This window comes from Centruroides vittatus, unplaced genomic scaffold (genome assembly GCF_030686945.1).
Source record: "Centruroides vittatus isolate TY-2023 unplaced genomic scaffold, ASM3068694v2 contig_221, whole genome shotgun sequence".
Lineage (NCBI taxonomy): Eukaryota > Metazoa > Arthropoda > Arachnida > Scorpiones > Buthidae > Centruroides > Centruroides vittatus.
Window position 1 is genome coordinate 2486832 of NW_027121377.1, and position 475891 is coordinate 2962722.

The window sequence follows — 475891 nt, forward strand, 5'->3', positions numbered from 1 at the left end:
TGCGTTCCTCGGACTCGTATGCCTGAAATATGAATACCGAATAGGTTCTGGCAGAGCGACCTGGCGGGCGGGTGCGCAGAGATGTGGACTGGCGCCTGCCGGGACGGAGGTTCGAGTACCCGCTCAGGTAAGAGGTGTAATAATAATAGATACTTGTATTTACAGGCAACAGATGGCGACTCCGGACGACTGCAGGCGGGAGACTTCGCGTGCGAGGGGGAGACGGCGGCGGCGGCGCGGACAGGAGGGGAGGCGCGCGTGGGGGCTAGGAAAGGGGGCACGCTTTTTTTAAACAGTGAGAGGTGGAAAAAGCGAAAAAAAATATTGGATCACGTGACCCGGCTTTTGCCCGCGAAGCGGCATGACGTAGGCGCATTTTCGAGGGCTATATCTCGCAAAGGGTCACATATAGAGGTATGGTTCTTTTGACTTTTTTGCTCGCACAGGGGGTTCGACAATTTGGGCAGGACCCCGCCCCCCTCATTCGGACCTAGAATCTTGCCTTTTTTATTTTTCTAAAAGACTTAGTAACTTCTTTGAAGAAGTAAAGTAAATGATATTGTTTCGAAATTTTTAAATTGTCAATTTGTAATCACATAGCAATGTAATCTCAAATTCGCTTTCATCCTCTTGATTATCAGAATTAATGAAGACAGAATATAGTTACTGTTCTTTCAAACATTGCATTGTTTTAAAGATTATTCAGAACATGTGAAACCGATTTCAGTGTGGTGACACATTCTGCCTTCATCTGATCTATTTTTTTTTTTTTTAAGTTTTTCCGCCCTGTGGGCACTAAGAGGGCCTCTTTTAGTAGGCCCATTATGGGTTCGGCCAGGCCCACAATGGGGCGACCGAGTGGTGAGGGACGGGGCCCGACATATCCGAACGGACCACCCCCCGAAAAATTCCTGGGGATTATTCGACCCGCTCGGATTCGATCCCGGGTCCCCCAGAGCGGTAGGCTGCCACCTTTACCGCTCGGCCATCCGGCCGTTTCATCTGATCTATTAAAAGCATTGCTCTCTGCAGCTTTGAGTGTTAACGCAAGGAGAAGTTTATATGTAGTGATTGCCTTTTCATTCTTACTTCGATTACAGCTTTCCAGTGCATCAAGGTTTTCGGTTTTGACCATTCACAACCCGGAAGTTGAAGTGTAATCGATGGTTTAGGAAATGTAAGGTTGAAAGTGAGCGAAATGAACGATCTGTTCTTAGAAACGAAACAAATCATGCCTTCGCTGTTGATTTCCTGTTCTTCGAAGATAACCGTTGGACAATTACGTAAGGATTATCGCGACTTAAACGGTAGAAGGCTGAGAGATGTTATAAGACCACTGAGGGTTTCGTTAAAAGCTTGAACGATGTGGTTCGTGTGGAATGGATGCCTTACCTCAACGAATATGGATTAGGAGCAGTTGCCGATGCTTCCACAAAACATATCGAGAAAATGAGTAAAAGACAGAATAGTGTTTTCGTATGTTTTTTTCTGTCTTTTGACCATTATACTTTTCTTTTGTCTTTTAACCATTTTCACCAAGAAGAAGAATGCCCAGCGAACACGAAGCTTGTGTGTATATATATGGTGCACGTTACCGAAAGATAGTTGTACGTGAAACCTGGATTATATGCGATTGTTCAGACACCATCTTCGTCGTCGCCGACCTCCGGGACATAGCCGAGGAAAAGGAGGCGGCGGCAGCGACCGGCGACCTCATCCCGTCCTCGCCTACACAAGATCGGAAATACGCTAGACGTCGTCAGGTAGCGAGAGGAGGGGACTCTGTCGAAGGTGAGTGCAGGATGTTTTCTTGGCCTTTTCGGTAGTTAGAGCCAGCGCCGGATTAAGCCTCTAGCGGGCCCTAGACAAAATTTAAATTGGGGCCCCATTTAACTAAGTTGCTTCTAAACAAATCTTATATAATGTGACATTAGCGTAGCTAGCATGGGTGACACCCGGTGCGGATATCGTGGTGTCACCCCAACTCACACCGTAGTGTCACCCTTTTTAACTCTTTTATAAAACACTATTGAATTGTAATATCTTCGCACTCGAGCAACTTGAACGCTATATCGAATATGCGATGTCGCGACGTAGAAGTTTAGATTTAGAAAATAAATCATAACCATACGTCAGTACTACCACGAGAGGCGGCCCTATGAATATTTCTAGATGGTGCGAGAGATCTCGTAGCGTACGGTTAGCTGTTGACCTTTTTTTTTAGATAATGGCTAGTCGAGCGGAGCTTAGTAGGAATTGTTAAATACAGCCTTTTCTGTCCTATCTAATTTCTTAAATAATTTTTAACTCGTTTTGAAACAGAGAAATCTTCTGCACTGAAGCCGGGCCCCTCCGAATTACAGGCTCTAGACATTTGTCTACTTTGCCTATTCGATAATCCGGCCCTGGTTAGAGCGTGTTAGAGATAGCGCCGAAATAGAAGCGTGCTGTGTTTACATAGGAGCGGCGTCGGAGAAAGCGTTGCCTAATTAGTCGTGTTAATCGGGCTTTTCTTTGGTCATTGCCGACGAGTATCGTTAGAATAGGGCTTGCTGCCTGTTAAACGCGCGACAGGCTTAGCGGAGAGAGTGGTGCGAGTCCCGACTGCGCTCCTCGGAAGTGGCGGTCGAGAGGTGGCACCCTCGTGTTTAGGGGGTTTTAGGAGTCTCTAGTAAGTTGTAACAGAAAGCGTTCGAAACGCAATTTTCAGTTGTACTTGCGAAAATTTTCACTTTTAAATTTTACCCCATTTTTGAGGGTCTCGAAAAGTTCACATATAGTCATTTTGGGGGGGCCTGTATCTCGCGAAGGCTCGCTCGTACAGCCATAGTTTATTAGACTTTTTTGTTCTTATCAATATGCTCTACAGCCCTGTTACGGTCCCAGCCCCCTCATGTACATGTACCTCTAGAATTGTATCCTTATACCAACGTCGCACTTAATTTGTTTCGTCACGCCTCCATTTCGGAATTTTTCACTCCAAATATTCATAAAGCTTTCGGAACGTAACGTGTCGTGCCCGTGCAGAATACGAACAAAACGAAACGTACGCAAATTCCAAATATCCAACTGTTCTTCAGACGAATCCTCAAATCAAAATATAATTTGCATATTAGCGCGTTGTTGAAACATCGACACGAGCGATATCGAAAACCATTTTCCAGGTAGGCAATATTCTCTATAAGAGACTTCTTACGTCACTACATTAATTATCTCCAGTAATTCTAGACTTATTCCGATTATAACCATTCTTCAATTTTGTACACCTTTTTTCCAAATGGATCACATCCAACGTGGTAGAACATTTTTCCACTGGTTTCTAGAAAAGACCGAGTGGAGTCGCTATTAATCCCCTTCCTTTTATCCACCGACATTATCAATTTCATTTTTTCCAAATTTAGAACAATTGTATTACGTTTATAGTAGCGTAATAAAAATGACAATACTTACTGTGTTTAATTTTAAATTCTCTCTTATTATATGTCATTCTCGAGAATTGTCAGTGTATCTTCAAAAAACTCTTTGCGGTATGCAGAGAATTGCATACCGCAAAGAAGTTACAACAGGATTAAACATGCATGACTGTTACCCATTCTCTTCTTAAACTTTCATCACGTAAAAATGAATAGAAAACTGCAAACCTACGCTGATAACTAGCAGTACTTTAATGGCTGCCGAGACATATGCCTCCGGTCTGGCAGAATTCAAAAACACGTTCTGGAAATTTGTGGATACACCCTTCGTCGATCCTCTTTACTCTACATCAACATTACAAAATTAAGTTGTTAAAAAACATACACGATTACAAGAACGAAATATTACCTGGATGGCAGAAGTTAGATGTGTTATGGCTAGAGTGGGAACCACTGGATTTTAATGTACAGTAAAATACCTAAGTAAACTGAAAGAGCTACGACGTGTTACAGATCTCTGGTATTTAAAATCTTTTTAATTAGAAGGGAAAGATCTACCAAAATTATCTTTATTATCGAAAATTATAACTTCGTCAATGCAGAACCATGACGTAGAGGAAGATAATACGTAAATTATAAAATCCATAATTAATTTTAAAAAATACAGGATTAGAAAATTAAATGGTAAATATACTGGCAAAAGTTGACTTTGACAATCCTTATATTCTTAAGAAACACAATAACATTAAAATTTTATTACCTTATCATAGATGAAAATAAAAAGCTATATACTTTTAGCTATAAATTAAATTTTGTAATGTTTTTATAACCAGAGGACCGATGAGGAACAGTCCGAAATATACATCCTCCAGAATTAATAAAGCGTGTACACTCAAACCTGTTTTTGTGCGATTTTTTATTTATATGATTTGTTTTTTGCGGTATATGAATTTCAATCAAATTGGTATACCGCACAAAAAAATTGCACAAAAAAGACCGCACAAAAACAGCTTTGAGTGTGTATCTGTCTTCGTTGTGTGTTCCTGTGTGATTCGTTATCTCCGGTATTCTTACGCTTACTCCTTACAATAATCATTGGGCTGCAATTTGAAAACAGACCTATAAATTCCCATTGTAGTCTGTCTGTCTTTCCTTAATCTCTAAAACGAGGTTAAATAGACGAACGACGAGACCAGATATGGAAACCTTAGGGGCAGGAGGCTCTGATTAACTGTATAAGAACTTCTGTAAGTTCGCCGAAATGGGGGGAGTTTTTATTCCCAACCGTCGGGATGGCTAAGGGCTTTTTTTTTTTTTTTTTTTTTTTTTTTTTTTTTTTTTTTTTTTTTTTTTTTTTAACTCTTTCCGCCCTGTGGGCACCAAGAGGGCCTCTTTTAGTAGGCCCATTATGGGTTCGGCCAGGCCCACAATGGGGCGACCGGGTGGTGAGGGACGGGGCCCGACATATCCGAACGGACCACCCCCGAAAAATTCCTGGGGATTATTCGACCCGTTCGGATTCGATCCCGGGTCCCCCAGAGCGGTAGGCTGCCACCTTTACCGCTCGGCCATCCGGCCGTCATGGCTAAGGGCTATTCGCATGTGGGTGGCGGTTTTGAGGAGGCAGAAAAACAAGCGTTTCACATAGAAACCGTTTATTTTAGTCGAAAATGCTTACATAAATTTAGCAATGGTCCTTGAGTTCAGAGCTTTAGGTTGTTTTCGGTTTCGGTCTGGTCCTACGCTGGAGGGGCCCCGTAGCAACGTCGAGTTAAAAAGTTCGAAATTCTGAAGAGACAGTGCACAAAAGATGAACGGAAACACCACTATTGGAGGTAAATGAACACAACAGGTAGTCTAGAGGAAGCTCTTCTGTCCTTGACATCGGAGGCTTTATAATTTTCTCGGGATCGAATCATCGCTAATTGGCTAATTCTTCTCCTCCTCGCTTCCCAATTGGTATCCCACCTGTCTCCAGGTGTAAATGGAGCTTCGTTAGGTCGCAGGAAAGGTCGACAAGAGAAGGTTTATCCGACACCGTCTTTTAGACTATGATCGCGTTTAATTGTTGACTATGACACCTACGCTCATTTTGATATTTTTTTCTTTCTAGTTTCGTTTTGCTTTCTAAACTGCGTCTTAAATTTTTAATATTTTTCTTTCTAAATTTTCTTTACCTAAAATTTTGTTTTTCCCGTTACTCTTTATGAGCGTCGACATCAAAGTCTGGTGTCGCCGACTCGACACTTATAAAAGTTATCATCTCGCGGTTTGACTTAACAAACTTGTACATATCCCTTTTGGGGCTATTTCCGGGCCTCACACTTCCAATGCAAACCGGAACTCACGTTATTTCAATTTAAAAATTTTCTCTAGCATTATGGCGGTAATTATACCCCACGCTCTCTAATGTCCTGTTCTGTTTTTAATTGTTTTATTGTTTTTCCACTGGCAGACGGAAAATGTTGAGACATCGGACGTTTTGCCGGATGTGACAATGAAATGGAACTAAAGCTAAAGGCAGGTAGTTTCCGCGATAATTTAATAAAAATTCATCAAATATTGCCTTTCAGATTTTGAATTGCTATTGATAGTAATCAAAGCAAAAACATGTAACATCCTACAGTTCTTTCGTGAAGAAAGGACTTTGTAGGAAAGTGTTCATTATGTTATTTCAAGAAACTTGATGTCTCATCAACTTTCTCGAAACAACATAACACTTACCGATTGCTTAACGAACTTCTCTATTTTATTAATGTTACGTGGAATAATCGAAAATCAAAGGTAAAAGCCTATAAATCCTGATATATGTTTAATATTGGAACTAGGGGATAAATAACTTCAATGACACGTAACATTACTTTTCAACGTAGATTTCCCGGTTGTCTCGTTCGCCTTATTGCTGCAAGAGATTGTCACGCTGCTTAACACCACCTTTGTTGTACGTTTGGGTTTGTAGACCAATTGCTTTCTGTCATCTTCAAGAGTTTCTGGCCAAGAATAGGACATATATAATTAACAAAGTTCCAAGGATTAATTATGTTGATTAAATAAATATTATGACCATACAAATAATTTTGGGTCTTTGCAGAATTATCCTTTTTTAATTGTCCAATCAGAGATCAACTGTTTTTTACCTAAGTGATATTGTGAAGAATTGTGATACTGTGTTCTTTGCGTCGGATCCTCAAAGAAAAGGTCGGCGTCAATTGTATTGTATGTATTTTTTAATGTCATTTGTCGGTTTTAAGTTGTTACCATCTGTCTCTGATTGGACAATTAAAAAGGATAATTCTGCAAAGACCCAAAATTATTTGTATGGTCATAATATTTATTTAATCAAGGACATATATAACTTCACTTGGCACCACCACAATCAAGAGGTTTGATTTTAATAAAATACTGCAATATACTGTACTTGGGCAATTGCCCAAATGTTGTATTGCCCCTTATCCTACCAGCCCAGGAAAATGAATGCCTCCTGGAAAATTTTTTATGGGAAACTGGCCCCTATTTAGATATTACACAAGTGAAGCAAACCCAAAAAACTACATAACCAGCCCCTTGTTGAGACACCAATCTATAACCATGCCTAGTGGTTTTATCCATTTGGCCATTGGTGGGCTCTGATCACGTGACCCACTATTCGATTATCGAGGTGCAACAAATTCTATGATGATACAACGGATGGGCTGAGAAGTGCACCGTATTAGCATCCTCGTGCCAACGTACCGAATTAAGTTTCATATAGGTCCTGTTGGAACTACGTCGTGACATTGTGGACCTAGGAACAAACTCCAGCACAAGTAAATTAATATGTTAATAGTATTTGTAATTATGAAAGATATGACAATGCTGCATAATGTAGTCCAAGGAGAGAATGGGCAGAGGCAATCTGGACAGGAGACAATAGTGACAGAAGGAAAAGGAGACTGCAATCTCAGCACACTAGAAGAATTTTTTCAACCATCCAACTGCCACAAGTCATTTCCTGGCATCTAACCACACACTCAAAAAACTGATGTCCTATTTTGGATATATCTGGCCTTAACCAGAAATGAAGTAACAAAACTTCGCAGACAAATATCTCACTAAGAGTCACAATTAGATACGGTTCTTTTGATTTTTTGGTCATCCGGCATCAAGTCTTCCAACTTTTTGTCTTGGCGGTGGGTGGGTGGGTGGGTCTGGGAGTCCTACCCACCTCATTCAGAGCTGCAATTTTGCTCAGATGTTTTCTACCCAAGATTTTCCATTAAAATTTGATCACTTATTTTTTTTCAACCATTCCACCAACAGTACCAGTACCAGATTTGAGTTTGCACTATTCCTTCTCAACAACCTCCAAAAACTGAATCTGTAGATCTCCATTCTTTTCTAGTTCAAAAAACTCAACTCATAAAATGCCAAAAGTAGTTGTAATGTGACAAATTTTAACATGACTGATATATATGAGACACTTTCTTGATGACTGCAACAAAGTAATGCATTTCAGGATAAGCTTCCCTTCTCTTCTCAGCAACCCCTTGCAGAGCATGAACTAGACCTATCAAATACATCACTTGGGGATAACCTTAACTCATCTATATTAGTCAGTAACATTCACAAAGGATTTAAGGACTAATTAAGGACATGTGCTTATGAGCTGTGACATCTTATGTCGGGGCTGTGTGAATAAATGAGGCAAGACAGGCAACTGTCTCAAATGCCAAATTGGAAGGAATACAGTAGAGAGTCGTTAATCCGAACCCTGGTAATCCAAATTGCCGGTTATTCGAACGATTTCCAGTCGGACTGTGTCGTGCTGAATCAAAAGTTTTTGATACTAGATTTACTTCTAAAGTATAATTTTCATGTTTTTATATTCTTCAATATATTTTGTTTGTTTGTACAAAATAAAGAAATAATTTTTAACAATACAATAGCCTCGATTATTATTAAAAATTTTCGTTAGGCTTAAAATCGACGAAAATTCAACACGAAGCGACACGCAACGGAGAAAAAGTTGAACATCGGACAGGTTAATATATTTTTTCGTGCATAATCGGTTATCCGAACAAATCACTAATCCGAACCACTCCAGTCCCCAATTAATTCAGATTAATGACTCTCTACTGTACTGAAAACAGCTTCGTAATGTTTATAGAAATACAAAGTGAGCCAAAATTCCCAGAAAAGAACCATTTTTTGAAAAAACTTTTTATGTAAATAAAAGTTATAGCTGTATCATAGCTGTTTTCTGATTCCTTGGGCTTTGAAAACACTATCTCAGATGATTTTGGACGTGTCCATCATGTTCCTGCAAGCGCAAATATACAAGCACCTGTTTGTATCGTGATTTGAGAAATGTTATTGTAGATAGCAGCAATGTTCCTTTTCAATGACTTGGCTCGCCCTGATTAAGTGCATTAGCACTGCTCTTAGGATTGCCTCGGGAACCGTAATTGTTCTGAGACGGACAAAGGGACGAAGGTGTTCAACCCAAAATTTTTCGATTTTGTCCCTCCATTTTATCAAAAGATCTGTTGGAAACCCATAAAAATTATTTCCCATGAACTTGCTTCCTCGTTGAGGATGATCCATCGAGTTAGACGTATGTCACCCGGAACTTTTAGAAGTAATTCACGTATTGGACACCCGACCCTTAACAACGAGATTCTGACCTCATGGAAAAAACCCAAGTGGAAGAATAATACGAAGGAACGATGACAAAGCCGGCAGTCGTCGTTTGGTTAGCCATTGCGAGTTCAACCCTGAAAACCTTCCCGCAATCTCCCGATCTACTTCCGAAGTGACCCCACCTAGAAGTCCGGGACTTTATACCATGGACATAGTACCATGCGGATTGATTTATATTGTGGACTGTTTATTCCGTGGATTGCGAACCTCTGAGGAACGTACCGTCTCGGATCGTGGATACCCGACGGCTCAAGGACTCTCACATCTCCTTAACCAAGGTATTTATCAACTCACGAATCATTTGTAAACTCTCTCTCTCCATGTATCTAGGAATACGCCATTATTAGCTATGCGTCGTGCTGTAATGTTTTTATACATTTTTATTAAAGTTATTCTTGTTACTTAGCCAGTGTCCCGAGTGACTCACTTCCTCGGATCTCCTACCTCCACCTCCACCGCGAACATACCCGCTCACCCGCGTCCGCTCGCGTGACGTAAAAACTCTGCGTTGTGATTTTCGAGTCTTGATAGATTTGGTGGTGTCACATCCTGACGAGGGGTCAAAGAGACTCCGACCCTCCGGTCACAGTTCGTAACAGCCCCATCCCATGAACTTCTACAGAAAATCCGTTGGTTTCCACATTTGGAATGTCTGCAACTATTAATGTGGCTATTAAATCCAAATTATACGGATTATTTACCTTATGCTTCATAGACCATTCTCGACTAGTAAACTATATTTGTCTGACATAATTCTTCTTTTCCACATTTTCTTTGACAAACTATATTTAGAAGCAAGCCAACACAATCATTTATCAGAGGTGGCAGTTTTTCTTGCAAAGTGCAACAAAATAATATTGTATCATCATCTGGAATAAATATATCCTGTAGGAATGGAGACAAAGTTGATTTCTTTTGTCGTTCTGTTAGTGCTTAATATCAATGTACTGTACTTCGTACCTGAAATTCCTGTCACGATCCTCGGGCCACAAACTGTTAACTTTGTTCATCACAATTTTGTTTCTGTTGCTTACATTGCAAAAGAACTGTCTTTTTAGACAGTTCTTTTGCACGAGCCTAAAACTAGATAGGCAAAATTACAAATAGTAGAAAAAGGCAAAAACAACAGGCTGCAGACATTTTCATAAAGTTTTGGACCACAATGTTCATCTTTATATTCTTATTCTTTTCTAAAATGTTCTCATAATAAATCTGAAGTATATATGAAATTATAAATCAATAAACATTGAAAAATACCACATAATATAAATTTATAAGTTTTTATTTAATTAAATAACTTTTATTGCAAACATTCAAACTTATCATGAAATACAGATTTATTCACCAAATATACTGGAAAAAGAACATGATTGACAATATATTTACAAACTAAAACTTTGAATATATATAAACATATTACAATTATAATAACAATTCACAAAAAAATCTAAAGAAAGCAATATGCAATTTAAATAATTTTGCAGCCTCGCTTTTGTTTGGGCCTAATATTTAAATCTGTGAAAGTGAATTTGACTAAAGTGATTATCGCTAATCATTCCCGAAACTCTTAAGAGCGACCTATTTACAAATCTTGCGGCTACATTTGTACAAAGCGATATATTCGTCCTCCAAAATGGCAGTGTATATTGTTTGGTTTCTTTTCCCTTCAAAAATAATTACTGGAATTTAAAGATGATATAAAAAACTTTATAGATATTTTTTAAATTTTATTTACATTAATTTAAAACTGATTTTTCTTTTAATGACGTTATAAACTGCCGATATCGATGGCAATGAATATTTCATTGAATGACCAAAAAAAAATCAATAAATTGACTTAGAAACACAAAAATCACATTTTTCTTTTTGAAGATTAAATATGTATCTTCTGATTTTTAAATTAGTAATATACTGTACATTTTATCTAAGTAGCATATTTAGAAAACATTTTGTACCTTTTAAATTCCTAAATAATTTTTAAAACAATATAAATTCATTAAAAGTAATTTGCTGCCTTATTAAATACTTCTCAACTATTTTTTTTCTCTGATCAGGTTTCTGTAGTGATGACAACATGTATAATATACAGTATAGTAGTGTGTAATATACAGTAGTAACATTAATTCATGCACTGCAAAAATGCAATTCTCCCAATCAATAAAATGGTCATGTGTCGGTCTGTACTTCTTTCTCTGTGGTATCCGGTGCATTTGATGGTCGTCCTAGTGATCCCGAAGTGCGACTTATTTCGAGCAATTCTCTCAGCCCTTTGTTTTCCGTTAAAAGTTGTGTCAAACGTTCCTGTTCGTAAGCATAATTACCCTCGTCTATTTCTATGGCTTGTTTGATAATTGCTGCCATATCACAAATTCTATCTGCCTGTTCTTGTAATTCCTAATTTTAAATAAAATGTTTATTTAGTATATGTTATATCTGCTTACGCGACACCTTTGCAACCTACCTTATAATTATCTAGTTCGCCCCAAGCGCGATCAACCGACGTAGACTGAACGAGTTTAGTAACTTGCTGACGATATTTGCTCATGATTAGTTCCAAAACAGATTGATATTCTTCCAGCATATTTCTTAATTCACGATTTTCCTGCTGGAGTTCTCTAATGTGTCTGTTCTCTTGCTGAATATTTAGGATCAGAGAAGAACGGGGACGCTGCTGAATAGACGTGTTTAATTCGGCCAGATCTTCGTTATACTACAGTAAATTCAATATGTAATTTATTAATATAATTGATGATTTATTGGATAAAAATAATATCAAATAAAAATTGATTACGAACTTCATTCATGCTTTCCACCGTTTTATTGAGTGACTGCGCTTGAGCAATTATAGTATCTGCAGTATTATCGTGGTCTCGCAGTCGGGTCACCAGACGCTTGGCGTCGTTCAGAATTTGATGCACAGTCAGAGACATGTTTTTTCTGGAAAGAAATAAAAGTATAAATATTATAATTAATGAACTTTACTTACTTAAATAGTCTACATAACACATGAAACATTGCCAGATAGTTAACATTAACTTAAATAAACTGAATACGTAACAATACAAAATTATTATTAACACACAGTATTTAGTTAATAGTGACAATTGTAATTTTAAAAACAAAACATTGTGCCGATTTTTAAAAATGTGACTACCTGGCAATGTCAATCATGTGAAATCTTCTTATTCTCAAAAGGAGACTCGACCAACACATGAAGTTATCACAAGTTGATTGCTCTCCTTGTCTTGCCAGCTGAACAGAATCTTAAATATGAAATTTTTCATATTTTAAATAAATAAATAATATACTTAAATTATTTTCAAAATTAACCTTTATAATTCTTTGAAATTTTTTGTCATATTATCATAACTTTACATTGTTTACTCCAACATTATTATATTCTAGTATGATTAAAACTGATTAACTCTTTGGTTATGTATATAATCTCCTGCAGGTAAAATTGAAAAAATGAAATAATATTCACTCACTCATTTTTTTTCATTATTTTTAAATCCATATAAAATTAACAAATTCCAAACCGTATGTGAAGCGTGTAATGCCATAAGGTTGTAAATGCCATTTTTCTCAAAATATGTTTTATTGAAGAAATGAATTTTAAATGCAATGTTTTTTTCTACAAAAAAAATATTGTGACGATAGTGGCACTCTAAGTGGCTATATTTTGAAGCTGAATTTATGTGCAAGCCATAACGTTTTAAGCGCCAAAGTGCAAGCCACATGACTTTTGGTGCATAAAATGTTACGGTTTACATTTACATCATTTTGTTATTCCAATTTGTAACGCAGTGAGTTTTTTACGCAGAACCGGATAACTGAATGCCAGTTTATTAATAGTTAACGTGTATCACCTTATTATTTGATATTTCAAAATGATATTCAAACTTCCATTAATCTTTCAAATTTGAAGTTAAATACATTTTAACTTTTATTACACTAAATTAATACCTTGTTGTTTATATTTTCATATGTTCATAATTATATTACAATTGATAAAGATCACAGCCCAGTTAAAGTACCAAAACTGTGGGCCCAACATTGTTGAAGCCAGGAAGCAGTCACTAATAGATTATTGCCAGTTTTTAATGTTAAAATTGATATTGAATTTGTAAATTGTGTTTAATAATTTAAATGTAAGTTTTTGGTATTCAAAACTGTTTTTCAGCTGTAGAAACATTAATTTTATGATTGCAATTGTTTTGGCATTTACAACCTTATGGCTCTAATCCTGTTTTTAAACTTTTTTGTTTCCTTACCATCATACTTAGGTGTTTGAAATTAAACCCAATGTTTTATTCCAAAGTGTAAATTGTTAAAATAATTTTTATAGCATTTGATTAAAGTTTGTTCATTAGAAAAAGTATTTTTTCTCTCTCCTGAAAAGTTTGTTTTTTGGCATTTACAACATTATGGCATTGCATGCTTCATGTTAAGAATTAAATAGGATTCTCAAAATTGAAACTATTTAGATCTATCTGCTTAGTTTGAGAATTTTTGGAAAAGCGTTTTCTCAGTTTTTAACACTGTCTGCAGAAGATTGCATGCATAACCAAACAGATTTGGTCAGATGGCTGAGCAGTTAAGATGTCAGCCTACTGCTCTAGGAACAATGATTAAATCCAGATGGGTCAAAAACCCCCCAAGAATTTTTTGGAGGGTGGTCCATCAGATATGTCAGGCCTAGGGAATTCAATCCCAGCCCTTATTTCTAATGCCGGGATTATTTCAGTATTGAGGGTTAATAAAAAATAAGAAAATCTTACAGAAATCAGCTTTTTAATCAACAAATTAAAATTTAGACAAAAATCAACATATTTTACTAGCTAATCTAATCACTAACTAATCAGACTTAGAGTCAGACTAACAGAGTTAAAATCACTCAGTCTTCATGTTAAAGTTGTTCTTTTTCAAGCATCAGTGAGATATTTTTAAACTTACATAAATTGAACAAACCTTTATGTAACAAACTATGCAAATAAACATTGAAAATTAACAAAAATCTCTCTTAACATCAACTAAATAGACAACTTCCATGTAACAACCTAGTAAGTAGGTAGTAAAGTAAGTTTCTTAGCAAAAAATATTTAAAAATATTAATCAGTCACATTTTTCTTAAATATAAAGAAAACTAATCTAATAGGAACATTCTAATTTGAATTGCAAAAATGATCTGATGAATTTGAATTGCGAATATGATCTGAGAAATAACAACGCATCCAGTGTCTCATCACCAAGTCTGCTTCTCATTTGTTGCACATATATGCAGCTACTGAGAAAGCACATTCAAGTTCGATGGAAGTTGGAGAAATCATTAGTAAATATTTATAAGCCCACTCTAGGTTATAGCTCCAATTAGAATTTGAAGACTCATACAGGTTCATTTCTTTCTTAACAATTTTGGAAAAATCATTTTCATTTAATGCTTCAGGAAACATCATTTTCATGCTGTTTTCTATTTCCAGCTGAAGCTTTTCTTTGAGAGTCAAATCACTTTTTTCTGTATTTGTAGGCTCAACTTGCATATTTTGTTTTTCCTCTTCTTCATTTTTTCTACCATTTAATCTCTCAATTAATGAAACAATCTGGTTTTTTTTATCAGACCTCGCTTGGGCTTGAAAATGTACGCTTTATTTCATCATCGTCAGCCAAATAGTCACTACGAGGATTTTGTAGGTAGCATAAAATGCCACTCAATTCATTTCTTTGACGATCTTTCATGCGCTTTTGTAAATATATCTTGAATTTAGAAGCCAAATCGGAACTATTGTCATTTAATTGCTTAAAAAGAAACTTAAGGGCAGCGTCAGCTGTGCATAAATTCGCATCAGTGCGACAGAGTGCTTCTACAGTTAATTTTACTGGAGCCAAGACTTTAATGATTTCATTGATGAGTTCGAAATCAGATTCTTCAAATTGCACTGAATTATTCATATCTATATATAGCGCCTTTCTGACGCTAACTTTCAAATTTTGTGTTACAATTTTGTTTAATCAACTACAGTGTATTCAATCCTTATACCCCGTTCGCACCGAGCATTTCAATCTAGATTGTGACTAAGGTCAGCGACTATGCCTTGGTGCAAACACCCTCGACCGTTTCAATCTCGACTGAAACGACGTTCAATCGCGATTGACTGGAGAGAGTTCTTGAAACTAGATCCAGTCATAAGAGAGATCCCACAATCCCACACGCGTGAGAAAATACAAGATGGCTACAGAACACGTGTCGGGCTATCGGCAAAGAAATAAAAAAGATGTTTGGAGAGACGATGACATCTGTCTATTATTAGATATATGGCAAGAAAAAGTATTTATTTCTAATCAAAACTTCCATTTTGTGTGTTGGTGTTTGTGACTTACCGAGTAGTTATGCCAGTTTTATCATCGCTTACAATAGCCGGGTTATTCTCAAGCGAGTTACCTGTGCGAACAGCACGATGTTTGAATAGCGACAGTCACAATCCAGATTGTAGGTAAATCGAGATCGAAGTTAGTCGAGGATTGTGTGCGAACGTAGTATTAGAAGCTCTAAATTTTAATATAGATGAGTTCTCGAGCATATTATTTATGTTCATTATTCAATTTAAATTAGATGCAATGACGAGCGGCTGGTGGGAGTGCTCACTTAAGGGTGATGATATTGCCCCATTGAATGACTTATTAGAATTTTTGAAGGTCATGTTAGAACTCTACAGCCAACCAAAAGTGCTCTAGACTGTGCCAGAAAATCAATTGGCACCCGTGAAAATTCAAAAATACAAAAATGAAGTATATTACCAGGAAACCCAGTGAGAATTGCTTGCCTATCATTTTAAGATACAAGAGATTTCAAAATATAAGAAGTTTTATATTGAAACGATAGGAAAACGTTTGTAAAAAAATGTTTATTACAAAATTCGACTTTACTTATTTTTTTTTGTTTGTACAAATGTTTGAGGCTCCTTGATAGTCGAAGCCTAAGCAACAATTTACATAGCTTTTTACTTGTAAATCTAACCCTGATAGGACAATGTCAAAGCTGATGTTTTTAACACAGAGGGCACAAATATGCATAGAACGATCTCGCTCACTTGCTTCGATACCACATAATGACGTATCCCGCTAGCAATAATTGTTCTGCTACTATAAAATTTCTCGATAAACAGCTACAAGCAGCATATATCATTATATCGGGCAGTAATATATGATTAATTTTACATTACTAGTTACAAGCGACCCAGATAAAGTAGCCATTTTGTAAAAATTCAGCACCCTCTATAGTTCATGAAAAACGCAAATACACAAACAGAGATTGAACATTGGAATGAAATTAATATCATGAATTTATGATTCAACCGAAAAACAACAAAATAGATTATTCAAGGTTTGTCAATGATGAATATAAGAAATTATAACGTCATAATCAAAACATAGTTAATGTTATATAGTTGTTAAAGCAGATATGCAAGCTTATGAATGTAAGTTACATACGTGTTACGTATGCATGAAACCTCATACAGTTTACGGAATCCATGATAAAAAAGGTATGCCTGTAAGATGATTAATTTGGTTCTTAAACACTATAGGGTGTGGACACAGACACTTGGCAATGTTCATCTTAGTTTATTTTAGTTGAGACTTACACTTGTGTTTTTGTGCAAGTTTTGGGCTTTATTAGGCCCCCTCCTCAGCCACCTTGGGATCACAGATCTTAAAGGTTTTTGCTAAAAAAATTTTTAAGATTGTGCATTTTCAACATAACAGATGGTCTGTTCTGGATTCTGACAGAAGACTTGATAGAACTAAAAACTTCGCAAACACTATAGCCAGGCACCTCTTTTTTAAAGTATAGTATGTAAAAGTTTTTTAAATGTATTGTATGTAAAAATCTTTGTTTTTAACAATTTTAGTTGACTGAAGAGAGGCATATTAGGCCCAAAACACAAAATGTATATGCGTATCAACTAAAATAAAGATGAAAGGAAGCCAAGTGATCACTAAATTACACTGCATTGTGTGTGAGAAACAATAGGAACACGGTACGGTTTCAAGTTATCAAAAAAAAGAAATATTTTCAATTATTACAGCATTTCAATCAAAAATGAGAAATTATCATCAGAACAATAATAATACAAATATAAATGTAAGTTGCAAGTATACAAGGAAATAACAGAGCAATACAAGGCAATCTGCTTTTCTAAATTTATATTTAATATATCAATTAAATCAATAACTGTTCCCAAAATGGAAAATGTCTAGATTATAATCAATGTAATATGCAAATAAAATCAGTAATATATAAAATAAAGTTATTTTTATAATATGTCTAAAATGTTGTCTAGTGAATAGTTAAATCTAAGATTAATCAAATAATAATAACTAAGCTATAAGCTGTCATTCTTTACCAATATAGAGAAACAGTACATACAATTTCTGTAAAATGAATGTATAATATAGTGGATTTCTCTTCACAATTAGTCCTACGTATCATAAAATGACATTATAATGGTATCTATGTAATAAAAGGTTGACAGTAAATATTGATTTATGATCGATGCCAATCAGATTACACGAGTGAACATGGGTAATACTGTACATTATCCAATCATCAATGCACGCACAAATGTTTTCAATAGAAGCTAATTAGCATTGCAAATGCATAGAAAAACACTTCTATCAGCATTATTTTCCATTATCTTGAAAGGAATGAATTGTCAAAAAGTCTATTAGTGATGTCATGTTACAATATTTCCATAATACAATGGATCCTGTAGAGAAGATTAATTAATATTTAAAGCAGAAGACTACTGTATACTAAATAAATATGAACAAAAAGATAGGTAAAGTTCTATAATTTATTCACAACTGTAACAAAATTAAGTATAAAATTTAGACTTGTTCTAACACCAAGAAACACATACTGCTTCAAAGCACTACAAACATTCATCATTCTGAGAAAAGTTCTAAAAATTCAAAAAGCAACCAAAAATTTAGATTGCCAGAAATTAAATAATTGATTTTAGAGAAGATTTATTTCAAATAAAAATTAAGACAAAATCACATACAACAGAAAAATATGTTCTCTCCTAAATAAAATCAAAATCTGTTAGTGCTATCAATTACTCTTTTTTCATAATCATTTAGTTTCGATGAAAACCATAAAATATTATAGCAGTATTGTCAGAATAAAAGTTCTGACACTATAGTTTTGAAATTAGCTATTTCATAAGATATTCTGTATACTTGACATTATAACGCTGAAAGACAGTTTCAATAACAATACATTCTCAAATATACCACAAATGTTAAAAAACTGTGTTCAAATTAAACACAATAAACTGACTTCTTCTGATAACACTGTAGTGCGTAACACAGAGACACAGACTAAAACCTTTTACAGTGTTGTATATGATAGAGAACAAACTAATGTTTTTGGCCTTCACTGAGGCCTTCTTCAGGTTGAGAACTAAAAGTCATCCCCACCAGACCGCCAGAACGGTGTTGCCCCTAAAATAAACAACATATGTGTCGCATTTTACTCCTGTACTCGGCACTGTTCGAATTCTTCGAACAGGTACCTCCACGGATGCATGACAAAGTCCCCGTCCTTAAAGTTGATGCAGGTGCCTTCGACACTGGCTTTATATATCTCCCATGCCTCCAGGTGCTATATGTGATTGTAGCGGAAGGCACGCCATATTAACTTCATGTGTGGGAAGTGTGCCCGAATTTCCGTGTCGGAAACGAACGTCATAAGGGCTGTGGTGTGCCTATTGTTTTTGAGGTCCGACTGATGCTCCTATAACAGTTTCTGCATAGAACAAATGGTTGCACCAATGTAAGCTAAATCCCTACAGAACCTATCGTCTCTGATGGGGATGGAATAAACCCCAGGGGCCCTGTCATGATCTATCGCATCCTTAGCATTACACAGCAGGTCGTAAATCGTGCCGGATCTCCTATAAGTTATACTAATATGACACTGTCTAGCTATCTCCCTGGTCAAGCTGCTGGCAGTAATGAACAACCATGCACCTGCCCCCTGTAACAGGATGCTGAGTGCCGCCCGTCGCAGACTGGGTGCCCAGAACGCGCTGTGGGGTAGAACGGTTGGCATAAGTGCGGGCTAGGCTGCGGACCAATCCTTTACTGTAGCCATGCACCACAGCAATTTCCTCTAAGCGCTTAAGCTCTGCCATGATGTCACACCAGTTAGTGTGGTGCGTGTAAGCCCTCCTGGTTAAGGCCTTGAAGGCCGTGATTTTGTAAGCAAAGGGGTCGGATGAGCTTGCAGGGATATATAGCGGCATGTAGACTGGCTTGTGATACATACTCGTTACAATATTGCCAGCACAGAGGCGTATGTTAACATCCAAGCACATACGGCACATGGAGACATGGGAGATATATAAAGTCAGCGTCAAAGGCACTTGCATCAACTTTAAGGATGGGGACTCAGTCGCGCATGCGTGGAGGTAACTGTTCGAAGAATTCGAACGGTGCTGAGTTAACGGCTTCAATACAGATATAACTTTGGAAATGTATTGAACCAAAAACTGCCGACCAATAGCAGGTAATCCAATATACTGGTATAACACATGATTAACAGTGTATCTTCACCACATTCCAGACTTTTATATATATATATATATATATATCTAGACATTCAATAGCTAGACATACAAACTTCAATTACTTTGGTTTGCACTAGATATTAGTACACTATGATCTTATTTGGACTCATATTTCCGTCCTAATCTAGCAGAAATATCATGTATCTATTCTTCAATACTTTTAATATCATTGTGAAAATATATTGAAAACTTATTACATTAATTCTACTTTTAACATTAAATTTTTTCTGAAATATCAGAAATGTTTTGACATAAAATTTATTATATTATGAAAACCACTTGTTATTTTACATCAAGTACAAAATTACTAAAATGATTCCCCCCATAATCCAAAAATTAGTTACAAAGATTCACTCAGGAAACACAAGGTTGGACAATGTTTGAGAATTTTGAGACAAAGATTGCATTATATTTATCAACAGTTTAATAGACGATCTATAAAATACAGATATACTATAGATTACTCCCTATGGAATTTCGGGATTTTAAGTATATATCCGAACTTGGGGGACTGAGACGAATTCAACAATACCCTACTTTTGGACCGGAGACGAAAAAGAAAAAAGTTGTCATACTTTTTTTGGTGATCGCGCGATGATCGGGAGTCACATTGCTCTCTCTGCTAAGCCTATCGTGTGTTTAACAGGCAGTCTGGCAAGTCAGCCATATACTTTCAACAGAGGCAGATGTTGATCCACGAGTACACTGATCATCTGCAGTTTGAGTTAAGTCCTTTTCGCACACCATCGCAGTCCTTGACCTCGGGGCCTGCAGCCCCTCAGCTGCTGACACACTCACTATTGCTCGCAGTCGGCTAGTACTATGCGTCGCTATCACGGCTTGTCCAACAAACCTAACCTATCCCTCCAGGAGATGACCGTCACCACCAGGCAGCAGAAAAATCTGAAATAGCATGGAATGCACTGTGAAAGGCAAGAAATTGTAAATATGATAACTTTCATATTTTTCGTCTCCGATCCAAAAGTAGGATATCGGTGAACTTGTCTCAGTCCAGAGTTCAGATATACAGTAGAGCATCGATTATCCGACCCCCGATTAACCGACTTATTGGTTAACCGACCGCGTTCTAGTCGGCAAATTCAAATGTCTGCTAGTGATGTGGTGCTACAATATTTAGTTATGTCTTGGCTACTTTAATATTATTTTTGTTAAATTTTTGCATGTTTTAGCTGGCAGCACTGGCTCGACCATGAAAGGGAGGCTAGTATTTAAACTAGGCCTAATACACTATACTAATAATGTATTTTTTCATACTTTTCAGATAATCGATGCTCTACTGTATACTCAAAATCCCAAAATTCCACAGGGAGTAATCTATAGTACAGCCTACTTGTGTATGGTATTAAAATTGTATCACATCTGCCTTTTTAAAAAATACTGGATGGGTATATAAAATCACACTATTCATTGACCTATTGAAATATTGTCCACATAGCTTGTGCAGCCTATCTAAGCACCCAAAGGTTTTGAGTGAAAAGGTTGTATAATGCTATATTTCAAAATGAAGAAAATATGTTATTGATTTCATGTCATTGACCCCTTATATCCATATACCAAATAAACAAGCTGACCTGACAACAGCCAAGATGTAGCATCGTGTTGCCATCAGAATTTGTTTTGTTACCATATCACTGACTATTATAACTCAACGGTTGATTCTGCTTGTCTCTGGAAATTTGCCTAGTTGGACATCCCTCTTACATTAATTGTATATGAAAACTACTTCATTGTTCATTTGCACATTTCTACTATTAGTAATAGCAACACTTAAAATTCTTCTAACAACATTTCAATTGCTTATTTTCTCCCAGTTATTTCATTTCCATTTTATTTTCAAGACTTACATTTTAGGTCACAGATAAAAAATAAAAAGATGACTTATTTTCAGCAATTATAGGGTAGATGTACCAGTTTTGGCCAGTGTACCAGTTCTGGCCAGAAAACTAATTTAACTTAAAAATATTATCACCACATATTCAAATCTGTTCAATGAAACAAACTTTTATTGTTAACTGTTCACACAGTTAACAATAAAAGTTTGTTTTATTTGTGATTATATTTTTAAGTTAAATTTGTTTTCTGGCCAGAACTGATACTACACTGGCCAAAACTGGTACATCTACCCTAGTACATTAGAATGTAAGTGAAAATGTCCAGTCAATTGGAGAGACATGTTTTCACTTAGTCATCAAGTCAATAAAAAAACTTCCTTGTAACAAATTACCTAAACTATTAATGTCAAAGATTTTATTTTATATAAAAATAGAGACGTGTGGCGATAGCTTTGGTCGTAATTCCAAAGGCCACCACCAGGTGGAACACTGAACCCAACAAACTGGCAGCCCAATCTTCGACTTCTCTCGGCTTGTGACTTTACTTTGGGTGTGGACCTCGCCGTGTATACGCGTGTTTTCCATTCTATGTCCGACTTGTACTGTACAATCGCGCCATAAATCGCATATGTAATAAATTTAAGTTTTTTGTATGTAGTCTTGCTTTGTATTTCGTAAGTAATTAAGTACATGCAGTGCTACAAACTGGTGACCCAAACGTGATATATGATTTATGGTGCCCACTATCCGAAGAAGGACTCTACCGTACGACATGAAAGCTCAATCCATTTGCATCGGACACAAACGTCAGACATTCATTTTTTTTGAAACTGTGTAATCGTTCATCTAGACCTTCAAAGAGTGTAACCACGGATATTTTTCGTCGACGGCCGACGGTTCAACGAAAAGGTATTACCATCCTTCTTTGTTCTTGCGCCACGTGCCTTTACGCGCCATCTTTCTTTGTCCTCTCGCCACGTGCTGAACTGCGCACACAGCATTTACGGATAACCACCTTCACACTGCTACAACTACGCTAAAATCATGGCTGAGGCAGAAAATAACGACGATCACCGTCATATAGCACGCGTCGCGATCAGACCTCTACCTTTTTGGAAGAGCAACCCCAGCTTATGGTTCGCACAGTTAGAAGCGCAATTTTCCATTTCCAACATAACCGCCGACGACACGAAATTTAAACACGTCGTTGCGGCGGTAGAGCCGGAAATCTTAAATTCAGTGCATGATCTAATCCTCAACCCGCCTGAGCAGAATAAATTCGCCACTCTAAAAGCTCGCCTTATCGACATCTACGCTGAGAGTGAGTCCTCAAAAATCAGAACGCTTCTTCAAGGGTTAGAACTGGGAGATCAACGTCCATCCTTCCTCTTAACACGGATGCGCGACTTGGCCGGTAACCATTTCAGTGAAGATCTCTTGAAATCTCTCTGGCTGTCGAGGTTACCTCACAATATTCAGGCCATTTTAGCTGCATCAAACGAGAAACTCCAACAATTAGCCGCCATGGCCGACAAAATAATGGAATTAGTCTCCCCCGCACACATCCAAACTGTAGAACATGACTCTGTCGCCATTTCCACCCTGGAGAACCAAGTTGCGGAATTAGCCAAACAGGTCAAGAACCTCTCCATGTCCATCAACAACCCGCGCCACTCCTTTAGACGCTCCAAATACCCTTCTAACAACACGAGGCACCGCAGCAAATCACGTCATAGTCAACGGCAAAGCACCTCTGAAAACGGCATGTGTTACTATCACGCTACCTTTGGGGCGCAGGCAAAAAAATGCAAAGCCCCTTGCTCCTTTCTACCGGCGGAAAACTGACTGGGCGGGCACTTACGGCCAGAAGTCGCAACCGCCACATCGACCGAATCACCATGGCCGACCCTACTACGAAATATAAATTCCTAATAGATACAGGCGCCGACATCTCAGTGATTCCAAAAAGTCCCAACACATATTTAAGCAAACCCGAGAAGCTAGTCCTCTTTGCTGCAAACGGGACACCTATTCCAACTTATGGCACAAAGCTATTAACACTAAATTTTAATTTAAAGCGGAGTTTCTCATGGCCATTTGTAATCGCTGACGTGACCCAACCCATCATAGGAATTGATTTTTTAACTAAATTCAACCTACTGGTGGACGTCAAAAACAATCGACTAATCGATGGAGTCACGCAACTTGAGTCTCCTGGCTGCCGACAGAACCGTCCCACAACTGTCACTAACATCACCGCCGTGACTAATGACTCTCCCTACCACCGCATTTTGGCCGAGTTCACTACTATTACAAATCCGTCGATAACTCCCAAAACCAAAAAAACGCCAACCACTTTCCATCACATCGAGACCAAAGGACCACCTGTCTTCTCGAAACCCAGATGGTTACCACCAGATACACTCCGAGCAGCACGTAAAGAATTCTAATTCTTAATGTCTCAAGGCATCATCAGGCCATCCAAAAGCCCCTGGGCCAGCCCATTACACATGGTTAAAAAGGCAAATGGCCAGTGGCGACCATGCGGTGACTACCGCCGTCTCAATGCTATAACCGTTCCCGATCGCTACCCTGTTCCTCATATACAGGACTGTACTCAACTCCTTGAAGGCAAAATCATTTTTTCAACACTGGATCTAACCCGTGCCTATCATCAAATACCAGTCTTCCCCGAGGACATTCCAAAAACCACCATAACAACCCCGTTCGGCTTGTTCGAATACGTCTATATGCCTTTTGGCCTACGAAACGCTGGCCAAACCTTCCAGCGATACATCCACCAGGTCCTACTTGGCCTCGACTTCTGCATCCCCTATTTCGACAATATATTGGTCGCGTCCAAGGACGCAGATGAACACAAGGACCATCTCCGCCAAACGTTCCTCCGCTTGCAAGAACACAGCCTAAAATTAAACCCATCCAAGTGCATCCTCGGAAAATCTGCAGTTCCATTTCTCGGCTGCATGATCACATCGTCAGGAGTAAAGCCTTTGCCATCAAAAACCAAGGCCATCAACGATTTTCCTCAACCTAAAACTGTCGCTGAGCTTCGTCGCTTCCTAGCCATGCTCAACTTTTATAGACGTTTTTTGCCAAATGCAGCTCAAACTCAAGCCCCACTACTCGAATTTCTCAAGGATTCCAAGAAAAATGATAAACGCATCATCTGCTGGAACGAATCTGCTCTAAACTCCTTCAGTCAAAGTAAAGCAGATCTCACAAATGCAACGACTCTTGCATACTATTCGTCACACGACAATCTCTCTTTAATGGTAGATGCGTCTAATGTCGCCATCGGCGCTGTACTACAAACACACACTGCTGAAGGAACTCGTCCACTAGCCTTTTTTTCGCGGAAGTTAACGCCTACCGAAAAAAAATACAGCACCTACGACAGGGAGCTGCTAGCTATATACTCCGCGATCAAACACTTCCGCCATACCATCGAAGGTCGAAACTTCGTCATCTTTACGGACCATCGTCCTCTCACCTTTGCGTTCTGCCAAAAACCAGAAACTTGCTCCCCACGTCAGCTGCGACATCTCGATTACATTGCGCAGTTCAGCACCAACATCAGGCACGTCACTGGCGCGAACAACATTGTGGCAGACACCCTTTCTCGGATCAACGAGATTCGACTTCCTGTGACAGACTTTACCGCCATAGCGGAAGCTCAAGCAAACGACAATGAACTAACTGCACTCCTCACGGACGGTAAAACATCCCTCACACTACAGCCACTTCGAATCAGCCCATCACTACAACTATATTGTGACGTAAAGGACAGCAAGGTTTGCCCATATATACCTCTCCAATTTCGCCGTCAAATCTTCTCTTCCATGCACAATTTGGCCTATCCAGGTATTCGTGCCACGAGACGTCTAGTCCAAGATCGTTTCGTGTGGCCTTCGATGCAGAAGGACATCGCCAGCTGGACCCGTTCCTGCGTAAACTGCCAACGGTCCAAAGTGAATCGGCACACCAACAGCCCTCTTCAGAGATTCGACCTTCCATCCAATCGGTTTTCACATGTGCATCTTGACCTCGTCGGACCACTTCCACCTTCAGATGGATATACCTACCTACTCACCTGCGTAGATAGATTCACGAGGTGGCCGGAAGCTATTCCCCTCCACGACATCTCTGCTGAAACAGTCGCTCGCACCTTCGTCTCTCACTGGATCTCCAGATTCGGCATTCCCTCCATCATCACCACCGATCAAGGCCGACAATTTCAATCTCATCTGTTTGCTTCACTGACAACTATGTTGGGTATCCAACACATACGCACAACTCCATACCACCCATCAGCAAATGGTTTAGTTGAACGATTCCATCGTTCCCTAAAACAGGCTCTCAGATGCCACCAACAACACTGGACAGAATCTCTTCCAATCGTCCTCCTCGGCCTCCAATCAGCGTTAAAAGACGACATCAATGGTACTTGTGCTGAGATGGTGTACGGCACAACCCTTCGTCTCCCGGCAGAGTTCTTTCATCCTTCGCGGGAACCGTCAGCAGGTCCACCATCCTTCCTCCATCGCCTACGGTCCACAATGCAGTCGCTTATGCCGACTCCAACATCTGCACACGTGAAACCTTCACACTTTGTTCATCCAGCACTCGACACCTGCTCCCACGTTTTTGTGCGGAGAAAAGGTCAGAACTTCCCTGACCTCCCCTTATGACGGCCCCTTCCCAGTTACCACGCGGACACCTAAGCATTTCACGATTCTAGTCAACGGAAAAACGACAACAATTAACATCGACCGACTGAAGCCAGCATTTTTAGACAGCGAGAACGTCAGTACATCGCCAAACTCGTGCAGGACAACACGTCCAGACTCCCCAGAGCGACCAACAATAAACGCTCCGAGTGACTCTGCACCTACCAACACAACGACGACAACATAATCTGGAAGACAAGTCAGATTCAACCCCCGATGCCTTTAACTTCGTACCTACGGTACTGGGGGGGGAGTACTGTAGCGATAGCTTTGGTCGTAATTCCAAAGGCCGCCACCAGGTGGAACACTGAACCCAACAAACTGGCAGCCCGATCTTCGACTTCTCTCGGCTTGTTTGTGACTTTACTTTGGGTGTGGACCTCGCCGTGTATACGCGTGTTTTCCATTCTATGTCCGACTTGTACTGTACAATCGCGCCATAAATCGTATATGTAATAAATTTAAGTTTTTTGTATGTAGTCTTGCTTTGTATTTCGTAAGTAATTAAGTACATGCAGTGCTACAAGAAGTTTGTAAAATAGTTGTAATAGAAACTGAAGACAGCCCAATTAAAACCAAAAACAGTTTTTGGTAAAATAAAGGTTTTTCCTAAGAAACAGTTATTTACAAATCTAAACGATTAAAATAAAATATTTTAAAATTTATACATAATTTATTCCATATAACATAACACTCATTATATTACAAGATTAAGCTACACTCCAACCAAATGCTGAATTCTATTGGGCTAGAAATGGCTAAATACTAAATAAATTATGCAACCATTGAATTATATTTTAGAATTTTTCCCTAAAACTGAAAAAATAATCCCTAAAGCAATTGAATTAAATTTCATTTTGTACTTTCAAATTCTGTGCATCTATAATTAATATATGGATATGTTAGACCAAGATTGAAAAAAATTATAAATCTCCTCCTTTATAACTATTTCAATATTAATATTTTCTTCTATGATTTATATGAACAAAATGTTTGAATTTTAGTTCATTTTCTTCAAATGGTTGGCACTTAAATAAATGGATGTAATTTTATCAGAAGTGAGAAAAGTTCTGTGTAACCCACAAGTATTTTTGCCCCCTATTCGAGATACCTTACAGTTTGCACAGGATAAGTCAGTAATAATAATGCAGCTCTATTCAAATAACGTCCTTCCATAAGAATACAATCAAACAGTATACACTACAAATTACATTTTATCCATGACAGACGAATCTAGCTCACAAAAAATTAGGTGGCGAGGGAATGATTAGGAAGGTTAGGAATGATGCCAGACATACCCACCGAAGATTTCTAAAGCTTCAATCCAGATTCAATCTGTCAGAATGAAAGACAGACATCTCCATCAATTCATTTATTTTGCCAACTTCTACCCAAACTACCCACAAAGAAACAATATACTACAAAATCCTATTAAATTCCAAATTTTTCACAGCATTAAGAGAAACTCTTATCATAAATTAATTATAAAATAATAATAATTCTCACATAATAGGAAAGTTAGAAAGATACAAAAGCAGCTCTGAATCAGGTAGTTGAACCTTATCAAAGCTCAATAGAAGAGTCCTGTGTGCATAGTTTATAGCTGTAATAAGGCCCCAACCAACTCATTCCTATGAATACGGTTTATGGCTCCAATAAAACCACAACCGACCACAATAAGATGCAAACTCCAAATGCAGGGTTTTCCAACTTTGAAATTGAAGATGTCTACAAGCAAAAAGTCAAGAAGCCATACCCATAAATGAGATCCTCGGCAAGATATTCATCTTCAAAGTTCAGTTTTTATTGCAAACTGGTATATTGCCTATTCTTCATGCTCTCCTTCGGCCAAGTCCGACTATCGTTCTCCTGGACTGACGACGCTCCACACGCAGTCGTGCACTTTGGCACTCGTACCTCGGTACCCGCACCAAGAAGACCACCACACCCCAAAAACTACATGACGTCGAGCGAACTGCCAGACGCCGGCATAGTGACACGGACTAAATAGTCTAATGCAACCCCAAAGAAAGCGAATTTCAGGGCTGTTTCTGGCCAAAGGCAACAGGAAGAGGTACGAATCATTTGACTCCGGCGCTCCCACCAGTACAGTCTATGGCTCTGGTAACGTCACAATCGTCTCATCTGGAGGCGTAATCACATCCCGACCACCCGGTTCAGAGCCACATCCGTACTGTTAAAAGATACATTTTAACATGTGTACACACAGATTATTTAAAATCAACTTCTACCAAGCACAATTTTGGAAGAACATATAGAATTTCGAGTGCTTTATTACGTCATTTAACTGTAAATCATTATTGTATCCAAAATCTCTAACCGATGACATATGGCATCACATATTCTGGTATAAATATAAAAAAGAAATAGTCTAGTGATTTAACAGAATAAACCTAAGCCGACGATTTCCATTTCAAAGTGTGAAGATTTACATTTAATTTAGTTTATTATGCAGCTAATTACAATTAAGAATCGTCATTAAAACGTTTAATTAACGTGTTAAGTAGATTTTTTTCCATAGAAAGAAAGGAAAATGGAGTCGTACCTGTTTACTCTCTTCCTGTAAAGGAAAAAAAAATGATATTTACACAAAAACCAAACGATTTATTTCAATAAATTACGTTAAATTCATTTGTTTAACGTTAAGGCGATTTTCGTTCGATCAATTCCCAAACATTCGCAGCCGACATTTACCACTTTTTTTTCTATTCATTTCTAAAGGTCAAACGAAGAGTTTCGTATTTATTCAAAACACTAAATAATTAATTTAATTAATCTATATCCATAAATTAATTAATAACTTTAACTGCAACTAATTAATATAACAACTATTCCGTTTATAACGCTTTTCTTTTCGTTACATTTAAACGAAAAATATTATAAAGTAAATTTTTGTCTTTAACCTCGAAGCGTTTTTAATCGTATTATTTTATATTTTGATTTAGTTTTAAATATTATTAGTAAACTTTTATTATTAATTTTGAGTAAATTTTAAATTAGTTTCGGCGGTTAGAGGGCGCCTGGAGTTATTTTGGTTGTTATGGAAGATGGGGAATTGGTAGACTTTTACGCAATTTTGGGTTTGACGAAGAATGCCACCAAGGAAGAACTCAAAAAACAATACCGTTCTCTTATATTAAAAGTAAATATTATGAATTTAAGGTATAAGTTTATAAAATATACACCTTTTTTTCCTCTTAATTATATTGACAATAGAGACATACATGCTAGACGTGTCCAAAACACATCGAATATACAATGGCAAACTCATTTAAAAGACGCTATAAACAAAAAAATCATAGGACTACTCACCGACTCTGCACTACCATCGTTAATATTATAAAGAGGCGAAATTGTTCTATGTAATTTTTGGTTAATTAATGCTACTTGAGGTTCCAAAATGGCGGCTCGTCTCCGATTCCAGCAAAAAGAAGAAAGGAAACAGTGGGGACGCACGTTCTAACCTAACCTATTCTAATAATTTTGTTGGTAATAATTATGTTAATTTATTACATAAGGTTACAATACATTATACCAGGGATGGGCAACCTTTTTCTATGTAAGGGCCGCATTTTAAGACTTTTGAACTGATGCGGGCCGCATACAAAAGAAAGAGAAATAAAATGTTGGTAAATCAGAATTATTTATTCATATATAATTATAAACTAGCATAAGTATACTTTAGCTTCTGGAACTGATGTAAACGTAATATATTGGACATATTTGGTTAAATATTCGTCACTGCTAGTTTTAAATTAGTTTCGATGTGTCTGTTAGCTGGTTTCTTGTTTTAATTTTTACTAAATTCTTTGTGGGAAAAACTATTCCCATATATAAGTTGTAGAAAATAACGTTTAAATTTTTGTTGCATACTTCCTTAAGCTGGGAAATTGATATATTTATTCACATTTTATGCGTCGCGGGCCGCAAAATATATGAATGCGGGCCGCAGGTTGCCCATCCCTGCATTATACAATAGGTAACATTAACCTAATTTTTAGTATTTTTAGGATAAAGTCTTATTAAACTGATATGACAGGCAATGAACAATTGTCAGATTTTACTCAAGATTTTCTCTGTAATAGTATTAAAAAAAAATAACAATAATTACCATAGATAATTGGATTATACATTAAGAACAAATATAACCATATATGCCATCCAATTAAGCGATGCGATTGACTAAATATTATGGAAGGCCATTAGAGTGTTATTTCTGAGTAGCAAAGCAAAATATAATTCCTTATAAATTATAAAGAAATAATTAACTGTAACTTCAATACTTATGCATTTTTAAATGTTTTTTCTGTATTATGTATGTTAATTATTAAAATCTACTACAGCATCATCCTGACAAGACAAAAGTAGAAGATTCTGTTTCACATTTCTGTAAAATTGATGAAGCCTGGAAGACTCTAAGTAATGATCAACTGAAAAATGAGTATGATGCAAAACTAAAAGGTGAGTGATGGTTTTTAATTATTATATCTATTGAAATTTTATTAGTAATTAGTACAATACAAAACATTAATTTGTTCTTTAACATAAAATTTGTTCTTAGTGCAATGCAAAACAAATTCTAAAATTTATTACATACCGTTCCAGAATAATCAAAAAATCCCAATACAACAATAATGCAAAAATTATAGGTAAAAGTTTACTTAGGTAGTCCCTATGCACTTCCAGTCGTCATCTTGTTTGTGAATGTGACATCCACAAATAAAATGGTGACTGGCGCAGCTACTTACTATACCGACATTTATAGAAAAAATCTTTCACTCACCTTTGACAAATTTCTAATTTGTTTTCTCCGATTTATTCAGTAAAGAACACGGTTCAGATGATTCTTTCGTAACTTCGTCTTTTTCTATTGTAGAAATTTTTTTCTTCATTCTTAACATACATGTCTACATTCTTCCTCTTATGATTTTTGGATTTATTGTACTTACTTTTGGGGCTGAAGGTACAATCTCTGGCTCTTTCCAAACTAAAACATGTCTCGCTCTTGGATGAAACTTACTAGTATGCTGAACAAACAGGTTGAACCGTTCTCCTAGTTTTTTCCTTTTGCTCACAACAGTTTCATCAATTTTGACCAACTTTCCAGGTCCATTCAATTTTCGTTCTGGTAAAATTAGACTATGAAACAATCATGTGTCATATGAAATTCACCCAGTCAACAGCTGTTCGACTATTCATATCCACAGCTGAACAGGTGACGCTCAGCTTACTGTACATTCAATGCAAATTAGATGACAAATAAACAAAAAAGTAGTTCCCCAAGAAATTTTCTGAAATATATGTTGAAAAATTACTTCAAATGACAAACTGTTCATCTTGCATTTATGACATCTAAAAAAAAAACAGAATTATGATACTTTTGATAATTTAATTTATGACGACCATCACATTTGAACAATCTGCACCTGCAGGTTGCATACCAAACTTTATGATAAATGTACCAACAGATAAAATTCTCTTGTCAAAACTAAATTTGGGAAATTATGATACTAAAAAATGAAAAAAATCCCTTAAAGTACACTTTTGCCAAGAAAATTGTTGATGTTTTCCAAACTCTGCCATTAAAACAATAAACAACAAAATATTAAATATAAACTTTGAAAAAAATGATTCACACAACAATATATAATCTTTTGAACCTTAATAATTAAATAACTTTAAAAACATTATAAAATGTTAGGAAATTATTCTAGTATTGAAATGACGTTAGAAATCTTGTAAACAAAAGACGCTTAGATTAACTTTTAAAACATGCATGTTGTGAAGATTCTGGAAGTGCCACCATTGGTACTACCTAAGTAAACTTCTACCAAATCTACATATATAATTGAGACGAGTTGTGATAATGATAATAATAATAATAATAATCAGCACAGAGCCTAAACGGTTAGGAGTTGAAAGTTGAAATTTGGTGCACAGTTAGGGTACATCACGAGAACACACACTAAGAAGGGATTTTTCGAAATTCCTTCCCACAGGGGAAAGGGACAGGATTAAGGCTTAACACTTCCATCAACAATGGAATTGTCAACAATAAAAGTGTTACGTAACAATGGAATTGTTAAAAGAAAGCGACGTGCAAGACGCAGATGCAGTTTTTTTCATTTTTGCAAGAAATCGAACATATTTTTAGATCCATCTAAAAATTCTCTGATTAGTGTGGAAACGGGAACCCAATTTTTGCATTTTGTGAAAATGGGTAAGGTTGACTATAACGTAATAGTCTTAATCTTCACTATCGTTAATTTTGCCCGAGCAACGCCGGGCCCACCCACTAGTTATATATATAAGGAAGAGAAATAATATACAGGGAACCAAATAACTGAATAAATTATTTATAAAACTTGCAAAATACATTTTTCAGCTACTTTATGTTTCAGAATATAAAATTATTTCAAATACAAAAGCCACCAGTAAAACAAGTAAATATTTAACTGATAACAAAAATGTAAGAATTAATAAATAAATAAAATAATAAACTCTTGTTATTTTATGTATTGAGTCATTTTTATTTAATGATTTTAACAATTATAAATCTTACTGTAGAGATTATTATATGAGTTTTAAAATTTTATGTGATGCTTTTACTTTTCTTTTTTACCCAGTTGTTTTGTTTGCATTCTAATGGGTTTTTATCTTGGTTAATTTGGGAGATGGTAATCATGTGCTTAATGGCAATACTTTTGTATAGATAAATAAAATAAAATAAATTTTTGTCTAACATTAATAGTTAAATATTTATCTTTTTCTTCTACAATGTTCCAAAGCTTCTGTATTTTAAATAATTCATGTTAGAACAGGGATAGGAACCTTTTTCTATGTAAGGACCACATTTAAAAACTTTTGAACTGACATGAGCTGCAAATGACAAAAAAGAAGAAAAAATTCAAGTAAATCACAATTATTTATTTATAAATTAACATAAGTATACTTAATTTGACTTCTGTGACTGATATGAATGTAATATAAAGCACACTCACTTCATTTAACCTTAATATTCGGTATTTCTTGATCGTCCAAACAAACGTTTTCGTCCTCTCCGAGGACTGCCTCAGGTTATTCGAACAAAAGAATAAATTAGAGCAGGATTCCAATTTTTTTGAATTAATTTCTCGAGGAACTTTCAAAATATTCGAATATAATTTGACTATACGTGTGCGCTATGACGCGTTGCCTTTTTCGTATTTGTCACACACGTAACGCCACGCGTGCGACAGAGTGTTGCCGTCTTTGGTGTTTATGCATTTTCCAGTGCGTCCGGCCCTGTATATTTCTAGGGCCTCTAGGGCCCTGATGTCATCCGTTTGCAATGCTGAGTTTATCAATCTGGCGTTATTCAGGTCAGCGTGTATTTCTGGATCTGTGGCATAGGTTGACGCACTGGAAAATGCATAAACACCAAAGACGGCAACACTCTGTCGCACGCGTGGCGTTACGTGTGTGACAAATACGAAAAAGGCAACGCGTCATAGCGCACGCGTATAGTCAAATTATATTCGAATATTTTGAAAGTTCCTCGAGAAATTAATTCAAAAAAATTGGAATTCTGCTCTAATTTATTCTTTTGTTCGAATAACCTGAGGCAGTCCTCGGAGAGGACGAAAACGTTTGTTTGGACGATCAAGAAATACCGGATATTAAGGTTAAACGAAGTGAGTGTGTATTAAGTTAACCGGTATTTAAGTCAAGTAGATGTGGTAGTAATATAAAGCAGGGATGGGCAACCTTTTTCTATGTAAAGACCACATTTCAACACTTTTGAACTGATGTGGGCTGCACACGAGAAAAGAGGGAGAAAATGTGGGTAAATCACAATTCTTTATTCATATATAATTATAAATTATATATGAATAATATAGCTTCTGGCACTGATCTAAACATAATATATCGGAAATATTTGGTTAAACATTAGTCACTAATAGTTTTAAATTAGTTTCGATGTGTCCGTTAGCTGGTTTCTTGTTTTAATTTTTACTAAATTCATTGCGAAAAAACTATTCACAAACATAAGTCGTAGAAAATAACATTTAAATTCTTGTTGAATACTTCCTTAAGCTGGGAAACTGATATATTTATTTATATTTATGCCACGTGGGCTGCAGGTTGCCCATCCCTGATATAAAGAATATTTTTAAAGTAAGGTCCATTTTGCAAGAAAAAATGAACTACTAAACATTACAAGTAATTAATTTTTTCTCAGATTCTACTTTCAGCTACTTTTCCACATATTTTCTGTTATTGTTGAAACATTTGTTGTAGCATGAGACCAGTTTTTGTAGACCCATGTCATAGAAGTGTGCTACCTGAGAAGATAAATATTAACTTGGATTGAGAGCACAGTTTCCTATAGTTCAAGTTTTCCAACACAACTTTGTAAAGAACTGACCATGAAACTTATGGGAAATTAACTGATAGGGTGGAAATTGTAAATTGTCTGTTTCATGAATCATGGTGTCTACTGCATGGACAAGATCATTGACAAATGGAGACAACTGACCTGAGCATGGTTCATCTTGCACATTCTCTCAACCTTCCTTAAACAGTCTTACCCACTTGCAAACTTTGCTATCGTTCATGGCATTCAGACTATAAACTTCACAGATCTGGCAACGAATGTCTGCCAGTTTCACATTTCTTGTGGCCAGGAAGTGAAGAACTGACCTTATTTCACATGCAGTGGGCTGCTCAATCTTTTTAAACATTTCCATCACATAACATGAAAAGCACACAGTGCTGATTCAAAATTGGCATCTGTTTGTGTGCAAGGGATGCCAGGAGACACTGCACATATTAAAAATTAGGAACATGCATGTTTTAAACAGATATTGCCAAACAGACCTTACTTAAAAAATATTCCTCACATATCTGGAATATTTGGTTGAATATTAATCACTGTTAGTTTTAAATTAGTTTTGATGTGAGTGTGTTAGCCAATTTCTTGTTTTACTGTTAACTAAATTCATTGTGGAAAAAGCTATACATAAATTGTAGTAAATAAGGAGAGAATTTATGCAATATACAGTGAAAACTGCTTAGGCAACTACCTGCATTTGACGGGCACCTGTCAAAATAGGCAAAAATTTCTGGCACAGAATAGTTTGTACATAGAGTCTTTGTTTAAGTTACCTGTATTAAATGACCACCTGTGTAACGTGACCACAGGCATTGATTTTTGGTCCGAAACAACATACAACAAACTGTAATAAAAGACCACTTCCACTAATATATCTATTCTAAACTATTTTTTGTACCCATCTCAACATTTCTCCCTCCTAGTATAATGAATTAGTCTAAACTCTTGTTTGAATCCATCTCGGGCACTTCTCCCACTCTTGAAATTAGTTGCAGGTGTTAATGGATTAGTCCAGCTACAAAGAAAACTCATTTCTGTTTGTTCGAAAATGTCAGAAAAACGAAAGAGATGCGAAGTGCTGTCATTTGAATGTGGTATTAAAGTTATTAAGTTAAAGATTAAGTGAAAATGGCTTATCACAACGGAGATTAGTGGAGAAATTTATCTGTGGGAAAATGCAAATTTTCAAAATTTTGCAACAGAAGTCGATATTGGAGAAATGGGAAAGCAATGGAAACAAGAATAGCAAACAAAAAAAAAACAGGTGAATGAAGCGATAAATAAATTGATATGGGAGTGGTTTCAAAAGGCAAATGCTAAACAAATTCCTTTGAGTGGACCAATCATTCAGGCGAAAGGATGTGAATTTGTAGAAAAATTAGGGATTTTGTCGTTTTGTGCCAGCAATGAATGGCTGTAAAGTTTCTGGAAGCGTCATAACATTGTTTATCATACCTTGTGTGGTGAAAGTGGTAATGTCAATCAAGTTAATGTAGAAGATTCGAAACAGCATGTTCTTTAGATGATAGATGGATATGATTTTCACCATGTCTATAACACAGACAAAACAGGACATTTTTTTGTGCCATTCTGGATAAAACTTTAATCAAAAAGGGAGAGAAGTGTTCAGGAGACAAAATGGCAAAAGAACATTGGACTGTAATGTTTTGCTATAATGCATTAGGAGATAGAGAATAATGTGTTGGTCATTTCTAAGTCACTTCGACCTAGATGCTTTAAAGGTATTGACTTCGCAACTTTGGGCATGACCTGGAAAGCCAACTCCAGAGCTTGGATAACAGCAGACATTTTTCAAGAATGGATAGAAAAATTAAATGAAAAAATGAGTAACCAAAACTGGAAAATTTTACTTTTTCTGGACAATGCCCACTGCCATCTCCAAGATTTCGCTTTCATATGTTGAATTGAAATTTCTTCCACTCAACACTACGAGCCACCTTCAACCATTAGATCAGGGCACAATCTGGGAGTTTAAGATACTATACAGAAAAGAACTTGTAAAATTTTTGCTTGTTCGGATGGAATGTGCTGAAAGAGCAACAGAACTTGCTAAACAACTGACTGTTTTGAATGCAGTTAAGTGGATTAAAAATGCCTGGAAGGAAGTAAATTCTGAAACGATCAGCAAATGTTTTAGAAGGTGGGCTTTCTTCTTGATGCTGCAGATGCTCCGGATGCTGAAAATATTTTAGAAGCAGAACTTCAAGAGCTTTGTACTGCTGCACAAATTAACGACATTGTAGCTATTGAAGATGTTCAATGCTTTGAAGATTTGGATGATGACTGGGAGGATCAACTTATGGTTGTGGAAAAGACCAATCAACGACTGTCACAAATAACAGAAGACAACGATGATAACAATAATAATGAAGAACAAAGTGATGTTTGTATTGAACCTTTTCCACTATCAGAGATGCTTTTCACAATTTCAAGATTGAAAGCAACGTTCGTCAATCTTGAAAGACCACATCTTTTGGAAAGCATAGATTTAATTGAAAACAAGCTTGAGGATGTTATCCTAAAGCAAAAGTTAAAACAGGTTAGACAGACTAAGGTAATGGAATTGTTTAATATGCACATGTAAATATGTATTGTCTAGCCCAGGGGTGGCCAACATACGGCCCACATAATGGGTTTATGTGGCCTGCGATTAATTTTTCAATATTAGCTACTTAACTTCCAATAATTGGTCAAATGGATAATTTGCGATATTTCTTCATATTTTAAAAAATTTCATTGTAGAGACTTAAACTTTTGTATTCGTCTGTTATAAATTTACACTATTTGAAGAACGAAAGACCCCACACTCACTGAAACTCATCTGCCAATCCACCATATCACTCTGTTCATGCTGACATGTTACGCACAGTGCTGCCTGCCTGTCGACTTTTTGTTTTCTTTTTTGTTTGTATGTTTCTTTGCATTGTAAAATGACATTGTGCATGCGTTAGGAACTTCTGTTCGAACAAACCTCACCTGCCGCACGAGTCAGCATATTTGTATTTAACATGATATAATTTTAATATTTCATTTGGCCCGTGAAAAAAATTTTTCTTTCCAATTTGGCCTGAGGGCAAAAGCTGTTGGCCACCCCTGGTCTAACCTGTACATGTAAATTTAATTTATTAAATTTTCTGTTCTAAATTGCTTTAAAACGATGTTGTATTTTACACAAATTTAAATACAGGTACAGTACATGCTCCTATATACAAGAGTACACTATAGGTCTACAGTATGATAAATTGACAGTAAGAATACAGTATTTATCATACTGTAGACCTACAGTATTTTTCTTGATGTATAAAATATTGTACACGATACAATTAATTGGCTGATCTCATCGTTTGATAAAATTTATTTTATTTATTTATTTTTGAAGCTCATATACAGTATATGTATGATAAATAGTTTCTGTATCAACCTACCTTATTTCCATGATATTTTTAGAAAAATAATATCCAAGTACTTTTCACACACAAAATATTCAAAATAACAATAAACGCATTAATACAAAAATCAGTTTTACAGGCAACCTTCCTTTTTTGATTTCGTGATTGTCCAATGACAATTGCAGAATGTAATGAAATCGTATTATGACATAAAATAATAAAATAGTTTTATTATTCATTAATAATTTTTCTTATTGTACTTAAGAAAATATTAAATATTAAAAAAAAAAAAAACAGTATTTTTGAAGTTAAAATACGGCTAAACTAACCAAAACCAAAAATCAAAGTGATGGAGAGATACCATGCTTTTATATCAACGATGTAATACACGTAACTGAGGAGCAAATGAAGAGAAACAACTTTAATTAATTATCTTGAAAAAAAGAAAATGTGCATTATAATTAAGAAAATGCAAGTACTGTATTAATCTTTAAAATATTGGTATTAAATCTGTCATAAAATCATGATGACTCCTGTAAGTTGAGTTATCCGATAAGAAAAAATACAATACTGATATAGGTCTATCATTAAAAAAATCACTTATAAATGCCTACCTCAAGTTTTGTTTAGTAGAAATGGCTAAAAAGTACGGAAATACAGTTTTACAGCACTACCCGTATTGGATGACCACCTGTCTAAAAGACCACTTTTTGAAGGAACCGTGGGTGGTTGCTATAGACAGGTTTTACTGTACTTGATATATATAAAATATTATGTGTGATGCAGGCTGCACAAAATAATAATGCTGCAGGTTGCACACTCCTGTTCTAGAACTTGGAGATGGCTGAAAATGTTTATCTGTTATCAAAAAGAACATATATATATATATATATATATATATTATTATTATTATTATAATGATAATATATATATATTCATAATGACCGGTCAATTTGATAAATTATTGAAATTTATTACAATGCCCAATTTTGTTGGTCTGGTCATTATTCACTTTGTCCATAAGCATATTGTATATCATATATATATATATATATATGCTATGGACAAAGTGATTAATATGGACATTATGAATAATGACCAGACCAACAAAATTGGGCATTGTAATAAATTTCAATAATTTATCAAATTGACCAGTCATTATGAATACTGCTATCATCTAGTCAGGCAAAGTGATAATAATATGTTGAGAAGTGATCATCCAACATATGCTAGCCAATCAGCACTCGCATCTGAGTTGTGCGTGCATATTGCGTTTAGTACCGAATTTGGCGGCAGTCACGACTGTTTGTGCTCTTGACAGATTCCTCCCAAAGTGGAGCTGCCAATTGTGTAACGTCACTAGTTATTTATTCACGGTAGTTCTTGAACACACATATCAATATCTAGTACAGACATGGGCAAATGCGGCTCTTGCTGAAAATGTTAATTTCTGTTTTTTATTATTATTTTTACAATTTTATTTTTATAATTTTGTGAAAATATGTTTATTAAAAAAATTCAATATTTGTTTTATATTATATTTATATTATATAATAAAATTGTGTGCCTTACCATACTATCTGCCACGACAGTACAGAACTGCGGCTCCCATGCATTTTACAAAACCTACATTTCAGCTCCCACTGAACTCTTGCTTACCCACCCCTGATCTAGTATGTATCAATAGCAAGGTTGAGGCCGAAGTTTTAAACTTGAAAAGTGTACGTTGGAGGTTCAGTGCCGCTTTCCTGTAATTCTAGAAGTTTGACAATGGTGTTTGGAAAGTCAGTGGAATCATGCTCGACATTCCAAATGCCATTGTCAAACTTCTAGGCTTACAGGAAAGTGGTGCTGAACGTCCAACATACACGTTTTCGCATTTAAAACTTTGGCTTCAACCTCACTAATATCGAGTTATGTTAAACAATCGGCATCCGGCCTGTAGCTCCCCTCCGGAGGAATTAGTCAGGAGCACAAACAGTTGCAACCACCGCCATGGTGGTGCACATAGGTAAAATTTTACTATTTAATTAGTATAGTTAATAGTACTTAGTTTTAAAAGATTACATGTTCTTTTTAAAATACTTTGAAATAATTCACAAAAAATAAATATTTCTAAATGAAATAAGTAGAGTTTTTTAATCAAATTAAAATGTTGCGGAATTTAAAATTTGATACTAAACGCGATGCGCACGCGCAACTCAGAGTGCCGATTGGCTAGCGTATGTTGAATGATCACTCCTCAACGTATTATCACCACTTTGCCCGACTAGATGATAGCAGTACACTCAAACCTGTTTTTGTGCAGTCTTTTTTTGTCCAATTTTTTATACGTGCAATGTGTTTTGTGCAATTATTTTTGTGCAGTATACCAATTTGATTGAAATTCATATACCACACACAAAAAATCACACAAAACAAATCGCACAAAAACAGGTTTGAGTGTATTCACAATGATCAGTCAATTTGATAAATTATTGAAATTTATTACAATGCCCGACTTTGTTGGTCATTATTCATAATGTCCAATTAATCACTATGTCCATAACATATATACATACATTCAGTGGAACCTTGCTTAATGAGCATAATTCGTTCCAGAGTCGTATTCGTAATGCGAAACACTCGTTAAGCGAAACAATTTTTCACATAGAAATTAATGTAAAATACGATACGATATGATAAATACGAAAAAAATTAATGTTTTATGTATAATGTTTATTGAAAGAAATTTATACAATAAACATTGTTAAGGAGCATGAATCATCATCATCTTTTCTTCTAGTGCGAAATGAACCAACCTGGAATGAGAATTCAATTTGCAGAAAACAAAAAAAAATCACAGATAATATGTTTGATAAACACTCCAAACGATATGCCAAATTCTTGGGCTACATAAAGGCTACAATTAAATAATAGAAATTAATTAATTTGACTAGAAGTAGGCAGTTATGCTTCCATCTTGTATTAAATTTAATAATTATAAATACTGTAGTTAATTTTTAATTCAGACATTTGTAAAATTTAGTTTGGAATTGGTCATTAAATTTAATACGAAATGGCGGCATAACTGCCTACCTTTAGTCAAATTAATTAATTTCTAATATTTAATTATAGTCTTTTCATAGCCCAAGAATTTGGCATATTGTTTGGGGTGTTTATTATATAACAGGCATTGGTTGTTGATGTTTATAAGTAATGTGTGTGATCACAAGCGACATGAAGATGCTAGCAGAACAAGTGCTAAACACAGACTGGTGGAGCATGTGCACAATTCGGGACTTCCCCTCTCCTCCTCACTCGTTATGCAAAACATCGCTCGTTAAGTGAGGCAAATTTTTACTATTCGTTTTGCTCGTTATGCGAAGTACTCGTTGTGCGAGGTACTCATTAAGCAAGGTTCCACTGTACACTATTTCTGGATTATAAAGACTTCTTGTTTTGAGTTATAATAGTAATAAATAGATTTTAAAAACAATGCATTTTGTATATATCTTCAATTAAATAAATCTATAATGAAAATATTTTTGATTGAAATTATTGATTCCATCTCCCAGTAATGAAACAAGTATGGTATCAGAGAAAAATAAGTTTTAGTAATATATGTATATCTTACATAGAAATATTGTAGAATTTTAATACAGTACTTACTTTATATAAGCCTAAAGGACCAATAGAATGCACTCAAAATATTTAATTCTTTCCAATAAAACTCTAAATTTCATGGCATCTTCATAGAATAATAGAGCAGATGATAATATTATTAGTTAAAATTAATTCTTGTAAATTTTCAATATTTTTAAATGAAACAAAATGCAATCATAAACATTGAAAACAAGTAAATAATGTAAAATTACAATAGCAAAAGTCTTGTGTCGTTTGTGTCCTCCCATCATTAACAGTAAAACCCCAATTAAAATACATAAAATACAATGAATAAAGTATACAAATACAAAACAAAATAAAGTAAATTTTAAAAAATATTAAAAAAAAGAATTGTGCAATAATTGTTTACAGGCCTTTTTGAAATGATAATTATTAACATGAAGTAAATATTCAGTACTAGCAATATTAGTATTTTATTAATATTTTTTGTACGTTAGTATAATCAACAGTAATAGAAAAATAAATTCAGTCATCATTGATTAATTGTGTTCAAAAATTACAAAGTATTTTTTATATATTTTATCTGTTCATGTCAACACATTAGAAGTTTTTAATTCCTTCTCTAACTCTTAAGCTTAATAATTACAAATTTCATATAATTATTTTTAAGTCGATTATATCATTTTTTTTTTTTTGCTAGTTCTTGAATTTAAATCATTATTCCATTGGTTTATATGCAAATAGTTTTAAAGATTTTATTTTGTTGAGAATTTAAGGTTTTCTACAATACTATAAATTACTGACCAGAATGACAGTTTATATAGACTATACATATACATAATTCTTCTCAGAGACAGCTTAAACATTTTCTAGTTTACAATACAATAAACATTAATATCAATTTTTGATTGATTTACATTTTTAATTCTAATCTATCTTTAAAATTTATTTCATTCTTTAGCTTGGGAATTGAAAAATACACAAGCAGTACATGAAGAAGTGAAAATTAGTAGTATGAATAAAATTTCAGGTAATATATTTTTGTTAAAAAACTTATAGTGTATTGTATAAAGCAGTATACACAGTGTATTGGTTTTATAAATATCTTTTGTATTCATAACATCTTATAGCTTGTTTTCCAAGAATATGCTTTATTATAAATTATACGAGGTATTTGTAAAATACAAATTTGTTACTATTGCTTGGGAACATACATTTGGGTCATCGAAGACCAAGGCTCTCACACATTATTACCGTATAAGGAAGTTAAAGTAAATTTTAATTTCATTAAAAAACACTTGTACTACTTAAATAAATTATTATTATTATGACAGATTTAACATGCAAACAAGCGATGAACAATTTTCTTTTATTTCTGTTCATTCTGAAACACAATCCTTAACCTAACAGATGATAAATCTGAGAATTTTTGTAGTTTAAGGGTCGATTTATACACAACAGTGACGTGCCGGCACAGTGCAGTAAGCATCACACATAGCCAATCAGAATTTCATGTACGACACTTGTATGATTGACAGAATACAGATCATGTGTCATTGATGAAACTCTGATTGGCTATGTGTGATATTTATCGATGTTTATGCACCAAACGGTCACTGTGACCAAACATCACTGTTGTGTGTAAATCGATTTTTATTCTAAATTCTGACCTAATATTAGTAAAAATAAAATTAAACTTTGATTTTGAAAAAAATGGCATGCAACAATCTTCTAATCTTCCTAGGCTATGACTCAAAATGTTTTGAGAAAGTAGAACAGGTTACAAACTTTTGAGTAATGCCCAAATTGTTATATGGGATGACTTGTATTATGCAACATGTCATATGATTCTATTTATTTTTCATATAATAAATATTTACAACTGTGAAATTCCATTACTAACTCTATAGTATTGAGATATTACTAATAGAATATATAGAATTTACTGGATTTACTAAACAATTTTTAATTTTACATGTAAATTACGTACTCCGAGACCGTGCCTTGTTTTTATTCTTTATCTTCATGACTAGATGTGAAAATGCCTTCTGTCTATTAATGCACGTAGTCATGAAGATAAAGAAAAAATTTATATGTAAAGTTAGTTTGCTGAAAGAATAAAGGTAATCAAAGTAAATTATTTTACAGAACTTTCATTTAAAACTTTTTAAATTACAATGGATACATTTATCATTGCTTTACTAAAATCATTGCTTAGATTCTAAAAATATAATTTCTTAATACTTACGGAAATTGTACTGTTTTGATTACAGACGAAAGTTACGAGAGAAGTTGCCGTTGTGGTGGATCTTACGTACTAGATCGAGAAGATTTAAAGTATGGCGGCAGTCTTGTTGTAGAATGCGACAGTTGTTCATTAAATATTTTGGTTCAGACAGGACTTTAAAATGTTTTTGTTTTAAGCAAGAATTTAAATGTTACGAACACAAAAGTGAGTTGGTTTTAATAATTTTTGAGAAATGAATTATTTTGTACAGTTACAAAGCAGATTTATAAAAATATAAATTTATTTATTTATAGATGTTTTTCTTTTCTGTGAAAGCAAATATTTTATAGAGAAATCAATATCTTTTTATTGCTGCTATTAAAATTTACCATTACATATTTGTAGGAAGTACATCTACATTTAAAGTTTTTTAATCAAAAAAATGATAGCAAACTTGATGTTACATATACTCTTAAAAGATGAATAAAAATAAACATTGTAAATATTTTAAAAAAATTAAAATTGTGTCATAAGAATGGATGAAACGACAAAATTATCATACATTGCTTTCAATAGTACTAATTTACAATAATTGAATAAGTTAAAATCAATTCATAACATCAACGTGCAGTATATAAAATTGTATAAAATAATTACGCTCTTGACAATACTTATTAACTAAAAACTTTAAAATATATCAAAGTTTATAAATTTATAACTGTGTGGCACTTTCAGACAGGAATGCTTCATTTCTTGTGCCAAACGGTTGCTGCGGAATCGTGGGATATCTGTCGTTCGCTCGATTCTTTACATTTAAAGGAATGTCGTAATCCACTGAAAAGAAAAAGAAAGTTAAATCAACATCCTACAACAAAGTTTGCATAAACTTATATTTGAAGAGAAAAACAAACAACTTTGTCCTAAAGAATAATGAATTTCAATGAAATATGTGAACATACATTGTATAACTTTTCATTGTTTCATCAAAAGGAAACAAATACTTGCATTTTGCACATTCATAAGACAAGGCAAATCAACTTTAAGCTTTCCAATTTCTTTCCTGCAAAACCTTGCTAATTTTTTAAAATTGTTTCTGCAACATCTTTTTAACAATATACTGTCACACTTCATTTGTAGCTTTGGCATATCAAAATTACAGATGAAGAAAAAAGCTGATTATATATTATTTATATTAAAATATATAAAAAACAACATGGCAGATCTCAATTCTGTGTATTTGGAACTGCCCAAGCTCCTTAAGAAAAGAATTACAAATTGCCATTTGTGTTTCTCCTATGGTAATTTTGACCAAAATTATTCTGACATCAATTGCAGCATTCCACATTGCCAAATATTTCTGCTGTCACATTATATAAATGGAAAGCCAAATCAAGAATGTAATTCTTCCTGTTATTCTCTTGTCACCGAATACAAAATCATAAATATGGTAAATAGACATCTTTGTCAAGAAAAAATTGCTAACCACGTTTCCATGTTTCCTGTTACAAACACACATCCTATCTAAGATAGCATGAAAATTAACGAAATGGCCTCCTAAATCCAAGTGTCACACATGACAGTCTTCAGTAGATTATTGTGTAATATCCAAAGTACTTGACAATTATTTCCAAATTATCAATTCTGTATTCTACTAATGAATTTTTAGTATGCAAGAACCTCCAGTAATGCCTTGTTTTCAACAATAGAGAATAAGTAATACTTATTAAACAATTAATTAATTACCTTAATTATCCCTCAGAAAAGAAATTCTCTATTCGTCAACTTACTTATGCTGTTCCCATTTTCATTACTTTGTGGATAAACGTGAAAGTACGAATTGTCGGCGCTGGAAGGAGCAGGCGAGGATGTCTGTCCTTGTCTCAAAATGTCCGAACCTGTAAAGTTCATTGATATTGAAATACCGATTCGACCTTGGTAGTTTCTACTTACTCTTTTATACCTTTCAAGTCGTAATCTATCGAATAAAACTTCAAACACTTCAATGTGAAGAACACTATGACGGATAACGCACCACTCCACGCTAAGATTATGCTCCCTGCTGCCAAATTCCAAGCTATCACCTGCAGAAGATATCTTCACTTGTGGGTGTTTAATTGCGGAAGCGTCTGGAAAGATTACTCACCATTCGAGAGTTATTGATCTTCCCCATAATCATTCCATCCGGGTATTCGAAAACGGGTGCTGCCATCAACCCCCAGATTCCCGCCCCCAGATGCACTGAAAGTGTGTACATATTTGAAAATTTTGGTTAGTTTTTGGGTCTTTAAGATTGAATCATACTCACCACCGACGAAGTGAATCTCATCTTCTCCTTTGAAGAAAGCCACCACAAGGTGAAGAAAGAAGGCAAAAAGGCTTCCTATTACCCCCACTGTTACGGATGCCCACATGGGGAAGCTGTCACAACCGGCACTCACCGACACCTGACGATAAATTTATCAAGTGAGAATCAAATCCGGACTCTCCTGGCGGAAGCACCCGATATTTTGCTTCCAAAATTCCAGGTTCAATTTTCAATTTTGAGGCCGAAAATACAAGATCCTATTTACCATTCCTGCCACAGATCCTGCCAGAAAGTAGGAAAGCGAAACTAGAGCATCAGGTTGAACCTCTCGGCGGCCATTTCTGCAGCATTTCTGTAAACGATGGCAACAAAGGTAGGCGGCACCCCCGAAATTTGCCGCCAAAACGGTAGAAGTGATAGAATCGACTATGGACGAAGTGGTCAAGTTTTGCACCTTTCTTCCCGCCTGGGTTCCACAGGCGATGGCCACATAACCAACAATCAACAGGAAACTTCCCACGATGGATATCTGCATAAAGGATTAGAATTAACACGTCATCGAAGACGTTACGAGTACAAAGGTCACTTACCGGTATGGTATGTCCGGGTTTTCTCTGCACAGTGTCCGATCTGACCGATCTGGGTCCGGCCATTGCCACAGCAACCGTGGCACATGCACCGGCGCTAACGTGGATCACACCTGCACCCGCATAATCCTACAACACAGGTTAAGGATCATTAAAAACTTCCCAGTAACCAGAAAATCATAGCACTAATACCCAAAAGAAGCGCCTGTGTAACATTCCTAAAATGCCAAAGATTATACATTCGACTAATTTCAACAGACCCGATTACGTAACACTGCAAAGTATTAACGTCATTGAAGGACAATGGAAATATTTTCCCGAATAATTCAACACTTAATTTACTGTCAAATGAAAGGCCCAAGTGTTCTGTACCATAAAAATGGTAAATTTTTTCTTCGTACGATTTTTACAATGCAAAAACAAACTTACTCGATAGTACATTGCACCATTCTGGTACAGCCATCCGAATGGACTCCAGCACCAATGAACCACGAAAGGATGGATCAGACCTTTAAATGGGAGGATTAAAACACCAGAAGATTGTCTTTTGTAAATAGAGGCTCAGTTACTTACCGGAAACGAGGATTGTGACGATGACGTAAGAGATGAACGTTCCTCTGTCAGCCATGGAAGACACCACGATGGAACAGACGGTGGCATCCAGTGTCAAATGGAAGAACCAATGAGACGCGTCATCAGAACTCAAATTCAGTCCGGCGAAGAAGTTTCCTCCTACAAATCCGAGACCGTCGCCAAACGCTATACCGTATCCGATTAACCAGAAGATTATACCCGCTATTACTTGAAACAACATAGAAATCTGAGTTTAAGAGGACAGAGCATCCGATTAACCGGGGTGTAATTAATCAACGTCACGTCCTTACGAGTTTGGGGGATTAACGAGTAGATACACAAATTAATTGTATTGTTATTTAATAAATAAAGCAATAAATTGTCACACGGGGAAAACCCCGTTGTTACGTTTTGCAACTTCCCAAAACAACTATTTACAATAAATAGTATTTCCTGTATTAAATATGCGCATCCGCTACACGTGGAGAAGTGACAAAATGACGTAAAAAATCTCCCTCTACAAAATTAGAAAAAAAAACTGTACTTACTGGTGTGGTAGATAAAAACTACTAAGACGTGAGAAGCGGAATTCTTGCGAGAACCGTACTGTACCAGAGGAAATCCACTTTGCATAACTGCATTATTAAACGTAACACATATTTCTGCATTAAAAAAACCGATTACGTCGAAAGTAGTGTCGAGTACTTACGCAAGACTAAAAGGCCCGATAGAACAAACAAGACGTGTCGATTGTCTCCATTTAGTTGCAGTAGGGCCTGGGAAAAACGAAGAATTTCGTCGGTTAACTGTTGTTGTCCGCATCTCGTGTGATTGCAGAAAGGAACGATTTGCTCGGTGGCGTTACGCTGGTGAAGAGCGGCGTACGACATGTTTGTCGAGTCGTCCATCTTCGTTACGACGACGCAAACGAGCGCGTGCAGGTGGCCCGACACGTCATCGACCACCCTCCGATACGTACCATTTGCCGCACGTGCGGTCCGACACTTTACACCTTTCGTATCGAATTACGTCGTAAACGAAACTCCGTTTTTCCATCTGGTGGTAAAAGTTGGTAACGTCTGAAAATTCATTTAGAACACCCGCGTAAGATGCGAACGCAGATCCTAACGCGCGTGACCGAGCTCTAGAGAGAGATTTATCTAAAATGGCGTTAAATGTTAATGTTTTAAGTATAATGTATTTTTAACGTTAAAATCTATATATATAAAAACGAATGTATGTCTGTCTGTGTGTCTGTCTGTCCTTCATGCATTACCACACCATTTATCCGATTGCCATGAAACTTCGGGAAGTTGTTTAATACACTCCCGCGAAGGTTTGTGGCATATGTGAAGACCACCATTTCCCCCCTTTCAAAAATATATTTATATATGGATTAAGCCTTTCATGTCCAACAGATGGCGCTAACTTCCGACGACTTAAGTTTGCTTTTCTGTGAGAATGGACTAAAGCAGATCATTTTCTATCTATCTATATAAATAAAATATAACGTTTGTTTGTTCCTACCGATTCCTTTGAAATTTTGACACCACGTTGCATTCGAATAGCACGTGTTTTTATATAATATACATGTCGAAATTCCCCCCACTGGGGGGAGAGGGACAGGATTAAGGCTTACTGTAAAGAACTCGGCTTCTATTTATACTATTTTGCATGCGGTTTTTTGCGTTTTTAATTGCGTTTTAATAGGTGACGTCAACAGAAAATACCCTAAAAAGGGATTTTTCGATAATCCCTTGCGGGGGAGAGGGACAGGATTAAGGCTTACCGTGAAAAACTTGGCTTCTATTATACTATTTTAGATGCGGTTTTTTGCGTTTTTAATTGCGTTTTAATAGGTTACGTCAACAGAATATACACTAAAAAGGGATTTTTCGATATTCCTCAGCGGGGAAAGGGACAAGATTAAGGCTTACTGTGAAGAACTCGGCTTCTGTTTATACTATTTTAGATGCGTGTTTGATTGCGTTTTAATAGGGTACGTCAAGAGAATGTACACTAAGAAGGGATTTTTTGAAATTCCCCCCACGGGGGAGGCGTTATACATTTATAATAGATACATTTTGAGCCACAGCAACGCGTGGCCGGGTCTGCTAGTAATATATAAAAACGAACGTATGTCTGGTGTTTGTCTATCTGTCCTTCATGCATTACTACACCATTTATCCGATTGCCATGAAACTTTGGGAAGTTGTTTAATACACTCCCGCGAAGGTTTGTGGCATATGTGAAGACCACCATTTCCCCACTTCCAAAAATATCTTTATATATGGATTAAGGCTTTTATGTCCAACAGATGGCGATAACTCTGACGACCTAAGTTTGCTTTTCTGTGAGAATGGACTAAAGCAGATCATTTTCTATCTATCTATATAAATAAAATATAACGTTCGTTTGTTCCTACCGATTCCTTTGAAATTTTGACACAACGTTGCATTTGAATACGCACGTGTTTTTATATAATATACATGTCGAAATTCCCCCACTGGGGGGAGATGGACAGGATTAAGGCTTACAGTGAAGAACTTGGCTTCTATTATACTATTTTAGATGCGGTTTTTTGCGTTTTTTAATAGGTTACGTCAACAGAATATACACTAAAAAGGGATTTTTCAATATTTCCTTGCGGGGGAGAGGGACAGGATTAAGGCTTACTGTGAAGAACTCTGCTTTTATTATACTATTTTAGATGCGTTTTAATAGGGTACGACAAGAGAATGTACACTAAGAAAGGATTTTTTGAAATTTCCCCTACGGGAAAAGTGTTATACATAATAGATACATTTTGAGCCGCCACAACGCGTGGCTGGGTCAGCTAGTTGTATATAAATTAGTTTTTGAGATGATAATGGCTCGTTTATTGGAACATTCTTACACACCTCTTACTTGGTCTGATCGCATTAAACGGAAAAAAAGACGACACGAAATTGGTTTTTCTGGGTATTACTTATGACGTACTGTACTTCCGTTTTGCCGAAAAGTAAAATTTCTGCTTTTTTCCTTTATATCCCACAAGGCTTTGTGTTTTAAATCAAGAACACCAATAAGACACGAGTTAGTCGGACATTATTTTCAGTAATTTAATGGTCTGGTGTGTGTATTAAAGAACAAACTGCGACTGCCATCTTCGCCTTCGGCAGAAAAGTGCCGCCATATTCACTCCTTTTTTATTTCATTTAATTCGGTGCTTCTAATTTTCTTCCTCTGTTCTTTTCTTTTCAAAAACATTTGATTATTTACTACTCTATGTCATTACCTATGTTTATATATTTTCGCGAAGTAACGCCATCTTTTATTACTTTTTTTGGACAGTGTGTGAACGAATTGTTACAACAGAAAACCGAAGTCTGTTAATTGATTGAGGTACATTTACGTCAATCTGACTTGTTTTTTTTTACAAGTCTTAAAGTATGACGTTAAATTTACACTACTACGATCCAGTGGTGATATTCGAAATAGTTTTTTTTTTTAACTCTTTCCGCCCTATGGGCACTAAGAGGGCCTCTTTTAGAAGGCCCATTATGGGTTCGGCCAGGCCCACAATGGGGCGACCGGGTGGTGAGGGACGGGGCCCGACATATCCGAACGGACCACCCCCCGAAAAATTCCTGGGGATTATTCGACCCGATCGGATTCGATCCCGGGTCCCCCAGAGCGGTAGGCTGCCACCTTGACCGCTCGGCCATCCGGCCGTCGATATTCGAAATAGTTAACAAAGGGTTCGCTAGCAGAAAAGTTTTCCCTGACAATCACCGACAAACGAAATGAAAGTTTTGGCTAGAAATAAATACAATACCTTTTCTTGCGATATATCTAATAATCAGTGGCGTATTTGGAACGTAACAAGCCCTGGGCGAAGACCAGGTAACAATAGTATATTACTGCTGTCGATTTTTTTTTTAGGCAGAGAAATTTTTCACCCCGAGTGGCACTGCTGATAATAGACATGTCATCATCTTTCTAAATACAATATCCTTTTTATTTCGCTGTCCATATCCCGACACGTGTTCCACCCCATCTTGTATTATCTCGCGCGCGTGAGATTGTGGGATCTCTCTTATGACTGGATCTAGTTTCAAGAACTCTCTTGAATCGATCGCGATTAAACCTCGTTTCGGTCGAGAGAGATCGCACCAAGACATAGTCCCGACCTTGCTCACAATCTAGATTGAAATGCTCGGTGCGAACGGGGTATAAGGCTCTAGTTTAGTAGTAGTACAGAGTATAATACGTATATTTTAATATATTTAAAAAAAAAAAAAACAAAACCACTGAGAAATGTTCCGTGTTTAACAAGGTTCGGAAAAACTGGAAATTTTAACAACGGGTTCGGGCGAACCTGTGCGAACCCGCTAAATATCACCACTTCTTCGATCAATGTAACAGACAAAACCCTTTAACAGAAGTCGTTTCGATTAAATATCGCCGCCACGTTTAGTCCTTCCATATGTCCGAATTAAAATACTATTTATTCCAGGGATGAGCAACACGCGGCTCGTTAAACATGTTTATGCGGCCCGCCAAGCATTTTTTTTTAACTCTTTCCGCCCTGTGGGCACTAAGAGGGCCTCTTTTAGTAGGCCCATTATGGGTTCGGCCAGGCCCACAATGGGGCAACCGGGTGGTGAGGGACGGGGCCCGACATATCCGAACGGACCACCCCCCGAAAAATTCCTGGGGATTATTCGACCCGTTGGATTCGATCCCGGGTCCCCCAGAGCGGTAGGCTGCCACCTTTACCGCTCGGCCATCCGGCCGATCTATCCGGAGTTGTCCTGTTAAGTTTAATCAAATGGAGAAAAACTTGGGAAACCAACAGGCTATTTTTAAAAGTCAAGCTATTTTATCAAATACGACAGTAAAGGCTAGTTTTGTTGTCAGTCAAATACTGGCAAAAAAAAAAAAAAAAAAAAAAATGAAACCCTTTGCAGATGGAGAGATGATAAAAGAATGTCTGGCCTGCTGTTGCAGAAATAGCATTTCTTGATAAAATAAATATTATTTCAAACATTAGTTTATCAGGATTCACCATTGCAAGGAGAATTGAAGACTTGTCCGAGAACATAGCAACAACGCTTCGTGAACGCATTGCAAAATTCGAATACTGTTCTTTGGCACTTGATGAGAGTTGCGATATTAGCGATACAGCACAACTGGCTATATTTTTACTTGGTATTGACACTAAATTTAATATTACCGAAGAAGTGTGTTCACTGATTCCAATGCAAGGAACTACAACCGGCAAAGACCTGTACGATGAACTAAAGTCTGTGTTGGAAAATTTTTCAATTTTATTAGAAAAGACTATCGGTGTATCGACAGATGAAGCACGAGCAATGTCAAGCATGGAGGTAGGAGTATCAGGAAGGCTATTTCAAGACATTAAGGTCACAGGGAGGGAAATATTCGTTAACCACTGCATAATTCACCAGGAAAATTTGTGCGCGAAAAGATTGAGTTTGCCAAATGTCACAGTACCAATAATTAAACTAATCAATTTTATAAAGTCGCGCGCGTTAAATCACCGTGAATTTAAAGAATTCCTAAAAGATTTAGAAACTGAATATGGCGACGAGGTTTTTAATACCGAAGTATGTTGGCTTAATAGAGGTGCAATGCTGAAAAGAGCATACGACTTAAAAAGCGAAATACAATTGCTCTTGGATATGAAGGGATATGCCTTTCCTCACTTTGGTAATAAAGAATGGATGTGCGATTTTGGGTTTCTTATCGACATGACTCAGCATCTCAATGATTTTAATGTGGAACTTCAAGGCAAAGGACAGTTTATTCACAATTTGTATGATAAAATTCAGGGCTTTGAGCGCAAATTAAAATTGTGGAAACAGCATCTTTTGCAGAATAATGTGTCTCACTTTCCACATTTAGAAAAAGAAAACGTTACTACTTCTCAAAAATACGCACAATATATAGACATTTTAATCAACGAATTTCAATTACGATTCCAAATGTTCAAAGCTGAGAAGACAGCGGTTTCCATGAAAATGTTTTCCTCGCCATTTAATATCGATGTGGATACAGTTCCCGAAGACTTTCAAATGGAAGTGATTGACATGCAGAATAATACCGATTTAAAAAATGTATTTTTCTCAGTAAACATCGAAAATTTTTATAAATCTTATGCGAGCCCTGAGAAATTTCCGCTTTTGACGAAAAATGCAAAGCAAATGATGTCTCTGTTCGGAAGTACGTATGTTTGCGAACAATTATTTTCAACCATGAAATTAATCAAAAATGACCACCGATCAAGACTGAGTGATGCACGATTAGAAAGCTGCGTACGTGTATCTACCTCATCAATTCCGGCTGATATTGATCAGCTTGTATCGAAAAAACAGTGCCAAATTTCTCATTAAAAATTTCAAGTAAATTCGTTTTTCTGTTCTTTTCTTGTTTGTTTTTATTTTGCATTAAAATTTGTATATGAAATCTTTACTTTTTTTAAATTTTATATTTTTTTTTATTCTAAAGTTTATTATAAATAAAGTTTTGTAAATTATTAATAAGTGTTACTTTATGTGCGGCCCGCCAAAAAATTTTAAAATTTAAATTGGCCCGTTGATTAAAAAGGTTGCTCACCACTGATTTATTCACTTCTTTAATGTTTGTTTTCGTTTTTTTTTTTAATTTTGAGTCGATTTAATTCTTCAAAGTAAAACACACATTGATTTACATTAAAAATATTTATTTACACAATATTTAATAACAAGTACCTGTCGAATGCCGAAACACAGTAAACAACTGAAATTACAAATTATGCATCGCATACATTCTTAATCGAATTTTTTCTAGCAATTTCCATTTTCCTGCGAATAAAATCATCTTTAATAATTAAAAGCGAAATAATGCAAGATTTATGCCGAAGCAAACACAAAACTGTTGTCGTAAACTAATACAAACGTGCCAATTTATCCCCTTGGGTATAAATTAGACACAGTACTCTCATTGTTACCCTCCATCTTGTGACGTCAACTTAGACGCGTCACAATTTCTGACTGAGCGTGTTGAATGCTAAAAAATCTGATTGGCTAGAAGGGAGGAGCTAATGTGTTCCAAGTATTCGTGAACGATGCCTAGTTAAGAAGTTAAATTGATCGTACGTATTATGATTAAAAATTATCATAATTACAATACTTTTTACAATGGACATAAAATTATGTTTAGTCCAATACGAGATCTTGGCAAATTTTACCAGACAAAACAATGACGTCACTAGAAGTTATGCTGCGATGCTAAACTCGTTTCTATTTGTTAGTAAAAATTCTGCGATACCGAACACGGCTCAGATCTAAATGCCCAATAAGCACACAGGCAATACTGGAACAAAATACGACACATTTGTCTCTAGAACTACCACCGCCTTTACCATTTTCGAGCCCATTTCGTTGCAGAATATAAATTTTATTATTTATTAGAATAATGCAATTCGAATCAGTGATTAGATTTACTTACCGTATTAGTTTTGAATTTTCGGCACTGATTTATTCGTGTGGAAAAAATATAACACATTTAAGCTTTAACCTATCAAAAATCGGTTCTAATCGTCCACGCGAGCAGTTTGACCTGACTACCAGAGGGCCTACGTGCAATTTAACTGAGGCCCTCTGGTGGTCGGAATAGTTAAGTTATATTTTTAATCTGCAGTAAAATTCGCATTTCAACTTTACACTTTATGTTCAGAGCCGATACGTTTTATAATACCAAAAAATAATTAGTGAAATTTTGTGATGGCAACACAGCTAAGTATAATGGAATTCACTATGCATCACCGACGCTTAGATTTGTCAATAGATGGCGTCGACAGCCAAGTACATTATTTTTACGATAGATGGCGCGTTTGTGTTATTTTACTGTATGCTGGGAAACGTCACCGAAATGTAATCTATCAATGTTTACTACAACTTTAAATCCAATTTCGGCCACTTTCGAAGCCATTTGGAATTATGAAAGCCAAAATAATGAACACTACAGTAATAAAGTTATTTTTACTACATTGGCATATGTCATCAGGATTGTGATTATTGTGGAAATTTATTTGAAACAGTGTAAAGTAGCTTCCAATTGGTGTCACAATGTAGAGTTAAGTATCTGACATTTGGTGTTGCTTAGTATTATAAGCATGGAGTTGTTCATCCGCTGTGTATCGCAACTTGTATTTTCAGTTTCGGTACGACTTGTTTCCCCAATGTGGAAGGGTGGACGTGATAAAGAACAAAACCAGACTACAATGCAAAAGCCACTTTTATTTTTGCCTTTTGTGTCACAGACAATGTTAACAAAGTGGCGATAAACAAAGCTGACCATATATATATATCTGCAAAGATATTCAGAAATACCCAAGCTCATTTTGAAAATTTTTTGTACCTCTCAGAGTTTGAGAGCTCTCCCATTCAAATGTAAAGCGACACACATACACGCACAGTATTATAATTAATCTACAATGTTTAATTATTCTTACCAACATTGACACGTCCCATTCTACCGTTAGAGTGAGAAAGATCAAAGAAATCGACACAGCACATGACGTACGCCATGTGTACACAGCTAGAACATCATTTTTTTAGTATAGAAAGAATTTAAATGCACCGGGCTGGTGCCAACTTTGACCGTTTGGACCCTGCGCATGTGATAAAACCACCCGTTTGGGTTGTAGGACGAAGACACTAAATGGGGAGAGGGGGCCAGAGAGAGATACTAAACGGAAGAGGTGGCACCATCCCGGAATCACAATACATATCTATCTACAGTGGTTTTTTTTAAATTTGATTTTCTTATCTACAGAATTGTACAGAAAACACGTTTTATCTACAAAAATGTGCAATTGTGTATAGGTAAGAATTATTCCCATAACTTCACCCATTCGGAGTAAATTTTGGTTGCACAAACAGGCACGACAGCATTCCGTTACGGGGTGAAAGGTGCGAATCCAACTAGGAGGGGGGAAAAGATGCACGTATGCCATACTTCGAAGGCACTCCCCTCCCGCTGAGAAAGGAATGTGTGCGGAGCGATCCGGCATGGGGTTCGAGCCTGCCGGTGCAATACCGCGTAATTTTTTGGATTTTACAACTGGTCTGCTAGTAAAAACACTGACATACACACTCGTACGGGCACACTCTCAACACACAGACGGAAGTCATCTCCCGTTTGGACAACTTGATAATGAGCAAAGAGACAATTTATACCGTAGACGGCTAATCGGAAACAGTCCTACTGGAGGTGGGGTTTTTCGGCACAGCAAAGGCATTAAGAAAGCACGACCCACCGGGTTTCTCTTGCAGGAAAGAGATACGACACCGAGGTGCAGTTTACGTTAGTGCAGTATAAATCCTACGCAGACATGTGTTTTAAACTAGTCGCCTACGGTAACAATCCGGTTGTACCGCCACAAACTAAGTTTTTGAAAAAAATGCATTGTTCCACATTAATGCACATATTTAACAACAGATATAAGATATAACACACAGGAACTCTACCCACATTTACATATATTTTTCTAGCGTCGTCGTCTCCCGTTCGATATGTTGAAATATCCGCCGGTCCGGTGGAGCCAGGGACACTAACGATATTTGATTAGCAATTTCGACCGCACGCACGTCGTGTCTCCACCACGAGAGAAAAAGTGACACGGTGGAACGTTAGGCAGCCCCTCCACCCGTAGATGCTGCAGGCCACAGAGGCCTCTTACTGTTCTCCTCCCTTCTTACAATCGAATTTCTGGATGGTGGCAATTGGCCGGCTCAATTGTTGGCCGAAGTCTATTAATCTGTAGTGATGGGTGATAAAACGTGGGGTGTGTGCACGAATACACTAACTCCCGTGTGTCGCGTCCAAGAGGACACAAAACTACTGCGTACATACGGCACACATACGTACAAAGGCACAAAGGGATATTCGCAGTCCTCGTGGGATGTCGGGGGGTGGCCGAGTCCCAAATGCTAGAGGCACGTCTTGCGGGACGAGGAAGCCACGCTCGCTTTCTAAGGGAGACGAATGTCGACAAAATGTTAAATAACATCAATAAACATCAAAACTTTGCATGCTATTCACACAAATATATTAAATCTAAAGAAATTGATAATCATAATTCTATAATTCGTACCTAAAACCAGATTATCCACAACAGTTTACATATTAACACTAGATAATGTGAGTCTATACATTTATATTGTCTGTGTGTTGCGAACTGAGAGTAAATATAATAATCTCGAGAGGCGATACAAGACACAAAATTCCATAAAAAACGTCCCTATTATTCTGGAGAACCCACTGACGTGCACAGAATTGGTAGAAAACACTTATCTAGAATTAAAATGGAGAATGGCCGATAACACTAATTGAGTTCCTCCAATTAATTGTGATTAATATAATAAATTGAATTAAACTTTGTCTCTTCTATCATTGTCCGAGGTTATAATGTTTACAATGGTTCTTCATCCTGTATATAAGATCTATATACATTTTGTGTGTATATATATATATATATTTAAATTTCATGTTAATGTTTAACAGGCACTTAAATTTCAGCCTGACATCTAAATATTAAGGCAACTAATTTTAAAATAAAGATAATAATAATATAATATAATAATAACTTATGTAAAAATCCCAGGCTGATAAAACAATTATGCAAAATTTCCAGCTGAACGACATAAGTATACACATACGAGCAATTCATCGTTTTATTTTTCAAATTTCCTTAAGGGAAAATATGGGATTTTAATCATATATGGGATGACTATGAATAAATTTTATATATATTTATATGTATATATAATATGGGTCGAATTAAAAACCCTATAAGCACTTAATATGTATTATGACAAAGCTCTGAATTAAAAAGGGGCAAACACCTGAGATGCTAAGTATTATGACTAAAATATAATTAGAATTTGTCTTCACTTTCTAAATTTGATGATAAACATGAAGGGACGATACACAAACACAAAATTTTTCCCAGTGTATGCAGGAAAGTTTGGGATTCATTTAGGTACCAAAATATCACTGCACGTTGACTCACTCACTACAAACAAACTAGATGACGTAGAGGTATATCGGTAATGAATTAACCAGGGTGCGAGCTAAAGTTGTCCTGTTTTGGACTAGGGGACACATGGCTCGCCGGAAAGACCCTGTTACCACGTTGAAACGAGGTGGAACCATCTAATAATAAATCCGTTTTTTGCTTTTAAAGTTCATATACCATCTACACATTATATCTCCCACCAATAATATATCTCACATTTACAAATATAATATAATATATATAATATATATATGTATATATATATGTATAGATATATACAATCAATGGAACTTTTCCCTAAATTACAAAAAAAAATGAACAAACATCCCGTTTAGTATTTTATGCATGAAGAAATGCTGGGTCGGTGCTTCCTTGGAAACAAAACCGATAAACTGAAATGTCTGATTAAAAAAACAAGAGTCATGACTTCGACCGGTCTGCGCTGAAGCTTCTCTTACCATTTTTTTTTTAACTCGGGCCTAGTAAAAGTCTTCTGGGAAGGAAAACTTCACGGCGATCTTTCTGGACGTAACCCAAGTCTGTCAACTTCTCCTTCTGGGCGAGGGTCCACGGTGGTGGAGCGGCCAAGTCTTCCGCCGGGCCGGAAATCCGAGACCAATTACTCTCTTGGACAGGATTAAATGGGGATGGGCGCAGAGCGCTCTCTCCTCACTGTCCGAAAGGGAGACAAAACACAAAAGGAGTAAAACCATCCATCGGAGGCACAAAAGAAAAGGTCTGAGAAAGAGCTTGGGTGTCGGAAGTCCGGACGAAATGGTGCATGCGGAAGAATGATGGCAATCTTGGGTCAACACCTACTCGCCGAACATTTGGTAGAGATGCTGGTATTGCGACTTGGGAGGACTCAGCGGATTAAGGCTGTATCCATAGGGCGGAGGTGCCTGAGCGGCAGCAGCAGCTGGAAAAGAAGCCAGAGGAACAGTGGAGTTGGGAAGGATGGCGGTGGCGGAGGCAGCACTTGCCGGCTGCAGGTGAGCAGGCAGCGGATGGGTAGCGGTGTGGGTGGCAGCGTAAGGCACGGTGGCACCCACGGTCGGTCGGTTGGTGGTGTGATGGTGGTGGGCGGGTGGAGGTGCTGGAAGCTGATTGGCTGCAAATGGAGCAGCATTTCCAGCCGATATCTGTCCCGGAGCCAGAACGTACTTTTGAGACTGGTTGGTCGGCAAATAGGTAGGTTGGGCCAAACTGGAGGCCACATACACTGCCGGACGACAATATTCCCTGCAATGTAAAAACACAAGATTAGTCAATTTAATTTTCTTGTAAACTGATTGTCCATGTTACTGCTATCATTAAAATTATCATATATTTTATACATAAAATTTGAAATGTTAAATCTATAATATAAAGCATCATACTTGTCTGAGACAGATTGTTTAAATAATACAGCACTAAAAAACTGCAAAATAATAATATTGACACAATTCAAACAATAACCTCTAAAATGCTTGTGTATTCACTAATGCAGACTGATTGATTTAAAATTTGATTTGCCTAACAACTTGCACACTCAACTAATGCTTTTTAATGTCTTATAATACTGGAAAGTATAAATAATAAATAATATCTTTAATCTTATCTTCTAAGTAATAGTCTGGTGCATACATGTTGGGCAATTGTGGCAATTCCAAACCCTCTTTAAAGAAGTTTGTGGCCTCAAATTTGTTGTAACACTAGAACAAAATATTCCATATACCTTGGAGCAGTGGTGATATTCGAAATATTTAACAAGGGGTTCGCTAGCAGAAAATTTTTCCCTGACAATCACCGACAAACGAAATGGAAGTTTTAGCTAGAAATAAATACAATACTTTTTCTTGCGATATATCTAATAATCAGTGGCATATTTGGAACGTAAAAAGCCCTGGGCGAAGACCAGGTAACAATAGTATATTACTGCTGTCGATCTTTTTTTTTAGGCAGAGAAATTTTTCACCCAGAGTGGCACTGCTGATAATAGACAGATGTCATCATCTCTCGAGATACATTACCCTTTTTCTTTCGCTGTCCATATCCCGACACGTGTTCCACCCCATCTTGTATTATCTCGCGCGCGTGAGATTGTGGGATCTCTCTTATGACTGGATCTAGTTTCAAGAACTCTCTTGAATCGATTGCGATTAAACCTCGTTTCGGTCGAGATTGAAATGGCCGAGAGAGATCGCACTAAGACGTAGTCCCAACCTTGCTCACAATCTAGATTGAAATGCTCGGTGCAAACGGGGTATAAAACCCTAGTTTAGTAGTATTACAGAGTATAATACATATATTTTAATATATTTAAAAAAAACAAACCCACTGAGAAATGTTCCATGTGTTTAACAAGGTTCAGAAAACTGAAAATTTTAACAATGGATTCGGGCAAACCTGTGTGAACCCGCTGAATATCACCACTGCCTTGGAGCATTACTACTTATGGGACAACATTAAAAATATTGTCTTTCAGAAGTAACCAACACTATGAGAAGACAAAAGCACAACATGCAAGTCACTTGGTAAAACAAAGATTATTTCTGACAAAAGATTCAAAGATGTTCAGAAAAAAGTGAGAATGTGCTTGACATCTCAAACTCTGTTCACATTTGCAATAATTTTTGTTCTATTGACTTAATTTCATAAAGAATAAACAAAATTTGATTTATTACAAAAAGCTCTATCCAATGATATCCAACTCAATCCATTTCTATGTGCAAATTCACAATTAGTCACAGCCGGCCATATTTACACTATGCCCCACTTGATAATGTCAACAATCAATTCTTTATACCAGGGGTGGGCAAGCAAGAGTTCAGTGGGAGCCAAAATGTAGGTTTTGTAAAATGCATGGGAGCCGCAGTTCTGTACTGTCGTGGCAGATAGTATGGTAAGGCACACAATTTTATTATATAATATAAATATAATATAAAACAAATATTGAATTTTTTAATAAACATATTTTCACAAAATTATAAAAATAATAATAAAATACAGAAATCGACACTTTCAGCGAGAGCCGCATGTAACTCAAAAAGAACCACATTTGCCCATGTCTGCTTTATACCGACTCTAGTCCAATATGCATTGTATGTATGTTGATTGTTAAATACAGTAATGTACAAGTGATTCTAAAATCAACATTTGACATAAATATATTACAGATATAATAAACATAGTATCTGTTCATGTAAACAACAATCTACCTTAACTGATTGGAATTATTTTTTCTACATTCCAAATTCAAAAAGTTTAGTGGCTCACTTTTACATCTGAATTTTATCACTGTAAGTTGACAATAGAACAGATTAAATTGGAATTAAAAAAATATTGGAGAAAATTATTTTAAGAGTTATTAATTAGAGATCAACAATGCAACTTATCTTGTTGTTTCATGTTCTCCCATAAATATTAATGTTTATATAAATGTAACAGCAAAATTTGCCAATGAACTATAATACAGGGTGATTCAAGTCACAGAAATTTTTTAAAATTAATAACTCACAAACTATTTACAGTAAAATGATGCAGTTTTCACAGAAATGCTTAGAAATAATTGGGATTTTTGTTATGTGTAATAAAAATTTTAGTACCAAAATAGTTACATTTCTTGCCATAGATGGCACTATAGGAAACTGAAAGCATTTGTAATTTGTTAAAATAAGAATAAAAAATTGAAATGTTCTTAGTGTAAGCTCTAGATACAACTGCAGAAATTATGTAATCTTATCATCAAGTGCCACCTATGGCAAAAAATGTAACTATTTTGGTACTAAAATTTCTGTTACACATAAAATATATTAACCTATCCCATGTTGAAATTTTTCTCTGTTGCATATCACTTTGCGTTGAATTTTCATCGATTTTAAACCTAACGAAAATTTTTATAATAATAATCGTGACTATCGTATCATTAAAAATTATTTCTTTATTTTATACAAACAAAATAAATATATTGAAAAATATAAAAATGAAAAAAATAATACTTTAAAAGTTAATCTAGTATCAAAAATTTTCGATTCAGCACAACACAGTCCGTCTGGAAAGCTTTTGGTTGATCGGCTTCTGGATAAATGACGCTCTACTGTAATTTTTAAAATTTCTGTGACTTTTGAATCATCCTGTATTTATTTCATATAAATTACGACTACAAAATATTAAAGGATGGCCAAAATATATATATATATATATATATATAAGAATTGGTCCACAATTCTGGGGACTGGGTTCAAGTTCATGCTGGCAATCTTGGCAATTCTACAAACAGTCTGCTAATCTGTAAACAGTCCATCTCAGACATGTTGGTGTCACCCCTCACCCATCTGGCCAAATTTGCAACAAATGTAAGAAAAAAGGTCTTATCCATGGAATAGGAAAAAAAATCATATTTTTTAAGCTTTAGATTAAATAAATATTCATTTGAATCACAATTTGTAAAACTCCAAACAATTTACTAAGTAAACACCATAAACAAGAGGAGTCCATCAACCTACTGACTTAAAATTACTGTACTAGAAGCAGATATTTAACAATAATCTAAACCTAAATGCAAAGAATTTGTTTCATTTAAGTTTTATTTATACAAGAAGTAAAATACCACATTATATATTGTAATAAACTATTTTTCTTTACCTGTACATATCTGGTTGACTCGTGGTAAGGTAAAGTGGTTGACCCACGTGCTGAATAGGTGATAACCGCACAGATTGATTACCTCTTCCCACTCCACTGACTGTAGTTGTTGTCAACTGACTTCCACCAGTTATGGCTAAAGTTTTCTGTTGAATAATTACAATACATATATAACAAATTCTGTTTTTCAATAGAGTGATTAAAGAAAAAATTTACTTGGAAGAAGTAAATTTAGCAATGCCGTGAGCCACTGCACTCGCTACTGTCCGTTTTACACCGGGAAGAACAATTAAATCTCACATTTACTAACTATATATGGACCCAACAGAGCATTTGAAACTATCCAAGGGTCCAAAGTAAATAAACGTTCAAGATTTTAACTGTTTCTTGTAACACTAGTAGGACAATAATGAGTGTGGCCAGCCCGTAGTATTATTAAATTACTTCCCCAAAAGTAAACTTTCTATTCAATCACCCAGTATATGACATATAACAAATATACTCAATTTTGTTCCTTATATAATATCTAAAGAGAATGGTAGCTTTACAAATGATCAGTTTCCATAAAAATAAAACCAAAAAATTTATCACATTTTATTGTTTAAAGGTAACTCCACACGTTTGGTATTTGCTGAATATTGAGCAAACATTTGGCCAATATGTAGTAGTATAGACAACTGACTTGCAACTTCATTCAACACACATTCCTTAATTGCATCTCCCACCCCTCATCAATATTTTGTTCTGAATCTAGGACAAACATTTGTAATTCCACAATAAATCAACGTTCGGCAAATAATCACACAAGTGTATGTATGTGCTCACAGAGTGATAAATGCTTCAGCAGATAATTTGTCAAAAGGCAATTATTTGGCAATCGACAAATACCGAATGCACAGAGTTGCTTTAATACAAAAACCAAAAATATGATTCAAGTGAGATTTTGAAAACAGGCTAGTAAGTATTGTTATTAAACATCAACTACATACTGGATGATGTGTTGCCAAAACTTGATTCTGTTCTTCTTGCTCTTCTGAATCAATAACTTCTTGTTTGGTAGGTACACTTGTATAATGTGACTGTGCCTGAGCTTTAACTAAAATTCTTTTCTTTTGGGAGGTATTAGCAGGTATACTGTAAAAAGAAATTATGTATATCTGAAAATCTGTACCAGAAAAATTTAGTTACTGAATATAAACTTTTTTATTACAAAAACTACTATAGCTTGCATTACTTACCTGTTGGTGACCACATCTTTCTGAGGCTCAGGTTTAATTACTTTTCCCATGACGCTAGCTGTAAAATTGGGAAGTGCTCTCACGGGACTGTAGTGACCTTCGGAATCAGAATCGGGTACCGTTACACAGCTGACCACGTGCTTCCTTGAAAAACCATTTATTCTATGACTTCCATTACCAGTAGTCGTGGACGTTGCTGTAGTAATAGTTACAGTTCCGTTTCCTGAAAGTCATTAAATTCGTTTAGCATTTGTTATAAACATTCACAAAATTTCAAAATTTAGCTATGAGTAATATCAGAATAAAATCTCATCAATAATATCAGGATTACGTCCCTTTAGAAGTTCATCATTTTTAAGACTAGTTTAATATTAATACCTGAAAGCTGCATTTAATATAGTATAGAAAATGATCCAATAGGTCAATTAACCAACATAGTTCATGAATTTTTTTTCATTTTTGACTCTGAAATTATTTAAATTCAAAACTACATTCAAATAATTAATTAATATATATCCAAAAAATGCACCTCTGTTGTGCTAAGCTGATCCAGTTTTAGCATTAAGCCATGGTTATTAGAATTCATCTCATTCAAAAAATGTATTTTTCCATCATTTTTCCATAAAATAAACTGGAACTTAATTTAAAAATAAAATATAAGAAAAAATTTAGTTGGATATGTGCCAAGCAAGTAAAGAAGGTTAAAAAGGAAAAGCCAGTCCCATATATATTACAGCACCAGATCTTTATTCCACTGGATATTAAAAGGATCCTAGAAAAAGGCCCCAATTATGCCCTAGACTGGCAAAACACCATAGTGGAAATTGAAAGAGGACTCAGAGGCATGGAGGAAGTAAACAAAGACTATTTTTGTTGGAAAACAGCCCTTAAGAGCATGAACCACAAAACAAGGCAAGCAGAGGTTAAACAAATTAAGTGCACAAAATGGTGGTTGGCCGACAACAAGTTAATATTAACACGAGCTGATAAAAGCAAGCATTTAGAAATAATGGATAAGCAACGTTACACCAAGACTCTAGAAGAATATATAGAAAAAATGGAATGTGAAAGGGTGGATCACGCTATACTTGATAGATTGGACAGGAAGGTCAAAAAATTAGAGAAATCACCCATCACAGCAATCTTTCCATTTCTCAAAAGAACCAGTGTAACAGGCCCAAGTATACCTAGACTCTTCAGATTCGCAAAAACACATAAGGCTAATAAACAAATCAGACCAGTGGTTGAAAAGTGTAAAGGACCAACGTATAAACTGAAAAAGAACCTACATAGATATCTGTCGGAGCGTATAGAAAATAACTAATATGTCACAAAGAACCCACTAAACGTGGTTAACAAGCTCCAGAATGTATCTTTAGTAGATGAAGAGATTGCTTCGGTCATGGACTTTGAAAATCTATATCCGTCAATAAAGCTAGATGCATGTTTTCAAGCCTTGATAGACACCTTCTGCATGTTAGACCCTACCAAGGGTAACAACCTATCCTGAAGATATGAAACTACTGGCTGACTTGATATGTTACCATTCAGTTTTCATTTTTGATGGCAAGATTTATAAACAATGGAAAGGTGTGCCCATGGGCAGCCTGATGTCCAGGTTACTCTGGTTATACGTAGGTTGGAGCAGACAATTATTAGAACCTTTAAGGATGAAATTATTTTGTACAAACGATACATAGATGACGTATTTATTTTATGGAAAAATGATGGAAAAATACAACATTTTTTGAATGAGATGAATTCTAATAACCAAGGTTTAATTTAATATATATGTTGAACAAAATCGTACTCAGCAAAACATTAAAAAAATATTAACTAACACCCTATTTGTAGGGAGTTTAATAAAAACAAAACGAACGTTTTTGGTCTATTCAATAGACCATCATCAGGCTAGAACATACAAAAATGGAATACATTATAAATGGAACATCACGTATAAAATTCAAAAATACCAAAAAACTAATTAGAATAAAAATTAAAATGTAAATAGTACATAAGTGTAAAAATAAAATAACATACTACATTGACTAAACATTAATACAATCTACCAAAACCAAATAGTAGTTACTATTATATTATATATATATATTATATATATATTTTTTTTTTTTAATTATTATTCATAATTTTTATTATATATATATATATATTTAATTTTTTTTAATATATATATTTTTTTTATATAATATTTTTTTTAATTTAAGTTGCTTGATTCTGTACAGTTATTAGCTTTTATGTACTTTTGGTATAGAATATAGAGTTTTATAAAAAAAAATTCTGTTTATGGGTGAATTCTCAATAGTGAGAAACTTAGCCAAAATGAGAAATTTCTTAATTTCTTAAAATTGTTGTGTTCTTTTCGTAATTATCTAATTTCTTTAATTTGTCATTTTAAAAGAATCCCATTCATTTGTCTTGATTGCATTGGTCATTATTATTGTCCACTTTTGTCTGTCCTTTCGGCTCGTTTTCTCAATGTTGTAATCCACAGCGCTTCTTCTGATGCAAATTTTGTTCAATAATCGTTGGTAATGATAACATGCATCACTTATAATCACTTAATGTCACTCGTTTCTTGGAAACTTCAAACCTGATAACTCTGTTATATGTATGAGTAATTAAAAGCATTTGCAAAACATTAAAATAGATGAAAGCAATCACTAATAAAAGTATAAAACTTATTTTTCTTATTATATGTAGATATTGCCAAGAATTCCATCCATTAATATTCCTTACAGGTATCATTAGGAACTGTACCCATGTCTTGGTCTGGATTCACAAATGATACAAGACAAAAAATTGAACTCTGGAAACTAATTACATTATAAACAGACACTGCTGGTAATAGTTGTTAGTTTTATTGAAAAGTAATTAATGACACCTACCAAGTAACAATGACTAAAATATTGTATGTATGAATATTAAACAAGGTTCACACTGTCATACAGAAAAATGAAATAAATAATAATCAAAGCTTAATGTTGTTTGCTTCACACACAAACTGAGTTAGAATGTGATTTATTGGAAAGATTTTGACCACCACTTGTGAAAAGTCTAATTGAACAACAAACTTTGACAAGAGTCAAGATATTTTCCAAACTTCTAATGAACTGGTCATATGGTCACCAAAAGGGAATGAACTAGCAGTTTGAACATGAACCTAGCTTTAGATCAGAAATCTTCTCAGATGATCTGTGCATAATTTTGATATCAAAAGATGATGATAATAAATTTGAATTATGATGATCATATTAAAATTAATTATATCAACGCTTCAGTTTTTCAGAGTTTGTGTTATCTGAATTCAGATCTAGTCACATCTGTTAATAACATAAGAATGTGACAATTGCAAAAGCACAATAGTAGAAAATGTTGGACTTTTTGATATTTTCAAGATCATTCCATCTTAATCTTTACACTATTGAAATTAGTATTTTTTTTGTACATATTTCTGAATTAATAATAAATATCTTTCTAACATTTTATAGAATATTTAGAATAAGATCACCTTGTCAATGAAATTAAACACATGCTCAAAATCAAAAATTATCAGCACACAAATTCTTACCTTTCTGAGATGTCGAATGTACCACATATGTTCCTCCGTCACCATCTGGAGTGAGAGGAAGAACGCTTGCGCATGTTGTTGCTGTAGTTCCATTTTTTGTATGACTGGATGTTTTGTCATTTTTCTTGTTTATACACGAAGTGCATCCTTTACCTTTACAGCTGAAAATGATATACTTTTAATTAAAATATTACAAAATTAATTTTAAAAATTTCCTATTGTAATTTTAATACCATAGTGTTTCACTTTCTTCTTCAGAGTCCGAACTGATGGTTATGACGCTGATAGCAGGACTAGGTGTATCACAGATGACAATTGTTCGTCGCTGCTGTTCATGATCTGGAGTTAACACAACCGTCTTTGTTCTATGAAAACAAAATTTAATTTAATCAAGCATTTAGCACATACTCAAGATATATTTCAAACTATTTATTAATTATTTTAATAAAAAACATTAATATGTTCTCTTATCCATATAAATTACCTAGAGTGTTTAGTTATCTGAGGATGCCATCGCATATTAGATCCTGATAATGGGCTGCCTGCACACATTAACAGGCTACTTGGATTTACTACAGAATTTTGGCTTTGAGTTGTCGAAGTGACAATGTTCTGAGAGGGAATATCCCATTTTGGTGGCGTGTTTTCCTTCACTCGTTTCTTAACCGGTGACAAATGAATACTGTTACTTTCCTTCTCCTTTTGTGATCTGAACATTAAATACAATCGATTAAGTTTGTACAAATCAATGTTTTCGGTAGCAATTGCTTTTCTCACTAACCTCATCCTAGTCTGTCTTTTAGACGACAAACCCATCTGCTGCTGACGATGTTGTTGACCACTTGGCGGAACGGCACAGTGAGCAGGATTGGCGGCTACAACACTCCAAGGTTGTTGCAAACCCGGAGCAAGTGATGTCGACTGTTGAGAAAGCAGTGGATTTAGTTGGTTACTACGATCATAAACTGCAGCAGTATCATGTAATTCCTAGGTTAAAAATTTTCATATTGATAACTTTATTTGCTAATTAACATTTAAAGGCATTAATATCCGTCAAAAATTATTTCGAATATTTTACCAATAAATTATCCACATAAACAATTCACAGCACTAGCAATTAAATACAATTTTTGTGAAAGCTCTGTTTTGTAAGTACAAAATAACAGATTAATAACACTCACCACTGGAATAACTGCAGGCTGATCCGGAAGCAGAGCTCTCTCCAAAACCAAAGGTCTACTCCACGGTTCTGAATCAGGCAAGATTGGCTGTTGAATGGCTCTTTGGGTAGGTATCTGTTGCCAAGATGGAAGAAACATTTGTCTGTTTGGTGGCCAACTAGACTGAACAGCATTCTGTTATAATATAAATAACAAACCATCACATATTTACCTTTAATTTTTAATAAATTAATTTTAAGTTATGTTACTTACAGTTAATAGCATTTGCCTTCCATTCTGTTCAACAACAGACACTGGAACATACTGTTGTGTCCCAACCTACAATAGAGTATAAATTCAAATTTTAACACCATTGCATTGTGTCTTTTAAAATCATAATGCAAAATAACAACATCATAATTGCCGTAGATTATCACCTGAGTTAATAAAGATGATTGAATTTGGAGTGCCTGAGGTTGTGCAGCTTGTGCCACAACAGGTACGACATGTTTTGCAGGAGAATTCAGTCCTAAAACCAAAACTCCCAATTAATAATCTGATCAGACAGATTTTGTAATTTGTTTCAACTTAAAAAATTAAATCAAACCTTGATATGGTGGGCAAAGAATCGAAGATACACACATAGATTGAGCTACGTGTTGGAATGGATCCGTAGCTCTCGCTACGGCTGCCGTATACTGATTTCCAGCAACGGCATGAACCCCATTAACCCTGGCCTGAGATTGCTGCTGAGGCAAATTTACTCTCTGTGGAGCAGCAACTTGATGAGCAGTCTGATAAAAACTAGTTGGCTGTAACTGATACTGTAAACAGAAAAAAAAAATTGCAATTTCACTTAAAAACTTTTGCCATGATTTACCTATATATTAACCAAGTGTTAAACATACCTGATTTGGCAGATTTCCTAGCTGATTGTTGAAGGTGAGAGCAACATTTCCAGACGAAGAAGTAAAATTACTGACAAGAGACATTTGGTTACCATTATGATCATAATTATGTCTACTACGTCTACACACTTCCATCATCTGTACAGATGCTTTAACACTAAAAAAAATTTAAAAAGTTATTATAAACCTAAAATCCATTTTATTATTAGAAATATTTCAAATCAGCTTACTTGTTACAATGAGCATACTCCACTAGATGACTAAGTGTGACAAAGTTATGATTTAAAGCTTCTCCCGGAGTTATTCTTCGTTCTTGGTCCAAAGTTAACATACGTTTCAATAAATCTATAAATTCTCTTCTGTCGGCCTTTTCGGCCAAAAGTTCCCCTCCTTCAAGGTCCGTAGGGACATTAACCTATATAGAATTTTAAAATATTAATAATAACCATCACTCTAAATGGGCAGATCCAGGAATTTCATTTAGGGGGGTGTGCTTTGTGTGAATATCAATTATTTTTAGTATCAGGACAAGAAAATAGCAAATATTACACAAAGAATTTTAAGCTTATTTATTTTGATAAATTTTTAAACTATAATTCAAATGTACAATACAGAATAAAAATTAAAATTTGTGCTATTTTTAGTGTCAGATCTGACAACACTAACTATTTTGTTTTCACATCACAGTTGCTTTGTTCAATTTTGACAAAGTTTGTTAGCAAACACACACCATTTTATCAGAAAAACCATGCCACAAAAAAGCAAAATGTCTTTTTCAATTACATATAAAGCAGCAACTTCTTTATGTCTTTTGTTGATACTTTCATTCAAACATCAAAGCAATAACTTGTCACCATTTTAAATCAGCAGTTAGATTATGTGCAAGCTATGCATTGGTAAACTAATGGTCGATTGCAGTCTACATTATCAGTGATGAAGTTAGCCAGGCTAATACCCCGTTCGCACCGAGCATTTCAATCTAGATTGTGACCAAGGTCAGCGACTATGCCTTGGTGCGAACACCCTCGACCGTTTCAATCTCGACTGAAACGACGTTCAATCGCGATTGACTGGAGAGAGTTCTTGAAACTAGATCCAGTCATAAGAGAGATCCCACAATCCCACGCGCGTGAGAAAATACAACATGGCTACAGAACACGTGTCGGGCTATCGGCAAAGAAATAAAAAAGATGTTTGGAGAGACGATGACATCTGTCTATTATTAGATATATGGCAAGAAAAAGTATTTATTTCTAATCAAAACTTCCATTTTGTGTGTTGGTGTTTGTGACTTACCGAGTAGTTATGCCAGTTTTATCATCGCTTACAATAGCCGGGTTATTCTCAAGCGAATTACCTGTGCGAACGGCACGACGTTTGAATAGCGACAGTCACAATCCAGATTGTAGGTAAATCGAGATCGAAGTTAGTCGAGGATTGTGTGCGAACGTAGTATAACAGTCAGCCCACGTTTGCACACCTTTAGGCAATAAGACAAGAGTCATTAAGAATAAGTCACAATTATTCAGAGAATTTGCAAGTTTAGGGTGATACCTGCTGAAAAACTTATAAGCCAGTTTGCAATGCACTATGAGATTAAAACTGGTGTTTGCAAATTTAGATTTGTAGTTGTACTATGGAAAACTCTTTTCTACTTATAATTTTGATTTTAGAGAGTGATAAGCACCGACCGCACCCCCTGAATCTGCCCCTGCTCTATAATGACAAAAATTTTAAACACAAATTTAATCACTTTAAATTACAACTGATTTTTACCTGTGCCATATCATCTAAGCAATTAAAAATATACTTTCTGGCTTCCTTTGATTTAATATTTGTTTCTCCCTCATGTTCTTCTGGTGTCTGAAAATAAAATTTTATTTATATTTCATTAAAATGAATTTGTTTCCAACTACCAAAATTCCAAATTGGAAATGTAATTTTCAATTTTACCTTTAATCTCCAAAATGGATAATTGCTATCGGTTTCTCGATAGAAAAATCTGGTTGTCTTAGTGGCCGCATTCAGCATGTGTTCCGCCGGCAAACCCTGTGTCTGACTTATGTAACGAATCTATAAAACAGAAGCAACATTAGTGATAGTAACATTTAGGTTGCAATTGTCTGTTTAAAAACTCCGAATGTTCTTACTTGATCGTATTCAGACGAACCGGGATAGAGAGGCCATCCGAGAAACAGTTCTGCAATCACACACCCGAGGGACCACATGTCTATCGCTTCGCAAAAAGGAAGTCCCAAAATTATTTCAGGTGCCCTGAGAAACAGATTATGCATTAAACCCAAATATTCATATAAACGATAAGACTGATCTCCAAAATGAAACTTTTCTATTACCTGTAGTATCTAGACTGCAAGTAAGTAGAACAGACGGCCTTTGAAACATGGCTTGCCGAACCGAAATCAATTACTTTGACTCGAAAAGGTTGTCTCCCTGGATCAACCAACATTATATTTTCTGGTTTTAAATCTGCATGAATCAGTCCAAGTTGCTGTTTAAAAGAAAGTAAGTTAATACGACAGTTTCAAATGGAATTTATTAAATCGGCAAATATAAAAATACCTTTAACTTCAAGAGAGCTGTTAAAACTTGTTGCAAGATTGGACGGATGAATTTCAGAGGCAGAGGACTAAATTTGTTTTGTTTCAAGAAGTCGTAAAGATTTTGTTCCAGCATTTCAAATACCAAACAGGTATGATTCTTATGAGTGAAGCACTCATAAGCACGTACGAAGTTGAGCTAGAAAACAAATATTCAATGATCAAAAATGATAATACCAAAACTTTTTGTAACAATTTGAAAAGAAAGTCTTCTCACCTCATCTGCATTTTCTTGACTAAGCCGATGTAAAATACTGACTTCGATCTGACCTTGTCGTGCGTACGACGGGTGGTTTTTTAAGATTTTAATTGCCACTATCTCATTGGTCCCTTTCTTCCAGCATTTAACCACCTAAAATTAAACATATTAAGTTTTAAAAATGACATTGCTCCTTCAAAAGTATCGACGAAGTTAACAACAAACAATACAAACCTGACCAAAAGTCCCTCTCCCGAGAAATTCCAGTACTTCGTACTGATTCGTTGCAGAATACAGCACTTCATGCTGTACCAGTTGATAATCTCCCTCACTGCTCGAAGAGCTTGTTTTTGTCGTTGTGGGAGCCGTGGTGATAGTTGTTGTGGCAGTTGTAAATGTTTTACTGATAGAAATTGTACTTGTGGCTGTACTGTTAGTAACAGTAGTAGTCGTATGATGCCGATGATGCGAATGATGTCTCTGATTCGTGTGATGATGGTGATGAGTAGCTGTAGTATTGTCCGACCTTTTGATTGGTTGCTGTTGTGAGTCCACCAATGGTAGGGCAACAGCAGGAGCATTGTCTAGCTCGTCACACTTTCGTTTCAGACCACAGCGCTGCTGCAAATATAAAAAAATCCAAAAAATTAAGTGCTGATAGTTTTGTGAATTGTATGCATATGTAAAATATAAACACAAGTAAACAGTAATCACATTTTAGAAAATAAAAAAAAAATGAACTAGAAAATTTCACTTTATGTAGTGTAGATGGTAAAAACCAAATTTAGAAAATAAATATTTTTCTAAAACCAATTGATAATATTTTTTGCAGTTAAATATCAACCAACAACCACTAGATTAAAAAATGCTGTGACAATCGGCATTTTAAGTTTTCTACAAAATCTTACAGCTTTAATACAAATTTCCATGCAATAATTACAGAAAAACTCTTAGATTTCTAGTAAATTTCCATTTTACAAGCCTCACATTTATAACCAAAAATTTCTATTATGACTACAGAGAGCCATAATCTTTTCTTATTCACCTCTGCATAGTTTTATATAGCAAAACCTATATTTCCAAGATCCTAATCTCAATCTATGACAATGAGCTTATGACGGTTCACTTAACCATTTCCAAAGAAACAATTATATCATAAAAGCATGTTAATATTTAAAATCAATTTTAAACCCATATTATTATTACTAGTCCCCAAAATTTCATATTAGACAAATTAAATTAATCATTTTTTTCACTTGATAATGAAACAAGGTAAAAACTAATTGAAACTTAATAAAATGTTAAATACATTTGATGTGAAACAATAGCAAATGTTTCTTTCTAGAAACTGTTTTATTCATAATTAAATTCCATGTTTCCCAACAAACAGATTGTAACTCTCAAAAACCAGACGTATTCCCAATTTGTGTCGTAGCTATTTAATATGTGAAAGAGGGGTCAACGAAAGTTGGCAACATACAGTTCAACACTACAAATCCAAAGTTTTTTTAATCAAATTTTCTTAAGTTAATTCTTACAATTGTTAACTCTTTTGTTTTGTGTATTAAGCACAAATGACAAAAATAATAATTTTTATACAAAAATCAAACTTTTAGAAAGTGGCAAGGGAAACGAATTATTTTAGTTGAACGACCATTCCAAGCATTAATGTCACTTAAGATTTTCAAAATAAATTTAATGAACTGAATAAGTTGCGCATCAAATTTCACTATTCTAAATGTAAGTGCTAAAATATGGAAATTTAACCAGCACAAACAACTTTCCCTCCCAGGAAAACTAAAATTTGAATATATTGCATTTCACAAATGAATTTTGTACAGTTTATAATAATCTTGTTTATATGGTCATACAAAACCATTAGCCTGGATACACCCATGCACCACAAGGGAAAAGTCAAGCTATGAAAAAAATTTTGTACACACAGAAAAACAGAAAAATTTAATACTCTTGCAATTAGAAAGAGTTAATAAATTAATAATTACATTTACTCATAATCAAATTACAGCTGTATTTGTCATAAATTACCAAAAAATTTGGCACTAAACTAGAACTTATCTGCCTATTGAAGGGTCGAGATTTGGAGTTCTGCTCCAAACTAAGATTCTGTTCCAAATATTTCTAAATTGATCAATTAATTACTTAATAAAAATTTGAATAATTACATATAGTAGTGGGCGTGAAAATTTCATCACCTGTAGTACATACCAAAAAGTGTTCAAGAGATTCCAAATTAGCATAATTAAACTGTAATCACAATATGTAGTAACAATATGTGTAATACAGAGAGAAATCAAGGAGTATAAACCAAAAAATTAAATTTTTTAAACATAACACTACATTGAGCTTAAGTTTATTTCACAACACAGCATCACCAGTACTATTAAACTATATTGAGTGTATCAGTTTGTGTGACAACAATGCTAACAAACCATTGAAAAAGGACACATTATATTTTACTCATCATCCTAATTTCATTAAACAGTACAGCATTGTCCCAGAAAGTGCAGAGTTTCATACAACATGAAAGTAAACAACTGAATTCAGCCAATAATCCTCTTTGATCTGGCAGATACTTTTATTAATTTTTAATCCGTTGTCTTTGGGTTTTACCATTAAAACCTGAAGACAATGGATAAACAGCAGCCAAAAATGTTTGTTCCATTAAAAATTATCTGCAAACTCAGAAAGAGTTTTTGGATAGGTATTACAGGATTTTGTACCATAAAATTGTTCCTCAATTGTTGAATCAACTTGACAGATTTTTGTACATTCTACGTTCACAGACTCATTTATAAAGTGTAGTCCATCACTATTTTACTGGATGTGCATCCACATGTCATCCAACTAGTCAGAAACTTTGTCACAAAGCGATCCTGGTTATAAAAATCTTTTCTACACCTAATTAACACAAGATTTTCCCATCAATCTGCACAAATTAAATTTGGATTCATCCAAAAACAACAGAATCCTATATATCAATATTCCATCTGTACATTTTACTCATCAGTAATGACTTCTTATGTGACAGTAAGTTTTAAAATTCATATTGCACAGACAATATCACAAAGTTCATTCACTCGCAAAATTAAATAGAAAAGATAGTAATATGTTTTCACAAATTGAGATACTTCAATATCTTTTCCTGGTACAGGTAAATGTAATGACAATTCCTGACCATTCAGTTACAGAGTAAGGGTTGTGAGAAGTGATCAAACTCACACTATAACAAACCAAAAATGTTAAGACTTCAAGGGGCCACAACATAACACCATTACTTTTGTCTTAGATGGCATTACAATTGGTGAAAACAAGGTCAACTTTATTTTCTTAAATGAAAACATCCAGAGATGATTGCACATGGTATGTTGGCTGTGTAAAAGTTGAAGAGCTCTTAATTTCTGACAAGTGCATCTTTCGGAAAACAATTGTTTCATGCTTGAATCTGCTCAGTCTGAACCTTTCCATAAACAGAAAACACATTTTGAAGATTTTCCAGAAATAAAGCCTTCACTGAACATGAGTAAATGTTCAGATTTACTAACAAAGATTATTATTCTTCTAAACTTCCAATTCCCTTCCACTGCACTAGCAGTTAAATCCTTATTTAATCACAAATCAAAATTCTCTGTAAGACTACATTCCAAAATTAAATAAATCACACCATCTTCCATTCCGAACATATCCCACATTTAAAAATCAAAAATTATTTGATTCCACTTCTCAGATTACATAGAATAGTACTTGTCAGAAAGCACTATTGGCAAAGGCGACTCTATTCTGCTTAAGATTGTTTACGTGAATAACCAAACAAATACAAAATCCATATTGCATGACACTCGACATGATACAAGGTCTCAGATACTAGATAGTATTAGATTGTGAATACCAGATTAAGAATATAGACGAACCTATATTTGTGCATGTGTCTGGTCCCATGAAATAGCTTACATCTATATAACAGCTACTAATCAGAATTAAACTAGAACAGACTACTTCTACAAAACTAACTAAAATAAAGGCTGTTGTTGACTTTTTTTAAATTTAATTTTGTAAATAATTTACATATAATGTATTCTTTGACACTGCAAAATACCTTTATCAAATATCAATTTTAATGCATATCTATATTCATTGTTAATGCATTTAAAACTAGATGAGATTATTTTCTATGCATTCTTTCCATTAATTTTATTCCAAACGTGGTTAAAAAGTTGTGCAGACCATTATGGATCAAAATAATAAATTTGTCCTTTTGAAATTTTTGTAAAAAAATAGATTTCTAAAGAATTTTAAAATCCTCACTCCTCAATACCGCTTTTTCTGATGGCACTTGTTTATCACCGAACCGAAAAAGAACTGTGTCGTGACTTTAATGATAAGATAAAATAAGAAATAAAAAAGAAAGAAAAAGAAAAACCCAACCACCTCATTTATTTTACTGTTAACTTTGACAAATGTTGATTGAATTATTCAACCAACCTCTATCACATCTCATTAAATGGATGAGTTATGTTAAAGGTCAGCAGAGAGAACAAATGATTGATGGTCATAAATACAATTTATCATTTTAACATTTCTCTGAAAAATCGAGTAATTCTCTTATGATCCAAAGACATTTTGATTTACTTTTCAAATAAAAGTAACCACTCCTCTTTCAACTTATTGCTATGAAGAGCGGTGCTAAAAATATGAAGCACCCTAACCAAAAAATGCTGACTGCAGATGCTTTGTTAGACTTAAAGTAGAACAAGATAGATTATGACAAAAATTTTATTTTGGCACATTTTAAAATTAACTGGTAAAATAAACCGCAATATCCTATCACGGTTTTCTGAATTGGTGGGCCACAAATTGCATTTCTAAGTACTGCTTCTATTGTCTGTAACACTAAAAGGATTCACAAGTTTAAAAGATTTCAAGAGAAATGCGCTTTTAACAATAATTATGTGTTACTTGAAAGTTTTATAATACAATATTCTCACTGTATGCATCATTCGTACTAATAGTGTTTTTGCAAATCAGATAAAAGCCAAAAACTGTCGACACCCAAATACCATACGAAACTCTTAACTGTGCAATTCGGACAAATAACATGGTTTAAACTGCAGTCAGAATTTAAAATCATGTTTGTTTATATATATAAAATAACAAATCACTTCAATTGGAAGAAAAGACGACTTGTCTTGCAAAGTAATTCTACTCGCAAACCACTTTATTTTTAAATTAAATTTTGAAACACTATATTACTCGTTTTATAAATTAGAGATTTACTTTATCAGATTTCTGTCAATCATTTGCTTGCAAAATTCCTTACAGTAATTCTCTAAATGGAGTCCAGCTTTCGATTATTGAGACTATTGACTATTATTAGTGTAACCTTCTATCGTTCTTAGTTTTGTCAAAATAAGAAATTAAAGATCTTAACAAAATAATTGATCGTACCGCTGTTTCGAGAACAAATAACTATTAATCTAACAGAGATACTGAATCAACACCAAGTATAATCTATCTTAACTATTTATTTATTAACATGCATACATACAACAAAGTATTAAATTTTTGGCAGAACTATTCAAATTTAATACTGGAGCATCCAAGTATGTTTAATAGATTTAATATGCCTATACTAAAATAAAAATGCTAATTATAATGTGAGGTAAGATAAGTTCATAGTCATTAGTCATAATGAGAGTGTTAATTATTGAAAAATTTTAAACAAAACAAGACACAAGTAATAAGAAACGTATCATTTCAAAATTTTCAACATAACAAGAAAACAAGAAGTGTATGTCAGAAAAACATTATAAAAAAGACATTGTCAATAAATGGATTAAATTTAAATAAATATCTGTTTAATGCAATTAGTGGACTAAAAAACAGATTCATTATATCCAACCATTCTAATATTAAACAGTTGACGATGGCACTGAACTGCTTTCTCAAATGTATTAACTCAATATTCAGCAAATCATCAATACGTCATCTTCCAATATTCAGTAATAATGCAATAGATCATCCATTAAAAACATTCAGGTAATGGTATGAGGATCATGCATCACCATCGTTTATCTAAAAGCTGGAGATTCACAAGTTACTCCATAATAAAATTTTGCATCAATTAAAAGTATGATAAAGTTAAGATTCAAGTAAGTTACATTTTATGTCATTTTTATACTAAAACAGCAATTAATGATTAAAATAATAGAATCAGAAAGACCTCAGAATTAGACAGGCTCGACCTCTATTAATGGAATGTAAGAATTTTAGATTAAATATTAATAAAGTCTAGAATTGGCAAGATTTAAACTAGTAACTCCCAGATACTTTAGCACCAAATTAACTTAATTTAATCATTATTGTTTAGCATAAAAGTAGTCCAGAAAAGTCAGCAATTTGCTACTCAATTGTTAGATTACTAATTAAGCAGACTGGACATCTGCAAAAAGATTAAACAAATGACTTAACAATCAGTCATATTCTGATACAAAGCAAAAAAATTAATATTTTGAATTATTATTAATACCAAAATTGCAAAACAAATTTAACAATTGTTTAATATATTTATCTAAGACAGATAACAGAATGACTATTAATTATTATCAGCTCATTAACTCATTAATATGCCGGCAATGACCTATTTATTGTGTAGTTATGCAAATATTATTGGCAACACATTTACAATTTTGCACCTCTAAAAGTTCTCACGTAATATCTGTCATTATGATTAACACAATTTTTTAAAAGTAATGTGTAAAGAGTGTGTCTCATACACAACCCCTTCACTTTCTAGAACTATTTCTGAAGTTCTATAAATGAAAACAGATCAAGTGGAATATCAACTGTAATTAGCATTATCACTTTTGAATTAATTGTTGGTTGCTAATGTTAATGAAGTTATTTCTAATGAAACCTTAAATTCCAAGAATTAGACAACTGTATCAAAAAAATTAGTTTTATATCTCTTTATTAGGTAAAGATTTATTTTTCAATATGACCTACATTTCACCATTCGAACAGCAATAAAATTTCAAACAATACTTTTAAATAATAACAGTATTGAGTAACAGATGAACAAAGTATCTTTTTGCTCGCTAAACTATATTACTCTAAGAAATATTGTATAAAGGTTCTCCTCATTCACACCTTGGAAAGTTACTTCAACAAAAGTTAAAAACAGTAACTTTTCAAAATTCTTTTTCTTTGGTTGAATGTTTGACAATGTCAAAAACTGCCTTAGAGAATAGTGATTCTACAATGTGTCTAAAAAGTTATCGTACACGAAGAAATTTGTAACAAAATTAAAGTTATATGTGCAGCATCGTATACGAGACCCATAAGACGCGTGTCCTGTGTTTCCACTTTGTGGTGGAAGGTGCACTCGCTTGTGAATATTCTGGTTTTTGTTTGAGCCTCTGGGAAACATTTCTGGCAATTGCCAAGAGAAAAACTGCAACATCATACATCACTTTTATTAAAACTTTGTTGAACCTTTTCCACTGCACCTTTCTGGACATCCTGTGAAGTAAATGTAGAAATCTCTTCTTTCTGCTAATGCTGGTTTACACTACACTTTTGTCCTCTTTCTTTAAAAAAAATCATTGTCTCCTTGGACACAAAAGTTGCACCCAAATTGGATTTGACATAGTCTAAGTCCCAAAATATTTTGTGTATGAAATGGATGGGTACAAACTCTCTTTCCACAAACTTAAATATTTACATTGGACATAGAGAAATTAGCTTTCCAACTAAAAACAGCCCTTAGCACCTTCAGCTTGAAATATATAATTACAGAGCTTCCACAGACAATCTTACCTATGAAAAGAAACTTGGGTTATTCCAATCCTGACAATATGTAAAAACCATTTTGTTCATTAGCGAGGTTGAAGCCGAAGTTTTAAACGTGAAAATGTGTATGTCGGACGTTCGCCGCCGCTTTCCTGTAAGCCTAGAAGTTTGACAATGGCGTTTGGAATGTCAAGCATGATTCCACTGACTATCCAAACACCATTGTCAAACTTCTAGGCTTACAGGAAAGCGGCGGCGAACGTCCGACATACACATTTTCGCATTTAAAACTTTGGCCTCAACCTCGCTATTATCAAGTCAGTCTCATTGTCATTCTATAATTTGTAATTAGTGTTAACTTATTCCAGATTAACTCCAGAAACCAAACTTTTAGTGTTTGGTTTTTCATAATCTCTTAATTTCTGCTTTTGGAACTAAACGGCAACTCTAGACAAAAAATTTAATTTAAAACTGTATATTTGCATTATTATATTCTGTTACAATTAATATCAATGATGCTTGAATTCTCTCTTACAGAATTACTGTGAAATACATAATATCTTTCTCCACTAATGAAAACTGAGTATGTATAAACTGTCATATAATTTATAGTAAATATATAATATCTTAATGAATTTTATTAAACTTTCTCTGTATTATGATTAATTATGGTAGATAAAAATTTCCCAGATTACTTGTAATTTGTATTTGTAGCATATCATTAAAAGGATAAATAATTATTTTAATGAATATAAAATGAGAGTTACAGTGTTACCATCTAAAAGAAAGGCAAGAAACAGTTCAATAAATTACACAAATAAGAAGTTGTCCCCAAGTTATGAATGAGTTTTGTTCCAAAGTCTGTCTTTTAGTCAAATTTGTAGATGAGTTAGAACATGTATAGGTAGTTGTATTTGTCATCAGTTAATCAAATGTTTCTCTTAATCTATGGTATATACTGTAATGTTCTGTGCATATAAAACACTTACAAAAACATTAAAACACCTTAAACATGATGAGGTATTAACAGCATGGTGATCCTTGACGAACTGAAGCAGAGTCAATGAACCACAGATGATATGGAATGTGTATAAGTATTACAAAGTAGTCCACATATTTGTAGTAAACTATTCAAATTTTTTAAATTATACATTTTATGGCAGCCCTTTTTTAAGTACAACTCATCCATAAGTCAGGAATTTGTAACTCCAGAACCATCTACGCATACATAACGTGTTACAATAGTCAAAATAACTTCCTCCGATACAAATACACCATTGATTTGGCAACTTTAGCAATAATTTTAATTTCAGAATAATATACGTAAAATAAAATAAAATGCTCTTAAAAATTAATACAAAGTTTCAAAAATCATTCTGACATATCTTAAAATATCAGTCGATTAAACTTAAATTGTAAAATCAGAAGTTTCCACTCTCAATAAAACTGCAAGGCTTATTGGGCTAACTTTCTGACATTCATATCCTAATGCAATTTATCTACTGCCATATTGAATTAATTACAATTACAAACTGCTTACATTAATCTGTTAAAAAATAATAATACATTTAACATTTTACTTAAGAATACACACATTTTATGAAAATTAATTGCTAATTTCTCTTCATAAATACAAATATATACAGACCATAATAAATCGAAAGTGCTAATTACACTACTTTAATAAGATAAATATAATGTAATTAAACTTATTTATGTTGTCTTTAAGATTTACTCTAATACAATTAAATTTATATTAAACGAGCATTTTCACTCCTTTTGTAATTTAATTAAAGTAAATAAAATGAAAGCAGAAATGATCTGCTACTAATATTTAGTCTTAACACTACAACCAAGCTAATTCATCAACTAAAAATACACAGATTTAGAAACCATAGTGTCAAATATTCATTTAAAATTCCAGAATTTATGAAAATTTGTGAGTTTGTAAAATTGTATGACCAAAGCAGAAGACATGAATAGACAAATTATAAATTAGACATTTATTTGAAAATGCAACATTTTATTTAAGTGCTCTTTAGAATAAGTAGAACACAAGTCAAATTTTAATGACAACTATTTTCTCTCCAATGAAAGTATTTAACATGCAGTGGAGAAGGTTTAAGTTGTAATAAAAGTGAAGTTTTACATACGATATTGCAGTTTCCTCTAAGGCTAATGGTAAAAATGTCCCCTGAAGGCCCCAAAATTTGAAGACTTAGTGAGCTGAATTCCACAACTGGCAAATACATCTTCTGAAAACCATAACATCTGCAAGCAAGTGTAATGTCATCTACCGCAAAGTGGAAATGCAGGATGTATGACGACGGATCTCGTATACAATGCCATATATAACCTTAATGTCATTACAAATTTCTGGGAAACTGTGGGTTCGAGTTCCCCTCCAGAATATTTAAATTAATGAATCAAATTCTAATTATTAAATCTAATACAAAATGTCTGTATATTTAATTAGATAAGTTATAATCTACTTTCAAATCCAGCTTTATCATTTGATTACAATTGTTACTATTGATGAATGTTGTAATAACTTGCTTAAGGGCAACCGACTGCACTATACAATTTGAAACATGATCATACTACTTGTAAATCCTATTTTCACCAAGTCATTAGTAATGCCATATGTCAGACTCGATAATGCAATGAACTGTCCACATACACTGTTCTGCTATGCGTCACAAAAAATACTCAAATCTCATACATTTATACTCAAGAGAAAACATCCAAAATTCTAACTAAGCAAATAAATAAAAAGTTCATAAACAAGTCTTACTTTATAAAGCCAAAATTTTATTATTTTTGTAACTGTAATCCAGTTTCAAAGATTAATGCCAGCACCTTGATTCTCAGTAATTTTTCTTTCTTTTTCATAAGAAAGTTCTTTAGCATAAGGCATTTCCAGTTATCACGATATTTATTTTATATAACAATAACAAGCTGAACTACAGTTGGAGTCGGCAATACATGACGTCAACTCATCATGTATTGCCGACAATATTAACTTCACAGCAAACTCCTCATGCTACTTCTTGTAAGTCCTATCATTACACAACTAACTTAGTTTTATTAGTACAGAATTTTAGGATAGACTAACTTTTTTAACAAAGATTAAAATCCATTAAATTTTAAAAAATTTTCATAAATTTATAAGTAGACAATGATAAGTGTAAAATGTAATGGCAGTTGAACTGCACTATACAAGAACAATAAGCAAATCACTAGACAGGCAGCTGTCAAAAAACAAACCAAAAAAATAATCAAGTTTACAATACCAACATCTATCATTTTCTCTCTTATCTCTGTTAAAATTAGCATTCAGACCAAAAAACCCAAAGGGTACAAAATGAGTGATTAATGACAGCCAACACAATGTAACTAAGCAGCCAAAGTTTGCACAAAATTTTACTAATTATGCAAATTTTGAATAAAAAAAAATGAAATTTTATTTGAAAACAGATTAATCTATTGAACTGCAATTCTCAACCCTTGAATTCAAGGTTAATTAACTAACTTGAAACACATAATGAGTTGGTTTAAATCAATAACTTTCACAATTATTAATATAAACATCCAAACTTGATGTTCATATTGGTAATTGTGAAAGTTATTGATAGTTATATATTAAAGCCAAATGATTGCCAGATAATATCCGGTTATATTACTACTACTAATTAAATGCTTTAATTAATAATAGTAGTAGTAATATAATCCAATATAAGTCAGCAATCATTTGGCTTTCATATTTCACAATTACCTTTAAGAATGAATTTATAAAGCTTAGAGTACCAATATATTTCAAATTAGAGGGAAACCACTAAAAATGCAGATTTCTACAGACGAGGAATCATATGCAGTTATTGTGTGTCTTTTATCACTGCTACTTTAAAAGAACTTGTTTTAATCTTTTCTCATTACTTAAAACAGTTTCTACCAATTTGACTGCTTTAAATTGGTGCAATGTTGGATGAAGTGTCATATGGTAAGGATCCATTCAGATCTCAAACTTATCATGAACAGTCTGAATTGAAATATTATTCTCTATTTCTTTCCTATGTTGGCTGTTTCATTGTGAATTTGGCTTTCTCAGAAAGGACTATACAATCCATAATATGCTGACAAGAGATCGGAATTGGCCTTCTTGGATTTCAAAGAGTTTGATATATATTGTTATACTACCCTACTGTAATTAAATAATAAAGCCAATCAATGCAACTCTCAAGCCTTCTTGAAAAAAACCCAACATTCGAACCTGCATATACATCATTCTGAGATTAGTAGTTAGCATCTTTGTACTTTAGGTTATGGCTGCTAGGTGAAAAAACACTTCTAAGACTGTAATAACAAATAAGGATAACTTTAAACTCATTTATCTTGGAAATGCTTGACAGTTGCAACAAGTGGCTTTATTATTGATTTATAAAATTCATTATTATTATAAAACTCATTGAAATCCAATGGGGCCAATTCCATGATTGCTAGGCATCAAAAGCAACAATCAAAGCAATTTATTTACAATGATTCCATAAAACATTCTAATAGTCATGTTAATGAGGATAATATCTGTGATTAGTAACTTGTTCTTTAGAATACCCAAGGCAGAATATCCTGGAAAAAAAAAAATGTCTACATATTTTGTCTTAGTATGTAAGAGTCAATAATATTCAATTCCAGAATGCATTCAGATTTTGTCGAGCAACATTTACAACAATTTTTACTACGATTTGCCATGGAGACAGCCATTACTTTTGTCCGATGCCAGGTACTATCATACTGTCACTATAAAGACAAATTATCTATGAAATCATTTTCAATTCATAAACGTTTTTTGTTTGGTAAATCAACTGTAGATCCTAGAAACAACTGACAAATGAAATGGAGAACATTAACTAGTAGTAGTTAAAATATCCAAAGGATCACCTTTTCTTCTTTCTGGCAAAATTTTTTTTTATAATTCAACAATGTTTTCAACCTAATTTATAGGCAAACATCAGATCTGAAGCCAACCACAACATATACTTGTTCTATTTTGGAATGCCAAAATAATTCTATGACATACACCAGATTCAAAAATTTTACAATGTAAATAAAAATTCAAAATCTGTAAATTTACAGATATTAATAATTATTCAGCTTATTAACAAACAATTGGCTCATTATATGCAAGGTCAATCATAAAGTCACATTTAGCTACCACTTTCTAACCTCAGCCAGAGTTTGTTGTAAAATGACTGCCACGCAGCCAACAAGGATTTGCAATCTTTGCCATCAATGCAGTTTCCTTTCATTGTCTCTGAAAATTTCCAAATTTCTAATGTTCTTATATGGTCTGTTCACCAACATATACGACTGATGAAGTGATAGGTTTATCTTTTCAATGTTGGGTTGGGTTTATCCTCTCTTATTCTATTGGTTATTGATCTATTTGTAGAGCCAATATATTATGTACAGACGTCAAATTAGTAAAAATTTTTGCCGAAAAGAAGAAAAGCTCATTCTTTGGACAACTGACAAATTCAAGAAATTTAAGATTTCCAGCACACAACATGTCATTGCCATTTACAATCACATTTCTTGCATAATTATCCAAAGTACGTGTCTTCTAAGCAATTTCTACATTTTCTGTTGACAATCAATTCTCAAGAAAAGTAAATATAAAAACAAACATTTTAGAAATTATATGAATGCAAATTGTTTCAAATGAGAAACATATTTTACTAGAATGCTACTACATTAATCATATAATTAGTAGAAAGTTAAATTAGTTATAATTAATTAAATTATATATAAATCGTTAATTAGTTAATTTATTCTTAAATTTATTCAAAAGGATGGGATTCAAACTGAATTTCAAAAAATAAACAAACAAAAGTTGGCTCTTCTATCTAATTTCTACCCTGTTCCCAAACCAAACGTAACCCATTAGTCAGTCTACACCCTCCGTAACTATATCTCTTTCACATTACTCAAAATGGACGCAAACAAAAAACATAAGAAAAGAAATTATACCATTACAAAATAAGGCATGCTTAAAAGACAAAAATAAGGAAACAAAAGAAACCATTTTCCGTCCCCGAGTAACACGATTTCTGACATAAAAGGGAGGATAGGAAGAAATCTTACCGGTTGCGATTTCCGTGACATTATCGGATATTATGATAAGAGTACTTTGAAAATTTTGTCATGTCAGTTTGTCTTGGTGTAATTCTGAAATAAACGATAAAACGAAAACTTTCTGTTCAATCATCCTTTACAGTTACCGCAACAAGTTTTACCAAATAATTTAATTTAAAAAAAACATCAATAATAAATTGATATCTTGAACAAAAGAAAATAGTATGCCGCGACTAGAAAAGTCTAAAAATGCCGCTTGTATAATTCTTGGAAAATAAAATCGAGATCGAACCAACCATAAAATCCGTACTTATCAAAAATGTAAAACATAAATCTGAAAAAGTTTATATAAATATATGGTAGAATTTACTTACAAAAACATTTTAATAAAAAGATGTAGTTAAGGAACAGTGATTCAAAGGGTGACAATGACAAAAGAAAATCAAGCTTTGCGACGGTATCCCCATCACAAGTGAAAAATTCAAATTTATTTACAAAACAACAAAAGTAGCAAATTGTTTCATATTCAATACTTGAGAATTATCGTAACATTATAAATGCAATTAAATCTGTATGAAGGCATACCAGAAAAACAACTTTAATACAAGAAAACATTATTTAAACTTTTAAGTTTGTATCAAATTATCCTAGGTATAAATTCATTTGCTGAGACAGTTTCGTAACTTATAAATCTACTTATAAGTATGTACTTATCTAAAAGTTGCATTTTGAAATATTGTAGCAGAAAACCTGGTGCAAACCCAAAAATCAATTGAATAAGATATGTTTTAAGAATGGAGAACAGCTGCATATTACTGCAATCTAGAAAATCAAGTTAAACACTTATTAAATTTTCATTCCAAGAACCATTTCGTAATGATGTATCCTGGAAAACAAAACATTACTAGTCAATTATTATTTGGAAAAGTGTAACTTTTCCAGCTGCGACTACAATAAAATAAATTTCTTGCAAATCAGTAATTTGGTTACTACCATCCCAGACTAATTTTAATCTTTCTTTAAAGCAAAAAAGTCTCTCTCGGTTAACTGACTTTTAGGTCACCTTATGTATTTTACATTTTTTACCATTAAATTTGATAAAATTGTGATTATGTGCTGTTAATATTCGAGATTTCATTCAAACAACATGGCAAACAAAAGTCAAAAATGCCTTTCTTACCGTAAAACTCTTGAGGGCCGTCTGTTAATTTGCGTGTACATTGTAAAAGGGGATGGGGGTCGAGGCATTGTCTAAGTGGATTTTTAGCAACATACATATTTGTTCTTATAAACCTACTTACTGGTGATGTGAATAAACTATCAGAACATATTTACAGAAATTCCGTAAATTGTTTCTTTAATATCAATGTTCACAAACTACTATATGTGTAATTAAACAGGAGAAAATTTGCCAAAGGTACATTGCTCACAAGACAGGACATTAAAAATTCTACACATAATTAAACGATGATCCCTATGTCTAATTTTTGACATTAGAATTTCTGTTATAAGAACTAACCATGAAGAATTAATGTTCCCGTAATACATCAACCATCAAAATTTCCTTTTGAAAACCATTTTATCAGTTAAAAATTGAGAAGTAAATATTGTACATAAATTTAATAAAAACAGAATTAGCATTAACAAAAAAATTATGTAAGTTGTAATGAAAAGAATAATCAAAACTGGATCACAACTTATAAGAAAACATTTACATTATTTAATGAATAATTATGGTCAATAAAATACATAAAAACTATTAAGTTTGTTAATTTGGACCAAGATGAAATGTAATTAAAATTATTAACTTATTAAGTTAAGAATTTTAATCAATTTCCTCAATTTCTTATTTCTATACATTACATAAATAATGCAACACCACAATCATTTATACTTATATAAAAAAACAGGGCTTTGGAGCAGAGCTGGAGCAGGTGCATGGAGTGAGTGGAGTAACGGATTTTTATTCGGAGCAGGAGCGGAGCTGGAGCATGGAAATTTGTAGTGCTCTGCTGCTCCAATATATACATTTATTTATTTAATATTTGAGCCGGTGAGAATGGAAGTGGCATAAATCATAAAGTTTAAAAATTGAGTTAAGTCAACCTCTAACGAATCGTCATCCCCTTCGATAAAACCGTTACGTGTATCCCCGTCATAAAACCGTTAGTAGTATCACCTCCTTCACTTCAAAAAAAATTTTGTCAATCAGCTAATCAGGACCCTCCGAATATTATAATTCCTGCCACGTGACAGAAAAGTGGTTAAAAGTGGAAGGATTATAGGAATGCTATTTATTTAATTATTGTATGATATAATGAATAAAATATCTAATTATTCTTAATATAATGTGTTACTATATTGCCCCCAGAAAATTGTTTTTCGTCCCAAAATATAAGTTGTTGCTAATCGCCCCCCAACATGGAAAAATTGAGTTAAGTCCACCATTGAAGTCCACCCCCATTGAGAAACACTGAGTTAAGTCCACCATTGAAATCTTCTGACATAGTTCTGTTTTGTTTAGAATGAAAGTGGCTTTAGTCATTTGTACAAAAATTCGCCACTCCGAGCAGCACTAATATTCATTTCTTACATTTGATTTTTCAATAACAATTTTAACAAACCATTAAATATTAAAGTAAATTCCTCCAATTAGCCATAAAGTGACTTAAGCCACTGTCATTATCACTGGCTCATTTCATAATTTGCATTGTTATGTTTACAACATTGGTATTATTTAACATGTGACAAACTTGTCAAATGACACATAACCTCCAATTTTTGTGTGCACTTGGTCATGAGTGTGACAGTCGTTTGTTTCTGTTCACAATCAGTTTGTTATAATCATAATTTGTTTGAAGGTAAAATTATTATTTGGTTATTTTGTATGCAGGAATGTTTATATATGTTATTTTTCAATTAATAACACTTAAATATTTGATTATTTAAGCCATGGCGTCAAACCAAAATTTAAAACCGTCACCCGTGATAGATAGTCAATTTACAGAAGAAGAGCTTAAAGAAATATTCGTATTTGAATACGATAACAGGAAGAAGTGAGTTACGTGCAAGATGGAACACATTGTAAATGGCGAATCAATACTATGCAACTTCGAGTCAAGTGGAAATAGTGTGTCAAAAAACTTCAATCTTTGGTGGCATATAAAGCGTAATCATCCCGAAATTTACAAAGGGTTAGTTAAAAGGAAGGATCAAGAAGACGAAGCTGCTGCAAGAAGAAAGCGTAATCATGAAAATTTTACCATTGCTCTTTCATGTCATAAGAAACAGAACTGATCAACCAAAAATTGATACCTATTTTACATCGAAGATTACAATTACTATGGATAGTAATACTTTCCGCAAGGGACTTGTTGAGACGATTAGTATGAGTACGATACCACTCACTATATTCGCATTAAATAACGAAGGATTCCAAAAGATTGTTGGCAAAATGGCTCAGAAGCTCAGTGTATTGACAGGACACGATGCTGTTCGTCTATTAGTAATAAGCACAGCAGAGTCAGCTCGCATCAAGCTAAGACAAACTTTAAAAGAACATTATGCTTTTTAAGCTAGATGCTGCAACCCGTGGAAATAAAATTTTCTTGCCATCAATGTACAATTTTGGAATGAAAAAACGAGAAAACTAAAATAAAAATATTGGATATTGTCGATACTGAAGGAAGGCATAACTCTTTTTACGTGAAAAATCAAATTAAACAAACTTTAAAGAAATTTGAAATTGACGAAAAACAAGTACTAAATATTTGTGTAGATAGTGCAGCGAACATGACATGTGCTGTAAATAAACTTTGCGATCATGAAAATATTTCCCAGGATAAAAAAAATGAAAAAACTGAAGACATTGAAGAAATAAATGTAGACATTTTGCAACAGTGGGTTAAAGATCCTTCCCTAATATTGCCAGCATGGACTAATGATAATACGAAAATTCAAGTAATGAGGTGTGGAATTCACACTCTTCGACTGGCCATTTGGGATGAATTAAAGAATCAACGAATAATAAAAAAATTTGGGAAAAATCGACCGATTGTGGTAAAATTATGAATACCAACAATACATAGTGTTTTGCCAAAAATATATGGTAAAACTCGATCCCTAGATACAGTAACGAGATGGGGTTCTACGTATGCCACGCTCGATCGTCTCCTTTTTTTGAAAGACTACTGCGACCAAGTAGCTGCTGCCGGAACAAAAGACCTAGAACTTAGCAAAGCAGAATGGGACGAAGTAAAAGATATCAGAGCTGTTTTAGAAAAACCAAATATTTTGACAATTGCCTTTCAAGCTGCCAATCTTACTTCGGGGATGTTTACGAAAGAATAGTGAAAACTAGAAAAACGTATGGAAGAATTTGGAGGATATGTTGCATTAGGAATTCTGTCCTCCACAAAAAGTGGAAAGAAAAGCTTTTTCAAAACACACATTTTCTTGCTGGTGTGTGTGTTGATTCTAGATACAAAATCTTATTAAGTCAAACATATTGAAAAAGACCACAATACAATACAGGATGTGGAGAAATTAAAAGCAAATGTATTCAAAGCCATTGACCATTATCAGAAAAGCATGCAGAGTCGCTTCAAGCATGCCAATTTCTCAAGCAAGTGTTGAGGGTCTATTTTCTGGATTAAGATTAATTTTAAGCGATAATAGGCAGTCAATGAAGAATGATTTGCTGTCTGCCATTTTATTTATTAAAATCAACAAATAAATTTTAGGTTGTATGTTAATTTTTTTTAATAAATAAATAAATTAGTTGTAAATAAACAAGTTTTTTTATATGTACTTATATATCAAAGAAAAAAATTAATGTAATTCCTATAAGAATATTTTAACCGGAGCATGGAGCAGTGCTGAAGCAAATACTTTGATGCTGGAGTGAAGATGGAGCGGAGCAACTCAAAAAAATGGTTGCTCCAAAGCCCTGTAAAAAAGAACATTACCATCATATTGGAATCTTTATCTGTTAACACTTAAATGGATTGCTTAAAGAACTGACACACTTGATTTGTGATACAAATAATCCTTGTTACACAGACAGAACTATCATAAAAGCATACAGAAAATATATATACGTACAATAATCAATGGCGCACTAGAATCATCATAGTGATTCACATAGAAGGATCAATTCAACAAATCTTAAAATAAGGAAATTTTGTTAGTGGTACTCTGCCATAGTAAATTTATCTTAAAAAAATTAGACAATAATGTCTATTTTTCTTCTTTATTTCCATTTTAAAGTGCTGTTTAAAAATTGTTACAAATGTTTTGACTATAAGTGCAAATACTCACTTTTTGTAGAGATATTTCTTTAAGAAATTAACTATTTTCACAATTCAAATGGTACTTCAAATAAACTTATTCTTTTTAATAAAAATCAATTTCAAAAGAAAAAGCTCCGTGTGCTTTTGGATAATAAGATAAATCCAATCCCATTCATGATTACTTTAAAACCAATTTGTTAGGGATAAAATTTTTATTTGCCAAAAGTTGTCTTGAAATACGCTATAAATTTTTAAAGCAAATACAGATTTGAGTTCATTCTGCAGTGTCTTTTTTACGGAGACGAAAATGATTTTGAGAAAAATGAGGACACGGTTCATTGTTCTATTTTAGAATGGAGTAAATTATGGTTATGTTATTTGATGCAAAAGAAAATTAAATTACTTGTCAAAATTACTCGATATTAGAAGATAATTCCATAATGATTTCTTGTAGGGGACCCGATACTTATACTAATCTCTCATTTTTAAATGTCATTTGAATTATCCTTTCATAACCATTTGTACTGATACTTTTATATTAACTCTGTCCCTTTCACAACTGAAACAAGAACGATTTTCCACTTCTCTTAGAGTTGCACCATATTATCAGTAAAAGATTATAGGAATTAATATATAATCTGAGCTATGTATTTTTTACAACAATTGATATACTGAACAATGAAATATATTATGGATTTAAAAGACCTTTAACATTTTCAGCAGCAAATAATGGAGATACCTGAAATCAATATACAGTATTATATATTATATATATATATATTTTTTTAACTTTTGTGCCAAGAATAAGTTCCTTAATGATATGAAAATGAGGCAGTTATCCCACTTTAAAATTTGATTGTAAATCTCTAGTAACTGTTAATAAATTCTTGCACCTTGTCAAAATTTTCCAAAGAACTCTTTCAATGAAATGAAAACATTAATAATTCATTGCTACATATCAAAAGAAACATGCACATATATTTGCTTAGTACAAAAATGTTCGTCTTTGTTCGGTGACTGGGTACATTCTATATCAGAAATAAGAAAAACAAATTGAAAATATACATAAATATATCACAGATTTGAAACTAATAAAATTATTACTTTCGTATATTTAATTCATAATTATGTAAACAGAATTTGTGTAAACCTTTGGGATATAAAAGGTCTTCTAAGTGGCAAATTATTACAACAGACAATATTCCTTTCTTTTGTAAATATCGATAGTTTAATATGAAAAATAGTTATAAATTTAAGTAAATCTACAGAACTTGTTTGTAGTTAGTGGCATTTTTGTTTATTATATACAGCAAGGATTAACAGTTTTGCAACACAAATTTTATTGGATCGTAACGTTTGAATTTCTGAAACAACAAACTGGACAATAAATTATTTTTGTTCTGTAACCATAAAGAACAGGGTGAGAAGACAACATTGTAACATCCAGAAATTTTAAGTTAAAAACATCTGAATTATATATCTGTTTCTTATTACAAAGAAACATGAATCTGGTGTTCATAACCAAGAACTTTCTAAAGATAATTTGAGAAGTATTCCAGCTACTGAAAATGCCACTTTCTGTATATTCTATATATGGGGTGTTCCACTTGAGAGTCCCTAGTTTTGTGAATTAATTTTGGGAAAAGAAATGCTAATTACTTACTATATAAAATCAGTGAATTCCACATATGCTTCCAACACATATTGGGTCTTTACTTGATTTTAGTCCACATCCAAGACAGCACATTAGGGTAACATCCTGTATTGTTATTATTGTTGTTTTGTTTTTTGAAAAAGTAATTCCATAAATTCTATTAAAATATAAAGTTGTTTCTAAGTAAGTTTTAAAATTTCTGAACAACATTCCATCCTAAATTTGAATTTTAAGTATACCCAACTGTAACAAGGATCAAAATTATTATATACATGCTTTAACAATCTGTAATTTACAACTTATGTGAAATGTGTCTCATTTCTGTTCTTTGATCGACTTAAATCTAAAGCAACAATTGAATTCTGATGTCAGAAAGATTCCAAATAATGCTGAAATTCATAGTAGGTAGGCATGAATAAAGACAACACATACAAAACAATGCAAACATTTCAAACGTGTTGCAAGTGTTTATTCATCTAAATATGTAATTTAAATGTTTAATAACACAAACATTTGGTTAATATTACCCTAGGTATACAAAATGGTGGCTCATCTCTGACTCCAGCATACAGAAGCGAGGCAACAGTGGGGACGCACATTTTCTAAACCTAACCTATTCTAATAAATTATCATAATTATTAGCAACTAAATTATTAGAATAGGTTAGGTTTAGAAAACGTGCACCCCCACTGTTCCCTCACTTCTGTATGCCGGAGTCAGAGATGAGCTGCCATTTTGTATACCTAGGGTAACATTAACCCAAACATTTAAATTTATTAGCTGATTCACAAATTATGGATTATTAAAGTTAGTGTGTACAATTCTGACTCAATCCATATATTGCATGATACATTGAATTTATTGGCTTTTAATAGCTCTGAAAATGAGTGCATCTTGCTAATTACAACATCTCTTTGTGAAAATAACAGAAAATCAAACAATATGACTAAAGTAATCACATCCATTGATGATAATTTGATTAAAATTTACATAAAAGCATACTTTAGCACAGTTTTTTATAAAGTAGACACTTTTTTATAAAGTAGACACCCTTGAGGACAGTAGAAGACTTAAGATGGTATTGGAAAGCAAGGGGTCAAAAAGTTAGTTTTAAAAACAAGGAAGGGAGAAAAAAGAAATATGCCACACCAGAAGGGGACAATACTCCAAAAAGTCTGAGAAACAATGCTTTAACAGAATCCAAGCTAATTTTTTTTTTCCTTACAACACTAAAAGAATCACCATCAAGAACAGGTAAAAGGATTTTCAAACATTAAAATATTTTATTGTAATAATTTTGTAATCTCATTACATAATTTGGATTGCAAAACAAAGCATAAGTGATGAGGAACAAACGTTTCATATTACCGATGCGATACTAAACTCTAGTTTTTTTTATTGATACAAATACAAAAGTTTACAACTAGATATAAATCTGTTAATGTCAATTTTACAATCAGCGATATCATTAATTAAGCAAATACACTGTATACATATTATAAACAGTTTACAAATTACATCATTTCAGTGTGTAGAAACAGAAAAATATTGACAAAAAAATTATTCAATATTACTCTTAGAGTATATCAGTTATTGCTTAATATTTGTATAATAATTTAACTACAATTTAATTTTATGTTAAAAAAAAGGATTATCTTTAACACAGACTACTGTAATTAACATTTGGGTTTATTTAACAATTTCACTAAAAAATAACAGCAGTTTCACTTATAGAATTTGGTATAATTTCTGTCAAATCCTGCTATCAAACTAAATCATATGGACAAACATGAGTAAATTTTAGACTCTGCAGGAAAGTGAAATCCGTAACAAGAGAATGAAAACTATCCCAAACAATAAAACAATTTGCTGATACAGAGAAAGTAAGCAGCATTAAACTATACTGTTCTTATTGCAACTATCTAGTATACCTGTATTTTAAAAAGCTTTAGTTAAATACAAAGCTTTGCCAATCTTTGTATTTAACTAAATTACCTCTACAATTATAAAAACAAATTTACATTAACACTTTTGCTACCAACTGATGCAATTTTCTGTCATCCAGATACAGGAAGTTTTTCGTAAATTGCACACTTGTCATTTTTCAAATGTCATTGCTTAGTTTCTTACTTTTGCCGGACATATTTAATTATAATGGTTTTGTCATTGTTTGTGTCTCGAGCAGGTGCTGATGACTCGATTTAGTGTCATCACAAAAAGACTCCAGCTATTTCAAGTATCCTCTTTTGTAAGCTAGCCCACACCATTATCTTGTCATAACTGTTATTTTGGATACTCAATCCTGTGCATCTATGATTTCTATCAATATATTTTTTTCCACCTGTTCTTTAGACAATACATAATTTTGGCAAAGCACAACTTTCCATGATAAAGCTTATTGTTTTCTTGGCACAACTGTTTACGAAAACAAAGTAAATGATATCCAATTTAGTGAAAAATGCTTTAAAAAAAGGTAGATTAATGTTAACATTGTGTAGTTATGAGTTAATTTAGTATTGGCAAAACAGTTTAACCTGTATTGAGCAGTCATCCTCAAGTTCCAAACAGGAAGCTCTTAGTAATAACCAAAAACATTGCATACTTAATTACAAATAGTGTGCAAAATTTAAATTTAACCAATAAAGTTATATGAGAGACACATGATACTAATATATAATAAAGCACAAAGAAAAATGAAATGCTGGTCAAATATTAAAGATTTTGTTACAAAATTAAAATTACTTTATCCAGTTTCTTTCTGTTATCATTAATATTGCACAACTGTTCTTTCAATAATGAAAAATATTAATTAAATACAAAACTAAAGCATAAGAAGGCAATTTTCACTGAAAATAATGGTATATTTCAAACAAACATTTTTCTGCTTTGTTAGTTATTAAAACTGCTTAACAGATCTGTAAATTATTTCATAACTGGTTATTTGGCTATTATTTCATTCCATAAGATTGGCTAATTATAAAGTTAAATTCCAAATGAACCCAACAGAAAATTGAGCCAAAGTCACAATTAAACCAGCAATCTTAGGTACAAGCCTCATAATTATTGGCAATTAAAAATCTTAAATCTAAAGAGTTATAATCTAAAATCAAAAATCTAAAATAAAATTTAACATCAACTCAAACCGCTGTTAAGAGAACTATGACTATGATCCAACTTTGTGTAATTACACTACTCCATCAAAATAATTTTGCAGTTTAGTTATGAAGTACTCATTTAAAGTAGTAGCAATTTCTCAACATGTATTTAAGATATACATTAAAGCTATGTAGTAAACTACAATTAAATTTAATTTTCAATTAGAAAAAAAGTTTATGTCACTTCTAAGTACACTAATTTTAAAAAACTGACCGAACCATAAGGCTATTTTTGTACATATCAAGTTACAAACTATCCAATTCTACTAAATCCACTCTGGAATTTCGAGATCCTTTACTAGAATGACAAATGATAAGTTTAACAACCCGAGTAACTTCCATTTCTGTTTAAGAAACTCTCTCTGTAATTTCCCAACAACAGCATTAAGTAGCAAGCACAAAACCAAAGCTTGCATTTTGGCCAATGGGGATCAAACTCATCATTTGTGATTAGCATTTTGCATATGACTGCATTGAATTAATGAAATTAACGTACAGAATAAAGTTTTTACAACATATTTTCTTCTTACTAATATGAAAAGAAAATCTTTTTGTAAATAAAATTATATTAAACATCAATCTTATAAGCTATATATATATATATATATATACACACACATATATTCTACACTACTTTTAATAAAAATTCTATGCCACACAACAAAAAAAAATTAAAGAGGTGAAAGTGACAATTAACACCTCCGACATCAAAGTTCATAAATGTTTCGACATCCAGACCTCTTTTTTATTATTATTATAAAGAAAATAGGACACCAAGTTAATTTTAGAAACAGAGTTTTATGGCCATGCTCTCAACTAGTTATTACGCTAATAAGAAAAATTGCTCTGCAATATTAAACAATTCCCTACCTGATAGGTATCGAGCAGCTTGATCGTCGAAGCACGAATGAAGTTCTGTGAGGGAATAACCTGAGTGGATGAAGGAGCGGTACTCTTAGCAACATTTCGTTGACCATACGAAATACTGTTAGATGACGATACGGCATATGGAACAATACTATTACACTGATTGTGGTCTACAACATAGTTCACTGCACTGTTTCCATTATCACCCAAGACACCACTGGTTGATGAGATATCACTGACCTGATTTGGATTTCCATATTCCATACTAAAAAAAGCAAATGAAAGATAGACATTAATGCATTTGATATCAATCAATATTTAATAAATTAAAACAAAAAATCAATAAACTAATATCAATTTTTTGACCAAAGCAATGAGACTTTTAAATGACTATGCAACTTTAAAAAAATTGAATCAAACTATTTTATAATTACCGATGCACAATTCAGTTATATAAGCCAAGCCTCAATGAAAATCCTGAAATTTAGCCTTGATAATCACTTTATCACGAGGCATAATTCTCATATAAAAACTTTGCACTCTTACAAAATGCCAGACATTCTTATAGGGTTATAAATAATGATACAATCCTAATTTCAATGCCAAATCATATCTTATTGATTATGCAGAAGTTACATTATGCAGAACATTTCAAAATATAAGTTGAGAGTGTAACAGATGCAACCTTTCCATGATACAAGCTACAGTATACACACAAAACCTAAAACAACCATTTTAAATAATGCAATTATTTAATTAATAAAAGGAAAAAAGAAAAAGTGACTTTTTAAAATTTATGTTCTACAAAATAAAAAACATAACACAGATGCTTTAATAATCCCAAAAACTAAATAAAAGTAAAATGATATCTAAAACAGAGTTTATATATTTAATTCCATCTTTATTCAAAGAAAAATGTTGAACACAAAAATTATGAAATGAGTTAAATATTTTAAAATATTTAACCAGATAATTTGATTCAATAAATACACTAGTCATTTATCTAAGGTAACCTGTCCAAACATAACACTGATGCAGGATTGTTGTTGTGTAACAACAATCCTGTATTGAACTAGTTTGAATTTTTTCGTATTTATTGAATACAAAAAAACTAATTGCAACCAATTGTTTGCTTAATGACATGTATGAATTAATTATTATAAATAAAATATATGTTTTGTACCATCTTTCCTACCAGCACAGGTTTGTTAATAAAACTTGCATAATTAGAAGCATGCACCTGCTGTACCTTCACACAATACTGAATGGTAAAACAAACATTTCAACCATGTTTTAAGTATTTCTTTTATTGTAAAGAATTTAGGTTAGACTGTTATATCCATAATATCATACTTGTAGCAATCAGACAGGAAATACGATATTGATTCCAGCAGCTGTCAAAACAAAGTTTACATCATTAAACAATTATTGATGATGGATCAACTATTAAATTACCATACAGTTGATTTTTAAATTCTTTCTCCAAAACTTGTGATAATTTAAACTGCACTCAAAATAATATATAAGCGACGCAAGTATATTCACTTAAAACTTGACTGTTACCAAAATATTACTTAAGTAAGCTTTGATTAACTAACGTATGAGTCATATAATTTTTTGTATGCAGATATGACACGATTGTTTTTTACACTTAAAAACCTACTTAATAGATATTTTGGAATGCCTATAAAGTGTACTAATTACATACCAATTTAGGTCATCCAGCTTTCTCTTTCTGCACCCTTCGAAGGATGTACTACTGACGCCTCTATGTGATTGTAGATAATGCACTTTATCAAGCATCCCAATATCTCCCTAAAATAACAGTAATATTTTTAATAAAAATAATCACATTAAAACACTTTATAAATATAACAAAAATACAAATATTGTTTTCTTTGGTGTCTCTTTCCTATCATAAAGTATAGCTCAACAAAGGCAACAAACAATTCCATTAATACGTAAATGTTTAAGATTGCAGATATGGTACAAAATAACTCAGGCCTCCGCTGTTAAGAAAGATCGACCGAAACAAACATAAAAAGACAGAGAACAAGAACTCGTCGCGATAACGGTGCCGAGGTAATTAGCTTCGATTACCAAGAATTTCTAATGACTCCATTATGTTTTATGCTATTTAATTGGCATCCGGACACCGGCAAGCATCACAAATAAGCATCATCAATACTACAGGTAATTAAGAAAACTTTTAAAGAAAAGCTCAAGACTGTTAGTTTTCAATAAGTATACTAAAAAATTTCATGCATATTCATCGATAAATTAAGTTGTATGTTCCGCATAACTTAGTCCATATAGAAATGTTGTGTGTTGTTTGTAAATGGACTGTTATGCAGAGCCTTGCCCAAGAAATTTAAGCAAACATTAATTAATGCTGTTCTAGTAATATAATCGTATTTTCTGTAAAAGTTTACTATTACAAAAAATAAAAAAACATTTGAAAATCCATTTTGTAAGATAAAAAATTCTTAAATATTCAGTTTTTTGATGTGCACAAATGTCAAAGTTACAATTCCTGCAAGTATACAAAGCAGTTTCGACATTGGCATATTATTTTGTAACATAAAAAAAAATCAAACGGCAACGTCGTGGGACGTGGAAGCAGCAACGTTGCAAAATCAATGTTTCATAACTGCCACATGTCACCGGCACAAAGCAACTCTAAAACAACTTGCCCCCATAAAAGCGAAACGGAAAGGTATAATCCCACTATTGTGACGCTATATTTTATCTTTCTCATACATAAAATAAACTCCTAATATACCTAATGTCGAGAAAATTATTTAATCTTAGGAGTAGGCTACATCGACCAGTTTCTTGTAATAAAGGTAAACGTCGAGTTACATTATTTTGCAAAAAAGAAGCATGTTACATACACTATTGGAGAATCTGCAATATTTAAAAGTGCACTATTTTCTAGTTACAAAGCAATTTACAGTTACATCCAACCAAATCAAAGTTTTTACTATTGATACCACCATTCAAAAGATCCCACTCTATCCCCACCCTTCATTAATATCTAATTTCTGCCATTTGAAAGTAAGAAACTGCACAGAGAACTCTCAATTTTACTCGAACAGATCACAAACTATAATTTAAACATTAATATTTCTGCAATTGAGCTTGTTATAATGGAATAAAGTCAATTTTCTGATAATTTTACAAATTTACCACCCACAGAGGTGATGGCAAACTTCAAGAGAAAAAACAATTCACATTTTCCTTTGTAGCTGTTAACAATTCACAGGATATATAACACAAACGATATACTTTAAGTAGACTCTTTCAACCAGCGTGAAACTGTACCAACGAAAAAAATAATACCATTTCTGTGATTCCATTTTGATTCCAAAAACGAAAAATAAATTTCGAAAATTTCGTCTTTCGAAACCGAATTCCATAAAGTTAACAGATGGCACCACGCACCAAACAAACCGGCGGAAACATTCCTCACGAACTGCACACTCGAACACGCAGAAAGCGGCGCACAAAACAACGTGGAGAGACAATTAAATCCCCCCGCTTACGACCGTAGTTAAAAAGAGTATTGTAAAATTGCCCGGGGCAAACGGCGTGAGAAACAATACCAGAAGTATTACGTCACGACTCGACGGTCCGAGGAAAAAAAAACAGCACAGAAAACACCAAACAACGCGGGAATCCGGTAAAAATGTGGGTTAAGCTCTTTCTATAGTTTAAACACGCAGAAGGTTAAGAAAATAATGTTTCGCACGAAGACGGATTTCGAAATTAAATAAACAAAAAGGGTCGTAAGTACTAATCGCCCGCGGAATATTTACAGAACGTGACGCCACGGTCGACGCGACGCGACGCGCCAGCCAACTTGGCCGGAAATTAATTCGACCCTCTGCCAAATTTAACTTGTTTTTTCCCGTAAAATATTCTCTTTCCAACTCATCGATACGTTCGTATTCCAATCTCGTGCCAAATCGTCGCCCCTCCTTCCCCGTTTCCCGCCCCAAAACTAATTTAGGATTCCTCTTATTCCTCGGTCTGGTTTCAATCCCGGTAACCCCGATGCGCGCAAATGCAAAAATATCCGATTACACGCCCAGAACGTAGAATATTTTTAAAATTTAAAAATTATTTAAGTCGGAGAGAACATCGCGCCGACGAATTTAACACTGCTCGCATCCTCTCCCCCTCGTCGCATTTAAAAAAAAGCCCAACAAACTAGAGCATCTTGCGGCGCGACTTGCCCTCGCGAGCCGAGAAGCGACCAATGGCCTTTCGAAATATTTAAATCGCTGCGATAAGCGATTGGTCGTTCGGCAGAACGACGCTAGCGACTCGTCCCGATCGCGTGGCAGAAGCGATCCGCGCGCGCGAAAGACCAATAGGCGAAGTGAAACGGACGAATAACGAATTTTTAAGTTTTTAAATGGCCAGGACGAACGTGTCTCGCCGGGCGTTGTCGCGTCGCAACACCTACCGCATTTCGAATCGGGCGGAGACGTCATCCAGTCGATAGAAAACGTGGAAGGGGAGGAGAAGCGAAATCCTCAGACAACTCTAAATAAGCTGGCGTTCGCAAGTCGAGGAGGATTCCATTCCGAAATGGAATACCTGGCTCCGGGCGGTGTTCAGTGTTTGTGCGAGAGGCGACGGTGTTCTATCCCCTCGTTCTCCCTTCGGATTATCGAACGATCCCAAAGGGGAAAGATTGGCAGCCGGTTATATATTTTACCTCCTCGTACGAAACACCTGCGCGAGCTTATCTGCCCACATCTGTCCAAGACTTCTATGGCGCTATTCCCCGACGAGGAGCGACGACGATAGTCGAGTCGACGCGATAACCGGGCGAGGTTGTTTATCGCCCCGCTCCCACGTCACACAGAAAATCTGCCGGTAAACACTCCCGGCCTCTACTCTCCGAGGGGGAACGAGCCTTCTCGCGTCCCCGTCCCGACCACTCGACGGTCGTTAACCCTCCCGGCTCTTCTCCGTCTGCCACATTTCGGATGTAGGCCATGTGCGTCGGGTGCTGGCAGACGGAGACCAACCGACAGCCGCCTCTCTCGCTCCCTCCCCTCTCCGCCGACAACTACGTCCGCGTGACGTCACCGTCCTTGAAAAATCCTAGAAGCGCGCCGACGTCACCGGCGGCGCGAGAACTGTTGCCAGATTCGGGAGGAGCCGGGCGCCTACTACGCGCCTTATCCAATGCGCTCGGTTTCGTCGCAACGCAACGCCGGCTCCTCGTTTTCCAAAAATTTCTAATCTCTTTCGAGGAAGGGCGAGCGGGGAATGAGGGGGAAGGAAATGGACGGATTCTGCGAGAATCTCGCGAGTTAGCGGAACGTGACGCGCCGTCGGCGTACTTGGCAAATTTCCAGAAATCCGCGCCCCCAATGACGTCAAAAGGCGGTGACGCGAGTCTGTTCCCCCCGCGAGTTCGTGCGAAACATCTGCGTTTGACCTTCGTCGACATGTTCTACCTGTACCGTTTTTCGATAACGACACAACGCGCTCCCCAATGAGCGATAATTCAAGGTCGGGCGCTAATCGCACGCGGCGACCGTCGCCGTAAACACCAGACACCGCGTCAGTCGAAACGCAGCCGAATTTCAAAAACAACTAAAAAAACTGGCAACTTCGACGATAACGTGCTACTCGAAAAACGCATTAATTCCTGGAGCGCCGCGATGCATTCGGCAACGCCATCTATGTGCACCTAATCGAACGACTAAACAATACCCTCCTCTCTCAATTCGTTCGGTACGCCACTCCGAAACACGAGACGTTTCGTGACACCCGAGCACGAGACGCGTTCTACCGAAACGGCGTCGCACGCGATCCGTTTCGCGTGCTTCTTTCGTAACTTCCTGTTCGAGGCGACCCGCGGCGGCGAAAAATGTCACGACAGCAGCTGCGGCGCCATCTACTGGCTTCTTCCTCGGGTCGAATGGGCGGAGGCCGGCCGACAGGGAGGGCGGGAAGCGGATGTTTCTGCAGAACGTAACGAACAAAAGTAGGTAGTTACCGGGCCTCCCGGCCCGACCGACAGGTGAGGCCTTCGATCCACCACCTGCTCTGGAAGCAGCTAGGCCGAGAAAGGATATTTACCTGTAGAAAAACTAGGGGATGAATAGACACTGGAACTATTTTGGTCGGCAGCTGTCGTGCGGTCACAGATTGCCGGTAGCCAACAGAAACATAATTGAAAGCAACGTACTCCCCGTCTCCTTTTGTCCCACTCCCCCGCTCGACCGTTCCACAATGCACCATTCAGAGTTCCCCTCTTCTAGAAAAAAAGCAGGAACGGAGACCGAGGAGCTTGTCCCAAACCGTCCCGAGCACGTTTACGAACGCCAACCTAACAACACGTCCCCTTTAGGAAATTATCGATAAAGTCAACCCCCTTCGGGGCGTAAATGGCAAAATGGACGGGCGTGAAGCGCATTAGGAAAGGATGGGTGGCTCTTCCGTTTCCTGTAAATACCAGCCAGGTGCAATGGAGATAAAATAAAACGAAGGGAAAAAAAGAGAGCGAGGTCATCACCGGTTACCAGGCGCCATAACAAAATCGCAAACGCAGGACGAGAGACGTCGCGACAAGTTCACGCGACATTTCCTCCACAACCGAAGACGCGAGTGGGCGATGGCGACAAACGAGATTTCGCGCAACTGGAACAATAAAGATAAACACATTTCTTGGCAGATACGTAGGTTACTTTAATGACATCATCCGCAGTTTGACGTTGATGGGAAATGACGAACATCCTGTTGGGTGCAATTTCGAACGCCGCGACCTTTACAGGCGGAAAAAAGCGCTGAAATAACGACCTGGTTCGCCCGTCCGTCCGTCCGTCCGTCAAAAAGCCACAAAAACACCCCCGTAAAAAAGTGCCATAAACCGAGTGAAGTGGAACGACGGTAATTTCTGGGTATTCTATTGTTCTTGCAAAGAAACACATCCGGGAAGGCGACGTTTTTTTCCCGTCTTCGACTGAAAAACGCGCTGGATGGATGGGTTCTCGGGGGACTCCCATCTTTTTGGATGAAGTCGAAGAGATTCGATCACGACGCCCGGTGGCGCGAGAAGGGGGCGAAAGAGTACATAAAGTTTTGCGCGATCGATGGCGACAAGCGCGTCTTGATCAAACTTTCTGCGATAAGGGCACGTACCTGGATAGGAATCTCCATGGCGCACGATCTGTAATCCACGGCAGATCAGAAGGCAGACGCGCATACACATAGGTGGACCGGCAGACAAAGACACTTAACAAGAGGAATGGCCGAATCCATACATCTGTCTTGGCCACATGCACGCACGGCACACACACACGTGTAAGTGAAGTGAGGAGGAGAGGTGGCACCGACTGCTCCGCAGAGGGAGAGCGGGACAGATTAAAAGGCCACTTATGTGCTCCCCCAGCAGCTACGTCAATCGATGGACACGTCCCCCCTTTCTCTCTCTCAGGGAAAGACTGAAGTGTTCATTAGAAAGCGTGAACAGATGGCGTGACGTCCGCGCACGCTTCGCACCCGTTTGGAAACAACTGTGGCACCCGCGCTCCGACTTAACGACGTCGTAAGGATTCTTCCCGGCTCCCATTAATCTGTGCAGCTGGAAAACAACTCTTTAAAAACGACAGCGCTGCTGGAAACACGCACCGGCACACACAAACACATACTGCAGGGGAGGAACGCAGATACGTCAACCGTGTGCAGCTGCACGTCCCCTCCTAAAGGATGAAAGGGGGTTTCTCTTCTAATTTCCGCCTGTCAGGGGTGGACGGCGCTTGACCGATAACGCTCCGTGCCTCGGGAGCCGATCACGTGATGTCGGCGTCGCCGCGTCACGCAAAAATGGCGACGGGATGGGCTCCTTCCCGACTCCGAAGGCGCGCACGTCGTATGCAAATGGGCGAAGTGCAGATTCCACACCTAATTAAACTCGGAATTCCGACCGAATAGTTGTAAACACAGGCGGGCGGGAAGGAGTTGTGCTCGCGCGCGCGCGCCGACTGCAAATTATTGTAATTTCGCCGCAAACACCAGCCCGGACACGAATTGTAACAATTAAAAATGTACGCGTTGCAGAATTTCATTCGGTAAACATTCATTAGTCGCTCACGTCTGCGTGCATTCGGGGGAGGAGGGTGGTTTTTCTCGGGGAGATTCCGGCACGAAAACGTGTCTGTGTTGCAGCCTTTCCACCTTAATTTCCACCAAAAGGAATTTCTTAAGGAATAAAGGATAAAACCGAGGCGTACTGCACAAGAGCAAAGCGATGCCATCAACTTGCGTAACGTAGACGGAACCGATCAAAGTTCGCCAACAGGTGAAACCGCTACGAACTCCCCTCACTGCTAAGTAAACGGGCTAAAGTTCCCGCGTCACGTGACAGCGCAGAAAGGGTAAAAAGTCTCATTCGATACGGTTCTACCTCTACTCGAATGCGTACACTCGGGAAATGTGACAATGTCGTTCCCAAGAAACATGGAAGAGGTTAACGAGGACAGTAGGACACAGCAACCCTTAACGACCCAGGTTATTTTTTCGTGTCACACGATAGATACACGCATTGAGCCGATTATTAGGAACGAATTAAAAAACGCGTTATTAGTATCATTTAGAGCACGGGATCATAAAAATGAAGAGCAGAATAAGATTCCATCCAACGGCACGTGTTTTTCCTCGTCCAAGCGTCAAGTCGGAAGACGAAAGTCCAACAAACTTGCCAGTTCTCGATTCAAACTCGAGGGTAAGCGAGAACAAATACCGGTCACGTGACGGCGGGGGAGCTTAGAAACCAATCTCTGCTCTGGCAGCTGTTTATTCCTACTGTCTATTCAACCCTGCGAATATTTTAAGCACAATTCGTTTCGACATCACTCTCTTCGAGAATCACCGTGCCAAAGATATTTTAAATCGTCCTAGAAACAGCACGCTTCGTCATTACGCCGGTACACCATTAATTCCAGTTTCTTCTCTCCGGCAAGGGGAAGGAAGGAGTATTAAATCTTGTGATACTGGGAACGAGATCGGTCTCGCGAGCGCGCGAAATACGATGGGTGGCCAGCACCAACACAAGCAAAGCTTACGAAGAGAAAAAAAGTGGAGAGAGAGGGAAAGGAAGCGGGCACAAAATTTAAAATTGAGAGTGACTGAGTATTAACAGTCTGCAGTATGGTGGCTCTCCTCTCTCTCCCTTCTCGGAGGGTTAATAAAAGCGACAGTCCCACAATGCCCTACGGGATACCCTCCCGAACGAGAGTCGACAGCGGGAGTTCGGAGCAACGGGGTACACGATGACTACACAAAAGAATCGATGACGGCGGCATCGTCAGCTGCATACAGACAACTCCAGCCGAGCCTGTAAGAAATTATGGGATGCCGAGAGGGAGTCGCTTCCGATACAGAAAAAAATCCTCCCCCCGATATTAAAGCAGGAAACAATGGGGTTCCCGACCATTCTGTTTTTCCTCTTTAATAAATAACGCCATTACCAATTGGTCTAGAATTAATCGTCATTGCCGATTGTCCAATGAGAGACGAGATGGTTGCACTTCACCCGTGGATCCCCGCAGGTGCGCACTTCCCATCTAGAAAACACATTCCACCCATCCTACTGTGAAAGCTTCTTTTGGTGGAGCTAACTGTAATTACGATCGAGGAAATGGAATGGAGACCAGACCCTCGGGAGGCTTTGTTTCTAGGGGGAAAAAAGCCCTCTCGCGGAAGGGAAAACTTTAGTATCCACCCTATAACCAGAAACTTCTCAAAATACAAACGAGTGTAACGTATGCCCCCCTCGACAATTAACGAGCGTCGCTGCTAAGCGGGGGAGTAACCCAATCCAGTGTTTTCTAAAAACGGAACGAATGAGAACGGGCCCAGGCCCTAAATAAAAACTTTGTTTTCTAAAGATACAGTCCCGAATTTTCTCACCCTATTCATAAAGCCGATGAAATGCAAATTGGAACGCGCAACGCCTTCCCTAATTAATGAGATGTTTCAAAAAGGGGGCAAAACGATACAAACCTGAATTTTTAAAACAGCGAGACACCAGGCCTTAGGAGGTTTTGTTTGTCGAAAACATATGGCTCCCCGGGGGAAGTAATCTAAATATACAGACCATACAAACAACAATTTCTTCAAATTAAACTAGTTTCGCAGGGGGTCATCACAATTAAGCGAATAGTAATGTTTCCAGAAAGGAAGAAATCCCTTCGCCCCACGTAAAACCCAGCGATTTTACGAAACATATGAGGGGTCGAACGGTCGAGCGCCTCCGGCACCGTAACCGAGGGACAAAATTTAATAGGATTAGCAACACGTGCCGAGTCGACACCGTTCCCAGAGTACATCACTCGATACGGAATCCCTCCTTTAGAATAAAGAAAAATACGTATATTTCTATATTCTCAACCGTAAACGTGACCTGTTTAGCGAAAGTTCGCTATATGCGGGACACTCATTTACACTCATTACGTATCAAAGTGCGTGCTGGGAAAGCCGTCGATCCGAACGAAATAAACTGGAGAAAATTTAATTAATTTTGTGCATGGTTGCCCGTTTGTGGGTCTTCGAACGTAGCTGTACTCTCAGAGAAAAGTACGAATGACCTAAAACGGGGGGTAGAGAAATACGCGCGCGAGGCGCGAATGTTCCATTCTTCTTTTCCGCGCGAACTGTCTCTTAAAAAACTGTGTCGAGCCGACGGTGACATAATTAATAAAACTATAATTGGAAGAACCGCTCGAGCCTCGCAGCATTTCCTCATCAACGTGACTGGGGAGAGAAGAGAGAGAGGAGAGGTGCCCCGGGTGAACTGCACTACATGCCACTCGCTCTCCAAACTGGTTCAAACGTAACCGATAGCAAGGGGGGAAGGAGACGACTTCTTATCAACCATGTCTTGTGACGGGGCAGATAAAATACTGTAAAATCATCCTGCCAGCTGCCATTAGTCAAGCGCTTTTGGTCGAGTGACAGCAAGTAGAGCGTGCCTGGGTTGCACTTTTATAATCTAAGCGACGATTGCAACCCGGAGGACTTTATGTTCGCAGCGAAAATGAACCTTGGACAGGGGGGAATCCCCGCAGGGCAGCACGGTTCTCTTATCAACGAGAAAAGCGATTCGAATTTTAGCCGGCCCACATTTTTGAAACTCGTAAAATATGTCTTCTCGGGTGGAACGGGGCAATGTTGCCAGCCAGACATCAAAAAATAAACCTCAAGATAAAAAGACCCGCTCCGAAATACGAAATTAAACTTATAGTATTGGAAAATCCCCCAGCCAACCCGCGCGCGGGTTCGCCCGCCGTGCGACGCTACGCAAAAATCACCCCCCGTTAATCAACGAAACTGCGCAGAAACCTCCAAAGTCTCGTAAACTCTTGCGAATGCTAATATTTAAAACTAACGAGCCCTGTGAGGCCGTAGTCATCCGCGTCGTGTCAGAGCCATCCAGGGGGAAAGGGGGAAACACTCGACAATGGTAGAAACGGCCAATAACGGTTGACGGGACGAAACAATCGTCGAAAAGAAAAAGCCATTCCGGTGGGGTGGAAGTAAAAGATTGGTGTTCTCCCGTTTAGTTTTAATGTCCGACATTATTTTCCAAAATAAACGGAAACATTGGAAACTAGTGTAATGTTTGGCTCGGCGGGGAGAGTGCGGGGGTGTAATTTCCAAGTATAACGACCATTTTCTATCGACGCAGCAGCCGATCGAGAATAAGGCATCAGAAAGGAAGCAACATGCATACAATTATGGCCGAGTCGGCAATTAGTGACCTCCGAGTTGTTTCCTCTCCCGTAGTAATTTACATTTGGAAACGGGATTCGGTCGAATTGCATCACCGTAATCGGAGGAAAAATTTTATTTTTAAAGTTAGCTGCCGCTGCAAAGCGCGGGCTATTCTTGGACACGAAGAGAAATATTTCTTTGTGTGACGGGTGGACAACTAACTGCAGTCCATCGTCACAAAGGAACGATTCTTTTCAATCACACCAGCACAGCCTGCAGCCTTCAATGAGTCACACTCTGCATATTTAGCCCTCCTTGACTTTTCTTTCCTGACTCATTCTCCGCGTATAAAGCGAGTGTTCCCGAATCAAAATTACACTAAGAATTTTATTTACTTTTTCCCGACTCCTGATTTATACGGTATGCAAATCAACAACTTCTACATCTGTATGACAGAATTTACAAATCATTACACTGGCAGAATTGTAGAAAGGATTTCATTTTTAAATTTTTCCCCTGTCGACTTAATGGATGTTTTTCGGGGAGTGAAGAGTGCATTCGACTTAACGACCGCCCAATAATAATAATAATAATAAAAATTAGATTAAATCTGATGCCTTATTGTAACAGCCAGTAAACCCTGTCACATCTGCAGCCTGCCACCAGTCTATGGGGGATGTTTACAAAACTATAAATTTGTCTACGGCTTCTTAATGACCATTGCTCTACAGACGTGGAAGCATTTGTAGTGTACTTTTTGACTTAATAGTACTTGTAATGTGGCACCATCTGAAAACAATACACCTATCCGGGTGTTTCTAGGCAGCTATCTGGTTACTAGACAACATAATTGTTTGCTGGATAGTGAAATCTTATACTCCAAGACTTAAAAGATTAAATGACAAACCTGAGTTATCTGCAGTTCCTGCAGCTAATAATTTGATAAGCCAAGAAATCTTTAATTTCTTTTACTTAGAATAAAATATCCGGGCAATTTTAAAACGGTTTCTAGGATGGAAGTGGAAGTGTGGAGCTGAGCCTAGTGGAACTGTGTTAAATTACAAAGAAACAGAGATTAGATAAAGTATATTTCCTCTAGAAGGGAAAAATGCCATGTTAAAATGAGATTTTTTGCAAAAATTTAAGACCAAACACTTCTAAATAATAAGTTATCAATTGTTCCACTTAATGTAATTTTTTTAAATGTAAACACTACTGTCCTACTTTTCGGATAACAAACAATATTTCCTTTTGCTGGGCAAATAAAATGCGAAAGGTTAATCAACCACAGACTCAAAAGTAAACGCAATTTATTTGCCAAAACATAGAATTTTATTGCTTCTAAGGAGGCATTTGCTGCAAGAGATTTAAAAATTTAGAAATGAGCTAACCAAAATTTGAAAATAGAATGAATGAGCATTCTGGGAGAATTGGTTGTAATTTCAAAGAAATGGCATGACATCTGTTAGTTTTGAAATAAACAGAATGATGTCATGCTCTAATGCTAAAAGTATACAGTCAATGACAGTCATGACTGGCCTTGTTCTACAGGGTCATAAGAGAAAAAAAAACAGGAAAAAACTATAGCAGCAGTTCCCTAACATTTCTAAATTCTTTACAGTATAAATGCATTCACATATCTAAAAGCAAATGTCAGCCTTTTCTTCTCCTCATTGAGATGATTTCACGCATCTCTCTCTTAAGGCCAACATGCAGTTTTATTTTTTTTTTCAAATCGACTTAAACTGGAATGTGTAAATTTGCTAACTGAATATTTTATAGAAGATAGGATCGCTCCTAACAAGGCCTGTGTTGCATTTTCTCAGGACGGCACTAGAACAGCTCAGGGCAATCCGATATACAAAAATCTGATACCGTAATTTCCTGTTAAACTGTCAGATCTGATAGAATTCCCTTATAACTTCTGTTTTTATACTTTTAAATAAAATTTTGAACAAAATGAAATACCAAATCTATCCAATTTGGTTATTAAACTTCAATTTTTCAAGTAAATGAAGAAATGAAAGTATATCAACTCACTTTGGATGGACAACTTACAAAAAACATATACAAGATGCTGGTATCACTGTACACAAGCTGAAGAACTAATTCCTTAATAACATAAATTCACATCAACAAATATTTTGTGTTTTTATTTAAATAAAAGCATATTAAGATACTAAGTTAATATTTGTGAACAAATAATAATAACCTGACAAAACATCACCCCATAAATTGGAATTTTAGACATTCTTTTATATAGCTGCAAGCACTGTTCCTGATGTGATGTTACATTGAGTTGTAAGGCAAAATTCTATGTTAATCCAGTTTCGTACAGAGAGAAAAAAACACTACTGGATGAGTAATGATTGCATTCCAACTTGCAACATAAGGTGAAAAATATCCAAGAAACTATCTTATCTAAATAATTAATTTAAAAAGTCACTCTTTTCTTTTACATTTAATGGGTCTTTATGCTTGGACTTTTTAAGTTAAAATATTCAAAAAATTCTTTCTAAATGAAAACTTAAATGTCCTAGACTTATACAAATTTTATTTATCAAGGAATCTTTCACCTTACATAAAAACAACAAAGACAATTAAAAGAAAACTTCAAAAGCTCTTCCAGATTAAACAACTACAGGTTAATGACTCAAACAATTTTCTACATATAAAAAAGTATTTGGAAAGGAAATGCAAAATTCCAATTCGCAACTACTAAAAAAGTAGGTTGAAAATTATAAATAATATATAATTACTCTAATATTTATTCTCCAATTAATAATTCATGCTTAGATTTGAGCGTCAACACTTCCTTTATCCCAAAACTGTAGACTGAAATTAATTACTGGAGGAAATTCTGAATTTAAAAAATTATCTGATTAGCATTATATATTTTACGCCACCGATAATTTCCTCTAAGTGTGACATATTTTATGAAACAATACTTTCAGAGGAAAATCTGTATAACAAAAGAACTTTTCTAACAATAATATACAAACATATATATTTAATATTAAAACCATCTAGATAGAATGTCCATTGGCAGCAGCAACCGCAACCTGTATGGACGATGATGCCAAGATGACAATATCAGTTATAATTGTAAAACTATGATGATAAATATAAAGTCATCCACAAACAATAGAAATTAATTTAAATATAGAATAAGGACTTCAATCGCATTAATGACAAGAGTAGCTGTCTATAAAGCAGAACATACAACCGGATACAGAGATGAACAGATGTCATTACCTACTGAGCTAGCAGTTACAATTTCCAACAATTCATGCCATGCAAAAACAAAACAAAAAAAAAAGTTAGTGTTGTTGAAACTATTGATAAAACATCTGTCTAAATAGAGCAAAGAAAAATTTACAAGAGGTTGGCAAAGATCAAAAAATATAAAGAAAATATAATTGTAATTTCTGGACGATAAAATTTTATTATTTGGCCAATTACACACAGCTTATTCTTATTTTTAACGTAAATTTTACATCAACTTTCAGAACAAATATTTAATTATACTACATGTATATATAAAATTTTGAAATTGTAGAGAGGATTCTTTGAATAGTCATAATAAGCAAAAAGGATTTACTAAATCACATAGTACTTACTACATGAACTAGAGGATCAAATCAAATTTTTTCAGGAATTTATTTGCTTAAACATCAGTTTTTAATTAGCAAAATTTGCAAAAATTGATAGATTTATTCATACAAAACTCAAAATTACACACAGAGTTCTAATCTATAAACTCGAAGACTGGTTTACATCATCTAGACATGTGCCAATGATAATTTGCTTTGAAAAATATCCCAAACTTTCCAAAGTCGACAATTATCTTTCACAAAGAAAATTAATTAAATAACTAGTTTATAGATTAAAAGTGAAACTTATTGTTAATCAGAACAACATCTAATCTATAAAGCATGGTTCATTAATAACTTTGTTTATTCATTTGATCCTCGGTACTTTTCAATAACTAGGCAACTGGAAAACAAAGAACGATTCTTACATATTCAAAGACTTAATAAAACTATATTGTTATAAATCCTCCTTGTTCCTTACAAGCTTACTTTGTAGTAAAAGATGAAATTTAAAAGTTTAAACCATACAACTCACATTATATATAAAAATAAATACATTAAATTATTAAACATCTTGTAAAAATCTCTGCCGATACCTCCAAAAACTTGAATGAAGAACAATGGCTAAACTACATACATTCTAAATAAAATATAGAAAGTACTACACACATTATATCATAATTAATTTAAATTAATAAATAAGTTTCCTCATCTCACTTTCTTTTTTTACATAAAGTAGTATTTACAGAATAAATCCCAATGCTGACATAGCCATGGTGTACCAATCAAAGACACTATCTTCTAATATATATATAACCCATTGAATGTGTGTCTGTCCGTGTAACGTTATGCCAAAAATGGGCACTAGAGGCACCCCTATCGTGTGTCATATTTCAAACATTTAAATTAACAATATAAAGTTTAGTTTTTAAGATGAAGAATTGTATACATTTATATATATTAAGTGCATCAAGCATGCCTTATAAAAATTTGTAATGCTGCTAGAACACCCACTAGGGGGTGACCCAGGCTACTAGTACCTCAATAAATCTTTGCAGATTTAGTAAATTAATAGAATGCCATTCTAAATAAGTTCTCAAATTAAAATCAACAGATCATCGGATGCTTGGATATAATGCCGATCCTTCTACTTGTTCCTTCAATTGCAATCCATTATCCAGCCATGCTACTCCTGGATCTGTCACAGATTCTAGAACTGATTAGATAATGTAGTAATTCTCCAATGAATCAACAGAATTATCTTCTGAATGCAAAATGAGCTTCATTGTTTAACTTTTGAATAGTAATTGTATGAAGATTATCCATAACAGAAACTAACCTTTATCGGTTTTAAAAGGCGGAGTTTATGGTTTCATTTGGGAAATGGCTCATATGGAGAAACCATTCTTTTGGGTATTTTACTGCATTCAAATGTACATTCTGTCAGTAAAAACTTTATAGAATTGTATAGGAAATTTTTAAAATCATTCTTCAAACTTTGAGGAAACATTTTTAGGTATTTTTAGAGAGACTGTTATAAAATATATGCTAATTTTATTGATGTAATGCAAGATAAAAAAGCTTAAAATTTGAAAGAATCTCCAATTTGACCTAAGCCAAGAGATAAATTTGTAAAATTAACTGCCAAAAATCGGATTTATTTAAAATGCAAGCAAAAAAACTGGCCTAGTTATTCAAACATCAAGCAAAATTTAAAAAAAAAATTACCAGGATATAAAAAGTTTAGAATTTACTGCAATAACAACGTAAAAAAATAAGTCTGAATGCTAAAAACCCATTATATAATCACATTTTTCATGAATTAACAGTTTACAAATGGCAGTAATTAACCAGATGTTTCCTAAATAATTAGGAATTCTGAATTTAGTCTTCTTCAAAAAGCAAGTATGAAAATATTTATTTATAGTGTTTACTATTGTTAATAAACAAAGCTATTAGTTCCATTAGCAAAATGAAACTGTTTAAAAATACCACACCAACAAAACAAATTTTTATCAACAAACAAATGGAATTAGCATTGCTTAGGTTCAAACAATAATTTATATTTTTACTGTAAGTACACGGATATTACTGAGTATTTTTACATAATGACTTCCAAATTAATAATAGAACTATAAGAATAATAGATACTATAGAAATATTCTATAGAGCACTGTTAAACAATGATATATATTAAAACAATATTTATTGTCTACTTTGCAGCTATTAAGTCCAGTTTCAATTGTAACAGGAACTAAACTATAACTTTCACTGTAGCCACATAATTCTTCCACTCTAGCCTAGGTTTACAGTGGTAATTTCCCATACAAAACTATGTATTTTTAAATAATCAAATTAAAAATTCGATAAATAATTACCTAACAATAATTTGTAATGTCGGGCAAATAAAATAAGCTTAAACAGAATTTAAAACTAAAGCTTTGTTCAAATTTATCTACAGAAAAATAATATTTATAAATTATATATCAAGCAAACAATCCATACACGAGTGCACAGTATTTTTAATTCACGAATCCACTTAAATGGCAAGTGAGCAATTACTTTACCACCGTAAACAAAAAATACAAAACTTTTTATACCACAACTTTGCAGGAATCCTTAGTTAACATCGCAAATTCATAAACACCCATAAATAAAATAGGCGTGTTCCTTCTCATTATGTGGCCCGTAAACAAAGGCTGGAAGTTATGCAGTTACTTAACTAAAATTTTATTTGAAAAAATACAGTTGTTGCAATTGTCAATGTGCAGATATGTAACTCTATCAGATAATTTAAAATTAATCAATATCCTAATCCTGAATAAAGTAACACAATAAAGGTTCATCAGATACAACATAATTAATGATTTTAATTGTGGAAAAATATGTTTTATTGTATTAAGAATGTTTAAAAATTGAACCAAGTTATATTAAAAATAAATTGAAACTCGTGTGAAAAAACAGTAAACAAATCTAATAACAAAAGTGTATGTTGTTGTGCATATTTCATATAAATCAAGAAAATTTTAAGGATCAGAATATTCTATCTCTATAATGTTCTCAATATAAATAATCTAATAGAAAACACAAAAATAATTAAATATATATATTGTTTTCTTGCAAACGTGTATTTACTTGACTATAAACAAAAACACTTGCAGTCAACCGAACATAAATTTCATTAAATTTTTTACATTCATGCACATAACTGCTTGTCCTTGAATTTGTTTATAATTTTATTATCTCTTCTGAAATTCAAAGTTTATAAAAATTGATTAGTTGATGATCAATACATATTTCGATTGTTGTCGGCAATGTCGCGTATTTTCCCCTTCCCAAACCGCTCTGTTTTGCTATCACTACAAATTATTATTTCATATTTTCACTTTAATACTTTTTAAAACAAAGTTTTAACAAAAGTTTATATGTACGTACATTTGTCCAAACAAAAAAATTCTATTTAAATATTTTTCAGTATATTCACTACCTAACTACAAAATATTTAAGCCCTTGTTTAATTTTAACTGCAAACAGACTGCAATTACAGTATATGGAAATTTTCTTCCTTTGTTTAGTCAATAAAACAGAAGCTTGTACTTAAGGATTTTTACATTTAATTTATTGAAAGTTATAATCAAAAACACAAAGATTCACTGAAAGAAGAAGAAAAGGAAGAGGAAGGCAAGAAAATAAGTGTTTTGATTTTTCCAAATTTATTGCTTGTTTATAAGGTTTGTTAATTTTGCTTTACATGGAATGAACTGTTGATATTTTATATCCTTTCCTGATTAAATTTAATTAACAATTAAATTAACTTTCAAATTACACAATAAACAGCCAAGAAATAAGATATTTATACTTTAAGAGCAAAGTTAATCTGACACTAGTCAAATTCGACAAATAAATTTATTTTTAAAACTTTTAATTTATTAAAAACTAAAATAAAGTATTAATAAAAACCAAGGCTTAAATCTGCAGTTTTCATTCTTACTAATTAATCTTACATCTAATGATATAGATTATAAAAACAAAACTAAAATAATAAAATTATATTTCTAATCATAAAAATGTGCACGAAAATATTCATTTCAATTCATAATTAAATCATTAATTAACATCAAAATTTAAATTTACAAGATCAATATTTATCACTGTATAAAAACATAATTAACCAAATTAAATAAAAAATTAACTCTATTTTAGAAGTGAAACTACCCCTCAGTTGAAGAATTCATCAGATAGCAAATAAATATTCCAGATATTTGTTGGCTTAAGAGTCAAACTTATTACACAATGAAATTTTCATAACATACTTATAACTTCTCAAACCAAGGAGTCATTGCAAATCTTTAAATTAAGCGATGACAAACTTGGATAGAATATTCTCTTTAATGTTTAAAAAACTTATTATCATTTGATCATTTAAAATTAAATTATACAAATGCTTTAAAAAAATTACATTCGCGATTACGAAAATAATTTGACGAGTGTCTCAAATTTTTATGATGCAAAACCATTCAGTTTGGCCATTGAATTCTTAATTACTAATTAAATATGAACATGTTTATGCTAATCAAACTTAATTTGTTACAATTAAATTAGCCACAAATAATGTTTGATCATTAAAAGAAGTCTTATAATTCTAAAAAACACAAAGAAAGAAAGAAATAATATATGAAAAATAAATAATTACCTTCCTGTATTTGATATTATCATCTTAAGGTCGATTTCTGCTCGTTTTGATACTGATTGATCGTCTTTTCCAAATGCTTCTACACTCTTATTTTCTCAATCGTTTATATTCAACATCAGTAGTTTACTGAAGTCAAATACTTGAGTTACTTATAACATTTTAAAATAAAATTTAAATATATAAAAAGAATAATAAATAAAACAAACACTTAAAATATATTCATGTTCATATTTAATTTTAATATAACTACATTCTTAACAAAGTATTACAGTAAAAATTTATTTTTAAATATAATAAAAGTATAAATTTAGTTAAAAAATACCTTAAAATTATTTAATCATGTTTGCATTTTCCATTACATTATATATCCTATGGCTTTGTTAACTATGTACCATGAGTGCTAAGAAAAACATTCAAGCCCACTATGGGTTTGATAAGCCCACAAAGTGGTGGTTAAATGGTAAAGAACAATCTGATATATCCAGATCAAACTTCCCTTGAAAATCAGAGGGTTCTCAATCTTTCAGACCAACAAACTGACATATTTATGACCTCAGCTATTAGGCTGCCACTGTTCTGTAGCAGTCACACACAAATCTCATATTACCAACTAGCAGGTAGGCCCAGCATTGCTCAGGCAAAAGTAACGATAGCGAAGATTAAGATTATTACATTATAGTCACAAAAGAAAAAAGTAATTTCATCAACAAACTAAGTATTTCTAAAAAAAAATTGAATTTGAAAATCGAATGTTCTAATATTGTTCGATTTTCACGACGTGTTCTGATTATATCGTTCGATTTTCATCGAATGTTCTAAAGAAGAAAGATCGAGAAAAACCAAACTAATCTGTTTAAATTTGAAAATCGAATGTGTTCTAACATATTACTCTTTTTCTTTTTTCTTTTTTCCAGAGCCCGTAAATCTTGCATGTCACTTTCTCTTGTTCTCCATTGTTACTTCACAGTATCATCATTACTTAACACTTTGGTACTTAAATTTGGTACCCTAACTGTGTACCAAATTTCAACTTTCAACTCCTAACCATTTGGACACGTCTCGATGACGTATATAGAAGCTTTAATCCCGTCCCTCCCCCGTGGAGAGGAATTTCGAAAAATCCCTTCTTAGTGTGCATTCTCATGACGTACCTTAACTGTGTACCAAATTTCAACTTTCAACTCCTAACCGTTTGGGCTTTGCGCTGATTATTATTATTAACAACTCGTCTCGATTATATATATAGATTATGTAATATATGACAAAGTGGAAGAAAGACTACATTTTAGAAAACTAGGACAAGATACAAGACAGTATTAACCCAATAGTTATGGAGACCATCGTCAACTATATTGTATTGCCCGCTCGAGATGATGGCATTTGACACAAACCAAATTTGAAAGCCAATAACATTCTCTATCCAATATTTATAAGTTTTTTCTGTAATTCTACCCTTAACAGCAAGTCAAAAGGGCTCAAAAATACTCACGGATTAAAATAAAAATTTTTAGAATATCAAATAAAGCGGGAGATTAAGATAACATATAAGAATGACAACTATAGTATAAGAGCAGCATAAATTGAAGCTTGAATCACAGTAAACTACATCTAATTTATATTGCAAAACTATATTCTCGGTCAGTTTAATCAACATTACAAATGAAAACATTTCATTTCCTTAAATCTCGTTCTGTCAAATCAAGCAAAACATGAGCTAATAAATTAAATTACTCTAAAAATCCTAATACGAATTAATGCAATGACAACAGAATTCCTAAGGAATCTGTACTTGTAGGGATTCGTCGTTAGAACAGATTTTTAAAAATTATTCATTGACAAACTTATAAATGTTACCGGTTATCTTATGTAAGAGTAGAAAAATATTTATTTATTTATTAAAAAATTACATTATTGCATTTTGTTGTCACAAATTTGATGTTTTTAAGCACAAATTGGTGGTATATTTTTTAAGTTCCAGTTAATTTAAAATAACTACATTTAATACTTTAACAAAATGAAATGATAATAGTTTAATATATAACTAAATTAAAATTTCACAATAATTACAGATGTATTTATAGCACATGAATTCATCAAAAGATATCAGGAAATTATGAAACAAACAGGTTTAAAGCGTACTTTTTAAAAACAAAATAATAATAAAATATTTAGCCTTGTCAAAACTATTTTTGTTTATATATTACTTAATGTAATTTAGTAAATTAAGAATTACCATTATTATTAGTAATCAAATTTTCAGTTTCAATTTTACATTTGTAAGGAATTTTTTATAATTTCCTCTTTGATATAAATTTATTCCGAGAGGCAATTCTGTGATTTAGCATTTTGTCGAACGAAATAAATAACTAAATTTATGATGCGCTTTCACTTGGGTTTAGATTAAGAATTTTTGTCTACTCTAATCAAAGCAGAACATCACGGCATCTGCTAAAACCGGGTGTCAGCCTATTCAATCACATCAACCATAAACAGATCAATGCATTTGTGGAAACACTTCATTTTTCTTATCTTTATGAACGATTCTGCTATTTTTTTTTAAATTCTGTCATATTTAGTACAAAGGGAAGAAAACAATTCTCTTTTAAATGCATAAATCAAAATAAATGCGCAAAACCTGACTTTGCTGAGAAAAGAAAGATATACACACTCGCATAGTCTACAACTGATATTTCTTTATAACCATTGTTATTAAAATGTATGTGGTATCGGCACATAGATTGATATTTTGATTGACTATGAGTTTGTTACATTAATTAATTTAAGAAAAATCTGTCAAAACAGACACACAGTTTCCCATTCTTCCATTGTTCTATTCTTAAGCCAATTGCAAGATTATCTTATATCACATCTAAATATTTAACGAGTGTGCCTATACGAGCTTGCTTTCTTTCCTTTGGTAATTATTTCCAATTAAATTTTTAGCTTAATGGATATTAATATCTTAACCAGCTCTAATGTGTAATAAAGTATGATGATCTGATCATAATTAAAATTGCAGAGTTGTTTTAGGTACCTTGTAAAATGCATTAAAACTATCGAACGAGAAACAAAATTAATCATTTCGATACAAATATGAAGCATAGCATATTAATTATTATGTCAAAATGCAAATTACTCAAGAAAAATCAAGTCCTTTTGTTATTTTTCAAAAACTATCTCCGTCAAAAGTCTTTGCTACAAATTTGCATATCTTTTTCAAGAATTTTTAAAATAAATTAGTAGAATGTAAGCAAAATTTGTAAACAACTTCCTTGTACACATTCAAGATATAAATTATGTATTTAAGATTATGCAAATTTATTTATTTCTGGAAAGACTTATGAAGTTTATTATACAAACGGTAAAAGAAATGCTGCTTTTAATGGTGTACTAATGATAAAAAATTAAAATCTGTTTGCTCATTCATTCATTATTTTATAATACTTTAATTGTAAACAAATGCAATGATCAGAAATTAGTTCAATCACTGGACAAGCTTTATTTCCTAAAACAGAGAAAACCAAAGTTCTAGTTATAATGTACTGTACAAGAACCCTTCTTATGCCAGCAAATAGTAATAAAGTCAAATACATCAGGCCCTAAAGACAATTTTTTAAAATTTACAATTACCAACATAAATAATGCAGACAGTGTGTCTTTAATATTTGTAATTTGCATTATGGAAAAAAAGGAGTAGAAAAGTTGTAATTTACTAGAGAATCCAAATTGTCTCGACTAGTCTGGATCCGATAAACTCTTAACAGTAGTTCTGACAGTGGGCGAACAGACAAAACCATCAAATATTGGTAGTTGGTCGTGGGTTCGCATCTTGCTAATGGGCTGGCCACATGCAGTTTTTCAGGTTTCCTTCACATATCTAAAACCTAAATAGGAGCCAGTTTCCCCATAAAGATCTCCTGGGAGGTATCTTCTTGGTGGATCGTCTAGGTGAAGCATTGCCTTAAACCATCAATCCAATACTAAATAGTGAACAAGCAGCTACTACAGGACAAAATCCAAATTCTATAGTCATATTGTTAGAAATATTTTATTAATGTTCTTATATTCTAACCGCAAAATTTCATGTAGCTGTACCAACCTAACAGGTGTCATCATCGGCAGGAGAGGGTAAGATAAAGAAAGAATATAAATATAGCTTTTCCAAATGCCCGATGCGTTTTTTATTATTGGAAATAAACCAAAACATAGTCACAGCTCATATTTTGATATTACTTCACCAACTAAATAGATTTGGATGCCTTCCCAATTAATCAAAATCGCTGACACATCCCAGAATTTGTTTTAATGCCATTTGTGTAAAGAAAATATCATTTATCTACTATTGCACAAGCATAAACTCTAAAAAATTATTAATACGTCTTTACTTTTGACCTTGGAATGCAAGTGATTGTTTCAAGATACATTACCACATAACAGATAAAATATTGATTTTTATTTTTTTTAAATTTGTTTTTATCCCCATCAAAGACAGAAAGTTATTTTATTTTTAGCTTCAGTAATTGTTAAATAAGATTTCAATCTCAACAACTAAAATTAAATGCTTCTAACTTCCAGAGACCAGAATAATCTTAATTTACAAATGATAAAACAGCATTTTTGGTACGCGATATCTGATTTTTGTGTTTAGTACAGAGTTTTTTGCAGTTAGTAAACAGTTCAAGGCAACATAGGAAAATATAACCATAGATTTGTCAATATACACAGCGAACATTTCTATACTCCTACAAACAGATATGATATACAATGTACTTGTACTATTCTATTTATAAACATATATGCATATCAGAAAAATAATGTTTATTCCTATTTATATTTCACTGTTTGTAATTTTGTAAAACATTTTAACTCTAACTAAAGATTTTTATACTAGATTAAGCTGTAAATGACAAGGATAAAATTAACATCATGCTCAGATTTTACAGGTTTAATTTCTACTCTAAATCAATCTTTTCTTCCAGTCATTTCTAAATTAATTTAATTTAATTTTAAATTAATTTCTAATTATACAAAACAGCAAAACTTATCTATACTTATCTATCTTTAGGCCAAATTCGTTTAATAATTTAATTTAAAAAATAGCCTGAAAAAGTTGGGCATAATTTCTCTCTTCATTAACAATAAGCTTGCGTATTTTTTGGAATTTCTTATTCTGAATTTTGTTTTGATTTTTCATATTTTTTTCAATTTTTAACATTTACAATTATGTAAATATAAACACTTGTTAGTCATAACAGCCTGACAATAAACTAACTAAAAATTGGAATATAAAACAGCAATTAAAAAATTAAATTTAATTAGAAAATAAAAATAAGTGGAATTTAAATTGTACTTAGACAGAAATTGATTTCAATTAATTTAAAATATAATTCCAAACAACCACCTATTATCAATATGACAAAATTTAGCTAGAAATAATGTAAACCTTACAATTTTTCTAAAATTTATAATAAAAAAGTTTTCACTTAATGAAGATGAGGCAACTGACCTGGAAAGATCTCATGTTAAATTAGGCATTCATCTATTAAGAGATCTTAAAAAGTCAATTGGCTAGATTATTCTAAACTATTTACTATTCTAAATATGTACAGACTATCGTAGATTATAAATTCTATAAATAATTAATTGTTGGTACTAATTAAAAAATAAATAATTGCACTTACTTGAAGATATTTTATAAATTTTTCATAAAATATAAATGAATGGCACCTTAATTTTTTTTTTAATATAATTATCCTAACTTCTGTATTCACTTGAAGGATTTTTACATACTGAAAAATTTATATACATATTGTGAAATCCTAAACTTTCATTAACATAAAATTCCTTAAGTGAGAAGTGAAGAATAAGAAAATTTCAATAATAAACAATTATCGATAACCGAAGTCATACATTAGCAATTACAGATAATATTCTGCTGAATACTCAAAAGATAAAGAAATTTGTTATGACTCAGATGAACTATCTCATGGAAATCTAACATTAAAGATTTCTTAAGGAAAAAAATCTAGATGAGTTTTGTAACTTTCCTGGCAAAAATGTTAAAATCATGTTTAACTCCATCTGTTACAAGATTTTATTTAAAACCTTTTAATATTATTAATTATCATAAAATGGCAAAAACCTTAATTATTAGGATGGAGATGAATTTTATAAAAAAAAACATTGTAAATGCTAATAAGGAGTAAAATCTTCATAAGGTTGACCCCACTTGAGATGTGACATGTGATTCCCTTGGCCCTTAACCACCAAAATCTAATAGCATCAATGCCCCTAATCTGCAAACCTACACACAATATTTCAAAAATTTTTGAAAAAAGGCATAGGAATTATAAGCTTCAACATGGGTGAATAAAACTGTGTTCCACTCACACAAACATCCATACACACAGAAAACCCCCCAAATATTTTCTACATTTCTTGATGTTTCAAGGTGCCCAAATCCAAAAAGTAAAAATTTTGGGGGTTCCTTTTTTGACCAATTGTCATACTTTTCCTCTGTTATATATAACAGCCAGGAAAGTAAATTAATAAACAATTTGCAGTAAATAAATATTCAATTTGAATTTTGAAAATGACGAAGATATACAAACAAATATCCAAATTTAAATTCTATTAATAATCTTCAAAAATATTTACATTTAGACACAAGCTCACCACTGGTATAAAAACAAATCTATTTATACGCTATTTCATGATACAAAAACATCAATATATAAACATGCATTACTGTATCAACAAGCCAAAATGGCAGAAAGCTTTCTTTTTCTATTTGTACCTGAAGTAAAAACAATATTCAAATAATGAAATATAAATTTTTTATTAAGCAGTATGCAACGGACCAATCACGCATAAAAAAAAATTGAATTTAATAGAATGGAATAAATTAGCATTTATATTCCAGGATAAAATTTATTGTGGCACTTCTAAAAATTTCCACGTAATACTTTTTATTGAATATCAATAATCTCTGGAATTGGTCATCGTCTCTAAATGCCTAACCGCATTTTCTGATCGTCAACTTTTGCACATATTTCACAATTATAGTAATGAAAATTTAGTCTATCCAAAATTCTCTCAATATAATAGCTTGCTCTTATAATAAATATGATTCAAAATTAATCTTATTATGTCTGTATAGATGATAATCACAATTTTCTTTTTAGTAAGCTTCAATGCCCACAATAATTAATGACGACAACAAATTTATTATTAACTCCGCTAGATCTGATTAGGGGTGATCGTGACTCGAAAGCATCATTAAAAACTTTAGTACATTATAATATTTCTATACAAAATTTGAAGATTGAGTAGTAGTAACGCAGAAAAATTTTCTAGCTATTTATTGCCACCATACAAAAAAAAGGGCGAGAATCAGATACTTTCACAACTTGGGTAAACGCACCATTTATGACCACTTTTGTTCCATTATCTTACGGCGTTATATTTAGAATATAAATTATCAAATTATTCTACATTAGATTCAGATTCGAGGTACTCGACCCAGTATGCACACCCGAGGGATGCGTAGAACTCGAGAGTATTTGCATAACGTCTAAATTAGCAATCGACCAAAGTTTCCCTACTCAAAAGTCAAGAATTTGCTTCTGTATCTCAAATAACTTATGTGAAAACTTATTTTTTTACTACTTCATATATACACCCAAGAAATTTTAACCGTAACAAGTACCTACCATCCATATTTATAAATTCTAAATTACTTTTACATTATAGCTAAATAAAAATTATGTACTAAAAACTGAACCTGTTACCGGTGTAATTTGTGTGAAAAAATCTTCTTTCCACAAACGTTTTCGAGCTTTCCAAATAGCTCTTCTTCAGGTAGAGAAAAAAAAAATTCTGACGAAACACTTCGAAAAGCTCGAAAACGTTTGTGGAAAGAAGATTTTTTCACACAAATTACACCGGTAACAGGTTCAGTTTTTAGTATTTCATCCCCGGTGTCAGAGTGAAGTGTAATTTTAAAAATTATGTATTTTTGCTTCTCAATTTAGTGTCTATTACACTACCAGAAGGATTTGTAACTAAAATTGTAAACTAACTTACACAGAAAACATAAAATGGTTCCATACAAACAGTAATGTTTAGGAAATTGAAATAAATATAATCTAATGAACTTCTGATACTTTCCTCAAAACAAAACATTTAAAAGCACATATTTCATTCAATAAATAAGAAAAACAGCAATAATAAATAATGCAATAACGATATCACAAACTGTTACAATCAGATATTTAATTTCAAAACTCGACCAGCCACAAAATACTTTTATAGTCGGAAGCATTACTAAAAATCATTTTTGGCTTTCTACATACACTTCGGCAACATTTGAAGCTATTCCTTCAAATGTTGCCGTGGTTTTGGCACTCGTTCAAACAAAGAGCAAGACGTTCCACAAATCTTCAATTCCCACTTTTTGAAATATCATTTTGTCCGCAGACATAAATCTTTTAAATCGCAACGGTAGAAGTACAGTTTTTTGTCAATCGAACCTCGTCTTCCTCATGAAGAAAGAGACACGATTTTGTTTACATTTTTGGCATCGAGTTCGACCGAATCATCGGTTCGAACTTGCAAATACGTCGTAATGATTGTCTTCATTTCTCCATCCACGAGGCAACCTCCATCTTCAACTTTCTCGACGGTCAGTTCCTTGGTCGAACGCAAACAGCGCAGTCGAGAAACCGAAAGCAGAAAGACGAAGAAAACGGTATCGGCCCAGAGCGGAAAGGGTAATTGCATCCAAGGGTAGGAAGACGAGAAGCGACAGAAAAAACATCCAGATCCAAGAAACCGCAGAGTCAAAGACCAACCAAGAAAAGGAAGAAGCTGTAAAAGGAAAAAAAATCAAAGCCTAAAAGAAGAAAGAGTCGCAATCATTTAGGACAAGGCAATTTCGTAATCAAGGCATTAAAATCCGATCCGATCCGACCAAAATGGGCATAAAATCAAGTCGACGTTTATTATAAATCGCACAATAAAAAAACTAGTTTTGATCCAACCTCTGCCTACTTTAGTTATTACGAATGCATTCCCAGGCCTAATTTTTTTGATAGATTGAGCAATCTGTTTTAAATAACGACAGACTTTTCGGAATAAGTTAACTCCAGGAAACTTGCACATACGTGGGGATTACCTAGAAGTAACTCATGCCGAATTTAAATTGATGGACGGGATTAAACTAAAGGAGTAAGATCTTATTGAAAGCTAAGTGTGTAAAATGACGGGTTAACGCTATCGAAACTGATTTAAACTAGGTTCTAATGCAGGTAGGAAGAAGAAATATAGATCATAGAACTTACCTTATCTTCTTCCTTGTTGGATGATCAGACAAAGGCCACCAGCGATGCTGGCCTCGTCGACGTCATTCGCTTCCGAGGTATTTTTACATAGGGTAGCGTATGTAGGATGCACGACTGCCCTTCGATCAGTTAAACGTCATATAATTCGATACATTATTAAGGAATCATTGTTATAAAAACACAAAAATTCGTCGTCACCGTCTCCACATCATCCTCCGTCGAGAAAGAGCGAGGGGCAAATGGCAACTAACTTCCTTCTTCGTTCGTCACCATTTGTCGCTCCGGGCTTTGGCGATTTTGGGCTATTTAGTTTAAATTTTTTTTCGCGATTTTGCTCGGCTTCGTCAGTTTTAATACTTTAAGTAATTTTAAATGTTCTATTTTATTAAATTTGTTAATATTTTAATTAAGTGGTTTATATCTTTAAAAAATATTACTGGCTGATTTCGAAAGAATATCAAATGCGGGAAATCAAAACGTGCTCAAACATGTTTACGTCGTTAGAGAAATACGCACTCACTTCGTGATTTATTATACTTATTTTAGAATTAAACGTGTTTACATCTATTGGGTTTAAAGTACGAGCTTCATCTTTACCATCTGATCAATTTTGACGTCGATCATTATTATGATCACTACGATTCGTACCTTTTCATCAATTATGGCCTCAAACCCGACTTAAGCTGGTCAATTGTATTGGCCTGATTTTCATAAATCGGCGATTACTGGATTCCGACTCATATTTTATAGCAATACTTCCGAAAATACGGCTCCTGGGCCAAATCTAACCAGCACACACATTTGACGTATCAAGTATAAACTACAGAAATAGGCCTATGTAGTGTATATTTGGAATATTAAAAATATTTGTGGTCTGTCTGCTTAGATTTATGCGCAATTCGCTCGCCAATCCAGAAATCGCCGAAAACCAGCAATAGGATTGTACAATACAGAATAAACATACATAAATCTGAACGAAAGACGTCAGAGACATCATTCTTAACTGGCTCGACCGTAGGCCGGATGGCTGAGAGGTCAAGGGGTGCGTTCGTTAATAGCGATCGTTCTGCGTCTCCGCTACTACGGGAGCGCGCTGCTGTTTGTAGGCATTTAGGAACGACGGTGAAAGAAAGAAAGATGGCGACGCCCGCACTGTCGATATTATGGTGATGGAAGAATCTATAATTCTAAAATATGAGCTTTTAAAGGCAAAAGAAGGGACCTAATTGTAAAATTTAACCATAAAATGGATTATTTATTGAAAGAGCATTCAAAATAGCCACGAAAAAAATTCTAAAAGACACATCACCGCGTGTACTAACTTGTCACAACTTCTAAATTTTCATTCATAAAACCACATAATGGACCCCGAAACGAAACTATCTGAGCCATGGAGGACGCTATTTTGCTTTCCACTGTAAACTACTGCTACAAACGGTCGTTTTGCCGTTCGACGGCACGCACTTCCACCGGAATCTAAGAACGCGTTCCGCAGGAATTTTTAAACGGATATCGCTCGCGCGGAGTTACGCGGAGCAATAAAAGAACGCACCCAAGGTGACAGCCTACCGCTCTGGGAAACCCGGGATCGAATCCGAACGGGTTGAATAATCCCCAGGAATTTTTCGGGAGGTAATCCGTTCGGATATGTCGGGCCCCGTCCCTCACCACCCGGTCGCCCCATTGTGGGCCTGGCCGAACCCATAATGGGCCTACTAAAAGAGGCCGTCTTAGTACCCACAGGGAGGAAAGTTAAAAAAAAAACTGCCTCGACCATCTTTGAGATCCGAGATTGAAACCAACGAGCAGCATCCCAGAAATTTTTCTTGGGTAACGTATCCCGGATATGTCGGGTCTCGCCATTCTGCCGCCCCAAATTGTGCTCTGGCCAAATTCTCATTAGAAATAAAAAATGGCTCTCTTAATACCTCAGGGTGGAAACAATCAAAAGCAGAACAAAAATCGGATTCTTCCAAAACGGATGGACCGACTTTTTGAATGGTAAGTCTAACAAAGAATCTGTAAAGCACAGATGGGAGTAGGTTGCCAACTTTCTCCGATTCGCCGGGAGACTCCCGGAATATGGCAAAAAGTTTTAAATTCGCAAGCTCTTGAAGTATATTCTGCCTGTATTTACTCATACAAGCGGTCAAATCTCCAAGAATTGAAAACTCCTGGCATCAACTCTTCCGGAGTTGTTAGTTCCCGTTTTTTTTTTTTTTTTTTTTTTGTAACTCTTTCCGCCCAATGGGCATTAAGAGGGCCTCTTATAGCAAGCCCATTATGGGTTCGGCCAGGCCCACAATGGGGCGGCCGGGTGGTGAGGGACGGGGACCGACATATCCGGACGGACCACCCCCCGAAAAATTCCTGGGGATTTTTCGACCCGTCCGGATTCGATCCCGGGTCCCCCAGGCGGCAGGCTGCTAACCTTGACCGCTCGGCCATCCGGCCGCTGTTAGTTCCCGTTAGAAAGTTCTTCCGGGAGCATTTTATCCCTGGAATATCGCCCACGTGTTGCATCGCCATCGAGTATTCTATTCATTCCTTTCCACCGGGTTGGCGTTAAAAGGGCTTTTTATTCAAAGTCCATAATGGATTTAAAAAGGCTCTATGGGAACAGCTGGAAAATGAGGGACGAGTCCGGGACAGACCAACCAAGAAAAATTTCTAAGGTTTCACATCCGGCCGGATGGCCGAGCGGTCAAGGTGGCAGCCTACCGCTCTGGGGAACCCGGGATCGAATCCGAACGGGTCGAATAATCCCCAGGAATTTTTCGGGGGGTGGACCGTTCGGATATGTCGGACCCCGTCCCTCACCACCCGGTCGCCCCATTGTGGGCCTGGCCGAACCCATAATGGGCCTACTAAAAGAGGCCCTCTTAGTGCCCACAGGGTGGAAAGAGTTAAAAAAAAAAAAAAAAAGGTTTCACATCCAGGCTCAAACCCTAGTCTTTTAGGATGACACCTAAGATTGTTCAGCATATACTAAAATGTTTAAAACATTTCGTATGTTCTTATAAAAATCATTCTCTACTCAGGCTGCCCGACATCTATTAGGTACAAATCCGATTTGAAATAACGGCCCGAATATCTTGAATATAGTACTAGCTTATTGTAAACTCAAATTATGTGCTACAATATTCTAACGTCGCGTTAACCAATCCTAATAAACACGCGTCTTGTAATGTCTTTGTACTGTAAATAGTCAGGTGACGACATACAAGAGTGATTTCAACCAATCGGGTCAAGACTGCAGAATGGACGAGTATAACCACTCGTCCATCCGGCAGTCTTGACCCGATTGGTAATGGCGGCAGCTACCACGCTGGGGAGCCAAAATCGATTCCGAAAATCATCAGGAATTATTCAGGAGTGGTCCGTCCGAATATATCGGGCTCCATCCCTCACCACTCGGCGTCCACATTGTAGGCCTAGCCAAACCGATAATGGTCTTGCTAAAAAATGACCCTCTTAGTGCGCAAAGGGGGATTTAAAAAATGCGTCAGACGAAATTGTGAAGAAAGCTATTAAGCGAGTTTTAATAATTTACTATTCTTATAATTTTAATAGGTAATTCTGCTTAGTCGAATAATGGATTCGACTTTTTCGCTACGAATATTCCGAAATTTTCACTCGAGCAAAAAGTGCATAACTTGTAAACATCGAATTTCCTTGCACAATAATTTACATTCTTCTTTAATAAGTTTGTTACTACATTAGTATAATAAACGACATTAAGTACAACTGTATGACATTTATATAAAGTAATGGTAATTATAATTAGTTAGTAATGAATAATTGGCACGTGAATAGTCAACTGCATGAACTGACTAAGCGGATTTTTTAAATCAGTATCTATTGAGTCATCGAGAATTTTCTAAAGAACATACGTGTATTTAACTCTTAATGGTTGTTTTCAAGAATTACTTCTATAAATAACTTATAAAAAACATAAAACTACGAAGACAGTAAAATATTTAAATATCACGCTACTAGGTAAAATTTTCTTAATTTGCATATTAGTGCGGTTGATTTTAAATCATCAATATTTTTCAATTAAAATTATTTACAAATCTGCGTATAAAGTTTCAAATTGTTAGAGAAGTTGCCTCTCTAATAATTTGAAAACGTTATACGCCGATTTGCGTTGAAAACGTTGCGGCCGATATTTTCAATTTGAAAACGTGTACTTCGACGTTCACGTTGATAACGTCGGCCGCAACATTGCTATTTAAACACACATAATTGACACGTCTTACCAACGACCACGTAAAATTTGCAATTTTCTTCGTGTAGTACCCCATTAAACGTCCTCCCAAAGGTGGATTGCCTGTTACGATGTTTTCTTTTATCAATATAATCCCTATTGTGGAGCCAACCAAATCCATACGGTCGTGGAAAAATGGCCGTCTTAGTGCCACAGGGTAAAGTCAAACATGGAAAAATACGTTTAATTTATGAGAAAATATATATCACCAGTTCATTACTGTTTCCGAAATTACAGCGAGAGGACGCTTCGAAACTAGCGCGGTTGAGGCCGAAGTTTTAAACGCGAAAACGTGTACGTCGGACGTTCGGCGCCGCTTTCCTGTAAGCCTAGAAGTTTGACAATGGCGTTTGGAATGTCGAGCATGATTCCACTGACTTTCCAAACGCCATTGTCAAACTTCTAGGCTTACAGGAAAGCGGCGCCGAGCGTCCGACGTACACGTTTTCGCGTTGAAAACTTCGGCCTCAACCTCGCTATTTATGGCGGATCGGTCTTAATTTTATCATCTACTGAGCAAATTGTTACGTAAATGTCTTTCGAAAAAAAAACCAAATTAACGCGAATTCACTTAAATGAGCAATCAATGAAGTGCCCTATTTTTATCACTATTCTGGAATTCGCCTAATATAATGCGTGATCAAGCAGTTAGTTTGGAAATTTCGGAGCCGATTCACGAGAATTATCGCACGTGTAGACGTCACACGCGATCCTTTACAAAAACTTGAAAACGAAAACTGCGGCTTTATAGGAACGCATACCGAAAACGTAACACAAACGAACTTTATACGCCAAAATTGTAATAAAAAGCGTTCTTTAAAAATAGCGCTCGAATGTTCTCATGTTACTAGTAATTTGACACTAACGAAGTGTATCATCATACCGACAATAGATAAAGATGAGAACTTTGATTTAGAAACTTTCTCTAATAAATTTACCTTAAACGATCGATAAAATTAAGCAATGTGTTGAAGGATTGGCTAGAAATACTGACAAGTTCTTAGAAACTTCCTATTTCTGCCATCTTATGTAAAATAACTATTTTTCCAAAAATTTAAACCTTTATAGTGTTTTTTTATTTTTTGAATTTACACACCAATGACAATTTTCAGACGTAAACACCAGAAAACTTTCGTGTGATTTTGATGTCTTGATATATTCTGCGTGCTTAGTGTTTCCAGTTAAGTATAATATACTGTACCGAGCTTGGTACAAGGCAAACTCGTTACCATCCTTATTCGAGCTTAGGAACTCGTTTAGAATCCGAATTTAGCCTCGTCTTTCGGAAAATATTCAATTGTGAATTTAATTGTACGGTTTCGTTCCCGTACGCCATTTTGTTCTTAAAACCAAGAATTTTAATCATTCTAATAGGTTGTAAAATTTCTGGAATGGCGAAATGCCATACCGTGCTTTCTTTGTAAACTGGAAAGTATGTGCCATACATTAATCATCCTTCAGTCTACATTTCGCTCTTTTCGTCAGTCAAACATTTAAAAATACGTAATCTCATCGGATATTTTAAATTATCATGCAATTCAACATCTTTAATGGTTTTTATTCAGAATTTCAACGACTCCGAGTACGTATAAACAAATTTTTAATTTCAAATCAACAGAAGCACTCTATATGCTTGTATGCCATTCACCTTGACTTGATTTCATTTTTTCACGAAACATTTCAATAAATCATCTATCAAAATATTGGATGGATTAGTCTTAAGCACCCTAGATTAAATTATCTTATACAACCAGAACAGTTAACTTCGCACATACTTTTGCACCACCACGTACCAGTACAATGTGAAGTCATTCTTATGCAATCCACGAGCTTAAGATTCCGAAACTTCAGTACAAAAGCGAGCAGTAACCCTAAAAATACTTTCAAAAAGATACGAGATTGTAATTTCGAAGTATTTTAATGCATTCGCTAAGGGTAACACGTAACGACAGCTAAAAAATTCTAAGATTTTTAAGAACTTAAGCAATCAAATTATTTAAAATCTGGTTTTTAACAGGCGATTACACAAATTCCATATCTGGTATTCGCGTATCACGTTCGTGTTTCACAGAATCATTAGAAAAACAATGTTCTGTTTTATCGTGACGGTCCTTGTGAAAACACCGTATACCGTACGTCGTGATAGTTTAATATCGAAACTATCATCATAAAGTTGCGAATTAAGGGGTATTTCGCTAGTTATCTGTGTGTCAATCACGAGGACGGAACGGCGCAGAAACCATACCAGTTTCTGGAGTGACGTAATTTTTGTAGTTGCCTAACAGGAGACCGATTTCATCAGACAGCAATTTGTATTTAAATTATGCTGAATGGAGTAACGCAACTAAATTAGCGGGTATCAAAAATTGGATTTCAGTAAATCTACTACACACGAAAAGTTGTCTTCCTATTAAAATATTTTTTATAGTGCGAGAATAAAACTGTACGTGCATATTCTTTAAGCAAACGCGTTACGTATGTGTACCGCGTACCGGCTACTCCTTTCCTGTTAGCAAAAGCTTGCGATTTAGCAGTTCGTGCGCACTAAAATTCAAAGAATCTCCCCCCAAAAAACTCGAAAAGGTATCCGATTAAGATCAAAACCGTAGCACGTACGGGACAGAAATAAACACTATAGCAACATAAATCAAGTGGCGATAAAATTAAGACGGCACAAGAGTGGCCATTCATCACCGGCTCCAACATGTACCCAGATTGATTTATGAAAACAAATAAAAAACGTCATTTTCTTCCGCTTTTAAATGGTTCACTCCGTTTGCATTTATGGAACTACTCCACTTTTTCTGTACTTTCGGACGTGAGTCGTCCTTTTCTTTCCTCGATATTATCGCTCCATAGACTGCACAGGATATTAAACACCCAGTGGGAGACATCCTACACTCTTATCACGTGCATAAGTGATCTGCCATGGTCCCACGCCTTGGAAAGATAAAAATAGCCTCTTTTCTGCCACACCACGTGTAATTCGTCCTTGTCAAGAATTATAATTGTGTAAGTATTTTATCCCGAATGTCCTCGTCAGAAATATAAACGCTATTAACTTTTTTTATGTCCGTGTCGAGACCTTGTTCTGGCGAAAACAATTGTCCCTGAACCTGAAATGTTAGTTATAAATTTTTTCCTCTTCTCATAAATTACACTAATGCTTTTCTTCGTGGAGAAGTCCTTGGTGTGTGTATATAACAGAGCAGCAGTAGAGGATCCACATGTACGGCCAGTCAGATAAAATACGCATGAAAATTAGCTTGAAAGTAGTTTGTTCATGCAAGTTACAAAACTTTTGACTGATCCCTTTCTGTATTCAAATAACCAGTTTTGCTGTAAAAAAAATCATTAAAAATTCTCCCTTTTAAAGCCTTATCCACAATCTATCAACGTTTTTGTATAGAATGAAAGGCAATTCTGTATTTTTTCACAATTAACACAAAAAACTTCCTTTCAGTTTGTTCCAAATAACTGTAGAGTTGTTATTAGGAAAAAACTGCTACATTAACTGATCTTTCAAAATATTTTATTCAACACATTTATTTACAATAAAATTTTAAATAACTGATAAAAATGATCAAATATCTACAGAATTCTCTAAATGCAGAAAGCACTTTGAACTTTATATTTTACATGTAGCAGTAGCAGCATAGTTCCCCTGAAATGTGAAAATTATTTTTAATCAATACGAATAAGCAAAAAATTTTATACAGATTCTAAAATTAAATGTATAAACAAGATTTCTGATGGCAGCATGTAGTTCTGCAGCAAACGAATGCATTATTCCACAAAAACAATTGCTAGATATTAAAATTATACAAACTTTTTGCCAACGTTCTAAGTTGGCTTCAGAAACAGGAGCATTTGTCATGGAATTGGTGTCGAATTTGAGATCTCGCCAGTGTTGGATAATCCGGCATGGCTCGGTCCGAGACTGTGGATGGAGACCACCAAGTTATCCGGTTGGTGTCGACCCGAGGAAAAACGACGAGCCGATTCTCAAGACTCGCCACACAACGACGGATCTTTTGATAGAATCCGGGAGATTCTACAAACCGACTACCAATTCTCAGACCTTTTACTTGTTCATCATTAGCCATCTTAAAACTTCATGCTATATTATTAATAAAAATTATATATATACACACACCATTCAATTACAAATGTTCTAAAAAACAAACAAAAATTCAGTAACAATTGCATAAACAAAAGAAAATAACTTTTTCAATTTATTTCAGGACATAAGAAAATATCCTATTTATAACAATGGGAAAGACAAGGGAAAAATTAAAATTACTAGAAGCGTCAAATTTTCCTACATATAATTGTCTTTGGGAAAGTTTATGATGGTTTATTATTATTATTTTTTAAAACTTTCCTATACTTTTTTACTTGAAAACACGTTAAAATTTTGCAACATTATATGTCAGAAAATATATAATTACATACTTTTTTATTCATATACCTTTCCTTTCCTTGTTCAAATTAACTGTTATCACCTATAAAAACATTGAAATTTAATTACAGGTATACCTCGACTTACGTCCCTCTCGAGTTACGTCGTTCCCGATTTTACGTCGTTTGTCAAAAAAGTATATGGAAAAATAAAAATCAAGTTTAAGTCATTTTATTCGACTTTAAATCCGTCCGCCACAAACATTGAAGTCGTAATATCACTAGAAAAGCGTTAAAAGCACATAAAATCATATTAAAATATGTATATTTACAGTAAATGTTAATATAATCATCATAAATCCTAGAGAACGAAACATGAAAACATCTGTGTTTCTGTGTCGTCGTCTTATTTGGCGGTCTTTAAGTGCTCATTATTGGCATTTTCCACCGTAGTTTCGACTTACGTCGTAACTACACAAGTAAATTCGACTTATGTCGCCTCTCCTGGAACCAATTACCGACGTAAGTCGATGTATACCTGTAAAAATTATTTTTATATTCATTAATTGTTTGCATTTAAATTTAACCATATTACCATTTTATGTTTTAAAAACTTTACTCATGATGTTAATCATACAGTAATTAAATTTAATTACTCTTTTGGCTTTTATATAATGTTAATTTTAACAAAAATACTTTATTAATAACTTTATAATACTGAGTTGAATTTAAAAATAATGATATTTAACTGGTGAAGAAAGGGTTCAGTGCCTTGATAAAGGAAAATGACATAAAATATGAAAACTTTATCTTAGAAAACACTACCCACCACAAGTATTCTAGGAATGCATTCATTTAATCTACAAAAAAAAAAAAAAAAAACACTACACTGTTACTTCCTTGAATCTCAGATGCAACTTTTTTGGATTTTAAACTCTTTGAATTCAGGATGTGTCTTACATTTAAATTCAGCACCAGAAGAATCTTGTCCATTTGACAAATGAATACTTGCTATTACTGTACCTGTGCATAAATGATCTTGTCACAGTGAATAAACGACAAGAAAATTACACTTGGTTGGTACAGTAAAGTGATAACAAGTCTCTTCAATTATGTGTATTTAAATAAATTAAAATTTCAATGATACTTTTCAGCTAAATTGCATTAAGATGTAGCATTGAAATAAAAATGTATTTTGTATACAGATGAGCATGGAGATAGTTCTGCAAGGTATACATAAATATATTGTGCGCATTTATTTTAATGTTTTGGTGAAGATTTTTTAAAGCTGTACATAATACTATAAGTAAATTTATGCTAATATGCACTAAAAACTTTTTGTGCACTACAAATTTTGAGTCAATAGTGCATCTTACAATAAAAAGAAATACAAGGAGTGAAAAAGCAAGTATACAGTTGTGAATCTGAAAAATAGATGTTTGATGCACAATTCTTTGTTATTTATTTTATATCTTTTATTTTGCATTTATTATTTCTGCTAGGTTGACACATGTCAGTCAAACAGCCACAACAATCACTAGACCTTACCCCAATGAACTATTACTTTTGGGGTGTTATCAAAGATAAAGTATAGTAGGGCTCTGCCATGCAAAAAAAATATATTTCAAGATTTCTTGCATAAGTGGAAATTCAAGTAAAAGAGCAAACTGAATTAATTACTAAGTATTTCTATACGGATGTACTTATCAAACTTCTTTTTATATAACCTAACTAAAGCAAATAAACACTACATTAATTTTGTTTTATTTTACATATTTTCAATTATTTTCCAGATTGTCAATAGCACAAACCAAAAACTGCATATGGCAAAAAACCACATGGCAGGGTCCAACTGTATTTTCATATAAATCATGAGAGAGGCACACCAAGAAACTGATGACAATAAAGAACTCTACCAAAGTGTGCTTGAGTCTAGACTAGACTACAGAAATGTGTCAATACTGAAAGCCAACAAAGCTAGCATTTAAGAGATTGTACTTAATTGCAATATGTTTGTCATCCTTGTTGTGACTTAATAAAGTATCTAATAATCATAACTTGGCAATCATCTACAGGATTTTATCATAATAAAAACCATACCACTGCAACCCCTATTCAGTAAATACTGTAATTGGCTATTTTGAGTTTAAAAATGGCCCAAAGATTCTAGCTGCTTGTTACTTTGAAGCTTAACATCGTTGAACAATGAATTTAGAAAAATCTTGAAAATAATAAACTAATAAAAAAAATAGCAATAATTCGTAACACTATTTTTTTATTTTATAAAAATGAAAACTTTTAAAATAAAGTTAGCTTTCTTATATCTGGAATGAAATGCCATCAGTAATAATTATAGTAAAAGTTATCCTGTAATTATTAGTAACAACTATAATAAGATTTATCCAAACTATAATTATTTCTTTATTTGGTTATATTTATTAGACAATATTTTAAATTTTCAAAAAAATTGAAACTTTTTCTTCAAACAAAATCAAAGAAAATAGAAATCAAATGTACTACACCTTTAATATATCCAGTAGGAAGACTTTAATAGCTTTAAAAAACGTTTTCGGCTGCATTAATCAGCCTTTGTCAGTTAAACGAATATCAATAACGAACGAAATTCGAAATTACAAAAAATGGTGTTTTTTGTAATTTCAAACTTCGTTCGTTATTGATATTCGTTTAACTGACAAAGGCTGATTAATGCAGCCGAAAACGTTTTTTAAAGCTATTAAAGACTTCCTACTGGATATATTAAAGGTGTAGTACGTTTGATTTGTATTCCAGTAAACATTTCTCTTTTGTTTTATTTGCAATATAGAAAATTTGTTCTTATGTAAATAAACAAAACTGGAAACTAAAATTAATATAAACACTATCATCAAATTCCACCAAGGATAAACTTAATTCAACAAAGGTTTTTTGATCATACATCTTTTCCTTGATGGAATTTGTATTAATTGTTCTTAAGTCTTACATTAAAGTTAAAAATAAGAATATTCATTTACTGGGCAAGAATAATTCACATTTTGTTTATAGGTTCAAAGAAACAATATGATCAAAATTTACAAAAAATAAAATTTATAGTGAAACAGCTTGCATAACTTATCTGCAATAATGATTTCAAACATTGACTGAAGCATGTGAAACCTGATTAAAATAAGATTTTTTGGTACCCAGCAGAAACTGACTAATGAAACAAACACACTTTAACTAACAATCTGCAAGTATAAATTGAGAAAATTAAAAAATTCAGGAATAATTTAAATCATATGCTACAATTTATTTATTATAGGACATTTGTTCTCTTCTTAACTTTAATTTTACATTATTTACTCCAATTTTGCAGAATATTAAAGATTAATTTTGAATCTAAATAAAATAAAATAAAAATTTCACAAAACTAATTCAAAAGGCTATTTCTGAATCCAATTTTGAAAGAATACGATCAGATAAATATTTTAATCTAATGAAATTAATTTCCTCAATATCAACTGCTGCTATAAAAAAAATCAGCAAGTAATGCAACAGCTCTAGAATTTACAAGTAAAAGAAGCAATGTTCTATAACAGGAAACAAGATTTTTATATCTTTTGAAATGTATTAATTTCCTCTTAAAGTTCCATAGCATCAACTATACGCAATTTGATTATAACAAGATTAATAATGGATACTTTATTTATAATTCAGCTAGGTTAAAAGTTTATTTATATTAATCAATCATCAGTGGTAAGACAAGACAGTATATTAATATGTTATCAATAATCAAGGAAAATGTCAAATTATTAATAACATTAAAAATCAAGTTTATTCTGTATGGCAACTGGCAAGTTAAATGATTAAACTTTACAACTAGAAAATTATTATTATATCAATGCTAGCATTTATTTTTTCATACTATCAACTCTTTGTTATAATGAATTATACATCTATATAAAAGAACAATGCTATATATTACATAAATTATCTACAATTGACCTGATTAAAGAATTTAATTTCAAATTAATGATAGAAAGAAAACAGTATAATTATAACTTTTTAAACGATAAAAATCTTTACACTACACAAAATTTATGGCATTTAAATTTAAAATTTGATGTGGAGAACTTACTTATATTCTAGAGAAATACAGAGAGAAAAGCTTGAATTTTATAATTTATATTCCATTTTGTATATTCTGAGAATATACAAAAATTTACCTCCACTATTTCACAAACTGTCAACCACCATATAATAATGTTTACTTTAAATCTAAAGATTACAACAGTATTTAAATAAAAGAATGATTTCTTCTAATAAAAATTTTCATTTCTATCAAAGAATGAAATTTATTTAATCAAAAGTTGATTAACAATAATAACTAACCCTTTGGAATCCAATGGTACAGCATCTCAAATACATGTCTGCCTTACAAAAGGGAAAAAAGAAAATAAACATATATTTAACTATTAAAAATGGACTAGTAGTAATTATCTGAAAACCAAATTGTTTTTGGGCTAGGATTAAACTAATTTAATTAATAAAATTACAGAATCTGACATAAAATGTAATATTAAGAGATATAAACACACACATCAAATTTTGTTTGTGTAATTATTAATCCAACTAGGCAGTTTAACAACTCAGCTTTATGCCAAATTCTATAATTTGATTACTAATTAGTTTAAATTCTAGTCCAAAAATAATCTGGCTTTCTGATACTTTTATACAAATAACAAATTTATCATAAGCTTGGCAATAGCAAAAATGTTTGACATTTTTTGTCTTAAAAATTAAATTCATTTTAGGTGAGATATTTAAGTTCATAACATATTTTTGGCTATTTAATATATATTAAATGTTCTAGATACATTTTATTTTAGTTCAATTACTCTGGTTGCAAGTAACAATCATAATAAAACAACAAACTATAATTCAGGACAATTATAAATAATTTTATTTTGAGAAAGAAAATATATAGAATTAATCAGTGTTATATCAACTCGATAAATGAGTGAAGTATACAACTATTATAGCTGATAATATAGTCAAATGTACAAATATCCTTAAAATTTTTTAAAATGGTGTTAATTAACTGACAATTGGTTCCTTTTTGGCACAAGCCATTTTGGCTAAGCTCTACCAATAATTTTCAACTAAAAATTCATTTTAACATTAAAACAAAACTAGCTAGAATTTTACATTATCAAATCTTATTTTAGAAGAGGTGAAAGTAGATTGCCTGAAGGAGCAAAAATTACAATATAGAGAAAGTATATCTGCTAAGCTAAATGAGCTGGATGTGGATGTTAGACAAAACCATAATAATCTGTGGATCTATAAAAAAACAGTGTGGTAGTGTGTGCAAGAGAAGTGTGTAGTACTGTGAAGATGGGCAAACAAGTGAGAGGCAATGCATGGTGGAATGAAGAGGTTACTGAAGCTGTAAAGTGAAAGAAAGAAACCTACCTGAGATATTTGAATGGTGAGAGTAAGGATGACTACAGAGACATTAACTGTGAATGCAAAGTAATTGGAAGTGGCATTTAATTTAAGGTGACCAGAAAGCTATCTGGCAGTATATGATAAAGGTAAGCATAGGCTGCACAATGTTGGAAAAGCATAGGCCTTTCAGGCAGGGAACAAGAAGAAATCTGCAGGTGCCAGATCAGGAAAATATGGAGAGTGTTGAAGAACTGTCACCTGGCATGTAGCGAGGAAGTGCCACAAGGTTCACGCATTGCTCCATTTCGCAGTGACACTCCTTCTCACACTGACTGCATTGCATTGTTTGCTGCATGCACTTCTGTTTAACTGCCGTGATTTCGACACTAGGGAGCACTAGTTGGCAAGTCTCTCACTACATCTGCATGAGCACAACATCCTAACCAGCATGGTTATTCAACTATGGGACCATTCACTGAACTTTTCAGATGCACCTTGTATAATTTTGGATAATGATTATCCAAAATTCTTTTAATCATATCCATTATGGATCCTCACTCACTCCAGCCATTTTCCCACTGTAAATACTCCATCCAGTAACAGACAAGATTAGAATTACTTAAAGTCAGTTTTTTATTCTTCCAAAATTTTCATTCACATATTACTATTTAAAACCTTGAAATTCTTTCAAAGAACAATCATATAAGTACCTTATTAAGCTGGTAAAAAACCAGCTTAATAAGGGTTTCCCTGCAAGTCGTCATAACTTTTGAACAGAAAACATTTTCTATTGCTATGTCCGTAGTTATGAAAGATTACAGATAGACACTGTCTATCCTTAAGCATTTGTAGCCATCAAAAAGTAGGAACAAATTCTATTCATTCTGTTCCGTGATTTTGACATCCATAAATGGGTTGTTGCTAGTAAACAGGTGATACGGATCTTTTTGCTGGATGAACTCATATACTGGAAACTGACCTTTAAATTGTTCTATAAAATCCATTTGTACAAATAGATGAATCAATTGTGTACACAAATGATTAATACTTAAAGTTTCATGTGCATATGCTTGAAAAAGCTGCCACTGCAGTACAGTGGAATGTGTGTGCTTTAGAAAAAAAATGGCAATACCATCCCCCTTTCCATCTCCATTACAGTGATCTGCCTGAATTCTTGATATATCTTCATCTTCACTTAACTATCCTTCACCCACTTTCCCATTCTCCCAATCCATCCTAACTTGCTAATTTATCTTTTAGTCTCAGATTTCCTATAGCACTTGCATCTAATTTCACTCATGGAAAAAACTATCACTCTATAACTAATCTCTCTAAAAAAAGAAGCAACATGCAGAATAAAATTCAGACTATAGTTGGTTTTTAAGTTCAGGTCAGTTGAGTTTCACCATTTATATAAGAAGCCAGCTGCCAATCTTAAGTAATATATGAGTGGTATAGAAGTGTTTTGAAAGGCCATGGAAGGGGCTTCAGGCAAGTGTTTGCCTGAAGCCCCAAGTCCTTCACAAAACTTCCCTTGAACATCACACACCCATCAAGACTTTGCACAGTGTCTTGCATAAGCAATTATAGATACAACCACCACAATATTACTGGTATACAAGACAAACAAAATATGTAATTACCAATAGCAATTATAGATATATGCATACAAAATGCAAATGGTAAAGAAAATTAAACTGACTAGCAAACCTTAACATATACTCTTTGCTATTGACATCCTAGGCTGGAGTGAGGAACATCCAATTTTTGGACATAACATTCTCTAATAAAGTGACTTTTCATATTTTTGGGAAGGCGAATCATAATACAGTAGAGAGTCATTTATCCGAATCAATTGGGAACTGGTGTTGTTCGGATAACTTATTTTTTGGATAACCGATTATGTACGAAAAAATACATTAACCTATCCTATGTTGAAATTTTTCTCCATTGCGTGTCACTTTGCGTTGAATTTTTGTCGATTTTAAGCCTAACGAAAATTGTTTATAATAATAATCGTGGCTATCATATCGTTAAAAATTATTTCTTTACTTTGTACAAACAAAACAAATATATTAAAAAATATAAAAACAAACAAAATTATACTTTCAAAGTTAATCTAGTATCAAAAACGTTTGATTCAGCACAACACAGTCCGACCGGATAGCTTTCGGTTAACCGACATTTCGGTTGACCGGCTTTCAGATAGATGACACTCTACTGTACAGTGGGTAATCGGTTAACGAACAACTCGGATAACGAACACTTCACTGAACAAACATAAAAAGAAGTGACAAAAATAGCAAATAACGATTGATTTTCCCTTGTCTTCAGGTAACAATTCAAAACTTTTCAGAGTATGGGAGACGTCGACATCAACGCTCAACCCGATATATACTGATCAGATAGTATTCCTCGAACTTTGAAATACTCCCTTGTAATTCCAGCCTTTTATTTTTCTGACAGAAACAATTCTTTTATAGTATTTGTGAGACTGTCGAGTGTGCACTCATTAAGTTTTGCGTCCGTTTTTCCTTTCGAAAGGTGAAAGTATAATAGCAAAGGTAGAGAGTGGGCAGAATATGTCTGATGTTGCTGGGCAGTATGGCTTGAACAAGTCTACAGTAGGTTGCAATCAATCTTATCTAAGAAAGATACAGTAAAATCAAGAAGACTCAAGCAGCTAAAGGAGTAACAAAAATCACATCTGAGAAATAAAGAACATTGAAGAGCTCATAATGGAACCTGAAACGGATCTGACGACAGAAGAACACCAAGAACTCTTGAATGAAGAGCACCAAGAAACTCGGCAAGATATGTTTTATTATGAAAAAGAGGATTAATGCTGACATGTGATATTAATTAAAGATCTTTTGAAGAAGTGGGGGATGTCAGAACAACAGTCTTAGAATAGCATACAAACCAGGTTGAGGTTAATAGACTTGGGGATCTCTACAATTACAATGCTATTAATTACTTTCAAAAAATCCTGAAGAGAGAAAAGCAATTGACATTAGAGAGATTCTTTAACCCCTACAAACAAAAAAACACGACCAATAAAAATGCAAGACTGTGTATATATGCATTTTTATTATTACATATAAATAAATGTAGTAAGAAAGTATATATTTTTTATTTTTTGGGGTCTCCAGAATGAATTAATCAAATTTCCATATAAACCTATAGTAAACTAATAATCAGTTAATGAACAATTCAGATAGCAAACAAAGTCTTGGAACGAATTATGTTCGTTAACCGATCACCCACTGTATTCAAATTTGGGATTCCAAAAATCCACATTTCATATGAAAACATTCCATTCTTTTAGTAAGGACACTACCAGGACATGTTGGAGTTCTTAGTATTCTCATAAACTGAACACTTGCAGGACGGACCATCTTCCAACAAGATGAACACACTAGAGTTAGACCCCTGCACTAGTTTGTATATGCAAGTAGTCTTGAATCAAAATTTTCCAAAGCCATGCATTGAACAAAGCAGCCCTATTCTTAGGCCTACTCAATCACCTGACATTCTTGAAAGTGTTTCTTTGGAAGTATGTCAAGGATTGCATGTATGCTAAAATAGTGCCAGACAACAGCCCTGTGTACTGTACATGAATAGTCAATGCCATTAGTAAATGTAACTCTTGACATACTGGCTCATAGATGAGCTAAAATCAAGAACAGACTGAACATTTTATATGCGACTTATGGAGCACATAAAAATATACTGATTTACTGTAACTTTTTCAGTTATTACCATGGTCTATAGCCATATACTCAACTTGTTAATTATAATTCACTGTACTCACATTTCTTTTCCCAAAATTAATCCACAAATCTAGGAAGGTTTGAACAAAATATCCTGTACATGCCCAACTGCTATATATATACACTAGTATAGTATAGTACTTAGTATAATAATATATATATTATTAGAGTAAATACTATATATATACATACACACATTATATTTATTCTAATAAACTGCACAGTTACAGACAGCACCTAATATTAAGCATGCTGTCCATTAGAGGAAGATAAGGCTTATTTTAAAACTAAAATTGCACATCTATTCAGCATTGTCACTATTACCTGATGTTAAAATAAAATATAAGCATGTTGAGTTTTGCATATTATTGCTCAAATAATAATAAAGTGGAAAAAAAGTATTGGATTTACTCTATTAGTAGTTTCCTCTCTAATAGTAAAAAATATTATAGTTACAAGCTGAAAAATATTATACAGTGTATTGTTTGTTAGAATAAATACAATATTTACCGTATTTTACAGACTATAAGACGCTATGGACTATAAGACGCACCTGAATTTTAGAGGCAATTTTTTGAAGAAAAAAGTGTCTTATAGTCCATAAAATACGGTAGTAGTTTATAATAATATATTCTTTGGTATTTTTACATTACTATTATTAAATCTGACAAGTGTATAACTAAATGAAAAGATTTATAATACATAAAAAATATTTTATTGGATGCAAAGATATATTTAATACAGGAATTGAGTGACAGAAACTTAAAAATGTTTGCTATTTGCTATGCATCGGATTTCGGTTGGTGTTTATATTCGTAATATTCTTTGATTTTACATATACTATATTTGTTAATTTTGGGGTAGTTATCAACCATTCTTTGAGACTTTTCATTTCTATTTACTTTAAAAATAAATAAATAATGTATGTAATATGTATAAATATGTTTGTTAATTACAAAATCATTCTTTTAACTCGTTTCTTAAAAAATATTACCGTTATTTAGTTCAACAGAAAAGAATGATTTTTATAAAAACATAAAATTTTGTATTTTGTCTCCCAGATCTCCGTCACCCAGTTAGAAGTAGTCCAGTTGATAGTGTCCCTATTTAATATAAGTGTATAGTAAAGCTTGTTCAATTCAGGATCTGTCAGTACACTGATAATTTATTAAATCTTTTTATCAGTATTATTATTATTATTATTGAAAAGTAACTAATAATCAAAACTGAAATTTTTACTGTTAGTTTAGTCTCACAGAACTATATTTTGATAGAATTCCAAGTTCTTAAAATATGTTTCATGGAATAAGGTAATCTAACATAAGGTAATTAACATATGGGCAATTTGCCAAGGACAAGTATTTCTCAGAATTTTCAATGAAAAATTGCCCTATCTATATGTTAGACACATGAAGAAAATCCAAACTCCATGTGGCCATGCAATTAGTTACGTGCAAACCTGCAACCAACTACCAGTATTCAGTGGTTTAATTCACTTCACCACTGACAAGCATCAAGCTCTTAAGATATTTAACAAATCATCCAATGCATGCAAAGAAACTATTATTATATTTTTTTAAAACTGTCACAAAAAAATTAAATTATTATTATAACCAAAGTTGGCTAACACTGAATTCAAATCTATATTTTCAGCTTGCTGACTCCAACTCCTTACTATTCATATACATTATTCACATTTCATCACTGACATGTAAATTCATTATTAAACTAAGTTATTAATAAGCAAAGTAGTTTTGTTCTAATGATAATTACAGGATTGTAGTTATGGTGTTTTATGTTATTCAAAAGATAAAAATTTACAATATGGTATAAAGGCACAAAACTTGATTGTAAAGTAAGCCAGCTATTTGAGCTGTTTTTAAGATCAGTTAGTCAATTGACTACTTTCTTATCAATCACAGCAAGAAATTTGGAATTTTGAGAAAAATTTTCAAATTCAAGTTCAGAACTGTTTACAGTAGAAATTTGTAAGTAAATCAAAAACAAATATTCAACTTTTGTACATTTAACAGCTGGGAACTCAAGAAAAACAGAAATAGTTTAACTGTTGATAATGCACTTAAAATTACAAATAAAATTCATTGATAATTTCAAATTTCATTAGCATTAAGCCATTAGATTAACTCCATATAATTATAATTAACTTAATTATACTTCCTACAATAAAAAATGTAGCTACAGTAGAGCATCGATTATCCGACTTAATTGGGGAAAGTATGAAAAAATACATTATTAGTATAGTGTATTAGGCCTGGTTTAAATACTAGCCTCCCTTTCATGGTCAAGCCAGTGCTGCCGGCTAAAACATGCAAAAATTTAACAAAAATAATATTAAAGTAGCCAAGACATAACCAAATATTATAGCGCCACATCACTAGAGGACATCTGAATTTGTTGACTAGAGCGCGGTCGGTTAATCGGGGGTCAGATAATCGATGCTCTACTGTATTTCTAATTATAAAATACAAGTTGAAAGGACTGATGCAGCATCAGGGCATACTAAATTACAAATAAAAATAATAATATACTGACTATTATACTGTAAAAATATAAAATAATTTATATTGTTAATTTAAATAATAGCTAGGAAAGCCCCTAGTGGCCGTTTGGCATACCGTGACAGAGACTGCCCATTTTTTAGCTTTATACAATAGATAGTAAGTTAGAGAGTTGAAGTTTGCAAATTCTCCTTCTACCCCTACCAATGCTGACTCAAACTCTCCTGCTTTGATTTAAAAAAAACACCCAACAAATCAATATAATTGAAAGCATTCAGTGAAAAAAAGCAGAAAATTGCCAATCATCATCTTTGAAAAGCTGTTGAGATAGAGAAGGCTCTGATGTCACATGATTTAACAGGAGAACGTTCGTAGTGTGGAATATGACTAGTGTATTTTGAGCTTAGAGAGTCAAGTTCTTTCACAATGCCAACTTCTTGTTCTTTTGTTTGTTCTATGTTAAGAAAGATTTACAAAGAAAACAGTATTTGCATTCATTACTTTCCACACAATAACCCAAGACTGATGCAAGAATGTCTTGTTATAGAAGAAATCAGAGAACTGCAAATTGATAAAAAATAAAATAAGTTCAGTTCACTTTGAAAATTGTTTTTATATATCAATACTTTCTTTATGGTGAATATCATTTATAAATTTTCTTTGTTATTAAGATTCATCTATAAATCAGCACATGTAATTTAAAAAGGTGAGGAAGGGGTTTAAAGAGTAGCTGGTGGTTCATTGGGGTGTACCTATTTAACACTGTGGTTGCTGTTTCAAATCTCATTGGTATTTTTATACCTTTATTCAGAAGGAATAAACTCCTGGTTGAACACACTGTGTAGATATTATCCATTTTATTTATACAAAATGCTGTAGATAGATATATCTGTACTTTAGTAGTCCAACTGTACAGTCAAACCTGTTTTTATGCGCTCCTTTTATGTGCGATTTTTATTTGTGCGATTTTTTTAATGCGAATTTTTAATTTGTGCGGTATAGTTGGCGACTAGTCTCGTGCGATTCGTCATGTCTTACGTTGACTTATTATAGCTAAATAAACTTATTATAGCATAAATGCACTTATTATAGTAATATTATTGCATGAATATGCGAAAAATGAAATAATTTACTTTTTAAGTCAACAAAACACCACCTGGACAAAAATATGTAAAACAGACGATAGACCAGACGATGCAGTCAAGTGCTGACATCTATTGTCAATAAATTCTATTTCGTACGGTTTTGAGTTATTTTCTATGTGAGACTTTTTTTATGCGGTCCCTGTTGACCGCATAAAAAAATTATTTTTTTAATTGTGTTGCGAAAACTATTATTTACAGCCATTCGTGAAGTTTCGTGAGATTTTTTTTAATGCGTTTTTTTTAATGCGGTCCCTATCCCCCGCATAAAAACAGGTTTGCAACTGTATTTTTCTTCATATTTTCAACCAACCTTATTGGTATTATTTAGTTTGTAATAAAACAAAATAAATACTGAATACACAGCAATAAACACTTGTGCATATGCTGAGGGGAGAATACTGAAGAAAAAGTTGGAAACTGCTACTTTAAAGAATATTACAACTTTTAAATATAAAAATAATTATATGTAAGGTCATAAAAATGTAAATTAGAAAGAGTGGAGGAGAAGGATTGGACAGCCACCAATGGTTGGATCCTTCTGAAGATTGTAGTAAAACAGCTATAACTCAAATCAGATACTTTTTCCTATACTGGCTTTAATGTATCATGTAACTCATTATTACGAGTGTAGCTTGTGAGCTTGTACTACTAAATTTTATTTTTTCAATGTATTTTTTCTCCAATGAAATAGTGTTACTTTTTCAAAAGATCTTGTAATTTCCACATGATTTTTTGGGAACAGACCACATTTGACCACTAACAGGAGGAGAGCAATTTAAACTAAAATAGGACACATGGTTTCTTGACAAACCTTTACAGTAGAGCTTTGTTTTAAATAACTCTGCTAGTATAGATTCATATTTTCACAATATTTGTGAAAAGATGAATATTTGTTGTTAAAATCAAATTAAATTCAATGTATCAAGCTAAGAAATAGAACTCTTATAAACCTTTCATTGTTAGTTTTCCTCTAATCATTCCACTTCTGTAAACTCATAATCAGAGTGTGTATGGTAAAACCTGTAAAAAATGCAACGTTAATGCAAACACAGTACAAGTCCGGTTTACTTAGGTTTCACCGTATACACCTCACTGTTGGTAAAATAAGTACACAATCAAGAGCCCTGTTAATTAATAACCAAAAATGTGTAGCAACAAGGAATGCTGAAGTATAGCACTATTTGTCTGAAATAATGAAAATAGTGTTGTTCTTCACTATCATTTAGTTTGTTGTCACACGATTATCTGAAACGTTTTTAAAAATATCTTATCTCCAGATCACGAAGATATAATCCAGCAACAAGCAAACAAAGTTAAAACTGTGTATGGCACCATCCGTTACAAGATTTTATTTAAAAACTTTTTTATTATTAATTATTATAAAATGGAAAAATCTTGAGAGTAGAGACGAGATTCACGAAAAAAACCATAAATGCTAACGAGTAAAATCTTCATTAAGTCCGACCCCACTCGAAATACAACACAACCTGCTCCATCTCCACGCCTACTCTATCTTTAACTGCCAAAATTTAACAGCATCAGATGTTGTATAGATTACTCCCGGTGGAATTTCGAGACTTTGAATATATATCTGAACTCGGGACCTAGATGAGTTCAACAGTATCATACTTTTGAACTGGAGACAAATATAAGAAAGTTATCATCTTTACAATTTCTTGCCCTTCACAGTGCATTCTATGGCATTTTAGAATTAGTTTTCCACTAGGTGGCATTCGATTGTTCATGCTCTCGACAGACTCCTCCCAGAGGGGAGCCGCCGGCAGGCCACCCACCCAGTGTTTAACGCCACTAGTTATTAATTCACAGTAGTTCTCGAACAAAAGAAAAGAAACGTATATTGAACTACAAGCAGTGCCCTAGTGGAAAACTAATTCTAAAATGGCATAGAATGCATTGTGAAAGGCAAGAAATCGTAAATATGATAACTATTTTTTTTGTCTCCAGTCCAAAAGTAGGATACTGTTGAACTCATCTCGGTCCTGAGTTCAGATATATATTCAAAGTCCCGAAATTCCATTGGGAGTAATCTATACAACATCCACATCAATCACCAATACACAAACCTCCCTGCAAAATTTCAGAAATTTCAACAAAAGGCACAGGAGTTAAGCCTCAAAGTGGATGAACAAAATCAAATTCTTTCCTACTGATAAACAGCAAGGAAATTAAAAATAAATAAATATATACCGTATTTTACAAACTATAAGACGATTCAGGTGCATCTTATAGTCCATAGTGTCTTACAGGTATTTTTTTTTAAATTGCTTAAAAATTAAGGTGCGTCTTATAGTCCATAAAATACATTATATTGTACATAGGTACAATATAAACTATGATGAGTGTTTCCCCCATCCCTAGAGTTGTGGACCCTCAGAATCTCATTCAGCAGTGTAATTGTACTGTACCTATATATGTATGTGTAGGAATACAAAGCAATGTAAATACCCCTAACAAGACTGGCAAATCATTAGGTTAATGTTACCTTAGGTAGCCAAGATGGCGGCTCGTCTCTAATTCCAGCAAGGAAACAGTGGGAGGGACGCACGTTGATGAACGTTATTATTTTGTACTATGAAAACTTAGCGTAATAAATAATAAAAATTTTAAATGCAGTAGAACCCATTGAATTCTAATCTTTAACTACAATTAAACGTTATTAGGCAATTTTACTACCAAATTCAATGTTTTTACTGCATTATTTCCATACAGAGAGAGTAAATGGTGAAAACATAAAAATGGCGGCGAATTCAATCAAACCGTTTTATCTCACGATATCCAATTGTCTCTCAAAATGGGGAGAACAGCTCAAAAGTAACTTAATGCGGAGTTATTGGTACGAAAGAGGAAGTAAAGAGACGGAATTCGAAGAAAAACAACTGACGAGATATTGATTATATCCTTACCTAATTTGTTAAAATTTGAAGATGCCGCGCTAACCAGACAATAATCGCGTAAACGACACTTACGCGACTAATTCGTAGTGTTGCCAGATTAATTTTTAACTAGAATAAAAAAAGAAGTCATAAAATAGCCAAAATTATATTAAATATGTAGGACTTTTGCAAATAAAATGGCTTTAAATTTAAATGTGTTGATAATACGAACGATAATTCATTGTTTAAAAAATACATGCGTATAAAATCGTAATTTTTATAAAATCACAAAATTACTAGATCTACTAGATATTTCTAGGAAAACGAAACTAACCTCCTCTGCTTGAAAAACTAAAACTGTGCAAAAAAGTGTTAAAACTAACCTAAATCTAAAATAAAAATTGTCGTACAGATGAACAGCAATCAGAGACTCGTTAACACGTAGCGGGAAATCGGCTCACAACCGCCATTGCCCCGTAAACTTTACGTGGCGAACTTTGGCTTCGAATATCTCGAACTATAAATCGAATTTCAAAATTCCGCTTCCTCACAACATCGGTCTTGCTGAGTTGTACGCATTTACAAAAAATTATATTTATTGGTCGTAAAGTTATTTTACAAGCAAAACACTTTCTGATTTCTGAAGCAATTATTTTCGATTAGCAGGCACTAATAGGGTGTCTTTTCGTGCTCGACGTAGTTTGACCAGGTCCACAATGGAGACTCACTTTTAAAAATGGTTCTCTTAGTGCCCGGTAGTGAAGGACGGAATCTGACATATATCCGTTAAAATTTAAGTGGTATAATATTGTTTAACATTACAGCTTTTATAAACACCTTTAGATGCATATTTTACACCCATACACCCACACACACACCCACACACACCCACACACCCACACACCCACACCCACACACACACACACACACACACACACATATATATATATATATATATATATATATATATATGATACGATATTTGTTTTATTGAAGATGTATTTAAATTCATTGTTTCTATACAAAATATACTTTATTTTTTGTAAATACAACTAAAAGAAATAGTGCACATTACACAATAATCACTTACCTCTTTTTTTTAATATGTATTTTGAGAATAATAGTTCAATCTTTAAACGAACATCAACATCGTTACGGTTCATTTAATTTTATAACAATTTCTAATTACATTTTACGCTTTGTTGGACGGAAACATAATGCGATTTTTCTAGAGCGCGAAAGGTTATGACACATAAACGAATCTTATGTGTCAGAAATAACTGTTGAGGTATTTCAAAAATTAATCAAAACAGAAATGTTTGCTGACAGCAAATTACACATACCATCTATAGTTTTTAGAAAAGCAGAAATGACAGCAATGAAGTTCAAATGACATTTAAAGTATCCTGTAATTATCTTTATAAATCGCAAAAGGTGGCAGAATAGAAACGAGTTTCGCTTCCATCAAGAGGAGACAGATTCATCAATATTAGCATTCTGTCCTATTAATATACAGTAAGACCCCGCTTAACGCGGAGGATGCGTTCCTAGATGACAGAGCGCTAAACGAAACAGCGTTAAACGGGGTCATCTTAATATGTAAATGAGGGGGATACGTGAAACAGTACAGAGAATAAGAAAATTTATCAGTTTTCTTTTTGTTCTATTTTGTAACATTTATTGTTAAATACTTTTTTATTACATTAATTATAGACTTATTTATTGCTAATATCGAAATTTATTCATAAAACATTCATGAAAATAAAAAAAAGTTCGAGTAAAGAAATTATGTTTGTGATGAGGAAGGTTCTTCCTCATTTGACATCTTTTGTTTCTTTGTGAAGAAGTCATCTAACGTCGTTTGCCTTTTCCTGTTTCGTTCAGCAAGCAGTTGTCGATAGCAAGACATCGCATTTATGACACTTCGTCTTGCCTTTGAACTTCTATCAAAATTGAAATCATTTTGTATAAACTGATCCATAATATCCGTTATAGCGGCTAAACTTTTTTTTAGAAAATCCGTTGAAAGTTCCTTTTGTTCCTCATCTTCAGAAACGCTAATTTCGTCATCTTCATGCACCTGTTGTTCTACTAATTCTATTAGATCGTCGTTGGAAAAACTTTCTCCAGTTGTAACTTGCAATAATTCTTCAGTATTCTGCGCATTTATATTATCCAACCCTGTTTCATTAGCTAGCTTGATAATATCGTCGGCATCAACAATGGATTCCCTTGTGTCAACATCCTCGCTTAGCTCCGGACATACATTCTTCCACACTCCTTTCAAAACATTTCTCAGTCACCTCATTCCAAGAAAGATTGATGTTGTCTACAGCATCCATGATATTCTAGTTTTTCCAAAAATCTCTAATGAATTGTTTATCTGCTCCATCTGTTTTATCAATTAGTTGTCGGAATGCCCGCCGCAGATAATAAGCTTTAAAATTTGATATTACGCCTTGATCCCAACACTGCGTGCGATCTCGGGGAATTTCAATACTACCGCGTAATACTGAAACAGCGTTAAGCAGGGCAGCGTTAAACGGGGTCTTACTGTATTCTTATTGTATACAAGTACTTTTTTTTAAACTCTTTTTAACTCTTTCCGCCCTGTTGGCACTAAGAGGACCTCTTTTAGTAGACCCATTATTGGTTCGGCCAGGTTCACAATGGGGCGACCGGGTGGTGAGGGACGGGGCCTGACATATCCGGACGGACCACCCCCCCCCCCCGAAAAATTCTTGGGGATTATTCGACCCGTTCGGATTCGATCCTGGGTCCCTGGGATTACTGTTTGTTGCGTATAATTATCACCCGATGTCAGAGTCAGCAGCTGTAAACCCCATATCTTATACTTGTGACAATTTAATATGGGAAATCCCGACATAAATTATCAGAGACGAGTCATTGAAAAATTTATATCGAATCACCAAATGTGTCTTTCCAATACAGGCAGAGTAACACATTTCCTTGCTCCAACGAAAATCCTTACCCCAATCGATCTGTCACGCCGCTCATCTAGTTTTTCTGATTTTGAATGGTCGGATTTGGCCTGCGTTCTGCTTTTCTTTTTCCTGTATTTCAAAACCACAATGGAAGGCAAGTTTGCCGAGCAATCCCTTCCGGATGGAAAATAAAAAACGCTAACTGAAGGCTATATTCGTTTTTAGCGATCATCAAACCAACTTTAATTAATATTGCGGATGTTGTTAACGATGTACAAACCACTACTGAGCGCATAATCCAGGCAGCCGAAAATCCGATGGGAAAATCTTCAACTACGTATCCAAAATACCCAAAACCGTAGTGGAACCAAGAATGCCATGTTGCTTATACCGCACAGAAAGACTCACGGCGTGTATTTTCATTATATCATATTAATCAAAGTGTAATACGCTTTAAATATAGCTGCTTCTTTCGAAAGAATGCTTTGGATAAAAGTTTATTACCATGGAGAATCAACACAAAATAAAAAATGGGAACTGCCGTTCATAAAAATAAAATTGAACAACGAAGTATCTCCATCTTGTGGCCTGTTTAAGTCTAACACTTTTTGTTTTAGTGTGACTTTTCTCGGCAAGATCCGTACTTTTCGGGTTAATACATTGAACTGGTTAAAATGCAGCACCCGGAATAAGACAAATACGGGGAATATTTCTGATATTTAAATTCGTGTAAAAATACTCGGAAATATTATCTATTTACTGTTTATAAAATTCCATATTATCTATTCCGTAATTTTTTATAGAATAAATAAAGGAAGTTTTAATAAAACATAATTGTTCCGATTAGAGAGCGGATTCTTCTTTCTTCTGTTACTCGACCATTTTTTCACTTTTTGTTCGTTTTTATGAAACCTTAAACACGATCTGAAATTTGCCTTGCCGTCTGCTGAAACCAGTCTCGATGGCAAATTGTTTTCCGAAGTTTGGTCTTGTCTTTTTTTAAAACTCTTTCCGCCCTTTGGGCACTAAGAGAGACTCTTTTTGCAAACCCACTGTGGGTTCGGCCAGGCCCACAACGGGGCAACCAAATGGTGGAGGACAGAAGGTTGGTCTCTATCAACAAGATATTGGTCTTTAAACGGTATCTGGTATATTTCTTTAGAAGTTATGTAACTTCTTTGTTTTACTTTTTTATGCCAGCCGGGCACTAAAAACATCGCTTTTTATCGTACCCATTGTGAGTTTGACTAGGCCGCCGATTTATCGAGGAAGGGCCTTAAAATTTTTTGTGGTAACCGCCTCGGCCATCCGACCGTCTTATATAACTAGATTAGAATAAATTAAGAATATTTGAATATTTTCATTCATTCTAAGGTTCTTTCTAACCGAATAATTTTGTTGGTGTTTGAGTTAACTTACGTAAATAATCAATTCACTTTAAAAGCGCATTTTTGAAAGCATAGAGAATAAAATTCCACAATTTATGTAGGCAAATGATTAAAATTCAGCATAGAACTTTCTTATTTTCGAAAAATGAATTTCATCAATTAAAATTTTTAGAGAATTTATGTAAATGATGCATAACAAAATATGATGATGGACTGGATTGATTGATATTCTTCCAATATTCTTGAAAGCTCAAATAAGTTTTATGTACTCATTTAACAGATATCAATTAGCGATTATTAAAACACTACTACTTAATGTGTTTGTATATTTATAATTCATGTTTGTTCCAGTACTTAATTCTGTCTGCAAGCCACAAGATACAGTCGCTACTATCCTGATCTACGTTTCAAGTAAGTTTTCGATATCTCTGATACCGAATGCATTTATTTTATATTAGACTTAAATAAGAAACTAAAAAATATCGTCGGCCTGTTAATTTACACAAAATTTCATTCGATCAATATATCGCCTTACAAAAGAGACAATTTGGCCGAGGACAAACTAGCGATTTAGTCAGCCTGAACAAGCCAATCTAGTCTGTAGCATTATTTCGTACGAAATAAGTCAGAGCAGCGAACAAGTCGCACGGACAGGTTTGAAAACGAAGATGCGAGTGTTTTCAGAGCACAGCCACCACAAACGTTAAAACGATCTTCAAACCTTCTCCGAGTCGTTATCCGTATCGCGTTATATAAGCACTCGGGTTGCCCTCTGCAGCAATATGTATTCAGTTTTTTTGTGCAATTTGCAATCTTTGTATATATAAAAATCAATTCTTGTTGATTTATCCTTTATACATATCTTTATTCTTAAACCAATGTGAACCAAAGTTTGTATCAGTATTACTCTACTTAATCCCCAGAATCAACAATAAGCTATATATTTCCCCAAAATATTGGGATTGTATAGTATTTTTTTAAAACTCTTTTCACCCCATGGACACTAAGAGTGCCTCTTTTAGCAAACCAATTATGGATTAAGCCAGACCCACAATGGGGTGATTGGATAATGACAATTATGCTAGTTATTCCTTTCATCACTAGAGTTTAGTGAATCTTATTAGACCACATGCATCCCACTGTGATAGAGATGAAGGAAAATATAAGTGATTGTCTGAGCACATGTTTTTGGAAGTGATCACAAGTATGACTGTTTCATGTAAGTATTCATTTTTCTCTATTACTATCTATTATAATTTTACAATTTAAACGTGTTTTTGTTCAGGAGACTTCTAAGATTATATAAAAGTATTTTTTAAAACTTATATTAATAACAGTATTTCATAAGATGAGCTAACTTTTGAATGTGTCGTATATGACACGTTGGTTCTTAGTGTTACAATAATTACATTACAGCCTATGAACTGTTTTCATATTGGCAAGTTATTTACTTTTATAGTTATTTTGTCATTTAGTCAGCAATATGTATTCTATTATTTATTTTCATTTTTTATTAAATTAATTTATTAATAAAAATGATTATTTATTTTTATTAATAAATTAATTAATTAATTTCTGTGATTTGTTTTTGTATAGTTATTTATCTGGTCTGCAGGATTTTGTTTGTTAAAAATTTATAAATTATTAATATCATAAATCATATATTAAACCTAAATCATCGACATTTATTATAAATTTTTCAGTGACAACAGATGAAATAAGGAAGGAACATGATAGGACACTTGATATTGATAGAAATTTGTGTGGACTGGAAGGCTGGTCCAGTGATGAAGACAGTGACCAAACATTTAAACCAGTCAGAACATTTATCAACCAAACTGTCCTGAAGAATGTAAGTCATTAGATGATACATTTGACAATGATGAAAATGATGCTTCAGCTATGTAAATAGAGGAAGATTTCTTGACATCAGTGCAGTAACAGACTTTACCATAGCGCCATACAAATAGATTTAAGCCCTTGCTACCAGCTGCTGCATTTCAGGAAGAACCCTGAAAGGGTAAGAAGTGTGAGTCTAAAGAATATTTCTTGAACTATATTCCTGAGAATCTCTTTGATGTCATTGCTTGATGATGACATGCACAAATCAAATATCACTGATTCACCTGGAAAAACTTTTGAACTTTACTGCTGATGAAATGAAAACAATTTTTGGATAGCCTGCAGAAGAGATAGCAGAGCAATAAAAAAAGAGGAAGAAAAACACACTTCAATATTTAAAATTTAAAGTAAAAGTGTCAAAATGGCTATTACATTCAGATAGTACAGAAAATAAAAAAATGAACAGTGAAGATGACAAAGAAAAGGAAAATAATAAAAAATACTCCAACTCTACATCCCAGAAAAATACAATGCAAAAGTGGAGCAAAACACATACCAGAAATCATTGCAAATGGCAAAAATCACTGCTGCCAAATGCACTGATATAAAAGTGTATGAGCTACAGTGTACTGTATCAAATGCAAAATCCATCTGTGCCTTGTGACAAATAAAAATTGCTTCAAAGCATGTCATATGTAAATATAAAATGTCAATTATTGTACAAAAACAGTCAAATAAACCATTTTTACATGAACAGGACAGTTTGCATTTTGTACAGGTAGAGATCCATTGTGTCATATATGACACATACCATTTTTTAATGACCGAAAACAAAAAAATTAAAAAAAATGATAATTTACTAACAAGTGACACCCAAAGGTCAATAATATAACAAAACTTCAATTAAAAAAACTTTTTTCTAGTAGTGGATCTCAAGAGGATAGTATTTTTTTTAAACTCTTTTCACCCCATGGACACTAAGAGTGCCTCTTTTAGCAAACCCATTATGGATTTGGCCAGATCCACAATGGGGTGGTCGGATAGTGAAGGGCATTGCCCGACATATCCGGATGGATAACCTCCCGGGCTGCGCGGTAAGGCAATCCGGACCATCTACAAAATGGCTCTGGAGCGCATGATCTGTGGTGTCTGGTGGAAAGACTCAGCTAAAGTGAAGCAGAGCATTACCCTGCTCAGCATCCAAAGACCCGCTGCCCTACGGGTCATTCGTGCCTACAGAACTGTGTCCACAGATGGCGCTTCAAAACACCATATTGAAACGGGCACAAATATCCTTTGTTCAGAAGACAAGCAGTTATGCCGGAGAAGAAAATTATCAAGGAAAATAGAAAAAGTTTGCTTGTTTATGCTCTCCATCATATTCTTTATATCTGTATCGTTGTCCTTTAACTTAGCTGTCGTCATCTATCCGGTGTTGAAGAAAGAAGGCTGTCACGATGTAGAAGCGATTGTATGTTGTTGTTTTATTCAACTGATTACGATATTTGTTTTTGGACAGATAATGTCGGTAAAAGTAGCAGAAGTTTTGATATATCAGATCATCAACCGAAGATACGAGAAGTTGTCTGAGGAATTACAAGAAATGAATCCGCGATCGACGTCTAGAAATGAAATTGAAAGATTCATCGAAAAACAAACCGACGTGTGGGAAATCGTTCAAGAAATTAACGAAAAACACAAGTATTTGCATTTAATTGAGTACGGACTGTTTTTGTATTACACGTGTTTTGTACTGTACGGAACACTTTGTCAAGATTCCTACCATCATAAAGTTGGCAATGTGGTTTGCAGTTTTATCAATAACGAGTGGAACACTTTTCTTTGCGTTTCTTCTGTCGAATTTCACATCGAAAGTAAGTACACCATGATCAAGTTTATTTATTTTTATTTACATTATTAAAATTAACACCCGATTAATCAGCCGCAGTTCACAATTCTCTGAGGTTTAATTAATAATCTATGTAAAGATTTCTTATTACTTGCATAAAAGATACAATAAATGTTCGCGTGGACTTGAACTAAAATTCATTAGCCCATTAGATGTAGTGTATTGCTGTACACCTAATGATTTCCTGTTGTCTTCACTACAAACGATTTTCTTTTCAACAGCTATACGACAACTTTTTTGAAATTCGAAAATTGGTCGTGTGTAATTTATCTTCAGTGTACAAGTTCAAGGTTGTCATTATATTATTTATTTTAACAATTTTCCAGATATTATTATTCAGTATTATTTTGTTTTTGAAGATTCTTTGCTTCATGAAGAGATACGGAAAGACTCCTCTGGGATTTTCGATGGCGGGATTCATTGTTGTCAAGAAGGACTTCTTCATTAAAGTAAGTGATGGATTGCATCTACACTTGAATTCATTGAAATTGTGTAAATTATGATTTTGTTTAGCAGGTGGCAGAGGGTCTTTACTCGGTATTCAATGCCTTCCTCGAATTAAGAGGGTCGTTTACTGCTACAAGGCAAAATTGCGTTAGTTCGTTTTTATCGTCCAACAAAACCGCAGAAGTTGTTTAAAAAATGCCTGCAAAGCTCGAACAGGAGGTTGAGGGGACCATTAGGAAGTCCGATAACTTTTTTTTATACTAGGATGAAAATTAACTATTAATAAAGCTTAAAAGGGGTAATTTTGTTGAATTATCATAAATATCTTCATTTTAAGAATATTTATGTTAAATAAAGAAAACACTATGACACTAGCTGAAAGTTAAATCTATATATGACACTATCTGTTATGAAATAATAATATAAACGTTATTTTTTAACACTAATTGCTATTATAATCCAAAAGTGTCTTAATTTTGAGTTTATAGACGAGTTTTTAAAAATATCGCAAATGCAAATAACGAGCGAAATTTTCATAAGACCGACTCATCCCTGATGTGGCACGTTATCCTCTCTATCTCTCCATCCTCTCGAGTTCTTCAACGGCCGGTTGGCTGTACAGTAGAGTGACTGCCTACAGTTCTTGGAGAACCAGAATCTTTCATCACCGGCCATACCGACTGTAGGCCTAGCCAAACCTATAATGGACTTGCTAGAAAAGGCTCTCTTAATGCCCACAGGTTAGAGAGCTTAAAAGCGTCGAGTTCCGTACTCTAAAATTTAACTTTCGATGCCTGCTATATGCAAGTCATCGCGCGAAATCCCATTTCTACACCCCATTCTGAGATATTCAACGAAATACGAATCGGGAAAAAAACTTATAATATCGCTATGTTATATTAATGTAATATATGTACTAAACGAAAACAGATACGTGAAACGTGAACTATTAAAGTCTATGATGTGTGCCTTACTAGCAGCTTGGAAGCCATATTAGATGAATTATTGCAGGATGACCCCATCCTGCAATAATACATCTAACGACAAATAAGCTATGGTATAGGTTATTCAGAACTAATATTGTGTTTATGAATGAGATAGAGAGTAGTTAATGTTGAGCCAAAAAAGGTTAGGTACAGATTAGAGAGAGGAGGATGAAATTCAATTTTCATATTTACAGGCAGATAATGATTTAGACGTTAACAAATAGAATAAATGTAAGATAGCAAGAATTTAAGCAGTATTATTAGATATTTCCCGTGATAGATAGCAATGATATTCTGCACCATTGAAAGTAGAATATGAATGTAGATTTATTGATAGCCTACACTAATATCTTTCGTTGTTTATAGGTCTATATAGATATATTTTAGTAGTTCATAAGATATATATAGGCACAATGTGAATGTCATAATAAATGTAGTTTCGTGTGTCAAAAACACACAGTGTATGACGTCACAAATACTTATTATTATTATCGAATCAAAGAAAATTGTGTACTTTGTTGTACTAAAATTAATAAGTTATTTGAAAAAATAGTTTGCCTTTATCCGAGTTAAATTTCTGTGGCTGCTTAAAAAAATTAGAGCAGGGGTGGCCAACTTTTGTGTACATAAGATCTACTTTTTATCTTAAAAAATGTGTCGCGATCGACTTGTTGTCGTAGGCATAGTGTAAGTAGCGAGGGGTGGTGTGAAATACATACTATGTTTATATACTGTATTTCAGTACGAGGTGAACTCCCTTGGGCTATGGGTAGATGAAGAAAATACGTGCGTATATGTTGAAAACTATTTTTTATGTTTTAAATCACTTAAGTTTTGAGATATAGGCTCATAAAGAAAATAAATGACCCAACTTTTGATATTTGCAGCTACGAGTTCATTCTGTACAGGTGGTACCTAAAAAATTCGATTTTTCGACACTTTCAAGATTATATTTTAGGTTACTAAAAATCTATTTAATTTTTTTTATGAATTGCAATGTATAAGTTGTGATACTATTTGTTCATAAATATAAAGTTGTTATAAAAATGCACAGTACGACAGATAATTTGATTTTAAGATTTCACTTCCGCGATTGTTTTTTGCGCCTGGAAAATTTATCATGGAAGAATGATATAAGATCTTTAGACTGATTTTTTTTTGCTAATCTATCAATAGCTGGCTGAAGTGCACCTCGTACCGAACACCCTGTACATTTACCTACGTAAAAAACAACATAATTATTTAATGGGCCAAAAACTCGCGTCCAAGGGAATTAAAACAACGAGTAATTATTAACAATATTTATTAATTCAAATTAGCTACAGATAAGGTAATAAAATAAATTCTAAATCTGTCTTTAACATTCATGGGAGGACAGAGTTTGCGTGTCTCAAACCAAGAAATCATAATTAGGTGTTTATCCTATAAAGATGATAATATTGAGTCTTCAGTGTGGGAATCAGTCGGGACAGAACGTTGTTTCGTCTTCGATAACTTTAAGTATGAAAATGCCGATTCACACAGGTATGTAGATCCGAAACAAGAATAAATATATTCGCTACATTTGGTGATACTGGGATATTTTTCTCGGTTGACGTATTTCCAAAAATCATCTTCAAATTTTCTGGCTTGTAAGATTAAATCAGTTTGTAAAATTATAATTTCATTTTCTAATGCCTTTTGCTCCATATGAAATATGTCTGAAATTTTTTGGCTAATGTGTTTCACACTTAAATCTTTTTTTAAAAGGGAAAGATATAAATTCCACAATTTCCTTTTTCAAAATCTTGGAATCTTACCTCAAAATCTTCAATTACTTTTTGGATTTCCGCGACGTATTTGTCGCTCTTATAATTAATATTTTTATGTTTTTGTATGTTATCCGCCATATTTGGAAAATGATTCAGATTATTTTGTTGCAGATCTATTAGCAAAATAAATTTTGTTTTATATGCATCTATGCAGCTGATCATATCAATTACTGTTTTATTTTTGCCTTGTAATTCTAAATTTAAATGACTTAACATTAAAGTAAAATCGGTAAGTTAGCTAAGTCACTAAGCCAAGTTCCATCACATTTTCCATCTTGCTGGTGAAGAAAATCTATTATTTCAGGCAATAAATCACGAAATCGTTGCAGAAATTTATCTCTGCTTAGCTATCTAATATCGGTAGTGTAGTAATAATTCAGGTTGGCCTTCGTCAAGCTGCAGTTGGAAGAGACGCCGTTTGAGAGAACTTCCTCGAATTGAATTAACAATTTTAAACGCTATGTCCATTACCTCTTTTGTGTTTAGTTTCTTGCTGGTGAATTATGCAGACAGACAGACAGACAGACAGACAGACAGACAGACAAAATAAACTTTATTTCTCCCGACACCGCTAGGCACAGTCGGGGTAGAAAGACATGGAATACAGTGGTGTTACATTTTGAGCAATAGAACCAACAATGTGAATGATAATGAAATAAAAAATAAAAATAAAAAAAACAAAAAAAAAACAAAAACGCGAAAATATACATTAACTAAAAAAAACATGTCAGTAAATGAGTCAATGTTTTTGACAATTATGATGACCGTAAAACAGCCTAAACAGAATCCGCGTATAAACAGAGGACCAGGTGACAAACACTGAACAGATCTTATGCAGCAACTTACTCACAGTAAGTATATAGGAGCTCCTGAGCTCAGATAAAACAGATGAAATCGCTCGTAGAACGTAGGCCAGAATGAGGGCACAGCGCAGATTTGTGCAGCAACCAACACAAAAGAACATAGTAGGCTAGTAGAAGATCATGAAAGGTCTTTGGCGATACAATAAAGCTAAAACAGTAAAACAATAATTAGTATATTAATGTTCTGATGAAGTAAAGTTTAACCATTCTTTGAAAAAGAAAAAAGTACTTTTTGCTTGACACAAGGTGTTCTGGCTTACATGGCCAACTCAGGTTGTCTTCTTCTATTAATATGTAGATCTTGAGTTCGCGTCTTATATCTTCCAATATCGGGCACGATAATAGATAATGTTTAACCCCGTCACGCACCCCACAGATAGGGCAACAGTCAGTGTCACTTGTTTTCTTGTAAGCATTCACATATTGATGATACGTCATTTGAGGAAAGCCAATTTGAACAGCAATCGGACCGATGGCAAAACAAGTCAAATGCTATTCCTAAGTGTTTTATGCGCCTAATCTTCTAGAGCAGCGTTTCTCAAAGTGGACGATAACGCCCCCTTGTGGGTACTGGAAGCTTTCAGGGGGGCAGTAGAAGGCTCAAAGGAAATTAGTGAGCATTAAGGAAATCTAGAGGGGCAATGGCAGACAAATTCTATCTATAAAAATCTGACTATAATGTATATAAAATGCTGACAATCTATATATTTTTTAATTTTTATTGAAGATCACACAACCTGAATATTTCTAACACGTTGACTTATAGCATGAATGAACTTATTATAGTAACATTATTGCATAAATATGCTAAAAATGAAAGTTCAAGAATGGCTACCAAGAATTTTGGCTGCAGAAGCAAATCTCTCAACTGTACCCTGAGTTATGGTCAGTTGTTCAACGATTTCTGATAGCATTCCCATCGTCGTATTTGTGTGAACGTGGATTTAGTGCTGTAGCAACGTTGCTAACTAAAAACAGAAATCGGCTGCAAGTTACTGAACGCGGCGACTTACGGCTGATTTTAAGTGAATTCGACCCTGATATTAACAAACTGGTCGAAATACATCAGATTCATCCTTCACATTAGATAAGTTTTAAATTCAAAGCCTTCTTTTAATGTTAATAAAAATACTTCTAAATATGATTAAGTGTGAGTTTTATTTCCTCTCATTGAAACATTCTTTGATCTCAGAAATAGGATATAGATCACACCCTATCTATCCTATCCATATAATAATGCATGTTTAAACATTATATTTGCAACTGTTTTTAAGATACGCAACAGATGGTAATGTAAAAAGGCAAGTTAAAAAATATGGGGGCACTAGGAATTTTTTTAATCTCAGTGGGCGGTGGTCGAAATAAGTTTGAGAACCAGTGTTCTAGAGTTATAGAATGTAGAAGGAAAAATCCTTACGAAAGAATAACTTCAACAAACGAAAGCAATTTTTTTATTAAATACCATTTAATGAAACATTGTTATTCATCGGTACCTATCTACATTGTAGGCTAAATCATACTTATATGGTGTTTCCTTTCATTTAGTCTCTAATTATATTCTGAATTTATAATTAAATTACATTCATTATATAAATATATTTATTATATTTATTAAAGGCTAATTTGTAAAATGTAGTCTGTCTGTTCCAGTCATTCCCCGATGTATTAAACAGATCGAGCAAAGGGTTTAAAAGTTAATACGAGGGGTGAAATCGGGAGCGGCGGGTGTCCAGGTTTATGTGGCAGTCTATATTTTCCTTGGTGTCTAGTGTTACCACCCGTCCGGTTTTCACCCGGACAGTGAGTCAATTCCCGGACTGTCCGGGAATTGACTCACTGTCCGGGTGAACTATTAATTTTGTCCGGGAATTTCGTAGAAATTGTGAAATTACGACGAAACAAAGTTCTTGCAAATATTTTTATAAATTTACACTATTTGAACAGCGAAAGACCTCACACTCACTGAAACTCATTTGCCATTCCGCCATGTTACGTTGTTTACGCCGACGTATGACGCGCAACCTGCCTCTCGACTTTTTTTTTTTTTTTTTGCTTTTACGTCCGTACACGTCTTCTATGGAGCTAAATTATCTGTTCTTTCTTTCTTAATTTAGGTTACATACGTTACTCCTACGCAAGTCCCTAACTGTAACTGATTTAGAACCGGCATGCACGTTATTCTTCTAATTGTAAAATGACATTGCGCGTGCGTCAGGAATTTCTGTTCGAACAAATCTGACCTGCCGCCTGGGTCAGCGATTTTGTAAAGATGGCAACACTATTGATGTCTCAGAAAATAAATATGAAGAATTTAGCGCAGGTCGGGCAAAAAGCTAAGAATAGAGAGACAAACATTTTATCGCCTATATACAGTGGTAGACAATAGATCTCAAAACGTAGAGATTTGCAAAAAACTCGGAGGGTCAAATTTGACATAATTCCAATACTTTCCCTTGTTATGTATAGGGACATAAAAACCACAAAAATAAAAATAAAATATTTATGAAATAATGTCCCATTTTAAGTCATTAGGGTTGTATTAATTGACTAAAAGTAATGGCAATACGTCACGTCAGCGGTAGACAAATGTTAAAATTTAAAAGGGCTATAATTTTGTAAATACAGGTATACCTCGAGTTACGTCATTCTCGATTATATGTCGTTTTTTATTTTTCCATGTACTTTTTTGACAATCAAGTTTAAGTCATTTTATTCGACTATACAGCTGTCTGCCACAAATATTGAAGTCGTAATATCACTATAAGAGCATTAAAAGCACGTAAAATCATATTAAAATATGTACTGTACATTTACAGTAAATGTTAATATAATCATCATAAATCCTAGAGAACGAAACATGAAAACATCTGTGTTTCTGTGTCGTCGTCTTATTTGGCGGTCTTTAAGTGCTCATTATTGGCATTTTCCACCGTAGTTTCGACTTACGTCGTAACTATACAAGTAAATTCGACTTACGTCGCCTCTCCTGGAACCAATTACTGACGTAAGGCGAGGTATACCTGTACTCAATATTTTAAAATAAAACCTTCGTAAGGACAAAAGAAGTGATGGTCAACTCTCGAAAGAGCTATTAAGCATACGCAGACTCATTCTAAATTTTCCGGTAGCTTGGTTTTTTTTCCACTGCAAACATCCAGTGGAAAAAACGTTAAATTTGGGATTGCGCAAGTCCAGAACGATCCGACGAATTACTTCCGTAGTCCTCATCGCGGTCACTAAATATTTAAATGGTATTATTGTTAGTTGTGTCGTCATAAATAAATTAACGAAACTTAACAAATTCAAATTGAACTTTTAATAGCACTTCTTTGCAATTGTCATAGAGAGTGAACACATTGGCAGTCCTGCTGTTCGATAACAAATAGTATCAATTTGTAAAAGAAATATTTAAAAATTGAGCACAAAACTTTCTTACACCTTCATATACAAAACTTAAAATTTGATTAATGACATTCATCACTATTTAAAAATAATTATGTAATTTTAAATCTCGGATGATAATTCGAAAACATCATTAATGTTTATCACAAAATTCAAACTTAAATTCATAGAATTTAAAATGTACAATGTATGTTTAAAATTTACAATGTATGTTGAAATGATCACCATAACTACACTATGGTAGTTATGGTGATCATTTCTGACTACTATGGCACTTGAGATACAGATTTAACAGTTTTCCGTCTAGTTAAATTAATTTTTACTAATATTTCCACACAAATTCCAGGCTAAATGTCACATGACTGAACATAATCATTGATAACACATTCATAATTACTAAATTTTCTATAATACTGCAGTAACCAAAAATATCACGATGGCAAGTCACACCCCGTAATAGCCACACTAAAAGACCGATTCTGACAATCTGCTAATTTGAATTCACAAATTTGTTTCATCAAATTAACAGATGATCACAAAATAAACTCAAAACAATGGATAATATGCAAAATTATAATTTTCATTTACAAAATCTCAAAATATGAAAATTAACAAACAAAATTTTTACAAAATATGTGCTAGAAAAGACAAAAAAAAAAAAAAATCAGTTATTAACATACTTGTAATACTAAACTAATCGACTTAATTTTTAAATTATTTTAAATGAATTAAAAAAATTCTGGCTAGGCTTGCTATTTCTACACATGCACCCTATTTACTTTCATAAGTTATGATTTTTAACTTAGTCAGAAATTTAATAATTAAAATGGAGATTTTCTTAAAATAAAAATGTGTATCTTTTAACATCTTAAAATGTGTTCTAATTTAAAGACCAAATGGCTAAGTTCGGGAAACTGCAATTGTTATTTACTGGTTAACGTTCTGGCTGTTCTCGGCTTGCAACAATTACAAACCATATAGATCACAAATTTAAAACGATTTAAGTTTATTATAAAATTATCAAAGAATATTAAAACTAGTACATTTTTATTTTAATTCATGTTCTTTGATAACTTTATCTAAACTTAGAACAAATTTTAAAATTGATGTGTTATCACTTCATTTCTAATCAGCGCTAACTGAGTGTGTCACAGATAAACAAAAATGTTCAAGAATAGAAAATAATCTTGTTTTTACATGAAAACAAATTAGTATTTTTTATTATTATTAAAAAAGGAGGTTTATTAGTGTAGAAACTAAAAATACTCACAAAACATTGTAGAAGCTTGGCTAGCTGCATTAAAGTGTGAAAAAAACAGATGATGCATTAAAAAGAAATTCTGGCCCACTCAATTAACTATTGTCCAATTTTAGAAAATGATTCATAAATATGATCTATACAAAATCAAATTACAAATATATTCAAACATTCAAAATATATAAAGATTATATTATGCTAAAGACTATACCTCACCTAAGAAATATAATATGTCACCTTGATTAAATGCTAAACATACGCAAATAAGTATTATAAATACTGCATTTAAAGGCAATAAGTTTTTTCACCGTACTTCTATCAATACTTTCAATTAAAGAATTGTTGCTAAATTATACTTATAACTTAAATTTATGTGTACTTCAACATAATTACATTTTATTGATCTGGGGAATTGTTCCTGATGTTTCCCATACAAAAAAGGAAACAAAAACACCAACATGAACTCTTGATCAACAAAGAATGAAACAAAACAGTGATGACCCCATTCTGAAGGGCAATACTTTCAATTACATCATTTTATAATTGTTTAATCTCATGTGGTAGTTTTTATTGTTAAAAATTGTTGTTTTATAAATTTTTTTATTATTACAAATTGATGTATGATATTGGATATATTTATTAAATTGGATCTCTTCAATCCATCAAGCCATTTGTTAAATTTAATAAATCATCAGTATATATGGATCATAGTAGATAGGAGTGATTGAATCTAATAAGATTATCCATTATACTGCAATATTATACGAATGAACTTGCAAAGAACAATATACATTCTAGCAAATCAACAATATTTTAAGACAGTACATTATACATTTACTCACATTTCTTGATTTCTCACAATAAGCTTAAATATGATTAGATAACAATTACATTGTCTAAATAGAATATAGCAGAAAATAACAATTATAACAATTTTAAAAAATAAAAAATTTCACTATATATTCAATACCTATCATTTACATATTTGGCAATCAAGAAACTTTTATAAATATAACATTTACATTAATACAGCACAATTTAATTGTTTTATTGTTCTAGAATTCGGTACAGAGTTATCATTTCCTACTGCTGAAAATTGCAGTCAAATTGCTTTTTACTACTAATAATCCTTTATAAATATATTGAATACTTATTGTAGCCACTCTGGCATTTGCTTACTGATAATGATAATAAACTAAGTAAATTTGACAACAATTAATTCTAATTTTATTGGCTCTTATATTAAAAGGACAACTGAAGAATATAATTATAATAAACCCTCAAATTATCAATGATTATTAATTACTAATTCTGCTATTTTTTTGAGTGCTTTTAACATTTTATAATTCATTGAAAGTGCTCACAAAAATAGCATGTAATTAATGCCTTTGTGATAATTTCTTCCTTTCTTGCTTAAACAAAAGATTGGCATGACATCCAACCCTCAAATCTCAATTAAATTACTAATTCATCTAGCCTACAACCAAAGTAAGAAATAACAGCAATTTAAATTACCTGTATTGCACGCAAAGCACTTAATTAAAATCTTATGCACTCATTAGGACTGATAACAATTTGCATGTTAGCAGCCACACACATTGAAGCCTATAGCATAAAAGACAGCTTAAAAATACCTATTTATCTGAAGATAATTATACCCAAATCTCTACAAAAAAGCAAATATTTTGTAAGTATATTTTAACTGAAGTATTTTGAACATCAATTCTGACATCAGTTAACTAATAAGTGTATATATTCTCATGATCAGTGTGTTTAACTAAGGAGTCAACATTTTAATAGAGAGAAACATCTTTTGAATCTCAAAAAACCTTCTATCTCTCTTAAAATGTTGACTTCTTAACTGATTTAACATCCTTATTTTGCTTGACAATTCTATGGAGTCATTGGATATATAAGGACAGGCTAAAATTATCAATGTAAATGTTATATTTTTCAAAATAAGCAAGAGTATCTACATTTTAAAACAATTCTATACTATTAGCACGTTATGAAAATACAGCATATCAATCCCATATGCATTGGCCCTACAACAGTTTCATTTTCAAAGATGTTTTCATTATATAAAATTTGTAAATATATTTTTATAAAAAGTATTATATATATAACAATTATAACAATATCACTTTATAAGACTAGTTATGTAAATTCATTCCTCCATTTCACTCCAAACTTCTTCAGCCAGCATGTAATACTTATTTGCTAATTTCCCTTTCATGGCTTCGGTGGCACATTCGGCAGCAAAACTATAAAGTTCACCTAAATTAAAAATATAATAAATGACAAGGCCACAAATGATCTTGTTACTAAAGGAATGTTAATTACCTGATTTTTGAAGATCTCTTTCGAGGCCATGACCTCCCACCCTGTACATCTCAGCTTGTCGAGCAATTAAAAGATAGCGTGGATCGTGAATGCAGTCATCGTAATGTCCCCCTTCATCATCCTCTTCCATGGTTACGGCTTTTTCATACCAATTTATGGCTTCCTTCCAGGATAATTTCCTTTTTAAAATAAAAATATAACCATAAAATAACACTGAATATAAATACTATGTAAATTAGTTAAGTAATTTACCACTCCATTCCATTAAAAGTTCCTATATCAAATGCACGTGCTAAATATATCATGGCAGAACGATCTCCAGCACAAGCTGCTTCTTTCATCCAATTCATACCCTTTTCAAAGTCTTCCTTATTATTCTATAAAAAAATATTTTGGCATTGTTATTAAATGCAGAATTGTAACACAAATGTAATATTTTCCAATTAAATAATCTTTTGGTTTCACATTTCAGAAATTGGGATGTGTTTTTAGATTTAAATATATGTGGTACTGCATATATTATATGACTAATTAATTGAAAGTATTCATAAGTTCTCAAATATGAAAAGCAAATGTTGATTTGTTCAAATTTTCCACCAAATATCTACTACACACTGAAACAATTAATTTTATCAAGTTTAGATTGTGATTTACACAACTATCTACAAAAGCAGTTAAAAATAAATATATTTCAGCTGATATAAAATAAATATGTAATTTTAACCTACCGGAACCGATATTTCAGTAAGAAGATTATGAGGAAGCTGCAAGTAAATATGAGCCATTGTCACAAGAGCCTCTATATTTCCACAATTAGCAGCATGTTCTAAGTGATATAGTGCAGCTTCATGATCATACAACTCTTCATCTTCAGGAATAAAACGTCCAAGAGCGTGATATTTACTAAGTTCTAAGTGAATCTACAAAAAACGTAAATATATCACAAAAACAAAAATATTTTAATTTTCTATATCAAAATAAGATTATAGAAAATTTTACTTGTCCTAAAACAGAATATTCAAAACATCTTTTTCCATTCGTAGACAAATCTCTTCGTAATTGCATTTCATGATGAACGCATGAAGGTCGAGATTTACGCATAACCAATTCTTTAAAATCTACATCTATGTACTGTGAAAAAATAACTTTTGTTAATAAACAGATTATACTTTTCAAAAATATTTTATCTTGAACATTAAATTTACATCTGATGTAGATCCATTTTCATGACATGAACTTTCTTTCCTATGAGATCCAATTCCCGAATCATCTTCATTTAAAACAATTGGAAACTTTCCATTTTCTAAACTTTCCATATCAAAGGGAGAATTAGGATTTCCACTATCATTACTTAAATTACGATTAAAATTTTTTGATTCTGATGAAGGTGGAGTTATACTATTTGATGAGTAAGTTCTAGTTCGAAACATCTCAATCAAATGAGAACGTTCGTATTCAGAGGGAGACAAACATAATTCTTCTTTTCCACGTACTACAGTTGTACAAGATTTCTGAAAAATAAAAAAAAGAAAACACATACTTATTGAAGGATTAAATCTTATGTTTTGTCATAATGAAAAAGATGATAAAAATACTACATATACAGACATGGTTACCATTAAAGTTTATAGTAGATAAAATTCTCCATAACATCTTTTAACAACAAATTTGAAATACTAAAATATGGTAGTAGTTTACCTTGGTAGCTCCAATGGCAGCTCATCCAAAATCTCAACAACAGATGTAAGTTGAAATACAAACTAGGTGGTGCTGAGATATAGCCCCCAAAATCGGGTTGTGCAAGTTACTAAAGGGTTAAAAGGTGCTGCTCTGCGAGGTTACTGCTCCGCCAGAGGTGTTGTGTATGCCTTGCTTTGCTTGGGTGCTTGCAGCGTTGGGCAGATGGCCACAGCCACCCCGCAAATCCCAATGGAAAATTATATAACATCAGGTCATGCTTGAACAGTTGTGTAATCACTTATCCATAATCCCTATGGGTTGCAAACCAAGATAAATAGCAAACTTAACATCTGACAATATTCTCTTGTCGATGTCTATTTCTGGAAACTCAGATTCCAACCAGTGGTGCAGCGAGGGGGGTGCAAGGAGGTGTATCATGCACCAGGCGCCCCTCTGCAAGTGGTGCCCAAATGGTCTCCAAGACAAACTATATGTGTTTCTGGAGGGGGGAGGGGGTGCCAATAAAGTGTCAGGCATCAGTTATGCCCCAGGCACCAGTTATGTTCGCTATGCCACTGATTCCAACATACAAAAAAATCTCTTAAAGTGCACTTTTTCCAAAATTCTTACAACCTCCCCAACATTATTTTGTTATAGGAAAATTGACACAACTTCTATTTATTAAAATTTTAAATTCTATAAAAAAAACAAACTTTCAAATTTAATTAACAATATTATAATACCTCACCAATTTACTTTTATAGTATTTAATCACAAACTCAAAATTTTGCATATTAACAAATTATTATGATCAGCTATAATTGTTATTATGTGCCAGTTGGAATACGATCTAGTATTCCAACTGGCACATAATTGTTGTTGAGATTCCAGATATGCTGCCCAATGGCAGCATATCTGGAATCTCAACAACAGGTGCGAGTTGGAATATGGGCCACCAAGATAAACTTCTATCCAAGAGAACAATTGGTTGTTTCGACAAAAGAGAACACACACATATTATGTGATCACAATACCAGTACCTCAATACTGTCAATTACACAGTGCCATTTTTTTTTGTTGAATCCGTGGTCCTGTATAGGTATAGAATAAGTATCGAAATAAAGAGGTTGTGAACCACAACAATTTGAGTCTTGCTTTTAAATGCAACCTTACTGTCTTCAAAGCCTTTACACAGTGGCAAAAGCTCCATAAGATTCCATTTTTTCATAGTGCCTGCAACAAAATTATGGTTTGGGATGTTTTCCTCATTCTTCAATGAGGAAAATCTGAAATATTTGACAAAAAGACAAGTAATTCCTAATCATATTTGAATTTAGGACTCTCATAGTAGTGAGTAAATTTCATTACTATGAGAGTTACTATATTACTTTCATTATTCATTACTATTCTAAATTTCATTACTATGATTAATTGAATTATTTGAAAGTATTTGTTTTGATAGTAAAATTAAACATTTTACTATCAAAGCAAATACTTTCATATAATTCAATTAATCATACAATTCCAATTTAAAATTTTATAATTTTGGAGCCATATGTGCTAATGACAAATTCTAGAACCTCAAGTGTCTTTCTACATTAAAGTAGAACCTGATGATGACTAATTAACAGACATTTCTTCTAATAAAATTTTATGCTAGATGAAAAAACCATTTTGCTATGTTACAATTTTTGCACAGTTATTGCTTGCATAGTTTGTATCTATACTAAAATAAGGTAAAAGTATTGAAATTGTCTAAAAAAAATTCTTCCTTTTAATTGATGCATAAAAATTCCATCAAGGAAGCTAACAATGAAAACCCATGGAAACACCATTCTCTCAAAGAATACTTTGCTATTAAATAAAGTAATCTGACAAACACATCAGGGAAACCTACCCACAAAACACATTTTAGCAATAATAGACATTCTATTACTCATTTGTCAATCTAATTATTGTCGTGGTAATGGTAATTATTATTTACAAAAGAAAGGTATTAGCAGAAACTAAATTTATGTAATTAATAGAGTAACTATCTGAGTTAATCTCCCATCCACATTCAAACATCTCATTGCCTACCACCTCAAAGAAGCACTGTAAATGAAAAAGATGACACTGCAACACACAAGGTATTTTACATTCTGCAGTTTATGAAGTCAGAATTACTCATTGTTGTGCAGTACGAGAAATCTGAGGAGCCATAGTATTGGGATAGCTGTGAGAAGAGTGACGACAGATATGTCATAGTGGGCATAGGAAGAATTTGTGTATCTGTCAGATGTGTGTCATGCAATACAAGGTGCATACATTGAGAAATTGTAGTGGACAAATGTAAAACTTGAATAGTTTTCCACTGCTTTGATGTACATTACAATACTCTCAGATAATAATTAACATATTAGCATTTTAAATTATTGTAATTATTTCTTTTGGAAGGTCCTGTAATTCAGAAGTACTATGTAAGATATATTTATAATCAATATAATTTCTATTCTTTGTCAAACATGACTCCATTAACATTGAAAAAATATACAACTTCAGACACTAGAAAACTTATTTTTAGTACTATATAAAAGATATTGAGAATTTTCATTTCATCAGATCACATTAAAAATGACCTTCAAATGAAAAAATAGACTAAAGGTTCAAATAAAATATTTTTAAAATAATTTCTGTAACTGTTAGGCTATGTCCTACATGGCAGTGTCAAACGATCACAAACGTGAACTTTCAAGCAGAGCGGTCAAACTGATTCAAGCACATGTGCGTGTCCGGAGTAACCAGATTTAGCATGCAGCAACCACCAGATGACACTTTTACATGCACTTGCAGGAAGCAGCTACCAAGCAAGTTTAATCGCCGCTTCCACTGCTCACACTTCGAAAGAAGAAAATGGCTGATTTTAAAACAGAATGACAAATAAATTGTGTATATATGTTGTATGTACTTTAATTAATAATCTTTTACGTAATTTAATAATTTCTAATTTTGTATAAATGTAACGTTTTAAAAATAAAACTTTTTTTAACTTATTATTCTATAAAGATTCTTTATATTTGTTATATATCTAGTTAGTGATAACAATTACCTGTCAAATTTATCGTTTTAATGCTTGTCATATTTTCCATAATAGCATTTGATAAAATCATCTCGCCACCATCTTGTAAACAACATGCATCCACTCTGGACAGACGTCGTCCACGAGTTGGAAGCATATACAAAGATTCTTTCCGCCCGCGGTCGCTGGATGCTGCCACGTAGGATGTAACCTTAGCATTTAGTATAATTACAAATATCAAAATGCATACATCATATATTTTAATGTACTAACAAATCTTAACTTAGAAAAATGAATTTATGTAATTAAAGTTTTAAAATATTCAAGTTTATTAATTATAAAAAAATACCTGTAACTGTGCAATTCTGTTATGTTCAGATAATTCAGTGGGAGCTAAATCAAAAGGAGTTAGTCCTAGACTTTCGCAAATCTTATTACAGAGATGAGAATGAAAAAACAGAGCCATTCCCTTCACTCCGAGATTTCCATCTCCATAATTCCGTCCTGAAGCGGTGTGAATCTGAGGATCTGTGTAGAGATCGCCGACGCCCTGAATGTCCACAACCATTAACTGATGACCAGATCGTTCAAATGTAAAGTGACTGAATGCCTAAATTAAGATTTAAAATGCTTAGTTTATTTTATAATTCATTTTAACTTAACTTCTAAATTATGAATAAAACTTTAGAAATTGGAATTGGAATCCTCTTTGTCCCAGAAAAGGCATAGAATAACTTCCATGATCCTCCATCCAGTTCTGTTCCATCTATACCATTGTATGGTTTGAAGATAAAGACGGGAAGGGAGAATGTACTAACTTCAGCTAGTCACTGAACCACAGTGAACAAACATTACTATAAAAACCAAGTCTACAGTTTAAGGTTCTAGATTAAATAAATTACAAAGTGTGAATATTAAAGTAAAGTCATAGAAATTGATCCAGCATCTTTCAACTACTTAGGTATAATTTCAGTTAGATTTGCTCAATAAATTCATTGTTTCTACTTTCAAATTTGTTCAGGATCTAAAGCTGGAAGACGTCAGACATTCATTCACTATCTAATTTAGAAATAACTGAATTATACTCAAACTTTTATATAAATTACATTTTTAGACTAAAATTATCAATTTTTTTTACTTTAATACAAGAATCTTTTAATGTTTTACAACAATAAAAACTACAGAATGGAAATTTACCTTAAAATATAATATATATAATTTGAGAACAAAGATAATTTGAAGTCTTCTTAGTATAGCCTTTTCATATCACAGGAACAAACTTTTACAAAATGTATATCAGAGAGACTTAAAAATAATTTTATGTAAAGTTAGACAGAGAAGATCTACAAAGAAGGAATAATTTTGCTTATGTTTAGTTGTTTTTTTTTATCAGAGGAACATAACATGTATTAAGAAAATTCAAATTTTATTTGTCATCAAGTTAATATTTTTAAAGATATAATCATCTTTTATTTTTATCTTTGAGAATATCTCTCATAATTTTGTTAGAGTAAACATGAGAATAGATTTTATAATAGATAATAGATCTCTCACAATAGACATTATTTTTCTTTATCTAATCATAGAGCACTGTACATTACTTTTAAAATAAAATATAATCCTCTCTCTCCAAGTCCTCACATATTTAGGAGTGAAGTTGTGTGATTCGGTGATATAATTATTATATGAAATCAAAACTATCTTACATAGTAATTCACAGATATTGACAGTTCTCAATTTAATATTTACAGAGAAGATCCATTTACAAGTATTTTTCAGCCTTGTACAAGGGTAAAACTACTTTAAAAAGTGTACTACTATTGATTGTATTTAAATTTGCTAGATAAAACTAATTTTAATACCAGTTTTCCCACTTTTTAAAATCAATTATTAAATCCAATCTTCAAAATGAAATGATTTTCCTTACCTGCGGAGTTAAACGAAGATTTTCACAGCTAATATACCCAGAATTTGAATTATACTTTATATATTTGCCATCAATATATCTTTCTAAGTGATATAAAGGTTTTCCTGGTCTATCCACAAATTCAATTACACACATTTGAAATATATCTACCTAAAATATAAACATTTATTAATATCAAATTAAAATCAAGACTATCTAAAAAAATTTAACTACTGTTTATAAAATGATTCTTTACATAACACTAATTATAAAAATTATTCAAGTTTTAATTACTTTCTTGGGTGGATTATGTCGATTATATTCTTCTCCCCACAGTTTAGCATCCATCTGAAGCTTAACGTCTTCAAAATATATATCTCTATTAACATTTTCCATGTAACATTTTGCAACAAAATTAGCAGCATTTTCCCAACTGTGGTGTCCAAATGTTGGTAATTTTTTCCTTTAAAAGTAAAAAATTTTTTCATATTTATAAGTTTGATATAATTTGTTTCAATTATTGTCAAAAATCTAATTTCCAAATACAGGTACTCCTCACTTTTATGACCGAGTTCTGTTCCAACAACTACGTCGTTAAGCGAGGAGCTTGCACCGGGAATATAGGATTGTTGTAAAATTATAAAAATTATGCAACAAACTTCAAATTTATTCATAAAATACATGCATATGTACATATTATCATTTGTTTATTTGGTACATATTATCATTTGTTCATAAAATACATGCATATGTACATATTATCATTTGTTTATTTTATTTGTTTATTGCAGAGGGTCCAGGTAAGGGAGATGACGATGATGAAATACAAGCTGTACCTTCAAGGGTGGAGGTCTTGGATACTACAGTCGAAAAGAAACTCTTAACTGTGGTTTTCACTGTAATCATTTTTTCTTGATAAATTTCTCTGTAGCACATCAAAAGTTCACTCATCCCACGTTCAACTTTACTAAAACATTCAGTATTTGGATCCATAGCCTCAAGTTCCAACATAGCTGCATTAATTTTGGAGAACACACCAGCTAACCCATGTACCTTGAATTTCTTTTTCACTTCTTCAGTTCTTTCCTCTTCCGAATGCTGCATTGCTTTTAACTCTATTAAATCCTCATTTTTAGCTCTCCATCGGCATAATCCACTAATTCAGCAATGTCTTCCACTTCAACATCTAAATTAAGCGCATTGGCAAGGCCCACTATTGTTTGAATTGCATCAAACTGACTAAAAAAGTATATAGTAAGTCTATAGTATGCTCAGTTCGCATGTCACCAATCACCACTGATCGACTCTCAGGCTGAGAAAGGGGATTCCCCAAACTGCAGGTCGAAACTCGACTGGTCGTAAGTGCAAGTAATTGTTAAGCAGATAGGTCATAAAGTGAGAAGTACCTGTAGTTAATTTTTCAAAATTTGTAATAATTTTATGAAAATCAAAATATTAAATTAAAACTAGGATATCACATGAATTTGTTGAATGATGATAGAATTGAGGCAGAGCAAGAAAAGAAGAAGCAATCCTTGCAACTGTTAGGCCATAGAAGAGGCAATCCTTCTACCTGAAGGACATGGAAGGTAAACTTTGCACTTTCTGCTACAAAAGAGGATAATCTTGTACCTGCTGGCCATGGGAGACACAAGCCTTGCACTGGCCAGGTACAAAGAGATGATCCAAAAACAAAACAATCACCATTGATTGCTTTGTTCTTATATTTTGTTTGTTTTTTACACTTATTTTCTGTTACGTGCATGCTGTTTTTATTTTTGACCCCTAGGCCTAAATTCCATTAGGCGTCAAAGCACAGACATTGTCACTTTAATATCTCTGTATATCGAAAACAAAGTCATAGACTTTTATTTTTTACATTTAATTGGACCCTTATTACATTTTTGGATTCCTCATCGCAATTAATGGAAAATATCAGTTTTATCAAAATTGGCCCATTAAATTTTGAGAATGAACTCAATTTTTTAATCCCATAAAAGGCATGCTAGCAACCATAAAGTATCGCACAATAGTTGTGCAATTCATGTAATGCTGCTTTTTCTCACACTTGTGCTATTACCTTATATCCAAACAAGCTTGGTGAAGCTGCTCTAATAGCAAGCTCCACAAAAGCAAATCAAATATTAATTTTGTTTAAATTTTATAAATTCTTGTTGAAATCAAGTAGTTGTTATACATGCACATAGACATGCACAATAAATGAATTGAACAGAGCTGACACATGCACATCTCACAGATACACAAAAATCCTAACATTAGCACTTCACTATTATAGTGGAGCGGGCTAAAAACAAAGTCATGGACTTCCATTTTTTATTACATTTTTGAATTCCTCATTTCAAGTAATAGAAAGTGGTAAAGTTTAATCATATTCAAGCAGACAGATTTCGATAACAAACACAATTCTGTAAGCCACATAGAAGAAGCTTCACTAACATGCTGCCTCAATAAAACCATTTTTTATGTTAAATAACTTGTCAAAGTTAATTAACCAATGTGCCAATTTTAAATTTCTGATATTCAAATATTGTAAATATTTTATCTAAACAAAGATTTCTTTATTTAACTCAAAATAGGTTATAGAAGTCTGTTATGAAAGTGATGAAACTATTGTTAAAGAGAATTTTATTATAAAAATTATTAGGTGTTAATCCTATCTCATTCAAATTAGTCTCATTCAGAAGAAACACACTGGCTCTAATCCTGCTGCTTCTGAAACCACTTTTGGAAATTTTCTTCTGTGAAATCAGTACATCCATTATGACTCTTTGTATGCTTTCAACTATTTGAAAACTATGGTTTTACAGATATTTTTTTTCTGAAGTTTTTCAAAACTAACTCACAGTAACAGACCTGATGAAACTTTTACTAAGTTTCAAGCTAAATTTAACACTGCTTAATATTCATGTGTTCCATTTGCAACAGGCTCAAGACTCATCAAATTCCATTATTTCACGATTGTTTCGAATGCAAAAAATGAAACTGCATCATAGATGTTGAATCCAAGATCAATCAAATAACAACTCATACTAAGTTATGTAAGCACTATTATAATAGGCTTTAAGAAAAATCAGTCTCATCCTTATATATTACATGGCCAGTCAAATGATTTATCTGTTTTTTGTTCAAGTACAAACAATGCTTCATTTTATCTCGCTAGCTTTTTAAGTTTTATTATTTCACAATATCATACACTATTTGCAGTTATAGTGAGGTTTTATAAATAATATCCATACTTGAAATAAGATTTGAATCTACAGTCTATCCAACAAATATCATTTATTCAACAAACTGTCACCATATCAAGTGTGTTTAATGCTAATTTAAAATTTTACAAATTACAGCTATTCTAATCAATTATAACTGAAAACTTTTTACAAGTTTATATTATATATGTCATCTTTTGTCACTTATAGTCTGATTATTTCTCAAAACTATTATGCGCAATATATATGGTTTAAACAAACTTAACAAACTAACTTAACAATTTGTACTAAGACTATATAAAGTTTATATTAATTTTTATTAGGCACAGTTCATTTTCTGTCCAAACAAACTGAGAATTGAATTGAAGCACTAGCACTAGCAAGTCAATAATATTGTTTTAGGGGCCATCTGTAATGATCACTTGCCAGTACCATGACAGTGTTGTTGTCACTGGCATAAAAAAAGAATAGAAATGATTGCACAAGCTCATGCTAGTAACTTGGACATTGTCACTTTGACCCCACTATATCTCTAAATTGAAATCATAGACTCCTGATTTTTATTACATTTTTAATTTCCTCACTTCATATTATGTAAAATGGCGTCATTAAATCTGATTGGTAGACTTTGATTACAGAATCTACCAATCAAATTTTGAGAAAAAAAAATTCAATTCGATAAACCACATAGTGTCTTTACTAACACTCCACCTCAAAAATTTTATATATATAAATTTAAAAAATTATTAACATCATGCATTTTAAATGAAACATATTATACATAAATTTGAATTATTTTGCTAGCAAAAGATATTAGCAAACTATAATGTGACACAGTTTCAGCACAAGAAAAATTCCTTTATCAATTCACCATTATCATTTGATATTAATGTTGCTTAATGTTATTGTAACAGCAACGTGTAATGAGTTATCACAAATGCAATAAAGTAGATTGGACTGAGCCCCTAGTACAGTGTCAATTGGCATATTTAAATTTTAAAACATTTCATTACTTTAAAAATGTAGTGTTAGAGAAAATATAAATTTGAGAAAATTCCTAATACTTTTATATTAATAAAATTCTTTTTGAAATATTTTAACTCTTTCTGAACCTCTGATAATTACATTTCACACACTTGGTTTGAGAGCAGATGTTAATAAACTAGTCTAAAATGAAAATAAAGTGCAAATCTTATAAATTATTGTAATTTAAATGACACTGTTTATCATTTTTCAATTTTTGTTTTAATAAACTTGATTTGTAACAAAATACTGTAGTTAATTTTTGACTAAAATTTCTTCCAATATATTAATATAAAATTCAGGAAAATTATTAAGGAACAAATTTAATTTTTTTAACATATTGCATGATTTGTTAATAAATACTAATTAGAAATAGATTTTCTCCTTTTGTGGAAGTCATTGTTTTGTTTGCAGACTAATATCAGGATAAATTATCTTTATATAATAAAACATCTTATTTTATATCTTAATAATTCAGTGATTCCAAAAAGATGAATTTTTAATTTTAAAAAAATATATAAATAGTTAAAAACTTTAGTTTGATCATGTCAAATAATCATGTTTACAGGAAAAGTATTTTTTAAAGAATAATCATGTATTCCTATAAACATGGCAGAACAACTTATAACAACATTTACACATCACTTTTATAACAACATTGACAATAGGTAACATTAATGTTAAATGATAGTGATGAATAAATGGTGAAAGTTTTTCTTATGCTGAAACAAACAGTTCTGTCCAAATAATCTGAAAATTAATATAATTATTATAAATATATGGGCTTGATTGTTTATGTATATCCGCAACGATTTATTAACAGGATTGAAACAAGCAAAAGCAATATTTTAATGCTCAAGATGGCAACTTCTAAACTGCATATTGGTAATTATCTTGCTTTCAACAGCTGTCCCAAATGTGCTGGACTTACTACATGGTGAGTAATACAAAAGTTTTATTGTTATTTTCGTTGTTACAATTTTCTGTGGAGTATATGCCAACATCATTTATATATCACCACAGGTTATCTGCACAAAATTATGTAAAAATTGTTTGGTTAATTTTTATTAAATATTTATAAATGCAGTATAAACAGAATAATTCTAATCTTTATATTATGATCAATAAATTACATTCTAATAAACATTTTAAATAAAAAAACATACAATCTATAGCACTGTCTCATGGCACCATGTCCAAAGGGCTATTAGAAGGGCAGAAAAAAAAAAAACAACTTATCAGTTTATGTTTTACAAATATTTTCTTAAATAAAAATATCGAAATGACAAATAAATTAAAGTTTAAACCTCTTTGGCAATTTTCACTTTTATAACATCCTCCAACCAATCTTGATTCAAAGCATTGTAACGATAACGTTTTGCAGTTTCCGTCTCTAATTCGTCAAGATGAAAAATAGCCCATGGATCATCCATATGCAATGCTTTTTCTGCAGCTAACTTCCATTGCAATAATGGCGGTGTAACTATAAAACACACAATTGTAAAACTTCATAAATCCTACCAATAATCAAAATATTTTAAGACAATCTCCAGAAATGAAAATATAATACATTCCATTCAAAAATAAATAATTAATCCATAATTAATTAATTACATAATCTTACTTTCATAATCTCAATTTAATACATGAATTTTTAAAGTATCATCTTAAAAATCTGTATCATTCTACAATTAAAAGACATACTTATTTTCCCAACTTAAATATGAAATTTTGGCTCTAGATCTAAAAATGAGACATTAGCCATTTCAAAAAAAGTTTATTCTATAGTAAAAACAGACTTCTTAAAACAAATAGCATAGAATATTAAGATTTTAATGTTCTTGTTTATATCTGAAAACAAAATCTGTAATGAACTTAGTTCAGTATAGCATGGCAACAACTTATACAGACAAATACTATTCAACTTCAGTCATGTTGCTAGAGTGACTTCAGTTAAATAGCTGTATAAATGAAGAGGAGATCATGTGCAAAGATGAAAATGCTAGAAATACCATAGCATTAAATATCATATAATTATATCAGGTCAGTCCATAAGTTCATGAGTATTTTTATCTACAAAAAAAGCAGCAAAAAATTTTAATTAAATTTTATTTCAATCTATAATGTATTCACCATTATTTTGTACAATTTCTTGCCATCTTCATGGTAGCTTTTTAATCCCGTCTTCGTAAAACGATTTCGGTTTTGAATCAAAATATTCAGAAATAGCCTTTTTTACATTGTTCTCATCCTCAAAAGTTTTCCCTTTTAAAAAATTCTGCAAACTGCAAAAAAAATGATAATCACTGGGAGCAATATCTGGCGAATATGGTAGATGAGGTAAAATTTCCAGTTGTAGCTTCAAGATTCTGTACAGTTATTTTTGCAGTGTGGTCTGGCATTGTTATGCTGCAAGAGAACCTGCTTTCTGTTCACTAACGACGGTCGATTTTTTTTTCAATTTTTCATTTAAATGCTCTAATTGCTCACAATACATTTGAGCTGTAATTGTTTGAATAGGTTCTAACAGCTCAAAGTGAATTACACCTGACATATCCCACCAAACAGACAAAAGAATTTTTTTTGGATGCAACCCACCTTTTGCAGTCTGTTTTGGCTGCTTGTTGCGATCCATCCATTGTCTTTTTCTTGTCACATTATTATAGAGGATCCATTTTTCATCTCCAGTAACCAGCCTACCAAGAAAAGGTTCTAAAGCAATACGGGATAAAAGAAACATGCAAATGTTTACAAGTTGTTGTCGGTTAGCTATTGACAGTTCATGTGGTATTCATTTTCCTAGCTTTGAAACTTTTCCGATTTGTTGTAGGTGTCTATGAACAGTTCCGTGGGATGAATTTAAACGTTCCACAATTTCATCAACTGTTAAAGATGGTTCTGCTTCAACTAGTGCAGAGAGAGCATCATCATCAAAGTCAACGGGTCTTCCAGTACGAGCCTTATCCTCCACACTAAAATCATTGTTTCTAAATCTTTCAAACCACTTCTGTGCAGTCCTTGCACTAATTACAATTTGATTATGTACAGTATTTATTTTTTTGGTTGCATTTGTAGCATTCTCACCACTTAAAAATAAAAAGTATAAAACATGTCTTTTGTATTCGTCTGTTACTTCCATTTTAACGAAAATAAACAACTGAAATGTTCACAATTCTGAACAGTATTATATGAATGAGATCCAATTTAACACTTCAGTGTAAAAATTATCACATTAGACTGACATTTTTAACAGCAAAACAAAATTTTTCTCAAGGTCATAAAAATGGGCATGGACTTATGGACTGACCTGATAGTATTAGGTATTGCAGCATTCACATAATTTAAACCAAAGGCTGTAAGAAAAGTACTGATTTGCTATTCACAACTGATAATTTAAAAATATGAGAATAAATTTTAATAATTACAAAATAGTTCTTTTGGACCAAACATACAGTGAACTCCTGTATAACATGCTCCTCTATAACAAATTTGTATAATTCAACAAAAAATCATGACTAGTACTCATACAAAATTCTGTTTTCATTGTCAAGAGGTGTACATTTTCTCTTTCAACTTCTAGGCATGGGTTTAAACATCCATAAAATCTTCTGATAATGCATGTCTCGCTAACATGATTTCCTACAATGCAGAATATATCCCTTGCATTGTACAGGACTCCTATATATTTTCTAACAATTACTGGATATTTCAGAATAAATTGTGAAACAAAACAACACAAAATAATAACAAAAAATAAATGGTATAAAATTTTATAATAAAAGATATCAATATAATTTAATGTGTTGAATGTATAGAATAGACAACTCTTGTAATAATTTATACTAAAAAAAAATTATAATTTGTTTTTGCATAAGAAAATAAAGCATGAGTTGTGTAAACTAAAATTTTTTTTTCATTTTATCATATCAATGTGAAATTTAAATGTGTAAATATGAGAGCAAACTATTAAATATTATAGTAGATCTAATAATTAAGATAATCTTAATAATACAAGTATGTAAGTACAACAGAACAGATTTAATATGTAAAATGTCACTTCTAAAATTGGATTTAAGTTAAGTTTTAACTTGAATTGTTATTATTGTGCTCTTGAGTAGAATATTCAAAATTGTAATATTTCTATTCGTGTTAAATTTAAAATTTAAACATTTTGTGCTTATTTAAAAATTTAGAAGAAATAACTTAAGTTCAAAGGATTAAGTTAAATTTAAAATAATAAACATTTACAATTAATTCATTTTAATGATTCACTAAATAGTCAGAAGTTTAATAGAAAGTTGAGTGTTCCATTACAAGCTCTTTATTTTAACTTTAAGTCTAAACAAGACAATTACTTGAAACATTGGAAAATATTTTCAAAACTGTTTGCAATTTATTTTATCAGAAAATTTTAAAATAAAAACATATTGAAATATCTCTTGTAAAAATCACCTCATAAGAATACAACTGATTTGAAATTAATATAAAAAATAATTAATAAAGAAACTACTTTATTTTCATAAACCAGCACAAAAATTTAATGAACAAGACAAATGTTTTTGGCCTATTTGCAGGTCAACATCAGGACAGTGTTACAACCTACAGATTTTACATCCTATTTCAACATGTATAGACATTCTGTAACAAACATTGCAAATTCAAAAGTTAGAACACTAGGAATTTTCAAATGTGTCTTCTGCATAAAATTTACTGACAATAATAAAATGCATTTTTTAAAATACATTTATATTTAAAGTTTTGTTTGATGTTGTTGTAAATATAAAAACATACCAATTATTTATGGTCTCCATTTCAGAATTGTCAGAGTCATCATAGAAGGACTGCCAAGTGATTGATTATTTCTCACAAACCTTAAAATTGAGGAAATCTCCTTTTCTTGCTGCTATGAATATTTCGAAGGCTTCTAAAGATCTGATTTGTAATGTTTGTTATAGAACACCTACACATTCTAAAATATAATGTGACTCTAAGTTTTAAAGTTGAATGGATGGATGTTTGTCTACAAATAGGCCAAAAATATTTATTATGTTCATTAAATTTTTGCGTTCTGGTTTATGAAAATAAGAATATTTATTTGAAAGATCACCTTCATATGACATCTATAATAAATCTTCTAAATCTAAGCTACCATAATTCTAAAATTTACTATAATATTCTTGTCTTTTTATTTTTAAAACAATAATTAGCATTATAAATTAAATATATAGTATTTAATTTAATTGTTTTGAATTAAAATAAATCTTACACTTGTGTATGTATATATATTCAAGAATGAAATATAATAAACAAGGATAGTATTTACATATATATATAAAAATACTATCCTTGTTTATTATATCTCATCCTTGAATATATATACATACACAAGGGTAAGATTTATTTGAATTCAAAACAATTTTTAGTAACAATCTTTTCTGTATCAAATTATATGGCAATGTATTTTCTAATTAAAACTTAACCTTGAAAATAGCTGTATAATTAATCTGTCATTTTTAATGCATTTCTATCTAGATGACAATTCTTTTAAACAATTTTTTTAAAAAATTCTTAACTTTTAAAAACTTTATCATAAATATGCTTGAAGTCATTATAAACTTTTTTTCATATCATAAATTATATTTAGTATTTACCTGTTTTTTTAAGTTTATTCTTAGATTGTCTCTTGAGTCCCATAGATAAAGAAAATATGTTTGAAATTTTTCCTTTAAACTTGATGGAATCATTTTCTTCATTCAAGTAGTCAGAATTTTTTTTCAGAATTTCAGAAAGAGAAAGAGGATGTACGTCAAAGTTGTCCAAATCTTCCATGGCTTTCAAATTTTTATTTTCAAGCAATATTCATTCTATAATGAAAAATTCAAAATAAAATACTGTTAAAATAATAAAACAAAGACTTAAATACATAGTCACTAGCCCACAAACCATAAAACTCAGGCAGCAAACATTTTCAACCTTGTTTAAAAGGCCATCGTCCAGTCTGAAGATGGCCTATAAGCAAGGTTGAAAATGTTTGCAATTAAATGTTTTTTTTTCCTGCTGGAGTTTTATGGTATAGTATTTGAATGAATTTAGAACTATCCAGTTTATGATATTACATGACAAATATATAAATAGTAAACTGCAGTAAATTTTAATTTCAAAAAAGAACATAAATGAAAATAAACAATTCTAATTTGATTTATGATTTATTCATGTAAAGGTCAAAGTATACAAAATGATAAGTGAAAAACAAACACATATTCAAATCAAAATTATAAAAAAAAATATTTTATTAAAGTGAAAAACTTGAACTTTAAAATTCAAGTGCCTTTGAATTTTGCTGGCTAATCTTTGGGAGCTGAATTTATCTAAGAAGTGGAATTATTCATTTTGTTTTTTTGCTGTTTTCTAGTAGTTTAGAGAGTTTTGAAATGTTCTAGAAAGACTCGCTGCTATTAGTTCCTAGACAATAATAAGCCATTGATATATGTAATCTTAAACATTATGTATATCAAGATAATCCTGACATTACAGTTAACATATTTTTTGCAAATAAAAAATACATACTTTAAATCATATATTTACTTATTAAAATCACATTTCCAAAAATTTGTCATTTAAATGCCTTAAGACTGTCAGAAGAACTAGAATATTTCTTATATTAACAGGAACAGAATGCAAAATCATATTTTAATGTATAAATAATCCAGCTCATTCCACAGATTACAAATCATTAATAAAAAGCTGATTTCCTTAAAATTATCAGAATTTAATTTATCCATAAATTACAACTTAAAATATATTAGTCTGGCACATTGTTGTTACAACTTACACATAAACATTTATTTCTGTAATGCAGTCTAAGTATGTATATATTATCAAGAATAATTTGATAAATGCAAACAATTCATATAGTTCTGTATCTGTCATTTGAAACTATATCAGACATTATTGATATGATTATTTCTTACCCATCTTTAAATTTAAAACTTGATAAAAACTTGATAATCTTATTTTACAGAAAATGTAGATAAAAATTCCAGCTGTTATTTTAGACACAAAAATCAAGAAAAATGTTCCATATTATATTTTTAAGCAAATATTTTCACTTTTATAACATTAAAAACATTGAAAACTGAATTATATTTAAATATACTCTTATACATTTAATAAGTTTGCATTTACATACACACTAATCTGAATGACCTATAAAATAATTAATATAGATTAGCAAAAATGTACTGAATTCCCACAAGCTAACATTATACAAATGTTTCATTTAATGACAAATGACAAATAACAAATAAGTAAACCTGCAAATGCCACAGTGACTACAAAATAAGCATTGACATATGAGGCAATTGCACACAGATGTTCTACATCTGCATTTTTACATCCAAGCAAGAATATTGTTTGGTTTTTTTGAGGTCTATAACTTCATAATATATAGTTTTTAATAAAATTATACTAATAACATTGCCATATTTATGACTTAAAAGTTGAAAAAGATATTAAAAACAGTAAACAGCATGTTACATTAGATTGTGTTAAAAATAATTTGCTCAATAATGAATTTCAAATAATTTTTCTTAGACTTCCTGAAGCACAAATAGAATATAAAGAATACTATCCATTTACATTCTATTTTTACTTCAGGAAAATTATAAGGCAACAAATTAATTTTTTAATAAACAGTGTTAATTAGTTATTTAATGTACTAATTTCAATAATGAATAATGTTATAATTTAAAAAAAAAAACATATTTTTAAGCAAATTTAAAATTTTTTACCCATAACATCCTTCAAAATTAACTTATTTTAAAGAAAACATATTTCTGTCACCTTATTTTAAATTTTCAGTACTGCAGTGTTTAAAAACTTATCTCTCAAAATAATTTCTCATTAGCATAATAATAGTATGTCCATTAACAAACATTTTCCTGTTAAGATCATTCATTTATTACAAATTTTGTACACTATCTCACTAAACAAGTTCATAAAGTTAATTTAAAAATACAGTCACTTGAACCATGATCATTATCTGCAAATGAACTTTACAAACTTGTTTAATCAGATGTACAAAATTTATAATCACTTATGTAATAAATGAATGATCTTAACAGGAAAATATTTACAATGACTGAATAATTTTTTTCTAATTATAGAATTGAAGGGATGTCAAGTTTTGACATCCATAGGAATACACAATCAGGATGTACGAAAATAGAACACTTTTTACATTTTATAATTTGGATGATGCTATATATATTGAAGAAATTATCAAAGAAAAAATTAATCTTCAAGTTAAATACTATAAAAATCATGACATTAAAATAAGTTTTATATTATTTTCTGGTTATAAAAATTGTTTTATATTGTTTAAATAAAGAATTATAATCTTAAAATTTTTTAAATGTACATAATGAAATTTTATTCAAGAGACAGAGCAATGATAAGATCCAGAGCTCTTAGATTTCTCTATACCTTCTTCTGGTATAATGTTTTCAGTTCATCACATTTCCTTTTTCTCCTTTCATACATTTGAAATTACATTAATTACAAAGTCTAGAAACACATTCAAATATATATAGCTCCATCTAGAAAGTTTAAATTTTATTACATAAATTCCAAACCATGACTAAGGCTATACTCCCAATTTCCGTGCGATGTACATTATGTTTCATGTGGCAACATTAAGTACAATTTATAATTTGTATAATTATGTTAAAAAATTTGTATTGATTAATTGAGAAGAACTGATTGTTGAAAACATAACTCCCTTTGTAACAGGTTATGCCTATTACTATTAAAAAATATTTGATTGATTTGATACTCCCAATTTCCATTTTCTTTCATTGATACTGACATTTAAAAACAATGAAATATTATCATAAATCTGTTTAAAATTAGTGCTTTTTCCATATGAGAAGAGACATAAGGTAAACTTTAGAGCAGAATATCTCAGAGGATCACTTCTGAACTTACAGTTTCAGGAATGATGTTAAAATGATATCAAAGAGAAATTTCACACTGTCTATGGTTCCTTTTAGTTTCTTTTTTGCTTATAGAGGAATGATCCACATTCCAGAAAGATATAAATGGTGTCTGCTGAAAAAATCTGTTCCTCATCTATATGTTCTAGAATGCAAACCGTATATTCTTACTCCTTGCATTTTGTAAAAAATTACTGAAATAAATAGATAAACTTTCCTAAGTATAAAAAATGAAACTTTAAGCTTATATTTAGAATTCACAATGCTACTGTTTAAAGATTAAGCAAAGTTAAAGGTACAAGTAAAAAATTCTGTACATTAAACTTTTGACCCTCTCTTTCACTCACCTCTTCATATTCGTGCCACATATAGAAAACAATGTTGTAAGTTGACTCCGTTGAGTTTTAAACAAAAAGCACTGCAATGCATTTTAGTGGTGAGAATTCTGTAAATCAGGCATACACAGCCTGCATCCCTCAGTGACTCAGTAATCTAATATGAGAGAATTACCACTCTCATTCTGCAAATTCCTTGTCTTTGAAACAATTAATTATGTTGTTTAATTATCTTTGTTAAAATGAGAGTTTAATGATTTTCAAATGAGATACTCTTCAATGGCTAAATTAAATACTGCATTTACTTAAATCTATTAATTGTAGATTAATTTAGTGCATAAGGCCAATAGCAAAAGCAGTCACAGTTTGAATTATTATGAGAATATTTTTTCCTTATTTCCTTTATCTAAAAAGAACAACAACTGCACACGTAAACTAGAACTATATATGCAGAGAATAACACCTAAGTGCAGAATTTCCAGCATAGAAACATCTAAATTCAGTATTCGAATGTTTTCGGCCACTACTTTAATTAACAGCCCTCTTCAGAAAATGTAAAACAAAATAACTGTTCTATATACTGTATAGAATGTAGCCACATTCTAATTTTCAAATGTTTCCTTTCTCTATAATTTTAATACTTTTGTTTTGAAAATTTATATTTTTGATAGATTTTGGAAAAACATTTATTTGAAAAAAATATAATTTTTGAAGTATCCTTTAAATTTCTAATCTACTTCACTTCATCCTCTATTCAAGCAATCTTTTTTTTGCAGTTTTCTTTGCTCACAACACTTACATTTTGCATATCTAAATTAAAATTGAGTATTTTTAATGACTTTTCTATATTCATAATTTATAAATTGAATAGCTGAATTAAAAACTGTGTAAATTTTGATAAATTATTGTTATTCTTTTGCAATTTACGAATCAGAAATATTCCATTTAATATTTGATTTATAATTCATAATTCATAAGTATCAGTAAATATTACTTATTGATATTTATGAATTATATTTGCTATGATATATTTGTTAATTATTATTATTTAATTGATTATTAACAAATATTTAGCATAATAAATATGTAAAAACAATATTATCTTGAATCTATAAAACTTTTTAAATTGTCAAGTATCAAATTATCATGACTAATAAATTTTAAAAGAGCCAAAACATAATCACAACTGAAATATCAAATTTAAAATGACCAGGCAAAAATTCCATTCATTAATAAAATTACATATACAAAACAAATAAAATGAAATAATACATTTTCTCCAACAAAATTACAAAGAAAAACCGAAATATGCATTATACTACAAATGGCTATTGAGAGCACATAAGGGATCAAATGTCGAGCAGACCCCTTTTGCCTCTGAACTGGTCTCATCATCTATTTTCTTTTTGAACAAATAAAGTACCTGGAATGTTTCTTTCTTAATAAAAAGCAGTGTTAGAGATCTTATTTTCTGTTAGTAAAAATTATATAAATTTTATAGAAATAAGAACTACTACAATTATTCTCCAGACGCAGGGAGATAACGGTTAATGTTACCTATGGTAGTGAACATGGCGGCTTGTCTTTGAAACAGTGGGGACGCACGTTCTAACCTAACCTAACCTATTCTAATAAATTACCCCTATTCTAATAATTTGGTTAGCAATAATTATGGTAATTTATTAGAATAAGTTAGGTTAGGTTAGAACGTGCGTCCCCACTGTTTCAGAGACGAGCCGCCATGTTCGCTACCATAGGTAACATTAACCGAGAAAAAATCTCCAGCTTCCCATCGCTCGACTGACTCCAGTGCAGATTTTTCCCAAAAACTCAAGAATGGAGATTAGCCAAGAACATCGAACATCGACATAAAGTTAAGGGAGATTTCCCTTAACTTTAACAAGAAATCAGCAGGAGGGGGAAACAGTTTGGGAGAAAAAAAGTCTGCCACGTTGGTCGGAGGAGTTTAACAACTGGTAGGAGCTTCTGAAAGTCACACAATTTGCAACCGTTCTCATGGGAGAATCTGACAACAAGATCTGGAGTGGACGACTTTGTCATTCCACTTTCACTCGACTTTGCCCGTATTGTCCATGTCTAAAGTTAAAAATTCGCATTTCTCCAAATTGTCAAAACACTAATATATTAATAACATCTCCACGAAACTACTGGTGTAGAATTTAATAAATAAATGACCGTCGAATGATGGCCATTAAAAACGGAAGAAAACGTTTGTTTTTGAATAGAATTAATGCTGGTTTTAGGTAATTAGTTGTTTATTTACACTAATATATTTTTATGTGCATTGCACCAGCAGCAAAGCTGTTTAGAAAGAATTTTTTTCAGTTTTTTAGAGGAAACTCTATTAGTTTTAAGGGGAATTTCATGTGTGTTTATAGGTTTTTCACCACAGAAGGTTGGCAACACTGGGGGTTACACCTCCCCACAGCAACATTGTTTACTGTATGTGGTATGAACTGAGCGGCAAAATTTCAATTTATATAATTTTCCACCCGTACAAACTTAAAAAATATATTAATAACCGCAACATTCGATAAATATAATACAGTAGTTTTAGCATGAAAAATAATAATACCTTAGAAGAAACTCGTCAATCTGCAGACTTAATGCATTCATGTACACGTACGAATAACCGGATTTTTGGAGAAGGACATTCGTTAATTATTCATTTCACGTTTTTGGTTTCGCATCGCTTTTGGTCGTCGTCAAAGAAAATGCACTCCGTCAATTGTAGTTCTAATACTTCACATTTTCCTACAAAACAGAAGTCACCATGCGCCACCTGTATTAATTTTAAAATAAAAATAAAAATATCATTTATATTTTTTTTAAATATCGGATTTATAATATCATATAATTTTTGTAATTTAATAAAATTATTTTATAAATAACTATATTTAATGTAGTTTAAACAGTTTTTACCTCAGAGTAATTAAATATGTTAGACGAAAACGGGTATTCTGTACTGAGACGCCTATTCTGCAATATGTCCGCCATCTTACTGGAGATTCGCTCAAGTTTATTTACTAGCTAGGCGACATGTGGTTGATCTGCCGAGGGATGCCTCCCGTGAAAACTTTTTATGGGAAACTGGCCCCTATTTTGATGTTACAAACGTCCAAACAACCCGGAAAACTCCACGTGACGGGCCGTTAGCGAGATGCCAACCCACAATATACCACCAGTTTTCAGTGGTTTTATCCACTAGGCTACTAGTTAACCTTCACTGCAAACAAATACAGTCACTGCGAGAGTTTTTCTACAAAAAACAAGAAACATCACAATTACATAAAGCAGCAACTCTAGCAGACTCAAATAACACACCATTAAACTTACACTCACATCATATGGACACAACACAACATATAAAAGGCATAGACACCATTAAGCAATCGTGGGCTCGAAAGGCACTCCATGGCAGGCATCCTTACGACCTGGCCCAGGATTTCGTTGACAAAACTGCGTCAAACAGCTGGTTAGCTCGGAGATGCCTCTTTGGGGAGACGGAAGGATTCATGATCGCCATACAGGATCAGGTCATAAATACTAAAAAGTACAGAAAACACATACTCAAAGATGCAACACTCACAAATGACACATGCAGAAAATGTCACATCACGCCAGAAACTATACAACATATTATTTCTGGTTGCAAGCTCTTGGCACAGACAGATTATTTGCACAGACATAATCAAGTAGCAAATATAATACACCAAGAGCTTGCAAAGAAACACAAATTATTAGACATCCACGAGCCATACTACAAGTACAGGTACATTCCACAGACAGTATTGGAAAACAACACACACAAAATGTACTACGACAGAGCCATAATCACAGATAAAACAATTTACCACAACAGACCAGACATTACACTCATTGACAAATACAATAAAATCACATACATTAAAGTCATATCCATTCCAAACACTCACAATATACAAAACGCATGCACTGAAAAAATTAGCAAGTACACAGAACTTGCCCAGGAAATAAGGCATCTGTGAAGGTTGGATAGGGTGCTTATTGTACCTGTTGTTCTCTCCTCTACAGGTGTCATACCACACACACTGCACAAAAGCCTGGGCACCTTACAATTGAATAGAAACACATACATCACACTACAGAAGGCCACTATATTGAATACATGTCATATTGTGAGAAAATTCTTGAATAGAAACACACACACTGATACACTTCTTTAATTTCTGTTTTGGTTAATACACAGGGTCCGGCATAGTACACAGCCACCGGTGTTAACCGAGTATATCTCACTTAATCCAACATAATAATAATAATAATCAGCGCAGAGCCCAAACGGTTAGGAGTTGAAATTTGGTACACAGTTAGGGTACGTTACGAGAACGCACGCTAAGAAAGGATTTTTCGAAATTCCTCCCCACGGGGGAGAAGGACAGGATTAAGGCTTAACATTTCCATCAACGATGGAAGTGTTAAGTAACGATGGAAGTGTTAAGTAACAATGGAAGTGTTAAGAGAAAGCGACGTGCAAGACTCAGATGCAGTTTTCGTTTTTGCGGGAAATCGAACATATTTTTAGACCCATCTAACAACTCTCTAATTACTCTAGAAACAGGGGGACCCAATTCTTGCATTGTGTGAAAATAGGTAAGGTTGACTATAACGTAATAATCTTAATCTTCGCTATCGTTACTTTTGCCCGAGCAACGCCGGACCTACCTGCTAGTTTACATATATTTGTCTTCATAATAGCTTATCATAATTCTGTAGGAGTAGGTTTGTTCTTCCACGGCATCTTCTACCATCAACAGCTTAATAGGTTTGTAAATTTTCTAAAAATTAATTTTTCGAGCTGCTTTCGAATTTACATAAGCCACTACTTCCCTCAACAAAAGTATGAGGTAGTCCTATCGTACGGAAGGGGAATTAAAAATAATTATTTAGTGTTATTAAACGTCCTATAAATACTTTTAAACAGTTTAATTTGTTTATTTACCTTCGCTGGTAACATTCGTCGTTGTTAAACTTTTTCGCCATTTTTCAACAATATCCCATGAGTCAGTGCGTGACGTGAACGTCGCGCACTGACTCATGGGATATTAGCGAGTTTGAGTCCGAAGTTTTCAACGCGAAAACGTGTACGTCGGACGTTCAGCGCCGCTTTCCTGTAAGCCTAGAAGTTTGACAATGGTGTTTGGAAAGTCAGTGGAATCATGCTCGACATTCTAAACGCCATTGTCAAACTTATAGGCTTACAGGAAAGCGGCGCCGAACGTCCAACGTACACGTTTACGAGTTGAAAACTTCGGCCTCAACCTCGCTATTGTTGTGAACGTGCGCCGCAACGTATTTTACTTGGAGTTCAAACGTGAAACGTGTACTTTTGCTTGCCGTACAAGTTTTAACATTTCAACTTCGGCCGCAACCTCTCTAGTATCAAATCTCTAAGCGGCCGGATGGCCGAGCGGTCAAGGTTAGCAGCCTGCCGCCCTGGGGGACTCGGGATCGAATCCGGACGGGTCGAGAAATCCCCAGGAATTTTTCGGGGGTGGTCCGTCCGGATATGTCGGGCCCCGTCCCTCACCACCCGGCCGCCTCATTGTGGGCCTGGCCGAACCCATAATGGGCTTGCTATAAGAGGCCCTCTTAGTGCCCACTGGGCGGAAAGAGTTACAAAAAAAAAAAAAAAAGTATCAAATCTTGTTATTACATGTTTACAATTTATAATGAACCTTCACATGAGAAAATCTTGTGCTAATATATATATTAGCACAAGAATGTGAATATTAATTGTTTTTATTGCTGTTGTAAAATTTAATTTCTTGTTCTTATGGGGTTTTCGCATGTCAATAATAGAGAAGTTGAGGCGCAAGTACAAACGTTAAACTTGTACGGCAAGCAGAAGTACACGTTTGACGTTTTAACTCCAAGTAAAAGTTTATTTTCTTTACGGTTTTCTTCAACACGGATTTACTGCTTCTGAGTGGCCTTTGTGTGCCACTGTCTGCAACTAATTTAAACATTTACAACAGTAAATTAATTTGGCATACGTGAAAAAATTGTTTGTTTTACGAATATCAAGAAGCTTGACATTTATTTCCCTCTTAGTTATCAGTCGATCTTATCAATACGACATTTTTAGATAAAATTCTTCAAACTAGTATCAAGTGAAAGCTATCCGAGGTTACATTAAGTTTCAGAAAAATAAAAATATTTTCTAACAAAACATTTAATTTTTATTTTTTAAATTATTCGTTTCAGTTTGGTTGTATGAAAAAATTGGATTCGTCAGCTTGCGAAGTGCCGCTGGAAGGACGGGGTTACGTGTTGTTGCTGAATCATCCGGACATTTAGCCAAGTCAGATTCGTTATACTTCGTTCAATAGAGCAACATGATTACAGCTTTAGTATTATTTACGGAATTGTACAAATTTGTGTACACGAAATATTTTAGACAATACTTCGGAAGTATGCTTGATTATAATAAACCACGAGGTAAGAACGAGTTTTATTGATTCATTTTAGTTGCTTCTGTGTAGAAAATTAAGTGTTAATTTTTAGTATCGTATTCATGAGTTTTATTAGCATAAAAATAGATTTATACTTTAAACCCAGTCAATCTGATGACACTCGTTGTTAAAGCTTTCATTACGTGTAATCATGGTGTAGATTCCCACTGTTAACCTGTTAAGTGATTGAGTATGAAGTAATAAATGGGGTTAACGTAAATTTGGTGTTTGTTTAACAAACGTAATCTCACTGATTTAAGTTTAAATTTTGTTTAATTTCTTGAAATATTAATTGTTCACTAATTAATTTCATTTAGATAGGCACGAGGTTGCTGCCGAGCATGAAGATGAAATGGCAGAGTTATGTAATGCCATGTTCAAACCAGGAGATTCTAGTGATGATGAAACAGACGAAGAGACTGACGATCGAGATTTTTTCATGACTTTAGGATGTTACGCTTCAATATCGAGAAGACAGGAACGTAAACGGTTATTTGCAAGAAGATATCAGGGTGTGGAAGGATAATTTCATGTCTTCTACGTTGTGAAGTTAGTTGCATTGATATTGTTTCATCTTTGTTGCTTCAAACTTTAAATTTTATGCTTTATAAAGAATGTTCTTTCAAATAATTGTGTTGCATTTTCATTGAAATCATTTGTTTTACTTTGTTTTATTTGTACTACTAATGTGAATGTTCTAAAGGAAATTTTTGATAAAGTGCCAATTAGCGTGTAACATTCTTTATATTTTGTTGAAAAATTCAATTGGAAGGTTTATAAAATAACGTTTATGTGTTCAATTCATAAATGCAATAGGGATTTTTTCCAGTTTGTGTACATGAGGGAATATTTGGTTTTTGAATTTCAAATTTGTTGTGAGTTTTCTGTTCGCCAAAATAATAGAGGAATAAAATTCATAATTTAAAAGTTATTTTTCTTACGTTGCTTCTAAATGATTATAATTAAAATAGGAGTTTGGAGCACTGCGAAAATATTTGAAAGTCTAAAATTTCGTATACATAATGTCCTGGGTTTGCGGTTTTGATTTCAAAGAGTTGTTTCAAAATTTAACTGCTAGGGTAAGCTTTTACGCTGGTGTTCCCTTAATATGCATGTTCTATGCTTTTTAACAATTATCGGGAGATGAACAATTCAGAATAGTTTAAGAAGTAGAAGTAACTGGCGATCAGGCAACGTGAGCATGTCACTGTTCTGTTGTTGAAGAATTATGAAGAACGTTTTACTTTTTACGTCCTGTGCGCCAGTGTAAAAACCCTGGCCGTAAATACTTTTAATTACGTGACCTGTTTGCGCTTGGATTGCGGTGGAGGTCCGGCTCCACTAGCAAACTTTTTACTTGGACGGTACTATCGAAGTTACGGTTGTATTTCATCGTAGACTGCATAACTTATCAAAACAACATACTCAGAACACCTTATAGATTTGCAGCCGTGTATATTAGGTACTAACGAACGTTTTCGGTCGTATTTAACGACCTTCTTCAGGAAATATCAAAAAATCGAACACAAAGACAATTTGCAGTAACGAACAAGCGTTTGGAACGTTTTTAAAATTATTCTAAAGAGAATTGCGTGCGCCATCTCTACATCGATGCGTATTAAATAACACAATACATGAGAATAAAATAAAAATAAATAACTGACAATGAAAAATAATGTGCTCCATGGAGACATTAAAAGTAAAATACAGACATAAAAATACGGTGCAAACCGAACGGCGCAAAGAACATAGGGAAGGAGAGGAGCTGTGCGGAGACAATAACTAACGGGTTCTGTCCTTGAGTAAGCTTCCGCTTATCCGCTTTTCTGACGTTTACATACCGCCTGAGCGCCAGGCTGCAGATACTTTACTAGCCTCTCTGAAGTTGATAGATTGTCCTTTCTGGCTTGCTTTGCAGATATGCCAAGCTTCTGTATAACGGAGGTGCTTTATGTTGCGAACTATTTGTATTAATCTTGCTTGGGCCCATTCAGCTTGGACTTCTTGGGGATCTGCCAGGACGTAAGTCGCCAACGCTGTGGATGGCTGTTCGCTTCTTATATTTCTCTGATGTTCCGCCAGCCTTTCCTTGAGTGATCTTCTGGTGGCTCCGATGTAAAACAGTTTATTCTGCGTCCGTGTGTCCGTAATAGGGATTCTGTAAACCCCCGGAAGGGAGTTAGTGTCCATGGCGTCTTTATCCGCTCTTAACAGCTGGTATATAGTGGGATTCCGTTTATATATTATTCTTTTGTTTGTAGCGGTTCCTATACGTCTATAGATGCTGCCCAGTTCCGCCCTGTAGTCCATCAACGTAAACTCCTCTGTATTTAGGACGTTTCGCTTCTTATTGCGTGTCATAATCTGGCTAGTGAAAGCTTTAGGACTGATCCCGTTCTTCTTAGTTAGCTTAATGATGTAATTCATCTCTTCGTTTTTGTCTTGGGTACTACTACAGTGTGTGTGCGCTCGTGCAGCGAGCGCTCTGAATGCTGCGAGTTTGTACGCCGGCGGGTCATGCGAGTTCCATGGGATAAAGATCGGGTTGTAAGTAGGCTTTCTGTAAACCTTAGTACAGAAAGCTCCTTGGCTGTCAAGCTGTATAGATAAATCTAGAAAATGTATAAGCTTATCATTTTCTTGCTCGAGTTCGATTTCGAGGCCGAATTTGTTATCGTTGATGTCCGTTATGAATTGATGTAAGTTGGGTTTGACATTCCTGAAAACAACCACATCATCAACGTACCTTGCATAAGTTAGGATTTGCGTTGCATATTTTGGCAGGAGTGCGTTCTCCAGCGTTCTTAGGACCATCTCGCATAACGTACCTGCCAGGGGGCTACCCATGGCTACACCCTTCTGTTGCGTGTAAGTGACGCCATTAAAGCCAAAGATGGATGAGAATGTGGTTAGGTGCGTCATCTCTAGTATCTGTTTTTTCTTCTTTTCTGGGGACTTGATCACGCTTAAAAGGAAATCCCTTAGATGACAGAAGCATGGTTCCAGCTTGACAGAGGGATACAGAGCCTTGAAGTCTAATACGGTCATATATTTAACTTCTTGCGGGTTCATGTTAGCCATTTTATGTAGAAGGTCTAGCGGTTGTTTTATGCTGTAGGGACTCTGGGGTAAATATTTATTAACGAAGCCGTTAACCAACCTTTCTAGTAAAATTGTGGGTGCGCATCCTTTATCTACCACAGGCCTTAATGCCTTATCTTTTTTATGAGTTTTGGCGAACCCAAATAGCCTAGGTATCGAGGGAGAATGGACTACAACTTTTGTAAGACCCAGTTCTTTAGCCAGCGGTGTGATTGCAAATTTTTTAATCCTTGCCTGTAGTTTCTCTATTGCACTTGGGTGCGCTGTAATACACTGCGTGTCTTTTATGTACATACTTTAACATTAGGTCGTCATAAGTGCTTCTGTTCATGACCACTGAGTCCTTTGATTTGTCTGCCCTTGTGAGCACAATATTATTAGCTTTTAGCCATTCCTTACTTTTCCTGATATAGTACCAGATGGGGTCGCTGTCTTTTTTACTATTAGCATGCTTGATTTTGAACGCGACTTCCCATCTAAACGTTTCTTTCTTGATCTCGCTGAGTCCCTCTATTGCCTGCTCGATTTCCGGCATAATTTTTTCGAGTGTGAGTTTAGGTTTCGGGGCGTATTTAGGGCCATATTTACATGCTTCTTTCACGTATGTGGGAAGTGTGATATTATCCCAGCATATAATAGTATGGCTTATCTGCGTTCTAGAACGAGTATCTTGGTGCTTTCTTATCCATTCCATTTTTTTCTCATACCTCGTCTTTAGTCTGTCTTTCACTTGCGTAGCTAGGCTTACAACACGGGCGTTAGCTTCCGTTAAGAAAACGAACTGTACGAGCATGGTCAACATGTCTTAAATGTCGAGCATGATTCCACTGACTTTCCAAACACCATTGTCAAACTTCTAGGCTTACAGGAAAGCGGCGCTGAACGTCCGACGTACACGTTTTCGCGTTGAAAACTTCGGACTCAAACTCGCTAATATCCCATGAGTCAGTGCGCGACGTTCACGTCACGCACTGACTCATGGGATATTGTTGAAAAATGGCGAAAAAGTTTAACAACGACGAATGTTACCAGCGAAGGTAAATAAACAAATTAAACTGTTTAAAAGTATTTATAGGACGTTTAATAACACTAAATAATTATTTTTAATTCCCCTTCCGTACGATAGGACTACCTCATACTTTTGTTGAGGGAAGTAGTGGCTTATGTAAATTCGAAAGCAGCTCGAAAAATTAATTTTTAGAAAATTTACAAACCTATTAAGCTGTTGATGGTAGAAGATGCCGTGGAAGAACAAACCTACTCCTACAGAATTATGATAAGCTATTATGAAGACAAATATATGTAAACTAGCAGGTAGGTCCGGCGTTGCTCGGGCAAAAGTAACGATAGCGAAGATTAAGATTATTACGTTATAGTCAACCTTACCTATTTTCACACAATGCAAGAATTGGGTCCCCCTGTTTCTAGAGTAATTAGAGAGTTGTTAGATGGGTCTAAAAATATGTTCGATTTCCCGCAAAAACGAAAACTGCATCTGAGTCTTGCACGTCGCTTTCTCTTAACACTTCCATTGTTACTTAACACTTCCATCGTTACTTAACACTTCCATCGTTGATGGAAATGTTAAGCCTTAATCCTGTCCTTCTCCCCCGTGGGGAGGAATTTCGAAAAATCCTTTCTTAGCGTGCGTTCTCGTAACGTACCCTAACTGTGTACCAAATTTCAACTCCTAACCGTTTGGGCTCTGCGCTGATTATTATTATTATTATGTTGGATTAAGTGAGATATACTCGGTTAACACCGGTGGCTGTGTACTATGCCGGACCCTGTCGTATTAACCAAAACAGAAATTAAAGAAGTGTATCAGTGTGTGTGTTTCTATTCAAGAATTTTCTCACAATATGACATGTATTCAATATAGTGGCCTTCTGTAGTGTGATGTATGTGTTTCTATTCAATTGTAAGGTGCCCAGGCTTTTGTGCAGTGTGTGTGGTATGACACCTGTAGAGGAGAGAACAACAGGTACAATAAGCACCCTATCCAACCTTCACAGATGCCTTATTTCCTGGGCAAGTTCTGTGTACTTGCTAATTTTTTCAGTGCATGCGTTTTGTATATTGTGAGTGTTTGGAATGGATATGACTTTAATGTATGTGATTTTATTGTATTTGTCAATGAGTGTAATGTCTGGTCTGTTGTGGTAAATTGTTTTATCTGTGATTATGGCTCTGTCGTAGTACATTTTGTGTGTGTTGTTTTCCAATACTGTCTGTGGAATGTACTGTACTTGTAGTATGGCTCGTGGATGTCTAATAATTTGTGTTTCTTTGCAAGCTCTTGGTGTATTATATTTGCTACTTGATTATGTCTGTGCAAATAATCTGTCTGTGCCAAGAGCTTGCAACCAGAAATGATATGTTGTATAGTTTCTGGCGTGATGTGACATTTTCTGCATGTGTCATTTGTGAGTGTTGCATCTTTGAGTATGTGTTTTCTGTACTTTTTAGTATTTATGACCTGATCCTGTATGGCGATCATGAATCCTTCCGTCTCCCCAAAGAGGCATCTCCGAGCTAACCAGCTGTTTGACGCAGTTTTGTCAACGAAATCCTGGGCCAGGTCGTAAGGATGCCTGCCATGGAGTGCCTTTCGAGCCCACGATTGCTTAATGGTGTCTATGCCTTTTTATATGTTGTGTTGTGTCCATATGATGTGAGTGTAAGTTTAATGGTGTGTTATTTGAGTCTGCTAGAGTTACTGCTTTATGTAATTGTGATGTTTCTTGTTTTTTGTAGAAAAACTCTCGCAGTGACTGTATTTGTTTGCAGTGAAGGTTAACTATGTCAATCAGGTTACATCCGCCATCTTTACGTGGAAGGGTTAATCTTTCTGTGGTGGATTTAGGATGATGATGTTTATCCTTAGTAAGTGTTGTTTTTGTTTTTCTTTGGAGTTGCTCAAGATCTGTGTGAGTTCAATGTATAACTCCAAAAGAATATGTGAGTACTGGGATGACATATGTGTTTATTGCTTTAACTGTGTGTTTTGCATTTAACTGTGTTCTGAGAATAGCATTTAACCTACTTTGGTATTCTTTAATTAATCTTTGCTTTACTTGTGTATGTTCTGTTAGTTTGGCCTGTTGGAATCCTAAATACTTGTAGAACTCGCCCTCTTCCATGGATTCAATAATGTCTCCATTTCCAAGTGCAAAACCTTCTTTCTTCAGGATTCCTTTTTCTATGTGAAGCTGTTTTGCATTTATCTAGGCCAAATTCCATTTTTATGTCCTTGGTGTATGAATGTGTGATTTGTAGGAGTTGATGAAGTTGTTTTTGTGTGGATGCATAAAGTTTTATGTCATCCATGTACATGAGATGTGACAGTGTAAACTGTGTTGTTTTTTCGTGTCTGATATTGTAACCATATTGCGTGTTGTTTAACATGTTGGATAATGGATTCAGGGCTAAGCAGAACCAGAGAGGACTCAAGGAATCTCCTTGAAAAATTCCTCGCCTAATAAAAATTTGGTTTGTTTGTATGGAAGTGTTACTAACCCTGAGATGTAGTGTTGTTCTCCAGTGCTGCATAGTGTTTTGAAAGAATGCAATGAGTGATGGATGTATTTTGTACATGTGTAGAATATGTAGCAGCCAACTGTGTGGAACACTGTCGAATGCTTTTCTGTAGTCTATATATGCCATGTGTATGTTTCTGTGTTGTTTGTGTGCTTGCCGTAGAATGACTGAATCTATGAGTAACTGTTCTTTGCATCCCTGTGATTTCTACGACAACCTTTTTGTTGTTCCGTTAGAATGTCGTGTTCTTCAACATGTTTGTATATTTTGTTTGCGATACAGGATGTCAATAATTTGTAGAGTGTTGGAAGACATGTAATTGGTCTGTATTGTGTGGGGTCTGTGGTATTGTTGTTTTTAGGTTTCATGTAGGTGATGCCCTGAGTAAGAAAATTTGGCATGTCTTGTGGATTGATGATGGTGTGTGTTAGATGTTTAGCTAGTTCCTGGTGCGATGTAAACTTTTTGTACCAGAAATTGTGAATGTTGTCTACACCAGGTGTCTTCCAGTTGTGTGTTCTGTTAACAGTGTATTGGAAATCATGTATGTTTATTTCAGCACAGCGCATAGTTGGTATGTTGTGTAAGTTTCTGTTCTCCTCCTCGATCCAGCCTGCATCAGCATTGTGCGTGACAGCACTGGACCAAAGAGAAGACTAATATGTTGTGAGTTCTTCTTCTGTTGGTGTGCCACTGTGCTGTGTATTAGTGTTTGGTTTGTTATTAATTTGTCTGTAAAAGAGTTTTTCATTGTTTGTAAATAATTTATTTTGTTGTTTTCGTAGTGTACATGTTTTGTATCGTTTGAGTCTACGTGCTTTGGCAGCAAGTTTTTGTTTTAGTGTATCAATGTATTCTGTAATGCGTGTGTTGTGATGTTCATGTTTTGTGTGTGTTTTCATTTTCTTGAAAATGTTTTTGAGCTGTTTCCTTAATTTGGGTGTTATGTTGCTTTTAGTGTATTGTGTCAGCCTGCCTAATTGCTGTCTAATGTCATTTATTTGTGTTTCTATTCTTCTCTGCCAGGCAGGCTTGTGATAGAATTGTGTTTTCTGTGTATTTGTCTGTGATTGTACTTTCAGTCCATGGTGTGTCACTACTGTGACTGCCCCCGCATAAACTAATGTATGAATGTCTGAGAGTGTAGAAATTGAATGAATATAGTGTGGTAGTAAGTGAGTGTTTACATAATTTAGTGTTTTTTTTTACTTCCTTTGACGTGTTGATTTTTGGTATTCGTGGTCGTTATGTGGGATCTGTGCCTGTATATTTAGTGAGTGTTTCCTGAAATATAAGTGAGAGCGTATTAACTAAATCCATGTCTACGTTATCAGTGATGGATGAGGAAGTATCTGTAGTATCATTAGTGGTAATTGTTGTATGTGCGTTATTATCAATGCTTGTTGCTGGATTATCCTGACAGGTTACACGATCTTCATTAATGTTAGATGTTTCTGTCTGTCGATGTATTTGATCAGCAACCTGTTGTTTGATAAGTTCAAGTGTTGTTTGTGGAATAAGGTTGTTGTGTATAATTGTTCTTTTTTGATCAACAACCCTTTGTTCGGTGGCAGTGAGATGAGGATACTGTTGTGTGAATCTATGGTGTAGTTGTTGTCTGTATGCTGTCATGTTTGTTTCGAGTTTTGTAATGGTGTAGTAAGTACGGATGATAAACTCGTTCATTTCTACTGTCCATTTCATCCGTTGGCGTGGTTTTCCAGCCTTTGTGGTCTGTGGATGCATTGCCACAGAAACACTAAGGCTGGGTTGGTTCCTCACATCTGTTGAGGGCATTGCAGTAGCCATGCTTGGGCCGGTGCTGCTTTCGCTACCAGTAACCAAAGGAGACTGTGGCCTATTTTTCGAACGTGAGCCTCTGCCTAACCCACGAACGCGGACCTTGTTAAACCAGGCGACGTTCGAGCCGGTATCACACTTTGATCTAGTTATTACCATAATAAATATCACCACAGAATGTGGGTTTGGTCACTCTTAGCTTCATTTCTCCCCATAGACCTTACTGGCATGGGTGTCTCTACCGGGAGCTTGTGCTCCAGCCTGCATTGCCCTGTGGATCAGTAAATTTACTGGGCTCTCCCACCACGACTAGGTGGTGACCACGGGAGAGTTGTTATTATTATTATTATTATTATCATCATCATCATCATCATCATCAAGTCGTCTCGATTATATACAGTGGTACCTCGTATAACGTACTTAATCCGTTCCAGGTGCACGTCCGTTAAGTGAAACGTTCGTTATACGAAACGCATTTTCCCATAGAAATACATGTTAAAACATCTAATTCGTTTCGCAGCATAAAATAACCGTACTGTATCATATAAAAAATAACAGGGGGTGCGTTCTTTTATTCCTCCGCGTAACTCTGCGCGAACGACATCCGTTTAAAAATTCCTGCGGAACGCGTTCCTAAATTCCGGTGAGAGTGCGCGCCGTCGAACGGCAAAAACGGCCGCTTGTAGCAGTAGTTTATGGTGGAAAACATGGTGTCCTCCATGGCTCAGATAGTTTCGTTTCCGGGTCCATTGTGTGGTTTTATGAATGAGAATTTAGAAACTGAAAGCGCGAGTTAGCGCACGCGGTGATGTAAGTGTCTTTACGAATTTTTTTTTGAGGCTATTTTGAATGCTCTTTCAACAAATAATCTATTTTATGGTTAAATTTTACAATTGGGACTCTTCTTTTGCCTTTTAAAGCTCATAGTTTGGAATTATAGATTCCTCCATCACGATACTATCGATAGTGCGGGCGCCGCCATCTTTCTTTTTTTCACCGTCGTTTCTAAATGCCTACAAACAGCAGCGCACTCCCTTAGTAGCGGAGACGCAGAGCGACTGCTATTAAAGAACGCACCCATGAAGCAGTCACCAATTATGCCGTAAAGTCCGTTGTTCGCATCCAGTCCGTTGCTCGAGTCACATAATGGAACAACAAAAAGTCCGTTGTTCACAGCGTCCGTTATTCGAGGCGTACGTTATACGAGGTACCACTGTATATAAATTTTATAGGCACTTCGCATCACTCGCTAAAAAATTGAATAATTAAATAATTTCTGGATTAAAATCGTTTGATTCTTTACAATAATATTCATAAATGCTTAATTAATAATTATTTTTATAAAATACATCATAATTTTAACCCCGAACAAAAAAATGAAGTTTAAACCAATCTTCTACTCTCCATGCTAGACGTAGCTGACGCCATTAGCAATCTTCTAAAATTGCCAGATGGCGGCGCTCGACGTCCGACGTTCACGTTTTGGGCTGAAAACGTCGGCCGCAACCCGGGTGTTGAGTCTGAGATTTCCTTTTAAGTGACAAGTATGTAAAACGAAATCGCTTAATCATAAATTAAAATTTGCAAATCAGGCCAACCTAAATGTATTTATTCGAATCCAATGATGGTTTAAAAACTAATTGAATGGTATTCTTTAACTTTCTCATTCGGACTTTTAGGTTAGAGTCTCTCCACTCAATTAAAGTTACGGGAATGACTTTCAAAATGATTTTCACGGCCAAGAAAAAGATTTTATCCGATTCCCGGTTTACGATTTCCTATATAATAATGTATAATTTTTAAATAGTAGTCTATTGTTTATCGTATACCTTCCATTGTAATTTTATCGAGATCATTAACAATTTACACAGGCATTACATATGTGTTTACATCTTTTTTCTTCTCTTATTCTACTCCCTCTTCGTTATAAAAAATGTAACATAATAATAAGATTAAAATGTAAATATAAATGTGACATTTATATAATGAATGTACCAGTAGAGCATCGGTTATCCGACCCCCGATCAACCGTCACATCGGTTAACTTACCACATTCTAGTCGGCAAATTCAAATGTCCGTTAGTGATGTGGCACTAGAATATTTGGCTATGTCTTGGCTACTTTAATATTTTTAAAAATTTTTGCATGTTTTAGCTGGCAACACTGACTCGACCATGAACAGAAGGCCAGTATTTAATCCAGGCTTAATTTTCTATTTTTCTTTATTTTTGTATTTATTTTGTGCAAAATAAAGAAATAATTTTTAACGATACAATAGCGACGATTATTATTTTTAAAAAATTTTGTTAGGCTTAACATCGATGAAAATTCAACGCAAAGTAGGTTAATAGTGATATGCTAATATACTAATTACATGGGATATACTGATATACTATACTAATAATGTATTTTTTCATACATTTCAGTTATCCGACCGACCCCAGTCCCCAATTGAGTCGGATAATAGATGCTCTACTGTAATTTAATTATAAATTCAGAATATATGTAGAGACTAAATGAAAGGAAACACTATATAAGTATGATTTAGCCTACAGTGTAGATCGGTAACGATGAATAACAATGTTTTATTAAATGGTATTTAATAAAACATTGTTACTTAATAATAAAAACATTTGTTTTTATTTATACCTTAAAATATTAAATGTTTAATATTTTAAGGTATAAATAAAAAATTACTTTCGTTTGTTGTCGAAGTTATTCTTTCTAAGTATTTTTCCTTCTACATTCTATAACTCTAGAAGATTAGGCGCATAAAAAACGTAGGAATAGCACTTGACGTGTTTTGCCATTGACCCGATGCTGTTCAAATTGGCTTTCCTCAAATGACGTATCATCAATATGTGAATGCTTACAAGAAAACAAGCGAGTGGATTTTAGAAATACGCAATAGAAAGGCGTTACTTATATGGCCAATCTCTTATGGGCTCTAATACAAACAGGCTGTCCCGATCCACTCGGGTTCTAAAGTAGAGTTAATGTGCCAGGTTGCCGATAGCTGGCGCTCGAGTGGCTTTAAGGCGAGAAGTTGGTTTATCAATTTGGTTAGTAGGTACTTTTGTCGTTTTCAAACATTTTTTGTAGTTTTTCTACAAGAAAAAGAAGAGAAAAAAACAACATACCAAATAAGTGTTTTGCGACTGGGTGTAAGTTTGGTGAGAAGTGACATGTTTTATATACCACTTCCCAACCAGTTAGATAAGTGGAAACATGTAATTTCTCGAAAGGATTTATGACTGACAAATAAATCACAAAAATGTGACTTGCATTTTGATGAAAGATTTTCCAAGGGCATATAATTGAGGGTAAAATAGTTGAGATAATTCTTAGAAAATGACAACTAACACGGGATGCTTTCCTTCCTTGATTCACAGATAAATTCCGATTCCAATGAACTTGATAAAAGTTTCTTTCCTCTCATCGATACTATTGATCAGCAGCATCATATTGCTAGAAGACTCAATTTAGCTTACCCTGAAATTGAAGGAACTCCGATCAATGAATTCAATGAAGAGGGATTTAAAGCCAGAGCTTTCCCTTGCCTTTTCCCCACTGGAAATGGCGATTATCTCCAACCAAGAACAAAATCCTTCACAAGAAATGAGTATTTCAAGTTTCTCATGGAGTTCCATGATAAAAGATTTGCTAGAGATCCCCGATTTCGCTTCTTTGCAATAAATTCGATGATGCGTCACCAGGCACTGCATTCTTCTGGAATTTATATACGCCGTGCTAATCTTATTCATTCGAATGTTAAACAAATAAGGGAGCGAATCATTAATGATCCAAGTTTTCTTCAACAAATCATGGTCCATACAACCAACCTTAGATCAACAAAGCCATATTGGAGCTCTCGATGTTCTAAACTTTTAGCAATGGTTGAGCAACTTGGTTGTCCCTCCGTTTTTTGGACACTCTTAGCTGCTGATTATCGTTGGCCTCATCTTTTCAAATTGTTAGCTCCTGATCGTGACCTTTCTTCAATATCAGACATCGAGCGTCGAACTCTCATGCACGATAATCCTCTCTTACTCTCTTGATTCTTCCAGCGTAGGAGTTTTATTTTCATGGAGAAAGTCTTGAAGCCAATTTTTGGAGTGATCGATTTTTGGTTTAGATTTGAGTGGCAACATAGAGGTAGTCTTCAAGTTGAATTCTTTGGCTGAGAGATTGCCAAAAATCTGTGAGATTTTATAACTCTCACAGTAAGGGATGATGATTGGAGTAATGTTTCGATACAACATGCTGATGAAAATGTTCGGGTTCGGCAAAGTATAGTTAAAAAATGCTGCCAGGACAGCTACCCATTTAAATGGCCCGCTGCCAGGACAGGTACACATTTAAATGGCCGCCGACCCAAGGTCACCCCAGCCCAGCCGGTTGCTTGGCTTGGGCTGCCCCATCATCCCTACTAGGAAACCTTCTTTCCGTTTTTAGTTTTCCAGGACCATATATGACCATCCAACGCATCGTCAGGCTTTTAAGCACCGCTCCTCCCAAAGCATAGCGGAAGTTGGCCCTATGCCAAGAAGCTGCTCTGCTGACTGCCCGTCAGCATAGATATCAGTTAGAGGAACCTGTAATTCACTACAGGCATTATCCCCATGACCACCAACAAGGCTTTGGCAACGGGAATACGACTCCTCGCCCCACTGGCTTCAGCATGCAGGCTGCAGCCCACAGGCCAGCACTGGGTGTGCGAAGCACAGTCTTCCACCTGGGAAACTGATTCTTCTTTTACCGAGCAGAAGAAGCTTTACGTGGTCCTCGTTACCATGGGCCGAGGCGATGTCGACTGCATTCGACCGATTTTGCGTTCAAAAACATCGGCCCATGCCACTGGGGTGGATGCAGGAGTTTACTTTATGTGTCTCAGATTCCACAGGGTAAGGATTTCAGATCCATGGCCTCCAGTCTCTGTACCAACGCAGGAATTGAATACAGAAGTTTTGGCGTCCTCTGTGGCTAGTCAGGGACTTCAATCGCTAACCTAGGGTACAATGTCCGACTCGCTACCAGCAGATGCTTTAACCATCGCCAGTAGAGGGTCTCGGAACCGTTCCGCCGAAGCAGAGGGCCCCTACCACGTTTCAGCAGCGCTCCTATCGAGTGCCATCACACCGCAGGCCATTGAGTGCCTACACTTTCATCGGCAGGACTACCAACTTGTGTCGGGCAAGTCCAAACGACTACACTCCACTTATCTCATCCGAAGACAAGACCTCCCTGGGAATCCTGTTAGTTATGGCTACAGCGATCATCACCAGGCTTCGGACTTACTGAGGGACAATCTTGGCCCTCAGCAAGTCCGGACCAGAGCAGATAACTGCCGTGCCTCGACCGTACCAGTCTCCCTTCCGTATTGATGTGAGTCTTCATGCCACTATACCAAATTGCAGCTCTAGTTGCCATCCGCCCGAACAGAGATAGGTTTCAGTTTAGGGAGATGTTAGAAATCCTAACAGGGGGCCGTATACAGAGACGCGGCTCAAGGACAACAGGCTGCATTAAGGCCTGTATACAGACCCAAAGCCCATAATACTCTGACACCTCTGGAACCTTAGGCCGAGTCAAAAGGCTTCATGAACGACGAAGATTAAGACGGGACCTTCGGATCTTTTATACCCGCCGTCTTTTGCCGCTATGCCCTCCGCCACGTCCAGGCCAGTTCCCTACCTAGGGGAGTGTATGTCGCAACAGGTCATAACACTGCCAACTATACTGCGAACCCAGACTATGTCAATTATTAAAAAAAAATCCAACGATGAGTTGTTTAACTCGGCAACTTTTGGTGGCACCAACTGTTATGATATTTTATTTTTAAAACCTTTTATATCTTAATTATTATAAAATGGCAAAAGCTTAATTTTAAGGGTACGAGTAAGTTTTATAAAAAAATTCTAACCAGTAAAATCGTCACTAACTCCGACCCTACCGGAGACACATATGATCGAACAGTGGGGAGATAAATCTCTCCACTGCTCGATCTTCAATCACCAAAATTTAATAACATCAATTTCCCTTATATGCAAACTTCCCTGCAAAGTTTCAGAAATTTTCGACGAAAACCACAGGAGTGTTTAAGCATCAAAACAGGGTGAACAAAATCATACCCCCACCCACTAACAACCATACGTACAGAAAAAACAACCGAATTTTTTGCATTTCTCAACGTTTCACGCTGCATCCAGTCAAAAAATGTGAAAATTTTTTGACCAATTGCCATACTTTTCCTTCCGTTATATGTAACAGCCGGAAAAGTAAAAATGCTTATCCTTCATACTCTCATTTGTGTCCAACATAACAGCGAAAGAACATTTTTCCTATAAAGACACTCAGCAGACAGAGGCCTGTAAAACCTCAACCGTAACGCCATATGTCTTATGCATTAAAATCCACCGAAGTCTGTGGAGTACAAACTAGCATTTCATTCTACCCACACGAATCACCTACTCGACTTGCAAAATAATTATTGATACAGTCTAAACAAATAACAGAAAAGAATGTGAAGACAGAGAAACCTTCACTAAAACCAGGTATAACTTTCAAGATTACGAATTCAATAAAAGCTAGCAAGAATCCACTTAACAAACGAAAAGAAGCATTTGATATACAGGTATACCTCGCCTTACGTTGGTAATTGGTTCCAGGAGAGGCGACATACATCGAAAACGACGTAAGTCGAATTTACTCGTGTAGTTACGACGTAAGTCGAAACTACGGTGGAAAACGCCAATAATGAGCACTTAAAGACCGCTAAAAGACGACGACACAGAAACACAGATATTTTCATGTTTCGTTCTCTAGGATTTATGATGATTATATTAATATTTACTGTAAACGTACATATTTTAATATGATTTTATGTGCTTTTAACGCTTTTCTAGTGATATTACGACTTCAATATTTGTGGCGGACGGATTAAAGTCGAATAAAATGACTTAAACTTGATTTTTATTTTTCCATATACTATTTTGACAAACGACGTATAATAAAGAACGACGTAACTCGAAACGATGTAACTCGAGGTATACTTGTACTGATGGCTTTAAGTGGGTACCACCAAAATTATTCGCAAGCAGCAAATCTTTATGCCAGTCTTTATGAAGATACATGAAGGAAATGGTTTCAGCATTCTTCTATAAAAAACGTCAAAATCAGAATTCGGGAACATTTTCGTGAGATTAATTAATATAAATTACAAAATTATTAAGTGACTTTCCTAGAAGAATAAATCCCTCTATACGCCAAGTGAGCGTTTAATTTAAATACATTTTGAAATGCACTTTCATTACTATCGTGTTTCTGTCATTTGAAGTATTTTCATAATTAAAATGATAAACGTGGTTCCCGGCATAGGAACTTTCGGGAAAAAGAGAAATCGAATTTTTAGCAGAAAATGGCCGTTATCTCGAAAACTGTTAGTTTTAGTCTGTCTGTGGAAAGATTCAACTTGGGTATTAATCAATGAGCATGAGCCATTGAGCGCTTAGTTGTAGCAAATTACTTCCGGATTCTCCTCGTTCGTTACACATGTCATAGCCATTATAAACAGGGTTACGGAAGCTTCACGCTTCGGGTTCGGAATACGAGGAAGTTCACTATCGTTGTAGTTAAACGCATGATTTTTTATAGTTAATAATAGCTATAAAAATTAACATAATGAACGGAAAAGTCGTTCTGCCATCTAGTGAGAGAAAATATAAACATTTTACATAGTGCCTGACATATTAAGCGAAAAGTGATGACGTCATTAGAGAATGTGCCGATTGGCTTAACTGAAGGGACATCACGCATGATGTTGTTGTCAAGTTGACTCGTTCCACAGAATGAGAATAAGAAAATATGATCTATTAAAAAAGGTGTTTATTTTGTGGCGTACAACCCATAAAATGGCTCAAAAGTGCCTATTATAACTTAAAAAGCAAGCTTATTTTCTTCCCTATCTCAAAAACCATTGATTTTCGAGGTCGATCAAGGTCACAATAATTGTCCGTCTGTCTACTGTATAATTTTGGTCATTAGTCCTTTTCTACCCCCAGCGATTTTCGAAGAAGAGACAGATAACAATAGTCGTAATCAAACTAGCGATGTAGTTACGTTGATTCCTCCCATTAAAAATGTATACAAGACGGCAAATGGTGGCAGTTTTTATTTTATTTAGTATAAATATTATTGTTTGTTGCGTATAATTATCACCCGATGTCAGAGTCAGCAGCTGTAAACCCCATATCTTATACTTGTGACAATTTAATATGGGAAATCCCGACATAAATTATCAGAGACGGGTCATTGAAAAATTTATATCGAATCACCAAATGTGTCTTTCCAATACAGGCAGAGTGACATATTTCTTTGCTCCAACGAAAATCCTTACCCCAATCGATCTGTCACGCCGCTCATCTAGTTTTTCTGATTTTGAATGGTCGGATTTAGCCTGCGTTCTGCTTTTCTTTTTCCTGTATTTCAAAACCACATTGGAAGGCAAGTTTGCCGAGCAATCCCTTTCGGATGGAAAATAAAAAACGCTAACTGAAGGCTATATTCGTTTTTAGCGATCATCAAACCAACTTTAATTAATATTGCGGATGTTGTTAACGATGTACAAACCACTACTGAGCGCATAATCCAGGCAGCCGAAAATCCGATGGGAAAATCTTCAACTACGTATCCAAAATACCCAAAACCGTAGTGGAACCAAGAATGCCATGTTGCTTATACCGCACAGAAAGACTCACGGCGTGTATTTTCATTATATCATATTAATCAGTGTAATACGCTTTAAACATAGCTGCTTCTTTCGAAAGAATGCTTTGGATAAAAGTTTATTACCATGGAGAATCAACACAAAATAAAAAATGGGAACTGCCGTTCATGAAAATAAAATTGAACAACGAAGTATCTCCATCTTGTGGCCTGTTTAAGTCTAACACTTTTTGTTTTAGTGTGACTTTTCTCGGCAAGATCCGTACTTTTCGGGTTAATACATTGAACTGGTTAAAATGCAGCACCCGGAATAAGACAAATACGTGGAATATTTCTGATATTTAAATTCGTGTAAAAATACTCGGAAATATTATCTATTTACTGTTTATAAAATTCCATATTATCTATTCCGTAATTTTTTATAGAATAAATAAAGTGAATTTTTAATAAAACATAATTGTTCCGATTAGAGAGCGGATTCTTTTTTCTTCTGTTACTCGACCATTTTTTCACTTTTTGTTCGTTTTTATGAAACCTTAAACACGATCTGAAATTTGCCTTGCCGTCTGCTGAAACCAGTCTCGATGGCAAATTGTTTTCCGAAGTTTGGTCTTGTCTTTTTTTAAAACTCTTTCCGCCCTTTGGGCACTAAGAGTGACTCTTTTTGCAAGCCCACTATGGGTTCAACCAGGCCAACAACGGGGAAACCAAATGGTGAGGGACAGAAGGTTGGTCTGTATCAACAAGATATTGGTCTTTAAACGGTATTTGGTATATTTCTTTAGAAGTTATGTAACTTCTTTGTTTTACTTTTTTATGCCTGCCGGGCACTAAAAACATCGCTTTTTATCGTACCCATTGTGAGTTTGACTAGGCCCGGAGTCGAGCCGCAGATTAATGGAGGAAAAGCCTTAAAAATTTTTTGTGGTAACCGCCTCGGCTATACGACCGTCTTATATAACTAGATTAGAATCAATTAAGAATATTTGAATATTTTCATTCATTCTAAGGTTCTTTCTAATTAATAAATTTGTTGGTGTTTGAGTTAACTTACGTAAATAATCAATTCAATTTGAAAGTGCATTTTTGAAAGCATAGAGAATAAAATTCCACAATTTAAGTAGGCAAATGATTAAAATTCTTCATAGAAATTTCTTATTTTCGAAAAATGAATTTTATCAATTAAAATTTTTTGAGAATTTGTGTAAATGATGCATAACAAAATATGATGATGGACTGGATTGATTGATATTCTTCCAATATTCTTGGAAGCTCAAATAAGTTTTATGTACTCATTCAACAGATATCAATTAGCGATTATTAAAATACTACTACTTAATGTGTTTATATATTTATAATTCATGTTTGTCCCAGTACTTAATTCTGTCTGCAAGCCACAAGATACAGTCGCTACTATCCTGATCTACGTTTCAAGTAAGTTTTCGATATCTCTGATACCGAATGCATTTATTTTATATTAGACTTAAATAAGAAACTAAAAAATATCGTCGGCCTGTTAATTTACACAAAATTTCATTCGATCAATATATCGCCTTACAAAAGAGACAATTTGGCCGAGGACAAACTAGCGATTTAGTCAGCCTGAACAAGCCAATCTAGTCTGTAGCATTATTTCGTACGAAATAAGTCAGAGCAGCGAACAAGTCGCACGGACAGGTTTGAAAACGAAGATGCGAGTGTTTTCAGAGCACAGCCACCACAAACGTTAAAACGATCTTCAAACCTTCTCCGAGTCGTTATCCGTATCGCGTTATATAAGCACTCGGGTTGCCCTCTGCAGCAATATGTATTCAGTTTTTTTGTGCAATTTGCAATCTTTGTATATATAAAAATCAATTCTTGTTGATTTATCCTTTATACATATCTTTATTCTTAAACCAATGTGAACCAAAGTTTGTATCAGTATTACTCTACTTAATCCCCAGAATCAACAATAAGCTATATATTTCCCCAAAATATTGGGATTGTATAGTATTTTTTTAAAACTCTTTTCACCCCATGGACACTAAGAGTGCCTCTTTTAGCAAACCAATTATGGATTAAGCCAGACCCACAATGGGGTGATTGGATAATGAAAGGCATGGCCCGACATATCCGGATGGATCACCTCCGAAAAATTTCTGGGGATTTATCGACCCGTCCGGATTCGAATTCGGATTCCCAGAGCAGCAGGCTCTCACTTCGGCCGCTCGGCTATCTGGTCTCGGGATAATGTAATATAGTCAAGTAAGATGGCGAAGCCATTTTTGGGACGAGACTATGTCGCGGAGAGCGCGAGCAACGCATGCGCTAATCTCGCACTCGCGCCTGTTTCTAGAAACTGTCTCAGCATTTCGTATTTTCTTTTGACCCGGTTCTCGATCCCCTGACCTCCTACAAGTCTGGTTTATTTTATGTGCGCGTGATTTGGGCACCAAATACTCTGTTCCAAGTTGCATGTACTCCTGACATGTACTGACATGTACTGTACTCCTTCATACCTTTAAGGTGTGCAGCCGTTGACAGCGGCGTGATTTTAGAGACGAAACATAGTCTCGTCAATAACGCATCCATTACATGCAGCGTTATCTGTTGGCAAAAAGAATAAATATATTCTTATTGTTGGTTTTCCTGCTTACACCTACCGAGTAGCTTAAATGTCTACATAAAAGCATCATCACTGTGGAATGACGTTAAAAAGCTGTCTCTTTAGATAAGGATCCATTTATTGGGAAACAGATTTTCAGAGAAATTTGCTAAACAACTTTTGTGTTTCAGTGATGGCAAATTTATTAAACATCTGGATACAAATTTCATAACGAAACATAAACCACAAATATAAATACGAGAGAGCAATGTTGGCATGTAAGAACAAATGCATTGCCAAATTTACTCGGTAGAGTTTCTAAACTCCTTAGAACCAGCTAGACTACCACCTCATAACGTAAAGTTACAGGTTGGAGCATTAGTAATATTTTTGACAAATTTAGATCACCAAAACTATGCAACAGGTCGAGAATGATCTTTCATCTTTGTCCCGCAATCCCGAGCAATTTTTTGTTATTTTACAGTTTCATTATTATATTTATTTCATTATTATTATTACTACGTATAATGTAATTTTTGAACTGAACACTAGTGTTTTGACGCATGTTCGAACCGTATCGATGAGCTGGTCGCGTGGAATTGTTCTGAGGTTTCTTTGCGTCGTAACACTCGAATAACACTTTCCATTAGAAAATCCTCTCAAGAGGCACTCTCGTCTTACAGATTGCCAAAGTATTCGTTGCCTAATCTCATCAATCCTACATCACCAGGTGTCTAGCGGCAGACTAGTCTCATACCTAAATTGCAAACGTGTCCTTGGCTTTCAAACCCACTTTTATTAAAACTTCTATTGCGACAATTGAAGAAATAACTAAATTGTTTTCATTTAATATTAAATTAATCTATTTTTAAAATTTTTCCTTAGTTATGAAGCCTCGGAAGGAATCTAGAACTTGTCCTACTTGTCTGTTGAAACCAGTCTTGATGGCAATTCTAGTGTTTGGAGTGAAATTCGTGAATCCGTGCCAATGTTCCTGTTGGGCGGAGATCTTAAAATTCGAAAAATATTATAATATCTACTATAATATTGTGGAAGTGTCAATATGGATCGGGGTGTCGGTGGTGGCATCAATGTTTACTAGAATCGAATTGATTTGCACCGAGGCATTCAGAATCTTCGGCGACGGCATTATGCAGATAAAATTTGTTTATCTTTTCGTAGCATTGTGCATGGCTCTTCAAAACACCATATTGAAACGGGCACAAATATCCTTTGTTCAGAAGACAAGCAGTTATGCCGGAGAAGAAAAATTATTAAGAAAAATCGAAAAAGTCTGCTTCTTCATGCTCTCCATCATATTCTTTATATCCGTATCGTTGTCCTTTAACTTAGCTGTCGTCACCTATCCCGTGTTAAAGAAAGAAGGCTGTCACGATGTTGTAGCGGTTGTATGTTGTTGTTTCATTCAACTAATTGCGGTCTTTGTTTTAGGACAGATAATGTCGGTAAAAGTAGCAGAAGTTTTGATATATCAGATCATCAACCGAAGATTCGAGAAGTTGTCTGAGGAATTACAAGAAATGAATCCGCGATCGACGTCTAGAAGTGAAATTGAAACATTCATCGAAAAACAAACCGACGTGTGGGAAATCGTTCAAGAAATTAACGAAAAGCACAAGTATTTGCATTTAATTGAGTACGGACTGTTTTTGTATTTAACGTGTTTTCTACTGTACGGAACACTCTTTGTCAAGATGCCAACCATCATAAAGTTGGCAATGTGGTTTGTAGTTTTATCAATAACGGGTGGAACACTTTTCTTTGCGTTTCTTCTGTCGAATTTCACATCGAAAGTAAGTACACCATGATCAAGTTTATTTATTTTTATTTACATTATTAAAATTAACACCCGATTAATCAGCCGCAGTTCACAATTCTCTGAGGTTTAATTAATAATCTATGTAAAGATTTCTTATTACTTGCATAAAAGATACAATAAATGTTCGCGTGGACTTGAACTAAAATTCATTAGCCCATTAGATGTAGTGTATTGCTGTACATCTATTTATTTTCTATTTTAAAATTATTCACTACAGATATGATTTTCTTTTCAACAGCTATACGACAACTTTTCTGAAATTCGAAAATTGGCCGTGTGTAATTTATCTGCAGTGTACAAGTTCAAGGTTGTCATTATATTATTTATTTTAACAATTTTCCAGATATTATTATTCAGTATTATTTTGTTTTTGAAGATTCTTTGCTTCATGAAGAGATACGGAAAGACTCCTCTGGGATTTTCGATGGCGGGATTCATTGTTGTCAAGAAGGACTTCTTCATTAAAGTAAGTGATGGATTGCATCTACACTTGATCTCATTGAAATTGTGTAAATTATGATTTTGTTTTACTGTTATACAGGTGGCAGAGGGTCTTTACTCGGTATTCAATGCCTTCCTCGAATTAAGAGGTTCGTTTACTGCTACAAGGCAAAATTGCGTTAGTTCGTTGTTATCGTCCAACAAAACTGCGAATTTTTTTTAAAAGATATAGTTTAAAATGATGTATTTTGCAAATCGATAAACAAATGTTATTAAATTGCTATGCGTGATTTTAATTAATATAACATATAGCGATATCATAATTTGCATTCCAGACATAAATTTATATTAGTTATTAGTTATTATTAGTTATTATTAGTTATTATTAGTTATTATATTAGTTTCGTGCCGTGATAAAATTAAAATTAAAATTAAAATTTATAAACGTGCGAATTTGTTGGAATTTGGGAAATATTTTTCTATTGTTCATTATTGTGTAATTTTAATTTTTCTTACGAAAAGAGTTTGTGGGATGAGAAAACAAGATACTTCAATTTTATTTCAATTTATATCATTTGAGGTAATGCTAATCAGTATTAAATTTTTAAATGTAATATACACTCGAAAATCAACCTCTAGCACTAAAAACTCGAAAACATATCATCCTCTTTTAAAATAATTTATAAATAATTATCAAATTAAATAGTAAACAATTTTTTGACTTTATCCTATGAGTTCCGAAGGGCCTACTTTCAGGCCCATTGTTAGTAATCTAGGCCCACATTGGAAGCACGTCACTACTACCCCAAAAATTCGGGGGGGTTTCTCGGCCGTCCGAATTCGATACGGGTGTAGTAATTTTAGATTACTCCTATTTACTCTACGGTAACTTAAAAGCGCGTTAAAATAACCGGGAGGTAGTGTAAAATCAATTAGAAAATACTCCCCGAGGTAGGCTCTAAGGTGAGCTTATGGTACTCTCTTACAATTTCAGATTATCCGCTAGAAAGAATTTATGTTCATTTAGATACTTAATTTCTGCTTACACACAAACATAATAATACGTGTAGTTCTGTCATGAGTATGTTGTATATCTTATGTTTTCATGGACGTAATTTTACGCACTTCGAATTGGAGATTGTTTTAATACAATTAACATTTTTGTGACTTTTTTATTTTGTCAGATGTTGAGATTATTCTTCAATGTTGTATGTTTTCACATATTTTATTCAATAAATGTTGACCTATTACGAGTTGTGAGTATAAGAATTTATTATTTTAGACGAAACACAAAGGGGATAATTTGAACAATGCAGGGGTAATGTGAAATCGGTTTCAGACTATCGTTGAAAGAAATTTGAACTCGATTTTATTAAATTACCGGGAGATAGTTTCAATGAAGAGGTATTTTGAAGACTTTGAAGCAGTATGAAGGCTGACACCTTCAACACTTCGACCATCCGGCCGTTAACGAAACATGGCAGACCCATTACGCTGTATGTAACACCATTTTTATTACTCTCAAAAAAATTTATTTTTAATTTACTTGTATTGACAATTCGGTCGACAGAATAGAAAACGCATTTAGGACCACTATGTCAGCAATAGCGAGGTTGAGGCCGAAGTTTTCAACGCAAAAACGTGTTCGTCGGACGTTCGGCGCCGCTTTCCTGTAAGCCTAGAAGTTTGACAATGGCATTTGGAAAGTCAGTGGAATCATTCTCGAGATTCCAAAGGCCATTACCAAACGTCTAGGCGTACAGGAAAGCGGCGCCGAACGTCCGACGTACACATTTTCGCGTTGAAAACTTCGACCTCAACCTCGCTATTATGTAAGAAAGTTTTCTTACATATTTTAAATGTTAAAAATGCAACACTATGTGTTATTTTATTCTAGATTCTTTAGTAAAACTGCTTGCTTCAGCTCCAGTTACAATATGAAAAGAACACAGCGATGATACGTAATGTACTACACACACCAGACGTTCCAAGCGAAATTAATAGTAGGCCAAATTCGAGATTAAGTCTGATTTACACAAGATCGTACACAACTTCACAACTGACTATTAAAAATTCGAGAATTCCTAAAGACCTGCGATAACGAATGTAATTTAGTAAAACTTTTCACGAATTACTGAACACATTTCATACATTAAATTTTTTTTTTAATTGTAAAAACTGATGCTATTTTAAACTTCCATTGTTATTTTCTTTTATTAATATTCTCTTGATATTTTCTAGAAGCAAATATGCATTGGGCAGCAATTTGAAAAAATTGTAGACAAATTCTCACTGTGACGTGTCCATTTGTCTTTCCTTAATCTCGAGAAGGGAGTTACATAGATTAAAGCAGAGATCATATATTGTATATAGAAAGCTTTGGGGCAGGAGGCCCCAATTAACTGTATAAGAACTTCCGATACAAACCGGAAGTCACGTTGTTTCAATTAAAATTTTTCCCCTGAAAGGAGTTAGATAGATGACTGGCACGATTCTATTGTTAAAGGAAAAGTATGATGTACACGGGCAATCCATTACTAATTTGAGGTGTAGAGCATATATTCTTAATTAAATAAATTTAAAATTTCAGCCCGGCATTGTGATCATGTCACAATAAATATGCTCGTTACCTTATAATTCTCTATTCGATCAATAAAAATTAATTTAAATGAAGCATAAGAAAATAAATTTAAAATTTTGTTGATATTAATTCTTCTTTAGTAGCCTACTTTTTACAATGCGAAATAGAAATTTTGCTTTCTTATAATAAATCAAAAAGCCGATGAACTATTTTGGATTTTTTTACTTTCAACCATTCAATAAACCGTTACCTAAATTACAGAAAACCGTAACTTCTTTACTTAGGAGTGTTTGAAAATATTTTTGAGCCGTGCTCTATATATAAAATTATAAGTAAATATATTGGAAATTTATTTATTTTCTAAATGGAACTGGCATTCGATTCACGCAACTTTAACAAACAGAAGAGAATAGTGCATTTCCTAATATTGTTTGTTTACGCTGATTTATGTAAACGGTGTTAAGTGAAAACTCGCTTCTTTTTTATATATATTTGGGTTTTTCTAATGTTACACGCAATTGTTCTGACTTACCATGCATCTAATACTTCATTTTCTCTATTTTAAAATGAAAGAAAAGAATTTAGTTCTTAATCTCCGTTTGGTATTTATAATAATATTTCCCTTTCTGCGTGAGAGTAATGGTAAGTACTTGAAATGACTATTATTATGAAAAAATTTTATACTACTTAATTGCAATGGTTCTTTCATTTTTATTTTGAATGCATCATTTGCAAATAATTTTAACTCACATTGATTATTAAAGTTGATTTCTTCAAAATACCTTCCGCATGTTACGTTTAATTCTACGTTACAATCATGGCCATGCATTAGAGGTTTTGGAGGTTTAACGCTAAGAATTACGCAGCACATGCTTCAGAGTAATTCTTTTTACGTTTGAACTTTATTTAATAGTCATCAGCAATCACCGCAAACAATTGGATATAAATATGCTAATATCTAATTATAAATTACATTAAATTACTAAGAATAAAATACTTGAAGTAACATTTCTTTCACAACCGCAAGAACTTTCGATACTAGTAGCGTAAACCTGATTAACGTTACCTATACAGAAAGAACCCAACCATTTATAATTGTCTGATCAAGAAAATCCTCAAGGAAGCCAGAAAACTTTTTTTCTGTTTTGTCTTTGTTCTAAAATTGTCACTAATCAATTTTAAAATATATTAAATACTTCAAACAGGAGTTGCGAAGAATTCGAATGATTCCCTCGTATGGAAGGTGGCCGGTTACCGAGTAAATATATTTTATTGTTCTCGTGATTGAACTTTTTGTCAATATAATCAATAATAACATTACATTCATTATTTTGCAGAAATCGAATCTTATGAAATTCGACAAATCCGAAACACAAATTACGGGAGGAGTGTTGTACGAACTTTTCACAATTATTCAACAGAAACTCAGATTTAGGTGAGTCGATTGTTTTAACGTTTATTCAATAAAACAAATGTACTAGTAATTTTAATAAATTAACATAATTTCTACACAAGTTAATTAGTAATTACGCTTTTCTAATAGATGACTAATGGATAATCTCCATCGGAACAAAATGGCGGTCTATCAGGCTATTGTTTTCTCGTGATGTTCATAAATATTCTCACCATCCGTTATTTAAATTTGCGCAATTTCAACAGATATAAATTCAGAAGTCAATATAGTTTCATGTACAGTATAGTATGGTCGGGGCATTATTCTCATCTTGTCGGGGAATTATTGTCTTCTCTAATACAATGAGTTAATCCAGTCATAACTGGCTCAATTGTTGCAAATTATATATTTCTAGTTGCGCTGGTTTTAGGTGTTAACCATCGGTTTAATTTATTTCTAAGTTCTTAAAAGTACACACGCAAACTAACTGGAGAAATTACTAGGATATATTTAAAACGTGAAAATATGAAAATGCTTCTTGACTCTTATATGATACTTAGGTGTTACGTTTTCACAAATTTATATTTATATAAATATCTAATTAAATTATATAATTAGTTATGTTATAGTGAAACCGATAGACGAAATTATTGGAGATTTAGCAGATAATGGTTCGTGGACCGGACTTATAGGAAAAATTGCAAATCAGGTGAGAGTACTTCATGTTTTTGCACTTTACGTCCTGGAGTCTAATATGGCCTTTTCTCATACCCGTCGTGGGTTCGTAAGATCCACAATAAAAACGACCGGGGCCAAATATATTCGAAACTTAACGCTCGTGTAAATTTCTGGGGCTACTCACCCGGAATCCCCAGAGCACTAGATTAATTCCATACAAATGTAGAACCACGTGAAACGTGTGGCAACGTATTGAGAACTAATCAATTGTCATATAAAACAATTTTAAAAATTTCTATTTTAGTAAATTAATGATCATCTTTCCCTTCAATGAGATCTTTATTATTATTTTTTCGTTTTCATGATTTAGGAAGCCGATATTTCTACAATTGGTTTGGCAATCAGTCCAATTCGCTATCCGTACATAAAATACTCATCAGTACTCACCTTTCAGCCAACAGTTTTTCTAATCAAGGCTCCAAAAGAGATTGCTGACTGGAATTCTCTTATGAAACCTTTCTCCTTAGAGGTAATTCCAATGTGAGTTTCATAAGATATCTTTTTTCCAAATATAACTTTATGATATTCGTAGATGTGGATCTGTGTGTTGTTGGCTGTGTTTATATTTGGACTAATATTGCACAAAATAATGGAAAACGATTTTACAGCAGAATCGAGAATACATTGGTCACGGTGTAAAATCTATTGGAATTTATTTTGTTCGTTTATGTACCAAGGTAAAATCCATTCTATTGTATTATATTATTATAATTATTAATGTTTGAGATTTTCTATAATTATAGGATTAAACCTAAAAGCGGTAAAAGGATTTCCAACTCGATTCATGGTAGGAATTTGGTGGCTGTCCATTGTTGTGTTAATATCCAGCTACAGCGGAACACTAATGTCTTACCTTACGTACCCTCTAACCGAAGAAGTTCCAAAAAATTTCGAAGAATTAGCAAATTCTGTTCAGAGAGGTGAATACCAGTGTGGCACTAAAGCAGGAAATATTATCTGGAGAGAAATTCTTGTATGTAAATTACTTATTATATACAGGATGGCCATGATTAAAGTTTCACTATTCAAATTACTCTGTAGGTGTAACGAGTAAGTGGATTGACACCAAAATTTATATACAGACTATGTAAAGCAGGGGTGTCCAAACCGCGGCCCGCGGGCCGCATGCGGCCCAACGCAAGTTGCAATGCGGCCCAATGAACGTGTAAACAAAACTGACAAGTTTATTTTATTTATTTATTTATTTATTTATTTATTTCAACGGCATCAACCACAAAAAAGAAGTTTCACAAAGCCGTAAAACTTTATATATATACTGTTGAGATGGCTATTTTTGGGCTACTTTTTAGAAAATTTTGCTACTTTTTTTTTGCTCTTTAGCTAACTCCGGCCCGTAAATCCATGATTTCGTCCAATGTGGCCCAGAGAATCTGAAAGGTTGGACACCCCTGATGTAAAGGATGCAGAAAAAGATTTTGCCAAAACAATATTTAGTTTAAAAACTTTCCGCTAAGAGGCGCTTTACACGCATATACAAGATAAAAAACAGTAAATAACAAATACCAACCTTAAGGAGACATTTTATTTTATTTTAAACATTACGAATAAAGTCAGCTGTTCGTCGAATATTACATCTAAGAATGAGCCACATTGAGAAACATTTCTTATATCAGTAAACAGCCTCTACGGAAGGCTGCAGCGTAATAAATGCGTTTTCGTTGTGTTTTAGTTACTTTTTGTGAAAGTTTTTGAAGTTTTTTATTTTATTTTACTTTTTGCTGCATTCACAGTTTGTAAGCAAGTTTTGGGGATAATCCGCCCATTGGTTACAGTTACAGAGTTCTCTGAATACGTGAATTTTAATTATGACCATCCTGTGTTTAATATACGAGTATTTCTGTACTAATTCGATTTAATTATTATTTTAAGGACTCAAAATCCCACAATACGAAAATATTGAGGGACCATATTTTGTCGAATAACAATTTAATGTCTATGGCAGAAGCCATGGGACGACTACAAGAAGACCGTTTTGCTGTTTCTTTTTAATGCGGTCCCTATCCCCCGCATAAAAACAGGTTTGACTGATATACACAAATATATGATTTCCACAGATTCCCTTCTGACGCAGATTCTTGCTTTCCCCATGAGAAAAGGATTTCCTTTCGAAAAGAATATAAGCAACATGTAAGAGAATATTCTCGTTCTTCTTCTATTTATTATTTATATTTAATGGAATGTAATTCTTGGCAGTGTAACTCGTATGTTCGAAGCTGGAATTGTTCACAGAATGTTTCCTTCGGAAGACTTAGAATTATCGAAATTTTCAGAGTTTCGACCTTTGACATCGGATGATTTTGCCAGTGCATACTTGTTACTAATGATCGGTTATTCGCTGTCTTTTAGTTGCTTCGCGGTTGAAATAATATACATGAAATTTATTGCTGTGATGAACAATCCAAAATTTTACTATTCTATTTAGAAGAATTTCGGATTCAACAATGGCCGAGTGCCAACAGCAGCCATCCATTAATAGGGCGAACAACCCTGATGTGGCTCTCCCACTAAGTAAACACAGCCTACACTTCAACTTTTAAGTGGGTAAAATCCCAGAAAACTTGTAAATTTCGTGATCTATATCGGGCCCTGGGTAAGTTTTATTGCGCGATTAATTACGTGTGCAGTTTAATAGGGGAGGGGTATGTAAAAATATATCATGATGCACTATGAGGAAGGAGGGGGGGTCGAAGCATGGAAAGTAACAGAAAATGGCACTGTGGTTATTTATAAAATAGCAAGTGTATTGAGAAGATATGGACAAACGTTACAGCAATGTGTCAGATTTGTCATGTGTCATATCTTCTCTATACCAGAAATTAGTGTAATTTTAAGATTTCGTAACTCTGAGATAATTAAAACCGTTTATCGTGATATTTTATTTCAGGCTATTATACATTATTTATAGGTATGTTACAATTATATATACTTATATTTATTACTCAAACTTTCATTAATCATTCGCAAGATTTTCAAATACCAAGTTGTGACGTCATTTTCTCGTTGTGGCGTCGCTTTGGTGGAATGGTAGGACTTCACAAAAAACACGCTTGGAGAATTGTTTGTCACGAGCTCGACAACGTAATCACGAATGTCACAGACTCGGAATTACTACTATTACGTAAATATATGTTAACAATAATCATTTTTGCTTTGAGTACCATAAATTAATTATTATATTAAATATGTTCATCAAAATGGGTTTACCACGTGATCTGTATTTTTCCACGTTACTTCTTTCTGAATTCTTCTGGTATTAATATGATAAATTAAATGAATTCTTCTATTATCATCGTCGTTTAAATAATTCTGTGGTGTAAATTGATAATAATTACATACTTCGCTTCAAACAGAATATGTACAGTACATGCTATATGTTTATTTAATCTATTTATTGGATTTATTGTAATTTAAATCTCTTGGTATACAAAGAATATAATAAAAAAAGAATAACGATTTATTGTTAAAACTATAATATTTTTCTTTATTATAGGTTAAAATAAAACGAAATAATAAAATATACTGTACATGAAAGTGCATTTATGTCATTAAGACTCGAAGAACTTGAAAAGACACCAGAGAAAGTCTAAAGTGAGAAAGTTTCAATTGTTTAATGACAAGTAAGCTGATTATTAAATGAAAAACACTTTGATATAAGTACTATTTATTATTCTATTTGCGTAAAAGTTATTCGATAAGCACACAATTCTACGAATAAAGACGGTGCGAGCTTCATTTTCTGTACAAAATGAATAATTTAATATTTTAGGTATTCTTGAAACCGTGTTTCCTTATATGTTGAGCATCAAACACAAGACCGTGTTATTTATTAAACACTTGGCACTTTTCCACTTCTATTAGTTGAGACGAGATTTTATTTCACTCGTTTCGGGCATTTCGCCCCTCTTCAGTCAACTAATAAAACAATATACAACATTTCAAGTAATATAACACACACTAACAGATACCACTAAAATTAATTTAAAACGTACCGTTAGTTCCTCGAACTCAAGGGTGCGCGTGCATAGCACAATTTGGACCTCAAAGTTACAGCAACAAATGTAAATGTTCTACGTACGGCTAATTAAATTGTAAAATTTCTTTTAAAATATATAAACATACAGGCTTATTTTATACATATCGGTATATTAAACATATTCGGTATCTTACTTTTTTAAAATCGAACGCAATAGATCTTTAATCTTCTTTTTACTAACTTTTTTCTTTTCTTCATTGTTGTTTTATCTTGACATAAAGCAATAAACGTTTGGACCTGGTGTTAACTAAAAAACTCACTTTTCGTCTAGTACTGGCTCATTATTACGCAGTTGTTTGTTGACCATTTGCATATTCTGCTGGTTATGACGATCTGAATTTACATAATTAACTGTATAGCCAAAAGTAGCCAAGTTAGGCTGGATCTGTTGCTTATTTTTTATATGATTATAATATTCTTAACCAATTCTTGTTTATATTTATGCTTAAATTTTTATTTATAGAATTACTGGACTTTATGATGGCCACGCTCTCTTTAAATTTTCTATTATAAGCGTATTTTTCTTTATATAAAATTTTTTTTTTGTTTACTTTCTTGTATCATTTTTCTATTATATAAAATTGTATATGATACCATGGTACAAAAATTTTATATAAAGAAAAATACGCTTATAATAGAAAATTTAAAGAGAGCGTGGCCATCATAAAGTCCAGTAATTCTATAAATAAAAATTTAAGCATAAATATAAACAAGAATTGGTTAAGAATATTATAATCATATAAAAAATAAGCAACAGATCCAGCCTAACTTGGCTACTTTTGGCTATACAGTTAATTATGTAAATTCAGATCGTCATAACCAGCAGAATATGCAAATGGTCAACAAACAACTGCGTAATAATGAGCCAGTACTAGACGAAAAGTGAGTTTTTTAGTTAACACCAGGTCCAAACGTTTATTGCTTTATGTCAAGATAAAACAACAATGAAGAAAAGAAAAAAGTTAGTAAAAAGAAGATTAAAGATCTATTGCGTTCGATTTTAAAAAAGTAAGATACCGAATATGTTTAATATACCGATATGTATAAAATAAGCCTGTATGTTTATATATTTTAAAAGAAATTTTACAATTTAATTAGCCGTACGTAGAACATTTACATTTGTTGCTGTAACTTTGAGGTCCAAATTGTGCTATGCACGCGCACCCTTGAGTTCGAGGAACTAACGGTACGTTTTAAATTAATTTTTGTGGTATCTGTTAGTGTGTGTTATATTACTTGAAATGTTGTATATTGTTTTATTAGTTGACTGAAGAGGGGCGAAATGCCCGAAACGAGTGAAATAAAATCTCGTCTCAACTAATAGAAGTGGAAAAGTGCCAAGTGTTTAATAAATAACACGGTCTTGTGTTTGATGCTCAAAATTTAATATTTCCTTAGAGAAAAGTGGGAATTGGTGCCACTCTAAGAAAAAAGTGGTCCTTGCAGAATACTGATAAGGCAGCCACGAAAACTTCTGTATAAGCTAGAAAAAAGAAAAAATTTGTAGAATGATGGTGGTATCCTACCAATTGGAGTAATTCCGCCACACGTTATGGAAATGCCATCATAATCTACTGTACCAGCATTACCTAACAGTTTCAGAAAAGTAATGTAAATTCTTCAATATTTATTTAGGTCCCAGCCAAAACAGTCGATAGTTGCTTATTGCAATTATCATTATTTGAAGCGAATATTGATAAGAATGAAATATCAGTCACAATCACTTTATGTTAAACTTCCCAGCCCAAGTTTTTGCAAGTGGCATCTTGGAAAATTTTAACGCTTACACGTGGTAATTCCTATTAATATGTTGCCATTACCCCAGTATAGCATGGTAACTTATACATTAATAAACAGCTTCGCGAGACAATACTGATGAAAACAAAAGAGATTGTAAAGTCCACGTATCCCTATTTTTCTGACAGACAAAAATTACATCGTATCAGTATCAACGCATAGTAATAAACACACTGAAAACAACATGGAAAAGCGGCCTGATGATTTCAATTGCATATTTTTGTACTTGTATTGTACATACAACGTACTGGCAATGTCACAAGATTTCTGATGTTCACAGCAAACTAGTTACTGAGGATGGCGGTATTGCCTACGCCAATACTCTACTTCTTTTATTATTCAATATCATTATGTACGATATAAAATTTATTATCGAATGTTATGTAAAAGATTTTTAATATTTATTAACTCTAGGCTGCACTCCATCTTGCAATACTTTTCTCCATAAAGCGACATGTTGACATACAGATCATTAAAATGCATTGTGCAGCTCGTAAAGAGTAATAATCGTGTTTATTCTTTTATGAGTAAAAAATAAATAAAACTGATTTGTACGTATGTAAACTACAACAACCTTACTTATTCTATAAGTTCTGGAAATTTCTAGTTTTCATTTAGTTCTTTTATAGCAAGATAAATATAAATTATCATCATATGAAACAAAAAGCTACATTTAAGCGAGTATATTAAGATTTATCGCAGAATTTAAGATTAATTAGCACTTTGGCATAGAAGAATTCGAGAGACAAGCAAATAAATGAAAGCATGTAACCTGAAATGAGCAATAACAATGGGCTTATAAGGTCATCCATCGATAGACTTTGAAATTCTGGGAAGTCTATCAATTTCTCCTTCGTGGCATAATCGATTTTTTCAACAATTCCCGCTTCAAACAAACGAGTTACTCTGTAAAAATCACAATTATTAATTATACCAATAATTTTTTCCTGAAGAAATTTCTTTAAAAATTCCTTACACTTTGCTTAGGTCCTTTCTGAAAGGGAATTTTTTTCTCATCGCGTAAGCCTGAACAAATGTCATTAAAGAATCTTCGGAAACCAGGAATTTATTTTGATCCTTCTTCTTGACAAACTGTCTTAAACTATCACTATTGCATACGAAAGCAAATTGTCCTTTAAGAACTGCTTCGGTCCATTCAGACATGGACAAAAAATTGCCATTGTTGATGATGTTATTTCTGACTATTTTTATATTTTCAGATTTTGAATTCTTAAAATAGAATAATTGACTTAATATAAGAAAACATTTAAATATAACAAAAAAAGCGTAAGTGCCACTTACCACAATGGCACTCCATATGGCTTCTCCACCTGTAGCTCCACAACTATATTCACCCCTTGTAACTGCAGCAGCCAGTTCTTTGAAATTTTTAGGTACACGTTCCATTAGGGGATATGTCATGATAGACATTAGAGTTCCACTGTAACTAGACACTAAAATGACAATCGACAGCCACCAGATTCCAATCAGCAATCTCGAAGGAATCCTTTTTATATCCTTCAATTCAATACCTATTTGGTTTTATAAGCATACTATAATAAAAAGCAAACTTTTCTCTTCTAATTTATATAATTACCTTGATAAACAAACGTGCCAAACAAATTCCAGAATATTTTGCTTCTGGGCCAATATATGTTTACGTCGTCTACGACGAAGTCATCTTCTACTACTTTGTGCAAAATTAGCCCAAATACGAACATTGTCGATAGTAACACGAACCATATCTGTAACGATTGCAACGATCGGACTTTATTGTATGACGTTAAATTGAAGGGGTGTCACTATGTCGAAACACATTAAAGAGTACAAGAAGCATAAAAATTCGAAATTTTGATCAATAGTTTTCAAAACAAGCATATTAAGTGCAGTCTAAGAGTTCGGGGCAACAACCATGTGACAAAACTTTTAATATTTGTTTATATATATATTTTATCTTTTCACCATAACGTATCACTCAGTGCAACATACACTCATAATACAAGGTGGCCATAATTAAAATTTTCCTATTTATAGTACTCCGTATCAGTAACCAATGAGGGAAACAGCTAATGACACAAATTACACAAAACTTGACACAGTAAATAACAAAGACTAATTCTACATTGTCATTTTAATTCATCATTTTAAACATAACGAATAAAGTCAGTAAAACCAATTACATTTTTGGCACTAGAAGCAAAAAAGTAATGTGCATTTTTGTATTGTATTCAATTTTTATACCCGAACAATGGAGCAACATTCCTTAAATTAGTAAACGGCTTCCGCATAAGACATGTCTTCTACGGAACAAATACACATAGTGTAGTTTCCTATAAAGCTCTCTCTAGTGGAAGTTTCCGAAACACACCTTTTGCAAAATCCTTTTTCGCATCCTTTGAGTAGTCTGTATGCAAATTTTAGTGTCAAACCGCTTATTGGTTAAAGCTACGGAATGTTCTAAATAGGAAAACGAATTATGGCCATCTTGTATGTTCGATAATCCAGATTATAGTATAATATTTTGTATATTTATTCGGCACACTTACCTCTGTAGAAAAAGGTTTTACGATAGAATTCCAATTTGGAAACTTTTTCGGTGCTCTTATTACAAAACCGATCCGCTGAAACATTACGGTAGAAGAAACATCTGCAATAGTAAATCGCTCGTAGTTGACAAACAAGGCCATATAACCTATATCTGCTTCCTGCGTATTAAAATATGGAAATTAGTAATTGTTCTTTATGTACGACGCTCCAAAAAGCAAAGTAAATCTATTTTTCTCTTCATTGCACGATGCAATTTTATTACATAAAAAATACTTTAAAAGAGTAAAACTTAAATTTAAATTCATTTATTGAAAACTTAAAATATCGTAACTTCTCGTTTTTACCTAATTTATCATTAACACTTTAACCGCCTGTTTTATTTTAAGATTTACATTAACAAGTACACCCAAAATTTAAAAAATTCGCCGTAATTAATCGAGCTATTATTGACAAGACTATGTCTTGTTTATAAAATCGCGGTACCGTCACGGGTGCACATCTTGGAAGTATAAAGGGAACATGTAAGGCAGTGATTCTTATGGACCCCAGGGGAGCCGGGCCCCCTGGGGGTCCATAAGAAGTTTGCCGGGGGTCGCCAAATTATGCAAAATTTCCTTCAGAATATAATAAAAAGAAAATTGTTGTATAACCGAATATCGTATTGAGAAGTGAAATAAGAAAGATGAAGTTTTCCTATTTAGTGTTTTTCATTTCTTCCTACATTCAACTTTGTTAGTACAGAAGAAATAAATGCAAATATGCTACTTACACCGCAGTATTTACTACTTTTATTCGAAAGCAATTCTAAGAAACTATTAATGCTTGGAATTTTAAAAATTAGGAAAAACAGTAGGCTTTGAAAATTTAAATATTTTTGCAAAAGATATGCAAAATTTTTACGAAAAGTTGTGGGTGTTTTAGTTTTAGTTTTAGTTTAGTTTTAGCATCGACTTTGGATCGATTTACCGACGTTTCTTATTTTATTTTCTGTTAAAAATTAATGAGTTTTTATGTTTAATTATGAAGTTTAAATCTTATTTAAATAGATAATGAAATAATAAAGTTATAATTTACATTTATTATATAAAAAATAAAGCAATAATAAAAAAATCAATTATAGATAATTTAAAAAATATAAATTATTATTTAAAAAATGGGGGTCACAAAAAATTATGAAATATTTGATGGGCCGTGAGTATTAAAAGGTTAAGAACCACTGATGTAAAGAGTTGCAATTTGGCACAAAGTATTAAGTGCCCAAATCATGCGTACATAAAAAAATCAAACTTGTAGGTACTCGGGGGACCGAGAACCGAGTCAAAATAAAATACAAAATGGCAACATCTTTGTACAAACAGGCAAGAGTGCGAGATTTCCGCATGCGTATGTGGTTGGGAAGTTAGAAATGCCAACGTTGGACGTTTTTGAAACTAGATGGCGCTAGTCGTTATAATTTATTAAGGCCGCGTTTCTTTATGCAGCGAGAGTGTAGCGAAATTTATTTATTTATTTATTTATATTTAAAGATAAGAAGGGCTGTCTGTGTAAGCAACAGACTTTGCCCTGTATGATAAGGAAGGAAGAAGTAATAAAAAGTAGAATTAGAGGAAGAGGAAATAAAGGAGGAAAGGAAAGTGTGAAATAAGCAACCTTAAGCCCAAGGGACCCCATGGGCGTCTGCCTCGCTTTTATTAAAAGAAAACAATTAAAGTATATTGGAGTCAATTACAAATAGAAATTACATAAATAACATAGTTAATTGACTATGTTAGTGGCTGGTTTGCCAACAATCACATTACAATTTACACTATGTACAGTACATTATTTACACAAGTAGGTCCAGTTAGTAACGTCGTCGTCATCGTCGTTGTTACTCTGCTCATTTGGTTGTTGTATCTGATATCTTGATCTTCGTTTTCTTAGTTGTCATGGTTTTCGTGGTTTTGTTCATTTGTGTTTGTTGTTGTGGGCGTCGTTATAGTTGTGATGTTTTCATTTTGTCAAAGTCATGGTTGGCATTGTTGTCTTTGTCGTTTTCGTCGAGTGTTTTATTGTTCATCATTGTCGTCTTGATCTTCTTGTTCCTAGTTGTTGTGGTCATCTTGATTCTCGTCGTCGTTCTGATCATTATCTCGGTTTTCTATAATTGGTGGTATTAGTGCTTTACTATCTCGTATGAATTTTGTCATGGCTTTTAGTAATTTGTCACAGGCGAACAAGTCTTGTGTTTTGGGTAGCCAATTGTGACCCTCCTGAAGACAAACTCTCTCAAAGTTCATTCTGTGTTCATGATATTTTGTGCATTCGAATAAGAAGTGGTCTACTGAGTCTTCGCAGTTTATATCTATGTTGCAATGGTTGTAACTTTTCTTCTTAAAACGATGTAAGTATGTGTTAAAGGCTCCGTGGCCTGTCAAGCATTGCGTAAGTTCGAAAGTTGTTTTGAATGATTTTTTCTGTTGTCTTTTTTCTATTGATGGGATGAATCTGTAGCATTGTCTACCAGTTGCGGATTCGTTCCACTCCCTCTGCCATAAGATGTTGGTTTCTTGTATGACGTAGTTTTTAATGAAACTGATGGGGAGTTTAGAGTAAGTAATGTTGGAGTTTTTAATTGCTTTTTTAGCTAGCTTGTCCGCTAATTCGTTTCCCTCATATCCTCTGTGTCCGGGGATCCAGTTGAATATAATTTCCTTGTGTCGTCCCGTGTCGTTTGTTAAGTTTATTAGGTCTGTTGCAAGGGCTGATTTAGTCTTTTTGTTGTTGAGAGTGTAGAGGGCTGCTCTGCTGTCTGTATAAATGATTAGGTTTCTGTGAGTATCAGAGGGAAAGTTGTTCACATAAGAGATTGTTTTAAAAATTGCCCAAAGCTCGGCCTGCATGATGGAACATTCATTCGCTAATCTTAGTGAAGCTTGGTATATGATCTTGTCCTTGTTCTTGATGACAATGCCTGATCCTACTCCTTGATCATTTCTTGATCCGTCCGTGTAAGCAATGAGATGTTGATTTCCACTATGGGTGGTATTACTGAAATCCAAGTTGACTTCAAAGAGGCGTTTTTCCCTAGGGTCAATCATGGCGTTTGTACTTTTTGGTCTGTAATCAATGTTTTGCTGTATGACATTTGTCAAATTTTTCGTGTTATCAAGTTTTTGGAGGTCTGTTATTTCATCTTCCGAGTATTGCTTAAGGTTATTATTCAATATAAACCAATTCCAAATAAATTGTTTTGCCTTTAAATGAATTGGGGATAAGTTTGCAATAGTTAATAGCGCATCAGTGGGCGCTGTTCGGTACGCTCTGCAAATTCTAATAGCAGATTTCCTCTGAATTGACAACAATTTTTTCTTTATGTGTGTATTATTAAGAGCCTCTTTCCACGCCTGTACCCCATACAATATGGCTGGCTCAATGGCCTGTAGATAGATGAGCTTGGTGTTTCTTGGATCCATTCCCCATGTGTTTCTTGTAATACCAATTAGTTGATTAGATTTCTCAATAGTTTTTTTGTACATTTGGTTGACATGATATTGCCAATTTAGTGCTCTGTCAAGGTATATTCCAAGATACTTCATTTGTTGTACATTTTTTATATTGTTTCCATTGAGTTTAACTCCTATTGCTCTTTTTAGTTGGCTTCTTTTGTTCTTTCTGGTCATTACAATAGCTTCGCATTTTTTGTAGTTTATCGGTAATTTATGTTTATCGCTCCATTTCGCAATTTGTTCTAAGGCTTTATTTGCGATTTCTGCTACGCGGACACAGTTTTTATGCGATATCATCAGTAAGGTATCATCCGCGTACGCCTGTATATTGAGTTCTTCTGTATTGGTAGTTTGTTCTAGCAGCTCGTCCAGTACCAGATTCCATAGGCCTGGGCCACTTCTTGACCCTTGTGGGCAACCTTTCGTTACTTTAATTTCTATATTGAAGTTGTTAGTATAAAAACCTGCTGTACGATTTGAGAGATAACTTCTCAAGAGGTTTGTGAGGTTTTTAAGACATTTCGTTTGAATTAAGCGAAATTTATTGAATTATTCTTTAGTGTAGCGAAATTACGTCACGAGCAGTGTTGGCCAATTAGAAACCAGTTTTAGTGTGTTCGCTGTAAAGCGCTTCTCGAGCACTGCATAAAGAAACGGGGGATACATAGTTCGACAACTTCCGTAATATAATTTTTTTTTGTTTTTACATTTATTATATACAGTGGGTGATCGGTTAACGAACATAATCCGTTCCAAGAGTTTGTTCACCATCCGAATTGTTCGTTAACCGATTATCGATTTACCATAGGTTTTTATGGGAATTTGATTAATTCGTTCTGGAGATCCCAAAAAATAAAAAATATATACTTTCTTACTACGTTTATATAATAAAAATACATGTGTACACAGTCTTGCATTTTTATTAGTCATGTTTTTTCCACTTATGGGGGTTAAAGATTCTGTCTAATGTCGATTGCTTTTCTCTCTTCTTCAGGATTTTTCAGAAATAATTAATAGTGTGAGATCCACGATTTTTATACATATTAAAATCCATTTTTAAGAAAATTGTTATATTATCTCCGTCGGAGCGTTTAGAAAAAACCTCTCATGGACTCGGATCGAATGGCGGCTCTACTATCAACAAACGGATAGGAAAGTTGACAGACAGTTGCGAAAGCGACTCCATTATATTAATGCAAGTCATCCCCGAGCTAGCACACCTGCAAATGTAACCTTTGTGGTGTAAACAACTGACGACCACATGACTGAATTCTCACTCAAAAGGTGAAGACACCCGTGGTTCCGGGCGTTTTTGTCATAATGAAGGTGGTTGCCATATAGAAGGTGGTTTTTTCACAAAGAAGGTGCGTTTGTCATAAGAAAGTGCGTTTCATTGTCCGAAGAGAAGACTTACTCTAAAAACGAACTCTCCAAGACACGACCTACAACCGCGCACGAGGACAAGACCCGCCGTTCGACAACGCCACATACATCGGAAAGTGCTCTCAGAGGTCTTCCCTTGTCTTCAGGCAACAATTCGAAACTTTTCGGAGCGCGGGAGACGTCGACATCGACGCTCAACCCGGTATATACCGAACAGATAGTATTCATTCGAACTTTGAAACTCTCCCTCGTAATTCCAGCCTTTTATTTTCCTGACAAAAATAATTTTTTTATAGTATTCGCGAGACTGTCGGGCGGGCACTCGTTAAGTTTTGCGTCGGTTTTGATTTTCGAAAGGTGAAAGTATAATAACAAAGGTAGAGAGTGGGCAGAATATGTCTGATGTCGCTGGGCAGTATGGCTCGAACAGGTCTACAGTAGGCCGCAGTTCAATCTTATCTAAGAAAGATACTGTATTATCAAGAAGACTCGAGCAGCTTAAGGAGTAACAAAAATCACATCTGAGAAATAAAGAACATTGAAGAGCTCATAATGGAACCTGAAACTGATCTGACGACAGAAGAATGCCAAGAACTCTTGAATGAAGAACACCAAGAAACTCGGCGAGATATGTTTTCTTCTGAAAAAGAGGATTAATGCCGATATCTGCTATTAAACATTTTTTTGAAGAAGTGGAGGATGTCAGAACGACGGTCTTAGAATGGCATCCAAACCAGGTTGAGATTAATAGGCTCAGGGATCTGTACAATTACAATGATATTAATTACTTCTGGAAAATCCCGAAGAGAAAAAAGCAATTGACATTAGACAGATTCTATACCCCCCACAAACGGAAAAAACATGACTAATAAAAATGCAAGACTGTGTATATATCAGTGGCGTGCCGTGACATTTGATGATAGGGAAGCTGTGTTTTTGTAAGAAGCCTATTTCCAGGGGCAATCAGTTAATTGCGCGTCAGTGATGGCCTAGGGTCCATTCCTACGTGCGAGGTGGCGGAAGAGACGTACCTGACAAAAACCAACAAAAAAGAAACATAAAATAAACATATACTATGTACAAAATAGTTTGCTTTAGGACAATCAGCCGTTAAGACATCCTGGGCGTCGATGTGGTTCTTTGATGGTCGATCGAAGATGGCCCGGGAGACAGTGGCATTGGCGAATCTGTAGGGCACGGGGAAACTTCCTCTGTTGGTGTCGGGGACACGGTCTAAGTCCGAAGTGGCACGGGTTACAGGTTGGCACAATAGACGAGAAACTGTTTTTTTTTTTTTTTTTTTTTTTTTTTTTTTTTTTTTTTTTGCGCGTTGACACACGGCGTTTTGGTTATTCGGAACGTTAACCGAGTGCCAGGTGTCCTCGATTGTCGGAGATTATATCAATCTCCGTTCTTTCTTTTGTCCATTTGATTGGTCATTCTCTTTCAATCACGCTTCCCGAGTGGTTGGTCCCTCGTTACTAAACGTAACGAGACTCTTACCTGGAGCAGGAAAAAAGTCAAAATCGAAGATGAATTCGACCTTCCACTGATCATAGGACAACTTCCTTCCGCGATTTATGGTTTTTGCCTGGCATTTTGATATAAACAATGGTTGTCTGACTACAAACGACTTTTACCTATGTTTTTTTAAACTAATAAATTTTTTTCTAAATTAGCCGTTTTTTCGCGTCTTTCGTGACAGATTAGACCTGTCCGGTACGTGACATTTCCGTAAAAGTTTTAAACAAATACTGGAAATGACAAAAATAAACAATTTATGTATTTCAGTTCTAAAATACAAATAATACATACATAATACAAATTGACATGATACAAACAATGATAGAAAAACTTGTTTTTTTTAATTTTTTATAAATTAATTCTATTTGGCGATTTTTTCCGCAAAGTCATTAATTACTTTATCATAAAAGTCACTGGTCGTCGACTGCATCAACGTATTTAAAAGCTTTTTCTATCGAAAGCAACGGTAGCGACGACAATTTTTCCTCCGACCGAGTGAGTGTTCCTGGCCAATGTATGAATTTGCATCGTGGTCAAAAAACTGCGCTCAACAGACACACTGGTGGATGGTACCATAAAAATTTATGATATTAAATGATATAATTCTTTTAGTACGTATTTGTTCGGATCGACATTAATTATAATATGTTTTATGTTTAAGAGTTACTTGTCAATATAATCCGGGGCACGAATATGAATATTGCGATTCACTACGTAATTTAGATAAATTAAAAAATTTCCCATAAAATTTACTTAATTTAAAGAATTAAAACACGCTTGGAAAAATTGTTAATAATTTTAATATTATGAAAAACTTCTAAAAGTGATAAAAATTCTAAAGATTTTATGTCTGAAAATCTGTCAATATAATTACAGTATAATTAAAAGAAAATTATAATCAAATATAACTTTGCAAAAAAAAACATACATAAAAATAACATTCAATACCCTTTACTTTTTAACTCTTAAACAATTCACTTAGTCAGATAGCTCCGTGCCAGTGGCTCAGGGATCGTTGGAATCGTTATACGTGTGTAGCTTCCACTAGCTGAACCGGGTGAGGTTGGTGCTTTGTAAAGCCCATGCGCCAATGCCCTCTGGCTGCTTTACACCATTCAGTTATTCTCGTCGTGGAAGCTGTTTCGTAAGCGCTTCCATTCCGCCACTGGTATTCGAATACACAATAGCAATCTTATCGTTTTTTTCACATGTATACATAATGCAGTTATATTAAAATATTAATTTTAATTGATTCAAAGTACGTTAAAATATGAAAATTTATATTTTAGAAACTACAAGGAAGGTCATTGGAAGGTGGAAGCGGCGCTTCCACCGCTTCCAATGATGGCACGCCACTGTGTATATATGTATTTTTATTATTACATATAAATAAACGTAGTAAGAGAGTATATATATTTTTTTATTTTTGGGGGTTTCCAGAACGAATTAATCAAATTCCCATAAAAAATCTATGGTAAATCGATAATCGGTTAACGAACAATTCAGATAACGAAAAAGTCTTGGAACAGATTATGTTTGTTAACCGATCACCAACTGTACTATACTATAAAAAAATTGTTTCTGTCAGAAAAATAAAAGACCGGAATACAAGGGAGAGTTTCAAACTTAGGACGAATGCTATCCGATCAGTATATACCAGGTTGAGCGTCGAGTAGACGTCTCCCACGCTCCGAAAAGTTTCGAATTGTTGCCTGAAGACGAGGGAAGAACAATCGGTATTCATTATTTTACGTCGCTTCTTCTTATGTTTGTTCTGTGAGATGTTATTTATCCAAACGTGTGTTCGTTATCCGAACATAAAAAATCTTTCGTGAAAGTGTTCGTTGTGCGATTTGTTCGTTAAGCGAACTGTTCGTTAATCGATCATCCACTGTATTTAATTTGTTTGTTTTATTTAGGACGATACAATAGCCACGATTATTTTTTTCAAAAACGGGAAATTTTTGTTAGGCATCGACAAAAATTCAACCCGAAGCGACACGCAGCAGATAGAAATTTCGACATTGGATAGATTAATTTCATCAAAAATGCCTGGTGGATGGTGTGACCGAGGCCGGCGAAGTTTGAACGATCGTGTCGAGCCCTGAGTCTCTGAAACAGTTTTGTCCCAAAAATCGGCCTTGCCGTTTTACTTGTTTCGCCATTTTTAATAATTAGATATTCAGTTAGGCGTTATCTCTTATCTGACTTAATAATTATAGCAATAATTTAACTTTAAAATCCCATTTTAAAAAATCCAGCAATGAGTCGCATTACTTTCCCTGCGAAAAATATTTACTTTCAAGAAACATATTAGCAAAGTTTAAATAATTGTGTGTGGGGCCATCTCTTTTGAGATTTTACTTTAAATAGAAATTTTATATTAAAATTATAATAAAAGGCTTAATTTTTAAGGTAAAGATGAGTTTTGATTTGATAAAATAATTTGTACAGCAAACAACCAATTCAAAACTTGGAAGCATTTTGAAATATATCCTTCATGCCCCAACCAACGGTCCGATTTTCCTGAAAATTTCTAGAAACATTCTCTCTAATGCACAAACCTCCGCGCAAAATTTCAGAAATATTTTGGCAACACGCACGGGAGTTAAGCTTCAAAGTGAAAGACAAATTCGTGCCCAACACGTAAAAGTATCCATACTTAGAGATAAAAAAACACCATCATTTTTTGAATTTCTTGACGTTTCGAGGTTCTCGGAGTCCAAAAATGTAAAAATCTGGGAAGTCAATTTTTGACGATCGCCATAACTTTCCTGCTGTTATATAACACCCGGGAAAGTAAATTAGGCCGGATGGTCGAGTGGTTAAGCTGGCAGCCTACCGCTGTGGGGGACCCGGGATTAAATCCAGACAGGCCGAAAAATTCCCAGATATTTTTCGGGTAGTGGTCCGACCAGAAATGTCAACCATCATTCATTGTGGGCCTAGCCGAACTTATAATGGGCTTGCTAAATGGGGTGCTCTTCGTGTCCACAGGGTGAAAATAGTAAAAAGAATTCGGGGAGTAAAATGCGCTTGATAAAAATTAAGATCCAGAATGAATCAAATTTTTCCAATTTGGGTCCTTATTGGGAGATACTTTATATATAACAATTTTTACTTTTGTATTCATTGGGTTTTTTAGAATTTTCCTGTAAATATTCATATATTGTGACATGTTATATTACTGTAATTCGATAGAAACTGGTTGATATGCAAAGCCCGTGGAGAAGTTTTGGTTTGCCTTGATGGGAAAAGCCAATGCAATGTAAGGACAGCTGCTAAGGAAAAGATTCTTCCCGGGATGACTCTATTTAGGTGGTAGAAACGTGAACGATACACACAAAATTGTGGCCAGCCATTGGTCTGAACAAACCTACATCCAGTACTCGGTGATGCGCTGCGTAGTACCTTCTAACAAATTATTTTTCTATTTTATAATGTCTTACGTTATATTTTCGCTATTTTACAGTTTTCTGCTGTCAGTAACTGTTATAAATATTTACGAAAACAACACTAAAACTAGTCTATTCGAGAAACATAAAAGTTCTTAGAGAAGTATTTCGAATTGAGTGAAATATTTTTTCAATCGAAAAACCTTTATTTCTTTGTCATATATTATAATAATCATTATATTTTAAATAATATTTATAGAACTTTTCATTTGTTTTTCTCTTACCTTATTTGCTAGCCTCTTTGCAACTCCATTCCAAGAACCATTTTCCTGGCGATATCCAAAGGTGACGTCTACTGGTTTAACTACAGAATAACGGCCGGATGGCCGAGCGGTAAAGGTGGCAGCCTACCGCTCTGGGGGACCCGGGATCGAATCCGAACGGGTCGAATAATCCCCAGGAATTTTTCGGGGGTGGTCCGTTCGGATATGTCGGGCCCCGTCCCTCACCACCCGGTCGCCCCATTGTGGGCTTGGCCGAACCCATAATGGGCCTACTAAAAGAGGCCCTCTTAGTGCCCACAGGGCGGAAAGAATTAAAAAAAAAACTACAGAATAACTAATTAAATATCGTTAGTTTAAACGCCTATAAAACGTTGTAATTTTTGGTATAAATTTCTAAAATCCTCTGCGAAATTTAATTATCAATTAATTTCTTTTCAAGTGTTTTTTTTTTTGTTTTAAAGTCTCGCCTTCTATAAAATTAAACATAACTTTTTTTATAATTTATAAAATCTAAATGTGCATATCGTATTACACCGTATACGAAACCAGTTTACTTGTATAGAGAGGTTTCATGTCGACATCACGAGTGACGTCATGAGCATGCGCAATTATCCAGCGCCATCTTTGTGACTCTTTGTGACTTGTTTACGTTTTGTGTGTGTTCACGTGCGCTTTAACTGGAGTTTTTGTGTTGTTTTTTTTCGTCGCGTATATCACTATGGTGATTTGTTGTGTAATTGGGTGTGATGCTAGTTCACTCAAGAACAAAGGAGCATCATTTTTTAAAATTCCCGGCATTATTTGTCATCAAGGATCCCAAACTGAGAAGCTTTCACGACGAAGGAAACTGCATGGCTCTCCAGAATTAACCGGAAAAAATTTCGATACGAATACAGTGAATATCAATACAAGAGTTTGTCAGAACCATTTCATTTCAATATTTACATTAATAAACACTAAGTTATATTTTAAAACCTAAAAGAGTTTACTGATTTGCTTATATTAATTTATTTCGGTATAGTGCATTTATAAATGAATAACTAATGTAATTTCAAGCTTTAGCTAGTGCAAACTTATAAACGTTACACGTTAAAACTAAAAGCAAGTAGGCTTATTATATAGCTAATTTCAACTAGAAAATAAAGGAACAATTTGAATTAAAAAAATTGCCACAGCTGTTTTTAATTAAACTTTTTTACTTTCAGACATAAATTCTTAGTTAAGAAATACGTAAAAACACGAGTTTTACGTACAAACAAAAGAAAACATATCTTTCCAAGCAATATTATTTCGCTGATATTCATTACTTTTACTTTTATATCAGGAGAAACCCAGCCACTTGTTAAATAGTTATGGGCCTCTAAAGATTTATAAGCTTTCATTTGTGACAGGGTGTAGAAATTTGTTGTCAAAACCAAATAGTTTATAATATCACCAAATTCTACTTTCGGCCACAACTCTTGATCTACGACTTAGTCTGATAAACTGGCTTCGTATGGATCGCCTTGACATAACGAAATTTTCTCTTCGTATAGAGCTGCATCTCGTCCTGTTAGACTGCTAGAATAGCCCGCAAGAAAAAATTCTTTTTTAACTTAATCCATGATAATAGAACTGCAGTATTTTTGTACGTTTAAACTAAAAAAAGACGTCGAACAACAAACCACGTGCAAGCTAAGCGAGCGAAAACTACCACAAAAATGGCGAATGGGCGGAGCAAACGTGTGTTTTATCACGTGACATGCGACCTTGATGGCGGTGCGGTCAAGATGGAAGCCTACCGCTCTGGAAGACCCAAACGAAAAATCCTGAATTATTTTTCGGGGGATGATCCGACCAGATGTGTCGGTCCCCGTCCCTCACTACCCGGCCGCCACATTGTGGGTCTGGCCAAACCCATAATGGACTTGTTAAAAGGGGCTCTCTTGTTGCCACAGAATGGAAAGAGCAAAAAAAAGCCGTGAAAATTTGCATAAACGTTCCAACTCTATGTCACATTCCAAGAGCTATAAATGTAATTTCGATTTAAATAACTTTCACTGATTTATAATATATAAGACCGAAGCTTCCTGGAACTTCCAAAATACGTCAAGACCGAATCGAAATTACATTTTTAATGGTTTAATTATGTTTTCAAAAAGTCTCACAACTAATTAACATCACGTAAATGAAATTATAAAAAAAAATAATAATAATAATTAAATTTAACAAACACTAAATGCAAAAGATACATAGGCAAATTATCGCTGTAAATACTCTGGCTATAAATCCGCTAATTATAATAATTAATACTAAGTAATTTGCTGCTAGATATAGACGTTAGGCGCCATTTCTTATCTAAATTAACAATTATAATTTTAATAATTTAAATAAATTAATAATTTTCTTCCAGATGATTCATTCTAAATTATTTATTAAATTATAATTATTAATTTAGAGAAGAGATCGCGCCTAACGTCTATCTCTAGTAGAAATCACTTAGTATTAACAGAGTCAATAGACATACTAATCATTGTTCTAATGCTGGCGTAATAAATATTTTTGTCACTTCGAGCGCTTCGATCGCGTCTAGGCGTAAGTTTGGCTGAAGCATAGGGAGAGATAGCTGTGAACATTGGAAATTCTTTTAATATATGAAATTTTCTCGTTTTTAACTCAGATATTTCTTTTGTCTTTTTTAAGGAAATGCATATAAATAGTATTTTAAATCGGTTTTTGAAAATTATTTATTCCTAAATGTAATTAATATTTATATTTATATTAACTGTCACTTTCACGATTTTAGACTTTAAATTGATTAAACTGTTTGTTTTTTGCTTATAATTTCTGTTTAATTTTTTAATTTTTTAATATTTATATATTTTACATTTTGTAATATTTTTGAGAGTTTTTCTGTAAGGGCAAAAAAACGTAGACAAAAAATTTATAGTTAAGCCTGTATATACATTATTAATATGGAATGTCTTCGGGATTCCGAGAACTCTCTGAATCGGGAGGAAAAGGGAATGATGAGAATTATATACACTTATTTATGGAAATGTATAAAAATGTTAAACCATGTGTTAAGATAGTATAGATTTTAAACGTTACAAAAAAAAAAAAAAAAAAAAAAAACTTTAGGGTGGCTTTGGAGTTTATCAAAGTTAAGCCCATATCCATTTTTTTTTTTTTTTTTTTTTTTTACTAATATTGGGTAAATTATTGTAGTTTGCAGTGAGAAAAGAGCTATATGTTACTAACAATTTATATTGTGTTTATTAATAACTCATGTGCTTTCGTCGAAAATTTCCGAAATTTTGCAGGGAGGTTTGTTTATTAGAAAGATCGATGTTATTAAATTTTCATGATTGAAGATCGAAGGGTGGGGCGATAAAGGGGGTTGTGTGCATTGAAACCATAAGTGGGGTCGGACTTAATGACGATTTTACTGGTTATTGCCATATAGAATTAATAAAAAGCAACCCTACTCTCCAAATTAAGCTTTTTGCCGTTTTATAATAATTAAAAATATAAAAGGTCTTAAAAATAAAATATCATAACAGTTGGCGTCACCAAAAGCTGCCGGGAAAGTTAAGCAAGTCGTTGTTGGCTTGTTTTTATAATTGACGCAGTTTTAGTTCACAGTATAGTTGGCACTGTTGGGACATACTGCTGTTCTTCAGCAAGATGTTTAAAGCACTTTAGAAGCAGCAAAGCAGATTTGGAAAGTATGGACGAAAACTGCAACACAGATAACCTGCAGTAACAGTAAATGATAGTGTTGGTAAATTAAATGTATGGACGAAATGCTTATTTAGCATAACTTTTTTATTACGGGGATGTTGATACTCGAATAGGCGTTACACCCTGATCTGTAAGACCTGTTTTGATACCAGATTCATCTCTAGTAAAAGGTCGTTTTATGATAATACATCTCGTGACTATGGTTTAGAAATTGGTTTAGAACAATCTAAGAATGGTTTAGAATTTCTTTTTACGATCCAAGAGATGGTAAAGAAGAAATTCTAAATCATTCTTACGATGTTCCCTCGCCTTCGATAGCACCCACATCGAGTGTCCGTTCGTGAGACACTAAACGATGACCACAAACCGGTGTCCAGCGATTATCCACTCATCCGCTGGTGGTCAATATCACAGATATAATCGTAATGCTATTTTTCTTTGCCAAATACTTCATTCTTCGTAGTAGACAGTTTGTGATATTGTAGATTGTCCATTTTATTAATGAACAATCTACAATATCACAAATGTAAATAAGAATGAAAATTTATTGTATAAAACTAAGAAACAAATATAGCACACATGTGTCATGATAAAATTATATATATTTTAAAAAATGAATATATTTTATGTCTAATTTATTGTAATAAAATTTAGTAAACGTTACTCTTTAAAAACTATCTGATATATTTCTTTAGAGGTCAAGTACGTCGTAACTCGTTTGTTTTACTATTTATGTCCTCTAGTCACTAAATACATCGTTTTTAATCGTATCAATTGTGACTTCGGCCAGACCCACATTAAAACCACTGATTCGGGACAGGAATTCGAAATTTTCTGTGTCGCCACGGTCACCCGACCGTCTTACATAACTAGAATCAATTAAGAATATTTGAATATTTTCATTCATTCTAAGGTTCTTTCTAATTAATAAATTTGTTGGTGTTTATGTTAACTTACGTATATAATCAATTCAATTTGAAAGCACATTTTTGAAAGTATAGAGAATAAAATTCCACAATTTAAGTAGGCAAATGATTAAAATTCTTCATAGAAGTTTCTTATTTTCGAAAAATGAATTTCTTCAATTAAAATTTTTTGAGAATTTATGTAAATGATGTGAACAAAATATGATGATGGACTGGAGTGATTGATATTCTTCCAATATTCTTGAAAGCTCAAATAAATTTTATGTACTCATTCAACAGATATCAATTAGCGATTATTAAAACACCACTACTTAATATATTTATAATTCATGTTAGTCCCTGTACATAATTCTGTCTGCCAGGACTACATATAGCAGCTACTGTCTTGAACTACGTTTCAAGTAAGTTTTCGATATTTCTGATACCGAATGCATTTATTTTATATTAGACATAAATAAGAAACTAAAAAATATCGTTGGCCTAAAATTTTACATAAAGTTTCATTCGAACAAGATTTCGCCTTACAAATAGACAATTTGGCAGAGGACAAACTGACGACTTAGGGCTGTTTTACACTATAACCGACTCGACCGACCGGTCCTATCCGACCGATCCTATAATCGGACCAATTAGTAGTAAAAGCATTCACACTGAGTACGATTATATGTCGGTGGCCGACTTGTAAGGACCAATCGGAACGCGTGTTACAGATCAAAACACTAGCCAATCATGGTAAGTTTTTCAATTTAAACAGAAAACATGGCCGTCATGGAAAGCGATCGTGCATTTCGAATTGTTTTAAAACATATTTCATTCGTATCCAGAAATTGTAGTTCTGAATATGTTACAATTTATCGTCAGGCCATATCTTTGGCAACAATATTTATTGGAATGTTTTATAGTCAATCACGTACCTTCAACGTTTAGTTTCTTGGAAATCTCCGTCCAAAAATTATTTCTTTTTAATCTTGTGTCTATAATCGGCTCGCCGAAAATCATAAAGCCACAGATATTTTCTGGCTTCGTTTATTAAAGCTTCCGAAAAAACTGTACCTTCTGCAATTTTCTAACTTTGGATAAATCCAAAGTCTGATTGGTTGTAGGTTCGAAGCTCTCATTGCTTGTAGCTCACCGACTGATCCGACCAGACTACGAATATTTAACTTTTTAAATCTGTCCGACTGGAACGACCAGTCAGTCGGCCGACTGCTGTTGCCATGGCAACACGACTTGGAGTCAGACCAGTTGGTCCAGTCGGTCATAGTGTGAAACAGCCCTTAAGCATGACTTACACCGGACCCAAAGGGCGCAAAACGTAAAGCAAAGAGAGTCAACGAAGAAAGGTCAACAAACGTAACCTAACAAAACCAGTTAAAATTTTCATATCAGCCAATGGAAGTGCGCGGTAGCTAAGGCCCGTTGGCAAGTGCTATCCAACGAAAGCAACGTTTTCATCTTGAATCAAAGCAGAAAAAATGACATCTAATAATTACAAAGCTCCACATTGAAAATACTACCTGTGTATAATTTAATTTCGATAAGGCTACACAAGACATAAAACAAACAAAAAAAATGTTACCGTCACGACTGCAGTACACGTCAATTTTTTTTAAAACGCCATCCATTGCTAAAGTGTGGAACTGTAATTCGTCTCCACGCTTACCACCTCTTGCAGTACTAACGAAACTCACTTAGCTCGCCTCGTTGGTTCTGCTGCTTTTCTTTGCTTTCCCGCCTTTGGCGTCCAGCGTCCAATGTAAATCTCCCGTTACTCATCGTAACCGGGCCACTCTAGTATGCAGCATCATTTCACAAGAAAGAAGTCGTTGCATTCGCTAGTGTTCGGAACGCCAGTATTTGATCGCGTATTCGAACTTGTCGATGGTCGTCTGATTTTGTTCCGGGTTCTCTTCGCGTGTATAACACCAGAATAACCTTTCCACTAGAAAATCCTCCAGAGTGTTTGTTGCCTTATCAGTCCTACACTCTTATGCGCAGGTCACACGCGTAACACTGGCACATCGATTGTTTAACCTCGGGGTTAAAGGAATTTTTATTGAAACGTCAACTACTTCAATTGAAGAAATAACTAATTGCCTAATTTTTTTCATAGTTATGAAACCACAGAAAGAATCTAGAACTTGTCCTACTTGTCTGTTGAAACCAGTCTTGATGGCAATTCTAGTGTTTGGAGTGAAATTCGTGAATCCGTGCCAATGTTCCTGTTGGGCGGAGATCTTAAAATTCGAAAAATATTATAATATCTACTATAATATTGTGGAAGTATCAATATGGATCGGGGTGTTGGTGGTGGCATCAATGTTTACTAGAATCAAATTGATTTGCATCGAGGCATTCAGAATCTTCGGTGACGGCATTATGCAGGTAAAATTTGTTTATCTTTTCGTAGCATTGTGCATGGCTCTGCAAAACACAATACTGAAACGGGCACAAATATCCTTTGTTCGGAAGACAAGCAGTTATGCCGGAGAAGAAAAGTTATCAAGAAAAATAGAAAAAGTTTGCTTGTTTATGCTCTCCATCATATTCTTTATATCTGTATCGTTCTCTTTTGCCATATCTGTGGTCGCATATCCCGTGTTGAAGAAAGAAGGCTGTCACGATGTTGTAGCGATTGTATGTTGTTGTTTTATTCAACTGATTACGGTCTTTGTTTTAGGACAGATAATGTCGGTAAAAGTAGCAGAAGTTTTGATATATCAGATCATCAACCGAAGATTCGAGAAGTTGTCTGAGAAATTACAAGAAATGAATCCGCGATCGACGTCTAGAAGTGAAATTGAAACATTCATCGAAAAACAAACCGACATGTGGGAAATCGTTCAAGAAATTAACGAAAAACACAAGTATTTGCATTTAATTGAGTACGGACTGTTTTTGTATTTAACGTGTTTTCTACTGTACGGAACACTCTTTGTCAAGATGCCAACCATCATAAAGTTGGCAATGTTGTTTGTAGTTTTATCAATAACGGGTGGAACACTTTTCTTTGCGTTTCTTCTGTCGAATTTCACATCGAAAGTAAGTACACCATGATCAAGTTTATTTATTTTTATTTACATTATTAAAATTCACACCCGATTAATCAGCCGCAGTTCACAATTCTCTGAGGTTTAATTAATAATCTATGTAAAGATTTCTTATTACTTGCATAAAAGATACAATAAATGTTCGCGTGGACTTGAACTAAAATTCATTAGCCCATTAGATGTAGTGTATTGCTGTACATCTATTTATTTTTTATTTTAAAATTATTCACTACAGATATGATTTTCTTTTCAACAGCTATACGACAACTTTTCTGAAATTCGAAAATTGGCCGTGTGTAATTTATCTGCAGTGTACAAGTTCAAGGTTGTCATTATATTATTTATTTTAACAATTTTCCAGATATTATTATTCAGTATTATTTTGTTTTTGAAGATTCTTTGCTTCATGAAGAGATACGGAAAGACTCCTCTGGGATTTTCGATGGCGGGATTCATTGTTGTCAAGAAGGACTTCTTCATTAAAGTAAGTGATGGATTGCATCTACACTTGAATTCATTGAAATTGTGTAAATTATGATTTTGTTTTACTGTTATACAGGTGGCAGAAAGTCTTTACTCGGTATTTAAAGCCTTCCTCGAATTAAGAGGAGCGTTTTCTGCTACAAAGCAAAATTGCGTTAGTTCGTTGTTGTCGTCAAACAAAACCACAGAAGTTGTTTTAAAAATGCCTGCAATGCTCGAACAGGAGGTTGAGGGGGACCATTAGGAAGTCCGATGACTTTTTTTATACTAGGATGAAAATTAACTATTAATAAAGCTTAAAACGGGTAATTCCATTGAATTATCATAAGCATATTCATTTTAAGAATGTTTAAGTTAAAAAAGACACTATGAAATTGAAATTTCATTTCTTAATCTACACCCCATTCTGAGATATTCAACGAAATACAAGTTGGTAAACAAAAATTATAATATCGCTATGTTATATTAATGTAATATATGTACTAAACGAAAAGAGATAAGTGAAACATGAACCATTAAAGCAGGGGTGTCAAACTCAAATCCCTTAAGTGCCAATTCTTTGTCTCGAGTATGACAGCGGGCCAGATGTTTTTAGATTTTGTAGCCAAAACTTTTCTAAAACGTAGCCCAAAAGTAGCTGACTCAACAATTTTTTAATAACCCGAAATTTCACAATAACATGAAAAAAAGCACCATTTGTACTTTTCCAGCAATAACTTTAATTACAAAACAAACATTATCGGCCAATTTACAGGCCTGAAGCAAGTTGTAAAATGATCCGGAAATAAGAATCGCAAGACTGAAAATACAAGCATAAACTGTAATTTACTAAAATGTCGAAAACACGCATTTTATGTGAAAAATAGTGAGAATTGTGCAATAAATGATCTTGCCAAGACGGACTTTAATTTGAAATTCAAAAGATGAAATAGAGAAAACATAATGCAAACAAGAAATTAAACACAAAAATAAATGAAATAAAATAAATATCTCAAAGAAATATAAATAAATAAAAATAAAAATAAAAACAACGATGAAAACAACAACCACAACAATAATAATAAACAAAATTGTTAAACTCAAACGTAACATATTTAAACGTATAAAATATCACATTTTCTTTGATATCAAGATAAAAAAAATAAACAATAGCATTATTGAATTGATGTCGCGGGCCGAAACTAATTGTCTCGCGGGCCATGACTGGCCCGTGGGCCGTATCTTTGACATTCCTGCTTTAAGTCTATGACGTTTGCCTTACTAGCGTTACTTATAGCCTCGAAGCCATATTACATGAATTATTGCACGATGCGGTGACAAACGACCTACGGTATTTGTTATTCAGAACTGATATTGTGTTTATAAATGAGATAGAGAGTAATTAATGTTGAGCTAAAAAAGGTTAGGCAGAGATTAGAGAGAGAAGGATTAAAGTCAATTTTCATATTTACAAGCAGATAATGAGTTAGAGGTTGACAAATAGAATAAATGTAAGATGGCAAAAATTCAAGCATTATTATTAGATGTTTCCCGTGATAAATAGCAGTGATATTCTGCACATTAAAAATAGAATATGAATGTAGATTTATTGATAACCTACACCAGGGGTGGCCAACAAGTAGATCGCGATCGACCGGTCGATCGCCAAGCCAATTTTAGTCGCTCGCTAGCGATGTCTTGACTTAATGTATTATATTTGTAACCGAACGCAACTGTATGCATGCAGTTATGACTCGACTCATAAGCAGTGAGTGCACTTCGTACTGAAACAGTGTATAAACATAGTATGTATTTCACACTTCTCCCTCCCCACTTAGACTATGCCTATGACAACGAGTCGATCGCGACACATTTTTACCATAAAAAGTAGATCTTATGTGAACAAAAGTTGGCCACCCCTGGCCTACACTAATATCTGTCCTTGTTTGTAGGTCTATATCTATATATATTATATATATCTTATTAACTACTAAAATATGTAGGAACATTGTGGATGTCATAAGAAATGTAGTTTCGTGTGTCAAAAATACAAAGTGTATGACGTCACAAATACTTTTTATTATTACCCAATCAAATAAAATTAGGTACTTTATGTTGTACTAAAATTAATAAATTATTTGCAAAAAAAAACACCATTCGTACTTTTCCAGCAATAACTTTACTCACAGAACAAACATTTTCGGCCAATTTACAGGCCTGAAAGAAAGTCTGTAAACTGTTCCGGAAATGAGGATTGCAAAACTCAAAGTATAAGGATAAATTGTAATTTACTAATATTTCGAAAACACTCATTTTATATGCAAAATAGTGCGAATTATGTAATAAATGATCTTGCAAAAATGGACTTTAATTTGAAAATCAAAAGATGAAATAGAGCAAACATAATGTAAACAAAAAATTAAATATAAGAATAAATCAAGTAAATTAAATAACTTTAAGTAATTTGAATAAATAACAGTGGCGTGCCTTGACATTTGATGATAGGGAAGCTGTGTTTCTGTAATAAGCCGACTTACAGGGGCAATCAAGTAATTGCGCGTCAGGGCCCGTTCGTATTCGTTTGTTCGATAAACCAGTAAAAACCGTATACTTCTTTAAATGTATTTTTAATAGATTATCTGACGTACTTAATAAATAAGAAAGTTCAATATAATTACCTCCGTTATTAGATTCAATAAATTCCCTACGCCCTCTAAATGCCAATTCTTGCTTTGAGAAAAAACATATAACATCTATTAATTTAGATATATCTATTAATCGTAATTATCTTGTTATAATTTTCAATATTTATTTTATATTGTCTACCAATGTTAAATTCTATTCTATTTTGATTTCCAAATTGCTTCAATTTTACGAAAGAATCGTCATTCGTCATAAATTTTATCGTCAAAATGTCGAAATTTTTTTGTTGACGTATTTATATTTAATTTAGGCATTGGTCTTTCTCTTTTAATAATGTTTTCTTTTTCATTATATGGTCTTGAACCAAAACTTTTTTAAATAAATTTTTGAATCACTAGCCACGATATAAGGGCTAAAATTAAAATTATCAGAAAAAACTTACTTGGCAAAACAAAATGTGTGATGAATATACATACCTAGTACAAAAAATTCTTCAATTGTATGAATATACTTTTAATGAAACTTATAATTAAATATAACTTTGTGAAGAAACGTACATAAAAATAACAAAATATTCTTTACTTTTTAAATCTTAAAACAATCCACTTAGTGAAATACTGTAGTTCCCTACGAGTGGCTAATGAATGGAATCAGAGACGGTCCAGGTAGGTGTGTGCGTGCCAAATTCCGAGGGTGCCAATACCGGTCAATTTTTGTCACATCACTAGTATATATCAAAAAACGCGACAGGGTTGTTTTTAAACGTTTCTCACCATAGCTGTAAAAATCTAAATATGTTAAACTTAACAGATTGTCCGGCGTTCGTTTTCTAACTAATTCGTTTTAAGACCAAGTGTTCACGGAAATTTCCAAAATTTACAACTTTTCGGTCACACTCATTGAACTGAAAAAATTTCTGTCTTTATTACATCTAATATTACGAAGAGATCAGACCCCACTGTACTCGGCAAGAGATTGGTTCAGTTAAGCTTCTGTTTAAGTAAAATTTCGGCTCTTTCATTGGGGTTTTATTTAGGTTTCTAATTCCCTAATCGCTTAATTATTTAACTATTTCTTAAGTAGAAATAAGTTGAAACCGGTTACTTTGTACTTGAATATCTGTAGTCTTGAGAAAGAAGTGGAAAGGAATTGTTATGACAACGGATATATAAATCCTAAATTTAAGGAAAATAAATTCTATAGCTTTTTTGTACCATTGTACGTCTCATTCATTAAATTTGATTGTAAATGATGCTGCCAAAGTAACAGTTAATTTTTTAACACTGTACTAGAATCGTACACGTTTTTTCTGCATCCTCTTACAGATGGGACATACTAAATCGTAATATCACCGGTTTAACATTGAAATTCGTAAGTAATATAAGATGGGAGAGCAGAATAAACGCGGAATAAATATATCAAATATTTTAATGGATTTTTTTAAAACTCCTGTCAACTATACAGAACTATCATAAAATCATAAAAACATACCAGTAAATTCCTATCATTTGGGTTAAGTCATAAATCTAGTCTAGGGTGGGCAACCTTTTTTATAACACAGGCCAGAATAAATTTTACGTTTTTTCCGCAGGCCGTAGTAGTTAATTGACGCCTTCTTGTGACTTGCAATTTTTTTAGTCTGCAAATATGAAATAAATAAATAAAAAGTTAATTACTACATTTATTTCTCTTATCGTTTTCGAAAATTACAAAGAATTGGAAAAATAACTATTAATTAGTTTAACTATTAACTATTTTTCCAATTTAATAATCTATTAAAGATCTCGCGGGCCGGATAGAAACTTTTCGCGAGCCGTAGCTGGCCCGCGGGCCGGGGGTTGCCCGCCGTTGATCTAGTCTACTCATGATTCACATAATCGGGCGAGGGTGGCCGAATATCTAGCAGGCAGGCGGCTAACAGCCCACAACCGATCCGGGATATAAAATTAGATGCTTTATGCGTGTGTTGCTTCTACCAGCTAAACCGGGTGAGGTTGGTGCTCTGTAAACCGCATGTGCCAATGCCTATATAATCTGGCTGATTGGAAACTGACCCGGTTTTGACATTCCTTCCGCCACTGAATTATTCGAATATACAATAGCAATCTTATCGTTTTTTTTCACATGTAGTATGGAAATTTGTAAAAGATACATAATGCAGTTATAATAAAATATTAATTTTAATTAATGCAAAGTATACGTTAAATTATGAAAATTTATATTTTATAAAATACAAGGGAAGGTCATCGAGAAAATGGAATCGGCGCTTCCATCGCTTCCAATGACGGCACACCACTGATAAATAAAAATAAAAACAATAATAATACTAATAATTATCGAGTTCAACAATTTTGTTTATTAAGTATTATTTGTTTAAGTACAAGATATCACATTTCTTTTGGTATCAAGAGGATAAAATATAAACAAATAGCATTATTGAATTCATGTCGCGAGCCGCAAGTAATTGTCTCGCGGGCCAGTCATGGCCCCGCGGGCCGTATCTTTGAGATGCAGGCATTAGAGGATAGGCTATGGTTTTTCCAATTATATTGTCACAGATATTCAATGAAAGACAATATAGAAAATGCAAACGCACCTATTTATTAAACACATATACTCTACAGAAAGAAAAATTATGTACAAAACTTGCATACGTAGGAAATTTACGGTTTTAAATTGAGGCATTTAAAAATTGACGGGTAATTGGAAAAATTGAAAGGAAAGTATCCCGTGTTAGTTGTCATTTTCTAAGAATTATCTCAACTATTTTACCCTCAATTATATTCATCAGATTGCACGTCACACTTTTGTGATTTATTTGCGAGTTGTAAATCTTTTCGAGGAATACGTTTCCACTTATTTAACTGGTTGGAAAGTGGTGCCACTTTTCACCAGATTTGCAGTAGCCAAACATACACCCAGTAGCAAAACACTTATTTGGCATGCTGTGTTTTTTTTTTTTTTTTTTTTTTTTCTGGAGAAAAATTACAAAAATGTTTGAAAACGGCAAAACGACCTTCTAATCAAATGGATAAACCAATGGAAAAAATACTTAATTTGGGATTGCGTAAGTCCTGAACGATGCAACGAATTTATTCACAATTTAAGTCTTCCATAGTCCTAATCGCAATCACTTTTAAATTTCATACAAGTCGGTTGGTTGGTCTTACAGATGTTAATGAGATAGAGAGCGATTAAAGTTGAGCCAAAAAAGTTAGGAACGGGTTAGAGAAGTGGATTAAAAGTCAGTAGATTTAGTTCTTGGATTTAAAATAGAAGGGAAAGAGAAAATTCCAACTATTTAGACAACATATTCAACATATTTACAGACACAAAATAACTTACAGGTAATTAGAGAATGATGAGTTAGAGGTTGACAAATAAAATAGGTAAATGTAGGATGGCAAGAGTTCGAACAGTATTATTAGATATTGACAGTAATAGTGATTAATGATGACATGGAATCTAAAAGAAAGACACGTTACTGTTGTTTTAGGTCTATGTAAACAAAGGGCAGGTGTATTAAACCACAAATAAATCTTCATTCGTATTCTACTTTTGACAATGCAGAATATTATATGAATTACCAAAATATGTAGAGCCAATGTAAGTGTCATATGAAATGTAATTTCTCGTGTCAAAAATTAAAAAAAGACTATTTCATCCCAAATACTATTTCTCACTATACTGAATCCAATGAAATTGTATAGCACACTTTATGTAGTGTTAAAGTTAACAAAGTATTTAAAATATAGTTTGTCTTTATCTAGATTAAATTTTTATGCCTATTTAAATATATCAAAGGATAATCTATAGTTTTCCTAATTATACTGTCATATATATGTAATAAAACAAAACAGTAAAATGCAAATTTATTTACTTATTTTACCATTACCTATTTACTAAACAGACATATTATACAAGAACACTATGAACAAAACTTTCATTCACAATATGTAGCAATACAACAGTTTTAAAGATTATAAAAGAGGTTCTTGTCTCGAAAATGTTGAAACTAATATCTCAAATACTATAGTACAGATAACAGAGACATATCACAATGCTACTGGTAACATTAATATGATAGAAGTGTCATTTTTATGTTACCAGTAGCATTGTGATATTTCTCTGATATATCTGCTATAGTATTTGAGATATCTGTTTAAAACTGTTAAAACTAATATCTATTTAAAACCTGGAAAATTAAGTCGAAAATATAACTATTTTCGATTTATCAACATCGTCATCTGTAATTTAAAATTATCACGTTATTAATTTTTTTATAAACCAAATACACTTTTTCTTTCTTTATACATGATATAAAGTTTAAAAATGTAATTACGAATACGGTTTTTTGACAGAACAATAGAAAAAAAGTTACAGAAATGCTTGAAAATGGAAAAATACCTTCTAATCAAATAGATAAACAAACTTCTCGCCTAAGAGCGACTCTAACGCCAGCTATCGGAAGCCTGACAGATTAACTGAACTTTAAAGCATAGTGCAAGGAGGAGTATATCTATCGACTCTGGTATAAATTATTAAAATTAGCAAATTTATAGCCCGAGTATTTAAGGCCATCGTTTGGCTATATATCTTTATATACTGTATACCGAGCTTTGGGTTGTTTAATATACTAAGTACAAGATAAAAATAATATACCCACATCACATGTATAAAGTAAATGTTTTAAAATATACATATAATACAATATAATTAACATGAAATACTGAAAATTAAAATTACATAATAAATTTCCCGCAAAAGAATGCCATAAAATTGTTTACAAATTATATAACTGTAACACAAACTAGTACCAGATATCACTCGGCATGAAGTCTTAAATTAACATTCACTAAGTTGTTTGATTTGTTTATAAAGCCATGTTCTTGTAGTTTACGAGTGTTATTTTCAATTGCCAATACGCTCAATGAGGTCCCGTTTATTTTGAAATTGAATGGTCATACATAAAATTAAATGGAATCAAGTGTAGTTCAGCTTATTACTGCTTAGTGCTTTGTAAAACACGTTTTTAACTGCCGGCCTCCTATGTATCTTCTCAATTCTAAATATGTACTGTACTGTACGTTCGAAATTATATACGGCACAAGGTTTTTTCAATAAATCCTCTATGACACTTGAGGTATCATTATAATGTGTAAAATTTTACTTGAATACTAATCAACGTTACAGTGTTTTTTAATTATATTTATACCAGAAAGTGACATTTCTATAATCTGCTAAATACCAGGTGAGATATACACAGGAAGTCGGATTAAGGATTTATCAGATTATAGATATGTTGCCTACCATAGTCTATGTGGAAAATTACAGTAAGTTTCATAGTTTAGAATAATACCGGAAAGTGACTTTTCTGTTTTGTAATCGAATTTTTAATTTGAAGAAAAGTTTTAAAGAAAACTCGAAATGCTTGTGCATAAAATGGAAGTTAATTAAAGTTCGGGTTTACAGTTGTGTACTTTGTGGCATTTGCTGATTGGAAACATAAAAATCACTTCAGCTTTCCCTCCTACTACATTGTATAATTACGTTTCACAATTAAAAAATATCTAGTGAAATGCCGAGTGGCACAAAAAACAGTTAACCGCTGTAAAGGCTAATAAACATTAAAACAACTTGTTCTAATCGATATCTTTCTTTTTTAACACATGTCACATGTTTCAATATTATAACGACATATTACTTATTCTGACATCATCAACGGTGGGCTGCAATTTTTCATCACAATGCTCTTAATTTTAGTAGTGTCTAGTCCCAAGGACTATATACTATAAGGATAGCCAGATCCCTATTCTACAATGTTAGCCAAGAATGCGAAGTTAATGACGTCAGCACGAGACCTGACCTCTTTGTTTACGTATAGCGGCGTGTGCACGTGTTTAGTTTTCGCTTTAATATTCGTCCAATTTTGTTATCAACGAAGTGATTTATTTTAATATTTCTGTAATTGTTTATTTGACTAAGTTGTTTATAAGGTAAGATGATTTAAATAAAAGTCATTAAATATTTAAAGATATATTTTTATGTTTAGGTGAAGGACAAAATGCCGGGTACTAGGTGTGCCGTGTATGGTTGCAATAATAACCATCCTGCAGTAAAAGCTAAAGGAGAAAGTGTAACGTTTCCTGTGTTTCCTAGACAAAAAGACTTAATTTCTAAAAGCATTAGGTCTGAATGGATTAATCGTTGCAGAAGGGGCGATAAATTTAATCCAGTTACAAGTAGAATATGTTCTGTTTACTTTGTTCAAAGTGATTATGAAAGAGATTTACAAAATGAATTGTTGGGTAAGTCTAAGTACAGTTCATTCATATAAATTACTTATTTTTGTACGTGAATGTTTAATTTGTTTGTTTTAGTATAAAACTGCAGAATATTTTCTATTTCAGGTTTACGAGTTAGAAAGATTCTGAAGAAAACAGCTATCCCTACATTAAATCTTCCCGGTAGAATGAACCCAGCAGTTACGGAACGAGAAAGAAGTTCAAAAAGAAAACAAAAAGAAGTTAATTATCTTTTAACAAATAATGGTAACAATAGTAACAATTTTCGAGATGAATATCATTACGAAATTAAATATAAGAAGCTGTTAGAAGAATATAATGTTTTAAAATCAGAATATGAAAAACTGAAAGAAGATTATAAGAAAAGAATAAAAGTACAATAGAGAGTCGTTAATCGGAATCAATTGGGGACTGGGGTTGTTCAGATTAATGATTTGTTCCGATTACCGATTATGTACGAAAAAATACATTAACCTGTCCGATGTTCAAATTTTTCTCCGTTGCGTGTCGCTTCGTGTTGAATTTTTCTCCGTTGCGTGTTGCCTCGTGTTGAATTTTCGTCGTTTTAAGCCTAACGAAAATTTTTATAATAATAATCGAGGCTATCGTATCGTTAAAAATTATTTCTTCATTTTGTACGAACAAAATAAATATATTGAAGAATATAAAAACATCAAAATTATACTTTAGAAGTAAATTTAGTATCAAAAACGTTCGATTCAGCACGACACAGTCCGACTGAAAATCGTGCCGATTACCGGCAATTCCGATTACCGGGGTTCCGATTAATGACTCTCTACTGTATCAAACGATTTATTACGATATTACAAAAGAAGAAATATCTATTGTCCAAATCTACAAAAATCTAACCAGATAACTACAGATTTGTTGACACAGGTCTTCACAAAAAGTCAAATTTCATTACTATCAAAAAAGAAAAAAAACAACTTTTCTTTTATGCAGTGCTTCAAATGTCGTTTGTCCCTCCTGCATCGTCTAAATGCGCTGAAATACTAATCATTTGCATATTCCAACCTCTTCTTCCTTTCATATGATTTTGATGTTCATACGATCATTCCTTCCTGGTGTTGCAAACTTTAATGGCCAGCAGTGTATATCATGGTGAATCGTATAAAAAAGGCCCCGGAGTTGTACAGAATTTGTCAGTGGAAATAGCAAAACAAGAAAGCGTTTTACCGTTTTCTTTAATAAAAGATTTTTGTAAATTAAGAACTATAATAAGAATTAATTATAAAAATCTTAAACAAGAAAAATGTAAAATATTGAAAAGATTGCCTTCTGAAAATGGTGATTGTCGAAAAAAATTTAAAAAGTTAAGTAAGATAACAAAAATAAAAAATATAGCTCATTAATTTAGTAAATACGTATTAGCTAAAAGACTTATTAAATCCGAAAATTTTATAGTAGTTTACAGTTAGTAGTAATTTAGTAATTAATTAAGAAATGATTTAGTATTTTATCGTATTTTGTTATTTGAAAGCATCTGTCGTGTTGAAGCAGAGAGCTTGCTGTGACGTCACATAAATTCAAGGTCACGCTAATAAATATACGGGATCTGGCTATCCTTGTAGTATATAGTCCTTGGTCTAGTCCCTGTAAATCAAACTTTTCCTGTAAACAATAGAGTCATGACGGTCATCTATCTAACTTCACTCAGGAGAAAATTTTTTAATTGAAATGACGTGACGAACATGTATATCTGTGCCATAATATAAGTTTTCTTCCTTAATATTTCCCCGTTATTCATAATATTTTTACATGATTTTTATAATTAAATATCCGTTTTTAATCAAAATTATTATCATATTTATCATTTTAAGACCTGATGACACTAAATGTGTGTTTTTTCTGGAATTGTTTCGTACAGATTTTTGGGAACTCGTTTCATCCACAGTTAAGATGTGTTCAATTTTATTTCTATAAATACTACTTACATTTATAGAAATTATGCCATTTAAATGATTAAATATTATTAAAAAGTAATGATAAAATATTACTGTAACATGTAAATTTACGGTTTTTACCTGAATCCTAATTTTTCTTGTATTGCTTTGAAAACATGAAACTTCCACCCTCCTACGATCTCATTTTCAAATTTGTCCATTGTCATCAATTGTGGAGTCTGAAATGAAATGCCAGATTTTATCGAAATACAAATTTATTGTGGCCGAGTGCCCAAGAAGTTTTTGAGGCTTAGCCCATCTTCCTTAAATGTTAAACTTTGTCATGAAATCAAAAATTTTAATTAAGCATATGGAACAGAGAGCAAAAGTCGCAAATTTCGGATTTAATACTTTTTCGATCAATAGATGGCGCGAGTGTGAGACGTGAGGCTAATCTTTGAACACTTGACATCTCGATCTTTAGCGCCCTCTATCGAAGAACACTACGCTTATTCTTCTGCATGGTAGACGCTTTTTCTACCATGGCTCTGTTCATATATCCCATTGCAGCGTAGATTATTTTTGTTTTACTGAAATTTGTTAAAAGTAGTTTCAAATTTCTGTAATTCAATTTCGAGTGAAAGTCTAAATATTAAAGAAAGGAAAACTAAAGTGGTTTTTTGAATTTTTTTAATTTCTCAATTTATTTTTATTGTGATAAATTAGTTTTGTTATATAATTAAAAAAATCGAAATCTGAAAATTGCTTTCCTCAAGTAAACAATGAAAAGAAGCTACTACATAACTGTACTTCAGTGTTTACCTCACATTCTATCACAAATGCTCGTAAATACTAAATAAACAAAGGGAATTGTACAGGAAATAAGTATTCTTAATGTAATTGTAAACACTAATTTAATTAATAATTATCTTGCAATATCTTTCTAAAATAGACCATAAATAAATAAATAAAATATGGTTAGCATTCATAATTTCACTAATTTCGTGTTAAACGAAATTTTATTATATATGAAATATTCAATCGAATTGTTTACCGGAAGTGGTAACTTTTTACTCTTCCATTAATAACACTCGGCAAGAACAGATAAACACGTACCCACGATAATGTTTGGATCCGCCATTTTGAACATGTATGCAGCGCGTTTCCCCTCATTTTTTTCAATTTTTCTTGACTAGAAGAACGTAAGGCGCAATCGGAACTCAAGAGTTACAAACATCAGTTTCGAAGACTCTCCGAAAATGTCTACCAGAAGCCATTCGTTTAAGACAAGATTTACCGTATATTTCCGCGGATAAGACCACAGTTGAATCATAAAAAATGGCCGCCAAAATCCGGGGTCCTCTTATAGGACAGATACAAAAAAAATTAGATTAAAATTTATATAAATTAAAACCATTATAAAAAACGGACAAACCGTAATTATTTACTTGTAGAGAGTAGGGCATGTCCACAAAATAGAATAGCCCCTACAACGTTTTTGTGAATAGTCAAGGTCATTACCCGAATGCCCGAATCAGTGCGAACGTTTGCAACAATAGAAAGGCTGAAAATAAAATTTGTTTATTCGAAAAATTACGAATAAGACATAATTCCGTATACGCTATACAGTATTATTATCCAGATGATGGTCGCTGATCTAAACTAAATTCATAGGCCATTGGTAGTTTGGGAGTCGTCTTATAGGACAGATATATGCTAAAACTATAAAACTTTGCCAAAAATTTATACCTCGTCTTATCTGAAGGTCGTCTTATCCGCGGAAATATACGGTAAATAATTCTATTATTTATGAAAATTATTGTGTAAATATAAGATTTGCATTTACCTTAATTCCAGCAATTTTCCAGACGTAGTTTTTCTTTTCTTTTTCTGTTGGAAAAAAAAAATTAAATTTAATTTACTCCTACAATTAATAACAAAAAGATTTCATTACTGAAAAAATATATTATTAGATAAATAATTTATTGATCAATCGGTTCATGGAATAAGGCAATGCAACACATGGGTGATCTGTCAAGACGGTGCCTCCCAAGAGGACTTTCTATGGAAACCGGGCTTTATTTAGGTGTTAAGTTAAACATGTAAAGAAAACCCAGAAAACTCTGCGTGGTAACAGAGTGGTTCAAAGCATCACCACCAACCAGCCCATATATATACACGGGCTGGTTGAACAGATCCCATATATATATTAATTACTTTAACTGCAGTTGAACAGTAGCATATTATTACTTATGACTCAAACAAATCACGGATTTCTGTCCAATTCAATCGGAAGATTTTAAAGAAGGGTAAAGCAGGTACTCAGTTTACCGTTCTTATTCGTAAATAAATGAAATATAAAATTTTATTTCAATACTTACGTTCTGCCTGGACGAATAAAAGGGAAGTTGTTAACAACACGGATACCTGCAGAAATTTTAAGTGCATTTATTTATAAGTAAATGTCTAGTTTAGGGGAACAAATACAAAATTGTAAATTATTCGTAAGAATTTTAGTAAAAATAGAGTCGATTTATAACAGAAAAATCCTATAGAAGATACAACACAGAGCAGGAGATACTCTTATTGTAAGGGTACAGTATTATTGTACTTTTATTATGTCTATTATTATTGTATCAAATGTAAATTTCGTTCATCTCTTCAATTGAAGAGACAAACATAACTAAATTACAGTCAATATAGAATTTAATTTGCTTGTTTCTATAGAAATATTGTTCGAATCTCATGTCTACGTTGGAAAATTAAACTATTATTTTTTTTTAATATGTAATTTTATAAAGAATGATTAATCATCTATTCTAACTTTAATCAAATCCGATATTAACTTCATTTACGATCGATTGACGTTGAAAATAGACGCAATAAATTACTGCAGCTTACTTCCATTTTCAAACTTGTTTACGATTTAATCAAATGGGAAATGTATAAAAATAGAAATTATTAATCGCTGTCACGAGAAAGAATGGCAATAATTAAATCTCTCCTTTGGCAATACTTTATTTCTAATACATCAATGTGGATTTGTAGTAAGTTGCTTATTATTGCAGTACAATCTCGGTAATCCGACAAGTTGGACTACTGATCGAAACATCTCAGCCGCTTCCGTCAATTAGTGTTAGCCGATTCCCACTAAGTTTAGTGGAAATTGGAGCAACCGTGCGAAATTTAGTGGGAGTTCAATAGTTTCGGTGAGAAATTTCGGGGACTGATTTTTTAACAACATAAGAAGCCGAGCCTAATAAACTTTTACATCGTGCCCAAACTAGAGCTTGATATCAAGTCATATTTAGTGGGAACTGGAGTTTGAATAAGTGGGAAGCTTACACTACTTGGCAGCACTGCCGATAATACCCGAGTCCACTAGCATGGTCACCGGAAGCGTCAAACTATCAAAGAATACTTTTGAATTGGGTTTATATCCTTTAAAATAATTTGGGTAATAATTACACATTATATCATCTTCATTATCCACTTATTCTCTTTATGATTTAATTTATTATTTTAACTCCAAAACGTGGTAAACATTACCAAATGCAAAACTGTATTTTTAATAAGGCTTGCCAGACATCCCGTTTTGACCGGGACTGTTCCGGTTTGATGATGTGGTCCGGCCTTCCGGCAAGTTTGTCATTTCGTCCCGGTTATTGGGTTAAATTTTAAAAGTGCCGAATATACAAGAAGTAAAAGTGATGTAGCCTTGGGTAAAATGGCAATTTGGCAACTAAATTATCTCTTCTGTTACATTCGCTGTTGCCAATCTAAATATTTTGTATCCAGATCTATGTACTTTTAAAGTACGTTGTCTAGATGTTTTCCTCCATAATTTATAGCATATGGCCTATTTAGATGTTTTATTTTTTCATCCAGATATTTTTTCACAGAATTTATAATAGCACGTAGCGCTACTTATGAGATCCAGATATTTTTATTTCATTTTTTAGATGTTTTGTTTCAAATTACACATGACAACACTTACACTGGCCACGTCATTTTTGCCCATGTCCTATCTTAGTCCAGTTCAAATTGCTAGTTGGCATTTGCGATTATTTTGTATTGTACATTAATTTAGTTTAATCTCCAAAATTCCAAAAAAAAACGTGTGTTTGCTGATGATTGAAAAAGGATTATCCGTTTTTGAAGAAGTCTGTGATCGTATTGACAAAGTGAAATATGAACTGTGCGTTTTAGAATTTTCAGTAACTCATGGTGGGCGTTCGGACATTAAAAATCACTTCAAATGTGCGAAACATAAGGCAAACCTAGTAGCAATAGAAATTTTCTCAAATATATTGTCATATTTTAAAGGCACCGATTTAAGTGACAAAGAATTTTTAAAGAAAGTTTACACTTGTGATAAATGTTAATAAGTTCTTAATAATAAGATATTTTCAGTTGAATTACTAAAAATTGCTTCTAACTCCTTGTTTGTTTTTTGTTAACAATTACTTTATTTAGCCTTTTCAATGATAAGTACTTATTCTAGTAGGCTTTATTTTCTGTTCGCAAAATTGTCCCGGTTTGAGAAAAAAATATTATGGTAAGCCTATTTTTATTAATAGTTATTACAATAAAAATAAGTAAAGGGCATTACATAACAGTAATGAAATGAATAATTTAAAATAGTTCTTGATTCTTCAGTCTCCATTTAGTTTTTAAAAGTAATTTAATCGTGTGTTTCGAGAAAAAAATAAAATCGATATTCTGCTACAACAAGATTAATACTTTGAGTTTCGTGTTTCCACATTTCGTTTTCGATTATTGTTTTTTTATTAAGATACGGTAACGCAATACTTGGGCAATCTGCCGAGGGGGGGTGCTTTCGAGAGGTCTTTCAAGAGTAACTGGCCCCTAATCGGGCGTTACAGACGTGGAGAAAACCCGGAAAACTCCACGTGGCCAGCCCGTCCTGGCCAGGTGCGAACCCACCACCGAACTCCCAGTGTGCAAGGAACGGGACCGCTTGGCCATTGGTGGGCCCATTTACTTTTAGATTCTCGAAGAGTGGATTGGATTAGATTGATGGGCAAGAAATGCAACACAAGAACAATCTCCCAAATGCAGAGGAAGCTGCCTGAAGTGCTTCCAACGGGAAATTGTCCCTAACTATCTATTAATTAAATTTTCCACTATTTTGCTCTCTGCTAATGGCCTGTTATTTAGAATCAAGTTTGAAAACACTGGATAAGATATCATTCGAAATTATTCACTACAACAATTACTTTATTACAAATTTTAAACATAATATACACAATTTATAAATATTTTTCGTTAGATATGTAATACAACAAAAAGTTTTGACGAAAAACGCTAAAAATATCATAAAATTATTCCAGATTTTTGCAACGTTCTTCTCTTGATGATGACTTAATTAAGATGGGTTGACTTTCTCCAAGTGTAATGAATTCCACACAAGGAACAATTTTCCGTGGATGAGTTTCTACGTTCAAGAATCGTATGATATTTGATAAACAAATCTTTATTTCCATCATGGCTAATCGATGTCCTAAAAAATTCAGTTTTTAGTTAAATAGAATTGGCAGATTTTCTAGTAACTTACACACGTACGAAGTGGCCGTGAACTTTCCTTGTTCAGACATTTCTTTACAGGTAAAATAACAAACACTCAATTAAAACGCATTTATTCGTTCTGCAGGGCACGTGTCATCTACAGAAACTGTTCACTCTTGTAAAGAATGTTGCTCGATGCAACATAAAACAACGAGTTTTGTTTTTGAGTGAAAGTATGAGTAAAATGCTACTGCTAATTTTGTCACCATAAAGTTTACCACGTCACAATTCTCGCGAGACCTTACAACGACTAATAGTTAACTGACTATTCGAAGTCAAAAGAAGACGGTATGTTATTCAAATTATTTAGACAATGCTTAGTATTATTTAGGAAAGAAATATATCGCTATTCACATCTCCACAACATTACATATAAACAAAATCCTCACTTCACCACTCTCAAGCAAGTAAAAACACAAGAATTATCGATCGAAGGCTATTCTAATATTAACCCTTCAACTAACACGCAATCAGATTTTTAGACTTTAATTAGGGGAAAACGGGGCAACTTCGGCACGATAAGAATAAGTTAAATTCTGTGTAATAAATACTGCTGTAAACTGAAAGAAAAGTGTTGTTTATTGTCTACTAGAATGTAACCATTCCATAGAATTGGTTAAAATCAGTTTGGAAATAAAAATAATCATAATAATAATAACTTTATAAAAAGATAGCAATTGCCGAAGTTGCCCCCATACCAGGGACAACCTCGGCAACAGTAATGGGGCAAGATAGGCAGTTATATAAATTTGTGTTATTAACAATGTATAAGTTGGAATTCATTATTAAAACAAAGAAATACAATTCCAAAAACCTATTCAATATTATAGCAACGAAATACAAGTTCAAAGGCATATTTAAGTAAAGAAAACGTAAACAAAAATTAATTACAAAAAAATCAAACAGATAATAAATGAAAACATCCTAATGCAAGTTAAAAGCAATATAAATGAATCAGTGAACTCAAACAAACAGTAGAAATAAAATATGCTTAACAACAAATTGTTTATGCCCTACACATATCGCAAATAAATTGAACCAACTCATTTTCCACATCTGTACAGCCACATGAGCCCACAGTTCACACTTGCAGCACATAATCCACTTTTCCTGAGTAGTTCTATATTGTTCATTGCAATAAGTATTTTCATCGTCATTTTCCGGTTCTTTAAAACGTTCCTTTAATGAACTTCGAATCCGATTTCTCCAAATCCATTGCCCTTTTGCAAGTTCCTGATTTTTTAACTTTAGCCTTGGCTTCTAGTGTGGCTTTGTATGGGGATTCAGTTATTTCTTCTGCTTTTTGTTGTTTACAGCCAAATTAAGCCATAGCAAAACACGATCGGGAACAAGATGGGAAACACTGCCAAAGATACCCCAATAGTCATGATTTAGAAACATTAAGTGAAACCCTGAGAATAGGGTACCGAGCCACGATCTGGCCACGTGAATAAGTTAATGTTTTATCCTTCTAACAGGAAAAATAACTTTCGTTATTATGGGATTATAACAAAACATGCCAATTCTATATAAATGGAAGCAAAATATTATAAGAAATTGAATAAAACAGACAATTTATTTTATATTTAAACTACGCTTTCGGAGAACAACACAGACACCCCACTCAACAAGCCGTCATTAAAACTCAACTGTCTAGCCTCTAAAAAGAGTCTCCTTTTATTTTGTATCAAAGAAAATTTAATTGACGAACTTGCCCCGTATGCCGAAGTTATTCCGTCCTCTCCTAAATGAAATCTTTAAGTTGCTTGATCCGAAATTTCTAAAAATAAAAACTCTTACCAATACATTTTCTAATTCCAGCCGAAAATGGGATAAAAGAATAAGGATGTCTCCATTTAGAATTCTCTTCAAGAAATCTATCCGGATCGATTACTTCTGGATTAGGATATATTTCAGGATTCCTTTGCATATGAAATATATCGATGAAATAAATGGCATTTTTCGGAATAATTTCGTCACCTGTGAATAGAAGTTGAGTGTGTGTATTGTAACGACATTGTGCAAAATCTGTGTAATTTAAATTTCTCAAACACGTCACTGCAGATATAGTAGAGAGTCGTTTATCCGAACACCGGTTATCCGAACGCTTTCCAGTCAGACTGTGTCGTGCTGAATCAAACTTTTTTTGATGCTAGATTAACTTCTAAAGTATAATTTTTATGTTTTTATATTTTTCAATATATTTATTTTGTTTGTACAAACTGAAGAAATAATTTTTAACGATACAATAGCCTCGATTATTATTATAAAAATTTTCGTTAGGCTTAAAATCGACGAAAATTCAACACGAAGCGACACACAACGGAGAAAACTTTCAATCTCGGACAGGTTAATATATTTTTTCGTACATAATCGGTTATCCGAAAGATCAGCTATCCGAACAACCCCAGTCCCAAATTGATTCGGATAAACGACTCTCTACTGTATTTAAATTTAGTTTAAGAAATTATAAGCCTTTTTACGATAGCAGAATTACCATGAATAGTATATAACAATGACAATTAATTTCAATAATCATACCAAATCGTAGCATTTTTTTCGAACTTCTCATCGTCACTGGCAATGCTGGATATTTTCTCAATATTTCCTATTTTATGCAATATTATAATAATTATTAACACAACTGATAACAAAAATACAAATAAATACATAAACATCTTTATTTTTTAAATGTTTTTATGTTCAATGTTTCCTTCTATATTGATACACAAATTGTAGGATTGGCTCTTTCTTGTAGGATAAATTTGATCAGGGTGATTTTACATTTATGAAAATTGCCGTTTAAATAATCGCTTAAATTACATACAGATGAAAAATAAATTAGTTTTCTGATATGAAATACTATTATGTACATATCGCGTAAGAATTGTTACATCTTATAGAAAACAAATAATAACATTGAAACTTACTTTAATGAAGAGTTCCAAGTACGTCCATTTTTGATAGATCTTCTTTTGTCGTACTTCTGTTTGGATCGTCTTGAAATATTTCATCCAACTCGTTCTGAATTTTGCTTTGAATATTCTGATATCGTCCTAGTTCGTATAGAGCCCACGCTAATGTTATGGAAAACGTATGATAGCCCTAGTTTAATTCAATAACCAAATTTAAAAAAAAAATGAAAATTTGAATTTAGAAATCAATATCTACAGATAAAAACTAAATAATGTGTTAAGTAACCTCGAATATAATCAACATAAATTTGAAAATAAATCGCTTATGAATAAAATTATGTGAGAAATCGTAAATAAACCGTGTGTTGTAAAGCATTTAAGTCAAGAAAATTTTTACTATTTGTTCATTATTAATGGCCGAATCAACTGGAAATTTGAACACGATTCGACGAAAACTAACTTAACTTTCAATGTATTTTTCGCTGTGTATTCCTAATCAAAACACTCTCGAGAGGTAACCTGCAGAGTGTACTGGATGTAGAAAAAGAGTAGCAGTCAGCCAAGAATAGTTAATTTTTATTTTAATTCCCTTCTTTGGTATATTAATGGAAATTATACAAAATGGACATGATTAAAGTTTCTTTATTCAGAACACTTTGCAGGTGTAACAAATATGCGGAGCGTCACCAAAATTTGTATACAGACTACGCAGAGGATGCGGAAAAAAATTTTGCAAACAAAAAATTAGTTTAAAAACTATTGCTAGTAGGTGCTTTGGAATACATAGTTTGAAATACAGTTTATCATAGAAATGTTGCGACTATGGCAAACTTAAAAGATCTTATTACACTTAACGTACGATACATCACTGGAGAGCATTTTCAATAAGATGTAGGACACAAGGTTCGTTGCCTTTAAATTTTACAACAGAACAATGTGGCACATTGAGTAAACAACTGTAAATAGCCTGTCTCTTATAGAACGATAACAGCATTTTCGTTGCTTTTGTGTACTTTCCTGTAAAGTGTCTCCTAACGGAAGATTTTAAATTTTGTTTTTTCAAAATCCTTTTCTGCATCCTTTACATAGTTTGTATACAAATTTTGGTGTCAATCCGCTAATTGGTTACAGCTAAACAGAGCTCCAAATGGGCAAATTTTAACTATATCCACCCTGAATGGGCCTATACTATTCAGCATATATGTCAGAATCATTCTTTAACTCTTATTGTAATTTACTGTATAAGCAGAGAGCTGTGCTAGTATAGTACCTAAAGTAGAAAAATATATAAAGAAAAAGTAATTATTATTACATGTTTTCTGAAAACAGTCAAGTCTGAGAGTTAATTTATGCACTACGAAATGCATATTCGAAAAAGATATGCAGGCAAAATTACTGTTTTATTATTACACGAAATAAAGAACACGAATACAAATCAATACTTACTGCTAATAGAAAAACCACAATGTCATCGATGACATTTTTCATCGTAACATCTGGATTTTTGTTTAAAGATAACAGAAGCAAGTCAGTACATGATAACGTATCGTTTTCGTCTAAATCCTGTGTATTTACTTCTTGGAGTCGTTCCATAACAATCTGAACTTAAAAAAAAAAAAATAGATATTAATGAACTTTTACGAATCGATTTTATTTTACATAATTAAAGTTACTAACATTCTTTACAAGTTCCCTTGCAATTCTTTTACATTCATTATATTTACGCCCGTATTTTGTAAGCGAAAAGATAGTATTTGACCATAAAAATACATTAAAAATTCTTCTTACAAGACTTGACTCCATTCTGTAAATATAAAATTACTTTATTGATTTACCGTAATAAACTTTGGTGTATAAGATCTACGTCGTTCTGAATTATTGTAATGAAAATTAGATGAAAATAACCAGTGAAGTTTTGTTAAACACACAGACAGCCTACCGCTCTGAGAAATCCGGAAGAGAATCGGAAATTATTCTCCTACAAAAATAGCATGAACTAAATAACTTGATCCTATTCATTTCAAAAATCAGAGCTGGCAGGTTCCCATAAACTTGAATAACCATTGAATGATTAAAATAATTATTCAATTACTAAAAATGTATCAGTTTTATATTCTTTTCATCAGTTGTTTGCTTATTTATCTTTTCCTACGAGTAAACCCTTCTCATAAAGTTACATTATTGATTAATAAAATAAAATAAATAAATGAGTAATTTAGAAATGTGAAACTAAAAGTACTTACTCTTCATCTAATTCTATAAAAGTAGAATGCATGTCGAAATATTTAGAATTTTTTGAAATTCCGATTATAGTTCCTGTTAAGAAATACAATTTTTGGTAACTAAAATTAGTATTTCCATATCTAATTAAAAATATATAATTTTTATAGCCATTTAAGCATATATATTAGTACTTCTTAGTACAATGAAATTCCGTTAACTCGGCATTCGATATGCCGGAAAACCGGATAAGCCGGCATGAGCAACTGGGCTTTGGGGAGTATGGCATTATCTAAGTTACAAGTATTTTAACGTACCTGCCGAGTTTCGTAGCAATTGGTCAAACGGTTTGTGTGTGCATAGAGAACAAACAAAGAAGCATCGTCCTTTATATATATATATATTATACATATATACATACAGGTATACCTCACCTTACGTAGGTAATTGGTTCCAGGAGAGGCGACGTAAGTCAAACTACGGTGAAAACGCCAATAATGAGCACTTAAAGACCACTAAATAAGATGACAACACAGAAACACAGATGTTTTCATGTTTCGTTCTCTAGAATTTATGATGATTATATTAATATTTACTGTAAATGTACATATTTTAATACGATTTTATGTGCTTTTAATGCTTTTCTAGTGATATTACGACTTCAATATTTGTGGCGGACGGATGTAAAGTCGAATAAAATGACTTAAACTTGATTTTTATTTTTCCATATACTTTTTTGACAAACGACGTATAATCGAGAACGACGTAACTCGAGGTATACCTGTATAATATATATATATATATATATATATATATATATATTATATATGGCTATAAAAAGTTATATATTTTAATAGCCATTGAGTATGAGAATTCTCTGCTTATTGTTTCTAAAATACTACTAATTTTCAATATAAAGCAAATCTTTTGTCTTTTGTAACTTACCAAGAAGAATAGAGAAAACATGTTTCCTTATAATTGGAGAAATTGGTGTCCATTCTTCGTGACAACTTTCCTTTAATTCATCTACAAATTTTCTTGCATTTTCATCAATAAGTGACTGAAACTTATCAAGAGTCTTTTGATTAAATGTTGGAGCAAGCAACTTCTTTCTAATTCTCCACTTTTCTCCATTCCTAAAAACAAGATATGTGTGATATATAAAAAGTATTACTAACCCGACAATTAATTACTTCAAATATCACACGAACTGAGGGATTACTTTATCGGACTATTATGGCTAAATAATTACTAAGCAATTTGACAGAAAACGGGCATCCATATCTTGTTAAATATAGTAATTATAAATTTATTTATTACATTTAACAAGAGATAACGTCCTGAAGCCTGCCTCCTGCCAAATTGCTTTGTAATTATTTAGCTTTAATACCCCAATAAAAAAAATCCGACTGTTCTTTCCATACATGTGATTGATATATTTACGTATTTTATTATCATCAATATATCGAATATAGAACAAATGTTAAAATATTTATTTTAAACTTACAAAATGCTTAACAATAATTATGGATTTTAACCTCGTAATTAAGAGTTTTATCGCGAAATTACCTAAGCTTTTTGCCATTTTATAATAGTCATAAATATAGAAAGTTTTTTAATATGATAACAGATGGCGCCAACAAATGTTGCCAGGAAAGTTAAGCAACTCGTTGCTGGTTTAAGGAGGATTCACACATGCGGCGCAGCAAGGAAAAGCGGTGTCGCAAACGCATCTTCGCCACGTGGCAGCACAACCACACAAGCGGCAATCCCCTTACATTTCGGCGCATGCGTTCAGTATTCAAGATGGCGAACGATACCGACACTGCCGCTATCCACGTGTTTACAAATTTTGTTTTGTACGGTTTGCTTTATTTAGCTAGAAGATTTTGTCGAAGATTCGAACGAAGATATTGGATTATATTGGAAGATATTTTCTTGGATCGAGAAAGAACTGGGGCCGTATTCTGGTCACCGTCTCTGGTCTCTCGTCTCTCACAAGCCGGTCGCTGATTGGCTAATCATCTAATCATCTGGATTAGCCAATCAGCGACCGGCTTGTGAGAGACGAGAGACCAGACACGGTGACCAGAATACGGCCCCTGGTGTACAAAATACGATTATTCCTCGATTAAAGTCTTTCCATAAAGAATACTATTTCGAGTAAGATTCGGTTGTTTTGTTCTTTGAATTAAATTATATATGATTATTTGTGTAGAACTTGTGTTAAATTTATTATCCTTTCCTCATTATTTTGATGTTAGTTATCTCGGTTAACCGGTAGAACTTTCCGCCATTAAAACATCACGTGATTGCATTTTCTCACGTGACTAACTGACGAACTGTTATTGGCTGATAGAAACGCATCTTGGCGGCAGTCGCCGCAAAAGATAGAATTCAACCAACTTTTGTGGCACGAGAAAAATCGACTTCTGCGACGAGAAAAAGTGACGTCATTCTGCCGCTTTTCCTAAACGGCCCCTACGGACGGACTTCTTACCATCTCTAACATCCTTCCGATCGACCTCTATATCATGGAGCGCTATCTCCTCCACAACATCAGGAGGTATGTTAAGACTGAACTCACCATTCAGCAACTGAATAAAAAGATAGCCCCTTTTATGGAAGGTGACCATATTCCCCGTCTCCTAGATTTAATTGCAACTAATGGGCTTGACATCAATTATATAGACTGCCACTATCACCCTGCTAAAGATCCCAATTACAACATCTTCATTAAAGATCCCCCCTCTGAATAACAACAGCACCAACATTTTCACCGACGGGTCCCATTCTGAACACGGCACGGGCGGCTCAGTCGTGGTGTATGACAGAAATAATAAAAGGCTCTACCAGCAGTACTTTAGACTTGAGAACTATTGTACTAATAATCAAGCAGAGTCGCTGGCGGTTCTAAAGGCCATTACCTATATTAAAAATAACATCGGCTCCTTCTTACACAAGAATGTCACCATTAACACGGACAGTCGTGTGGTCCTGCATCAAATCAAGAAACTGAACATCACGCTTCCAATTATAAAGGACATAATTACCACCCTCAACGATCTTCAACACGTCCATATTACCCTCACTTGGGTCAAGGGTCATTCGGGTGTCACCGGGAATGACCAGGCTGACCTCCTTGCCAAAAAGGCTGCCATCAACCTCAGTAAGTACTCCTACGCTAAACTCCCCTATAGCTGGATCACCAACCAGATTCATGATTTTGCTATTCAGCGCTGGCAACAGCGCTGGGACTCGGGAGATACAGGCAGGACTACCTACAGTTTTCTGCCATCCATTGTTAACAGGACAAAACTCTCTCATTTTATACCTAACTACGAATTGACTCAACTTATTACGGGCCACGGTAATATGAACAGCTATCTCGCCCGTTTCTTAAACAAAACGACGGGCTACTGTGCCTGCTCTCCGGTGGTCTGGGAAGACAGCCACCATATCTTGTTTGAGTGCCCGCTCTACAATACCGAAAGGCGGAACTTAATAAGAACGGCGCTCCAAGAAAATGTCCCATGGCCCTGCACTCCAGACATTGTGGTCAGCAATAAGCAACTCTACAGCGGACTTCTTAAGTTTGTTAAAGACATTAAAATTTTTAGTTAATCACACCGCCCTCTTCTACCCATATGTAACTCAGGGCGTCTTCTGTAATTACTTTGATTGTTTTGTGACCCTCTTTTCACAGACGGTCTTTTGTCGGGATCACTTACCCATGTTCTATGTACTCATGTAATTGTATTATATTTGTATGTATATTTTCTTTTGTGTAAATTTACGGACTCCATGTAAGGCCTCAGATAATCCCACTCTCCCCTCTTCACCATCTTTTCTCTCCCTTCCCTTCCTACCTCCATCCCCTCCCTAACCCCTACTCTCCTCCTCTATCTCCCCCTCTTTTCCTTCTTACGGCTATGCTTTCAGTAAGGCCATTTCTTCCCCCTATGTATGTATGCCGCTTTTCCTTGCCGCGCCGCATGTGTGCATCCTCCTTTAAAGATTGCTAATGTGTTTCTTAAACGTAAATATTTTTGCCGGGAAAGTCGGATATTTTATCGGATTTTTGAAATATTACTTCTAATAATAACTAATTGACGAGACTATGTCGTCTCTAAACTCGAGCCTCTGTCAACGGCGCCACACCTTAGAAGTATGAAGGAGTACATGTCAGGAGTTGCAATTTGGCACAGAGTATTTGATGCCCAAATCATGCGCACATAAAATAAACCAGACTTGTAGATAGTCAGGGGACCGAGAACAGGGTCAAAATAAAATACAAAATGCTGAGACTGTTTTTCTACAAACAGGCGCGAGTGTGAGATTTGCGCATGCGTTGTTCGCGCTCTTCGAGACAGTCTCGTCCCAAGAATAGCTTCACTGATTTACTTGTTTCCAATTATTTTCTGTATCTAATATTGTTTTGGGCAATATTAAATGCAAAAAATGTGCTGGCCTGAAATATTACAAATAGATTTTTTCCGATCACTCTGTTTGAATTTAAATGCATATTTTGAATTTTGTATACGAATTATTATTAATTTGAATCAGAATGAACCTATATAAATGATTATTAATATAAAATAGGTAATAGGTTATCGTGTAGCCTACCTGAGTAGCAATGAATCTGCCGCCATACCTTTCTGTGCATATTTCATTAAAGGTCTATCAATATTTTCGTCATCATCCAACAACATCTGAAATTAGATGCAGAAAACTCATTTGAATATTATTAACATTTGGATTACATAAAAATACAAATTTAGTTTTAAATGTTATCGATTGTATCGCATTTGTAAGACCATATAATGATGAAGTAAATTATCACTTATGAAATCTATTTAAAATGACAACCTTCTTTAAGTCGGTCTTGCATGGTATGTTAAATATAACTGTTATTACGTTAGTACGGGTCACAAGTATTTACTTTCTAGCATCGCAAAGGCTTTCGGGAGTGCTTTAACGAATGGTATAGACGTTGACGAAAGCTTGCAGGTGTAGAAATAGGTTACTTTGAAAGTAGCCTGGTTTAAGAATTTTCATGTATTGTATAATAAAGTCTGAGCAAACATTAATTTGTTTTGGATTCTATTAAACACTATGTATTCGCAATATTCGTAAATAACTTTTACACTGCAACTATGTCATGTCGTGTCTTACCACGACGTGTAAAGGACGCGTCGAGCGCAGCGCCTGAGGGCGAGGCGCCCGATATATAAACTGTGTAACCGAGGGCAGTGCCCTCTTTCTTTGTTAGACCCTGTTCTGTATATACAAGACGTTTTTAAAATAAGTGTGTAATGTGCTAAGTATCGTATCAATTCACTCCTCAGGTACTATTATTGTGAGATTCACGGGAATTTTACAAACTACAAAATCTGATTTTTATGTAAATCAGTCGGTAGCAAGAACACTTCAACTTCAATTGTATCACTTTTCTTCGAGATACTGAGCTTTCAATCTTTGAATATTTTTGAGCTTAGATTTATAAATTTCAATAAAATCAATGAAATAATTTACATTCTTACTCCTATAAAATATTTATGAAACAGCTTTGATTTTTAATCCCAGCGTAGCGAATACGTGGCCGCGCTTACTTTGTGGCCTACGGCGCAAGTTCCTTCCTCGCAAACTTTCAAATGCTCATGAGCGTCGTCAAACTTCTTGGATCCGAGAGGACGGACCGCCTACTTTCCATCGAAAGGTATGACGTAGAGTGACGTTGAGTCGATGACCGGACAATCGATGGTTTACCGGGCGATGATCGAACGAATTTCGTTCGACGTTGCCTTTGATCAATTTGCTTCAATATCTCCTAGTTTGCACCGGCCTTAAGTGTCATTGCCATTTTCAGCCACTGACACTTGATTCCGTGTTTGCGCCCGATGAACGGGCTGATCACGTGAATTTATTTCGGAGTTTTCTTCACGTCTAATACTTAAATAAGGACTAGTTTTCCTTAGGAAGTCTTTCTGAAAACAAATTCCTAAACTGTGCTGCATTCTCTCTTATATAAACACTATTTCTGTATACATGATAATTGTGATTGACACAATTCTACAATAAAATTATTATGATGCATCCGATTAAATGAGAATTAATGGATCAAATTTATGTTACGTCACCATTTACGGTTGAACTTACTTTTATCATATTCTGGACGAAATACAAATACCCATTCTGTAAAAATCAAATTCAAAGAGATGTATCCTTTACATCTCTGGTAAAGGAATGTTTCATCTATAAAGTTGTCAAGTCCTGAAAAGAATAGATTTGCGATATTAATATTATTAATTAAAATACAATATATATCAGGGTTTTTCCCGATATTACGCGGATAATTTAAAAACACTTTTTTAACACTTGACCATATACATCACAGAAATTATTTGTTCTGAAATAAAATCTTACCAATTTTCTTCGTTCTTAATTTTATTAAAAATTTCAAATAATTATGAAGTTGATTGGAATCGCCGAAGCATTTGGAATCCTTTATCCAATTATAAATACGAAGCGTGACGTAAATGAGTAGAATAAAACATAGTAAACCAATAATTGTATAAACCATTCCAGGATAGAAAACATTTTGTAGTATATTTCCCATATTTTTATGGCTGAAAAGAAAAAAATGTAATTTTTACATACAGAATAAATACAACTAACGCAGTAATTACTTCAAACAGCCTATCAAAAGGACAGCCGGATTCCTTTGTTGGGCTATTAAAGTTAAATACAATAGACCCCTCTATAACACGGGTTCATATAACACGGCGAAAAAATTGCGATTGTGTTCGTATAACACGCTAAAAGAGACTCGTATAACACGGTAAAACGTCATCGCCGACTCGTGTCGCGACAGGATTGGTCGAATCTGGACCAATAGCGGATATTGTACAAACCGTTGAGTTTAAACGAGCAGCGGACCTACTAAAAAACATTTATTATTCAACGGCCATAAAAATTATATTTTTATTAATGATGTCTCCAAAGTTCAGCAAATTTTTCGCAGAAAAATAACCTATCAGGAAACACGCGCCCGCCGTTCGATGATCCGCTCCGCGACGAAAACAAGCTTAAGCAATGGCGTCGTCGAACGGTGCACACTCGGTAAGTAATCCTACAATTTTTTGTTTATAGCATAGTTTGTATGGATTATTCCCAAAAAATTATATGTGATTTAGAAATGTTGAGTCAAATTAGTCTAGAATCTATTAATTTTATGGAAGAAAACTAGTGACGTAACGAATATTCGGTTACTGCCCGCTATTCGGCCGAATACCGAATACAGTCAAACCTGTTTTTATGCGCTCTTTTTATGTGCGATTGTGCGATTTTTTTAATGCGAATTTTTAATTTGTGCGGTATAGTTGGCGACTAGTCTCGTGCGATTCGTCATGTCTTACGTTGACTTATTATAGCTAAATAAACTTATATAGCATAAATGCACTTATTATAGTAATATTATTGCATGAATATGCGAAAAATGAAATAATTTACTTTTTAAGTCAACAAAACACCACCTGGACAAAAATATGTAAAACAGACGATAGACCAGACGATGCAGTCAAGTGCTGACATCTGTTGTCAATAAATTCTATTTCGTACGGTTTTGAGTTATTTTCTATGTGAGACTTTTTTATGCGGTCCCTGTTGACCGCATAAAAAAAAAATATTTTTTAATTGTGTCGCGAAAACTATTATTTACAGCCATTCGTGAAGTTTCGTGAGATTTTTTTTATGCGTTTTTTTTAATGCGGTCCCTATCCCCCGCATAAAAACAGGTTTGACTGTATTTAAATCACTATTCGGCCGAATACCGAATATTTAATCACTACTCGGACGAATACCGAATACCTAAAAACAGGAGTAAAAAATAACAAAAACAAAGTAAATTAATCATTTTGGTAACTTTTATTAATGCTGAACATTAAATTATAATTATTAAAGTTAATAAGAAATGGCATCTAACTCTAGTATTAAATTATTTCGTAATTAAATAATATTATAGCCTTTATCTAGCCCGATATCTTATGGCTTTGATGGCGTGTAAGTTAGAATGTATCGGGCATTAATGTTATTGTTTAGTTAATTATGTTATATTCGTATTCGCGTATATTTTAATATTTTTTACGAAACGTTTTATTGAAACTTATCGTATATAATGAAAAAATTATTTATCTATTTCCAGAAGATAAGTAACTAATACATAATTTATTTTATATATAAAGCAAAGAATGAGCATTTCTCATTATATACAAAAGATATCATTTGAAATCATGTTAATTTTAAAAATATTGACAAAAACAGTAGCAACAAAATATCACAAAACTTCACAAATAGAAACCTCCCAATAATATATCTGAACTGTTCCACAACTGTGGAGAAACTGAACCATATCTCCCCCTTAAAGTATATCCTTAGGGTACTATTCAGTCTACAAATACGTAGTAAAAACAAAATTTTAGTGCTTAATTAAAAAGATCGATTGCAAATAAAATAACTTATAAGTTATAACTTGCATCTAAAAACCAACAACTGCCGAATCATATCGGGCTATTTACGGCTATTACATAAATTATAAACCAATTTGGCACTAGAAATAGACGTTAGCCATCTCATATTAACTTTAATAATTATAATTTAATTTATTTAATTTAAATAATTTAGACCTACTGGAAGAAAAAATCGTAGTGACAGCGGGCTAATAGAGAGCAGGGTGCGCGATCCTTTGCCATAATGCTGCATAATTGCGCGCAATTTTCGTACGTGCGTTAATCAAGCCGAATAGTTTGGCCGAATATTCGACTATTCGGCCACGCTCCTAGCCGAATATTCGGTATTCGGCTGAGGCCGAATATACTATTCGTTACATCACTAAAGAAAACCTTTCAAACGGCCGTAGCCCCTAAACCGCACACGTGCCGGACTGTGATTGGCTCATGTATTTAAGTGACTCGTACAACACGGAATTTATATAACACGGAACATATCTACCGTGTTATAGGGGGTCTACTGTAATTACTAAGTAGTTTGTCAGAAGGCTGACTGCCAAACCGCCATCTCTTATTGAATATAATAATTATATATAAATTATTTATTTATTTATAATCATTAATGGCCCTTTATCTACAGATTAAACAATGTGACCCCGATTATATTCCTTTTGTAGTTTTAAGGAATATTGAAAATTAAATATTTAACTGTAAATGACTCAAATAAGCATCTATTAGTTTTAATAATTACCTAATATTTTAAATTACACTAGCATTAATTGTTGTCAATTAAAAAGCAATATTTCTTATAACTTAATTAAATAGTTTTGATAAGACAATGAATGTATAAAATGTCATATTATAAAAAACAAATTACGTAATATTATGCTTATGCTGTAGTTCAGCGATTCCCAAAGTGGGCGCTACTGTCCCTTCAGGGCGATAGAAGACTCAAGGGGGCGCTGGAAGGCAAGGGCGGTAGGGATGTTGGAAGACAAGGGAAACAAAAATTAATTTTAAAACAAATATATATGTATATATGTTACAGTCAAAACCCGTTTTTAGTTAGAACGCGTTTTAACTAGTTAAAACTAGTTTATACTGGATGTCTTTGTTAAAACCCGTTTTGTCTAGTAAAAACTAGTTTTAACTCAAATTCATTTTTGACTAGCAGTAAATTCTAGTTTTAACTAGACAAAACGGGTTTTAACAAAGACATCCAGTATAAACTAGTTAAAAACGCATCCTAACTAAAAACTGGTTTTGACTGAAACATAAAGTGATTCGGGGGAAGATGCCTACTTTTGATATTTTCAAACGGTGAAATCAGATATTGTCATATGTTTGTATGATGAATCGTTGGGCCAATATTGAGTGCGGAAAGCTGTAGTTGGCTACCGTTACCTCATTTTCTACATCCGAGAAGAATAAAAGCAAGATAAGAACGAAGTTTTTGTTGTGGAATGTTTCTAGAATCATTTTAAAACTAAAAGTTAAAATAGAATTTATTAAAAATTGCGGAATTAATGTGTGATGTAGTTAAGGTTCTAAAGTTTCCATTGTGAGCTACCGCCGATCCCGATCAGACATGCTAGAACACGTACAACGTAGGCATCTTACCCTGACAAATGGAAAAGATGCCACATTTTTCATGGGGTAACATGCCTATTTTTTGTTAATTGAATTCCAATATGCCTATTTTTAATAAATTTTTGTTTTCTCGTTTTATTGCAGGATATGCATAGAAATTATATAAGGACTTCTCAAAAAGGTTTTTGGACTGAAAAGAGCTTTCAGCTAGCTATAGAGCACGTTAGAACGGGCGGAAACTTAACAATACTTATACTGCGCTGTTATACTTACTATGAAGTACTTTGTACTACATATGCAATAAATTAAATTTGGTTAAGATATTCGAAAATTAATTTTATGCAATTATATTTGTTATCTTACCCTAATGGCATTTGGCATCTCACCCGGATACTTGGGGTGAGATGCCTAAAATGCCAGACAGTAAAAAAGTCGTCATTGCAAGCACAATATACAATTATTTTTCATATACTCCAAAATTTTATTTGAAAAACATGCTCAAGAATATGATATTTTCGTTAGAAGCCTCCAAAACCCAAATTATCGTTATAATTTCCTTCATAAGCAAAATGTTAAGCATCTTCCCCTGAATCACTATTCATAACTTTATTTATTTCCCCCAAACATATTTATGTAGCTAAAATTAGTTTTAACTAATGTTAAAAGTTAAAACTAGTTTTATCTCAAATCAAAACATGTACAGCAGTAAATTAACTAGACAAAACCCGTTTTGTCTAGTTAAAACTAGAATTTACTGCTAGTCAAAAATGAATTTGAGTTAAAACTAGTTTTAGCTAGACAAAACGGGTTTTAACAAAGACATCCAGTATAAACTAGTTTCAACTAGTTAAAACGCGTTCTAACTAAAAACGGGTTTTGACTGTAACATATACATATAAGAAAAGGGGGCGGTAGTACGAAAAGTTTGGAAAACACTGCTCTACATATAAACAAAATGATTAATACACTTTGTATTATAACACAAAAACAAAATGATTATAATAAAGTTTTTATTAATAATAATTAAAACATGAGTAGTTTATTTAAAATTACATTACTTACTTCACATGAAAGTCCTGTTTTCATGTCGTTATATTTATTGTTTCTTCCTGAAAAATGATATCGCACTAAGTACCAGGTGCTTGTTGTTTCATTGTCAGCGTGTCTGTTGTGTTTTATTCAACTAATTTTTTGTACTTTAACATTAAGTTTTTAATAAATGTAATTGTGGTCGCTGCCGCGTCACTTCTTTGAATAGGTAATAAAAGTAATTCGATATTTTCTAAAAGTAATTTTAAAAACTGTAAATAACGCAAAACTTTAATAAAAATGATTAGTAATTGGACAAAAGAACATATTTATAACCACCATAACTCTCTAATTCCTATGAATTTTAATTTCTTCAATGAGACCGCTACCATCCAGTTGCGACCATATGAAAATGAATCTTTTCCTGCACCGAGAATTGTCCTTTAAGAAGAAAAACCGTTACATTCAACCTATTCCTCCAGTTCAAATTGAACTGGACGGACTCAGGTTAATTCTATCGCAGTAGCAATAGAATTTCACTGTATTGAATTTAATTTAATTGGTATTTGGCTCTTACCAGAGCCAAATCCAATTTATGTTGCCAAAAAACGTTTCTACATAGACGAATGAGAAAAGATTAGCGGTGAATGTCAATAAGACTTGCAGACGACTTCAATCAACGAAGCTGTTTTACAATGATTAACCATGAGTGAAAGGTAACCCTATCATTACGCCAATGATTCAACAAAATCCAATGAAACGGCATAGCAATTGAAAGTTAAAAAACTTTTTTGCAGCAATGCAAGCAACTCTTTCTCCATTTATCTATTGTTTTAGCGTGTTTTAAAATACTCTAAAACAGTATTTCGATCCGGTGGTATTTGCTATGTCGAAAGATCATATATCGAGGCAATAAAAATTTCTGCCTACTATTTCGGCACGGACGTCTAGCGCTTATACGGGAACTGGGAGCAAAGCGATCCCTTTTTGCTTCTTAGCATGTTTATGTTTTGTCATTTTTTTCTTTTTGAACGAATAAAATACGTGGAATGTTCTTTACTAATAACATGCATTCTGAATGTTATTTTTATTGACGAAATAGTTATTACAACTAACCATTGCAATCTCCGGGCTCGGGAAATATCCCTAACTCTCCCCTCGCCATGGGTTTGTGTGAGGGATTTGAATCTTTCACAAATAATTGGAACTTTTACCAACTACTGTTCCATTCAATGCCTCTTCAATCACCAAACGAAGCGGCCGGATGGCCGAGCGGTCAAGGTTAGCAGCTTGCTGCCGTGGGAGACCCGGGATCGAATCCGGACGGGTCGAAAAGTCCCCAGGAATTTTTCGGGAGTGGTCCGTCCGGATATGTCGGTCCCCGTCTCTCACCACTCGGCCGCACCATAGTGGGCCTGGCCGAACCCATAATGGGCTTGCTATAAGAGGCCCTCTTAGTGCCCATAGGGCGGAAAGAGTTACAAAAAATAAAATAATACCAAATGAATATGTAATAAAGGCTGTCATAGTCCCTTTAGCACAAAAATATGAATTTTATTTGAATATGAAAACTAAACTTAAACATTTAACACAAATTAAAAACATTTATAATAAAACTGAATAATGTAAACTAAATACTTCAAAAGTACAGGATGAGTAGAAAGCAACAGGCATTAAAAAATCACAATAATCATGCAGTCAGAATAAAATTTATGTGCACATCAATTAATGAAATTCTATAATTCTCTCGTCGATGGTGTGGGCGATGACTGAGACATCCCTTAAGAGCAGTGGCAAGAAAGATGACCGACAACTTGCCTGTCCGGGAGCACGCGCAGTTTGCCTCATGCTACAGGGTGTGAAAATCGGTTGTTGCTCTTGGACAGAGACGGTGGCATATGGTGAAGGGACGTCGTGCCCCAGTCTATCCGCAAACAATCAAAAATTGTCATTCGAAGTGAAAATGCCCAGAGGTTCGGTTGTTGACACACTAAGAATTGGCCGTTAATACACATCGTGATCGGAAGAAAACGTGTTGTTGGTGGATGGCGCCGGTAACTACATTGAATTTTAAGACATGCATTCATATTCCCATTTAATAAAGTGCGCATTAAATAACTTTTATCATTTTTTCTTTAGAAATATAAAAATTATAGTAATTTCTCAATATTTTCTACCCACGCTGTATATGCCCTAATCTTATTAAATTAATTGCAAACCACCTAATACAAATGTTTTACTTCAAATTCATTCTATTTCCAGTGTTAGCTTACTGAACTGTGGATCACACATCGGATCCAGACGAGCTTTTCATGGGCGGTTTATCCGGATATATCAGAACCCGTCTCACCTGGCTGCACCGTTCTGGGCTTGACCCAGCCCATAATCGGCTTGCTAAAAAGACCCTCTTAGTGCCCACAAAGCAGAAAGAGTTAAAATCAAATTTTGAATGCCTTCTTCCAACAAGATTTAAAATCTGATTTGAAGCAGCTTGATTTCTTTTTCAAATATTTAAGATTATCTTCACTTTATGCTGTTCCTTTTGAAATCTCTTCTTTCGAAAACAAATATTGGTCTTCGAGATAATTACTCGTATGTCCAGTAAAGAATTTTCCATTAGTTTAATTATTATGCCTTTGTGTCCTTTTTGACTCTATTTAAAATTTGTTTTGTATACTAGTACTTTCTATATATTAACAGGATTTATTATACTGGAAATTCTGGATGCAGATATTTAGTCTTACAGATCAAAAATAATGTTCTTTACTTAGTTCACCTGAACACATACACTTTAAACATGTGTTTCGGACTTGTTCGTCCCTCCTCAGCAGGCCTTTAAACGACACTTTCTACGATTAACAATAAAAACATTTCTTGGTACAATTATAACTAAAATTAGTTAAAAACAAACATTTCCCGACAATAAATTTAAAAATTCTTACAATTTCTGTATTTCCGATCTTCTCTACATTTCCACTCAAACTCACGATCCACAGCAACCATACAATTCTACACATTCTTAATTTTTATACATTAAAATCAGTTTAAAACGATGAATTTAATTATTATCTAAAATATTATTATTTCAATTAACTTACTTCTTTTTGTTTATTCGTTTCTACTTAATTTCGATTCTAATACGTTCCCATCACATCTTTTATACCTCTTCCTCCCCCCTTTTTATAATGCTTAACCATGATTTGTGGATCTCTCTACCATTGTTGTTATTCATTTTATTAGTTTGCCTAATTATATTTAAATGCTCATACAGTTGTCTTTTATAATTGTTTTTTTTTTTTTTTTTTCCTTTTTCCTGATTTTTACCGTATTTAGATCAATTGCACAACCTTCTGTATTACAATGGTCTGCTACTGCTGAATTTGCATAGTTTCCTTTGATTGCTCTGATAGGTTCACTTAATCTTATTTTTAATTTTCTTTTAGTTTCTCCTATATATGTTTTCTTTGGATTACAATTACAATGAAATGAATATACTATTCCTTTCTCCTCTGTTATATCATATTTTTCTTCTTTTCTGTAACATAATTGTTTTTTAGTTGAATTTATTTTTTCCGGTATTAAGTTGATTCTATTTTTAATTACATTTTTAATTCTTTCAAATAATTTTGGAAAATATCTTAATTTAATAAATTTTTTCTCTTTATCTATTGATTTTGGTTGTTTGTGATTATCTAGTTTTTCATTGGTTACAAGAAATTTGTTAAACCAATACAAATACCCAAATTAATTAATTATAAATCTGTGATTCCGGTCAGTATGAAATATAATATATTTAAAATGTATATGAATAAAATAAGGCGAAGAACAAGCGAAATAGAAACACAAAAACAAGAAGAAGAAATAATTAAAATGTATATTTTAAACGATTACCCAAAATGTATAATAAAAAAATGGCTTGAAAAACTTTATTGTCGGGAAATGTTTGTGTTTTTAACTAATTTTAGTTATAATTGTACCAAGAAATGCTTTTATTGTTAATTGTATAAAGTGTCGTTTAAAGGCCTGCTGAGGAGGGACGAACAAATCCGAAACACATGTTAAAATGTATGTGTTCAGGTGAACTAAGTAAAGAACATTATTTTTGATCTGTAAGACTAAATATCTGCATCCATAATTTCCAGTATAATAAGTCCTGTTAATATATAGAAAGTACTAGTATACAAAACAAATTTTAAATAGATTTTCCATTAGGTCCATTACGGTCATCCTAGGAGCGCAAGAGTTTGGGGGCACAGAAATTCAAAATAGTAATAATTTTATATAAAAACAGTTAATAAAGGAATTGGTGAAAAATAAAAGCATAAATAAGGGGAAAATAAGGCACATCAGTCGAGTAGTATTAGTACAGTATATAGATATATTTTGCACAAATAGTGTCGCGTCAGGCCCAGGGCCGGATTTACCAATCCAGGGGCCCAGGGCACAAATTCGGTGGGGCCCCCCTTTAAGAGTAAGCAAATTTGATGATTTAGAAAATTTACACAAAATACTGGGTTAATATTACCTTAGGATCCAAGATGGCGACGGGGGAAATTTTTCCCTACGTTGGAGACTGCGACAGGGAAAAATTTTTTCCCGAAATTTTCCGATGTTTCATAGGTTTTTTCTCGGGTTTGGTTTTCTTTGCCTGTGGCCCTCATGATTAGGCCACACTAGGCTGTCGCAGTAGTACGAAAAAAAAATTATGTTTAAACATTGTTTTGTGGGGACCCTGGACACCGGCCTCAAATGTCCTTATTTAAATCCGGCCCTGGTCAGGCCTGTCCTGTCCTCGTGGAACGATTGATTATTTTCCGAAACCCTTACCTGACACTTCTTGTTCGTACGCGAGGTTCCCTGTCGTATCTCCAACCAAGGAAAATCAGCTCGGTTATTCTTAAGATTTTATTCACATAAACATAGAATCACATTTTTACACTAATTCGGTTCGCATTAACAAACCTTCCGTAGAAGAGCATTCCATCATGTTTTTTTTTCCTTCTTATTTTTTAAAGTTGCCAACTCTCCACAAAAAATATTAAAAAACCAAAGAACGCCCGCCATCTAGTGGTATGAACGGGTCAAATAGAATGAGAGTCCTAATGACAGGTTTTCAATAGCAACGCCCTTTGCTCTCTTTTGATATTTAATAATACAATTACTGCAGAATTATAAAATAGAATCGTTTGGTACAAAAGTGACACTATTAGTATGGAGGGCGCCTGCATCTCGTGGACCTAGGGCCGCTGTATTTTTAAATGTTTGTACAATATCCGATGTATCGAGCGGTGGTTTGTGTATTTAGTTCGAGTCGATAAACTTTATTTTATTTGTTACTCTTATCCAACATTCAAGGCCCGTTGCCCCATTGCGTGTCGTTTATCTTCTTCCGTTCTAGTCGATTCTATCGAGAAGATACTCGGCAAATTAAATTTAATTTTTTACTTTTTAATTTGTTAAAAACTGAATTATTTTATTATAATATATTAATACTCTGCTTTAATTTACAAATTTAATACATAATGTAATGAAATTTATTATTTAGATTTTTTTCAATAATTATTTGTTTTTCGGTTATCAAAGTTGAAGGGGGCGTGGTAGTAATACCAATATGGAAGCGTGGTAGATGACGTGTTGGTCGTTTAAATTAATTAATTTAATTGAATATTTATCAAGATGTTCGAAATAACAGACTTTCAGAGTGAGTTAAATTGTAACTACGATATTTCTACGGAATTTTTGCTTATTTTATTAGTTTTTTTACGGTTATAAAATGGTTTTAAGCATATTCTACCATTTATTTTTATTCACGTTTTTTTTTTTTATTGGAATGTGTTAATGAAATACAGGCTTTAACCCTTTGCAGTATCGAATATTTAATCATTTTATTGCTTATTTATTTAAAATGTTGTCTATTAATCATAGTTTACAGTGAATTATAAAGAGAAAAAGGCAATTAAAGTGATCAGAAATCATATTTTATGTGAGAACTGCCCTTTGTAAACATTTCCCAATGTTATAGACGTATTTGTAGGTAAGTTGCGGGGTAATTTCGTTAAATTGGGCTATACAACAATACATGAATAATCTCCATTAAATAAAATTTGATAAATACTGTTTGTTAATGTGTTCTGTTAAAATCCTGTGTACATTCTGCCTTGACTATCCTTCTGTAGAATGGAGAGCTGAAGCAGAAAAGAAAGCGATGGATGAAATGCCGTCTCTCGCTTTGGCTGTTCTTGGCTTGGATTCAGTTTGGCACAATAGAAACTTGCAACCGAGGCCAAACAGTCTTTTGTAGGTATGTGTGTGGCTCCGAATGAGACGGTCAAGACCTTGCCTGTGGGAGTAAAAATATCAAAGAAAATGATTGGGTGTGGCCCTCAGTGTGATATAGTGCCCAGAATCGGTCTCATTAAATACACGATAAGCATAATGGAGTGTGTGGCGTGACTTCGATTGCATCCTGGAAGTAGTCTGTGCGATGGTGTTTATTGTCTTTTACTAGCTTTTAGCCATCCATACTGAAGTGGAAAACAGTTGAGTTTTAGCATTGTTTTGACAAATAATTCCAGATTTTTTTCCACTATTAAATTTTATCATCTTTTTTGGGGTCTTCAAAATTTCAGATAGGTTGACTTTGGGAGGCTGTATCTCATAAAGGGTCACATGTTGATTGTCGCATCCTTTGAATTTTTACTCCCGTGGGCTCGATCTACGGATCTGATAAGGTCTCAACTGTCTTGTTCGGAGCTGCATTACTACTATTTGGCTGCCCATACTTCCAGAATGGTTGCCAATAGAGAATGGTTGCACTTTTAGCACTGGCATTCTTTTAGCACTTATAAACAATTGTAAAGCACATACTTTACATGGAACTTTATCATATTTTGCTAATTATTTCTGTCTCCTTTTGAAGATTTTTGACTGTTTATGTTGCTTGAGGCAATCACCTTTCAAGTTGGTTCTGTTTGGATCTCATTTCTCTCTTTTCTTCCTTTCTCAGTTTGAATTTATTTTATCTTTATTTTTTTCAATATGTCTTTATCAAAATTTGTTAATATGGTGTTATTTAAAGTTATTGAATGATAAAAATATTAACAGATTTTAATAAAGACATATCTGTTGATGCTATACTTTTTCGTAACTCAAAGATGAAGTGCTAAGACAAGAAAGATTAAATGGAAATAAAGTGAATCCAGACTGAGAAGGAAAAGCAAGATTCAAATTAAGATCAGAAGCAGAGGGGAGATTATCTTATAGAAGAGAAGCTTGAAAACAATTGACAAAACTGATTTTCTTTCTTTTCTTTTCTTTCGAAGACACAATGTAGTGACGTAAACTTAAACACTGGGCGAATTTTTCATCCTTTTTATTCGGTTGGAGAGTGCTCTCCAACCGATATAAAAAGGATGAAAAATTTGCCCAGTGTTTAAGTTTACGTCACTACATTGTGTCTTCGAAAAGAAAAGACAAAAAGATCAAACACGGAATTATCTCTCAAGAGAGCTTGAAAACAATTGACAAAACTGATTTTGTTAAACAATTACAGAATAATTGAGGAAATTAGTTTGAACAAAGAATGATTTGAAACTAAGGATGAGAAGAAAGGATGTATTTAAAGCAAATTAATTTTGTAGAGAAGACATTTTGAAAATAAACATTTCTTTAATGATAATTAGTGCAGATTCAATTAGTGCCATAACTTTTTGGATTTCATTAACTGCATTGAGGTATTCCTGTACACATTAATATCTGTATACCAAAAATGATATATTGAATCTTCTATTATGAAAGTAATAAAACTTTAAGAAAAAATGTTTGTTTTAGTCAGATTTAATTTTGAAACTATCAGAACTGAGATTATTTGATGTGTCCAGCAAAGCTTGGTAGATCACAATTACATAAAAAGATTTTCAATATATACATAATTGCATTTAGAATAATTTGAAAATAATGTAACTTTACCACAAACTAGTTTCTCTTGTGGATGTTGCTCTTTCATCCCAAAATTTTATGTCACAGATTTTTGACTGTGTATGGATTATTTTCATACACAATACCCACCAAGAAACATGTAAAAAGAAATAATGTTGATTCAGATCTGATGAATACAGGTGTAAGATTATGCATAGCTGAACTCTTAAAGTTGATAAATACATATGATCAAAACAAGTTATTACATGGTATGTAGAAGTTGTTTTCATGTCCATATTTTGGTTTTATTGATTATTATGGAGTCGATAGACTGTATTTAATAAGAAAAACATGAGACAATCCATTGTGTAATCAATATTTTTTAATGGTTCTTCAATATTGTTGGTTATTTTTCTAATTGGATGTCAATTTGACATTCATTCCTTGGTGAAATGGAAGAAATTCTTTCAGGAGGATGCAGAGATACCAAACAGTATAATTATATTGTCAAAAATATTGATTCAACAAAAATATATGTTGATAATGCACATTTTTACTACAAATTTAGTTTCAGTTTTCTGGCATCTCTTAATCTGGATAGAATTATGAGACTGCAGTTAAAATTTCCTCAACCAATAGACTTATTGTCAAATGGCATTGCATATTACATAGGTTTGGAATGACTGTAGTACGGTTGTCAGCATCCTTCTGTATTGTGATATATATTTTACTTAGATTTAGTCTTAGCTTTGGCTTCTAAAGATGATGCAACTGTTGGTGATGTTGAACATAAATGCTAGTCCATGTTTAATATACGTTTTTAGAAGTCCACAATGATTTAGAAAATTGCCAGGATTCAGCCAGGCTCAGTTAGGGTGGTTTGAATTGAATGATGAGACCTGATATATATTCATTTAATTAAATTGTTACTAAATTAAGATATTTTATAAATATAAATAATTTGAATATTTTTTCATTTCAGAAATTGGAGTCGGTCTGGCAGGATTTGGAGTGGCATTTTTATTTTTAGGAGTATTGTTTTTGTTTGATAAAGGACTGTTAGCAATTGGAAATGTAAGAACATTTAAAATTATCTTTCTTGTTATATATTTTTAAGGGTATACTATAGATTACTCCCTATGGAATTTCGTGTATTTGGGTATATATCTGAACTCAGGGACCGAGACAAGTTCAACAATACTCTACTTTTGGACCGGAGACGAAAAATAAAAAAATTATCATACTTTTTTCCGGCGATCGCGCGATGATAGGGAGTGGCGTCGCTCTCCGCTAAGTCGGCCTCACTATCGCAATCAGGAGTCACGTGCTTGCCGTTAAAATTGCCTTTAGTAGACGTTTTCCCCCTTTTTTTACTTTGTTCAATAACTACCGTGAATCGATCACTAGTTTAGCACATGGCGGCGTGGTGGCTCCCATACGAGAGGTCAGTCGGGCCGCCATGTTTGCTGCCATAAGTAACCTTAACCAAAATGGCAATCACGTGATGATCGGAAGTCGCGTCGCTCTCTCCGCTCTCGTATCGCGTGTTTAACACTCCGGGAGATGACCGTAGTCCGACGTCACGGTTTGCAGACTTTACCACAAGATGGCAATACTAGCAACTACAGTGCCGTCTACATGAGAGCATTAAAAAAGTTTGGTAACTTAAAAAGTGTGATAACTTTTTTATTTTTCATCTCCGGTCCAAAAATAGGGTACCGTTGAACTCGTCTCGGTCCCCTGAGTTCAAATATATAATCAAAGTCCTGAAATTCCATAGGGAGTAATCTATAGTACACCCATTTTTAATGTTGACCAAGTAATTCTTTCTTTGCAAAACATCAAACAAAATGAAATTTACATAGACTTTATGAAGTATTAAATAAAATTGAAGAAAAAGTTTATCAAAAGAGTCACCTTTTATTTGTGTTCTGAATATGTCCTATTAGGACCTGACCTTTCCTTTTATACTTTTTTTAACCTTCACTTAAATGTCGAAAATGTTTATTCTGTTTGGGAGACAATTGTTTCTTTTCCAATTTCCAGTAGACTTAATTTCAATTATAATGTTTGGCTTGAATATTTATCATACTTAGTCTTGACCACTTAACTTCAAGTCTTTTATCTCTCTCCTTATTCTTCTAGGGTAAAGTCACGAGAGGCCACAGTCATCAGTCTCCTGAAGCCTGAAAGTTGTCATTATTTTTTATTTCCCTAAACAAACTGTCAAACCATTACATCTGATGACACATTCAATTGATTGTGATTGGTCTTTTGATATCATGCTGATCTCATCACAGATGTTCAGTTTTATGTTTGTCTTTATTTCTCAGCTTATTAACATATGTGTGATTAGTGCACTTGTGCAAAACCAAAAAATCAACACAACTCTATTTTAATAATTATGCTATAATAATTGGATGTAGCATCAAGAATTTCTATGGAATAACAGTTATATTAGCAAATGTAAATGCTTAGGTAATAAAACTGGACTGGAATTTTATGTTTTGCATTTAAATGATATCTGCAAAATATTTACCAAACATAAGATTAAACTATATCCAAACTGTGGCTTCTAGTGAGGCCATCATTATTCAAGGCCTGCTTGTAAGTTTTATGACGTCACAGTACTGGTCATTTCCTTAGCCAATCATCAAAGCATTGCTGATCATTTATGTTAAATCGAATATTTTTCATCAAACAAATTATTTTAAAAATTAATTTATTGACGTAATATTTAAATATTATAAATGTATTAAATAATTTTTAAGTGAAAAAGTTTCATAAAGAACAACACTGCACGATTAACTTTTAAATTTATTATATCAACTTTTTGAACAAATAAATATATCAAAAGTCTTGCAATTATTAATTTTTATCTTACAAAAAATAGTAATTCATTTTAAAAATCTATATTTATTGTTACGTATTACTTCTCTAAATGTATTTACAAAAACTTATATATAAAATAAAACAGAGAAATCTAACTTAATATATAAATATTTATTACTATTATGAAAATAAGTGCAAGTGAGTGTAAATGTGTAGGTAAAGTATTTAAAGTAATTAATTTACAGATTTATTGTAAGTTTGTAATTTCCTTTTTTTCCTGGCATATCTTTCAAAGCTGATGTTCTTGCTTGACAATAATTAATTAAAAACATATATGAAATTATATTTTAAAAGTTTTCAAAAGAAAATATGGCATTGTTCCACAGATACATGGAACACTGACAGATACTAAATCAATTAGTTCAATTCTTTCAAATGAAAGCTTAATAATTAATTCTTCTGTTTTTTGCACTGTAGAAATTGATCTTCATACATAGCTTGTAATAAACATTGAAAAAGCTTATATAATTCAACAGTTAGAGAGAGAAATAAATCAGATGGATATGAAAGACCTCCTCTATCAATTTCCTTAACATAGCTTATAAGTTCAGGGTGTAAAATGTCAAATTCTAAAATTTTTTATCTAAACAGGATATTACTGATTTACACTTTTCACATGAAATCTTCTGTAATAATTTACAAACATCATAACCAGCAATAAAAAGTAAAATTTTAATGGTAGGCAAAGGAACTGTTATCATTTCACATTCAATGGGAACATCATCAAAACATTTGAAAGAAATATCCATCCATGATTTAAAGGAATGTTGTATACGATTTTCTACTTGAGCTGACATCAAATCTTTAATATGGAAATTCCCTATTCTCTCAGATTTCAATTTCAGTAAACTTAAAATTTTTAATTTTTTTTCACATTCTAAATCCTGCACAACACTAACATGATAACTACCACCACACATTTGGCTATATTGTCCAAATCTAGCTTCAAGATTATCTGTTTGGAACTTTCCCAAAAGTACAAACTTCAATGAAAATTTTTCAAGTATTTAATAAGATGAATCATAGCATAAGTTGTATGTTTTAAAGCAGTTTATCTTTCATTTTTACTTCTGTTTTGTTGTATCCTTGTAAATGAGTCAATAATGCCTCAAATTTAGTCCGTCAATCACACTTTTTTTCTGATCCTAACAACCCTATAAAGTTTTAATCTTTTAACATACAGTAGAGAGTCGTTAATCAGAATCAATTGGGGACTGGGGTTGTTCAGATTAGTGATTTGTTCCAATTACCGATTATGTACGAAAAAATATATTAACCTGTCCGATGTTCAAATTTTTCTCCGTTGTGTGTCGCTTCGTGTTGAATTTTCATCGATTTTAAGCCTAACGAAAATTTTTATAATAATAATCGAGGTTATCGTATCATTAAAAATTATTTCTTCATTTTGTACAAACAAAATAAATATATTGAAAAATATAAAAACATGAAAATTATACTTTAGAAGTAAATCTAGTATCAAAAACATTCGATTCAGCACGACACAGTCCGACTGAAAATCGTTTTGATTACCGGGGTTTCGATTAACCACTCTACTGTATATGCATATATCAAAATTTTGAAACAGTTTAACAGTATGGGTTACTTGTGGAATATCTGACATTGCAATTTTATATAATAAAGCATATTCTATATCAAATAAATGCAACCAAGAATTTGCAACATGATTGGAAATACCATCTTTCAAGTCTGCAAATGATTTAATGATATCTTTTTGGCACCATTCACGAAACTGTTGATTATCACATTCAAATAATTCTTTTCTTTTGGCAGGAGGCTTATGTGAAAAGTAAGCTGGACAATTTGGAAATATAGAAGGATAGGCATCTTCAGTTAGTTGTGGTCTTAATCTAGGAACCATTAACCATGACCCATCATCTCTTTTTACTTTATCTTCTTTGATGATAAATTTATCATAAAAGTGTTTAATACACACAACACTGTTTTTAGAAGGAGAAAAGCCATTATGTGGTATAGCTTTAATCCACTTACTAATCATTTCTGGACTTTTGGGGAAAGAGAAAACTGTTATGTACTCTGTAGATGAGTAATTGCTTTTACAGCCTGTCACACAGCATCTTTGAGGCATCTAGTAAGTAAATACATATATTTAAATTCTTTTTAAGTATAATATAAAATAATTAGTAACATATTCTTACCCATATCTATTATAGACAAACCAATATATTAACTTCTGTTATATAATATTTTCCCAATTTTATCCTAATTAAACTAGTTTATTCATTTCCCTTGGAATTATAAGAAATTATTAATATTTTAATGAATGGGGCAACTTAGATAACTTGTATAAATCAGGGATTGTACCAATTGTCAAAGTCTTATATTGAATTACCAACAAGAAAATCTTACTATTATTTATAATATCCAATATATAAATCAAACTGACTTTATATCCACAAAAAAATATAATGTATAACTAAAATGTCTTTCCTTTTAAAGTATTTATGAATTAGGCCTAATTTGAAAATATTGAAAAATGGTCTACATAATAATTAGTTATGTACTTAAAATACCCCTAATTTTCTTATTTTTATATAATTAATAATCAAAAAAATGTCTTACATTTGATATAAATGAATATTGATATCATAATATTGATAATACCTATGATATGAATATAAATATCTAAATAATATCCAATTTGATAAACTTATAAAATGTACCAGAAAGACAAACTTTGATATATCCAATACCACATCCAGTAAACTATAAATGACCAGTAGTCTGATGTCATGATTCTTTAACAGGGGTTACAAGCAGGCCTTGAATAACGATGGCCTTGCTTCTAGACCTGTGCTGCAGCTCCCTTATATTTAATTACAATAATTAAATGTACAGGAATACATATCCGTTATATAAAATATAGTTTTAAAAGATAATGTGGCTCTCCTATTTCTGATGGGCAATATATGGTTCCTTTTGTGACAAGGTTTTGACCAGCCTTGCTATATATACTGGAAGGTAGATAAGATGGTTATGCAGTAGTGTTCAGCCTATACAGGTCTGAATTTTCTTGTTATCTGCCATAACTTAATGTCTGGATTGGATTGACTAATTATCAAATAACAAACCAAATATTAAAAATTAATTATTTGTAGATCAGCACAATGTGAAAAGATTAATATATTTAGAGTTTGTGCATTAGCATTTCCTGTTGTAAAATGCTTTATCATAAATTTATAGACAGCATAAAATGCTTTGTAATGTTATAAGTAAAGTCACTCATTATCAGCTTTTGTTATGAAATCAGGTTATTTCAGTAGTCAATTGGAGTAGTTTGTTGCTTATAACAGAGCCAATTAAATATAGCAAAACATCAATCACCTTTATTAAATATTAAATCTTAGAGGACAAGATTTTAGTTTATTGACATCAAATGGTTTTTTTGAATTATTAAATGTTTGTGAAGTTACTTCAAATAATAATAACAAATTATAGCAGAATGTCCATTCTGTATTATGTCTAGATATACCGAGGTATAAAATACAAACACTATTATACAGAGTGCATAGTAAAGTGCTTATACATCCATGTAGTTGATGAATGCAGACAACTAGTTACGAACTGTGATGTATAGTTATAGGAAAGTGACGATGCACTAAAAGGTGAGACTACTTGCAATATCCCTAGTGGTAAAATTTGGAATTTAGTGCTCCTATCTCAGAAATGATACCTGATGTGGAGAAAATGTCAATTAAAAATTTGGCGGTGTGTTCACTTAGGTACAAAATGAAACCCTGCATACATGAATAGAAAACGAGAAATTCTAATCTGTTGGTATTCAATTCCTATCAGTACTATGTCAAAGCGGCAAATTATGAGAAATAGGGAGAGAATACAAAATACACATTTGTATTCTGAAGAGATGATCTTGTTGCTCGTTGGAATAATTTCCATCTCTACTTCTAATGTGCAGTTTCACTTCTCATGCTTTGTTATGAGAATTGGACACCAGCAAATTAGCATTTCCCACTCTCTATTCATGTATGCAAGGTGTCCTTTTCTGCTGAATTGGACATGCAGTACAACTTTGTAATTGACTCTCTTTCTGCATCATGCACCATTTTTGAGATAAGTTTCAAATATTACTTCTGAAACACTGTAAGCAATCTCATCTCGTAGCACATGGTCACGTTATCATAACTATACGTCACATTCATTACTGTAGCTGTGCATCTGTCAGTTAAGTGGATGTACTGTGCACCCTGTATAGATAATAAAATAAGTAGAAGGTGATACATATTTGTATTTTTAGACTCAGACTTTTGGTTTAAAATTAGTGAAGAAGCCTATATGATTTTAATACTTTGTTTGCTGCAGCTGACAGTTTGAAGTATAGAAATAGTTTCTGCTAATTTAATGATGCAACAAAAATGAGTTATAATAAATACAAACTCTAAATATCGAAATTACATTTGCTGTTATAAAAACACTTCTGTTGTTGAACAAAGTTAGATTTAGAACATTTGAAGATGAGAATGATTAATCCTCATTATCAAATGTTAGATTATTGACAAGAAATTATATTTTACAGCTTAATATAATGATACATACAAAACATAAATGAAAACAGAACTATACTGGAAAAAGCCTGTGCAGTTCTGATTGAAATGTGGGGAAATCTCATTTTAACTTCATTTACCAGAAATATCTAAGTTAAATTCTTTTTTCTAGATGCAAACTCATTCCTTAAGAAGAAAGTAAATACATTAGAAGGTCACTATTGATTTGAGCTGGCTTCTCTCTTCGAGAAGTCACCATCTTTCTGTGCTCCATTCTGGTCAGCTTCTTTTCATCCCATTCTTGTACCCTTCTCGTATTTTTTGTACATATTCCCTCAAAGCTGCAGCTTTTGATGATTACATTGGGATGTTATGTGGTGCAAAGTTGTTAAGGGAATAGTTTCTCCAAGTGGATTTGTACTGTGTGGTACCCTCACATATGTTACTAATTGCATAACTCTAAATAGGCATCTAAAACTCTATGATGATGGTTTACCTGTCTAGACACATCCTCAATTATAATTTTAATTGATAAATTTAATGTGATTTCATATATTTATTATATTATATAAAATTGTTTTAAAATATTCTCCATAACCATATTTTATTTTATTTGCAATAGATTCTGTTTCTCGCTGGTTTGGCATTTGTCATCGGACTCGAGAGGACATTCCGATTCTTTTTTCAGCGGCACAAAATCAAAGGTTCCATATGTTTCTTTGGTGGAATATTTATTGTACTCTTTGGCTGGCCTATTGTCGGGATGATTATTGAAACTTACGGATTTATTTTACTTTTCAGGTACAATTTTACTTTTTAATCAATATATGATTATTGGACAAAATGAACAAATTAATAGATTGATATTTATCAAAAATAGGAATCTGACAACTCTATGTTAATAATTTAAACAGAGTAATCAGACTAAGATATACAAGTAATGATATTGAAATCAAACATATTTGAAACTTAAATTTTAATATTTAATATGTTAAGTATCTAAGATTTTTATGTACCATTTCTCAAACAGGTGTCTGCAGAAGATTAAGAAAGTATCTAGTATTATGAGTTTATTTTTCTAAAAACATGTTGTTATAACCCAAAGTTTCATTAAAAAACACATTATCATCAATACAGTTAGTATATATACAAGTTGCTTTTGTCATAATGCACATTCAGTTTCCTCCATAAATCTACATTTGCGCTTACACATCAAAATTTGTTTGTAATACAGAGTATGATTTGGGACTTGGCACATAGTTCCTTGCCTTGAATAGTTTAAAATGCTGATGCACCAAATCTTTAAGATAATTAAATTGAGTGAATAGATGGGATGTGGAAGCACATCAGTACAATTTATGGCAAGAAATTCTGTGACTATATATGGATTGACATGCAGGTGCATCGTCGTGAAGAATGTAATATTGTCTATTTTTCCACATATCTGGACATTTTATGTTGTTTACATGAGTCCATTCATGGTGGTTTTAAACTCTTAGAGACACGGAACTATACGACAAGTCCCTGAATTTTCAAATCCTACCTCATATTTTAGGGAGTCGGGCCAATGACAATAAGTAAGAAAAATTTTACATAGTTTGGATTTGAGTGAATACAAAAAATAAGATGTACTTGTTGTGACAGTATATTTGTTTCTACTCCTAATTTTTGTAGTGTAATATAAAGTGAAAATGTCTAAATATCTTTAAAGGGGAACAATTTTCTGGTACAAAAATACTGGGTGGATATTTTCTTTCTATTCCTGAAGGATTGATGCCCATGTGTGCACGTTAGTCATTTATATCATGTCAAGCTAATAGGAAATTGACTTGCAGACTGAAACAAACTTTTGGCTTGGTGTTAGGTAAAAGCTGATTATTCATGGTTCTATAACTACTGTATGAGACCATGAATAATCTGACTATATAGTGTGAGGCTCCAAGAACACTTTTTGATTTGTGAAGGGTTTATAGATTTTAGTAGTTTGGAAACCACTGGTCTAGAATAGTGTGGAAGTGGAATTGGAAAGTTCAAAAACATTTCAGCATTATTCAAATTATTGACTTTTTTATAGCTTAGTTTAATTTACTTTGTTGAGAGTGATATTAATTCCACTGATATAAATCATACAGAGCGATTCAAAAGTTAGTTAACAAAGATATATATTATCATGATTGTTTTTAAGATTGATCAAAGTTCATTAGGACCAGCTAAACCAGAACTGTTCCAAAAATAATCTTTAAAAGAACTGACTTTTTACCTCTCTGTGTATTATGAAACACTATTTTATGGATATAAACATTCTAAGAACCCAATGTATTAATAATTGTCCAACCGTTGGCCAAATTAATTGGGCAAAATTATGCTACAGATATTAATTAGAAATTATATAATCCCCAGGTGGTGCCGTGGGTAATTGTTGGATGGTTATATCTAAAACTTAAATGTGTCTGGAAGGGAGGACTTACTCAGAGGTCTGGATGGCGTAACTGGTCAGCACACTACACAGTAAGTGGAGCTTGCAGGTTTGACTTCCACTCTAGGCCATTTCTGTTCTTCCAGACTGTTCTAAATTTAAAATTAAATTATAGTTACTACTTTTGTTAAGAGATGGTGCCTAATGTCCACCTCTAATTGGTCTGATCATGTAATTTCTAATTAATATTTGTAGCATAATTTTGTCCAATTAATTTGGCGGATAATTGAATGATTATCATTTTATGGATGTTGTAATGCAAATAGTGTCTGATTTATGACGGGGGTTATGTTCCTGGAGGAAGCATTGTAAATAAAATTGTTCTATTCATGAAGTTTTGAAACTTTCTGCAAATTGTCTTAATTCATCCATTCTGAATTGGGTTCTCTTGTATTGTGTTTGGTAAAAAATAAAATTTAATACAGAAAATTTGGATTCTTAATTGAGTAATCCTTATAAGAAAATGTAGGATTCTAGATTATCTATATGACATTTAAAAACAATAAAGACTACAAGGTAGCATTAAATAGTAATTATCTCTTTCAAATGCAACGGTTCAATAATTCTGATTGATTTTGTCGAAACCGTGTTGTGTTTGATTAGTGTGTACAGGCACGATGAAGTGACGTTTATTTTTTCAACACTAGGCTAGTTGAATCTTTATTTAGTTAGAACGTGTTTTTCTACATCGACGTTTCGGGCTTCAGCCCCTCATCAGCTAACTAAACATATATAAAAAATATATTTTCTACATGGCATAAATAAAAATCAAAAAACTAAAAACTCACATAAATTCTTTGTAGACCATACCTTGCTTTTGCATGGGTACTATACACACAGCAGAAATCGGACGACACTTAGGCTTTACATTTTCAATATCAATTTTTTCTCGCAACTTTAACTCCATAAAAACCAAACCGTTTTTTCATTTTATTACATAAATAAGATAACTTCTGTAGAAATTAAAAAATTAAAAACCAAAATTTACAAATTCCAAAAGGTCGTTTTTACTACCTCATCGACCAATCCGACAATTTGCATATAGCACTGTGTGCCGTAAGTTGCACCTATTAACAAATTAATTAGCCAACATTTAGAAACCCTTAAGGGAATTACAAAGATTTTTAATTTACAATTTTTTATATTACAATAAATCACTATTTGGCTTAACGTTTACACTGTATATTTTTCTCTTTATCTAATTTACATAACATTAATACGGAACATTATTTCATTAAATAATTCTGTCTTTACCATTCGATTATCGCAAATTATAATAATTTAGTACATTTCTTCATATTATTTTCATTATATTATTTTTAACCAATTATTATGAATTTTAACGCTTAAGTTTTTATTTATACAACCTTGGTTTTTGTTTCGTAGTATTTCAACGCTTTCTTTAAATTTTCTATCATAAATCCTTTTCTCTTTATGTAAAATCTGTATATTTGATTGATTTATATTACAATTATTGATTACACAATGATCATAAAAAGCTGAGTTCAAACGACAATATTTTAAATCGGATATGTGTTCTTTAACACGCGTTTTTAATGTTCTTTTGGTTTCGCCTATGTAAAAACTATTATTCTCACAAGTACAGGGTATTTTATAGACGACATTTTTAATTTCATTTTTATCTTCTATATTATTTGTTGAACGTTGTTTCTGATTTAATCTAGATATTAAATTTTTATAATTTGGTGCAAGCTGTATGTTATTTTTTCTAAGTTCTTTATTAATCTTTCAATCAATATTAAGATAAAAATGAAATTAAAAATGTCGTCTATAAAATACCCTGTACTTGTGAGAATAATAGTTTTTACATAGGCGAAACCAAAAGAACATTAAAAACGCGTGTTAAAGAACACATATCCGATTTAAAATATAGTCGTTTGAACTCAGCTTTTTATGATCATTGTGTAATCAATAATTGTAATATAAATCAATCAAATATACAGATTTTACATAAAGAGAAAAGGATTTATGATAGAAAATTTAAAGAAAGCGTTGAAATACTACGAAACAAAAACCAAGGTTGTATAAATAAAAACTTAAGCGTTAAAATTCATAATAATTGGTTAAAAATAATATAATGAAAATAATATGAAGAAATGTACTAAATTATTATAATTTGCGATAATCGAATGGTAAAGACAGAATTATTTAATGAAATAATGTTCCGTATTAATGTTATGTAAATTAGATAAAGAGAAAAATATACAGTGTAAACGTTAAGCCAAATAGTGATTTATTGTAATATAAAAAATTGTAAATTAAAAATCTTTGTAATTCCCTTAAGGGTTTCTAAATGTTGGCTAATTAATTTGTTAATAGGTGCAACTTACGGCACACAGTGCTATATGCAAATTGTCGGATTGGTCGATGAGGTAGTAAAAACGACCTTTGGAATTTGTAAATTTTGGTTTTTAATTTTTTAATTTCTACAGAAGTTATCTTATTTATGTAATAAAATGAAAAAACGGTTTGGTTTTTATGGAGTTAAAGTTGCGAGAAAAAATTGATATTGAAAATGTAAAGCCTAAGTGTCGTCCGATTTCTGCTGTGTGTATAGTACCCATGCAAAAGCAAGGTATGGTCTACAAAGAATTTATGTGAGTTTTTAGTTTTTTGATTTTTATTTATGCCATGTAGAAAATATATTTTTTATATATGTTTAGTTAGCTGATGAGGGGCTGAAGCCCGAAACGTCGATGTAGAAAAACACGTTCTAACTAAATAAAGATTCAACTAGCCTAGTGTTGAAAAAATAAACGTCACTTCATCGTGCCTGTACACACTCAATAATTCTGTTTGATTAGTAGTTAATGACTTTTACACTGTTATTTTGAACAGTCAACAGAATAGAAATGTCAAAATATTTGGTGATATATTTCTTAGTGTCTTGCTGTGGGTGGCAAGGTAATGCAAAATCATTGTTTTCAAACTGCACAATGCTGAGCTACAATTTTTACTCACATTTTAATTTATTTAATTTAAAATATATGCTCTCCACCTCAAATTAAGTGTTTTGCTCCTGTACATCATACTTTTCCTGTTAGAAATAGAGCAATAGAGTCATGCTGGCCATCTCTCTAACTTCTTTTGGGGGGAAATTTTTCAATTGAAATAATGTGACTTCTAGTTTGCATTAGAAGTTCTTATATAGTTAATCGGAGCCTCCTGCCCCTAAGTTTTCCATATCCAGTCTCAGCTTTCATCTATCTAACTTTGTCCTCGAAATTAATTAAGGAAGGACAGACGGATGACAGTGGGAATTTATAGGTCTACAATTTTTTCAAATTGCAGTCCAACAAAGTAATTTATTTCAAATGTTTCCAGTTATATTTAAATGTGTATTAATCAGATACTGAGAGCAGAAAATACTGTATTTGCAACAATAAACACTCTTTATTTATTTGATAATATTTGGAATGGCATCAGTTCAGTAACAAACAAAATGCATTTTATTACTACTATTATTAATTTATATCAGTAATTCTACTGAAAACATGTTAATAGAAATTTTACTTATTTCACAATTTAGGGGTGAATAAATTTACTGCCAGATCAAATGTAGTGTTTTCTAATAAGAAAATACTACATTTAATTTAGCATTGATTCTTGGAGTGCCATTTGATGCCGAATTAGGTTCTGTGGGGAAATGGCTGCTGTCCCCATCTGTATACACTTCTTCGTTTCCCACTCAAATCATGGTAGAAATCAGTCTTGGCATTGCAGGAAATACAGTATTTTGAACCGAAGAATGTTACATATTTACATGAGGACCTACATACAACAAACCTAAATTTTTTTTTTTTTCTTCCAAGGTTGTAGATAATAAATACATTTTAGATTTGTGCTATTCAGCTCTCGACAATAATAATTTGTGGTAGAATTCCAATTAATGAAGATTTTACATTCTTATTTAACCAAATATTTTTTGTTATCCAAGTTTTAGATTACACAAATTATCCTCAGTCTGCATTACTTCAGGTAATTAGAACTATATTGTATATTATGATCATGATGAAATCTTGATGGAAGTGAAAATTTAAATAGTACAAATTAGTTAATAACATTACATAAAATTATTGTTAGACTGTAGTATTATTTGCATTTAGAAAAATGTGTTAGTGACTGTAAAGCTAAAAATATATTTATGACTTCTACCATCAACAGTCTTTGTAAAAATTTGTATTTATTTTAATAACCAAATGTTTTGCATCTATTTTCTTGTGTGGTTAGTGTTCCTGTTTGGAATTACATTGTGTTACACTTCATTTTCAGATAACCTAAAGCATAAAATGGAACATAAATGAATCTCAAACACTGTATAGTAGAGATATTAGAGACTTATTTCTACAGTATTTGAGATTCATTCATCAGCATTCATTCAGACAAGAAGCTCTTATACAGTGGGTGATCGGTTAACGAACATAATCCGTTCCAAGACTGTTCGCTATCTGATTATCAATTTATCATAGGTTTTTATGGGAATTTGATTAATTCGTTATGGAGACCTCAAAAAATAAAAAATATATACTTTCTTCCTACGTTTATTTATATGTAATAATAAAAATACATGTGTACACAGTCTTGCATTTTTATTAGTCATGTTTATTCCATTTGTTGGTGTTAAAGATGTTGATTGTGTTTCTCTCTTTTTCAGGATTTTTCAGACGTAATTAATATCATTGTAATTGTAGAGATTGCTAAGCGTGATTAACTTCAACCTAGTTTAGATGCCATTCTAAGTCTGTTGTCTTGACATCTTTCCACTTCTTCAAAAGATATTTAATAGTAGTTATTGGCATTAATTCTCTTTTTCAGAAGAAAACATAGCTCGTCGAGTTTCTTGGCATTCTTCTGTTATCAGATCAGTTTCAGGTTCCATTATGAGCTCTTCAATGTTCTTTATTTCTCAGATGTGATTTTTGTTACTCCTTAAGCTGCCTGAATCTTCTTGATAATACAATATCTTTCTTAGATAAGATTGAGCTGCAGCCTACTGTAGACCTGTTCAAGCCATACTGCCCAGCAACATCAGACATCTTCTGCCCACTCTCTATCTTTGCTATTATATTCTCACCTTTCGAAAATAAAAACAGACACAAAACTTAACGAGTGCCCATCTGACAGTCTCGCGAATACTATAAAAGAATTGCTTCTGTGAGAAAAATAAAAGGCTAGAATTACAAAGGAGAGTTTCAAAGTTTGGAGGAATACTATCCAATCAGTATATACCAGGTTGAGCATCGATGTTGACGTCTCCCGCATTCCGAAAAGTTTTGAATTGTTGTCTGAAGTCAAGGGAAGACCAATTGGTATTCATTATTTTACATTGCTTCTTCTTGTGTTTGTTCTGTGAGGTGTTTGTTATCTGATCATGTGTTCGTTGTCTGAACATAAAAATGTTTTGCGTGCATCAAGCATTTGTTTTAACAGTAGATCAAGGAATCAAATCTTCATCAGTAGAACAATACATCCTGTAGACATACCCAATAATTCATTTCTTCTCAGAGTGGAATTGGACATCATCAGTTTTTTTAGGAAACAGGTGGAGGATGCCGTTATGAATAATGCATGATCACTCATTTTTTGCAACACTATAAATCTTTGTTATCCTGTTTATAGTCTTGCTTTGACTTTGATATATTTGTTAGCCCGATAGCTGAGCAATTAAGGTGGCAGCCACTGCTTTAGAAGTCCCAGGATTGGATCCAGATGATCTATCCAGATATGTTGGCCCCGTCTCTCACTCATCCCATTGTGGACCTGGCCAAACACATAATGGGCTTGATAAAAAATAAAAGGCCTCTTAGTGCCCACAGGGCAGAAAGAATTAGGAGAAAAGTCCTAATTTGCTATTATTCTTTATTTTTATATTTATAATTATTTTTTATGTACACAGCTACAGTTGTGTTATAAAACTAGTTTTTTTATCTTCCTAGTGGATTCTTTCCAGTTGTAATCAATTTTATAAGAAGAATACCAGTTCTAGGAATGGTTCTTAATTTACCACTGATAAGCAGAGTAAGTTGTTTCAATTTTATTTTGATTAAAGAAATTTACCAAAATAATTATTTAAAATCATTTAGACATTAATTTGTTTTTTGTTTTTCCTTTAGTTTGTTGATAGAATTGCGGGAGATGCAAATCGATCTATTGTTTAATTCCAGCATCTAGGAAGAACCTGAACGGAATGACAGAATTTTCAAAATTGTTTCGGAGTGCCACGAAAGACTTTAAGAATCCCAGATCGTTCATTTGTTATTAATCATCATCACCATTTCCTGTATACATTTTACATGTAAAACTTTTTGAAATAAACATGTTTTTGTGAATTGTTTTTAAAACCAATCTATCATTTTCTAAAATGACAATATAATTATTTGTGTTGTAGGAGCAAATGAAACGAGTCCTCTGACATTCCATGTGCAAGATTTTTCATCGACTCCATTGTAGGTGTCTGCTGCGACTTTTCAAAGGGTGCAAAAGGATATTTCCTATTATAATATTTATTGCTTTAATCAGGCTAATTGCACTTATATCAGATAATATACATGATATAAGCTCAGTTACTAAGTACTATTGAGACAGAGAACAGAATTTTCCAACACTTTTGAGAATTATAAGATTCCAACTTCCAATCTCCTCAGTCTTGGTTAGAAGCCCTGATCCAGTGGGGCAAATAATTTGTTTCCTCCCCAGTACTTTCCCATGGACTCCACTGTAAATAAAGGCCATTTTTCACTTTAGGTTCCAGACAATTCATTTGCTCATTGAGATTATGCAACTGAATATAATTCAATCATTAGAGGTATGTTAGTTAAGTACATAAAACTGCCATTGTGATATTCTTAATACAGTATATCCATAACGTCAAGATGAGTGCATAGAACTTTTGTTATGGACTCTTGGTGCACAGATGGAAAAAATTTTCTTTCTGGAATTTGTGCCCCAAGGAGCCACAATAAACACTGCTGCATGTTATGTGTATTACGCAACATGCAGAAGTGTTCACAATCACAAAAGCCAGTTGTGTAGGGGTGTCATCCTCCAACACAATGTGCAGATCATGTTGCCAAGAAAGCAACTCTGAAAGTGGAATGTTTTGGACCATCTGTCTTACATTTAGAGTATTCTCTTTTTCGTTTGTGACCCTCTGATTATCCTATACTGAAAACAAATATGAAGCATTATACAATTTTATAGTTTATAAAGATGAATGTTGTAATTAACAGGATAGAAGGAGTTGGCTTGTCATTTTGAGGAAGTTAGTCATTGACTTTCTCCAGAAAGGCAGATGCAGATTTCTGAGGCATGTGCTATCTAAAAGGACTACAAGTGTCTGTTCTAACCTCTCATAGAATTATTAACTACGGAAATTAGAAGAAAACATTCAATTACTTTACCAACCAAATGGCTAAGTGGATAAAATCACTGGACACGTGGTTTCGTCACAGGTTAGGGTCTGAAAACGGGAAGGCTGTGTGGAGTTTTCTTCACGGAACATAAATTGGGGCCAGTTTTCCATAGAAAATCTCGTGACGCATCCACTTGGGCAGTGCAACATCCCTTAGTGATAAGTTGATTAGTATCTCGAAGTAATCGATTATCAATCCATTCTCCATTCGATTACTTCAAGAGTTTATCACAGAGGTCACGTAATGAGATTACAAACTTTTATAAAAATTCGTGATGACGAAATGTTACGTATTGCTGTAACTTCTGAAATGAAGTCGATCGAGGAAAAGTCATAGCCATTGTATAAACGGCAAAACTTTCTGGACAGTGGGGTGTTTTTTTTATCCACTCGAGGTTTCGAGAGGCTTAAAATAACACCTAACGTGCATGTAAATGATGGCAACTTTCAGGCTTTTGATAATATCGGAGGCTTTTTTAACTCTGTTCTGTGGACACTAAAAGAGGGCCTCTCAGCAAGCCTATTATGGGTTCGGCCGGGTGGTGAGGGACAGGACCCGACGTATCCGGACGACCACCCCCACGAAAAATTCCTGGGGATTGTTCGACCCGTCCGGATTTGATCCTGATTCCCCAGAGAGGTAGGCTGCCACCTTGACCGTTCAGCCATCCGACTGTCATATCAAACTGAGACTGTAGAGGCATCAGCCTGACGCTCTGTGAGATCCGGGATCGAATTCAAGCGGAGAGCTGAGAACCTCAAGAATTTTTCATGAGCAATCTGTCCCTTAGGGGGCCTCTTAGTGTATAGAGCAGAAAGACAATATGTACTGTATATATTTGAAAAAGCAAAGTCCGAGTATTTTCAGTGTTTCAAGATGAAGTGCGAAATAGTACACCGAACCAAAGTTATAGAAAATTATCGCCGGACAGTGTTTATACTATTTTTAAATTCACTTAACAGCCATATTTGTCGGTTGCTTTGATGTGGCAATCTGTCAAGGGAATGCTTCCCGAAAAGACTTCTTTGTGAAACGGGATCCTATTCAGATGTTAGACACGTAAAAAAAACCTAGAAACTCTAAATCGGGTTAGGTCACTCATCCCCGCCGCCTTTGTGGCCTGGCCGAAACCATAATAGGCTTTGTTTAAAAAAAAAAAAAAAAAAAAAAAGGCTTCTTTTAGTGCCCACAGGACAAACACAGTTTGAAAAGTTCTACTCCATTGTACATTAGCTCCAATAACCTAGAATAAATTATTGGGAGCTAGATTATTAAATGAAGGGCCAGCTGAAAAATTTATATAGGGTTATACTTCAGGTATTAGTAGGACGCTCTACATCTTTAACTTCATTTTAATTTTCTCTCCTTTCCAAGACTACTAAGAGTGATTATTATTCATTTAATTGGTTAAAAATGGGTTTAAATTATCTGATAATACAAGGGACGAGGTTGCACATACAATAAAAAATTTAAACACGAAGAAGATTGTGACGAATGATTGGTATTTTGGCAACCACGTGCAAAAATAGTAATAGCGGTATTATCCTAAGTTTGTGATGGCATATGGAAACTGCTGAATAAGAGTTAAATTTTTTAGGAGACGGAATGGCCTTGTTTGGTCAACATTGTTACCTCACATTTTGCCATGGGTTTACTACATTCCAACGAATTGATTTCTGAAACACCATCGTAAATCGATGTCTAATTTCCCATAAGTTTAGTTTCATAAATTGCTATTATGTTCCAGTCATAAGTGATGTTGCCAAACTAATTTAATCTACACCACTTCTTAATTAAAACCTAATTGTTTTAATTGTTAAATTTAATTATTTTCTTACATAATCATCTCTTCCTAATTACTCTCAAACAAATTATAATCATAAACGTTCAGCAGATCTTTAAAGCATTAACAGAACTAGCCACGTTCGGGAACATAATCTCGATTTATGATCGAAATCTATGGGAAATTGGGGTTTTTTACGACGGTGTTTCAGGAATTAAAGTATCGTATTAAAGAGGTCTTCTATATTTAAAACAATATTGTGATATAATAGACTAGGATAAAGTAGCTATTGTAATCACAATTAATTGTATACAGCAAGATCAATAGATACAACCAGTCACACCGGTTGCTATTTTCGAACCTTTAATTCTGTGTATTGAATTGATTATAATTAGTCCATTTTTAAAGTAGTACACTACACCTTTCAAGTATATGACAAGATATACTCTATTGTGCGGAACATTACACTATATAACGGTTTATCAGGTTATCCTTGACCTAGTTTAAGTTGCTTACAAAATTGAATGTAGTCATCTTAGAAAATTTCTAACATTCCCTCAACGCCTTGAAGGAATGTACAGGATATTGCTCACCATACTTTGAAATTATTCAATGTTCAATGAAGTGACTCAAAATTGATTCAGTCAGATGAGGGAAGAGGAAAGCTCTCGTTATTCGTAATAACGAATTAATAGTGACGGGAGGGAGGAAATTTCTTGTGGTAGAGTCACGTTAGAAATTCGTATTAAAAGATCGTAAGAAAGGAAATATCAGGACGATCTCTACAGTAAAATAATTAGAAAACACTAAATTCCATATAAATCAAAGGAAGAGGTGATAACATCAATATAATTAATGTATGGTGATAAAAAATTTCCAATTCATTAGGCCTTATCAACCCCCGCTTTACGACGGCACACATTTTCTTAGTCTATAATTGCATATTTTACGATTTTTAACAAAATATATGCAATGTTTCTTGAATTGTGCTAGTAAATTGAACAAGTCGACTTGTTCAATTTACTAGCATAATTCAAGAAAACATAACTGTAAGAATTACGTTTATTCAGTTTACGAGGAGTTGATGTGCGATTTACGACAACTCGCTTAACGACACTCTTCCAGAAATCAGTTGTGACGTAACAAGTTTGGGTCTACCGTATCTAGATTTTTCTCTAGAAACACAATTTCACTCTTTATATAAATGTTCTAAAGAAACCTGTTACATTGAAATATGATTATAATGATATCTGGTGCCATATGATCCCATTTCAAGGTGATCCGATGCGCTTCAATGACGTCAAATACCTTGGATTCGCGCTTCAAATGGGGTCTAGTGACTTGTGGTCCACTTCCAAAGAAGTATAATGCTTTCAGACTTCATTTTAATTAGGTCTGGTGCCTCGAATGCTGCTTCAAATGGGACCCAGTGAGGTTTTCGAGAATGTTTAACGCTTTGGGATTTCATTACAACGAGGTTTGTTGCCTCGAATTTGCACTCCAAAGGGGTCTAGTATCTCGGATCTCGTTTCAGACATTTAGTGCCTGAAGCTTCCATTAAAATTATTCAATAACAGTCACGAAGAAACTTGTGATGTCGAATACCCATTAATGGCACATGATGTCACGTGTGTCACACGGATTAATTCTGTTAATAGCTCGATAATAAAAGTTAAATTTAAAGTTCGTTCCTAATCCTTTCCTGCAGAATTCTTTCGGTAAACGACCCGAATAAGAATTCTAACATGATGTAAGACGCAATAACGGGTTAAAACTGGTTTATGCTATATTATCGGGAGGTTAGAGGTGTGTAAATAAGAGCGTGTCAACGTCATCGCTTCTTCTGTCATGTAGTAATGCAACGGTAATCATTACGTCACTCTACTTCCGTTTTTCCTGGAAGTTTCAAACAAACTGAATTATGCACTCGTCAAAACGGAAAGACTTAATTATTTATTGCTAAACGTATGCCATAAAATATTTTAGTTACTAAGGCTTTTCGGCTCAATAGGGCAATTTTCGGCTCATCGATAGGGCATTAGATACAAAAATCCAGGTTCGAATTCCAGACAAATGTTTACAAATATTCATGGATAATTTGAGAGAGTTTAGTACAATAAGGTTTTTAGTATTTAGTCATCATCGTGAATCGTGGTAATCTTCCATGAAGTAGAATCCTAAGTAATACACCCTCTTGAAATGGATCACCCCGATTACCCAAAGCACCAGACTTTCTTTCAATACGATCCTAAGACACCAGATTTTCTTTCAATGAAATCTTAAGGTGCCACACATTCCTTCAATGGGATCCTAAAGCACCAGATTATCCTTTAATGGGATCCAAAGGTACCAGATTTTTTCGGTGGGGTTTCAAGGCACCTGACTTTTTTCAGTCAATTCCAAGACTCTAGACTTTTTTCAATGGGGTCCGAAGACACTAGACCTTACAATAGGATGATGACATCAGGACTCCTGGCAACATTATGCATAATTAAGTATTTTAATAGATATAAATATGTTTTCGGAGAGAAAATTAAATCCACGTAAGTCCAATATAGATTAATGGACTGACGAATCGACATAACAATATTTTAATCACTGGTAACAAAGGTTGCAACTGTACAGAAGAAATCTGATACGGACTAACGCAACTTTAATGAATTTCTTTCATAGTGACAAGCATTTATTTTATTAAACGTCATAATTACATTTATTTAAACATAAAGCGTGACATTTAGAAGAAGGAAAGAAAATTTATTAACTTTTTACCCTCGTAAATCTCGATTCGATCATAAAAATCTGAAAACTTTGTGCTTAGTTCATTAAACTTTATCACTGACCTTCCTGATCCTATTTATAATTTAACAATAGTTTACAATAGACACACAACTGGGTCATTGCAGTCTTTATCCATATCCTCACTGGAAGGAACTATTTCTTATCAGTTAATTACAATATGTTTGATTTTTATCCTCCTTTATTTATTTTTTTAACCTTTATCAGTGAATCGTTAAGACATTCTTCTATTTGTAGATGTGTTATTGCCGGTAACGCAAACTCGAAAAGTTCCGTTTACGTAACTGGAATCCGCTGTAATTTAAAATATATTTATTTAAATTATGATGTAGAAATTAAATACAGATCTTTTTTTTTGTGAATTAACAACAATCCTAGTGTGTAGAAACACATTTATCATCACTTCCTTCCGACGTAGTGCTTAAAATACTAGTTGAATCACAAGTCATGCGAGTAGGAATGCTGCATGCAGGACGAATTTAGGGAAGTACGCAAAACGCAGCTTTCCGCCCCCTTTTGGGGCTCTTCCCAAGTAAAACCGATAGTAAAATTTTTATAAAGTGTATTCTTTCCTTTCTTCACCCCCTGTAAAGGTTTGTGGATCCGCTAGTGCTTACAAAAATTCGTTAGAACGGTGCATACGTTCACAAAAAACAAGTAGGAAACGAATCTGCAGTTCCAAGAACACACGCCCTCGTCATTGGATAGAACCGGTGATAGATAAAAGGACGTGAGGGTCACAGTACTGACGTCATTCAGTAAACCTGTTCTCACCTCTCTACGATGTCTGCTGCTCGTGTGTTCTTCTCGTGCTTAACTTTAACTGTTTTCTTCAATTTTGGTACATCAGAGTGCCCGAATAAAAGGGTAGAAGACCCTAACGATGCTTACGCTTACTACGAGCGTGATGTTCGTAAGGAGTGCCCCCCAAATACCGCATTTGACAGCTCTACGTGGGAATGTACAGAATCAAAATGGAAGAGTCTAACGGATGAACCTAAACGTCGTTCAAAAAGATCATCAGGTAAGTATAGAGCGAACAGGAGATGCTCGAAATTCACAAATTGAGCATCCTCCTAATGATTACCGCGATTTGGTGAGGTGTAAAGCTTATTTTTACAGATTTTTAGTCATATTTTGTATGGAAAAGTACTTTTACACACGGCACAGCCATATAAGTTGATGTGTTCTTGAGGAAACACGAGTAGGGCAATTAATTATTCAAAAAATTTACATCCCGCTAATTACTGGTTGCGGTTGGCAATCGTGTTGTATTTATGGCAAACTGGAATGTGAAGTAGATGTAGTGGATGCGATGTACTGTGCATTTGTATTTCGTGACAAAAAACTTTATTATTTCGTATAAAAACGTGATAAGTACGAATCGAAATTTGTCAAAAAAAATCTATTTTTTGACTTTTAACTAATGATTTTTTGCGAAAAATTTACTTTAAAATGTGCGGTGACGTTGCTAAAAAGATAAGGATCTGTCAAAGTAAATAAACTTGCGAGTGTTTGCGAAAATTTTGATATGGGACTTCAAAATAACGCAATGTGTGCCAGAAAATACTCGCCACGAATCACAAAAACCCAAAAATTCGAATTAATTAGCATCATTCGCACATTTTTGGAGTTTTGATGGTTTGTGCCGTTTGTTCTTTGGTTTTTCGTAAAAAAATCCTCTTAGGTTTCGCATAAAATCAACTATTTTATTCGAATGAAAGCAAGTTTATACGTCATTTTCTGTATTTTCTGAGACTAAAAGGTGCTTTCTAATTGAATTTTTTTTGTTAGAAAGTACAAAAAAATGTTGAGTCAGTTCTTCATTCATAAATCTTGAAGAGAATTCGAGTATGAATCGAAGTGATTTTGCAAAAGTGCCACTATTACTTTATCACATTCGTGCGGATGGAAATACCGCACAAAAGAAAGGTAGGATCGTATCTAAATCACTAGGTAAAGGGCATGATCGTCGATACTAATATTATGCAATCGTCGATCGTGACTAGTCATAAATTTAACCAATTTGGGGCCCATCATTGAATAACACCACTGAACACTAGTTGGTGGCGGTTTCCCACGTTTTCTTCACGTGTCTAACACCTATAGGGATCGATTTCCCGAAGAAAATCCTTCCGGGTGGTACCTCTCTTGGCAGCTTGCCCATAGGTTAGTTCAATTCAATCCATAATCAATTAGAAAATATAGAAACTGTGCTTTCTAGTATGGAATATAAAGCCAATTCTTCAGCTTTCCGTGTGTATAAGCACTAATAAATCTTTTGGTTAGCAATTTTAGGCACGACACCCTTTTAATCAACTTCAAATGAGTTTTGAACTGAGAGCTGAAGAGTAAACATGGAAATTTCATGAACGGGTGACAGAATGTAGTATATCACTTTGCGCTTTAAAAATCCGTGTGAAATCGATAAAAACATGATTACAATGCCTTCAGCACTAGCTAAACACGAAATTTAATCAGTAATTTTCTAAAAATTTAAATTAATACGACCTCCAAGTGTAGAAGACAAATGCAAGAAACAGGTTTGTAAATGATTCTTACACTCATTGATGAAAGTAAGAGATAAAGTTAATTGTTTTGATTGAATTTAGTGCATTAATTGTTAATTTTCTCACGTAAGAATTCCCAAATTGCTGAATTATCCGGCTTGAAAAACAAAGAAAGTGAGAGTTCAAAGTTACGTTTATAAGAATCGATGCTCAATAATAGCAGTTTATGGTGGATTTCACATATATTTTCACTTTCTTCATTGCACGATGCCCATTACGCAGCATATTATGCTTATGTTAACATGCCAAATGGTAGGTGCACGAACACCACAAAACTAGGCCATTGAGTGCAAATAAACAGTTGGAAATTGCGTGTTAAAGTAACGATTTTATGGCACTTAAACCACTTAGCTGGCCAAATTGATTCGTGTTTCTAGTGTTTCCGGCATAATTTTAGAAAAGACGGTGATAAAAATAGCTCTTATTGGTATCTTTCAGGTGACGAGATGAAAATAGTTTGTTACTTTATCAGTTGGGGGATAAACAGAGAAAGTATTGCGAAATTTACAGCAGAAGACATCGATCCTTTCCTCTGCACCCATATTATCTATGCCTTTGCCAGTTTAGATAAAGACGACCTCATCATGATACCTGGAGATAAGAGAGTGGATGTAGACGAAGGTACTTTCAAGGTAAAGTTTAGAAGTAGAATTTACACAAAAATATTCTATTATTCAAAATTCGAAAATAATACACGCGTCTTTCCTTAATTTTAGAGTGTTGTAGAAGTAAAGAAGAAGAATCCCAAGCTGAAAGTCTTATTGGCCATTGGTGGATGGGTAGAAAGTGAAGGTGATAAATACTCCAGAATGGTGAGAGATTCGGACAGAAGGAAGAAATTCGTTAAAGAAGCTGTAGAATTTTTAAAAAAGTACAAATTCGACGGGCTGGACCTGGATTGGGAATATCCAGCTTGCTGGCAGGGAGATTGCAAAAACAGTGATAAGAACGACAAAGAAAACTTTGCTAAATTGTTAAAGGTAAGAAATTACAGCTGAAATGATGCGGATTCAGTATCCACAATGCTCTTGCTTGAGGATGCTAGTGAGGCAAGATAGAGGCTGTGTTAAGTGAAGAAATCACAAATGACGGGTTGCATTTTACTTTATTTACAGGAGCTAAGAAAAGCATTCGATAAGGAATCTCCATCCTTGCTTCTTACAGCTGCAGTCAGTGCTGGGATGTATGTTTCCGATCACGCTTATGACGGTGAAAGTATGGCAAAGTACGTAAATACACCTATGCTAATTGGTTTAAATTAAAAATAAGATGATAATTAAGTATTCAACGTTGTGCCCATAGGTACTTAGATTTTATAAACGTCATGACTTACGATTACCATAATTTTAATGATGGCAAAACCGGGCATCACGCGCCTTTCAAAGCCCACCCCGAAGATCCTGATAAGAAGAGCAATGTTGTAAGTGTCCTTCTTAAATTCCTTATCCTACCGTTCGTAGGTATTAACAGTGTTTTCTTAGATGTCTTCGATGAAATATTGGAGCGAAGAGAAGAAAATTCCTAAAAAGAAATTGATTATGGGAGTGCCCGCTTATGGTAGGACTTTCAGATTAGTTAACCCTTCTAATCACGATCTTTTCGATTCCACAAATGGCTCGGGCATTCCTGGTCAATACACAAAAGAAGGAGGAAGTTTGAGCTACACGGAGGTAAGAAAATTTCTCGGGTGTTTGCACAGAAAACTCGAATATTAAATTAATAAAGAATTTTCCTGGCAGATTCTTAAGCATATAAAAGAGGACGGTTGGAAGATGGAAAGAGACTCTTACGTAGGACCTTACGCCTACAAGGGCGATCAATGGGTGGGATTTGACGATCCCGTAGCCGCTAAGGATAAAGCGCAATACGCCAAAGACGTAGGATACGGGGGTGTTATGGTCTGGGAGTTATCCAGTGACAATTTCAGAGGACTTTGGGGCGACAGGAAATATCCACTGATAAATTCTCTGAAGGAAGGGGTAGGAAACGGAGCGAAAATCAATTTGAATAACTTCTTCCTGGTAACTGTCCTACTGGTGTGCAATTTGATACTATGGAAGAGCTTCGCATGAAACGTACTCCAGCTTCATTTGTAAACGCACATAAAATGAATGTGTAAAAGTATTTTCTGCAATTCACATTTTACACCGTTTACACTTACATTTTACAGCAACACGTTTTCAAATTTATAAACTTAAGTACAAAGTTCTCTTTGTATGAATTTCAATCATTGTACAATTTAAGCCGAATGTACACATGCGGCCACAAGAGCCGCGCCGCAAGTGTGCATTCGGCTTTACACTCATCAAATATAATTATTTTTGTAAGAACTGTACTTAAATAGAAAATATTTACATAGAAAAATATAAAATATTTTGATGAAAATTGATCAGAGACGTTACATTAACTGTGATTAGTCGAAAACTGAAAACACAACGAATCCTTTACTATTTATCCAGTTATTATCGCGTAAACAGTTCTTACGATCAATATTCATCAGAGTATTTTATGTAACATCTTACGTATAATACAGAGAACCGCCTGTGTTTTCGAGAAGTACTACAGTACTTATCTGTCTCAGTTCATCCTGAGTAAATAAAGCTATTTTAATTTACAAATTGAGCTTAAATGTAATTATATTATTAAAATGAATAAATATTTTTGAAATAAAATACAATTTTGTGTTACAAAAATAATTCCTGAAACCTTGATTCAAAATAATGTACGTGTTTGATATCATACATCCAGTCATTTGATATCCTCGAGACAAAGACGGGAACTACTATTGTAATCTGTGTGAAAGGAACACGTCAATACATCAACAAAATGTATTATTTTTTCAAAATTCTACCCCGTTTTGTCTGTTAACATTCTTTCTAACACAGGATTCTCTTCAAAGAAATCGCCAGAAAGTAAATGTAATCTGGATCCTTCTGATAGAAGAATTCAGCTTCCTTCTTACCACCTGCTCTATAAAAATGACGTGGCAATGAAGAACGGAAAGTAGGGTATAATAATCACACGCATTTCTTGGTTTATTATTAAAGTAATATTACTCCTCACCAGATGAAAGCTATTATCTTTTCATGTATGTATTTGCATATAGGGTCTGCAATTGTCTCCTTTCTAACAGATTACAGCATTCCAATAGAAAACTGTTGAAGTGCCAACAAATATCCCCGAATGGATCTACCTCGTGAATAACCCTTCAGTATATCCAATATTCAATTTCCTATTGTTTGAGGTACTTCAGTTTAGCGACACATTCGATTTAGTGCCCATTTCGATGAATATTTGACTGCATTTTACCTCTAATTTCCAGCTAACACGGGCTACCTCTGTGAATATCACTTTATTGTTATTAAATACGAATGTTGTTTTTAAACCGTAAGTTTTTATATGAACAGGATGTTACGAAATAATTTTAACAGGTGTTTGTTTACACGTGTAATTTTGCTTATCATAAGGTAATTTCTCTGAAGATTACTGCATAAAAAATTGCAGGGTATGACGAAGAAAATTGGCTAAACGGTAAAGGATAAATGATTAAAAATTACATCGTAACATATATGTTTGTTACCACGCAGTAAGCAACGTGTCCAGAAACTAGTGTAACAACTATAATCTCTATCTGGGAAGTAAATTCTCAATTAAGTTATTTTTATCGTCCTACATTAAATATACAGCTTTCGAACAGTAAATAATGTTTATAAAAATTGCTCATGTTAAAAATAACGAGAGAACACCTGGTTAAACTGTCAGCCAATATCCTGTATATGAAATCACAAAAAGATATTTATAGACTGCCGGACACACTCCAGACATTACATGCAATCCAAGTGTTGGAAACACATAAACAACAGTTCAGCCGCAGTTTTTCACGAAAACACTTCGATTTCGTACTACATAACTGTAAATTCCGTGATATTAAAATAGCTGAAATTTTTATATTTCCGATTGTTAGTCAATATGTCATTCTTATCTGGGATTCACGGTTTAGGAAATGTAGGGGATATTTTGCAACATTAAATTTTATCAGTGAAATTATATTCTAGGAATAAATATTATTCGTTTATCTGGAAGTGTTTAGTTACGTTGACGATGTATAAAGCCTTCCACTCATTTCTTATCCCGAGTTTTATCGTAATGATTTTTTTAGCTTTATTCCTCTCCGTTTTCTTAGCGGGTAAGTCGTATAATTAATGTCTTATAAACAGAAAAAACACGTCAATGACGTCTTTACATTCCTGGAAGTTATTCCGTATCAGTTAATGTAAAAACGTTAAGTGATCTCGTGTAACCGATCTACGCAACTCGGCAATGGTCTTGCTATTCTTGTTCCATTTGTTACAGATACTTGCTAAACATTTTCTCCCCAATAATCAGCATTTAGATAAAGGTAAACTGTTTTATGCCTTAAAACTGTAAGGAATTTTAGTTAATATTTTCCAGATAACCCTTATGGGTTCTGCCAGTCGCACCATGGGGATGCTGGATGGTGAGAGACAGGACCCGAAATTTTCAGACGGACCAAACCTCTGGGGTTTTTCGATCCCGGTCCCCTACAGCGGTAGGCTGATGCCCCTAGAATTAACGTATTCAACCACGATGACTAATGAGGGGGGTTGTATGACGCAAGAGTTTGAATCCCCATATTCACAGAAGATCCAAGCACACTTAGCTTGATTTTGGAGAGGAAGATTAATGGCAGGAGAGATCCAAAGTACTAATAACTTTCTTAATTAAAGAACAGAATTGACCAGACTAGAAATACAAATAATCTACTGAGAATGGTTTAATTTACTAATGTTTAGCATTTGACGAATATATAAAAGATTTACGTGATAGATCGAACACGAGTTTGTGAACTCTTGAACATAGATTCCTCGAAAACTCTTAATTTACTCTTTCCTTTTCAGTTGAAGGCAAAAAAGAGATCGTTTGTTCTCTTACCGATTGGGCACAGTACAGACCAGGAAGAGGTAAATTCACTCTGGACGATGTGGATCCCAATCTCTGTTCCATCATCAACTACTCTTTCGGATTCTTGGATAAGAAGAAACTGGTAGTGGATGTGAAGAACAAAGAGTTTCTCCAAAATTTCTCTCTGGTATGTTAAATTCTTACATCATAAGAGAAGAAAATTGGTCGAATAACATTTTACATTTCAAATTTCGGAAGAAATTTACTTCGTTGAAGAAAAATCACCCTAATTTGAAAACTGTGCTGGCTGTGGGAGGATGGAGCGATAGCGAAGACGGAGAGAAATATTCTAGATTAGTGAAGAGCATACGAAATAGGAGGAACTTCATAGACAGTGCCGTTGAATTTTTGAATAAATATGATTTTAATGGATTAGATTTAAATTGGGAGTATCCAGTTTGTTGGCACGCTCGTTGTGACGATTCCAGAGAACAAGACAAATATCAATATGGCGTATTTGTTGAGGTAAACGTTATGTAACATTAATTTATTCATGTATAAAAGAAGAATACATAAATATTCTTCCTACAGGAACTAAGGAATACCTTCGATCAGTGTGGTTTGACAATCAGCGCCTCCGTTTCTGGAAGTAAATATATTATTGACAAGGCCTACGATGTACCGGTTTTAGGACGGTATGTGTCATTTTTATGTACCTTGTATCTCCAATACCGGTATCCTCAAACCCCGCGAAAATATTTTAGTGCCACTTAAAAGATCATCCCAGAGCTTAATAAGTTTGGATTAAGAATTAGCATATGTATTATAAGGCATAGACTATGCATAAAGGTAATATAGGAGTTGACACTTAATGACATTTTAAAATAATAACAGTCAAATTTTAACTATATTTATAAAATATGTTCCTAGATGGCGCTACGCTATGCATTATTATTACAGAATTATATTTGTATTTTTTCTTGTAAAAATGATCGAATTTATTTTTTTACGAATTTTCTTTGAATTTTAGCATTTTAATTCAGTATTAAAACGCTAAAATTCAAGGAAATTACTTAAATGCAGTTATTGTTTTTCTTGTATATTTAACAATTACGTTAACACGTAATTTAGTTATTAAGAAGTATAAAATAAGGAAAACATTTAGTTTTATTTACTTTTATGTTGTTACGCTTCATTTCAACTAATTTTATAATAATTTAGTCATTTAAATCTATAAAAGTCACGGTACTAGGCACGTGTTTAACAGGAGGATGTTTGCTAAATTGTGATTTCTTTGCTTTTTTTTTTATTAAAAACCAATAATCTGAAAGAAATAAATACTTTTGTAACTATAAAAAGAAAAAGAATCGATGTTTTCTACAAATCAATTCAATATTTGCGTTAATAAATCAGATTCAGTTACTATTTCCGTATCCATAAACATCCTGTTCGGTTAATCTGTTTCAATAATTACTTTGGAATAAAAGCACGTGATTCGTCGAATTTGAATTTTAAGTTTCATTTTAACGGTTTTAACGCAAAATTGACGTTGTTCATTGGATTAAAGTTTACAACAACTTAATTATTATTTTTTTAATTGAATTTAATTGAATTTTTAAAAAATTGAAAATATTTTTATGTATAAAATTATTAAAATAGGTATTAATTTTCAGATCTCTTCATTTGATAAACGTGCTTACTTACGACTTTGCTGGTACTTACAGAAATGAAACAAGCCATAATTCGGCCATGTTTTACGTTTCTGGGGATACCAATCCTCATCTAAACACGGTAAAACAGATTTTTTCTTGATTATAACAAAAGTTAATTGTTAATATAATGTGTGCCATCGCCGGAACTAACAGAATTTCTGTGTTTTAAAAATGGAGTATGGTTCGAGATAAGTTTATAATAATACTTTTGGCTGTTATTGCGGTTTTCGGTTACCATAGAGACCAAACATCCACAATCCTGTTGCTATAGAGACTAAAGTAATTTTTGTTTCCTTTATCGTTTAAAGATAATTGAAGTACAAAATTATTATCGAACTCCGATACGCCGAAAATCGGTTTTTATTTTTATTTTCTAAACAAGAAATGAAAATATATTTAATATTTTTCTTTACGTACTATTTTTTACTCGTAGGATTATGCCATGAACTATTGGGTTAAAAAGGGAGCTCCCAGAAACAAACTTACTGTTGGGGTTCCCGTGTTTGCTAGGAGCTTCACCTTACTGGACAGGAAGAAAAATGGGCTCTACGCTCCTATAAAAGGAAAGGGACGTGCAGCCGAGTATACAGACGAACCTGGTTTTATGGGATATAACGAGGTAAGGTGGATTTACGGTTACGCGAGTCACGTGTAATGCGATTCAACAAATTATTATGCGATACTAAATAAGTTTAATAATAGCGTAAAGACGACGATATCAAAATTATAGCTAACGAGTCTGTCTGTCACGCTCTTCGTTTCGAAATTATGAAAAGTTTTCTCGTATAACCGAATTTTTGTATGAAGATCGTTTATATTTATAAAATAAATCCGTAATCTTGTATTTCTTCCCTGTTTGAAGTGGTTTAGAGGCGGTGCACGCGACGAAGTAAAACAGATTTTGCAATAAAAAAAAAGCACTCACGAAGTGTTCATTACGAACAAATGTTAGTTGAGGAGGATACTACGAACGAAGTATTCGTAGTATCACTTAAGTTATTTTCACATTTTTCTTATTTTAAAAGAATATAATAATCATTAAAGAACATTCGTCGCGCCTGTACGTCGCCTCTCATACAATGTGGTAAATAGGATGGACACGAAAATAAATAAATAACAAGTTTATTTTTCTCTCTTGGCTCGTATTTTTAATTCTAGACTCGGATGCCACTTCAATACAATATTTTTTTAAATATCGTATTTTTCAGGTGTGCCAAAAGATGAGGAACGAAAACTGGACGGTCCAAAGAGTACCTGGAGTTGGTCCGTATGCATTTAAGGAGGATCAATGGGTCAGTTACGACGACCCCTTTTCAGCTGTACAGAAGGGAAAGTATGCACGAGAAAACGGATTCGCAGGAGTCAAAATTTGGGAACTGACCACAGACGACTTTGGTGCTTATTGTTGCGGTGTGACTTATCCCCTGCTTCGAGCTCTTAATTATGGGTTGAGGAATACAGGAAATGTTAAACTTTTGTTGCTTCTTTTCAATATAAATTTTTAAATTAATTTTATTATAATTAAATTAAGGAAGATAATATACGTCATGTTAGGTAGCACTCGTTTAACTCCCATCGATTTTGTACCTTTGTCGTAGATAATAACAGGTTATATTCAGATGGATTATCAATTATGATAGTTTTGATTCGAGAGTAATTACACGTGATGATATAAACCAATGAGCGCTTATTAACCGTAAACTGATGAAATAATTATAATTGGATCTCTTGCACTTAATAACGTCACAATTGTCTCTACCCGACGCAGCTCTCGCCCAATCAAAACTGTGAATTTTCTATAAAAAAAAACTTTCAGTTCTCAATACTTTACGTATAGAATATATTATTTGAATTATAAACATTCTCTTGTTCATTAAGTCGCCATTTTGGTTTCCTTTTTACCAAAATATTTTAAGTGGCGCTTGTTACATAATTCTACAGTGAATTCATAATACAATAGATTACAAATAGGTACGTTACATTATATAATAGACTACGTTATAGTCATTGTTTCCGTATTGTATAGTTTATATATAATATCATCTCATACAATATAGGTTGTCTCGTGGTGTTTTAATCTAATTTGATAGAAAATTATGATTTATTTAATGTATTTCTTAAGAAAGGATAGTTTAACAGATTCCCATCTATCTACTGTATATTCTCTGTGTGTCTGTATGTAAAGAATATAATTTATAAGGTCCTGATATATAGAAAACGGGATCTTCATTATATAAACGCCGTATTATGAATCGTGTTCACTTCATTCGTTAGGAATCATCAGTTAGGTTCTCTACATTATCCAGGAATTATTATTTATTAATACATTTTCTATGAATCAGAATTATCAGGATGGCTGTTGTCCATCTATATTCCCCAGGAAATTACCAGTGGACTCTACGGAGCCAAATCTGTAGGTGAATTCTACAGAGTTAAATGGTAACTTCCTACATAAAAACCATGCGATTTTATAATTTCCGTTTGTAAATCTTCCTTTATTTTTTATATTTAATCTTTCGAATCGAGCAAATTTCCATTCTTTAATATTTAAATATTTCATTTTTCGGCTTATCACTATTTAAATTTGTAACATCATTATCGTTATTTATCGAGCAATTTAAACACGGGCACAACATTCATTTCTTGTGTGAGCCGTATTCGTTTAATGGAAGAACTAAATCATTTCAAAATTATTTATTTATTTAAGCAGAAACGACAAATATCTCCCGAGAATTTTTCTCTCTGGAAGAAAAAACAAGGAATATAAACAGTAAAAACAGAGATTAATAACAACAAACTTGTAAAGATTACGAGTTGCTTAACTACAAGTTGGGCATTTTGTTGAAATAAGGTCAGACACACTAACTGACGTCTTCTTTGCCGCATTTTTCAACGTTTAATAAATTTAATAGACAGACAGACAGACAGTCACACTTCGCTCATTAGAAAAAAGATTATTTAAATTCCGATAGGAGACGAATGTATTGAAGAACCATTGTCAATCGTTTAATAAGAAAATTAGGTATTCTTTTCATCGAAATGGGGTAAGGAGCTACTTTCAACAACAGTCCATTACATTGTTAAAATTCTTTGTGGAAATAAATAATTATATTTTTATTGTGGATAAACGAACCGAAAACAGATAGTCGAAATAAAAATCTTTAGTAGAAAGTCCGAGAATCGATTTAAAAAATTCGATACTCCCTATTGACTTTCTATATGTACTTTCAATACTTGCTCATAATCATTTACCATGGTTTCCTCTTTCCACGAGAGTTATAATATATTTATAACACAAAATTATTTAAAAATCTCTAAATAAACACACATCACCAATAACTAGAATTAAAATATCTCCAATAAATTTGTAGATATGAACAGAAATCCAGAAACAAAATGGCTTATGTTCACTGACCTGAGGCAAAGCACCTTGTTTCCAGTTTTTATTATTAAATTTGAAATATAGAATTATTCACAAGCTTCAGAGAAGTAAGTTAGCATAAATCAAAGTTAAAATAACTATTAAAACCTGTAAATACATATTGGAGTAATCTCAGATACAAAATGGCAGACATTCACCAATATCATTTCTAAATATGATGCAATTAAGAACACCTTTTTATTAAATTATTTTCAGCTTTTTATGATGAAATTGTGCATACTTTTTGCCGAAATATCGTCTAGTATAGTAAGAGTTGCCATAGTAGCATATATAATAGCATTATAAAAATGTTTTTATGTATTTTAATTGGTGTGAACGTGTTGAAATTTTTAGGCGTTTTGGGCCAAAATATTCAATTCCTAACGAAATTTATAGATAAATTAAGTATGGTATTTAATTACAGATGAATTTTTGTGTTAAATTCAACACACAAATCACCCTTCCAGCTAGTATAATGCACACAGCCATTGGATAAAACTCACTCCAAAAGAATTTTTAAATCGATTTTCTTTATTTTATAACAAACTAAAACATTTTTTCGGTTAGGAAAAAAAAATTATCTATAAATCTAATTTTAATTATTTATTTAAATTCCCATTAACGAAAAATGCTGCCATCTGTGAATGGCTTCTAACAGTACTCAATCGGGAATTTTTAAATTCAAATAATCCAAGTAGTTACACTTAATTAGATATTAGTTAATTAATTTTTACGTAATTTAAAGTAATAATTATTTATTAATTGTTTTAAATTTATGCGTAGTAATTAATAAAGAAAAATAAGATTTTATTCCAATAAAATAATTAACATTTCTTCCTCTAGATGGCGGGACAAGTTTTTTTTACTCCCATGATTTTTTCATGGGGTAATTTAAATGGAAAGAAAAATTTTCCAGATTAAGTCAGAAAATTAATTAAGATAGGGAAATGTTTAATGGGTTCAATTAAAAAATAAATTGGCTAAAAATAATTTTTCTTATTCTCTTAATAGTTTCAAAAGAGAAATTTATTTTATTAAAGAGGTTTTTCGGGGGGTGAATAATCATTACGAAATTCTAACTTGTATAACATGGAAATGTCGTTAAGTATATTTAATTTGCAAGTAATTAGATATATTTACTTCTATTCGTCCTCCTTACACGGTTTGGCCTTACATCCATCTGAATTTTTCATTAATTTTCTAAAAATTAATGCATTTCAGCTTTAAAAACCTGCCCAAGAGGAACGTTTAATAGACAGGCTTGCAATATACCATTAATTTAGGCAGGAATACAGGTTTATCTTATTTTACAAAGATTTATCGCACGCTTAAACATCATTTCGGCATATTTATTTTGACACCAGTTCGTCTTAGGCAGGTTAATTCGAGATGGTGGCTGAATACCTGTCTAAACTCGCCAGTTCGCCTCAGACAGGTGTGTTATATACTTGAAAAACCATTAATTTGGATAGTGTTCGTTTTAGGCAATTTTTAAGCGAGTAATTTTTTGCTTTTCGCTTAACGCAGGTTCTTATTTTAAGGGTGAATCGTTTGCATGTTTTTAATTTCACACTTCAGTTTTGCTCAAAAGAGATTCTTTCCTCCAAAAAATATGAAGAATTATAGAAAAAAAAATAATCGAGAATTCTTTCTAAATCGGATTTTCTCTTGGTACAAGTTTATTGTTGATTCTAGCAAATCCAGAGAACGATAACATTCGTTATTCTTTCTCTTTCCTCCAATAGAATCACTTCTTAACCTGTATCAAACATTTTTAAATCTTCCCCAGAAAAATATATTTCTAAAATAGAAATTTGCCGATATAAATTAATAAATATCCTACGATGTCCGCCTATGACAAGTTTAATCTATAAGATCTTTCAAGTACGAATCCATTCCTAAGCCAATTCTTGTAGGTCCGAGGATTCATTATTGGCACAAAAAGAGATTGTTTAAAAACCTGTATAAGGCGAAAACCTATCTTAATAATTCTAAAAACGAATTTTATCATCTTGAACTTCGAGAGAGGAACCTGCGATTAGCGGACGAATTTCCTAAACTAGAATATCTATTATTGTTACGAAATACGAGTTTTTTAAAAAATAAATAATACAATTTAACCTGTCTAAAATGGACGTGTGTCCGTCATAAACAGGTTAGATTGTTCCTTTTTACCTATTAATTACAGTTCACTGAGATTTTTTTTAGCCGAACGATCAGAAGACGATGGCATCATCCTTTCTTCTGTTATTTATTCACCTGTTTTCATAATAAATATTTACCTTTCTTGCCAAATTTATATTATTTTAAAAAAAATATTATTCTTGTTATATTGGAACAAAAATTTAAAAAATAAAGTGTTTGTCTCCCGTAATAAAAAATTTCAACCCATAAAAAAAAAAATGGGTATCGAAGGGGTCTTCAAAGATTGCGTTCAAAAGGGGGTACGAAACCAAACTTCGACAGTTAACAAATGATGGTGCGGGGAGGGGCGAGGATCCAAAATTAATTTAAATTTTTTGGAATTTATTCAAATTTTGGACAATGGAGAGAAGAAAAGATTCGAATTGCTACAGTTTAATTTGGCACCCGCTGTGATTTTGATCCATTTTTCCATCGGTATCTGGCCACTGGATGGAAATTTTAAAAATTCTCAGGAAATATATATTAAAAAAAAAGTAGGGCGGTATGTCAGTCGGTAGAAAGTAAACTTTTGTTGGCATTGAAAGCGGCAGAATGGATAAAGGTAATCTTACAAGAAGAGTTTTCCAGAGATTTCAATACGCGTAGCAACTAATTTGCATAGAAAGTATCAATGGACGTATCCTTGGCCTGATTTGTTGAAATTCTATATATTTAACGCCTATCCTGTTCTGTAACGATAAATTTAATGGATGGTCGTCTAAAACAGGTTTCCTTCGACATGAAAGAACTTCAAAAAATTGCTCGAATGGGAGAAGATCTCCTAGAATGGGCACTCACGAAAGCATTGTTTCTACGTGTTTTTTGGGTAAACGTAACGATTTCATTGGTTAAAATTTCAAAAAATGTACACGATTTCGAGTAAATTTAAATGAAATTTCGATTAGTTTTCACGCAAAAACGTTCAATCGATAGCGTAACGCGAACGTTTCTTATGACGTTTACAATTGAGTCTCATTGATAAATATGCGTGATGAATCGAAGATACACGTTTCTATGCTTCTAAACAAACACAGAAAACCCTTTATTAGTCGCGTGTACGATTAAAAAAATAATTCTATTTTTAAGAGAGTTTGGGAGAATTCCCTTTAGATTCGTTAGAACTTGAGTATAACCCGTTAAAACCTACCTTCTAAGAACTGGTTCTTAGAAGGTAGAAGGTTCTTTGGACGTTACTGCCCCATTAAGAGCAGTAACGTCACTGAACATCGTTTAAGGCAGGTTAATAAGCACATTTTTAAGTAAATTGATTAAAAAATTGGCGGTCCTCTTAAGCAGGTTCTACGGAAATAGCTAAGTTTAAAAGATTCGATGGCACGTAAGTCGTCTTAAGCAAGTTTAGTAGTTTTTTCAGACGCTTTTGTGAAAAAGACAATGATCGTTTATGATGGGTTCCTCCAGAAATCATTAAAAAGAGGTCATTTTAAAGAAAAAACAAAGGAAAGTCGGCCATCCCCACGCGAAACAAGAGGTGGAAAATAGTAATAAATAGGAAATTCAGGCAAATGGGGGAGGGAAAGAGTAAAAGTCTAAATTGAGAAAAAAACAAAGGAAAAACCGAAAGAAACGTTTCCCTTTACGATCCGGAACATAAATATATAATTGCTTGTTTATCAATTCGAGCGAGCGTAAGTCGCTGGATGGCGCTACAAATTCAATTCTCGCGCCCGTGGAGCCCCATATATCGAAAAACATATACCGGGCGCCATCTTGTTTCCCGTATCCCCGCGCTCACCCCCCAAGAAATACTCTTTTTTTCGGCTGTCATCGTCGCCGCACTAGAGAATTGGGCGCGTGCCAACAGGGACCCAGTTGCTAGGGATGACGTTTCCGGGTGTACCACATCCGCGCTATTCTTATTGAACGTCACCGATTTCGCGGTAACACTGGCTGCGTTATGGACAGCGGACGGAGAGGCTACAGACAGTGCGAGGTTGCGTGTTATGCCAACGAAGCACCCCTGGGCCACCATCGTCGTCTACAACGGCCTTTCGACCGTGTCGGTGGCCACGTAACCGACCCTTTGGTACCCTCCTGCAGTTCGCTAGGACTATAGTGGAGGAGCCGTTCGACTGAGGGAGGAACAGTACGCGCGCGCGCGGGTGTGGCGACTTTACAGAGCCGGCACTGTGCTACGTGGTGTGTACGACACTCCCGGAGTCCCGCTACACCCCGTGTTGGATTAATACCTATAAAAGTCGAACACATGGATTAAGTGTGAGGGGGGCTTCGATCGTCGAGTGTTTGTTGTGTTCGTCCCGTTTACGTAGGAGAAAAACACAAGGCAGGGAGCGAAAGCACTGCCATGTTTCGGCGGTCGGTGCAGCCACTCTCTTCTGTCAACACAGTGATTCGTTACCCAGCCTTTTAAAGCAAAGCCAGGTGATCAAGGGGTGTGATCACCCACAGACCAATGGGCCTGATCGGATATGGACGGGAACAGAAAACTCCGAAGAACCAGATCTCAGCAGTCTTTAGGAGATACAGTGTCGTCCTCTTCGTGTTGGATTGATAACAACCAAGATGTCACGAGCACCAAAGTTGAGCAAAACACCGAAGCCGATAGCAAACCGTCGACTACTTCCAAACCCGGTAGGTCTACCTTTATCTACACCTTTACTCGCACCCCCCCCCTTAGGACGTGTCTCTAACAGTACTCGACACCCCGCGGAGGGGGAGCTATCCCGAACTAGAATCGATTAAAATCACGCATTTAATCAACACGGGATGAGGAAAAACAACGAGGGGGTGAGCATTTTTCTAAGTCGAAGGTTGTTTACCGTCAGTTACAATTTCCTCCTATTAATACACAAACGTAAATAATGGAGTTCGTTGCTTCCCACTTTCCAGATAAAGTAATTTAACTGGTATATATCGGTCATTTTTATTTATTATTATTTTTTATCTACGCGAGAGGTGCATTTGTGTACCTCAATCGATACACCGCACCGGCGAAAACTATCAAAAATTTCCCACCTTCCGGTTCCGTATCGTAGTAAAGACACACAAAAATCGTACGGGACTGTTGTCGTTACTCTCTTATTACGTAATTAATACGGTGTTTACCTAGCCACTGGGCCAAGTTCGCCCGACGTTGTCGCCGGTGTTATGCGATAAGTTTGTCCCACTTATGCAAATGAGGGTGGTAAAGACCCCCTCGAAAACTTGGTCTACTTACGAGACATTGTTCTTAGATGCTGTTTGGTGCACACCCATTGCCAGTGTCGAATCGATATAGCAGTTGCTCCCGTCCAACCTCTGCAGTATGGTTTGGTCGCTTCCATTCCTTTCTACCAGTACATCTGTAGAGTGACCATCGTAGATGCTTTTCGATCCACCCCGCCGACGTTTACGTCGTTTAAACAAAAATCATTTAATGATCCACACCTAACACACTGCCCTACTATCCGCATTGAAGCCCCACTTGTCGTCTCTAGCCTTTAAACACCTCCCTCTTTTAATCCTCTACTTATAAACGCGTCGATCACCCCTCGAGTGTATACGCGTACTTCCCCCCGGACACCAGTTTAGGCATTCGCGAGGTGACTTCCGACACCCCTAAACACTTAAATACTATAGAAATATTTACACAGTCAAGATTAATAATTACGTAGCATGAAACGTCTGTTATAGAAAACAGCTGTTACTTCTGTTCGTTACAGAACACAGTAATTGTATTTTTTTTGTTGTTCATTAAAATTTGCAATTATGAAAATTCGTTTTTACATCGACGTTTTTGTTCCCCCTCCACTTTAATTTGCGATTAAGAGATAATCCCCTTTCCCCATTTGTAAATAGGAAACGATCCTTTGTTATCGATTTATAGTGTGTAACGCCGCTAAATTTCGTAGAAATACGTAAAAATGGGGTGGGGATAGAGGCTCGTGTGTACACGAAACAGTAAAAAAAAAACACGGATAAAATTAAACGGGAGAGGCACGAACATCATCGTATTGGAATAAATAACCCGAATTTAAAGCTGTTAAACACATGGGTCGTTCATGAGGAACGTGTCGAACACCCAGAAGTTGGCTTCTGGAAGAATCTCGTTTATAAACATAGTAACTTCTCTTTGACAAAATGGACTATGTCACATGACTCCGAACGACTCGGCTGTCTATCGATCAAGTCTTTTCGAAGCATCAAATTTCGCCATCAACTTCTCCACTTAATATATTATAATTCCGAAAGAAAATCATCGAATTTATTCGCGAGGAACGGTAAATTTTCACCCCCCGGACTGACCTTTGTGACGTCATAAAGGCTCCAGCAGGCGGGCATTTTAAAGGCTCGGATCCGGTAATCGTCCCGTGTTTCGTACGCGATTAACTGTTTGTGTCACGAAGTACAACACCGGAAAACATTGCGGCGGTTGCATCCCCGATTAATGATTTCGACGTCACAAGACGGCAATGGGAAGCTAAGAAGGATGACTATGATAGATTATTACGTCACAAAGAGTATAAAAGACTACGTTTTCTGACACTAGACGACGGTAACGAAGAGGTGGTATTTTTAGTGCCCCGAACAGCGTTTTTGATATTATAAGACGACACCGGAATAGTAAGAAGGTCGCTTACTTATCTCGTGTCTCTATTAGAGATTATTACATCACAGAGAGCGTTAAGGGATCATTGTTTTCTGACACTATACAACGGTAATGAAGAAATGGCACTTTTACACCCCCGAATAACGTTCTGACATCGCAAGGCATTACGTGGCATGCCTTTGTTGTGTCTGCTTTTCTTACATAGTATTACATCACAAAAGATGTTAAGAGGTCATTGTTTTCTAACACGTAGAAAACCCTAATAAAGAAGTGACGTTTTTAGTACTTTTAATGACATTTTCGATGTCACGAAATGGCATAAGTGCATAACTATTGATATAATAAAGCTCGTGACGCCACAAAAGGGCCTCGAATATTTCCGACCCTTCAAAATGGCAGTAAGAAGGATGCGTAATTAAGCGGTTGTTTTCAAACACTAGACGATATTATGGGGCCTAGAATGACGTTTTCGACATCACCAGACGTCAGAGAACATTAAGAAGGATGCTTAATTGTTTCGTGCCTCCGTTAGAGATTATTACGTCACCAAGAGACAACTGCCTCTTAACACTAGATAGCGATAATGAAGAATTAACTAGGAGCTTAAGACGGGCCCGACAAACGAAGACACGTCCAAGGACGCCCACCCTTCAAACAACGAAGTGGATTAGTCTCCCCTACGAAAACGAAGGCTTTTTTTATGCTCGTCCGAGTATAACCGCGCTTTAAGAGGCGCGTACATAATTTATTTCACGAGATACACCAAAGGCGGTGTGTGTGTGTCCGGCCTACATCTGTTTCAGATAAATACCCATTTTAGTATTAACTTACAGAATTCTTCTCAAAATAGTAAAATAAGTCGGATTTACTGTTTAATGAAAGTTAATACGATTATGGGTCTGTACTGTTTCATGCACTCTCTTTTGATACTTGGAGAGAAACGAGAGAAGCGCCTCCAACGGAAGAAGAAAAAAAAAGAGGAGTACAAAACGGGCGATACCAAGTCACGCCAGCGGGATATACGCGAAGCTGGTGTTTCGCGTCGCGTCGCCATGTCGCGCTTCACACGCGCCACCCGTAGCGGGAAGTGCGCTAGTGCGAAAGGAAGTGCCGTAATCTACATCACGTGCTGAGAAAGTTTATTAATTCCTCTAACGAGCCATCGTCGAGGGGATTTACCTCCGTTTATCTTTTTAATCCCTCTTCTAAATTCCGAATTAAAGGGGGAGTGTGCGAATTAATCCCGCGCGCGTACGTTCTTCCAGTACTAAACGCTAAAACGGGGTATTATTTTTTTTTATAAGCTCCTTACTCGACAACGAACTGTCTATTCGACTCTGTAATGTTCGTTCACCCCGGCGGTTCACGTGACGGCTTCACTTCCGCGTGACGTCAAGGACGATGCCGAGTGACGTCACTGTAATCGAGACGAAGCTTCGTCCTTAAATTATTGGGGAGTTTCCGATTTTTCCGCGAAAGTGTCGGACGAGCGGCATCGAGTTACAAATGTGTTACACTTGATCTAAAATCTGTTACGCCGTGTCGGGTAGTTGCGGAGTAATCAATAGCGAAGGCATCCAGCGTGCAATGATAAAGGGTATCCCATCTAAAAGGGGGCGCAGCGCGACTCGGATGGGGTTGGGGGCTCCATTCATGTAAATAAAGGCAGATAAGAAGTGTGTTTCTACCTTCACGTGATTGATCGCCTTATAAAATGCTCTAAGGAAAATGCCCCCCAAGCGAAATTGCTCCTCAGCTCTTTAAAATGCACTCCCAATTCGGGGTTGGTACGGGGTCTGCACATGTATAGAGCGACACTTTATGAAAAATTTGCTTAAATTCTCGAAGTACAGGACCTAACTTGTGTATCTTCATACAGCAATTTTAGACTACGTTACTGCATTTTTAAATCCACGTTTTCTTAATTCGTCAGTTCTAAATCCAATGAATTTATGCTTAAATATTGTTAAGGCAGTGTCAAAGAGGGATTACGTCAAGCCGATACCAAAAATTACTTCAGGTTATTTATAAAGTCCACTCTTTAAAAAAAAAAAGATAAATTCGAATTAAATTTGATCCCAACTTTAGTGACGTTTCTTTCATTTTATAACCGTTTTTTATATGTTTAGCCGTGAGATGTGACGTTACAAAACAGTAATTTATCGAAAGAAAAGATATAGTTTATAGAAAAGAGTAAACAAAAAAGAATTAAGAACAGTAAACAAAGTAAACTTGTGTTCGCTTCCTCCCTTTAAGTACAGTTATCTCAAGTCTTTTTTTCTCTTTATTGACATTATAAAACATAAAAATATATACTTTATCATCCGCTCTTCTGCATAATAACGCGTGTTGCTAGTATTTTACAGCTTTCACATCAAAAAATATTTTTTTTCGTGTAGAAAACAGCGGAATCTTCATAAAATTACACAAAATTTATACACGGACTTCTCGTATATTTGTACAGAAATTCGCTTTATTTTTCCGTAAATATTTAAATTTTCTTATTTAATATTTATTTAATGTGTATATATTTTGCATCTTTCGACGTTTATACAATTATTTTTCTATTATTTATCCGAGCGCACGTGTAAAATCGACTTTAAAAGCCAAGATTTATAGGTTATAATCCCCTTCCTCGGACTAAATAATGCGAAAATATATCCATTAAATCATCAAAATGAAGCTAAAGATTATTTTCGACAGCGTTTTAAATTTATTAATTTAAAAAAATGCGAAACATTCGAAAGTTAAGCTAAGCGAAAACAAATGTCGACTCAAGATAAACAAGGAACACGTGTACAACGAAATTGATTACTAATTCTTTTTGTCAATTTCACTAACCACGTGTTCAGCCTCGAACCGGATGTCGAGAGCAAACAACTTTCCATTTCCGGAAGCAGGAAATTTTTTCTATTTATTTATTTATTTTTTATTTTCTAGAGAATTCGACGTCGATTTCTAATTCTTTTTTAAGAAGAAGAATTTATTTTTCCTCGCGATTACTTATTATTACCTCACTATTTCCTCAGTTTCTGTTATCCTCGCCATGGCAACAGTGCGTGACGTAATCCAAGCGAAAATCGAAACTTGATGGATCGCTGCTTGCAAATCAGTCGCTATCGGCGTTATTTATCTTTTATCGATCGCTAAAGTATTTCTTAAACTAAATCTTTATTGTTTATAATATTTTTCTTTTTTTTTCTTTTTAACTTTACAAAATGCCGACCACATGACTCGCAGCTGGCACTTACTCTAAATAATCTCAATCACGTGACTAGCGGGTCAATGACCGTAGTCATAACACGACGGGAAATTTTTCTAATTTAATCAACCTTTTGATGTGTTTAGAAATAATAAAATCATTACAACGTTCGAAATTTTAAAAAACCGTTAGGCACGTGACCGCCCGTTATCGTCTGCTCTTACGCTTACGTCAACGTTTAAAATTTGAATTAAAAAAAATAAAAAAATAAAAATAAGGGAAGAGGAAAAAACTTGCTGATGGTCGATTAAATAAGAAAATTATAATTTATTTTTTTCTTCCTTAAAATAGTTTTTAATTTTGTTAAATTTCCATTTCATTTATTTTAGAAATTATAATTAATTAAAATCGATGTTCGTTTTAGTGCTGCCATCTGTTATGGAATAATCGAACTTTAACGGTGAAATTCTCGTTTTAAAACTTAATTCGCTTTGTAATTAATTGTAATTAATTACTTGATTAATCGCTGTTAATAATTATTTAATTGACTATTAATAAATTCAATTATATAAACTCAAATCTTTATCGTGTCAAAACATTTTTGAATAAATAACTTTCTCAATTGATAAAAAAAAATTATAATATGAAATAGGATAAAGTCTTCAAAACAATTTATTCTATAATGTTACAGTTAGGTTTAATTTTTATTATTTTTCTCTACTAGATGGCGATAGTTATATACTTTTATTTTTTAAAAAAATAAATAAAATTTAATTACTTATAATTCATTTTCTTTTATGAAATTTATAAAATCGTATTATAAAATATAAAATAATCTATTTATACATTTCAAATCTCTTTTAAGTCTATAATTTTATGGAATTGAAAAAGAGTTTTAATATTAGTTATATATATTAAAGATAGATGGCACCACATAATTTATAAGTAATTCAGATTAAAACCTGAACATTTTTCATTCTAAATATTAGTTATTTACAACTTGTGTTGAAACAAACGGGCGTGTTATACATTATGACGAAAAATGAGATTTTTATTATTATTTTTTTTTTATAGAAAATTTTACAAATTTTTTTAGTTAATTATACATAATTTTATTTAGGAGAAATTTCTACAATTTTTATAAAATAATTATATATAAATTTATGATTAATTTTATGCATGAAAATGCAATTAATTTAATTAAAAATTGTATAATTATTTATAAAATTGAATTTAAATCACGGAGTTTATTAAATTCGATTTTTTTCTGTAAAATTAGTAATTACAGTAGAGCATCGATTATCCGACCCCGATTAACCGACTGCGTTCTAATCGGCAAATTCAAATGTCCGCTAGTGATGTGGCGCTACAATATTTGGCTTGTCTTGGCTACTTTAATATTATTTTTGTTAAATTTTTGCATGTTTTAGCTGGCATCACTGGCTCGACCATGAAAGGGAGGCTAGTATTTAAACCAGGCCTAATACACTATACTAATAATGTATTTTTTTCATACTTTTTGGTTATCCGACTTTTCAGTTATCCGACCAACCCCAGTTCCCAATTAAGTCGGATAATCGATGCTCTAATGTATCTGACATTTTGGGGAACTTCTGGGGATTTTTCTGTTAAAATTTTTTGAAACTTCGAAAAAGTAGTAAAGAATTCGAGGAGGGAATTTTTATTTTTTAAGTACTGAAAAATATTAAAGAGAAAACGCTTCAAATATACAGGTTCACTTTTAGAATAATTTTTATCTTGTTTCAAATTACAGAAATTTTGAAATAAATTTAAGGAATTTTTTTTTTAAATTTACGGAAAAATCTTATAAATTTGGGGATATTTATAAACATTCGGAAAATTTTTATCGAGTCTCGAATTACGTTGTAAAGAGTTAAATTTTGATTTGAAGCTGCAAAAAATTAAGAAATAATTCATCAACAATAGGGAAATTTCCTTTGAGAAAGAAAAATTCTTTCCTTAACGGAAAAAATTTTTAAATCTTAAATCTTCGTTGAAATTATTGTAATAAATAATTGTTATGTAAAAATATTTTTGTAAATGTGTTACAAATTTTTACAGATTTTTAGGGATTTTTGAATGTACTTTTTGTCAAGCTTGGGGATAAAAGGGAAAGTTGTTTACGTTATATTATCATTCGTAGCCAACTTTTGTATACACAATGATACTAAGAAACTATCATCACTGCACGAAATTTTAGAGATAAATGTGGAAAATTTACGGCATTCGACTATTTTTATGGCAAATTAAAATGTTTTTAGAGCTGGGAGCTTTTGTAAGCGTTGCAAAGTGAATAAAAACATTTTAATAAAGAAAACTGCTGTAAGGGTGGTTTCCATTCGAAGATTTTAAATTATAGTTTTGGCGTAGGAGAAGCAGCTGCGTGCAACACCTTTTTTTCCAAAGACACCCTTCGTCGTCGACACAACCTTCCATCCCCCGTTTCCTGTCTTGCCCGAATCAAAAATACTGAAATTATAGGAAACAGCTGAGATGTCACGCTGAGAAAATCTCTTATCATACTAATGGACAGAACAAACACTTAAAGTGGCGTTATTCTTCCACCCTGCAAAATGTCTTAGCTTCGATTGCATTGCTATTGTGACGTGTGAAGTGAATGGACACAGCTTTCACCGAAAGTAACATCCTGTTGTTGACCTATAAACTCCATATAAACTAGAAGGTGTGGGTATATCCCTATATCCGATAACTATGTCAACTGCTGATGCAAGATGTCTTCTCCTCCACCCATATCAATCAAACATCTGCATATTATCTAGATTATTCGACTGCTTTATAGGTGAAGAGAAATACAGTTTTGCAACAGGTATTTTTGCAAAAATATCCGTTTTTTGCGCCAAGTTTTGCAATGTTTTTCTTGCTTACTCCTACAAATTGTTATTTTCAGTACTTTGCTCGAGTTAAACAAGAGCCTTTCCTACTTGCAATTAGCTTAAACGACATTCTTTTAAACATTCTTTGCTGATTTTCCCTTCTAGAGTAATACACGTGCGGTTTCTACGTCATAAATCGTTTTCTCCGTCACGGCGGTTGATTTACCCCTCCCTTTTTTATATGCACGCTCATGGATCTTAAACAAGTCTCGTAGAATTTTCATATTTTATTAAACATTTTATGTAAGATTAAGGGAGATTATCTTTAGATGCCAAGTAACGTAAACAGTTTTACGACGATATTTTATTCTCGTGTTTGCACTTAAAAGAATTACTTCACACCCTCGGAACGGTTGCGACGTGATGGAGGTGATGTGTGAATCTAGTTTGTCTGCTCTCTTCGAAACTCCCATTAATGGGATATTAATAGAATTATTAACATTAAATAACGCTTCGTCTCGAATTAGGACAGCGAAGAGAATATTGACGCAACCAGACTTTTTTATTCCTTCTCCCGAAAGTATTTTTGATCTTCTGACATCGAAGCGGGTCAAGGGAAGTGAGAGTCTTTACCAAACGTTTATCACGTTATTAGGTCAGTTATACAGTTTTTCAACAAGAAGCATAACGGTATTTTACCATGTCGTAATAATATCTTAAATTAAACAGGAAAAAAAAACACACAGAAATTGTTAGGTGCCACGAAGATCCGCGATTAGATTTTTCTAACTCGTTCCTAAAGGTCACACAAGACTGCACCACGTGGGAACTTTCTCCTGACAGGAAGTTTTCACCTCCCTTATTTACGTCTCTGCTGAACGAGGAGGACAAATAACTCCTTTCCCCTCTAAGAGGGACTTGTTTATCCTCACAAACTGACCGCTTTCGTTTCTTGCCGTGTGATTAACGGAATTCTGTCAAACAATTTGTTTCTTTTAAAGTGCTTTGACAGAATTTACAATGTGGAATAAGATTTAGACACGTAATCTGCCGTCCTATCCTCCTCCGTAAATTTATTTCTAAAGAATTTTAAATCCTGGCTGCTTGGCAGTGATTTCTATTGTACTAAATCAAACTTTCTCTGATTCGTAATAATTTAAATGGTCCTAAACACGAAAAGAAATTTATTTACGCAACGTTTATTAATAGACGCAGTGCCGGTGTAGTGATGCAGTGGTGATGCAGCACCCAAGAGACCTGATTTGGCACAAACTACTACTGAAGGGTCTCAAGTACAAGGTAAAATCACAAATTTATCGTGAAATCTGATATTTTAAACCATTCAAACCGCTCAGATCTCGAAAATGTATGAGAAATTGGCATTCTTTGTGAAGTGCCTCGCAATAGATGCTTCAATGGCTGTGCCAACTTTCCATTCATCTCGCCTTTAAAAGAGATAAATGACGCGATGGGATCTCTGAAATGTTTGTGTGTGCTGCGGAACACACGCGGAGAAGATGCCAACGTTCGAATTAACTTAAAAATAATTTAAAATGGTGATGCTAACATTGCACCTCCTTTGAAATCTCGTAGAAACAAAGTTCTATAAGAAAAATTGATTATTCTTTGAATAAAATGTCTAATTATCAATTGAATATTCTTAAAAATTGGCGAAAATATTTAATTTTTTACTCGAATGCATCGCATATTTCCCATTTTATCCTTTGCAAGTAGCTCGAATATTGAAACATAAATCACTCTTCGTAAGGAAATTAAAATGTTATACGAACGTAACTTGGATCAATTTACTAATTCTCCCTTTGTAGAACGTAAAACGAAATTGTCGAATTAAACTAAGCAAATTCTAATTATAGCTATAAAAATATAACTGTTCACCACGGCATTTTTTGCAATTAAAACCAACAAAGATGCCATTTACCATTCCGAAAGTGATCTCGGAGAAGAGTCACTTCCTTATCTTGCTTTTTTATGTAGGAAGCGAGTAGATTGCGACTCTGCATACAGGCAAAGTAGCCAAATTTCCAAGTTTAAACCAACCCCGTGTGTGGTTGTTGTTTGGGGAGTTGCACGCCCGGCCGGTCAGCAGGTTGTCCACCCCCCGAGTGCAGGTGGTGGGTCGAATCCCAGTCAAAATAAGTAAACGTCTCCCTACCCAGTCTGAGAAGAAACTTTAATCTGTGGGAATCCGACCTTGGACAGAAAAACAGATTTGTTGTGTTGTCCATTGAGCCACCGTTAGTTTTTTTCATGGACCCTTCTTCATCCGGTGTTTTTCCAGTAACGAAACACATCAAAAGAGGGATATATTTACTCTTTTTTAACGTATTTTTCCCTTTCTTTTCATCGTTTCATCCCTATAATTCTCATGGATATCTGCTTTCTTTTAATAAAGAGCCTTTGAAAAATATGTACAACTCGAATGATCCTTATCATCTGTCCACTCTCTTTAGCTCTAAATGTGAATATTATCTTCTACCGACCTTTCGTATCCGATGTTTGTGTTGGTAATGATGATGATGATGATGATCGTTTTCTCGTCTTCGCTATCTCTTCCTCGTTTCGTGATCTCGTGCCGAACGATAAATACTCTTCTGCTCGTGACGGACTATGATTCTCGATGGTCCGTTACGTGTTAATTAATGAGCGATTGTCGCGTGCGTGTAAAACACACCCATCAAATCGTGAAGCTTTAAGAAAGCGAAGCGCAAACCTTATGCAAGACCTGATTAACCATATAAAATACAATTAACCACGAAGATTTTAAATTACAATTAACACGAAAAGTCTCTAAATCAATTACAGTTTTGATAATCCTAAAAATTCCATCTTTCGGGCCATTTTTACTAATTAAAGGCTTGAAATTTATCAGTAATTACGGATTAGCTGCAAGGATGGTAGCGTTAACAACAATCAAGCAAGAAATTCGGTGAAATACCCTTTGTTGCAAAACTCGAATCTCGAATATCATTTGTGAAGTGCATGGAGAAGGAATTTAACCAAGAAAAACGTGTAAGGAGGTAACGAAGAAGAGAACACGTGATAAATAATCGTGATTAAGGGTTGATTAATGATTTTTTAACGCATTGCATCGCTGAATGAATTTGTTAATTTATAAATTTCTATTGAAATTGGCATCTTCTCGCCATATCTGGCTTCCAGGGATCATTCTTCTTTTATTCTTTCGTTTTGGCTTTGAATTATTTATAAATTGTACGCCTAAAACGTAAAAATAAATTCGGGTTGCCGATAATAGAGGTATTAAACACCTGCAACTGAAAGCACAAGCCAGGGAAGACTGTTCAATGCAGCGAATTCTTTATTCTATGTGCGGCGGTACATACATATTTAGCTACAAACGGGACCGGTTCTACTTTTCACAACTATTCGCAGACCCCTACCTCCGTGAAACTTGACCCACCCCTTCTCATTCTTGTATATAAAGCTGACATTGTCCCTATATGCATTCACCTGACATATTTCTACATGATTTAGTGCATTTCTTGACCAGCTGTGTGCAGGTTGTTTGTTTGTACCTCCATGCCGATCTTATTTACTTTTATCTTTTATTTTTTCATGGTTAAATTTCTCTTCCCCCGCCCTTTTTATCTAAAAGGATCCCCTAAAGGATGCCGCATCTTATCGCTGCGATGAGCGAGCGCGGGGGGAGGGAAACGGAAAGTGTGATCCCACGGTTGACCGAATCTGCACGAGATACGCTCGCTCGACACCACGGAGAGCGCGTTTTGCACTTCTTAATTCGGAACTCTTCGGCGTCACACTCGGTATATTTGCGAATCGTATAGTTTCAGTTTTCTACTACTCGGGTTCAACGCCCAGGTAACGGCTCCTCTCGTCAGAAATCATGATGTCTCGTGCGGTATAGAGCGATCTTCCCCCAGGCTCTCGCACAATCCCGGAAATCACGAGACCCGTCTTCCCCTAGGGTGATCCACCTTCTTGCGTGCAGAACCTTTGGATTTAATGTAGTAATTTAATGCCGCTCGGAACTGATGACTACAACAATACTGATCGTGCCGATACACAATGTTAATGCATCCATGATTTACGTCTTCCATACTCCCTATTTGCAAACGGCCGTTTGATCTCCGCTTAGAAACTCGGTTCTCGTCCATCCCGAGATTTCTGATGAGAGTTTTAAGGTATGCGGATGCGGGGTCCAACCCCGCTCTCGGGTAGATGGTGTCGGGGATTTTTCCCCTAGGCTGTAAATTCCCCGAGATCCCCTCGGTGGCAACGCGAACGTTCGTCCCCTTCCATCGAAGACAATTAAGTAATAAAGCGCCGGTGAAGTTAACGTGTTAATTTGGTAGAGTGGGATGTCTCTGGTTTCGCTTTAGTTTCGCAAACGCGGCTGCCGTTAGTTACGTAGTAGGTCAGGATAACTGGCGAAATCGGTCGTTTTGGCGGCAAATGCTCCCCCTCGAAGTTTATAAAAGTGACCGCGTGAGTGGGGGTGGGGAGACGGTGTTTTTGCCACCCCAATGGCCCGAGTATTCTCACACAGGACAGTGCACCTAACGGACTCGTCCAGCCGCTACGCAAAACGCCTCTCTCCAGGGGTGTGCCAACACCGGCCGACGTAACGTTGCTCCAACCATTCACAACGTACCGAGTCGAAATGCCGGGGGGTCGAAACATGCAGAACTAGTCTCCCTCCTTTCTCGCTTCCGTGTCTCTCGCAGTCTGTGAGTCGGGGAGCGTAGCTGGTTCAACGACCCACAGGTAAACACCATATTGTAGAGTAGAGAGAACCAGTCAGTCAGTGGTCGGACGCTGACGGGAAAAGTTAGTGTCTCCGTCCCAAATCGGAATAAACCGTCGGTTTTTGTGAACTGTTTCTGACACGTGTGCCGATCTATGCTCTGTGGACTACGTAGGATTCTGCAAATGTGTTACGTGCAACAATAGACGGAATGGTGAGTCGAGTGACCGTCTTATGCCACATACTCTGCCACGGGAATAGCCCTCCTCCTACAACTCTCTACCCGTCCACTTGATGTTCAAGAACCAAGATTGTGATAGACTCGGTAACTTGACTGTTTCTCGCAATGGATGTATTTGACCTGGACGATATAGGGCCACCCCCTGTGACGTCGACGGTGGCCACCAGTCCGGAGATGACCGCATCGGAACTGGGATTCGATACCACATCCCCAGATTTCAGTATGTCTTTGTTTGATTCTTCGCCCCCGGAGAGGAAACCTTTTTTCGGGGAGCCTCCGACAGACGTGGTGTACACCACTTTACCCCCCTATCCCGGTGCAGAAGGGGAACCTACCGCCGGAGTTACACCCGTGGGTTTACTAACAACCGCTAGTCCTCAGGGAGTTCTGAGCAACGGTCTGGGTTCGAGTCCTCCGGCGGTGACGGCATCTCTTCCTACCACGGGCAGTTCTCTGGCCCTACCTCCACAAACTTCTGTCACGATAGTGTTCGAACACAACAATAACAGCCCGGTGCCCGAGAGCACCGCTCCTCCAAAAAAATATGTTTCTTCCAAGAGCATGGGAATTTCCAAAAGTTCATCAGGTAAGACCACACTTTTCACCTCGGTGGTGGCTCGTAAACGGATCTTATCTGACATAAATGCCTTCCGTCTTCTGTAAGTAGGGGGGGGTGAGTTTTAAATTTCGATTTAGATGCGCCCTTCTATCTTGAAAGCCATTTTGCAGCAAATTGGGAGGAGTGTTAAATTTCATAACTATGCCGTAACCGAGTGCAAATCACTTTCAGTTTTGTTGCTTCCTTAAAAGGGTGCGGCCGATCAAACAGGTGCCCCTACAGAACCGTTAGACAGAACCGGAAATAAGGGACAGTCTCCTTGAGGGATGAGACATCCATTTAAGAAAAAAAGCAGCTTCCCCCATAACAGGAACTGCCAAACGCCCTAGGTACATTCGGCAAGCCCAATGGGGTCAACGAACTCCATTCGCTTTCTTTTTGAATGTCTTCGATACCCACGTCATTCGACTTTACAGGATATGTGGTTCTTATATTGGCTGACGAAACATCTTCTCTTTAATATGACGTCATTGTAAACGACCAAAAATAAACGTGGCATTCTATTTAGGCCAAGTTCATGGACAAACGTGAGCTGTCGCGAGTGAGGTCAATGCTCCCTTCTAGCTTCTTCCTCGTTTGTCCTTGGTTCCCGCTTCGTGGCGTAAGGCTACATAGCTAAAAGGCGTAATGAGTACGTAACGGAAACACGTCGTGTGACTTTTTGAAAAACAGCAAAAAAGTAAAAACAGGAACTTTAAAGTGCAAATGAGGATCCAATACGGAAACGAATTCTTAAATACTAAACTATTATCGAAAGTGTCAACTTTCTACGTCTCGTATATGAAAGCCTCACCAATGGAACCATCACGCGTGTCATTGACCTTGCATAGAGTATCTGATAGAGAACACAGTAAAGTAACTGCTTTACTACAGAATTTCCACACTAAATTTATTCCATTTTGGAATCATTTTCATTTTAAATTTTCAAATAAATTTTTAATTGTTTAATTTTCAAGAAAAATTATTGTAAAACAAAATACTCGCCCATACTTAAAAGCGAATATTTTTAAATTGAATTTTTTGTTAGAAATATCAAAAATAGACTTAATTGTGAAATTTCGTTATGATATTTCATCTAGTTTCAAATTAAAGTAGACTTTTCAATTTTTGATAAATGCAGCAAAAGCATCTTCGTGGTTTCCGCTTGTTGCAAAGTGTCGAAAATGATATTTTCTAAGCATTTTAAAATGTAATTTAATTAATATCTGGACACTTCCCGAAAATTTAATCTTTTCCTTTTTCTAAACTAACTTTCCTGAAATTCCGGAAGTTATTGTTTGGATATGGATTCATAACTGCGCGCGACGTGTCAAACGGATATAAATATTGATACGAAAATCGTGTAGACTGGAGTTTTTTCGGATTCCAAAGCTATTTATTAGCCGATTTTGAAAGATTTCGTGAGATTCCTCCTTCCGGGTTGATGCTATGACGTCAGACCCAGCGAGACGAAAGCAAAGGTCATTGACTCCTATGGTGGTTCTCTCTTCGGCTCGTAAGGTACACGGAGTGTCCATCTTTGACCATTTTGCTGTCATTGAGCCACTTTCACACGCACGCGGTCCAATTTACGTAACGCTTTTGTGTCAGGGTTACTTTTATCATTACGACAATTTTTAATTAATTCGCATTAAAAAAGTTTTTGATTGTATGGAATGTTTCATTAAAGTGATGAAAGACAGGCAAAAAACACGGTCTTTATCTCTGCTCTTAATCTGGAGATTGAAGTTTATTCTGTGTTGTATTATGCGACAAAAAATTCTACATCCGGCCGAGTGGCGAGATGAGAAAATTCTCTCGAAGTTCTGTTCACCTGTACGAACTTCTACAGGTGGGCCAATATTACAAATAAAAGAAATCAATGGAACTTCTTAGATACTTCATCGTACAACTCGGATACATAATTATTACTTGTTTCGGGCCTCCTATTGTTTACGAGATTTGCGCTACCCAAAAAATGGTTGTAAAATGACGTCACGTAAGCATCCTTTGACTTTAATTAATTGGAGAAGAGACGATTACGTGTTAATTCGGGAGGCTTTTGTCACGTACATAATGGCCCCGGGTTCTTTCGCACAATAACTTGGCGCGTTGTCGTTATTATTCGTGCGAAACTTGTTTCGTTCGCTAATCGATTAATTGCGACTCTATCCTATCTGCGGAAGCTCGTACATTTGTCGAGGTGAAGGCTCTTATTACCTCTTTAATAACTCATCTGTCCCACTAATGGGAATCGAGCCATTGCCAACACCACTGTGTGTTCGCTCGTCTCACCCTCCTCGAAACTCGGTTCCTGATCCGTTTAACAGCGTAATAATGGTCGTATCTTTCTATAAAAATTAATTTTTATATTATAAAACACGTCATTTCACTAAATTTCATTATCCGTAAGCCTCTATTTTGTACCCAACTGTATTTACTTATTTATGTAAATAACCGATCTTTTCCAAAAAATTTTATGTACTATTTAATTGTTAAAATAGTACATCATTTCTAAATGAAAAATAATTCTTAGTAAGTTAAACCGTTATTTCTCTCTAAACTCCTGTTTTATTAGGCGTACGATGGCGTGATGTCAAATCATAGACATTTGTAGACTGATCGATTGAATATTTGTTTCTGCCTTTTAGAATTTACGTTTATTGTCCTTTATTAGCATAATAAATCACTTTATTACTTTATAATTGTTATCAGTATTTTTATTTTTTTACTTTAAATACATAAAAACGACAATTTTAATTTTATTTTCCATTTTGATATCTAATCATAGACATCTGAGTTTGTATTTGAGAATATAAAAGATTTTATAACACCTTCCGATTTGATTTCAAGTTCATTTAATGGAATATTAATTACTTTGTCGCCGTACCAAAGATTAATTTATAGAGTAGTAAATATTCAACTTTATCTCATGCTTTTAACTTTGCCGTTATGCTTGTAAATCATCGATATCTATCATTAAGATTTTTGTCGTAAATCATAAATTAATATCCTCTTTCGTGAAAAACACCGAAGAATATATAAGTACTGAACAAGAAATAAATCTTCAATTTATTTCTAGAATATTTTCTTATCTACATTTATTGCTAATTTAAGACAAAACGATCTCGGGTATCTATAGATAACTTTCCGATTGGCTAATCTTAGATAAATTACCGATTAGGCTATTTTAAAATAAATCTATATCTAAATAAATAGGAAACACGTCTTCTATAAATAGATGTCATTCATTTAATTATAAGATCTTATTTATATATTATCTATAATACATAACATGTTACCGATATCAATCTATTGTATATTATTTATCGAGCTTCCTGAAAAAGAGGCGTTCATAATCGCTGTTTATCAGGTGTTTTTCTTTATTGAATCGTTCCTAATCCCATTTTATCGATGCATAATCCGAGTATTATCTGTGGCTACCGCGCACTGTGATCCTATTGTTTGGCGGTAAATCAAAGTAAATTAAATTACGTTTTAATCCACGCTTTAAAATATTATAAAAATAATTTGGCATTCCCGAAATTTGATGTAATTATGGGTGCGTTTTTGGTGTAAATAACGTCATTGGATGTTGCAATGCAGTTAGTCGTGCCTCCTCGACAATAACTCTATACAAGTCTAACTTCCTCAAACTGGGTGACCTATAAACTCTCTAACCAAACCGACTTAACGAATGGATAATGGACAGAAAATTGCGCACATATTTTCAATTTTTATCCTTAATTCGTCTTATTCGAGTGTCTGCATCCTCCTGGATAATTTCGTTATCTCGTGAGTTACTTCCAAACCGAAAAATCCACGCTGAGTAATATGTCGAGTATGTAAAAGGGGTGGGTGCGGTTGCCCCATTTTTCCCATTACACGTGAAGTGAAAATGCGTTTTCTAGTTGTATGTAGGCTATACGCTGCTAGTGATTTTATTTATGGATATTCGTCGAAACTGGACGAACTCGTACAGGACGAAAGGCGTAGGTCTGTAAAGGATTTATTGATAAAGTTATACCCGAATATAACTTCTATTATCGGATCGTGTATGACTCTATTTATACATCTATTTAGAGAGACATTAAAAGAAAACGTGAAGATTTAGTTTCTTTTGCCGACTGTCTGGATATTTGCCTGGAAATCCAATTTGTTTCTGTATAAAGTTTGCAATTTATCACATATTTATATAAATAAATCCATACATAACCTCTAAGAAGGGTACTTGCATAATCAAGAACGAAGTTTTTTACATTAAAAAAGCTGAAAAATGTGTCACTTGACCGAAAAAAAATTATTTGTTTATGGTCAAAAATTGTCAAAAGGAAAAACAAATAAATCAAATCAATTTTTCTAAATTTGTTCAAATCTCTCTTAACTACTTTAACATTGTTGAAATGAATTGTTCAAGTGGGTAATTTAATATAAAGATACATTACTCCCAATGCCCAATTTTAGTTTGTTTTCATCAATTAATCGGATATTTACTACCGTAAAAGTAAGACAGGGCGAATATGGTTACCAAATATCTCGTTACGTCACTGGTTTAAGTAGAACAGTCAGGATCGGTTGGCTTCATAATAGGTGCAGATTTTTTAGCTTCCCGGATCTACAGACATTGAACGTATTAATAAAACATAAGAAAAATTCGTCCATTAAAAGGTTCTAACCTAATTGTTGTTTTTTGATAAGCGATTGTCCTTGCCAGTTATAATGTATCCATCTTCGTGATACGCGGAACAAAAAACACACACACACAAAAAAAAAACACGATCATACAATACTTTTACTTTTGTTTCGTCACATCTAGAGGATTAGTCCGGAAATGACAAACACTGGTTGCAATTGTCATTTGGGTTATTGCTTATCTCACACAAATTCCTATTTTCACGTTTTAAGTTACGTCTTCTTATCCTAATTCCTTTTTTTTTTCTTGAAAGAAATTCTATACTGACGTAAAAATCTCGTCTTTGTCCTCGTTACCCCTTAATTGATTAAGTTAACTTTATTGATTTGTTCGAATTTAAAATTTAAACAGCGATTGGTTATTTTTAAATTACGCATTTTTTAAATTTAATGTAATTGCCACTTAATTGGTCCGTTTAAATTACGTATATTTTTAAAGTAGAATGTAATCGAAAGCTAATTGGCAGATTATATATCGTAATTTCTTTTATTGGCTTGTTACTATTTTAAAATTTGAAAATATTCGAAGTTCATCGCTCTTTTTAAATCTTGTAAATTAGATAAATCAAAGCCTTAAATTTGAAATTTCTTGCAGTTCTTATAGGCAGTTTTTTAAAATATTCTAATAAACAACAGAATAATAAATAGTGATCGGTTTAGACTTTATAATTTTACATAATTTAATATTTTTATTTAAAAAATAAAAAAAAATAAAGTGTAAACTTTAGCATGAAAAATTAAATGTAAATATACGTATATATATTTAAACTCTTAAAAATATGAAGTAAAATTTGAATTTTTACGTATAAATTTATGTAATTATATAAAATTCAAAACCGCCATTTTGTAGAATCTTCAAGGTCGGGTTAATGCTAATAAATTGAAGATTTCATATTAAAACTTCCGTGTTTGTCTAGCATTTTAAAAACTAAAATATTAGCCCGTAAGAGCCGAGAGGTAAGCTTCCGCATTACAGAGTAAACAACCTTGAAAAATAAAAATAAAAATAAGACAATGTAAAAGTGTATAATTTGATTTCGAATAAATCAATTTAGTGATTACAGACAAGAAAATGTTAAAAGATTGATATAGGAATACGTTAAAAACAATGAAGGAAGCGTTAATAATGGGAGAGGATCTTTTCGTGTAATCCTCGTCGAAAGAAGTTTATATTTTGTATTCAGAAAGGTTGTAATACTCGGATTACTTGTTGGACCAGTGAAAAAACGTGTTAGTTTACTTTATCAAACGGGGTGATTTTTTAATCTTGTTGTCTAAAACCAGCACGAGGCCTTCGCTACTACGTTATTTCTCAACATATGATTTCATTACGATTCACGTTCTAATCTTATTTATCAAACAAATCAGAATAACTTTTTCCTTCGTTCCAAGGACTCCGATTCTTTTTTCTAAGAATCCGATTTGTTCAATACTGTTATTTTATTCATTTTTCCCGACTAAATTATATATCCCATAGTTATTTATGGATAAGAACGTAAATTGCCAAAAATTTAAATAGTCCTTGTACCTAATTTCCAATGTATGAGATGAGAATATATTTAATTGTGTCCTTAACGTGTTATTGGTTTAATCGAATACGTATTTTAAAAATCTACCAATAGCGAAACGTGTTTCGATATTAAAACATTTTGAATATGTAATTTATTAAATATTAAATTATTTAATAACTTACGAGTAAAGAGTTCATCTTAATTAATAAAAATAATTAATAATTTAATTAATATGTAATTTTAAGTAAATTGCTAATTATTTAAAATTCGTAACTAAAGTTAAAGAAATGTGCGTGACGACATTACAAAAGTCGTCTGCCTTCAAAAAAATTTTCGCTTATTTTTTTTAATATGAACAAACACGATCGTTATTCTATTAATACTTTAATCTATTTTAATCAACGAGTATTAATTAACTATTAATATCCTTCGGCACTAAAAATAATAATTCGATAAAGCGTTAACACTTTTAAAATGGAAACGTAAAATTCGCCCAAGAAACGCCCAACTCTATTATTTATTTGTTTATTTCCGTTATTATTACTATATATGTTAATGATAAAATAATTATAATAAATATTTTAAAGTTAACAAAAATTGCATTCTTTCAATTTAAAAAAAAAAAACATTTGAAATATTTCAAATCTGAATTTAAAAAAGTAAAAAGAAATAGTTGCAGATGAGAGAGACACTCCTATCTGTCCCTGAACTTGAAGCCGGTTGAGCGTGCAAGGACCGTTACAGCTCTTCCTTTCTATCTTCCTGAACGGTCACGTGAACGAAAGGGTTCATCTACCTTAAATAACGTGACGTCACAATCGTCCTTTCCACTTATTTTCTTTAATTTCACCTGTTATTCCGCGGAAATTTAACCGGTTGAATTTCCGGATATTATTATTTTTATATTTTTTTATACAGAAATTATAATTTTCAAAATATATTTATAAATATTTATTTTTTTAAACACTAAAAACTACTCTAAAATAGCAACTTACCTATCGGGGTGTCATTATTTTTCTATTTATGTAACATGTAAGATAATAATAATTCAGTTCTATTCGCGTCAACAACCTGATATACTTCTATATCCGAAATTAGTTTTAGTAATGTTATTTTCAGAAATATTTTTTGATGTAGAAATTTCGCTTTTTTCTCACCTTCCGCATTTAGTCAGTATGTGTATGCGTGTCTGCCCTCTTTATGATTAAATATCTAATTTATGAAACGTTATCTAAATATGTATTTTAAGTAGAAAACATAAATATCTTCCTTCCTGCAAAATTTCAACATATGATATTACTCATAGTTAAACCATTAACAAAGGGTTTTTTGTTCGCTCATTTTTTAGTTAAATTTAAATCGGATAAAACGCTTTTTGAGTAATTTTTTTATAGTGATCTGTTACGGATCACTAACATTTTACGTAATCGTAATTTATTTTTACGGAAAGAAACGTCCAAAACATAACATGCCTTTTTTGTTACGTCAAGTTCGATTTTTTAATTTTTTAAATTTTTTTTCGACGAATTATTTAAAATAATTTTGAATTTTATTAAATAAAAACACCAGCATGTTTCATTAAATATATATCTACATATAATTTAAAATTTATTGCTTCTTTCAAGATGTTTATGGATAGAAGAAGCTGATTAAAATTCATGTAAAATTTTTAAAAATTTAATTCTTATTTAATTTTAAAATATGTTTATTTAATTTTTGGTAATTTGGTGCGATAAATTATGTAAAAATTTTATTGATTTAGAACAAATTTTGCGTTAAAATCTTAATTTCATTTAATTAATTGAATAGTACACGTTTAACGGACTTCCCGTTTATTGCGAACAATTTAAAATACGTCATTATATACATTTCATTATAAACGGAAAATGCTTTTTTCACAATACTCGTCATTACGCATCTTGACTTGTTGTATATTTAATAATTTATAAATTTTTCTTCGATTCCGAAACATTCCATGCGATTAAACGTTCGCAGAGGAACGTTCCATTTCGTTAATCTCCTTATTAAACTTCGTATCCATTCACTATTAAGTTGCCATATCAATAATAAAGGAAGTGATTCCGGTAGGAGCACGTGATCAGCCCACGTGCCTGTGGTGTCCAATAGGAAGAGCGCAGAGGGAATACTCTTCCGGGTGTACCGTTATTCCGATGGTGTAAGTGAACGAGGCCGCTCGTTCGTTGACCCCCGACAGTCACGTGACGTAGTCAGACCTTGATATCCAGCCCAGCAAGTCAAGGTCTCTGTAGAGTGGGAGTAGTGGCCGTGACGGTAAACGTGAATCACGTCACGTTTCCGCCTGCGATTTCACCTGTTACTAAACGTGGATGAAGGAAATTGGTTTTCCGCTTCGAATCGTCAACATTGATGACTTTTCTTTATCGAAATTGTTTATTCAAAACTTCTAAAACGCTCCTAATCGCTTTACCGTTTTTAAAACTCAACTCTGACGTCGAGCGATGACGTCACGGCAATAATTTTAAATTCCATCCAATTACAGAACGATATTAATCAATTTTAAATATTCGTTTTGTGTTGCCACATCATTTATTTTCTTCGCACCGTTCTAATTTCGAGTAGTTGTTAAGCGAAACGCGCCAATCGAAATATTAATTTGTTTAAAAATATCATAAAAATTTGATTTAAAAAAATTATTGCGGATAATTCTTCCATTATACATAACTATGCACATTAATGTTATCAAACATGGATATTTCCGCAGGACATCCTTCTTTGGATCACGTGAGGTCGTTGACTCCTTACAACTCTTTGATGGATTAATTTGCGCTTGTGTGGATTCGGGATTAAGTAGGATCATTTGCTTTTATATAATCACTTTTCTCGAGATTTAATTAGGTTTCTCGTTTAAATTCGTTTCGGGCATTGCTAAAAAATTAAATATTTATTTATTTTTTAATTAAAAATCTTTTTTGTAGACTCTGTGGTTCAAGGTTGTAAAATTTATTATTTAAAATATTTTCTGTTTTATACAAGAGTAAAATAATTTTATTCTATTTTGTGGTTTGGTTAACATTAACAATGAATGGCGCAATGCTTACTATAATATGTTTTAGAAAAACAAAGGCTAAAAATAAGTAACATGAATTAGGTTACATACAAAACATTTTTCCCCCCTTCTTAAGTAATTTATTTATACAAACTGTTTTGCTGACGCTAACGTTCTTTAATTTTCATAAAAGTTGCTATTTTGGAAAACTCGGCTATTATCGTTCTCATTATAACGTGATTTTGGCGTGTAACATTGTACACCCAGTTGCATAATTAAATTATTGTATTGGCAGGTATCTCTAGAGTCAATTCTTAGCTAGAAGGGTTCGTGTACACACTAAATTGTGCAAAAATTGCTTGGCAAAGTGCATTGTTCACCGTTGAATACAAAGAAGTAGACTCAGGAACTGCAAATGCTTACACTAAATTATTTAAACTGAGTTTCTATTGGAAAACAATTACATCATAGGTCTCTCCATTACCACTCCCATAATTTCACTATCTTTCCCACTAAATTTCGGCATGTTACGACCACCTGCAGGTTATTAAAATCTACACTATATTGTCTTTCAGTCCAGTAACTGTGCAATTGTATGAAGCAATTTATAAGCAGTTAGCAGCAATCAATAGTAAACAATCCTCTACATAATTAGATTCATCTAAAATTCGAGGAATCTCGTGTCTTTCGGTATTGATAACTATCCTCCCACGCACATGGAAAAGAGATAGAAAAAAAAAAAAAAAAAGAAAATCCTCAAAAATGAGGTCGTTCGTGAGAGTTAAAATTTTCTTTTTCTTTTTTTTTTATTACCCACCTGTAAAATTAGGTCAGGATTTATAACGTTATGTAACACTTTCCAGTTTTACAAATTGTTATGTAGCTGCCGTTTTTTAACAGTGATTCTTGTATCATATGCAGTTAACAAGGAGAACATGCTTCTTAAGATTTCATACGAAATTAGAACACCTGAAAACTAGCTATTCAGGTCATTCTATATGTATACATCTTTTATCTATTGCACATATTCTAAATTAATTTGGTTATAAGATATTTATTTAGGAAAATTTTATTGTTTCAATTCGATTCTGCCTTCGAAATTGACCAATTTTGTGTCAATTCGTCATATAATGCGCATTTTCTAGAACGATGTTTCTTTTAATAAAATAAAATGAGAACTTTTCGATTAATATCACACATTTACCAACATTTTTATAGGTAAATTAAGAGAAATTTAACCCCTTTTTAATTAATCAACATCACAACACCCGCCTCTCTCCGCTGAAATTCAGCAGCCATTTATAAACCTGTCTGGATTCTAAAATTAATTCGGTTTAATGGATTTTTTAGTTAATTTTAAACAATAATTAATTAATTAATAAATAGCTTTTACTAAAAAATAATTTTACAAGAAATTTTCAAAGTTTTGCATAAAATTTCTATTATTTTTTATATTTTTTAAAACATACCTAGTCGAGCCATCTATCAACTGTTTTGGTAACTAAAGTAGTATGGTCTTCATATTGATATGTAATATATACAATAGATAACAAAGACATAAACTGTATGAATATCATTTGTCTTGATCGTTTCTAAAAATTGTTGGGTATGATTTAAGATGTTTTAACGATTTTAAAAACAATATTAATCAAATTTGTTTCGATAACTACAAACTTACATATATCTTGAAAACATCCGTTTCAGGAGAGAAACATTTTCACGCTTACCCGCACTAATTGAAAATCGATCACTCGCCGGTCACGTGACCGGACGCCATTTTATCTGTTCGATAGATCTTTCTGTTCCGAGATCATCAATCACCCGAATTCTCACAACTAATGATCCTTATGTCGCAATCATTAAACGAATGCTTCAAGTTTTTTTTTCTTAATTATGCATTTGTTTAAATGATTGCTTGTTCCAGTTTTATTTTTTAACGTTTTTTTAACGTGTGTAAAATATATTTTGATTATCCCATTCTGAAAGGTCTACTAACTATAACAATACTCTTATTAAATTAATTTTTTTTATGTTTTCGTTTAGACAAATAATATATATATTTTTAAAAATGTGTGTGTTATTCGCAAAAGTTGCGCCTTAATATGTGGGGAAGAGAACGGAAAACTATTCTAATAACGTGTATTTTTTCTTCAAAATTTAGATTAATTTAAATATGAACATACTTATGCGCGTCGTATACTTATCAAGAAATACGAATTTAAATATATAAATATGTTAAATACGATTAAAAACTGGAGTAGATATATTATTAAACTTCGGAAGAATAGCACTAAATTAAGTATTGCATCTAAAAATCGATATTTCGTAGAATTTAATGCGAAACTTCATCCTGTAAAAAATTGATTTGGGCGTTAAAACTTTCAAGTTGTCTGCATATTTTAGTAGATTAATGAATATAATTGAATAATATTATTTAAAAGTATAAAAATTTAAATTAATATTGAATTATTCTGCGCTTTTTTATTTATTTTATTTTTTTTTTATTTTGGTAAAAGAAATTACTCTAAAGTTCAGTTAACTTGTTAAAAATGTAACTTAATACCTTCACAAAGAAGGAAATGCAGATAAAGAAATGCATTTTTTCCTGTAGATTCTTATTATTAGCTTTAATGAAAAAATATTTACTTGCAACTTCATATTCACGTTTCTACATCATTTTGCGTGTATTGTGTTTCTATTTTTATCTAAATCTTTTATTTTTACTGTGGACATTATTCTTATAATGATAATTCTTTTCTTAACAATTTATACAAATTATATCCTTTAGTCGTAATAAAGAAAAATAAGTCATCGTTAGCAAGTTTTAAATGTAAATTTTTTTTTTACATAAATATATTTTAAAATTTATAATTTAATTATTTTAGTTTATATTTATATAGCGGAAGGTCAACTACATCAGGAGAAACTATCCATAAGAAACAGAAAAATGTACAAGATGTCATTGATCTCTTACGGGTGTTTTCATACGTTTCTCTTATATAAATTTATTGTGGATGATTTCTTTTATGTAGAGCTATTATTGGAAGTTTTGTAACTTTATTGTGTGAATCTTTTATGGAATTACCATAATTTCTTACATGATTTTCTATTTTACTCTTATGCTCCTCTGTTATGCATAGCTTCTCTGTTATGCTCTTCTTTCACTTGGATTTATGGTTATTCTGTGTTTCTTTATATAGATTTATGGTTTCTTTATGTAAATTTATTGTAGATGATTTATTTTTAAATCGATTGATAATTTTAATTTGTGGCTTTCTGAGGATCTTCTGACTTTTCTTATATATTTCTTTACTTCTCTACTTTCCATTCATGCGAAATTCTGAGATCTCTTTAAATAAAAATTATAGACGATTTAGTTCCTTTATAACGGGTTAGAAAGACACTAATTATTCTAGAAAAAGCAGAAAAGATTAATTTTTTCCCTTTTGCCAAATGATCGTTATATTCAATAAAACAAAATTAGTAATCAAGGAAAGCAACATCGTTAGTCGATTCTTTCAAGTATAACGAAATCAACGATGATCCGGAAGCAATTACAAGCTGTCCATCATTTAATGTCTTGTTTTTGTTAGCTAGTTCCTTAATTTTGTAGAAATCATTTAAGATAGTCGCTCGCATCATCTCTTTACAGAGAAGTCCTTCCAGCCATTCCAAAAATTTTAATCATTTCGCTATAAACTTCTAGTAATTAAAGAGAAAACATGTTTTCAACCTTGTAAATTAACTAAATTCTTAGGAAAACGAATTTAAACTCTCAAAAACTCTATATTAATCCATCCTCGTTAAAAGTACAGATGTGTAAGTACTATACATTTGTTCTTAGTGCGCATGCTCGAATTTCATAAAAAGCTTCATTTTTAATTATCAGAAATTGATCTATTATTTTCTTTTCTGTGTTCTACTCGGCACGTGTTTCGGCGCATAATTTCTATTGGGCAGAATATAGTAAAAAAAATAGTCAACGTGCCATACAAAATTCAAATCAACTTCTAAAAAGGTACTTATTAATAAGTCAAAGCTCGCATTTCTTGATATTTAGCAGATCTATTTAATTTTTTTCCTTTAAAATTAACTTATATTCTTGAGAATTAATGTTTTATGGCACGTAAAGTATATTATTTTTTCCTTTGTAAATAATAATACGGTAATTTTGTTCAGATAATCAATTCTAAACAATTCTTTGCGTAACATTTATATAATTTTACATTATTTTCTTTACATTATTTGTACATATATAAATATATCTTTCGTAATAGTTAATGAATATCTAAATTTATTAAATTTAAAATTGTATATAATTTATTTATGCGCATTAAAATTATTGCGACATTTGGAAATAATCTTGGTAGAAATAAATGTTATTTTGTTCTTTGTTCTGTGTAATTTCAACCACATGTTAATGCGCAAATTTCTATTTTTAAAATAAATTCTAAAATTATTGTTTACTCCATGTATTAATTAAGCTTTTCATTTAATGATGTAGATCGCGCATCCATATTTATATGGCAGGGCTTAATTAATTTCCAGTAAAAACTTGCTTTTGGTTTTGCATACTCGTTTCTTTTTGACACAATCTAAGACGCACAGATTTATCTTTATATTAATTTTTTAAAAATTAATTTTAAAAAAATTTTAGCAAATTTCATTCCGTTTGCGTGATGTCAAATCACTTTAGAAACATCCCTTCAGCTTTCTCTAATTTCATTTATTTAATAAGTTGTATATTTTCTAATAATTATAATCAATTCGCACGTAATTATCGAGAATATGTCATTAATTAATAATTCATAAATTAACCGGACGCAATGATGAATTATTCAAAATAATCACGAAATGAACGAGACGTCGTTCTTACGTCACGGATTATTCGAGAAGAAAAAGTTCGTCGGTTTCAAACTGCATGTAATGACATAATTCAAAATTTGAAAAAATAATAATAATTTTTTTTTGTTTTTAAGAAATTACAAGAAATGTGATTAAATTAGAAAATGGAATTACTTTCTAGGAAATATCCTTTCATGCAAAACGAAAGAAATATTCATCTCTCATCTGATTTGTAGGAAATTGGGCTAAGGTTATCTAAACGGCATATCAAATGCAATTATTTATCATCTTATAAGGCAATCTGTTGTGTGGCCTGATTTATTGAAATTAATGTGAAAAAATCCAATTTTATAATTTGTGATATTATTTTTTGATCGGAAGAAAAGATTTTCATAATAATCACGTGATGTCTTCAAAGCTTTCACGGTAATCAGTTGACCTCTCATTATTTCATTTATATTTTTTGTTAATTATTGTAAATTGTTATATTATATTTAATTGTGAATATTAAAATATACCACCTGTTTGTAAGTTTTTAAAATAATTTAAAATATTTAAATGTATATTAACCAATAAGAGCAGCGTATTATTCAAATTTTTAAATACTCGCTTGTAATTGGTTATTGCATTTTTTTAAATTTTCAAAATTTTATTTTACTTGTTTTCTTTACTGATTGTTTCGAATTCTTTAAAACAAGCATGAGTTGTATTTAAAATCAAAGAAAACTAATCTATAATCCAGTTCTCAGGTCATTTATTAATAGAAACGGCTGTTTTATTGTTTGTCATGTGATCCGTTTAGGGGATTATAACGTATAGAAGGTTATAAAATTGTTTTTTATAAAAAGTAAAAATACTAGAATGATGTAGATGCCGAAATTTGCAACAATTTCCATCAACAAAAACTGGTTAGTAAGCTAGAGGTCATTTCCCTGACTTCTCTATTTAAATAAAGCTTGTGAAATGTTTACCTTTAGTTATAAAGAGAGAGGGGGAAAAACTTGCTAATGAAACAAGTGGATCGAAGACGGAAGAGACGATCATGTTTATAGTTTTCGAATCACCTTCTTGTATTGTGGCGTGACGAATAACGGCTCTCTTCTCACGTGACCGAACCACATTCGTGTCTCGCGTGACACTTAGAAACAGTTATTTCCGATTGTTCGTCTTGTTTGGGAAGAGGTCAAGTCCATTGATGACTCGATAATGTAAGGAAATAAGACAAGAACGCATAAAAATCATACATGATTAAATTAAAGTTGCAATAATTTAAAATAAAGGAAGATCAATTTATTCCGGTTGTAAAGTGTTTCCCGTCTTTTATAACGAAATTACGTCATATCACCAGATATTTTTACCATAAAAAAATTTCTGAGAAAAACTTTCACCCTGGTTTTTTATAATTTGCCTCTCAGCGAACAAAGGAAAACGTTAGTTGATTAAGCTTTTAAAATTGCGATTTTTTTTCAATTATAACGCGTTAAAACGAAACTCGTTAAAACGGGGTATTGCATCAACACGTATCAACCGGAAGTTAAGAAGTTTAAGAGCTTCGCCCGGTTCCAAAATTGCATTTTTTAAAAGAAAATTGCCTGTCTCATTCTATTCTAGAAGAATGGGATCCTTAAAGAAGTGACAAAATAATTTTGACTTTTAATTAACCTTCAAAAAGCCGTTCTATTCTTCTTCAATGACGAGTGTTTTAAATAGTTCAAGCATTGGCTAAATAGTCAAAGACGAGGGAGGAATAAAGGGTGAGTAAGGAAGAAGAGGCTCCATTGGGTAAGACTATAGGCATGGAGGTCAATGACCCTCTCAAAAGATTCCAGACCGGTCTGTTATATCTCTCATCATTGGAAAGCGAAGAGTCGGGCGACCTTAGCCTTTGACCTGATTTTCTTGTTTCTCTTGGCTTATCTCTAACAGATCGAGTGGAATTCATAATTAATATAAGATACATATTAGCATGTTAATGGGATTAGAGGGGTGGTCAGATAATTACTTCACACCTATCTCGTGACGGATGGTATTTTACTATCGTAATTGATAGAAACCATTGTGTTTTTTGTTATTTATTCTAAGAAATAATTAGATGACTATTTATTTGATTATTTAGGAAATTTCTTAAGCGTATATTTTTAATTTTTATGGTTTACATCCCGCTGTTCGTTCTATAAAGATTAACCACATCCGCATTCAAAATATTCATTAATGACGCGATATAGTATTCTTGGAATTTCGCTCACCGTTTCCTGTATACGTTCTGTGTTATTGAACTTTAAATAAAGTTGTACGTATTATTTTATACGTAAAATTATCATGGTCATCAGAAGAGAAACGTGGTCATTACGAAGAGATGCCCAAATTCCAGTTAAATTAAACTATGTTTTTAAGAATTATTACGGTAAAAATTGTTATTACAAATGCAAAAAGAAAGCCTCTTAATACTTAAAACATCACCTAAAATTATTTAAATAAACAAAATATTGAGCAACTCTTCTACAAAGCATCCTTCCAGATGCAAGATATAAAAAGAGCCTAAAATGTTGAAAAATAAATGATTTAATCTTCGATCGAAGGACATTAAAATTTCATTTTCTTATACATTTCTTTAAAAATGATGCAGTTTTTTAAAATGGTGATCATGCTTATTGCAAGAGGGAAAAGAAGACATTTGCAAGATTGCACGTTCTCAGCATTATTTAGAAATATTTGACTTTTGGGGCAACTCACCTTAGTGGACATCACTCGGGGACTTGTATAAAATCATTTTAAAATTGATACCGAAGATTACGCGACGTGATATTAATGAAATTTTAACTCTTACATAAGTTAAACTCTTATCTGTATGATGTCAACAAGTTTAATATCTTTCCTCTGGATAATTCGTTTTTCATTTGCGTTAAAATACTTTGCTTTAAAACAATAAAATCGTGCCAAGTTTTATATAAAATGCGATCTTCTCGGCCAAAATCTTAAACAAAATTGGCTAAATTTTAAATCAGGAATGCCTTCTACACATTTAATAATGTATGAAAACAACTTATTGGATTAATGTCAATTTCTTCTTTTTGAAGGAGGATAAAGTCAGAAATAATAAACGACGAGGATGAAGTCTGGTTCATGAAAACGTTCCTTTGCTTTATTTTCGTTCGTGTCTAGGAAATTACAAGAAAATTGTCAGTGGTAGCAAGTATAGAATTTGTGGAAATGGGCTCTTAAAAGAGGAATATTAAAAAAAAAAATTACAGGGAAAAAAACCAGTTTCTATTTTAGAGCATATTTGTTTACATAGAAACATAAATCCTTTAAATTCCCGCAAAATAGCCTTTTCGGATAAATTTGGTAACAATAAAACCATTGAAAAAAATAAACTAAGTAAATATGTTTCTAGATAAAAATCTTGAAAAAATCACAATTTATTGGCTGCATTTAATCTTTTTTGTATATATTTATAAATTTGTATAAAATTCATCAAAGAAAAAATCAAATTGGATATAAAATTAAATTTCTTATTTTAAATCAATTAATTTATCACTTCCCCCCCCCTAGAATTTAAAAATACTAGTCGATTATTGGTTGTTCAGCATTTAAATTATCCAATAATCTATTTATTATTTTTTTTAAATTTTTGATCGATTATTGGCTAATTTTATTTGAAATTGTCCAATAGGATTCGTTTAGAGAAAGAAAATTTCTTTCTTTCTATTGATTGGAAGATTCGAATATTTTTAAAATTGAAATAAACGGATTAACGGACTAAGTCTTCTAAATAACACATTTTATCGATTATATTTAATCTTTTATGTATATATTTATAAAATGTAATTTGTATAAAATACAATAAAAATAAAATTAATTTAATTAAGAAATTAAACTATTAATTATAATAATAATAATAGTAATAATAATAATAATAATAATAATTTAAATTTCTTTATTTAAGCACTTCCTAATTAATTACTTTATCGATTTTTATAAAATTTAATAATACCAAATCATTATTGGTTAGTCATTATTTGAATTATTCAATAATCTGTTTTTGTTCTTCTAAAAAATAAAAAAAGTTTGATTAATAGTTAATTTGAATTTGAATTGTCCAATAGAATGTGCTTAATTTTAAATTTTCTGTTTTAATCTTCTGTTGATTGAGAATTTAAATATTTAAATCGGAATTTTTGTAATCAGTTTTATTATTCAAATTCAAATGAATGAATAACGCATTACAATAAGATAAAATTGTAAATTAAAACTAAATTAAATTACTAAATTATTAATAAAATGTATACCTCTTTTAAGTAATTATTACTTAATTAAATAATTATTCTAAAACTTAAAACCTTAATTGATTATTGGTTAATCACTATTTGAATTACCCAATAATCTAGTTTGAAAAATGAAGAAAGAATGATTATTGGCTAATTGTTATTTGAATTATCCAATAGAATCCGTGAATATTTATTGTTTGTTTTAATCTTCATTTGATTGGAAAATTTGAATGTTCGAGTCGTGATTTTTGTTGTCGGTTTCATTTTTTAAATTCAAATAGACCAATTACCATTGTGATCACCAAAACGCCGTTTTTATTGGTCAAATTTGATTTTATTATTGAAAAATTTGGTTAAAAAATAATTGGCCTAAATATTATAAAGTATAATTCTGTTAACTTTTTATACTAGCGCAAAATTTCGTTATAATTATCGAGCGTTATTACGCTATTTTTAAGTGTTTACATAACGACATTTACTTTAATTAATTATGAAAATTAATTAAAATAAAGTATTAATCCCAAAACTGTTATTAATAAAAGGTTTAAGTATAATAACGAATTCAATGCTCTTGTCAAATAAAATTATCATCTTGTCAAAAAGCAATCACATTAGGAAAAAAAATATATAAAGCGTGTCTGTTAGCTACGAATTTTTTTAAAAATCATTTTCCACGTGATCAAGTAGGCCCGGGAGGTATCATATGTAAACTTTATGACTCCGATAAGACACTCGAATGGTTTACATCACGAGAAAGTTAAAAGAAAAGGGGGAGAAATGTGTGTGAAGTCAATTGTTAGCTAAAAATCGTGGAGTTGAGGAAGGTGATCGATCGAAAATCACGTGACATTCAGTTTAACTAAACAAGAGTTGTAATTAAAGTTCTGTCGAACATAAACAGATTAACTATTACTCAGCTAATGAACACGATCCCGAGAGAGAATGTTTATCAAGCTGGAGACTTATTGCAATAAACTGAATAAAGGAACAGAACACATCTAATGAGTACTGCAGAGACTAAGAGACATATTAGTATATAAACACGATAATAGCTACTTTGAAGCATTACCATAATTACAAAATTAGACACGCTTGTAAAATATATCTTTAAACAAAAAGATATTTATAGATATATATTGATTTCTTTTTTCAATTTTATTTTTTCTAGATCAAAATTTTGCTCCAGCCGATTCTAACAGTACAACTCCAACTAAATCGTTTGTTCCATGTAAAGTTTGCGGGGATAAAGCTTCCGGTTATCATTATGGTGTGACTTCTTGTGAGGGCTGCAAGGTGAGTAAAAAATTCTTCCAGAAATTGTCCACTGTAAAACATTAATTCGGTACGTGATTGTAGCAGATAATGGGAAAAATTCTCAGTTTTGTAGTTGTATCATTTCTTAACATTGCTATTCAGTGGTGCGGAAAAAAGAACGATCACGATAAGATCGGTCAATAATAATGGGGGAGTAGTGTAAGCAATTAACCTTTATTATATAATTAATGTTTACATATCTATATAAACAGAAGAATCGCGAGGAAGCAAGCTTTCTGCTTCTGTGCCGCTACTTGTTATGCTACTATACAAACAATGATAAAAGTTTAATAATTAATTATCGAAATTTATTTTGTAAGCACACTTTCTCTACTACTTTTGATAATTGTGAGAGTAGGCCACGGCTTTTTTCTCTTACGTCCGCTCCGAAGGAGATATAGGTCGACATAAAAGCAAACATAACAAAAAAATCAAATACAGTATTATTATAATGTACTGTACTTTGCAGGATGGACATTGGTACAAATGACTGCTCCATTTTATTTTCGGCTCGAATATACGCCAATTATTGTAGGATATTTTAGATGTTCTTGGAATATTTTTATTATTTTGAACTGATTTTTTAATTCCATTACTTTTTTGCAATGATATAGAATTGAAACGACGTTTGCGACTACTAAATCGAGTGTCGCCATCTGGTTTCCAGAAATTGTATCTGAGAAAACACTTGATAAATCGATACGTTGAAGTATTTTTTTGATTTACGAAATTGTTATTTTTGAGTTAATATCCGTTTAAATTATAAAATTATAAGATGTTGGAAAAGCAATCTTTTTTCCATTAATGAAGTAAAAGCTTCATTGATACAAACAATGGATCATTTCTTTATATCTGTCTAAACAAGACAGCATCTGTTATAAATGGAGGAAACGAGGTTATTCTCCCAAACCCAGTTATCATTCAGATCAAAGAGACGTTGTTTTTACACAATAACTAGTTCTGAATCCCGACCGTTCTCATTTTATAACATTGAATCCATATTATCCATTGTTTGACTTATATTATGACATTTCTATAAAATTTTCCTTACAAATGACTAAACTTATGTAAAAACCTATTGAGATTTTACAACGTAATATAAATTTCCGTAAAGTTTGCGTTATTTTAAGTATCAACAATTATTATCCGAGTATTAAATTTATTAACACCCTACGCAGCTTCGTCCAAGAATCGATAAATGGACGGTCCGGATGAGTGCTGCCATCTGTCGGTGGCCGTCGGAGTTTACGTGGTTTATGAGTATTGTAATTATTACAAAATTAACATGATATTAAATCAATTTGAAGAAAATTGCGTGTTGCAATATATCAAAATACGTCTGGATATTTAATAAAATAAATGTCGAAATGAGGCCAATCGAAAAAAATTTCGCTTATTTTCTTCCATTAAAATAGATGGCATATTTAGCAATGACTGGCCTCTTTCTCTTCTTGTATATAACTTTAAATTTAGCCAAATGATGACAATGTTTGTATTGTTTTGCAACATTTTTCGAAAATGTTAGAGAAATCCTTCTATTTTCAAAATATTGGTATTTTTAGATATCTAAAGCATTATCATTTGGAAAATGGTCGTAAATGATATATACAATAATAAATCATCATCAAATATCAAATGAAAAGGTTACACACACAAAAATCTAATTTGTAATCATAAAAAACAGTTTTTTTCAATTGCGCAACCGTAATTGGTTTAATTTAAAAATATTTAAAACATCGACCAATCAATTGATACCTATTAAAACATTCGAATAGTTACGATTTTAGTTCTTCATTGGTTAGATTTTTAAAATAATTTAAATAAATCGACAAATGGCTCTCTCTCTCTCTCTCTCTACTTTAATCTAATCAATGTTTTTAAATGTGAAACATGTCGACGAATTCTATTGGTTATATGGGTATACGATTTTAAAATTTACCAATTACGAATAAAGAATGTAATTTTTGTAAATATTTTCCATTTAATCGAATTTTTAAAATATTCAAATGAAGAAACATCATAAAATGAGAATTAAATGGTCCAGAAAAACGTAATTCTTTTAAGAAATAAAACAAAGGAAAAAAGAGAAATTAAGCGATATTGATCAGCCATCTTGCACTTGACATTATGCCATACAAAATTATATAGGATAGTAAAAGTGTGTGCTTAAATTTAATCGGTAGATAAATAAATTAATTAATTTAATGCATAGAATCCTAAATAAGAAAGAAAAGAAAAAAAAGATATTTTCGCAATATTAAACTTTTCTCGAGGCAGAACTCTATAAGTTGTGATAAAATATTGCAACTTCACTGCCAAGACGTTTTACTTTGATGGAATTTCATCCAGCTGACAGATATATTGCCATTTGATTTCATAAAAATGGAATAAAAAGAGATGACTAAACAATTTTTACTATACGAGAAAGGAAAAAAACTGTTACACAGATCGTGTTTCTCCATCCAGACTGCAAGAAAAAAATAATTAGGATAGTTTTTTTGTCCTTTCAACAGCTTACATTACTCTAAATGAATCTAATTAAATAATTTCAAAGAATTTATTGTTGTATGAACTTTTAAAAAGTTGAACAAACTGATTATTAATGCCCTTTTCCTGTTTGAATTTTGAAAATTGCGTAATGCTTGCTATTGGTTGATTTAATTTCAAAATCATCCAATTGAATGGATGGAAATTTTTTAAAAAACGTTTTCGTTGTATTATTGGTTGATTTAAATATTTAAATATATATAAACTTTGAGTTGAATTTTATTAAAAGTATTGTTCATAAATGTAAAAAGAAACTGATTTAATTAACATTCGTTTCAAGAATATTAATAGCAAAATAGTATCGAACAGTCAAATAATGAAAGAATATAATGTTACAAACCTCCTTAAAAGCAAATTTTATGTAGTAGAAGTAGCATATAACTATTTTATTGTGGCTATCATTCTATTTTCTCTTTTGGGTCGATCTTATGGCGATCGATATAATATTATATCTCTCGCTTTTTTTTTATTATGTTATTTCTATTATCGACACCAGATGGTGCCATAGATTCTTAACAGTAAATATTTTCATTTAGCTGGAACTGAAGTAAAATATTTTAACTTAAAATTAACTTAATTTATAAAATAAATAAACCATTATTTTATATAAAAATTTTACTAAAATAATAAATATACACGTATAATTTTAAAGACGTTATTACAATGTTACTTACTAGAAGTGTTAGCAGCGTACTCGCTGTGCTGCCATCTATTGACTTTTTAAAAATAATTTAAAATTTGAATTTTTTAAAATTAATTAATTAATTATTTTTTTTATCAAACTGATTACATTGGAATTCTTTAATATACTGAAATTTTTTTAAAAAATTTAATTTTAAAATTTGATACTAATTTTAAGTGGTGCCATCTAGTAGCGGGTGTACAAAATTTTAATTGTAATTTTGGATTTCGTGATATACAATTAAAGTTTGGGTGTCATCTTTAAACTTTGGGCACGACTCCATCAACTGATTTGAAAATGGTAAAAGTTCACATAAACCAAATATGGATTTCAGTTTATAAACAGGAAAAACAAGGAATAAATCATCCGTGACATGGAAATAAATATTCATGAATAAATTGTTTTTCAATTGTTTGATGTGGTGGTTTTTATAGATTTACAGCGATTTGAAGATAAAAATATTCAAAGTTAAAGAAGAATTTAGTAAAACCTGATTATATAAAGTCCAGGAACTGGAAGGATGGAAAAAAATATGGCTGACAACGTGGAAATGTGATATGTGGCAAGAGGGAGGTTAAGGAAAAAAATGTACTTTGATGAGCAACCAATGGCATTTATATATTTTGATAGAATTTTACAGAAAAAAATAGACAGAAAAACTTTATAAATAAAAGTAGAAAATCTAATAATTCAGATGAGCTGCAGTGACAAACTATAAAATTAGATTACAGATACGTTCTATAAAATATTTATTTTAGAAGCCCTCAAGGTGTAAACAGTAGCTTGAAACTATTGTTAGATATACAGCTGTAAAAGGAAAAATAATTAAATTTTCTAGTGGATATCGATCAAAAGAATTGTAGCTTTAGCTCATGTTTAAAGAAAGGAGGACGTAGTAGAAACATTAAATTCTCTTCTAGTATTATTGATTTTATATAGAAGCTTACATAAGAAAAATATTCAAGCTTGTCCTTTCTCAACGATAACTTCTACCTTAATGTATACGATCGAAAGCAACGTTTATCAGCAAGGTTTGCTTAAGGTTAAAGCCACGGATCCTCCCTAAATCTTTTTCATTTTGCAACTAGACAATACATCACGCAGTAGATAGGAAATACGGGTTAGGCTATAGGCCATCCCCGTTGCTATTATGTATAAAATTCTTCAGGACAAAAAAATATATTCAGACAATCTGAAAGAGAGTAAAATTAAAGGGCATCAAAGTTTTTAAGTAATTGGGACATGGGAGTTCGCTATCGGATCATATAAATTAAAAAGAACCCACGCATCCGGACTGGAGAGCAGTCGAAGAGACACGTCTGCCATATAAAATACCTTAGCAAGAAAATTGAAGGGTTGGTTTATAAAAGTGTAATTAGACCAAGTTGGAGATAGGGAATAGGAAGAAGAAGGGGAAACGAGTCATGCGTGTAAACAGAACAGGATGTATAGATGGATGCGGAGGAAGACTATAGAAAGACTGTGTCAGATATTTAAAAAAAAATAAAGAAAAAAAGTAGAGACAGGTGAAAGTGGCCTCGATGGCAGAAAAAGTGAGAGAATGGTAGCCTGCGGAGTGAAACCAGATCTCAAAGAAGTGAAGAAAGTAGATAAGAAAAGCGGATCTATCCCAGCCATTCGGGGGAGAACTTATCTCACGACTAAAATAGTAGGCTTTAAGTTATTTTTATACTCTTTAGAATTTAAAAAAACAAAATCAAATTTGACTCGAGAAAATAAATATTTTTAATGTTTATTTATAAAAAAGAATGATGTAAAGGTTAATGGAATATTCATATTTCTTAAGTCTTTTAAGTTTCATAAACAAATCATTGCTTTTGTTGTTCTGGTTACAAAGAAATTTGTTGCTTATCTCTCGGTGCAAATTCACACTTTCCACTAAAACAATAAACAACTTTACCAGTCCAACTGGCATTTTCTCTTTGTGGTGGGTGATTTGTGCGTAGGAGTTGATAACCAAACCACATCCTTATAAACTAGATTTTTTTCTCTCTCTCTCAACTGGAATAAAGTCTGAATTTCGTTAAAGTCTGAACAAAAAATTGTTTTAAAATGTTTTTAATACATTTTATTCAATGATAAATCTTATATTCTACTTGTAAAATATGTTAAAATGCTTAAAAGTAATCAATAACGGCGAAATCGATTAGTTTTACGTAAGCCAATAACACGAGATGATTCAAAATTTTAAAATTTTAAATTATTCTATCTTATTCGTTTGTCCGAAATTCAGTTATCTGTTCATTGATCTTCATTGGTTAATTCAAATTTAAATTGACCAATACTGTCGACGAAAATTTGAAAAAAAATGGCTTTTAAAATTAAAAATCCATTTAATTTATTGAGAAACTTTTCAAACGTATTTTTAACACTTAAAGACTAATTCTGGATTAATTTACCGACAAATTTCTCAACAGAATGTTTTTATTTTTTAAATTTAATGCAAATTAACAGGACAATATGTTTTATGATAAAAAAGGAGGGCAGATAAAGCTAATTTGAATAAATTTCAAAATAATCAAGAACAAAAGAAAAAGAATTAAGGTTAATTCCGTTTTTCCCCTTCTAATTGAGATTAAATTTAATTAATATATATTTTTTTATTCGAAGTTTTGACATGGATCCATGGAAATCTATTTTAACGCTGACAGTTGATGAATAACTAATTGAATTATTGCTTGTCGTAATAAAGATGTAAACATATTCATTTATTCTGCCGTTGCTGTTTAATGAATGACACGTTTGATTTTTTTCTGAATAAGCAATTATCGAGTTAAAGCTGCATGCACATGCTGTCACTCAACGACGATTTTAACTATGCTAAACTGACGGACAGTTTATTAATTAAACCTAATTTAAAGTTTTTTTCGGAATTTTTTAAATTAATAATTACGATTTACACCACTTTTTTATCAAGTAATCTTCGGTTTTAATTATTAAAATCGTTTAAAACTTCTATATCGACCTCCATTGGTCAATTTGAAATTCAAATGAACGAATCCAGTTCGAGGAAAATCGATTAATTGATTTGAAGCACTTTAATTGGGTTACCAATTAAAGTGCTTCAAATCAATTAATCAGTTTTCAGTTTAAAAATTTTAAAACAGTTTAAACTTATACAAATATATCCGGGTAGCGTAACTGGCAACGCGTCCGCACGGTAAGCGGGAGTAGCGGGTTCGAGTTCCGCTTCGGGCCGATTCTTTTCTTCCAGTTTAATGTAAATTAATTAATTAAATGTTATAATTATTCATTTCAATAAGAGGTGACGCTTAACTCTAGTGCCAAATTTATTTCTAATCTATAATCATATATCCAAAATTTAACCCGATCATTTATGGCAGTTGTTGGTGTATCCGTTTAAACTTTCTGAATTCGATCTTCATTGGCCAATTGAAAATTAAATGAATCAATGTAATTCGAAAAAAATATAATTAAGATTAAATTTATTAATTTTAAAAAACCTGTTTTGCACATGTTTCAAATTCGATTTAAAATAAAATGTTTCTTTATTAATCTAGCATTAAATATTGTAAGTGAGAATTTATATTTATAAAGTCTATTTACACGCAAAAATTTTTAAAATGTTATCCTCAATATAAAACAGGTTAAACGATGATAAATGATTTAGTAATATTTTATTTTTCAATTTTTTTTTTTTTTTTTTTTTTTTTAAGAAAAATACAATTTCCTAATATAGAAAACACCGTTTAGCAATGTGTAAATTGTGAAATTTATTGTTTTAGATAAAATATAGTTTTATATTTTTATTTTATTTTATTTTTTTTACATAAAATTGGAACGGAATGGCACTGTACCTTTAATGCTTAAAATACAGCCAAACCTGTAAACAACGGCCACCGACGAATACATAAAATGGCTGTTGTTTGCAAGTTATTTTGTTTTTATTCCAAAAAGGAACGTCCCCGGAAAAAATGGCCGCCATTTAGAAGTTTGGGTATTGGGGAATTTTTGAAAAATTGCTTCGAATTCCTCAAATTTAAAGCATTTAATGCGATTTTATCGATCCAAATTCTTGATTTTACTAAAATTTTCACTTTATTCAGGTTCTACCCGTGACTATTTGTTGTTATTCTATATTTAAATCTATGTTTTCCACAATAAATGTACTAGTTTAGTTTAGTTTCGTATACTTTGATACATTAAATATAAAGTTTTTTTGACTTTTTAAAATATACAAAATAAATCGTATTTATTTGAAAAATTTATAGTAAAATTCTGTCAGAAATTATATTTTTTTAAGTCAATAATTAATTATAGCCTATATTTTTTAAAAGTACATCAAAAACATCATGCATATATACAGATTTAATAATACTTTCATGGTACAGTTATCGATGTTTATATCCGTCATGAACCATCCCTAGATACTCATTTGAAGAGTGTTAAGTAGATTCAAATTCATGTTAAAATTGATTTGAATTCATTTATTATACCTTCTGTTGTAGCTACAAGTTCTCTAATTAAGAATTGAGCTGACTCTAGTAGGATTAACCATTATAAATGAATGATATCCGCCCAAATTATTTATGAAAAATCTCATGGGTCTAGCTAGATAGGAACACGATACTGCTTCATTCGATATGAGGATCAATCCAAGTACTTATTTCTGGCGTAATACAGGGTCGATATAAGATGTATAGCACCCTTCTGTTGAACAGAATTTAGCACCCCTCCGCAGTATGGATTTAATGTTGTATATTGTTATATGATATAGACCTAAGTAAATATAAACTTAGCATCTGCAGCAAATTTATATGCATTTAGTATCATAACTTTAGTATTTTCATAATTTTTTGTAATTTTGGGCTTTCTTTGGGCCCCTCGTTAGTGGGCGCACTCTTTATTACGTGACGTGACGTGAGTTATACATGGGCTAAACAAACTAATGCTTTAGAACCTCACACTACGAAGTTATAATTTAGGGCCTTTTAAATTTATTATTGTTTGGTGAAGGGCCTCTTACATAAACCTGGAGCCCTAAAGTGGACTGGATGAATCCAAATTTATAAATCTTTCTAGAGTCAGATTTTAAGAGGTCCACGTAAAGTACAAAACAGTCCCTCATGGTTCTCAGAACCATGAGGAACTGTTCTGAAGAACCATGAGGAACTGTTTTTCCTACAGAACTCAACCAAATGTACAGTACAGTAGTATTTTTTCCATGAGACTATCGTGTCGAGCATTTTTATTATTCACTTTGAAGAATCTACATTTGTTTACGTAATTTTTACGCAGCTAAATAGGATATCCTGTTATTCCCTTCAATATAAAGCTCTCCTATTCTGGTTATCTCCTATAATCTATATAAACGGAAATTCTGCATAGATACAGTCTGTAGCCTACAGATAAACACATTAATTTCGCTATCACTAGATTGGTGGCAACTGGAAATATTTTCGCGTAACCAGCAGGAGGGCCGTGTCCTTTCGAACCGAAAGTGATCCACATGAGTAAGATCGCTTCTCGGAGAGATAAGAAAGTTAAAAAGGGGTATAGGTATGTACTAGAATAAATGATAAGTCTTTATAGAATGTAACTTGTAATCATCTAGTTTTATGCAAATTATGAGGAGCAATATTGTTTTACAGCAGGAGGACCGCCTCCATTCTAACTGAAACCGATCCCTCACTTGTAAGAAAGGTAAAGGAGCTAAAAGGTGGCATGGGCATGCAATAGAACGGCTGATAAATCTTTAAATCATAAAGAGAACAAAGTAATTACGTTGCTTGTAATCACCTAGATTATGCAAATTGAGCGCATCTACAAGAGTTTAGGGAAGTTAAGGCTTTAAGGAAATAATTTATTATGGAAAAAATAAGTTTTACAATATCGATTTAACCGATTATAAATTGTTATATAGGTTCAGTATATTTTTATGCCTACCTGTATACTATAACTGTATATATTATATGTGAATGACCCGATAGGAATTATAAAACAATAAATATAAATAGACTGGACAAGGAGGTTTTATCTCGTGTAATTTGTAAAATTATGCGTTATGCCAATAAGGTTCAAAACCTGGATGACTTTGTAGAATGAGTTCAGTGTATGGATTTATTTTAAGTTAATTATTTTCACTCCAAAACTATTATAGTTACAAGAACAATCGATAGGGGGTGCATTTTATTTTTAGCTTTTCCTATTTATAAAATATAGTATAAAGTGTTTTCTAATATGGAATTCCGCCATATTAGTGACTAACTTGTTAACGCTGCATAAACCAGCTGCGAGCAGTAAATAGGTTATAACAGATCTTTTGTTTATGGACCATATGTGCCTACTCATAACTGCCGACTCTCATAATTGCTCTAGACATCTTGCTCACAATTAATCCTCTCTGTATTTGTTTTTGTAATAACCTACTGGCCCAAATTATGGCCCGAGTTATTAGCTAAGTAAATCACTTTGCCCGTTCTTTCTCACATATTTGCTCGATAAACAAATTGCTTATTGTTTTGTCAACAAACAATTTCGCTTCCGCTTAATTGCTGCACTGCACAACCTTTAGTCGATTCTGTGGAAATAGTAGAGGAGGTCATCGATCGTTCGGATCATTTTTAGCATGTTTGTTCCCATATTTTTCTGTTCAAAAGCCTTAATTTGCGCCATTTTATAAGGAAATTTGTCATTTGTTATCTCGTGTTAATGGGAAATGTTATCGTTTCCTCCCTAGTTTTTGTGGAAAATATTCTTTTTGTGTGTGTCTAAATTTAAATTATGGAAATGGCCAGGAAAGAGAAACTGAATTTGGTAGAAAAAACTTTATCCGAATCAGATTTGGTACTCGTAAGGGATTAGTGGAAGCCGCCATTTTCACTACACTGGTCTTAATAACGGTCATTTGTCTTGTGCTATTTTGTGGCAAACATATCACTTTTTAATCTCAGGTGAGATCTTATAAATGGCGAAAAGCGTGAGACGAGAGAGAAACGTCAAAAAATTCACCCAAAACACGATATTCTTTTGTACTCTACAGGAAACATCCCCCCCTTTATTTCTCGTAGGAGGACGATTATCTGGACCAAATGTATACACTGACGTGTATTTTTATAGGGGGATATTTTCTGCCTAACAACTTTTTCCAACATTTGCACTTTAGGAGGAAAAGTAAAATAGGTCAACAACACACAGGGCCATCTGGTACTAATTTTAAAACACGTAATGGCACTCGACGCTCGAATACACCTGTGAGAGCCTTTTGCAAATTTGCTCGGTAAATCTTTATCTTATTTTTTGAATTTATGTAGTTTTGTTATAAGTTAGTGTAATTTTTAAGGGGGTAAAACGTCCATTTTAGTACCCGACGTCGTTACTAGATGACTCTACCGGTCCAGGACCCCCTATTTTCCTCTTGTTGCACCGGTTAAACGCTCTGTCCTATTTCTCTTTCTCTAGTTATGAACTAATTTTGTAAGGAGGAAAAATAGAGCGTTCAGAAAAAGGAAAATTTCATTTTCTGTTCGGAGTCGAACGATTTCTCAGCTGCAAAGTGGTTTATGATCTTGCAACTGGTGTATTGTTTATGTGTGAAACGATTTTCGGAGCCTTTCTATACTCGTAAGTACCAAAAGAGTTAATTATGTTTTAGTCGTGTTGGGCTATTGTCTGGCTTTATAAAAACCGAATGCTTCTAATTAAACTTAGTTTTGCCATAAGTCGCAATTATGTCAGATGCGTTCCTCCTATCATTGTTCTAACTGTCCATTTTGATTAGTTGCAATAGAGGCTATTGTCGGCTATTCTGTAGGTTGTTCGCTTTAATAATTAACTAACAATGTAGTTCTAGATGTGTTTCGAAAATTGTGTAAACTAGGTTTTAAAAGTTTATGGGGGTTGAAGTACTAAATAGCACTATGCGTGGATAAACGGCGCTTATCTTACCCCCTTTTTCACGCTGCTGTGAGTCGGAAGACCCATCTACAACGTCAATTTTTTTTTTTTTTGAGTTCCTCAAATTACGGATTCCTTTTTTATGGATACGGTAAAATGATAACGGAAACGTTTTGTTACGTTTATATTAGTTATAGAAATGGTGCAGAAATCCGACAATAATAAAATATATACGGTACAGTATCGGTATCCGAAGCGAAAGAACTATTTTCCTGCTCGGAACGAGCGTAAACAACCGCTAAGACAGGATGTTCCTGTAGGTGACAAGTGGAAAACGTCAATACTTTCGGAATACGAAGAAAAATCCCATTTCCTCCAACACGGGGTCGTTGACCTGGTAGCAGCTAGGCTACGACGGCGCACTTCAGTCTGCTTCTCCTCATCCCAGTCAACGGAGCGAGGTCATGCACGGAGTTGACCTCTGACCCGAGTCTGCTATACACGCCTTGTCATTCTTTATGTCCGTTATCGGATGATATTCAGACTGCGACTGCACTCTTCACGCATGGCCACATTCAACCGTTGCTAATTTCTGTAATCCTACAGCAGGATGCTGTCGATTCGATGATTGACCCTACTGAAACCACCGTCTTTTTTATTAAAAATATATAACATTATGTGTTTATATTTCGAATAAAACCGAGTAACCAAACAATGTATCTGGTATCGTACTTTGCCTTATTTACAATATGTCACTTCGGTAGGTTCAAAGTCTTGAAACTGATAGTTAAAAGAGGCCTTGATGGTAAAAACCGTTGCGAGCTGACGTCATCGAAACCAGATTTCCAGGAGGAGTGAACCATGACCGCTTTTCACTTCTCTGCAGTTTTGTACTAACAGAATCTAGGTTAATGACAAGTCCAGAGGAGAACGTTCTAAAGACTCTCATGTCGTTGACTTCCTCGTTCGGTTCGGGACACCTGGCCCCTTTCACATCAATAGTCATACATCGGTAAAAGTTATACCCAGAGGTTAAAGCTCTATCTTATATCCCAAGACCCATCTTTGGGATATTCTCTAACTTTAAACGAAATCCTCCTGAAGTCCCAATACTTGAAAGTGAAGTCTTCCGGATACAACTCGGATCTAGTTGCAGAAACGGGTTCTAGAGGATCAAACCGAATTAGACCTGGGACTAATTACGAGTTTTTGGTGTTTACAACAATAGTTTATAATGGCCAGTTGCTCCGTGGCACAGATCTAATCATGGATTACACTAGATTATGCTTCTGATAATTGGTTCTTAAAGGGGTTAACCAAAATAGGGATGTTGAAGATTTAACTCTAAACGTGTTGCGCGTTCTAACCTCGTAATTCCGAAACAGTTTGGTTGCTGCTGCTGCTGCTGCTCCGTTACGTTTTATTCTTGTGGAGGTTGTTGACCCGAGCCGCTTTGATTAAAATTTATGGAAGACTCTCCGCTCCTAATCGCGCTGAGTTTTGTTTGCAGTCGGTTCATCGATTGTTTGGCGGTTTTAAAAATGGGATGGTTGAATATTCACGACGTTCCCACGCTTAGCAATAAACAAACCGTTGGTCAAACAACGGAGGAAAGTATTCGGAGCAGCAGTTTAAAAAACAAGGTCTGTTGACCCAACTCGTTTGTTGATAGTTGACGATTAAAAATAAGGAAATCGTGGCATTTAACTGGAATAATTCATTGGATTCTCGCGTGATTGTGTTACGGGAAACAACCTGACCTTCGAGATATACGGGGGAAGAAATCTTTTGCTCGTTGTGCTTGACTTCCGCGCTCTTTCGAGAGGAAGTTCCTTTCAAACACGCAAAGGCGTACGGCTTTCCCTATGGGAGGGAGATGCAGTCGGGTCGTTGAACTCATCGAACTGTCTCTTACAGTTTCCTAACGGTCTCCTCATCCTCTGTGTGTCATTATTGAACAGTTCTTGTTTGTCTCTCGATCTTGCGGACGTCTTAAGGAGCGTGGGGGAAAGCACTTTGGGCACGCGACCAAAGCAAATAGCCATCCATCAAATGGCTCGATTACCACGAAATTTGGTCAATTGCCGTTTTGTTAATTAAGAACAGAACCCTTCTGTAGTGTAATCGAAAGCGTAGTGTTGTTTCTCCAAGTCAAACACAAGAAAAACTGAGTAATTTTTCGAATTTTCGTTCGAGTATATACACTTCTGCCCCCGGTCACAAATCAATGATTGTGTTATTTTCGAGCGCATTCTGGGGCCTTTCGGTGTAGCATCCGGTCTTGCTGACGTATCGACCCTGTAGAGTAGAGGGTGAAACGTCGATGTCGTGCGCCGGCGGCCATTTTCAACCAGATATCTTCCCACTCTACGTTGCCATGGTGATGTCGAGTGGAAAGAGTTCGATCGAAGCAGTCTGAGAGAAGAGAGATGCAAAAAATGCAAAAATATTCCGTCGCATCGTCAGCTTTTATTGAACAAACAAACCGTGCTGCAGAGAAGTTTGCACTTTAAATGCGGTAGGAAATATAGATTTTAAAGGTTTTAAATTTATTCTGCACGCAATTATGAAATAATTACTCCAAAAATTCGATTGTGTAGCTGTTGTAAGAGCTATAACGACAATGTATAGACCATCTCCTTTATAGGTTAACATAATCGAGAACCGAAACTAAGAGGAGTTTCTTCTTGGAGACTCGTGACATTCCTCGAATGAACTTTCCTACCACACCAAACTGAATTTATGTGCCATCTTACCCATTAAAAATTCCGGAATGTGTAAATTAAGGTTTATAAACCAGAAAAAATTGCTAGAATACTTTCTCTGAGACATAACAGGGATGGAAAAATGGACTTGCAACTCATCAATTTTTTGGTTGCTGAGGTAACCAGAAGGTTGCATAATGTTATTTCTGCTCTTTTAGAAATGGTATCGGGTTCAAAATAGCGAATTGATACCGGAAATGTTCTCCTGGTTCGCATCACGTAACGAGTGCCCTGGGGTGGAGAGTAGGCAGTGGAGCGTGTTGAGGTCGAGAGGTTTCCCAGCTCGGTTATAACATTGGCAACACCAATCTCCAAAGGATTTCGCAGCACTCCTGCCGTTTTGTAGAATTTTTAGTAACAAAAATCTATAAAAACCGGTTCAAAAAACAGAAAAAAAAACCACACGTTCACTATCATCGCTGTTTGTAACTGGGGTAATTTTATACATAAATTTACTCTTCTTAAAAAAATACTTCCTCATTAGTTGGGTATTCTCCACCCAATTATCAATTTTTTTCAAGTCTAGAATTGTTAAATCGGTCTACAGGAACTGATTAGTTAGGGGTCTTTCTGGGGCGCGCGCTCGTCTTAAATTCTCTCTTTCAGTCGTCAGCACAGAATTAAATCTGTTTACCGTTAAGTGGGACAGATATTCAAAAGACCTCGACGGTTTATGACTAATGCCGTTGACATGGACGTTACATTACACAACAGTTGTGCTCTGCTTGGTGAAAATAATAAAGGCGTAAAGCGGAATCTTAATACCAAGTTATAACCCTACTCGTGCCATGTTGCTAGCTTTTTAAGAAGCTAAACAAGAGAATTTCTAAAGAAAATCGGGTGCAATAACTTCTACAGAAACTCTTACGTGCCCAGAAATCAATTTTATACTAATCTACGCAGAAGTGAAGAGCAAAGCGCTTAAATATGCAAAATTTGAGACACGGATGTGCTCCGAAATTGCCAGTTTACGCTTCATTAAATGGCTTCGATGGATGCTCTGGGAGTTTTAAACGCTGGGGGAGAATCAGATTTATAGTTTAGTTCTGCAACGTGAGCATTAATTATCGTGTATGATGATGAATTCGCTGCATCATCCCTCCGACTTGTTATTTCGAAACTAAATTCCTGACGTCAGAGCCGCGGACGTGCAAAAATGATCATAATTTCGATCAGTTCGTTGACACTTTGGAAATTGTATAGAAACAAAACAATTTATTGTGTTAAAACGAAACGAATTTGCTACAACGAGAAAGTAGGATCGTCATTTTGGACTCAATTGTACTACTACAAAAGCCGATGCCGATCATCCATCCATCTTGTTGTAAATTAACGTCGTGTTCTAAATTCTCGCAAGGGATCGAATTTTGTGATGTCAGATTTTTATGTCCGGAAATAAAAGAGAAGTTTTGCGGATAGCTGGCACGCTTTTAATGCCATACTATAGTGCAATAGTCCTAATTATTGCGAAGTAAACACGTACTTCAACACCATGCACCGCCGATGCAAAACGAGGACATTTTGCAGAATGTTTAAAGCAAATTTACGAATTTTAAACAATTTATCACTTTAAAAACGCTTTAAATCCATAATAAACGAATAATTACATTAAAAAGCACTTTAAACGACAAAATTAACGGCAAACTCCAACTAAATCGAATATTTATGATTCTAAAAAAAACGCGAAAAGTGCTAGTACTTTAATAAATATTAATACTTTAAAAAATAAAAAATTTGTGTTTCGATCGGAATTTCAGGTTATATTTTCTTATTTTTGAATTATCGATATAAAATGTAAGAGTTGGAAAATAATATCAGGTCGGTGACGTCACGGATCGAGAGCGAGACTGGCGGTGCGAGGTCGCTGGTGTCGTTTATTCGTTGACTGGCGTTTGGTCGGGTCATCGAACTTCGTCCGAAATATTTCTCGCCAGTCTTTGAACACGTACAACGTTTTCAAATCATCGAATATACGATTATTTAATGATTAATATGCTTAAATATTTCACATTATTGTAAAATCCTTCGTCTAAACGTCACCTTCGGTAAGTAAATTCGTAATTATATCTTTGACTTTTGACAAAGTCATCCTCTTGTTTCGTCACTTCGTTCTTTGTTCGGTAAACTGGACGTTTTTTCCCCTCTCCTCGTCGTTTTTTTCCCCTTTTTTCTTCTGAAATCGGCCCGCGTTCTCGCCGCAAATTCGATAAATGTCGGAAAAATTGGGCCCATTAATGGGCTCTGGTCGATGTTTCCGTGACGTCACCGATTAATCCACCAGTTCTTTTTCTTCGTCCCACGACGTTTTGACCCATTAATTAAACGCTTTTTCGCCTCCTCCAGCCGTAAAAGCCACGATTTTAATGCCCTTCCTGGCCGCAAATGCCTTAAAATAAGGAAAAATGGTGAGAAATTTCGTGCCGTAATGTCGGATTCCTCGTCATATGTACGAGGTTTTTGCTGCTTTCGTGGCGCTACGACAACGTTTCTAAGCAAATTTCTCCCCTCGTACCGCGTAAAAATCGATCTACTTTGCCTTAGGAACGTTCCCGAAACGTTTGTAGTTACGTATTCCTTTTTTGGGAACTGGTTATCTCCCTACACCTGGCATTATCTTTTATCTAACAGATGAATTGCTATCTACCTTCGGGCACATGCCTTATATGTCTTCTTTGATCTGCTGCTCGTACGGATGCTTCGGTACCAGATCTAGTTTAAAATTTTTTGATCAGAGCCATGTCGGAAGTTATTTTATACGTCCGGAAGATTGTACCGGCTCCTCTTTTGGCTGCTGTATGTTTTTGGTTTAAAGTATCGCAGTTTGCCAGTAGTCTGGAGAGATTTTGAGCCTATTTCTTGTTTCGTATATTAACGAGATAGATTTAGTTTGAAGGATCCATACCTTAGAAACTGGTTATCTTGACACATCTGACATTATGTTATTGGGTAAATTGGTGTCTGGCTTTGGGTGTGTTTGTGTTGTGTGTCGTCTTCGGTGCGAGATCTCTTTTAAAATCTTTCGAGCGGTGTCAGAAACTAATTTATACTGTATATGTGAAAGCTTATTTTGACTGTCTCGTTCGGTTTGAGCGTACTGTACCAAATCTAGATTTTTGTATGCGAGAGCCAGTCTTCTGAGTGCCATAATTGAATTCAAATTAAACAAATTTAAAATCCAGTTTGATAAAAAAAAATTTCCCTTCCTCAGTTTCGACCTTGAAAAATGGGTTAAACTAAAGCGGAATATTGTCTTGCAGCACTATGGATGGGGAATGGTAGTTATTTTAAATTCGATTCGGACAAAATTTTTGTTTTTTAACGATAGGTTTTGTTGGAATGATTGCAGAAGTTCAAATTTACACTTCTTACTTAAACTATAGAAAGATTGAATAAAATTATAATTAATCCATAAATTTAATATGATAAAACTCTGTTCTTATGACAACGTTAATAGTTCCTTTAAAAAAAAGTTGTTTTGGTTAGTCATACAGAATTGGAACTGTATATAAAAAAAAGCTGGATCTAATTAGCGGTTATCAAAGATACAACATCTTAAGTGAAAGAAATCATTTTAATAGATAATCACGGCATATAAATAAATAAAAGCATTACAAAAATAGATTGAGTAGATTGATAGGAAGCAGATGTATGAAAAATCTATCTGGATCATTATGTACTAGAAGCTCATGTTTCTGCTGATAAAAATTACATTTGATTAAAGTGCAGCTTGTTTGAAAATTTTATTTTATTGGAAAATTTTGAATGAGAAGTTTTCGTTTTCTCGATTTTGAATAATTAGATTATATATTATGCAAATTTTTCTTAATTAAAAGTTTTTTTAAAAAAATTGGCACATTAAAAAATTTAAGCTTTAATTATTTGATTTTCAAAACTTTGATCCTTTTTGCTCATAATTACAATTATGCAAGAGAGTTACATAAAATTTGGTTACTTAAGTGAAGAAATGTTTTTTTTTTTTTTTTAAGCAGTGTAAATTAATAAAATAGCAAATTAAACTTAGGTCAATATGCTTTTATGGTGTAACCTCAAAAAGACAATTTCAAATTTAGAATTGACTACAAAATTGGGAAGTATTGGTTCTTGATATGGTTGAGACTCCAATTATTGTTTTAGAAGTTTTTACTGGTTTCTAGATGTATTTTGGTTACAATAAATGAAGCTGTGTACAGAAGCAGTTCTTCTTGATCTGTGTATGTATATCCAACTATCCTGAGATCTATCCAGTTTGATCTTAAACCATTCTTCATACATCTCTGTTCTTTCTTGAAGTTTTCTCAAAGATTCTCTCATATTTTCATAAAATATTAATCGAACTACATTTGAAATTGGAATTTTTATGCTAATTTAAAAGAAATTTTCAATTATAAAATAGATCATTCTATCCTGTTTACATATGTTAAGTTGAAAGTGTTTATGTACAGTGATAGATTATGATGTATGAATCTGAGCTTTAAATTTAAATAAAGAAAACATTTCAGCAAAATTCTGCTCTAGTTTCTAGAATCGTTTTATTTACTTGCATTTAATTTTGAAATTGGCATAACTTGAAATGTTTAAGTTTTGGCATTAGAATGTAGTTTACTCAAGATTGCAGTGCTGTGGATAAGTAATTGCTAACTCATTTTTACATTATAAAAGGTATTTTAAAGTAAATTATATTTAAATTTTTACAATTTTTTTTAATGTTAAAAAAAAAGCTTACAATGTAATTCAGTGGTGCAAGTACTGTTCCATTTTCTGTTTATTAATTAATGTTTTTGAGAACTATTTGTGTTTTCAGAATGTTTGCCCTCTGGTATTGTTGTGTATAATTAGTTTATCTGGGTCATTTGAATGCTTAGTTTTGGCATCAAGATTAATTTACATTAATATGCTTTGATTTCTTAAGATTTTTGTGGATCGTGTACTTAATTTGAAAGTAATTGCAGAAAAGGAAGTAAGTTACATTTAGGGAAATCAAAAGTTTTAATGAATAGTTTTGGACCTAAATTCTGACAGATGTTTACTTGCATCATCATTCAAATCAAATATGTGATTGCTGATGTTAGTCCAAAAACTCTCTCTTTTATTAAAGCTTTCAATTTATTGTGTTTTAGAGATGTTGAGCATCTCAAGTGTGGTCTCTGAAGAGGTTTTTGACTAGTCTTCTTCAGATAATTCTGAGCTTTTGTGAAAATGTTCTCCAAACTAACTTCTGGTTGATAGAACATGTCTTAGTTATTTTCATAGGATTTCTCGTGTATGGCACAGATCCTATGGTGTAAAGCTTTCAATTTTATTATGTACCTTTTATTTTCTGTGCTTAAAAAATAGTACTAAATCTTATAGAATTTCCCAGAAGTAATTGTGTTAGAAGTTATAATGAAGAATGTGTTTTTAGCTTGAGATTTTGTTTGGTTTTTAACCTGGGTCCATGCATCCATAATTGGTTCATGAATAGATTCTGGAAGGTTCATGAATTTAGTGAAAATAAAGGTGAAATTTTTTTTTACCTGTCTCTAACTAAAATTTATTTTCTTTAACTAATGCATGTAGTAGTAGTAAAACAAAAACCTAAAATTGGATATAGAATAAATTTTTAATGATACTGAGACTAATTTGTTTCCTTGTTATTATGTTGATATTTTTAATCAGATATTAATTTGAAGATGTGGAATTTTAGGCTGGAAATATATTTTATCATTAAAAATTTAGCTATTTCATTTCATTTAGTGTACTTTCGTTTACAATTATGGAGTCATTCCATGATAGGGAGAGTGTTATACTTGCAACTTTACATCACCAACATAAATTGGGTATCTTTATCAAGAAGGACAGTTGCACCAGTCCAAAGGGTCCATGGCACAAAGAAAAAGTATATGAACCACTTGGTTTAAGTATTTTTAAATTCATTTTTCAATTGTATTGATTGTTTTTGATGTTTTTATTTGACAAAAGATATTCTCATAGGTTTAATATGGCGTTTGTTAGGAAACAAATTAATAATAGAGCAAAAACTTAAAAAGAGAACATCATATATACCATATTTTCTGGCATATAAGACAACCCCTGACTTTTGAGAAGATTTTCCTGGGTTAAAAAATCGTCTTATACGCCAGAAAATACAGTATATGCATCCATTATTTTATAAAAGGGCTAAACACTTTAAAATAGAAATCTTGAACATATTAAAATAATTTTCTAGGTTAAGGTGTGTAAGTATAAATGTAGCACATTATAAAGCTTTTAACTGATCATAAGATGGCTTGCAAGTCTGTTAATAATTGTAAAGTCTTGGTAATATGGTACAAAATTGTACCATTTTTGTAAGAGTTATGTTTTAAACTTAATTTGTTTCATGTTCATACATGTGCCTGGAACACTCAAAGCATAGTGAACTTGCTTTTGATCTATCCTTATAAAATTTACCTTTATTTTTGATATTTAAAAGTTAGAATACATTTTACTTTTTTAATTACTGCATTTTACTGTATATAAGACACAACTTTTATCTTGAAAACATTGCCCTGCATCTTGTGTGTGAAGTTGCAATCTCCCATAGGCTAATGAATTCCCCAAACAGCCTTTATTATGCTACAGGTAAATACCCTAAATACTTTTTTCTTGAGTATTCTATGCTGAAAGGGGGTAAGTGCATCTTATATTATGAAAATACTGTAATTGTAAATATAAAAACATTTTTTCATTACTGAAGTCTGATAATTTTTATATTTGTGTTATTGAATAATTGATAGCTGACTGTAGATAGTGTCTTTCTGGGTCTTTAGAGTGACATACTAACTACATATCACTCATTGCCTTTGAAAACTTAAGTACCAAAGAATGTCTGTGGGGAACCAGACAGACTTTGGATACTTTATAGTTAGTAGCCCTGTTTATCCAATTGAAAATTTACTTAGCTACTTGTGCTCCCATCTGTTACCATGTGATTATTTCACTGTGGGTTTTGCTAAAACATGTATGGGCACTCTAACACTTATGGAGAACAGAAAGTATACTTATTTCAGGATACCTGAAATAACCATTCTCTTTATTTTCAATGGAATTCCATAATAATCAAATAAGAAAAGCTGTTTATTTACTTTGGAGAAAAGCAATAAACTATATAATGGACAAAATTTTCTGAATACTTTTCTGGAAAATCTATTGTGATTAACTAAAAATGTACTATTGATCTTCAAGTTTATGGATTCCACTATAACATATTAGGGAAACAATAGACCAAAATTTGTTTTGTTAGAGTAGAAATACAATATTTGATTGTATCAGATTGCAGTTGTTAGTATACAATCTGTTATGCACTTTGACAGTTATTTACAACCATGGTTGAAAATGTCATGTTTGTTTTCTTGTATTTATCATAATATAGACAAATGTGTCTTACATTTAGTCATTTTGTAGTTGTCTGAAACATTTTTTAATATAATGGACTATTGACATTATTGATTGTTGCTTTTCATGTTATTTGTCATATCAAGTATTGACCGTAATTTGGTTACAGCCACTTCCATTAATAAACATTAATACGTGTGGTTATGGTTCTAAATCATTTACATTGGTATAGTCATTGAGTGATACTAAAGTATTGTGCTTCTCTTGTATATAGAGAATGTCAAATCTATCCAATGAACAAAGTGATGATAAATACAAATACATCACACTAACCTTGTATAGCTTTGCAGATAATATTTAGAACGTAACATCATATAAACCAACTGCAAAATCTGGAGGCATTAGAAATTTTTAAAGTGGACTGCAAAGGCCTGCCAATCAATTTTAAAGAGGAAAAATAACTATCAAGAGCGTGGCAGGCTATGTATGATGCGACATAATAACAGCCGGCACAGGTGCATGCCTTTTGGAGATTTAAATTTTGAAATTTAAAAAAATGAATTTTGAAGATAGAAGCATTGGAGACTGGAACGTTTAAAAATTGGAATTGAACTCATATTGCACCTGAAGAAGACCCTAGAAATGGGTTGAAAATGTTAGTGTTACATTCTAAATATTATCTGCAAAGCTATGCAAGGTTAGTGTGACACATTTGTATAGGGACTGCACAAAGAGAAACAATTTTGGTAAGCAGTTTTAGATTATTGGTATTCACTTATTAAGAAATTATATCATATACTACTACTAATGATTAAAATTATGCTGTGATGATCAGCATGACAAGCTTGAAGCTTAGTGCTTATCAAGTTGTATATTGTTTTAAAGTATTTTAGTTTAATATTGGCATTTTATGTTTCAAATTAAGCTTAGTAACATCATTTTTTATATCGTAAATAAGGCGTCTAAGGAATCAAAATATTTTACCAAATTTTTAAAGATGAAGTGAAAATCACATCAATGGCAAATTGAGCTCAAGATAGCATAACCTAATCTGGTTTACTGTAGATGTGCTCTTTTATTTAGTTGGATGTAGTTAATCAAAGCTGGTCAAATATATGTAAGTTATTAAAATAACTTACTGCAAACAAATCAATATATTAAGGTCAAGAGGTAAAAACTACAGTAGAATTTCAATTATTGGAGATAAGATGGACCAACTCAACCTTGGGTATCTGAAAACTTAGATTAAAAATTACTAATATAAGATTTATTTGGTAGCACTTATAAGCCTCCTTTTATACTTTACTGAATTGAATCATACATGTAATTTACATAAAATAGTTTTAAGAATAATTCTTATTTTTAAAATTGTGTATTATTGTAGTTACATTTTGGTATGAATGGTTCATCTTGTATCGAAGTTAAGTGCAAAAGGTAACAGAAATATCAATTTGTAATACTTGCCACCATTTTGAACTTTCTTTTATGAATTAAGGCATAAGAAAAATGGTATATTCAGTTATAGGTTTGCCTAAGATGATCAGGGTTCTTGTGTATGTATTGTTTTGGTTGTATTAATCTGTAAAACTTTAGTACAGAAATATTAAATTGGGGTATGTCATTTTCTATAATTTTTTTGTTCAAGTATCAACAGGTTTATTAAGATATTGCTTTGTTTCTATCTAAAAAAGTTAATGTTTATACAAAACACTGCTTTCTAGTGAAACAAAGAGAAGTCATTGGACTAAGTGCCGCGGAATAAATGTGTTAACTTAAAATGCCACTTATACTGTTTGCTTTTCGACGAAACATCAGTTTAAATAATAAACTGTTTGCTGTACAGGTAACAGTTTTTCATGTTAATTACAATAAGAATTTAAGTATGTAGCATTTAAAAGTAAAGCCTGATGAAGCTTTTGTTTTTTCTTAAAGCAATGCTTGAATAAAAGGAGATATTGTAACAATATGAAATGAATTTTTTTGTATAAATAACTATTTATTGTATTAAATGAATTGTTAAATTAATGATAGTAAAGAGCTTGTAGTATGATGCATGTCCCAATTTTGTGTTTAATAAGTCTTCTGTACAATATTGGAGAAAAGTTGGTTTCTATAAAACACTTTTAGGGTATTGTTAAGAGCTGCTACACAGTTTTATATTAATTTTTAGGATTAAAGCTAATTTAGGACAACATAGTTGTATCTAGAACTTTTTTCTGTTAGTTTCACTTTTAATGTCGGACACTATAACTATTAACTGTCTTTTAAGTTGTATTATCCATATACAGGATGTATGTAAAGTTACTGTGCAATGAGAAACTTGTAATGACATTAAAGTTATATGTATGGCATTGCATACAAGATCCATAAGTTGTACATCTTGTATTTCTCTTTGTAGTAGATGTCTTACTCTCAGATTTTTTAGTTTTTGGAAGACTATTGATCACATAATCTCTTGTGGAATCTGGCATGCTGGGCCTTTGGACCTCGCTTATCTTGGATTTTGGGGTCTCTAGGGGACATTCTAATGTTGCCATGGGAGAAATTGCAATATTGTATGTAAAGCTTCATTTTTATCAAAACTTTACCCTTTTTCATTGCACAGTAACATTGGGGACATCCTTCATTTATAAGCTTATAATCCTACTGATAAGACTTATTCATAATAGTATTACCACCATGTATGCTAACAAAAAGAAACTCTCGTGATATGTACTTAAATTTTCATACAAAGTGATGACATATTTTATAAATAAAAGATAATTAAAAATCTGTGTATTGGCATTACTGGTAAATACATTTAATTAATGAGTACTTTTCACTTTATATGTTAGGCTCAAAGACTGAAATCGCTCATTGAGTGAAAAAACGACCACAAAGTGAAATTCGTGTCGTGGTTTTCATAATATTTGACCACGACGTGTTGTGGTTTTTAAGAAAATCCATAATGCCAGGGATGCACAACCTTTTCTGAAGAAGGGCCAGGTTAGGATTAAGTTTACTAACCAGGGGGCCCCAGACCATTTTATAACCCTCTTTGTTGACATGAGGAGTCTAATTACTTTAGCTGCGGGCAGTGTTGATAATCACGGGAAGTTTATGACTTGATGTGGTTTGAAATAATTATTAAATCCAAAACTTTTTAGTGCAATCATCTTCCTTTTAGTCGTATGACTATATTCCAGCTATTAATTTTCTTGGTCCAATGTAATAATTAAAAAATTTTTTCTATTGTTAGTCTATGGAGAGACTTCGTTATAAATAAATGGTTGTTATAGCTTTTGTACATTCCTTTTTGAACTCTGATTGGTATTTTCTAGTTTGAATGACATCAGGTTGACGAATAAGTGTCTTTTCAGAAAAACATTCGAATGAGAGAATCTAATTCCATCGAAAAATCAAATTTAGCCTGAGGTAGAGCCCAGGAGGGGCATTGAAAACATTTGCCAGTTTTGGGTATTTCACACTGGTTATTGGTTATAGCATGTGTGTTTTGTCTTTTCAGAAAAGATTGATTCAAATTCAACCAATCAGAATCTGGAATGTAGACAAATGCAAAATATCATTATTTTCATGGTTTTTCAGTACTATTTTCACTTATTTTTATGTTATTTGACGTTCGTAGGCAAATAAGCAAGTTTTCCGAAGCATAAAATTGAAAATTTCCTGCCAAAATAGAAACTTCCTGATAACATCAGAAATGACATTCTAACACTATTTTATTCTATTTGATTCTTCTAAAAATCATTATAATACTATATACTAGACTTAAAACCAGAAAGAGTGTTAGCTAGAAATAGAAGAACTTTAACCCCCCATTTCTCACTTCAGGGAAAGTCATAAAACAGTTGGGTCTAATGACTTTGTGAAAGGGAAAAAGTTCTATACTTAGAAACTTCGAAAGAAGGAATTTGGCCTGTACCATGGGTGGACTGCATAAACATAGAAAGGGGGCTATATGTGGCTCCCAGGCCACAGGTTGTGCATCCCTGATAATGCATTCTGAATCTTAGCCGCTGCAACAGTGATAGAGGATCATACGACGCACAGTGGTTTGTAACTTTAAAATATGGATTCTAGCCTCAAAACATTTTTATTTACAATTTTTAATGCCAAACAACATTAGTTCTATAAGTTTTCTTAGCAATTTAATTTTCATACTTAAAAAAAAAATTTCAAAGAAAAATGTACGGAGAAAAATACACATTCGTTTCTTTTGTTTTGCTAAAAAGTGCTAAAGGTCTAACTACTTGTAGGTACTTGATATACTATACACAAAATAAAAATTAGCTGCTAAAGTTAAAAACCACTGTGCGATGGCTTTATTATGGTTAAAAGCCACCACACATCCTGGATGTTTAACTAATAGCGAGGCGATGATAAGAAAATAAAACTTTCTTTTTCATTATGATTTATTTATCTTCAATCATCTTATATAAGTAGGTAAAAAAATTATTCATCACATATATAAATGTAACTTTGTTACTTTTCAACATTTAATCATTCAGGAAAATCTGTTGCAGTGCTTGAAATGTCAATGTTTTCTAAGAACTAATTTACTAAAAATAATTACTTTGTTGGGAACTTTTATTAATAAATCAGTCATTTTTATGAGAATCAAGAATGTTGCAGAGTTATTTTCAAATGGATTAGCGACGAAAACAAAGGTATCACTGTACAGTGTGCACCCATATACCTAGCATCAATCTGCATTATTTCTTTAACTTATGTTGTCCTATCCTAAAACCTTCCAGTTATAGGGAAAACAGAATGGTTTTAGGTTAAAACTTTTTCCAGCAAAACTTGTGGTGCAATGAGTAATAAGATCACAGAACATGGGGTAGTTTTACCCTAGATTTACCCTAAATATAAGACTACCTGAAACATTACTCTGAGCGGTTGAAATTACTCTAGAAAAGGGTAATTACCCTAGAAACGGCAGCACTGATCAAGAATGAACATAATACAAACTCTACAAGTGTTTGCAATGCACCCGTTGACAAGTTACAACCTATCCTTTGTATCGTGGTTGCATCAGCTAATGTTCAGAATGCATTATGGCTTTTATTAATCACCACAATGCGTTGTGGTCAAATAATATGAAAGCCACGACACAAATTTTGCTTTGTGGTTGTTTTGAGTTAGCCACAATGCGTCGTGGCCGTTTTACAAATGTGAATCTCACTTTGTGGTTGTTTTTATAAATGGCCATGAAGCAAAATTTGCATTGTGGCCTTTTTTTTTATGCTCAATGAGCAATTTTGGTCTTTGAGCTTAACATTGTTATATATATATACATGTATATATAACAATGTCTTCTTCAAGTAACATTGCAGATGGAATGTTATAAATCTACAGATAGAACATATTTTCAAATTGCTCTCTGTGCACAAGCATGGAATGTAAAAGAATTTTTAGAAATAAAATTACAAAGTTTTATGCCATTACAAAATAAATGTGATATATGTGATGGCAATGGCTAACAAAATTAATAGAATTAATCTAAAAGTTCTTTTACATTCCATGCTCTCGTGCAGAGAGCAATTTGAAAATGTGTTCTATCTGTAGATTTGTAACATTCCATCTGCCATGTTACCTGAAGAAGACTGTTATATACGGTAGAAAGTGCTCGTTAATTAAATGTATTTACCAGTAATGCCAATAGACTGTTTTTAGAGTTTTAATAAATTGTGTCACTTGTTTTTTTCTTGACATATTTTATGTATTACCTATTCTACTTCCAAATACTAAGAGATACACTATATTTTGAAATCTAGAGATGTATACATCTAAAAACATTTGTTTGAAGAGAAAATAGCATGGCTAGCACTAGCTTATTGCTTGAAAATTCTAGCTGAATCCTATTCATAAGTTTTTCTCAAAATTTAATTGAATTGATGCAAATTTAGTCATTATTAATGATAATACCCCTACTTGCCATCCAAACATACAGAATACTCATTAATTTAATTAACCCAATTCTAATTTTCAGATTTTTTGGCATAATTAATGCTTGATACTATAAATAGTCCTTTGGTTAAGTGCATTTCAAAATTTACTAAAACATGCATGCTTCCATTTGACACTTATCCATGTCTTGTTCTGAATTGTTTCTATATATCATTAAGGAGGAGATAAAATCTCAAAAAACATTTCAAAGGACAATAAAATGTTCACTTTGACTAAAAGTTCCACATTTGATGAAGTTCATGTCTCACAACAGATCTTTTTGTAGGCTGTAAAGGTTGCTGGAGCTGGAGTTTTCTCCTCCTTGTAGTCAAGATTATTAGCTTTTTCACTAATGTTTTTCCTCTTTACTGTATAATCTTGCTAGCACTTTACAAATGTTACAATTGCTTTCACACAGCTTTATATAAAATGAAACATTAGATAACCAAGAGCATAATATACTTAATTATTTTGCAAAGTGTGTCAAATTTAACTAAAATGCCAATTTAAAGTGACAAGAACATAATGAAGAGCATATATCATGACGTAGGAAAACTAAATTTAATTTCTAAAACACATTACTTTTAATGGGAGCACTTTAATCATTCTCAAAATTATTAAGTTAGACATTGTTCACATGACTCCAAACAGTTTAATTAAAGCAGATAGTTATAATGCATTTATGAAAGATATGAAAGTATACATCTAAAATTAAGGAAAGTAATGGCATACATAAACTTTTATTGTTTGTATTTGCAAAATTTAGTATTTTGGGTATTACAACATTTTTTAGTAAATAAATTGTAATTGTATTAGGTCATCGTGGATTTCATTCGTATTGTATGGGGGTGTCTGAAGTTAAGAATGCAGTCAGAAATATGTAATGATATTAAAGTTAAATGTATGGTATTGCATACTACTTACAGGCCTCATAAGCCATACTGTAGTATAACTTTAAATTCAATGCACAGTAACTTCGGACACCTTGTACTTACAGTCATCTCAATTAAGGTAACTTGGTCTGATGACGCCTTAGATAATACATATCATTTGGTACAAAATAATTGAAAAAAATACAAGAATATTTTTATAAAATAAGTTTTATGACAATTCAGCTAAAATATTTTAAATTTCTGTTAAAGTACATATTGAAAAAAATCACCAAAGTGAGCTTTCAAGTATTGCTCATTACCCAACCAAGATTTGCTAAACAAGCTATACCAGGGGTGGCCAACTTTTGTGCACATAAGATCTACTTTATATCGTAAAAATGTGTCGCGATTGACTCGTTGTCATAGGCATAGTCTAAGTGGGGAGGGGGAAGTGTGAAATACATACTATGTTTATACACTGTGTCAGTACGAAGTGCACTCACTGCTTATGAGTCGAGTCATAACTGCATGCATACAGTTGCGTTCGGTTACAAATATAATACATTAAGTCAAGACATCGCTAGCGAGCGACCAAAATTGGCTTGGCGATCGACTTGTTGGCCACCCCTGAGCTATATAATACTATATTGTTTTTGTTGACAATATTCTTTCACAGTTTTTGGATAGCACAGAACCTTAGATAAATAGGCCTATTTAAATTGAGGTTCTATTGTAATTAAGTTGGAAATGTTTAAATATTGATGAGTAAATTTTACAAAACATAAATTTACATTGCTTTTAGAAAAAAAAATCTCCATCTGGGGAGCTGTTGCATTTCTCATTGAGGTACTGTACATTATTAGAACAGTGTACAGTGTGTCCAAAAAGTCTGCATTCTGCAGAGAGAAGTTTGTAATGACCTTACAGCAACTTTTTGGACACCCTGTACTTTATTGATGGGTTGGCAGGATATTCTACAAAAATGATACTGAAATTTCTAATTGATGATCACTTAAACTGTGTTGAATATGAACAATATAGATCTCCTATGCCTTCATCAGCTTTATATCTTGTAAAAACTACCTCTAGACATGTGCCAAAACAGTTAGTCTGTTCAGTAATCTAATGTAAGCAATAACAGGTGAATAAATATTCTTTCTTCTGGGAAAAAACTATATAGTTGCAATTTAAAAAATAAGTAAGTTAATCTGAAGACAAACTGACACAAACTTGTGGTCCATAGACTATGCTTTGAGAATTATTGCTTTATTATGTACAGTACAGCAAAACATATTTTCCACACAGGGTTTTTGTATCTTTTTTGTACTTGATATAAGGAATGGGAATAGTGGATAACAATTGCCAAGCAAAATCAATATTGTATGTGAAATACAGCCATTTTGTGAACACTGTTAATATCGACTTCATTAAAATGTTTCTAGAACACTTAATCATTGAAACGGAGTATGTCAAATAGGATGGTTTGCACATTTTTCAGATTGTCAAGAAATTTACAAATGTATCCTATATCAAGTTTAAAGTCAACTTTGATAAAATGATGATGATGATCTTTATTTGCCAGATATTCTGGCCAATTCATTTATGACAAAATGACTATTTTTAAAATTGAAGTTGTAGATGTTGCTAGTACATTTTCATCCAAAATAATTTTTTAGCTTATATTAGATTTGGCAGTTATTTGTATTTCACTTTTTACTCCACAATTCATACATGTAGATTTAAAACCATCAGTATTGTTGGTTACCATTTTTTTCATGTAAACTCTTTCCATCCTGAATTTTGTTTGAAATGTCATCAATGTTGTATGTGTGCATTAAATGGTACTTTAGTGGTCAACTTGTTACTAATTTAACTTGTTTGACTTTACAAATACAGCTGTAAGTTATTTTTGATGCACATCTACTTATCTTAATAAAGTGTTGCTTAAAAAATGTTTTGTATGCATCTGTATCTTTAAAATTTTATCTATATTTTGATTCTTATGAGAGAAAAATCTTGTAATAAAAAAAAAATTTGTAAATTCAATCTAACTTCCTATATAATTACTGTACTTAAAAGTAGAGGATTACATATACTTTTTATTGAAATACAATGCTGCTGAAACATTTAATTAGACTATAATTTATTATGGTTATATGTAGTTCTCACACTTTTGGAGGGCTAAAATTTTGACAATTTGTTAAATTCTTACAAGAGGCGAAATTATGTGTAAATCAAAACATATTCTCACTGTTGATGGCAGTTTTGTAGTAGAAAAATTTGTTGATTACTTGTGAATTTCTTGCATTTTTGATGTATTACTGTGGAATAAGTAGTTTTATATGCATGATTTTTGTTCATTTTCCATACTTGCAACCTACATGCAAATAATCACAACTCTGTATAGACTTTAACTAGTGCTTCAATTTGTTCTGTTGGAAGTCTGTTTAAAAACACACAAATTCATTTTAATCTGAGAATTTTACTGATGATGATATACATTTTGTTAGTGTAAAATACTAACAAAAAAGTATTAGTTGCTGACATTCCTTAAAGTAAGCATTTACATAGTATCTCCTTGGTTTTTTAAATTGTAATTGTACGATTTTCAGCTGGAGATTAGTTCGAGAACTGAACAGAAAAACAAAAGACCACCTTAACCCCTGATAATGACCTTAAATAGAGAAAACTGTTTGTAATTAAATGTTTTGGAGTTAAAAATGTTTTCATTTTGTTAAATTGTAATGTTTTACAGGCTGTTTTCCTTATAAGCAGAAAAAAAGTAATTAGTTCTCATTTTGTTTCCTTCCAGTAAAATAGGGATAAATTGTTTGATTTTACTTCATTTGTGAATAAAGCAAGGTTATGACCCGTTTGCAAAATTATTTTTACAAACGGGTCGCATCGTCTCGAATTTGTCACTGTTTTATTTTGTCTTTAATTCTTTTGTGTATCTTACAAAGTGGCATTACTATATTTAATAATTTAAATGGGTCAAAGTATTTTTTAAAATAAATTGGTCTACTTAAACTATCTTAATGATTATCTTTGGACCTAGTTAGTATACGAACTTTATCGATCTGTTTTAAATTTTATGCACATCTAAAAATTTTATTTATTAATGATTGGCTTGGAGATGGTCTCTACTTTGTGCTTTGATGGATTTGCATTATCAGTTTGGGTTTCTCTGGGACTGAAGATTACATCAATGTCAATATTCTGTGTCTGTATCTTCAATTCAATTTGACTTTTTACTGAAAAGTGCAGAGATGCAATACTAGCAGCATTCATTAGTTCTTCCAGAAAGCAAAGACTGGGAATATTATGATTATTAAAGAACCAACTGAAATTAATGTGTGTGATGATGACTACTAAATTTTCTTAAACACATTTTGCACAAAGAACACAATCATTTTGGTTGGTGATTAAAATAACTTGCTACTTGATTGTATATGACAGCTTATTCACTAAGGATGTTTCAAATCCAATCATATAATAGTCAACTAGCCATTGCAGTTAAATACTTTAGTAAAAAATAACCACTCAAGCCTGCTGGTCTTATTGTTATGATTATCAGACTTATCATGCACCTTTCTGATTTATTTAACTATGGAATGCATTTGGCTTTTCAAATAGCCCTCTTTAGCTAGAGGAGTGCTTTAAAAATGCCAGAATGCATTCTTGGATAGTAAAAGTTAAAAAATCAGAAAGGTGTGATAACTCTGATAATTATAACAGTAAAGCCAGCAGGCTCATGATTAATTTACTGCTATGGTATTTAATAGATTAACAGACTAAAAGCTTAAATCAAGCCACTTCAGTTAACTTAAAAGAGCAAATAATACTTATTTGTTTTTCCCAAACTGTTAAACATTTTCAATCCTGTTAATGGCCATCTTTGTAATAGTTTCCCATTGAAAACATTCACATTCCCATACTTTTATCTGCTGCCAAGTGTTTTGCTTTATCTAGAATTGTACACATTTGAACTTGTAATTCGATGGTAAGCATTACTTTAACAGTCTAACAATTAAGAAAAAAAATTAGTAGAATTAGTTTAAAACTACATTTGGTGTTTTCCTGTTTTTGTAAATGCATTGTGAACATTAAACGTTTTAAGATTTTTCGTTGCATCCCTTGCATATCAAACTTAATTTTAGCATGCTCACTGTGTTACAGGTTTATGATAAATTTTGAATTGTGACTATGATCTTTAACTGTTAATTTTGATGACATTAATGTTGTGCATAACAAATCTTTATTAATGACACCCCCCCTCATAAATTTCACTATTGTTAGTGTGTGTATGATGTTGCTATAGTTACTGTGTTGTTATAACAGTAGTTTTGTTTTGCATTCATTATCACTTTACTGTGTTTTGTTACTTTGAAACAAATACTCACAAATAGAATTCTGCACCTGTATTCCTTGACATATTTTTCTACCTCCAGATAGAATTGTTGGATTTTATCATAGACCATTTTTGGACTAGCCAAAAAGACTATAAATATAAATGGTATCAGGTTGGAAGTAAGATCAAATTCTCATTTAGTTATATGATTGTATTAACTTTATGTAAATAGGTATGAGATTTGTGGCTTGGGTATATTAGAGTGCTAATAATGTAAATTTTCATTTGCATGAACAAGAAGAATTTTACGTACAGTTCTCTGCTTATTTTGGAGATAAAGACACAAAAAATCTCAGTTAAACCCTATGTACATATAGGATTTCTAGGTCATCCTTGGTTACCAAATTACTGACATGTGCAATAAGAACTTGGGGTTAGTCAGTAACTAGCATGGTATATGGAATCTGTCTTGCACTTCTGTTACAATGTATTGAATACTGTGTACCAAGAATAAGCTGGGAAACCTGAAAGTATCATGGTTAAAGTTGAATTTTAATTTTCAAAAACAAAGAACTTGCATGTTTGAGGAAGTTGGAAAAAATAAATGTTGGTTAATTGAAGAATTTATACCCTAAAATTTACTATTCATGAACATTTTCCAATTGTTGGGTGTGCAAAAATTACAAATAATTCTTATTGTATTTGAACATTTGTGTTGTCACACAGCAAACAGTTTGGCATTTTGCTATGCATTAGGCAGAGAAATGAGAGTTTAAATACCATGTTTACATACTCCTTGAAGATAAATTCAAAGTTTGTACTGTGTTCAGATGTTTTATACTCTTAATATTGTAGAAGGATATGGATATGAAAGAAATATTCTATACTGGTACTTTGTTCTGTGTGATTTTTTTTTCCTCCTTTCAACTACTTTGGGGTGAACTTGTTCAAGATTTAATGATACAGCAAGATCTCAGTAACAAGCAAAATATTTAGATTACTCTTATGAAATATATAAGCATAATTCCCAAAATAGTGGGAATTAAGTGTGAGCAGAGTTGGAAAAATTATAAGAATTGAACATAATTTAGTATTTCTTACTTGTTTTCCATTTTCCTCAATATGAATTTTACTTCTTGGCAATTTTTACTTTGCTATCAGGATTTACCCTGTTGTTATAGTAATAATTAATGGCATTCATTGACTAAAAAAAAAGGTAATACTGAAAGCAAAGATGTATTAAGATCTGTTAACATAACTTTTGATTATCCAAGATCACATTAGTCATGATAGCAAAAATGCTATGAGTGACTCAGCAAGTTATTGCAAATTACTTTGATGCATTATCTTTGCAACTTGTTGGTCAGGATCTAAGGGAACTGTAAAGTAACTGTCAGATAGTTGTACGTATTATTATTTACTTTAAAAATCACATGTTCTGTTTACGGGATACCAGATTTAAATAGTGCCAATTATCTGGGATGACATTTTTCCCCATTCACCACAATAATGGAAAGGATGAATATTGAAATGGGCATTTTTACCTTCATAACAAGGACTCTCAATTTACTGATTATAACTATCAAATTATTGAGACTGATGATGTCATGTTTTATTTTTGTTTTGTACTAGAACAAAGCTGGTAGTGAGCAAAACTCTTCCTTTGGGATGTTCAATTGAGTTTTGATATTCTCAGGTAATGTTTTGGCCTTGCAATCAGTCATGACAATAGATGTCCATTTTGTGGACCATTTAATTATTTCATATTTGTCAGAAATAGCTGTTTGAATTTATAATATGTGGCTAGATGATCGAAAAGACAAAGGATTTATTTAGCCTGCTGCTTTTGAGGGATCTTCAGAAATTTTCATAGATGGTTTTGTCTGCATGTGTTGGACCCCATCCCTTGCTGTTACTTTATTGTTAACCTGGCCAAACCCATAATAGAAACAAAAACACCTATAATTCCATGGCTCGTTGCAAGCCTACAAGGTTTACTTGTGGTCCACATCCAGAAAAGGTTAGTTGTCACTGTCCTAAACTGCATGGGTAAAGACAAACTTGTAGCCTGCATCAATAAATCTAATTTCATTTTTTGTAAAACAACAAAATTGGGTTCATGTATTTTAGTTTAAATACATTGAATCGTTTATTTGCTGCTTTACAAAGAAACCTTGAACGTTACATTGTCCATTCGAAAGGAATAGTCATTGACCTTGTAGCTGTTGCTTCTACAAATATAATTAATTTTTGCCTCACGTTTTGAGTTTTTCCAATAAAAACTTGCAGTTTTTAGTATTTATTTTGTTAGACTAGTTGCTTGAATCCAAAAAACAAAACTATTCAGATTTTGTGATTCAGAGTTGTCTGTTCTCTGAAAGATTTGATTTTAAAAATTTCATATGTTAAAGTTCTAAGAAATGAAACTAAAACTACACATTATTTTAGAAGACAACTATTTTTTCTATTTAAAAATTGAATCTTAAATTTTATAAAAATTTGTTTGATTTAAAATTGTTACTGCTTTAAGTTGTTGGAAGTTTATTTAACTGGACATAACCATTACCAAAAGGAACTTATCAGAATGAATTGCAAAATATGTAAATGAAGATTCCTATGATTAATCTTATTTATACCACGAATCTCTCCCAATTATACTACATTTGTTTTTTTATGAATGCATAATCACCAACTTAAAGAATTTATCAAGTTATTTCATGCAAGAAAATTAAAATCGACTATATACTGCTATAAAATAGATTAAGCAGCTGTACCAGACAACTCAAGTTACTTTTTTAAAAGACAGTTTTATCACTTCTTAAATGAAGTAAATATTTAAAATGTTTGCAGAAAGTTTTTATATTTTTAAAAAACTAAAATACTTTTAAAAATTAATTTTAATTTTTTTAAAAATATAAAAACTTTGCAAATATTTTCACTTTCTTTCAGTCTTCTAATCCAATGACAGTCCAAAACAGAATTCTTATATGCGGAGATGAGCTTTCCATTGAGGCTACAGCCCACATCATCATGTAGATGGAAACAGTATCTTCTGGTAAATTAGCCAAATTCACAATAAAATACATTAAATGAAGTAAAGATTTAAAATCTTGGCAGCCGGTATTATCTACGGTATTCCATTTACATGATTTTATTCAAAGGAAAGGGTCTCTCTGCATATAAGAATTCTGATTTGGACTGTTGCTGGATTAAAAGACAGAAAGAAAGCAAAGATATTTGTGGAGTTTTTATATTATTAATCACTTCTGTTTTAAACCAGGTTTTCACTTCCATACGAACCACTAAAAAACAGCTACAAACTGCCAGTTTGTCACTTTTTCCAAGCTTCAGTTTGTTTGACCAATGTCTTTTCAAACCGATTTGTTTAAAGTCAAGAACTTTGGACAAATCATTTTCTAGGGACATCAAACCATTACATACAAATTGTTTTTCACATGCCAAGTATAGATTTAAAAAAATATTTAATGAGTACTTTTGCTTGTTTTGTTTCAGCTTTGTTGGAATGTTTAAAAACTTGATGGTTTTTTTGATTTAGGTTTTTGATAACATTGGAATCACTTGGAAAAATTAATTTTTAATGTATTTTATGCATTGTAATACATTCACTGCAAAAGAAAATAAAACTTCTTTGTTTTAATGAGAGATTTATAATTTTTCTCTTTTGTCGGAACAGAAGTCTGTAGCACTTTCCTGCACTACTTTCAGAATCCAACTTTTGTACATATTTTTAGGAATACATTCCATCACAAAATTGGGAACTATCTATACTTTTAAACAAAGATATTTGTCAGACTTCAGATTTAATTTTGAGGGACCTCAACAGTATGAAATATTGCTGTTAATTGCATTATAATGATTATAAAAATACATGGATTATGTTTATAAAACTAGATTCTTACTTCCAAGTATTATATGCAATGAACTGGGGATAATAGAATCAGACAAGAACTGTTTTCTAGTTCTTCCTCCAGTTTCGTGCACACCCAAACTTAAAATTCAGTTTGTTCCCCACTATCTTGTCATGGATATAGCTCAGAATAGCAAAAGCAAGTTTGGTAGTTAATAACAATATTTAATTCCAATTATGCTTTCTGCTTAGTATGCTGACTAGTGACACACACACAATATCATTTAGAACAGGTACACCATTTCTAATGAATACAGTAAAAAATGATATATTTTATATAAGTGCAACTGGAGAATAATCAAAGACTGAGTTAGAATAGAGTATGAAATATTCAAACTTATTTTCATATAGAATAAACAGAGCATCTTGTAATGCTCTGTTTTGAATGTTTTTGACACATAGAATATCATAGGCCTTCCTCAGTGAAGTACACGAGTTTAAAATAAAACAAATAAGCATAAGCATATTGAATGCATTGGAATCATTTAAAAATTAAAAAGTACTCCAAACAGAGTACTAACATAGAAAATTAAAATTAACAAATTATTAAACAAACAAATTAATTAAACAAAATGATATCCAAGTGCTAAAAATACAGATTAATATAAACAAAAACAATTATAATATAGCCAAGTCCCAAATTACATTTCATAAATGGACTTCCATGCCATCAGAGAACTAACCGATATTCATTAGTCTACATCAAGGGTCGCCAAACTTTCTTGATCATCGACCCCCTACAAGTTTTCGAAACTTCACATCGACCCCCACCAAAACGTTTGTGTTACAAGCAAAACAAAGCACTTACTATTTTAATACATTTCTTTTAATTTTGCATTTGTTTTTCATTTATTGTATATTTGTTAATAATAATTTTTGTAACTGACAATCAGTGAGACAGATAAGCGTGATCCTTAGCTCTCCTTATCCTTCGCCTAAGCTTGATAATCGACCCCCTTATAATGTTATAGCGACCACTTTGGCGACCCCTGGTCTACATACACAAAGGAAAATAGTGTGGTGTTCATTATGAAGTTTAACATATTGTATATTATGTAAACTGTTATAATCTGTTTGATATGTTCGCAAGGAATTTGAGGTTATAAAAAAAAATGTCACACAATGTTGTTGCTATTGTTGTGATGACCATTCGAGATCCACCAAATCAATTTCTGCAACGATGTAATAATTATTCTGGGAAATACTATAATACATAAAATAATACTATAGTATAATTTTGTGTATTTTAATATTTTATATTTAATATATTTCTCTTTATAGTGTTGTATTTTGACACTAAGGTTTATAATCTTGACGTTGTTTACATATTGAGAGATGTTGGTTAGTATTTCAAGTGAAAACTAGCTTTTAGTGATGATGGCAGAGTTCCTATATATAATTTAATAAGTTGTGTCTTTGTAGTTTATGCCTTATTCAAATAATGGGGAAATAATTCCAAAAGAACTTTGAAATGTTTGCTTTTGTATTTTGATTTTTTTTAAAGTATGGATTATTAATTATCTTTTATATATGTGCATTATTAAATATTGTGTTTTGAGAACTAAATTGATATTTTTCTTATTTTTCAGGGGTTCTTCCGGAGGAGCATTCAAAAACAAATAGAGTATCGTTGTCTTCGTGATGGAAGATGTCTCGTAATTAGGTTAAATAGAAATCGTTGTCAATACTGCAGATTCAAGAAATGTCTGGCTGTTGGAATGTCCAGAGATTGTAAGTTAATGCATTGTATTGTATAAATATTAATAGTAAATTGCAATGAAACTGCCTGATTACTTATAAAAGTGATTACATTGTTTTACTTCATATGTAACTTTAATAATTGTATACTTACTCAGGTAATGATTTAAGTGCACAGAAACTTGATTCAAATCAGTTTAAATAAACTGTCTTGTTCATATGAATAAGGTCCAATTTAATAACATTTCAATTTTAGTACTGTTTTCTTGCTATTAAACATTTTGTATACAGTGACAACCCATAAGTAAGTAAACACCCTTATTTTTGGACAATTTTTTATTTCATAGTATTCATATAATGGAAGTGCCATGTAAACTTCTTAAAACTACAAAATCTTAATCCAGTTGGGCATTCCCTGGGTTATCTTAGCCAGTGAAATGTTGACTTGCTTGGCACAGTCTAAAATTTTTGTGCGAAGTGCATTTTTGTGAACATCTTTGCACTGCACATTCTAGTAAATTTTAGCCTTGTTTTGATGGGATTTGTGTCGGGCAACCGAATGGCCTGTGGAAGCTTGGGGAAGCCTTGTTTGTTGGCCAGTTCTGGGGTGTTTTTGACAGTAACAATGTGCTCCATTGTTCATAAACAGAATGGCTTTTATAGTCCATAGGCCAACTAGAGAACATTGGAAGAAGATCCTTCTCCAATATAGAGATGTTTTTTTTTTTTTTTTTGAAGTTAATATTGCCTCATGCATTTGCTGATCATCATTGTGTCTGTACTCGGTGCATCAGTAGTAGTACGCTAATGAGTGTCATATGAGTCACTTGCCAAATCGATTAACTCCACAAAAACAAAAGGTATAAAAATTGATAATATAAATTGTTTTTTAAAATTTTTAAAAAATTTTATATTAGAGCTACACTTTAATGTAACTAATTTTATATAATGTTATATGATAAATTTGAAAATAATAGCGATTATATTAAAAACTAGCAGGTAGGCCCAGCGTTGCTCGGGCAAAAGTAACGATAGCAAAGATTAAGATTATTATGTTATAGTCAACTTTACCTGTTTTCACAGAATGCAAGAATTGGGTCCCCCTGTTTCCAGACTAATTAGAGAATTTTTAGATGGGTCTAAAAATATGTTCGATTTCCTGCAAAAATGAAAAAAACTGCATCTGCATCTTGCACATCGCTTTCTCTTAACACTTCCATCAACAATGAAAGTGTTAAGCCTTAATCCTGTCCCCCCTCCCCGTGAGAAGGAATTTCGAAAAATTCCTTTTTAGTGCACATTCTCGTGACGTACCCTAACTGTGTACCAAATTTCAACTTTCAACTCCTAACTGTTTGGGCTCTGCGCTTATTATTATTAACTCGTCTCGATTATATATATAGATTTACAAATGGAGTTAATCTATTTGGCCTGTGAATGGCTTATATAGCTCCAAGCATGCATCAACATTGGTTGCAAATGTTGACAAGGTGGAAAATTGTCCAAAGACTAATTAGTTGATATATTTAATTCATGTAAACAAAAACCTTGCTTTTATAATCAAACTAATGCTTTCAATATTATAGTGCTTCATTCTCCTACTACTACTGATGTAACCTGTATGTATATATCACAGCTTTTGCTCTCTTTCTTTATTGGAACAAACAAAATATATGTTCCTTTATTAATAAAAACAGCAGTTTTAAAGATTTTTGTCAGTAAAAGTAACATTCATTTCTACCAATAGGAACCATTACGAGACCTCTGTTTTTTCTAACCCCAGGAAAAAATCCCTGGCTCTCTCTTCTAGATGGCCTTGACAAGTCTATATTAATATCTGAGTTGTAATACTCCTCCTTGCAGTTTCTGTTGTTTTTTTTAGTTTTATTGGCATTTTTAATGATTGTTAGTAGAATATTTACATCTGTACGAATGGTGGAATGTAATTTGCTCATTATTCCTCTAACAACTTCTATTTTTTATAATAAAGATTCATATAGTCTTAACCATGTTTATAGTTGACTTTTCACTTTTTTTAATAAAATACTGCAAATAATTAAATTTAATGTATAATAATAGTGTATAGAATAAAATGTTATATAGTGCAGCTAATTTTAAAAAATTTGGTTGTAAAAAAAGACATTGGAAAAAATTTTTTTACAAAATTTAAAAATAAAAAATTTTAAAAAGTCAAATATACTTTTTAAAAACTGCGGTTAAGAAGAGTCACCATTACTAATGACAAGATACTACACAGATCAGGGATGGAGTTTTTAAATTGTCAGCCAAATAAAATGTATAAGGTTGTATAAGTGAAATTTTTTAATTTTTTATGATTTGTTGTATTATTTTTAGGATAAAAGAAAGTAAAAAAACACTGAGCACAGCATTAACAGTTTTTTAATGCCACACTCAATGTGTTTTTACTTCCTGTTATGTGATATTTGGCATGAGCTTCAAGCTTGTATGGTATTATTAAAATGTCATATAATGTAAAATTGTATGGAAGAAATTTTTATTTTGTCATGCCAGATTTTTATCAAATAAAAGTTTAAGATCACTGTCTTTCAGAGTTTATAAATTTTTGACAAGTAAAGAACAAAAATAAACAAAATTCTATACATGTCAAAAGTGTGTGATATATTTTGTTAATTAGTTCTCATATACTGTTATATTTCGGTTATTTTAGAGGTTATCACACAAAGATACTTGAAACCATTATTTTATTGTAAAACTATCAAATATAATGTACATCATTCAACTCAGACATCTAAGATGCATTTTGGATTTTTTGTTGTGTCCTCTTTGGTTAGAGTTCTTATCAGAATTTTACATGATATATATCAAGACTCAAAACAATATCTAAAATCATACCCTCATTAATACTTATATACTACCGTTATGTAGTAGTGGGTAACTGTCGACAGTTACCAACTACTACATAAACAGTATATTTCAATTAAAAAAATATAATTAATATAATTTACAATATTTAGCCTTAATTCTTTTTTAAAAAACCTTTGACCTTATAATTTTATATTTTAGAATAGTGATGCCACAAATAGTGATTTTGCCAAATACTGAATATTCGGCTATGCTCTCAGCTTAAGCGCCAAATGTTTGGCAAAATATGTGTACATTTCGCGGGTGACAGGTTATGACCTGTCTCATTGCAGTGGGTGCGGTAGCGACGCTGCGGGCGCATTTGTTATATTTGCGAGTAGATCGTGTCACGACACGCATTATGTTCATTGTTACATCAAATTGTGTTACTAATAGTCGTTATGACTATTAGTAACACAATTTGAGGTTGAAACACAGTTCAACTTTGATGAGAATGACAAATATCTGGTTGCCACTTTTCTTGACACGCTTTTCAAAACCAGTTTCCTGTTCAAACGCAAAGAGCAAAACAAAAAAAGTTCTTTTAGAAGCTCTGAAAATTAGTTGTGATAAGTCTACTAGTACCAATGATGATTCTTCTCCACTTCGTAAGAAAGTAAATATCAATGAAAATGATAAAACCATTGAAATACACAACATTTTCTAGAACTTTTTTAGGAAGTTGCTACAGAAAATATGCAAAATCATGACAATGTGGAGAAGAAAAGTGCTATTGCAAATGAGATTGATTTTTATATGAAAACTGTTTGCCTAGATCAGACGGCAGACTTTTAGAAGTAGTGGTCAGCAAACGCAAAACAGTATCCAAGCCTGACAGAATTTGCTAAGATTTATTTATCGTCTCCCAGCAGTAGTGTATATAGTGAGAGGCTATTTTCAGAAGTGGGTATAGTTTATGAGGAAAAGCACAATCGTTTGCTATCAACAAATGCTGAAAAAATTGTTTTCATTCATCACAATTTACCACTGATAGATTTTAAGTATTAAATGTAATAATTTGTAATTAAAATAAATACATTTTTGAGTAATATGTGCGTTTTTTTCCCATGATTTGGTATTTGGCCGAATACCGAATATTAAAAACAGTAGCCAAATATTTGTGGCATCACTATTTTAACATTGAAGTGAACTCACTCAGCAAAATTAAATCAGAAACAACCAAACACCTTAAATTGCTGAGAAAATTTAATAAATAACAAAGGCAATTTAAGGTGTTTGGTTGTTTCTGATCACTATTTTAGAACCCCTAAAATAACTGGAATATAACAGTATATGAGAACTAATTAATAAAAAAAGAGGGGATGATAAGCTAGTTGGTAAACACAATAATAGATATTTTGTGTTTATTTTTGTGCTTTATTTGTCAAAACTTTAACATCACTGTCTTTTGACATTAATAAACTTTTATCTAATGTAAAATTGACCTCAACAGTTTTATTATTGCAATATTTATACATACATGTATGTGATTGATTTTATATATATACATACATAACAGGATGCCTAGTAAAGTCCTTACACACTGACATATGAGCAACACACAAGCATGAATGCAGTATGAAAAAACAAGAAATACACTTTATAAATGAACACATGAGAAATGAATGAATATATGAGAGAAATGCATTTTACTGTCTGTGATCAGTATGCACATTAGCATTCTATGCTTTCTGTTCACAATATTTACATATGCAGGGTGCTTTTTCATACTAAATTGGTCCTGCTTTAGAAACTTGTAATTGACTTTTCTTTTCTATATTGTGCATTGTTTTTAAGATAGGAGCACTAACTTCTGAATTTTACTGCTAGGGGCACTGCAGGTGGTGGTGTAGTGCATAGTTACTATAACTATACATAATGTTCATAACTGTAACTATCTTCATTGTGAGTTACTGTTATATTGTGTCATTGTGGGTGTATGAGGATTTTACTATCATTTTCTATATATACTACTGTGATCAGAAAGAATCAGGAATGGTTTATTTTATACTGTGCCCTTACAAGAGGGCAATGTTGTCATTTGGTATGACTTCCATCAAAATCTAGCAGCAGTCCATGTGTCATATTCTGTTTTTATTCTCAAATAAATGCTCATTTTGTATGTAAATAATTCTTGTGCCAGCAATCTTACAAAATGTCTAGTGTAATTGGGCAAAGAATGTGCATTAAATTTTGTTTCCACAACAGAATTACTGCCATGAAAATGTTGGGGAAAAAATACTTTGTGATACAAGATATTTGAGGAAGACAGAAAACACATCAAAGAAAAACCACACACTGGTAGACCATTCATATCAACTGGCAAACAACACTGTACTCAAGTCAGAGATTCGGTACTCAATGATTATCATTTAAAAATATGGACACTATTGAATATATTCCAGTATCTTTTGGATCTTGTCAACCGGCCCACCAGTGGCCAAAAGGTTCCGTTCCCTGAACATGGTAGTTCAGTTGTGGGTTTGAGCCTTGCCAGGATGGGCTGGCCATGTGGAGTTTAACAGGTTTTCTCCATATCTGTAACGTTTGAATAGGGACCAGTTACCCATAAAATGCATCATTATGGGTGATGAAACATGGAAATATACTTTTGACACTAAAACAGCTTAACAATGAAATGAATGGCACTGGAAAGGTGAAGTAAAACTGAAAAGACCAGATCACGGTAGTGTAGACCATTTACTTCAGTTGTTGTGGTGTTGTGCATTACAAATTCATTCCAACTGGCAAAACTGTTAACATAGAACATTATTTGAATGTTTTAGGACATTGCATGAGGCATTTTATAGAAAACAGCCCTATTTGTGGGGAGAAAACTTGTGGATTTTGTACCACAACAATGCACCTGCTTACAATGCTCTTGTTTGTGAATTTTTGGTCAAAAATTCAACAAGTACAGTTCCAGAAGCACCATATCCACCCAACAAGGTACAGTGTCCTGTTTCTTTGGCTAAAATTGCGGTTTTGGTGATCACCAGTTTGAGTCGATCAATGCCATAAAACAAACTCTCCAAGTCTCGAAGGGGTTTCAGAAAAATGACTTTAGAGTGTGTTTTGGGGATTGGAAAAAATTGACATGAGTGCATTGCAGTGGGAAAGGATTATTTTGAAGGAGACAAAATAAATTTTGATCAATAAATTCAAATCTTGTGTTTTATTGAACCATTCCCAATATTTACACTTGTAATCAAAAATGATTACAAGTGTAAATATTTGAAAATGAACTGTGGGACAAGCTGCACACATTTGTAGGCCATATTGCCTATGTCAGTGTTTCTCAAACTTTTTGGTCCGTGGCCCCCTTTTGCACTTATAAATTTCAAAGGACCCCGAAGAATGAGTATGTGTAGAAAAACATCCCGAAGGGAGGGGGTTAATTTAAATTCAGGAGGAGTTAATTTCTTTTGTTTAATTAAACTATTCCATGTTGAAATTTCTCTCTGTTGTGTGTTGCTTTGTGTTGAAGTTTTGTAAATGTTAAGACTAACAAAATTTTTTTCTTAATTTTTTCTTTATTTTCACAAACAAAATAAATATATTGAAAAATATAAAAACAAAAAAATTATATTTCGGAAGTTAATCTAGTCTCAAAACGTTCCAATTCAGCACAACACAGTCCTCAGAAAAACAAGCAAAACTTACCACTCACGATGGGAAAAAGGTCTCCTTCAAATACTGGTGCGTCCTTAAGTACCCTCTCATGGTCACATGAGTGCCGCCAGCTAAAAACACATATCAACTAAAATAATATCAGAGTAGCTCAAGACATAGCCAAATATTGCAGCGCCACAGCACCAGCGGAAATTCAAATTTGCCGACTGAAACTCTTTTGGTTGATCAGTTTTTGGATAATCGATGCTCTACTGTATTTCTACCTCGACTTGCGTACAGACGCAACGCTGCTAGCGAACACCATTCCAAATGACAACTGTTCTATCATAGTTTAGGCGGAGAGTGGAACTCTGGGGATTCTCCAATAGCACACAAATTTATGAATATTATATTTAGGCTCATATTTAAATATTTATATTGTTTTTATTATTTATATGTGCAATTTATTTAAGTAAAAATTATTTTGTATATTTTTTATTTATACTATTTCTAAACATGAATCCTTAGTAAATTTATAAAATATTTGAAAAAAAATTGATCTGGCATCAATATTTCAGAGACCCCCCAAATATTTTTCACAACCCCCACTTTGAGAATCTATATGTGATATAGAGAATGAGTATTTTGTAATGTATATCCAACCAACCAACTTTTATTATAAGTATATGTGAAGTATGGATTGTTGATACTTGAACATGACAGAATTCTCTAGAATTATTTAGGAGGAAAGGAGATTAGTACTAAATTTTAAAAGTGACATTTATTCAAACTGGATATATGAAACTTGTAAATCAAGAGCCATATTAATATACTTATGGAGCATATATATTTTCTTTAACAGATTTTTCAATATACCTTTTAAATCTACGTAAAACTAAAGTATGAAAGGTACAAAAAGTACCTTTGAGACTTTGTATAAGCAAGAGAAATTATCCATCCTGGAACAAGATTAGAATCCACAACTTTTATCTAACAGTTAAGTTCTCGGTTGTGAATGTATTAGACATTACATACAGAGTACACTGATTTTTGCAACCACTTACTATATAATGGTTTCTATAAATCGTACTTTTCATACATTCCATTTTTTGACAGTTTTGTGATTTATAAGAGGAGAAAAAAGCCAAAATTTTTTCTTAAAACACACTGATAAATAAATGTCAGATAATAAAACAGTTTGAATATAATGTCATGTACCAAACAAAGATAACAAATTGCATCATCCCAGATGATTGGACAAAAAATTTTACTTCTAAGGATTATAGTTAGTGACATCATAAACTGGCTACACTTGTTATTTCCCTGCTTTGAACTATGAGAAATGATTAAATTTTCAAAGTTTATTTACTGTTGACTCTAGGAAAATTGCCTGGAACTTTGACTTTAGCATTTTCAAGATTACTATTGATGAGTAAACTTCGTTTGATCGTCCTGTATATTCAACACCTTGCAATCTTAATGAAAATTTTTAATGATGATTTTTCAGAAAAAAACATCAAATTTATTTGAAATACATTAATTCCATATACTTTCTATGTCCACTAATGTCTAAAGAATAGTTTTTCCCCTAATTTCATCATTTAGAGATTATCTACATATAGAATTGAAAATTCTTTGCAATATTTTGATTACTATGTTGATAGCATATTGCTCATTCAAAGTTTGTTTCAGTTAACATTTTTAAAAATAAGTAATGATTAGCTGCCTTTTTGTATATATATTTAAATTTTATAACAATCTGTTTTTTGATATTTATAGTTGGAAAATGGACTAAGCCCTGTTGGAAAGTGTTTTATAGCTCAGAAAACTTTCCATTCCAGTAATTGCATAAGTAATACTCTTAGAAGGATCAGGTCTATTCAAAATCCAAAAGTCATTGCTAAACTATCAGTCAAATATTATCTACTTTGACTATATGCTTTAATTTTTTTAGAAGATAACATCGAAGTATTATTTTATAATTTTCTGCAAATTTATATGCTCAGTTTGTTTACCGAAACCGATAAATGAAAGTCCATAATGCATAATTCAGTTCCTTTTTATACAAATTTTTTAAGGCAATTGGAGCCAATTTCTTAACATATTTTCTGTTTCTCTATTAAAGTAAGTAATGTTATGAAGTAAACATTCTTATCATATCTGATAGTGCTTTATCTCGATGACAATGAACCAGATTAGTCTTCTCAGGACATTTTTGCTGTTTCATCATCATAGTCTTTTAATCTCAAAATATAAAATTCCAAGAATAATAATCTAGTTTATTGTCATAAAGATAAAGCATATTATCAGGTACAGTATGAATGTTTTATTTGATTGTAATAGTTACAAATGCAGTAGAGTTTGGGTTATTCAAGGTAATGTAGACCAAGGATATCTCGGATAATCAAAAACTTTGATAATGCAATGCTTAGTAACTTGTTAATATCTCCAGGTTAATATCTCTAAATTCGGATTACTTATTAGTGAGGTTGAGGTCAAACTTGTAAATGCGAAAACGTGTACGTCAGATGCTTGGTGCTTTTTCCTGTTAGCCTAGAAGTTTGACAATGGTGTTTGGAAAGTCAGTGGAATCATGCTCGACATTCCAAACACCATTGTCAAACTTCTAGGCTTACAGGAAAGTGGCACTGAACGTCCGATGTACACGTTTTCGCATTTAAAACTTCAGCCTCAACCTCGCTATTATCTGTGTTGTATTATACTTGTTAAATATGATGACTTATGACTGGGTTTGCTATAAATCTCTTGAGCAAGTTGAGTACATAACTTATACGTGCACTGTTCTGGATTGTTGATTCATTATTTGATGTTAAAAACATTAAACTTTGAATCATAGTATCTTTTAAGTTCATTAAGCATGTAAATATTATACTTAATGTTGTAACAGTAGTGTTTAGAATTCTACAAAATCATTTTTTAATTGTTTGTCATGTCTTTTCAAAGTTAGATAGCCCAAATGGAATCTGTCAGTTACAGAAAGCACACATTACTGTCTCTAAGCAAATACTTCATCAATGATCATTTCCAAATCCAGACAAAATCATCAGTATAAATTCCACAACCCTTTTACATATAGATTAGCTAGGTCGTTGCTTTCTCTTCGATTAAAATTACTCATGTCTACATCCCAATCATTACAAAGGCTTTCTAATGATAGGAGTATGTGGAAGGTAATAAAAAAACTGGTGTGTACAGCATATTCCTCAATAAAGGATGTTACCTGGCCAAGAGTTGCAAAACAAAGTGCAACATGTTGTGTTCTCTTGTATTTGTTGACAAAATACTCGCGCACAGTTTATCTTGGTCAGTGTGTGGAACATGTTTAAATGGAGTTTTACTGTATTATTTAAAATATTTGAATACATAAATAGTACAAAATGACTTGCTGAGTATTCAGTGATATAAAATTTAATTTGATAATACTTTAAATTAGTGCACAACAGTGGATAAGACATAATATGTTTGCTTTTATTCACCATTTAAGTTGTATCAAATGAAAAATTTTATGCTTTGAACAATATTCTTTTAAAGATCTTTTCAATTTATTAATTAATGATATAAATAATAATAATACATTTATTTTAAGGATGTAAATTAAAATTTTTATTAACAGTTTGTTCCCAGAGAATTTGTGAGCAATAAAATTTGTTACATTTACTCAAAAAATCTGATTTTAGTAACTAGAGAATCACTGGATATATTTACTGGTTGTTGCATATACATTTGTTCAACATTCAAAAAAAAAAATGCCATTAAAAAGTTTATAGTTAAATTTGGGATTTCTTTAATGAAATTATCAGATTGAGTCTGATTATTTCAGTCAAATTTGTTAAATCATCTTAAAAGTGGCAATTTAGCACCTCTCATAAGCTAATAATATAATGAAGTACAAAGAATTTGCTTTTTTTAAAGTAATTTCCTACATTTTTTTTTATATTTGATAAACTAAATAAGATAGATAGTTTAATAATTGTTTCCTTAGATACAAAGAATAAAACTGTTTACTACTTAGTTTAGAATTAAAAAAACAAAAGGTCAAATTAACCTTTGTTGAAATTAACTTTAAAGTTGGTGTTCTTGACACATTTCTACGAAACTTTTGTTATTGGACACTTACTGAGTTTTTGTGTAATTAAAGTTGCTTCTTCACGTTTCATTTGGTTGTGTTTGTGCTTACCGATGTTTGTTTATTCCCCACAAGTTCTTTTAATGTTAAGTGATAGCAGTTGTCACATGGGGAAATTAACAGGTTTGTTTGTAACTAGCCAAAGATTTTAATATGCTAAATGGATGTTAAGTCGTGATGGAAGTACTAAATGGTACAAGGAAATCTTACATTTAGCATTTTGATCAATAATTTGATTATAGTCTCTTTTTCTGATGATGTAGAATTATTGTGCAGAGGTACTCATTGAATATTTAATAAATGTTAGTTGTAAGTTAACAAAATTACAGAACATAAACTAAATTACACCCCATTATTTTAAGATCTAATTTCTCTTCGACTTTATAAACTTATCTTCTAAATTATAGGTATATACTTCAAAACAGTGTTTTAAATTTTCAAAATTAAAGGGAACTTGGTTAGGATATATAAAAAGAACTACTAATTTTAAGCTGAATACCTGTTTTCATTATAGTAAAAATTGGGTCTGTTTCCTCATCTTGACTGCATGGTTTTTTTCCAAATTATGATCAGCATTAAAAAACTTTTAAATTACAAACTAAAAATTACAGATGAATTTTCCACTTTTGATTCTGAAGTTCTTGACATAGCATGCTCAATTTTATCAACAATAGGATGAAAACTGTATATTGTGTGAAATTCTTCAATGTGTAAGAATTAGTGTTTATACAGAGTCTTCCAAAAAGAATGTTACCACTTTAAATTACCGTAATTATTACCCAAGAAGTATTCAATGTTCACCAATTAATAGACTAACCATTCAAGTTTCATCTACCATCTGCATTTGAATATTTTTGACTACTACCTCTAGGAAGTTCTGTAAACAAAAATTGGGACTCTAGAGCAAAGATGTTTTGTGTTTTACAGTTTGCAAAGTCGGAATTGATATTCATTGTGCAACACGACTTTTGCTGACAATTTCAAAGCAATCCCATGTAAGGCATTGTTCTTGTATGATGATGGCCAGTTCTGACTTTGTGGCTTCCTAGAGGCAATAGTCAAGACATTCGAATGCCAAATTGTAAGTGAAACTCAAATGGTAACTCTTTCGATTGGTGTACAACACACACTGCTTGGGTAGTAATTAACGTAATTACAGTAATTTTAAATGGCAGCGTTCTTTTTGGAAGACTGTATTTATCTGTGTTTAAATCTAATCTCTTTCGGAAACATGCCACATTCTCGAATGTTTGTCAAAATAATCTAATGCAAATGCAACCATTTCTATAATTAGTCATTACTAATTATTCTTGTCTTGTAGTCATAATTTTACTTTGGTCTATCAAATATAACTAAAATATTGCTTGGTTATCAAATGCCACCCTATGCATTTTTCAGTTGTCAAAACCTTGTTAACAATATTAGTGAAGCTCCAGTAGTTGGCACTTCTGATGCCCTAATAAATCCATCTGTCATGTTCTGCATAATGATGATCAAAACAAATTATTAATTGTCGACCCAAATCTGTTAACTAAACGAGGAATGCATTGTAGCATTTTATTCTATAGACTTGCTCTAGCAGCAGGGAACATTTAGTTCTAGTATAAAGTAATTAATTATAAACACAATGATGTGATGAATTTGACAGGTGTCTTTGTTTGAATCGTTAACTGTAGCATGCACTCGCTGCATCTGTTGAGAAATTGCAAATGACAACAAAATGTTTGTGCATAGTTGGCAAACAGAAGCCATGTGTTTGGTTTGTAAATTGTTGAATGAGTTTGTCGTACAATTTGTCACATTTTGTGTTTGGTGTCATATTAGCTAATTTTCAGTTATAGGTTAGTTGAAATAAAAGTTTGCAATGTTGCTTTTTACAAAGATACTCTATGAATTGGAATCTCAGTGAAACAATTTCAATTTGTAGAGTATCGGAAATGTTAATGGAAAGTACAGAAGGCTGATATTAATTCAGGATTGAAGAAGATACAAATCTTCCCACTACTTTCCTTTGGGAGATTTTGTGCAAAATCCAATCTGTGAACTTATTTTGTACATTGTCTATGTGAGGTACTGTACAATACAGATAATCTTTTGTGGTTAATTGATTCCATGAGTATACCATATATAGTGGAACGTATATAATTGACAATCAGTAGGAAATAAATCCGTTTATTAAGTGGTAGTGTGGAATGATTTTTACATTTGTGTTTGCTTGGACAGAATAAAAATATTAAAAATACGGTCCAAGTCAAATTTTAAACATTTATTGAACACTTAATTGAAAATTTTAGACAAAGTATTCTATAGTTGCAAATCTGAACAAATCAAAACAAATTAGAAAATAAAGTTAAACATCAATTATGGAGAGTTTAGACCAGTGATTCCCAAACTTTTTCAATCACTGCCCCCTTTGTTCCATAAAGTTATACCCAACACCCTTAATCCATTTTCTCTTGGGTGAGAGAGGATTGGAAATATTCTTAGGAAAACTTTTCTATTAATCTCACACTTTGTGCCCTTACCATACATCTGGAAACCATTAAATGCAATGTTTTCTCTTATCTGTTTAACAGAGGAAAGGAAACAGCTGTCAGTGACCCCAACTTTTTCCTTTGGTCACCCTTCAGTACCCTGCCTCTAGCGCCCCTAGATTTACTCACTGCCCACAAGGGGGCATTATCTCCCATTTTGAGAAACACTGGTTTAGACCAACCACTAAAGTAGCAAAAAAAAAAAATGTAGTAAAAATTTTCTAAAATTGCCAAAATATTTATCAAGTGTCATCTACACAGTCCATGCCTGTGTGTTTTCTCCAAAGGCCAGAGAATTAAAATGGAAATTACACTAAATGTGAAAATAGAAATTGAAGTATCTGAGTAACAGCACTGCACTCAGAAAAGTAAGGTATTTCTTACCCTGCTAACATTGAGCAGGAATAGAGAGAAGAGATCGGTTTAACATTTGTAGCTCAAAGCTCTGTCCAACTGCTAGTATTGAACTTACCACAGAATGGACTTGCATTAACCAAAATTTTCACCAATCGAAACTGCATATAAAGAAGGATATCTGTGATTGTAAGAAATATGATATCGTAAGCAGCAAACATTGTTGCTGTATGCCTTGTATGCTCCTACTTTCTGAGTTACAAATGCATTTAGAATGGTGGGCAAGCATTGTATAGTATTATGGCATCTTATTGTTATACACTGTTGTCAATAAGTTAAAATTATAAATTGGAATTTTTAAGAAATTATGCATCAATAAATTTCATGCATTCCCTTCATTTTATTTGTTCACAATTCTAAAGCATGTCAACCTTTGACCTATATTTATAAAATTACTTTTATTTGTTCATTAGGTTCTGACTTTGTATAATAGGATAGTAATATAACAATAATTTCCATGAATTTCCAGTAATAATTAACAAAAGTAATTCAACTAACATTAATAATCCACATCTATCTTGTGCTTTTATAATGGTAATCTTTGAATAATACAGTCAAACCTGTTTTTATGCGCTCTTTTTATGTGCGATTTTTTTTAATGCGAATTTTTAATTTGTGCGGTATAGTTGGCGACTAGTCTCGTGCAATTCGTCATGTCTTACGTTGACTTATTATAGCTAAATAAACTTATTATAGCATAAATGCACTTATTATAGTAATATTATTGCATGAATATGCGAAAAATGAAATAATTTACTTTTTAAGTCAACAAAACACCACCTGGACAAAAATATGTAAAACAGACGACGGACCAGACGATGCAGTCAAGTGCTGACATCTGTTGTCAATAAATTCTATTTCGTGCGGTTTTGAGTTATTTTCTATGTGAGACTTTTTTATGTGGTCCCTGTTGACCGCATAAAAAAAATATTTTTTAATTGTGTTGCGAAAACTATTATTTACAGCCATTCGTGAAGTTTCGTGAGGTTTTTTTTTAATGCGGTCCCTATCCCCCGCATAAAAACAGGTTTGACTGTATATTCTATCAGTTCTAGGATTCTTTGTTATTTTGCCATTCTGAGCTCCAATGCAGATGTTGGCTAGCAAAATGAGAACCAAAATGAATGAGCTAATCTTTAAATAACCTGCAAAAACTTAATGGTAGATTACAGTGTTTAAAGGTTGCCTTGTTCACTTATTGGCTCCTTTATGGTATTTACACATGTTGGTTTGGCTCATAATTGGCACTTCAATCATCCCAACAACATTCGGATTAAGAACAGACCTCTGGGTTGTCTTCAAACATGGCATCAGTTTTTATAAAACTACTATAAGGTAGCTAACAGTACATTTCCCAGAGTTTATTGTGGCACTTGACATTTGGATTGTTGGCAATAATTAGTTTCCCTATTCCAAGCCCTATGCAGCTGTAATCAATAGGCAGATTGACACCAAAATTTGTATACAGACTATGCCAAGGGTAGCATTGGTAGCATTTGACAACTCTTGACATATGATGACAATGAACTCATTAAAGTTCTGAATGGTATTGGATATGCAATATATATATATATATAAGTAGATAAAACATGAGTTAGACGTTTCATCTAAAATTTTTCCAATAATTTTTGAGGGGATCTCTTCAGTGTTTTAGCTTAGGCCGTGGTGTGCATAGGTGCCTTTCATTTGTGTTTGATTGCACAGTCAGTATCTGTAAAGTTAACTGATGTAACAATAAATGGCTTTTAGATATTTAAAACAGCAAATTTTTGCAACCAGGCACATTTACATCTCAATGTAAAACTGTTTCCAAATTTCTTGTTAGAAGCTTTTATTTGGATTTTTCTTTAGTGTAAATTTGTTTGACTTCTTCAAAGCTAAAAGCTGTTAACAATATTGCATTAAGAACATTTTAGCATACATTTGACTCTAGGACTACATGGGTCTTATTATTTTGGAATTGCACAGTTGGCCCCAAATGCAGGTCTTCTTTGTAGGCAATCATGCTTAAGTGGTTTTAAAATATTTGTAAAGTTACTCATGGTCATTATTTGTCTGTTTCCAGAATTATACATAATAAATGACACTTTTGAATGCAAAAGTGCCATGAACACTGCAATAGCAGCATTTCCATCAATGTTACTTTTCTCTGTTTCAAAGATTTGTCTTCTTAATTTATAGGGTGGTTCAGAAGTCAGTGAATCATTGTAAAAACTAATTGTCATCTGTTCAAAGCAAGATCCTGTGTTTGATATGCAAATTACAATGCTTTTACAGATTCAGGTCATGATTTATATTTACAAGTGTGCTTTGAGCATACAAAATATGATTAACTAACTTCTGGTACCCTTATATATACACTGTATAATATTTTTTAAATATATGATTTTAAAGTAGTTACCTGAATCGAAAAATTGGGTAAAAATAACCAAAAACGGATGGAAAGGCAGGCAACTTAGTTCCTTCAGATTCTTAATTTAAAAAAAAAAATACCATTAGCCATTTGAAACTAAAAGTAGCTTTTTGAATTGTTAAACACAAGATAGTGTTATTAACTCAACCACTTGGCTTTTTGACTCCACCTTTATTTAGTTGATACAGTAACTAATTTTACACATTTCAGGCTTTTTGCTCCTCATCAGTCAACTAAAACAAGAATAGGATATACAACATTAAAATTACTTTTACAAATAAATTGCACAAATAATTTAAAATACACATACACATTTTACACGTACCAGTTTTTTGTCCCCGATATGGCACTTGTACACGCTTAAGTCTGTGCATCACAAACTTGAAGAATAAGGTGGTTATAGAACCATTATAAAATTCTTTTATATCTGTTTAAAATGGTAAAACAACATATAAAACGATGTATCAAAATACACAAAGTAGAACAAAAACTTACAGTTGGTTGTATTCTATTCTCTTATCAGAGACAATGAATGTGTATTTTCTAGGCTCGTTCAGTTCACTATAAAGTTTTTTCAGGTAAATTTCTTCTTAATTGTTTGGTATAATTGGACGTTGCGGAATGAAGTGATATTTCTTATTGTTCGTTACACTCAACATTTGTATAATCACGTAGAGTGGTTTTGAGATGAATCAAAGCCCTCTGGTGGTATTTTGACAGAAAAATTAAACTATAATATATTCAACCAGTTTTTATTTATGTTTATACTTAGATTTTTGTTTATGGAATTTTTTGAGTTTATTAGTGTAAGCTTTCTTTGAATTTTCTATTATACGTGTCTTTTTCTTTAAATAGAATTTTTATGTTGTTTTTGTCAATGTTGCAATTATTTATAAGGCAGTGATCATGAAAAACTGATTGCATTCTACGGTATTTCATATCTGCTATGTGTTCTTTAATACGTATTTTTAATTTTCATTTTGTTTCACCAATATAAGTATTTTGAGTTTCACAAGTGCATGGGATTTGGTAGACTACATTTTTTATTTCTTCTATATTTTCTTTTGATTTTTCTTTATTTCTTTTACTTGTTATTCGAGATTTTAGTTTTTGTATGTTGGTGCTAATTTTATATTTATTTTCTTCATTTCGTTACTTATTTCTTTGTATAATCCTTTTATGTATGGAAAACTTGTATATTTTATAATCAGGGTTTTTTACTTTACTGATCTGTTTTTTGTTGGATATTATTTTTTATTTTTTTTTCCCATGTATTTATAAGTCGACTTGGGTATCCTTCTAGAATGAATTTCTTCTTTAAGTTATTTAAATTGTTTGCACAATTTATTTGTAAAAGTAATTTTAATGTTGTATATCCTATTCTTGTTTTAGTTGACTGATGAGGGGCAAAAAGCCTGAAACGTGTAAAATTAGTTACTGTATCAACTAAATAAAGGTGGAGTCAAAAAGCCAAGTGGTTGAGTTAATAACATGATCTTGTGTTTAACAATTCAAATAGCAATCTAGCACAACACCTGTTTCTCTACAACTAAAAGTAGCTTGTTTTTGTAAACTTGGACATATCAAAAATTGGTTGTGTAGCAAAGAAAAATACTATGGAATTTAGAGAAATAATTAGAAATTAGTTTGAAAACTGTATATTTATACTAATTGTACAATTTACTTTTCTTCTAGCTGTTAGGTATGGTAGAGTGCCGAAACGTTCACGAGAAAGGAACGAAGAAACACGTGTGACTCAAGCTGAAGCGGACCAGTCGGCTCGTGAGATAGAAAACAAACAGCTAGCCATGTACGACATAATTTTAACAATATCTCATGCCCATCATACCAACTGTGCCTACACAGAAGAAAAAACAAGAGGGCTTGTTCGTAAACCAGCAGTTTTTGTAAGTCACTTTTTTAATTAATTTTTTTTCACATAATTTCATAGTTCTGCATGCACAATTTTAAAAATTTACTACATAATTGAGCTATTGCTAGCCTTAGAGAGAACTGTGGCAATGTAGCTTTGTAGACTGATCTTGCTACTAGACTGGAAGTTTTCACATGAACATGCTAAGATTTCACTAAATGATGATATAAATAGGAAAGAAGGTGTGAAAATTAAAAAGAAATTGCTACAAAATTTTTGGTACAAAAATGATGGCAATATTGTTGCAGTGAATGTTGTGCAGTTTTTGTACTGTACATAGAGTAAACTTAATGTAACAACACACACCCTAATTACAGCTCCATGTAGGACATCAATTATAAATCATTAAGGATTGTAGTACCATTGGTAAATTGGTTTACTGGTAATCAGGTAAAAGAAATATATTGATAAATGTGCTGGTAATTTAATATTTTTTACCAGTAAATTTGGTTAAAAAAAAGAATAGCTATACATGTAATTACTTTTTGAAGCCAAGTATGTCTATACACTGTCATGTATATTTACATTTACTAAAGACAAATATCAAATGCTTTTATTTAAATCATAAAAGGAGTTTGTCATTCACATCTTAAATTATTACTTTACAGTTGTATACAATTTTTAAACTGTTGTATTATGGCAGTGCCAGACAGTTTGCAATTCATTTACAGTATTAACTCATAATGTCTAGAGTGCAATAACTATTTCAGTTGAAAAAATGGATTAAGTTTATTGAATGTTAGCACTTGCACTGGCCACTTTTTAATCTTAACAACTAAAGCATTGTCTATTTTTCTGAGTAACCAAACTTTTTCAGTTTGAAATAGAATAAAAGGGAATCTGGTTGGTCTTACAAGGGGAGGGCACGACCTGGAAAATTCACTTTGGGATGAGACTTGGTATATAGGTAGTACTCCTTTAGGATGTTCAATCCTCAAAACAAGAAAGCGCAATGGCCAGCCAATTTTAAGAAAAAGGCCTTTAAAAATTTGAGCTCAGCTTATGTACTAATAAGTTTCTAATAAGTTTCGCTAGGTCGGCAGCTGCTGAGCTGCTCAGTCGACATTGTTCTTGGCTACCGCCAAGTCATTCAGGGTTCAAATCTCAGTCTCGATTAGCATTTTTTTTTCTTTCTAAAAATTTTTTAAAATAAGTATTTTGAATATATATAAATATTAAAATTTTATTATAATAAATAATTTTATTAAAAAAATGTTTAACACACATTACATGTCATTTTAATTATAATAATACAAAATAATTAATAAGTGTATTAATAATCATCATCATCAACTGTTGGTAAACTGATAGTATCTTCATTCACAGACATTTTACTGTAAAATATTGAAACTATTTGTATTATGGTGTGATATATTACGGAACACTATGATCTCTTCGAAATCCAAAAGTAAACTGACACTCCAAATATCAGGTCAGTCCATAAGTCCATGCACATTTTTATGACCTTGAGAAAAATCTTGTTTTGCTGTTGAAAATGTCAGTCTAATGTGATACTTTTCACACTGAAGTGTTAAATTGGATCTCATTTATATAATACTGTTGGAATTGGAAACATTTTAGTTGTTTATTTTTGTTAAAATGGAAGTAAAGGATGAATATAAAAGACATGTTTTATACTTTTTATTTTTAAGTGGTGAGAATTAATAAGAGTAGTAACCTTCGAGAAATTTGATACAATAGAATAATAAATTGAAAACTGTTGTTTCATAACTAATTATTTATAACTATTATTATTTATTATTTTGTATTATTATAATTAAAATGACATGTAATATGTGTTAAACATTTTTTAAATGAAATTATTTATTATAATAAAATTTTAATATTTATATATATTCAAAATACTTATTTTAAAAAATTTTTAGAAAGAAAAAAAAAATGCTAATTGAGACCGAGATTTGAACCCTGAACGACTTGGCGGTAGCCAAGAACAATGTCGACTGAGCAGCTCAGCAGCTGCCGACCTAGCGAAACTTATTAGTACATAAGCTGAGCTCAAATTTTTAAAGGTCCTTTTTCTTAAAACTGGCTGGCCATTGCGCTTTCTTGTTTTGAGGATTGAACATCCTAAAGGATTACTACCTATATACCAAGTCTCATCCCAAAGTGAATTTCCCAGGTGCCCTCCCCATGTTAGTGCTAAAGATTGTTTAGTGCTCATAAATTGAACCATCACTAGTGAACTAATTTTTGCATTTGGAGTCAAAATTTTAAAATTATCGGTAATTTACTTGTAACATTTTGAAAGTTAGCCACTTTACTGGTAAATGTGCGATCCCTACTGATCATGTACTATGATAGTACTTATGAGGGAAAGAACCCAACCTTATTTTGTTCTTGACTACTTATTTTATTTAGTTATTATGAATTGGGAATTGGTATTCTTTAATTAGAAGTTTCTTGAAAATTTCTAACAAATTTCAAATATCTAGTATCAAATGAATATTGACTGCTACATCTTCTGGAGCTGGATATTTGATCCAAGTAACAAATATCCAGTTCCAGATGATACTTATTTGATATTGAATATTTGAAATTTGTTAAGAGACATTTTTCAAGAAATTTCTAATTATTTAGTTATGTTTATTTTGGATACTTTACTTAGTTTAGAGTGATGTCACTGTTTTGCACTCTCAAACAAAGGCAAAAAACTCATAAAGTATATTACCATACGTCTATCTTTTTAGTGAAAATGTCGAGGCTCACTTGTCCAGTAAATGTCAAAATAAGTCAAGTAATGTCAAAAAAAATACTAAGCAAATTTATTCATCAGTAAATAAATATTACAGAATTTGTTAGGACTAGAGTTACTGCCACTGGGGAAATGCATATTGTAGGTCTGCAAGACTACTTAAATGAGGTAGGTGGCAATTGCAATGTTGGTTGCTCAAAAGGGTGTAAATTAACAATTACTCGGTGGAGTTGAGGAGTATCATAGCATTGCTAGATGTGACCGATTGGCATTCAAATTGTAAAACTGTGGAAAAATATTCGTTTAATCTTTTTTCTTGGTTTTTGAATTATTGTTCATAACCAATCATGTAGTAGTATAACCGTTGTGATTTAATTAAATGTTGTGTTGTTACTAGTATTACTCTGTCGATAATTACTATTAACTATAGTTTTTTGGTAGCACAATTTTTCCTATGGCATTGCTAGATCTATCCACTACTAACCCTGAAGTAAAGTTTAGTCTACAAGCAGGTGCCACAGTGTTGTTGCATAAAAAATGAAATATTTTACATGCTGTCTTTAACACACTGACTTACCGGGTCAGAAGCAGTTTTGTGTGTGTGTCTAGTCAGACATACATGGTCAACACCCAATTGAATCCACACTACTGTATATTACTAATATTAATTAATTGTAAAAGTTTACAGTAATTGAAGAACTTAAAGCATATTTTTACAACACTTTAGTTTTAAATTAACATAAAATCTATTTATTTAATTGTCTTCTGTTTAGTAAAATTGCACAGCAATTTTACTAAACAGATTGAGAACAATATAAACATTATTTTGTTTTTTTGGTACCTCAAGTAACAAAATTTCCAGGTTTTATGAAAATAACTCCTCTTCAGTCACTTACCCAAATTAAATTGCTATAATTACAACAAATAATATTGACAACGTACTTTTTGACTTGCCAGTTGATTTACGATGATATAAAAGAAAAATAAAAATGTATGATTGAAATAGAAGAGGCTCTTGTGAAATTCAGTTTTTTGTCAAGTTAGCTCATATAATTTATATTTTTAATGTGAGAAAACAATTTGAATGTTAAAGTGAATGCAGTTAATACTCTAACTGAAAGACAATATATGTGATTATATTAAAAATAAGTTGCAGATTTTAAGTCTGGAACATTGACTATCCTTACTCAACAGGGAGAACATTTTGGGTGTCAAAATGCATTTGCCAATGTGGTAGACCTAGGTTTTTATGACTTAGTTGGACTATACCCATTAAATGAACCTGTATAGTTTTCTTACAGGGTGCCTTAAATTGTACTCATCGAGTGTTGTAAGTATGGTGATTGAATATCCCTTTCTCAAACTTAAATACCACAAATACTTGTCATGCTGTCCCCTTATATCGGGATTACCGGGGGATCAAACTTTGTGAGGTTATAGTGCATCCCCAATGACTGACATGTGCCAAGTAGTAAGGTGCAGTACTCAAATTTAAGGAGAAAATTGCAAATCACTTAAAACCTTTAAAATTTACATTATTTGTAGAGTGACTAGTGGCTTGGTAGGGGCATGCCTGTTTTATAATTGTGAGGTTGGTGTTTTGAACCGTGGTGATATTGATGTATATATATATATATATTTTTTTTTTAATACAAAATTATAATTTTTAATTCTTGGTATTTTTAAATTTATATTACTGTTAGAGAAAAACTCATTTATTTTTTTAGAAAACTACAGATGCACAATAAGCAGGGTAATAAAACAAAAAAAATCCATGGTTTCAAGTAACAAGTCATGTAATAAGTAAATGTCAAAAGCAATTAACAAATCCTTCCTAACAATATTTATTTAAAAACAAAACATTTTGTGTATTTTTATGTACAGTAAATACTTACTCTGCCAATGAAGTCATTGTTTTTAACCCAAATGCATCTATAATTGCATCTTCATTTACTAAAGAACAAAAAGATGGCTTTGATATCTCATGCTAACATCAATAGCATAGAAATTTGTTCTACAGAAGAATCATTGCATGACAATATTACAAAATTTACATATTGTGAAAGCATCCTTCAAAATCAAGACCTAATTGCAGCCAAAGGTTCTTCAACAATTTCAGAAGTTGCAAAGGAGATAGGAAAAAACAACATCAAACTCTGATATTTTACAACATACGAATGTAAATACAGTATGAATGATTCTCCTCCAAATTAGTTGATGATGGAGAAATGTTTTTAAACATTAATCATGTTTGTTTTTCCAGTGACATACATAAATCATCATCATCATATTGTAAAAATCTACATTTATTCAGTGTGCACACTGCAGAAATATTTGTTGCACATGCTTCTACGACAATTATCATCATCAAAAATTCTGCTCCTGTAAAACAGATTGAATAATGTTAATAAAAATGTCTTTTTTAATTAACAAAATTGATTTGAATAATGATAATTTTGTTTTAATCTAACCTCTTCCCAAATAATCTATAAATAAATGTTAGTATGAATCTCATATGTATTAAACACGAATATTTAAAAATAACTAATAAATTTAAAAATATGAAGAATAGATTAAAAATTATAGTTATCAGTAAAAATGGGCATGTTATACGAACACAATTGCAATTTTTCACCGTGTTATATGAACCCATGTTATAGGGATCTACTGTATATATACAGTTGACTCTGCATAAGTCGTCACCCGGATAACTCGACACCATCGGTTGAGTAGTCAGTTTTCTGTGGTCCCAGCTGACTTACATAGGCATTGATGTTAAAAAAACTCCGGTTTACTCGACACCGTTTAACTCGTCACTACTGGATAAGTCGACATACTTTTGCTGTCCCACACACTGATAAGTCGTCACCCCTTCCTGAAAAAATGTGAACTCGTTTTTTCAGGAGGGGGAGTCTATTTATTTATTAATATATAATTAATATATTAATATTCTTAATATATATATACTTATTAATAAAAATGCCTTAACATTTTATGTATAAAATGATAACAGATAAACAAAAAGAAATTATATAATCTACATCAACGTCTTACCAGAATTCAATTTTTCATTTTCTCACGCTAGAGGCATTACGAATCCTTAGACGTTACTTGCCAACAATTGACAATTGCAAAGATGTTTTTGAGGTGTTTATGATCATTGAAAAAGAAAGTTGCGACAGTTAAGTGCTCAAAACAAACAACACTAAACGAATTTTTCAGTTTTTCATCTACAGAGTAATTGTAAATGGAGGACACAATGTATTGTAAGCCTATACTACTGTATAACACACTTCTGTATTTTCCTAATTGTATTTTTTTTTTTTTTCAACTTTGCTTTATTCGTCACATCGGATAACTCGACACATTTCCACTTCCCCTTGGGGTATCGACTTATGCGGAGTCGACTGTATACGGATAATGGGCAATTATAGGAAAAACCTTGAGTTACAACACAAATTCACAATATAAAGGAAGTGCAACTGTGCACAATTAAAGGGTGACAATTGTGCAAACTGCCAAATTATTGGGCTATAAGATGGCTAATTAAATACAGCCATCTTATAGCCTGATAATTCAGCAGTTGGTTTGACTTTAATAATCAGGTTTATAAGAAAAATGTCATACTTGCATACTTCATACTCATTTGTATCTTTGCTCAATTTGCGCAACCTGGTGTAATGCAGCAATCAAAGCTACTGGGCAAGGTTAAAAATTAAGACAGCATCGGTGCAATTATTCAAGATATTACAGGTTCTGACAAAGAATTTTCAGAGTCCTGCCACAAATACATATTGCTTATTGACAATCTGTGACATGCCATAACAAGCAAAAATTTAAAAAACTAATAAGCAGGCTTAAAATTAATAAATACAAATGCATTCTGACAGTTTACGGGTTAATTATACTTTATATTTGCAAAATTTCTTTAACCTTAACACAAAATAAGAAAAAAGCAAACTTTTAAGAAATCTGTGGGATTTCTTGTTAGAGAAACCCTACCTGCTACTTAATGAAGTTTTATTGTAATACTCCGTTCATCAAACTATTGATGCTCAAGTAGCTTAGCGATGACACTGCTCGGAAGTATTTTTTTGCTTGAGATTCTATGTGCACTTCTGATTTCACTAAATATTAATTTATTCTTTACTTCTTGTTTAATAATATAATTTAATAATCTTCATGCAATATAGTGTATTTTTACTGACAAAACACTGAATAATTGTGTGTCATATTCAGTTCTATGAGATTTATTGCTTTTTATTCGTGGCAATTGAATTTTCCAAAATTCTAGATTACCAAATCCAACACAAAGATCTAAATAGATCTTTGTGTTGGATTTGGTGATCTTTGGTGTTGGATTTGGTGATTTTGATGGATCTGTACCATTAAGTCCTATTACAACCAACTACTTCAAACAACCTTCATCTGCGGTTAAATTATTTACTTAATCTAACGTTTTTGGTTAGCTTTACTAACCCTCTTCAGGATCAACAAAAGAATTATTATTTCGAAAAAAGGTCCTATTAATTGAGTTTTTAGAGTGCATTTAAATATTTGGTGAAGACTGCTGATAAAACCATGTTTGAATTTGCATTCATTTTTAATTAATGTCACAGTTTCTAACTTAATATTTTGTCAGACTATTAAATTGAGCAAGTCTGATTCGAAACCTAATGCTACAAAAATAATTTTGATCTGTTTTATTCTACAGAGTCTAGACGACTATCAGTCCGGTACAGTTGACAGTAGTTGCAGCGGGCCAATGACGGCAGACAGTCTAGAACAGCAGAAAATAGTTATGTGGCAACACTTTGCCGTTCTTCTCACTCCATCTATTCAGAGGGTCGTCGAGTTTGCGAAACGCGTGCCCGGATTTCTTGACCTGACGCAGGACGACCAACTCATCCTAATCAAATTGGGGTTCTTCGAGATCTGGTTGGTTCATATATCCAGAATGATCAGTAGCATCGACAACACCGTCACATTCAGTGACGGAAGCTTCATAACTCGTCAACAGATGGAACTCATGTTTGACGTAAGATACAGCAGATTTTATGTTATGCGTAACATAATACATTATAATTAAAGTCAAATAATATTTCTTGTAGCATGATTTTGTGTCGACACTGTTCAACTTTGCCGTAACTTTTAATAATTTGCAACTGAATGATACTGAAATTGGGCTTTTTTGTGCTGCAGTTCTACTTACCTCAGGTAAGTATAGCATTTATTATTATTATTACAATAAAAATATCAATACTTCTTGCACAAAAACTCTTACTCCAGTAAAAATTACTTGCTTGTTTAAATGGTTTTTAGAGTTAGAACACAAAAGCATTAATTGAAATGGAATTTTAAGTACATATTTGATTTAATCAAATACTTACATAAGCATCGTGGAAAGTTCTGATTGGAGCTTTAAAAAAAGGGAAAAAAAACCTGCTTTTACTTGGCATTATTATAATGGACTAAATCTAAATACAAGGAACTCAAGTTGTCATTATACAGTCTACTTTAGGGGGTTGGGTATGTATGCTGCGTCATTTTGACTTCGTACTGTGACTTTTGCTCATTGGATATAACTTTATCACCTGATCGTTGAAGTTTATCAATTTGCCATTCAATGCTGAAATGTATGATTTGAGTTCTTCATTGTGTTTTAATGTCAGATTATATTGGCAGGTGTTACAATCTAAGCTCCCTCTCAATTGACATAACACCTTGGGGTCTATTACATATGCTCTTGTATGTTTCCTTTTTTCAATTGTGGTCTTACATTCCTTGACCTTTTAATGATCTAGATATAGTGCTGACATATTTCTTGTTAAATCTTTTATCAGCATGGTGTACCTTCCTAGTGACATAGTGTCACCTTTACCATTGTTGTTTTGTAGGAGATGGATTTTATTAAATAGATGGATATCATCATTAATAAATTTGACTGCTTGTTCTCCTAGAGACTTCCTTGTGAATGTCTTTCAAATACATGTCATAACTGATTGGTTTGAAGCTGTCTATCTCATTCCTTCATTTCATCTTATGGTTGCTGTTCCTGTATTTCTCTATTGAGTTTTGTATGGTTTTAGTGTAGTATCTATTATCTCTTGCTAGGATTTCTTTGTATTGCAGTTCTGAAAGTCTATAACAGGGCTGTCTAACTGGCGGGCCGTATACAGCCCGCCAAATTATTTTTACGGCCCTCGAGTACATTTTACTATGAATAAATTTGTTACTAAATTATTATTATTAATGTTAAAATTATTTTACTATGTGAAAATTACAGTTACAATGTTCTCATTAATATATTACGAATATTTTAAAGTTTTCTTTTTAGTATTAATAAAATATTTTTTTTAATTAACATAAACTGACTTTTCATTTATCAACCTTCTTGGCCCCCGAAATGTTTGGTGAAGAAAATATGGCCCGTGGGCTATGATAAGTTGGACAGCGCTGGTCTATAACGTAAGAACAATGTGTGAGGTCTCTTTTTGGATTAAATGTATGAATGCCTGCAATTTAAAATTATATGGGTTTGTGAGTTGGCATTCACAGCTTTAATCTAAAGGGTCTTTATGCATTGTTCCAGTGTTGTAGACAGATTTCCAGAATTGCAATACATAGAAACCTGGCAAAAGACCATGGATACCAGTCTAAAACCACACAAAACCTGATAGAGATACAAAAACAGCAACGACAAGCTAGAACAAAGGTACAGGTGGCTTCACAAACCAATCAGCTATAACAGATATTTGAAGACATTCACAAGGAGATCTTTAGAGCAGCAGGCAGCCAGAATTATTATAGAAAAAAACCCCATCTGTTTCTGGTTTCCTAAAAAATGACAAAGGTAAAGGAGATCCTATGCTAACACTAGGAGTGTATACCATTCCAATAAAGGATAAAAGATTCAACAAGGAATTGGAATATGTGGACACAACATCATTAATCTTTGCCATTAATGATCTAGAACACAATTGAAAAGAGGGAGCTTAGAACAGTACATGCAATAGACTGATGTGTAGATTGGTTGGAGCAGAACTAAGTCATAACACCTAGATATAATCCAGTATTAAAATATACCGAAGCACTCAAAATACATAATTGGCATCAAAAGACAAATCAAGATTTCAAGGACCAGAGTACTAAACCCAGCAAGAGGAAGTTATGGTATAAAGTTAAATGATTCAGCATACATAATATGCACATCCTCATAAAGTGCATTGCATGTTGACAACTTTAGTTTGGTCAAATATTATTATATTCAGTAAAGAATGTTTTTATAAGCTCCAATCAGAACTTTCTACAATTAATATGAAAGTTTAAATCAAATTTGTAGTTCAAGTTTCATTTCTGTTAAAGCTGTGACATCTTGTAAACCTGAAACCGTGTTACAAGATTGTTTAAGAAATTTGTGCTGGAATAAAGATTTGCATGCAAGGACTTATTATACTGGTGTGATCAATTGGACACAGGTGGCAGTAGTCAAAACTAAAACAGTATTTCTTTATTTTTTGTCTGTTTTTTTCTGAAAACAAAGAGATACTGTTTTAATTTTGACTACTACCACAAAGAGGTGGTAGTCAAAATTAAAACAGTATTTCTTTGGTTTTCAATCAAATCAATCATACTAGTATAACAAGTTCTATTAATAAACAAAAGACCTAATAAATGATGATAATTTACAAAAACAAGGTGAGAAATAAATCTGGACTGTTTTTAGAGCATAATGTTTTATCGTAAAATCGAAGTAACTGTTAAATATTACATATTATTTTAAAAGAAGTTTTGTTTACAGTAGTATAGAATTAATGAACACAATCATATAGTCTATGGTTGGTGATGTGCCATACCATTTTTGATATCAAACATTTGTCACAATGCTCTTCAGTTTTTATTATTTGTTATAATCATATTATATAGTTGATTTACTATGGCCTTCAACTAAAAAATACTCTCCCCCAAGTTTTTTTAACATGTCCTCTTTAGAAGCCACTTTTCCAAACTGACTGACAAATGTTTGCAAAGATTTTAAAATTGTTTTTGAATTGAAAAGTTATGATGCTTTAAACTAAGTCCAGAAACTCCTTGCCTTGCCCCATTAGTATTAAGGTCATAGATGCATAATTAATTTTGTTTAACACAAGGAATATTAATTGTGTGAAACCACTTTACAATAAATTATAATAAAAATAACACTTTGTACAGACTGAATCAAATATTCCTATATTTTAGAATAAAACAGTAAGAGATATTGTTTTTCTATAAATAAAAATTGCCAAACTTCTCATTTTTCTATTTTCTTAAGAAAACATTCTTAAGAAAAAGTAATTTAATATACTATAATATATAAAATATAATGTAGACAGTATCCACTTTAAACTTGGCAATAAATGTTTTCTATGATGATGATGCTAGCTTCATTTTGTAAAGTTACTATTCCCATTTACTTAGCAAGTGACACATTAAAATACTTCACATACAGCTTCTAATAAAAGGTCAACTCTACCAAGACTGTTATTTTTCTGGGGAGTGAACAAGTGCAAAGAAGACTTATCACATAATGCAAAAATTAACAAATATTAGACTATGTATTGTTGATTACATGAGATTTATGGGAAGTTTTTAATTTCACTGTCTGATCTTTATAAGTCACTTTTTCTAAGAGTATCATAATCTGTAGTTAATAAGTACACTTCTCTGATTGTGTAACTCAATAAAATTACTGATGTGATTTCATAAGTTTGCTTAAAAATTCAGTTTTATTCTCTAACACGGCAGTTCCCAACCTGGGGTACATGTACTGTACCCCTAAGAGTACGCAATAGGTTGTTTAGGGGTACAGAATAGAATAGACAGTTGTGACGGCCTCACTTTTCAGCATAGCTTGGAAAGCAAAAGGAGGGGAGGGGAGAGAAAGAAACGAAGGAAGGAAGAAAAGTGGTTGGGGGATCACAAGGAGCTGATGGGACCATTTACATAAACACAAACAACATACATAACCAGTGCTGCTAAACAGCTGACTAGCAATACAGCAAATGAGTATATACAAAATATTCAGGAATGCATGACAATTTACAGTACCATATTAATGGCTTAATACACTTAGAGTTAAGCCCTTACAAAATGTATACTGTTCTTCTCATTACACAACAGATTGATCCTGACAATATATGAACCCTACCTTGATTGATGCCACAGAGACCGCTGAACAAAGTTACCACATAACAAAACAGCAGCGGTACTGTTGACTACCATATGGGGAAAACCCCTGGGTGCACTGTTAGCTGAGTAATTTTAATCTTATATACAAAGTCCGCAAGGGCTTTATAAATGTCTGTTTTTGAGGAACAAGTCCAGAGAACATGGCCACACTTCGAGTTCAGTTGAGACTGCTGCGATGAGACTATGCCGTTCCATGTTGTAGAGAGGGCACCTATAAAGGAGATAGGCACTATCCTCCAATTCCCCGAGAGGACGGGCAGTACCCGTTACCCTTATTTAGGAAGCGTGCCAGATATGCACGCAAGTTGCCGTGGTTGGTCAGTAGTTGAGTAAGCTCATATGATGACTGTTGGTGATGTGCAAAGTTTCCATCACTGGAGGAAAGGGCAAAGTTCCTCCAGCAATGGAAACTGTGCTTGGTCCTGCCAGTGGAACTATTATCCCATTGATGTTGCCAGCAGCTAAGAAAGTAGCTGTGCAGTTGCTTTATAACCCAGCTGACTGGGATACTAGAGTAAGCACTTGAGTTTATGTTGGAAATCGCCTTTCTAGCGAGGAAGTCCGCACGATTGTTCCCCTTGCTGCCAGAATGGCCTTTTATTCATACCATTGTGATGTCCGATGCCTGATCCAGGGATGCCAATATACTGATGATGTCATTAACTATTGGGAGGTTAACGTTACACTTATTAATTTGATGTAATGCCACCTTGCTATCCGTTATGATTTTTATCATGACCTTACTGAATAGTCCAGGCGTCTTCTGGATGTACTTTGAGTCCCTTTAAGACGGCCAGGGACTCTGCTTGGTTATTACTACAGTGATTGTCTAACCTGAAGTACTGTTGGTGGAAAATTTTACCGCCCTGGCCATACACCACAAATGAGCCTCCAGTACTGCTTTCTGTCCGGGATCTGTCGGTGTAGATACTGACCCCTGCAGAGTGGGGGACACCACCTTCAATGAGAATCTCACAGCTGGGTCCTATGGCTGGGTGCACATGCTCACTACTATCAGTCTTATCGATACCCTTTTCTATGTTTAGGGGTACAGAAAAAAGTTAGTTATTATGGCAGAAAAAATATGTTATGTATCACAAATTAATAGTATTAAAAGATTATTGGGTAAAAAATGTTCCTTGCAACAATCATAAACTTTATTATACATTTCAAAATGCAAAAATAGAAATAAAAACTTGTGCTGCCGATTGTACAATACAACAGATCAATAAATGTTGTGCAGTCAGTCAATCGTAGTGGGGATACCATTATGCGTGATTAGCCCTTTGCCTGCTGTTTGCCACGCCCCCTTATTTTGTAAAACGGCCATGGGCAAAATAGGTAAATCAGGCAATATTATTTTAAAAATTCACCAAAAATTAAATTATTATTTTATTCATATGAAAAAAATCACATATATTTATCAATATGGTTAGTTTTAAATACGACATTTTTTAATAAAGTTTGTTTGAAAAATTTATGAGGAAAAAAAATAATAATATATGATAACTGACATTCAAACTTGAAAATTTGTTACTTTTTGTCAAAATCAACATTGTCTGGTTACTTCATTCTTATTGTCATCAAGCCAGAACGACGTAGAATATTGTTCTGTACAATTTGATATAACATTTATGCATGTACATTTATTCGTTGTGAAATTATCGCACATTATATCAAACTTTGTTTGAAATCTGAAGTTTATTCTGCTTTCAACTAATATAATGAACTAATATACTTTATTCATTTTATATCAAACAAGATTATATATTTTCGTAATAAACATATGATTACCAGTAGCAATAAATGAAACATTTGCTGATATTTTAAATTTAAAAAAAAATTAAAAATTAAAAAAATATATAAAATATCAGAACTGAAGGTCATAACTTGAATATTTATAATGCATTAACATATTAAAGCTGAATAAACTTATAATAACATTAATGAACTTATAGTAATATTATTGCATGAATATGCTAGAAATGAAATAAAAAATTATCAGAAAATGAAAAATTAAGAAAAAACCCGATAATTAAAATTTTTTTAAGTCAACAAAACACCACCTGGACAAAAATATGTGAAACAGATGATAAACAAGACTATGTCGTCAAGTGCTGACATCTGTTGTTGATAAATTTTATAAAAATCAATTGTTAACAGGTTAACGATAGATCAGTACCCTGGCCATTTTGCTAAACAATTAGGGTAACGCTAGATCGGTATCCTGGCCGGGAAAGGGTTAGTGATTATGCTACAGACTTTTGATGGTGGGGTGTGTTACCATTATTATTATCTCTCAACAATATTCCCACGTGTTCTTTGAAAGAAGTATTTTTTATTAGCGAGGTTAAGAGGAAAGAGCTTTTTCTTCCTATTCATATGTTAAAAATAGGTATTGCAATAAGCTGAAAGCAGTTCCAGATTTGAGATTATACTTCGCATCAGTCGAACCTGACATAAAAAAAAATTATGCGAGAAAAAACAAGGACAAGGCTCACACTGAACTCCTTTAATATGAAATTAAATACTTTCAAGTTAGTTTTTTGTGCAATTTTATTTATTATAATTTTTATTGTAAATGTATTGATTTTTACATGTATGAACATAAATATATTCTTTTTATCAACATTATAAATTAGCTTCTTTTTTTTTTTTTTTTAATTTAAAGTTACAACATGTAAAATTAACAATATGGTTACTCACTAAATTTCTTAAACGAGGGGTACAATCTAGAGAAATGACATGTCATGGGGTACACTAATGAGAAAAGGTTGGGAACCGCTGCTCTAACAAATCAAGTACATGATATATAAAATAATTAAACTTTTCATTTTATTTGCTGTTTCTTTTCACCCCCACCCGTGTGGACAAAAGGATTTTTTTTTTCAGTGTTTCTTGGTTACTTAGGCTTCATATTATGCCCATTACAGAACATTCACAGAAAGAAAACAGCTTTTACAAAAATATGCTCAATATTTTTGTAAAAAATATTGTCAAATATGTCACTTGAGCTATCTGAAAAACTGATTACATAAGTAAAACTAAAATAGATTTTTAAAACATACTTAAGTCACTGAAGTTGTCAGAAAAACTTGTTTTTGAAACATGCTGGAGGAACTGATTGTAAGGAAGTCTTCTTACAAGTTCAAGTGTAAAGTAAGAATCCTCATTTGTGTCCAAAAAGTCTGTCCTTGGTGTTTCCTTGTAAAAGAGCTCCACATATCAATCACCTTCAGTTTGACAGACTTCAGCAACATGTAGTCAGTTCCTTTTCTGTAGTGAAGGTGTATAAAAAGAAAAGTGAAGGCCTTCACTGAAATATACTGATATGGGGACATACAAATAAACTATTCAGCTACTTTTTAGCCAGGTCCTAGAATTCAAGGACTATGTAGGACTTCAAATTTTAAATCACTAGTACTGAAAAAAGGTTTGTAGAATAAATAGAAACAACTGTTTTTTTTGTGTGTGTTTTTCTGTTCCTCCCACAAATTTAAAATCATTACACTCCAAAAATTGATTAGAGATGAGATGATTATAGAACATTTGAAAGATGATTTTCAATGAAAATTTAATGAAATTATATTATGACAATATCCTAACACAAGCTTTTAATAAGGTGCATATTATGACACCAACAAAGTGTGCCAAACCTCAAAATCATATATCCAATCACTGTAAACTTCAAATGGCATCTAGAACTCAATTGCCAGAATAATAAAAGGTAATGTCCCTACTTTCAAAATGTCCAAAGACAAAGCATTGAGAAATTTCTGATTTGTTAGTTAATTGTTGTCAGGAACAGTGGAGAGTCATTAATCGGAATCAATTGGGGACTGGGGTTGTTCAGATTACCGATTATGTACGAAAAAATATATTAACCTGTCCGATGTTCAAATTTTTCTCCATTGCGTGTCGCTTCGTGTTGAATTTTCGTCGATTTTAAGCCTAATGAAAATTTATATAATAATCGAGGCTACTATATCGTTAAAAATTATTTCTTTATTTTGTACAAACAAAATAAATATATTGAAGAATATAAAAACATGAAAATTATACTTTAGAAGTAAATCTAGTATCAAAAACATTTGATTCAGCACGACACAGTCCGACTGAAAATCATTCGGATAACCGGGGTTTGGATTAACGACACTCTACTGTATTTACAAAATAATAAAACAATTTAGAGAACTCTGATGATCTGATGTTGATCTTTGAATTAAGAAGTGGAATCAACAGTTTTTCATAACCATTCTTGATAGTTTGTAAAAATTATGCAGCTCTCCTCACATCTTTTACAAAACATCAAGAGACTTGAAATTTTAATTTTGTTGTCATCTTAGCTTCATGAACCAAAAAACAACTTTGTTCTTTTCACTATTCAAACTATTCACCTTTAAAAGTGAATTAAAAGATTTATTGATTAAAGAACAAACAAGTTAAAACATCTTAAAATTTATTTAATATTCTACAAGGTCACATAGCTCTTTTTGAAACTTTTTAAAATTTTGTAGAGAAATCATGAAATTTTTGAAAAGATCAGATGAAGTTTAGTTTCATATTAGTTCACTCTGAGCCTAAACATATTCTCCAAACTGTTGAGTCCATGATCAAACATTTATATGCCAGGATCATGATATAGCATTAGATCATTGTTTGAACAAAACTTTTGTTTTGTAATTTCATGTCAGTCGGTTCCTTTGCTTTATCAATAAATCTAACATTATTCTAAACTGTCAGATTCAAATATTTAAATATCTATTACCTTTTCATTTGATAGAATGTTAATTTATCCTTTGTTAAAATATTTAGTATGTACTGTCTTATTTTATCATTTTTAATTTTGTATGCCAAGTTGTTCTATTTTGGTATACTTGTAAATTTGATAAAATGGAAGTCTGAGTTTGTTACCAAAACACTACTAATTTTAATAGTGGTCCTAGATAAATTGAAAATAAATGTAATGATTATAAATCTTTGTATGAAGAAAAATTAAAAAAATAATGCTTATATATATAATGAAAAGCATACGAATTTTTTTTGTACATAATTTTGTATCAGTAACACAAATTAAATTTAATAAATGAAAAATAGCCACTAAACATTCCTCTAAGAGTAACTGTGGATCCTTTGAAACTATTTTAATATTTGAATAACAGAGTAGGTTTTTGTTCTTTAATCAATGGAAACGTTAACCAAAAATCAATTTTCCTTATTTTTATATCATAAGATGTATAGAGTATATAACTTACTGATGTGTCCTGAAACTTGTATATGTGTAGATGAATTAATACTTTATAATGGGAGTTTTAAAATATTAATCTTTTTACAGAGCGTGCCGGAATCTACGACAACAAAGCCATCGATCAGCATCAGGAAAAACTAACCGAGGCGCTCAAGTTGCAGGTGGGACGTAATCACCCAAGCGAACCCCACATCTTTCCAAACCTGACAGTGAAGCTCTCCGAATTGCGATCTCTAGGTGCAAAGCACATGGAACACCTGCAGTGGTTTAGGGCAAACTGGACTCGCTTGAGACTGCCGCCACTATTTGCAGAAATATTCGATATTCCCAAACCCGAGGAAAACGTGCAACAACAATGATTTGAGGTAAAACAGATTTTTAAAAGTTATCTTATCATATTTAGATATTTAAAAGCAATTGAAAAGTTATAGCAATAAGTACAGTTTAAAACTGCCTTTAACAATGAAATTTTGCTGCCTTCAAAATTGGATATCCTAATATGTGGTTTTAGTGTAATTTGTATCCCTCAAACTAAAACTCTATTTTTTATTATATTACATTACTACTATATTCTTATGTCTTAAATTTAGTGCTGTTTGAAACATTATTTAAACTATGAAAAAATGTTTAATTAGCATTTTATATTGAAATTGTACTTGTTGCTAAATACATTACTGTGTTTCCTGCCATACAAGATACTTTCAAAAATTTTACATAAATCATCCAAACCTAATAAAGTGGTGATCAAATTGGAGTAGGTCTGAGTTTGTTACCAAAACACTACTAATTTTGACAGTGGTCCTAGATAAATTGAAAAGAAATGTAATGATTATAAATTTTTGTATGAAGAAAAATTAAAATAATAGCTTTATATATATATATATACATATAAAGCTTATTGCATTACCTTGAAGGAAAATATTCAATGAATTTCTCAATTGTTTTGCAACTACAACATTCTGTCTTAAGTTTTTTTATAATAAATGTGATGATGCCAATATGAGGTAATCATGTTTTATTTTGAACAAAATTTGTCATTATTGTCAGTCTAATAATTTGTTAATTGTCACTTTTATAATAAATACTAAATGAATGGTCAGATTCTTTATCAGGCTACAAGCTAAATGATTACTAAGCAATTTGGCACTAGCCAGGTCACCAGGATCATCATCTCTTGTAAAATATAATAATAATTAATTTTAAATTTTAGAATATTCTAGAAGAAAAGATCTGCCCAGAGTGGGACTTGAACCTGCATTTCCTGCTTATTGTTCAGATGCATTGCCAGTTATGTTACCGGACCCTCGTCGAATTTTCATATCCAAATTTTAGATAGTTGTCATTCACAATGCTGACTGGGGTCAACTTAATACTCTCAGTCAGCTTTAACCCCTTTCACTCATATACACTTGTATAATGTTGAATGTATTGATAATTGCTGAACAATAATTTTTTCCAAATTCTACATTGGATTTTCACATGTTGGCCCCATAAAACATTAAATTTATAAAAAAAATTTCTGCAAGACAGTGTATCTTTAAGGCAGGAATTAGTGTGGAAATTTATTTTATTAAGATCTCTATTTTATTTATTTACTTTATTTTGTTACTTAAACTTGCATAGTTTTCATTTTAGTCTGACAGAAATGGGAATATAAAACTTGTTTAGACACAATAATTTTGAGTGAATTATTTCTAGATTGCAAACATAGTTGCATAAAGAAAGGAGTTTTAGTGAAGACATGATGAGAAGTCAATATGGGAGAATGGAAATAATGTCAGTGTTCCTCCTTTTCTGGAGGACATAAGCTAATACTTTCTCCTTAATTGGTAAAATTAATAAATTTGTAAAAGAAGAATTGATTTTGTAATTTCTAAGTATAACCTGTATGAAACCAAGAATTGAATAACTAGCTAAATTTTCTATCAACCATCTGAAATGATTCAACAATCCAAAATGGTGGGTATTTTTAATTAAGAATAATTCTAAGAATTAGACTGGAATTTTGTGTTGACACAGAAACATGAAGTTTTTCACATTTTATAATTCCAAAGCAATATTTTTACAAAAATATGTTTGCGTGATTGGTAATCTTGAACAGATATGGATAAAGTCAGAACCAAAACTGTCACAAAAACATGCTGTGAAGCAGACAGTTTTATAAAATTGTATGATGATGATTACTGATTTATATTATTTTGTAGTAGTACTAGTGTTTTTTCTTTTGCCAGCTTTATGTTATCTACAATGCCTATTTATAGGCTATAGGAAGATAATTTGAAGAGAGTAAATATATTTAAGGCTTTCCTAATGTATCTTTATTTTTTTTTACATACTTTAGAAACTATTTTACTCCTTTTGAAATGATATATTTGTTTTGGTGGTGATAATAAGATAGAATGCACAATAGTTTTTTACAATTTATAAAATGTTTTTATCCTTTGTAATAAGCAAAGTGCTACCAATTTGGTACTTGCTTATTGATTACTAGGTGAGCTTTCCTTCCCTGGTTCAATCCTCACTTGCTTCACCCATTTAGTCCTGATATAGACTATTTGTATAAAATATTTCAATAATAATTGTAATGAAAAACACAGTAAAATTATAGTGACTGCTGCAATAAGATGATGATTTTACTTATGTTGTAAGATTGTGTCTTGTGAAATAACCACAAAATTATATTATATTTGTATAATGTGAATTAGCATATTTATTTTTAATTAACAAAACTATTAACTGAAAGTTAACAATCGAAAGTTCGTAATGAGCATATATGTTATGGACAAAGTGATTAATTGGGCATTCTTCATAATGCCTGGTCATTATGAACAATGATCAAAAAGGGCATGCAGTGTGATAAATATGGATTAATTTACCGGTCATTATGAATACTGCTATCACCTAGTCGGGCAAAGTGATGATGATATGCTGAAGAGTGATCATCCAACATACGCTAGCCAATTGGCGCACTGATTTGCCAATTGCATCACGTTGAGAGCATATCGTGTTTAGTACTGAATTTTAAATTGTGCAACATTAATTAATTTGATTAAAAAAACTTCACTTATTTCATTTAGAAATATTTATTTTTTGTGAATTATTTCAAAGTATTTTTTAAAAAAACATGTAATCTTTTAAAACTAAGTACTATTAACTATATTAATTAAATGTTAAAATTTTACCTATGTGCACCATCATGGTGGTGGTGGCAACTGTTTGTGCTCCTGACAGATTCCTCCTGGAGGGAAGCCGCCAGCAGGCCACTGATTGTTTAATGTCACTAGATATTGATACATGTGTTCAAGAACTACCATGAATACTAGTGACGTTAAACAATCAGTGGCCTGCCAGCGGCTCCCCTCCGAGAGGAATCCGTTGAGAGCACAAACAGTCACGATCGCCTCCAAATTTGGTACTAAATGCAATACACATGCGCAACTCAGTTACGAGTGCTGATTGGCTAGCGTATTTTGGATGATTACACCACACGTATTATTATCACTTTGCCCAACTAGATGATAGCAGTATTCATAATGACTGGTCAATTTGATAAATTATTGAAATTTATTACAATGCCCATATTAATCACTTTGTCCATAATGTACACACTAAATTGACACGCTTAATGATTTATAAAATACCATCACATGATCTAAAACATTGTCATCAGAAGGTCAGTTTTGTAACTTGTATTGCTAACATTCTTGAAATGTTGTTTTGGGCAATTCTTGATCAAAGTTTACTTTGTAGTAAAATCCTAAACATGGAGGAATGTCTATGATGATGATAGAGATTCTTATTGAATTTTGTGCGAGTGTGGCCATGAATTGTTTTTGGTAGCTGTAGGTGCAACTGTGAAAAAAAAATTTGAATAATTCCTGATCTAACATTTTTTTTTAATCTTAGAAAAATTTACTTGATTTAAACTTTGCCTACATCAGTGGTTCCCGAACTTTTTTGATTCTCGGTACCCTTGCTAAATCCAGATTTTTTGAAGGCACTTATGTCAAACTATAACAAGTACAATTTGCGAAATAGCCAATATTTTTTAAATTAAAGTGTTAGGATGGTAAAAAACAAATAAAACAAGTATTTAAAATAACAAAATAATGTAATTGAACAAATTCAATTAATTATAGTTAGTGGGTGGATTAGCCTGTTGATCACTGCACATTTTCTCAAATCTTGGAATCAAACTGGACACAGTCACTCTCATTTTCTTCTCCACATTGATTTTCGTACAATGCTTGGTTTTTATCACAGCGACAAACTGAGCTTCACACAAATAAAAAGTTGTAAATGGAATTAACCACTCAGCGGTGAGGGACATATATATCCACTAAATTTTTTGGGGGGTATCGCCAAAAACTACCGCAAAAAAAAATTCACACAAAAATGAATTATGTAACAATAAAAAAAGACTTTTCTTTACTAGACATAACTGTTTACAAATACTTTTTCTGAAACAAATGAGAAAAATTGTGTGAAAAATTACTTTAAAAATTTTCCAGGTATATTCTCTACTACTAAGGAATAGAGCCATACCTGACTATCCCACTGTTGAAAGGTTAAGCTCTGAGCTTTACCACAGAGAAGGGCTATTCATCTTTTACTGATGTCCAAAATTCAGTTAATTTCATGCTGCTAAGTTTTGTTTTCGCCGTATTGTCACAAGACAACTCGATAAGATTCTCTTCTTCTGCAGCAGTAAATTCAGATGGAGCACTGGCATTAAATGGATCTTGAATCTATGCAAATTTATCGATATTATCATTTTATATTCTGAAATCAGGTGATAAGCTGTGATAAAAGGTTTTCAAAAATTGATTTCATATCTGAAGAGGTCATTTCTACTGGAGGTCAAAAACTACTGCATGTAGGGGTACATTCTTTTCATTTGTCTTCATTTATTTTTCTTTTTCATAGTTTTAATTTTTTTTAATGAAAGCTGGAATTTTCTCAACCAACTTTAAAAAGTGCACGTTGCTTCCCTGCAGGGAGAGATTCAGAGCATTCAGCTTCTCTATAATATCATATAAATATGCTAGTTTTACCAAAAAATCTTCATTCACAAAATTTTTGGCATACTTGTGGTCTTCCTCTTTAAGAAAAATATAAATTTCCTGACACAGTTTAAACATAGGAGACAAAACATTATCATGAGAGAGCCATGTAAAGTACTGTGGTACAAAAAAAAGACATGTTCTCAGATCTTATATCTTCACATAGTTTTCTGAAAAATCTTGCCTTCAATAGCTGAGTTTTTATAAAGTTTACTACATTTACCACATATTCTAACACCTGGTTCAATGTAGGACTCAGATATTTTGATGTGAGTGTTTCCCTATGAAATAATGCAATGGGCCCAGATTATATTGGGGTCTTTGCTTTGAAAAAGTGCTTGCAATCCTCCATAACACCTGGACATAGAACAAGCACGATCAGTACAGATACCAATGCATTTGGTGAACTTCAAATTATTTTCGGATATAAAAATATCAAGTATCGCGAACATGTTGTGAGCCTTAGCAGTGATACTTTTGCAAAAGAGTCTTCTACAATGTTATTACTATCTATAAACTGTACATAGCAAATCAAGTAAGCATCATTATTATTATCTGTGCCTTCAACCAGCTGCAACCAAAATTCCTTCCTTTTATTTTTTCAATTAACTGAACATTGGAAATCCTTTGCTATGTGCTATATTCTGTGACTGGTGGTGTTATTGGACAAAGGCACTTTTGAAAGCTGCTTTCCTGCAGTTCACTATTTCTACAGCAGCCGGTAGAATAAGTTTCTCTGCAATGGTATGAGGGTTTTTACATTTTGTGATTCTATGTGCCACATTTATTACAGAGTTAATGACTTGCACCAGGTCTGCTAGATGTCGCATCTTATCACATTGAATTGAAAGTGGAAGTAAAATTATGAAAATTTTATATCATCAATATTTCATGGTGCCCTTGTGAGGAAGCTGCAGCTCCCTAGGGCACCGCAGCACACACTTTGGAACCTCTGGCCCACGTTAAGATATATTATTTGGAAGAGGTGTTTCCAACAGCTTGTTTGCATTGTTGCAAATAATTTCTTACAGTGGGAATCTGAGCACATTACAATAGAAGGTTGAATTGTTTATTAAGCATATTTGTAATACATCTGCAAATATTGTATTTATTCTTATGAAATCTTGCAAAATTTAATCTTTCTCTGCAGTGTTTTATGGTTGAGATGTCTTATGTGAATCTTCAATCCAGTTCCTCCTCTTAGGATGGATATTTTTCCCTGATGATTATTTGACAGTGCCCTAATGGTATTTGGCATTATATAACTCCAAGAATTGTCATTGTTGATGTAGAATGAGTAAATACTCATTGTCTCTTATCTTGCTTATAGATTTTTTAATTCAGTTTCATAATTATAGGGTGATTGACAAAAGTAAAATTTGTGAATAGCAGGATGAGTTTGACACCAACTCAAACTTGGTGAAGTCACGGATGATTTATGTTTTTCAAGTCTGATTTTCAACATTGTCAAACTTCTTGCACTGTTGTTTGCAAGTTCTATTTTTGTTTTATTAACCTGGTAAAATTACATTCACAGTGACAAGCTGGGGTTGCATTCTGGTCACTTAATCTCTCTTCTCTTCTTTCAGAGAAGAACGATGTCGAGATGAGATGTGATTCTATTCATTCGTAATGATCTCGTCTTTGTTGTTGACATCACAATTCTGTTAGGTTAATTATACATGTTTGAGTTACCTATGCGTGCAACACAATACAGAATTTTAACCAATAAAATTGTAAAATTTTTGAAAATGCAGTGTACAAAATTATTGATTGACCCGCTTATGACATAGACACTTGGCTCTCAAAGACAAGAGATTATGACCAGAACACAGTCCCTTGTCTAATGCTACTGTTAGTCTCAAAGTTTGGCTCATGAGGATTGCTAATTTAAACATTTGCTTCAGTTCATATACTACTACAGATCTCTAAGTGTTTCACTAGAACTGTGGATCATAATGGGTGCAATTATTTATATTCTATTGATGATTTACTATTTATCATAATCATATTTTAATAAATACCACATTGTTTTTAAACAGTAATATTAACTTTTTTTCTGTCTTTATAGGATAATCTTGTTCCGTTGACAGTCAGGACAAAATACGACTGACAGTCTTCAGTTATTAGCATGAGATTATAGGAAGCCAACTGAATAATTCGACACAATTCTTGTTGAACAAAGCAGATCATACTCTTATTGGTAATCGTACGGCTCGTCAGTTAAGACTGTTACTTCATGGAAGCCAGATTGCCACAATTGTGTTAATTTTGACCAACCCTCAGATTTTTCCATTCATTCAGTACAGAATCTCGTAAGGGACCAGTAGTGGGTCCGCTGTATTTATTTGTCATCGTCATTACTCTAAAAGGGGGGTATTGGTGTTGTTGGCAACTCTGATGTGTTCCAGAAGTTTATCTTTACTCACTGTTGGATGCATTGGCATTTGTTGCTGCACGACATTGCAAAAGAAAAACTTTGCCGGCGATGCCAATCAAGCTTTCTTTCTCTCCGGAGAGCCCGATTGTTGTTCTTGGTTTTAGTTACGTTACTGTTAAGCAGGATCAGTTGACACATCTGTACAGTGTACAGTTTTAGAATGGTTGTTCCAGATGTGTGAACTATTCAAAACTAATCATACACATACTCCATAAATACACATGTGGACACACACACACACGTACACAAATAAACACACAAACATGCGCCAATATGACTAAATGCATATATTATATATATATTCGAGAAACGTTTTATTCAGTTTGCAATGTTGATGCAGTAACAATAATGGGAAGAAAGGAAACTAACCTATGGACCATTATGGAAATATTCAGCATCTGTTATGCCCTCTTGTGGTGCAACTGTTAAGATTATCTCTCCTCGTGAGATATTTGCAAGGTGCAGGAGTTACTGTTTTCCCCCTAATCTTTTAATTTTTTATTTCTACAAGCACTTTATATAGAATATAGATTCCCACCCTCAGTCTCGTATTCCGACTCGGGTAGTAATTAATTAGTACTTTTCCGGGATAAGGGTAGATACTAGAACGGAACCATCCGTGGCTTTTGCAGAGCCCGTTGTAATTTTTTCTTTTTACATAGTACAACACAGTGTCTTTGTTTACACGAATATTTTGTCTTGTCGACTTTAATTGTTACATCTTAACTGTACAAGTTGTAAGATTCCAGCGACAGTTTGTCAGGAAAGATTACCGTGGTTTTTTCTAGTTTTCTTTGTGTGTTATATAAAAGTGTACAAGATCTCCTTCCCTGGGCAACAAATCACCAGTAACTTCACTGCCACCTATCTCAAAATGAGTCTAGGACCTGTTTATTGTAGACTGTTCTGTCAAAAGACAGCAGTATGTTTGTCCAGCCGTGGAGATGAGTTTATCAATAAATGATGTTATTACTCTGATGGGCTTTTTATTTTCTCAAATAAAATTCATTTTTTTACACACAATTTACTTGTTACTTTCATTTTTTTTCTTTTTTTATTTGTGTTTCTCCAGAAATTATTTTTAATTTTTAGAAGAGCCATCCGGCTGGCTAAGCGACCGAGGCGATCCCCGAATCCGAAAGGAAGCTTCGAGCGTGTCACACGGAATCCCGTTCTTCCCCATCCATCGTCGCAGGTAGCTCGTTACGGGCGAGCAAAATTGAAGCCTGTCCCTGCTTTTTATCTGCAAAGTGTTTGTAATTCTAAGAAGAAAGAATAGGAAGCTGGCACACCGTCTTCAACACAGTTTCAGATTTTTATACCTTTATTGAAATATTACAAAAAAAATACTAATTATCTAATTCTTTGGTCAATGTAATATAAAAATATGCCTTCTGGATTGATGGGGTAAGGATTTGGTATTTTTATTTCTATAATTTACAGAAATTAACTGCAGAATTGCTAATTTAATTACCAAATTCAACGAAATATTTACAAAATTGAATTTATCAGGAGTAAAGCTGCAAGTGTTTTATGTTTCTGTAGTAAGAAAGCAGACTTTTCCTGTTGTTTTGTCCAGCGTTTATATTGGTGAGGATATGCCAATTAGCAGTCACATTAAAATTTTGGAGCAATACACAAATCAAAATGTTCTTGTTCTGCGAGAGGAATAGGATTTTGTTCTGGGTATGGGGGTTGACTCCATTCTCTGCACAGGATATAACCATAAAAAATTATGGATTATTAAACATTTAACTGAGGTATAAAACCACAAATATGAAGTTATTTTCAGTAATCTCGTCTCGTTTGTCTGGTGGATGTTCTCATGTCGTACTCTACAAATTGCCTTGTGAAAGTATGGAATTTCGCAGTCTTCTGGAATTCGGAAAAGATGTGAAGTCGTGGTCTCTAAGAACATAGAAGTTCGCGCTGGCCCGAAGAAATAAGTACAAACAACTACCGGGCATGTAATTTTAAATGAAAATTTATACAATTACAATAAATGATTGTTAGTTAATGTTAAATGTATGGAAATGATTAATTTGTAGACTACGCTCGTGTGCGAAAGCGTCAACAATTTAACCAAGGTTTGGATATGTCAAGTTAGAAAACTGGCAATAGCTATGTTTCAAATGGGAACCAATATAACGAGTTTACACAATTTTTATAAAGTAAAACCTGCCTAAAACGGACCCTGTACGAAACTAATGGAACGATTTGGCACGTAAACATTACGTGGCAAATTATTCCATTATATTCCGGATAAAATACAACGAAAACTTGTATAAGGCCGAAACCGATACTAGGAACAAATTGCGCAGTTTTGTGGAGAAACGGCAGCTGAATTCTAAATCATGAAGGTTCCGATGGTAGAGAACTTTACGATTGGGAGAAACATTCATGACCAAATACATTATGCTGGCTGCCTTCCGGATAAAGTACAATATTAAAACAATTTATCCCAGCTAGAAGTCTATTTAAAAACAATGGCCGATATTGTCGCATTCCGTTTTAAACAGGTTTTTACAAAACACTGCCTCGTGTTTTGAGGCAGGGCAATGCATTTTTACAGAATTCGTCATCGTCGAAATCTTCCTTCTTTTCGTGATCATTTCGGTGGTTATCTACTCTTATCAGTAGTGAGAAAATGGTATTTATATAATCACATCGTACTTAGCCACATATTTGTGTGCAAGATGTTTTATGTTGAGTCTATCTGCTCAAAGATCCCTACCTCGACGTGTCCCGTATACCCTGTGAACTGTCAGCGGCAGCTTTGCTACCGATAGGGATACCCGTGCCGAACAGGTCAGAAGATAGGGGCCAGGCTCTGGCCGTTCACCGGTTGGGGGTTGTGTGTGGCTAACACCCCCACCGTGTAAAAAACTCCTGTTAAAAGAAGACAAAAGGATATTGCGTTTATGACGCAGAGTAGTCAACGAGGAGCAAGCGTGGTTAAGCAGGCCACTCCTGTGTTAAATCCTCTTTAATAGGTAAATTTAAATGTTAAATGTATTTTTCGCATGTAGCTGATAGTTACATATTGATTTGTAATGCTTACCAAAGATTTAATTGCACATTACGAGAAATTTTTTAATGATAGTTTATTTGGAGTTACTATTGAATATTTTAACATTTAAAACACTTCTGTATATTAACGTACAAACGTTACTCATTATATTCCTAGTTAAAATTAACCTAATGTTCCAATGAGCTATATATGTTACTGTGAATAACCGATATCAGCATTCACGGTTGTTTCGTGTATGTACGAAATATTTGCTAAATATCATTATTTCTCACTTACACCGACAAATGTCGACATTCAGCATGCACTGATGGTAAATGTTAAATAAAAATATTTTTATTGCGTTAAGACAAAAATGCAACATTTTTTATGTCAAAATAGGAGAGAGCTTAAATAACACACGTAAATAAACTGTCGAACCTAAAACGAACAGTACATTCTAAATTATTAAAGAAAATAATACAATAATAAACTTACAAATTATGTGATTAACATTATACAATCTTATTTATTGCAACAATTTATGCAATTCAAAGTGCCATAACAGTTTGAGTCCCTTGCTTTTACAACTGTATTTATTCGTGGAACACTCGTTTTTGCAATGACAGCGTGTATAGCCTTTCCCTCCACTTTTCGAATTAGCTGCAGCTGCTTCTCTTAACGATTTCTTGAAAAGAAATCTCATCTATGGAAAGTAATTTTTCTTTACAAATTACAAACTGATTACGGGCATGAAGCTGATAAACAGATCCCCACCTCACGGGATCAAAGGAACAAAAATGCCATCCAGTGACAAAGTGGCGGTTTCCACCAAACCGTTACCGGAAAAAGAAGTACGACCTTGTCCTACCTCGGCTACCCACAAAGGATTTGGCGACAGACTATCGCCTTTCTGTCGATATAGGGTTCTCGGGTGTCGTCGACCTCCACCAAAGCTTATCTATGCTTGTCGACATACACCGGCGATTTTCGAATGTATAATAATATAACCAAATATTCGGTCATTCACCGACGTATTTTGTGTGTGTCAACATTCTCTAATTTCGGTCTTTCACAGTAACATATACATTTATTGATCTACAACACAAGTATATACTGTAACTAAATTGAATATACTACAGGCCTAATATAAAAACGTACTAATTTTTCCTTGAACTAATTCGATACTTTTGTTTTTTTTTAACTCTCCGCCCTGTGGGCACTAAGAGGGCCTCTTTTAGTAGGCCCATTATGGGTTCGGCCAGGTCCACAATGGGGCGACCGGGTGGTGAGAGACGGGACCCGACATATCCGAACGGACCACCCCCCGAAAAATTCCTGGGGATTTTTCGACCTGTTCGGATGCGATCCCGGGTCCCCCAGAGCGGTAGGCTGCCAACTTGACCGCTCGACCATCCGGCCGCTTACTAATTCGATACTAGAACTGCTGATTTCGTATTTTAGTTATTTAAAACAAAGCCTATTAGTTTTCTCTATATGCTATTTTACAATATCGGCGCTCGGTGAAATAGGTAAAATTAATAGAGGATTTCAATCTTTTGCTCTAAATGAGATATCAGTTTATCCAGATATATTTTCACGTTCGTCCAAAAAATTAATCGTTAGTTCGAGCTGCTCGGTTACATGCTTCTCTGCCGTATTAGTAAACAACAACTTCGGTTTGTATCGCCCTTTTCTGTTGGCTAAATAAATGAAGTTATTTAACCCGGAACCAGCAACTTTATAAAAAGTAACTGTCCCCGTCATCCAGCAGACCGGCAAATTAGTCGTTCGATTTGTCGTAAGTCGTCCGTGACGTCACAATTGTTCGACAATTCTCAGCAGACTGTGAGAAGATCCTATAATTTAGGATAGATCGGTTTTATACCTCTGGTGATCAGAAAGCCCGTCCTTCTCAATGCCATAGTGGCTCATCATTTAGCTTTAATTAATACGCGAGCACGCGTAGTCAATTCGATATGGTTTCAAAATTATTCGATTGGGTATACACGAATAATTCAGAACGAATTGTCGAAAGTGCTGCAGGCGGTGCAATAGGTCACCGATTGGTGGATTTATTTAACTAAACGATACTGTGGCCATTAACCTTTTTCAAGTGTCAAAAAAGAAAATACAAAAACGATTATCTCGGGAATTATTGACGTCACCCAACATTAAACATTTCAATAATTTATTGTAAATATGACAATGTAGATTTATTGTTATAAATAAACAATTGTATATTTTGTTTGAAATTTTGATTATTTAATGCTGTTATGAGCTCGGCAGAAAGCACGTACGAAAGAAGCGACCGAAGTTGACAAAACGTTGCAGTATTTAATTAAATTAATTACACATTTAATGTATTGTGTTGCTGTGTGGTTTTTCAGAAATTGACAAAACATTGCTCGGCGACGATTATTTGCAGAAAAAAGTAGGTCGCGCGTCAGGAGGCAAATTAAATAAGCCATAAATCTAGCCGTTTTATCAATTTTCATCTCCATAACCACAGCTTTTCGTAAAAATTACAGTTTAGGACTCGCGTTACGCGAGGCCTTGTTCTATTCTAATTCATACACTTCCAATATTTGGCCAGGCGGGCCCTTGTGGCCTCTGCTACAACGTAAGAAAATCCTCCGTGCCGATTTCGTATGGCAAATTCGATTGGTCACTACCGTACTCGTACTGTGCTTTTTGTACGAGTAATTCACCTACTGTGATTGATTACTCTGAGTGCTGACTCCCTAGCTCGGTAGGGCAGCCGACCGAATTCGCCAATAAAATGATTACCTTGCCTGTAGAAATTCAATGACACCCGTTAAAAAATTGACGAAAGCGCTTTTATATTTTGGAGATAAAAAAAAGCGATATAACGAAGGGCTATAGAGCTAGTGGAACTGCGTTGAGCGCCACTTGTACGCAGGCAAAAGAAACTTTTTCGGGAAAACACGAGCGTCTTTGAGTTAGATACGTAGTGAGACGCGGTGCTTGTTTTCTGCCTGTGATAATGAAAAACAGCTTTCTGCCACACAAAACTTCAAAAAATAACTGTTGTGTGGTCGGTTGTAGTGTTACCTATATTACTGCGCCGCCAGGTACAAAGTTTTATTCGTTCCCGCATGAATAATAGGCCTACCCCGGGACGAAAGAGAAATGGCTGGCTGCAATTTAATTCCTGAGGTTAATTACATAATGATGTGTTGCATTCTAACTAATCTCCAATCTCTTGTTAACCTTAGTTGGCTCTATTTTAAATTTAGTTCTCTAATGTAAAGTTTAGTAATTTTCTTTTTTTATGTTATTTTGTTAATCTGACAGATATTAATTGGCATATAATGTGATATTTGAATTTAGATCTGTGGAAGAAAGGAGTAAGAAGCAAAATTAGTATTTTGAGGAAATGAGGATAAGAATTTTCTTGTTAATACAATACTATTAGCTATTGCTATGGTCCTTATTGAAGTTCCTTTATATATATGGTTAGTTACAAATTTCATTATTTACCATGAAATAGATATAAGTTTACTTCTTCCACACCACCCTTTAAACTGTACAAAATTAAGAGTATAATAAATATCAGAATATTAATACTGCTCAGTCCCAATGATCTACAGTCACTTCTCGAGTTACGATCATTCGCACTTATGACGAAAAAGTTCATTAAAAAATTTTAAAAATGTATCAATTTTTTATAGGTTGCGTGGAATATATGTGAAGCTTCGGAAATGGGCCTAGACTTTGTGCAAAAAGGGGAAAAGAAATTTTTTTTCTCATTGTTTTGGAATAGAAGCCAACAATAATTATTATAATAATAAATTTATGTTAAAAAAACCATCAACAAGAAAAAAGGGAAAACGAAAAATGAATGTTTTATGTCCATAAAAGGGCATGTCTGTAGAGATTTCCAAAAAAGTCAAACTTCTCAGGTTAAAACAATAGATGAATTTGAGTACTTAGATCGAACATCTTCGGTAGGAATCGAATTGTCAGTCGATGTTGATTCATCCGACGACCGGGGTTCCGATCTCGTTACAATGCGTAACGAGGGAGGAGGACCAATTAGAGAGCGGAGGCAAGTCGACATCGAACTATCGGAATGTTCGATCTGGGACTCAAAGGAAAGTTATAAAACCCGAAGAAAAAGAGGAGATGACGTTCTCGGTTATTAGTTCTCTCAGTTCTTGGTTCGTCCTATCTTGGACGTGTGTACTTCCGTAAAATTAGGAGGAACTTTTCGGACATCGTGGAAACAACCCCTCTGTCGTGTCGCCTAGTGCCATCCAGGTTCCTCGGAGAAAAATCACCTGAAGTCGTGCCCAACGCCTCGGGGTCTACGATCATTTCACCGTCCACGCTGAACTGTAGGAAAAGAAATCCCGAACATTCGAACTTTACATCCATAAGAGCCGAATTATCGGGCTAGAGTTGGCTATAAAAAAATAATTAATAAGACAATTTGGCACTAGAGCTTGGCGTTAGGCGCCATCTCTTAGTAAACTTAATAATTATAATTAAATTAAATAAATAATTTTAATAATTTGGAACTGGAGGTAAAGAAATCGGCCCGAAGCGGAACTCGAACCCGCAACTTCTGCTATCCGTGCAGACACGTTACCAGTTACGCTACCCGGACCTTCAGTCCGATTGCCTCCTCCAGTATATATAAGCTAACACGACGACCATCGACGGTCATTACAATGCCGGCTGGGGACACATCAAGTGCCCACGTCCTCCCAAGGCACTCAACCGGCCATCGCAACCCCGGCAAGGCGTATAAATATAAATAAATAACGACTAACCCGTTACAAAGCTATACATCCACAAGAGCCGAATTATAGCCAACTCTAGCCCGATAATTCGGCTCTTGTGGATGTATAGCTTTGTAACGGGTTAGTCGTTATTTATTTATATTCGAACTTTATTTGGACTTAATTCTAATGCTTTGTGCTGTGTTACCCCTTTGTTCAAGGAAATATTGTAAGAAATTTTTATTTTATTAAACGGTTTTGAGATGGAAAACCTGTCTCCGTGAAATCCTTCCACTCCCACACGGCAGTGTTGACCGCTCGACTGTCGCGACATCTTTTCACCCAATCGGCTAACCTTACATATATATCTTGCACGCTTTTGGCGATTGATTGCGTCATCTTTAGTTTTGTTGTGTAGTTAGTTACCCTTCGCGTGTGCTTGTGTAAGATGGCTAACTGTTTTGTTGAAGTACAGTCACTTCTTGACTTACGACCATTTCGACTTACGTCCGAAGTTGCGGAACCGAACCCCGTCGTAAGTCGAGAAGTGACTGTATTGACTAATGCAGGCATTACTTTGACCTTAAACTGCAGAATGTATGTATATACAGTAGAGCGTCGATAAGTGGAACCAATTAGGGACTGGGGTCCTTCCAGTTAATGATTTGTTCCAGTTTCCGACTTTGTACGAAAAAATACATTAACCTGTCCCATGTTCAAATTTTTCTCCGTTGCGTATCGCTTCCTGTTGAATTTTTCTCCGTTGCGTGTCGCTTCGTGTTGAATTTTTCTCCGTTGCGTGTCGCTTCGTGTTGAATTTTTCTCCGTTGCGTGTCGCTTCGTGTTGAATTTTCGTCGATTTTAAGCCTAACGAAAATTTTTATAATAATCATCGAGGCTATCGTATCGTTAAAAATTATTTCTGCATTTTGTACAAACAAAATAAATATATTAAAGAATATAAAAAACATGAAAATTATACTTTAGAAGTAAATTTAGTATCAAAAACATTCGATTCAGCACGACACAGTCCGACTAAAAATCGTTCCACTTTCCACGCTCTACTGTATTATTAAATATATACTTATAAATAATATATAAATTTAGAATTTATCAAATTTTTATTTTTTAAAATATAAATAGTTTTACATGTAACATACAAAATTCATACAGGATAAATTCATATGTTGCGAGAATGCTATTATTCCTCAACGACAATCAAATGAACAAAATGATGAAACAAAAGTAATGAACATGAAGTACTGAACTTTGAAATTATTACATTGAAAAATTACTGTTAAGATCGTCATCATCAGAATCAGGGCCGTTCCTAGGGTATCTGCCGCCCGGGTGCGAGAATAATTTTGCCGCCCCTTCCCCCAAAGTTGTTAAAAATTTATAAATATTATTTAAATTTTATTTAACCGCGCAAAAGCAAAATATAATCAAATTAATGTATGTACTCACCTTTAATTTTTACTGTCTCTCTAACCACGATATCAAACAAAAACTTTTTAAGCTGTTGCGATTTACACGATTACACGTTTAAAATTAAAATAAAAGAAATTATCCCGGTGCGTGCATTTCTATGCTTTGACCACAGACGAGTATTTTCCTGTAAAATCTTCCTCGCGACCGACGTGAAAAATAGCTTAAGACGAGTTAAAACAAGAAACTGTTATACTTGCCACTTGTTGTGGCCTGAATAAGTTGTGTATATAAAATTTGAATTTGAAATATAATTAATAATATTTAGAATAGTACATATATTCAAATAATATTAGAATAGTAGTATTTTAATGATAATATTTAGAATAATATTTATGTATTATATTAATTTAATAATAAATTAATTTTTCTTTTTTTTTAAGGCGGCTCGCGCCGCCCCCTAGGCTTGCCGCCCGGGTGCCCCGCACTCGCTGCACCCCCGGGTCGGAACGGCCCTGATCAGAATCTTTCTCACTAGAATGTTTTTGTATGGTTGAAGCAGATGATGGTTTCCAAGTGTAACATTTTATCATTGTTGCTTTTAAGAACTCGATTTTGTAGTTTAATTTTTATTAAATTTAATTGCAAAAAATACGTTCAACTGCTGCACTTAAATGAGGAAGCAATAAAAACATCTATTTACTGTCAAAGTAGAAAAATATATAAATATAGAATTAAAACGAATGTTTTGAAAGGTACTAAATTGAAAAGAAAGATATTAGGATTTCTTAAATAGTATAGGAAAATGGTGTTGGGTATCTTGGTACTGTAACAAGTAAAAAGGTATTAGATTAGTGCAAAAGTACTAGGTGAAACAACACTGGTGCTGCCTTTGTAGCCCCGATTCTGTTACTCGGCGTCGCCGCTAGAGGCGCCTCAATCTAGTTTCGCCGTTCCTTCCACTAGCTGTATTGTGTTTATCCTGTGGAAAACTTTTGCACGAAGTCGTGCCAAAGCGACGTCCATTTTATGAATTTTTGTTTGTTTTCAGAAACTCGACAAAATAAAATTGGATATTCGTTGCTATTCCATTAATTGGAAAACAGCGGCCGGGTGAAAACTCGCCAGCAACTACTAATATTATTTTATCTCCTCGGGCACCTGATGGACTAAACCGAAATTGGAGATAAGAAAAATTGATTCAAATGCAAGTTTTATATAAATATTTTCGTAATGATGGCCGCTTACCACTCAGAGATAGAATTCGGACGAGTCGAAAAACCCAGAAATTTTTGGAGTGTAGACCGTCCGGATATGTCGGCTCTGTCTCTCACCACTCAGTATCTCCATTGTAGGCCTGGCCGAATCCATAATGGGCTTGTATATAGTACGAGCTGCATTTGTTGTGACACCACAATGCCGGGCTGCAATTTTTCGTCACAGTGCTCTCAATTTTAGTAGTCACGCGCCGTACGTTATACTTTTCCCATTAACAGAGTCGTGCTTGTCATTTAGCTCTTTTAATTGAAATAGCGCGACTTCCGGTATAAACCGGAGTTCATATATAGTCAATCAAAGCCTTGTACCGCAAACTTTCCATATTTAGTCGACTTTCATCTATATCACTCCGTTCTCGATATCAAAGAAGGAAGGACGGATGGACGGACACCGGTAGGAATTTATAGGTTACATTTTCGAAAATTGCAGCCCGATAAATTTTTGGATATTAGACAGAATAGTTTGACAAGAGTGATGAGATCGGTGTTTTATAATAAGATAAAATACTGTGTGAGAGCAATTTGAACTCGATTGTACACAAGCAAAAGTCTCTTGCGTGTCTTCTTAATTATAAACTTTTAATTAATTTAAATTATTCTTTGTAAATTGGAAACCATATATTTTCTTTTTCTTTATTTCTTTAGCACGATGAATTTAAATTAATAAATCTCGTTAGTGACACCTTGTATCAGAAAGTATGTAAATGCACATTATAAGTCGCTACTGTTATTTATCCATCTTTATTTTTGCCAATAGATAGCTCGATGCTTAACTTCGACGAATATCTTGTGTGGTAAAATGGTTTACTAATTAGAAGAAATTAGATTACAGTTGTCAAGTTATCGGTCTTTCTACGCGTAAGAGTTCAATCGTGTTTCCTCCAATTTAGTTTAGAATAGACAAAGAAAGTCGAGAAGATTGATGAATATAAATTATGTCGAACTAAACTAAAAATGTCTATAATATTAGGGATATGTTTGCTAATTTTTTTAAATAGAAATGTTCGTTGTCAATACTAGATAAAACAAGATACCCCTCAAACCGTAGTTCGGTCATTACACGAGGGAAATGGACTCTAATATTTCGGGAATCGAAGGAAATAAAACAAGATATTTGTAGTTCAGTTACATTAAAATCATCATTAAAATAAAAGTAAAATAAAATGCTTCATCATCATTTGTTACATTTTTTTATAACAAAGAGGGAGTAGAATAAGAAGAAAAAAATGTAGACACGTGGGTAATGCCTGTGCAAATTGTTAATGATCTCGATAAAATTACAATGGAAGGTATACGATGAACAATAGACTACTATTTAAAAATTATACTTTATTATGTAGGAAGTCGTGTACCGGGAATCGGATGAAATCTTTTTCTTGGCCTTGAAAATCATTTTTCAAGTCATTCGCGTAACTTTTATTGAGCAGAGAGACCAGGGCCGGATTTAGATGAAAAGAGGCCCTAGGCTATTCCACTTATGACGCCCTTTCACCTCCCATTTTTAAGTTTGTTTATTAGTCATATGCGTAGAATTTCTCCTTATTTTCGGTTCAGTGTTTTAGTGTTCACTGTTTTTAGAATAGTGTAATTTTAATTTTGCTAACAATTTGAATGTAGGCCCCTCTTGATCTTGAGGCCCTAGGGTGAAGCCTAGTTAGCCTATAGGAAAATCCGGCCCTGGGAGAGAGACTCTAACCTAAAAATCTGAATGGAAAAGTTAAAGAATACCATTTAATTAGTTTTTAAACCCTCATTGGATTCGAATAAATACGTTTAGGTTTGCCTGATTTGCAAATTTTAATTTATGATTAAGCGATTTCGTTTTAAATACTTTTTAAGACGAAATCGCCGACTCATTAAAGACGAAATGTCAGTGATGTCGATCGGTCATTTATAGACCGATCGCCATTACATCAATTTTTTGCGTAAGTATTGAACAAAAATGATCTAATACAGATGATGACATCTGATGGATACTCGAGGGAACTCAACCACTTCGCCAATGTCCTTCAATGGAGAAGTTATTTTTTTTACTCTCTGCCCAATGGGTACTAAGCAAGCCCATTATAGGTTCGACCAGGCCCACAATGGGGCGGCCGGGTGGTGAGGGATGGGGTCTATATATATCTTAGGGAAAGTTTGCCCTCTACCGGACAAAATTACTGCTGCTTATGTCTTTTCAATTACAGGTAAAGTCAACAAGTTTTGTCTTGTGAGCAATTGTGAAAAACATAGATTTGTGTGTGAATCGCATTATGTCTGTGCAATGTTTACAATTTTACCTTTTCCTTGGTTTTTCGAGTGAGTGAATTAATTACAATTTTATTACATTTACTGCATTGTTTTATTGTGATGTATACAAATATGATAAGAAATAAAAATTTAAGATGCTTATCGATTAACTGGGCGCCAGTCATTTTTACTATTATTTTTAATGAAATGATGTAATATTAAACGTTTGTGAATTACGAAATAAAATATCGATTTCGCTAAAAAATAGTAGTAAACGAAAATATATATCACAACACTTAATTCTGCTGTAACGAACAAGGAGAAAATAGATTTTATTCAGAAAAATCGACATCGACTTTTGTTTTTGAAAAATAATAAATGAAGATATTTTTATTGACGTAAGAACATTCAGTATCTTTGCAATTGACGGCCGGATGGCCGAGCGTGACAGGTAGCAAGCCTATCGCTCTGGGGACGGACCCGGGATCCAGTCCGGGTGGTCCGTCCAGATATGTCTAACCCCGTCCCTCACCTCCCGGCTGCCTCATTGTGGGCTTGGCCGAACCCATAATGGGTTTGCTAAAAGAGACCCTCTTAGTGCCCACAAAACGAAAAGAATTTTAAAAAGTATCTTTGTAACAAGAAATTTAAATAAACTATTCTAATGTTTAGCTTACAAGTAAACTCTGTTTGGTACTGGGAGGCATTTTTTATGGTTGTGAATTTCGTGGAAATTTCATTTTGAATATTAAATTTTTGTACTTTTTGTTTCGTGCGCTATTAAAATACATGTTTAATTATAAAATATTTTTATGATTCGCTTAACGCTTTTTTTACCAATTTCGTAAAACATTAGATGTCCGGTACTGAGCAAGATTCCCTTATATTAAAAGTCATTTTTTTCTTTTTATATCATACTAAAAAATTAAGGAAATGTTGCGTTACTTTCCCAGCTGTTGAAGTACTTTATTTAAAAAATAGCTTTTATATTATTAATCGTAATAAATAAAATTGCGTGTGATGCCATCCGTTATGAAATTTTGTGTGTCTTTGTTTAAAGTTCAACGTAAAAATTCAACGTTTAATGCATTCTAGTGACCAATATCCATTATTTTGTAGTAAAATTTTTTAGTGAAAATTAACAACCAAAAGATCCGATTTCTCTGAAAGAAACCGATTGATTCGTATTGAAAACCATAGCCACCAATTATGATATTTTGCTGATCAAAGTTAAAAAGTATTTAAATGTAGAATGATCGTAGTCTAAACTTACACAATCGCTGCAAATGAAGGAAAAACTCGAAAAAGCACCCGCAATAAATAATCGCACGAGTCAACAATAATCCTCTCTTAATAACGAGATACGTTTATTATTGAGTAGCGAATCAATTTAATGTTAAAAAATTTGGACTTTTGGGTGGATTTCAACTCTGTCTGTTCAGAGTGAGATTTCGACAGACCATTGCACGAGCCTTTTATTCGGCCTCACAGACACGAGCTGCTATAATCAATTCAAGTAGACAGGGCCGGATTTACCAATCCAGGGGCCCTGGACACAAATTCGGTGGGGGTCCCCCATTTAAGAGTAGGCAAATTTGATGATTTAGAAAATTTACACAAAATACTGTACTTTCAATTAGATTTGAACTAGGAAGTTGTAAATTTCATTTAAAAATAAGGTTATTGTAAACATACATATATTTTATGTGTAAAACTAATTATTTTAATTTAACTGAAAAATACCCATGTGAAAGTTTTTCTCGAAATTTTCCGATGTTTCATAGGTTTTTTCCCGGGTTTGGTTTTCTCTGCCTGTTGCCCTCAAGATTAGGCCACACTAGGCTGTCGCGGTAATAGAAAAAAAATTATGTTTAAACATAATTTTTTTTTTAGTTTTGTGGGGCCCCTATTTGGGGGCCCTGGGCACAGGCCCCAAATGCCCTTATGTAAATCCGGCCCTGCAAGTAGAGTTAGAATATTCTAGAACACTATCTTAAAATAAGTAAAACGGCAAAGCCGTATTTGGGACAAAACTATGTCTCGGAGACTCACTACTAAGCGGAATCACTTCGACGCTCAAACGAGTCTCGTTCTCATTCTCCAATCTTCTCTGGTATCGCTAAAGTACCTAGATATTCTAGGTATCGCCGGTTTTGAGCGCGATCGTTCAAACTTCGCCGGCCACGACCATGAGGTCGTCCACGATGAATTTTCGGTGAAATTAACCTATCCAGGTATAGGCCTACCCTATCCAATGTCGAAATTTCTTTCATTGCGTGACGGCTAGGGTTGAATTTTTGTCGATGCGTAACGAAAATTTCCCGTTTTTGAAAAAAATAATCGAGGTTATTGTATCGTCCGAAATTATTTTTTTATTTTGCACAAACAATATACAGTTTAACCCGATTATAACGTCATTGGATGTAACGACAACCCTAATATAACGTCTTTAGTGGTGTGGCTAAAATCTGTACGTTGCACGTCCTACCTTGTGCGTGATGTCCACGTTGACCTCGACCACGTATTCTGCGTCTTTCGTTCTGCCGATAAAAATTAACTGAGAAATTAATAATTTACTTAATTTGTATTGGCTACACGATATTTACAATAGTGTCGAGATATAATATAAATCCAAGATCGCCACGGCTGTCGAATCGAAAGATGAATTAAATGAAGTAAAAAGAAAGATGTCTCTCTTCGTTAGAGTTTAGGAGCAAAGTGAGGTCAAAGGGTGGAGGTCACGCGGTGGCGCCCTCTGCCCTACACGTCAAATTTTTATCGGTCCCACGATTTTACTATACAGGTAACCCGCGTATAACACGGCACTTCTATAGCACGGATTCACTCTAACACGGTTCGAGAATTGAGAACATCCCCCGTATAACACGGTGCTTTTAAAACACGGGTTCACTCTAACACGGTTCGGGAATTAGGTAAAACCCTCGTACAATATGAAATGTAATAAAAACTGTTACCAGTTGATGATGCTCATGCAGACATTATCATATAGGATGAATAATCCTCTGGTAAAATATTTACTCAAATAATAAAGTATTTTGCTCATGAAAAAAATCCACTATATAAAGCTGAAAAACCGGATTCTATCACGGTATGTCAAAAATAGCCACTAGGCGCGCCCCTAGCTATTATTTAAATTAATTTAAATTAACAACATAAATCTATGTATATATAATCGAAACGAGTTGATAATAATAATAATAATAATAATAACTCTCCCGTGGTCACTACCTGGTCGTGGTGGGAGAGCCCAGTAATTTTACTGATCCATAGGGCAATGCAGGCTGGAGCACAAGCTCCTGGTAGGGACACCCATGCCAGTAAGGTCTATGGGGAGAAATGAAGTAAGAGTAACCACTCCCACATTCTGTGGTGATATTTATTATGGTAATAACTAGATCAAAGTGTGATACCGGCTCGGACGTCGCCCGGGTTAACAAGGTCCGCGTTCGTGGGTTAGGCAGAGGCTCACGTTCGAAAAATAGGCCACAGTCTCCCTTGGTTACCGGTGGCGAAAGCAGCACCGGCCCAAGCATGGCTACTGCAATGCCCTCAACAGATGTGAGGAACCAACCCAGCCTTGGTGTTTCTGTGGCAATGCATCCACAGACCACAAAGGCTGGAAAACCACGCCAACGGATGAAATGGACAGTAGAAATGAACGAGTTTATCATCCGTATTTACTACACAATCACAAAACTCGAAACAAACATGACAGCATACAGACAACAACTACACCATAGATTCACACAACAGTATCCTCATCTCACTGTCACCGAACAAAGGGTTGTTGATCAAAAAAGAACAATTATACACAACAACCTTATTTCACAAACAACACTTGAACTTATCAAACAACAGGTTGCTGATCAAATACATCAACAGACAGAAACATCTAACATTAATGAAGATCATGTAACCTGTCAGGATAATCCAGCAACAAGCATTGATAATAACACACATACAACAATTACCACTAATGATACTACAGACACTTCCTTGTCCATCACTGATAACATAGACATAAATTTAGTTAATATGCTCTCACTTATATTTCAGGAAACACTCACTAAGTATACAGGCACAGATCCCACACAACGACCACGAATACCAAAAATAAACACGTCAAAGGAAGTAGGAAAAACACTAAATTATGTAAACACTCACTTAATACCACACTACATTCATTCAATTTCTACACTTGCAGACATTCATACATTGGTTTATGCTGGGGCAGTCACAGTAGTGACACACCATGGACTGAAAGTACAGTCACAGACAAATACACAGAAAACACAATACTATCACAAGCCTGCTTGGCAGAGAAGAATAGAAATACAAATAAATGACATTAGACAGCAATTAGGCAGGCTGACACAATACACTAAAAGCACCATAACACCCAAATTAAGGAAACAGCTCAAAAACATTTTCAAGAAAATAAAAACACATACAAAACATGAACACAACACACACATTACAGAATACATTGATACACTAAAACAAAAACTTGCTGCCAAAGCACGTAGACTCAAACGTTACAAAACATGTACACTACGAAAACAACAAAATAAATTATTTACAAACAATGAAAAACTCTTTTACAGACAAATTAATAACAAAGCAAACACTGATACACAGCACAGTGGCACACCAACAGAAGAAGAACTCACAACATATTGGTCTTCTCTTTGGTCCAGTGCTGTCACGCACAATGCTAATGCAGGCTGGATCGAGGAGGAGAACAGAAACTTACACAACATACCAACTATGCCCTGTGCTGAAATAAACATACATGATTTCCAATACACTGTTAACAGAGCACACAACTGGAAGACACCTGGTGTAGACAACATTCACAATTTCTGGTACAAAAAGTTTACATCACTGCACCAGGAACTAGCTAAACATCTAACACACATCATCATCAATCCACAAGACATGCCAAATTTTCTTACTCAGGGCATCACCTACATGAAACCTAAAAACAACAATACCACAGACCCCACACAATACAGACCAATTACATGTCTTCCAACACTCTACAAATTATTGACATCCTGTATCGCAAACAAAATATACAAACATATTGAAGAACACGACATTCTAACGGAACAACAAAAAGGTTGTCGTAGAAATCACGGGATGCAAAGAACAGTTACTCATAGATTCAGTCATTCTACGGCAAGCACACAAACAACACAGAAACATACACATGGCATATATAGACTACAGAAAAGCATTCGACAGTGTTCCACACAGTTGGCTGCTACATATTCTACACATGTACAAAATACATCCATCACTCATTGCATTCTCTCAAAACACTATGCAGCACTGGAGAACAACACTACATCTCAGGGTTAGTAACACTTCCATACAAACAAACCAAATTTTTATTAGGCGAGGAATTTTTCAAGGAGATTCCTTGAGTCCTCTCTGGTTCTGCTTAGCCCTGAACCCATTATCCAACATGTTAAACAACACGCAATATGGTTACAATATCAGACATGAAAAAACAACACAGTTTACACTGTCACATCTCATGTACATGGATGACATAAAACTTTATGCATCCACACAAAAACAACTTCATCAACTCCTACAAATCACACATTCATACACCAAGGACATACAAATGGAATTTGGCCTAGATAAATGCAAAACACTTCACATAGAAAAAGGAATCCTGAAGAAAGAAGATTTTGCACTTGGAAATGGAGACGTTATTGAATCCATGGAAGAGGGCGAGTTCTACAAGTATTTAGGATTCCAACAGGCCAAACTAACAGATCATACACAAGTAAAGCAAAGATTAATTAAAGAATACCAAAGTAGGTTAAATGCTATTCTCAGAACACAGTTAAATGCAAAACACACAGTTAAAGCAATAAACACATGTCATCCCAGTACTCACATATTCTTTTGGAGTTATACATTGAACTCACACAGATCTCGAGCAACTCCAAAGGAAAACAAAAACTACACTTACTACTACACTTACTTAAGCATAAACAACATCATCCTAAATCTGCCACAGAAAGATTAACCCTTCCACGTAAAGATGGCGGACGTGGCCTGATTGACATAGTTAACCTTCACTACAAACAAATACAGTCACTGCGAGAGTTTTTCTACATTAAACAAGAAACATCACAATTACATAAAGCAGTAACTCTATCAGACTCGAATAACACACCATTAAACTCACACTCACATCATATGGACACAACACAACATATAAAAAGCATAGACACCATTAAGCAATCGTGGGCTCGAAAGGCACTCCATGGCAGGCATCCTTACGACCTGGCCCAGGATTTTATTGACAAAACTGCGTCAAACAGCTGGTTAGCTCGGGGATGCCTCTTTGGGGAGACGGAAGGATTCATGATTGCCATACAGGATCAGGTCATAAATACTAAAAACTACAGAAAACACATACTCAAAGATGAAACACTCACAAATGACACATGCAGAAAATGTCGCATCATGCCAGAAACTATAGAACACATCACCTCTGGTTGCAAGCTCTTGGCACAGACAGATTATTTACACAGACATAATCAAGTAGCAAATATAATACACCAAGAACTTGCAAAGAAACACAATTACCAGACATCCACGAGCCATACTACAGATACATTCCACAGACAGTATTGGAAAACAACACGCACAAAATGTACTACGACAGAGCCATAATCACAGATAAAACAATTTACCACAACAGACCAGACATCACACTCATTGACAAACACAATAAAATCACATACATTATAGACATATCCATTCCAAACACTCACAATATACAAAACGCATGCACTGAAAAAATTAGCAAGTACACAGAACTCGCCCAGGAAATAAGGCATCTGTGAAGGATGGATAGGGTGCTTATTGTACCTGTTGTTCTCTCCTATACAGGTGTCATACTACAACATCCTGCACAAAAGCCTGGGCACATTAAAATTGAATAGAAACACATACATCACACTACAGAAAGCCACTATTACTGAATACATGTCATATTGTGAGAAATTTCTTGAATACAGACACACACACTGATACACTTCTTTAATTTCTGTTTTGGTTATTATGCCTTGACTTTGGTCTGGCATAGTACACAGCCACCGGTGTTAACCGTGTATATCTCACTTAACCCAACATAATAATAATAATAATAATCAGCGCAGAGCCCAAACGGTTAGGAGTTGAAAGTTGAAATTTGATACACAGTTAGGGTACGTCATGAGGACGCACGCTGACAAGGGATTTTTCGAAATTCTCCCCACGGGGAGAGGGACAGGATTAAGTCTTAACACTTCCATCAACAATGGAAGTGTAAGTAATAATGTAAGTGTTAAGTAACAATGGAAGTGTCAGCAATGGAAGCGTTAAGAATGGAAGAGTCAACAATGGAAGTGTTACGTAACAATGGAAATGTTAATAGCCCAAACGGTTAGGAGTTGAAAGGTGAAATTTGGTACACAGTTAGGGTACGTCACGAGGGTACGTCACACTAAGAAGGGATTTTTCGAAATTCTTCCCCACGGGGTAGAGGGACAGGATTACGGCTTAACACTTCCATCAACAATGGAAGTGTCAACAATGGAAATATCAACAATGGAAGTGTTAAGAGAAAGCGACGTGCAAGACGCAGATGCAGTTTTTTCGTTTTTGCGGGAAATCGAACATATTTTTAGACCCATCTAAAAATTCTCTAATTAGTCTGGAAACAGGGGTCTCAATTCTTGCATTCTGTGAAAACGGGTAAGCTTGACTATAACGTAATAATCTTAATTTTCGCTAAAACGGTTAGGAGTTGAAAGTTGAAATTCAGCACAAAGGTCTCCAGCTCCCTTTGTACCGTAATCCCACTTTGGTACTTAAATTTGAACCAAATTTAAGTACCAAAGTGTTAAGTAACAATGGAAGTGTTAACTAACAATGGAGAACAAGAGAAAGCGACGTGCAAGATTTACGGGCGCTGGAGGAGAAAAAAAAAGAAAAAGAGTAATATGTTAGAACATATTCGATTTTCAAATTTAAACAGATTAGATCGGTTTTTCTCGACTTTTCTTCTTTATAACATTCGATGAAAATCGAACGATATAATCAGAACACGTCGTGAAAATCGAACAATATTAGAACACTCGATTTTCAAATTCGACTTTTTTTAAAAAATACTTAGTTCATTGATAAAATTACTCTTTTTCTTTTGTGACTATAACGTAATAATCTTAATCTTCGCTATCGTTGCTTTTGCCCGAGCAACGTCGGGCCTATCTGCTAGTTATTTTATATTTATTTTATATTTTTACAGTATAATATTCAGTATTTTTATTTGTAATTTTTTATACCCCGACGCCTGCATCGGGCCTTTCGACTTGTGAAGGATTTAACAGCATGTGTTTTTTAATTTTTGGAACCTAACTCCCTTTTCGCCCTAGTTCTTTGTTTCCTATAACACGGATTCGCATAACACGGCAATTTTTTGGAACAACTCCCGTGTTATACGGGGTTACCTGTACTAGATAATGTTAAAAAAGAAACCCACTTGTAACGACGTAAAACCGTTTTAACGTCATATTTGAAGCATTCCCAAATTTACAAAATTAGATTACAAATTTTATTTAACATAAAAGATACTACGTAGTCCTAAGGTCAGAGTTCACTTCTTAGAATGACTGGGTGGTACTCTCCCTACCTGACTTCGGTGGGGTGAAGTGCCTGTTTTGCCTGTCGGGACATTCCAATTTTTAACACGAGTGTTGAGTGTTGAAACCAACAATTTGACGTCATCAACGACGTTCCAACTCGAGTACGAAGTGCTTAGTTCCCATAATTCCATTCTCAGCAAGATGGATTCCATTCAAATGTCGCACCAATTACCCACAATTCATTGGAAAGTAGCGGTCAACATATCTGTTGAGTGCTGAGTGTGTTGAGTCAGCGCTGACAACAGCGCCACTTCAACGTTGAAAAAAGGAACGATTTTTAACGAACAACGATTTCAACGAACTGCGCTGAGTCAGCGTTGATTTTGAAAATTGGAATGTCCCGTGTTTGTAGAAGAGGGTCGCCATTTTGTATTTTATTTTGACTCGGTTCTCGGTCTCCTGACTACCTACAAGTCTGGATTTTTTTTCTGACAGGATTTATCTACCTTAGGACAATATTTTCACCAGTGGAGACTTCAATTGAGTAAGACAAAAACTGAAGCTATATGCTTTCACCTTAATAACAAACTGGAAAATGAAGACTTAAAGATTTATTTTGAAATTAATTTACAGAAATATAATAATAACCCGAAATTTCTTGGTGTCACTTTGGATAGAACTTTATCATTTAAAATGATTTAGGCACCTAATACTCTACCAAATATTAACTCCTTCATACCTCTAAGCTGGTAACGAAAACAGCAGTACGATTTTATAAACAAGACATAGTCTTGTCAATAAGGAGATGGTGCGAGGAAAGATAGAAAACGGAGTTAGATTTAGAAGGAACGACGGTAGTGTCTTGCAATACAAAAATTATCATTTTTATTTTTATAATTCTTAAAAGTTTATGCAAAAAGATATAAAATCGGGCAAAGAATGCGGGTGTTTATACATTTAGGGATTGTCTATTTGTGTGAGATCCATTTGCGTTAATGCATTTTAGGTGGTATTAAAAGCATGAAATTTATGGTAGATATGTTAAAATCTTTTAGTTTCTCACGGAGAGAAACAAAATCAAAGTACAGTATATACATACGTACTGTACAGTACATAGATACAAACTCGTTCAAAAATGAACAAACTCTACCGAGATTGGGGTTGGTTTGGTTTATTGCTTAAGGCAACGCGACAGCTGAGCGATCTGCAGAAGGAGGAAATACCTTCTGGAATGAGCGTATGGAAAACTGATTCCTATTTATTATTGCGAACTAGCCGTTATTTGATGTTAAAAACGTGAAGAAAACACGAAAAATTTCATATGGCCAGCTCGTCGGTAAGGCGCGAACCTACAACTATACAACTAACTACCAGTATTCAGTAGTTTTATCTACTCGGCTGCTTGTGGGTTTATCGGGACTGAGATTCACGTTTTTGAGAGAGAAGCTATTACTGCAAGAAGGCATTGCTGCAAAGATGAAATGTTGGAACCGAGGCGCCATAGATACATATTTCACTTTCACGGACAATAATGCTTGCAAACATAGTACTGGACTCGTGAATGACTTTCTTGTCAGTGAAGATCGTCGCATGGAACGTTCAGTAACGTCTTTAATTTAGTTTTATTGTTTTACGACAACGCGACACACGGGCGGTCTGCCAATGGGAAATGCCCTCCGGGAGGTCTTTTATGGGAAATTAGTCCTATTCATCTGTTACAAATGCGAAGAAAACCCAAAAAACTCCACGTCCAACTACCAGTGTTCAGTAATTTTATCCACTCGGCAACATTTTCGGACTTAAATCCTATAGAACACTTCTAATAGTTTCATCTGGTCTGCTTTCCCAAAAGCACTTTAGGAGCTTTCAAGATGCTTTCTTGAAGTCTCCGGCTGGGATTCGGACTCAACCGCGAAACAGTAAGGCATCGGCCGGCTGCTGGTCTAGACAACAGATCGACCCCTTTACCGCCTGGACCATTAAATAAATTATTAACATTTTTGAATAATCGTGAATTATAATTAAAAGTAATATACAATTCAGTAATGATTAAGAGAAAATTTACTTAAAATTTAATATTTATTTATGAAATTTCGATAAATTTCTTCTGGCAACTCTCGCTTTCTTAAACGTCATCCGATTTTAATTCTCCCATTGGCTAAATACATCATGTGACATGGAATGCAGTACCAAGCGATTGGACGGTAGCCGTTCTCCATTACCCATTTTTGTCGTTTTGTGTTCGAAGTGGAAGACGCAGCGAGGGTCGGCGAATAAAGTCGGAAAGTTAAATAATCGTCATGACGCAGTTTTTGCCTCCGAATCTGTTAGCGCTATTCGCTCCACGCGATCCAATACCGTTTCTTCCTCCTCCAGACAAACTTCCACACGAAAAGAAAACAAACGGATACAATGGAGTCGGACAATATCTCAATATGTTCGAGGTAATTTCAATCGTTTTGTGCTTATCGATAAATCTGATACGTTCTTCGTCCAGATCGACATCTGTTCTTTCGGTTTAAAATTCCTTACTTCTTTCCATTATATTTACATCAATTCTCCAATAATGTGCGACAGTAGAATTCCCATAGCATAATTAACGTAATTGCACTTCGGATTCCGTATTCACAATATCTTCTAACTTGATTACCGGTGTTATGAACACTCGTTGAGACTTTATCTGCAGTACTGATTAAATGTCGGAAAACAAACGTTTTCGGCCTCTCCGAGATCTGCTTCAGGTTAAATGAAAACTGGATTCCAATCTGAGAACGATTTTTCAAACAATTTCAAATAAATTCTAACATATGCGCGTGCTATTTATTTTAAAACTCGAAGTTTGAAAAATCGTTCCAAGATTGGAATCCAGTTTTCATTTAACCTGAAGCAGACCTTGGACAACGCTGAAAACGTTTGTTTTTCCAACATTTTAAGCAGTACCAGAGATAAAGGTTTGACGAGTGTGTACGAGAGGATTCCGTATTAAAAAACAAAAAATATAGAATCAAGTTAAGTTCAGGGTGCTTATCTGTCAATTTATGTATGTGTAAAGTACTTTGTGATGCGTAAATGGGGACCTCTCCATTGGCGAGTTGTCCGCCGCTTGCCTTGCCATATACGAACAGACTTAAAGTGGGAAGGAAAACGTGCACACGTGGAGTACGTTTGTATGTATAGTGTTCTTTTGTTCTAAAATACAGCCAGATGCACCTCTGCAAATCTCGTCGGTGTCCTTAAAGATGGATTTCCGGGGATGATGAGTATCTTTGGGTTTTCTGCATTAGACGAATGCAAGAAACCCAAAATTACTTTTGGTATGTATATATGATGACCGAGCATATAAAATTTTCTTAACGGCGTATCTGCTAGTATGGTGTTTCGATCCTACCTGGCTGAAAGTTGCTGCTGACGTGCAAAGTTAAAATAACTTCGATTGTGAAATTTCTTTGATAATTTATGCAGTTTATAATGAATTTTGGTTAAAAGCAATTAGTTCTTTAATTACATAGCAATTTTCTATAGGGAAAAAAGTTTTTAAATATAAATTTAAATAATTGCATTTATTCTATTTTTCTATTCTGGAAGGCATTTAAATAATGAGAATACCCATACTTTGCAAAATTAAATTGAAATGTTATGTCACTGTTAATAATGAATAAATTAAAAATATAAAAAATTTTGTATTTTATTTTCATGTTTAGCTTTTTCTGTTTTGTTTCTTTTGATTGGTTAATTTGAATTTTATTTTATAGGAAGTTTATAAGGCAACTGTAAAAGTATTCTGTTCTCCAAAATAATATGTATGTATGTTTGTGCTTTTATGTTAAATAAAAGCACAAACATACATACAGAAAAACACAGTAAAACTTTAAAGTTTAATTTTTTTTTATTTCATAAGCTTTTTGAAAAAAATGTTTTTTAACATGTGATCATTAACACCAAACAATCATTAAATAATCTGGTTGAGTTATGATTATATACAAACAACCATTATTGATGTTATCTTGTGTAAAGTCTGCCGTGCTAATTTGGTGCTCAAAAAATTGATCATGCAGAGATATTTAATAATGTCTCTTTCTAGTTTGATGCAAAGATAATAAACACAATCTGCAGAAAGTCCACAAAATCTCCATACGTGAGGTTGTGGTGCAGGTCTCTTAGAATGTTCTGATTTGGTGGATGATTGATTTGATATGGACATTAATCAAATGGTTGTTGTAAAATCCAGATTGATGAAAGAGAAAAATTTCTAAACTTTGTTTTAAACAGCTAAGAATAGCTTTTGGGATTGCTTTAATGACTTTCAATTGCCAACATGGATGAAAATATCTAGAACATAAGTGAAAAAGTGGAAGAAAACAACTTGCATGTATAGTCACTGTATGATAACTCTTCAACTTCTATACATTTAAAATTTCAGTTATAAAATTAGCTTTTTGTTTTTCTTCTTTAATTAGAACAAAATTTTAAATTAAAACTTTGTTTTTAATGTAAGTTGTTCTACTCTAGATGATTATAATTTTAAAAAGTTTTATTCCAATTTTTCTGGACATATAATAAATACATAAATTTTGTTCTTGTTCTAAATATGTTCTATTCCACTTGAAGACAACATTTGCGAAATGTTGAAAATACTTGTATGTCTATTCTTGTTTGAATTAAACTAAATTAACACCAAAAGACAGTGTGTTTTTATCAGTTTTGTTAACTTCTGGATCTTTTAATGTAAGTTTATTTTAACATAAGAATTCCTGCCTTGTCTGTTCTATTTTTAATTTCTGTTGAAGTTATCATTCTAACACATTAAATGAGTAGTTCTAAGCTGAGGATCGTTAGATGCTTATCAGAAAATGGCTTATTAAAATTGTTGGCTATCTATGCTAAGCAAGAATTTGGTTTATTCATTACATGGTGCCAAGTTTCGTGAATTTTGAAAACTCTCTTGAGTATTATTATGATTTTGAGCATGTGTATTTCACTCATAATTTTTATTTTGAAATGTTTTAGAAATGGTTTGTTAAAATATCAAACTAAAAGTGAAAATAAAATCTCTTTTCTTCAAAAATTAAAATATGTCTTTTAAGGTTACTTTAAAAACTTTTTCACCTGGAACTGTATATTACAATCGTGTATTTTTCTTCTTGGATAAAGAAAAAATAAGTTTTTAACAAAGTTTGTTTCTTGCTTTCTATGCACTAAGAAGTATTTAATAAACGTACCAACAGAAAAACCAATAAAAGTGGTAAAATTTCACATTATTGAACATTTTGTTTCATATTAAATTGAGGCATTCCATCTAGTGTGGTTTGGATTTAGAATGCTAAGAGCCTGAAGATGCCCATTTAATATGGAGGAAAACATTTGCTAATGTGAGTTTGCCATTTTTGCCAGTTTTTGGATTTTTTTGTGACTAGTTTATTTAAGATTGACCAGTAGTTAGCAGTCATTTTTGTAAGTTGATGGATTCTTCATATTAAAAACAGTTTTTATTTATTTAACCAGAATGACTTATGACATAACATTTTGACCTACTGTCTTCTGATTTTATTTTTATGACAGATAAAACTTGTGACATTCAGCTTCTCAATCAAGGAAATTAATAGTTCCTTCTAGTACTGATGGATAAACAATGCCCCTTTTGTGAAACATCAGAAACTGGAAATGACATAAAAACTAAACAATCAGTATTTGGCAAGCTGCAGAAAACACAACTTATTCTATTTATACACTGGCCATATTAAGGCTGTTTATTGTAGTTAACACCTAATAATAATCTAGTTAGCTTCATTGTAGTTAGGAAGTCTGTTAGTTTTATTACACTAATGTTGTTTTAGAAACAGTTTGTGATATTGAATACAGTAATTTAATAGAGATTTCCAAATCTATGACATCATATCTGTAATGGCAACAGGGATATATAATAAAGGAAGCAAATGAACTAGACCAGGGATTGCCAAAGTGGTCGATATTGACCCCCAGAGGTCGATATGACATTATTGGGGGGCTGATGAAAAGACTAAAACTTACAAATTTTGAACTGAATATTGCTGATCTTGATAAGGATCATTAAACTTATCTGTCTCATTGATTGTCAGTTACAAAAATTATTAACACATATACAATAAATGTTAAAAATGTAAAATTACAAGATATATATTAAAATAGTAAAAGCTTTTCTTTTCTTTTCTTTTCTTTTTTTTTTTTTGCTTGTAACACAAACTTTTTGGTGGGGGTGATGTGAGGTTTCAAAAAGTTGTAGGGAGTCAACGATCAAAAAAGTTTGGCGACTCCTGAACTAGACAAATGTTAAACAACTGTTTGTATTCTAGAAGAAATTCTAAGACTTTACGAATGTGGTTTATATGTATGAAATGAGTTTATAGTATTAAAAATGATCTCTTTCTAAACTGTCATTCAATAATTTTTTGTCAAAAGTTAATCATTAATTGCTGTAGTTTTCTTAAATGAACAATACAGGGTGCTTAAAAAACATGTAGACATATGTAGAAGGTGTGTAATCACTGCAGTAGGGATAATAGGGCTGTACTTTTATGAGAACTCATGGTTGTGTCATGACTTCTTGCATGTGGAGAACTCTGCATATGAAACCTGTCACTACAAATCAGGCATAAAAATGGTCGGATGGCTTACTGCTCTGGGAACCTGGGGTTTAATCCAGGCGGGTCAAAAAAATCCCAGTAATTTTTCAGAGGTAGTCTGGTCCCTCATCACCCTGCCATGGGCCTGGCCAAATTACAATGGGATTGATTATACAGGTAATCTTAGTGAACACAGAGAAGAGTTTAAAATATAAAAAAACAAAAACAAATATTGCATACTAATTTAGTTTCATATTAGTGTTAACTTTTTTAAAACACCCTGTATATGTTGACAAATAAAGAAAATTATCAATTAAATTGAACTTTACAATTCAGATGAAACTTATTTCATAACTTTTTGTTCTTATTATAAATGAATGATTAGTTAACATTATCATTATTAGTAGCATTAAAAGTCGACTATCTAATTACCTAGATAATAGCTGCAACCTGATACTGGACATACAAACAGATACTCAATACTTAGCACTTGTAATCAAAAACAGACATTTAGCTTTTTAAATTGAGTTATACATACAGATTAGATTAACTAAGTGTTAAATAAAAATAAATATTTTTACAGTATTTTTCTGTTATGCTATATTGGAAATAAATGAATTATATACTCCAATAACCACCACCTTATAAGTTGCTGAGGGAATTTTTAATTAAGAAAACTAACGTTTTCGATCTATTCCATAGATCATCCTCAGGTTTGAACTGACGAACAAAAATAATTCCAAAGAGTGGAACACAAAATATTTAAATTCAAAAAACCGACAACGGAGCAACTAATTAAAGTTAGAATTAAAGTGCAAAAAATACATAAATGTAAACTAACAAACACATAACAATACCAAGGTTAATAGTACACGCTAACATCATTTAACAGATAAAATATTAAAGTTCTCCAAATATGAAACACATCGCAAATCATGAGCCATTTGTAAGTCTCTTAATTGCAAACTTCCAAGCTGAGGGTAATCCCTCAGCGTCCCTGGCGTTAATGCATCTGTTGTCGAGTCTACTCTTGTATATTTCTATTTTTTCCGCCATCTTTGCTAAAGTTGGAGAATATATTTGCTTGACGATTTCCGCCTCTTCCCATCCAACGACGGATCCTTCGGCCTGGGCCATCTGATTTATGTTCAATATCTTTATGTTCATTATGTTCATGTTCATTATGTTCAATAAATGAATTGTTTAATCAAACAAATTAAAATCATAAAATTCATGAGAAGTGTTGTGGATATGATAGTATACTTCATGAAACCATTTCTTCTCCATTGTTTTTACTGTTATATTGTATAATTGCTTCTTCCCTGGTTTTTTAAAAAATCAAACAATTGCTGAATTATATCAGGTTATATTACTAGTATTAATTAAAGGCTAAGAAATTTGGCACTAGAGACAGGTTACAGGTATTGTCTCTTGCTAAATTTAATAATTATAATTGAATTAATATTTTAATAATTGAAGCGTGCAATGCCATAATGTTGTAAATGCCAAAAAACAAACTTTTCAGGAGAGAGAAAAAAAACTTTTTCTAATGAACAAACTTTAATCAAATGCTATAAAAATTGTTTTAACAATTTACACTTTGGAATAAAACATTGGGTTTAATTTCAAACACCTAAGTATGATGGTAAGGAAACAAAAAAAGTTTAAAAACAGGAGAGCCATAACGTTGTAAATGCCAAAATTGTGCAAGTGCATAAAGTTGTAAATGCCAAAAACAATTGCAATCATAAAATTAATGTTTCTACAACTGAAAAACAGTTTTGAATACCAAAAACTTACATTTAAATTATTAAACACAATTTACAAATTCAATATCAATTTTAACATTAAAAACTGGCAATAATCTATTAGTGACTGCTTCCTGGCTTCAACAATGTTGGGCCCAGAGTTTTGGTACTTGAACTGGGCTTTAATCTTTATCAATTGTAATATAATTATGATAAATAAAGGAAAATATAAACAAGTGTAATAATTTAGTGTAATAAAAGTTAAAATGTATTTAAAAACTTCAAATTTGAAAGATTGATGGAAGTCCGAATATCATTTTGAAATATCAAATAATAAGGTGATACAGGTTAACTATTAATAAACTGGGATTCAGTTATCCGGTTCTGCGTAAAAAACTCACTGCGTTACAAATTGGAATAACAAAATGATGTAAATGTAAACCGTAACATTTTACGCGTCAAAAGTCACGTGGCTTGCACTTTGGCACTTAAAATGTTATGGCTTGCACATAAATTCATCTTCAAAATATAGCCAGTTAGAGCGCCACTATCGCCACAATATTTTTTTGTAGGAAAAAACATTGCATTTAAAATTCATTTTTTCAATAAAACGTATTTTGAGAAAAATGGCATTTACAACCTTATGGCATTGCATGCTTCAATTTTTGACTTCAGTTTATAACTATTGGATTTGTGTGTTTATATTTTATTCCTGGTACTTTTATATTTCTTTGACATTTTGACATTGTCTAAAATGAAAAAAGTTGCAAAATTCTTTTTGTGGAGGTGGAATCTATTTTGCATTATATCTCAGGACTGGAAGAACCAAAAATTTTGAAAAGTGGCAGGTTGTTTCTATATATGGGACATTGATGCTTTCAAATTTTGGTAGTTAAACATCAAGGGATGAAGATAAAGTTGTTATATCTTGTGTGAGTTCAGCTTAATGAAAATTTTACATGTTGTTGACATTTGTGCTTTTTTCTTTTAACTCTACCCTTAAAGTTAAGTTTTTACACTAATTAATAATATAAAAAATGAAATTTTCCCAGAAGAGTAAAGACTGCACTTTAATGGAGAAAATAAATAAATTTGAAAAGAATCTAAAAGTATATTTAATAATTTACATCATAGACAGCTATATACAAAAATGGTTTGAACATATACAGAGAATGAATCAACAGTGAATCCCAAAAAGATTATCACACTACTATAACCCAAAATGAGAAGATCAGAACAGAAGACATCTGTCAAAAAGTTGGATTGAGCCCTGAACAGGCCATTTGGCCTGGAAATCTTGAAAGGATTGATGATGATGATGATGAAGATGATGAAGAAATAAAATTTGGTTAAAGTTTACCTAGGGAACCCCAATGGCCCCGCTTCCGGTCGCCATTTTGTTTGCTGTACTAAGCACGCGTACTACGTTCAAAAAATTATGCAAATTAGTTAGTATGTATAATTTTTTGAA

The 475891-nt window shown here is 33.3% G+C and overlaps 14 protein-coding genes and 3 long non-coding RNA genes across 30 annotated transcripts; 8 read left to right on the forward strand and 9 right to left on the reverse strand.

The window, feature by feature from the left end:
- Positions 1-10370: 10370 nt before the first annotated feature.
- LOC136970870 (FGFR1 oncogene partner 2 homolog) lies at positions 10371-29057 on the reverse strand. 3 transcript variants are annotated; one of them, XR_010880051.1, is made up of 5 exons: positions 12247-12351; positions 11888-12029; positions 11554-11802; positions 11048-11486; positions 10371-10756 (listed from the first exon to the last, which is right to left on the reverse strand). XR_010880051.1 is itself a non-coding variant. In XM_067265373.1 (4 exons), exons 2-4 carry the CDS (start codon positions 12020-12022, stop codon positions 11259-11261), a joined length of 612 nt encoding a protein of 203 aa, XP_067121474.1. In that variant the 5' UTR covers positions 12023-12029; positions 28891-29057; the 3' UTR covers positions 10371-11258. The 3 variants fall into 3 exon arrangements, 2 of the variants coding, with proteins under 2 accessions (XP_067121474.1, XP_067121473.1); XM_067265373.1 differs by lacking the exon at positions 12247-12351 and adding an exon at positions 28891-29057 and having other exon boundaries at positions 10371-11486; XM_067265372.1 differs by having other exon boundaries at positions 10371-11486.
- On the forward strand, positions 22621-23421 carry LOC136970911 (uncharacterized). The gene has a single exon (XM_067265415.1). It carries the CDS (start codon positions 22621-22623, stop codon positions 23419-23421), a length of 801 nt encoding a protein of 266 aa, XP_067121516.1.
- LOC136970912 (uncharacterized) lies at positions 23475-24026 on the forward strand. Its single transcript, XM_067265416.1, has one exon. It carries the CDS (start codon positions 23475-23477, stop codon positions 24024-24026), a length of 552 nt encoding a protein of 183 aa, XP_067121517.1.
- Positions 29058-29347: 290 nt separating the features above from the next.
- Positions 29348-44269, forward strand: LOC136970878 (dnaJ homolog subfamily C member 24-like). The gene is made up of 4 exons (XM_067265384.1): positions 29348-29487; positions 30689-30806; positions 42697-42765; positions 44009-44269. Exons 1-4 carry the CDS (start codon positions 29386-29388, stop codon positions 44140-44142), a joined length of 423 nt encoding a protein of 140 aa, XP_067121485.1. The 5' UTR covers positions 29348-29385; the 3' UTR covers positions 44143-44269.
- A 35-nt stretch (positions 44270-44304) lies between these two features.
- LOC136970861 (ammonium transporter 3-like) lies at positions 44305-48429 on the reverse strand. 3 transcript variants are annotated; one of them, XM_067265357.1, is made up of 11 exons: positions 48137-48428; positions 47976-48062; positions 47428-47655; positions 47284-47363; positions 46858-46983; positions 46533-46796; positions 46268-46406; positions 46106-46200; positions 45923-46043; positions 45750-45857; positions 44305-44796 (listed from the first exon to the last, which is right to left on the reverse strand). In XM_067265357.1, the coding sequence occupies exons 1-11, from the start codon at positions 48333-48335 to the stop codon at positions 44675-44677; spliced, it is 1569 nt and encodes a 522-aa protein (XP_067121458.1). In that variant the 5' UTR covers positions 48336-48428; the 3' UTR covers positions 44305-44674. The 3 variants fall into 3 exon arrangements, with proteins under 3 accessions (XP_067121458.1, XP_067121461.1, XP_067121459.1); XM_067265358.1 differs by having other exon boundaries at positions 44665-44796; positions 45706-45857; positions 48137-48429; XM_067265360.1 differs by lacking the exon at positions 48137-48428 and having other exon boundaries at positions 47428-47857; positions 47976-47992.
- A 7263-nt stretch (positions 48430-55692) lies between these two features.
- On the reverse strand, positions 55693-127355 carry Hipk (Homeodomain interacting protein kinase). 9 transcript variants are annotated; one of them, XM_067265328.1, is made up of 25 exons: positions 127105-127119; positions 117764-117889; positions 99447-99553; positions 97742-98003; positions 73068-73454; positions 72852-72986; positions 72597-72773; positions 72371-72525; positions 72167-72290; positions 71970-72089; positions 71793-71879; positions 70247-70431; positions 70017-70173; positions 69716-69932; positions 69546-69637; positions 69382-69447; positions 69130-69303; positions 68730-68935; positions 68433-68657; positions 68182-68313; positions 67949-68109; positions 64360-64582; positions 64111-64255; positions 63122-63267; positions 55693-59737 (listed from the first exon to the last, which is right to left on the reverse strand). In XM_067265328.1, the coding sequence occupies exons 3-25, from the start codon at positions 99539-99541 to the stop codon at positions 59311-59313; spliced, it is 4098 nt and encodes a 1365-aa protein (XP_067121429.1). In that variant the 5' UTR covers positions 99542-99553; positions 117764-117889; positions 127105-127119; the 3' UTR covers positions 55693-59310. The 9 variants fall into 9 exon arrangements, with proteins under 9 accessions (XP_067121429.1, XP_067121430.1, XP_067121432.1 ...); XM_067265329.1 differs by lacking the exon at positions 117764-117889 and having other exon boundaries at positions 127105-127355; XM_067265331.1 differs by lacking the exon at positions 99447-99553 and having other exon boundaries at positions 127105-127355.
- Positions 127356-134889: 7534 nt separating this feature from the next.
- LOC136970885 (uncharacterized) lies at positions 134890-151610 on the reverse strand. Its single transcript, XR_010880055.1, has 3 exons — positions 151564-151610; positions 135914-136313; positions 134890-135038 (listed from the first exon to the last, which is right to left on the reverse strand). It is a non-coding gene; the product is annotated as an uncharacterized lncRNA (long non-coding RNA).
- Positions 151611-168010: 16400 nt separating this feature from the next.
- LOC136970888 (uncharacterized) lies at positions 168011-337336 on the reverse strand. Its single transcript, XR_010880056.1, has 2 exons — positions 337268-337336; positions 168011-170048 (listed from the first exon to the last, which is right to left on the reverse strand). It is a non-coding gene; the product is annotated as an uncharacterized lncRNA (long non-coding RNA).
- On the reverse strand, positions 170196-193698 carry LOC136970886 (eukaryotic elongation factor 2 kinase-like). The gene is made up of 13 exons (XM_067265389.1): positions 193546-193698; positions 187273-187485; positions 182929-183104; positions 182788-182825; positions 177666-177834; positions 177393-177542; positions 175815-176075; positions 171933-172238; positions 171727-171858; positions 171456-171647; positions 170980-171104; positions 170728-170906; positions 170196-170661 (listed from the first exon to the last, which is right to left on the reverse strand). The coding sequence occupies exons 2-13, from the start codon at positions 187448-187450 to the stop codon at positions 170552-170554; spliced, it is 2016 nt and encodes a 671-aa protein (XP_067121490.1). The 5' UTR covers positions 187451-187485; positions 193546-193698; the 3' UTR covers positions 170196-170551.
- LOC136970920 (uncharacterized) lies at positions 197247-198173 on the forward strand. The gene is made up of 2 exons (XM_067265420.1): positions 197247-197447; positions 197779-198173. The coding sequence occupies exons 1-2, from the start codon at positions 197345-197347 to the stop codon at positions 197985-197987; spliced, it is 312 nt and encodes a 103-aa protein (XP_067121521.1). The 5' UTR covers positions 197247-197344; the 3' UTR covers positions 197988-198173.
- On the forward strand, positions 210922-226217 carry LOC136970894 (uncharacterized). The gene is made up of 12 exons (XM_067265397.1): positions 210922-211096; positions 218100-219028; positions 219293-219361; positions 219431-219520; positions 219596-219644; positions 223282-223334; positions 223414-223511; positions 224088-224178; positions 224518-224676; positions 224740-224884; positions 224951-225180; positions 226098-226217. The coding sequence occupies exons 1-12, from the start codon at positions 210922-210924 to the stop codon at positions 226215-226217; spliced, it is 2208 nt and encodes a 735-aa protein (XP_067121498.1).
- On the reverse strand, positions 231016-231702 carry LOC136970922 (uncharacterized). Its single transcript, XM_067265421.1, has 3 exons — positions 231656-231702; positions 231361-231590; positions 231016-231288 (listed from the first exon to the last, which is right to left on the reverse strand). The coding sequence occupies exons 2-3, from the start codon at positions 231487-231489 to the stop codon at positions 231031-231033; spliced, it is 387 nt and encodes a 128-aa protein (XP_067121522.1). The 5' UTR covers positions 231490-231590; positions 231656-231702; the 3' UTR covers positions 231016-231030.
- LOC136970895 (cytochrome P450 4C1-like) lies at positions 266997-277128 on the reverse strand. The gene is made up of 9 exons (XM_067265398.1): positions 277043-277128; positions 273362-273552; positions 272440-272512; positions 271874-272000; positions 271643-271795; positions 270212-270386; positions 269823-269889; positions 269082-269261; positions 266997-267216 (listed from the first exon to the last, which is right to left on the reverse strand). Exons 1-6 carry the CDS (start codon positions 277126-277128, stop codon positions 270213-270215), a joined length of 804 nt encoding a protein of 267 aa, XP_067121499.1. The 3' UTR covers positions 266997-267216; positions 269082-269261; positions 269823-269889; position 270212.
- On the reverse strand, positions 278583-279050 carry LOC136970923 (uncharacterized). Its single transcript, XR_010880063.1, has 2 exons — positions 278843-279050; positions 278583-278689 (listed from the first exon to the last, which is right to left on the reverse strand). It is a non-coding gene; the product is annotated as an uncharacterized lncRNA (long non-coding RNA).
- Positions 289119-307730, forward strand: LOC136970924 (vesicle transport protein GOT1B). Its single transcript, XM_067265422.1, has 5 exons — positions 289119-289243; positions 292442-292533; positions 299515-299693; positions 307326-307407; positions 307503-307730. Exons 1-5 carry the CDS (start codon positions 289219-289221, stop codon positions 307545-307547), a joined length of 423 nt encoding a protein of 140 aa, XP_067121523.1. The 5' UTR covers positions 289119-289218; the 3' UTR covers positions 307548-307730.
- On the forward strand, positions 314024-324095 carry LOC136970896 (probable chitinase 10). Its single transcript, XM_067265399.1, has 14 exons — positions 314024-314404; positions 316389-316582; positions 316667-316930; positions 317066-317175; positions 317253-317370; positions 317432-317620; positions 317690-318020; positions 319990-320136; positions 320870-321060; positions 321132-321398; positions 321465-321568; positions 322547-322664; positions 323019-323204; positions 323794-324095. Exons 1-14 carry the CDS (start codon positions 314164-314166, stop codon positions 324088-324090), a joined length of 2757 nt encoding a protein of 918 aa, XP_067121500.1. The 5' UTR covers positions 314024-314163; the 3' UTR covers positions 324091-324095.
- On the forward strand, positions 330096-446730 carry Eip78C (Ecdysone-induced protein 78C). 2 transcript variants are annotated; one of them, XM_067265391.1, is made up of 8 exons: positions 330096-330800; positions 363910-364034; positions 401970-402111; positions 419777-419988; positions 427442-427765; positions 427839-427944; positions 437291-437568; positions 445799-446730. In XM_067265391.1, exons 1-7 carry the CDS (start codon positions 330638-330640, stop codon positions 437560-437562), a joined length of 1344 nt encoding a protein of 447 aa, XP_067121492.1. In that variant the 5' UTR covers positions 330096-330637; the 3' UTR covers positions 437563-437568; positions 445799-446730. The 2 variants fall into 2 exon arrangements, with proteins under 2 accessions (XP_067121492.1, XP_067121491.1); XM_067265390.1 differs by lacking the exon at positions 445799-446730 and adding an exon at positions 444338-445684 and having other exon boundaries at positions 330097-330800.
- Positions 446731-475891: the final 29161 nt, after the last annotated feature.

What these genes read in the sequence shown, in the direction of transcription:
- LOC136970870 (XM_067265372.1), bottom strand. Translation starts at nt 12,305, where the DNA reads ATGTGTTGGTCGAGTCTCCTTTTGAGAATAAGAAGATTTCACATGATT. An exon ending in CACATGATTGACATTGCCAG is followed by an intron (nt 12,030 to 12,246) that starts GTAGTCACATTT and finishes ATTTCTTTCCAG; the next exon opens with AAAAAACATGTCTCTGACTG. An exon ending in CGGTGGAAAGCATGAATGAA is followed by an intron (nt 11,803 to 11,887) that starts GTTCGTAATCAA and finishes AATTTACTGTAG; the next exon opens with TATAACGAAGATCTGGCCGA.
- LOC136970911 (XM_067265415.1), top strand. Translation starts at nt 22,621, where the DNA reads ATGGCTGAGGCAGAAAATAACGACGATCACCGTCATATAGCACGCGTC.
- LOC136970912 (XM_067265416.1), top strand. Translation starts at nt 23,475, where the DNA reads ATGGCCGACCCTACTACGAAATATAAATTCCTAATAGATACAGGCGCC.
- LOC136970878 (XM_067265384.1), top strand. Translation starts at nt 29,386, where the DNA reads ATGGAAGATGGGGAATTGGTAGACTTTTACGCAATTTTGGGTTTGACG. An exon ending in ACCGTTCTCTTATATTAAAA is followed by an intron (nt 29,488 to 30,688) that starts GTAAATATTATG and finishes AATCTACTACAG; the next exon opens with CATCATCCTGACAAGACAAA. An exon ending in TAGTATGAATAAAATTTCAG is followed by an intron (nt 42,766 to 44,008) that starts GTAATATATTTT and finishes TTTTGATTACAG; the next exon opens with ACGAAAGTTACGAGAGAAGT.
- LOC136970861 (XM_067265357.1), bottom strand. Translation starts at nt 48,335, where the DNA reads ATGGACGACTCGACAAACATGTCGTACGCCGCTCTTCACCAGCGTAAC. An exon ending in CGTCACAATCCTCGTTTCCG is followed by an intron (nt 47,364 to 47,427) that starts GTAAGTAACTGA and finishes TCCCATTTAAAG; the next exon opens with GTCTGATCCATCCTTTCGTG. An exon ending in GATAGATTACGACTTGAAAG is followed by an intron (nt 45,858 to 45,922) that starts GTATAAAAGAGT and finishes TGAACTTTACAG; the next exon opens with GTTCGGACATTTTGAGACAA.
- Hipk (XM_067265324.1), bottom strand. Translation starts at nt 104,005, where the DNA reads ATGGTGCATTGTGGAACGGTCGAGCGGGGGAGTGGGACAAAAGGAGAC. An exon ending in AGCTGCTCGATACCTATCAG is followed by an intron (nt 73,455 to 97,741) that starts GTAGGGAATTGT and finishes TTATATTTGCAG; the next exon opens with CAGCGCTGTGGTCTGAAACG. An exon ending in AATCATCTTTATTAACTCAG is followed by an intron (nt 69,448 to 69,545) that starts GTGATAATCTAC and finishes ACTCTATTGTAG; the next exon opens with GTTGGGACACAACAGTATGT.
- LOC136970886 (XM_067265389.1), bottom strand. Translation starts at nt 187,450, where the DNA reads ATGGAAGATTTGGACAACTTTGACGTACATCCTCTTTCTCTTTCTGAA. An exon ending in GAATAAACTTAAAAAAACAG is followed by an intron (nt 183,105 to 187,272) that starts GTAAATACTAAA and finishes TGTGTTTTATAG; the next exon opens with TTACACCGCCATTATTGCAA. An exon ending in ACAGAATTGCACAGTTACAG is followed by an intron (nt 172,239 to 175,814) that starts GTATTTTTTTAT and finishes TTTATTTTTCAG; the next exon opens with AAATCTTGTACAACTGTAGT.
- LOC136970920 (XM_067265420.1), top strand. Translation starts at nt 197,345, where the DNA reads ATGATTACAGCTTTAGTATTATTTACGGAATTGTACAAATTTGTGTAC. An exon ending in TGATTATAATAAACCACGAG is followed by an intron (nt 197,448 to 197,778) that starts GTAAGAACGAGT and finishes AATTTCATTTAG; the next exon opens with ATAGGCACGAGGTTGCTGCC.
- LOC136970894 (XM_067265397.1), top strand. Translation starts at nt 210,922, where the DNA reads ATGTCCGACTCGCTACCAGCAGATGCTTTAACCATCGCCAGTAGAGGG. An exon ending in CTGCAGTGTACAAGTTCAAG is followed by an intron (nt 219,362 to 219,430) that starts GTTGTCATTATA and finishes TTGTTTTTGAAG; the next exon opens with ATTCTTTGCTTCATGAAGAG. An exon ending in TGAAACCTTTCTCCTTAGAG is followed by an intron (nt 224,677 to 224,739) that starts GTAATTCCAATG and finishes TGATATTCGTAG; the next exon opens with ATGTGGATCTGTGTGTTGTT.
- LOC136970922 (XM_067265421.1), bottom strand. Translation starts at nt 231,489, where the DNA reads ATGTCTATCATGACATATCCCCTAATGGAACGTGTACCTAAAAATTTC. An exon ending in CCATATGGAGTGCCATTGTG is followed by an intron (nt 231,289 to 231,360) that starts GTAAGTGGCACT and finishes TTCTATTTTAAG; the next exon opens with AATTCAAAATCTGAAAATAT.
- LOC136970895 (XM_067265398.1), bottom strand. Translation starts at nt 277,128, where the DNA reads ATGTTGTTGGATGATGACGAAAATATTGATAGACCTTTAATGAAATAT. An exon ending in GCAGATTCATTGCTACTCAG is followed by an intron (nt 273,553 to 277,042) that starts GTAGGCTACACG and finishes TCTTGTTTTTAG; the next exon opens with GAATGGAGAAAAGTGGAGAA. An exon ending in TTTATAGAATTAGATGAAGA is followed by an intron (nt 272,001 to 272,439) that starts GTAAGTACTTTT and finishes TTATATTTACAG; the next exon opens with AATGGAGTCAAGTCTTGTAA.
- LOC136970924 (XM_067265422.1), top strand. Translation starts at nt 289,219, where the DNA reads ATGTTCGAAATAACAGACTTTCAGA. An exon ending in GACTGTTAGCAATTGGAAAT is followed by an intron (nt 292,534 to 299,514) that starts GTAAGAACATTT and finishes TATTTGCAATAG; the next exon opens with ATTCTGTTTCTCGCTGGTTT. An exon ending in GGATTTATTTTACTTTTCAG is followed by an intron (nt 299,694 to 307,325) that starts GTACAATTTTAC and finishes TTATCTTCCTAG; the next exon opens with TGGATTCTTTCCAGTTGTAA.
- LOC136970896 (XM_067265399.1), top strand. Translation starts at nt 314,164, where the DNA reads ATGTCTGCTGCTCGTGTGTTCTTCTCGTGCTTAACTTTAACTGTTTTC. An exon ending in CTGATAAGAAGAGCAATGTT is followed by an intron (nt 317,371 to 317,431) that starts GTAAGTGTCCTT and finishes GTGTTTTCTTAG; the next exon opens with ATGTCTTCGATGAAATATTG. An exon ending in CCAATCCTCATCTAAACACG is followed by an intron (nt 322,665 to 323,018) that starts GTAAAACAGATT and finishes TTTTACTCGTAG; the next exon opens with GATTATGCCATGAACTATTG.
- Eip78C (XM_067265391.1), top strand. Translation starts at nt 330,638, where the DNA reads ATGGACGGGAACAGAAAACTCCGAAGAACCAGATCTCAGCAGTCTTTA. An exon ending in TGTTGGAATGTCCAGAGATT is followed by an intron (nt 402,112 to 419,776) that starts GTAAGTTAATGC and finishes CTTTTCTTCTAG; the next exon opens with CTGTTAGGTATGGTAGAGTG. An exon ending in AGATGGAACTCATGTTTGAC is followed by an intron (nt 427,766 to 427,838) that starts GTAAGATACAGC and finishes TATTTCTTGTAG; the next exon opens with CATGATTTTGTGTCGACACT.